Below are 556,148 nucleotides of genomic sequence, written 5' to 3' on the forward strand. Positions count from 1 at the left end.
CTTAAGTCTAAAGTATTTGCACAGTCAGGGTGGACACAGTAGATAGGTGGATAAGTAGATATTTTTAAAGTGGAAGAAATAAAATTTCTTGCAGTGACCTTTTGAAGCATTTCATGTTCAGATTTGATTCATAATCAGGAATAATCACGAATTATTCTCATATTCTTTATCTCATTATTTAAAGGAAAACATATCAAATGTCAAGTAATTGCATCTGTACCAGAAGGTAATTTTATATTCCTTGTTATGTGAGACAGAATAATAATTTCTCTGTTCTTTCCAAATGAAATTTGGTGATAGAGCATTAGTCAATTAATAAGTCAATATATGACCATATTCACTAACAGTTTAAGAGGAACTTCTGGCAGTCCTTACACAAACAATACCCTCTACCTGGAACAAGGTAAAAAGCAAAGTTACTGTGCTTGTGAACCATTAATTTGAAAAAGTCTCTGGGTGTCTCAAAGTAAACTTGAGCAAGTCCAATAGAGTATGATCAGCAGAGATGGGTAACTGAGAGGGGACAGAAAATGGAGCTTCCAGCACAATGGAAATAAATTGTTAGCCACCTACTGAGGCCTGTGAAGCTGGCAAGAGCTAGGAGAGATCAAAAACACACAATGAAGTGAGATCCTTCTGTGCTTGAATTTATAAAGTGATGCTTACTGAAAGAACATTTTATGGTTTTAAGAAAAGAGGCAAAATGTTTCAGAGATACTGTATTTTAACATATCTCTGAGAGCCTTACCGAAAACATGAAATCAAATTGGTTAGTGAAGCAGGATTGAGGAGTGCAGGTGAAGTGTCTGAATGCTGAATAATGTCTGCAAGTGACATTACAGCTCAGTATTTTTTGGGACAATGACCCAAGAACTGCAGTATCAATAAACACAGTTAGCAGTGAAGCAGGGGGATGAGGACAAAACAGAATTTCAGAGATTTAAACGTGGGCAGAAAACAATAAATTATTAAACAGAAATTATTTCTAAAAGAATGAAGCCCTGAAAGGTCATTTTAACTGATAATCTCCCCAGTACAGAGACCTCCTTTCCTTAGGTGGTTATATGAAGTGGAGAAAAATGCAGTCTTAATCCTGAACAGAAGTTAACCATGGCAGTAAAAATACTATTAATGGCAGCAACCTTGATTCAGGAGGAGAGATAAAGTTGAAGGATAATGAAAATGCCAGACTGGTCATGTCATGAGTAGCAAATCCATAAATGTGTGATCTGAATAGTGTTCATCTGAAGGGAGAAACTGGGGCAAACTTGAGCAAACTTAATTAGGGAGCAATTAAACCCTACCTATAGGATAAATAGATAAAAATGTTGTAATAAAAAAACCTCGCTGCTTTACATTTCCTCTTTCAGAAGAAATATGACAATATATTATATCAATTTAAATGCTTTTATTTCACTGGCTGTCAAAAAGTGCTCGAGCAGCCAGGTGAAAATTACCACCAGGTGAAAGACAGGGGAGCTGGCAGAGAGCTGCCCAGGCCCTGGGGCGCATTGCCAGGGGAGGCAGGAGGGAGAGGTGTGCAGGAGAGGTTTCACAGCCTCCCCTTTGCTGTGAGCCATTCAGGAGGGTGCAGGTTGGAGCAAGTCCTGCTCTCTGCCTCGCACACCTCAGGTCCTGCACTGCGGGAATCTCAGTCAGGCAAGACAGCATGAGCCAGGGGCTGAGTGCCAGGGCACACTGCTCATGATAGAACCATCTACTTTATGATTTTGGAATTATTTTAAAGACAGCTGGCAAAGGAATGCTCCTAAATCCTCATCGTGTTAATTGGTTTTTTAACAGGGCAATCCCCATTATTTATAAAATGTGGTTTCCCTAACAGCCCACTGAATAATCTGTAAAAAAAAAACCACATCCCTCTCATGCTTGAGATTCATGCATCAAAGCAAAAGGTGAGGTTTGATGAAGTCAACATGCACAGCATAATGAGTACAGCCCTGCATCAGCAAGGTTTCCTGCAGGAGATAACTATGGCCAGAAAACCATTGTAGCAGTTGCCGTTCATAAGAGGGAGGAAGAATGATTCACAAACAAGTCCTGTAGGTTGCCTACAGGAGCACCACAGGGAGGAGTCCTGTTACTCATTATGCTGTGTGTCAGCTCCAATGAGGCCAGAAGCACAGCAGAACAATGGTGGTGACGTCTTGGGTGGCCAAAAGTTTCTTACATTGTTTTCACATTCACTGTGTGACGCAACCACCCGCAACAATTGGGCACTTGAAATGTTCTCAGAAACGAAAGGAAGCTTTTGGGGCCGCCTGTAAGAGGCTTACTCCCCATATAAATGATGTGACTTGCACCACAATTACACATAAATGCACAAATACATCTTCACCAGCACAGAGAGAGAGTATCTGTGTATACATCTTCACAGAACACAGGAGAGAGTATCTGTTTTCAGCACTTTCCCAGCTCATCGCCCAGAAGAGCAGTGGGAAGAATACACAGGCTTATACCATGGTTGTCTCCTGTCCCTTTTATTTGTATTTAATTTTGCAGGGACAAGGTTCATTTTGCAGACAGTCCCAAGAAGGAAAATTCTCTTATTCCGCCTTTTGTTATTGTAAATGCATGTGGAGCATGTTGTATGGTTTTTCAGGCTGTATGGAATGAAGCAAAAAGGAGTTTTCAATCTTTTAATGCTCCGTGCTTGGGGAAGAGGCATAAGAAAATGGTCCATGGAGATCCTATATTATTATTATTTGAGAGATTTTTATTTTTCAGGCCTGGTCAGGTTTTATGACTGGCACATTTCCGAGAAGGCACCTCTGAAGCATGAGCTTTATAATGATTTCTCCTTGCGCTATTTATCTCACTCTCCCAGTTGCAATGCATTTATCCTCACACGGACAGAAGCATGACAGGAAAGGAGAGGACACATCAAAGAGATTTTGCCAAACAGAGGAATATGGATTTCCCACTCCCCTCCCTGAAGGATATTTTCAAGAAGATGCAAGGTTTTCCAATGCACAAATATATTAGCAGTGCAAAGCAAACAGGAAAGGCTGTAACATTTGCTGAGCTTCTACTGAACTGGCTTGGACTGTGTGTAGAGGGGGAGAAGGATCTGGGGCCTGGCAGTTTGCCCTGAAATTCACGGAGGTTACAGGGTCCCCTGTGCTTCCCCAGTAACTTTTCTTCCACCTACTGCAACCCAGAAAATAATGTGCTCTCCATCCAAAATGGAAAACACAAAACAGTCAATTCCCATCTGATTTTTGCAGTATCTAGACTTGCTGGATGACTTGTTCCCTCCATTTCCTTCCAGCTATGTAGCACAGCAGTTACTTTCAGCATCTCTCTGCTGGAACATTGGCAGAATAAATAATAGACATATTTCTCAGCAATCCCAACTCCTTTCTTTAAATACTCACGCCACAGATTTTTCAACACAACATTTGTGGAGGTGACACTGTTATTTATATAAGAACATATTAATTCTGAGATGGGATATGGGACTTTAAAAAAGTTATTACACAATGTGGTGGCAGGGAAAGACAGCTGAACACAGTCTACTAAACAGTAAAATGTTGGAACTTACAAGCTTTTTTCCAAGTCAGAAAAAAGCCAGATTTTTACACTTTAATATAATGTCCATTAAAAAAGGCCTATTTTGCAGCCAGGGCATTTAACTAGGGCTTGGTAGATTTGGGATTCATGCCTGGCTCTGTCTAAATCTGCAAGCCATTTGACTCCTCTGTGCCTCAGTTTCTCTTTCTGTGCAGCAGTACTGAGGCTGCACAGAGAAATTGTCAGGATGCAGTCACTGTAATGTGGGGGGCGCACATAATTATTTAATTTACAGTAATTTCTGACAACTAGAAGTAAGAAGTGGGATTGAACATAAGACTTACTATATATGCATAGAAGAGTATTCAGCATGTTAATTACTCAGAAGAAAAAAAAATAAAGCAGTACTCACTGCTTCCCTGGTAAAAATATGTCACAGTAGAGATTTCTTCCGAATTTTAAATAAGACAAGGATAAACAGGAAAATCTTAGTCATTGTTGTGATGAAATAGCTTCACTCTATGAACTAACATCTAACCTCATTTTAAAAAGTCAAGGACAGAGACAAAATGGAATTGTGTATGATGGTCAAACATGACCACAGTGTGAGAGTGGTCACAGAAGCAATGCCTGGCTGTCTGGCCAGCAGGGCCAGGCAAGCTCAGCAGAACAATAAAGTAACAGAAATTGGAGCTACACTCATCTGTAGACTAAGCTAAACATGAACTGGGACTTCAGGTCTCTTAGTTTTGCTGTGATGCCAAGCTCTGGGCTCCAAAACCATAAAAGATGCAGATTTGGCTGACAGTGGGTGCCCCAGGTGGGGGTGGGGATGGCTCAGCCCAGCTCCTGCTGGGCCTCCCAGTGAACACAAGCTGAGGAAGGAACCAGCTCTCAGGCCCTCCAGACGAGGCAGCTCCATCACCCACCCTCCAGCCTGCTAACCCAAACCTAATCCCTGAGAAAAGGTATGGCCTGTCCCCCTCCCTGCACCCTCCAGGGAGGCATGCCCTGGTGTGGACATGCACTGAGGGATACTTTCTAATCTATTCATCAAGGAAAGGCAAAAGGTTTCCTTTCACCCTCGTTGGTCCTGGCTGCTGATGCACTCTGGTGCTCTGGTTCTAGTCAGGCACATTCTCAGGCTCTGCCCTCAGGGCTGCTTGGCAGCAACACTGAGAGAAGGCAGTGCAGCAGGGCATCTGTGATTTGGGGTCATCACCTCCCCAGGGCCACTGAGGCTACAGCTCTCCTGGTACCTTCAGTAGATCTATATGCAGATTCTTCAGAGGAAAATATGTGGGAATCTGTTCAAGGGAAATGCTGAACAAAAGTAGCCCAATTAGGAGAAATCTCTTTGCCAAGCCAATCCAAAACCAGAGCAGAAAGATTTTGCAACCACTCAGGATATGCTGGTTTCTCTGCTCCATCAGTCCTCTTTATTTGGGTCAGCTACATCCCAACACAATGGTAAGCTCTCCTAAAATTTCTATTGATATATTCAACACACAGCTCATATATGCTTTTCTTTTTTTTTTTTTTTTTTTTTTTTAATGTAGTCCACAGTGTTCTGGACTACATTAAAATAACTTTGTCCTCACTGGGGACATCTCTGGTTACTCCCTTCTAGTTTAGTTCCTCATTTGTGTCCAGACAGGAAAGGGGTTTAAACCAGAAACCTGAATCTTCAGGGAGAATGCAGACCGGGGACTTGAACTGCCCTCTTGACTAAATGATCCTGCAACCTCAGACCTCTCTCCAGAGGAGACATGGGGATCACCATAGTCATGGTTTACTGTCAGCTACCTGTCCTGGTGTTCCTCTTTGCCTCAACACCATGGTCCTGAACTTACAGCTTAGCTGAAACAAGCAAAAGAGAAATCATGCCAGTTTTCCCTGTGTCCATGCTAACCAGGATTTCAAATAGCTTTGTTTCTGCAAGGGATTTAAGCCATTCCTCCAGATCCCTCTTGAAGTGCAGTGTGTTAAATTTCAAAGGCACATTAGGTTTTCTTCCTGTCTCTGGTGTCCAAACAGGATGACTCTGCATAAAAGGATGTCCACAAATGAGAAAATAGGACCAGGTCCACTGATACCATTAGCTTATGCATGAGAGAGCTGAGCAGGCAGTTTATCTGCTGTTCCCTTGTATTTAGGCCAACTCTAACTTTTGGCACTTGTCCCAGCATAGATGAAAACATTTTGGGTATTAACAAGGTATAACTGGAGTTGAAAGCATGAGAACTGCAAGAGACACCCTATATTCCCTGGATGTTTTTCCATCTCAGCTGGAACAAGCAGATCTAAGTCTCATCCCTTTACTCCACTAAAGTGGTTCAAATCAGAATGGAGAAGGAAAAAAAAAGGCAAAACAAAACAAAAATAAAACCATAAAGCCATATTTAAAACCATAGCCTGTAGATAAACAGTTATTAGGAAAACAAAGCACTTGAAGGTAGTGTTTAACTTTGAAGGTGGTCAGTTCTCTGAAAGATCCAGATGTTTCTTGGAACTTGCTCAGAAATAGGTACCAGTGTTTTTGAGCCTCCTGGCAAACCAGTATAACCATTACAGACTCCATCAACTGGGCTGCAGCTCTTCCATCTGCACTGCCAGGAGCAGAGCCATTCATTCACCCAGCCCCAGCTGTCAGATCTTCAGCAGCAGGAGCCCCTCTCTGGAGCTCCTGTGAACGTCCAGTTGCACACCCTCCTCATCTGAGAGCACATTTCTGACTGTGTGTGTGGACTTCTGCACTGTTCAGAGCATGAACCACATGAATTTCAGCTGGTCATCCTGATGCTGTTTGGGTTTTGCCTTTTTTCCTATGTTCTTTGTATTCTTCACACATATATTTGTAACTCTGTCACCTACTGTATTAGTAGCTAGTTTTCCCAGTTCTTTCCATGGCCTTTCCTTCAGCAGAAAGACAAAATAAACCCCAGAGCTCCAAGCCCTGGGGGTACAAGGCCCCTGTCCTATCTTGTTTCATCCTGGGAGCAAAGGCTGGGAACAACCCTTTGGGATACATTTCATGGACAAAATGCAATTAGTGCTGATGGGGGGGCTCCAGAGAAGGAGCCTGACCTGTGGGAGAATTGCATCACCAGTTGTCCTCCTACTTGTGCTTTTTATCAATTACGCCAATTTCCTAAACTTCCTGATTTCCTATAAAAATGTACTCACCCCTGGGGGTGGTGGGATTCTGTGGATATCTTTCCATAACTGCCTCTGAAGGCCTTCAAATAAAGATCCCCTTTTATATTATCCCCTTAATAAAATTATCTCGAGTTTCATTTCCAAGGTGAGCAAAAGGCAACAATCCATTTCTCCAAACACCTTAGACATGATTAGGACTTTGTCTGATATACAGAATCATAACTCTGCCTTTGATACTCAGGCTTCCATTTGGAAACCCTGGTCCCAAATAATTTGTAAGTAACTGGCAGAAACAAATTGATATAAAACACGAGACTAAAATAAATTATAATGTCAAGTTAACAGAAATGCAGAGGTACTCCTGCTGGCAGGAAAGGATCTCAGGGTGAGCCCACGAGATGGAGGGTTACTTTGTGGGCATGTTTGGAGGTCTTAAGCACCTCAGGGCATTCTGGCAGACTCCACTGAGGAACTCCAGCAGTGGGAACACCTTTTTACCTCTCCTGCCCCCTTTATAAAAAGACACATTAATCTCCTCCATGCATTTAAGGCAGCATTTATTAGCTGCATTGAAACAGTTCACCTTGAGATTTGGTTCAAACACAGCAAGTCCCCTGAGGTTTTTCCCCAGCTGTTAAGGAAAAGAAAATTATTTGAACACTCACTTCAGGAAAGCTGCAGACAAAGGCATTGCCTCTTCCCAGATGTGGATTCTGCCTGACTTTAAAGTGAATCTATTGAGCCATACTGAGACCATTCTGCATATTCTGTCATTATGTTAAACTGTTAATTGTCCTACTTTCCAACATAATGTGCATTAGAGTCATTAAGATACACTGCTGTGGCAGGTTCTTCTCTCTAGTTATCCAGTCTAGTTAAAAAAGCCGTATTATCTGAGTCTCTGAGGTCTTTTCACCTGTCCTGAGAAAACTTATCATTTATTCTAATGGAGGCAGAAATCAGGCTCAAGATGTTCCCCCGGCATGAAGAAAGATTCACAGGTGAAAAGCATTAAATAATAATGGATACCCAAATACTTTAATCTTTTAAATTTTAAGGGAACATAGTCACTTTTCTATGGAAGCTGCAGCTGCACTTCAAAGTGTTATAGTGCACTTCAGCTGACCAGCTCCATACTGACAAGCTCATGCATGTCTGGAATAAACAGGAGCATTCTTTCAATGGTTAAAATCTGTAGATAAATGTTGGGGTTAGTTTGTTTTCTCTGGAATAGCAGAACTTTTCCAAAACACTCTCTGCTCCAGTCCTGTTCATGCCCTCCCAGTTTTAATACAGCACAGTCCACTAACAGAGATATTCCATACCACTAATAGGGATTTCAAGGGTACTGAAATAAATCTTCTGTGCCTTCCTCAGATGAGATTAGAATCTACCCCTAAATTCATAGTTCAGCATTAGCTCAATATTCAAGTTTTGCTTTCATTTTTTAACTAGAAAGTCTGTTATGTCCCCACAATTCTCCTGGCTGGTTCACAACTAGAGAAATACATAAGAGGTCAGAAAATTTATTTCACTGCTTCAACAAGAAATTAATATAATTGATTAGCCACAGTATCTCAAGGCTTAGATCCATGCTTTGCAGAAGAAATTCATAATATCCTGAAAGTTGAAATCCTGAAATATCATTTCGCTGCAGTGAATAAGACCAAATCAGCTATTTGCTGCAGTCAGTAAAGATTGAGCACAGTGAACAGAATGATAAGCCTGGCTCGCTGTCAGCACTGTAACGAAAGCAGCAAACCATGACAAGGTTAATCCCTGCCATTAAGAGTGACTATAACACACCTTGTTGATATTAATAAGGTCTTTGAGCTTTATTTTATAAAAGGCTTAATAAGTCATAGCGGGAAGTTGACCCAAATATGCTGCTGATGCTTTTCTGTCATTGAATGATATGCCTACTTTGCTACTGGTAGAGTAGGATGCTCTGTAGATCCTGCTCCTTAATCAGAGATTAAAGCAGCTATCGTGGTTTAGATATGGAAAACTCTAAGAAACAGAGTGTGTCTTACAGAGTTTTATAGTGCCATTCAAGACCCACAGCACAGCCTATGGAACTCACAATCAGGATCACAGCCTCTGTACCCCTTCTTTCCTGCATTTCATTTCTCTGCTATAAAAATGAAATATTGTCAGCATTATACTTTTACTTAATCCATTCCTTTATTGCTAGTAAGATGGGAGGATCTTTAATGGCTACTCCACTGAAATCTAGCCAGACTAAAACCCCTAACAGAGAAAACCATGTGCTTGAGCAGTCACCCAAGAAGAATAAACTATCAAAGCTCTTAGCAAATTGCAACCAAGGAGTGGTTTTATGTGCAGAATTTAAAGACAAAATGCAAATGTTTCCTAACAAATGGTATATTCAGTGCTCTTAGGGTTTTCAGTGCTCCTCGGGTTTGAGCGCTTTGTTAATTTTTCCCTGGAGTCTTACTGGGTGTTCTCCCTGTTCAAAACTGTTCCACAAGCAGTCATGCAAGTAGGCTGCAGATTGTTCACAAGTAATTTAAAGGATGTGTCAACAAACTGTCAGCTAAGATCTGTTATCTGGTAGTAACTGAATGCATCAGACACATTATATTCTACTGGGTTTTCCCCCTGTAGTTAAATTACTGGTGTATATTCACATCAGTTTTAAGGTGCAAGAACAAAGTTATTCCTGACTTGTCCACCAGCCACTTAAAGGAGAGCTTCCCAGAAGGAACAGTGAAGCCAAGTTGTCATCCTCAACAAAACTTCCCCAAAAAGTCATCACTTCAGTACTGCAGGGTAGTAAAGTAAAATCTTGTTATGGGTAGGCACTGAGAAGAGCAGCAGCAGCACAGCAGCTATATTCTCCCAAAGCTCCTTGCTGCAGTTTTACCCTAGCTCACTTGTATGTCACTCACTCTCCTTCTCCATTTAATTGTGAGAGCTCTACAGACATGTGGTGTATCACATAATGTTTAATGCAATTGGGTGCAACTTGTGGCCATGCAAATATTAAATTTACTGGCAAATTAAATACCTACCAACAATCATGAGTGTTTTACTGTGAAAATGAACAAAAAAGTGAAGATTACTAGAGCTGAGAAGAAACCTCAGGTTGTGTTTGTTTCTCTGTTTGTTTTTAGACAAGCAACCTCCTTGGCAAGCTTAGCCCAGCAGGTAGCGAAAGACCACACAGCCACTTGCCCCTGCTCTGAGGGTGTTGGGCTACAGAACTGAAAAAAGAAAAAAGAGTAAAATCTGTGGGTTGAGATAAAGACAGTTTAATAGGACAGAAAAGGATGAGATAACAATAATAGAATTAGAATGGAGTAAACAAGTGATTGCTCACCACACAGCAATTGATACCCACCAGCTCCTGAGCAACAGCCTCTTACTTTGCCCCTCATTTATATATTTAGCCTGATGCCATATAACATGGAAAATCCCATTGGCCAATCTGGATCAGCTGACCTGGTTGTGTTTCCTCCCAATTTCTTGTGCTCCCCAGCCTACAACCTGGTGTGATAGTGGGGGAAGCTGCCAAGTCCATGACTAAGTGTAAAAACTGCTTAGTGACGACTGAATCATCAATGTGTTATCAACATTATTCTCATACTAAATTTAAATAATAGCATTATAATAGCAACTAGGAAGAAAATTAACTTTATCCTAGCCAAAACTAGGACAGTAGTTGAAAGAAAAGCTTCAACTTCTTGCTTGACAAATCAGAAGTAAAGCTAGCACACAAAGGAGACTGGACAACCTTAGTCAGGTTAATGTTTTCTCACATCCTATTATTGCATGTTAGCATTCTCTTACTCTTGATGTGTTGTTTTTGATTTATCCCCTCCCTAACAGAAAGTCAAAACATCTTTTCTGATGTGTTTTTTGCTTCTGTCTCATTACTCCTGCTCTATGGCAAGCAGGTTATAATTATGGCCTTATTATAAAGAAAGGCTTCTGAATTGTATTTCTGAGCAGTTTCTAAAGCTGTGTGATCGGTCTTTGTCTCCAGGGGAGCCCACTTCAGCCCAATCTCATAGTGCCATTAACAGAAGCCATAAATGCCCATTTCTTGGGACACTCAGCAAACACAAAATCAAGGACTGCATATACCAGATAGGGAATGGCAGCTTCAATGCCCTTTGCTTCCTTGGCTTGCTACTAGCAATCTTTGATTCTGAATGTGTGAAAAATTGAGTGCAAAATGCCACAAATCATCGCTAAAATATTTATGAACACAAAGACGTAACAATAAGCTTTCTGATGCTGTTATCATGATGAGTAGCACCATGTATGTGACCTCAGCACAGCTCACTCGGTGCCACTGTAATTTCTGTTCAAAAATTATTTGTCCCAGAAAAAGGTCATGCCATCTCAGTGGGTTGTCATGAATTTCCCAGGCAATGTGTGAGCACACATTTGAATTTAATGAAAAAAGCCCACTCCCATAAGTTAATGATAGAGGTTGTTACAAGGCCTAAGCAAAGCAATTATTTTTAACTACAAGCCAACAAAACATTCCCTTTGTTTGTTTTTCTCAGAGTTATCCTTGACTTTCAGAGCTGGAAGACAGCTACAGGCATGAGGGCAGCCAAACTGGTCAAGGAGGAGCTGCAATTAGCTTCTAAAGGCCCTCTGAGTAGCATAGGCAGTGCATGGACAAACACCCCTCCTGAGGCTTTGGGGAGGAATAAGGTACCCCTCTGAACATTTCAAACAGGATCTGCCCCCAAGTTCACCTGCTAAATCAAAGGCAAGTCCTGGTGGGGAACAAGCAGGAAATGAGACAATGCCAAAGATAAGGTTATAAAGGAAGCTTTGGGGGGAACAGCATGAGCAGCCAATAACTGGAGACCACATCTGCCTGATGGAAATCCAGTAAGATTTATGTTTCCCAGATAGTGCTGAAGAACAAAGAGAAATGCTTAGAGATATGCAGGAACGTGGGTTTTCAGCATGCACATGGAGCAGTCCTGTAAAAAAGAAGGCTTCTTGCCATGCCCAGAAGTGGGAGCAAGCAGAGGGGAGGAAAATGTGCAATTGTATTATCCTCTTGCTGTGCATAGAAGTAAAGTTTTGTTGAAAATAACCCCTTTTTTTCAGAGATGCTTTATGCAGATGTCAAACATTTAGGCTGCTGTGCTAACCCAAACAACAAAAAGGCAGAAATGACCCCCAAATCATGTACTAAGAAGATTCAAACTAAGTAGAGTCACTCTGGCTTAAATGCAGATTGCTTCATCACCCTCATGGATTCATCACATCTTGCTTCTGCTCCAGCCTTCACACCAGGTGAGGTGTACAGAGGTGTGCAATGGTAGCTTGAGATCTCTGTATCCTCTCCATGGAGTCTGATTGTATCTTCTGATGTAGAGGAATCCTTAGCTCAACTCATGAAACACATTCATTAGCTTGGTTGGTTCTCCTGCTGCTCCTGGTGCTGGGTTTCCTGACACTGCCAGCCCTGCAGGAGTGATGAGGCTGCTCCCCAAGGCAGCTTCCACAGCTGCTGGTGGCAGCCTTGCTCACAAGTCCAGTGTCAGGCTTCCAAGGGTGAGAAGAAAGGAAAAGAGGTGGAAAACGAAACTTAGGAAGAAAATTTTAATATAAATTTAAAAATGGGGGAAAAAAGAGTAAAACGGAGAGCAGAAAAAGTTGTGTGAAGGGAGACTAAGAAAATAAGATACCATTCCATTTTAAATTTTAGTCCTCTTCTTTATCTCTCACCTGTTTCTTTTTAAACATTGCATAATTTCTGTGACACAGAATAGCCAACACTATACTCTTGTGCTTTCACACCTTCAGGTATAATGCCTGAGACCTGTATTTTTTTGTCATCACAAACCAATCAAAAATAAGAACAGTATGGCAAAAGAAGTGGGGTAGGGTTTGTGTTGTGATGCAATAGTCTTGCAGAACGCCTAAGGCTTCCAAGCTATCTTAGAGAAACCTGGAGTGTCACATCTGTTCTTCAGCAATTTCTTACAAATTGAGGACAATATAGCCTTTCTCTTGTCCAGAAAACTTGTTGTAAGAACTCTTTCTCTTTTTTTTGTCCCTCAAAGTTTCTGATATAATGTGGCATGGGAGAAATAAACTTATGCCCACACTGGGGACACATGGGTGCCATACAAGGTGGAGCATTCACACACATGCAGATTGCAAAGCTGGTCCTGGATCACTCTGCCTGAAAGCCACCATCAAATGCTTCTTAATGCCCCATCTCAACTTAGATTGACTAAGTAGTCAAAAGTCTGATTTTAGTTATTTTGATGGAAATTGAGCTAATTTTTTTGTGGGTCATATAATTACTCCAAAAATGAAGGTAGAAGAATTTCTTCAAAATTTCACCCAGAAATACTTCCAGCTGAGATAGACACAATATAGTTTAAAAAGTTGATTGTAATATTAGGTTGTGATGCCCATAAAAATTACTTTTAATTCCCTTCTTTGATCTTCAAAGTCAGTTTGTCATTGGTCTATCTCAGGTTTTGGGTTCTCTTCCCAGTATTTATTACATGTTGAATTTTCTGTAGATTAAAAGGTTTGTTCTTGTTAATCTGTTTTCTACTGGTTTAATGGATTGGGCATAACAAATTCAAAGATGGTCCTTATTCTCAGACCCCAAAATATGTGCTTAAAAGTATACAAAACATTCTAATCATACTGCTCTATTGTTCCCAATTAAAAGTCTATTTTTCCTTGATGTAAAAAGGGAACAGTTAAATATCAGCATTCATATCAAATGAATCTTACTCCAGCAAATTTAGCAGAGACTTAAATAATAAGATACGTTACACTTCAGCGTAAAATTATCAGAAAACTGATGAAAATTGCAAAGTTGGGCAGTTTATTCTAATTTGATAATACTGGTCATGCAAATCCAAGTCATTGGAAAAGATGATGCCAAAGAAAACCTCCTGATAAAATCTGCCACTATTCAAGCTGACATAAAGCAAACATAGTAAATATAGTGCCATGTATTTCTTAAACAAAGCAAGGCATATCTCAAAATTTGCTGCATATCTCAGGTCATACCACAGGAGATTTACTACAAACTTACTGGAAGGTTTGTAGCTGTAACCTGAGAGGATGTGCAGCCTTCCCTTCTCTAAGCATTGTGTGCCTGAGGGAGGTTTTGTTGACTTGAATAGCTTTTCTCCCAGCTGGTACCAGCCTAAGTGAAAGAATCAAGCTCTGCATGTAGACATTCTGCTGCTTAACTAAAAACCTGAGGGAAAATTGGGTGATAGCATTCGTCATATTTTCTCCACCCCTAAATGTTCCAAGATATGATCAAATGCAATGCAGGATGCTTAATCTTACTTGCATATTTTCCCATCATTCTATTCAAGATGCTGAAAAAAAAGTTGCATGAAGCAAGTCTCTCATTTTGTGGATAACAAATGTAAACTATTTGAAGGTGTGTTCAAGGACAGCTCTGCTCATTTGAGACTTCCTTTGGTGGTACAGGTTTGCAGCTTTTCCAGCCTCAATTGTTATGCAGGACATTGAAAGCTAGTGAAAATTTCATAATATTTGTACTTGAGAGACATGAGTGTAGTAGTACAAGTCTGATTACTTTGCTTTAAAAAGATGTTAATGCTAAGAATTATTTTTTTAAGTGTAATTCATTTCTGGCTTGTGATGACTTGCAGAGTGGTTAGTTACTGCTTGGAGGCAAAAATTGTGGCACAGAGGTCATTAAAAAAAAGAAAGATTTAGGGAGTGCAAAAAAGGGCAAGGTTTGTTTTTTTTCTTTAGATCTGGTTACTTTTTCCAGAAGAGGATGCATTTTTATAGCATGCATAAAGCAGAAATACTTATCTTGAAGCAAAACCACAGTTTTCCTTTCTGTTTTTGGAATCAACCATTTGATTGCCCTATAATATTGTTAGACTGATCTTTCATTGTTGCTAGTTTCTATTGCAATGCTTTCCCTGCCATTGAACTGGAAATTTTAAGGTTGTTTTTCTTAATATTGTAGGTAATTCTCAGCTCTCCCTCAAACTCTGTTGATGATGCACAAAGAAAATTTCATGAAGAAAATGTGGTGAAGCTATAAGAAAAATTGAGAAAAAATCTAAATATTTTTTCTTTTTTAGTTGTATTAACATCATATTCCCTCAAAATAGTCTTGAATGTGACACCTGCCATGTTAATCCAGAACATTATCTCTCATCAATATCATCCCAAACTTGACTGCCTCCTGTTTCCCAGGAAACCTATAAGGAACTGTTAGAAACAAAAACACCTTGTAAAATGTGATCCAACAAAGTGAGTGAGGCTTTTAGGTGGGCACCTCATCCAACCATAAACTCTTGGTGTCTCTGGGTCTGGATTGAAGGCACTTGAGACAGTAATTCATGGTTGGACTCAGGTGTTTATTATTTCTTATCAGTAAAACAGTCTCATTACTGTGAGCTCAGCAGCTTTTCATTGGAAGGCACAAAATGGCCAATAAACTCTTGTTACAAGGTCTTTTAAAGCTAAACTATCCAATTAAGAAAAGACATCTAGATTATTTTCCCTTTTAACCCAATAAAGACCCCCCCAATGAAGACTTCTCTGCCCAGTTACAACATGCCACCCATTAAGAAGGAGGAAGATGAAGCATGAAGAAGCAGCCCAGGATGACACCCTGTGCCCTCCATCTTGCTTCCATCCACTACATACTAAAAATCCCAAAACCTAAATTTCTTACCAAGTGATGCATCTACACTACTCTCTACAATCTACTTCACACCTCAGTGGATTCTGGTCTATCTTGAAGTTTAGGAAATTTCTCCATGAATGAGGGTCAAAGCCAGCGCTCCCCTGGGGGTGAGGCACCCCAGAGCAGACAGAGAAATATTCCCACTGCCCTGGGTTTCCACAATAAACCAAGCAAACAAATTTGCTGTGTCAGAGACCTGATTAGAAATGGGATTTGCTACTGCCTTCCTGAATGCTGGTAAAACATGGAGGCAGAGAACAGGACTGTTACATCAACTTAGTTAATGGAAACCAAGGGAAGCACATTTTCTCAAATATATGAGAGCCCAAAGAGTTTGTTTTTTTAATGGGAAACATAAATAATCATGTTTCTTGGTGTAAAATAAAGGTGTTGAATTTTGAGAATTTAACGAGAAAAAATGTGTGTTTCTCGTTTAAGTGCTCAGACTCCTACCCAGAAAAAAAACCCTTGTAGTAGATATTAATCAATCCATCTGGATTGTATGCAATTAAAAATTTGCTTTATTTTATTTTTTAGTCTTCTTCACACAAAAAGGCATTTTTCTCCATCTTTTTCTGTTTAATCCAAAGTTTAAATCAAGATGGTTGACAATGGCAGAGAGCCCTGCCTTCATCCCAGAGCACCTGTTTTTTCTCAGGTTTCCATCCACCCAGAACTCACTTTTCAGTGAGTCCACCCTCAGTAAACTGAAGAAAAATGAAGCCATTGGAGATTAACCTGACTTCTTGATATCTCAAAGTAGTTACTTTTATTAATTTGATTGATTCATTGATTGATTTAAGGCTAAAGCCTGTATGAAAAACTTGGTTCTAAGAGGCTCTGAAATAGATTTTGCTTTAATTAGGCACTTGCCTCTCCCAGGAAAACAGATATGCATTCACAGATACTTTCTGCATTGCTAGGGTCTTCCTCACTGCTGGCAAAGGCTCCTCCATTGCAGGATTGTTTTATGTGAGTATGGGATGAGCTACATATATTATAATTTTTTATTTTGCCTTTCCCCACGTATTTCATATGTACCTTACTATCACCCAGGGATGGCCATACCAGGTCATATCAAAAGTCCAGTAGTTCATTATCCTCTGTGATTGGAGCCAAAAGTAGATGATTAATATAAAATTTTATATTTAAGGACAGCATGGAGCATTACATTCCCATTATATACTCTCAGTTTTCAGTTTTCTGTTACTCAGAGAAGTCAGCATGACTTTAAAAATAGAGATAAATGCACACAGAGGACTTTTAGTCATTAAACTTGTTTTAATCTCTGAGCATTCCAGATTTGGGTGACTTGGAAGGATAAGTAGAAACACAGGTCTCTGCTGCCACTATGGGAAAAAGGAGGAGAGCTAACTTGGGCATATTTTATTTATGTAAACAAAATTCTGCCAAATATACATATGCTTCCTCCTGTACTTTTTAAAGGGATATAAAATGTCAGATGAAAATGTATTTCTTAAAGGGGACTGAAATGCACAGAGTTCCCACATAACAGGCCAAAGTTGCACTCCCATGCACCCAAGAAGTTGTAGGCAATGGGGAAAGAAGTGTCACCAGTATGTTACATCAGATTTTCGCTGTTAAGTTTCTAATGCCCTGAAGTTGAAAAGATCAGGGGAAAAACCTTATTTCTACAATCACTATCAGTAGGTTGCCTGACAGATTAATTGAATTTCCTTGAATTAAGTGTTCTGACCTGGTTCATAAACTAAAACTTCATTATATTCTGATTTCTCCCTCCAGAGCTCATCTTCCAAACATGTAATGTTAATAAAATTGTTTTTCTCTTTTTAATGGCAGTACCTCCCACTAACTGTCAAAACTGTTCCTTACCAATTACAGTTCATATTCTCAGAGGTGCATGAGTTGTCATGTTACACACACACAAGCCTTTATCCCCCTTCCCCTTTTATACACAAGCCTTTTATTTCCCTCCTCCTCTTTTCCATGCAGCTCTGAGGGGACCAATTCCATCACTGAGACCCCAGGGATGATGCACATGGAGGGAACGGAGTGCAGAGCACCAATCTAAAGTGTGATGTACTCGCTCAGCTGAGCACTTGGCTTCACAGCACAGGTGTCAGCCAGGAACTAAGGATTTGTGTTGGGCCAGAGAAAAGAAAGGTAAAAATGCTGAACTATGCTTTCTGCATATAATTCAGTATATCTGGCTTAAGCCAAGAGCTCTAAACAGCCCTCAAGTCCAGATGGTGAGAATATTAATGTATGTATTGATGTAGAATTTTGAACAACAAACCCAACAACAAACAGCTGTTTCAGTTCAGGAGATGTGCTGGAATCCCTCCAGTTTTCATTTTTATCTTCTTGCCTTGTTCCAGGAAGCACAGGGCTTGAACTCAGAAGGCCGAGCTTATTTTATGTCCTTGGCATGGAATTTACATCTATGCCCAAATGATAATTTATATTTATCAAACATGGAAAGAACAGAGATACTAAAGCAGAATATATATTCCTGTAAATTCTTCAGGGATTACACAGGGTGTCTGTCAGAAGCCTTTAAACTCTGTTATTACTAGAATAATTTCATAGGCCCATGTATCCAGCTGCCCGCTCTCTTGATTTTATCGAGAATCTCCCGGTAGCAGACACAACATTCTCTTCTGGCATCTGGAGATTACATGACAATTTCCACTTTCATTTATAATGAAAAAAAGCTCCCAAGTTCACAAAGAAGATCTTGAAACTAGGAACAAAATATAAGCATCAAATAAAAAGACCACATTTAAAAAAAAATATTTTGAAGTCTGTCTTACCAGGTTCTGAAGGCATCCCTTATGGTTTCAGGCTGCTGATTATTGCAAGCCATTAAGGCTTAGCTCTGAGGCTGGCTCTGACCCCTGCAAAATTGTACAGAGCTGGGATTTAGGATCTTGGCTCTTGGTCTGACTAATCTAGGAAATAAAAGACATGTAATAAGGAGGAAAGTACAGCTAGGGAAACAAGACATCTAGCACTCAATGAGGGACAAAGCCAAAGCGAGGGATGAGCGCTCAGCAGAGACAGAATTGGTGTCGGTATCTTGGTCGCAGTGCACCTGGCTGGGCTCCTCACCAGCCATTAATCACTTTGGGATTCTACAAGATAAAGAGACTTCCCTGAACACCAGTTATCAATACTGAACCATGCAGATCTGTTTTCACAGCTGGATGCCCTGATGCCTACAGCTAGTGCTGCTTCAAGCAGTGCTCATTCAAGCCACCTGCCAATGCAGCTCCACAGATCAGCCAAATGCCAGGATTGAAAGCAGTGTCTATGCCTTAAAATTAGTTTCTTTGCAATTTAAATTAGATACATCAACCTAATGTTTGATGTCCTTAGTGACAGTTTGAAGGACATCCCAAAAAAAGAAAACCCTGTCCAGACAGCACCGGTACTTTATACATTGACAATAAATCTCCCCATATCTTAATTTGCAGTGTCAGGAAAAATAGCAAAACTTTAGGAAAGGTAATTAATTTCTACACTGATAAGAATCTCTTTTGTAAAAAAGAAAAATATTTCACTCTTTTCAGATTAAAACCATTCTGAAAGAGCTTATCTCAAAACCCCTCTCCCCATTTCATTAAGTGCCAAGATTTTATCAGGCTGAGTCAGGTGAAGACCAAGGGGCAGGAGAGCCCTTCACAGAGGAGACAGGTAAAAATGCAAACTTCCTGTTACCCAGCTTGCAGCAAAAGGGACTTTGCCTGCTTTTAGCCTTCCTCTGGTAGTTTTATTATTTGCATGTCTAGGAGTGACCTCTTTCCTCCTTCACAGAGGGTGCTGATTGGAGGAGCCTGCTTTGGAGGATGAGGAAGGCATTCTTCCAGCTTGGCCTGTATAGACCCTCAGCTCATCCCATCCTCTTCCTCACAGCACAAAGGCACAGTTATTAAAGCATATTCAAGCACAGCACTCTTACTAAAGCTTTCACAGAGCCATGTAGCTCAACACACTTGCAGTTGCTGCCCAAACTGGAGTTCAGTGCAGCACCACAGACTCTGGACATGGAGAGGGGCAGTGTGCACAGGTCTGTTTATTGTACCACCCTGGTGGAAACTCAGTGAACTCATGCCCTGGAGCAACTAGGAAAATAGCTGGTGCATCAGTTTAATAAACTTGAAACCTATGTTGTCTTCAGTTGCATATGTTTGGATCAGTGACTTACTGTTCAATCCATTTCTAATGTGTTACTGGAAACTGCACATATATTTCACCAGGTTTGAAAAAACAGCTATGTACTATATTTACTGCCACTGAGCACTTTTTCTCTGGATCCTCATCCATTTCCAGGCACTGCAATATCCTCTTTGCCCTTGTCCAGTTTGAAAGTTAACAGAACTTTAATTCAATGAGTGGCAACAGCAGAGTCCTGCCCCTCCCCATCACAGAGCATAACCAGAGACAGCAGGCAGGGCACAAATTCTGAGCAAGAGCTGCTAATTATCCTGTGGTCATTCATAAGCAGCACCCAAGTCAAACTTATGACACAGGTTCTTTGCCCAGTCTTTTAAAGGACTTGATATCATTCCCAAAGGCTTCCAGGACTCAGCTTCTCAGCCTGTCTATCCCCTGCTATGCTGACAACTATTTTTTCCTCATCCGTGTATTCAAAGCAGAAGCTAAGAATGCAAAGGTTATTCACTTCCAAAAGCCTCTCTCCATGGACAGGTCTGTGATGTCTCTCATGATGAATAGCACCATGCTGGCATGCAAATGTGCTAAATGTAACCAAGGAAACAGGGTCCTTACTTAATACCATACACTTCTCAGAGCATTTGCTGGAGGCAGAATAGCATTTCTGGTATCTGTATGCTGTCACTCACCTCTGGGAATGCAATGTAAAAATAATTATATATGTACAATGAAGAATAGGAAAGAAATGTGCTCTATGTAAATACAGCCAGACAGTCCTCTCAATGAATGATTTCATCAGGAAGTCTGATGAGCAGAATAACAGTACTGATTTGGTTTTTATTCCCAGTAGAAAGCAGAATAGATTCACAGGAAATATACCACTGCTTAGGCCATCTAGGTAAAATTTCTTGTTAAAATGTGTCTGGCCACATGGTAAGGTCTAACATGCAGACAAGATTATGGCATGCATGGACATCAGTGCTATCTGAAACAAGCAAACAAACTTGAAATTTTGAGACATTCTAAATAATAGAGGGGTGGAGAAGAAGAATTATTACTGAATAAAAGCTTGATGCTGCCCTGATCTGCCAGTCATCCATAATAAACTCAGACAAGTGCCTGCTGAAGGAGATTATCTGGGACATGAACCAGGGAATGTGAGCTGTGAAGGAACCTGAAAAGAGGTAAAACTTACACCTGGGTTTGCATGATGCTCATGGTCTCTGTGGATGCCCTCACCTCTCATGGGTTTGTGTGCCTCATGTTTTCCACCATGCCAGCATTAGGCCATGCTTAACAGTCCACTTCCAGCCTGAACACCTCTAGCAAAGCCATACCAGGACAGGATGCCAAGAAGAAAACATGAGAAGAGCAGAATTCATTCTTCTTGGGAAATCTCTGCTGTAGATGTGACGTCAGTGTGAGTCAGGCTAATGAACCTTTGAGAGCAGTCAGAGTGGCACAGGGCAGAGGCAGGAAACCACTGGAGAGCTGTGAAGGTGCAGGGTCAATGTGCAATTCTAGGGTGCAGGGGGACAGGAGAGGGGGACCATGCTGGAGTCAGCAAACACAGAGAGAAAGGTGGGGTGATTGTGTGTTGCAAATTCATGGAGAGAGGTAGGTCTTTCAGAATGAGCAAATTTTTAACTAGAAAAATTAGTAAGTTAAAGTAAAAAGCAGGATCTTCTTGTCTTCTCTCAATCCCTGAAATTCACCTCCTGGTTCTCCGGGTTCTTCATTGGGTTTTTTAGGTTTGAAGGTCAAGGCTCCACTCTGCTAATCCTAAACCCAAATGTTAAAAAATCTTTTAGACAGAAGTAACATTCTACCACTTACTCAATGGACTGTAATATAAAGAATCTCAATCTGTATCTATGAATGGGACGTGAATAAATGTGAGAAATATATATAATACCATTGAAGATGAATGGAAAGGAAACATTTTAGCTGTTTCAAGTGAATTGCAAAAACGCTTGACCATTCAACACATTTTGAAGAACTTCAAAACCTGAACATCCCCCCCCAAACTTCTGGAAATTTATCTAAAATGTCTCAGAATGCTCATGGTAGTAAATGTCAGGGGAAAATGTTTTTGTATGGCTTTCAGTATTTCCTGATTTCCTTTAAACCAGAAGTACCCAAAAAAATACCTGTGGTATTTTTATAAGTCCAATTTTTCTCCCACAGATTCCAAGGAGTGACAACATGTGAGAAAATGTATATTTTAGCCCTATTGCTAACCTCAAAAAATGTCATATTTGAAAAGCTCAAGTTAAACATTACCTTCTGTTACGCATCATTTGTGTCTCCTTATGGCTTGTCCATGACTTTTGTGACAATCCCAATGCACTTTATACTAACTGGTATAAAGTGCAGAATTTGTTTTTGGACATTGTGTTTTCTCAATTAATTCTCTAAATGAAGGATGTTACATGGAACAAATATGCCTTTCTTATGTGGGTGTTGACATACTTGATGATGGCCTTCAGGTCCCAATCTGTGTCTCAAGCCTGAACAATGGCACAGCTCTGTGTGACTCAAAAATTGAGCAATATATACTAATTTTGAATGTATCAGTGCTCAGTGTCACACTGAGTGAAATCTGTCACAGCCCAAAACCTAATGCATAAGTGCCAAAAGTTTTTTGGGAGGTTTATGAAGGCAAATTGAGCTCCAAGTTCTGCACATTCATGACGAAAGAGCCTCATGTGCCACCAAGACTGGGTGCAGACTGACTGAATGTGGAGCGAGTGGGGAACCTCTTCTATATAGCATTGATGCCAGGAAAAAATAAAAGAAAGGTGGCATGTTAGCTAGAGAAAACCTAACAGGCATTAGTGATCTATGGGTTTAGGTTATTCTGAGACTGTACAAAAAGTACAGCGGGGAACAATTGGACATTGATAGGAGAAAATTCAATCAATTTTTTAAAAATGCTAATCTCAGCATCACTGTCACTAAGAAAATCTTTGAAATACTCAACAGATAGACACTTCAGAAGATTAAAGAGATAAGGAGCATTTATTTAAGAAAAGTAATACAGACATATATAACATAATGAATAGTACCAGCAATGCCAAATGGGTTCTCTTAATTTACCTTGGGCCATAGTACAAGAACATAAAAGTAATGAAGGAAATGTTAGAAGTTAAAACAATGAATACAGATAAAAGCAAATAAATACTTTTAATAAAAATATTTGTAAAATAGCACTTTCCCTTGAATAATTTCAAACCATTTTAGTGAAGTTAGGGGCCTCAGACTTCCAATTAAGAGGACTGTATAAGAAGATTATTTGCAAAGATCATACAGCAAGTTTGCATAGTAGTTGAGAGAATTCATTCTCTTTTTTGCTCATTGTTGCCAGATAATTTAGGATTGAACGGTAGAATTGCTATAGGACACTGTTGAAATAAGTGACACAGAACGTTTCTGTATCTATTAAGAACTTTATATGAGCAGTAAATCAGAAGATAAGACTCTTCTCAATGTATATCTCCTTTTACAAGCATGTACCTGATTTTAAACACATATATACCATAGAAAAAGAGGTAGGAAATCCCCTAAGGAAAGAAATTCAAAGGAACCAGTCTTATGGGATTAAGTACTTTACGATAGTAACCATAAATAAAAACTTTAATTCATTTTAAAAAACCATGCAATAGGTATTTCTGCAACTATTAATAAACATGATATGTGCAGACTACAACACAGTGGAAGAGTGAGAGAGAAAATGATCCATCATGAACACTCTGAGTAAAAGCTAAAAGGACACAGTTGCTTCCTTTTGCCCAAATACTGAAAATAATAGTAAGGGGAAAAAAGATTGTTATCTTGTGCAAGCAAAAAAGCAATTGAGTGTGGAAATTATTTAGGCTTTGGTGATACATCATGTGTTTCAACCCCAATTTAGAACCACCACTGTTCTTACTGGTAAAGAAGCTACTAAGGAAGAAATTAAAGTGTGTAATTAATGTTACAACATTACATTAACACATAAATAATTTTTCTGGCAGGTCATACAATTCACATGCATATTTTATTAAACTGTAAGAAATAATTTTCTGAGTGACCCTGATCTTCCTGCATGCTTTGAAGTTTGAAAGCCAGCAGTATAGCCTATAAGTTTAAAGAAATTTAGAAAGAATTGCGAAGTTAAAAGGTACTTTTGATGTTTGTTCTTTCTCTTCTGTCACAAGGGCACTCAATACAGAAGGAGTAGAAAACATTAATGCCGATGAAATTTCCATAGCAATCAGGCTCATTTAACTCTTTCTAATCACTTAATATAAAAGGCTTGAAAGTGCCGTTCATTTACGAGGGGTGTGAAGATGGCGCTAGCAATTTCCTATCTCGTTGCCCACAGATTCTTCTCTTACTGTCCCTGCCAGGAGTTACTGCTTGCAATGAGAGGTAGCCTCTTCAGCTCTCCAAGTGCCCAGCAGTTCCTCATGTCTCTGGAGGTCAGTCAGAGAATGCCCCTTTGCCCAGAAGCATCTCCAGTATCTCAGGTCACACAAAAAAGGCACCAGCTTGCCAGATAACCTCCCCTCCTTTGTCCAAACAGCCTTATCCTCACCAGCCAGACAGCTCCATCCACAAACGTGCCGGATCGCACTGGGACATGTCTGTAGGGTATAATTGTGGCACATCGCGGTCAGTCAATTTTTTGTTTCTCTCTTTTAAAGAAAGTTTAACTTTGAAATCCGGCTGATAAATGGGGCCAGGCTGGCTGTGCTGTAAACACCTTCCCTTTGTCTCACTCACAATTCTTCAAGGCTAATAGGAGCTGAGCCCATATTCTGGCATGTAACTGAGGAGAAAGTACAATTTCAGCAGTAAATGAGCACCACCACAGCTGAAGTTCATGTGAACTTCCCTAAGGACAGAAATTCATTTTATGACCGATAAATCTGTATCCACTCAGAACATTCTGACCAGTAGCACCAGCAGGTGGAAATACACCATGGAGTAAATGCCTTGGTGGAAATATTTCGTCTTTAGGTGTGGCAATGCTAAAGCTTTGTAGCAAACCATACACTTGACTTTTTGGTGATTATTCTTGGAAGCATTCTGAGTTTTTAACTAAGAATGCAAATGCAGTTAGTGAAAGAAAATATCTCACAGGGAGGTTTCAGAGAAGAGTAAGTTTGAAAAAGGAATCAAAAATGCCTCAGCAAAGGTTATAAACCCAGATCTACCCTGTCTCCTGAGCACAATGTTTCATACAGTCCCACCCATCTTGTATACTTAAGTGCAATTTCCCATTAAAATTGAAGAATCAGAGATTAAAGGGGTTGTGGGTTGTTCATCTTCACACTGAACTCTATCCAGTACTTAAAGACAGAAAGGAACACACCCACGGGCGCTTGAAATAATCCCTACATGTATGTCGTGAAATATCATGAGATTTTTAAAAGCACATTTAAATCAATTAATCATAATAATAATTTCATAAAGGAGATTTCTCAGAAGTATTGATTTAAATTCCTTCTAAATTGTTAAATAAAATTACCTGGCCACCAAAGATGAGGTTTTAAGTCTCCCAGTTGGTGCAACAGTCTCTGTTTGCCAGCTGTATTGTAATAACTGAAAAGTTAACATCTCTGACTTTATAATTATTTGAATTTTAATGAACAAGATGAATTAAATCTTTCAGCTTAGCTGCTTATGCTGTGAACTAGCCTGAGTTCCTGAAAGATAAGAAATATATTGTGCTTATTCAACAGCTTTTCTATGTGGAGACAGAGAGAGGAAAAGAAGCCAGGTTTCTGTGGAATTTAAACTCATTATTAAAAAAAAACTTGATAAGGGTAATTATGAATATGAGTTGTAGAATTAATTTTTGAGTTTGAGATGAGCTCCAAAATGAGAACATGGCTCCTTTACTATGTCTAGGGACAGTGTGCTTTTTTAAAGGTGGGGGGAAGGGGGATGGCTGTTTGGATGTCACAAATACAAATATATATATATGCATCAGAATATTATTTCCTTGTAGTCACAGCAGTCTGAAAATACAGCTGAAAGAGTATCAAAGAACACATAATTTCTTCCAGTTTTAATTCTTTTTTTCCTTTTTGCTGAAGCATTTATCACCCTCACTGGTATCTACATTTCACACAAAAAATATTGAACATCTTTTATGTATTCCATTTCCCTCAGAATGAAAGGGATGTTGGTACATTGGTGCAATTTGCCAGTAACACAAGCAAGCTAAATGGGAGATAAATAGATGGTGAAGCTGGCTCATTTCCAGCTACTAAATTCATTACCAGCATGGCAGCTCTTGCACCCAAAAGTATCAGGTCTTCTATGCACAACAAAATAAAGAAGGCTATGAATATTAATATGAAGCTATTTTCCTTTTTGAGTTCTGCATTCTGCAAGTCAAACAGACACAGGTGTATCACATACATATGTACATACATACATGCAGACACATGTGCAAAGACTGGTGCTCTTCAGCTACATGGGTACTGTTCAACATGGAAATTTACAGCTCTAAGTGGGGGATTAGCAACTACTTAGGGATTTAACCTCATTTCTATGCAAAAATTTCAATCAGAGCTTGAATAAGAAGATATTGATGAGCTAAATATATTTTCAGGTGTTTCTATGCTCTTCTCTTCCTGCTTTGTGCTTTTCTACATGAAACACCAGAATCAATGTTTTAAACAATAGGAAATGTAAATCTCTACAATCATGTGTCTTTAAACAGTGCACACTGCAATTCTTCGAGCCAGGATTAGAATATTTTTATATTGGTGGATTTTTCCCATCATGTATTTTTTCCATGTGAGATTTTTAGTGTGCTAAAGACTGAAAAATGCCTTCATTCCCCAGAATTATAAAATAGTCTTGGAGAAGTAAAAGAGCCTCTCTGTCGCATACCTTTAAGTTTGAATATTTTGATTTCCTGTGTAATTTCAATTTCGCTGTGAATCAGAACTATCTACAGTAAACAGAAAGTGGAACTGGAGCTTGCTGATATTGTGGTCTGCCAGGAACAGGAGCTGTTATTGCAAGTCTGAAGAATTTTATACTCCTCTGATAGCTTGTATACCATCTGAATCTTATTAAACTGCTTGTGCCCGACCTGGAGCCTGGAGCCTTACTGAGGAACCTCAGTGCTAATAACAAAATAGACCTTAATGAACCGCAGCTTCAAAGAGAAATAATAACAAATTTGAAGGACTTCTTGGAAAGGATTTTACTATCAGCAGTGATTAACAAAATAAATAATGTGCCAGGAAACCAACTGTGGACTGTTACATTTGTTTGTTTCTGCCTCTGTTTTGACTGCCTGACTGGTCTTTGAGCTTCTTTATCCTAAAATGTGTGGCTCAGCCTGATGCCAAGAGTAACATCCTTGTTCCGTTCACAGTATGAAATACAGTAGGAGGCCAGCATTAGAGGTACCTGGCAGAACTGACATTGAATATACAGTAAAATTATCAAAAATGCAGCAGATCAATGTACAACAGAAAACAGAGCTGTGAAACACAAGGTACTCAGCAGAACTATAGATACAGCATTGTTCCTTCCCCTGCTGTAGAAAATAGTTCAGATGGCTCTAAAACAGTAATTTGCACTTTGATAAATGTCATTGTGGTATTCTGTTCTGCCCCCAATAGACACAGAATTGTATAAACACAAAAGAAAATACTCAGGAGATTTCCTAGTCCATACCTCTTTATCAAAACTGAATCTGTAATCCTTATCCCTCTATAGATAGAAATGGTTGTCTAGTATTTAGAAGACTTAATGTAAGAGAGAATGTATTTGTAAAGCTAAAGAAGGCCAATCAGAGAACTTCTGACTAACAGATCTTTAAACAATGGACTTTGATTTGATTTTAAATTTTCACATAGTTTTGCCTCCTTTCTTTCATTAAATTTTTGCTCTTTATTCCCTGTAGGTTTCCATAACACATACTCCAGGCGCACTTATAGATGACAGGTCACAATTTTACTTTGTCATTTTTAATGATGATACAGAACACAGATGTTCTGATTTCTTAAACTGCTTGGAGTTCTAGACATTGAAATCAATAAAATCATAAACCAGGTTGGATGAGCTTTCAGTGAGATCAAGAGAAATGGTCACTGAAGTTGTCAGAGTATGTTTGTGTGTGTGTGTGGACGCGGTGAAAGCAGGCACATATTACTGAGTGACTTACTGAGGGCAGGAGCTGGACTGTAGGAGCATCATTTTGAGGCTATGCAGTTCCACCCACCATGGTGCTCCAGTTTTCAGGCACTGTGGGATCTGCCTGCAACAGGAATTACTTCAGGCAGCGTCTGTGCAATGTGCCATCACATCTTCAGACCGCCCCTGTTTGCCCTACGTATAGAAAGAGCAAGGAGAAGAGTCTAGCATAAAAGCTATCAGGGCTGAAATAATTTTGACCCTGGAGCTGCAGGTTCCCAGCATGCCATTGCTGTAAATGACCAGCTATAGTGTTGTTAGGCTCTCAAATGGGAAAAAAAAAAATCTTTTTTTGGGACTGACAATTTTCAAGCCCTTGAGCACTTCATTTTTTAATGACTGTAAGTGTTTGGAAATACTTTCAGTGTGTTCTTGCCTATAGTTTATACATCTGCTATTATGATAGAGCATCAAAATAGTAACAGACTTGGATTTTAACCATTGCTCAATTTTGTCCTTGTGTGAAGTGGAGGCATAAATTATTTTCCAGCCTGACATTTGGGGGGGTTACAATACATCCCTTCCACACCTTCTAAATATAATCAGTTCAGTTTAGAAGCCCAAATGTTATTGGTACATCTTCTCCTGCTGCAGCTTCCCCCTCGTATGGCAGAGCAAGCTGTGGCTGAGCCTGCTGCCTGCCCCGCATCCACAGGCGCGGATTGAGGCACTGAGGCACTGCCGGGCGCGCGTCTGGGCACGGGGTGGCACGGACAGACAGACAGACAAACAGAGCCCCCTCCCGGGGCTCAGCTGCCTCCCCTGGCCCCACATCAAGGGCTCAGGAGCAGGGCAAGGCGAGCAGGCATCCTGCTGGGAGGAGGAGGAAGGAGGGAGCCGCTGGGCAGGCTGCGTGCGGAAAGGCTGCAGAGGAGCATTGGAGAACACGCAGTAACTTTGGTAAATCTGGGCACCGTTTTGAGCCTTAATCCGTTCCTGATCATAAGTGGTGAAAGCACAGACATGCTGGTGACAGGGGTGAGAGGGAAACAAAACCCCAACATGGGCAAGTATTCCTTTTGGTATTAAACATCCCATAATCAGGACTGAATTGACAGTCAGACTGGCAAGCCTGGAGTCAGAATTCAACTAGAATGTTGCAATTCGGAGCTTTTGCTTTGCTTTCCAGACCAAACCCATATTTTTGTCAGTAAAACAAGCAGATTGGACTCAGATGTGTAACAACATTATATTATTGAGACAGAGGTAAATTTTAACATTTTTTAGTTGCTTGTAGCCACATTTCATTTTCTCCATGCATTGCTGCAACTTGATTATCTGTCTCAGAAGACATGTAAGTCATTCATTGGATAATAAGACAAAAAAACATTTCATTTTCCATGTGAATTTTTAAGATAAAGGAATAAACTTTGTGGTGCAGAAAATGGGCAACAGGGACTCCATGAATCCTGACAGGCAGATTTACTCACATTTTCAAAGTGAGTAATGGGGAACTTCTGAATATTCCTTTTCAGACTAATAATATATTACAAAAAATCCTAAAACACTGTCCTCTATTAGTGGCTTTCATCACTCTCTAATTTTGCACTTCATTGAGGAAGTGAATATTAAATATCCCCCCTGGTGAAAGAAATATAATCCAAATTTACATGCTATTTGTACTCTTTCACATTTATTTTTCCAAACATGGTATTTTCTGGTATGTTATTTTGAGTGCCAGTTTTACCTCCTGGCAAAGTCAGGGTGCCCTGGAGTGTTTAGGCAAGGTGTGCCCCATGCACAGCAGGGCTGTGCTGACCCTCTGCCATTTGTGGGCGTTTGCTGAATTACGCGACCACCCACAGAATGGTGAGATGCTTTTGAACAAGCAAGAGCACCTCTCCCTGTTATACAGCTTTACATTTGGGCTTCCTGTGTAATTACAATTTAGCTGGGAATCAAAACCATCATCAGAAAACAGAAAGGGATTTCTGATCTGTTATGTTGTGCCAGGAACGAGAGCTCTTCTTACAAGTCTGAAGAGAGCTGTACTCCTGCAACTTCACAGATGAATCTTGTTAAATTGCTTGCAACCAAGTGGAGAACCAGAGCTGATTTTTGTGCAAAGCCTCCAATATTATCCCTAAGACAGTCTTTTGAGCAGCAAGCAGAGTAGCTCTCCTGTGGGACCTAGTGATGGAGCTGTCACTAAAGGCCTCCAAATGCCTCTTTACATTCTGCAGTAACTAAACAGCTCGTTCACCTTAGCTACAGCTCAGCAGAGAAGCACTTAGCTCAGGAGCCTTAATGTTTTACTGTTAGCCAAAAAGCATCCAGTGGAGTTTGACACAGTCATTTAGTGTTTTAGCACATTGTGCAAGACTCCCTGCACTCAATTCAGAGCTCCATTGTTTATTAAACCAAGAGAGGAACAAAGCTCCCCCTGGCTTGTTTCCCTGCTTCCCACCTTAGCTGGGAGCAACTTACCTTTCTGCTCTTACTGTTCCCCAACATGGTTAAAACATCCCTTAGAGCCTAGAGCTCAGATCGGGTTTGCTCCTGTACCAATCCCCCTAGGGGATATCTGCTCTCTCTCACTTTTGCAGAAGTAGCAAGGTGATCTCCAGTGCCATTGACCCCAACAATCTGTGTGAGAAAGGTGGAAAATTACAAATACTTATTACTTTCTTCTTCTGCAATGCATGCTGCTTTTCATATTCCTCTTTTCCTACCAAAGTACAACTCAGCTAGACCCCAGTTTCCCACAGCACTTCCCAGTGCCAGGGACTGATGCCAATTCACCAGTTCCTAGTAAATAATTTCCTCCTGAGAGTTTGCCAGACATGTTTCCCTCTAAAAACCTCCAGCCACACAGATGTACCCAAATTATACATGGGGAGATCTTGATGGGCTCAGAAGAAAGAGATAAAGATGAAAGGTTCCCTATTCTGCAGGTATCCGGCCCTTTCATGAAAAGATGTGTCTGCAGGGAATCCAGGGGCAGGCTGTACATTCAAAACATGCCATCACCTTTTTCCCATTCTATTCTGGGCAAGTCACTCCATATCCCTGCCTGAAGAAGATTATTACCTTTTCTTAGCCCAACTTCACAGTAGTGTTGCAGTTCTGATGCTGCAACACTGGAGCAGCCTTGCAGTGAAGCTCCACCACATTAAAACACAAGCCTGAAACATGGAAATATTAATCAGGGAATCTTTTACATAGAAATAATGAAAATACTTACTAAACAACATATTAAGCCGCATATTTAGTCCTTTTTCTCTGATGTTCTGGAATGTATCTAGAGTTTATATGAAATCCAGAAGAATCAGTTTTCCTTCTTGCTTCAAGGTGGATGGATGCTGATGAAAAACTAACCTGGGTACCTCTGCGCAAAGGTATGCCAACAAATCATGATGAACAAAACAAAATGAATTATTTTTTTCTGAATCCATCTGCTTCAATGAAGTACTATGAAGGAAATGAATAATAAAGAAATTTCTTTTTTTGTTGTTGTTTCTGAATTAATCTAAGTAGAACATAACATCCAAAAATGTTATGTAGCATAGCATGCATTCTCATAGCAACATTTCTTTGTTGTGTGTTACCCAGCTGAAAATTAATTACAAGAGTCTTGTATGGATTAACAAAAGTAACTATTTTAACCTCTTCACAGATGTTATAACGCACAAGGTGCACTTAGCACCACAGCAGAATGCCACCATATAAACATTTTTCCCTTAGAAAGGTATATTGAGTCTTTTCTGTCTTTGGGACATACCAAGGATGTCTCAGTTCCCCCAGTTTGATTAAAATCAGAAATAATATTATATGGCATCCAAGTAGGAAGGTGCAGAGACTGAGGATGCCCAGCACAGAATCTCAGCAAGATGTGTTTGAGGGGTCCCTCTGGCTTTTCAAGAGAGGTGGTTATATCCCACATGTGCAGGTGGCATCTGTTCCAAATTAATTGACTGACACTTTGGTGAGAGTCACAATATATGTGAAATATGATTTAGGCAAACCTAAATGGTCTAGCAGTATAATTATCATTGAATTATTAGCACAAGTTAAGAAGTTGTACAAAGCACATGGGATAAGGCTACACAGTAGAAAAAGCACACCCCAGATCTTTGCAATACCAGCCAAAGTATTGTATAGAACAGTACAATTTGTAAGTTTTCTCTGATGCTGAAAACCATTTCACCTCTAGATCTGGGTGAAGCTGTGATGATGAAAAAATAGGAACGCTTTTTCTTTGGCATGAAGAAAAAAAGGTGTTCTCCAAGCTGGATTAAAATGGAAGATTTGGCCTTGAAATGAAATTCAAACTTGGGGATGGGTGTGGTTTTGGCTCCAGGCTTCTTTTCAGATATAGCTCACAGCACGCAGACAGCAGAAATCTGGAAAGAAATGGAATGTCCAAAATTAATTTTCCCTACCAATTATTCACCTGAAATCCTGACAACTGTGTTTTATTAAATTGTGTCCCTTTGTGTGATGTTATTTAAACAGAATTGCAAGGGTCTGAAATATTTTTAAACAATTTTTATTATTTCTATTTGTACATGTGCCTGTGTTTCAAAACATAAACATTTGTTGGAAAAAAAGGTGTGTCATTATACATGTCCTGCAAATGACATCCACCAGAATTGCTACATATCAAGTGGCACCTCTGCTTTTCTGCACTATATCATAATCCTCGCTCCCAACAGCTCTTACTGGAAAGGAAATACCACATTTTACAAATGTTACCTAGTAGTTCTTGTTAACTGATGAAACTACTGTTGTTTTTAATTTTAGGGCTGCATATTAAATCATAATGAGTCTTGTGAAAGGTAGTAGGTACCTCTTAAAACATGCAAATTGTGTAGATGATGGATTGCCTCTGATAAACTGTTTTTTAAACTGCTCTGAAAGTGAAGTAACTTTCAAATACTTTCATGTGCAGAAAGCTTCTAGTTTTTATTTGATATTTCTTTTTTTTGGTTATTGGAAACAATCTGTAGGGGACAGAGCCATAAAAATGCATTTAAAAATGTGGGAATCCAAACAGACCTAGAGTGAGAGCTGACATCATGTGCTCAGCTCAGCCTTTGCACAGCAAAAGTCTCTCAGTAGAAGAATTCTGCAGCAATGCCATGACATAGAAGAAAAGTTACAGGTGATGTTCCCACTTTTTCTTGGACTGACTTATGTCATCATCAAAATCAAAAGGGAAAAATCTGTTTGGTTATTTTGCCTGTCCTCCCTTTGCAGTACTATCGCCCAGTTCTTTTTTTGCCCTTTACACTTGGACAAGGTGATTCAGAGAACCCCAGCTTACAATCTCATAAATTTGTGTTTTGCAAGGGCTGGAGACATTTGTATCTGCTGTTTATATAAATTCACCCTCATCAGTCCTTATTTCACCTTGCTGAGATATTCCTAACCTTAAAATGACACAGATGCTGTCTCAAGGGCACAGCAGTCTCTGTGCCAGTTTCCACATCAGGTTTTCCATCCCTTCGCCTGGCAACTGAGTAAGAGAAACAGAAATGTTGCTGGATCAGACCTAGACCTACCTAACCCAAACTCACAATTTTGATTCTGCCAGGACCAAAAGCTTCAAGTAAAGATTCAAATGGGGGAGACTTACAAAGCAACTTCTCTCTCATTTAAAGTCCCTAGAAAACAGCTGTCAAACTCTTTGAACACAGGACACAGGATTTCTCAGGCTCAGCTGAGTTCAATGGCTGATGAGCAGGCTTAAATGTGACATTCAAAAGATCCGTAGTTTCTATCCTCTACACATATTTTTCTTCTTATTCCTGTAAATATTTTCCTTTTTAGAGCTTTCCAGCTACACCCAGCAGCACATATTTCCATAGGTCATTCGCTTGTTAATGCAACATATTTTCTTTAAAGATTTTGTTTCCTATGTTTGTCCTTTGTTCAGTAGCTGTGCTCTTGTACTTTTAGCACTCAATACAAATGCTGCTTGTCAGTTGTTTTAAAGCATCCTTTCACATAATTGCTCTATTTGCTACAGTTATATTTGCTACAGTTATTTGAATTGGTATTTACTAAATAATTTTCTTCTTTTTTCATTAGTCATTTTTAGAGGTCTGCTATTATTAGCTTCTCTGGGGCTTTCTGTCTTTCTAATAACCCTTTTTCCCTACATATAAAATCTTTCCATCTTCAATCTACTTGTGTCTCTTTGGGGGTTTTTCTAATCAGAAATGAATACAATTTACCTCAGGAAGGCCTTTTTCTAAATACAGAAACTTTTAGTGATGCCTTATCACAGACTCCAAGTGTTGTTTGGAGATATGAGGCAACAATGAATCAGAGCCCAACCTTATGCACAAAATATTTTTAAAAAGTCTTTTCAATCTGTGCAGTCTTGCTGTTGGCTTTATGGAACTGTCTGCCATCACACTGCCAATTTAGTTCTGTTGTGGATTTTCCAGAGTCTTCCATAATCCTGCCAAATTAAGCAATTGTGTGTCATATGAAAATTGTCTCAGTTTTCCATTCTCCTTCCCAAATTACTATGAAAGGATTTTAACCAACCCAGTCTCATTAGAGGCAAAATGCTCATGTCAATACTATTCCTACTTTTGAAAATGTACTGTGTTTCCCATCTTTCTCCTGCTATCTGCCTTCTAAGAACACAACTATTCTTCTCATTTTTATAATTAATTTTATTTTCCTAGCAAGTTATGAGTGAGCTCATCAAAAGGCTGTAAAAGTTTGCACAGAAGTTTTCTTTAGTCCTACTCAGGGTGCCATAGAACATAATTGCACACAGAAAACATAACTGACCTTGCCACACTTATGAAAATTTATGTATTTACATATGTACAGTGATTTATAACTATGTCTTTCTATTTATTTTGCCATTATATAAGCCTCTTGAAATAAATTTGATGATTTCACAGACCAGTTTATGGTTGGCGAAACCAACACAAATGAAAACTCCTGCCTGCACCTGTGGAAGGACAATCCCAGGCGCCAATACAGACTGGGGTTATGGAGAAGAGCTTTTCAGAAAAGAACTTAGATGTCCTGTTTAATTTTAATGAAGTTTTAATTTCAGTGCCATAGCAGCTCTAAAAGTTCATTTTCTGCTCATTCTGATTCACAAAATCAACATTTCATTGTGCCTAAGATGGTGCTTCCTACTTTTCTTTCTGCTGGTAAGGAAGGCAGCAAGCAGGATTTGGCTGCTTCGATAAAAGTTCCCTGACTTCCTATGTTTGATAAGGAATTATTTCTTGTTGCTTTTCTTCTCCTGACAAACTTGTTTGCATCTTTTTTTTTCTCCAGAATATAACATTGTCTCTCACCGCTTAGGTCTCTCTCTGTGGACTGATGTTCCACTTTATGAAGCCAGCTGAATAACCACCACTGCAATTTTATCATGGAAGGAGTTAGGGGTTTATACTTTACTTTCTTTTTTGTTTATGGATGTGTATGTTTTCTACTACTTCAACATATTCTGCTTAGAGCACTTAAAGCCTCTTCTGGAAACTTGCATTTTCCCACTTTTCATTATAGAACAATTTTAATTTATTATTTTTAATGTTTTATTCTTTTTTCCCTTATTCCCTCAGGCTACTTTGCAAATCAATCTAATGCAAGCATAGCACATGTTTGTGTTCTTTTAATTTGGTTTTGGTTTTGTATAGGAATACCCATTTCCTACAATGGGAATAGGAGCGCCTATTCCCAATACAATGCTACAAAATGTCTTAAAATTCCATTCTAATTCAGGTTCTTTTCTTTTTTTTTCTTTTCTTTTTCTTTTCTTTTCTTTTCTTTTCTTTTCTTTTCTTTTCTTTTCTTTTCTTTTCTTTTCTTTTCTTTTCTTTTCTTTTCTTTTTTCTTTTCTTTTCTTTTCTTTTTTTCACTTTGACATTAATGATCCTTCTATACCCAGGACTGAGATTTTAAAAATATGTCCACTCCCTTAAACAACTGATCCTTTAATATTTTTCCTTAATATCTTTGTCTCTTGTACTACATTGATTCTTCAGTGTGATCCATGGCATTCATTCCTACCATGCATACTCATTTGCTATCCAAAGTCAGAAGTAACTGTGTTACCTTCACCCTGGTGCAATGTCACAAACATATTTTATGAAAAATCCTTTTGCTAGGATTTTTTCTCCTGAGAAGCTGAGAGGCCTCAGAAACGAAATGTAAACAATGGTTATCTGCTGCTGTGGAATGCAACAGGTGGATCTTTGATTGGTCTCATGTGGTTGTTTTTAATTAATGGCCAATCACACTCAGCTGACTCACTCTCTGGTCAGTCACAAGATTTTATTATCATTCCATTCCTTTCTATTCCTTGCTAGCCTTCTGATGAAATCCTTTCTTCTATTCTTTTATTGTCACTTTAATATAGTGTATATAATAAAATAATAAATCAGCCTTCTGAAACATGGAGCCAAGATTCTCATCTCTTCCCTTATCCTGCAACCCCTGTGAACACCACCACAGTGCAATCATTCCCCTCATCGTTCTAGTCCAAAATGGTTCCTCACATTGCACTTTCCTGCTTCATCTCCGACTGCAAAGGGAAACAAATGCTTGTCCCAGGAAAGGGATGACTCTACCACGCTGGAAAGACACAAGCAAGAGCACAAAGTTGCATCACCTCCTTGCATTAGATAATGTCTGTCATTCAATCACGTTCCCCTCCGTAGTTCCTCATGGTGGAAGTTGAATTGTTACAGTGATTTTCTCAGAGTTCCCAGAAGACCAAGGCTGAAGAGTTTGCCAGGGTAGGTGGTGTTGGGTGTATTGGCATGTATGAGTTGTTATATCATGTTCACTGTGAACTGAACCTTCAAATGACACGAAATCTATCTCCATGCAACAGAAAGAGCTGCTGCTTTTGGTCTCAGGTAACCTACAGAACATTTGTAAATAAATCCATTTCTTAAACACCTTGTGAAGATTATACTTTCATTTGCCTTTTGCCTTCTTCTTACTATTTGTAATTATAATTGATTCATTTGAAAATTTCTTCTCTTTTCTTATCTAAATAGCTGTATCATTTGGTCTAGTGAAAGACATTGGAGCTGTCTGTGAAACATAGGTATAACAAGAGAACTGTATTCGTATGGCTGAAAAACATAGCATTTATAAAGAGCTGGAGACAATCCAAGATACAAAATTCCCATCCACAATGGAATTTCTTCTGAATTTGAGTGGTTTCAAACAGGACTGATGATCTGATGTGTTTAAGGGAAAGGGTTTCTCATACAGAGGGCTTATCAAATTCAGCAGTTGCATATGATTCCTGTTTTTCTTCAGAGTAATGTCTTTCAACAAACAATCATAACAGATTTGTTTGGAAAAATTACCCTTTCTTTTTCCTCCACAGACAGGTTATTTAGATGGTCCAGACAGAAATATGTGTGCTAACTGCAACTGTTCAACAACTAGGATTGCATCTACCTTAACAGAGGATCTAACATAATATAAAAATGTTTCTAGCTCTTCTTCAGATAACTTTGTTTCATCTCAAACTTGCAGCATTTTTTTTGTTAATGGATTTCAATTATGAACCTCAAGTTGAATTTCTCCACCACTTTTTTTTCATTCTCTTTATATGTAATCCTTGGCTCCAAGAAAATTTGCACCCCTTTAGAAACAAAGTCCTTTTTAAAAATATATGAAATGGTCAAAAATTAATATTCACTTCATTCATGTAGTTTTACTGCTTAACGGAAGAATTAAGAGGAGTTTTGCAACAAGACAAATTTCATTTCTTCTTTAGACTTCATCTCATATTTGGCATCACATCAGTGCTTTTCAAAAGAATGAATATTCCTGTCAAAACATCTTCTCACTGCAGAAAAATGTTACCTCAGAAAAAACTCGCAGAGAAAAAAGAATGTAATTTACTGGGTATAAATATCTATAAGAGGTTTTTTTCATTATTTAGAATATTAGTAGTAGTTTTTAGAAATCAAACATGCATTTTCCATGAAGCCTGTGCTTTGTCTCACTGAGTGCTGTTGGGGTAATGCTGGAACCCCATGTTAGCCCTGACTGATGGTGTTTGAACAGAGGAAGAGACATCATCTGTCAAAGTTAAACCTATTATGTATTTTACTATATTTTATATCTGGCTTGTATTCAACAAATAGTCCAAAATGTGCACCAATTGGTCATCTTGAAATATGACCAATTTGCAAGAAATGTTTTAGAATATCATTTTCAGTTATCCCATGCCAATGATTGATTGCTTGTTAGTGCCTATGTGACTAATGGTAAGCATGATGAGTTGACAAAAAATTTCACACTACTTACAGCTTGTATGGCTTGTTTTGTCACTCAGAAATAACCCTGCTTATTGTATTAATCACACCAGAATTTATATGCAGCACATAATAGTAGAGTTAAAAGTAGACATTCCTGATAATTATTCTTTTTAGTGATAAGTCAAGGTTATTTTACTTGATCCATAATAAAGAATTTCCTTGCTCAGAAATTATATATATGTGACCTGACCTAGAGCATACCAAGCCAGACAGCTGAATGATGCAAAGCAGACAATGAAACCAACACATGCATTTGTAAAGAAAAAGCTAAACTAAGACAAGAATAAGGAAAGACAAAAATTTTAAGATCTCGATTGCCATTCCTTAATTTAGTGTACTGTTCTTCCCAGTTAATGTAAGCAAAAGTATCTTTCACTAAGTTTTTTAAGGAAGCAAACAGCATAAAATTCACTTTACTCCAGAGTAGAACTATCAGTGTAGTTCTATTTTATATAACTATATTCATATCTTACTTCAGGAACCCTCCTATTTAAGGCAATTGCTACTTAAATGCTGTTTAACAGAAACATCATATGCAACATCTAAGTGGTAATTATTTTAGTTGGAGCTGGTAAAATCATCATTATGGTATAGGAACTTGTTGAGGCAATGCATTTTAACAAAAAAAATAAAATAAACAAAGAAGTCACAGGAGAAGAAAAAATAATAAGAAGCTTAAAAAGTATTATTTTTATGGGATGATTAAAAGAATTTTGCCTTATTAGTCTCAGACATGGAGAACTGTGAGAGGCATCTTTCAAAAAGACAACTGCTCTCGGAGTGCAGAAGGGGCAGGAACAGAACAAATCCATTTATTTTGCTGTAAAAAAGATAAAAGTCAGAGACAATGAAAACTTTCTAAATGGCAAAAACAGGCAATTATTGCAAAAGAAAGAAACAGGAGGTGATAGTATCTGCTTTCTGGAGGCTCCTTAAGGGAAAATTTAAAAAGCCACAAATTATTCAGGAGAAAACCATAAATATCTTGCCTGTGTGCAGCTGGCTGGAGCAGGTCACCTCAGTAAAGGGTGTTAAAGCCAGCATTGTGTGCCAGTGTGGCCAGGGAGGGGAGCAAGCACTGAGGCTGCAGTGGCCCAGCAGAGGCGCCCAGGACCATCAATGTCAGCCCAGTTCAGACAAAAAGGCAGGAGTGGCTGTGCCTGGCCAGAGCTGGAGCCCACCCTGCACCCTGTCCTACCCCGGACCCAGCCAGGGACACGTGAGAGCTGGGCAAACCCTTTCCTCAGGCACCAGCAGGCCTGACTTACCCACTGCAGCACCCCAGGGTTCCCACCTCCCCACAGCCCAGGACCCCATTCAACCCCCCAGGACCACCAGGCCCTGCCCCAGGGAAGCCACAGCAGGGCTGATCCTCAGCTCTCCACCCTGCCCAGACATGGAGGCACAGCAGGGCTGATCCTCAGCTCTCTCCCAACCATGAAACCACAGCAGGGCTGATCCTCAGCTCCTCACCCTGCCCAACCATGAAACCACAGCAGGGCTGATCCTCAGCTCCCCACCCTGCCCAGCCATGAAACCACAGCAGGGCTGATCCTCAGCTCCCCACCTTGCCCAGCCATGAAACCACAGCAGGGCTGATCCTCAGCTCCCCACCCTGCCCAGCCATGAGCCCCCATCCATGGACAGCCTTGGCCTACACGTGCGCAAGCACGCAAATCTGGCACTCCCCAGAGCACTTCTTCATCATCCAAGGACTTTTCTGAGCAGTCAGGGAGTCAGAGAACAGAGGTTGTACTTGGAGGGGATGAGACCTTTGGGAGGCAGTGGCTACATATTTGTAAGATATGATTGATTACAGAGCAAACATGAGGAGTCTGTAAAATGCGGCATCCAAAGGGCTCTTTGAGCCCTGGATAAAGAAGAAAGAAGACTTGAGAGCAGAAAAACATTCTGCCTTTATGGGTAGCTCTGGCAAGATCAGTTCTGGAATATCAAGTTCATTTCTGGTATCTACATTAGGAAAAGTGTGTTGAAATTTGGAGATGTTATAAAGAGAAGCTACAAAAATAACTTCAGACTTTAAATGAATACCTTGTTGAGAACGTTTTAAAGTTCATCTCTGGCTTGTCAAAAGAAAGATGCAGGAGTTACCTGACACTATCCTCTAAGTACTTACCAGATGTTAATAATGTGCTCCTTAGCCTACCAAAGAAAAGTGGATCAAAGACCAATGGTTGAAACAGAGCTAAGAAGAGGAAACATATTGTAAGAGCTATGGGTGATTACTTCTCGGTAGAACCTGCCAAGAAAAACAATGGATTCTCCATTTCTTGGTGTCTGGGAATCAAAACAGAATGCCTTTCTGTAAAATAAACCCAGGCAGATGAAGAAATTTAAGTTCTAAATGAATGAAATGCTGCATTTAAATTATATAGAATTTCAAAATATGATTTATTTGACTTTAAATTGTGCATTTCTCAATAGGCAAAAATCCACAAATAGTATTTTCCAGTTCTTTTATTTGCACTTCAACTGCAAAACAATCTGGATCAGATTTAAAGTCATGACAGAAAGAGCTAGTAAAGGAACAAAGCAATATATTAAATCTACCTGTTAAACATGTTCCTATCCCAGGACTGCAACTAGTTATCAAAAGAAAATTTTCTATATCTTTGTCTCACATTAAATGACCAACTTTTTAGCTTAGGTAAAAAGCAATAAGCTCACCCATATATAATTTGTAAATCTGAACTTCCTTAATTTGACATCTGTGTAGAAAAGAAATCTCTACAGATATATCAGGCAGACACATATCTGATAATATCTTCCACTCTGGCTGTGTTTCCCCTCTGCAGCTAAAGCCAGTCCAGATGGAGGGCTGGAGGCTCTTCCCTTTTTGATTGAGCAACCTTTCCCTGTCTTTGATACAGCTTGTGATGAATGTGATGGCAGCCTTCTCTGAAATGAGTCACTGGGGGACACCCAGGGTCAACAGAAAAAGCTCAGCCACACATTCTCCTCTCTAGATATAAGAATTACACTATTTCTACAGGCAGCAGGGAAAACCTGTTGGTTTTTGAATTTAGTTTGCCTTCTTGTGGTCTTTTGACTATCAAATGTAGGGGATGGTGCAGGTTTTTAGCAAAGTGAGGAGTGTAGGGGTGCTGGGCAGGGGCAGCAGCCCTTATCAGACACCCCCTTCCCTCCACCCCCACAGCAGCGTTACCTCCTCTAGGATTGTGACCCAGAGAATGTGTAGACATCTCTCTGTTCTCACAATGCAGCTCTATGCAGAAAAAGAGCTCCTTTATATGGAGAAAAGTTTTTCTCTTCTTCTCTACCTACTTTTTCCAAACATCCTGCACCCCACTCATCCCTGAGAGTGGCACCTTACCACCCACATCCAAGCCATAGTCCCAACTTTCAAAATGTCCAGTGGAACCAAGGTGTGATAATAAATATTAGCATCATTTGCGGGTAATTTTTTCCTGAGAAGAAAAGGTACCCTTAAGAACTAAAAAGGCTTTTTGGTTATTATTTTGAATGTACATGAAAATTGCAGAGCAAACTGTGTAACAATCTTTCTGCAGGTTTCTCATGAACTGGACATAAAATACCAGTGATCCCAAGCAGCAAAACGTGTCCTTTAGTGCTCATAAAACTTTGTCATATGAGTGATATTCTTATTTCTTATTAACTTATAAAATATTTATCTTATATTCAATTCTGAGGAAAATGTCTAGGTCAATTTACATTAAAATTGTTTTATTTTAATATAACCCCTATTTGTCCAAGAAGTTAATTCAATTTTTGTCTGGGCTATGTGTAGATATCCAAGTATAAATACCTTTGAAGATGCAGTAATGAAGCAGCAATATATAAACTGTCTACATTTCCAAGATGTTTGATAAAGTGCACATACACACACTGCTAATATCAAATGCTTTCCATTTCAGAAGAAATGGACTCATTAATGAAGTATTTCCACAAACATTGCTGAAAACTTTATCAAGATGCTTTATTGTCTTTTTTCCCCATGTTAATCTCATCCTGAATATTAATTGTTCATTGAATAAAAAACATTTGCAATGTAAAAGTTAATGTTTTAATTATGGCAGGCATTCATCCATAATTTTAAAAGTCAGAAATATCTGGGTAACTTAGGAAGTCTGATGATGTCAGTACTCCTTCAAAAATGTTCAGAACAGTGGTGCAATCCTAAACAAAATGTGTATGTTTGGGTGTATGAGTGAACTCTGACTCTGAGGATTCCAATACAGCTATTATTTTCTGGGTTTTTTCCATCACTGTTTCAATCCTGGGGAGTCCCTCACAGTCTTGTTCCTGTTATGTTTAAGCTTTTGTAAGTGCTCATCAAGCCATTATTTTTACTCCCTGCAGGGTTTATTCTTACCAACATTTTAAGCAACATTTGGTATTCCAACATGTTTTTTTTTTCCTAAGGAGATTTCTGTAGAAGGGCATAGAACAGCAGAACTGCAGCTTTGCACACCTCAGGCCACCTTTCACCCACCTCCTCCCTCCCATCCACAAAGAGCAGTAAACACAGATATTGGAATTACCCAAACAAACCCAGTGCATTCCTGGGCCATGACCACTCGTAAAAACAGTGTTTTACCTTCTACTTCGGGAAGCCCCATGACTGTGCTTGAGAGATGAGCGTCATCATGCCTTAAAATTAAGAGATCATACACAAAGTGACTGGCAATGGGAATAAACAAAGCAGTCCTGATTTCTAGCCAAGGATTAAATTCTTTACTGATGTTACTCCATAAGCTCCAAAATCAAGCCAGCTAAATGAATTGCAGTAGAAATAATGTCCATTGTGAGCTGATATCTAAGTTACCAAACAAAATTTTAATTACCAAATTGTTTTCTGCAAAATTTGTCCTTGCGAAACAGCCCAGTACCCAGTCAGTACCTCACATGTGTATTAAAATTCTTAGCAATTTTTGAATTCAAAAGGAGTTATGTCAATTTTGTTTTGGGTGGCAGCAAATTATGACTTCACTCAGTGAGAAAACATTTCCTGCTGCTATCTCTTAAAGACTGCCTGCAGTGCTCAACTATCAGCTGCTGCATCACACAGACTGGAAGGTGACCAATGGAATGTGCAAGAAGAGATTAGAATGAATTTTTGACGTGTGTTTTCATTTCATAAACTCTAGTCTCTGTAGCCACAAGTTTGTAATTTGTTATGTGTTTTTTTTCAATTGCAGTTTTGTCTTATCTGATGTTGAAACTCTTCCATGAAGCTTTTTGAATGCTGAAGCATAAGAAAGAGAAATCAGTTGGAAATTTGTTCATGTCTATCTCTGTGCTTGACATTTCTCCACTGATAAGGTACAGCTAAATATTGACTTTTTAGTTAAATTTAGATTAGCTTTCTGGTCCATGGGCATTGATTGTAAACCATTATCTTTTCCTCATTTATGGGCCCCAGTGCTTTAACACAAAAAAAAAAAGACAGAAAGAGGAAAAAAAAAGAAATATATAAGACAAAAGGGAATGGAAAAATGTGTAATTAGCTGCAAAGGTGTCATTAAATTCTGTTAGGAAAAAATTAAAATGTTCTTAATGTTTACTTTTTAAAATTTATCCTTTTTTCATTCTAGAAGTCTCCCTGTTACAGGAATTTTTGACCCATTTAAGGAAAATGTCAAACCAAGATTACTACCAGGACAAAAAACTGGGAAAGATATAAAAAATTCTTCTATCAGTAATTAACTAAATGCAAACCTGGCATTAAATAAGCATTACTAAAGGTACTGCTCTATAGGGGTTCAGTGGTACTGCCAATTTCATTAACCCAGCTCCTTGTCCCAACACAGTATAATACTTTGGGTATGTTAAAGTAAGAGCAGATAAGAGAGCAGGATGATGTAACTCTTTTAATTTTTTAATAGCCTTCGACCAAGTCCCTCCCAGGAGGTTCTAGAGGAAATTAAGAGATCATGCACTAAAAGGCAAAGTATGCTTATACTTAAGAAACTGGCTAGGAGAAAAATAAACCAAATAGAATGAACAAGTAGGAAATCTTCAGCTCAGCAAAAGCTGATCAGTGTGAACCCTTATGGTTCTGCTCCAGAGAGGTGGCACAGAGGGGACATGGCAAGAGAGCTCTACTTCAGCTGGCTAGGGATGTCCCCATCTGGAAGAGATTAGGATTACACATGGATTTATTCTGAAGCAGCTATTGCACACTCACTTCACACCATTCAGTTAATCCCATCTAATTTCCAAGATGTAAACAAGTATTTAACTTCACTGTGCTGCAGCTGGAACAACACAGGTATCCTGGCTTTCCTGAGCAGGTGAGATACCTGTTAGCCTCTGGTGTCAGAAGGAGGGGAGGGAAAGGGTGACAGGGAGAGCTCTGGATCAGGGAGGCAGTAGCATTAATGTTGGCAAAATCTGTCCTTTCCTCCAAGACCACAAGCAGGCCTGACCTGACCTAAGAGTGTCAGCTACTTAGTGCATGCATACTGGCTTTTGTAACTTGAATCCTGCTGGGCAACAAGATATAGAGTGAGGTTTTAAATTTTTGGTCAGCACATTGTACCTCAATGTGACCCTGGATCAATAAAGGAGACTCACAGTAGGGAGAAAGAAGCTGCCCCCAGTGGGGTAGATCCAGCTAATGGCTGGATCAAATAGGATGGGAAAAGAGCTCTTCTGATACTCAGCAGTCACCAAGGATTTAACAATAAGTTTAGGGATCCTTCCTGCAGTGAAATATACCAGCACTGCCTAGTCTTGAATCAGAAACTCCATGTGTTATCCTGTGCTCCCCATCTTCACTGTGCCTGGGTACATAGTCCACATTCCAAACCCTATGTGTGAGTACATTGCAACAATGAGAGCTTAGTTGTAGGAATTCAATTAAATTAAATATTTTATGTGGCTTATTTGCAATTTCAAATGGGAGTACCTGCTAAAAGAGGACTCATCTAGGAACTTGATTTTCTCTTCTCTGTTTAAGTCAGAGCAGAAAAGGGAAGGGAACCTTCTGATTTCACCATTTGGCCTCATTGCATCATTCAGTGGAGCAGAGCATAGTGGAGCTCCTCAAACTTCCACCTTAAGCATAAGGAAAATCTGTCATGAGAATATATACCTTGGATATGGTACAGCAAGTGTTGTAAATACCTCATTTGGTTTAACATGCAAACATGATGAAAATACAAAAACCAGGTGAGTGCCTTTGCATTTTAAGACTCAGTTCTTCAGGTTTTCTTGATTGTTAGCACACCATATCTTCACAGAAAAAGCTTGTCATACTTCCATTTTAATGACTGCCTTTTCTATTTCTATAACATGAATTCCAGCAAAAATTTCCAAAATCTAAAAAATTACTGATTACCTAAAGACCTTTCTTCCCTCTAAAATCAAATGTTGTGCCTATGCCAAGTTTCAGATCAATGCATATTTAAATGATGAATCCTCAGAAATAAATGCACAACTGCAATGCTGATAGGCTCCTAACTGACACCTACAGTCCAAAAAATAAATGCTGTGATCTCATCATCTGCCACGGGTCCAGATGGGCTTGGGATAAGTCAGCCTGTGGGTGGGAAATCTCAGTGGAGTTTTAGGAAGTAGTATTCATATTTTAGAGTGCATTTACCCTGCAAATTTTTCTAAGCTTGCAGTACAGTTCATTACTTTCAGAAAGGCATTACTTTCAGGAATGGCATTTTAACACTGCTCTTAAAAAAGGATGCAGTACTGTCAGTCTATAACTAAAATCATTCTGTGCAGCTGGAAACATGCAGCATAATTAGAACAAGCTGGGGAGCTTTTATGGCAACAGGAGCCTATAAAAAGATGCTGAGAAAATCTTCATTTTTCTCTGACTACCAACATTTTGCAAAGCCTTTCTTAAGCAGTTGGCCCTCCCTGGTACCATGTTCCTGCTCAGTTATGGTTGGGAATTCAGGGGCCATGGAAAGTGACTTAACTCACCAGAGTTAAGCCTCTACAGACCTCCCAAAATGATGAGTTGTGATGGAATTTGTCAGGTCTTCTGAGCATAAAAGGGAAGATTGAGGTGGAAAAGCATGGTATAAAGGTGGAAAAGGATGGCAGAATTATTAATATGCAAGGCAGTTAGTCAGCATCCTGCTTGGAAGACAATCAACTGAAAGAATGTGCCATCCTTTTATCACTGTTCCTGGTTGGGTCAATAATCCTGAAATTACAGCATCGCCAAAGTCAGGTGAACAAAAGTAGTGTGTAGATAAGACAGAAAATCAAAGTGGAGTTGAAAATAACTCTGCAGATTTTTGGAAGTCAAAAAGCATAGATTCTTCTATGCATGAGAAGAAGTAACTGTGAAGGGAACATACACACATAGAGACCCACACAAAAATCTGCAATATTCACTTGCTCTTTGATAAAGTCAGTTTCTAATATTTTTACAGATCTAGTAAGAAAAAAAAGCAAAACAAATGAGATTGTTTGTTTTCTCACCAGAATCACCTGAAAAATTGTGCATACCCACAAGGTAATGCATAGAACCTTCTTTAGAGGGAAATTAATGGGTCTTCTTATATCTCAGGTGGAAGTGCACATGCCCATATTCAGCATGGGCTGGCATGTTCCTGATTGCTTGGCCATCCTCTTGATTGCTCTAGGTCTCTCCTTCCTTCTCTTATTTTCCTTTTTTCCTATAGAGAAAAGGTCAGAAAATGTGGCCTGAATGTTGAATGAACAAAATCACATTATTTAATTTATTCTGTATTTTAAATGTCTGTATTTGCACAAATCTGAATGCAATAAACTTTTAGCTATATTTTTAAAAATCCATTTAAAAATGACCATTTTAAAGCACCCTATTAGCTGACTGATGTTTTCAATTACCTTTCCTCTATGGCCACTAAAAGCTCAGTCAAGGGCATGCTGATGCTAACAGACATCTTTCAAGTTTTCACAAAAAGATTTCTCAATCAAACCCTAGAGGCACTATTTTTATCAGTATTTGTCAAGTTCAGCTCAAAATATTAAAATTAAATGAGAGAAATCCAGGTCTCCAAGGCACTAACTTGAATAAATACCATAAAATTAAACCGAATTCAGTCATGTCTCCAGCAATTCCACTCAAGCCAGTGGCATTTCAAAGGTTTCAGATAACAAGAGAATTTGTCCCAGTCACTGTTTTGCAGTCAATTTACACTAAGGGTTCATCGACTTCAGTGGAAATTCCACCATGATAACCATGACAGAGCTGGGAATGATTATATGCAGTTAAGGTATAAAGAGCTAATGAAGCATGCACAAATCAGTTCAATATGTTGAATATTCTCTCAGGACTGCTAGCTAGATAATGACTTTAGTAGATTAAGAGTTATAAACAGGATTCTTCTTTGTTTTATGTTCTTATTAAATAATGACTAGCCTACACTAAAAGTAGTGATCTACAAAGTTATTAAACAGTCAATTTAAAAGGCAAATAAAATTCTAGAGATGCTTTCCCACCAAAAGTGCTTGCCCTTTTGTCCTAAATGTTTCCAGTCTTAACTATAACGATGTTGTTCAGAAATGTGTGGAGCAGCCAACAGTATATCTACTGTCACTTCTCATTTATTGATGGTTAATATACTGATGTAGGCATTCTCTATTTGTATGCAATTATTAGAGATAATTCACATTAAACATATACACACAAAATTAGTACAGTATTGAGTAAACTTTTAATTTCTTTTCCATTGCTTTGAAGGTAAAAAAAAAATAATAATAAATCCCTATCTGATTTTTGGAGCATGAGAAACAGCATGGGAAATGCTGTAAGGGACTGTTTGTTACACAGTCTCCCAGCATTGGTTCCAGACAATTCTTTGGCAGCTAGGAAGTTATTCTTAATTGTGTCCTGGATGCTTTGCCCCATTCTTCCCTGTAACAGCCCTTGACTGAAATAAGAGCCTGAGCCATCATATCTAAGTGGATCAACATTGGTTATAGAAATGGAAATTAGTCACCTCTGGTAGAGCTGCACTGGTGCAAATTGATGTAGAATGTTACTCGGGCTTTAACATACTGCCTTCTATCTCCAAAAGGACAAGGTGCTATGCAACATTCAGGAGATGGATGGGAGATGTTTTTCTGTTTCCAGGCACTCACAAAAAGCCTGGCAGCTCTTCGATGCATTAATCCTGCAGGCAGACCTAACTCAGAATTTCCAGAGACTTCCCATCACGGTGAGATGTGGAATGATTGCGCAGTTATCTAAATGGAGTGACATCAAATGCAGAGATGTTCAGAGAGTTGGAAAACAGCCTCTGCAAGGTGCAAAACAAAATTATTGAAAGAGAAAAAGCTACTGAATGCAGAAATAACTCCAATTGGATTTTACATTATCAAAAAATATTGTGGCTGACAGTAATAAATACATTCATAAGAACTGGGATAAAATTCAACCCTTCACAGGATTTTAAAAAATGCAATGAGACAGAAACAATCCTCATGATAGATAAGGAACAAAACAAAGTACTGGTAATCCTTGTTAGGGTAAAAAAAGCCCAGCTTTTTGTGATCTCACTGCCAGACACTGCTTTCAAGGAAAATTACATGGTTCGTACCTGAATTTTTTCCATATTTTATGTGACCAGTATTAGAGCCTTCCAATCTCTGCCTTCTCCACCACCTGCCTTCTGTTTATGTATTGTATTTGTGGGGTTCCCAGACAAAGGAAGGAATGATGAATCTGACTCCATGTTCTTAGACAGCTAATTCATTATTTTATGGTACTATATTATATAAAAGAATACTAAGCTATACTAAAGAATACAGAAAGGATACAGACAGAAGGCTAAAAAGATAATAATGAAAACTCATTACTCCTTCCAGAGCCCCGTACAGCTTGGCCATGATTGGCCAATAAGTCAAAACAATTCACATGAAGCCAATGAAACAACCACCTGCTGAATAAACAATCTCCAAACACATTCCAAAGCAGCAAAACACAGGAGAAACAAATCAGATAATTATTGTTTTCCTTTTTCACTAAGGCTTCTCATCTTCCCAGGAGAAGAATCCTGTGCCAAGGGATTTTTCCAGAAAATATGACTGTGATGTTTATGTGATGATTAAAGATAATATAAGAGGCAGAGACTCCCAGTGTGGCAGACCCAGATCAGAAACTGGAGGATTGTAACACAAGTAATCCAAAAAAATAAAATTGCTCTCACGCTTACTCAGCATGCTGTAGGTTATAGACAACCCATGGCAGGACTGTATGCATAGCCTGTGTTGAGGAGAGTGTGAACTGGAGTCAAAACTTACACTCACCTGGAATATTTAACCAAGTTTCATACAAGCAAAAGAAATGGGTATCATGCATGGCATCACCAGGAAAACCTTCTGTGTTTGTGGCCCTTTACCATATTATCACCATTAACCAGTCCCACATCATTTCATGCAATTGTTCAAAACTGTGTTTATAATCACAATGACAACATTTCACCCTTCCCTCAGAACAGGTGGGCTTCTGATTGCTGCAGCACTCCAGTAGCTGCTGTAATCCAGAGACCTACATTGTGCTGGGAGACAAAAAAATGAACTGCAGGCAGAAGGCTCAGCATTACTGTGACCCATTTGAAAAGCCATTTGAAGGACTACATAGACCTAGAGGGTTTACCTCTGCTGGTAGCTCTAAAAGATGCCCTAATCCACTTTCTGCTCTAAGGCTCCAAAAAATGGCAATGACAGATAACAAAGAAGATGTGAGCTAGTAGGGATGACTGAAATCTCTCATCCGTAGTGTTAGCTTTAATCAGACATAAGAAAAGGAGAAAAATTTCAAAGAAAGCAAGTTCCAACTTTGCAACAATATCATGAATTCTCAGAAAACAATCAGTCAGTAAATTTCTTACCAAGCCAGCCTGTTTTTGATAGGTAAAAGAAAATATGTATGTTCATAAGGGTACTAGCTTTATGAATACCTTGCTTTCACACTTGCTTGACATTATCTTCTTCCTGTCTTTACCAAGACTTTGCAATATGTACAAATCCTAATTTGTGTATAAGCATTTGTTGCTTCAAAAATTTCTCATTAAAATGAAAATAAGTTTGTGTTATCAAGTGGGGACTTGTGATTATTACTTCTCATTTTGTACCAACAGCTCCTTTAAAGAAAAACTGGCATGTTTCTGACCTTAAAAATCCTTGCTTTTTTCCTGGAATGAAGCCAAAATAAAGCTCTAATCCTTGTTGCTTAACTGACAGATGACTAAAATTTTAGACAAATACAAAAAAATTCTCTGAAAACCAGGTGTCTGCATAGCTGTGCAGGGTCCCTTTATCTAGCACTTTGTGTCTGATAGCAGCTCCCCATCTTTCAAAACCAAAAACATGCCAGTCAAAATTCCAAGGCCAAAAATTTCCCTTTCTTTTTTCACTTGTCATTAACAGGCACAGTTGTTCTGTAATTGTAACATGAAAGTGAAGCAATTGTAGTACAACCTTTTTATTACTATTTAAGATTTAAAATGTATTAATAAGTTTTTAGAAATAAATCTGATGAGGACCCTTATGAGAGGATCATGGATATCTGCTGGTCTTTATCTGAGACAAAGTCATTATCATCTAAGTTCCCAAAACAGTCACAGTGGTGCCATACCAGTGACACAGGTCATTCTATAAGTTCAGTCATTTGTTCTTCATGTACTTCATTGAGGTTTGCCCTTTCAAATTAAAACAAACAAAAAGAACCACCAAAAAAAAGAGAGACTTCATTGCAAAACTTTGTTGAAAGAATTATTAAACATTGGGCATTTGAGTATTAACAATAAATGTTAACTAAAAGAATGCTTTTTTTCCAGTTGTGTGGTGCCATGGAACACTTACAACAGGATATTTCTGCTCTGGTCTCTCTTCCTCCCAAATGACTTCAGAGTTTATTTTTCCATGGTTATTCTTTTTCTATTCTTCATTATTATTTTTTAAGTATGGGTCTTACCCCTTTCACTGTTTAATGAATGCATGAGGGAAAAATACATCTTTTCCTTTTAAAAAGTTTGTCTCCTTTATAATGTAAATTACAGCAAGAGGACCTTTATTAACACTCCATTATCTGAACTGAAAGAGGTCCAGGATACCATAGGTAATGGAAAAAGTAGGAAACATAAGTGCTGGTAGTCAACCACAGATCCAGTATAAATGTAACTTGGCCAGCACTGACACAGAGCTCATAAACTTATGCTGAGCAAGTTGAGAGCTCATACAATTCATATCAAAAATGTCCCTGCATTGTACCTGGCTGGGACCAGGTCTTTAACTTATCTCTTGGTTTGGATGGAGAAATAGTTCTCAGAAAACATCACCCCCAAAGGAAAAGCATGTGCTGAGAAGATAAAGCAGGGAAATCTCCTAAGGACTGGAAGTCAGACTCCTGCTGAGTATGCAATGTGGTTCTTGCTCCAAGAAGGGCTGGGGAACACCACTTGACCTGTGCCAGCTCTGTGTCTTCACTCAGGCCTGCATAGGAAGCCACAATTTCCTCTCACAACATGAAGAGATGCAGAAGCAAGTCAGTGCTGGCCAGTATGAGGCTCAGAAGTTCTGGCATTGAAGGGCAAAGCACAAAATGTGTCTCTGCTCAATGTTTCCAGATCCTTGACTCTCCACAGAGGTACCCCAGATCTACCAGGATAAAAGTCCAATCTGTGCTGAGTGCAGTCCCAGGACCTAATCTGGTCATGAGAGAGGTACATCCTCCTCCATGTAGCTCTGTGCCTGAGCTAAGTACCAAAACAAGGCACTTTTCAAAAGCCTAGAGAGTAGACAAAAGAAATGTGTTGTATAAACCAGTAGGCTTTTTAAGGATGTGTCAGCAGTATATGCTTTGCTAAGTGCATCAAGATTTGCCATGCATTTTTATTAATTCAATATGGTTGATCTAGTTATATAAACAGGAAAAGGCAATAGATTAGCTCCTGGAGAGTGTTTCATATGGGATTACATTTAATGCTGGAATTCCTGTCAAACTCTTAACTTTTAAAATACTGATAACACAGTACATACTGTGCACGTTTTTGAACACTTGAGCCATGCATTCCCTGCAACACACTCAGAGCCCTAATAATCAAGATTGCATTTAGAGAAGCTTAATTTCATTCTATTAATCTCTCCAGTGGTAAGAGTAATTATTCAGTATTCACTAAGAAGCAATCCCCTATCATGCACAGGGTGCCAGTATGTTAGCATGATTTGAATGACCGCATAGTGAGAAGACATGTTTCCCTCTCACCATCAAATTATTATGCAGCTCTTTAAAAAGACTATGAATTGTATTCCTTGCATATAAAAATTCCTCTGCTACTCCAAATCACCTCCAAAGTGTCCTATCTCCTTTAGTATCATCTTTAAGGTCCTCTTTCCAAGACTACTTTTTATTTTATGACTCTTTTTTCCACCACGCACCTTTGTCCATCCCTACATTCTCCTAGGAACTTTTACCATTATTCCTGTGTCTTATTCCTCTTGTCTCATCTGAATCTTTTTCAAACAGCTACTGCTGTGTATTGTGTAGCTTCTTCAGGTGAGTGAGGCAGAAAGGCAGTATTTGAATAAGGTAGGAATCACTGAACTCTAACTAATGGCTTGTCTTTGTGTTGAAGCCATTTCAGTTTCCAGGAAGGAAATTTTTCCTGTGACTTGTCCTTGAAGAAGATGCAACTTCCAACCAATTAACTTCCATCGTAAAAGATGTAGAACAGTGGAAGACTAAAATGGTGTTTTAGAGGACGTCTCCCATAAGTAAATAAACTTACAATGTAGATGTTGTACATGTGTACATTATTTAACTGTCTCTCACTGTCTCTTGTGTTTATTTCTTTCTACAGATTCCTGTCATTTATTTTGACTATCCTGAAGACAAAAACGATGTATTTTTAATATACCTAACACATCTTGAGTCATGAATCAGGCTTTTGGATACCTCTGTAATACATTTCATAAAACAATAATAAAACTAGCACAGGATATGGAAAATTTTGTGACATGAGGTCAGTCTATACTGTTTTTAAGACTTTGCCCTCTGCACCTGATAGGCAAACTCCTGGGTATTCTGACTTGGATGTTTGTTCAGTCACTGTAAATTCAAGAATTCAGCTAACTATTGAGTCTTAGAAATCACAGCTGTGACCACCCAGTGCTAAGTGCCACAGGGGACCTTTTTCTCCTGCCATTTTACTTCAGTAGGCAGCAATGGTACCTGTCCCTGTCTGCAGAGGCTATTCCTTTTCTAGGTGCTTAATACTTCTAAATCTTCTTATTTCTAAGTATTATTCCATCATTTATCTCAATCTATCATCATTTATTTCATCCTAACCTCAGCTGGCCCACTTCAGTCCATATAAACTTGGACTGCTCCTCATTCTTCTTCCTCATCTACACTTTCAACTGCTTCTTCATCAGTTCCTTCAATTACAAGTTTATTGGAGATGTCAAGTCCTCCAGGTCAGGCAGGTCTATGTGCTCATCAAACAGGAATATATTCATGTATGCAGTATGTACCTGGACTCTTCTTGATATTGTAAGGGGCAAAATGTAATGAATAAGCTTATTAATCACATTTGGAAGAAGCCAAATTCCTGCTGTATAAGCATTCTTGAGGGCCTGAGGGTACTATAATATTTGCTTCAGGGTTTATGAAGATGGTAAGGAGCCAGATTTTGAGAGAGGAATTATTAGCTGCAACAAGCCTGCCACCTTTAAGATGAATGTGAGTGATCCTGTAGGAGTCTGCACCGCACTCACATTTTCTGGCTTCCTGGCATCTCCAAAGGGAGCCAGATGCAATGTCTCCCTGCCAGAACAATGCAGTCTAAGATAATCTACTGTGAAAGGAGGGCTCATGGCATGCTCTGTAGAACCAAACCACCACAGCTGTGAATATTATTTTTGAGTCATACAAGCACACACCATTCTGAGCGTAGGTGTGTTCTCTGGCTCTGAAGAAGCACTGTCCTTGGAGAGCACTCAGAGTTATGTTAATTCCTTCTACTGCAACTATTACAAAGAAATACTTGTCTGTTTTAAAGAGCTATTGTATGAACTGGAATTATTTGTTTTGATCTCCAGGAAAGAAGATTGTTGCCGTTGTTGCATCTTTGTGCTAGGAATTACTGTCCCGCGCTGACGGGAAACACAGTTCTCCTTGGGCGGATACTGTCCTGGGCTATGTGCTGACTGTTGTCAGTAGCTCTCTACATCTCTTTCACACCACCTTACCCCATGAGGAGAGTGTCTCCTGGTAATCTGCATCTCAGTGAAGTTACAAACACCCTCAACACAGTTTACATTTGGTGAAGACAACTGCCTCCTCTGTCCTTCTAGCTAGCTTGGCTACCATCCTGCTTTCTCTTCAATTCCCCTGAGGTTAACTCTTCCTTGTCCAGCACTCCATCATTTATCTCACTTCATTCCCCATCAGCCTGTCTCTTTCAGCTCTCTCCACATAAATTTTGACTATTCCTTAGACCTCAAAATCATTTAGGCTTTTGCAGTGTATATGCAGCTGTGTTCATGGTCAGATCCAAGGTCTGCCTGACAGCCAGTAAAGGCCAGGGTGAACATTAATGTGTAAGCAATGAGGAAACCATTGTGTGTGACCTTGAACCCTAAGCTAACATGAGAGTATAAACACAGTCCCAGTTATTGCTCATATGCTCTCTGCCTGTCTGAACAATCTCTCTCTTTTTCTCTCAGCCTCCCCCATTCCTCCTCACCAAACTTTCATTGCTTCCTCCACCATTCGTCGGTCTCAATGTGAGATTGGAGACCTTTTAAGCAAGTTGAATAGAGGTATTCAAAAAGTACAGAAAGGCCACTAAAAATCACCTGGTCCTGAATGGCTTCACATAAGTCCATTCCATAATGGGGTTCAGAGTCTATATTTGGATACCCACAGGCCTCTGTAATTTTTAAATTAGTCAGTCAGTGATTCCTCAAAATTATTTCAGTACAGTCCTCACAACTCACCCATGTAAGAGAATTGTGAATTCCAGTCCACAGTGGAATGATCTGGCCAACTTGTCCTTCTATCTGATTAATCAGCACGGGTTCACAAAAATACTGACAAAAGTGGCCATCACGTGTTTATGCATGGCAGAGACAGAGTTGGGACCCAGAGGATGCCTCAAATCCTTCTTCACTTACTTATGGAGAGTAGAAGAAAGTACCATAATGCTAAATAGTTTTTTATTAAATAGTAAGATTTTTCTGTCTTGCTTTGCCTTCACAAAGGGTTACCAAATTTCAGCATATTCCCCAGCCACTGCCGTCACTCTTCATTCTGATAATTGTTTTGCAGGCAGGAAATCCCATGATTTATCAAATTACTTTTTAATGAACATGTAATAGCAACTAACAATAAATGAAACTAGAGAAGGCAAGAAGGACCCATAATCAGCCATCAACTCAGTCTAGAAGTGCCAATCCTGATGCTAATTTAATTTAAGATTTAAGAAGATTACAGAAACTATTATAATAATTTCAATTTCCACTGCCTCAGCTAGCTTTGGACAGATGTCATCATAACCAAAACATTTTTTTTGCCCCTTATATGTACTTCCTCCAGTTATTTCCTTTATCATGATATGGCACATCGAAGGAAAAAAAATCATAATGTCTGTTAGTATGTAGAAGACTGGTATGAGTTAGGGCTTAAGTATAAATTTCTTTTCTTTCTGAAAACTTAAAAGTGTTCATCATTTTCTTCTGAAGATCCTCATAAGCATGATTTTTATGATGGACTACTCAATAGATCTGTAAGGGATGGCATACCATAGAACAAATAAACTGAGTAATAGAGAATAACAGACCAACAAGAAAACCAAATAGAAATTGTAGCAAGTCCCTAACTGCATGTTTTGAGTTTTGATTTTTAGACAATTTTTGTGCTTAAGGTAAAAATTTCTGGGTTCTCTCTTCTACCTAAATGTTTATATTTTCCAGTCTGCCCTAGCTCCATCCTGATACCTGTTACAAACATCTCAACTAGGCTGCAGCTGCACAACTTCTTTCTATTTTCAAATTTTATTATTTTTATTAATCTTTATATAAGATTTTTTTTTCTCTGTGTTCTCTGTGCTCCTATGTTTCTAGACACTCAAGTATTCTGTGACAAACAGACAGGAATTCTATTAGCTGTTCTTTTCACAGTTCAGGAATTTTCATCAGGAATTTTAGTATGCATACAAATTTTTTCTTCTCCTTTCACAGACCTGGCCACCTTTGACAAAGAGGAAATATAACCAGCCATTTAAAACATAGTAAGCTGTAGGCTTTAGGTTCAGGTAATGTGCTGCTCTGAATACAGAAAAAAAAACAGGTACTAACTGTGCTGTATTTAGTGGGTACATGAAGGAACCAGAACTAGTCCTGGCTCTGGTGAAGAACACTATGGTCAACCATTTAATACTTGGTAAGATAGGTGGCCTGCAGGAATTAAGTAATACAAGATGGAAATAGGCAAAAAAAAAATCCATTACCAGCATTCAGAAATGTATCTGGAAAAAGAGCAGGACACCTGGCATTTTAGAGGATGCAATGGCAGGAATAAAAAGGAAGGTGGAAAAGTAGACTTGCATGAGAGATTTATAAAATGGGAGATCTACAAAGTTTATGTAAGAGAGTCTCAGGTTTCAGTTGCTAGAAAACCATGTCTGCAGCAAGCATTTCCCAAGAGTATGCAACATCAAGCAGTTGGTATGGAAACTAAGATGCATAAAAATATAACTTCAGAACACCACTGAGTCAGAGCAAAGACTCTGCCCAGTATCCTGCACCTGACAGTGATTAATACCAGTTCCTTAGAGAAAAAGCAGAAGAAAGATGACAGGTACAAAGTGACCTTTGCCTATTATGTACTTTCTGCAGAGTTGCCTGGGAGGAAAGCCTTCTTGAGACAGAGTAAGTTAGCAGTCATGAACAGAGCCGTATCTGATTCCCTTGTTGAATATACTGTGTTTGGCTATCTATAAAACAATTTTATCTTTCCATTTTGAATTGAAAAAAAATCAAAATTAAATTTAATGGTTTAAATTTTCTAACCTTCTGTCTGAAAATATCAGGAGTGGGGGGACAACCTCTATGCTTCATGTGTATCCAGGTTTTAGCACATTTTATCATAAGGATCAGACACCCAAAAATCACAGCTCAGATGGAGGCTTTACAGAGCACTCCCACCCAAAGAAGGGTCCAGGCATGTTATGTCCTCCCCCTCTGGATTTATCTCTGGCTCACATCTTTACCTAAGAGAGTTAAAAATCTGAAGCATAGTCACATTAGCCAATTCCCTCTGCTGTCCCTATGTGACAGATAAAATGGCCAAGTGACAGTATCTCGTGCTGAGCAAAGAGTCAAGTGCTGCATCAAGAAGGATATGAACACATAGTTTTATCTCTTTAACAAGTCATCTCTGCTATAGAGAGAGCTGAAGTGAGTCCAAATGGAAGCATGCAGAGAGATAACAATCTGTTATGGTTATACTTTTCCTGGGGAACCTGTCAATTTCTCTGGTGAATCTATATATCCAGACACTACACTGCACACAGTACACCTGGAATGAGAACGTCCTAAACCCTTTGCTCTTCACCACCACCATCACAAAGTGCTTGGAAAGACATGGCACCTGGATGAGTTCAGCCCCCCTCCACTGCTGCCAGCAGTGTTGCACTCAGTACAGCTCTGAAGAGTCAGCTTCTACTCTCAGCCACTTCCATGGGCAAAAAGCAAATTGAAGAGTCACGTTGAATGGAATCATGGTTTTCTGCTAAGTTGCCTTCAATGCTCATCTTTGCATGTCAGCTGGCCACCAAAAGTCAGTGATTATAATATAAAAATAATGTAAATAATTCCACTCAGAATCCAATTCTATCTTTTCTCCCAAATCAAATAGTTTTTTTCTGTATTTTCATCCAGTGATTTTAACATGCCAGGAAGCTTGACTCTGTGAGCAAGCTTCATCATCTCCTTCAATCAGTACTTTTGAAACATCATAGCTCACCTCAGATTGTCTAGTGCAATTTCTAGGTAGGCTGATTTCCAGTAGCATCAAAAAGTCAATCTGAGCAGCATGTTCCTCTCTTAACTTTTTGATGAATCCCATGAAAAATTTGTCTGTTTTTTTCCTGCATGGAGCTTGAGGCTGTTAGACCGCTGACTGCTTCGCCAACCAGCATGACTCCCAGCACCTCACAGTGAGTCACTTATGGCTGAGTGATTGTTTCAAAGAAAACAGTACTGTATACTTCTGAGGCCCACGGCATCTCCTGCTCCTCAGTCATGAGACTCAACTCACAGCTATGTGCTGTACACATTTTGCTTTAACTACAATAAATAACTCCTCTTTCAACATCTTGAGAATTGAGACTTCCTTAAGAGAAAAAAAATTATAACATAGAATGGTTTGGGTTGAAAGGGACATCACAGATCATCAAATTCCAGCCCCCAGCCATGGGCAAGGACACCTCCCACTAGACCTGGCTGCTCCAAGTACCAGTCCAACCTGGCCTTGAACACTGCAAGAGCTGGGGCATCCACAGTTTCTCTGGGCAACCTGTTCCTGTGCCTTACCACTCTAAACACCCTGAATTTGTTCCTAACATCTAATCTACTCTCTTTGAGTCTGAACTCTTTCCCCTTGTCCTGTCACTACAGTTCCTGATGAAGGGTCTAAATCTGGCTACCCTGTAGGGCCCCTTCAGACACTGGGAAGTTGCCATGAGGTCTTCACTCAACCTTCTCTTCTCCAGCTGAACAGCCCAAACTTTCTCAGCCTGTCTTTGTAGGGTATGTTCTCCAGTTCTCTTACCAAATCTGTAGCCTCCTCTGGATGTGCTCCCACAGCTCCATGTCCTTCTTACATTGGGGCCGCCAGAGCTGTGCACAGTGCTCCAGGCGGGGTCTCAAGAGAGCAGCAGAGAGGGGCAGAATCCCCCCTCAACCTGCTGGCCACACTTCTTTGGATGCAGCCCAGGATTCCTCTGGCTTTCTGGGCTGTGAGTGCACACTGCTGGCTCATGTTGAGTTTTTCATCAACTACCCCCTCCCCCGTCTTTCTTTGCAGGGCTGTTCTCAGTCACATCTCCACTTACAGTTCTTCTATGAGATCATGTTGTTGTAGAATTCAGTTTTTGTTTTATTGTTTTACTGTTTTTAGCCATTCTATTCCACCTAGAAGATCTGCAAATCTGAAGGTTGTCTTCCTGTCATGAACAAGGAATTCTATGGAATACACAAGTGGTCAATACCAACAGCAGTCAGAGCAGACAGAGGTCTTAAAGCTTGATCCTCTGATCATCTGCAAGCCCCACAGACTGCAAATCTCATTTCTCCTTAGAAGTTTGACTTTAACATGTGTTGCACATAATTAAACACTTCTGATTTCAAATACCACAGCATAATAATCATTAGCCCATGCTAGATTCCCTTTATAGCAACCACCCTCAGATTTGGACAGCATTCTGAAAAGTGGTAAGCTAAACATTTTCAGCTATCTTTACAAATATAGTGAGAGGAATAATAAAATTACATTTACAAGCATGAGAGAATTTCCTTTTCAATAATTCCAGGAAAGGCTATTCTTATGGAAGGGATTATAATACAAATAAAAAATGGTATAGACTTAACCCATTTTCTTTACAGTCTTAAGACTGCAATTTTGTGGTTGTAATCTAATGTCATGCCTTTGCTATTAGTAGATTTTCTCCAGAGTCCAGACAGAAGTAGACACATTCAGAAAGACCTCAGGAATATCCTGTTTTTCTGGCATCAATTTAAAATATAATTCTCATTAGATTGCTGCCTCTTTTTTATTTGTGGATTTCTTTTTTCTAGAATTAAATATATTTTGCCTTCAAAAGAAATGCTGTTGCCTTTGTTTTAAGTGACAGAGAAGTGCTCCTTAGATCCTATTGCCAGAACCAACATTCTGTCATTTCTATCTCAGTTTATTTTGTGATATGATGATCATCTAACTAGAAGTCTGATATTCAAATTCAGCAGAGAGGAAAGGAGTGCACCCTCATGGCCTCTCTGTTCTTCATATCTTAAATCAGCAGCAGCAATCTCCATTTCAATTAGAACAAGACTAAATCATCAAACCATCAGTTTTTGGGCACAGGGATCAAATCTCTCCCTGTAGTCAGAAAGGTGCCAAACACAAAAGCTGTGACGGGTAAATACTAAACATTAATAGGAGAGAGGAAACCACAAACAAGTGTTGTGGGGTTCGTCTGGTATATTTAATATACCAATGTATTTCCATGGGTAAAAGACTGTTTCTAAAAGAACCCAACATGAGAAGGTGGCACAATGTCAGAAGCAGAGTGGAAGGTTATCCTGTTTTATGAAAACATGAAGGATCCCAGACAGCCCCCATGTATGGAGTACATTGGCTTTTCCTGATCATTTCCAAGGGCCAACCACCTTCCCTCCCAACCCATCCCCCTGCTGCGTGGAACTGAAGGGATGTCCTTTTCTCTTTCCCTCTCTGCCCCCTCACTTTGTCCTCTCTGGGACAATGCAAAAGGAGCCAGACTGTAACAAAACCTCCACCTCACAGATATGCAACCCAGCCTCCCTCAAACTCTCAAGCAGATTTTCAAATGAGGTAGGAGAGCAGAGTGTCTTTTAATGCCAGGCAGAATTCTGCCCCTTGCTGATGTATTTCTGGGGTAGGATGTTTTGTTGGGTTTTTTTCTTCTTTCCAAGCCAGTAGCAGATGGCTCACCAGTCTGATTTCATCTGGCAATTTCCCTGCTCCTGTATTGCCTTCCTGAACCACTCCACAGCCACAGCATGGGGCAGTTTCAGAGCTTTCTGGTGCAAAATTGTCACATCTATTCAGAAACACAAAGTAAGATACTGACAACAGCAAGTTATTTTAAGTTTTCAGCTTATTTCTATCCAGGGTTTCCCTCTACATTCAATTCCTTCCTAAGCTGCGAACCATTCAAACTACACTTTTATATAGCTGAAAGCAGATTTGATTAATATGATTTCTTTGTGAAAACCTGAGAAGATTAAGAAGCAGTGATGTGGAGAATATATGCCCTTTCTCAACATGACATTCTCCAACATTATACAGGGGTCTGCAGATCCTTACAGTCATTATATTGTTCCTACTATTGGTATCTAAATAGAGAAAATCCTATCATCAGGAAAGAATTTCACTTTTTTTTGTATTATAGTTTCAATCTCATGTGCAGGTCAACAAATCTGCAGCTGTGTATTGATTTCATTCTGTAACTAGGCAGGAAAGGCCACATTTCAAGGGAGCATTTGCAGATTGTTTTTTCCTTCGTATTACAGGTCTTTTTGTGATGGTCCCTTGAAAAAAAATTAAGATTGGCCAGATGACTTCTATGCTCAGTGAAGCAAAATGCCAAATAAGTATGTTTACAGGCACACCGGTTTACTGTTTTTTTCTCTATGTATCCCAGAGTGTTACTAACCATGGAAATACTTTTCAAAATCAGTGGGGGGAAAAATCTGTCTGGTATTGATTGAATGTGGTTTCTCATCTGTCTCATGACCTTTTCCATCATATGTAATTAGAAATGGAAAGGTCTTAGCTGCGTGCTTGGAGTACTCTCCAGAATACAGATAGAAGGTTTGGTTCAGTACTGAGATACAATGACAGCAATCCATGGATTCTAGGATTTGGCAATACCTGTAATTGTTCCTCAAAATAATCAATACAGATCGTGCCAGAATTTTCAAGCTGATGCAGTATAGTATCAGTAGGTGTCTTAACTGTATTAGTGTAATATCTTGGATTACATTACACATTGTAGAGGATAAATATAGTTTACAACCATCTACAGCATAGGAAAACATCAAACCTGCTGATTATGTGATACAATCTTTGTTACTTGCTGCTGCAGGGATATTTCTATGTCAAAGAGTAAACATGATTTGCTAATCAGTGGTTGAGGAGTTGATCATGATGGCTGTTTCTAAAAGCATTTATGAGTTCCTTGTGGTGAGTCAAGCTGCTATTTCTGGAAGTCAGAAATCTTAATCAGCCATATTGTCCACAGACTCTTTACAAGGTTAGGGCAATAGCATTTCTGATTTTGACACCTATACAAGAGATATAGAAAGGTTTGGATGAATGTTATTATGTACTGCCCCTGACACCATATGTACATAAGGAATCAAACCACACAATCATATGCCTTTCCCAATGTGAAAAGCAGAGATGCTGGTGATGGGACCATCAAAAAGTTAAAAACTTTTCACTTTCAGACACAGCTCTTTTTCCATTTTGATATGAAAATACTCTAGCAAAGTACCAGACAAATTGTTATCAGTAAATCATTATCAGCCATCAATAATTTCTATCAGCCACAAACAAAGAAAATCAGTACTTTTAGACAGATGCTTTCTTCCTATATGGGGTAGGTCTGCAGCTCAACAGACTGTCAGCAGAATGTGTTTGTTCGCCCACTATTTGCCAGTCCTGTATGAAATTGAGAAAAGCCCGATTTAGGATGGAAAAAATAGCTCGTCAGCATGGAGGCTGGTGGATTAGTTCAGATGATAAACAGCTGTCAACCTCTTATGCTTGGTTTCTGTGTGGTTTCTAATGGGCCGCTGCTCATACTGCACCAGACACAACTGAAATTAGCACACAGTCACAGGAGAAGCCATTGCACATGATGGGAGGCTGAAGAGACTGATGCAATTTTTGAGACTGTCATCCCCTATAGAAATCTTTTCCCACAATTTACACGAGTCTTTGGACTACATGGAGCATGACACCTGATCAATAGGATCTGCCAATCCTGTGCCTTTCAAAAATCATACACACACAAACAAATGTTTTGAAACAGCTGACCTTCCTTCATGACTTCAGATACCTCTCAAACCTCTGAGGACTCTGATTAAGCAGTTTGTAAAATGTAAATCTCTCCCACTCATTCAGACCATTTCAATGCCTATTTTGGTTTCTGACTTCTACCAGGCACTCTATCTGTTAGATATAGTATCTGTTCTAGGACAACAGTCACTGAGTCACCAAATAAAAGAGCTTTGTACTTCAATGGTATGCAATAATTTTTCTGGCTGTGAATTTACACAATGTATTTCTATTGGCATCATTATCAATTATTTCAAACATAGCTGTGAACTGAAATAACATTTCACAGCAGAGTATGTACAAGCAGTATTCTAGATAAAGTTCTTCAATTTCTTTTTACCAGAAATGTAACTGGCTAATAAAACAATAAAATGAGTATCAGACTGTCAGCAAAGAACACATTTGCAGTGAGGATGAAACGTGCATGAGTGAAAATCCATCACATCTGTAAAAATGCATAAATCTCCGCAAAAGAGAAAAACATGAGTTAGTGTTGTTTCTGTAGTCTAAGTCTTATAAAGAAAAAATAAAAATAAAACAAAGATGGTTTACTTGCAAAAGACATGACACAATGCCACCTTCTGGTTAAAATGTGTAGAAAAATATACCAGCTTTGTGTTGAACAATTACTTGTTTACATATGTGTATAACTAGATTGTGTGTGAATTCACAACAGTCATACAGTCAATTGTTTGGATTGACAGATCCCAGTATATCCACTACTGAATTTTCTGGAGTAGTCCATCCCAGACTAAAGGCAGATCTTGCTACTCAACAGTTAAATTTCAGTGCAGGTTTGCGTCTTTAAACAAGAATTTCTCCATTTCATATTCTAGCAATGGGGTTTGGCCTCCAATTTTTAAACATTCATTTTTCATACAGTATCAGATTTTTAATAATGTTTCCTTGTTCAAAGATTTAGCAATTTTGGCAGCAAAAATGTTTTAAGATTAGGGTTTTGTGAATTTTCTCTTGAGAGCCTCATGTGTTATTAGAGTAATATAGCTAAAAACTTTTAACTCTGCAACATGCAAAGACATTTTCATAACAGCTTGGAGATATGAAGAATTTAAATATTTTCCATCTTAACCAAAATAAGAATAATTTGCCACTGGGGAAGCCAGCAGCTCTTTTAAGATACATTCAATACTCTCTCCTCTCCTCTAGTCCTTTTGAACTGCCAAGCACTCTACAGTAGTGACAGGGTCCAGGTAAAGAAATACTTCTGCTTATTCAATTTAATAGCTGGAAGAGTAAATACTGGACACACATACACATAAAATTCCTCAAGTACCCCTCAGCCAGGAGCAGGGTTCAGACATTTCTTTTCACTTTTGAAGTGAAAAGATAATTTCAAGGATCTTGGATTATTTCAAGGTACTGAAGTTTTCCCTCAAATCTTCACCCCTTCAGGGTCATTTATAAGGAGGGCACACCCATTGTGTATCGGCTGAGTAACCCACCCTGCAGTTCCAGGCTGCATGGTCCAACAGTGCACTGTTGTGCACTGGTCTGCAGAAATCCTCTCTACAGAGGGGACAAGCAAAGGCAGGAACTCAAAGAGGACTTGAGCACAATGAATGAAATTGGTGGTTTTTCCCACTCCTGATTCATCAGCCTTTTTCAGAGCCTCACTTTCCTCATCCACATTCCCTGTGTGCACCATGTGACGGGGAAAGTGGGAAAAGTGTGCAGGGACAGGCAACAGCCACTGCTCCAGAGGAGTAGAACAGGGAAGCTCCATAAATGCACTGGCATGACCACAGTTATTGCAGCATATTTATACAGCTTTAGAGTCAGAAAGATCAGAATTGTCCCTGGTGGGTAATAAATTCCTGAACAAGAATTTGAGCTCTCTATGTGCTATGAGAATAAAGCTGATCAATGGAGAGAATTATTGTATTGTAAAACTACAGCAATGAGGGCACTGCAACAATTTCTGGATATTTATTCAACTGATTTTCCTTGAGGAATTTTAATGAGGATTTCACACTCCATATCCACATGCTTTAGATTCTGTCAGTAAAAATGTTAAATGCTTCTGTTAGAGTAATATGACACTGCTTTTTCTGCACTACTGTTTGCAGGGGAATGATATTTTAGCATGTCTACTTTTTTTTTCAGATGTACTGGGAAGGTTTTCAATTATTTATGTTGTGGCTGAATCCTTCAGTGTGCCACTAGACCCAGACAAAAATAACAATGCCAGCCCCACTGCAGAACAGTTGTGGAAGTTTAGTTTTTCATGCATAAGTTTCCCTGTGCTCTTCATGTAACTGGCAGCAATATTGTGCATAATGCACAAGAAATGCATATGGTGGGATTAGAAGTGGCAAAATCTATCAATTTTTATACATCAAGTTGCAAAGCTGAACTCATTTATTTGCAGTTGTGGCCATTCCATGTTATTGATTGCTATGATTACAGAAAAATTAAGCTTTTTGTTTCCAGTGCTTAGATTTAATCTCATGAATATGGCAGTGGGATTCAAATAAGGAAAAGCATCAGTTAAGAGTTTGAAAACTCTCTTTATATTCTTGACTCAGACACTGATCTGCGCCATGTTCTTCACAGGCTTCATTTTTCTGTGCTTCTCTTTCATTCTTGTCTTGCAGTTACTTATAAGTAACATTTTCAGAAAAGATTGTCCCTCATTATGTGCTTCTACTATGCCTTATTTAATGAGGTGATAAATTAATTGAAGCTTCTAAGCTTAACTATACTATACATAATAACATAGTAACCCATAATGCACTGAAATCATCTTTCACAAACTGAAAATTAGAGTTTGTTATTCCAAATTGCCATTCGTTTCCTGTGCTTCTGACAAAACCCTCTGCAGTTGTTCATGGACATGTCCCAGAATTTTCAGAAAATATGGCAGTTTAAAATGCAAAATGTTTAAAATGCAAAATGTGAACATATCTATTAGATAATCTGCACTAAATCATTCATTGCTGTGGCCATTATAGTATTTTTCCATGTATATGGCATGGTATGCTATTCCTGCTTGGATGTTTAAAATAAACAATCAGAAAAAAAAGTAAGTAAAGCTATGTGAGCTTCTTGTACACAACAAAATACATTTCATTTAAGAAATTAGTGTTTCCACTGATGCTGATGACAGAAAAATGTAATTTATAGTGTTGTGAAGCAAAACTGACAACTGACATTTCAAGTTCAGCTCTAAATTCCTTCTTGGTGTAATACTACAACATTTTATGAGACTACATCCGAAACTAACACAGCCCAACAGCAGAAAATTACTGTGTGCCACTTTGGGTTTGGAAATGTGTTGTGAAAGGAAAATGTCTTTCTTGTTGCAGACTTTAATGCCTCTCGGTGATGGTAATTAAGGACTTGATTGCACAGACATTTCATTCTTTGTTCAGTCGTGTCAGCGATAGCAACCAGATATAGGAATACAATAGGTAAATTTGGGTAAAAACTACTCAAAAACCTGCACTATTTTTCCACACCAACAATAGGTCATACTTCTTTAAAAACTGTATCAGGAAATCATCACTAACTAAAATGTCTGCATATTCGCTTGCAGACAACCTTCACAGTTGAAAAGAAGAAAAGTGAAAATTGAACTTAGATAGAGGATGAAAGGGAAATCTCAATGACCAACATTGAAGCAAATAAAAATGCAAATACTATAGAAAGCAAGAAGTATTAAAGTAGGTGAAGATTAAATATGACAATACATATTTTGGAACTATGATGAATGAGGCTAAAACAAAGAGTAAACTTTCCGTTGTAAGCTATAGTCGTGCTTCAGGAGCTATACATGACTCCATGCTCTGCAAATTTCTCTCTGAAGCTATCCTGCCTTTAAGGAGACTCTCAGCACCCTGACAAAGACTGATAAACTCCAAAGATAAGTCTGGGTAAAGACCTAATGCAAATATATGCTGCAAATAGCATAGAAGGCAGCATATGATCAGGGCCTTTAAATTAGAAATTGTTTAGAACAGATATAGTCCTAATGTGTCTGGTTTCCTCTGGGATGTGGCTTGTGGCTGACACAATAAAATGGCAATGAGTGGTAGTGATGGTGTCAGGTTTGTTCATCTGTGAAAATACGTCCAGCTTTACAAGAAGAAGATGCATTCTGCTACATCCCTGTGCATGGCACAGCAGAGGCCACAGGAGCAGCCCTCCATGTATCTCCAATCACAATGAGCCCATCCATGGAGGTAAAGAAACAGGCCATGGGATGAAGCACTGGTTTGCCCATGGAGAGGGTGCAGAATGCTCTCCTGGGCTGAGCATCATTCCAGGGATAAGGATCTGCAGACAGGATGGCAGGAGTGAAGCTACCCTGGTCCCAGTGGGAAGAGAACAGGTGCAGTGAGTGCCACACCATTGGGTCTTGGGGTGAAAGGATGGGTTTAGCCTATGTTATGTACTCGCCAAGGGGTTTCTGTGAGAGAAAATCATCACTCATTTGTAAACCAGCACAATATCAAGAGCAGTGCCAGACATCTGGTGCTCCGAGGGAAGCTGGAAAAGGGCACTTGGCTCAGCCAGAAGTGCCATGCATGGGGGAGAGGAAGCCCTGCTGGTAGTGTCCGTGTGGACTAACATGTTCCCTGGGCTTGTGCCACCTCCTGTCCTCACAGGTATCTAGCTAGAGGAAAAAAGCAATGGCAGCTCTGCCTCGTGGGGCTCCACAGTCTGACAGGAAAGCTTCCTTCACTCACAGCTCTCCCTCAAATCAACTTGCAAATGAGCATGTGGGGAGCTCACTGCTCTGCATGGCCAAGTGAGATTAGAGACAGCATTTCATTTGTGTGGGCCTTCTGGCAAGCACCCACTGAAGTGAACGATTACACAAAAAGTCAGTTATTCTTCTGCTAAAATAAACTCCTTTTTTGAAAAAGGAATCAACAAAGCAATTTTTCCGTGAAGTCATTAAACAAATTTTAGTTTAAAATAATTTATCAGCACTGAAGGATTCAAAGAAAGAGAAGAATTAGGGAAGCCATACCCAGTTTAAAAAGAAGAAAAGAGAAGATAAGGGGGAGAAAAGGGGAACTGATTTTTTCCAAATGTTTTCCTTAAGCTGAGGAAGTCAAAATGATCATGAAGAAGAAAGGAAAAATGTGGCATCTGCATTATTTGGCATTAAGCACTTAAAACAAGAAGCTTCAATAACTGTGCAAATTTAAATTTTTGAACTTCTCCTTTCTATCCTTCCTCATTGATATTCATAGGGCAGTAACCACTATTTGCAAACAAAGATGAAAAACAGTATTTACTCTTGCTGGAAAATGCAGCTATAATTTATTATGAATGCATTCAATTTAGTGTGAATCACTTTGTAAAACTTTCGTAATATAACCAAAATAAGAACTAGACAAACAAGTAGGGGTTTGTTCATCCAGTCACTAAAGAAAAAGGAAAACAAAATACAATCAGTTGTGTTTGAATCAAAACAGACATTTTATGGTTTTTTGAAAAATGGGGATTTTTTTAAAAATTAAGCTGATTTGTAGTGACTTTTTCTTTAATTTTAGAACCTTTTTCAGTGACTCATTATTAAATTCTAAAGATAAGTTTATTTAACAAACATCAAAAGTAAACATTCTAGCAGTCCTAATTTTTTTTTTCTTCAGAAAATTCAGGAATTAAATTATTGTGTTTTTAATGTAATATCTGTTTTACTCTTTATTCATCTGAATTTAACTGCAGTTGATTAATACTTGCAAGCAATTTCTGTCCCCTAAAAAATGCTGGTTTGTACTATTACCCCAACATTCACACAATTTCAGTAAAAAACAGGAGCTACTTCCTATTTGTCTGGAGTTCAAGTCTGCACCTGAAGACTCAGGATATATTTTGAAAATGAGTGTTTATTTGCTTGGCTTGGCCTGACTTTGCTTGGTTGGGTAAAACCAGGCCAAGTTCCACTAGATCCTGGAGTGACTTAAATGTTTGACTGGAAACTCCTGAATGTCTTTCTGAGGAGTTTCATGCTGAGTGCTAAAATCTCTCAGCAAGTGAGAATGACTTTACCAGCCAGGTCTACTGACTCTGAAAGGTCCCAAGAACTGGACAAGTTCATGCAGAGCTTCCTGTAGTACAGACAAAATGGAGATTTACCTCCTCAAATATCAGGAGTCAGAGCTGGGCTACACCTACCAGAGGTGGGATGATGAGGAGTCTGCCCTTAAGGCTGCTGTTAGAGTGGGAAATCAAGGGAAAGCATGCTGCTGGGAATGGACATCCTCCCTCTGCCCCCACACTTGCAGCTGCTCCAGACACCTCAGCAGAAGCAAAGAGTTTCCAAGCTGAGGCAGAGGAAAGCTGATGTAGGCATACAGCAATGATGGCAGGTGCCACCAAGGAATGTTGGGTTCCACATCCTGCCTCTGGCAGCGGCCAGGAGAGGCTGGAGAAGCATGTAAGTGAGGACAAGCAGGCAGTAATGTCCCCCTGGCTTTGAGCACTCTGTGAGCTGCAATGCTTCCTGAGCCAACAACAGCATCTCTGTGTTCTACATCCCTCAATGGGTTCTTCTGTGGATTTATCTGATTGCTTTTGAAGCCATGCAAACTTCCAGCATCCTCAGAGACTTGTGCTAATGCTATCAACAATATAACTATGCTTTCTGTGAAAAAAACCTGCTTTTTTTTGTCAAGTCTGCTATTTCTTGCCCCTATTTGTGCTACCTCCCTACTCACCATCCATAATTTCTGCTCCCTCCTTCCTCAGAAAAATTTTTCCTATCAGTATACCAAGTTTATGTAATCAATCTTCATCTGGAAATCATTTCATAGCTTTGAGCATCCTATCAATCTTTTCTGAGAGGCAAGGGATAAGAACACATGCAGTCTTCAATATATGTCTAACTCACAGACTTACTTTCTATCCTTCTCTTAATAATTCCAAGTGTCAATTCCAGAGTAAACCCCAGGTGCATCAGCTTACATCTTCCCACATGGAATGGTATCTGCTATCTTTTCATTCATTCAGACAGAACCTTAAGATGCTTTCAAAACTACCCTGAATTGCTAGTTCAGTTTCATAAAGCTGTGTCACCTCATTTTGTTGACTCCCTTAACCAGACCTGCATGTATTTGAAAGCACAGAGTTCAGCAATGATCTCTGTGGGTTTCCACCTGTGCATCAACCAGGAAAACAGACAAATCAACCTTTTATTTTATTTTCTACCTCCAGACTGTCTATTTGGACATGCTAGAATCCTTCCTTTTGTGCCACAGGACTTTATTTTCTTTAAAGCACTTGATGAGAACTTCCTCAAAATATTTGTGGAAAACCCAACAGAACATATCAACAGGATTTTCCAGTCCAATGTTGACTGATTTTTGGCTGATTCCTTGAAAGAAATGTACAATTTTTAAGAGTAATTCCCTATGTAAACACAAGGTTTGGGTCCTACTTAGTAAATCATATGTAAGTGTGTTCAGTGGTTCTATTCTCTGGTAATAATCACATTTATCCATGCTCATTTATTATAGCTACTACCAATTTGCTAAATGCACTTGTCAGATTTGCTGAGATCTATATACCCTCAACTCCTCCATCAAGTTGTTTTTTTTTCAATTGCATAATTATTTTTTTTCATAAGCAAGAGGGAAGTTTTAGAGGACTGGATGCCAAAATTAATAGTTCACTCCTTTCATAGCTAACTTCCTATATAACTTTTAAGTGAGCACCACATGCTCTGGATGATTTGTTGCTATTTCTAATTTTAAAAGTCCAAGTTATATAAATATAAAACTTACATATTCCTTCCTCAAAAATAATTATTCCTCAAAAATAATTATTTCTTTCTTAATGTCTTATGATGACTTGGATGATAGTAATCCTGATTTCACAGTATTTTTTTATATCACATCAGAGCTATTTACACACAGCCACCACAGAGAGCATGAAGACTGGCCAACCCACAGTGAAATATCCAGGAAGGATTAATGGAGCACAGTGCACTCTCCTCAATACCCTTCCCCTCCTCCTTCTTTGGAGGGAGTACTGACAATGGCTTTTTGCTAGTCAAGCAAAACTGGTGTTTTATCTTTACCTTCCCCAAAGCATTTGTGAACTCTGAACTACAATCTGGCCCCTTTTGTTTTATTTGGATAATATAACAATTCAGTATAAACATCCCCTGTCTCCAGTAATCTCAGTTTAAGATAGAAAATGGGGTAAAAGTATAGATTAGATATGGCTGAACCTAAGAAGTTGTATTTGATGTTGTATTTATGGTAAACATTAGTGAAATTAGAATCTTTTATTTGGAGCAGGAGTTGATAAATAAAGCAAAAAAGAATAACAAAAAGTAGATTCAAATAAGCAATGTCTACACATATTTGCTTAGGCAAGTGTGCTTCCCACCACTCAGAGCCAAAGGCATTTCCCTCCTTATCGAGGTTGTCACAGGAAAGAAACCTGCCTGTGTGAGCTAGAATGATGCATTGCCAATCTGAACGTTTTGGGGAGTGATTCTGGGGTGGTCAGAGCCTTCTTGCCCCAGAAAGGCCAGATGGTGACATGAACTGTCTGACAGCCATAGTTCCTGCATGGCTTAGGCACAGAAATGATTCATCATTCCTTCCATCAAAAGCAGGGCTACCAACACTGGTGTAGGAAAAAGGTAATTGTCAGCATGTGGCACCTGGGCCTGTGCAGCTCACCTCCCACTCACACACAAAGGGGCAGCTCTTCTCCATCAGGATGACAGCTTGACAGTGGAGGGAGGTGTTTTCTATAGTGGGTCTAAGGCAATCCCAAATTCAGTCATTTATTTTAAGATCTGAGTTTTGGCTGAAAGTCAAGTTCAAGTGAATTTATTTTTAGCATAAGACCTTTCAGTGGAAAATGCTGAAGTTATACAGAATAGTAAGTTTCATTAAATTTTCTTTTTAAAGAAAACCCTAGAAGGTTTTGAAACTGTCAAAACTTTTTTTTTTTTTTTACTTTTTTCCACATTTTTTTTTAAATTTCAGAAGTGGAATTACTTGAAGTATGAAAATGAAAAAATCTAAAACCTATAAGGTCAGAATTGAAAGCAAGAATGATGAACCTATAGCAATATTTCAGCTAGTGCAATCTACTTACCCATTAATTTATATTATTCCTGTTTAAAAATGCATTTTGATTTTTCAATCTGTTTTTAGACAAGAAGAGTCTTTGAAATAGTGGAAATTCACACAGAGCAGGCAAATTGATTCTCTTCCCAATTCCAGCTAAAACCTAAGTTCAGAATTGTCCATCATCCTGTGCTATTTTTGGTCACATATTAACAAGTCATACAGAGCAGAGGACAGTTTTGTACTTGGGGCATTTTGGCAGGTAGGAAACACACAAACCTTTGCAAAAGAATCCTGAAGCTAAACCTTGAAGTGATGCACACACTGAAGTGTGTATTGTGTGCTCACAGCACTCTGGTATCTAACTTTATTTAAATTCAGGAGCCAAAATGTGACCTTGGTGAACTGGGTGGAAGTTTTGCTAGAAAGTTAGGTGGGACCTGGATCTGACCTCAGATTTCTGCATGGAAGTGGCATTGATTTGAGGGTTTGCATCAGCAACACGTTCTATCAAAGCATCCTATCTCAATTTCATCCCACTGCTGCTGCCCCTGCTGTTACCATGCTGACCCCTTGTTCACACCACAATTTTGGTTCCCTCAGAAACTGAGATTTGAGTTCAGGATTTTACCGATAACTTTCAAGGTTGTTCAAGCTTTGACCCCTCTGTTCTTGCACAACCTGGTCCACATTTCTGCTTCCTTTTGTGACCTACTTTCTGTTTCTCATTTATCTCCACTTTCCCATCACATTTTAAGTTGACTCTGTCAAAATATGGAGCTTTTGCAGAGTTGATCCCAGTGTGGTGGAACTCCATTCCTCTTGATATCTACAGATTTGGGAGATAAATTCCCTCCCTCTACCTCTCCAAGATTTCAACTGCCTGTCTCATAGGGTACAAAGTGTGGTCAGGCCATGTGATACAGCTTTCATTTCCCCCAGACCTCCTCCTTCTTCAATTTTTTAAAGTGAAGGTCAGACTATGTAAAAGAATCAGAGCTCACAGCAGAATAATTGGAGTCATCTGAGACTCACACAAAGGTCATGTAGGTTAATGCTTTTGAGGAATATGTGATAAGGCAGTGCCTGAGAGATATTTGTCATCCAAGCAAATATTTCTGCTTAGTGTAATTTATGGGAGAATTTTAAACAAATTCTAATAGGGACAAAGCCCCTTTTCCTGTGCTTCTTACCATAAAGTTTATGAATGTTGTGTCCAATATTGGACCTGCAAAGTTCATGTCCGCTTGCTTTCCTGAAAAATATTCATTGTAGTTGTTGTTACTACCTCGCTGCTACTGAAACTTTTGTCCCACATAAATAAATTGAAGACACTTAAAGTATCTCTAAGAATTCATTGCTCCTTTAACATATTGCTATTCAGGAGAGCATGTTTTGATTTTGCGAGGGATATGAATTAACTGGGAAAATTATAATTGCAACACCATATTGATTTAGCTTAGAAAAAGTTCTATGGCTTTTACTCACATAATTTTGTCTTTCAGAAAACCTGGAAACAGTTGCACTGCTCACAGGTTTCTTAAACTAAAAAAAGGAAAAAATGTCCTTTCATATTTTTCCTATATGACAACAACTTTTTCATTACTGTTCCAGACTATTTTATCTTGGTTTTGAATTTTATTATATGAATTAATCGCACCAGTCAAGCATGTTTCTTTATGAAGGTGTTTCTTACTGTGAAGCATTGTTCACATTACTGTAGATTCTTGAATGAGGGCTCCAGTATGGTTAGCACTGAAGGGGGCTGAAGAAGATTTTGTAAGTAACTCAATTATTTATTTTGGTTAAGCAAGACTTAAAAATTCATAAGAACAAACTCTAAGAATATCTAGAGTGTTCTGCTGCTGCCCTTACCAAAATGCAGTTTTCTGTATTTTGACCAAACTCCACAGGGAGAGAATATTTTAACATAGATCAGGAATGAAGCATATACCTTGTGGGGCTAAATTTCTGTGGACTGGGAGTGGAGACCCTGGTGTGGATGAAGAACTTCACCAGATTAGCTTGGGGGTTTGTAAAAACATGCGAACAAAGAAAGAATATATTTGTGCTCTAACCTTCTCTTAGAAATAACAGTGTGTTTTTCTTTCTGTCAATGAACACTTCTCACCCAATGCCAACTTGTCATCATATAAGTCAACTTGAGACATTGAGAAAATAAGCAGACAGAGAAAACTTTATCTCTTGCATTCAGACTTTTTGGAACTCTGAAAATAATAAAAAGCAACAAGTAGTAATCTCTATTTTGCAAAAACAGAATTCAAACCTCTGTTTCAGCATTTTTTAGAACTCAAGCAAGAAAAGCACTTTAAAGTGTATATTTGGAAAATCAGCACTCTTTCATTCTATTTACAGTTCACCTTTCCAGCTGTGCAGTGCCCTGACTTGTGTGTGCCATTTCAGGGCAGACAAATGTCCACAGTGATACAACAAAGCTCGAACTTGCATTGAACTTTATCAATTTGTGAAGTCTCTCAGGCTCAGGTGATTTGGACCTTTCAAAGAACCATTCAGTTAAGCTCTGCATTGGCAAGAACAAATACTTGATAAATGTTTATCGCTTCATACCACACTTCTCTCCTAAACTGACTGCCATGTCATCAAAACTTCATCAAAAGTTCCACCCAAAAATAGATGGAATTCAGAAAAGTGACTATAGCAAAAACATGTGGTGTTTTGCCAAAGGGAATGATTCTTCACCAGTCCCTCACAGTAGGCCTTTACTTTACAAGCAGAATTAAGCACTGCTTCCAAAATCCATTTTCTGTGTAGTTTACAGGCCTTTTCAGTGATGCAGAATTGTGGGGTTGGCTAACCAGCAAATATATGAGTTGTAAACATTCCTCAGGAGTGCAGCATCCCACAGCATAAAAAAGGGAATTCTTTTCCCCCACTCTTTTCCAGATCTTCTGAAGTATAACAGATGGTTGTTATTATTTCTCCTTTTGGTTTCTATTCCTTTTATCTTTACCCAAAGTATTTCACCACTGCATATTTGTATTGTCAAATTGCACCATGGTGGAATTATACACACTTCTGGAATGTGGGATGATCTCTTCAGTTCTTCAGCCTTCCTACCACTTCCAGATAACTCCTCACTTTTGCTGACATTCTGCTTCTGAGAATCATCTTACAAATTACATATATCCTCATTCACCCTAAATCACAATCTCGGCTGCTTAGGGCAGCTTCCAGTTCTACTGCTGTTTTTTTCTTACTTTTCATTTCAAAACATCTGAATATTAAAATACTTGTAATACACAGGGTCCTTTACAAAAAATTTGGTACCAGAGAGCATCTCAATTTGGAAAAAAGACATGATCCCACAGTATCAGTGGTATGTCACCACCACCACAATTCCAGTGCTGTGTCACCACCAGGTTTGTCATTGCTTTGGTACCTTGTTTTCTTCCTCTATACATAACCCTGCAGAGCTTAAAATTTTTCTGATATATCATTTAGACTTTCATTTTCCTCTTTATGAGATCATGACTGTCTCCTAAGGAAATTATTTTATCCTTCCTTTTCATTTGGTCTCCTCAAACAGTAAAAGATATCTTTCAATTGTTATCATATTGTGTGATATATATTTTAAAATTAACATTCCTATGGGAAAAAAGTTAATTAAATCTGTGATCTGTTTGTAACTCTTGTAGCAAAAACATCAGCTGGCACTCAATCAGTTAAACTGTTGGTCTCCATTTATACTACTCTACTATAATTATGTTCAATTTATTGTTGCACTCATTTGTTCACTCTGGCAATGATTAATTTCACAAATTCCATCATTATTCAAACAGATCTTCCACTGTAAATAGGCTTAATATTATACTCCTATCAAATCTGTTAAATAAGCTTTTTGTGCTACTTCAGCACAAATATTCTCTATCAGTAGCATTTACACTACAAGACCATTAATTCTGAGAAATAAAGCAAGACACATTTTATTCACATCTTACATTCTTCTGAAGATAAACATGTTTATCAAAATTCTTATGGTTTGTGTTTGTGGGATGGAGTTAAAGAAATGACAAATTCACTTTGGGAAAAATATTTCTTCAGAATGCTTTAACCCACTTGTGGTCCCAAGAGCTATGCCTTCAATGTGCTGGAAAAGACTTCTATATGAGGAAAAGGAGCACAAGTTTTAATTTGAACAAAACAGGTATTATAGAAGAAGCTGCATATGAAAGCAGCAAAAAGCCTCTGAGGTTCAAGAGGCCTTTATTATCTTCCTAAGGGGCCTGTTTAGCTCCAGCACGAAAAGCAATTTATATACACTTAGTCTTCTTTGTTTTCATAGGAATAATTATTTCTTCCTGTTGCATTTTTTCATCTGTTGCTACTTTCTCCCTAGTGCAGGTTAACCTCTTTGTAACATATAGTTACAAAACATTGCTTGCATCATTAATTTCAAAGATGTATCTCAACATCCTTTGAAGGTGGCTTCAGTTCAGTATCTGCAGCATTTCTCCCCCATTGAGTTTTTTCCCCAAATTTAGTTAGCTATTTTTATGAAAGAAGAGTGGAACTGCTGACAGCACAAAAAGCAGAAAAGGCAGGGTTTCACAAATGTGAAAAGGAAAAGATAAGCAATGACAGCCTGACTTGTAGATTATTGTAAATTGCATACACTTCTGCTGGAAATTATCTCTCTATCTAATATGTATCAGAACATCCTTGCTACTCTAGCTTTACTTACACAATTCAAATGTCAATCTGGCTAGCTCAATAAATGGCCAATGTGGCAGGTAAAAGAGGCATCTAGAAATGGCCTCATATAAAAAAATTTATGTGGAACTTGAATTTAAAAATTAGACAATCCAGAGATGGCTGAATTATTTGTGTGATTAATCTCTCACTGAAGCTGGGAAGCTGAGAGCAGAATGTAGTGAGTGGCAATCCCTAAAATGAATGACCTCTAAGCATTCATAGAGGACCATATTATAGGAAAGGAGAATATTCTTTCCCAAAGTTGTCAGCCTTCTGTGCCCAGCTCAGGTGTGCAAAAAGAAACTGGGCATTTTCTCTTTCTTACACTTCCTTCAATAACACACAATGCTTCTGTAATTCAAAATTCACTCTTTACATTGATACTGACTGAAGCAGAATATGATCTAGTTTCCTTTTCCTCTAGTAAGCTGGTTTATATCTGCTGCACAGAAAATAAACCATAAAAATGTGGTTTTGTCAGTTTTATGCAAGTAGACAGGACTGAAAGACATGTGGGGTTAAAGGTTGAAACACTTTCAATTCATCATCCAGCCCTAGTTCTCAAGTATTTGCCTGTTCAATTTTGCAAGCACAAGACAGCAATTATATGTGGAAATTGAGAAATTAGAATGCTTATCAAGCTCAAGTATTTGTATAAGGGCACAATTTCAGGGGGAAAAAAAAAGTGTGCTTAAGGTCATATACAAGGACTGCAATGTGGTTTGAAAGTGCCCCTGAAAAATATAGAATCTGTTCAATGTTTGCTGACCAGAACCCCTATACCTGTATGTGGGGGACAGTGGTTCTTAAAAATGCCCTTAAAAAAAGATAAATATTTCTCCATAACTTTATGGATAGGGAATTTTGGTTTTTTGAATATATGGTTCCTCTGAATATTTCCAAAAATTATCATTATCCAGCTCCATAGGGATATAAAGTAAGTGAAAAGCACTGAGTTGAACATTCCATAAACATATATAATGAGTATTTAAGCTCTGAAAATTGTGTTCACCTACAAACAGCTACTAGGTTTTGCTACATTTAAAATCATATGGGGCTTGATTTTCAGAATAGTCTCATTTTGTACTCATAAGAAACTGCTGCAATTTTCCAAGCAAAAAGTTGCACAAGTGTGTTATTCCGTAACTGATCCTCCTTCCAAAAATCAAAAGCAAAAGAAGGACTCACTTGTAGATAAGGAGATTTAAACTATCATTTTTTTTATTTCCATTTCTTCTTCTTTCAGTGTCAGCTTTCTCACTCTTTCCCTTGATCCATAGGTGAAACCAACTTGCAGTTTTCCCCCTACTCAGATATGAGTGACTATCCCACAAAGAATCTACAGGATGCAGCTCCTACAGACTGAAAGTCAGATTGTTAACCAGGGACTCTCTGCATCTCCAGTTCATCAAAGCCTCTATTCTGCTTAGAAAAACATGTAGCAAATTTATACCTCACAATTTCATTTAGTAATTTATTTATATTTTTCATTTAGACCTTGTGATTTAAACAAGATCTTGCAAGTCCATTCATCAATGCTTGCTGAAAGCTACTGATGACCTCTTTCTAGAGACAAAAAGACAGGTAAATGCTTGTAAGCTAATTGTTTATCTGCTTATCTTCAGAAACACATCATGGCCATGTGGAACACAGGACTGTGACAATCTTTTTAATAGGAGCTGTAAAACCCCAAACCTTTTAATTCATTTTACCCAGCTAAAAGGCATCCTTTTTGATCAAAGAATTTTCTGTGGGATTGGAATTTTAAGAGCTGACTCTCGCTTTCTGGAAACTTAAATTGCGCATGAAAATTGCAAAGTTTGCTTGTAGTGATTGGAAGCCAGTGTCCATATTCTGTCTCATATACTGTCTGTGCAAACCAGGACAGTATATATACCACAGTGTTGCTCCTGGCCTTTTTTTTCATTGTCACTATCACTCTCTTGGATGAAAACTACTGCTACAGTGATTTGGGGATGGATGATGAATTAAGTAGAAATAGTTCCAGTTAAGTGTGTTCACCAAGTGACTGCACTACTGACTATGGAGAGCTATCATTGGCCCTCAGAACGAATTGAAAGTCAGTTCCAAAAAGAAAACTTGGGAATGCTTTGAGGTTTACCAAAACCACATCCTTTTTTAAGAAACAGCGTTCACTTAGGGGTAAGACAACATCCTACTTTTGTATCTGCAGAAAATCCCAACAGAGTAGTAGTTCTACAATCAAAATCCTGTCTGCAAGTGTTACTTCTTTCACTCGGGGCCCAATGTCTAAGGAATATCATCAGAAACCATCTGGCAGTATTAACTGTGTCTGCCTGACACAAATTATGCCAACAAAACCTTTTGCATTTCCTTGACTCCTGAAAAATGGCAGAGGAAGGAAAATGAGCCAAGTATTTGTCTAACATCCAACCATGTTGCAATGAGGAGTGGAACAGTTTGTTTTCAGAGAATGCACAGATTAGGTTGGTTTTAGTCTCTTATCAAAGTTTCTGCTGTGTTCTGCTGCAGAGCATGTTCCCAGCCACATGCACCCCAAAATGTCAATTCAGGGGCAGAAACAGTATTTTGCAAAAGGAAGCAAAGTTCCAAAGGAAGCAATTTTGAACAATGAAAATTCAAGTAGCAACACTACTCAACACTACTATTAGAACAGTAGTAACTGGAACATAAGTGAAAATCTAAGAGTAGTTTGGATACTCATCCTCCTATACTCCTTCAAAGTAACTTGCTCATGGAGTAGGATGATGGTCTAAAGGTAATTATCCTGGCAAAAAAGGTGAAAAAACTTTCAGCTACTTGCCATGTTTTTTCAGGTTCATTTTTCACTTTGGATATCTAAAGTACAGTGAAAGCAAAAAAAATAAAAGATGAAAAAAACTTTAATTACTAAAAGAATATTTATTTTAGTCATCTTGATTAGCCTAAGTTGTTATGTCAAACAATTTTTATTCTGTTTATGGAATATAACACCTCTATAGGCCAGATGTTCAAAATGTGCCTGAACTCAGTGTCTAGTTATTCGAAGCAAAATCTCTTGCATGAACCTTTTTTCCTGTTGGCAGTTGACAGCAGAAGTGATTGAAATGGCCTTTACATCAATCGGGTTATTAAAAAAAAAAAAAAAAAGAAGAAGAAGAAAAAAGCAGACACAAATGGAGCACAGAAATTCTGGGTTTAAAAATTGCAATTTGTTAACACAAACAGTAGCTGACAAAAGAGAGCATGAAAGTGACTTTGGCATATATGAATGGAGATCACACTAAGTCTCTGAAAATTTGACTTTCACTAAATTTGCAAATTGTTTCTTTCGCTATCGGAACAGTGTTGTACTCATTACATAGTTACAAACTAGATTTGATGTTAACTGTGCCTGATAGTTTAGGTATTTTTATCTTTCAGAGCTCTAGTTTTAGGGCCAAATCAATGCTGTGGATCCTTCAACTGTACTGGAAATCTCCAGTGAATATTTTTCCCTCATTCACTGAATATTCGCCCCTCATTACACACAGTGAAATTCCATTAATATCAATACTGGTTTGGTGTATAGAATACACAATACAGATCTATACTGAAGTTCAAGGATCACAATTTTGCTTTCTGTATTAAACTTCAGCTCTTTTATTGATTCTTTTTCTGCCCACTCTCCTCAAGGATAAAACTAAATTGCTTGCAGACTTCATTATAAAATTATAAATTGAGGGCAAAAGAAAAAATCAATTATGAAACCTGTAGTGATTAATATGTCAAATAAACAAACATTCCCAATTTCCCTATGTCTTATTTGCTCATTTCGTAAGAGACACTGAAAAATAGCCTTAAAAATGTAAAAGTGAAATATTGTCTTCTTTCTGGGGAATTGAATCCACAAGTTTAAATCATTAAACTATAATTATACTCAGAACATTGGAAGGATTTACAGTAAAAATATCAAGTTGAGATTAAGTCAATAAAATTAATCACTCATAACCCTGAAGGAGCAAAAGGGTTGAAAAATGCTACAAAATTGAAAGCTACCATGAGCAAAGGGACTCAGGGAATTCATTTTAATTTACCACAGCCAAGTTCAAATACAAGCTGTTCTTTGTTATCCAACCTGGGGTATTATTTTTCATACAGACTCTCACATCTGACCAAGCCATAATCACATTCTGCAGAGCTTTCTTTATCTGATTGTAGAAGTTTCCTGTTTTAGCTATATATTAACAATGAACTGCACATGGATGGGGTGGTGTCACAGAGTGGACTCTATTCTGCTCACCTAACCACATCTATCAGTGTATTAAGTGCCTTAAAGCTGGGACTTGAGCTATGGGTTGTAAAGTTGGCCTTCAGTCACCACTGTCTCTCTCTTACATGGGCCGAACAGACATTTTATATTGTGAATTCTCTGCTTTTCTAGCAGCACAGACAGCTCTCCTGCAGTGGTCTAAGAGAAGGTTATGAATTGCAATAAACTTTTCTCTCATCTGGGTTTAATGGTTGACCATGCTGTCTAAAACAGTTTCTCATGGGCAGTACATTTGTTTTGGGGTGTAGTCCTCTCCACCCCAAAAGAAATATACTGCTCATGAGAAACTGTTAACAGCAAATGTAGCCATGTCCCTTCCAGGGATCCACATGCTCTGATGATGGGCAGAGACTTTTTAGTAGAAATTATCCAAGAAATGAGGTGTGAGTATAAAAGGTTGGGAAGGACATGTGAAAGGTTGTGTTAAGGACACGTGATTGACCCCCTAAGAAGTAATTTGTAATTCAGATAGAACATGCTTTCACTTTTGGATCTGAAGTGACCTGGTACATCTATTCTGAAAATCAAGATGCATCTGTGAGCTGTGGGACTGTGCACTACAGCTGAATTTTAATTTGGCTGCAGAGATTTAGGTTCTTCCTCTAGACCCAAGAAAATTTAAACCAATTAACAAGATCTCTTTTGCTGCAGTGTAGCCATCTCTATTCATTTCAGATATTAGCCATCTGATTTTACAGCTACAAAAGTGGGGACAGCTGTGTTTGAAGACTTGGAAGTAATGGAGAGAATTGCTTAATACATGATGTAAAGTAACACTTCCAAATGAAATCAAGCAAAGTTCAAAGATTTTTTTTTCAATGAGTGCTTTGAAAAACTACCAACTCAGGAACTATTTATGTTACCAGAAATAGTGAAGTAGGGGCTGCATGAAAAAGTATATATGCCATTGCCCATTCATAAGCAAAATCAAACATCATAGCCAATATTTGTAGCAAAATAGTTTCAGTGAGAATACAACCTGTGATAGTGCAGCTCCACATGATCAGCCTGACATGGCTTTCTTTCCAGAATATTTGCAAGAATTTGCTGAAACCTTTGTTTATTTACAAGATTTCCACCAAAGCTAGTTTAAATAGACATTTTTCAAAAAATTTTTCCAGAAATATATAGCGGCCATCTGCAGGCAAGTTTATTTCTGAAAAGACATTTATGAATTTACCTCCAACATAAATAAAGAACTGTTAGGCAATTAAGGTGGAAAAATGTGCATTTTTCAGACAGAAAATAAACATTTGTTTCCAGCCAGTTGATGTACAAGTACCACAATTTAAAATGTGAAAACATAACTTTCTGCACCCAATGTTGAGACTGACTTTCTGCTTTAAAAACAGAATGTCTAAGTGTTCTTGATGATATGATTTTTTAAAATTCTTCTCCATGTGGAAGATGCTAATCTTTCTCATGATTTAAAAGTGATCCTCACTCGCAGCTTTATTCTTATCATATATGCAAGACCTTCTTAATGAGCTGTGCCCTGCCACACTTTTTTAGGCAAAGGCCTCTTTCAAGTCAAAGAGAATTTTGCTTGACTGTCCTTGAAAAAGGACTTTAGGACTAAGTGTAATTCCTGGAATTATTTACCTATCTAGGGATATAGGGGAAAATGTAACTTCATTTTAGCCTGCAAATTCTTAGGTAGAAAGCACTGAAGAGTACTATAGTTTTGCACCAGCCACTCTATTGTAAAGATAATTTTGCTACCAAGCCCCAGTTTTCATCACATTCCTCAGCTAGTACTTTTGGCTTGAAACATTTTTCCCTTGTTTCCATCCTCACTGACGTTCTCTGTATTTTATACTCTACATACTTGAAGAACATCCAGCTATTCCTTCAGCTATACAAGACTTAAAATAACGTAACAATATTTATTTAGCCAAAGATATGATAAGATATCTTTGGAATAGGTTAGGCAGAAACTATTTGGCTTTAAAATACTACATGTAGCATCTGTGTAACTCCTTGTGAGGAAACTGATAGATTTTTGTGATAGAAGAGTGTTGAAAGAAAAGAATGAGATAGTTACAAGCCATACTATTTTCTAAGGTATATATAAGGTCTTGGTCCAGCAGCAGATCAGAAGATGACTTTCCTTATCGATGTGAAATCCCTCTATCATTAATAATAGGAAACTGCATTGATGCATATCTTAAAATTAGTCTTAGAGTTACACAGATTTGGGTATTCTTCTGGGATTACAAAATTAGTGACCAATGAAGAATGTGACACAATGTTGTTAATTTTTCATTCACTTGGATATAACTGCATTTCTTGTGCACAGGAAAAATATGGCACAAGTACACAGGTCGTGCTAAAGAAAAAAATTATAACATAGGTCTTTGGAAAATTATTTTCCAGTTAATAATGCCTACAGATTGCTCTTATGCTCTAAGCCATTAAAGCTGAAAAGAATAAAACATTACAAGTTTTTTAACAGTAGAATTTAGGTGTGGTTCCCCGACCTGCTCATGGAATAAAAATGTGTTTGGAAGGAGTGAGCTAATGGTTTCTGAGCTGTGCTGTCCCCACTCCCTAAAATCTTTAACAGCATTAGCAGCTCATCCACATAATTTGATCTCTTATTTAATCTCCATAGTATTAACTTTCACCCACACTAATATTTATATAATCTTTGGTATTTACCTAGTTTTACTCTACATTTTGTTTTAGAGAAAGGAATGGATGTGGAGGGCAGGTCCATTAGTGTCTGTGGCACAGGATGATCTAGATGCACACCCTGGACGCAAGTCCCTATACAGCTGCTGAGTGCCACTACCAGCAAGTTAAATTAGAATAAACCTCTTGCTATACCTGCCCTGTATCTTATATATGTACCCTAACTAGTCAAAATTGTCCACCATGAGAAGAAGGAGTCTGTGCTAGCTGGATGTGGGTTTATGTGGTACATTTTTATATTTTTAATGTTTGTATTTTCATGGTACTCATCACAGCCTCAGCGGTTGGTCAGGACCTCCTCCACTAGGTATTGTACAAGAAGAACATTCCTGTCCAAAAGGACTTAAAGTAAAAAGTGGAATGGATATACTTTGTCAGAGAGGGGCACAGAAACACCAAAACAAGTAAGAAGCTATTTGCTCACTACACAAAGAACAAAACCAGCAAATCTATTTCAAGTGTTGTCAAACTTCTGCTCTCCATTCCCTCTATGTACTGAGAGGGATGCAAAGTAACCCTGATGTTGCAAGTGATATGCACTGTAGACTGAATTTGCACCCCTTGCCTCTGGTTAACAAGACAGAGGTCTCTGCACCATAGAAACCACAGGCTGTGATACCTGTAGAGAATGGCAATGCTGCAATAATAGGTGGAATCCAAAGTCCAGTTCTAAAGCCTATGAGCTACAACACAAAGGCTACCTGAGACAGAAACTCTCCTAGAGACACCTAAGAGTGTTCAGGTAGTAGGACACAGAGTCCTACCACCTGAGAAATCTGCAAATAAAGATGATGGAGGCATGACCCAGAAACTCAGACCACTGTGTTCTACCTGTAAACTATGGTAGTACATCACAACCTTTGGTCTCCATTATCTTCAAAGGGTTTACTCCATGTCTGTGCAAGCATTAAACTCACACACACACATAGCTTTTATTTCCCTTTAAATAATGTTCCTTATGACAGGCAAGGTGAATTTTAACCTGCATAGGAGCTCAGAAGCACAACAATGTGCAGAAAAATGAGTTCCTCGATGCACAATAGCCACAAAGGGTCTTGAATATCTATCTATCTATCTATCTATCTATCTATCTATCTATCTATCTATCTCTCAGGTATCTAAATCCTCACTGTAAACCATAGTAAAGTCAAGCTAATAGTCTCCTGATGTTCCAGTATTACTCGTAAAGACGTTCCTACAGTAAATTATTTTCTATATAGATTGCAGTAAAAGGTTTCCTAGAGTCAGCTAGTCCCTCGAGTCCTCAGTGCTAGTCAAGGACTAGAGACTCCATGGATTACTTCCTTGCTATACAAGATTTAAAATACTACTGCCTCATGAATATATGCAAAGTGAGACAAAACCTTCCAAATCTTGAAGAGAGATTTTTAATTTTTTTTTTTTAAATCTGGAAAGGTCTCTGTGCACAAAGAAAAAAGAAACGAAAATGATACAAATAAAGAAAAATTAAAAGTAGCAAAAGTAGAAAAAAGTTTAAAAAGTAGAAGTAATAGAAGAGAGGGAAAGGGGAAAAAGAAAAATTAAAAGGAGAAAAAAGTAAATAGAAAAAGTAAAGAAATGAACCCATATTTAAGCTTTACATTTTGCATTCCTTAAGAATCCTGCTTATTTAAACCAGACTTTGGAAATGTTGCTGTAGTTTCAGACTTTAGAGAAACAATTTGCAATGCTAAAGATATTTCCTTTTGGAGTACTAATCCAGGATCTCCTTTTTTCTTGATTTAAGAATATTTTAATTGGAAAGATTATATTTTTTTTAGTTCACTTAAGCAAGCAGTTTTCTTCTAAAATATCTAGATTTTCTGTTAGCACTGCTAACTACTTCATCTTCCTTCCTATGTACATACACGTCATGTCTGGAGCAAAGATAAATAAGAACCACATGTTCCCTATAAACATTTAGATGCTTTGCATATAGATGGTGCTTAGCTGGAACAACTATAAAGGAATAAACCAAAAGGAAACAGTAGGTGAAAGACTCAGCATTTTAGTAAGAGAGCAGGAACATAAGCAATTAATCATTAATGTGGAAAAAGAAGCGGAAGGCAATAGGAGGAGGAAAGCAGTTACTACAAGAGAGGAAAAGGTTTGGTTAAGCTTACAGTCGAGGTGAGCCTCACCCAACCACAGTCTGAGTCTCATCTAAAATACACATCCTGGGCTACACTCTGCCTTGGTGGTGTCAAGTCCTAAACATTCATTTTCCATTGATATGAGTACGAAGAGAATTTGTCCTTCCATCACTCCATAAATGTGCTGGATGTATTGTTTACATTTCAAGTGTTCAGAATCAAAGACAACAATATAACTCAGACTAATGGGATTAATTGTATCTGGTAAAATGCAGAGTAACTCTCCTAAAATAAACTCTGATACTTAATTTTGTTAAGTAAACTTCAAGAGAGTTACATAGATTTATCATTGTGTAACTCAGATCAAAAGCTAATTCAGTCAAAAGCAGTATCAGAGTGAGTAGTGCCAGACTTGTCAAGCCTCATACTTCACACACGAAACATTCCTCTGGCTCCATCTTGCTCTCTTCAGGCGACCACACAACAGCTCCTCAGCTTCTCTCCAGCTCTGGGATCCAACGCCAGGTACATGAGCTTGGATTGCTGACAAATCCTGTTTGGCAGATGGGGCACTGGGTGAGTGGGGAGGGATGCCGGAGCACGCTCCACAGCTGGGAGCGGTTGGTCTGCAGGGAGATCCCACCCTCCGAGTCCTGCAGGTAGGCAGCAGTTCCCCAGCTGCAGCCTCACTCCACTGCCTCTTTCCCCACATGGCCCAAGCCCCACATTCCCTCTAAAAGCAGAGCATTTCTGTAAAAGCAAAACTGAGCTCTTAACCTCAATGACAAAAGTATGTAAAGGAAATTACTTCAATGATTCTCATTCTAATGAACAGTTTTCTAAATAGAAGCATAGGTTTACAGGTAAGGTGTCACCATTGTAAGAAATTTTGCATTTTCTTAACATTTTGTGGGACATGATAGTTCATAACTATTGCATTTTTCATCGTGATCACTATAGCGATGCACTATAAATTCAGTGGATGGTCTCTGTGAAATATATTTTCCTTCTAAAAAGAAAATAAAAGAAAACTAAATACTGTAAACTGCTAAAGAATGTTAAGCATATATTCTTTTTATTTTCTAGACTTGGCAGACACATCCTGGCCAAAAAATGTGAGGCAAATGAGAACCAAAATTTTCTGAGAAGGGCAATCCATGTACATTACATAAACATTGATGGCAATTTCTTCAGTTCTTATGATGCATTAAAAAAAGATGCCGCTTTCTGAAAATTTTTGCAAGATCTACCTGATTAGTGGATATTCCATTGTTCCTTAAATTACTAACCAAAATAATCCTTTATAGCTAAACCAAATTATCAATTAATAGTAGTCTCTGGTTACAGTCCTACTTTTGATTTTGATTTGCAGAGATAGTCCTGGTACTTTGAGATTATTTCCTACCAATGGGGAAAAAAAAGACAATGAGTTTCAAGATTTTACTTCCTCCAGGCTACAAAAAGGTTAAGATCCAGATTCTGTCTCCATTTTGCCAGGTCTGGGAACAATGGGGGCTGGGAGACAGGGTAGGAGGTCAAAAAACAGTGAACTTCAGTGACTCTTTTATCTTCATCTTTCATCCATTATCTTCATCACCCAAGTGAAATTGTATTTTAAGGATAATTAGGAAGCAGTTTAGTTTAGAGCAGCCCTGTGGCTGTCCTAAAACAAATGGTTAGAGAAAGAATGATAGAAAATAGCTTCATTTTTTTTTTTCTGACATGGAAGCAAATGGGACTTAATGAAAAATATACAGAATTAAAACCAGAGAAAGCTGAAGATTTCCTGGCTCTTAGTTCTGTCTGAAACCCCTTATTCCTCATTCAGACACAGAGGGACTTCTGAGCTTCCTTCAAACTAAATGTATAATGGGATTCTCAACCAGATAAGGGTATAGGTCCTTGAACTACAAATTAGGAAGTAAAAGTCATTGAATTTCACCAATGATCAACTTTTCAGTTCACTATCAATAATATAAAATAGATTAAAAAAAATTGTTTGGATGTCAGTGATAATGAGTCTTTCTTGAATTCTCCTGAAATAAGCAAACAAACAAAAACAACTTTTGAGGAAAAAAATACTTAGTTCAACTTTTTTCATTTCAAGGTTCTTCCCACTCTTGAAACAAAGAAAAAGGCTTCAAGAGGATGAAAAGATACATATCAGGCAGTCTGCATCTCACTGATGCTAACCTAATCTATCAACAGTCTGGGAAATATGTGGCTTGACAAAGGGAAGCAGATGTGCTCTTAATCCTCCTAAAGCAAACTATGGGATGGGTATCCTCAATCATCCAGAATGGTTTTTCTGGTGCCCTTATGTCTCCTGGTAAAGGCTGAACAGAGTTATTTCAGAGTTATTTGTCATGGAATCAGACCTTCACTTGGGATTTGTGTACTTTTTAGTCCTTTGATCAAATGTCTCATATTTTACCTTAACTGAGCCTTCATGGACTTTTGAAGATAATCATTGCTTTCCATTTTTCATCAGATGGAGCTACTGGCATAAGCAATCATCCCTCTCTGCAAGCACTTCCCTTGAAATTAGGAAACCACTTGCCTACCCTACTGACAGGCAAATAGGATACAGTAGGTGCCAGATTCAGGCTTGTTTTTCAAAGAACAGTTGTTAAAACTTTGCTACTTCATGTTGATTGGAAGCTTGATTAATCTTTCACAGATGAGATCCAAAAGAGGTGAGAAAACACCTTCAATGCCAAAATGGAAGTAATATTTATTACACCTTGTTCGTGCCCAAAATACCATGGTTTGTGTAACATAGCGTGCAGACAGCAGTCACTGAGCTCTGCCTGGCACTCTCTCCAGCACTGTGAATATGACAGGCTAAGGCATGTCAGCCAATTTTTGAGACAGGAAAGCTGCCTTTACCAGTTTTCAGTGAGACTAATTTCCTGCTTCATGAGCATGTAAAGGAGAGAAAGCACCATCCTTTGTTGATGAAGCCAGATGTCCAACTCAAAAAAGTCTGAAAGGAATACACCTTGTCTTTAAACACAATGTGCACAATAAACCAAATTCCTTTGGCTTCTGTAGGAAAGAGTGGAGAGAAGATCAATGTAGTGATCAGTGAACAGCATTGTCATGAAGAGTGTATGAGCTAGGGTCAAATAAACAGTCCTAACTCTGCTATCAGAAATTTTCTCTGAGTCTAGAGTGCCCCTTTATCATTATGTATTCCACAGCTTCATCAGAAAAAGCAGAGAAATACACAGAGTATTCTTCACTGCAGCAAACTCAGACTGACTTTTAGCTACTGCTCTAGACACCACCAAAGCCAGGACAGAGTCATTCAGAATTTTGGAAGTCTGTAAGTGGTTCATTTCCTCTGTACACAGTGCCCTTGGCAAACCAGCGTGTGCAGTGCAGTATAGCAACCCTCTCACCTTGACTGAGAAAGTAGTGTAGCCTTTGTTAGAACCTAACCTCCTTTACAAGACATTTAAAATTTGGTGTATTGGATTGATCACAGGACAAGGCATTGTGCAACATCACACAAAGGACCAGGAGTCTTTTGCATGTAGGAAAAACAAAACAAGGGGCAAGCAATTACTTATCAACACCACATAATGAGACAGACAGAGCTGTGGCTGAAATATAGGTCTCTTGCCACCCAGATCCATGTGAAAATTGTAAGGCTGCAGTTTCTACAATCACATTACTTACCCTCTGCATGTCTCATTCTCCTCCAAAGTGAAACAATATGCCATAAGATTTTTTCATCTTCAATTTTTTCATTGACATAACCAGTGTGCCAAATATTAATAGCATGCTTGGAAAATATAAAGTACTCTGTAGAAAGCAGCAAAAATGTTAATAGTTAACTGCTTGGTTATATACAGAAGGAACTAAAATATGGAATTAAATTGCTACAGGCATCTTCCACAGAGGCAGTACCACAGGAGTCTTCCAAAGCCCAGACTAGCTCAGATAGTCAACATAATTGAACTTGTTCTGTGGCACTTTGCAACTCTGGAACTGGACCCTAGTGAACCATGATTTGACAACCTTTTTTATGCAGATAAATTGCTGATTGACAAAAGACAGTATTTTATTGTGCTAACTAGAGAAAATGGGTTGTTTTGTATAAAACTGACCTGTGATACAGGAGTCCTGGATTCAGCTGCCATCTCTACCACATATTCCTGTAAGACCTTGAGCTAATCAATTGCTCTTTCCATTCCTCAGCTCCCCCTATGTAGCAATTTCACCAGCAAGGCTTCTGGGATTGACAAAGGGATTGGTGGAAAAAATTCTACAATAAATATTGTAGATTGCATATAGCTATCAGGGCATAAGTGATGCAAAATCCATGGCTCTGTATCTTCTAGACAGAAAGTGTATGTAAGTATTCCATTTTGCAAAGTTAAAAATTTCATCTGGTTCTATTTAACATATTCTTAAGCATCCAATTTTTTCTTTTCCTTAGCTGCCAATGTTTTGTGATTAGAAAACATTTTGTTCTCAAAGTCTCGCCATGCTTTCATTGCCATGTTTTTATGAACTAAGTGACAGAGGAGATAAATGAAGGCTCAGCTGTCCATGATTGGAAAAAAAAAGAAAAAAGCAGTTAAAAATTTAACAAAAGGGCATAAAAATGAGAAAGACAGATGATTTTCTAGTGGTTACTCCCATTAAGTGATTTTGAAGGATGAATATTTAAGGAAAAAATTTAAAATATTGTTTTCCCTGAATTGTTTGATTTGTTTTATGAAATAAAAACACACTCCTTTCTCCATCACCTTTAAATTCCATATATGACTCCCTAAATCAATTACATAGGCACAGACAATGCCAAAGAATATAACCTGGTATTGTAGGTGTAAGCCATGATGAATATGAAGACTGCAGTAAAGGTTTGAAATCATTTAGTAGACATAAACTAAAATCTAAATTGTATCTTGTTTACTGAATTCCCAAAAATCAAAATATAGCCTGCTTTACTTAAACAAGATTTAGCCATATATTGAATATACTATCTGACTTTCAAATTAGCTACTCACTGTATTTCACAATTCAGCACTGGTGTTTGGACTGAATTTTAGTGTTGCACTCACCCCACCTAGCTGCAAGCTGCAGGAAGGCCAGCTAGACAAAGACAAAATTAGCCTTATGGAAAGGAGTGCAAATCTAATTTAACTAAAAGACAGAATGTTAATTTTTACAGAAATAAAGATTGCAATATTTTGAGTTGTGCTCTCTCAGTACTGGTTAATACCTCACCGAGAGTATATTCTATTGTGTGTTACTAACACAGTTGCAGGACTTCTGCACTTTACAGAAAATCTATGTCACAAAAGCATTCTTAAAGGTGCACAGTGGCACACTGAGAAGTTTAGAAATTTAGAAACTAAAATTCTTTAGGAAACAGAAGTAATTTCTTTTGTTTGCATGCACTATGCTTCAAACTTTTATCAGTTTGAAACACTACCTTCCCCTATGGAGAAACAAACCAAAGCCAGATCAACAACCTGATGATCTCAATTCTCATCTGCTTACACAGCATCACTCCATGTCCTCTGTCTGTCTCAGTCTCCTTGAGAACCGCATAGTCCTTCCCCCAGGCACATGGGGGGAAGGTTCCCCTGCCCACTCCACAGAATCACAGATCACAGAATATTCTGAGTTGGAAGGGACCCACTAGGACCATCAAAGTCCAACTCCCAGTTGAGTAGGTTTTAGTAAGACTTTGATTCCCAGACAATGCTTCTTGCTAAGAAAGAATTTAACAGAGCTGCCCTCTCCTTTCCCTTGTCCCACTGGTTCTCACTGCCACACAAAGGGAATGAGTTAATACAGAGCAGAGGAGAAGGCAACAGAGAGCTCAGCAGAAGACTTGAGAATGAGCATGGTTAGAACACCTGGAGGAATAGGACTTCACAGGTAAAAGGGGCTCAGGAGTGATGAGCACACTGGCAGGAAGCCAGGGTACAAAACAACTGTGTTGGTACAAACTAGTTATATATTCACTTCTACCTAGTAAAAGGTTATAAGTTTCCTGTGCTTTTGTAGCACATTATTGGTCATTTGTAGATGGCATAAAGAAGAAATCATCCACAGTGAAACAAAACACTGTGGGGGAGGGAGAAGGTAAGTGGAAAGGAATGGAATTTCAGTTAATAAACTGTAGATACATAGTTTCAAGTAAAAACTTATTAAATAACAATCGATACTAAAATCATTGCTTTTTGTACTTAAAAGCTTCCTTTTGTGAAAGAAGAGTTAACTTAATGAGTTGCTCTGTTTAGAAACCACTGAAATTTCTTTAAAGCTTTTTCTTGTACATTAAAGAGAGGCCCATATTTAAGATTAAACCCAGGACCTATTGTCCACTGCATTTTCAAGAAAACAACCAATAAAGAGGGAAGCTCAATTTAGGGGATCCATTCATAAGCTCCATAGCTGAAAAAGAGCTTGCTGACAGTGAGAAAAAGCAGAAATGACCTGTAGAAATCACATCTCCAGAAATTCCCTTAAATATGATAATGGGTGTAGCCTGGTGGTCTGTACAAGTGAGAGAGAGCAGAGAAGCAGGAAATCAGGGACAAAGATAAGACTATAAACCAGCAAACTGCAATGAGTTCCATGTAGATCCTAGAGAACATAAAATGGCTACTGCTCTTACTTTTGGGAAAATTTCACCTATAAGGAGGCTAAAAACCTGACAGTTTTATTATTCATTATATTTTTTTCTAAAATCTGCCAGCAGTTTCTTTGTTATTAATGGTAGTTCTATACTAGAGTCACATTGGCTTACTTACACATGCTGTGCCATGGAAGTCAGCTGAGTCCCTCCAGCCTGTCTCAGGAGTGAACGTGTACTGCTGTTAACAAGCAGGAGTCTGTAACTGCCTCATTTCCCCTCATGTGTGAAGATTTCATAAAAGCCTACTCTCTCAACACTGGTGATTTCTGCTTCAAACCAGCCCTGAAAATTCCTTCTCCTACATTGTGCTAAATGAATCAATGGTGCACTCTTTACTTTCTTGTTTAAATGTGGATTTTGGAAGCTTAGCAGAAAAATAGAACTCAATGAGAACCACATCTTTTATCATCAATAACCATATTAGTTCCTCATCCTATTCTCTCACTATTGCTTGTTTCCATAATATAAGGAATCATAAAGAGTCAACTCTGATTGCAAATTCTTTGGAATAGTGGTCTTATTTTTGCTAAATAGCTACCTTGTTTTAGGAAGGAATATTAAAATTTAGAATTATCATGAGCCTAACAAAGGACACACCCAACACTCTTAGTCAAAGGTGCTGTCCTTCCCTGGGGTGTCATGCAAATTCACAAAACTAGATCAAATTGGTCAGCACTGAGATCTGATAAGGTAAAATAATAGATTGTAGTTTCTTGTACAGATATAATAGAATTTCAGCTGGTGGCAATTCTCCTCCTGTTCCACATTTCCTCCAAGTGAAACAACATTTTTAAAACAAATAATTTTAAGGGAGCATATGGCATATAAAAAGAAATAAATGTCTAGGGCATCAAAAGCCCAAAGTAATTTTTATTTTGACTGCCAAATAAAGTTTTAAAATTTCTTTCTGGCTTTGCACACAAAGGAACTATTGTGAGGTTTTTAGCGGCACTTTTTCTGTCTCCCCTTCATCTTAGAAAACTAGCATTAATCATTAAAAGTCTTTTAAAAATACCATAAACATAGAATTTGTGTGCAGTGTTTCAGCTCTATCAACATGAAACATTTGGAATTCCTTTTGCCCTCAGACTTTAAGTCATCTCTGGCAGGAGCCACTGAACAGATCTTTTTGCTTGTTTTGCCCTGGTTCCCAAGGCCTCAGCTAATCTAGAACCTTTTTAACCCATTCCTTTGGAGAGAAAGTTGCAGGCAGCCTCATTAAGGGAAGTGAGATCTGGATTTCTTGTTCATGCATTGTCAAGGGCCAATCTCAGAGAGAAAAGTTCTATCTTGCCCTAAACTCGACATCCTGTTCTAAGACTGATTTACAAGTAATACATTTTCAGTTGCCTTGCTATATTTGGGTTTCTTCTTATATTTTCTGATTTTAGATTGTGTCAGGAAGAACCTGACTGTGCATTTATTTGACTGGAAGTTCAGGATATTGCTTTTTACAAGGATTCTACTCCCAACATCTAACAGCAAAGGCTGTGTGCCATTCACACATATTGTTCCTAACAATAGCAAATCTATTGTTTGGCAAAATTGAGATGTGTTGTTTTTTCACAAACTACCACACTCTTAAAAAATTTATCGTATTATTGCTCTTTCTAATGTGGGGAAAAGAAAGAAAAATTAAATTAAATTATCACTTCTCTCCTGAGGGAATCTTCTCAGTACCACTTATGCCTCTCTCTACAGTAAATTGGATCTTCCTGAATAGCTAAATTTATATCTAGGATCATCTGGCAGCAGAGAGGATTTGCACTCCTATAGCTCATGTCTGCACATTCTCTGTGTATGAATACATGGCCTCCCACTATGCAGAGTAATGAAGTCAAGCCACAGATATTGTCATAAGATAGACTGTCGTTTTTAATTACCCCTGTTACTGGGCTCCCAGGGCATCAGGCATGTAAGAAGCTTAACAAACACTGAAATGTCTACAAACAGGTGTAAGTCCCAAGACAAGTCCAGGTCACTGTTTAACGTGTACTGAAAGCTAAGACACCTACTTAACTGAAGCAGCCAAACTAAAATAAGTATTTCTGTCAGCAGCAGCCTCCCACAAAATGCATAAAACTCTGGTAGGATATTGAGGTCAGTCTCACCACTAAATTTATCAACGTGTATATAAATTCTCTTCTTTACCACAGAGGAAAGAGAAGTATTCTCATTTCTGTTGAGAACAATTTCTTGGAAACTTCCAGAAGTTCATACAAACTGCAGATTCTAATGCAATTACTACTTTGGGAGCTCTGTGCTTACTCATCTTTCTCTCAAATGCAGATCCAAAAGTATTTTCAGTGAAAGACACAATGGCTGATCTAGACCAAACAGATCTTATACATTACTTTGCTTCCCAGAAACATTGTGGTTCTTCATATTTGTTTCAGAGTTAACTTTCTTCTTAGTAGCTCATATAGTGCTGTGTTTTGGAGTTAGTGTGAGAGTAATTTTGGTTAATTTTTGTGAGAGTAATATTTGGTATTTTTATTGTTGCTAAGTAGTGAAAACATTAGTGTGTCACCAACTTAATCCCTAAGTAAAGGACTTTTCAGTTTCCTGTGCTCTGTCAGAGAGCAGCTGCACAAGAAGGTGGGAAGGGAACATCCAGGACAGCTGGCCTGAACTGACTAAAGGCACATTCCATACCACAGAACATCATATCCCACTATATGAACTGCAGGGGGTCAGCAAGGAGCTGCAGGACACTGCTCAGGGATAGGCTGGTGGTCAGAAATTGTATCATTTGTTTTTCCTGGGATTTATTCCAGCTTTTCAAGCTGTTTTCTATGAGAAAGGAATTGTTTTTAAAAGTATACACTGCATATATAAAACATAGTACTTTTCTACACAAAGTACTTGTGTAGAGTCCAGAAGTTTTTTTCAAATCCCTTTACTTCAGAAAACATGATAGAAAATTAATTCCCTCCTGAAATTTATTCTCAGTGAAAAAGAAACACAGCCATTTACCATCTCTGGCTGGCTGGTTTTGGCCTTCTTAGCTGTAAATAGGCAAATTACTATGCAATAAAGGAAGAGGATTTTTATTGGGTTTTAATCCTTCTCCATAAGGCTGAGACAAAGTGGGTTTAACAATCTAGACCTTTTCATTATTTATGTTGTGGCTTCTTTAACAGCTATACAATTCCTACCCTGCCATCATTTCTCCCCCACCATAGCAGTTTTCCTCAGGTCTGCCAGTAACATATTGTCATTTTTTCTTCCAGTCTTTAAAATAGCTGATGTCCTAGGAATACTGAAGAATGTATATTCACATAGAGTAGGAGAGTAAGGAGAGATGTTTGCTTTTCAGAATTATTTTTCTTCAGAGGAAGAGGTGGCTTTTTTCCACTAAGAAAATTCTACAATGATAAAGCACCCACCATTTACAATCTCTGATAAGGAGTAAGAAAACTTTGCAGAAGAATGAAAAAGCATTAGCAGAAAGATTCCTATCAATTTTTCAGAGAAAGGTTAAAATCAAGGATGGAAACACTGAAAACATAACTCTGCTTTCCTGAAGATTGCAATTTAAGAAACATACCTTATCCATAAGGTATTTTTTAAGGCTGCACAATGACAAAACAACCAATCTTTCTTGCATACTTTTCATATAGAATTGCACTTTTTACATTCCCTATTGGGCTAACATCAATGATCACACTGACAAGATACATATTTTTCTGTATCTTACAAAGGTCAAATAAAAGACACTAGAGTAAAAGAATAACTTTTTTGGAGGAATCTTTAGAAAACACTGCATTGTCTCTCCATCTTACAGCATGCTACTTACAGAGTTACATCAGGTCATGCAGGCAACAGTCAGATTCTGAAAACTTGCAAGGGTGATTATGACACAGATTTTCTGGGCAGCCTCATTCAGTTTCTAGCCATTCTCATTCTTCATATCTAATTAGAAATCCTCCTTTCCTTGCCCAGGCTGGACAACTGCAGCTCTGTTACCATCTCCTCATTTGTCAAGTGCTCTTGCTCCCTGAATGTGTCTCAGTGGTCCTACAATGAACTTTCCTTTTATCAATGTCTCAGCTTCATATAGAGATAGTCTCAAAGCACATTCCCATTATCAGGATGGCCTGAACAGCATTCAGTGGAAAATCAGGCAGGATATATGAGCATTTATAGAGATGTGCATTTTCACTTTAAAATCAAAAGCATCAAATGGGTCTTTTCTTCTTTGAAACATACTGTGAACTTTATATCTCCTATGTACAGTAATTAGTTGGAACATAATGTCACATGAATTACTTCCAAAAGGATTCCATACTCTGATTTACTGCTGTCAAATACAATGAGCCTTACCCTTTCTAGTAACCAATGGTCACTCATTTTTTTCCAGTTAAAAGATGCTATTGCTCTATTTTGCCTTTGTAACATTTCTGCTTTCACATACACACTAATAAAAAAGAAATTAGGATTTTTTGTTTCATTCTCTGCATTTGTAAATAGAGAGAAAATACATATTCCTTAACAAAAACCCTGGGTTGGGGTAAATGGTATACAGATTTGTCATTATTTGTGATTTATCATACAGTTAAATTATAACTTCTAATAAATAAGTCATCTTTCAAATATATCTCCAATTATTGTCCTAATGATTTATTATATTAATCTTCTTCCAGCAGTAAAAAGGAAGGAATTGCTGTTCTAGTCTGGCATGTTTCATTCCAATTTTTACTCCCTATAAATGTGTTCCAGTTCTTCCGCTGGCAGTCACAGAAACTCTCTATAAAAGCAGCATTTACTGCAGTTTTTCTCAGAGCCAAGGAATACATATGAAGCTTGACATTCTGGAGTATCTATCTTCAAGCATTGATCTACAGGAGTTATTAGAATTATTGCTCTTACAACTTTACACTGTCTTAAAAGTGCAGCTTATGGCAATTTTTATGTGTTTATTATAATGGAAAAAATGGCATTGCATAAAAGTGAATGTTGAAAGGGACAAAAAGTCTTCACACAGTTACTGTAGGTCTCTAGGATGTCTACCTTTTTGGTTGCTGGCAAACAGCATTATGAGAAATAAAACCAGTCTCAGAATTCCTGAAGGCCTTTCTCATCTTCATTATGCACCAACTGCAAATTTAGAAAACTTGATATTTTAAAAAAAATTACTTCCATTAACTCCTGAGGGATGTGCATCATTTTTCTCTTATATCACTTTTCCCTTTAAACAGTAAAGGCTAGATAATAAAAAATCCTGGGTTTGCACTCTGATTTTCTGCTGCAAAGAAAGGCCAGTTTTCTAATCATAACACTTTTTGAATCACATTTAAGACAGAAATGAAACTCAAGTTCTTATTAAAAGACAAAAACAACTTATCTCAACATTTCTCTTTTACAGGAGTCAGAATAAAGCCTCCATGGCACCCATGCCCTTCCCACACACTCCTAATAAGCAGAAATTGTGAAAAACACAACTGTGGAACTAAATATTCAGTGACAATAGTAAATTGAAAAAACTGCATATACACAAATTCCCTGATTAGATTTTTCCTAGATTTCTGATAAAGATAAATGCCTTGTGATTATAAACAGGAGCTTAAAAAGAAGGAGGAAACAAAGGAACTGAAATTTGGTGTTTGCAAAACTAAGCAAAAAGATCAGTTGTATGATCAGAAGAAAAGTGTATGTATGTATGTATTTGGAGGTTTTGCAATTTAACAGTAGGAACTAATGCATCTGAAAAACAGAATTAGCCTTCTCTATATTTTAGGGGCATCATGTTACTTATTTGTTAGTGATAAGAACCCTTTTGGAGTAGTCTGATCGGCCACAAAGGCTTCTGCAGCCTTTAGTGAAACTGCCCCAAGATACTGTAGATAACAGACCCACTTTTCTTACATCTCCTTCAGTCATTCATCACAGTCTGTGCCATCACTGATCCCATTGAAATCCTCAGCAGAAACACACCAACACATCTCTAGAGGTCAGTTACCTTCACATTTGACAAGGTCAAGCATCAAAACTTTCTCACAGCCACTGCAGACCATTCCAGTACTAATGTCAGAACATTTTCTTAAAGTTGTTTATTTAGGGGGAAAAATATTTTTAAACTTTTTCAGAACAATATAATTTTTTTAATTACATAATCTGGCCAAGGAATTTTCACACAATAGGTTCTCTACTCATGAATAATAGCTATACCAAATTAAGCTACAGGATTTATTTTCATTTTGGCTTCAAACTTTATTTTAATTAGGACAAAATTGCCATTTCTATAAATTTCAGTTATAATCAAACTTTTCCAGTCCTTTGATCCAGCTGCCTAATGTACTTTACAGAGAATAGAAGGGTTTATTGTTATTTGTTTAATGTAGACTTCTAGCTGTATGAGATGAACTATTCTATCACTGAAGCTTCTGGATCAAGGAAAAAGGACTTTCAGTTAGTGAAGACCAAGTCTATCCACAGTCCTTTCAGTACAATCAATGGACAGGATTTTTTTCCTTGATACCTGTAAGATTTCTTTCAATGTGTGCATTAGATAAGGTTAAAATACCAGCCACACAATCTGAGATAGCCGTTTTCAGTTGTTCTCTTTGAAAAATGCCTGGAGAAACTCCATGCAGTTACTTACTTACTTTCTGCTCCAAGTGACCAAAACATTTCTAGAAGTGTTCTAAAAAGCCACTTGGTTTTCACTGCACACAGGCTACCTCAGGCAGTGGGTATGTCACCTACCAGTTCTAATCTGCTCAAGAACATTTGTGCTCTGTTCAATTGATCACCAAGTTTTTAGATGACAACTCAAGAAAGTAAAAACCAGTATTGTTTTTCTCCACATTCCTGTTACTACAAGAATAAAGGACTCTATCCAATTTTCCAGAGTATTTTTAATCTTCACATCACCCATGGTAATGTTTTTCCCAATGTTTTCCAAGAAACTCATAGAATGAGTAGTGTTAGATGATGATGCTAGCTTCTTCAGTCTTCAAGAATTGCTTCAGGCCCTGCTTGTGATCAATCTCCTAGGAACATACAATGGCTGTTGTCTATTTTGACATTCACTGTGGCACATGCCAAATTGCTCTTTGTGTGATTCTGCACCACCACTACTCCATTATCTTCTTTCTGGAGCCAAAGTAGGCACCAGTCTGAATACAGCCCACCCAGAAAACATGATCGCTAAAAGTCATTAGAGATCTAATAGCTAGAAATCACTCACCTTAGAGAAGCAAAGTGTTCCTCACGAGTGTTGATCAGCTGACTGCCAGGGGGACCAGAAACTGCACATACCCTCATAGGATTCTTCTTGAATGGTTCTTCCTGTGGAGGTAAGAAAAAGAAAAACCACACAATGCAACCAAGTTGGATGAAAAAACAATATACTGAGGCTTAATTTTTTTTTCACATTTGCTGCAGGTAAAAAAAAATAAAAAACTGTAACTAAAATAAGAAAAGGCAAATAATTATTTTTTAAACAGCTAAAAATGATCTTACAAGTTAGTAGTAGCCTAAACTGTTAAAAATTTAATTTATACTTCAAACTTGAAAGTGCAACACATGAATGTTTGATCTTATTATGAAGCCATATTACATTACATTAAAGTTTCAAAGTATCATTTTAAAGAAATGTAAAACAGAATCTCTCACCCTCAGAGGAGAAATAGCTAATATGAATTGAATCTTCTGCTAAACTTCCCCAGTTCTGCATGACCTCAGTCTCAGAGTATTCAGCTTCATGCACTCCTTCCTGAGAACCAGTACAAATTATGCCATCCAGAATTTTCCATTAATGTTTTCTCCCAGACACTCCCCACTTGTGCCTTATAAATAAATGTTTTAAATGAGAGTCCAAGAAGGAGTCCTGTAAGGACAGTATCTAGGTTTTTTCCCACAGCAACATCATTCCAAAGGAGGTTTTGTCAGTAAAAATGGGATATCACAACACCTGATTCTGGTTCACTTTGTTTCATGGTCACTAAGAAATGCATTCTATTTTGTAAAGATTAACTATTTTACAAAATCTTATTATGGCTAGAAGATTAAAAAAAATACAATTGTGAAAAGCATGTCTTTTCAGAGATCCTCTTTACTTAATAAAAGTTACTATTTACTTCAGTAATTGAAAATTACTGAAGTAATTTTCAATGAATTTCAATTGAGTTTCACTGTAATGTGTCATTTCTTGGGCTTTTAAATAAAGTTGGTTGTACAAAAAGCCCATGTTTTCTAATTTTCCAGCATGGACACACAGCTCAGGAAATGACATCACTCTCCTAGTGCCAAAAATCAGATTGGAAGTCCTAAATCTCAGCACACTTTCTCAGCCGGTGACGCAAGCAGCCTGCTCAAGTGAATGAAACCTTTGTCCTATTCAGTGAAACTTGGATTTTTGTGCCTTTTTCAAGAGTTCTACAAAATCTACCTGTTGGATATATTCATGAATTAAGTTTCAAAAGGTAAAAATCCCAAAAGTGACAAAATATATTTCGGAATGGGATTCAGGCCTTTCAGTTTTAACTTCTGACAATGTTCCTTCTGGCAATGATTTCTAAATAGCAACTGATTTTTACTTTAAATAAAACCCCATGTTCATAATATGATCCCTTACTTTGTAATAATTGCCAACAATCATGCAGATTCAGAACAGAAAATAACCACTGCAGTAACAACAAAAAGAACACCGAGAAGCCACTTCTTTCCCAAGTGTTATATCAACAATTAATCTTCTTTAGCTGAAAATCAACACACCCCAGCACAATAATCTAAATGTAGCTACCTATGTATTAATATAGTTAATGGAGATGAAAATTATGGTCCAATCCAGGTGACTATCCAGTATATATTCACTTTAGGATAAGCTGATTCACTTTCCAGCCTCTGTTCACTGTTTTGCAACTCATGCATGACACAAAGAGAGGCCTTAAGCTATGATCCCACCAAAATGGTACCTTATTCCATGTTTCTTCTGTTTCTTTCATTTCTTCCACAAGTCTTTTTCTTTTTTTCTTCTTCTTTTTTTCTTTTTTTGTTTCCCCAAATGGCATGAAGCCAAGTTATAAATAATATTCATGACACTGAATTCTCACACAAGTTATAAATAATATTCATGACACTGAATTCTCACACTGTTAAGCCAGGTCAGTGAATTTAGACTAAAAAGCATAAAAAGCCCAGTGGTAACACCTCAAGAGCATAGAATCAACCTGCTAATTTTCTTGAAGAAGCAGATATATACATCCATCAATCTTTGTCTTTCCCCTACTGGGGCATAAAAAACTTAATTCACAACACCCAGAGCACATCAAACTGATGAAAATCACCATAATTCTTTAATCAACAGTGAATGCTGTGAGGTCTCCTCATGTTTGTAAATGCTCAGTGTGTTTCAGCAATACAATGTCAGTCTTTACAAGAACTAAACTTGTGGCATTACAGGAATATGAAGTACCATGCATCACTTCCAGCTCCACAGCAGTTGAAGAGCTTGTGGAGAACCACTTCAGAGCTTAGATACTGCCATTTCTTGGAACATACAGTGAACATGAGGTCATGCAATATTCTGGAACAATATGATTGAGGCTACTCCTTTAGTAAATATAAATCAAGTTCTGGCACTGTTTCGTTCTCTCCCTTCAGCTCTAATGTCCTGCACAGAAGTTTACTAGTTAAGCAGTGCTGTTTATTTCTCTGCACCAGGAGAGTGTTTCTGGGATTTTTTCTGTCTTGGCATCAGAACTTGTTCATGACAACCCAGCTACACATCAGCCACGCTTCTACAGAACTGTTGCAACTTACACCTCCAAAGGAAGAGTAAAGTGAGTGGAAAATTACCCAAGGTCCCTTCACTGGGGCCAGTGAAAGAAGCAGTTTCTCTAATGACTAGCTGTTTTATTCCACCCCTAAAGCAAACTTCCCAGGCTTTAAATTCACCTGTGCAAATGGTCCAGTAAGTGCTTTATTTTGTTTACACTGAACTATAACCCTAACAAAGAGATAAACAATACAGATTGGCCCTTGATAAGCATGGATCTGCCATTTCCAGTGCTGATCAGAGACGTAGGGGTGACAGCAGCTGTGTCACAATTCTGCTCATGTCTATCATAAAAATACACAACTGTCCCACGTCAGTGGAGAAGTTAGGAACTGTATAGAATTGCAAGGGTAAATATTGATTCATGCACATGAGGTGTACCAGCCAACGTGGGGCACCATGAATGTGGCTTTACACAGTTTCTTCTAGCCTTCATACATTCAGGTACAACACAATTTGACTAATCACTGACAGCCACACTGCTGATTAGCAATGATAGTAAAACTTTGCAAAGCAGCTGTATTTTTCCAGGATTCTTGCTGCTTGTCTGCTGATCCAGATGTCCCTGGAGCCAGTCTTGCCAGTTATCTATGAGACAAGATGACACTGAGACGGTTTCACAGACGTGTCAGAGAGGCTGGGATGCTGGTGGTTATCTCAGTTGTCCAGGCATATCTTTTATCCTTCAGACAGCTCTGAGCTTCCCAGAAGCAAAGGCATTTACTTCTAGGGCCAGGTAGTGCTTTAGCTTGTTTAACTGAAGCATGAACAATACTACAATGTCCAGTAAAACAGCATTATTCCATTGCATTACAATATATCTTGTAAACATTAACTAACATATATATTAACTAAATTTCACGCTGGAAAGACTGACATACAATTGTTAGGGAAAGGAATTTTTCTAACAATTCCCCGATGTGTTGCAGCTGCAGATGGGCAGTGGAAAGGCAATTGGGCTCCTCGCTGTCCCTCGTGCAGAGATTGTCTGGTTTGTCCTCTTCCCTTGTGCCAGCACACTAGATGGGCCCGCGTGTCACCCCTTTGCCCGGTTAGACTGTCCTGCTGAAGCAGCACACACCTTTACAGGAGCCCAACAAACCCCACGGAGGATCTGCTTTCACCTCACGGACTACGAGCGCTGACCACAAATCTTCAAAGCCTCTGAATCTAAAATAACCGCGGGTGTCCGACATTCGCGGCAGGAACAGGCCCGGCCCCTGCCCTGGGGCCGCCTCAGGCGGGACCCGCCGAGAGGCGCGGCCGCATTTCCAGGGCCGTTTCCCCCAGCCGTTCTTTTGCGGCTGAGCCAGTAGCCAGAAGATGGCAGCAGACGATAAAATATGTCTGAATTTTGGTTCCCAGCTATTGCCCGTAAAGATTTGCTCCCCCGAAAGCCTTTTTCAGAAAGGCTTCGATTCACTGCAGCAAGTGATGGGCTACAAACCTCTTGTGCTCAACTCATGTAGTTTTTAAACCAGCGGGTTTATAGCAGCAGGTAGAAAACAAGTTGTGCTTTAAAGAATGTTCAGGTTTAATGACAACAAAAGCTGGAGTCGTGCAAGGGCACAAGAGCCAGGAACGCAGGCTGGCCAGCTCTAGGGCGTGGGGCATTGAAATCACCGAATTGTTTGGGCTGGAAGGGACCTTTTAAATGTCGTCCAGCTCCAACCCCTCCACCATGGGCAGGGGCACCTTCCACTAGAACAGAAAGCCCCATCCACCCCAGCCTTGGGCATCTGCTGGCGTGGGACCTGGCAGCACTCAGCCCTGTCTTCACAGAAGGGCTAACAAGAAAAACAATAAATCTCTCTCAGCAATTGGATCTGCTGTAAAGTCCTCACAGTTACATCTGCAGCACCCAGCCAGGTGCTGATGCACAATATTTTGTGGGTAAAGCAGGAGCAGCGTGTGGTTCCATGGGAAAGCGACCACACCACATTGTCACCTCCTGATGCACGCCCCAGTGAGTTAAGTCTGGCTGGATTTGCAGTGCACACAGCATATTTTCACAGTAGTTCAGTCATCACAGAATCAGACAATGGCCTGAGTTGGAAGGGACCTCAGAGATCATCGATTTCCATCCCCACCAGCATGGGCAGGTTGCTCAGAGCCCCATCCAACCTGGCCTTGAATACTTCCATGGGTGGGACGTCCACAACTTTCTGTGGGCAGCCTGTTCCAGTGCCTCACTACTCTCACAGTAAAGATTTTTTTCCTAGTATCTAATCTAACCCTGCTGTCTTTCAGTTTGAGGGCATGCCTCCTTGTCCTGTCACTACATGCTCTTGTGAAAAGTCCCTTTCCATCTCTCTTGTAGGCTCCCTTCAGGCACTGTAAAGCTGCAATAAGGTCATCCCAAAGCCTTTTCTTCTCCAGGCTAAAATAAATCCTTTTGCCAGGGTGTTAGTGAGGTCTTTGGAAGTCCTAAGCACTTCTCCCAGCTTTGCTGTGTCTGTGGAACCCTTTATTTGAGGTGACAGAAGATCTTCCTATGAGTACTAAAGTCTAGGAAATTCTTTGTTCTTACTAGTACTTATGGGATTACCTGACCTGACATACCAGCTCTTTTCCCCCCATAAATAATACTGTAATGTAATGTAATGTAAAGTAATAATGCTTTTAATGTATTTTGAGACTTGTTGAAATATGGAAAAAATAAGTATTTTCCATTTCAGCACCAAAATACATTAAAATAGTTAAAGTTTTAGGAAGCTATAGCTTCCTCAGATTTTGTAATTGTTGCCTGGAGCACTTCATCTCAGATACTGTCAGAAATTCTGGAATTTCTAAAAATTCACTGGGGATGCTGATCTGTCAGGTGATCAGTTGGGACAAATTTGAAGAGAAACTGGTATACTCTCTGGTGAGTGGTACTGTGCTGAAATGTGGACATTCTATTAAACTATTAATTTTTCCCATGTTCTAAATGGAGTTTCATTAATTACACTTGACCATATAAAATAGCAGAATAGTAGGAAGATAGCTTGCTTTTATACCTTCCTATGCAGTAGGCTAAAGAGATTCTTATTCTGAACCTTCATGGAAACTTGGACAGTTGTGACCAATCATAAAGAAATATGTACTATAATAGTTCTACATACATTGCATACAAATACTGATTTTCGCTAGAAATTAATCTTTGTTGGTACCTCAAATATCAAGTGGCTGTTTGAAGCTTCAGGGTCACTTAACTAATTATCTGTATTAGTTGCAATCTTACTTAAATTACCTTCCTTGATATATTATGCCTGCAGAATAAATTATTCATCTCACAAAACTTCTTAGCTAAAGAGTCTTGCCTCTTCCTAGTTACAGTCTTTTCATCAAAGCAACAAACAAAATACCAGAGTATTTACCTTAATTAATTAAATTGTAAGGGCTAGACTCAAATATGCATCCAAAAAGATATGTGGAGATTACAATTAGTCAAACTAGAAGCTGTACAATTCCAGCATTCAGAAAAGACACAGATCTCCAGAAGGTCTGTGTTACTGTAATTGTGCAAGAGGTCTGTGTTTCAACACTTTTGTCTGAGTTGTTTTACTGTATTTTCAGCAAGATGAAAAATGTTTGGTTTTGGAAACAAGAAAAACACTTTGGTGTGCTCAACTTGATTGTGTCTGATTGAAGCATACTAGCAAGCCCACAATTATTCAAGTATTAAGTGAATGTCTGGATCATATACATGGAAAGCTTTAGTGTCTGATTTCTTCTGTTACTTCTTATAACAAAATTTACTTTGACTTTGAAAAAAAAGCTTGCTGTACAGACATTTGGTGGGACACTGGTTGCAATGGTTAATATAGATTTGTCTAACTTCACAGCTGCAGACAGGGGTTAAAATTACAACTCTTTCTAATTGTTTTTTCTTGTGTAGGAACATTTTATTTTCATCCTCAGAGCCTGTTTTTTCATAGGATTTGGTACTTTTATTTAGAAGTACATATAAGAGAATATAAATTTTAGCTGTTATATAGGAACTTGATTCTAAAATATTCATCAGTTGCCTCATTTAATGATTTTTCATAATGCTATGCCTCACCAGTGATTTCCAAAAGAAAACAGATGCAAAGAACAGGAAAAAAAACAACAACAACAAAACCACCCATGCTTTTAAAAGCAGGTCTTCCTTACATCTCCAGCTCACCTACTTTTTAGTCACCAAGCCTTACTGTTTGTTCTGTAATGGTATCTGTTCTGCTTGCTTTGAAGGAGAGAACTTTCATCTCTTTCTGAAACACAAGCTGGTCGTAACATAAATAACACACCTAAATGTCCCTGTGGCAAAAGTTTTTATAACATGCAGTCAGACTAGCTGAATACAATAAATCAAGTTCTACCTGAAATTTGAGTTGACTTCCACTTGCTAACAGCTAATTAAAATAAATAGGTAATCACTAATCAGCAGTACCTGCAATGGGTCTGTGAAATTGGGAAATTGATATATTTCACCTGAATCACCTGCCTGGTCTAAGCAATCCAAGCAAGCAGCTTGGGAGACTCCAGTGCTGAGACTCAGTGCAGCTGAAGAGCAGATGGTAGGGGACAGACTGTGATAAAGGCACAGGTAAGGTAGTCATTAAGTCAACTTCATATTCTCCATGCAAGCTCACAGTGAGGTGGAGGTAAATCTGTTTGGTTGCCATGCACTATGACAGGTAGGCACTAAGGCATTTCTGTACTGGCAGTACCATCTGCCATAGAACTCCCACTAGGTTCAGTGGAAGCAGGTGCGTGTCCTGGTCAAATAAAACCTTCACCATGATCATCTCTCAGAGGTGTCTCTTGTTTTCACACTTCATCCCTTTAATATTCACTATAATAGAAAGTGTTATCCCACCAGGTGGGTTTTGAACAGCAGGTCAAGAGCCACAGCAGAACATGTCCATCACAGTTGGACATGCTGTGATGGTGATGAAAGACATCCCCCCTCTCCCTTTGTCTCTGATGGGCAATATGATCTGTCTTAAGGTGAGAATACCAGGTGGGAATTGCAGGAGGAATGATTTGGATGTTCACATAATCAATCCATTCCAGAGATGGGGGAGTTGTGGTGATTACTATTGACTTTGCTATGCATCAGCCTGCAAAATCTATAAAATGCTCCTGCAGACTGGGCCAGCTGAGTGAACTGGTATCCTGAGGTTGCAGGCAGGATCTGGTGAATCCCCAGCCCCACAAGGACACCTGCAGGGTATGTCCAGCCCTAAGACAGGGAACACTCACTTTTGAGTAAAGGTGCTAAGATCTGGTAAAACACAAAGATAAAATCCTGAAGTAGCTATATAGGTGCTTTGTAATTCTGAATTCTGCAAGGCCAAAGACTGTAAACCTGTTTATATAAACCAGTTCATATAGCCAAATCTGCTTATAACTTTTTATACCTGCTTATATTATATACTGCACTGATAGCATTTAAATGCTGTATTAGAAACAAATCTAATTATAATAATGTACATAATCAGTGTCATGTTTTTGGTGCGTGACCAAGAGTCTTCTCTTTATCACTCTGCTACACATATATATAAGAAGGTCATGTCCATTAACAGGAGAATTACTTCTTTATGAATTATGTTGACCAAATACAGACATTCAAAACTGAAAAAAAAATCAACAAAAAAAACCCTCCCAAACAAAAAACAACAACAAAAAAAACCCCACAACAATAAAAAAAAAACCAAAAAAACAAAAAAAAAACCAGAAAAACCACAAACCTAAAAAAATGTTTTAATTTAAGTATTTAAGTTAAAATTAAAATCTAGAAAGTGGCATCATCATTGTCTTGCTGCTAGGAAAACATCTGACTGCTGTCAGGTATTTTTTTCTTACAAGATGGATCAGGGAATCTTATGTGATCCATATAGAAGTCTTTCATTCTGATTTGCATTTTTGTTGAAGAAAATAAATTAGAGTTAGATAGTATTTTTATTAAGAGGTATTGCTGAAGTTATAACACGTGAGAATACACAATATCTGTGCTCCTTACATGTTGGAAGAGGTTGTATATGCCTGTGATGTTTTTAATTTTTTTTCATATTATTTGTGAATTATCAGCAGCATGTTGTGATCTGACAGCTATTTCAGACTTTTCCGTGAAATGTAATGGAGGAGGAAAGGAAAATCCTTTGACATGAAATCCTCAGATTGTAGGTTTAGTTTACTTTGGTAGTAATATGGGTGTTTTGTTGCTAGGACACCTAATTGACTTTAAAAAAAACCTTGTTCCTGGTCAGTAATACTGTGCAAATACTGTTTTCTTTTGTGTTTCTGTTTGTTTGGTTTTTTTGGGCGTATCCTGTCTTTTCTGGAAAATTCAGGCAAGGAAAGAATGTATGCTAAAGGAACCACACTCAAAAGATCAGCAAAGCTGAGATCTAAGTTAATTCCGAAAGACTTTGAGTTTTGCATTTAGTAAAGCAGCATGATTCCAAATGCAGAATAAAGAATCCGTTCCCACTGCAGCTGGTACACGTTCCGGGGAAGCCTTTTTCCTTCCTTTGTGTGTAAGCCTGTGCCATCCATCGCACCATCGCAATCGGAACCCACCTCAAGGGGAATTGAAAAAAAAAGCACAATAGGAGCACGTGACACAAAGTGCTATTAGCTTTTCAAGGCGCACATTAAGTAGACTATTAAATTATCTCAGAATATTGCTCTGTATTTGCTGAGGTATAGAAATTGTATGAGCATTTAATTGCCACGTGCCATATTCCCCATTGTGCTTTTAACACACTTCTTCCAGCCCGTCTGGCACGACGAGCGCATGGTAAGTAATTTCAACAGGGGAGGCTACCCATCCTTTGTTGTCATCCCTACATAGTCTGCGGCACACGCTCGGGAAGCTCGTTGTACTGCCAAGCCTTAGATAGAGCTGTAGGATCCCTGCAATTGTTTGAGCGGCGCGCCGGAGCAGGACAGCACCTGGAGAAGCAGAACTGTCAGAATTAGCCTTCAATCCCCACACACGGGATTGGCGGGGCAGCAGAGCTCGGGTGCTGCCCGTTCAGAGCCCCGTGTCGCAGTCCAGCGAGCGCCGGGCGCCTCAGCAGTGCTGTTCTTTTGTGGGCAGCGGGAGCCCCCGCCTCTGCCCGCAGGGCGCGGGGGTGTGGAGGGGGGTGTGCCCACCGGCGCTGTCCGCGCCCGCTGCCCCCGGCGCCGCCGCCGCCCTGCGGGCAGGGGTCAAACGCGCTCCTCCGGGGGCGGCTCCGGCGGGACTCGGCGGCAGCCGGGCGGGCGGGGGTCGCCGGCGGGCAGAGGCGCCGGGAGCGGCTCGGGCTCGGGAAGGAGGGGCCGGTGGCAGCGGGAGGAGGAGCGGGCGGCCACACGTCACTTTCCCCGGCCGCGTGTTTACGTGGAGCTGAAGATGGCGGCGCCGGTGGCCCCGCCACGGCAGATGTCGTCGCTGTGAGGCGGGACGGGACCGGACCGGACCGGACAGCGAACGTGTGCGCCCGGGCTGAGGGGAGGCCGCCGTGCGAGCCCCCCCCTCCTGCTGCCGGTAACACCCTGCTCTCCCGCACAGACGCCATGGAGGACGAGGAGCGGCTGAAGAAGCTGGAGGCTGGGAAAGCCAAGGTAGGAGGAGGAGGCGGTGGCGTGGCGAGGAGACAGCGGGGTCAGGGCGGGGGAGGCTGTCAGCGGGGCCGGGCCGAGCCGCGCCGTGCGGCGGCGGAGCGGGGCTGCGGCAGGGGCTTGGCGCGAGGCCCCGCCGCGAACAAAGCCGCGGGCGGAGGAGGCGCTTTGTGCCACCCGCCCCGCGCTCCCCCGCCCGCCGCGGGGCCGGGCTGCGCTCCCGGCCGGCCGGTGGGTCCGTGCCCGGCGACACCGGCCCCCGACACCTGGCATGCCACAGGTGCCAGTCACGGGGCCGGACGGTGACAGCCCGGACAGCGCCCGCTGCGGCGCCGGACGGAGGAAGAGCCAAGGAGGAAGAGAAGGAGCCTTAACCTCATTACCCTTCGCAGCCGAGGCGCGAATCCCGTTCACCTCATAAGCCTGGGAAACCCTGTGAACCTTTAAGGAAGTTTATGAAACCGACAGCTGTTCTCAGCGTGGAGCTAATGCCGTGGGAGAGCCTTAGGAGGCAGGGATTAGCGGGGCCTCCAGCGGTGCGGCGCGGTGCCCGTGCCGGGGCTGGGAGCGCCGTGACTCAGCCGCGGGACCCCGCCGGGAGCGCCCGCAGCCCCCGTGCCCGCGGAGCTGCGCGCAGCCCTCACCGCCCCGGGGCTCCCGGGCGGCTCCGACGCTGCTCTGCGGGCTAACCCAAGGGTTAGTCGGCGAGATTTGCATTTTACTCTAAGCATGGCTCGGTACACACCGGCTGCACAGCATTTTGCCTTCTGGGCAGCAGACCAGACTACACTTCAGGAGGACCTCTTTTTAACTTCAAAGAAACCTTTGGTGGTTAACGAGATAAGCTAATTAAAGGCATTTTAGATAAAATTAGTGTTTTGACGTTAGGTATCTATTTCCTTCCTGTAATCATAGCTAAATGATAAGAGTTCAGAAGTTGGTCAGTCATTCATGCTAAAGATATGCATGTAACTTGGCAGGAGCTAATAGTAGAGGCAAAACGAAGACAAGCTAAAGATGAAACTGTGAAACATCATTTTCACGTCTTATTTATGCGGACTATAGAAAAGATATTAATCTTCAAAGTATTGAATAGGTATTTTGCTGTACTAGGAAAAAAACTTAGTGTGTTTCTGTTTGGGTTAAAAATGTCTGTTGGGAGAATCTCCTACATGGAGGTGTATGCTTATATAGAAAAACCTGTTCCTTAAATGGTTAGTGCAAGAGTGGTGCTTGCACAACATTATGTGTACTCATAAAAGGCACTGGGACAGATTAGATCCTGGTGGCAGTACATTCTATCACAGACTGGCTAATTCTTTTGCAGAAAATTAGAAAGTAGTTCCTAAAGAAGATGGTTGAAGTAGATTTGCCAATATCATAAAGCACAATGAAGAATTTAGATTTTTCTGCTCATGTTGGCCTGGGTTTAACACAGAAAATTAATGACAATTACTGAAAATTGAACCAAAAGACAGGACTCTAGCAGGAATTCAGTGGCTTCCTTCAAACTTTGAGATAAGAAATGTACAGTTTACTAATTTATTCTGTATTTTAAGAGTACTGTCATAACTTTCACTATTGTTCTAGTCTTTTCTATCTAAAACCTAATGCTGTTCTTGTAAGTTTTTGCCTGAAGACTTTAGTATTCATGCTTTTAAATGTCCCCTGTGATTTAAGTCATTATCACTCTTTAAAGCTATACGTGGTTTATGTGAGAATGGACTGTAAAAGCAGTGTTTTTTCAGATTTTTTGTTTGTGTTCTGTGTTGCATTTACCCCCTTTTTACATGTGAATGTAAAAATGTGTTGTATAGCAGAGATTATGTCACAATCTTTCAGTGACAAATGTCAGTGATAAAAGCAGAAAAGAAGGAATTTTGTTTGTAGAGAATGAAAGCAGGAGTTGCTCCTGTAGTTGCTTTTCTCGTTTTCAAGCAGATTCACAGTAGTGTAATAAGTGCATCTCCTAAAATTACTTGGCTCCAGTGGATATCTTCTGCAAACCACAGCAACCAAAAAACCATCCAGAAACCAAAGCATACAGAAAACCTTTGAGCTTTATCACTTGAGAGTTATTTAAATAAAGTAACTGAGAAAATGTGTTTAAGTATATGTTGTTATTATGCCAAAAAGTGCAGGTATTGCTATACTGCAGACACCTTAAACCATCCACCTGAAATGACAAACTGTAAATAAGATGTTCCATAAACTGCAGGATGAATGCAGGTAATTGGCAATCTGGTAAAAGAGCCTAGTGGATGCCATGAAGGTGGCTGGTACATTGCTAACAGTGGAGTTATTATTTACAATTGAGACCTGGATTCTGGTTTGGTTTGGTTTTTTCCTTGTAAAGTTGGCACTGCTAAATCTCAGTGTCTGCATGCATATTAAACCATATGAGCTCTCTTGTAAAGCAACCATTTGGTTGTATTTTAATATCAAGTGCTAAATGTGGTATTTGGTTTTGTGTGAATTTATCTACAATGGAACTTCTTCTTGATGACTTCTATGACACTGTCCCCCCACATAGATCTTTTATGGAGAAGTGTATTAAAAGTGGATTTTCTGCAAATTAATTTTCTTCTGAGTCCTCTTTTATTGTTACTGGAAATTGTGAATCTTACCTTGCTTGAATGGTGCCAAGTGTACTCAAGCCTGCAGAATAGGTCTCAGTGTGAACACACAGCCTTTCCCAGTACATAATTTGAAAATTGGAATAAAAAGTCTTGATGGAGGCTCACCAATATTCATGTGTACCTGCTGATTTTCAGTGACTACACCCAAGTCTGCATTATGAAGCAGTTTGCACAATATGTTGTTGTTCTGTCTGTTACAAGTCTGCAAAAGCAAGGGAGACACGCAGTTAAATCCAGTAAATTACATGCTCCTTTTCCCAGACCTATAGTCATTCATTTTCTTTTGCTGTGAGTAAATCTGCTGAATATGAACCCAGACTCTATAAATGTCTGTCTCCCTTCCATTGAAGGGAGACATTCAAAATGGTCTCCCAGTTCCTCTATAGAACTCCCTTCTCCCCCAAACAGGATGTTTCTTTGTCTTATCTCGTGATGTCCTTATGGAAGCAAGCACAGTGTGTGTTAGAAAGGCCAGTTAAGGGAAACTGTGTTGACTGTGATGGAAAGTGGAAGGGAGGTGTGTGCCAGCAACAGAAATATAGATGCATGCTGTAAGGTTGATCAGTGCCCTAAAACACAGTGACATTAGAAATGCATCAGATGTGTTTGTGCCTTGCTGAGGAGACTTGGAATATTGTTGGTGGTCTGAGATGTGAATGTGTATCTGGTCTTAGAAAAGGACTATGGAGCATGGTGGTTGAAGGTCTTGACATGGCATACTACATGTGGATTCCTGTGTGCATCAGTTTGCTTGGAAAGCTCCTCTCACATTAAAGAGGGTATTATTTATGGTAGTTGGGTTGGGTATTTTAATTTCATGTATGTATTTAGCAGCTTAGTAAATGGCTTTTCTTATTAGGGTGTGGGACTGTCTTGATCAACTTTCAGAACTACAGAGAGTAATTTGCTAGCTTCAGAATAAAACCATGGTGATTGGATTCCCTTGTCAGAAAGTGGCTGAGAGTATTTTGGTGAAAAGCTTTTGAAATTTATAAAAATATTTTAATTTCTATGCACATGGACGCACGTGAAAGGCACAGCTGTTATAACTGGCAAAATTGAGATGAAGCTATCAGTAGCAAGTTTTATGGAATGATCCATTTTACAGTACTGAAATTTAGTTAGCAAAGTATTTAAAAAGTGTTTAAATTTCTAGTGAGCAAAGGGCGCTCCTTGGCTGTATGCTTGTTTTTCCTGTGGGAGGGGTGAACAAGGGAATGACACTAATACCCTTTGTAAGTTCTCTTGGGTTGGACTAGGATTTCAGGTCTAATGTTAGAAATACACAATTTGGTGTTTTGTTTTTCAAAGCTTTTATGAATGTTTGAAATACATTGGTCAGTGTTCTAAGAAACTGTGTAATTGTTGGATAACCTGAAGAAATTAGTGAGTTGGTTTAAACACTTGAGAACAGAGGCTATTACTGCTTTTCATCTGTACCAGAAAATCACTGAGCAGATGGAGCAATGATGTCGGCTGGGGAAGCTCTAATGGCTCTCAGTGGACAAGTATTACAGGTTGTATAACTAATTGGGCAAGTTATCTTCACAAATTGAATAGTCAAAAGAAATAATTGCATATTTTGTCATCTGGTCATGCATGTAAATATTTCAGATGACTGAAGATGAAAATGATATGTATTATTAAAATAGCATTGTCCAAGAGTCTGGGAATGTTTGCTGTTTGCATTGCTATGTCTTTCTTTTTTGAGGGGAGAAAAATCCTCACTCATCTGTAACCTCTTTGGACTGAGTAGTTTCAGAAGTCTCAAGGAAAGGTGTTGATATGTTGAGTTTTTTTAAATAAAACACTCAAGCAAACATGGAATATTTATGTGACTCAGTGATTAAAGCTCTAATTTAAATCCCCCAGAAGAACTCAAAGTAGAGATTGACTCTAAAACACAGTGTAAAACACAGTCTTTTTGAACTCCCTGTAATTTACCTGAAGAGTTAAAAAAGCAGTATCTCAGTAGTTATTAAAGAGTTTTTCACTGAAGTCACAGATCACAGAATATAGAATATTCTGGGTTGAAAGGGACCTACAAGGATCATCAAGTCCAACTCTTAAGTGATTTAAGACAAGTTCAACTCTTAAGTGATTTACCCATGGGAATTGAATGCACAACCTTGGTGCTGTCAGCACTATGCTCTAACCAAGGGAGCTAATTTAAGGGTCAGTCAAATTAAATAGATTTAAAACTTACATGTCATTAAATAGCTGGGCTATTAACACATCATCTTTCACTTTAAAGTGTAGACTGTTCATTTTGTTTATCCTGTCTGCCTCAAATAACTTGAGCAAAAATAAACGGAATTGTGGAAGGAAGAATTTACTTTTCATTCTGCATTTTCCTACTCTGCTTTTCTCTTAAAAGAAGTTGTATTTGCCATATCTTGAAGTGCTGATTTCATCATAAAACCCTAGTCATTGTGGTCATTCTTCATAAATTATGGACAGAAGAAGCTTTTTGAGTTAAAAGTTCACAGCATGGCAGTGGTGCTTTGCCTATATCTGAAGATGCTGGTGTGTATTAATGGACAAGGCAGGAAGCAAGTAGATCTTTCAGAAGTTTCCTGGAAAGGGAAGGCTTTGGCTTGAGAGTACAGTGAAACTGAAAAATACTATAATGAACAGTTTATTTTAAGGAGTTCTTTTTCTTGCACATGGAGATCCTCAGAAATCTGTATCAAATCTGTATCTAGTTCCTAGGCATTCTTTTGTTGTGCTGCAAAGCTTTTTTTCCCTAGGTCCTTCTGAAATTGTGGGGTTTGACTTCTTTTAATTTACAGGCTTCAATGTGCTCACTCCAGTCTGCATCTCTGTCAATTTTAAATGCAAATAATAGAAGGTATGTGGAATTGCATGTGTATATTTTGATTGTAAACATGAAATTATATCTGTGATTTTCTCTGCAACACAGAGAAAATCACAAATATAAAGACTGAATGTTGCCCTGGAGAGAGCACATGTGGTTTTAAAACTTTTTTGAGTAGAAGAAGATAGGACAGAAATTGAGTAGAGGTGAGAAAAGAGCAAAGTGTGAGGTGTTCAGCTTGTTGTGCATGCATTTATTTTTGTTCAAAACAGTGGATATCTATGTTGAATTGTAGAGAAAAAGATTTTATATACATTTGAGATATAAATATATATTCAGTCTAGATAATTGATTGCTACTGGTGTGGTACATAAGCTTGGGTGAGAGATCAAATGGAAATCTGTGGTAGCATTTTCAAGACACATGATATGCCTAATAGCAGAAAAATTGGTATGACTAGTTTAATTTCTCTTTTGAGGATAATAAGACTATCAGCTCATTACAATTTACTCAGTGTTCTTTTCTTTTGCTTTGAAAAAATAAAAATAAATTGTAATTTTTTTTTTACATACTCAAATTTTTAATCGACTCTATTGGGTATTTGTTAAAAAAAAGATACTTCAACTGAAATCTGGGATTTCAACTCTCTTCCAAATTGGAACTACTAAAAGTATTCCTGTTTCTGAGTGTGGGTTTTTTTCATGATATTGTTTTCATGTCTATTTCCCTCATTCCACAAATCTGTTCTTGCTTTTGGTACAGGGCTTCATTATTGGTTTTAGATGTTGTTTATCAATGTACTTTTATTCACGTCTTTAAAGTAGTTCTCTAGTTTCCAATGGTGGTGCAAGGTAAAACAAGCTGTAATTTTTTTTTTCTTCTGTGAATGGAGAGAAGTATCACTTCAAAATAATCTTTGTTCTTTTGCCAATTTAGAGAGAATTGTTCTTTCATCCAAAATGCTAGTGAATTTCACAAAAATAGAGAAATAAGTCAACACAGTTAGTAGCACAGTGAGAGCAAGAAATGGCATTGTAAAACTGCAGTTCTCTTGTTTTCTTGTTCCTTGTGTAAGAAGGAATTGCAGAAAAGAAAGCACAAAGTTGCTTTTTGCCTACTTTCAAGACTTTCTTTGCTTTAGTGCAAGTCTCTCCCTCATTTCTGTGGTCTTCTTTCTAACTACTTATTTTCTTAGTATGTGTGTTGCAATAGCAAAACAGAGATGACTGCAACATTTGTTTCCCTATTATAACTAGAATCTAGGAAAGTTTGTTTGTTGGTACTTACTTGGAAATAAGCTTGATCACCACCACAAATTCATTCTAAAGGACATTCTAAATTTCAGTGTATCTGATACTCCCAGGAAATTGGACTTCTTGGCATATGTAGGTGTTGCCAGAAAATCCTGTATTTTTTCCTGACAGTGAATATCCAAACAACTGGGTGCTTTTAAATACTGATGTACAAAGGTATTAACTGTAGAATAATACATGGTTACTCTAGCATCTTAGAGTTTGGAATAGTGAAAAATCTGATGAAAATAACGTTGCTGAAGTAGGTCCAACTTTGTTGAACTACTGTATATTGCAACATAAGCTTATATACTAGTAGCACAATTACTGGAAATGCTAATTTAGGGTCTGAAAGCTCTGTCCTAAATATCTGCCCCACAGAGAGAGATTTCAAGGTATTTCTATGTATTTGTTTCAAAATAATTTTGTTGCAGATACATGTTAGTGTGTCACTTTGAATTTGGAATGATAAATGTACCACAGTTCAACAAAACACAATTGATAATTGCAGTCTTTTAATTGCTATGCTGAAACATAAATACTTTTTGAAATTTATGTTGATGAGATGCTTGTCTGTTGACTGCAAAGAGTTGGCACACCCTATTGTGTTGATGGTTCTGATGTTCCTGTTTATTGAAGGAAATCGTTGAGAATCTTTATTTTCCCGTGATTTCTTGAGAAGCCAACATTTTATAACCACCTTTCCTACAATCAGTGGAAGAAAGATTGAACAATTAATAAAAATGTTTCCATTTCTTAGAATTCTTAGTTTCTTGGAAGTATGGATGAGTTCTCCTGCTTCTCTCCTCTTCTAAAAAAGAGCCCCAGCAATCTTCCACATGGAACAAATTCAACAGTTGTCAGCTGGGCAAAGGAATGTGAGACTCTAGATACCAAACATTATGTTGAGGGTAGTGAGGGAGTGATCAAATCCCAGTTGTAACAACACTGAATTGTAACATCATGGCAAAATGAAGAAGAGGTGGTCTATTGGACTATGCTTCTAAATCTCAAAACATGAAGAAATTTTAAAATTCTTGACAATGTGACATAATGATGGTAAAGAGAATATACACCATTTTTGTGATATTTTTAGAGGAAAGCCTAGATTTGATGAAAACTGTTCTGCCACGGCAAAATTACAGGATATCTCTAAAACTACAATAGCAAGCAAGACCCAAGAAGATTGGTGGAGTTAAAGAGATGGAGTTGATGGGATTGTTCTGGCACTGAACATGTTTCTGTGCAAATATTGATAAAACAGGTGTTCCAGAGAATAAGCAGCGTAAGTTACATAACATTTTATTAAAATCTGAGTTCAGTGGTAGGCTGTGATTTGGTAGAAGAGGTTATCCCTTAATCCTGGCTTTGTTTGCTGACCTTTTTACTTGTCATTAAACTCTTCTCTGTGAAGAAACCTCCGGTATCCAACCACAAAACAAGAGGAAAATATTTAAGTATTTCTAAATCCATTTAGATTCTCTAAGAGAGGTAACGAGTTTAACATAAAACCTGTATATTTGCATTGAGAATGTTTATTTTCAATTGAAAGGTATATAGGTTAAATGTCTTACTATAACAGGTAATGCTCAATAACAATGATAAGAAAACCCTCTCTGGGTCTGTTCAGTTGTATGCTGTGTTAGCTAGCCTAATTTGCTGTGTTAAAAGAAATAAAGGATGTCTGATACATCAAAGACTCCTTGAAGATGGATGTGTGTTAGATTTTCTTCACTGTTTGGAATATATTCTAGGAATTCAATTTAGCTTTCTTAAAAAAAAAAAACAACAAAAAACAAAAACAAGACTCCACAGGCAAGTGCAGTTTTGTGAGCAATATCAATGTCTTTGTGAGCTTGCTTTTCTCATAATTCAGCAGCGTGTAAAAAGTGATAAAAGCCTGTCAAAATAGTACAAGCCTGTCAAGCCTTGCACACTGAGCATGAAATTCATGCAGTTGGTTCTTCCCTTATGTCTGCCCAGCTCCTTGCAGAGCTGTCTCTCTCTCACAAGCTGCAGTTTGTGGGCTTTATTCTCACTCTGTCCATTCAGTGCCAGACATGCCAAATGGTGGGAGTTAATGTAAAAGTGATATAAACTAGGTGGGAAAAAAGTGAAGCACAGCTGAGTTTGACTTGTTCTAAAATATTTGCAATTTACTAAAAAAATAAAAGAATATACACCATAAACATTTCTTAAAATGAAAATTTAGGTTTTGTTTGGTTTCTGCACAGAGTTGAAGCATAGAGGTGGCCAAAAATGCGTATGAATAATCACTTAAAAATGTATTGGAATTCTCCAGAATTTTTGCTTTTGACAACTGAACACAATGTTCCTGAAAAGATTGCACTGACAACTGGATGGAAGTCATCACATCACTTGTTTTTATTAACAAGGAATGGCTATCAGTTCCTGCTTAGCATGAACTGAATTTAAACAATTGATCTGTATCTGAAAAGCTGATTGTCTTGTTGACAGAAGATGTAACCTCTCAGATTCTGTGCCAGTTGGCGCTTGTCAAGTTGAAAAAATTATAGTCTTGTGTTGGTTATTAATAAAGCCTTATCTAGACCTAGTCTGTTCATTCTAAAGGTGCCTCTTTCTTTCAGACATCTTGGCTAATGAGAAATTAGATGCAAACACAACTCTTGAGATCTTGCTGTGCATTTACATGTTTTCTCTACCTGTTGGGTTTTATTTCTCTCAGTTCTTGATCTTTAAACATCTCTGTCACAGCTACATTTTTACAAAAGAGGACACTGTGGAAGGGAAAAATGTAGATTTATTCTACATAAATGCAACTAAATTGTTTCCTCTTAGGATGAAAAAGTTAAATTTACATGAATCAGAATAATGTAAACAGTGCATAAAGTCTTAAAGTAGATCAATAGTTTATGCTTTTTCTGACATCCAAAAATGCTTTAGTCGGCCCTTCTCAGCCAATATCTAATAAACTCTGCTTCCTCATTTAGTATAATGACTAAATGTTACCATGCAGGAGTAAGGAAAAATGTGCATTGTTGGGCAGTTCAGGACTTCTGCTGATCAGAAAAAACATGCAGTGGGCTGCCGCCCCTTTCTTGAAGCATCAGCACTAATGACAAATGCTTTCGTCATTCAAGTTTTCTTGCATTAGCTACTTAGAGAAGTCTGGGCAAAGCCTCTTCAGATACAGATTCTCTCCATGTAAAGAACTGTCTTTACATGTTGCAGTATTGTTGCATATTTAAAGCCCTGTGCTCTAGAAACGGTAGTTATTTAAAGTTAACTGATTAGAAGTTGCAGTTGGATAATTGCAGTGTGTTGTGGAAGGAGGAACTATGGGAGCTGGAATGGAGTATTGATTAGTATCCCACAGGATGTAGTAGTTGCCTGACTACAATTTTCTGTAGATGCGTCAGGATTTTCATTGTGGGATTCTAACCAGTATTCACGATTTTTGAGAAGCAGTTGATTATCCCCAGCCTTGGCCCCCTGGAAGCCACATTGATGCTTGATAATACACTGTAACCACAGCTGCAGTTATCCTGCAGTTATCAGTAAGACTCTATATACTCATTAGGGAGTCTCAAAAGATTGGCAGAGACTGTTCTTTAAATGAAACAGACTTCTCTGAATGAATTGTCAACATTCAGGTCCTTGGGGATCTGCACAACTGTTAACAGGAGACCCCTTTTAGGTAACTAGGGCTGATCTGACAGAACTTGCTGAAAGTGTTAAAGATTTTTGACACTGTGTGACATCATCTTATAAGCAAACTAAAGACTTGGTTAAGGTACAATCATCGTTTTATGTTACAAATGAAAAGAAAATTTGACTCAGCGTTATTTGTTTTAATGGCTTATTCTCTAAGTAGGTGGTCATTCAGTCTTCCACAGAGCCTGTGTCACTCAGTGTTTACATTATTAGCTGTGGAAAGAATGTATGTTTGTATGTACACAGTACTAAACTGAAGTGGGTGGCAAACGTGGTGAAGAGGCTTAGACTTCAAAATAATCTGGTGCAAAAGGATGTGGAAGCAACACTTTAGGCTTTTTTTGCTTCTTTGTGGTAAGGACTGTCCTTGGGCTTTCCAGGTCCCTGAGTTTAATGGCAGAATTGGAAGGCTGATGTATTATCCTCTGTACAAACTGGGGACCACTTAAGCAATTTTGATGTAAAAACATTTATGGGATTGAGTACAGTGTGTCCCAGCATCCTGCATAAGCTGGGTGCTATTGTTACAAGGCTTTTCTTTGCTCACCTTTGAAAGGTCGTTGCCTTCAGAGATTTCAAATTAAGCAGGAGGAAAAAAGCAAACATCAGCTCCATATTTGAGGAAGGTGAGAAGGAGTATCAGGATCTGTAGGCAGGTCAGCCTGGCTTTGGTGTCTGGAAGATGATGGAGCAGATCTTCCTGGAAGCCGTGTTCAGGCACAGAAAGGCCAAGAGCATGATTGGAATTTATCAAGGGCAAGTTAATTGTCCTCTGTAATAAACTGAATGTCTCAATAGATGGGAAGAGAATGGTGGGTGTTGCTTACCTTGACTTTAGGAAGGCATTTAATGTGATCTCTTAGAGGCTGTTTGTACAAATTGGAGATAGATGGCTAGGATTCATGGTGTGCAAGCTGGGCAGAAAATGAGCTGGTCTGCTGTGCTCAGATTGCTGAAGCGAAGTCCAGCTGGTGGTACGTAGTGTTCTTCAGGTGTAAAGTTGGATATTTTGTAAATGACCTGCACTGGAGGGAGTGTGCCTGTTGTGTGCTCATGGATGATACTGCCTTAGGGAGAGGTTAATGAATTGAGGTACAGGGCTTCTTATCAGAGACACTTTGGCAGTCTGAAAGAACAGGCTGGCAGAAAGGTCATGAAGTCTTAACAGCATGAAAGATGGCAGAGGAAAGTTCACACCCTTTCCCATTGGCAGAAAGGAGGAATTTTTGATTCCATTTCATTACAGGGCTGTAAAAGTAGCCTACAGAATGTTCCAGTGACTAAGAGAGAGAGGTGATACAAGTGTGATCCACTTTGAAGTCAGGAAGGGATCCTGCATTTCTCAATAGTGGTCAGCAATATTGTTTTCATATCCTGAAACAGGAGGAGGACCCCCAAAATTGATTTCTGCCTACAATCCAAATTTTGGAATATTTTTTGTCACAACTTCTTTAAGCCAAGTTGAGCTTTTCTAATGTGGTCAACTTGGGTAGGTAATACTCTTGGGTTTTACCTGAAACAAGGTAAGAATAACTTGAGGAACAGAATTATGTTATTTAATTGCATCTTAGCTGTTATCTGGATGATAATGGGCTGATGTGATCTCAATCTCTGATTGAGAAGTTAAGGAGTACTGTTTTACCTCTCTCCTGCTCCTCCCGATGTAATTATTTCATGGCAGCATATATTGGGGTGGTGGAAGAATGGAGGAAATAGATGGATACAAACTTTTTCTTCCCAATCAACTGCAATAAAATAATCCTTTGTGTTGGGAAAATCACATTCAAATATTTGATTTCACAGTGCCAGATTAGACACAATATAAAGGTAATTTTAAAAAATGCAAATAAATAGGTATATACTCAGTAGTTCAGTATCCTAAGGGGATGGGTTAATCTGTGTAACAAAAGGATTATATAAAAACTGCATTTTTGTGATGTAATGTGGTAAGATGACTAGCAATTATGATAATTTATGATACTGTTTCACACTTTCCATGCTCCCTAAAATAAGTCTGTATTTTTAGGTGTTATCTTCATCAATTTAGGCTGGGGAAGAGCACCTCTTTAACTTGGACCATAATGTCCATGTAACTAGTTGTGTGAGGAAAATGGATTTCAAGTGTTTTACTAGAAACCCACTTGAAGTAGTGTACAGAATGCTATAAAACAAGTGAATTTATTCTGGGGATTTTTCTTCAGTTGAAAACATATAGATTTTGCTTATAGTTATTTCTTACATAAATGCATGTAAGCAAAAACATAAATGAGTCTGGTAATGCTCAAAATCAAATAGAGTGTAAGTAATTTGTACCAATTTAGGATAACATTATTAGAAACACGAGAATCATTACTTGTCAAAGCTTTTTATTTTCTCATTTCATAGTTTTAGTGTTAATAGTTCAATCTTTATAAAAATTAAAAATGTCAACCTTAACTTTTAAACAGGTAAGAATTGATAAGTAGAATGAAGTGTCTGTGTTACATTCAAACTTGCAGGTTGCCAGTAATTTGATTGACAAGCACTGTGTGGAGTTACTGGCAACTGATGCTTCTGCATGCTTTTGTATTTTTAGAGTTGCCTTCTAACTGGCATGCACAGATGGCCATAGGTGATGATTTTTGTGTGTTTCGGAATTAAATATAACATTTATATGGTAATTTAAATTTCATTGTCTCAATATCTTGTGTTAATTACTCTGTATGGGTTTTGATATTACTTGGGAAGTTAGAGTGTGGGATTTTTAATACTAATAAGAACACTTGTTCTCATTAAGCAGTCAGTGTTGTTTTGTGGTAGCAGAAGTTGTTTAAAGTTTTCTTGAAAAAAATTACTCTGATTTGACACTTTATTGTGCTGATAATAAAGAATGTTATGCCACAAAGTAAGTAGTTTCAGAGGTATTAAAGTCAAAAGACCATAAAGTATTTAGGACTGCTCTTACCTAGAGTTTAAAATGCTTTTAGAGAAACCCTGTGAACTCCTGTTTGAAATACCAGGCTTGTTCTGCTTGTCTATGAAGTTCAGTGTGGTACATAACTTCTTTCCCCTCTCAGATTCCTGTTAAAAATGAGGGCTAAAATCTGTGTTCTAGGATGTGATAAATGGCAGTTATGCGTGTTTAATACAAAGAAAATTATAATTGAGAAGAAAAATTAGCACATAGGAGATATGAAAATAATTTCTCTTTTACCAGAATCAGACTCGCCTCTTTCCATCCATTATTACCAAAATTTAGATTGAGATTTAGCCTTGCTTTGGGCTCAAGGAAAAGGTAGACTCACTTCTTCACTGCCTTGCAGTCTCAGGAATGTTTTCCTAAGGTTATTTTCTGGGGAAGAAGAGCAGCATAGGAAAAAAGTTACATACAGAGCAAGGCAGAAATTTGCTGGCTGCTTCTAGTATTTAATTACATAGTTTCTTTGCTTTTTATGCTGTACCTATTCTGTAAGGCATTTCTTCTGAACTGAATATTTTTTAAGACCTAAATATAATGGAATTAATATGCTTATATGCTTAGCCATGTTACTGTATTGTAGTTGTTTTCTTAAAATAGTTACCCTGTAAGAACTCCAAGGGATTAATTAAAGGCGTCTCCAGCTGTTGATTTAACTATATTTAGTCACACAGCTGATACAACTATAGACTTTGTAAAGAACAGGTGTTAAACCAGTTGCTTTAAGAAGAAATAAATTGAAGCTACTACCTAGCAATGCTCAGATTGTTGATAAATTTATTTTGATGATACATACTGGTATATGTCTGATGACTCTGCTGCTTTCCAGAAATTGAAATTCTGAATAGATTAATGTTTTAATGCTTATATTTAGCCTCTAAGTTGCTACTATGCTTTAAAATTTATATTTGGGGTTTATTTTTTCATAAGCCTGACTGAAGCTCACTATCAGTGCAAATCCATTACTTCTTTTTGAATTTCTTGTGGTCTGTGGCATATTCATCTCTATGGTTCATTTAAATATTCAGTTGTGAACAGTTCATGAGGTATGATTCTGCAGGTAAGAATGAGAGAAGTTGATCCTATTTGTAACTCACTGGACTTCTCTGGGTCTGTAGGAATCAACTGCTGTAAATGTAAGGCCTAACCCTACAATTTTGTTGAATCAAACAATATTGAAAGAAATAGCAGATATAAAATTGCAACCTAGTACATAGTCTTAATGCTTAAGTGCTTTTTGCCTTCTGCTCAGGAGGGCAGTATCTGCCTTTTAATTTCAGAAGATAATTTGTTTCACAAGGCTGAATTCATCAAGAGTGGAGTGGGAGAAAAGTAAAATCTTAAACATATTTATAATTGTACAGCCTTACAAAAAATATCAATGCAGAAACTTGCTAAGGAGTTCACCTTTATGAAGTATTGTACTAATTATGGCCTCTGTCTAATGATTTTTCTATCAAGTGTGTTTTGTAGGCAATTAATCTGTTCCAAAGACTTTAAGATGTGATGCCTTTTGCAAGTTCCAGGCATTTTTGATTGTTTTTAGTTGTTTGCTTTTGTTTTATCTGTGTCTTCTTCTGATCAGATTTATTGAGCACAAGCTTTGTCTTGATTGCTGTGTATGCCTTAAGGCAGTAGAAACACACAGCAATCTAACTTCCATTTGGTTGGTGTCATGTATCATGTGTGCCCTACCTAATTTAGTCTAATACATCCAACCAGTGGCTTAGTTTTATTAGTTGTTCTTATGTTTTAACACAATATCTGACAACTTTGAATTTTGACAACTTTTCATTAAGATGAAGGGGTAACAAGTTGTTACACATCAAGAACATAAATGAGTAGGGTTGTGGCTCCTTTTGGAGCTCAAAAATTTTATGTATTATTCTGCCTGTCACAGCCTCTCCCACTTACTGTTCAGCTGTTAAGTGTTACTAAGATATGATCATTTGATAGCTTGACTTAAAACACCAGAGATCAAATTTTCTGTGCACTTCCTAAAGTCTGTATTTTGTTTGTCAGCAAAACGTATTGCATCCTGTGCTTTCATTCATGGGAAACTGATACTAAAATCATAGTGTAGACTTACACCTTTAAAACAGCAGCTGTTTCAGTTAATAGAATCTCATCTACATTTACATCTTGTTTAGGGTCCTGCACTCCTTGAGATTACTGTTCTTGAATGGATGCCACAGCTGAAGTTACCCATAGCCTTAGGTGGATACCAAAACACCCCAGAAAAGTGCCTGAAGATAAATATTGATACTTTTTTTTCTAAAGGATAACGTGTTCATACAGTCCAATGAACTGTACTGTAACTGTATGGAAAACAACTAATGCTTTCAGAGTATCTAAATCTCATATTAGAATGAGTTTTTAAAAATGAATTAACATATAAGGGCATCTTCTGGATGTAAATTTTCAAAAGACTCTTGTGAGATGTGAAGGACAACATGGCAAAGCAGTGAAGTTTTCTAGTTCAAAAATTAGTGGAAAACATAAGTTATTAAAAACTTGCAATTTAGCAAAGTAGTAAAACCTTTCTTCCCTCATTCTTTTATAAAAGTTAAAATTAATTGTAACATATTTTTTACCATTATTAAAATTTATTCAGCAAAACTTTTGCTCTGGCCAGGAATTTACTTACTATGGCAAGTTGGATTATTTTAGAAGAGCTTAGGGAGTAGAGGAAGAAACATTTTTCTTTAACTTGTTTGTGAATCCATTTGATACATTGTGATAAGTCCTCCTACTTCCCCACCTCCCCTTCAAAAGTTGTTTCAAAAGTTTTTAGGACATTGAAGAATTGACTTTGTGCCATTTGGGGTTTTTTCAGCCTAGCTGAAGATAGTTTCAGGATCCAGTTTTTAATTAAAAGCTGGTGTTAAACAGAAACCTGGTGGAGCAAGAGTGTGTTTCTGTTGGTGCAAAACTCTTTTGCCTTGCTATTGTTACTGAGCCTCGGTAACCTGGCAAAAGTGTCTGATAGACAATGCCTTTGGAGACAGCGCCCAACTGGTGACTCTCATCACTTAATGTAGGGAAAATGAGGGTCGCTTTTATGTCAGCACCTTGAGCCTGGTTGGCCAAAGATCCTAATGTTTCAGGCTTCAAGTGTGGATGACCTGTGGTTTTTCTAGAAAGCAGCACGAAACAACCTTCCGTTGGCCTCTCATTTTTGTCACTAACAGCTTGTCCCAATCCAGTTATTTCCTCTTGGCTTTGGGGCATTTGGTACCAATGTGGGTCAGATGATTTTTTGACCCTCATTATCACCAGAGGGAGGCAGCATATAATATGAGAAGAGTAAAATGACAAAGTAGTTCGGATCAGTATATAAATCATTTAAGTAGAAGCAGTTTAGTTAAAGACCAGTTGAGCAACTTTTTTTAGAAGTTAAGGCATTGCTTTTGTTGAAGCAGTCCAGCATTGAAATTTGCTTGGTATACTTGTGTCAGTCATTGTAACCTCACTTAGAGTGAATTTTCATACACTTAACTTCCATTCTGTGTCCAGAAAATAACCCAGCTGTAATGAACTTAGCTGGTCCTAGATCTGTTCCTATTTAAACTCTTGGGACAGGGAAGAGCAGACCAGATCAGAACCGCACTAATTCTGAGGCTTTCCAGCTCACAGTGCCATCTGGCGGGGTTCATTCCAGTTCAGCGCCCTTGGTAATTAGCACTGCCAGCAGTACTCTTAACTTGATAAAGACTGGCTAAAAAGAATTGCCCGAGGTGCTGTTCCTCTCATTACCCTGTGCTGTCCCTCAAGATACCATAGCTATCTATAATTGTAAACTGATAATCCCATTGGCTTTCTTCAGAGAACTCCAAAGGAATGGCTGTCTCTGAAGCTGAAAGACTCTCAGCCTTTTATTTAGGAAGACACTAGGATTTCTTCTTTGGAAATTTTCTTATTCTTATTGTCATCAACTAGTACTCATGAGCCACTTAAGTTTCCATAAGGGGAGACATTCTGAGGTCTTGTTCAAGCTATTTGGGAAATCCTGGCTGTGAGTGCAACACAAAAATCAGTAGATTGAAAATTCTTCATTTCTGGGTGATTATTTCTTGTTCATTCAGCCTAATGTTACCCGTTTTGTAAACTCAGCATCTGTTGAATAGAACAAATAACCTAAAGCTCTGTTTGGCTCAACAGATAAGCAGATTGAAACTTGCAAAGAACATTAATTCTTTACTTACAGGTTGGCTTTTCAGCTATGTGACATAATATGTTTAAAGTATTTGCAGGTTGCTTGCTCATTTATCTTCTTTTAGTGGGTTTTTATCAGGATTTAAAAAGAGTTGTGATACTCTCTTATTTGTTGATTAGCAGAATATAATCAGTAGACTTCACTAGAAAGACATCTGTTTATTCTCTGTGTTGGCAATTTTTCATTCATCTTACTTTCAGTATCCTTTGCTTAGTATAGATATCAGGAACCCAGAAGAAGCAGGCACTATAAACTTGCCTGTACTTGAGGAGTCAGTGCTTTGCCAAGACAACCCTTAGTGCTTAGATCTTCTGAGAATATGACAAAAGTGACAAAGTGACACTTTCTTCTCTAATGCCAGTTAACTGTTCAGCATCTCTTCAGGGGACAGACTAGCTTTTACAAAACTTGATAGCCTAACAGCAGATGAGTTTTAAAAAGCTCAAGTGAGATTTACTGCCTAAATCTCAGTGTTGCTGTCTCCATGACTCTCTCATGGGTGAAAGAGAGATTATGGCAGATATTTTTTCAGTTGTCCAGGGTAAGGTGGGATGGATAAGCTTAAACCACAGCAAATGTCCAACTTTTAAACGATGCCAAAATTTCAAATTCAGGTTGGCTTTTTTAGTTGGTCACTACTGATTTGCAGGACACCCCAGTCAAGGATTCTTAGGACGTATATGTGCTTAGTAAATGATCAAAACAAATCCTACCAATGGGCTCTGCTTTTTGTTCTTTTTGTGTTACTGAAATCTTCTGTAGGAATAATTACTTACCCGTGGTCAAAGGGAGTAGGCACTTGCTGTATCATTACTAGGGCAGGTGATTCTAAAATTAGTCCTTCACCTTTTAAGACAGGTGGCTGTCTGTCTCAGTCTACGTATTTTGGTTTCACTTTCACTCTCAGTAATCTTTCAGAGTTTATGTGTTACTATCATTCAGTGATGGGGGATTAGGAGCAATATCATTAGGAAAGCCTGAGCCTTTCTATTACAGGACTGGTTATGATCTCTCATGATGAGTTTCATGATATATCCAAGTGTTACTGTGTACTTGCAGCCACAGTCTGTCTGGGTCTGGGATACATCATAGTTACCACTTACACAGTACAGTTTGCCACAATGCATGCTATACATTCAGGTGCAGCTTAAAGTGGATTTTGTAGCATTTGCTCTATATGAAGAATAACTATACCTTTCTGAGGCAAATTTGTGGCTTTTATGTTGGTGGAAAGTTTCAAGCAACACCTGACAAAGGATTCTATTTCACTTTTTCTTACCCTCATTATGCTCAGTTGCAGATACTGTTCCTGTAGAGACTTTCAGTCTGCTAAATAGAGAATTTAAAGTATGCTTTCTACACTTAAATAAAGTGTTTGCATTGAAGCACTGAAGCCAGGATTTGTTTGTTAGGCTTACTGGGCTTTTTCTGCTGTATTGTGAGGCAGTCATAACAAATGGTATTATCATTATCAAATTCTGTTCTACGAAATGGGATTGCCTGGGGGGTTTTCAGCCATACCGTAAGTATTTAATCACCAAACTGATGTTTTAGTCATTTACTGTGGTAGGCATTGAGAGCCATTTCAAAGTTTAATGGTTTGTTTCTCTTCATTGCTGCCAGGGCATGCTGCTTGCTCTGGGGTAGCTTGCTAGGTTAGCTCTTCAACAGAGCTACACACCACCCCTGTCAGTCCCCAGCTGCTCTGTGATGTGGGATAATTCCATCCTGGGTGCAGGACGTGAGGTTTATTTTTATTAACTCACATGCAGTTCTTGTTGGCTTCAGCTTCCAGCACGTTGAGGTCTCACTGTATGGCGGTTCTTCCTTCTGCTGTATCTGGCTTTCCACCATGTTGTGATCCATGAACTTCCTTAAGATGTATTCAGTTTTATCATCCAAATTATCTATAAAGAATATTACAAGGCTATCAGTTTGTCTTTCAGGCATTAACTACTGTTTTTAGCTAGAGACCAGAAGGTTCAGAAGTCCTTGTCTTCTTACATTGGATGAGTGATCTAAATATGACCTGGGCCAGCACAGAATGTTTCTCATTGGACACCAGACTGTTTGAGAACTTCTGACAAAGGATAAGTCCCTGTCTGTGAGGACTTAGTAATCTGAAGTTTAAGCAGTGTCTGAAACATCTTTTGAAGTTATAGTAGTTGAGAAATGCAAAATCATGATGTGAATCTCCATTCATGCTCTTTTTGTACTGTGTAAAAATAAAAAAGTGTAATTACTTGCTTGTAGCAGCTTGTCTGAGGTTCTTTGTTGTCTGTAAGTTTGTGACTCATCCTTTTATACTTTTTCTTTGAATGAATATAAACAAAGAAATAGGGGTTTGTACTTGAGAAGCTGTGGGAGATGAACAGACCCTTTTCTTTCTGTAGCTATGAAATGGAAATGAGTTTGATTTTGGAAAGTTGAAGTTTGAATCTAATAATGTTTGTTTACAGGTACATGAAGTGTGACTGTACAGCTATACTTGTACAGGATGTGCTATGAATTTCTTCACAATTAGAAGGCATTTTTTTTTCAGTAACTGCAGCAAATATGTTTTATAGTATTTCCTAACATTCTTCCTTGGAAGCACTGAGCACTTTCAATTTCTGTTGACTGTAATATCTCTGAAAATGAGGCTGTCCAGATCTCTTACCTTATCTGAGAATGTTAAGGAATAACAAGGATTCATAAAGCAACATCCAGTTTTAAATGATGCAGAATGTGTTTCTGTTCTAAAAAGTATTTTATTCATGTGAACTAAAAATATAGCCTTTGATGCTTTACAAATATAGCTTCATTGCTTTTCAGGGATATTTTTCAGTATTGTCTTCTACTGGTGTATAGGCAGTGATTAAATGTTGCAGCTTTTGTTCAGACTTTTTAAAAAGTGCTTAAGAGATTAAGTTTCACATTATGTTGGAGCCAAATTTTATTTTACCATGGACTTTTACTCTAGAAATAGTTCAGTCATACCATATTTGAAACTAATCAATGGACAGTGTTACCCAGCAATCCAGATTGCTGGCGCAAGTGCCAGAGGTCAGAATCTGCTGAAGGTAGCTGAATAAATAAATAATGCTGCTGTTGTAATTATAGCAGTACATTAACTGTCATAACTTACATGATTTACACAAGTAATCCCCTCCACTCTGCAAGTTAGTTCCCTTCTGTCTCAAGGGTAAGTATTTAGTTCCTAACAGCAATTGATTCTTCTCTGCATTTCTGACTTTCTGCCAGTTGGAGCATACTGGCATTTAAAAGTGAAGATAATGTTGTACCAGGGTGTTGGTAATTTTGGTGCAGTCTGTGATGTGGGAATTGGTGCTGTAGTATATTGACTTGGGATTAATTAGTAGGAAGTTATAATTAGAACTAGATAAATGCATATATCATCTAAATACCTAAGTTCTTCTATTCAATTATTCTTTTGCTGTGGGAAATTGTTTTGAAAAGTATACCTATTGTCAGTCTGCATGCTGCTCTCTTGTGACTACCAGAGAGTGAAAAAACACTGGTGACTCTCAGTATTTTTCTGTTTATAAGAAACAACATCTTGTGACAGAATTTATTGCTAATATCCATTTTCCAAACTGGTGAAAAGCTGAATAGCTGTTGTAAATGACACTTCTGAAAATCTGGAAATTACCAAGTAATTCTTCCTGCACAATTTTATTGTCCCTTTTTATGCATTAAAAGGAAAGAAACATATTTTCAGTCTTGGTTCATTGTACACTGGAGATTTGATAGGAATATTTCAGACAATAATTTTTTTTTTCTAAATGCTATGAAGTGAACATGCCTGTTTCCAAGAGTATTGGAGTTTTGGGGTTTTGCCCAGAAGCAGGACTTGAAAAAACCTGTGAGCTGGGAATTGCAAGTTGTTCGTTTATTTAGTTGCAAAAGCTGAGAGTCGAGGAGCAAAATAGATTGTTCTTTACTGCTGAAAAATACAGATGAAATTTTTAACAGAATTCAGTACTGCTTGCAGGATCCAAGCAAGATCTTACCAGCATGATGGACAAGCTGGAGGCAATGTCCTGACAGATAGGTCAATAGTGTTAAAAATGCTCTGGATTGGTTTTCATATGTGCTAGAAATGTGTTAAGTGGATCATGGCTGACTGTGTTCCCGATGCTTTCCCAGGATAAGGTGCTCATTCTCTGTTGGCTCTCAGAGGTGCATCAATGCAGAGAGTCTGTTCTAAATGTCCTTCAGCTTCTGTTTCCTTGCATCCTTCCTCCTCCATGAGTACCTCCCGCGTTTGCATTCTTGGCTCTTGCTCACAAGTTTTGTAACTCAGCAGAGACTTGACATTGAATTGTTTCAAAACTGCAGATTCAGAACTGATGGAAGCAGCATTGAGTTCTCCACAGGCTTAGTTGTGGCATAATTAAGCTGGTGTGTCTGGAAGAGAGGATAAGGCACTGTATCAGAGTGTATTTGTTTCACATTTTGTTCACACCAGTAAAATCTATTTTTCTAGAAATACAAAATCTGGAAGTATTTTTAATTGAAAATTTTAGTTCTAAAGAATTTGTTTTCCTTGGCTTCCATGACTGTTGTGGACTTTTTCCTGCTTGTCATTGGAACAATGATAGATTCTCGACTGTAGTTCATGAGAAGGAATTTGGTATCTGAGACTCCCTTGTTTTGATATGAGCATCACAAAATGTGTTTGGTCAGCAGTTGCTTTTTGCTGTGCTGCTTCTCTTATTAATAGCTTTTAAAATTTGATTTAAAATATGAATTTAAAGTCATATTGCATTAGTAGCTGGACAGTTCTTTGTGTACCTGAATGTGTGGGGTTAAAAGTGCTATGATTTGTTCATGCATCCGTCACTACTAGTGCAGTTATTTCCAAAGTCCTAGATCCTCAAGTGGAATTTGTCATTTGAGAACTTGTGTAATACAAGAATGTAACATTTTCATTTTCACACGTGTTTAGCTTTCATATGTGCTCATCTTCATCAGTGTTTAAACAGAAAAAAAGCAGGATCTGCTTATAACTGCCATGGTAGGTTTTAATCTGTTAATTCTGAAGAAGTGAAAGTCGACAACTTTGAAAGCAGGGAAATCTGCCATGCCCAGATGCTTCAGTTGAAATATGCAAAATACTTGAAGAGAGACAAGGAGTAATTCATTTGTCCTTGAGCTACACATCTAATTTTGTAGACAAATAAAGACTGTAAAGCTGCTTTTAAAAAGCCAACTTAACTTTCCATTACAGAAGATTTCAATCAAGTTGGGGAAGAGAGTTCTTGACCAGTGGCACTACATGTTGTTTATTACTTAGAAATAAAACATTAAAAAAGCAAAATCTCTCTGTAGTTACACTTGAAGTCAGGTTGTTTGCTTTCTATCATTGGAACTTTTGAACAAATTCTGCTTTTCTTTTGGACAAACTGAAAGTATTTTATTGAGATAAACTTACAGTTTTAGAGGAGAATGTAGTAATATCCTAAGCGAACAACTGAAACCTTTTCCCTTCCCATTTTTGAGAAATTAAATCATTTTGAGAAACTTAATCTCTCTTTATTTGGGTTTAGGGGTGGTTGATTGGCTCTTTTGGGGGTTTTTTCCTCTTAAACTTTGAAGTAGAAGGAGACCTTTCTTGTTTAGAATTTTTGAATTTACTGGGGTTTTTTTTGAAATAACAAAAGATACATATTTTAAAAATAGAAAAAAAATCACAAAGTTGAACTAATTAGAAAAGTAGTAGGGAGGAGGTAAGTATTAAGTACTTAGGTGAGCATATTTGGCTCAGCACATGTTCAGGTCCTCCTCCTCTAAACAGAGCAGGAGCCATATGCCAAGCTGTCGTCCTAAGAAAGGAGAGGAGGCTGAAGAAACCCACGAAGAAATACAAATAAAAGGACAAAAGCATAAATCAGCCACAAGTCAGAGCTGATCTCTCAGTGGTGCATTTAGACTGGGGCTTCTCAGCTCTCTTGGGGCCAGATGAGAGCTAGAAAACCCTTCAGGTGGCGTCTTCCACTGTAACCAAACAGTGACTGGGAAAGGGGATCCGTGTGTCCTGTTCACTTTGGATGTTCCTGAAGAAGTTGGATGGAAGCCTGGCTTTCTCGACTGGTGAATATCACAAACAAATGCTGTCTTTTCTATATTTGTTTTCTTACAATTGCAGCACGTTTATTAAAAAAACCATGGTATTTGAGTATTAGTTGATGTTGAAAATTTAAAGTTTTAGGGTCTTTATTTGTATGCTGGAGCTACATTTATGAAATGTATTGTAGTACATAATGTTGGATGCTTCAACTGGAAAGTAATGATTCTTGTTTTCAGATTTTATTGATAAGATCTTTTTAGTTTTGAATTTTAATTGGTAAACCCCAATGTGCTTGTTTTACTTATTTGAACAAAACTTCTGTTCTTGTTAAGAAAAAAAAAATTAAATGGATTTTCTTGTGTAAACCACTGTAAAGTGATTAAAAGTGATAAGCTCTTCAAAAGGCAGTGTCTTACTGTATTTGAATAGCTTATATACTAATTGGTTTTTAAACTGTGTGCCTGGCTCACCTGTGACTTTTTGTTCATCAGCATGTTTTGCTACAAGGTAGTGTGTCTTGTAATCTGCTCACTTTCTGGTTTTAGAGTATTCCCTTAATAAGTATTTTGCCACTTTGCTATTTCTCTGTGTTTTCAGTAACTGTGTTATAGCAAACTTTTTTAAAAGCTTCATATTATACTTGCTTGAAGAGAAGTTTGCTTTTATCTGTCTCTGAAATAAAAATTAAAAGGAATTTCTGTAAATTATTTTAAAGTTCCTATGAAATTGAAAAATGAGATCAGGTTATTTCATTGTGCTTGTCCTTTATAATGAAATTTGTACCTTTACCTTTGAATGTCTTGATTTTTAGGTATCAGTCTATGGAACAGTAACTTTTGAGTATGAAGCTGAAAAGGAATTAATTAACTGGGTGTTGGTTTACATTTAAGATTTTGTCAAAGCAAAGTATCTAAATGGAAAAATAATCTGGGTCTGTCTCACATATGCAATACTAACTTCCACCTTGTTTTCACTAGTGATTAATTGGAAGCTTTCTGTAGAATAGTGGGTAAGGCTTTGTAGAGGATGTCATTAGTAATAAAGAGGAAAACTCACCTTTAACAAGATTTTGTCTTCTCTACAGCTTGCCCAATTTAGGCAGCGGAAGGCACAAACTGATGGTCAAAATGGATCAAAGAAGCAGAAAAAGAAGAAGAAAACAGCAAACATCAAAGATGAAGAATCAATACAAGATGGGATTGAAAGTGATCGATCTCGAAGTGATGAAATATCCACATGCAGCAGTCGAAAGGGAGGAGCTGCTACTGCTGACTTTGCTATTATCAGGACTTTGCATAGTGGAGAAATTATCAAACACACCCCAGCTTACACCATTGAGGTAAGTTCGTCTCAGGCAACAATCGCTTTTGGAGTGAGTGGGCATAAAATAATCCATTAATTTTGAGAGTGGAAATAAAGGAATTGGATGAGATTTTGCACACTATTTCCCTTCTTCTTCTGTCTGACTTAGTATGTCCAGAGAAGACACTTTCTACTTGTCTACTCGCGTAATTTTTTATTGTAGTCAGTTCCCTGTAGGGTATGGAAAGTGTGTTCGTATTGCTATACTCCTTAAATATGCATAAATTAATTTTGTTTTATTAGAAGTTGTGGATTGAAGTGGATATTTGGTTTCTTCACTTATGGCTACACCAAAATGTGAAACTAAACATCTTTCTTGTATTCTTGATGTAATTTGAGTCACTCTAGTTAATGAGGACAAGGAATGAATTTAGAAATCACTACTGAGACCTGAGTGGTTTAAGAGATTGGTGAACAGTTACTCTACTTTTACTACTTAATGAAATATAATTCTAATTGCCATTTGCTGAAAGTACTTGCTCTGGGAAGTTTGGAAGATGCTGTGTGACATACAGTGGCAGTCCAGTTTAGTTCTGAGTGGACAAGAATTCATGTAATGTCATTACAGATAGAAGGGACAAGAAAGGCTGATATTATTTACAAAACAACTTATTCCATTTTTGAAACCAGTGCTTCTGCAATGACATGAGTGGCATTCTGAGGAAGCATCTCAATGCAAATTCCCAGCTCTGTGCAGATGAATACAGTAATTTTTGATGTGGTACAGCTGAATGCTCTGCATTTTGGCTTGCCAGTCCTGTGCTGGGATAGTCCATTTGTAACAATTTTGGCTCCATTATTGAATTTCCAGCGACTGAGGACTAACTGAGAAATTACACTTTCTGAAATGTTTTTGCATTTTTGTTAACAAAACCCCCAAACTTACCATGGTGGAGAGGCAGATGGACTAAATGATACGTGCAAATGAAAACTTGCAAAGTAATTGATCCATTTATTTTACAGTTTTAAGCCTATAATACCCTGGATTATATATATCAGTAATAGATATATCAATATATCAGTACACTAGACATTTTGAACCTTGTAGGTGTGTGCCTTTAAACTGTAGCTTTTAATTCTTAGAAAGCTCATGTTAAGACTTCAGAACTGTAGTAACTCAATAAAACTGTCTGTTCAACTCAGATTTTCTTGAAGGAAGTAAGAAATTTGATAACAAAATAACTATTTTCTTAGATCAAGATATGACTTCTTTGCCTTCTAGGAAAAGAGAAAGATGTATTTTATTGAATGAATCAGATTATCTACAGCTAAAGAGAGAGGACTGCTAGGGAAGAGAGGTGTTTAGAGAGAATCACTTAAATTGTTGTTTTAATAATGCAATAGTCTGCATAAATAGGACAACTGTATGAAGTAATTTCCTTGATCAAATATATTTTGAAGTTGCAGATGGACTCTGCTAATGTATTTCCTTTGTTAGGATAAATATCTCTAGTACAGTGGGAGAAAGAGGGTAAAGTACAGAGTCATAGAATAACTTGGGTTAAAAGGGGCCTTTGAGGTTGTCTAGTCCGATCCTGTGCTCAGAGTGGGTCTAATTAGATCAGGTTGGTCCTAGTGGCCTGTGTTGGCCTCTAAATGCATGCAGTACAAGACAGAGATTATTTTAGAGCTGGAAAAAATATCTGCATTGCAGTTGGTAAAGATTGTAGGCATAGATACATCTTAAGATGGGGTATGATTTTTCTGAGGTCTGTCTTTCTTCCAAAGCACCTTGTCTTTTGTTTAAATAAATAACTATGGAGATGCACTGGGGTTTCTGGTTTGCTGGTGGAGGTGGTTTGTTTCTTTTTTAAAATGTAGCTTTAAAAGAGTAAGCATTAGAATCGTGTGAATTCATAATTTGACTCTGTTGAGTTACTTAGTGACTTTTATACCAGTGTTCATTTCCACAAAAGAGAAAAAACGCCCTGCTCCCAATTGGGAGAGCATTTTTCTTTGTTAAATGTGGTCTGTAGCTTCCTTACTCATATTACTTAAATAAATAATTGGTATTATGTAGTTGGAAAGTGATGGCTAAAGTCTTTGCAATATTAATAGTAGGGGAAAAACTCTGAAAGTGTTTCAGTGAATCTCATAATTTACTGGTTTTAGTTTTACAAGTGCAATGATTTGGACCCAGAGCCTGTATTACAGTAATTGGATTGGAGCTTGCTGAGTTGAAATGGCAGCCACTGTAATAGGCAGTTTCAGGCTAATCTCTGCCATGGAGAATTACAGCTTTGAGCTGTTTGCTTTTTCACCCAAAATTAGTCGATGGAGGTTGCTGTGTCAGAAGAGTGAGACAGGATTACTGGAAGCATTATCCAGGATCATTTTCTAGCTAAACTTTGATTCTACTTATTTATTTCATCTTTTACTGGAACTGATATTTAGAATTGTTCTTTCTGTACCACAAAATACAGACTCAGAACATCTGACTATATTGGCTATCTAAAAATCTTGGCTGGGCTTCTCTGTGGTAGTTTTGTGGGTAGAAGTTTATCTCCCTGCAGTTCTTCTAATATGATTTTAACTCCCCAGGGGAATTAGCATGTCCAAATACAAGTAAAAAAGGGTTATCTTACTCAATATGAATATCAGAAAGTGAGAGATACTCCTCTGAGAGCTCATTTCCCTTGTGAAGGCAGAAGAGTTTCTTTTCAGAAAGGACAAAAGTGTTTAGAGTAAAAGAGGTTTTTTTGCAGTCATCCAATTCCTTTTTTTTTTCCTTCTGTGTTCCTAAGGGTGCGTTCCTCTATCCCTCTGTGTTCTCTTGAGTTGCAGAAACTAATTGGAAGAACTCTGGAAGAACTATCATTGTTTAGCCATTACATTTTACATTCCATTGAAATCATTTGTAATCTCTAAGGTTTCCATCCACTGTTGGAGGAACAATTTACATGATTTCTTAGAGAAGTGCTAGTTGGTATTTATATTTATTGGGTCTCTTGTTTCATGAATGCTTTTTGTCTTTTTTTTCACAAAGAGAATATTTTTTGTCTTTATTCTGTTGCACCCCGATATCTTTAGATGTTGACATCCATAGTGTCCTTTAGGTATTGATTTCCATAGTGTCCTTTTCTATATAAAAGTAAAAATAACCTAGACCACATTATAAAATGAGCCAGAATCAATTAAAATCTTGGGTTTAGGATTGCTTCTTTTTGTGACTTCTGTAGCTAAAAATGGAAGAAAACAAAAGTCACTTCTCAGGTAGATAATTGCTTAGATCACCTTTTCTGGGAAGTCTTGAAACCATGGATTGGAGCACGCTGCTTTGCAAGAATGTCTTAATGCCAGAAAAGCCAAAGAAATTAATTAACCTGTGTCACAGTAAAATTGTCCTTGAGTCACCTGGGTAGTAAAAGCTATTATACAAAGCTTCTTAGAAAAGAAAAGTTCAAAGTTCTGTGATGAAGAATACCTGCTAATTGACTAAGGTTGGATTAGTAACTCGTCTTTTGGTTTTTAAAAGTCCTTTTGGTAATAGTTTTAGAATAGCTTAACTGTTAACAGTTAACAGTTAACAGTTGTAAAGTGGTAAAGTTAACAGTTGTAAAGTGGTAAAGCTCCATGTTCTTGTTTCATTTCTCTAAGGTATTCCAGTTTTTAGTGTCTGAGATTTTGACAGACAAGGATCAGCAAGTGATTAAGAAGAAGACTCTGGGTAGGATTCTTGAGAACTGATGAAGAAAAGTGAGAGAAATCAGAAATCAGAAAGTATGTAAGCAATACGGAGAAACAGTGAGGATGCCTCAGTGAGAAAAGGCATAAGTGGTGAATGTGGTAAGACATTGCTGTGATGGAAGCATGAAAGCCAAGAGCAACTAAGGACTTTGACTAGAAAAGAGCTATTCTGGAATGTACAGCAAGGTGGAGGAATTGGAAAAAAATATGGATAAATAAAATGTAGCAAAATTAGCCCAGTCTCTTCAGATAATACAGTATCCATTGGAACATGTTTTGAAATTGAAGAATGGAGAAAAGCAAACGTTTGGAAATATTCTGTTCCGTAGTAAAGGCAGTGCCGCAAGAGAAGGTAGGAAATTCTCAGCAGCATATGGTTCTGATTGAAGCCAGTCATTCTTTTTATTCACCATCTGGCCAGAAAATTACCAGGATAACTTGTCAATTTTATTTGATTCATAAGACAACCTCTGGTATTACACCTTCCTTTATCTCTGTAAATACTCATAAAATACTCATATATAATAGATTTACTGGCACAGAAATTACCTGTATTGGAGAATGGTCTGTGCAATTACAGGGTATTTCACTTTAGATTAAACATTTATAAAGCCATGTTACCAAAGAATAGAAACCTAATTGAATGCATAGGTTACCACTGTTGATGGTGTTTTCTGATACCATCAGAGGTTTACACACTGCAGAGTTCAGTACCTCGCTGCAGGTTATATCAGCTTTGGCAGCAGTTTATCTCCACTAAAATGCACTCAGTTTCAATTTGATCATAGTAAATTGGTTTAGATCATAAATTACTAGAGAATTTGAGTTGAATGGTTTTTGATATTAGGAGCTAAGGAAAACGTGATAAGGCAATATAAAAGAATAGCCCTTCATATTCAGAATGTTCTACAAGTATTAAGGCCCATAAGGTTCAGGATTACCTAAAGAGAGGGTTTTATGTCTGGGATATTCTGTTTACATTCTCTTTGCCTCACTTCTAGTCATGGGCTCCTTAATTAGACTTATTTATGATCCTCTATGAATCGCTATAAACCCATCTGAAAATGACCAAGTCAAAATAACTTGGTCCATAATTAATCCATCCTTTTGTTACATTTTTGTTACAGTTACATTTTTGTGACAGTTTTCACTGAAGTCATAAAAAAAGTCAGCAGTTTCCTTCAGATAGAATTCTGTTCCATGAATAGTCAGTCTATGCCTTCATCCATTGCAATTCAAGTAGTTTAGAACCAACTGTATATTGGTTCTTGCAAAACGTTTTATTGTCACCTATGGAAATTTTCCAAAGAAATATGAAAATCACTTTACAGTTTTTGTGGCCAATTTTGTATATGAATTCTTTTGTGAATCCTGGGGTATTGTTGGGTGCCCAGTGTCCAAGAACATGACTTGTGAGCCGTGCTTAACTGCATACAGAAACAAGTTACTCTAAAATGGGCCTACTGTATTCCACAGGCCGATATTCTTTTTTTTTTTTTTTTGTATCATTTTGCAGTATTTCCTCTGAAGTACATAGACAGAACTTTTAAAAATTTTCTGAATACTGTTATCATTAAAGGTACCATCTTCAGAATTGATGGAGATAGTTGTCTGTAAAGAATCTTAAGATGTCTCTTCAATGTATTTTAGCAATCAACTACATTGTCAGTGAAGAAAATACTAAATAAGGTGTTAAGTATTTTGCCAGAAGAGAGTAACTGTTTGCAGCAAGAAAATACTGTGGGACACAGTTAATAGAATATGTGCAAAACAACTGTGAGGGTGTAACAAACACCTGTTTCAAATTCCATGGAGCATTGAGACCTGATAAATAGCCTTCTTGGCGTTGTCCTGTCGAAGTGTGTAGTGAGAATTTTTTGAAATTATTTCCAATGAGACTGGACCCCTGTGGCTCAAATGAGCTATGTAAAACTTAATTACTTTTGTTCACCAAAGAAGAATTGAAGGATACAGAGCAGGAAGCTTGATTATGGAAGGAACTTTATTTGAAATAAAGTTGGTCAAGTCTTAGAAGTAACATAGATGCTTGGAGGGCAAGATTGCCTGTAAAATGTTGACTATTTGTAATGTTATAGATTCTGATAGCAAAAGAATATCAAGAAGTCTTGCAGTCTGGGGTGTAATGTGTGAGCTCATAGTATTTAATTCTCTTTAACTGGTTTTTAGCAGGGTTTGGATGATCCCATTAGCAAAGGAGACAGTGCATTTATCTGGAGTTCATTTGGCCATCCTTCTGTCCTTAAAATGATAGAATCCTTCAGCAAAATGACTTGGTTTTAATGTGCAAATAACTATCTAGATCCAGGACAGAAGTTGGAAATTTGGAAAGATTACTTATGCTGCTAACAGATAATGTACACCTAAACTGATGGAGCACTTTGTGGTTTTGATGATTTTGTAAAAAAACATTTGTTTTTTTTTAATTTTAGATTGGTATTCAGAAAGGACCAGCAATATATTAACTTTTTAAAAAATATCATATCTGGCCAAATTGCCATAACAAAACAAGAGAATTATTTTCAGTAATCAGCTTCCTATGAGAATTAATATTTTCTCACTCCAGCCTAAGCTTCAACATACAAATTATTTCCCTTTTTCTATAATTATCTACTAGGTTTATCTACCTGTAGTTTATCTGAGGATGTACAAATTCATTTTTCTTCTCTGTTATGAACAAGAGACTGTTTTTATGATTTAAAAAGGAATTTTCACAAGGAAAAACTATTGAAGAAGTGGGACTATTTGTTCCTGTTTCTTGTATGTTGGAGAAGTGCCTATATTTCATGCTGTATATAAATATTTCTTGAAGAGTTCTTAGATCTAGCTATATATATACTATATTTCTAGTAACTCTTCTGAGCTTCTCTAGGAATGCTTCTAATCATTCTTTGTGAAGACTCCTGAATTGAAACAAACCATGAAAAATTCAAAGAAGATAACAACCATATTTGTTATCCCTGTTACAAAAAGAATAACGTGGTTTTCTCTGATTTTATTTCTTCCAGAGGATTTTGTCCTAAACCAAGGACATAGACTACAAACAAGATGTAATTTTTTGGATTAATATATATATATATATATATATATATATATATATATATATATATATATATATACATACAAATATTGATATAAATAATATGAACAAAATATATTTGTGTAAAAATGAAATATTTTAAAATACTAATTTTGTATTTCATAGCAGAAGCACTTTTTTCACCCTAGACTTTTAAAGCACAATTTTGATTTTTGTTTCAGTTTGTGTCTTATTTTTGCAGTGGACCTGTTCTTATTTTTTAAAATTATATGTAATGTATGAATTATAACTTCCAAATTAATATTTTAAGGCAATATTGTGCACTCTGTATGTGGAACAATACCCTTTGTTTATGTTAATTACATTCTGTAGCTGCATATTGGATTCAAAATACGTAGAATCAATATTGTTAGGATTGTGAAAACTGCAGAACTTCGGGAAGTAGGAGTGGTCGATTACATTGAAAAAAACTAAAACTAAACACCGTTGACCTTCCAAATTTTACCTATGTCTTCTGATGTAAAACATATACCATGTTCCTTTAAAAATAAGCCTGAAAGAACTCAATATAAAATTGAGAAATTTAATCTGAGGCTGGCTAACCTGTTAAGTGAATTTTAGACAAGCTCTATTAATTGCACATAATTTTTGCCAAAGTAGTTCTAACTCACGGTGACACTTCTCAAAGTTTTCAGGTTTTTCTTTCAAGTGCACTTATTCCATGATCATGCACCCTATATACATAATTTGCATCTTTTCCCATGAACATTTTGATTCTCAAACTTCATACAGTTTATGTAGTTCATCAACATACACTGTGTTTCATTCAGGCATCTGCCATAGCACATCTGTGCTCCGTTTCTTAAGGCTTTGTTCCCCTCATTCCTCTGCTTCATTAGATCACAAGATTTGAGTCTTTGTCTTATTTTTCCTTGGTTTCCATGGAAGCTGAAGGATGAGTGTTTGTTTTAAAATTCTAGTCAGCATCAAAAGTCTTGCATGTATGAAAATTATGTTCTATACACAATTGTGTTCTTAAGCCAGCAGAGTTTCGAATTAGGTAAAATTGATGTAGCAGAGACAAGTTATTTTCATGGTACTTCTCAGTTCTTTTTAAAAAACAAAAAAAAAAAAATCCCAGAAAAGTAAGTTTAATTTTCAAAATATTATTTTGTACCTGTAGTTGTGTGAAAATTTTACCAGGTAATTATAGTGTTTCTGTGATCATAGTTCAACAGCAAAATGTCGTTGTTAAAGCTGGGATTTCAAGGAAGTGAAGGTGACCATTGCTGTACATATACTCTTATTAAATTCACATACACCTTTGTGTTTTCAAATACTGTAAAATGGAAAATGTCTTGTTTAGTATTTTTAGAGTGCCATCATTGTAAATATTTTAATATTTTATTTTAGCCGGAAAGTGAAATTTCCACCACAGTAGAAGATTACAGTTCTGAGGTAAGACTGAAGTAATGCTTTTCCTAACTTTTCTTTCAACCTTTTCTGTTACATGTTTGCTGCAATGCTGTGCATAGTTTTTCAAAAGGAGAAGGAAAGAAAGACATGGACAAATCTGTTGCATGTTATTACTGGTATGATCAATGTACCATTAAAGCAAGCATTATGTCAACTCCATAATGGGATGGCTACTGTAATAAATAATGCAGTATATACATAAACTGTTGCAGCAGTGTCATCCTTAAGGTCGTATTAATGCTTTGTATTGCCATGGGACTATTGGCTGTGCATAATCCCTGCTAATTTTCTGTGAGAGACTATTTAACAAGTCGATTACAATTTAATGAGTTTCAGAGCAGCCTCAGTGACTGGCTGAGTGTCAGTCTGCTCCTGGAGGATGATGAGTGATTGCCTGTGCATCGCCTGTTGTTTGGCTGGTTTGTTTTCTTTCACTTATTAAGATGACTGTATCTCAGCCCATGAATTTCAGTTGCTTTTGCCCTTCCAGTTCTCTCTTCCACCCTGCTGGTGGGGGAATGAGTGAGTGGAACAGGGGCTTAGCTGCTAGACAGTGTCAGCCCACACGTTGGCATCTACAAGTCATCTCTGTCACATGGAAGGGTAGTTGTGTGTGTGGAGCTTGTGTCCTGTCAGATAAAACAATTATGTTTGTAAGGAGTAAACTGCCGCATGCGTAAATGTTGGTCAAGAACATGCCAGCAAGAAATAGCCATGGAACATCTGAATAAAGTAGGAATTGGTTTTAATTTAAAAATCTAATTTTTCGTGTCTCAAACAATCATTTTGTGTTGGGGGAGTCTGGGTTTTATTTTGTAGTTCTCTGTGCTAAGCAGTTTAGAACAAACACACCCAGAATCTTAAGCTTGGCAACAAGAAAGAGGGGATGAAGTAAATCAAATCAATCTCATTGCTGTTTGCTGTCAAGAGTGTAGCAGACATACTTTTGAAGAATTGCCATGACTGTAGTGCACCTTTTTAGAATATGCATCACCATGGTATGTGATTACTTTTAAATGCAATTTGCACTATGTGAAGAATGAACCCTTGAAAACAGTTGACAATGTCATTGATATTCATTCATGTATTTTGAGAAGTGAGACATATTACATATATATGTATGAAATGGATGAAATTCTGATCCACTTATAAGGTGGTAGGAAGCAGTGCTGGAGACTGATTGCAAAAGCTGAAGAAAACATGTTTTTGCACAGGGCAACAAGATACAGAAAACATCTGGTATAATGCCTAATGGTAATTGTGGATGTGTTCTGATTTTAGTGTTTGGGGCTTCAGTTTCAGTTGAATTTAAAGCTCTCATTTTAAAATGGAGTTCCACATCTAAGCACTAAATTCTCCAAAGATTTCCATAAATAATCTGCAGAGGATATTAGCGACCAAATTTTCAAATACTGAAGACACAGAAGAGTAGAATTGCTGAATCTGAAGAACAGAGATATCTGAATATTCCTTACAAAAATTATCAATTTCCTAAAAAATGTAGTGGCAGATGCATTACTAGGCAGTGCTTATTCCTGCAAAAAGAATTTTTACCTTGCTGAGAGTTATTTTCTAAGACATAAATAGGCAACACAAAACTTATTAATAGAAGCATGATACTGGCTCTCATAAAGAGCCAGCTCAAGCTGTCAGATTAGCCATCTTTAATAAACTCTTTTTAATTCCAGTTCATTACAATTAGTTGGTATCTGAAATGGAGAGACATCACATTTAGGAATGCAAATATTTTAGGAGCTGATTTTTCAATAAGTTTCATATCAGCTGTAATGTTACTTTTATAATTCAAAGCTCTATTTCCATTCATGGACACACTGTAAATAAAATCATCGGAAGCCTTTTCAGTGGGAGATGAGAATAAATTAAATTTTGTCTGTAGCAGCATAATTATGCAGATATGTAAAATATTGAGCTTATGTTTTTTTCCAAGTACATGATTCCTTAGAATGCTAAGAAAACCCATATTTGAAGAGACATAGGCCTGTTGATCCATCTTTTTCCTTATAGATTAGAACATCTGTATTATTTTTTGTGGCTTTGCCAGAAATTAAGTTGAATTGAGGTTGTCATGCTTCGAATTCAAACAGGCTGTAAATAGTTTGTTTTGTTGTTGTTGATAAATTAAATCAGATGGTGCTAATTCTTCAGCCCCTTCTCTTGATAAAACTAAGTGATAAGGTATTTCCCTCTTTAGCAGACTTACCAGACACAAAATTATAAGGCAATACAGTCATCTAAGCAAAACTGAAGGTATATTTATGTAAGAATTCTTGTATTAAAGGAAGTTTATTGTAAATACAGTATTTTGTTCAGTTTTGCTCAGCCACCTTTCTAATACCTACACTCTCCAGGTAGTAGCTGACTGAAGACTGGCAAATCCTTCATATGTCCAGCTTGTCTTTTGGGACAAGTTCCTCCATATGAGCAGCAATGACACCTATCTGCATAATCTTAAATGATAATGGTGGTTAGCTGTTTAAGGTTATGGTTTGAACTCAGAGCTAAGGGAAGTTAGGCTTCTCCTAACAGTTAAAATTTTGAGGGATTTTATAACTGTGTAAGGTAAAGTTGCCCCCATACATTTTCCATATGCCTCAGTTTTATGGTATAACTGAAGAGCTGTTCCATCTGATTCTTTTCTCCTCTTTGTTCTCTTTCCAAAATGCAGAGTGTATCTCTGAAAAGATGGTTAATACAAAGTGTAGAAAGTTGTTTGCTTCTATAAATTTTAATGAAATTCTATACCTCATCCTTAACTACTGCATAAAGAAATCAGTTGCTATTCTGTTACTGTATAGAAAAATATATTAAGCCATGATATTTTAAAAAGTCATCAGTGGTTCTCCTTTAGAAGTTACTAACCTTAGTTACAGGATTGTAACTATTTTCGCTACAATCTAAAGATGGCCTTTATTTATGGAGTATAAACCCTCCCCACCAAAACCTCCAAAATATGCTGAAATTCATTTTCCCAAGGTAACCTGATTGCTAATTTTAGCTAAGTTCCATATAGTCAGTTGTGACATAACTAGAAAATTCAGGAGAGGCTAAAAACATTGACAAGCAATAATCAAGGTCTAAATATTAATTTTTAGGAAGGAATCAGGTGTCCAAAATGTATAATAATGGGTGAAGGGGGAAAGAAAACATGAGGTAAAATTGTTAATACGTTCCAGATACTTCTATATGTTTCTACTACCAAATCAAACAAGTCTTTTAAGTAGAACAGTATGTGTTGACTTATGCTGAGCATGAATTTATTATTTATAGAGGGAAATCTCTGTAGTAATGGTATTAATGTTGTAAGTAGTTACACATTATATATTATTACTGCTGGTTTTGAGATACAGTTTCAAGTGTTCCAAGGTCTAAGGAACATTAGATAGGGTACCGTGATTTCATAAATGTAATCCTGACCTCTGGTGGTATTTGTCATGAATCACTGCCTTAATCCTGTGGTGGAGGTTGGTTTTCCTTGTGTCTCTCAGAAAGAAGATTCCTTTCATTTGCCTTAAGCTTATATATTAACTGATGCAATAGAAATTAAACCTTTATTTTTGGCCATTAGACTACAGATTATATTTTACTTTATAATACTAAATAACATTTCTATGAATTATTTTGAAAATGCAAGGAAGGAAGAACAATCAGACATAATGTCCTTTGAAACTTCCATAACCTTCACTTGTTTCATATTGTTTATTCACCAAAACTGTGACTGCTGAGTAATGTATTGTAAAATTTAATCTGTTCTTATTTTGTGATTATTTACTCATGCAATTTTATCCAGAGCTCTTGTTACTGTTTGGTTCCATTATGTTAAAATGGTGTGTGGTTTGATTTTTTTCAATGTTTAATTGTTTCCTGGGGTATGTAACTCAGCAGATCATAAGTAAATAAGGCATAAGAATGTTTCAGTTTAAAGGTGAACTGCAAAGCTTTTAAAGAAGGAAATATAAGAATCTACATGAAGAACATTTATAGAGTTGCAGAAGATCTTTAAATGGGTAAATCACTGGGACCATAATCCAAAACACAAGAGTCCTGCAGGCCTTGTTTAGCCATCAATTGACACTCAAGTTGGCATCTGAACTACTGAATTCTTATATTTCAGATGAGTGGAAAATTAATTTTTAATTAAGATATTTTAAGCTAGTAACTCATTACCAACTGTTTGCTCTTACACAGCAGAATTTGTCATGCTGGGGGTTGCCAGGCTACTCCCAAGGCTTCCCTCAACACAGCACCCTGCTGTGGCTGCCTGGCTGGGGTATTTTTCACAGATTGCAGTGCAATTTGTTGCCTTGTCATGTTTCCACTTACACTTTGCCAGGAGACATTTGAAAGAAGAAGGTATCAGATGAGAAGAGCATGGACTACCATGTTACTGTGTGCATCACTTGTGTGATGCTGAAGTTGCACTCCCATGAAATGGAGCAGGATTTCTGGTGTTCCACACAGTTGATTTGAATGTGTGTAGCAAAATCTCTTCTCTGAGTTAAAGGTCTTTAGTAGAATTTTCAGCTGCTGAGCAGTCTGAACAGCTAATGAGATAAGACTTTTGTGCCTTTCCTCCTGTTAGCTGTTGTTATAAAGTATCTTTGATAGTCACACATAGCCATGATTCATGGGAAGAGAAGTGTATCCACTGTGGTAGATTACAGTGTTTCTACACTGCATCTTTATCAATTAAGCCTAAGTAAAATGGGAGTTGCAAAGGGGAAAGGAAGGATTTCATAACAGTTTCTATTAAACTACTACTGTTGTTAATCTGGGACATGTGCCAAAATCTGAATAAAGATGTTGGTGCTAGGCGCTGCAAAGACATTTGTGTGTCTGAAAGTAAAGCAAACATCTGGCAATGCACAAATGATACACAGTGCCTCTATGAGCTGCCTGGACTGCTGTTTGCTGAAATTTCTTTATTCCTTCTAAACTAAAGTAGTAAACTCTGTGGTGTCTTTTTTTTACTGGGAAAATCAGAAATTGAAAGGGCGCTGTATCAGCACTGCAAATTCTCTAATGCAGTTTGTCCATTTGCCTAATACAAATTCAATGACTGTATTGATCCCATTTATAACAGTGCACTTATTGATTTGCTCAGGCATGGTTGTTATTTGTAAGTAAGTCCTGATCCAGGCTATGCAGACATCTGAGCAGTGCAGCTTCTTTTTTGATTTAAACATAGTATTTGGATCTGAAATACTATGCTGCCTTTCCATTTCTAGTACCATTATTTTTGTTTCAGACTCTGATGTAATAATGAGCTCTGAGGAGAAATGCAGCTTTTCTTGCTTTCTCATTTTTGAACATTGGTCTGCTGCTTTAAGAGCCTGCCTTTTTGTTTGACCACTACTCATGTGTACCCAGCATGCTCTTTTCATTTGGATTTTTTTTGCCTATAACTGCTACTTTGGCTTGTGCTTGCCTTTTGGAGATTTGCTGGTTTTGGTTTGTACAGTCATTAGAACCAAAATTCTCATAGAAGCTGAAAGGCCTTGCAGTGTTAGGTGAGTAAAAGAAGATTTATTTTCGAATGTGTTATGTCAAATGTGTATTTTTTGTTTTCAATTTCATGAAATTCCTTCAAATTGAGAATGAAAATCTATGATACTGCCTTTCATCCTCTATCAAGAGATAGGTGACTTTCAGAAAGACTGAATTTTGTGGTGTATAAAAATCTTTCAGAAAGCATAACTATCTTTAATAATATGTAAAAATATTAAACATGTAATTCAAAATGCAATAGTGCTGTATTTTAATGATTTAAAAGATAAAGCTTTGCATTGACCTTTAAATTTGAATTTCTTTGTTTTCTATAGATGCTGATTGGTAATAACGTTTTTGGTTTTAGACAGTAGTATTTATTTTTGAAATTTTGGGTGTTTTACCTGTTATCTATGCTTACTTTGATGCAATTTACTATATGGAAAGCTATTTTGTATTTCAAATGAAATAAATTTTTGTAGCATAATAATTCCCGTGGGTCTGCAGAAATTGCCACATAAGACTCAAGTAAGGGGAAATAAAAATCAAGCATTATTTCAAATAATGTATTTAGAAATTGTCTTTATACAGGTAAATGGTTGCAGTTTTGTGACAAGAACAGCTATACCTGCAGACTTAATCAGGGTACAGTATTGCAAATTGAATCGGAATACTAATGGAGAATACTAAACACCTCAATTTTGAACAAAAACTGTGTTGCTGACTAATACTTTGCATGCTGTGCTCTACATCTACATTGTTTGCTATATTAATATAGTGTATCCTTAAACTTGAAATGCAAACCAGTTTAGTCCATCTATTAAGGCTAAGTTTATAGAGCACAACTCACAGAAACGTTTTGTGTCAGTGCTTTTGAGGTGTGAATTATACTAACAAAGGAGGTTACCATGGCAATAAGATCTTTGATGCACTATTGTATGTTAATGTTCTAAGGTGGCATTTGGTACAGAATGTGATGCTTGACTTTATTTACTGTGGTAAAACATAAAAATTGGCATGTAAAGGAACTTGGATTGATTTAGGAAGAAGAATTTGGAGTTGGAGACATTCATTCAGAGCATGGAATGCAGCACTCACACACACAGCTAGAGGTGATGGAGAATCAATTGGCTGGGAAACAACAAGAGATTGAAGAACTAAGCAGAGAGATAGAAGAAATGAGGGCAGCCTATGGTACAGAAGGATTGCAACAGGTATAATTACCTTATGTTGCTTTCTGCTTGCTATTTGGTTACATGCAAAAATGCAGAGCCTCGCTGGAAAGAGTTCACACTAATGGTAGCTGTTCAGAATGCACTCAGTGTGTGATATAGAATTAATTACATGTAATTTCTTTCAGTCATATGCCATGTGTTCTTTTACTTTGAATGGCATTTCCATTGTATGTCTTTTTTCTCTGTATTTTGTGATTAAAATTTGAATTGTCTTTACAGTGAGATTCTTCAGATTAGGAATGGAAAGACAGTTTTCTTCAAGAAAAGCCCTAATTCTTCTCTACTTATGCAAAGACTTTAATGTCTTCCTGCTCCTCCAAGACCAAAAAACCTCAGGTTTTACTCCCTAAGGAATAATATAACTGAACCAAAATGTATTTGTATGTCAGACTTCACAGTGTGAAATGCAAAAACAACAGTGTCAGAATGTTTTAATCTAAAACACCTAATAATTTGAGTTTACAGGAAAGCATTTCTTACTTTAAAAATACCATTGGAATATAAACTTAAGTTCTAAAGTAAAGAATATTCTTCCACTTTAAGCCAGTGGTGCAGTGCACTCAAGTCAGTGCTTTGCTGTGCTTTATGTCTTACTTGTCTCTCTCCTAATTTGGATTCAGGTCATGTCACTGTATTTTGCTATTTTTTTGCAAAGTACTGTAAAATTTTAAAAAATCTAATATTCAGTTATTTTCACTGTTGCAGCACTACTACTACTACTACTACTATTATTATTATTGTTATTGTTATTATTGTTATTATTATTATTATCAATCTGTGATAATATGTCATTTTATCCACCATAGCACCAGTTAAGTGGTTGCCGCACTTAACAGGTGGTTTATTATTTCTTTGTCTGTTGTTGAATTTTAATTACTGTGTCTTGTATCTGTTGTGCTAAACATAATAGTCATAATCAAAGCATAATAAAGAAAATAAGTATTTCTAATGATTGTAACTACTGGTAATTTTTCATGAAAGAGTAGAAAGTGAAAATGTTTTTTAAAACTGCATTTTTAAAATGGCTATAATTCAAATTTTTAAAATAAAATAAAAATTTACTTAATCAAAATTGAGTGGTTTTGGGTTTGGGGCTGTGGTACAATAATATTTTAATGGTTGAAGTATAATTTTGTTTTTAGTGGTACAGTGAGTAGTATCTCAGTTGAGAAATGCATATGGTTTATTTTTCAGAAGAAACAAATGAATTGTAAAAGGGGAGTGGAGAAGATAATTGTGTGCTTTAGTTCTGCCTATGTCAAAAACAGAGATTGAATTTAAAAAATTGAAAATTATATAACATGATGTTCTTTGGAACCAACATGTTTACATTTTCAATTTCATTGAACAGATGCTAAAGCAAAGGTGTAGCACTCTTAAGTTCCTGATCTGTTCCTGGTTTTCTCTACTATAACAAACATTTAGTATTTTCATTAGGCTTGTGTGCTTTTTTTTTGGAGCTGATTCCAGTATTCTAAAAATAACTTTATCTGGAAGCATTACCATGTTAAAAACCAAGATTCAGCATATAACTTGGAGAAGGTTTTGGGGGAATATTGTAAACAAAGCACTTAGAGAATATTACTAATGGTTTAAGGAATTTGCAACGTGTAGAGAGGAGGCTTCCACTAGCCTTAAGTGAGTTCAAATTGGGAAAGAAACTTTATACTGATACATGATTATATAAATGCACACAAAAATATTGCAAATCCAGATTGTAGAATTTTTGACTGCTTGAATGTAATCCTACAAAAATTAAAACAGTTGGCAAAGAATTTTTTTGTACTCTTACAATTTCGTCATCATTACAAATTACAAAAGATTCATCTGTTAAATATGTTGTATCCATTTTGCAGCTTGAACTGATTTTCTTGTGTAGTTATGAATGATTTCCCTGGGTTCACAGTGTAGGATACCCTCCTTTAGTACAATGAATGCTGTTTGTTGCACTTCAAGTGAGAGGTGATATAACTTGCATTTATTGTGGGAAAAGTGTGTGAACATGAGTAGTTGTACAAACACCATTAGTAGATATTCTGACTTCCTTTATGATGGTTTGTTTATGTGGCCACACTTTTTATTTTAAAAGCAAGTTATATATTTAACTAATTAACCTTCTTAAAAGTTCAGATTTTGTTATTTGTTAACTATATTTTATGGAGAGATCGTGTATTGTTCAATGAGGGTGAAAAAGCCCTCCTTCTGAAATTTTTAGAAATAAAGCTTGTTAAAATATAAAAACTATACTAGTGAGACACCTTTTAAACAGAGAGGTTAGGGATGACTTATTCCTACCTAACTGAAATTAGCTAGTATTTTTGACTGTAATTTTCATGTGCATTAGTAGCTTAAATTTTATCTTTTACAGCTGCAAGAATTTGAAGCTGCTATCAAAAAAAGAGATGACATTATCACTCAGCTCACTACTAACCTGCAGCAGGCACGGAAAGAGAAGGATGAAACCATGAGGGAGTTCTTGGAGCTTACTGAGCAAAGTCAAAAACTGCAAATTCAGTTTCAGCATGTAAGTTACACAGCTGCCAACATTTATTTGGGTTTGACAATAGTTGTGTTGTTTGGAGGTGCCATAAATAGCTACTTCCTGCAAAAAATGTTTTGTGCATTTTTCAAAAATCAGCCTCTTAGCATAGATCAGCAGTCATTTTCCTGGTCCTGCAGTTGTTGTCACAGTATAGAATAATTAACTGCAAAATTATAAATATTAGTCTATTTTCTTTCCTATTATGTGGTAATAGCTTCTGATAAGTACTTAATTGTGGCAGTTATCCTGGGGAAAAATACTTGGGTAGTTAGTTCTCAGAGCTTTGGGCAGAAATGTTCCCTTTGAAATCAAAATATCCAGCCATCAGCTTCCATGGGCCACAGATTCACACTCCAGTCCTTAAATTTCTGAATATAAGCTTCCTTTGTGGTGTTATTAAAAGGTAGTTTAAATAACAAAGTGAAGATTCAGAAAGACATTTCTTCTAACAAGCATGGTGATTGAGGTGCCACAGGCATACAGACTACAGTGTTGTAGTTGAATATTGTAGTCTTTCATGTTGTTTAAGCACATTATATAGCTCATTTTGAGTTTTAAGTGGATTATATTCTGAAGCCTGAGATTTTATTATTAAAAATCTGATTATGGGCTCCATAGCTCCGAGTAGTGAGTTTTACTACACACTGATGTATCTGAGACACTGCTGTCCTATGTTACCTCACCATGAATATTTAATTAATATGAAATAATTATTGGCTGGTCTTCCCAAATGAATAAGGATGTTTGACTTCCTCAAAAAAACTTAGAAATCTTTGACTTGTGATGTTGAAGAAGAAAGTAAGGATCACTATTTCTGTATGTAGCACAAGCATTTTCTGAAAAACCTGATGTAGTTTAGGTTTTATTTCTTTAAAATTCAAGTTGCAGGCAAGTGAAGCCCTAAGGAACAGCAGCCATAGTTGCACAGCTGCTGATTTACTGCAAGCCAAGCAACAGATACTTTCACATCAGCAACAGCTAGAAGAACAAGAAAGTCTGCTTAAGAATTACCAAAAGAAGAATGAAGAACTTGAAGAGCAGATTGCACATCTTCAAGAGAAAATAGTGACATATGAAATGGTATGTTCCTTACTCTAAAGATCTCTTTTCCTAAACACTTTTTAGGATTTTGTAATTCCTTTAAAAAAAAATCCAGAGCACAGGTAATGAGTTTGCTGCATAGAATGCATACAACAATTTTAAGGTTTTGACACTGTTTCTGTTAACTAAGACATAATATGTATATAATTTAAAACTGAAAATTTTATGTCAGTATTATATATTATTTTATAAGAGTTGTAGAAATATTTAGAGCAAGTTTTGAAACTATGTTTCCTGTATTAAAACACCTTCAATGAATTATATTATTTTAGAAAAAAGAATTACATTATCTGCTTGAACATTCTTCTCTGCATTAAGCGAAGAATGAATTTTTTCCATTGTGTACTTTTTTTATTCTCCTCCATGAAAAACATTTTAAAACCACCTAAAAAATCAAATATTACTGAAAGTTATAGACACAATGGGGTTGGAAAGAGTAAGGGAGAGACATGATGACATGGGTAGGGTGGGAGTTCTCAGTATTCCAAGGATACAGGAAACTTCCAAATGAGGTCAGCAAATAATTTATGTTTTATAACTAACATAGCCTCTCTAGCCTTCTAAGAAAGACTAAATAGCTAAATCTGTAAATGTTCTTTCATGTTCAGATAATTAGCTAAAAATAAGAACATGGCTTTCCTCTTCTATTTTAAGGAAAAACAGAGAAAAGAGGGGGAAGATTTGAGTAAATTAAAAGAAAAAGAAGCATTAGTTGAAGAGCTGGAAGCAAAACTTGGGGAAGAGGAAAAAAATGCGTTTCAGCTAAAGGAAAAATTATCAGATGTCAGCAAATTACTTGAAGAATTGAAAGAAGAAGTTTCCCTAAGAAACCAGCAAATAAGTAACATGGAAGTTGAACTTACCACCTACAAACAGAAAGAAAGACAATGTTCTGATGAAGTAAAACAATTAATGGGAACTGTGGAAGAACTGCAGAAACGATGTTATAAAGACAGCCAGTCTGAAGCTGACATTGTGCAAAGAATGGAATTAGAAACACAAAGGAGACTGGCACAACTTCAGGCTGAACTAGATGAAATGCATGGCCAGCAGATTGTACAAATGAAACAAGAATTAATTAAGCAGCATGCAGCAGAAATGGAGCGGCGTCTTTTGCAACAAAAAGTAGAATTGGAGCAAACTTCGAGTCTGTGTTTTAATGAGAATGTTAATAAAGATCAAATGCATTTAATGAATATTAAAATTAATGAATTGAATGCAAAATTGCAGGATGCTGATAAGGAAAGGGAAAAAATAAAGCAGGAATTGTCACAACAGATGGAAGTTATTGCAACAGAGAAATCTCTTCAACAAACTAGAATTGAAGATCTTCTACAAGAACTGAATTTTTCAAGAGAGCAGGTTCAAAGAGCCAAGCAAACTATAGTGGATATGGAATGTAGATTAAATGAAGCTGAAAAATACCGGTTTGTGATTGAAGATTTAAAAACTCAGCTGGCTTCTGCCTCTGAATTTAGGAAAGACTTGGAATTAAAACATGAGGCAGAAATCACAAATTACAAAATTAAACTTGAAATGCTGGAAAGGGAGAAGGATGCAGTTTTGGACAGGATGGCAGAATCTCAAGAAGCAGAATTAGAGAGACTGAGGACAAATCTTCTGTTTAGTCATGAAGAGGAACTTTCCAGGCTTAAAGAAGACTTAGAAAAGGAGCACATGGTGAACATGGAAAGCCTTAAACACAACTTAAATATACACCATAAGCAGCAATTAGATGAAATGCAAAATGAAATGAGTCAAAAGATAGAAGCCATGCAATATGAAAAGGACAACTTAATCACAAAGCAAAATCAGTTGATTTTGGAGATTACAAACCTGAAAGATTTACAGCAGTCTATTGTAAATTCAAAATCTGAAGAAATGACACTTCAAATCCATGAACTGGAGAAGGAGATTGAAGTGCTTAGGCAAGAGGAAAAAGAGAAGGGTACCCTTGAACAAGAAATACAAGAGCTGCAGCTTAAAACTGAGTTGATGCAGGAACAAATGAGGGAGAGAGAAGATACCCTTCAAAAAAAATGTTCAGAATTAGAAACACAAAATAATGTCCTTAAGGGGGAAAATGAAACTCTGGAAGAGAAATTAAAAAATATGTTGGTATGTTCTGAAGAAAACTTACTTTGTAATAGTTCTGAAGAAAACTTACTTTGTAACAGTGGTGTTAGCTCTAAGACAGAAATTTTGGACTTGCAAAAAAGAATAGAAAAGCTTATTACTGAAAATGAGCAACTTCAAAACCAAAACAGTATCCTGCAAGAGGATACTGAAAGGCAGAAGAGTGCCTTTTCATTGACTGAGAAAAAACTTGAAGCTAGCTATAAGGAATTACAGAAGGAATGTGCAAGTCTTCTGAAGGCAAAAACTGATTTAGAAGAGAACAAGAAAAAGCAGGAAGCTGAATATAAAAGCAAACTTAAAGCTTTGAATGAAAAGGTATGCCACTTACAAAGCAATAGACCAGTTTTATTTAAAACTAAATCCTCTGGTTTTGAAGGGAGTAAAGAAATAAAGGTGTCCAGGGAAGACATATTTGAGGCTAGAGAAGTTGTTGAGAAAGATGCAACAGAACTTATGGAAAAACTCCAGGTTACTCAGCGTGAGAAGGTGGAATTGTCCCTGAGACTTGCTGATCTCTCTGAACAGTTAAAGTCAAAGGATAGTGAAATCTGTTATTTAAATGAAAAAGTCAAATCCTTAAAAGATGAGAAAGAGCAAATTCTAGTGAAATGTAAAGAACTAGAAGTCACAGTTAGTCATGTTCAGAAAAGAAATAGTAGCAGTAATGACTCTAAGAAAAGATGCTCCAAAGGAAAATCTCTAAAGGCTGCTACTCCGGCATCTGAAAGTAGGAATAAACCCCCTGGTTCAAGGAGTAAAGCTGATGAAGGAATAAATTCAAGAGGTAATCGAAGTTCTGGTAAAGACTGCAGCCATGAAGTAACAAAAAAGAAGGAGGTCCAGCAAATGCTGAAACCAGGACAGCAGACTGTTGTGGAACATTTGCATGGGATGCCAGACAGGCTGACAGAGGAAACATCATTACCAGCCATTACACAGAATGAAAATAACCTTCAGCAGCAAGTGGATGCCTTAAAATCAGAGCAGGTATGTGACATGAAACACTATAAAAAAGCTTTAACTAAGAAAATTGGTAGGAGCTTACACTTGGAAATTTGCATCATATTTTTTTCCAATTGGATGCTTTGAAGTGTAGGTGTGTGTGTGTGTGTCAGTGGGTGTCAGTGGGGGAAAGGGTTGTGGCCAGTGGTTGAAAGGGATTACATGAATGACCAGAATTACAAGCACAGGCAATGTGTGTGAGGTTGGGTTTCGAATGAAAAAAACCCACCTCTTCTCTTGTGTTTAATTAAGTCAACAGCAACCACAAAACGTAAGAAGACTACCAGAGCTCTTCATATTTTGATGCAGCTTTTCACTTTCTTGAGGGAAAAACTTATTTTGGACAAAAAATTTTATTCTGTGATTAGTTTTTCAGTTCTCTTAAGTACTCATTCAAACAGTATAAAGAATAATGAAACTTCATCAGTCATCATTGACCAAACTTTTGAAATATCAAACTTGTGAAACACCAAAATTACATTATCAACAATTTTGTTTTACGAAATTTATCTGGGTGTGATAATGAGAATTCATATCATGTGATTCTAACTATTGTCTTAAGTTTTGTTGGCACAATTTTGCTTGTATTTCTCAGAATTGTAAATTAATTGTAGGTAACATGGAAAGGATTCTTATTTGTCAATACAAATAGCCAAGTACTGAGTTACCAGTATTTAATTAGGTGGTGGAATCATAAATCTATATATAAATCTAAATTTATGTACACTGATGAAGTTCAATAGCATGCTGCAAGTGTATGCAACTAAGTGTTCTGTGGAAACAGATGTTAAGCAGGCTTCTACTACTTTTTAAGCTTTTTTTTTGTTTGTTTTATGAAAGTCAACCTAATGGTAAACTAATACCACCAAATGCCTAACATTGCATTGTAGTTCATTCATTTCCTGAGAAATAAAGTCACAGGCAAAGCCACATTGGAAACAATTGTGAGATTATAAAAAAGAGCTTTAGCTTTGTGATGGTTTCGTTTAGGCTTTTTTGTTTGCTTGATTGATTGCTTGATTTGTTTTTTATAAGGCTGTTATAAGGGTCTTACCATTTTCTGACATACAACTAAAAATTGTTGCAGTCAAGAGGTGTCCAAAAACCTTTTCAAATTTCAGCTCTAAGTAGGTCCCTGTTGGCATATCCCAAACATCTTTTTTCTTTAGCAGTAACTGTAGTGCAGACTGTAACTACAAGCCTTGAAAATCAATGTTTTTAACGCCTGCTAATAATGCAATCTTTTCTTTGTGTTTAGAGTGCACTTTCTTAACTAGTCTGTTAGTAATGATATTTCTCTCGCTTCACTGGGTTAAAATTAATTGAGATTTTATTGCTGCTAGACAGGAATTGAAGCATATTGAGTTTTGTTTATTTTAATTTGATTTTTATTTTAAGTTGAAATGTTTTACTATTTTGTTAAAACTCAATTTTTCAAACTAATTATGTTTAAATTTACTTTATACATACCATATGTGCAGCATTCCATTCAATACATTATTAGTGTCAGAAATTTCCAATTATCTATTTGGGGCTTTCTATTTTCTTGTTTCTCACTCTTTTAATTGTGTCTTTATATTCGAAGACTGATTTACAACTGCAGATGGAAGCACAGCGGATTTGTCTATCCCTGGTTTATTCAGCTCATGTAGACCAGGTTTGTGAGTCCTTGAAGGCAGAAAAAGAGAGTGCACTTTGCAGTCTTAAAGAAGAACTTGTTCATAATCATATACAAGAGATGAGTGATCTTAAAAGAATGCATCAGCTGGAGCTCCAGACTCTGAAATTTCAACAAACAGGTAACTTGACCAGAATTATGAGAATCTGTATGAAAGCTCTGTATCAGAATCTGTATGAAGCTCTGTATGAAAAACTGCCTTAAAAAGCCCCAACCAAACAAGCACAAGAGTTTGTGCATCTAGCTGCCCAATAAATTGTTTTTATATCATATTTTAAAGTGGTTTTTTTCAGCAAATTGTTTACCCAGTACATGCAGTCTATCACTGAGGTAACTTATTACTGAAAAAAAAGTGTATAATAAATAAGGAATCAAAAGTATTACAGCTCATTGTTTGCTGTTTATATTAGCTGAATTAATTGTAAAGAATACTGTAGATTCACCTGTAAGGTAAAAAATAAGCAAATTCACCAGCAAAGTTTGTTTGGACTTTTTCTTTTCTGTTTTCTTTCCATTGCTGCATTGACTCCCTGCACACTTTAAGTAAACTTTGGTGCTACTTTTTGCCTCAGTGAACTTTTATGTTATCATGATGGTTTTCTATTTCAGGTTTTTGTTATACCATGTTTTGCCCTTGTTTAATTTTTTTGCAAAAGTTCTTCTCCCTCCACTAAGTATCTGTATGCATTTATCTTTCTGGAGGTCAGTAATAAACAAAGCCATTTCTTATCTTGCTCCTCTAGAACGTGCAGCTCAGCTGTGATAATTTAAACTGTCTGTGTGTTGTAACAATAAAGAGGGGAACAAAAAAGTGTCCTTCCTCAAGCTGAGGCAGGAAATTAGGCCTTTGGAAAGATGTTGTGCATCTAGTGTTTAAAAATAATATGAATCATTTGTATTCATAGATGATGAAGAGAAATCTACACAAAGACTCATAGAAAAGCTGAATGAAGCTGTCACTGAGGAATGTTCCAGGCTGGCTCAGGTAAGACTTAACAAAAAGCCTTTTTCAAAATGAAAATTTGAAAAACAAAAAATTGTGGTTAGTGAGTCATCATATTTTTCTACATTATTTTTGCAGGTTCTCTTTGCAGCTTTTCTCTTTGCATTGATCTCAAAACAGAGACTGCTAAACCTGAGTTTCCAAAATAGTATTGCAAATGGTTTTGTTTGTTTTTTTCCACCTAAACTTGTGTCCTTGTCCAGACAAGTCTTTGTCTTACACATAGTCCTAATCTTCTAGCTAATGTTGATCTCATCTCTGCTAGTTTGGAAGTACTTTTTTCCTTTCTCTTTGTTTCTGGATAAATGTTTTTGATTCAAGAGTCCGGTGTCAGTCACAAATATCTTGATGCACTGGACATCACCTCTCATATCCGCAATAAGACAGTAATTTCTTTATCAGCTGCAGCTTATCTTTCAAAGACTTAAAAGTGTCAAGCAATCTAAAAAATTTGCTGTCTGTATTTTTTTTTAGTAAATGAGTATCATAGTCAAAAATTGAACCTTATATTTAGTCTTCATTCTAATATCAGTCACCTATAATAATATTTTGGCATATCTTTTCTTCTAGAGTAACAGTAATTGATGGCCCTTATGGGTACTTTTGGACCATCAATTGACTTAGTTGTTAGATTTATTTTTAGATAAATTAAGCTGCTTTTGTCACTCATTGTAAGTTTTCAAGTCTAAAATACTTTGAATGGATGGCATTTGTGGTTTGGGGTTTGGTGGTTTTTTACCTTCTTTGCTGGAGTTTTTTTAATACCTTTTGGGTATTCCCATCTTTTTGGGAAAGTGAATAGCAGAATTTTAACTTGGGATCCACCATGGGAGAGATTGAGCAGAACTCCATGGTAGCTCAGAGAAAGTGGCAGCTAAATGAGAGTGCTTGGCATGAGTTATTTCACAGTGTGAAAAATGCTGCCTGGTTGTATGATCCTTTTGTAGACCTGTTGGAGAAATTATGGTTTTACTTTTCTAAGTTGAATTTGGTTTTTGTTGAGTACAAAATCTTTAAATAAAGAGTCCCACTGTGCTTTGAGCAAGTGGTTTCTTTTCAAGTATCACCTTCAGAAATCATATGGATAAATCTGTTTGCCTGTCCCTTGTGTTCTGCTGACCACATAACACCAACAAACATAGGGTATTCTGTTCATTACTTGCTTTTTTTATGCCATACCCTTTTGTCTGATTTGTTCAGCACTTCAAGAACAAGATGAGCTGTAATCCCTAAAAAGATACCATTTCTGCTTTAAGGAATTCCTCTTTTAAGTAAAAATTTCAGCTTTTGAGAATGAGACATTTAAAATGTAAATTTGCTTTCCACATTACTAAAGAAGGCTTTTCTCTAAAAGATTTTACTACTTGGCAGTTCCAAATTAAATACTGATTTGGAAACATATGCATTTATGTTTCAGCTGAAAAGTCTTTTCATATCTGTTTCTTTTATCAGGAGTTTTAAAGATTGTCTGCATTCTTAGGATTCAACAGAACATTTATGCCACCATTTTCACAGAAGTTAATGCTCACAAAATACTACTTTCTCCTGTTTTTCTTGTTTTCTTTGTGAATTTGATTGACAAAATAATAATAAATTGTTTACTTTTCACTTTGATTTGTTGTGCAGGTTTTGTGTGGCAGTCAGAAGGAACATTCTTTAGCTGCTGTAGAAGGTGTTGATAAAGAACAGGAAATTTTCTGTAAACCTGCTGTAGAAGAAAAACTGAGTGTAGAATTACCAGTACACAGAGATCAAGCTCAAGGTAATGACTTTGTACTATCATGCTGGTTAAAAGTACTTATTTAAGGTATTTCAGACTGGCAATTATGCCATTACTTTTTCAAGTACTAATGCATGTGCTTAAATAGCTGTTTTAGAGATTTCCTCATTATTCTGAAGCACTTTATTTTTGTTATGGATATTTTCTTACGCTGTTTTCATTTTCATGGATATTGGTTGAAAAAATTTTTTGGGGTTTTTCTCTTCCTCCTTTTGTAGAAGAAGCTAGCAATCCTACCAAAAAATGCATGTGTATCAATACATATAAAAATGTGTTCAAAATCTGGAAGGACTTCACTTGTTTCAGTATTTTGTAATGTTTATCAAACAATTCTTCAAGGCAGAACTTGTGAACAAATCACTTGTGTTAAAATTGATGGTAAAATGTTAATTTTCTTTTTTTAAAGTCCCTGGTTCTTTGTGTAATTTAACTGTGCAAGAGGGTATGGATGCACTTCTCCAGAAGATAATGGAAGAGTACAGCAGGCTGAAAGCGCTTCAAACACAGCTGATAGCAGAATGCAAACAGGTAAACTTTAATAGCATAGAGTATATGAGCATTTGAATTTTCTCTGTTGCATGAATTCCTTCTGGATGACTGAGGAGGTGTTTGAAAATGTGTGTGTCCTGGTTGAGTGGCAGAGCAAGGCAGTGATTTGAGAAAGTGGAGAAAGCTGCTGTCCACGTCACAGAATTGTGGGTTGGTTGAGGTTAGGAGGCACTTCTGGAGTTCATCTAACCCAGCCCCTCGCCCAAAGCAGAGTCAGCTGGGAAAGATTGCCAAGGACTGTGTCCAGCTGAATTTTGATACTTCACAAGCCCAGTGGCACCTCTCCTAGTACAACAAATGCTCCAGGCCTCCCATCTCCTTTGTTACTCTCTGCTGGACTCATGCCAGTATGTCCATTCCCCTTTCATACTGGGAGTGCAGCACTGGATATAATATTTTTGTGCTGTTACTGACAAATTGTTGATTGCATTTACTTGGTTATTGTTCAGGTTAAGGAACCAAAGGGGTCTTCTTCAGAAAGGAGGAAAGAAGAGGAACCTATCCATACGGAAATCGGAAAGGAAAGTCTGCAGGCTCCTTCACAGAATCTAATGGGTAAAAATATATATATGCTGTTTTTAATGTATGTATATTTAGAGAGAAAGAAAAGACAATGACTTTTAATTTTAACTGATTTATATCTTACTACAGCTAGAATATAAGAGATTTTTTCTGATTTTGCTGTACAATACTCTAATTTTCTTAATTCTGTAAATTCTTTCAGAAGTAGATTCTGTGATGCATTTTTGGTTTAGTATTTTTTAGTTTTCCACTATAATAATTTGTTACCCATATCAAATATTTTGCAAAATTGAAGATTAGGTTATCATTCTTTGTTACAGAAAAGTAGTTGACCAGATGTCAGAAATATTTTTAAACTACATTAATTATTCAGTCACTGCTAAATATTTGTGAAGAAGTTAATATAGTTTCTTTCTTTCATTCTTTCGTTCTTTCGTACTTCTGCTTGTTCTTTCTTTCCACTCTTTCTTTCTCTTTTTTTTTTTTTTTGTTTGTTCATTCTTTCTTTTTCTTTTCTTTCTTTCTGTCCTTCTCACCCCCTGCTTCACACAACCTATATACAGATCCTACAATTCAAGAATACTGTTCAAAGGAGATAGGGAATCTTAAAAAACAACTTGAGGAGCAGCATGCTCAAGAGCTGGAGCACCTCAGGTCCTATTTCCAGCAGCAGCTGAGAGAAAGTCAAGAGAGGTACACTACAGAGCTTGTCCATCTGCAGGAGAAGCTTCAGATGGCTGGGGTGTCCTCTGACCACACAAGGTATTCACCAGTTTTTCAATGCTTAAAACTTCATGCTCGTTCAAGAAGTGTTTCAGATATCCATTTGTGTAAAGCTCTGTGTTCTGCTTCAGAATTGGAGCAATTCTTTATAAACATATTGGTCTGCTGTAGTTTTATTCCTTCAAGAGTTGTTAAGAGTCTTAAAAGAAATGACATAAACATTGCAAATTAAGTAGTGCAGCATTTATTGTTAATAGAGGAAGATTTGATAAATGGAATAATGGAATAAAAGTAATTTCATATATATGAGCTTTATAGCAGCAATTTCAAAACTTCAACTCAGTAGACCACATTTAGTCTTCAAAACTCCAGGCACTATCCTTTACATCTAAAGACATCTTGTGTAGATGTAGTTGCCTGAAATTAATTATTTTCTAGAATGATAGGTAATACTAAAGTTTGTGGTAAAGTTTAAGTCCAGTTAACACATAATGGTTTTCACCAAGTCATGGGCAAAATACCGGTCTTTTAAAAATTATTATTTCTCCTCTCTGCTTTTTGTACTTTTTAGTGTATCCACAGATTCAGAAAGAAAGTTAAAAGAAGTCTTCAGGAAACTAAAGTGCACAGAAAATCTTCATCAGAAAAAACCAGATAAAGCATTAGAGGTATGATGTAAATCAGTTGATGGCTAATATATATGAGTGACGTAATTTAGATGCTTTGGCTTCATAGATTAAAGTGAATTATGGACAAATACTTAGTAGACTAAGGTAGTTATCATCTTAATGTTGTACTGTACTATTACACAGTCCATGTGAGGGGCAAAATATTTAAATTTTTCTGAAAAACATATCTGGGAATTATGATTAAGAAAACTTGCTTTGTTGATGCTGGGTTTACATTTATTTTATCTCTGAAACAAGATGTTTCAGTTGGCTGCTTCTTACTAAAGTGGGAGACAATTCATGTTCAAATTCTGAGATATCTTCAGTAATCTTTAAAATATTGTGACCTCTCTTTAAAGATGAGTTATGAAAGGAGCAATTTAAGTGAAATAGCAGGACTTTTGTAGTATACGCTGCACAGTTTAGGAGAAATTTTGAAAAAATTTTGGCATATGACCCCAAAGATTTTAAGAGACCAGTGCAAATGGGAAAGACCCCATGCATTCCTCCCCTAGGAGTGCTGGAAACCTGGCTCAAAAATTCTGCATTTTGCAGAGTAGTAACATTGTTTTGTGCTGTGATTCTGTGCTTACTGACCTGGTTTCACAGCATTTAACATCTCAAATAGTGCTGGAAGGAGAGTTGTTGCAAACTTAATGTTTAAAATTCATTTTGAAGCAGAAACAAGGCAAAGTGTTCTACTCAATTCTTATGCGTTGTGGTACAAAAATATGTGATTTGTATGAGATGAAGAAAACCTAATTTAGGGAAAAAAATCTCTTGCTGGATTTAAACTTGAAACTAATGAAGTAAAATTACAAATACCTGATCTGAGATTTCATGTTTTTCTTACAGCTTGGTAGCGAGATGGAAATGCAGAATGATCTGGATGTTGTTCAATTACTCCAAAAGCAGTACCAAGAAAGATTAGAAGAAGAAGTAGCAAAGGTGTTACTTTTATTTCATTACTTTAAAATATGTTTAAAAAATCTGTCATTTTTATTTGCCATTTTCAACTATTTAGGTAATTGCTGTAGCATATGCTAACTTTCATATGATTTATTTACAAGGAGTAGTTTCATTTGGCTTCTGAATGGGAAACCTTAAAAAATTCTGGAACATTTTGGGGTTTCTTAGCTATCTGTCCTATTCCTAACTCATAATTTCTCTTCATATGGGTTCTAGTGGTAATGTTTAAAACTTCAAAGGAAGTAGACAACATGCTACCGTATTCTGCACTAGAATTTATTTTCAAAATCCAGAGACTTAGGGTGTATTTCTTGCTACCATAGGCTTATCAGCAGGTCAGTTCAAAAGACTTTTGCACTTAATAGTTTAATATTATTTTCTCATAATATTTTATTGTACATTTTAATATGTTGTGTAAAATGCATCATTTTTATTTGGATCTGGTGACTAAAACATGAAAAGTAAAAGTAAGATTTTATAGGTAGAGTATATATGTTTGTGGATTTACTTACTTTCTGATTTTCAAAAAAGTTTCCATTTTTTTTCAGAGTAAAAAACATATTCTCTTATCTGCTGCCAAGAAAACCCTTCTTTATGAGGAAACAAATGTTGCATTGGTTAAGATCAGTTTAAGTTCAAAAGACAAACTCAAATATTCTGGAAAGGAAGAGTTTAGTGTTTTTAAGTGTAACAATTCTGTATTTATTATACTGTTTTTTCACACTTATTGTAGCTTATGCTATATATCATTGTATTCTAAATCTAGAATAGAATTACTCACATGAGTGGAAAAGAGATTTATTTGTATTAGAGATACTTAGCAACACAAAAGTTATCAGCCTGTTGTAACTGCAATTGCAGCTAGTTAGTACCAGTAATTTCTTTCTGGTTAAGTAAAATCCTGTGCTAAGTATCAAGCACATGGCACTGCATTCTTTATACAGCCCTAAATTCCATGTCAGTCAAACTTTTGCATAGGATGCTTGGCTAGATAGAGAAAGCTTAGCACAGCTGCTCTTAAGCCTGTTTGCCAGCACTTTTGAAATCATCTAATAGAATCTTAAAAAAAAGGCAACTTGATATTTCCATGCTAAACAACCTATTGTAATGGAAAACAGCGTTGTAGTTCATTAAACTACCTTAAATACAGCATATCTGCATTTTAAGATGTGACCATTTTCAAGATTAAGAAGATATCTTTGTTCTTTTATCTTTTTTTGTTTCCCTTTGAGAACTTTTGGTGCTTATATTTTTATTGTTGATGGTCATCTATGAGATTTCTTCAGTACTAGGAGATGCTGTGAAGCATAAACTGATGCAGACTTCTCTTATTTTTTCAGGTTATTGTGTCAATGAGTGTAGCATTTGCCAAACAGACTGAATTGTCAGGAATTGCTAGGCAGAAGGAAGAAGAAGCACCAAGGCAGATTGTACATCCTGAGAGAATACATTTTGGAATTAAGAACAGTGAGGAAGAGGTTGACAGCCTTCTTATGAAAGCAGCTGGAAAAGGCAGTAGGAATGAAGAAGGATTAAAATCACTTTGCAAGGAACTCAGTGAAGAGTCTGGAGAGATCAATTCACTTGGAGAACAGCTTCATTTTAATAGCAGCCCTGATTGCCTATTAGGACAGTCAACACATAAGCCAGTGATTTCTGAAGAACTTCTTTCCCATAACAGAGGTCTTACAGCAGAAGAAACACCAGTAAGTGTTAAAAAAAATCAGCAAAGAAAAAATGAAGATAAAAATTCCATGTAAATATTTCCTTTTCCTTTCAAAGAGTTGACAGCTTCAGACCAGAATTATCTACACTTCTTTCCTGTGTGCTGTGCCTGAGTAAGGGAATACGATGCCAGCTATATTGCAGACAATAAATTGTTTAAAGACTTTTTGTAAACTAGGTTATATTTTAGTGTTTATACAAAGAACAGTCTAAAAATAGTGCTTAAACAGTTTGAGCCTCTTGTGATAAAGGATACCAGCTGAACACAAAAATTATTGAAGTGGTGTAAAGCATGTATTTAGCATTTCACAAACATGGGGTGGGTCCAAGCTAAAATAAATATGATAAAAAGGAGTTGTTATAAGCATGAAAGCTAATACTGTTGAGAGTTATTGGAAAAAAAAATATCTTTTTAAGTGGAGTATAATTCTAAGCCTGGACTGTCCAAGAAGCAGGCAACACGATAATGCTTTCATTCCAGCTACTTTCATGTATGAAAGCATTTTCTGAAATTTAACTATGTGCTAGGAACAGTTGTCGAGAATGAGGTGCTAAAGTAGTTGCACTGTTTCAGCACTCAGGTGGGGTGGTGACCACGGACAGAGACACAGCCACGAGCAGCCAGCTGCTGCTGTACGAGGAGCGCCTGGAGGACATGCGGCAGGAGCTGGTGCGGCAGTACCAGGAGCACCAGCAGGCCACCGAGTTACTGAGGCAGGGCCACATGCAGCAGATGGAGCGCCAGAGGGAAAATCAGGATCAACTCCTCGCTGAGCTGGAGAGTCTTAAGGTGCAATTGGCTGAGGTAATACAGAATTCAACCAGTGAGTTAACAAAGGAACACCACCAGGCAGATTCATATTTATGCATTTATATCTATTTAGAGGGAAAGAGTCATGCTCGTATTTGTCATGTGCATGCATACACACTCATGCACACACCTTTTTTTGTGTGTGTGTACATACAAACCCATATATGCATATATTTGTAGAAGACATATTTCTGTAATCAAAGCTCAGGCTTTGATTTAGACTTCTGTAAACATGGAGCAAACCTGCAGTGCTGCACAGCAGCCAGAATAGAGTGATTGTGGATGCACTGCCAGATGCGTGGCCCTGTGTGGGATGCAGGCTAGCAGCCATTTACATCCATGAAGCCATCAGGCATGACTAGAAATACTATAACATTCTTCATTTTTCATCATTCTGATTTGAACAGTATCAGTGGCTTCCTGCAACAATGTGTTTTGGCATTTTGAGGTTTTTTTCCCCCAGTTCTGGGAGCTAAGTCCTTACCAACTTTTAGAATGAAACAATATCTGTAGGGTTTGGTGGGAAACATCGACGTTTCTTTGCCTTTTCAAACTTAACTTGCTGTCACTCCATATCTATTCAAAGCCTAGAGTAGGTGTGCTAATGAAACTCATTAGTTTATCTTAACATTTCAAAAATAATGTCATTTATAGACAGTCTTTCAAGGATTCCTTCTCCTGAAAGACAAAGTAAAAAGAATCCAGAACAATATATCTTGCTCTCATTTAATTTCAACAGTGTAACATTACCAAAATGTACATGAAGCTAGTAATCAGTGAATTCTAGAATTCTTTGCTGTCACTGTGGAGTGCAGCTTCAGACCTTTCTAGACCTGTTTCTGCTCTGTTTAAGTGTGGGCTCATGGAGTTCTGGAATCTAGAAGGCCAATCACTTGTACCTTAGGAGTCCTTTCCAGCAACATCAGCTGTCTCTCCTAGCTGCTTTGAAGGTGTCCTAGAATAATTTATTCTGATAATCTTTCCTTTTGATATATACATACTTTCTCCTTTTACCTTTTTTTTTTTTTTTTTCTGTTTTTAACTGCATCTTTGTCAGGGTTGCAAATTCCTGTAACTGATTAAAATCACTCAGTAGAACTTAGGCTGCTGGGGTTTTTTTTGTTTTTAATGCCAGGTATGTATGTTCGTAAGAACTACATACAAATGTATGCATTGTGTTTAAGCCATGAACACTTCTAGCTCTTCTAAAAGAGAATGTGTGTAGGGTTTTTATAAAAATAAGTTATTGTTATCTTTTTGTGCAAAACATGTTATAGCGTGTAATATTCAGAAATTCCCTCCAGTTTGCATTGTGACCATTGTATTTCCTAAAGAGCATAAAAATGGTATGAAAATCTTAAGGAAGGTTTAGGTATTTTTTATCTGTATTCCATTCTAGACAGCTTTTAGTGTTTTTTTAATGATTTAACGAGGCGGACTGAAATTTCATTGTTCAGTGTCCGTAAAGAATTAGAAGAGACAGGACTCACTTGACTCAGAAGCTTAAACAACTGTGTGAGCCTCTACAACACTTCTTTCTTAGCGTGTCTCAATGGAGAATGACAGCCTGGTTGCAGAGAGAGAGAGAATGCTTTTGGAAGAACTGGAATCATTAAAACAACGTTCCGGACCCGGAAAAGAGAGGCTGTTTTGTGAGTTACAGAACAGCAGCACACAGACAGAGGTAAACATGGACTTTGACTTTCTGGGCAACCCTGGCATGTAAAACCAGTAAAAGATTCCTCTTCGCTGATACTCCTTCTGTGTAATATATTTTCCTAAAAGAGGTTGGGTATTGCTGCAACAGAGCAGGTGTAAGATTCAAGAGGTGCTAGTGGTAAACATAGATTTTTGACTTCAGGCAAGCAGAAGCTGGTTGAACAGCTTGAAGGTGGAGATTATTACTACAGCTATTTCCTTAAGTAAACTCACTTTTCCATTTTGCTATAGCAACGCAAACAGAAACTACAACAGCTGCTTAATCAGTGTAACAAAGTTCTTTCTAATTGGCCCTGCCTTGGATTTCCTGGTTTGTTTTGTTAATATTTTTTCCACGTAATAAGAGCATTACTTTATTTGTAATTTGGTGCAGAAGTATTAAAAAGGAAATGATGACTTATTTAGGTTTTCAATTTCATATCTTGCCATATATAAGAAGAATATGTTGATTCTGACATGACAGGATTCCTGTCCTTTTTGTTTTCTCTCCCTCTGCCAAAACTTACTCAGAATGAAAATGAAAACCCAAACAATGCGAAGGAGCAGCTCTTTGAGCATGAAGATGGTGAAAGGAAGCCTGATGAAACATCTTCAGCTCTTCTTTCTAAAGAAAGGTGCCTAGAATTCTCTAAGAAAATATTCTTCTTAAATTTTGATAATCATGTTTTTGCTGTTAGATTAATAATATTTATAAGCTTTATTCTGACTGATGATAATATGCACATTTTGTTCTAGAAAACCATATTTGTAAGTTTATGTACTTAAGGTTAAATAGTATCATATTTTTTATAAAGCCTAAGAATGTAATGTTACAGAGGATGAGACAAATCATAGCCTATTTTACTATATATTTTGCATTACACACTTTGAATCATAAACATTATTTATACACATATATTTATATACATGTTGTATGTATATATGGGAATTAAGTTTATATTAGTACAATTGTTTTATTTTATGATACCAGTTGACTATTCTGTAAAGTTTTTTATCTGTGTAGAGGGGCAATTTTCTTAACTGTCATTTGAGAAAGGATTAATTTTATAATGAATACTAGGTGAAAGCAGACCTCTGCTTTAAAAGAATAACTAGATAAAAGGCCAAGATAAAAGTAGAAATAGTGATAAATACTGAGACTTTTTACATATTTTGTAAAAATAACTGACATTTAACACAAATGTGTATTTAGCATTTATATGATGTAGGGTTTAGCCTTAAAAAAGAAATCTTAATTTTGTATTTCAGTTGCAAACTTCTTTGGTTGCAAAATGTATAAAAGGTAAAACCCACTTGGAAACAAGGGAAAGATCAGAGGATTGATTAGTTTCTGTCCTGCAGGCATGTTTTTCAGAAGGCTAATGAAAAACTCATGAAGATTCTTTTAGAAGTTGTAAAGACAACTGTAGCAATGGAGGAGACAATTGGTCAGCATGTTCTTGGGTTACTGGATCGGTCTGGAAAAGTCCAGGCTTCCAAACAAGCTGGTTGGGACACTGAGACAGAGGAGTCAATAAAACCCTGCATCCGTGTGGGGTATGAAAAAGGTACTGATTGTATGGTTTTATATTTCATAAGAAGTATCATTTGCATGTTTTAATGATATATTTAAATACTCTTGGCTTTGATATTTTAAATTAAACTTTTCTTAAGGAAAAAAACCCCACAACCTATTTTTCATTTGAATGGATATGACATCTCTGTTTAAGAGACAACATTTCAGGGGTTGTTTGGGTCATACTCCACACCAGTTACAACTCACATCTAGAGTCCTGTTGCAAAGCCTGCAACAGAATGGGAAAGTGATTGATAAGTCAAGAAAAAAAAAGTTTCTGTTGATGGAGGCAAAAAGAATGAACCACAGCTCCATGGCATATTGCACCACTTACACCCTCCTGTGTTTGTGTGGGGAATGGGCACTGGTGTCAAGGGCTGTATCTGCACCAGTGCACTAAAAGTACAGAGGTATGCTGCTGGTCACTGAGGCCAAGCTGGCAGGGGAGAACTTGTATATATGTGTGCTTATGGACTTCATTAGCTTCCTGAAGAAGTGTTTGCATGCAAATCCAGTTCTGGACACAGTTCCAAGAACTTCTCAGCTGCCAACACTTGCCCATCAGCTGTTTCCAGGAGTGCTAGCTGGCACAAGACTGAAGGAGCATTTTGGTGTTAATTGCATACCAGTGTCAAAGAGCTCTACTGGACTCTGTTTATTTTCTCATGCACTAGGATAGCCTCTGTCCATTTCTCTTTTGGGCAAAAGTAGGTAGGTGCTTGATTGTACTGCCCTTTAGGTACATTAAGGTTGTGCACATGTATCCTGGATCTTGTGGGGAGCTAATGAACAACAGAACAGTTCAACCTCAGACACATTATACATTTGGATTTGGCTGGAATTTTAACTACTAGGAATGAGAAAAAGAACTGGAAGTCAAATACTACATTACAATATTAAGAAGGTGTCTATCACAGGAGAATAATACAACTGGTAAATGCAAGTGAACTTTACCTCTTTCTTTCAAAATGTAGATTATTGCATGTTATTGATTCCATCTGGCTTTAAATATAGGTCACATTAAGCCTTAGGGCAAGTTAAGAAAGGTTGCATGAATTTGTAGCACAGACACATCGTCACTTGATCACTCAAAAGGTTATCTGCAATGACATGTATAAAGTTGTAGTCTAACAATTTCTGAAGTTTTCAAGTTAACAGCAGTTTTTTTCTTGTACTTCTGTTTCATTTTTTAAAGAAAGTAAATTTTATTTTCTATGCATATAACTGTATTTAGTTGTGGGAAAAATTATCTTTTCAAACTTCAAGGTTTTGAGGCTTTGCCTTTTTCCTCAAATAGCAGATTCTGATCTTATTTTTTGGTACATTCACTTTTGCCTGCTCCTGCTTATCAGTGTGTATACTTGTACGTGTCACTAATTATTGTCATTAACAATTCTTGATGCATTACATGTATGTAGCAAAACACAGTTTAAAAATATATCTTTCTGTCATTTTTACTTATTTGGCTTTCATAATTCTACTGTCTAAACACACAACATGCCCTGTGATTGGAATGATTTGCTTATTTCTTGTGAAGTCTTCTGATGAAAGAGAAGTCTCTTCAGGTAGAAAAAAAGCTCAATTCCATTCTGTTAGTGTTAGAATGCGTTTGCTATTAGTGTATTTTGAAGAGGTATGTAAGATTTCACTCTCCTGTAAGAAAGCAGGTGTCTGTTCTTATACTGCCCCTCCTTGGTACAGAGCAGCATTCGAGCTGCCCACCTACCAGTTGTTTATTCCAGTATCCTTTTTGCATGTTTCCTTACATTCAGAAATAACAATGAAGGAAGGAGTTACAAAAGTAAAAAGTGAAAATTAAAGAGCTAAGCTTACAGTAGCTATATGGCTGAACGTATGGTTTGTAATGTATCTCTGGGGCTGTATTCACAGTTCTCCTTTTTTGCTCTCAAAATGATACTGGACCATCCTTTCTGCCACTGGGGTCATGCAGCCATAGTAATAGTTGTACTTGGTCTTTCTTCAAATGGAATAAGATGACCAATTCTGTTAGTGTTTTCTGCCATGGGATTCTCATTATTCATATTCTATACTAACACTTAAATGGCTTGAAAGGACAAATTTTAAAATTTTTCCTCATTATTTTATGGAAGTTAGAAATATGTAGACACTGTTAGGTTATTTTTAAACTGTTATGTTATTATATTTTCTAGTACCCAGCCAAACAGATCTCCCTTTTTAGTTAGTTAGGAAATCTGTAGGAATAAATTTATACCTATAAAAATCTAATTTAATAATACAGTAGTAAAATAACGTGTTTCTTCAAGGGAATGCTCTCTGACCTACTGAACATAATATTATATGTATTGACAAGCAAAATTCAACTTACTGTTTTTGCTGAGTTTCAGCATTTTTAAAAGCTGAATCGTTAAGATCATGTGCTTTTAACCACACCTGATTTATAGAGTGCATTTATAGAGGGACATTGACTAGGTTATCTGCAAGCACAGGATTTCATTTCTAGAAAAGTGAGTAAAGTTCAAATTTCAGTCATAAAAGGTATCATTGGAATGACATTTGTGCTCAGTAATCTGGTGAGTTTGCTTGGGTAGAGGGACTGCGCTAATGCAGGTTGCTCTGGAGAAGCCTGGGAGGTTATGGCATTCCTCGACTATTAAACCCTCTTTCATTCTGAGCTTCTGAGCTCCTTGTTTCTGAGCGGTGTACCAGGAGAAAAGGTAGTAAATAGCTAAACACTGTGCTGCCACAAGACTGATTTACTGTTTTCAGCTTGTAACCCCTAAGCTTAATTCCTGAGTGGAATCCCCGGAGTAAACTGAGACACTGGCTCTACATGATGCAAAATATGTATTGCTTCATAAATGTCAGTTTGCAGCCCATAAACAACTTCTGTATCTGAAACTTCTGAGCAAGCACTCTATAATTGAGCACTTTTCTTAAGATTTAGTGGGCCATGACATCTGATGTGCTGAACTGCATGCTCCATGGCAGAGGAAATAAAATAAACCTTTGTTTCTTTGGTTGATTTTTTTTTTCGTTACCAGGAGAGAGTTTACACAGAGAGATGATAGTTTTACTTAAGTCAGTTATATTATATTTGTTAATTTGTATTGACTGGAAAACAAAATTACAGGACAGAGGAATTTGAATTATTTCTTTTAAGGTGGGAGACTGAACAGCCATATAAGGATTAACAAAATGGGGATTAGACATTAAGCTAGCAGGGGTGATTAATGAGACTGGACAATGTTTCTGTTTCTTATTTCCACTACTGAAAATTGTGTGGAAAGATGCTGTACAGAGGTGCTGTGTACTAAGACCATTTTGAGGGGAAAAAGATACAGAGACTTTTACTGTGCACTTAGGGAGACAATGTGAATTTGTGGTCTTAAGTTCCACTTTGTAGAAATCATAATATGGTTGTCTACTTTTATCAATTAGGTTGCCAGCACTGTTATATAAACATAATTTTTGCAAGTTTTTTGTGCATTTGATACTTGTTGGGGTTTTTTGATATCTTTGAGACTACTAAAGTTTCCATGTGCCAAATTATACTTTTGGTGATAGCCCACTTTTTCTTTCCTCATTTTTTATAGTTATGTTTCAGGCAAATTATGATGTTTTGTTTTGAGATATTTCATATAACAAAATGATGTTTTATTGTCAATTTATTTTGTATTTATCCAAGAAGAAATGGAAGCGAATTACAAAATAATTGTCATAAACTAAACAGGATTCTTAAGTCTTGTTACGAGTTTGTGGAGGCCCATTGGTACTCTTCTGGTCACTGGCAAGAAGAAATAATAATAGTAGTGACATTATTAATGTAAAAGACATATTCTGAACCTGGCTTTACATTTACTTTCTGAGCTGCCATCAGTGTTTTTAACTTTTTCTTCAGAAGTTCATATGATTTTGCAACCAACTGCATATTTCTGCAGTCATTTTGTATAATCTTTATTTTTGTATTTTACACACAATCATCATTGCACAATTCAGATGTACCTCACAGTCAAATCATTTACTGAAATGGAAGGGTGACAGGACATGAATTATGGGTTACACCTGAGAAGGAAAACAGGAATATTGCCGAGATTATTTGTACTCCATCAGGAAAGAATTAGATTGTGCAATAACTAATATGTCATTGTTTTATCTTGTTTATAGCTGTGCTACTGTACTGTGAGCTTTTATTTTGTGAGATCTCTGAAGCTAAGCAGGGTCTTACCTGGTCAGTTCTTAAGATGGGTGGCCTCCAAAGAGCATCAGGTGCTGCAGTAAGTGTGTTGGTGGCTCAGTAGGGAGTATATTTCCCTTCAACTCAGTCTTTAACCAGTACTTTGGCACAGCATTTAGAAATATTTATGCTGCTCAAAATCCATCTCAAGTGAAGGTCCTTTCTACTCTGAGGATATTAAAGCTTCTGTATCACTACTGATATATGTTGAAACACCCAAAGGCAGCCCAGATTTGGGTGGCAAGATATCAAAATGCTATCAAATATAAAAAGTGAAATTGTTAATTTTGCAGCCTTCCTTCTACTGCAGGGGGTTGGAATATTAGGGTGTTGTGGGAGAGCTTTTATGGTCTATAAACCTATTGCAATTATTTAGTGTGCTGGCAGAAAATGACTGCCAGCCACTGCTATGGTGATTCCACTGCAGGAGTTTGACTGCCATTCCAAAGTGCAGTACTCAAAAGTGCTTTGAAATCCTGTGTAGATGAAAGGTGCCATGTGAATGTATCTTCAGTTCATCTGGTTATTCGTTCTGTTCATGCATATAGTGTGCTTCTGTTTTTTCCCTTTGGAGTGTGAAAACAGTTTGTAACATATCCCTCATACCTAAAAGGAGATATGAAACAGTAATAATACAACTAGAACAAAAAAAATACTAAATGCTTCTGCATTTGAAAAATCTTAGCAATTTTAAGAGAAAAGTAAACCAAGTGAAACCTTCCTTAATTAAAATCACCACAGATTAGTTTTTTGTGTATGGGTCTTATATATGGCTGCAGATATTATTGTCTGAATACCTGCAGGTAGGAATGTATATTAAGTACACCAGGTGGTTAATCATGTTGCAGCTTGTTACAAAAAAGCTAAAAACAAACCTCAAACTAGAATCTGATGTGCTTGATAGGTTCAAACAACATCAACAAGATTGCTCATATTATTATATGCCTGCCAGTATTATTTGCCTACCTGGTTAGGAGGTAAAAACAACAAGACCCAACTACATTTTTAAAGGCAATTTGTGAGATTGACCTGTTGTAATTTCAATTCAATTTCTGTAGCTAAACAAACTGTTCTAGTTCAGCAGTCACAATTTGTGGAGTAACCAGGAACTTGAATTCAAAGATAACCCAGTATTGAAACTTCTTTGCTAAACAGGCACTGAGTATTCTTAATTTATTTAGTTATAATGCTTTTCCTGAAAAATTAGATATTTTTGAGAAAATCCTAAGCAAAAACATCTAATTGTTAAAAAATGCACCATATCAAAATATTTACTTTAAATATATTCCAGAAATATACTTCATTTAAATAAATTGTCATTTAAAAAACTCTCCACAGTAGCATTTATTTCTGACATTTCAGATCTGTCAGTCTAAGGGCATAACACTTCTTTATTTTTAAAAAGCTATATCACCAATAGTTTCAACTGTCATGATATACCTACTGTATTGTTCTTTCATACCAAAAGTGTGATTTTAAAACATCTCAAGACTTTGCTTTCACTTGCATTGGTTAAATACAGCCTTGAATTCTAAATATGGCAAATTTGCTGTTTTCTAGAGGACTTGCTGTCAGCCTAATACCATAGGCAAACCTTGTGTTTCTGGTTTTTCAGTAAGAAGGGATAATGTTCTTAAATGGTATCAGATCTCAAGAATATTGAGAATCAGGCAGGTGCCAGGTGGCCCAGCAGCAGTTGCAGTTGCAGTCCTGCTGCACTGTCCTTGATTTGTTCAGCTACCCATTTTAGTGAATTTTCAGTTCACTAATAGCCATGCTGAATATTGTTGTTCTGTATTCCAGTCTGTTTGTCCTGAGAAGCTGTCTGAATTGCATGCATACCTTTCCTTTTACTCACTTGAGTTTGATTCACTGTCTTGAACAGTTTTGTGTTAATGCATAGTAACATAATTGGTTGTTGGTGAAACAAGGACTGACAGTCTGGTGTTGGTTTTGTTTGGAGTTTTTTTATCTGATTTGTATTTTAAAGACAATCTTGCAAGTATTATTGCAAGTTATTCTAAGTAGTAAGGGTTACTGATTGTAACAAAGGTTCAAAGATGAGTATCAGAGCCCCTCAAGCATACTGAAAGTATGTCTAAAGTATTGTCTGTTAATATCTCCTTTTCTCTTGCACTTCTGCTTCTTTTAATTAACACATTGTTTATCTTGTTTATGTGAATTTTAGTATGCAGTATTTGCCTTTCTGTTTTTGTGACTAAGATGAATATTTTAATAATTTTTGGATTTGTCTTCCTTATTGTAACTGAGTTGCACAGCTTTTCATGTTTGCAATTGCTAAGAGTCTATGTGAAAAGGTAACTGTTTTTTTTCCTCAGAGTCCTGCTCCTTATATCATGGTAGTAGTATGGGAGATGATGATATTAACATGTGGTCAGGAGCAGGTGAAGGACTGCTGAGCCAACATCTTGCAGAAAGTGGGATGGAAATAGATCCCGAAAATGAAGAGCTTATTCTGAATATTAGTTCTCGACTGCAGGCGGCTGTTGAAAAGCTTCTGGAAGCTATCAATGAAACTTCAAATCAGGTGGGGTGATTTACTAGAGATGCACATTAAATTCTATGTCTCACTTTGGCTTTTTTCTTTATTTTTCTTGTGATTGTGTTTTCATAAGCCTAAAACCCCCAGGTTCATTTTGACAGCTGTAAAAATGCTTCAGGTGCCTCCACCCAAATAAAGACTGCTCCAGTATGACTTTACTGATGAATTTACTTTCCGGCTAGAAATCTGCTTTGGTCTGCAGAGGAAGCCTGAATTTGGGGCATTCTTGCCAATCTAGGGCAATCTTTCATTGCTCATATGGATCATCTGCATTCTGCTACAGCTGAGAGATGAGACAGGAGGTGTCAGAGCACATAGAGCTTGTGAAGAGGGAGGATTGAGGGCAACTGTGTCTGGTTCTCTTGACAAACATCTTAGTCAATTGACTGGCCAAAAAGATAGAGCTCTCCTGCTGTCTCTTCCAACTGTGATTTAAACATGGCCAGTTAAGCACATATCCACCTTGCTATTAGAAAAGGAGTCTGCACTCCAGCATTTATGTGAGGTATGTGATTCAGGAATAGTGTCCAGAAAAAAGGCAGTTTGCTGTCAGAGTGCTTTCTATGGTGGGATGCTGGTTGCTGTCTGGAGTACTTCCTTGTTAACTGAAATAGGAACTAGATACCTAGGTCAGTTCAAATCACACTGCTTTTATCATGTGCTTTACTTTTAGATTGTGTACATTGCAATTTGAAGGTGTCAAATTATTTTCCTTCATATCTTTGTAGCTGAGACTTTGCCAATACCAGCAACAGTTATGGCTCAAACACATACAGACACATTTTCTTCATTAATACCTATTATACAAAGATGGGTTTATCCCTGATGATCACATATGTTTGGCTTTTTTTTTTTTAAGTTAATAAAAAACCTTCGGTTTACACATTTTCTCACAGTATAAATATTAACACTTCTCTGGCTATTCTGTAGAGGGTCTTCTCAAGTTTGTCTGCTTTGCAATGTCTGCTTATTGGATTATATACAGTTCTTGTATACACCATGGATATAAAGGTGACTTGAAAATTATTTTTAAATATTCAGAACTGAATCCTTATTTTTTTCCAGTCTGCAATATTTTATAATCTAAAACTAGTTACGAGCAGAAAAGGTTTTAACCTTTCCTCTAATCAGTTGTGTTTTGCATACAGACATGTACCCATTTCTTCAAGTAAACTTTAAAGAGTCAGAGAAAACCTGGCAAAATCTTCAAAGTAACTGTATGAAACCTGTCTGAACACACAGTTTCAGACCTGAGGTGCAGTTTGAAACTTGAGGCAAGGCATATAGTGGGTGTATTAATTCAAATTCCACCTGCTGGTGTTATGTATAGGTAAATAAACTGGGCCACTCCCCTGAACTCTTTCAGTTGAGAGATACTAGCAGGAAGCCTTTAAACTAGCAGAGCTTGAGAAAGTTCTTCCTGTTGAATTAACTCCAGCAGCAAGGATGACTGCAAATCATGTATTTTTGTTTCATTTGCTGTAGTGGAGTTGGAAAATTTTTAGTTTCAGTTTTGTTAGCTTGCTTGTCTGCTGCAGCATTCCTGTGCAGGTAGAAGAAAATTCTGCTTCCTTGCCTTGGGAATTACTTGCCAGTTGCTATTGGAAGATTTCTGTTGCTTTTTGATGTGAAACTTCTCTAAGAAGGACTTTTTTAGGAGAGATCATATGAAGTTTTCCTGTACCTCTTTGTTTGGGATTAATCCACCCCTGAATTACTCAGCTTGAAAAGTGATCTGAGGCTTCCTACTGATTCTGAGCAGGTTTGTCACCAACTGTGCTGGGATGTGTCTTCAGACTGTTAAACCTGTGTGTTCTGTTACAAATTCCTGTCAGAAATTCCTAAAGCCAGCCTAGCTCAGAAGAAAGCAAAAGCAATATTTTTTGGAATGGATTCTTACCGCAGCTACTGGGCATCTAATCTGTTTAGTGGTTTGTGGACTGAAGGCCAAGAAGAAGATATATATGAGGTTGAATCTCGTGTGCCTTTGCCATTTCCTTTTCCTTTCACTGAACACTTGGATGAGAATAATTCTGTAGTTGTAAATACTTCAATTTTTCACTTCAGCCACAAAAAAAATGGGCACATTTTGAAAGTTGTCTCTAAAATCTCATTGCCTACACCTCCCTATTCAGTAAGTATATAAGTTTTTAAAAGAAATTAAGCTTAAATAGAAGAGAATGCAGTGAAAAATTGTGTGTGAAAAGAGGCTCTTATCCTAAGCAGTTTTCACTGGGCACTGAAGTGGGCACTTAATTATACAATTCTCTGGTCATTTCTAGCACAAGAAATTTATTAGACACAGAAATATGTTAAATTCTAGATATTTGAGATCTCATTTTAAAGCACTGCAGTGTTACTTATATTTCATTTTTCTCACTGAGGGTAATTCAAAGTGGGGGAGAGACTGCAGTCAAAGCTGTTCCCTTTAACTTGGGTGCACTGACTGGTAGCAGTAACTTGCACAAGTTGGCAGCTTGCTTTCAGTGATCCCGTGGAGAAATTGTTGATCTTAAACAATCATGTTTGTGTTCGTACTTCTTCTTGGTTTTGCCTGGTGATATTTTTAACAATACTTTGTGCTGTTATTACTGAAAAAAGCTGGAGAATAGTTTTTGTTTGAGTTTTAACTGAAAAATTTCATGCATTTCAGGAAGCCACTTTTACAGTTGTCTATGTATATAGTAAATCTATCATATATTTCCCTTTTATTCAAGATGGGTCTTTCATTAAGCACTTGAAAATACAAGAATAAAGGAAGGGTGTGCTGTGATTTTTAAAAATATCTCCAATTAGTGCAGATAGTTGCAGTATTTAGATCTTTCTTTAACTCTTGTCAGAATAAAGAAACATCATGAACATGTTAATGATGCCCATCTGAAAAGGAATGCTGTAGAAAAGAAATTGAGTATTTAAATTCAATGTATTATAAAAGGGAATGTATTGATTATTCAGATTTTCTTTTCAAAGTTTAAGTGGATAATTTTGTGTGCACTGTTTTGTTTAATGTTCCTTAACCCATTTTTTGAGCTTTTAAAGCAAACTCCTCATAGTCATGATCTTAGCAGGACTTAGTGAGAAAGCTTTTCTATTTTAAGAAATCAAGACACAGAATAATTTATAGAAGCTGTAGATGTTACTATCTTTCAAATTTCTGCCAATAACCAGAACATTAAAAAGTAAAAAAAACCCAAAACACTAAAAAACCAAAGGAACAGAAAATATATTTTGTGTAATCAAAACATTTTGTGTAATCAAAACATTTTGTGTAATCAAAACTTCTAACAATGCTTAATCTTTATGCATTATTTTCCTTCTGTAATTCTAAATTTAATTAATTTTGAAATTATCGTTTTGGATATGTCTCAACTGTAAATATGCAATTTCACATGACATGGTTTTCCAGTACTTCAGGATAGTGGCACAGTGAAGCTGTGCTGTGTCCGTGTCAGTACACGTTAAATATTAACCCACCAGACAAGTGGAGAAGAATTAAAAAAGATCATTAATAATTCTGCTAGGTTGACACTGTGGAAGAAGCATTGCTTTACTCCCTTGTTGGTTGAAATGTGCAATACTGTGAAAATTCACATTTTCCTGGTGTTCTCATCAATCTTCATGTTAAAGAGAAAAAAAGGAGAAGCACCATTTCAGTCAATTTATAATAAGGTTTCTGCCAGTTTTATACAATATTCTTTGGCCATTCTAAGTCTGTGGTGAGTGGTAGCTTCCTCATATTTAGTGCAAAACTCGTGTAAACAAAGGTGAATCTAGTGTAAACTCATAAATCAGGAATTACCGGAACAAAGACACGGATTTAGCCAGGTGGCTCGTGGAGTTCACTGTACTGACAAAGCCTGTTTGCTTAGACTGTTGTAAGTCAGTCTTCATCTTGTACTCTGCAAATGAGTGTTCAATAAAGATTTTATCAAATGTTTCGTGAAGTTATGTGAAGCTTCCCATCACGCTGTAAAGCAACTTTAAATTAAATAGGAGTGATAGAATAGGTTTATCTAATGTTTGAATTTTTTTTCCTGTGATAGCTTGAACATGCTAAAATTACTCAGACAGAACTCATGCGAGAGTCCTTCAAAAAGCAGCAAGAGGCCACAGAATTTATCAGGTATCAGGAAGAGCTACAAGAACGTCTCAATGAGGAAACCAAAGCCAGAGAACAGTTGGCATTGGAGCTTAGTAAAGCTGAAGGTAAAGTAAAGAGTAAAGCTCTTTTTATGAGTTGTTGGACTTGCATCTACTTACTTATTAATTGGGTAAAGAAATTGCAAATTTGATCTCAATTTCTTTGTAAATTTTAGAATGTTTTCAGCCATGTGGATAGTTATGGACATGATGACCTCTGGAGGTCCCTACCAACATCAGCCACACTGTGATTCTGTTTTCCAATTTTGACTCACTTATTGTCTGAAAATGTACATGACAATATTAAAAATAATAGGTTGTGTATGTGTTTGAATCCTCAGAATTAATTTATTTCATCATAACATGTTTGTTTGTGCAGACAAGCTTAAATGTTAACAGCTTAAAATCATAAATAGTTGTGGCTGGAAAGCACCTCTGGAGATCAACTCTTCCCACCCCTTGCTCAAAGCAAGATGAGGTAGAGCAGCTTGCCTAGGACCCTGTTCAGTCAGGTTTTGAATATCCACAGCCTCTCTGAGTGGCTGTTCCAATGTCCAGCTAACATCAGTGAGAGGAAAGGAAAAAATGCCAAACTTATTTTCATATGTTGAAGTGCACTTTCCTGTATTTCTGTGCCTTTTGACCTTGACACAGAATCTTTATTCTGAATGTGATTATGTGATGGTAATATGTTTCAATTTGCACTGTTTGAAGTGATCTTTTAAAAAGTATATTTGCAACTGCATTAAGGAAGCAATTAAAAATTATAGTGTCTTACAGCAGGGGAAATCTAATAATCTCTTCTGGCATCTGGAAAATATGTTCAAATCTGACGGACACTTAATTTGTTCTCTTGTTTTGATAGCTCAATGTTTTGTAGCCACTCAACATTTCTGTCATTATATTTGATTAGCATCTGGAAAATATGCAAAAAACATTTGTTCTAGAGATAGGGTCTCCATAGTAGTAAGCAGAAAGATATTTTTGGTAGTTTTGATGCTCAGCAGACTTCTCTGTTTCAAAGTGGGAGCATAGAGTGAAGTTTGTTAGTCAAATGTTACTCCTGGAGAATGCTACCCTGCCAGGCTTCCTCTTCTTTTTGCACAGACAGATAATCCATCATGGTTGCACATGCTATTAATAGCTGGGACACACATAAGCTGAAAAGCAGTGCAGGTTTCTAAGCCATGTGTCTAAAATGTGGTGTGAGGGACAGTTGATGGCCTGTAGTTCATACAGCATAAATGTTGTGTATCAGCAACAGCAGTACTGGCTGCAACAATTCAGTAGCTTTAGCAAAACCAGAAAGGATGAAAATTGATTTCAGAGGGAATGGATTAAAATCTGAAATAGGCATTACTATTTTTTTTTTTCAAGATTAAATTAAGAGTAAGAAAAAATTGTTTAGAACGCATCTTAACATGCAAAAATATGAAGAACTCTTCCACAAGATATAAATGACCCAAGAATTTATATTCTGACACAGATGAAGTTACAAAATGTAACTTTTTAATATTGAAGAATTTCAGAATGTAGGCAGCTATATGCTGCTGCTTTCTTTGGAGGATAATATTTTGTCTTGATAGAAATTTTATTCACAAATCTTCAGTAAAATAAAGTAAAAATGCCTACTATCTTAGGACAGAATGGCTTTGTTGATTTGGTTCATGAGCAGTTCTAGAATATAAGAGAGAATTAGATGTTAGTGTTAGCCTTTGATAAATATATTTCACAGTTGTAAGTTAGGTGCATTTGAAATTAATGCACTTTTAAATGACTGGCAACTTTTTTTGTTGATGTTGATATAACAAAACAAAGATGTCTTAGAACTCTTTTTATTTGATTTGTGCCCGTTGAACTGAGTTGTGAGCATACTCTGACAAACTGCATTCTTTTATTGAGTTCCTCAGGTAGGTATGCAGAGCAATGTCTTAGTTCATTATACATCTGATGGCACTTGGTCTTCTCTTGAGATTAAATGTGTCATTTGTGATCATTTCTTTCTTATCACAAAAACTGCTGCAGCTGAGACATCTTCTAACCTCTTGTGTTTTAGTGGTGTCAGATATGACTTATCTGATGTGATGGAAAAGCTAATGCAAATTTGTTCACTGAACTCTGACAATTTTCATTACATCTCAAAAAAAAAAACAAAAAAAAAAAAAAACCCTGGCAGAAGTAAATACCACAACATGTGATTTTAGCAGACTTCATAATTTTTTGTGGGAGTATGCCTTCCATTTAACCTGGGAATGCCCTCTCAGCTTAAATCTGTTAGATATTCATTGTGAACAGCATCTGATACAGAGGGAATAACCACTGGAGTTTGTATTGTCTCAAAGTTTTGAAATGTTATAAGTGATGTTACTCATTCAGTATTTTCTGTTTCAATATCCAGTCCTATATGTCCAGTCCTGTGTGTTCTCTGTGAATTCAAATATGGAAAGAAAAGATGGGTCTACATGGTTAACAAATGTAAATACTTTTAGTTTTTCTACATTCTCAAGACAGGGTAAAATCCATTTTAATACTGATTCAGGACGGGATTTATAGTGATTTATACTGAATTTATTTAAATTTCTTATTTCTCCTGTGTTTATTACATACATATTTTACTGTGGCTTTGGAGTTCCTTTGCTCCAGAGGTTTTGTGCTGAGTTAAAATTAAGAGCTCTATTTGGTGTTCTGGTATCTTTTCTGTAATTTGTTCATGATGAAAGGATTACAAGGATAGGAGTAGAAATTGTTAGGTGTTTGAGCATCTAACAGACATGTGCATTCATGTCAGAATACAATAGTGACTTCAACAAGAAAAAAAATGGATTTGATTGTCTATTACATCTGCCTCCGAACTGATGTTTTACAGGCCTCATTGATGGCTATGCAGATGAGAAAGCATTTCTGGAAAAACAACTCCAGGAAAAACTAGATGTGATTGACCATCTAGAGCAAGAGCTGCTGTGTACAGGTAACAAATTGCAGGAGTTAGAGGCTGAACAGCAGCAGGTGCAGGAAGAAAAGGAATTACTCTCCAGACAGAAGGACGCCATGAGAGCAGAGGCGGGGCCAGTAGAGCAGCGTATGTATTCATCACAATCTTTCTGTGACATTTGCTTTTACTTCTAAAAAACAATATGTGGTCTTGGCAAGGGCTTCTCCCCATTGCCTTGTGATCATTAGTAAAAATGTGATAGGGCCAATTGTGATATTTTCACACCTGTTGCCTGATGTTAGCATGATAACTTGTCTTGATTTTTAAACACAAAATGCCTGAGTTTTTAGAAGTGTTGAGAAATTATAGCTGTTCTTTAAGCCAGAAAAAGCTTTATCTCCAAAAATCTGCTTTCATTTGGATTACCACTGGAGATGGAATAGCAACAGTAGATAAAAATGCTGTCTAAATACTTTCCAAACAGACTTAAAGACTGACTAGGAAGCATACCTACTAGAACATGATTGCACTACATGTGACAGCTGTATTTATTTTAGTCATGGAAGATAAATTTTTCTAATAAATTCCTCTTTCAGGGAAGAATAGCACAACAGTTCCATGATAAGGAAAGCCTTTTATCTACCAGTAATGAAAACTTTCAGCCCTGATGGTGAAAATTTCAGATATATACCTTGTCAGTATAATCTAACTAACTGCTTACTCAAAAAAAAGCATTTACCCTCATGAAGTAAAAGTGTCTTTTAATTCTTCCTTAAACTAATAACTGAAATTAATATTTCATGTTTGAGAGGGGAAGAAAACTAGAACTCTAGTGTTTTAAGAAGTACTGATTCTTCAGGGATTGCGGTGCTTACATTGTAAATAGCAGGATGAAGTAAGAATTTTATCTCATTTCTAGAAGTTTATTCCAGTTTATAATGTTGCCTTTTTTGTAGATTGCACATCTTGTGTGTTTGCAATTTCCTGCAATTTTCTGTAACAACAAAATTTTAAGAACAGCCTGCTGCTTCCTACTCTGTAATAAGGAAGATCCTTGTCTATGATGCCACTTTAGTTATTTTTTATATAGTTTAGGCTTCTAAATATATTAAAGTTATTTTCATGTTTAAGAGCTGTAAGGACAAACAGTTCTATAAATATGTGTAGGTACTTATATTATGCATACCAGAATAACTTGTCACATTCCTTAAGTTATCTCAACAACTTTGTCATTAAATGCCACATCTATCTTTGGCTTCATTTTCTCTTACATTGTTGCACCACGAGAAAACTATAGCTGGCATGTGAATTACTTTGCTTCTTTTTTTTGTTTTCTCTCTCTCTATTCTCCTAGGCCTAGTAGATGCTGCAATCGATGCAGCTTCCCAAGCAGGTGTGTTTGTATGTTGCATGGCCAATCTGTAACTGGGTGGAAGACTGACACGTACTGACACTGTTAATCAGGATTATTGGGCTTTTGGCTTACTGACGTTACTTGTCATTCTTACTGGCCTGCAGCTTTGATGTTGTATTTCATACTCAGTTCTACATTTTGCTAACAACGTTTCTTATAATTTCTAAACATAATAAGCAAATTCATCAATAACCATCATCTTATTCACCTATGAATTACAGTTACTTAGATGGTATTTGAGAGATATTTTTGTAGTATTTTATTTCTTTTTATTTCCAAATACAGCTGAGTCATTCAGTGTGGTAATTAAACATCTTATTATATTGATATATAATGGTTACCTAGAAATGAGAATTGGTTAAATACGATGTAAGATGATGGTGCCTGAAGGATCTTTCTTCTGTAGTGAAAGTAAATTTTATTGTTTCTGTCTAAATATCAATCCTGTTTTTATGATTCTCCAAAAGTAAGTGCACTTTGTTTGGGTTTTACCTCAAGGGGTTCATGTGGTTGTTTAATAGGCACTTCAGTGGGCTGTGGCTTAAGAGTCTTAGAGTGGTTTTGGGGCTTTCCTGTATATGTGCTTGCTGGCTTTTTCATGATGACTCAAAATTGGGCATTCATGCAGTCACTGATTTTGCAAGCTCCACTTGCAGGTCAGTAATTTTCCTCTCTGTCTGCCCAGCAACCTCGCTAAGTCTTTTAGTATTTCCCTCAAATTATTTATATGTATCGCATTAAATAATGAAATCTGGGAGCGGATTGATTTTACTGGCAATGGGGATGAGAAGAGGGTTGGGTTTTCTGTACATCACTGTTAACTCCTGTGCTGACTCTAGCTGTGGTTTGACCCCATACATTTTCTTTTCTTTCTAATTGTACAAAGGCCTTTTAATTGATATGAAACTTAAACAGGGGAGTGCTCTGATACAACTTCTGTTACAGTCCTTTGAAGACTACCTAAAGGATAGTAATTTTAATACGAATTTGCTTCAGTCAATATTGTGATTAGTTTTTAGAAGAAAATATATTCTCAAAAAAGAAAAATAGTAAAAACCCAAGCCAGTTCACATCCTTCTGCAGATTACAGCATGGATACCTTGGGGAGTGGTTTTGCTTCATAATATTGCTTACTATTTGTATCTAAAAGTAGTGATGCTTTTATTATACTCAGAATTACTGGAGGAAACAGAAAAGTTAATGAAGGAAAAAATTGAAGTACAACGTCAAGCTGAAAAGGAGTATGATGACCTTCAGAAGCAAGTGAAAGTCTTGGAAATAGACTTGGAAGAACAAGTCAGTCGTTTCATAGAGCTAGAACGAGAGAAAAATGCAGAACTAATGGATTTAAGGCAGCAAAACCAGGCCTTGGAGAAGCAGCTGGAGAAAACAAGAAAATTTCTAGATGTAAGTATGGTAAAAGGCAGATATCATGAAGATGTGGAGGATGGGTAGCACTGCTACTGAAGTTTGGTTCAGGGAGAAATGCTGATTTTTTTTCAGATCTTGAGCAAACATAGGTAGATGATAGCAAACATCAGCTGTGTTGTAGGTTCCAGCCCAAGAATTTAATAACATTTTAAAAGTTGAAAATTGATTTGAAGTGCTTGCTTAAGACAAGCTCTGTATTTCAAGCAATTTATAGTTCTTTTGTTCTGATGGCTTTTCATATATTAACCCATAGGTAATTTCTGGTTTTAATTTCTACTTATTATTTGTTTATTTATTAAAGACAAATCGTAGGGAAGAAATCATAAAATATTTGCTTGCTGTCATTTGTGTAGTGTACCTGGAACAGAAGACACAAACCTTCCATTTTTGTGAAATGTTACTTGATGTGTCTGTGCTGTGCTAATTTTTTGATTAAAAATAGGAAATTTATTGCCCCAAATTATTAAGATGTTAATGGTATCTGCAATAGGTTCTGCTACCTTATAAATTCTGATATTACTATTACCAGCCTCACATGAATGGAAGTTAGAAGTGATGACACTTAACTTGGATAGTTTTTAAATCAAATGGTGTATCCACATAATACCTTAAATTTCAGGAGCAAGCAATTGACCGAGAGCATGAGAGAGATGTATTCCAGCAAGAGATACAGAAGCTGGAACAGCAGCTTAAGATTCCACAAAGGACTCAGCCTGTCAATGAACATCAAACCAGAGAGGTAACACATTTTGTTACTTGTACTCAATCAATATAAATGACAAGTTGACAGCTTTTAAGATACTATATTGAAGCTATTTTATGGTGTACCTACTCTGCGTCCATTTGCAGGGCAGGAAAGTAAAAGCCCTGAGATTGAAGGTGTTGCAGGAAAGTGGTGGAATGGTGTTTTGGGGTTTTTTTTAGGCTGTTTGTTTTTAGTAGCAGACATACAGAAACTTCTTGACTTTCAATAAGGCTTTCTCTTGTAACTTAACTTAGAAAAACCACTGTTCTCAAGAGTTTGTGGAAACGTTCAAGCCTATTTTAGCAATTTTACATGTTCTCACAGGTTTTTTTGACATCCTGTTTTTATAGCACATGTACACTACTTAGGGAATCAAGTTACTGAGATTTAACACCTGTTGGCACTGAAACAAATGTAGTGACTGTAGAACAGCAGCTCAAGGGAATCCCAGAAAGCTCTTAGACTCAGCAAAATCAAGAATTGTCAGCGGTGTAAGTGCTATCTGTAATAATGCTTTTGCAGATTTTTTTAATGAACTGTTAGTCAATTAAGTTACATTTTATTTTTTGTGAGTTTTCTTGTGTGCTGCTTTTTGATCAAGGCTGGTACTTCTGCATGATTTTCTTGCTTGATTTTCAGCATTAAAATGCCCTCTTTTACATTAGATTGTCATTTTCAAATCAAAGATCTAACTGGAGTAGTTCAGTTGCAGTCATTTAATTCTTAAATATTAGCAGTATTTAGTATTCTGTATTATATGAAATCGTGGAAGGTGTCCCTGCCTGTGGCAGGTGTGTTGAAACTAGGTGACCTTTAAGGTCCCTTCCAACCAAAACCATTTTAGTATTGTAGGCTATAGTTTAGGACCTCAGACAGTAATAGGACATACATTTCTTATATGTGAGATGAGCGTGTCAAATTTCTTACCTATTTAGAATTTGCAGGTTTAAAACTGTGTTTCATTGGATTTCTAAACATTTTTTAGTACAAAGGTTTGTATGAAATATGACAGTGTTAATTTAGCACTATGGGACATGGTTGTCATCAACCTCTGGGAACAATGAATCATCTGGAATTAGCTGAGTACGTGTTAAACAGAATATACAGAGCAATTCTACATCTGTTTCCTTCTGTTGCCAAGAGTGTGCACATTCCTCTCCTGCTGACATTTTACACAGATGGAGGTGGCTCTAGCACCTCCATATTAATTAATTTTCCTGAATCCAGGATGTTCATTTTCAGTTCACTTTGTTACATGTCTGTTTATTATTTTTGGCATGGGTAGCATAGCCATGGAATTCCTGGTTAAAATTCTCACATTAAAAAATTCTCCCAAGAAGAGTTCAAATTTGATAGCATGATAAAAATTGTCCTATTTGTTCAGAATCTAGATATAAAAATCATCCTGATTTATATGTACATGTACACATATGTGTACACTCTTAAGGTGGCAGATATGCTACAATGGAAATTGAAAACATGCTGTAAAGACATGCTTTAACTGTGATTAAAATTTTGAGATTTTTACTTTACTTTTTAAATTAGAATTTTTTAGTAGGTAGACAGTAAGGTAATGTCTGCAAACACCACAGATGTAGAAGCTGGTTTAGATATAGGTGATGTTAAATGTGATGTGCTAGGAATTACAGATGGGATTTTCAATAATGTATTAGATTTACATTTATCTTATCAAATGCAGTACATATTCTTACTATATCATGTATTTTGATGTCTCAATGTTCCTTGAAATATTTTGTAAATATACATATTTTCATTATTTATCATGCTTTTGAGAGAGCTATTTTATTTTTCATAGTTGCATATTTTTTTAAATCCTCTTCTGCTTTGAGGGAATGCCATGGCCATTTTTGGTTGATAACTAAATTTGTTTCTTACTGTTGTTTCAGCTTTATCAGCTTATTCCAGGAAGGGTTGTCATAGAGTCTGCTCCAGACTTGATTTTTATTTTTCCATTTCTCTCTCAGGACTTTTCTGAGGTCACTTCAGACTGTGATGTTACTCATGGATGGATAACGTCAATAATACCATCCTGTCAGCTTTATGTTCTGGTCCTCTTCTCTCCTATCTCTTGAAATGCTTTGAGTCTTCTACCTTTTGGCTACATCGTAACTTCCTAATTGTAAATACTGAAATCAGTTTCTTGAGTGGGACAAAGATTACTTTCCCTGTCTCTTGCTCAGTTACTCAGGTCTTATCTCTCTACATCATACTACGGATTTGTTATGCGTCTTTCTTATCTGTAATTTCAATTAATAATTTCTGAAATACAGCTAGAAGTGGATAGATATTACTGTCTCTGCTACTTTAGTTAATCTTTTAATATGTTCTTCTGAGATACATACATCTGATATACTGAGATTCAGAATGTTCAATCCCCCATAGAAAGTGAATTTATTACATCCATGACATCTCTTTGGTCCTGTTTAGGGAACACAGCAAAAAACTTCCTGTCTTTTGTGATTTAAGAACAGCTATTCTCTTCAGTGTTAAAGATGCTTTGAGTTTTAGGATATTCCTGTATGTCACTAATCAGCTCCTTCTTTTGAATAATTTTGTCACAGATTTTTAGAACTATGATTTTCCTCTGAGGCAATTAGTTTCTTGACCATAGGGTCAAGACATTCCATCCATAGATGTTAAAGGCATCATTTTAGTGGGCTGCATAGGGATTTTGTGCTGCTTGCTTTTAACTGACTACAGAGTCTGAAGGCTTCAGAAGACCAAGAGCAGATCTAGAAAGTAGGCGGTGTGGCACAGAACATACCACTTCTTAAATAATGCTGTTTGTATTTGTTGGATGTAGTACCACGGTATTCTGACTGTATGTTCTGTTTCACCTAAGGAGTAGGAGTTTTGTTATGGTAGAAAAAGAGGAATATTTTCTTCCTGTCAGAAATGCATGGTGTTGCTATTGCTAGCTAACCCTTCTAGAGCAGTACAATATAATAATCTTGCCATCTTGTCATCAGGTTGAACAGTTAACAAATCACCTCAAAGAAAAAACAGACAAATGCAGTGAGCTTTTGCTCTCTAAGGAGCAGCTTCAGAGAGATGTACAAGAACGAAATGAAGAAATTGAGAAACTAGAATGCAGGATAAGAGAACTGGAACAAGCCTTAATCATCAGTGCAGACCACTTGCAAAAGGTATTTCTTGTTTGAAATTTATCAAGGATTTGCTGCTTTCTTATTTTCTTGAGACCAAAATAGTATGTTTTTTTAATCTGATAACTATTAGTACTATTTCTATTTATAGGTGGAGGAAAGGAAACAGTTTGGCACCATGATAGTAAAGGGAGAGTTACCTCTTGAAGTACAACTGCAAGCTGAACGAGAAGCTGTGGACAGAAAGGAAAAGGAGGTAAAATGCCTGTGAAATGTCTCTCTTTCTACTTAGATCTTTGTCAGTTTTTGCCTTTTGTTGAGGTTAGTAAACTATACAGATGAGATTTTTTATAGTTAGAGAGACAGCACTCCAAATCCCTTAGAAATTCTCTCATGATCCATGATAGTTGTTGTTCTATGTTAATATTTATGACTTGCATGAGTATTTCTGAAATAGAAATTCAGCCCAAGTAAGGAAAGCTGATTTTTTTAGTGTTGTTTAAAATTCCATTCAGTTTAAGGACTCAGAATATCACCAAGTACCCATTCTTTTGTTTGTACATAGCCAACCAGTTTACTGGAGAGAAATTTATAGCACTTAATTTTTGGTATGGCTTCCTACTCCTTTTCCTGCTTCTTTTGTTGGAAACATAGGTCACAAACCTTGAGGAACAATTGGAGCAGTTTCGAGAGGAGCTGGAAAATAAAAATGAAGAAGTTCAACAGTTGCACATGCAGCTGGAAATTCAGCAGAAGGAGTCCACTACACACCTGCAGGAACTTGAACAAGAGAACAAATTATTTAAGGTAACTGTGCAACAGAGAAGCCTAAAGATTTAGTCTCCTTCCTTCACAGAAATAAGTTCTTTGAAAATGCCAAGACATCAAATTCTTTCTTATTCTCAAGTATTCCACCATTCAACTTGCCAAAATACTAAAAGGCTCATATGAGTATTTGTCATTCCATGAAATTTGTGTATTTTAATTCCTACACTTGAAATATGCATACAAGAATATGCTGAAAATGCTATATACAACTTTAATGTGTTTTTTGGGGGGGTTTTGGGCAGGATGAAATGGAAATACTAGGACTAGCTATCCAGAAATCTGAAGATGCTGCCATAAAGGACCATCACTTAGTGGCTGGGAGGCTCGCTCACATCATGCAAGAAAAGGATCAGGAAATATATCATCTTCATGAACAAATAGCAAAACTGCAACAGCAACTTGAAGTCACAACTGACAACAAGGTACATTCTTCTGAAATCCATTTCAGAGTCCTATTTTCACAACACTGCTAGTTTGAAGGGAAAAAAAAAACCTCCGTCCCCCACCAGTTGCATTATCTTCTATTGCCACCTTAATTTAAAAATGCAAATGCTTCTATTTCAAGCAATGCTTTAAATCTAATCTCTTTTTCCTTTTTAGTCTCATGTATGACAGATGCTTTTTTGCTTGCTTTTCTTTTTATTTATTCTCTTTTATTTCTGCTTGAGTTCTTGTCTTAAATTCTTCTTCATTCCTTGTTCCAATACTTCTGAATATTTAATAGTATTTAGGTAGCTGGATTCAATCTCCACATTCATTTTAGCATCTTCCCTCACATGACATACATTCAGTGCTGCACTCCAGTGACATCTGCTGGATCATATGAGATTTTAATGCATTTTTAGCAGTTACTTCTGAGCTCCATGAGCTTGTGTGAATGTTTTGTTCTCATAGTGGTGCTGACAACATTTTTTATCCAATTTCAAGCATGGAGGTACAAACAAAATGCTATGTTTTATTAGAAGTAGAGAGAAAGAAAAAAAGAAGCAGATTTATTTTTTATTTACTGAGCTTTAGCACCTGTATCTTTCTGTTATTTTTCAACTATGTGTTTTTTTGATTATCAGCTTCATCTTTTTTTTGCTTGCTTTAATTTTATACAGATAAAACACACTGATTTTTTCAGTGGCTGAATTTTGCATTCTGACTATTTTGAATGTTATTTATTAGTCATAAGCTTTCATTCAAAAGCAAGTTAAGAACAGGATGTCTGTTATCCCTTGGTAGCTGACTGAACATTTAGGCCAACATTCTACTACAACATACTGAATCCACTAAAATAGAGCTCTCAGTGAGCTGGATAATTTCACTGAGTCTTTAGTTCAAAATTCAGTTATAGTGAAACTCAGTGAATAATGATGAAACTTTGAATTGGATTTAGGAAACTGGATTTAGGAAATATCCAGAATCCAAGAATCCGGAACAGTTCTGCTCTATACAATGACCCCAGTAACAGACTTACAGTTCTTGCCTTGAGAAAAATACCTTGGATTCAGTTATAATTAATTTTCAGGAATTGGTTCTTCTCCTGTTACATGAAGCTTAATTTTCTTAATTTCATCCTCTGACTTGCTTTTATTTTCCAGGACATGAAATCATTACTCTGCTTGGTTATGAGAGCATTATTAAGTATTAATAGATTATTCTTAGGTTAATCCCTTTTCTAAGTCCCTTAGACATCTTCATTCCACTAAGTGCTTTTCTTTTAGTTACTGTATCTGCATTCTATGGGCCTTTGTTCCATTATGTTACCAAGAACAGAAACTATTATGCTGAGTTGATAGCAGTCACCAGGATCACTGTGCCTGTGGCAGTGGGGTTGAAGCTATATGATGTTTAAGGTCCCTTCCAACCCAAACCATTTAATGATTTTATGACTCATTCAGATTTTATTTAGTTTTTCTGAGCTTTCTCTAGTCTTAGGTTTTTTAATATTAAGTTCTTGGTTGGCAAACCAGCCTTTCTAATTTGTATGGTCCCATTTATTTTTGTACATATTATGCTTATTACAGAGTCATCTTATTACTATACTTAACTAATGAAGTGTAGTGATGTATTGAGTCATAAAGGAAAAAACATGGCTGTTTGAGTAATGAGTTAATCATCTTTCATTTTTTCTGCATGTTTTTTTCATATTTGAAAAGACTCTAATAGAGTTCTTACCTATTTCAGATACCATAACTGATTTGATTTTATTTTATTATATGTTTTCTGGATTATTTTTGACATATCTTCTTCTGCCTTCTGCATTTCCACTGTAGAAGCACTGTTGACTTCAGATGTCCAAACATTCACTTTAAAAAAAATAACTTTCGTTTCTTAGCCTTACTACTTACAATCTTGTCTGTCTTTATTTTGTCTTCATAAAGATACATTTTTTATCATTCTTCTACACTAAAATGAAATTTTCTTCCACTGCAATTAACCAAGAAGGTTTTTTAACAAATTTTTATTCCTTTTGCTGACACTTTTTTGTTTATTGAATTTAGACTTCATCAACACCAGTCGTTCCATTTTTTGTTTCTACTCATTTATTAGGAACCAATATAAGATGTCTTCTCTTTTCTGCAACATAAAGTCATCACCTTCATATTTGATCAGTTACATAATTTTATTAATTTCTTAGAATTTTGATCCCTTTACACAGCATCTAATTTCAAGTGTCTGTAGAAGTAATCTAGGAAAGTATTATTCTTATTTTATTCATGTTTTCATGAGTCTGTGATTTTTGTTTGGGTAGTCATATACATTATCAAATAAATACTTCTGTAACTTTGTCTCTTTTTACTTTGATTTAAACTGTGGCACAAAGAAATTATTGTGCTCTGGGTCTGTGTGTACTATTTGCCCTGCATGTTTGTGTGCACATTTGCATACATGTGTGCATGCACACATAAACACACAAACACATATTTGGAATTGTGACAGAAAATGTCACAGTCAACTGATAGGTGTTTCCAGTGGTCTAAGATTAAAAAGCATGTTACATTGGTATTTTTCAACACAATTAGTAAAAGGTCTATTTGTATTTAAAATACATATTCATCTAAATTGGATGTGTCTTATATAAGCAAATATTTGCTTAAAATTCAGTGTTCCCTACCTCTGTGAATGTTACAAATGCTTTCAATTCATCTGATGCTTTAATACCTATTTTTCAATTCTTTAAGGTCTTGGGCTACTTTCTCAGTCCTATTTGAAGATGTCTCAATTCTCATTAAAGCTTTCGAAGAGATATCATGTTGAGAAATCATTGAGAACTTTCTTTCACAAGATCTTTCAAAGTTTGATTAAACTGTTTCTGGGAAGTCCCGGACAAACATCATCTTGGTGGTTTTGTTTGGCTTTTTTCCCCCAGGTTATTGAAGAGCAAAATGAGCATATACGGGAGCTTGAAGCCCAGGTTGAATGTCTGAAAAGTGATCAAGAACGTGTGAAGAAGAAAAACGATGAGGAAATAGAGCAGTTGCATGATGTAATTGATAAGCTTCAGCAGGAGCTGGCAATTATTGAACAAAAGACACCAACAGATATTGCTGGTTTTCAAGAAGATGCTGACAGTGCAAAACACATACTTGAAGCAGTTCTGGCAGAAAAGGAAGCTTTGGAAAAGCAAGTAGAAAACATAAATGCAGAGGCGTCTCAAGCAAAGAATGAGCTTGAGGAAACAAAGTTAAAAATGAGCCAGTTAAAGCAAGAAATAAGTATATTAAGAAAAGAGCATGCAAGTGTAACAGAGAAATATAAGTGTGCACTGGTCCAAGGTGTTAAGTCAAAACCAGAAGACAGGGGCAATGGAAAAACGGAACAAATGAAAGGAGACTTATGTCAGGAGATAGACTTGCCAGATCAGTCCCAGCTTAGGACTTCAGATGAGAATGCAAAAGTCACCATTAGCAAGGTGGACATACAGCTGCAGCAACTTCAGGCATGCATTAAGCAAAAAGATTTAGAACTGTGCCAGTGCTACAATGAAATAAAAGACATGAAAGAGCAAAGCAAAGCTGAAAAAGAAACACTTAAGAAGAGGATATTAGAACTGGAAAAGACACTAATGGAGAAAGTTGCTGCTGCTCTTGTGAGTCAGGTTCAGCTAAATGCAGTTCAAGAGCAGAGAAGATTCATGCAGGAAGCTTCAGAGTGTGTAGATGAAGCAAGCAAGAATACCCAAACAGAGGGTTTGAGTGATAGAACTGAAAATGAGACAGAATCAAAATTATCACTCTTAACACAGAGGCTTAGTGAGATGGAAGACCAACTGGCAATGGTAAATCGTAGCTTGGAGCTAGAAAAAGAAAATGTAAAAGTTGCACAAAGGGAAGCTACAGTGAAAGAAGAGAGGTTCTTAGAGCTTCAGCAATTGCTAGAAGAGGTTAAAGAAAAACATAAAGGAGAGATTCAGAAATATATTAAGCAAGAAGAAATGCAGACCTATCAGGTAAATAGACATCATTTTCTTTTCTCTTGTTTTCACTAAAACCTGTTATTTTATGTAAGTGTAATGAATGAAATGGTTCTTAATGAGAATAACTACAGGCATATTCTGCTCTGTGTAGCACTTTCATTTCTATATTACTCCTACAGTTACAAAGAAGGGAAGGATGTTATTTTAGGGGAACCCCACTATCAGTTTCCATTGTGTAATAAAAATACCTTACCTTTTCATGACTGGTTGATGTGGTTTTGAATTTTGGACATAAAAATTTCTTATTCCTTCTTTGACTTGACATAGAATGGAATGTAGTACACTTTTACATGGTGTGGATGTAGAGACATAAAAATTAAAATTATAAAGTGTCTAAGACATACACAGGACTCAGAATGATAAGAGAAATGATACCGATTTTCTATACAGGTGTTTTTGGGATGGAAGTTGTTTATTTATATATGTTTTGATCTTGATTTGTTTTCTTGTTTTCCCACCGCAATTCCAAAGATATTTCCCTTAGTGGCTTTTCCAATATTCATTTGTCCAGATTTCCATGCAGCAGTGGTTTATTGCTTCTCAATTTAGAGCCATCAGAAACCAAACTATATTTGATAGTCCAAAAATAGGCTTGATGTCTCTGAATGTGAGAGTTTCGGAAGTCAAGGAACCTAGTACTGGACAAGAAAAGATTCTAAGATCTTTCATCCAAATACAAATTTATTGCATGTCATAAATGTCTTATAAGTTAAATAATATTATAATTTCCTACTCTCTGTTGACCTTCCTCCCTGTGCGGTGTGGTGTATCCAATTTATGCTTGAGTTCAGTGTAAGATAGTCTTTCCTCCCATGGTCTTAGTCTTATCTTTTGGAAGCTGTGTTAACCCAAATTACATACATTTGTTTTCCCCTTTGGTCTTTTCACTTTGTAAGTTGGTGTGAAAGTGATCAGTGCTATTAAAACTTGAATCTTTACCATTTTCCATGTTTTGTGTTGCCATATAGGTAGAAGCACAGCTCATGCAAAGTCAAAAAGAAAAAGTGCTTATTACTGAACTTGAACAAGTGAAAGAAGAAGCAGCTGCTGCTAAAGAAGAACTGAACAGTTACAGAGAAAAGGCAGAAAAACTTCAGCAAGAACTAACAGTAAGAACCAGAGTGTTCCATACTGTATTTAAAAAAACAGCTGTACAGGACTTACTGTTAGAATATGCATGCTATAGTTTGGGATTTTTTTATCTTTTACTGAGAATGCCACCAAGAAAAGCAGCCACTCACTGCCTACTGTGAGGGGAACAGAGCTGAGGCTGTAGATCAAATATTCACTCATTGCCAAAGTACTTGGTTTTACTACAGTGCAACAGTGGATCTAGAGCTGTATTTCTGAGGAGATAATATGTGCTACCATGTGTCATAACTGCTTTAAAATAGAACTAAACTGAGCTGTAATTGGATTTTAGCTGTTTGAAGTATTTAGAAGGATTGCAGTTGAGAATCTCCATATTTACAGGTAAAAGAGGAAAGTCTGATGCATCTTCAGGAAGACCTGTGCAAAGTCAAAGAGAACCTGGTTCAAGCAGAGGAGAAGCTTGCAAGTTACCTGAGAAAGAACAAAGAAATGGTGAAAACTGAAGGCAAGAAGGATGCAGAAATATCATGTGATTTGTCAGCCAGTGGGTCTACTCTAACTGGAAACAGCTCCTCATCAAAAACAGACAAGACTGTAGAAGTCTCACCAGTCCTTGTTAAAAATGCAGAAATCCAAATTGATTTGCAAAATGAATGCTCTTCAGAAGAGATTGCAGAGATTATAAGAGAATTTACTGAAAAAATTGACCAAATGCAGGAGCTCCATGCTGCTGAAATCATGGACATGGAGACAAGGCATATCTCTGAGTCTGAAGCATTAAAGAGAGAGAAGTTTGTTGCAGTACAAGTATTGACTGAAGAATGTAATAGTTTAAAGGAAGTCATAGAAACTCTACAAGCCAAAGAAGTATGTATTTTATTTTATAATTACTGAAATATTTCAATTCAAGCTTTTGCTTTTGCTACAGAAATTCCCATATAAAATCTGTAAAGTGTGAACCACCACATGCTCAGTAAAAACCTTTAAAGTGTTCTAATGTTTCCATGGCCCTGGGAGAGATTGTGAACCCCTTTCTCAGCCCTGAAGTTTGCAAGTGTGCTCAACTATCAGTTGTTTCCTTGTGCTTCTGCCTTGAACCTGCCCTGCTCTGGGAAATGTAGGTCACCCTGTGGAATGCCATCTCTCTCATATTTAGTTTTATTGCTTCGATTGCAGGGGAATTGGTTCACATTATTTCCTGCTCCTTAAGAGTTTCTCCCTTACTGAGAGTGGGTGAGGGGTTAAAGACTTGATTGTTTTCTTTTCCAAATACAGAGAATCCCAGTTTCTGGATTAGCACGTTCTCCACCACATCAAGCTAGAGATGGAGGTTCTAGTGGTAAGAGATTTGTTTGTACAGATTTCAAACAGCATTATAAATTAAATCTGCTTGTTTGTTATTAAGTTTACCATTAAAGAGTTTGTGTTCTAAGAAATCAAAACAGCTACTGCCCAGCTTGAAGCAGAAGCCTGTTGCACTGGCAAAAGGTTCTGGACATGCCATGTCTGTTAACTTGGTACAAAAGGAAAATGTCTGGAGCAGAGATGGGTTTTAGTTTTAGCATCTGAGGCATCAGATGCTAATTATTTTCCTTTCCATAGGAGTTCTGCATCCTTCTTAGCTATTACATGATCTCTTCACCATAGCTTCATCATCTCCTTCTAGTATTTAAAGCTACAACTCCCTAGCAGTGGGAGATGATGACAGAGATTGACTTCTCCAAGTGTAATGAAATTATTCAAGTGATCCTTGACATAGGCAATGCAAAGCATATTAAGAGGGGTCATTTGGCACTAGTGTTTATGCAAGTAGTTGTTTGTCTTGTAAAATAAAATAAGGATTTTAAAGTTTGGTTGTGGTTTTATTTTTTAGTTTTGTTTTGCTGTTACTTCTCTGAAACGGAAAAAGAAAAACTATAAAACAGGTAGTCTCCAGGCTTAGAATGAACCCTTAGTGACATGCAACTACCTGTTAAAACAACAGATAAAAAATAGTTTTCTGATGCCTGTTCTTCAAAGCTTCACAGTAACCTAGCTTTCATGTTTTTCTCTCCTTTTATTTTAGACTCCAGTTCAGACTGGAGTCAAGGAATGTGTCTTGCTCAGACCCAGGGATCTGACACAATATCTGAAGGAATAGATGAAGGTGAAACTTCAACAGATTTACTCCCAAAAAAAATTAAGGTAAAATATAGACTCAATCTTTTTGTTAAGGAACAAGAGTGATACTACTGAAAGTTGAGATTACCTTCTGCTTGATCATTTATAACAGAGCCATTTAGATAAGTTTTAGTGTTGACTATTTTAATACATCTTCTCACAGTGATGTGCATTTTTGCATTTTAAATTAGGCTAAATATGAGTTTTATATCTGTAGGCTTGTTCTCAGTTATGATTATGAGAAATAAAAATAGAAAATAGTTATAATTTGTTGCAATGTAATTGTATTAACAATAGTGTCGTGATCACATGTTACACAATTTTATGGATTCTATTTTTATAACTGTGTTATGAAAGCAAATTTTTTATTATAAACAGTAAGGGTATCATGCTTTAATTACATTTTTTAAGAAGTGTTTTGTGACAAAGCCCTAGCTTCATAATAATTTCAAAAAGTGAGTGGCAGAGCTCACCTGGAAGCCTTCCCAGGACTGTTTTGAAAATGTCAGTTTCCTTTAGTAGCTATTTTAAAAATAAAAAATTGATTTGACAGATGTACACTGGAAAATTTTATTTGAAACTGAGGAAAATTATAACTATTTAATAAGTTTCTTTGTGACACATATAAAGGACTGGGTGACTCTTCTGTCCTTGATATGAGGAAGTATAATTTCCTTATCCTGATCAAATTAGAAGTACCAGCTTTCCAGTACATTTTAAATATTGCAGTTATTATTGTTGTTATATGTTGTTATTACTGGCCTCACTGATTTCTTTTTGCTTTCATTGTAGGGTTTGCTGAGAGCAGTCCATCATGAAGGCATACAGGTGCTGTCTCTCACTGAATTTCCATATAGTGAAAAAGATGTGTCACCTCATAAGCAAGAGCCAGAATGTTGGCTAGAAGAAAGAAAAGCTTTCTTAAGCACCATCTCATCTTTGAAAGACCTAATTGCAAAAATGGAAGTTCATAGAGAAGCTGAGGTATAAAAAATATCGTAAGATTCTATCTGAGTAAAAAATAATTTATTTTAGCCTTCTAAGTTGCATCCACTGTTCAGGCTTAAATGCTTAAATATCCTATTACAAGGTGAAGCTTTTTTTAAATGTGCCATAAAATTGCATATTGCACTTAATGGGATTACAGCTTATATTTGTTCTTCTGTGCATTGATAACTTTTGACTGTATAGGTCCACCTACTAAGAAGAATTGTATTTTGAAACATGTTCCAGTAGCAGTTTAAATAGAATTTTTAATGCTGTTATTTATTGGCTCATTAATCAGTAATCTGTTAAAACTTTTGCTTGTTAAATTACCCCAGTTAGACTCCTGGATATATGCAGGTAGTTTCTATTACTTCAGCATTTTCTTTAGCATGCAAAGTGGGCAGATGAACTTCATGTCATTTAAAATGAAATCTTTTTCATACACAGTATCTGCACAATACCACATAGCTTTGTGACAGCCAAGGGAAAGACATGTAATATAAGAAAAATTAAAGAGTAGTGTGATATAGTGACATCAGTAGTAACTGCACAGGGCTAAGTTTTCAGTTACAAAAAGCTAATTGCCTCCATCGAAAGCAAAAAGTTTATGATTTGTGAATGCAGAAAAATTTGTGATGTGTACAGTAAACACATCCATTTGGATGGGTGAAATTTACACAATTATTAAGAAAAGCTAAACATTCCACTGAAAAACACACACTATACATAGAAATTATAATGATGTAATCTTTCCATTTGGCTCTTTAAATTGCTTTTGTACCACTGCAGATCTATGCAAGTACTGAATCTCCTGAAGGTGTGTCAGACTGGCGAGGAGAACTTCTGCATGCCATTCAACAGCTTTTTGTGAGGGAACAAAATGTTCTCCTTGCTGCATTTCAAACTGAACTTGCAGAAATGGGCACAAGAGATGCAGTGATGTTGATGAATCAGTTAGAGCACAGACTACAAGAGCAGGTAATATAAACTGTACTGTAGTCAAAGTGTTTGTCTACATTATTTTAATTTTAAATTTATAAATCCATTATAAATATATGTATTAATGGTAGTTTTGACAGTCTAAGGATGAAAACAAAGTCAGACTTGCAGAAAGAACTGGTGTCTTTTAAAAGAAAAATTATGTGGCATGGGAAAGAAACTTTTGGGTGCACATGGTACAGAATATATACAGCCTGCAGAGATCAATTTGCATTGAGCACAGTTGTCCTGAGCTTGATGTCATTAAGTTGATTAGAATTATGTTGCACTGTCTAAGAGAAAAGGTAGCTTGTTTATACAAAATAATTTGCAAGAAGAGAAAGTGTTAAGGCTGCTATGGGACAGAGGGAAGTCAGTTACCTCCTCTGGAACATGGAAGGATTAGTGAGAAAATTGCAATTTGCCAGAAAAGTAATAGCAATTTTCAGTCTGTAATTTTGATGCCTAGAAGAGAACTAAAAAATAACAAGTAGTTTTTCCAAATATTGTAATACTGACTTCATTGAAGATGTTTTGAATATATGTGGACTGTGTATATATAAATAAATGTGATGTCAACACCATAGTTATTCTCATAAAAATTGGAGTTTTACTTAGAAATCTTTCTAATGCTAATAGGCTACTAACCAGAGAGCAGCAATGGACAGTCTTCAGAATGCAGACAGAAGAAGTTTGCTGATGGAGATTCAAGTATTACATGCTCAGATGAACAGTAAGAAAAGTAACCCCAAGAGAGAGCAAGAGATTGATTCAAAAAGCCAAGGTGACTTCTGTGGTAATATATGTCTGTTTCCAAATGCTTTCAGGGCAGTACTCATAATGTTGTGAGTGACAAAAATGGTGACTTTCTTTAGTCTCTGATTTTGATATGTGTGTTCTGACCATGCATACTTTTCATCTTCTTCAGTCTTATTTAACTACTTTTGCAAAAATTAAGATAGTCTGTGTTCCTATGACTTATAGCAAATTGAAAGTGATACAAAGTTATGTTCAATTGCTATAAAAATGGAGCTTGAATTTTAAGGCCATTTTCCATGTATATGCTTCACTGTTTAGGTTCAGCAGCTTTGAAATTATCTAAGTTGGATAGTCAGTCATAATGCAGAAACTAAGAAGGAATTAGAGTGAAGAACAAAAGGTTCAGAGAACAGGTATAGTTTAAAACTAAGTAAAGCTCACCGTCAGTGTTTAGTTACAAATATTAGGTCATAAGTATACATATATAGTATAACTAACTTAAATTGTGTTAATCATTATCCAAATGATGCATATTGAAATAGTTGCGCACATCTTAGAGCCTTTAAGAAATAAAGAAGTTGAAGTAATTTCTTCAAAGTATGAAAGGTATTCAAGTATAAAAGTCATGGGTTTGCTTTTATTGTGCTACTGAAAGAAAATACTATTTTAAAATATCACTCTTAATAATTGCCTAATAGTGGTCATGCTCTGGCTAGGAGAAGCTTTACCCAAACACAGTTTTTCATGAAGTAATTTCCATATGAATGGTGCTCTCATTAGAAATGCTGGAGTATAATATGCAGCAGAAGCAGTTGCAAATTCTGGAGATGCAAGTGGAGCTCCGGAGTATGAAGGACCGAGCAGCAGAGCTTCAGGAGCAGCTGAATTCAGAGAGGATGATGGGCGCAGAGATGAAGAATGAACTTGCACAAGCCAAACTAGAGCTTGAAGCAACCCTTAAAGCACAGCACAAGCACTTCAAGGACCTAGAAACTATCAGGTGTGGCTTTCAGTGCCAGGCTGTCTGTGTTGACTGTGAAGATTATCTTTGCTAATCTGAAACCATAATTCTGATTTTTCTTAAGGGTCTGGATCTCATGTAGTACAATTGCTTCTCAGTATTTCTGTAAAACCTACCTGACAAAAATAGACTTTTTACATTTGACAAAGAATATATTTCAATTAATAATTAACTCTATTAGTTATCAAGTTCCTTTTAAAAATTTGTTGCATTAGGCTACACTATACAAGCTAATACATAGACCACATTTGTTAAAGGTTTTTAATCTCTATGAACACTGAGAAAAAAATTGCAAATTTAAGATGACTTTGCAAGTACTTCCATATGAAATACTCTTAAATGTTGTTTTGACAGGATTGATAGCAAAAACCACAGGTTTGGCACTTGGGAAAGCCATTATTATTTATGCCTGAACCAGAGGGATGCACCCGTGAACAGTATCATAATGTTCAGCTCAGAGATAACAAATTAGGCTGGAGCTTAAATTTGGATTACTTTACATATTACTTTATAGCTTTTACAGATTATCAGGAGCAAGTTTCTTTTTCAAAACAGATACAAAATTTATTTGCAAAAAAATGAAAATTTAGGTCATAGATTTTTCCTTTTCCCCCCGTATATTTTTTCCCTTGAGAAACGTGGCAGCAAGATGCACTTCCATGGCATTCTTTAAGATTTTGGCCTGTGACAGGATAAGGTTGAACACTAACTGCCTCTGAGCCCCCACCAGTGGCAGCTACAAAGGTAGCAGGGTGAACACACTTGTAGTTCTTGAACTGTGCAACTCTTTTGGGTTTGAGTTAGTCTTGTCTTTCTAAATAGGCTTTTCACTGTTACTCTACTAGACTAGCAGTGTTTTCAGTGCCCAGGATGGAATAAATACCAAGTAACTGACTGCATCATGATAGGATTAGAGTCACTGCCTAATGTAAAGTTTGTTCCATTTTTCTTTTAGGACTGAAGTTAAAGAAAAAGCAGCTGAGCTAGATATTCTCAAGGATACAATGGCCAATGAACAGAAAAGATCAAGAGAGCTACAGTGGGCTTTGGAAAAAGAAAAAGCTAAAATGGAACGCAGTGAGGAAAGAGGAAGAGAAGAGCTTGAGGTATTCCATAATCCCAAGTGGTCTGGGACATCAAGGAGCATGAAAATATTCTTTTGGTTAACATTTCATCTCAGTTCACATTTTTTGTCCCATGCATGCTTCATTGTTCTGTCTTCAGCTGCAGTATTATATCATCTAGAGCTGAAGAAAAATCTATAGAAGCTGTTTGGCAAAGTATGAAAAAGGCCTGATGCTCATTCCATTTAAATCAATAGGAATTTTACTGTGCTTTTCAGGCCCAAGATTAAAAGATTCTATAATGGCTCTCAGTTATTCAAGGGGACAGGACACTGCTGATGGCTACACTCAGCTCCCACCACAGCCTGACTCATAAAATACAGTATTTAAGAAAATGATTTAAGGAGACATATTGTTTGTCGCAGTTTAAAAAGTCTGCAGTTTCACCTCATGAAAATCAAACTAGGGAGTTTACTTTAGGAGAAAATGTTTCATTAGTACCTTCCTTGGTACCTCTGCAGTATTTGATATAGTGGTGAGCAGGTATCCTGGTACAAGACAAAAGGCAAAAAAGCAATAACTTCAACAGTATCAATTTATTTACATCTTGAAATCCAAAGCTGGAAAATCATTTTCACAGTTTTATAAAGTAAAAGCAGCTGGCTGTCTTCAACTTCAGAACTACAGTTGTTTGTATCCCACTATAAAGTATGTGTTAAAAAGATTCTTTTATGAAATAATCTGATTTTAGAATAAAGACATCTGTAATGTATTTTAGTATCACATGTAACTGCAGCATCCAGAGTATTGTCACATGACTTGGGAAAGCAAAACCTGTTAAGGCAGCATATTTGCACTTTGCAGAATTTAATGGAAAATATGCGCAAACGGCTTTGATCAATTCTTATTTTCTTTTGAAAGGACTTAAAGTTTTCTCTTGAAGATCAAAAACAAAAGAACTTAGAGTTAAGTAAACTTCTGGAGCAGGAGAAGCAGCTGTCAAGTGATCTGCAGCAGAGGATTGAATCCCAAGAAGCACTCAGTGCTGCCCAGCTGTCACGTGAGCGAGGCCGTAACTCTGAGTTGCAGGTGCTTCTTGAGTCAGAGAAGGTTCGAGCTCTCGAAATAAGCAGTGCCCTAGAAAGGGAAAAAGAGCTGTGTGCTCAGCTTCAAAGTGCTGAAGGTAAGGGGCAAGCTGGAGCACCTAATCCATCTGAGGAATTGCTTAAAGAGCTACAGAAGCAAATGGATGAAAAGCATGACCGTATAGTGGAGTTAGTAAGTGAGATGGAGAAGTACAAACTGGAATCTGTGCAAGTGAGACAGCAAATGGAAAAAGAAAGGCAGATTCAGAGACAAGCACTACAAGCAGAACAAGATGCTAACATAATAGTACAAAAGAAACTCCATGAACTGGAGTCCAAAGTAGAAGACCTTCAGTGGCAACTTGGAGAAAAGAAGCAAGAAGTTCATAAATTAGGGAATGAAACAAAGAAGTTGCAAGAAATAATCCAAGATCTACAGAAAAAAGAGCAGGAGGATGAAGGAAGAAGGGAAGCCAAAAGGACACCAAGCCACAACCCAAATGAGGTACAGTAGGATTAAAAGTAATGTGTAATATTGAAATATACTATTTAACTTTAATTCTTTTGCTCAACTATGTGTCAGTGTGCCTTGACTCAATCTGTGAAATAGCCTGCAGATTACAGAACATGGGCACCAGAGAATGGAAAAGGGAAAGCATCCCAGTTTGCTTCCTAAAACTATTCACATGCTTCCTCCTGAGAGTGAAGTTATAGGAGTATATAAGGAGGAGCATAGAAGTGTGTAAGGAGGAGCATGAGCTGGAGAATGCATCTGGGTCTATACATACACTTTGTGTCTCAGTACAGGAGAATGTTCCTTGCAACCAGTTGCAGGAATGAGCTGTTCCTACTCAGGAATGCCCCAGGTCACTGCCCTTAATCACTGCAAGGGATCTTTGAAACACCATAAGGGATCTTCCAACAGCTTCAGTAAAGAAATGAGTAAGCAATCAAACAAGCATATGTAGGAATATGTGTTAGCAAACAAAATAGAAGAAAGAAATCAAAGTAAAAAATCAATTTAAGAATTATCCTAATTTTTAGTTGAGTGAAAGTGCTGTCTCTGTTGCCTCTAAGTTTTTCACTGTCATAAAAAAGTTAGGTGAGTTTTAAAATTCTTTTTAAATTACTTTTAGAAACTTGCTTGTAAGAGGTAAGTGTTGCTGGTGAGTGATTTGTGGGTAGTCACAGAGAAGACTGACAGGAGACTTGCTTGCCTCTTTGTTCACCATGTTTTTGCCCATCCTGTTATCATTTGTTTTACCAGTTACTTGCATGTGGAGCCAAGAAGGAAATTTTTCTTTTCATCTACTTTGGCTACTGGTTTTTCTCTTCTGCAGCATTGGAAATTACCCACATCTAGAGGCAGGCTGTTGAGTGTATTGGTAACTGTGACAGCAGCAGCCTTCCTGCCATGCTCATTTTGTGCACCTTGTTCTTGGGCACACAGGGAGCTGCCAGCACTGTGGTCAGCAGAGTCTTCTCTTGGATCAGGTTAGCAGCAGCTGTTGGGGTTTTTCCCCTTCCTCATTAGGAGATAGTCTGATCTGCTTTCCAGGACTTGCCTGGAATTTCAAACAACGAATCTCCTGCTGTTTCCTGTGACGTTTGAAGCACTCTGACTTTCTTATTTGGTACTGTCCTGTAGAGGAAACAGCCAAAGGCAGACCCACAAGCTCAGGTTTCTTTGTGAGGGTTAGCAGTTCTTCCATGGCAGTGTTGGGAGGCTGGTACCTAGGAGCACCTCTTCAGTGCTCGTGGTAGCATCAGTGGTGTGCTTGCCTGGGACTGGACTGACCTCCATGACCATGGTGGTCTCTTTCAGCCCCTATTATTATGACTATAAATTTGTTACCAAAACACATAGGCCCAGTTTCCCAGATTCCTTGCACAGCTGGTAAAGGAGCTGCTGATGGAAGAAACAGAAAGGCTTTGTGACATCCTGCTGAGTTTTTTTCACTGGATTCACACTCTACCTCCATGATTGCTAGTTCTTAGTACAGAAAGACACTAGACCTTTCATGAATGATAGTTTAGTGCTACATTACAGCAGTGTTGTAGTCACACTAAATTTCTCTGTCAGAATTATCTGTTGTTCAGTTTCTGAGTATGTTTCAAAATCATATGTTTTCATTTTACAGCACTGGATCACATACATTCTATGGATATATATTTAAAATACATGTTTCTTTCCAGACTACCTGGGATACACCCAATGACAGAACAAGAAATTGGGTTCTCCAGCAAAAAATGGAAGGAGCTGAGACGAATGAATTGACTTACCGCACACTGACGGGAGATCTCTCTGCTGCTACTGAAATTCTGGAAAAAGTCAGACAAAAGCTGCAAAATGCATCTCCAAAGCTGAAGCAGTTGGCTCGGAAAGCTGCTAGAAGGTTAGACCAGTTTTCAGCAATTTGGTTTAGTAAATAGCAGCCAGCAAGCTAATATATTGGGTTTGAATCCTAATTCACAGACTGCAGGATTTAACTGAGTTTGGGGTTGTTAGTTTTATTGTGTACAATACATATACAGTTTTATTGTGTATGCTGTCACTTGAGATATACTGATGTAAGACAGGATCACAGAGTATCAAGTGCTGCTGTAAATCCTGTATGTTTTAATAGAGTCCTTTCTAAGGCACAGCAAAATAGTCTTTTTTCCTCTGAAAAGTGATAAGGTTTATTTGGGTATGGTATAGGTAGATGAATTTTAAATAGTAATTAAATAATTCATCATGTATCAGGGAATGAATATAGGGATTATTGTTCTGCATCATCCTTCTTGGGGAAAAAATTATTATGGTCAAGTGAAACTGATCTTGATACTTATTTTTGGAGGGTTACTGTCTCCATAAGATTAAAAAATATCATGGTACCAGGTCCGTGGGAGGTTTGAATCTGTTTTTGTTTTGCTGTGATGGTCATTTAATATTAAGCATTCCTTCTGAAACATTTGCAGAATGCAGTATATCTGGAAAATACCCTAGGACTTTGATAACACAGATTCAACAGATTTGTGGGAGGCAGAACCACTATTTAAAATGTGCTTCATGTAGAATATCCCTGTCTACAAATGAGTGGAAACTGTTCTATATACTTATTTTTTAAATCAAGACAATTTTATTTAGAGTCACTTAGCAGTCTGGAAAATGTTGCCCTGTCTCCAGTACTGCTGAAGTGACTTACTATAGATCCAGTGCATAGGAGTCCATGGAAAGTCCTTTGAGTCTGACTCGTGGTGTCACAGCTGATCTGCTGTTGAAACCCCTTTTGTTTCAGATTGCAGTTTGAAACAGCAGATGATCAGGACTTCGTTTCAGTACAAAATGCTATTGAAGAAGTTATTTCAGAACTGAAAATACTGCCTGGATTGCCCAGTCTGGAAGAGGTGAGAGTCAGTGCTGTAACTTTGATGGGAGAGTTAGGATGAAGAGCTGTGAAGAACTGCAGGGAGTTTGTAAGCTTGTACTTATTCAGGTCTTTATAGGGGAAAATTCCAGCAAGTGTTCTGACTGGAGTTTGTAAAGTGTAAAAACCCCGTTCCTTTTTTTTTTTTTTCAAATTTTAATACTTTAAAAGTGATTTTTCAACTTTCAAATCAGAACTTTTCCAGTTTCATTTTAAATGTCTGCATCTCATGGCTTTTTCTTTAAGATATTTTCTTTTCAGTAGTAATCCTATAACTGAGGAAACTTTTCTTAGTACTTCCTGATATTAAAGTCAACATCTAGTATTTCCTGTATTGTGTTGACACAACACATTTACTTAAACTGCCTATATTTACCAAATGAAAGGCCACTGAAGATTGAGTAGCATGCACTTCTGTAAAAAAAACTGAAGTGAGGTAATCTGTTGCAAAGAATTTGGCAATGTTTGATTTTTAAGTGAGCTGGATTTGGTCCTGTATTTTAAGCAAGGATTTTCAATGTAACTTGAAAAAAGCTTTGAGGCTTTTCTTTTCCTCTAGGTTAGATAAACATAAACATGGTAGAAAACTTTGCAAATTGTTATAGCTGGAAAAATTGAACTTGTATGAAAATACTCTGTTGTCATGTATACAGTGAGTATGGACACCATGATTTGTAGTTTACATGTACAATGAAATTTTTTATATGAAGTTGATACAAAGCTATTATCATTATCTAGAAACGTTTTTCACTGTAAGCCAGTTATTTTCAAGCTAGCAATTTGGATCTCATAGAAGTTGAGTTTGGTTTTCTTTATTCCTCGTAGCTGAAGATGGTGCTGCCGCCAGGGACTCCATCCAGCTCTCTGACTGAGAGGCTGCTCAGGCAAAATGCTGAGCTAACAGGCTTTGTCAGCAGACTGAGTGAAGAGAAGAATAATTTGAGGAATGCTGTTATGAAACTGGAGGAAGAACTGAGAAGATACCAGCACAGACAGCCTTCTGCAGACTATGTATGTCCTTGGTGGTGCTGATCTAATGAGTTATGTATATAGACATAAAAAAGCCTAATTTCTTGTCCTGGTCACCCAGTTGAGAGTGATCAAGTTATCTGTCTTTCTTAGCTTCCCTCTACAGAGTAAATTGATGTGAGTTATTCTTGTTCAGTGGTCAGTATGCCTCAACTCTGTTGAGTGTAAAACTTTGTGATTTTACCCAGCTTCTTTTTGTTAACTACTCCTTTATTTTAAACGAGTAATAATATTTTAAACTACTCCTTTATTTGTGCCTTTCTTTTTCTATCTCATCACCGTGAGCAGATCCAGATAGATCCAGATAGTCTTCAAAATCAAAAAGCTAGTATGATCCAGTTGAAGGGACTTTTTTTTTAGAGAAGCTGTATTTTACTGGGACATTGATTAGGCTCCTGAAGTCACTGTTTTTGAGGTGTCAGAGTGCAAGGGTGGCCTCAGATCCAAGCACTGAATAGTTTTTCTCATTAATTTTATGATCTCTCCACCAAACCAATGACTAGAATGACATGGCCTAAGCTTCTCCAAATTATGTCATTCAACTTCAGTTTCCTTTGTCTTCAGTCTTCTAGGCACTCATCAGATGTTGGAGTTAATATTGATACTCTTGTTGCTTCTGAGAAGGAGATTTGGAACAGAGAAAGGCTGTCGCTGCAGAAATCTTTGAAACAAGCTGATGCAGAACTCTCCAGGCTGAGAGCAGAGCTCAGGAGTGAGGCTTTCCTCAGAGAACTGGGATCAGATACTGAAAATGCTGTTCTAAGGGTAAGATTTTTTTCCCCCACATACTAACTACAAGTGCTTTAAAAATTTTGATTTGGGCTTATTTTTCATTGTGTTCACTCTGCTTTATTCTGAGTCAAAAGATACTAATTCAGTTTTAAAATTTTCATATTCAGGTATCTGACTATTATTTTCTTCTCTCCAAGAATGACATGTAAACACCTATGTTGTCCTTTTGTGTGTGCTCTATTTCTTGCTGTTTAGTGATCCTCAATATATGAAGTTGCATTCAACAAGTGTGAGCAGCAGGACAGTCTTCTCCATGTTACTGCAATGAAATGAATAATCCCAGAAATGCTGTAGAAGTAACAATGTCAAAGGTCTTGGAACTGTTGTGATTCTTGGAGCTTATGGAGCTTTTTGTCTTTTTCTCTTGTTGCAGAGGATTTATGGCAAATACCTACGAGCAGAGAGCTTTCGGAAGGCTCTCATATATCAGAAAAAATATTTGCTGCTGTTACTTGGAGGATTCCAGGAGTGTGAAGAAGCCACACTGGCCCTCATAGCACGGATGGGGGGACAGCCTTCCTACACAGACCTTGAAATCATCACACAGCATTCAAAGGGTTTCACACGATTTCGCTCTGCAGTCAGAGTGTCCATTGCAATTTCAAGGTAACCTGCAGGAAGTTACATTTCAAATAGATACGACTGTGCTGTTTAACAGATACTTTTCTAGCTCTCCAATTAAATCTAGAAATTTTCATATTCCATCCTGTTTAAATGGCATATTTTTGGTAGTCATGAATATAGTAGATACTTTCAGGATGACAGGGTGAGCAGAGTGTAGGTAAATTCTGCAATAGGAATAAGCAGTCTGATTGTAGTTGAAAAGGGCTCAGTATCTGATAATTACAGACAGAGTATACTGGGTGAAGTCATATTATTAAAAAAATTATTACAATTCTAAGGATTGCACTTATTTACAAAGGTTTTTCTCTGCAACTAAATTTCCTGTAAAGATTGAAGTCTTGTATGTAAGTGTAATATAGATTTAGGAATTAATTTTCTTAATCTAGGCAGTCCTTTGAATTTCACAACACTAAGGATGAGCAGGAATTGGTGAGGAAGAAAAAATAAAGTTTATTACTGCATAGTACTGCTGTGTGGCTAACAAACCTTCTTCACAAAGGTCTGAACCCCCAGGCACTTCTGTTTGCTGTTGTTCTGAGCCTCGTGTATCGTATAAATTCATACCTGTTGTGAGAATTTTACTCATAGTGCTCTGCAGTTGCAGTTTTGGGACTGCAACAGAACAAAAAAGTATATTTAGTATGATTTTAAAATACTGGTGTACTGTAGCTTCGGTGTTTAAGCCATTTAGTGTCCACTTGGACCTATACAGCACCTCTGGAATTGTACAGGTGGAACTGAAAACAGGTTTGGATGAAAGATGGTCTTTCTTAGGGATATGCAAAAGGATGTTTTGTACTTGATACTCAGGTTTTAGATGCCCATCTGTTAATTTTGCTTGATGGAAATTACAAGAACTTCTTATACTTTCTAGAATACAAGAAGCAGATTACTTTTATCAGACTATTTCCTTTCTCCTGAAGTGGTTTGTTTTTTGGTTTTTTTTAAATTTGAAATGCAGAATGAAGTTCCTGGTTCGTCGATGGCACAGAGTTACAGGTTCTGGAGTTCTGACTATCAATAGGGATGTCTTTAGCCAGAACACAGGTAAGTCACTGTCCAGTAATGACTAAAAAAGTTCTATTCACAAGTCACACCACTGCTTAATGGAGATGGGTTTTAATTTGTGTTATCCTCATGAGGAATGAATGGGGACTGTTCCCTCTTTCTTTGTTAATTGTTTGGATTAACCTATTTAAAAAAATACGGAAGGTTTCCCTATGGAGCATGTTCATGAAAGCAGTTTTAGCTGAGTCATTGGAGTTTTCATAGGAGATCTGCACCACAGGGTCCTTAGAACAAAAGCTTGTCATTCTTTTGAAATAGCAGTTTTCTGTTTGCTTTTCGTAGGAGTCTAAGGAGAACAGAAGCTTCTTTCTTATTTACTGTCTGTTTAGATCTGCACTAAAATCTTTGCTCAGTCTGTGAGAGTTTTCTCATTGACGTCAGTGAGGCCAGGATTTCATCTCTGCTTTTGCTTGAGGGAGTCTGAAAGTGGCCTACACGTGTTAAATGTCATTTTTGTGACATGCAAACAGAAAACTCATAGCTGAGATTCCCAGTGCAAAAGGTCTTACTTTTTTATTTTTCAAGACACTGCTTTTTGTATTTCTAATATTCTGTATATTTTGTATTTCTAGGTAATGAATTACGGCCTGATTCATTTTCTGCTGGCATGGATCTTTATGGAGAACAGAGGCATTCTTCTAGATCCAGGTCAGGCATGGAATCTCCTAGATCTCCTCTATACTTTGAACATATATTGGGGTTCTTTTAATATTATTCACTTTCAGGCACTGTTTATATAACTGGAAGCCTCAGTGTTTACTGCTAAGGTTTGTAACCTTTGATGCTGCAAGGTCTAATTTTTTGTAAGAATATGTCAAAAATTATGTCTCCAGCATTCAGTGTGTGATTACTCATCACATGATTGAGGCCAAAGCTCACACACCCCTGCCAGTTAAACCGGGTATTTTTCATCAACGGCAGCATTTTTATGAGTGCCATCATACTTTGATGAGCTTATATGAGGTTGTGAGTTCAGATCTTCACTGAGTATCAAACTCTAGCCATTTTTGGGTTTCATTTTCATGTAAACCACCTCAATATTTGTTATTGTCTTTGTTTTTCATAACCATAACAGTTTACATGGTAAAAACCTTTAATCTATTTTAGCCACTCTTGACTTTTACAGAGAGTAATGACAAGAGGCATGCAAAGATGGCTGTGTCCTTGTTGACACAAGCTTCTTAATAGAAAACTAAACTTCAATCTACCATGGATTCTGCTGCAATCTCAGTAGGAATTTGCTGGTCAGTCTTTGTCTCCAAAAAATGCAGCAACAAATCCTGTGCAGTAGAAAGAAAAGTCCAGAAACAAAGGAATGGTTTCTCTGGCTTGGGCAGTAGTGGCAGGGAGGTTAAATGGGTTTGATGTGCTGGCTGCTACATGGATATGCAGGCCATAAGGTATCCCTGCCTACAGTATTTTGCTGTGTTGCTGATATTTTGACTCAATGTATCCCTTATTGAAACGGTGTGTGTTGTTGTGCCCCCAGGCTGCAGGGGATGCATGCTGATTTAAACCCAGTGTCCTTCGCCTGTCCCCAGCTGCAGAACTACGACCCCGAAAGGGCCCTGACGGATTACATCCACCGCCTGGAGGCGCTGCAGAAGCGGCTCGGCAGCGTGCAGTCAGGTGGGGCTCGGGCAGGGCCCGCTGCCCCACGCGTGCTGGCTCTCTGAGATACACAACAGCTTCCATTTCAATTGCCAGCCTTGAACAAGAGGCATTTCTGAGCTCTAGCAAAAAGCTCACCTAAAAGAAGACTGTAAAATTCTTTGAAAAGCAATACGAGCATGTTTTCAGTATAGATTTTGAGATTATTGGTAACACTTGACTTCCCTGGTCTCTAATAAATGCACAGCAAGGATTCAGTTGGCATCTTGCTAAGAGTTTCAGTTATATAGAGAAAAATGTACCCAGAAAATTGGGAATGTGGAAGAAGAATTTTTTCTCCTACCACTTTGATTACAGAAGTTACAGTCAATTTGTCCCATAGAAGATGACAATTTTTGTACTGAAAGAGGAATACATCAAGAAAATTGTCAGAACAATGGGATGAAATTTATCAAACTTGAGTTTTGAAGTTCTTGTGTTTGTCTTCTCCATCATTTGGGAAAATGTTGTTCTTAAAAGAGTTGATCTATAAAAGTCCCTATTCTATGATTTCCCATGTAAAATCTTTCAAGCTTATTCAGCTGAATGAGTGCATGTATTTGTTCCAAGTAATCCTGATGACTTTTTTTTCTCTTACAGGTTCAACTTCATACACTCAGTTGCACATGGGTATAAGAAGATAATAATACCCTTCAACATCTCCATCACTGGCAGTGATGCTAACAGATTGCCTTCTGTAAATCTGTGCTCTTTCTGTGCTTTTGTATAATGTGTACATTGTGGGACCAATATGAACACAGCTATACGATTGTATACAGTTCCATCCTGGCACACCCACAGAGACTGGGATTTATGGATGTAGGCACTTTGTGTTCATGGGAAAAAAAAATCTGAACAAAAAAAATCCCCAAACAAACCCACCCCCCAGAAATCTCCCCAAACCCAAAACAAACTCCCCCAACCATTAAATTACATGTATATTTGTGGAATGCTAATTTAAATGATTAACTTATAAAGTGTGTATTTATCAAAAGGGTGCAAAGATGAAACTTGTGTATTAATTACATTGAGCTACATTCAGCAAAGTTTACTTGCACTTTTTCTGGCAAGGCTACTGAAGTTACATTGACTCTCGTAATATTTGCTACTGGCAGTGCTGACAGAATATCACTTGTAGAGACCTATTTTTGTAATGGTAGAAGTTTTGAATTTTATGGGTATTTTGTCAAAGTACTGAAATAAACATGACTTCATGCTTCTAAGTGTGTTGAGAACCGCTCCCTTATTCACATGGAAGAGGTTACTCCTGCCTGAGTTCCTCCAGCTTGTAGTGACTGCAGCTAGACTTTCTACAGAGTCCAAAGTTCTGCTCTCAGAGACAGGGACAAGCCTGGCTTCTGCAGACCCTGGTCACATCTCACAGGGCTGGGAGGGAAGAACCTGTGCTCTCTCACCGGCCATGACTGATACAAACACCAGGTTTTAGAACAGTTACACTGAATTTAGACCAGGAAGGACAAGACAAAACCCTGGTTACATGGAGCACTGCTGAAGGGGGCGCTGCCCACTCCAAGAGAGAGTTACAAATTTACTGATGAAACCTTTTCAAAAAGAAGTACAGAAATGAGCATGGAAAACTTCTCCAAGAGGTTTGTTTACAAATTTAATTCAAAATTCTCATGAGCCAGAGCTCATTACCATTTATCATAAGCATTCTTGAACCAAACACCATTTAGCAATCCTGCATGAGTCATTACAAACCCAGACAACATTCAGCTATTTCACCTTTTTACACACAAACATGTTATTTACAAAATTCATGTTGTTCATATCTTCATATTGTTACTCTTCCACTTGACATCAAGCTTCCAGAGATCACCACTTTCAATTTTTTTAGAGAATTACTTGTTTCTTTCTGAACATAAGCATTTTACAATTACTTCAAGTTAGACAGTTAAATGGCTCATTCTTGAAATGACTTACCTGTGAACACTTTGAACTCTGCCTACCACTTAGCTGCACAGTTATGTTTTCTTAAATCAGCCAAGACCATCATTCACTTGGAACAGGATCATAAATGCCAAAGGAAGGGCAGCACCAAGTAGAGGCCCCTGTGGTGCCTTGTTCCCAGATGGGTTTGCTGAAATTGGGTACAGCGGCAAGGTAGGCAGCCTTGCCCCTTGGTTGTCTGGGGAAAGTAATCTTCAATTATTTTTCAAAAGGAAGGAGTTCCAGTTGTAGAAATTACTTTTTTCTTCATTAGGAGGATCTGGCATGCACCTTAAAAGTGTTACATCAATAGAAAAGACACTTTTGCTTTAAAAATGCAATGAGAAAATTGTAGAACAAGCAATTATCCACAGCAGCAGTAAACAGTGTGGGCGAACAAAACAGATGCAAAACTACAATTGCAGAAGTTTTGCTACTGTTGCTTTCCTAACAGTAGATTCATCAGCTTCCATCTGCCACTTATCCTGTCACAATTTTATTCAGAAGTCTGTTAGTTCACACGACTTTAAAAAGTAAGGTTTTAGCGCCAGAATTTACAGTGACCGCCTCTTGTATCTGATAACAGGGTTGTTAGGTGTGTGTATCATTGTTGTGTAATTTATAGTTGGAAAATAACCATTGATGAGATCAAATTCATACAAACGAAGCAAAGTAGACCAAATAGTCTTAATTTGAACATAAGCAAAGTTTTCTCCAATGCAGCGATGACGGCCTAAAAAGAGAGCCATGAAATGCCATTAGAATATTTCATTGGATCGCCTTTGACAATCAGAAAACTTCAGAAGTTTTATGCAGACAGTAGTTGCCCCTTTCTCAACAATCTGAGGCTCTGATTATTTCACATACCCCATTCTATAATTCCACCCAAGTCTTATTTTTCCAAGTTGTCACTGCATAAAGCAGATGAGTAAGGTGGAATGAGATTGTGCTGTTCTGTCCCCACCAGGCAGCATTAATTTATGTATCAGGAAAGAGGCATTTGCAACACAGAAATGAGATCAGCTCTAACTCCATCACAGCAGTATTTGCAAACTGTTCTGAAAGTTGGGACTCTGCAGACTTTTTCTCTGCCTTCAACTGAACTTGTGTTACCAGGTTTGTCCTTGACTTGAAAAGATGTGAGTCAAGCATCACCCATGCTAACCTGAAGGTGTTTTGATACCTGTGAGAGACATACCATAGCTGTGAGAGACATATACAGCTATGACTAATGCAGAACCATTAACTTTTTTCTTTTAATAGCACCTTCAGAGTAAGAAAACTTTCAGGCAAAAACAGGAAAAAAACCAAATCTATCCTCAGATGCTGCAGCGTGGAGAGGTGCTGTAGGAGATAGTTGGTGTGAGCCACCTCAGCACAACCTCACACAAGGTGCTGCATTCTCTTACTCACCAGCACCAAATGGAATGTATGTAAACTTCTCTCCAGCTGCTGGGTTATCTTGGAGGTATCTGTCAGGCTTGAAGTCCAGAGCATCATTCCAGGAGTCTCTGAGTCTGTGATTAACAGTGGGAGATACACACACTTGATGGCCAGGGGGAATATTGTATCCAGCAATAGTCTACAAGAGAAGAGACAAGACCCCACATGACAAAAGGTCTTCATTTTTCTTTTTAAAATGTTACCTGAAGTGTTATATCATGACGCTTTAAATTTCAAGAGTTTTTGGCCAACTGCATTTAAAATTACTGCAACCCAACACTTCCTCTCATACTTGAACAGGACACAGTGCTCAAGGAGTTGCAGGAACCTTCCAGCTGTTTTAGTAAGGCTCACAGTTCTACAGGAGGTTTTTTTTAAAAAAAAAAGGAAAGAATGAAATTAAAATTCATTGAAAGCCTTTGACATTGAAGGGACATGGTTAAAAAAAATTTGAATTTTTGACATGGTACCGTACTTGTACAAACAGCCAGTTTTCTTTCAGATTTACCTAGCTTGTATTAAAAGCAAGCCAAATTTTTCTATTACACCAGTTAAAAGTACCTGGCAAACAAGAAAATGGTGGCACCAAACTAAGCTCAAATAAGACTGGTAACTACAGAACTACTGGTTTTGCTGAAAGAAAATAGCACATGGCTGTTGCTGGATCCCAGAGCTGCTCTTCTGCAGGTGGAACAATCCCTGTTCCCTCAGCCTCTCACCACCAGTGCTGCAGCCCCTCTCAGCCAGGTGGCCCCTCTGCTTGTTTCACTTCATCAGTCTTTTGCTTGCTGGGGGCTGCAGGGGTCTGAAACTGGACACAATTCCACATGAAGGTAAAAAAATACCAAGTTCAAGGTATTAATTGCTTTCCTAACTCGACATTGGCTATGCTACCGCTGACAGAACCCCAGAATGCCATCAGCTTTCCTCCCTGCCAACAAACACAGCTCACTTCTGTTTCCTTCTGCCAGCTGAGACCTAGCCTGTGCTGCTGCAGTGAAATTAGCTCCAAAGTGTCCTCACCTGAGGAGTTCTGGCCATTCTCATCATGGTCATTATAGGAGGTCTAAGCCTTAAAGTTTCTTTTAGACAGCGATCCAACAAACTGAGATCTTTGAGCTGAAAATAGAGAGAAAATGATGTACCAAAATTTAGCCAAGTTTATTCAACACAAACAAAATGCTATTTTATACCATTTAAAAACATAAAATAGTGAAGAGTAAGTAGTTTGTATTTACATGTACTTCATTAGCTACACTGATTATTTCTTTTCCATTTGATTCAATTAAGAAGGAAAAAATCACTGACCAGTGCAATTAAATACAACTACTGTCTTAGTGATTTGTCTTTTAAGTATTTTCTGTTGCCTAATTAAAGAACACTGCATTGTTCTGAAACATTGCATTTCTTTCCTCTGTGAAAATATGAGGATCTTCTACAGAACTGTCATTTATTAAATAAACATAGGAATGACAATTTCCCTAATGAACACTGATTAAAAAAACAGTATCAAGCTGAAAATTTACTTGGACAGGAAGAGAAGAAGAAATGTACTGGCAAACAGCATTATCAGAGAATGACTGTGCCAATTATGATTTTAACCCAAAAGCATGTGACTGTATTTCAGGTCCAATGAGCTTTTAATTTTTTTAAAAGAAGCATCTAAAAGTATGAAAATACCCCTAGGACTTATGTAACATACAGACCTGATCATAAGTTAAGGGTGGCAAGTCCTCCCCACACACAGCTTTCTGTTCTGCATAGCACTGCTCCTGCAGGGCTTTGTCCCTGGCGAGGAAGAAGCCGAGCCAGGCGCTGGTGGTGGAGGAGGTGTGCTGCCCTGCCAGCAGCAGCCCGATCAGCATCCCCGCGATTTCATCGTCCGTCAGCGCGCGCCCGTCCCTGCAGAGAAGGAACCGCGCTGCAGCTTCATCTGGTCACACTTCACTATTGAGCATTGCTATCTATACAGCAGCAGTTACAATTCCTTCTAACGTACTCCTTACTCCTACTATTTTATTGCCTACCCTAAACAAAGAGGAGAAAGATCTAAGGGGAAGGAGAAGGGAGAACAGAGGGAGAGAGACTCTTTAGGAGCCTTGAAGAAAATCATTCCTCAACAGCCAGCAAAGAGAAAGGAAGCGACCTCAGTCACCATCTCACAACCATCAGTGAAAATCTCAGAAATCTGAATAACCATTGACAACTGAAGTTTTAAACCTGTTTTTAATAATACAACTAGGACAAACTGCATGCAACAAAACCAATTCAGAACAAGTGGCAGTGTTTCTTGGGTTGTGGTAGATAGTTCTAACTAAAGAGCTCAAAGTTAGTCTTCAAATAAGTCTTTAAACTCTTGGCTTACTTGTATGAAGCATCAAGTAGAGTTTGGAGCATGTCATCCTCCTTTTTCTCAGACTTCCGACGTTTCTGGATAACCTTGTAGAAAATATTCTTTATTTCTCTGTGTGCGCGATCTCGTCGTCTGCGATTCAAAACACTTCCATTAGCAACTTTACACAACATAACACAAAATGCTTATGAGCATTTACTGGGATGTCTAGAATAGCTTACAAAGAAGAAGTGGTGGGGAGGGGGGGCAATCCAAACAATGATGTTTAGATAAAATGTTTAAGTTGCTCGCTCTGTCAGTGCGGGTACCTGAAGCTCGGCAGAGGCAGCCAGCCTGGCAGCAGCCAGGCAGCGTGAGTGAAACCCCCATCCAGGTCGGCGTACAGCTGAGCCACCTTCTCGTCCAGCAAGCCTCGGATCTCCTTCCCATGTAAGCAATGGCTTGCTGTCAAAATGATCAGTTCTGAAAGGGCTTCAAACAGGTCTGAGGAAAGGTTTGGAAAACATGACTGAAATGTTGCTGATCAGATGTCTCTTTGAACAACTCTTTAGTTAGATCATGGATACCTTTTTTCTAAGGTATGTCTTTCTAGAATTTTTTCTAGCAGAGTTAGTAATTCTTCCAAAGCAAGCCATGCATCACAAGCTCAATCCTTAATAAATATAGGTGAAGTCATACAAAGATTTAACCTTGAAATCCAAATCCATAGGAAACCAGTTAATTTTGCTGCCCACCGAATTATTTTTATATAGTAGTCCTTAGACACTTAAATATCAATTTATATATTACCATATTATGAACTACGTTTACATATGAATCATATACATTCAAAATAATTCAATATATTAAAATGTGACATTATTATATAATTGTTATGCATTTAAATATAAGTATGTATGTTTAAAGAATATTTGACACTGTTATGCAACTGTGAGCTTGCAATGATGATGAAGGGCAAGTTGGGAGTGAGGGAAAATAACAATTTCATTTCAGTCACTAACGTAACCATATGAGCTTCCAAGATGCAGTTTTTCACTGCAGAAACTCCCAGAGCCAAGATCTTCAGCACAGGCTCTCTAGGAAGTCAGAGCTGAAGCTGTTCCCAGGGACTAGGAAGTGGTTACACTGAGCTGACTGATACCATCCAAAATGAGCAAAACGGGTGCACTGTGAGCTGACTAGGAAAGCAAAACTAACATAGTCCTTCATCCCTTTCAGTGATTTTCTCAGCAGCTTTATTCTCCAATAGTCTTACATTTGATTTTTAAAAATCTGTATTTTCTTTCTTCTGATATTCAGTATCCTTTTACCTATGTAATATTTAATTTCTTTTATATTGCAGTACATCTTTTACAAAAATAATGCTGCATTGGCCTTAAGTACATCCCAGAAAACTGGAGGAAAAATGCATTTGATCCTGCTTACTTTTCTCTCCACTTTCTCCCCATGCTTTGAAATACTCCTTTGTTTCTTCTTCAATCACAGATACATGCTGTCTAAACTGGGCAATGTTTAGCCCAGTTTTGAGCATCTTCTTCTGTTCCAAAAATACCTAAAAGAACCAAGACAGAATAAGCAATCAGTACAAGGACCATCTTATTAATGTGATTAAAACTTATTAGAATTTCTACTATAAGAACATCCAAAAGTAAATAGGGATTATGATTAGGACTCCAGGGTAACAGCAGATACTCAGTTTTTACTAATAGGTAATCCTCTTTTTCACTTCTTTGTCTTTGAAGCAATAGTTCAGAAACATTCAAGTAAAGTAATAGCTCAAAGAAGCTATTCTTTCCTTACTGCAAAAGAAGTTCTCTCTTTTGCAGTAGCCAAACAAAAAAATTATTTTAGCATCTTAATTAAGCTTTCTCCCTGAAGATACAAAATGCATGCAAAGTTGAACTATGAAATGCCCTTGAGATATATAATCACAAATATAACCAGCCCCATCTTTGCAAAGTCTGGATTTAGCCTGTGTCCCCTGATATGTGGCCTCCTCACCTTCTCTCCCTCTCCTGTGTTCTCTCAGGCAGAAGGTCCCTGAACTAGAGATGACCCTTTCTTTTACAGAGCCCTCTGATCTCACTGCCCAGGAAGTCAGACAGGCAGGAGGCAAACTGCTTCCTAGGAAAATGGTGAGTTTCACACCCTTCTCACCTCTTTTTATATGTATAGATTCACAGCTAATAAACCTACCAGTGAAAAACCCTTTGTTACATGAGAAGCATTCAATGTCATTGAGAAGACATTGACTCAGAAAATTATTAATTTGATTTTTATGCCCTAATTATGAATGAGGCATCTGCACTGTACCGTGAGTACTACACCAAAAACTGTCTTCCCACCAAGGGCTCTGCATGTATGATACAGAACAAAAGGCATTAAGAGAAAAACTACTTCCCAGAAGCTTCTGTTTTGAGAATGCAGTGAGGAGCCCAGCAGTCTGTCAGAGGGCACACATGCCACAGAGCAAAGAGACAAGCACATTTTCCCTTGCAGCATGCCAGCCACTCTCCAGCTTGATGGAGACAGGAATACCCAAAGGAGTGAACACATCCTCTGCAATTTCAGCTCCTCTCAACAAAAAACTATCTGCAAGAGGCTTGGAGGGAAAAGAGGGAGACTGAATATGAGTTGATGCATTGACTATGGATATTAACAATTACCAGAATCACTGGTAAGTAAGCAAGTTACTAATTTTAAAGAATAAAGGATGGTTCTTCCAAACACATGACTGAAAGTCACAGAATTAACAGATAGTTACCAGCTTAAGCAGAGAACAGGGGATCCCAAAAGAAACTTCAGGATGATCCATCAATTATTGAATGCCAATGAAATTTTCCATGGCTCTCTAAATGCCTTCCTATTAGATGTCTGAAATGAAATCGTGGTGGTGACACTGTGCAAAAAACCCCAGCTTACCTCTAGCAGAATGCATTTGGCCACAACTGGCTGTGCTACCTCTCTAGCTTCATAAAAGGAAACTAGAGATAATCAGAGTCAGAGATCATTTAAAGGTCAATAGCAAATTCCCTGCATCTCTTCACTGTGGAAAAAGAGTAATTTTTGGAGAAAAAAGGATTTTTCTGAGGAACTTGAATCTGCATAGATAATAGGAAAGAAGTCCTTGTGGTATCAAAGGTATGAATTAAGCAGACATATCCACAGATACCCAAGGCTTACTGAGTAATATGGTTCATCTCTTGACTAAAGCAAAACTCAAGCGCACTCTAGGGAAAAAGAAAACCTAGGGTGACTGTAGAAAAATACCTAATTTCAGAAAAAAGCAACAAAAAGCTGTATATGGTGGGGCAATGAGGTAGGCCTTAATCATCCCTAGGTGCCTGAAGTACATGGTGGTAGAGAAATGCCCATTTCCAAGGAGCTTACAGGAAATTCTATAAAACTGATGGATGAGATTAGATCACATCAAAGAACTAGCTCTTGCATGAAGACGGGCATTCAAATCCATCCACAAACGAAGAGCATGAAAGCAGAAGTCAAACCATCTGTAACAAGTGGGTAAACTTTCACAGAATTAAGGACAAACCATGACCTTTTAGTTTCAAGAAGACATCCCATGACAGTCAGAATTCACAAAACAAGCACAACACAGTGAAAATCCGGCCAAGTTTGCAGCCTGATTCACAGATACTCTTCTGAAACAAGTATATACCAGAGAAGAACACGAGATGCACTGCAGAGAATCGTGCATCCTCCACACTCCAGCAGCTGCAAAAGTGATTCACAACTCCATCCCTGACTTTTTGAGGAAGACCTCTGACTATGTGAACTGCTAGAGACAAGTCTGTTAGAATGACCCCACTCATGGAAGAGATCTCCTAGGACACAAGAAATTGTCTCCTACTTGTTGTCCAGGCTGCAGTCCTGCTGGCTCTCATAGGGATGAGGAGCTATGCAAATCCATCAAGTGGCAAAGAACCTACCACCCAACCAACCAATTCTCCCCCAGACTGCTATCCACAATTTAGTACTTCTGACAAAGGAGGAGACAACCAAGTTCTCCTTTACCTACTTAGAAAGTAGCAAGTTGCAGGTAGTTAGCTGTGTATGAGATTTCCAAAAGAACAGGGTATGGCCAACATGCTTATTCTGTGGATCGTGGCAAAATGCCAGCGTGGAAGCACAGAGAGTAGTGATTACTGCCCCTAAGCCACATCATTAACAGGGCAACAATCACAGCACGTAGGCAGGGATGAATTAAGAGATATGCTAAGGAGGAAAATAAATTGATGGTCACAGAAACTAGTCAAGTGACTGGCATTCACACTAACAAAATGAGGCCAGAACTGAAGATCCAAAAATAAGGGATATCACAGTGCTGTTTCTTCCACCCAATTACTCTGCTATACAACATGCACTGAACAGAGTGCCAGTGGGGCCACAGAAAAGTTGGCTTCTGCACTTTGAGTCTGACATGACAGGCCATCCTCACAAACAAGAAAGCAGCCAATGCTTAGCTCAGATACAATGCCATGTGACACAGCCCCCGTGCTCCCATGCAGACTGTATTCTGCAAACATACACAATGATTTCTGTCTGAGCAAAACAAAGCTTGTGGTTCAAACTGTTAAATTATTACTCCCATGTCTAGATTTGGCATGGCATAAATATAAAGTCCCCACTCTTAGGGCTTTCTCAGAAGAAAGACCTGAAGTTGCTTGGAATGAAAATGTGAGCTGCAGGCAGTGGCATGCTGCATGGGAAGAAAAAGGTGACTGACTAGTTTTTCCTCTATGGTGAGATTAGGTGGTGTCAAAAACAAACAGCCAGGTGGTAAACAAAGCAACCTGAACATTCCAGATTATCCACGAGACTGCTTACCTATTGCAATATATACAGATCATACAAACACAACCCCAGCACACAGAGCCAGGAGCTCAGGGCTGCCTACACAGCACTGAAGCTGCCCTGCTTTCCTAGTGATGGCCCTGAAAATACAAACCGCGTTGGGGACGTCGTAGGCGACGCCCCTGCCGAAGACGGGCGTGGTGAGGCGCGAGTACACGTCCTCCGCGTTCAGGTCCTCGTTCTTGCTGTTGAACAGCAGCGCAGCAGCATCACTGCCCAGCAGGTACGTGAATGTCTTGCCAACCATAGTGAAACTGAACACAGGTCCGTACTAAGAGAGAGAATAAACAAAAAACCAAGTGATTTGAAATAAGAACAAAAATCATTAAATCCCTATCCCGTATAATCTTTCATAAATGAATTTTTCTACTTCTAAGAAGTATCTAGACATTTAATAAAGATAAATCTATTTTAAACCACATTTAAATTCGTTCTCTATGTACACACTAGTGATATCTAATGTTATAATGAACACGTACGAGCATGCACATTTTAAAACCATTTATTTTAGAAAACATTAATAAAAGATCAGTCACACCAAAAAAAAATAGCAGAGATATTGCAGCATATATTGACCCTAGTAATCTACAAACACTGTCTCAAAAAATTATGGATTTATGGAGTTATGCATAGATAATTAGAGGTAAATATGATTTTTAAGTTTAAAAGTCATCTCTAGCAGACCTTCATGCACCAGATTCGATTTTCTCTAAGCTAACCAAGCTAAGGTTTAAGCTTATAACTCCAGTTTTAGACAATGTGAAACAGCTTGATAAATTTATTTTAATTGAAATTAAGGCTCTACTGATTTAGTTAATTCCTTCTGGGCTGTTACAGTATAAAAACTACTGAGGTTTTATACACCAGCTCTTTTAACATCAGAGAGGCCCACAGAGGTGGTCAGCTACATTCCAACCTGGTCACAGATTGGTAAAGAATATGAATAAAGGTTACCAATTACAGTAAGAAATAATTTCATGCAAATGACTTTTTAATTAACTTGTGATTCAGCTATGAGTATTACCCAAATGTACAAGCATATTTGTGACATGAATCATGAGAGCTCAGAAAACACTACTGCTACATAAAGAGATCTGAAGATCACAGAGCAAATGTGCACACTCCATTCTATATTTGAGATGGTAAATGAGAATAAATTGATTTTCAACAGGCCCCAGACAGAGAACTTAATAGATACACAAAACTACGTTTGTATATGCTCAGCCAATCATGCGGGAAAACGTACCTTGTCATAAGCATTTTCCAAAAACTCAATGGGACTCTTTCCAAATGCAATTGCATGACCAAGGAAAGGGATGCCTGATGAAATAAAAGGTGGGTAGTTCTGTAGAAGAAAGAGAAAAATAAACACTGAATTTTCCTCAGAGATTATCACAGACTCATGAACTAACAGGAGATCCTGAGCTAGAAGGGAACCACAAGGATTGAAGTCCAACTCCTGGCCCTGCACGGGACCACCCACAAGGGTGACAGCACGTCCGTGATAGCATGTCCGTGACAGAGCTGTCCAAAGCTTCTCGAACTCTGCCAGGCTTGGTGCTCAAAGTACATGTGCCAGTGCCCAAAACTTATAAAATCATGTCCATTTACATAAAAACTAACCACAGAGAAAGTTTTATATATGTTTGTTTAAACTCTTTTGTGAAAAAGCCAACTTTCAAAAATTATTCAGTTGTTTAGATAGAGTTATATTTAAAAGCAGCAAAGGTTAAAATAAAGTTCATATGATTACGATTCTTCCTACGCTCCCTCCGAATGTGAAGCACAAAGATACTGCAACTGAAGAGAAAGCAGCCAGAAACGAAACAGTGCTGGAGGACTTGCTAAACAGCCCCTCAAAAGCACTTTCATACATTAGCACTGTGTTTCATACATTAGCGGGCACCTTCTCCTAAGCTCCATCGATGAAACAGCACCGGGAACGCCCCAGGGCCCCGCCAGCCGCGAGTGCCTCTGCCCCCCGCGGTACCGAGCAGCCCGGTGAGGGCCAAGCGGGCCGGCTGCCGCACGGCGCGGCTGCTGGGAACGCCGCCCGCCCGCCGGACCCGCTTCCCCACGCCGGGCTTTCAGCGCCGCTTCCCCCGCCCTCCCCAGGGCTGTCCCGGGGCCGCTCCCGAGGGCTGTCCAGAGGCTGCAGCGGCCGCCCGGCTCCCCCAGCCCGCGGGCACCGTCCCCGCTGCGGCCGCCGCCCGCCGCGCTCACCTTCTGTTCGGAGCCGAGGTGTCGCCGGTAGCCGAGCTGGAACAGGTAGCCGAGGCTGAGCGCGAAGGCGGAGGCGGCCAGCACCAGGGAGAGGGGGTTGCCGACGGCCACCCGTTCCAGCAGGGACCCGCCGACCTCCATGAGGTTCAGCATCTTCTCGGCGCCCGCCGCCATCGGCCGTGGCTCCGCAGGGCAGGGCAGGGCAGGGCAGGGCAGGGCGGCGCGGTGGGCCGGGCTGGTGCGAGCCCGTGCGGCGGCTCCGGCGCTGGGCTGATCTCTGCCCATGTGACGATTGCCGGCGCCGCAGCCAATCCGCGGCCGCGCCGCGCGGGGTGACGGCATCGCCCGGGCTGCGGCGCGCGCCATTGGCGGGCGGCGGGCGGGGGCCGGGCCGGCCCCCTCAGGCTCGGCCCCTCAGAGCTCGGCCCCCTCAGAGCTAGGCCCCCTCAGGCTCGGCCCCCTCAGGCTCGGCCCCTCAGAGCTCGGCCCCCTCAGAGCTCGGCCCCTTCAGAGCTCGGCCCCCTCAGGCTCGGCACCCTCAGAGCTCGGCCCCCTCAGGCTCGGCCCCTCAGAGCTCGGCCCCCTCAGAGCTCGGCCCCTTCAGAGCTCGGCCCCCTCAGGCTCGGCACCCTCAGAGCTCGGCCCCCTCAGGCTCGGCCCCTCAGAGCTCGGCCCCCTCAGAGCTCGGCCCCTTCAGAGCTCGGCCCCCTCAGGCTCGGCACCCTCAGAGCTCGGCCCCCTCAGGCTCGGCCCCTCAGAGCTCGGCCCCCTCAGAGCTCGGCCCCTTCAGAGCTCGGCCCCTCAGAGCTCGGCCCCTCAGAGCTCGGCCCCTTCAGAGCTCGGCCCCCTCAGAGCTCGGCCCCCTCAGAGCTCGGCGCCCTCAGGGCTCGGCCCCCTCAGGCTCGGCCCCCAGCGGCGCTCGGCCCCCTCAGAGCTCGGCCCCTTCAGAGCTCGGCCCCCTCAGAGCTCGGCGCCCTCAGGGCTCGGCCCCCAGCGGCGCTCGGCGCCTGGATGTTTGAAACGCTGGGTGTCTTCGAACAGCCGTACAGCGCGGTTCTCCTGCGGGAAATTATGCCTCTGACGGTGAGCCGTGCCTCGGGCATCACTGCCGGCGCCCCCGCTGACATCCCAGGGTGCTGGTTTGCAAGGCTGCACAGCGCCCGGAGAACGAGGACCGCTTATTTGTGTTTAATTCCGGATGCCCCAAATGTTTAATGTCAGAAAATCCACGTGTTGTTTTTGAAATGAGTTTCCACTGAGATGTGAGGGATTAAGATCCAATAGTGCACAAAGCTGCATTTGGAAACAGAGACCTCATCGCAGCTGAGGTTAGCTGCTTGTCCACGTACAGTTTTTCAATTCAATGGGAATCTATCTTAATGCATTTCCAGAAAATTCTGGTTTGGGTAGGCCTTTTCAAGGCAGTATTTGTTCATCCACTGAGCACAGTCAGTTTCTAAAGTTTAAATGTGTAAATCTGGGGAATCTAGCAGGAATTACATACAATGAGGCATTTCAACAGGGTACAGTTGCGAAGACTATATATAATGCTTTTAAATAATTTTTTGCAAAGTTCAGAAACATAGATTCCCTACTAAATCTGAAAGAAACTATCTGTTGTCATCAGTTCTGAGTATTTTTATCAATTGGAAAAGGTGCACAGGCAGAAGCATGTTTGTTACTGAATGAATATTCTTGTAGGTTTTTAAAACATAATATCCTGTGGTAAACCCTGTACCAAGGTCTCACATGTGCTGAGTATCATTAGATGAGTGGAGGTAGCAGTGAACTCTTGGGAATGCCGAGATGTGCATGGAATCAATGTTGAGTATCTTAAACTCTTCATGTCAGCTACGGGATCTACTAAAGTTTTCAATTTGTTGACTGCAAGCTCTGAAGTTTCAGCACTTTTCAGGGCCAAAGGAAATTCATCAGTGCCGTAGTGACTGAGAAAAGAGTTCCTTTGTATTTACAAGCCTTGACAATTCTTTTGGGGGACATGAGAGCTATCACTGGTTGTTAATGACATTCTGCTCTGTCAATTTATGAAGTAAGGACATTTTTGGTGAAATAGTGTCAGTCTATTTCTTCCAAGGGAGAGGATTTCCAGATTAATTACCTATATATGAATATAGGTTTTACTTTTTATGTAATTATATTTTATATATTTATATAGAATAGTAATTTTGTACATTATTTTTATATCTTTACCCTATAGTAGTAACAATTAAGGTAAAGCAGAGCTTTTGTATGTTCTTTCTGTTGAACCTGTATTTCTTTTTTCAGTCAACAGCCCAGCTTCAAGCTGCATCCAGCTGTAAGCTCACAATGGTTGGGGAACCTCCTCCTCCCTGCAGCAATTGTTCCCTGCACCAAGCTGCAACAGCAGGACATCACCCCAGGACCAAAGTTCCCTCTTGAACAAGCTGCTCACTGGGGTCAGTTATTCCACTTGGTAAAATCCTGCCTGTTGTTCACAGGTTTAAGTTCTCAGTTACTCTTTTGCCTTACAGGGCCTTGCTAAGTGTTCTACTCAAATCTTTGCTTTTGGCAGCTGTACAGGTTCTTGCTTTTTAAGAATGTGCTTGTTAGATGGAGTGTAGGTGGTGAGCTGGGCATCTCATGTTTACAAGGGCACAAGTGTCAGCTTTGCCCATCTTGCACCTCATTTTCATTGGTTTTCTTGGTAGTGATATGAGGGTTCTTACTAATGGTCTGTCTCAGTGGTGTCAGATTTCTCTCTGTTGCCATTTTTTATTTCCCTGCTTCCAGATGAAAGGAGAGCACACACCTGCCTTGCCCCAGCAGGGTGGGCGGTGCAAGCTCCTGTCTACCCAGGTGCCAGGAGCCTCTGGGACTGCAGAGTTGGGCTCTTGCTGCTCAGTGGCTCCACTGATGTGCAACATCTACAAACCTCTGTCCTGCCAAAATGAAGTTTCCAGGTTCCTGGTAAATTCCTGAGCAGTTTCCAAGGTGCACTACTTTAATTTAGAGTCATGATGGGACTCTTCCTCTGGTCCTCTCCGATGCTCTTCTTACATACCTTCCAAAGATGAGCCTGTTACAAACTACCAAACTACTCCCCTTTGGTAATAACACTGCTTGGTGTAACATTTGTGTAACACTGGTGTAACATTTGATGGCACCTTCATGCTGGCTATAAAAATAGAAACACCAAGTATGACTTGTTGCAAACAATTTATTAGGGAATAATAAATAAGAATGTAGCAGAAATGACTATACAGCAGTAAGGCATATTGATAGTATGGTTATATAGGCAACTGACATACCTTCCTAACATTTTCCTCTATTTTCACAAGAAAGTGCTATGTAGAGAAATGTATTTCTGATACCAGTGCCAAGTGATAGCAGGGATGCACGATGAAGGACCTGACTGTTGCATTATTTACCTTAAATAAATCATAACAATCCATGAAAATTTAGGCCTGTGAAGTTTAAGTAGAAAAGTACAGCTTGCTAAGAAGAATATAAAATACAAGTCTCCTGTTCATGTTTTAAACAGCTTACTACTTAAATTTCTTAAACTGCAGTTACTAGTAAGGTATGAGTAAAGTTACTATACAACAGTACAGTTCTTTACATTCATTTTAGCTTTTATTTGAAAACTTAGAGGCAAGTGCTAATTTTTATTTTTTATAAAAGCTTTTCTTTACAAAATATTGCACACTGTTTTTAGCATGCAGTTTACACGGAAGAAATAGTCAAGTGCACTTATAACCCTGAAATACAACCAGAAACTTCAAAGATTTGTGTTACAGATTCTATTTTAACGTACAAGGATATGTTTCAGACTGCATAGAATCCCACCTTACACTTGGGACCCAACTTGTGGAGCCCCAACCCTGACTCTACAAAGAGCAGACAGAATGCTTACAAACAGTTTCTTCCTTGTCATCTTCATTCCTGCATCCTGCACTGCTTTTAGCCTGAAGAAACTGAATTAATTAGTAAGAAAATTAATTTAAGAGAAATAACTTAGTACCTCCTGTATAAGCTTTTGTTACTGCATATGTGTTGCAATCCAGGGTAGGATTTATAAAACTTTCTGAAGTCCTCTGAGTAAGGTTCATCTGTAAGTCCCTGTCTCCCTCTCCTCCATACATACATTTTATATTGCACAGCAAAAGTAAAAATCCATTTTACAAAACAAGCATGCTAAACATTCACTATGGCTTCTGAATGACTTAAAGTATTTCCCTTTTGGCATCCTCATGCAGTATTTTAGAATAAATACGAATACAAAGTATGAGAAAGTTAAGAGTAAAAATAAAGCGAGCTAAAATGTTTGTCAGAAACCAAATAAAAAACAAGAGTTTATCAAAAGTAGTTGCTCAAAGGTCTAACTGGTCTTTTAAGCATATTTATCAATAGTATCTTAAAAATAGAGGGTATCTACAAAATACTGCAACATATACCACCTCCTTGATGTTCCACACAATGACACAATGAAAGGTAAATAGGTTAACTGAGACTTGCTTAATGGCACTGGTAGTCCCATATTTCTCTGGGAACAACAGCTTGACTGGATTCATGCTCGTCAAACTTGGTAAACCATTTAGATTTCATCAGCTTTATTGGTTAAGCTCAAGCCCTACAATAGTTAATATATGAAACACAAAAATACTTATAAAAATAATAGATATGTTGTATAGTTTTTTTAAAAAAATAAACCATGCAGCTTCTGTACAAAGTTAAAAAACTGTACAAATTGACTTTTCTACTGTGTAAAATTCATATACATGGAAGTCCTGTTACAAGGAGGAACAAGTTGCTTTTTGCTCAGCCATTGGATGCCATCTCGTAACTCCTGTTCGTTTCCATCACTCGTTTCTTTCAGTTGGCATCAGCTGGCCATTTAATTTCATCAGCAGCTTTACAACGAGTCCTGCCTATGTAAAGGGATGCAATTCAGCTCTATCAATATTTCAGAACTATGACAATCAAGCACATTACAAAAGCAATTCTCAGCTTTGTCCAATCTCAAACTCCATTATTTCTGATCACAAAGTTAGTGGCTCCAGCTCTCTGAAACTCATTATATTTGGAATCAATCTAAGAGAATGAGGGATTAGGTATATGCAAGAAACAGTTTCAATTAAACAAAAGGTTTATCCTAATGATTATAGATGCATTTTATGTATTTTGAATTCTGAAGGTGTCACATGCTAAGAAAACAAGCAAACATTTTTTTAAAATAATTTTTGTGGGGGCTGGGCTTAGGGTTTTTTTATACTATGCAAGGGTGGTTAATCTCAAGAGAACAGAGGCTTGTATCTAATTTAGAAAAAAAGAATTGAACATAAAGGATGTAAAATGATAGTGCTTACCTGTTTGGTATGTACAATAAAGCTCATTTTGTTTTCCAGACTGTGGATTTGAAAACACGTATCTCCATCTCCCAACTGCCACATAAAGCAACCATACTTCAGGCTGAGGAGTAAAGCCTATGAGCAAATGTAGGAAACTGTCACTCAGAAAATATCCTCCATACTTGCACACTGAACTTCCCTTCATTCACAAAGACAGAATTCAGACTTAAACCACTATGCTCCACAATACAGTTGTAGCTCATAAAGTAGTAAAATGAAAAAATACAAGACTTTTGTTGGTGACTTATAAAGACCTTAAAATCTTGGAAATTTTCAGTCAAGTTTAACTAAACAGTTGGATGGGAAATCACTTCTAGTACAAAGATTTGTGAGAAGAGAATGAAGTTTTATAGTTATCACTGGCAGTTCACTTAAGCTGACCTTTGTTTCCATGTTGAGGAGGTGCAGCCCTTTTACGTTTACTCCTACGTACACTTTGATGACTTTATGGCTACTTGAACTTGCTTTGGTGAATATCTGTCCTGTGAAAAAAGCTGCTCCATAAGTAGGAATTTCCCAGCAATTCTGCAAGAACATGCGCTGAAGGTGATGCATCTCCTTACTGACACCTTCACTGGTGCTGAGATTCTAAAAATAAAGAAACAATGGCAGTCAACAAGTCCTTCCAGTTGTGATTGATTGAAGAAAATCCATTGTTCAGTGCAATTCCTACTAAATGCTTATTTCCAAAGTGCCTTCCCATCAACCATCTTCCTACAGCTAAATTAAACCTTGGAGCCATGGAAAGGCTCAAGTGCTAGAAGAGACTGAGGCAAAACCCGGATACCTGTATTAGCCTTGGAAATCTGAGCACAGACACACAACCTCTGAAGGGCCCCACAGCTTTGCCTCTCCCAGAAGTAACTGGGGCTTGGGATCAGCAGCTGTGCAACCATCTGACACCAAATGCATCACAATCCTTAAAAGTAAGTATTCTTCCTTCTTTTAAGGAGTCCAATCCAGTGAGACATGGTAAGATGAGCAAGTACCCCCTTCCAAAAACATGGATTGTTTTTTCTTTTCTAAGCAAAAGAGAGGTGCAGATCTCTTTTCATTAATGGAGCCTTCATTCAGAATGAGACAGGCTTCTGTTCCTTCCTCTTCAGTGAAGTGCAGCAGCCAGAACAAACTATTGCTGGAGTGCTCCTTAAAGCAGAATGATAACAACCACTCTAACAAATAAAAAAATTAGCTGGGCCGTGGACAAGATCAGAAGGCACAGACACAAGGAAGAACACAAATCTTCAACAGTATGGGGGCCATGACTGTGGGTGTGGTAGACAGGACCAGCCTCTATGGATCCATACCCTGCCCTACAGCTTGCCTGAATTCTACACAGCCATTTCTAACATGTAAAATCTTCAGAACAAAAGACTGCAACTTCTTTCCTCTTCCCCCCATGCCCCACACCCCAAAATAATGTCTCAAAAGCAGAAGTCAAGAAAGCTGTGCTCATTCTTACATATGATTTGATGACAGAGTAGACGACTTTGCTACACCATAGTCTTAGACCATCACCCCCTCCTTCATCTCTATCAGAAAGAATAGGAATGATCTGCTGACAAAAAAGGTGTGAGCACCAAAAGGAAGTTTATGACTGAGTAATCTCATCTCAAAAAGAGGAGCAAGGTTTGAAAACATTCACTAGGGGCCTCTGCAATGTTTCCTGGCAGCTACCTTTAGTGATGCACATCAGCTGGTACACTTCTCCTTCTGACATACCTCACTTTTTCCATAATTACTTGTGAAGACCACAGCTTTAATCTGACCTCATTTGGAACCCACAGCCCTCAGATGCATTTTTACACAAGCAGCCCATATGCAAAAAATTTAAAACTTTTACTCAGTGAACGGCTCTAAACAAAGGAGCTTGTGGGTGGGTGGGTGGGTGGGTGGGTGGCTGTGTGTGCACATGCACATCAGCAGCACTACCTGGTCCTTAAGATACAAGTTACACTGACAAAAAGGACTTTGGGGATCCATTGCTACAAGCAGACATGGAAATTTAAATCAGAGTAGATTTTTTCACACCTATGCTCGAATTGGAACTGTACCCAATACAGGGCATTGAAGGTAAATGAACAGATAACAAACACATTTACTTCTAACAAAGAGATCTGTATCTGATCTGAATACAAGAAATATATTCCAACAACCCATCCCAAAAATTCAGAGCATATACATTTTTAGCTTTTTATACCGGTATTTCTGTTCATTAATTGACAACCAAATAGTCCAAAATGCTTGAGAACAGGATTTTCTACTACCTGCTTATCTATCTTACCTTGTATTCATGAAGTATCCTATTTGTCCAGTGAGGAGCTTTGCTTTTTAGTTTAGTTATTGGTACGATAGATTTAAGATTTTCTTCACTAAGAGAAAAACAAAGAGGAACAAAATCTTTCTTCACTAAACAAAGCAAGAAAAAAGAACAATGTCTGCCACAGTGTACCTTCAAGTCATATATTGAGCTAGACAGTCAGCTCCTACTCCATCTTGCCTCTCAGATGAGATGGTTTCCTAAGATACACTGCAATTCTGCACCGTTAATGAAGATCCAGCTTTACATTATACACCTGTGTCACACATCATGGACAGGGCATGGAGAGGAAATGCCAACAGAACACATAACTCACACTTGGCTAGAGAGCAGTTTGGTGAATTCGAGGTTGGAAGCCAAAATTATATACAAAATGCCATTTACATCAGCATATCACGTACTCAGAAAATATGACAGACTGTAGATACTCTTCCTTCCACTCCTGCAGTCAGCACTACCAAGGACTCAGCCCAATTAATTTCCACGTTGAAGTTATATATTACATGACATGAAAGAGAAGCTACTTACATCAACTGCCTTTTTTAACAAGCCCAAAATGTAGGAAACAAAAAAAACTAAAAAGAATGCAAGCCTTTACTAGTTTGCTTTCATGTACAACTAAAAACAGTCTCAAGACCTAGTGATGTAAGCTATTTAAACTGTATTTGGCAGTATATATGCTCTGCCAAGCAAAAACCCTGCACAGGACAGTCTATCATATCTTTAAGGTCAAGGATACTCTCATACAAACAATAACTAGAGATGTATTTTTGGAATTACCAGTCTTTTAATGAACATTTATGTCTACTACAAAAAGAAAAACAGATTAAGAAACTCCTCATCTGTGTGAAGAACAACTATGTGAATGTGGATGGAAAGCATGTCCAGATGGCTTTTCATCTAGCCCAGTCTATCACTGCAGGTAGTCCTGTCTGTAGAGCCAAACACTTCCACTGAGCAGGAGCCACAGTGCTGATAGGCCTCAGTGTGGAGAGGAACACCACCCTGCAGCTGCTGGGAGGCAGCAGGGAGTAGTTTCATACAAAACTCAGCTGCACTGAGCTGCACACTCGTACAGGAGGGCAGTCCCACTTAAATCCTGTTCCCCTCATGCTCCATTGACTGGCTGTGCAACTGCAGGACAATACATGCAAAAGCCCATCAGGCCAGGGCAGCTCAGCTGATGCTGTGAAAAAGAGAAGATGAGAAGCATAGCAGCATTCCAGAACAGCACAGCTGCTGTTCCATGAATGAAATGAGGTGGAGACAGCAGGGGGTGAAGGTGCACACAGAAGAGAACTGGAATCCTCATGGGCTCAGATACTGCTGCAGAAATGTATGTGGGAAGAACAAGCCATCCCAAAATAGCTCAGCTACTGTTCTGCTGGCATGCAGAGAGAAGGGGAGAGAAAAATACCATCTGGCTGAGCCCTACTGGTGCTATGGGTTTGACTAATTTGGTACAGCATTTCTCCTACAAATGACAGAAGAGACACAATATCACTGCATGGTCTGTCCAAAGAGGGAAAATCAATCCCAGACATTGGTCCAACTGCCATAGTAAGATGTTTCTTCAACATTGCCCAAGGTCTCAGTCCTGTCAGAACCCTTCAATAAATACTCTTGTTTATTTTGGTATTACTGTATCTCAGGACAGCTGTCACACACTACAGAACCTCCACCCCTCTGTCTAGGACTACAGTAATTAAGATTAATAAATTTTCACACACAATGCCCAACTTCCATTAATGCTATAAGGGTTACATGATTACTCTGAACTGTTGCTCAGTGATGAAGGAAACCAACAAATATATTATACCTAAGGTTTGAGGGTTCCATAGGAAGTGCTATCTAAAAATACTTAATCTGACCCATAATTTTAAATTTTAAAGACATACTTACTTTAGAAAGCCCTGTTTATGTTTCTTGCTCTCATAATTTCCATAGACTATTTGTAGAAGCAGACTTGCCAGTGTAATCAGTTTTGCATCAGGTGATGTATAAAAACCTTTAAGTAAATTATATCTGGCCTCATCAAAAAGTATAAGAATAGCCAAGGGATCCTCAATCTGTTAAAAATATTTAAATAATATTATTTCTTTGTAAAAAGGAAAGTAAGCTTAGAAACTATGAATTGCATTTCTCACTGATTCAGAGACAGAAAACAAAGGTGTGATCCTGACTGAAGTGTACATTTTAGTGGTGCTTTGTAATAGCAGCATTGTTTTTCATTGACTTAGTTCAACACTTCACTGATCTAACACACAAATGAAAGGCAACTAGCACACCATGCCCAATCAAAAAGTTCACAGAAATACTGGTATCTGTGGATTTCTTCCCCCATAAATTCATTTTTGGTAATATATTTGAATAATACCATTGCAATCAACCAATTAAAAAACTGAAAAACAGCACAAGGAATAAAATCAGGCAGGTTGTTTTTAGCTGTATGGCAGACAGAGACTGACACATGGAGACATTGGATAAACCCAACTGAGAAGGTGATAGAGAGAGAACAAAGAGATGGCAGGAAGGCAAGAGAGGAAGGGAAGAATGTGAAGACTCAAACCATTATAGAAAAGGAGATGTCAGGTTTAAATAAGTTTGGAAATTACTACAGTCAGCATACACACTGAGTGTTGATGGTTCAAGTGTTGTGAGTCTGACCATAATTTCATTCACTTCCAAGTGCTGACCTTTTTTTCTATTTCCAGTGGAAGTCTCACATCCCTTCTCAGGAAAAGCTGTGAAGTTTCTCTTTGAGGATCCAAGTTTGTCAGTTCAGTGAATATTTCAGGCCAGTCTCGAATATGCTGCAAAGGCTTGTGATATGGCTTCAGCTGGAGACCTGAAAAATAACAGGTTTGTTTCCAAATAAACAAACAGAATAACCCAGCACATACACACAATTAATTGCTGCACCCAACCCAGAGTACCTGAAATTGAGGACTCATTAACAAGCATTTTCCTATGTTTTCTAAACTGCTGTATAGAAAAGGTTTTGAAAATATGGATTTCTTGACAAAACTCTTAGCATCAATTTACTACATGCAACAGTGTTTAAACTTAGTTATTTTCAGTTTCTCAGGAGTGAAGCGCTATTTAAAAATTAATGGAGTACCAAGACTGGCCTTAAAAACACAATAATAAAACTTGAGAGACTCTTGTCTCTATTATTGTAGAGAAATACGGAAAAATATAAAGTCCATTAATCTTATTTCTGACAGAAAAATACAGATATAATTTATCTTATAAATGTATTTGCCCTTTTTGTATATATATAAAAACCATAAACTTTTCAGAACAGACATTCTTCTTTTCAGAAGACACTGTTCTTTGTAATCTGTAAAATGTCTTGATTCTTAACAGGCTAAAATCAATATTTCACGTTCTCTTGTGTATTTGAGAGCTGAGAAATTGAGACAGAGCTTTCAGCTACAGTCCTGTTATGTACTAGAGTCTGTGTCTTTGGCTTACTCACTCACCCTGCCTGTCCTTGAGTTATCACTTGCCTTTTCCTAGGAGTGAGGTTTAGGAGGCTCTATCTGCCTCACCCTCACTGCTCTGGCTTTCACACTGTGCCATTTCACATCATGTGAAAAGTGTAAATGGATACATTACAGCACAACATCTTTCACTGGGAACAATCTGTTCATTTAACTTATCCATCTTACATTCAAACACAGAAAAGCATCATCTGTTCCACAAGCAAGAAACCTACTGTCCTTACAGTTGTACACAAACTGCAACATACTTTATAATGAAACTTGTCCATTAGTTGTTTGAAGCCATGAATCAGGAGCTCATTTTCAAATCTAGGCTAAATATCTAGAGAATTACTTGTTGTTACACAAACAATTTATCAGCAATCTCTTCTCCTCAAATGCAAGGGTAATACCTCAATGATTCTAGGAAAACATTACATACATATTTAGAAAAGGCAAAAGCAGCAAGACTTTAACCCTCAAACACTTCCTTTTCTTCACATTAACATCTATGTTTAGCTGAAGGTTCAGTAGTCATGTGGCAATACAGCAAAGTAAAAAGGCCAGTGGTATGACACTGGAAGAAAAATATTAAAGAAAAAGAAAGAAAATATTTCCTGCAATAATTAGAGCTACTGTAAAAAAATATGTAAAAATACCACTGTAGCATTGGCAACAGTAAATAAAATTTTAAATGCAAGGCTTCTGTGTTAATGACACTCTCAACACAGTATCCATCCACAGACCACAACAGAGCTTTGTAATCCACAAGGTGTCCCATAGCTATCATGTTGCATCAGTACTGTTGACCACATTCTCTGAAAATACCCAACCACACTCGTTGACTCTTTTGGGCTTCTACTTATCTTCTAGTATATCAAATAAAAACTATAACATCTTTTTATTTAGATCAGAAATACAAAAAAAATACCATAAATATAAACAAGACATTTTAAATCAGAATTCTCTCCCATCAAATATATTTGAAAACTTGTGCATCAAAAATTATTTTGGTGCAAACCACAGGAAAATTCATATGATTAAAGGACCTAAAGAAAAAACATTAATCATCTTACTTTAATTTGTAGTTTTAAAAAGACTAAACATTGGTAAAACAACTACATGCATCCAAACTCAGTCTGGGAAGAAAAATATGGATAAATCCAGGATAAGCTACTAGTAAGGCCTATGACAGGCAAGGTGCCCTGTAACAGAAAGGCAACCTGGAACAGCCTCATCTTCCTGGATGAAATACATGATGGGTGCCAGAGTGATACAGTCAGACCTACTGAGGGCACCCAAAGTAAAGGCTAAAACAGAGAAGCTCTCCACAGCTCTGAAAGCAGTTTGAAGACATCAGGCTGTGAAGCCTGTCAGAGAGGATGTCTCCTACTCTCCTAAGACAGCATTACTTTTTCCTAAAGGCAAAGAGAAATAAACTATGATAAACCCTCAAGTATAACCATTGTTCCTTTTACTTACTGAGGTTCTCAGAACAGATCCAGATAGTGAAGTACTGCTGAGTTTCTTGGGACAGGCGCATGCCCTCCATTATCTGCTGGACAGTTGTGTTGTTTCCGTGCTTCAGCTCCACAGAGCGATACGAGCCATCCATACGATAAATCCGTGCCTTCTCATACTACAGAAATCAGGAACACATTACACAAACAATTTGTTAAAATCCTTTCTGTTTGTGTTTTTATCAGCAACATCTATAATGTTGGGAAAAAGAACATTGCACAACTCGTACATATTTATTATTGACCCAAATTGCTCGTTTCATGTTCTGTGCAAGTTCTTATACTTGCGTTTTTTACAACAGTAACTCCAAGAAAGATCTTGCTGGTATTCTGAAGACCTCTGTTGAACTCAAAGGCAAGTAGGCATTTAGAAGTTCCCTGAGGGATCTGGGCTCAGCTGCCTATGCATATCCCAAAATGTTCACTTTGCTATTACTGGCAGGTTATGAATTTTTCCACCCTATACTAAAAAGACTTATTTTTAGAGGGAAGCACCACCCTTTACTCAGAACCTACAAGAACACAATCTCACTAAATCTTATAGTGCTCCTGTAATAGAATCTAAATAAATATTATAAATAATCATTTTCCCCTTCAGAACTCCCATAGTTTTCACTGAATTGCATGTGAGCCCATAGCATGTCTCCTGAAAGACATACATAAACATAAATCAGGTGCCTAAAGCATACATGGACAAGTCATAAATCTAAGAAGTGTCTTGTTTTCCTTTCTGTAACTGATTAGATGTTTCAGCTGCTTGAATAAAAACATTTCAGGAATTTGTTATTTCTCTTCCTCAAATCTACTAAGTCATCAAGAATTGAGTTCCTAAAAACTTCTGGAAAAAAAAGATGGATGGCTTGGAAAATGGCAACTGATTGAAAATGAGGTCAGAATGGAAAACATCAGTCTATTTTTGCTGCAGTAGTCACTGTCATTCCTACTGCAGAAGTTATAGGAGAATTTATACATTGTATTAATTAAATAGCAATAAGTGACAACATAACATCACACATTACACTCTGAAATCTACTTAAAACATGTCCATTAGTCTTTAGAGTCATTAGACACACCATCACATGATCTACTGCACAATAAGATCCTTAAAATGAAAATCAGTTCCTTCCTTAATTATTTTGGAAATCATTCATGCAGAGTGAAATGAAGATAATTTAAAACATCTTGAAAAACTGACAGGTTTAGTACCACCTACTTACAGGGTTAGGTTGCATCTGAAGTCAAAGAAAAGAAACAAGTGGGTTTACATCATTTGACTAATTTTAAATCTACTTCAGGGTAAGAGAAATTGCATTGTAAATTTTGTTTCCTATCCTGGCTAAATCCCCACTGGCTGCCAAGGGAGCCTGCACTGAGGCTTTAGCTGATGAAAAGCCTATTTCATAGAAGCCTACATTTAGTCAGGTGAATGCTCCTGCTTATCAACATATAAGAATGCATAAAGAAAGCTGATGGATGCATGATCAAAATTAGACATAAAATCAGTAGCTGATGTGATTCTCCTACAAATAAATAGGGGCATCATGTTTACATGTCTTACATGTATTTCTTGAGCCACGACACAGAGCAGAAACATTTAAAGAGACAAAATGCCAGTTTGCCAATAGTTACACTAACAATTTCAATGTGCTGCACATTTCCAGTAACAGCTGGAAGTGACTCCAGCTCTTCTAAAAGATTAAGTGTAAATTAACTATAAACTTTAAAATATTTAGAAAATAAACTCATACAGGTTTATTTATGGCTTCCTTCAGTAGTTTTGCAGCTTCTTCCCACTCATTTTGTTTGTTCTCTTCACAGACATTCAGTGGAGATCTTCCTTGTTGATCAGTGATGTGCTACAAACAAACAGAAACACCAATTCTACATTGATTTCACTGGAGACAGGTAAATATTCACACATTTTTGAGATAATTAAAATCCTTGAGACCAGAGTTCAAACATTTAATTGATACACAATGGGAAAAGCAGAGGTAATCAAAAACATTTAACCATTTTTCAATAATTGCTAAACAAAATCATTAATCTGACACCAAAATATTTCTCATACACAAGCTAGAAATTGTTGCTAAATCTGCTATTTCTATACACAAACAGGACTTACTCTGTCAATTTCGGGATGATTTAGTAGAATTTGTACTATTTCAGCATGCCCACCTCCAGCAGCAAAATGAAGAGGAGAGCTAAGTTGACCATTCAAAAGATTTGGATTGCATTTCCCTTTCTCCAACAGCATTCGAGTGGCTTCAACTTTTCCATACCTACAGACATATTTAAATCAGAACAGACACAGCAAATACATAATAATTCTTTTCAGATGTTCCTAATTATGAAAAAAGAGTTTTTTCAGATGGTCCTATTTATGAAAAAGTGTGGCTTTTTCCACACTGAAGAGTTTTTAGCTTTCAAATTACACCAGATACAATTGAACATAATTAAGTTTGTAGAAATTAATATCAGTTCTACACTTCTTTGGTAATTACTGGTCTAGTAAACATTGACTGGATTCACAATAGACACACAGAACCTTGCTTTAAGCTAGCTAAGTTTGGGTAATTGCAGCAATTCAGTCATGGCAGAACAGAGTCCAGCTTTGTCTGGAAAAAAATAATCAGTGTGAGAATGAGAGTTCAGCTTCTGCTTGTCACACAGATGGATCCTGAGGATTCTTAACCCCCATGCTTATAACTGGTAACTCTTGTGTATATTTGATGTATAAAGTACTTACAAACTTTCTGACAAACACTAAAAAGCAAGTAAGAATGTGGGCTTTTTTTAATCAAGTTTGATTTTCCCATTATTCCTATCATCAGACATACTGACCACTATATATACCAAAGACTAACTTCCATGAAGATAAAACAAAAGCATTTTTATGACTGAGAAAAGCTTTCAAGGAGACTTACAGATTAAATCACAGAGTTATAGTCAGACATGTTGACCTCTGTAAATCACTTAGTCCAGCTTCCCACTTAAAGTGTGTCCAGCACCAAAACATGCTCAGCTCAGCTACTGCTGTGCTGTAAAACTACTCACAGGCTTTTTTCTTTTGGAGGCTGATAAATTACATAAATGAAGCACTAAATAATCATGACAGCTAGAATGCACTTGACTGGCAAAACTATGCTTGACTCACCAGCATGCATAATGGATTGGTGCCCAGTGGTCACTATCCAACTGATTAACAGAAAACTTTTTATCCAGAAGGTGGCTTAGTAAATCAGAGTCTCCTTCACAAGCACTGCGGTGAAGAGGGAAATCATCTACCCACTGGTGTTCCCTAGGAATTAAAAGGGGAAGCAGGAAAAACACAATTCAGAATATTACAATTGTTGAGAACATCAACTTTTTAAAAGTTAACTAGCATAGCACTAACCATAGATCTACATGAAGAATAAAAGAGAAGTTCATGCAGCTAAAATGTGCCAGTATTCATACAAATAAGTTTTTTGTCATGCAGAAATCAAGCCACAGCTGTATTTATTAGAGTAAGAAATGCTTCTCTAATGTTTATATTTTACACCTTTCTTGATTCATCCTTTGTGTTTCAATACTTTAGATTTCAAACAGAATTTAATTTAAAATATGTATTTCTACAGCGAAGCATAAATAGGAATCTCATTTTAAGTCTACCAAATGCTACTGTAAAATAAAACAAAACAAAATTATCTATTAATGAAAAAGGAATGTAACATAATACTTGTCCTCTGTGACACTGCTCATGCTACGTTGCCACTTCTCTCTTTTAGGAATCTGAATCTTTGAATAGTCTGGGGCTCCAAGGCCAAAGTATGGATTTATTACCACCTTGTCAACCTGTGAAGACATAAATTTAAACACAACTGAAAAAATATCTTACTGAGATTTGGCTACACAATCCCCCATTCCAGTCAGGTGTTCTCTTAAAACCAAAGTTATGATAGTAACATTTTATAATGAAAGAGAATTATGATCAAATATGAGGATTTGTAAAACTAGTGCACATTTACTGCTAAATAAACAACTCTGATGTGAGCACACACTCTTATCAAATAATTGAATGAACTCTAAAATGAAAATGTATGTCTGTTTCACAAATACAAAATGAAAATATAGTTCTTACCCTATTGGTATACTGAAGGTCAGATCCAAACAAAGGATTATAGATACACATATCTGCTTTCTCCAATGCCAGCATTTTACTCTTTATTTCCAGGGCAGTATAACCCATGTGCAATGAGCTCTCTGTTTGACCAGGTTCTATAGCATAGGCAGGGTTTATTACATTTGTTTTAATTCTTTCAAGAGGAGATGGTCTGAATAAAGCAGGGATGGAGTGAGACTGGGTGTGCCGTTCATCCAACCACCTGCAGGAGAGAATGGGCAAGTAATTAATTTTCAGGTAGAAAAGGATCATTTTGGTCATGCTGTCCATTATTTTCTTTGATTAGGGATTGCACATATCATAATCACACATTTAAATTTAAGAAAAAATATTATAATTTGCACAGCCAATTTTATAAGACTAAATTACTCCCTGAATGTGAAATTTGTTAACCACACTCAGTTTAACAGTTGTATTTGCTCAATTCTGTGTGGATGCAAACTCTTAAACAGAAGGAAATTATACACTAACAGTAACATGGGTTATAACCACAAAACCACACCAACATTTCATTTACTTTCAGTTTATTAACAGTACCACTCTGAACAAATTCTGAAACTTAAAGCTGTTTTTTTAAGGGTGAGTTTCATGATCTGTACTGACTTAAGCTTTTCAACTCACGTGTTTCATTAGGGAAAGACAGGAAAAGGCAGCAAACCAGTTTTTAAACTGCTAAGTCTCACACAGGCTACCACCTGCCTTTTTATAAAGCTCTCCTGAAGTTTATTTTCTTCTCAGTGCACTCCTACGGACAGTACTGAAGAGCTTTAGAGCTCTCTTATTCTGTGCTACCAGGGGAAGTCAGTACTGTACACCTGCTGCATTTTTCCCACCACATATGCAATATAACACAGGGCTCAGGACAAGTTGTTCATCTCAAGTTTTGGATAAATATATTTTTACCAAATTGTTAAATTGTTTTAGTGTTATATTAAGTGGTGCATTAAAGGTCTAAAGGCAGGTTTGTATTTAGGTTTCTGCACATGCTTTCTCATAAGCTTGAGGTAAAAATGTGCTTTGCTGGAATACAATAAATTCTGTTTAATGATTGAGCCTGGAAATAGAAGAAAGAGAAGTAAGTACATGCTTGGGACATCCACTGACAGACCACTTGGATTTTGTCTGTCCCAGAAGCATATGTAAGGATGGCAGAAGATAATCTGCAGTTCTCTGCATTTGCTTAAGCCTATTTTTAAGTCCTAAATCCAAGCTATAATGTCCTGCAAAAGCAGCATTCTCTTCATTTACTTATGGTCCTGGCAGAAAGAAGAGTAAAATTGTAGTCATTGTACTATAGACACCCTCTACGGTATTTTCAGGCATTTTTTCTAAATATTTGGTAGATAAATTAGTCATGGCAGTTTGACTCTTTGAGAAGGATTGTTTCAGATTACATAAAGAATAAAAAATATAAACTATTTTCTATACTCCAAGGGCTCTTGTGAAGCTTGAAACACTTTTAAGCAGAACTTAGAGCCTGAAGGCATTCAGCAAGCAGCAAATTTAACTGATATGATGGTATATATGGAAATACTACAGCTCTACTCATAAACTGTAAAAACCCTAAACACGGAACCTTTTAGGAAATAGCCTGTAGCATGAGTTTTTACATTAGCCAGAAGTTTCAGCTAACTTTATTACTGCAAATAAGTTCATACACAAGCGTGTCTGGTATTTCTCGGTTAAGGGTACATTAAAACAAAACAACAAAAAACCCCAAAACAACAACAAAAAAACCCCACTAAAACAACAAAAAACCTGTTCATGTATTCAAACTACTATAAATCTGGCTAAACAACTAATCACCTCTCGGAAAGTTAATTCCCTACTGCAAATAAATTTGTGTGTCTGGGGAAGATGCACTCCCTTTCTACAGGGAGATTTAATTTAAATGCAAATCTTAATGGTATACAATTACAGGGTATTTTTACTTCACTCTGGCAAATGTTCTTACTCAAATGACAATTATGTCATTTACAGAAGATTAAACATTATGATTCTACAAAACATTCACTGTGAGCATGAACTTCCAAAAAGCTACTTGATTTAGATAAACACACCATTCTTGAGTTCGCAAAAAGAATTTTAGAAATATGTTGTCAAGGTTTCAATTTCTGATAAACATGAAGAAAATACCATGATGATTTCCTTCTTAACCACAAGAATGCTATAAAAACTATGTGTTACATTGACAAATTATCTTTTTAATATATATTTTGATATAAAATATCAAAGTTTTCATTTTAATGTATTTTTACTGATGGTGTCTCTTACTTATCCAAGGCAATTAACATTTTTGCAGTAAGTGTAGCAAAGTGTGTGCTGGATTCACTGCAGACTCTCATGATGTCTTGTAAACAGTAGAACACAGGGCATCCAGGACTGTATGTGTATTTCGTATTATCTAAAAAAGAAACATTCTCTGAAGACACATCCATGAGAACAATCTTATTTTCCCTTCTGCATCTTTTGTAGTTAGAAATCCCTAATTAAGACTATAACTTTAGACTAGAGTGACTTAATTTTCTCCAAATAATAATTGATAGCAATTACTTACAATCCTTACATAGCAATACACAATGGTATCTATTTGATAGATTTTATCAGGTCTTGTAAGTAAGGCAAAAATGAAGAGGTTTCACCAAAAGGACACATTTTACTTCAATATTTTTAAAAAATACTTTCTTGACAAGTAATTTACTTGGCTTTCTAAAGAATCTGTTTACTGTTTAGAGACTTATTTATTCTTCTCTGAGTACAGAACACTGAACTGAGTAGGACATCTTAGAGTTGCATTCAGCAAATTCTACACAAGGCCTGCGTTTTGAAATATAACCAAATGTACAAATACTGCTTGAACCAGAAGTGTGCTATTGTTATGAAAACAAAGGCAATACATTAAACCAAAGTTTTCTTCCTTGATTTTAAGTAACTTCTTCAAAGTTTAAAATATTCAGAGAGTTTTGCACCTGCCTGCACCTGCAACTTTTAATGTTTAAATATAGAAAAAGCCATATATCATATTAAAATATATCAATATCTCATATATTATATAGATAGAATTATAAATTTAATCACATATCCATGAGATAGATATATACAACTTATATATGTCATATAAAAAAATGAACCCTCAAGTGAACTTTGCTAAAATGGGTGTAGCTTCATAAATCATGCCCAATGTTACCTTTCACAACAGTTGGAACAATGTAAAGAGATGCCTCCTGGCCTGCTTTCTCTCCATCTAGAGGAAACTTCTTCATTAACACCACACGCTTTCCTAGCACATTATTTAAAAACAAAAAACAGACAAGCCACAAAACAATTAATTAATCATCAAAACAAAGAAAAATCTAGAGTTGGCTATCTGAAAGCTTACCAGACTCAATCTTCCTACCTTCTAGGAAAAAAAAAATTATGATTATGAGCTATAATCTAAGGAAAGTGAAGAAAATTTATATACATAGGAAAACTAAAGAACATAAACATGTATATACTCATTAACATGAAAAATTATATGACTGTAGTCCTTTTTAACTTATGCAACCTCAGCTGCATATTTTAGCAGTGTACAAACTAAGCTTGGGCCATCTGAGTGAGTCGAATTAAAACTCTCCAAACTATGTAAGGAACAGAGTAATTGCTTTTAGAAGGCATTCCTCGATGTGTATTAATTCTGTTACTCTGTGTTTGTTGCATTATTAGCTCTGTTGCATTCACTGAGCTGCAGTTATTGCCACCTGCAACATTTTACCACGTAAACAACAGAGATGAAGTCCACAGCAAAGACCAGAAATCCTTTAGTCATTATACTTTATACCAACCTGGAATGCAACAGGCTGGCTAAAACAAATTTCTCAGCACAAGTGTGATGTTCTTTGCTAGATCAGCTATGTAACAAGGGAAAAAAATGTACACATCAAATTCCATCCATAAGTGATACACTTTTGCTAGAAATATTTTCATATAGATACTGTCCCCTGGACAACTGACTTTATAATCTATCAGTTCTCTAGTCCAAGTCAAGTTTTAGCTTAAGTTATGGATGCAAAAGTCACTTTGATCTGGTTTACTGGAAGTTTAGCTATAAATCTAAACTTGAGGTGAAGAAGCAGCACACACAAATATTCATTTATAAACAATCACTTAGTAAACATTTTATAGAGTTGGAAGGAAAAGAAAAACACAGGTACATGAAAGGCTTTAGCAGTATAGTTGGCTTGAGTTTTTTTGATGAAACTCAAAATGTATCTTCTTTCTTTATACTAATTTTATGCCTTTGCACAACTTTGCCATGCCAATTTAAAAAACATTTTATTAGTGCTATCAATAGTATATTAGATTAAAATGGTTTTACCTTTAATACCCTGATTGGCTGGTGAAATTGGTTTGGTGGCTTCTAATACATAATCCAAGATGCTCTGGGTTATCTCAGTGCCTCCTTGAAGTTTAGTTTCTAGCAAAACTTTCTTTCTTTTTTTCTTTTGGCCTTCAATGGGAACTTCAAGCAGCAAAATCTTTCAAACAATAATGAAACCAAAGAAGTTTAAGCGCAGAACTTAAAAACTACCACTACTACTACTACTATTATTATTATTATTATTACTACTACTATGCCACTGTAAAAGCAGTAACAAAATTCGAGAAGTACTAAATGTTGAGGAGTAGAATGGTGAAGTCAGAATGACCTCTGCAGCAGACTCAAGAGTAAAAGAAAAGGCTACATTCTCTTCCGTTATACTATTACTTATTTACTGTACTATTTAAAAAGCCAAATAACTAATACATAAAGAAAAGAAATCATTTTACTTCATAGGATTTAGCTCGATATTCCCGAGAATTGAGGCTAGCAGTATTTTTTGGACGAATCACAGCAACGTATGCATCTCCAATGTTTTCTGGGTTTCCCATCTCTCCTTCTTACTTTATCACTGGAAATAATAAATAAACAGGAAGAAAAGGTTCAGCTGAAAAAAACATCCAACAGCATACTAAACTTCAGGATGCAGTGCTCATATCCACTGATGCTTTGCATTATTCATTTATTGTTTTTTAGCTGGAGAAATGCCAGTGGCTGATATAATTCTGCTTCCTTTTCATGAAAGGGGGAAATAGGATGTCATAAAGATTTGATACAAATAAGCTTGTTCTCTAACTCATCTTTAAAATAAAAGCAATGTATGTTTTTCCACTTTGTAACTATTCCCCATTAAGCAAACCAGACAGAAGGCCAAAGAAATTTTGAACTCTGGAAAAAATGTGAAATTGAAAAAGAATGCCATTTCAAAGTGACAAGCACTGCGATTTATAAATTGTGCCATAACAAGTATTGCACTTCTATGAGTCCCACATGGATTTCAAGAAAATACCTGCTTTTCATCTCCCCCTGCAAAGTAGAACACAGTCTTGCCTACAGCCAAGTAACAAAGCTGATAAAAATAAACTATAATATGGATTCATTTGCTTAGTTTTATTTCAGTGGGGCTGCAAACTGGTGCACAATTAATTCAAATCAAGTTTCTAAAAGGAATACATCTTTAGTTTCTAAAAACATGAATAGAGCATTTAGATTTAACAAAAAGCTTTGCTTACCCTTCTGTTAAACCAAGGTGACAATTCCTAAAATCACAAAATTGTATGGAAATTATATGGAAAACCTCCTAAAGAAAAATCACATATCAGCTTCCAGAAAGAAGGTTATGTCTAACCATTTCCACCTTCCAGCTGATCATTTTCTTCATCTGCAAATGAACACCATTTCATTCCATAGCATCAGTAAGCACATGCTTTTTGCAGATTAATTCCTCCACATATTTTAAGTGTTAGTGTTTCTAGCTTCTCCACCTCTTCTAGAAGAAACAGAGGTCTTCAGATTCCTATGCCCTTAGTCCAGTATTTTTCCTGGGACCAAGACTACCTGAAAAGATATTGAAAAAACCTCAACATAAATAACAATAATAAGCATGGATATTTTCACCGTCAGTTAAGATAAATACCTTAGTTAGAGGACTCAATGATGGTATGTGAACAGTATAATATCTGAAGAGAAACAGCTAATGATTTGCAGTAGCAAATTTACAGTATTTACATTAGTATTAAGTATGCTATTTACAGTAGCATCTAAAAACATGAAATACGCAACATGCTGACTTACAAGAACTCATACTTTAAGATATTAAGAATTTTAAAAGGAAAAAGAAACAACCATCCCTTATGCACAGCTGGGAATGATCTGCTCCTTGGGTTTCCTTACACGTGCTTGGAAACACAGGGTTTGGGTCATGGGCTTGTGCGGAGGGAACCTGCACTGGTACGGCCGGGTCACCTGGACGACAGGTGGCGGGACAGGTGAATAAGCAGTGGGGGAACTCCCTCTGCCACTGGTCTGCACTAAATCCAGTGCAGAATGAGCATGTCTGTGAAACCGACAGCGCTGAGACTTGCAATATGACTCCAGAAAACAAAAAGTGAAGATGAAGGGGGGGTGTGCTGTAAGGATGTGACAATAAACACAACCAGCTTCAGAAAACACCACGAACTGGTTCTGACCAAACCCAGGACCTGACAACGCGGCCCCATTCCAAAAGCTGCCGGTCTAAGGCAGACGCCTCACCCAGGCTTCCCCCAGCACCGCCGACCCTTCCCGCCTCCGCAGGACCCGCCGGGAGGAGGCGAAGGGCGGCTCCCTCCGGGACTCCCGGCCGCGCCACCCCGGCCAGGGAGGAGGGAGGCCGGGGGCATCGGAAGCCCCGGAGCGCTGCCTCGCCTCGGCACGGCCGGAGGGCGACGGGCGGGAGGCGGCCCCGCGCCCCAGCATCTCCCGCCCCGCACCGCCCGGCCGGCCGGGAAACGCCCCCGAACTTCCCCGGCCGCGCCCAGAAGCCGCCGGGCAGCGGCCCCCGAGGGGCGCTCCCGCTGAATCCCCGCGGGGCCAGAGCGGCTCCCCCGCTCTCAGGATCCCCTGGGGACCGGGGTGAGCGAGGTCGCCCCGGCCCCGCTTCCTCCCTGCCTGCCTTGCCTTCCTCGGTGGCGCCTGCCGCCGCCTGCCCGCCGCATCCTCCCGCCGCGCCCGCCGCCCAGGCCCCGCGTCCCGGCCTGCTCCGCCCCGTCCCCGCCCCGCTCCCTCCCACGGCGCGGTGGATCCGCTTCCCGTCGGAGGCCCGCGGGCCTCGGCTGCCGATGAGTTTCCGGGTCGGCGGCCTGAACTTGTGTTGCCGCCGCCGGTTGTTGACCGCGGGCGGAGAAGGAGGGAGCAAGCCGGGGCCGCGGGCCGGGCCGGGAGCAGGAGGCGCGGCTGGCGGGCGGGGAGGCGCCGAGGCGGAGCGGCCGCCCGGGCCCACGGAGCGCCGCCGGCAGCAGCTGTCAGCGCCGCCGCCAAACAAAGGGGTAGCGAGCAGGCGGCAGCCGCAGCGCCGTGCCCGCGCCGGGGGCCCCGGCGAGCTGACTGACAGCCCCGGCTGCCCGTGAGGCTCCCGCTGGAGCGGGCACTCCAGAGGGCGCCGTACCCGGAGTGGAGCGGCAGGGAGGAGCGGCCGCTGGGCACATGGAAGCTCTGAGTGGCGGGCGCGGAGGCGCCGGGAAGGGCCGGGGAGAGCCCCTGTGAGGAGCCGGTGAGTGCCCGCGGCGCTGGGCGAGGTTCGGGCGGGGGCTGCGGGAAGGCTCGGCCAGCGGAGCCCGCTCGCGGCTGAAGCCTGGAGGCTCCGCACATCGGGGCGTCGGCAGCGCCGCGCATCGCGGGGGGGCCGGCCCGGGAGGCGGCTCCGGGGGCGCCTCGGTGCCGTCGGCAGGCGAGGGGAGAGGGAGGAGGGAGCAGCCGGAGTGCGGAGGTAAACAAGCGGCAGGTTAGCGAGGTTAGTGCGCACGGGGCGGGCTGTGGGGAAAGGATGGCGGGAGCTGCGGGCTGCCGGGCCGGGGGATAAGGGGGAGAGAGGCCGCCTCCGGGCCGGGCTCTCGGCCGGCGGAGAGCGGGGGGCTCGCCCGGGAACTGGCCCGATGGGGGGATCGGTGGCAGCTGCCCCGGGGCGGCCGGAACAATGGTAAAGTTTGGAGCTGCCCGATGGCCTGGCTTCAGCCAGGTCCCGCTGCTGGGCTCATGCCCGCCTTGTTCGGAGCCGGGCAATCCTGCCTGGAAGGCAGAAGCGAAGAAGTGTGAGTAGTCAGAGTGGGAGCGTGTGCTGCGGGGCGAGCTGTGACAGTGACCTGGCTTCCTGCCTCGGTAACGCCGGCAGAGCAGCCCTTGAATGGATTTAACCGCTCGCCATCTCGGGGGTGTGGGGTTTTTCTGGTTTGGGTTTTTTTTTTTCTTCTTTTTTAACACAGTGGAAAAAATTTAGTCTTGATATCGTAGCAGTTTTATGTAAGTAGCAGTATCCCTCTCCCAGGCATGTCTGAGCACATACTGGAAATTGGGCAACTTTTAAAAATTAATCCTTTAAATTCATGACTAGTCTGTCTACCTCTTATTTACTGTTTATATATTATGCAGAGGATATACAGAGTCACGAAAACATTCTCGGCAGAGTAAAGAACTAATACTACAGCCTGAATTGTTTGCATGGATCCCTCCATTATGACTAACCGTCCTTGATTGCACCTTCTTTAAGTGCATTTCTGTGCTTTCCAGTTCCAGAAATGGAGCTTTAGTTGTAGCCATAACATCAATAATGTGCTGTAATTTAAGTACATTCACCAAAGAGAGAGACAGCTTTTGAGAGGATTTTGGCTGCTGAGGTTAGCAACGAGAAGAGACTCTCTGTCTTCTTTACATGTATGGCTGTTTTATCCTTACTTTCATCTTTTTGATTTTCAGTGTGAAGTGTGGTGGATTAATTTCTCTTTAATCTCTTTTGCGTACAGAGGAAAATTGCTCTTCTTGCTTGGGGGGGGAAAACAGGCTTTAGTCATAAGGAAAGCAACAGCGTTTTTCAACTACTTAGAACATGTGACTTGTTTCTACATAGAAGCAAATTGGTAGAATTTATAGCAACTTTTTTTTTTCTTTTTTTTTGTGGATGTGGAAAGAGTAAATGCTTGTATTTGCAAATCACAGAAGAGGCTTCTGAAAACTTTAATTCCAGGCTTTTCTGTGATCCTTTACTCGTCAATTCCTTCTTCAACAAATTTTACTTCAGTCCTTAATCAAAAGAATAATATATTTTAATAATACAGTCGATTATTCCTGAATTACAGTATTGCTATAAGTCTACTGAAAAGCTAAACAATGTTGATGGTGCTCTGTATTCCTGTATATATGCATCAGCAGAGTATTATGAATGAAGATTAATTTTAAAAGAAGGATTGCAACAGTGGCACTCTAATAAAAATATTAATAGCCAAAGTCCAAAAGTTAGGCAAGTAAGTTTTTTGCAGTCCCTTTTATTTTTGCTCATGCCATACACATCTAGATAGGACTAGGTATGTATGTATGTAAGTACATGATTTGGCTTATTGCACAAAACATGGAGTTTCCTGGACATAGTTACAGATTGCATGTGAGTTTATATGTATCTCTATCTGGCCTACACACTTCAGAAAATTAAAGAAAACTAAGCATGTAAATATGAAAAGAAATGCCTTCTAAAGCTGTCAGCTTTTATTCAACGGAATAACTATAAAAATGGTTTTAGAAAAAGTCATTATGTTTTTGTTCACTGTATAAAAACCTTGCTAACACTATGGTTGTTTTATTCTGTGCTGAACAGTTTATCTCTCCTGGTCTGTGACATCTCTGCTGTGATTGCTTATCACCATGTTTCTTTTTGTTTCAGTAGTAGGGCTTTGTTTATTAATCATTAACTAGTTTGGCTCACAAGTTTTGTGATTTTTTTTTAATTTTTGTTTATTTGTGGTATTTTAGGATCCTTTTTCTTTTGTGTACTGGGGGGATATTTTTGTTGTGGTTTTTCTTGCATTGGGGGGTTGTTCATTTGTTTTTGAGGGGTTTTGTTTGTTGAATTTATTTTTGCTGTTCAGATGTCATGTAGTTACCGTTACCTGAGTAGTTCATTAACTTCTCCTTGGAATCTGATAACTAGAGGTTGCTGTTGGCAGTTGTCACTGTTGAAGTTTTGTCAGCTTTGCTAAGGTGACTCATGCCAGTAAGAGGGAAAATTGAGAAGCTGGAGGTTACTGATACGTGTGCTGAACCAGTTACGTTTCTAATCATATTACTGTGTTTGCATAATTGGTAATGACACATAGCAAAGACAGATCTGTTTTACTTGAAGATCAGCCCTGTGGAAATTCTGAAATGTTCAAAATGACATGGAAAATTCTGTTTTCAACATCATTATCATTAGGCAAGACTTTTACTGCTTTTGCTTCCTCATTCCAAAATACAGTACCAAGTAGTTTTCCATGGAGCATTATAGAAATCACACCTATGTGTAAATTTTAGGGGGAAAGATTATTTCATGCAAGATTATATTACATTTTACATTTAAAGTTCAAGCCAGAGATGTCTAGCTAATGTTTAACAACTGTTGTTCATAACTGCTAAATGTCTTCCAGAATTATTGCAAACAAACACATTAGTCTTTGTTTGTGACAGTGGAAGGCCAAGTGCAAGGTCTCCACTTGGGTCAGGGCAACTCCTGGTATTGATAGAGGCTGGGGGGTGAAGGGGTTGAGAGCAGCCCTGCCAAGAACTCGAGAGTACCTTTGGATGAAAAACTGGACATAAGCTGGCAGTCTGCACTTGCAGCCCGGAAAGCCAATTGTATCCTGGGCTGCGTCAGAAGCAGCATGGCCAGCAGGGTGAGGGAGGGGATTCTGCCCCTCTGCTCTGCCCTGGTGGGAGAGACCCCAGCGGGGATGCTGCATCCAGCTTGGGGCCCCCAAACAGCAAAGACATGAACCTGTGGGAGCAGGTCTGGGGGAGGGACACAAACACAGAGCAGCTCTCCTGTTGCTGTTGACCTCATTTCAGAGAGACAGGGCACAACCTTTTAAGGAGCAAAAAAAGCTAGAACTTTATATTATATATCCCTTTATATAGAGTTTTATAAACCCTCCTGTGTCTATGGTAACAAGCTGTCATCTCATAGTAATTGGTCAGTCTTGGACAATGTGTTTATGTGTAAGAAAGGGTTGTTCGTGAGATACTGTTTTCATTTTTAAAGCTGAGATAGTTGGAATTGTTGAAACGGGTGGAGGAAAAGAGCCTTAATCTGTAGAATTCTTTCTCAGGGAAACAAGTTGTTTTTTGCTGTTGCAGGCTGTTGTTTTCATGAGGAGCTGTTAGCTTTCCCCCAGCTGTGTCGGACTAGGATTCAGTTTGTGAGGCCTTCTGCAGGCCTGCTGTTTACAGCACACTCTCCTGTGGAGAAAGGCTGAGAGGGTTGGGTTGCTCACCTTGGAGAAGAAAAGGCTCCAAGGAGATGCTGTTGCAACCTTTAGGTGTATAAAGGGAGCCCACAAGAAAGAGTTTTTACAGGAAAAGGAACGAGAGTTTTTAACTGTTTTAGATAAGGCAAACATTTCTTTTGACCTAAAGCTTATTTGTAGTATTACTAATATTCTTGAATTTTCTTTAAGGGGCTTTGTTGAAGTTGCTCAAGAGAGATTTTCATTTGATGGTTTCTTTAGATTTGTATTTTAAATGAGGTAAATTCTGAACTCTTCCTGTCTGAGGATAACTGCAGTTAAAATATGGGATGGGTGGGAGTTTTCAAACAGCTGTGTTACAGTGTTGCAAAGAAAGTTACTCTTGTAACTTTTACTGTTTAATTCTGTACTGACAAGGAAGAGCTGGGGACAAAATTAATCCTCTAAAAGCAAGGTATATATTTGGTGCATAAACTTACACCTAGAAATCAATGTTTGCACACAGCCTTCAGTATAGTAACATTATTCTTTGACAATAACTTAGTGTAGTTTATATATTATATAGTCACAACTGAGGCATTATATTACTAATTCTGTATAAAATAGTTTTTATGTGCAGGCTCCTATGTTGGAAAAGAATTCATTAAATTTCTTGAGGATTTTCCCTACTTAAAGGAGCTTCTCAGTGGCTTGTGATTACCATTTTGACACACCTGAAGAACTTGCAGTGGACATGATATGTAAGACTCCCTATGCTTTCTGCCCAGCTGAGTGCAATGACTTTAAGGGGTATGGGGCAATGATGACAAGTTCCTGCCCAATGCCATAGAGGTGTGGCTCTTCTGTGGCTGCCTTACCTTCCCAAATGCCCTTACCTAATACTTAAGAGCCTCTGCATGTGAAACCAGCAACAAGGATGATGGTTCATCTAGCTTGGTGCTGCCAAGGTTCACTTGACCTGTAGCCTGCATCAAATCTGCTCCCACAAAGCAAAAAGGGTGGCTCATTGTCACAGGAGACTCCCTTCTGAAGGGAGCAGAAGGCTCAAAGAGAAGGACTCACTTCTCAGGGAAGTCTCTTGCTTCCCTGGGGCCTGCGTTAAAGATGTGGGGAGAAAGTGTCCTATCCTGGTGTGGCACTCAGACTAATATCCATTATGGATTTTATTTTTTCAGGTAGTCAGCTGTGAAGTTGTAACAAGAAGTATGAGGGCAATGAAGAGAGACTTCATGGCCTGGGTTAAGGAATGAGGAGCACAAGTAGTGTGCTTCTCTGTCCTTCCAGTTGCAGGGAATGATGATGATGTTGCCAGGCCTTCTGGTGACAGACGCTGTACACCTGTCTCAAAGGGAGAAAAATATCTTTGCACAGGAGTTAGAAGGGCTCATTAAAAAAGCTTAAACTAGACTTGAAGGGAGAAACTGATAAAACCAGGCTCACTAGAGATAAGCCTGGGGGCAGCACACCCATATTTGAGGGACGGTGTGCTAGTGATGTCCTTTGATCTTCCATTTCAGTGAAAACATGGAATAAAGATTCATGTGGCAGCAAAGACCAGTAGTTATCCATGTGTTAGAAACCACAGAAGCAGCTGAGATTGGTTATACAGGAATTAGGACTTCTTCCCCAAAAAAGGTGGAGGTATAAATAGCCTGACTGGAGTGCTTCTGCTCCAGTGCACGCAGCACAGGCAACAAACAGGAGGAGCTGGAAGCCGTCGTGCAGCAGGAAAATTATGGTATAATTGTCATTACGGAAACTGGTCATTGTGTGATGACTCACAACTGGAGGGCTGCAGTGGATGGCTGTAAACTCTTCAGAAGGGATAGGCAAGGAAGGAGAAGCAGTGGAATTGCCCTGTGTTTTAGGGAGTGCTGGGATTCTCTAGAGCTTAATTGTGGTGCCAATAGGGTTGTTGATGGGTGAGAATCAGTGGTAAGGCCAGCAGTGCAGATATCCTGGTTGGGAGTCTCTTACATCTAGCCAGCTTGCAGAGGCAGACAAAATATTCTCTGAGCAGCTGTGAGAAATTTTACTATCCCTAGCCCTTGTTCTCCTGGGGAACCTCAAATCTCCAGATGTCTCATGGAAATACAATGCAGTAGAGAGGAAACAGTCTAGAGGAAGCATGTCCCTGAGTGTCTGGAAGAGAACTTCCTGACACAGCTGGTGAGTAAGGCAGCTAGGGAAGGTGTCCTGCTGGACTCACTGTTCACAAACAAAGAAGCACTTGTGGGTGATGTGATGATTGGAGACTCTTGGGAACAGTGATTGTGGAATTACAGAGTCTTCAATTCTTGGAGAAGTAAGGAGGGAGTCAGCAGAGCTGTTACCTTGGACTTCTGGAGGGCAGACCAGCGTATTGAGGAGACTGGTTGAAAAACTTCTGGGAGGCATTCCTAAAAGGGAGAGAAGTCCAGGGAGGACAGACATTTTTGAATAAAGAAATCCTAGAAGTGCAGAAGCGGGCTGTCCCCATTTGCCTAAAGAAGAGCTGTTGGGGAAGAAGACCAGCCTGACTGAGCAGAGTATTCTGGTTTGAGATCAGGAGAAACTGGAGAGTCTATGGCCTCTGGAAGAATGGGCCAGCAGCTCAGGAGGACTACAAGGATATCATGAGGTTATCCAGGGAGAAAATTAGACGGGCCAATCAGAACTTAATCTGGCTACTGCTGTAAAAGTTGATAAAAAGTGTTTCTATTAATATACCAGTAACAAAAGGAAGGCCTAAGAGATTGCTCATCCTTTATTGGATGAGAGGGCAAACAAAGTGGCAAAAGATAAGGAAAGAGGCTGAGGTACTTAATGCCTTCTTTTCCTCAGTTTTTGATAGCATGTTCTCTGGGTACCCAGTGCCCTGAGCTGGAATAAAGAGACAAGGAGCAGAATGAAGGCTCTGTAATCCAAAGGGAGAGGGTCAGAGATATTCTATGCCACTGGCACACTCTCAAGTCTATGAGGCTGGGTGGGATCCACCCAAGGGTACTGATGGCACTGGCAGAAGTGCTTAGTGAACCACTTTCCATCATTTACCAGCAATCCTGGTTAATGGTGGAGGTCCCAGGTGACTGGAGGTTAGCAAATGTGACACTCTTGTACAGGAAGGGTTGGAAGGAGGATCTGGAGAGCTGCAGGCCTGTCAGTCTGACCTCAGGGCCAGGGAATGTCATGGAGCAGATCATCTTGAGAGCCATCCCATGGCACATACAGGACAGCCAGGGGTTTTTGAAAGCCAGGTCCTGCTAGACCAAGCTTGTCTTCTTGGACAGAGTAACCTGGTTAGTGGATGAGTAAAAAGCTGTAGAATTTGTCTCCCTAGACATCAGTAAAGCCTTTGACACCATTTCTCACAGCATTCTCCTGGAGAAACTGTTACCACTGGCCTACTCTTCTCTGGGCAAGAAAAGTGTCTGGATGTCCAAGCTCGCAGAGTGATGGTGAATAGAGTTACATCCACTTGGTGGCTGTCACTAGTGTTCCCCAAGGCTCACTGCTGTGGTCTGTCCGATTGAATGTCTTCACTTGTGATCTGGAAGAGGGGATCCAGTGCAACTTAGTCAGCAAGCTGTGTGAGTGCTGCTCTGCTGGAGGGTAGGAAGGCTCTGCAGCAGGATCTGGACAAGCTGGATCGATGGCTGAGGCCAGTGGTATGAGGTTCAGCAAGGGTGAGAGCTGGATCCTGCCCTTGGGTCACAGCAGCCCTATGGAGCACTACTGGCATAGCGTGAGCGCTGGAAAGCTGCCTGCTGGAAAAGAACCTGGGGCTTTGGTCAGCATCATGTCAGCTAGGGGTAGCCTGTGATATAACTAAGTGGAAAAGTGATAAAAATGATTGTGTCTAATTGTGAAAATCCTTACACAGTTTAATTTTTATGGTAACTGTCTTAATTAAAATAATTACTTTTGTAAAATGTCCTATAGGGATGTTAGTAATCTCTCCCTTCCCCCCTCCCATCCCCACCCTCCTTGAGGAAAGATGTAGTTCTGGATGTTTCAAAGCTTTTTTGGGGAAAATACACTTAATGTATAATGCTAATTATATATGTTTTAATGGCATATTTCTTGACTGATTTGTATGGTCTCTGATCAATTGTGATTAAATGGACCTAAGTTGGAAACTGATTCTCTGCCGCAAGTACTTCACCTGATGATCACTTTTCCTGGAATTTAGCATAGAGAAAATAATTAGATTTTCCTAGTTTATAATTCTGCTTTTTAAGCAAGCCCTGCTTGTTCTTACAGCAGGTACTTTAGGAGATGGTAGGAACATTGTGTCCTGGTTTTGACCTTGGTTGTAAATTACTACAAATGAAATAACTTTGAGGAGAAAATTCTATTTGATATTTATTACTTTTAGTCCACTTAAAATTTCTGCTTCAGGGAAGTTCCATAGATGTTAGTTGAGATAAGCAATACCCCCCTGCCCTTTTACTTCAAATGGATTTCTGAGAGGAATTTTTGATGACAAAGTTATAAATGGTATATTTGTTACAGGTGTTGTGGTACAAAATGGTACAAAAATGTTGTGTAGAAACTCAAAACTGACTGTATTAAAAAAAACCAATAGTATATTTTTTTAGGATGCTCAGATGAAGCACTGATGATGATGATTGAAATGTTATAAACCAGTCTTTGGAGAAATAGCTGAAAAACTATGAGAAGATGTCATGATACATACTTGTCAATGTTTTTGCAAATAAAATACATCAAATACTGGTGCTATTCAAATTTATTGTGGACTTAATAGGAATTGTAGGACAGTTGTAGTTTGTTAATGAACTCTTTTCTCTATTAAGGGTTTGACTGTTGCTGTACTGTTGTGATATGCAGTTGTGTGTTTTTCTTTGTATTTCTGTTAGTTACGTTGCGTGTAAGATGTGCAAGGCTGGATGCACAAATCAGGACTAATTTTTGACAGCAGCAACCTGTAAATGTTGTTGCAATGGAATTTTCCCCATAAGTATTTTTTTTTTTCTCATTAAGGAAAAAAATAATATTTCTTATTTCTTGCCTCTGTAAATTACTTGCAGAATTGTCATTTTTTTAGCATTTTTTATTTTTTAATCCAGGTGGCTCTGTTGTGTTTTAGATCTCTAAGCAATTGAGGGACAAGCAAATATGTTCATCTCTGTTTATTTCTCCTATGTTGAAGGTCTACAGATAGACATGCAGAAATGTTCTGGCAGAGTAGAGCCCAGAAAATAAATTGTTAATTTCTTGAATGAAAAATGGTGAATTTCATCAATGTTGTGAAGAAACTGCAGAAATATGTACCTACTAAACTATGAAGACCAAAGTTCCAGCTGCACTAATAATGCAGGTTATACATTTTAAAATTCTTCATAGACTGATGGAGTTATCTATATATCCATAGATTGGGGATTTTGATATTTTAAAGCTCAAATCTTGAGGTCCAGCTGTATAGCAGACTTCATGATAGCGAAACACTGTCATGTTCTTCAGCAAAGATCTGGCACGTTTATTCTGTAGAAATAGATCTACTGCAAAATTGTACTAGCAAATAATCTAGGTCTATGAAGCATTGTGAGTTAAATATTCTAAGACAAAGCATTTTTTCTTTCTGAAAGAATTCCTGTTACTTGCATTCCCTGAAAGTTTGTGTATGGAAGTACACAGCCTGCAGTACTGAGACATTACTAACAGCTCTGTAGCTTATTGCAGTATAAATATACAATGGCTGTTAATTTAGGCCCTTTTCCCAGACTTCTTGAGAGTCACTGACACAGATACTTTGTGTATTTAGTTCTCCATATTTAGAAGGATGTGTTGGGGAGAAATCTTTCATTGGAGCTATTTCAGTGAGTCACCAAGTGCAAACTGCCCATTAAAAAAAAATACTGAAGAGGTTTTATTTGGTGACTTGTGCGTTGAAGTACAAGTTTTGTAACATCCCATTTACCAACCTGTTAATTAGTTAAAATTAAACTGCATGGAAGTCCTTTATCCTTTTCAGGACATGTTAATTAGTATTCAGTAAAATTAAGTAGTGCAGCTTTGCATTTATGATATTAATTAACTACCTGGATTAGGTGATGGAGTGCACTGTCAGCAAGCTTGTTGATGACACCAAGGTTGTGTGGGCTGGAGGGCAGGGCTGCTCCTCCGAGACACCTTGACAGGCTGGAGAAATGGGCTGACAAGAACCCCGGGGTTGGTGTTCAGCAGAATGTGAACACAGGAACAGAATAACTCTGCACAGGAGAACAGGCTGGGAACTGATGGCTGGAGAGCGGCATCGCAGCAAACAGCGTCACTTTGCTGCTGGACACTGGGCTCGATGTGAGTCAGCAAGGTACCTTTGAGCAAGCCAGTCTCTGGGAGAAGTGAGTATTTCTGTCAGCTTGACATTTGTGTGACGGCATCAAAAACAGTGTCTGGTTTTGTGCTTCTTGGTGTAGGAGAGGAGCTGACGTTCTGAAGCAGGCCTAGAGGAACACTGCCAGAATAATTAGGGTACAGAAGCACATAATGTAAAAAGAAAAGCTGGAAGAGCTGAGTGTCCTCTGTTCAAAGGAGACTAGGGCAGTGGATCTTGTTTTCAGTTAATGGGAGGGTACAGAAAATACAGAACCAGACTCTTCTTGGAGGAGCTCGGTGATAGGGCTGGAGACGACAGAAGAAGTTGAAGCAAGGGATGTTCCAATTAGACATTAGGCAAAATGATCATTATTGAGATGGTCAGATGTTGGGATAAATAGTCTGAAGAGGCTGTAGGGTATCCACACTTGGAGATACTCTGAACTTCAGTGAGAATGGCGTTGAGGAGCCTTTGAAGCTCTGAAGATTGCCTTGAGTAAAAGATAGAAGCTGTTGACCTCCAGAGGTTCCTTCTAATGTAAATAAGTGCTTGCTCCATATCTCATGATACGGTTGGGTTGCACAAGTGTTTTCTCCCTGCTCTGCATACAACTGCTTCTGACCCAGCTGATGGGTTTGGCCCAGAGAGCTGTGGAGTTCTGTAGAAGAGAACAATATTGCCATCTTAAATAAACTGTACTATATGGCTCAAACCCTAATTTTTAACCTGACTTCTGTGTAGTCAAAGATTTTAAGTGATCAGTTTAATGTTTTGAATTTTCACATGTCTGACATGAAATAGACTAATCCTTAATGAGATATTTTTCCAGAGTGTTGGATGTCAGGCATTTTTTTCTGTAATATGGCTTACTATTAGTAGAAGTAGAGCAATTACTGGTGCATTCTTTCAGGCAATGAAATAATTTAATAATTGTAATTGTAATACTGGCTTATTCTGGGTTTTATTTGTTTGTTGAGGTTGGGTATTTTTTGTGTGGTTGGTTTGTTTGGGTTTTTTTTCTCCCCCAAAATTCATGAATTCAGACTTTCTCAATAAGCAAGCTGCTTTAAGTTTATAATTACTCACTTAATAAAGAAAGTTTATTATTACCTAACTAGAAAGTTAAATTCACTTGTCTGGAATAGGAGTTAGACAGGCATGTTCTAGTATAAAATATTTTGTTGTAATCTTTAATTTAAAAGGGATAATTTGGTTTAGTCTTTGTTACTCTGGATGTATTTGCAATGTAAAGTGTGCAAACCTTAATAAAACAGTCACATTATTTTACTATAAATGTGATGTAAGTTGCCTCTTGATTTGTCTTTATTTCACAGTAATACCTTTTAAGTTCATTCAGAAATCCTGGGGTTTTTTGCTGCATGTATTTTGCTTCATGTATATATGAGTAAGAAATCAATATAGATTACCAGAGTTTTGAAATAAGTCCTTAAGAAGATGATTGGTTAACTTTTTTATCCCTCCCTCCTTATTCTAGCTATGTGTATAATTTTCTACTATATAAATAGATGATGAAGACAATGAGTCAAATTTCTGTTTAATTAGTCACAAGCCTGAAAAGTATACTGAATAAATTTCAATTTTAAGTTGTGGTATCAGGGTAGCTGTGAAGAGTTACTGATAATTATGTCCTTCATTATTTTGGAAATATACAAATGTTCTCAATTTTAGAATCTACTCATGAGTGCAAGGGAAGAAATCCTACAACCCAAATTCATGTATTTTTTGGGAATAACTTCTGTATGAATAATATAATTTCTAGGAAAATCAAACAGCATTTTCTGTGAATCTTCAGCATGTTTTAGCTTCTTCAAAGGAATGATGACATTCAGATCAAAGCACGCTGGGTTAGTGCTAAATGGAGGTGTTCAAAAAAGTTTTTTGAAACATAAAACCTCAGTATGAACTTTGAACAGAAAAATATTCTTGAAACAGTCTGCCCATGGCTTACTGTGAAACTGAATCCTTTCACATTCCTAAAAGCCAGACAGTCCACCCTAATCATGCCTTGCTTTAGTTACTGTATACTTTATTTTCCCCAGTACTGCCTGAGTCTGCTTACTGTAACTCTGATGATTCCTGTTCTCTTTCTAAGCTGCCCACCTCACTGCTGTATCCAAACAGCTGAGGGCACACAAGAAATGTTCTGATGCAATAATTGTATGTTGTGGCCCCAGTTCCCTACAGTTGAGGGATAACAAATCATTTTTACTTAAATCTGCTACATTCTATGAAATGAAAGTGGCTTTAAAATCTATCCACACAGAGTTGAACATATGAGAGCAGTATTCTGTTTTCAAAATCGATTCAATGAGATACGAGGCTGCAAAATGCAAAGTTTTGGGCTTTTTAAAATACAGTTTGCCATTCTAATTGATTAGGAAATAAGATTTCCATATCACTCAGACACTTGATTACATCCTGAAAAAATGAGCAAGCTTTTGCATAGGTGGAGTATAAGCCTTTTAGAGTAGGTGGTTCCATCATCCCTGTTTCCTGGAACATTCCAGCCTCATGCCTTTCTGTTGCAACACAATCAGTTTTCATGCAAACCACTCAGACCTTTGAAAAGGGAGTCTCTTTTCTTTATTTCCTCTCTTTATAGAGGTATATTTTGATTACTGTATATTGTTCGTTATGGCTGGTTTCTAAGCGGTTAGATGCTTGCTTCAGAGATACTTCTTACTTTATAACAAATAGTCTTCCATTTCTCTCATTTCTTGTCTATTGCTTTTTTTGCCTTCTGTATTTTCTAGAGAGTAGTTTAGTGCAATTGGAACATCCTTCTTGCTGTGCAGGATGCTGTATGAGTACATAGAGTGATACCAGAGTGGATTTTTAAAGCTGTTTGTACCTGTTGGAATTTTCAGAACTTAAATCTTCTAATGAATATTTCAACCCTACTAATAAAGTATTGTTTCTTCATGTCTAGCAGCAATTGAAAAATCAACTCCATGGATTTTTCCCCCCAGCAAGCTTTGAGTATATTATGAAATATGATGCAACAGGATTAACATTATAGGGGGGAAGGAAGATACCGTTCTTAAACATCTCTCTTTCCCAAAGTGCAGGTGGAGAGGGACTAAATTAGATATATTTCTCATCTCTCTGCCCTTCAAGACTGTATTTGTTCAAAAAGCTTTGTGCTAGTTTAGTAGACTTTGTTCTCACTGGAGTCCTGCTGAGGTAGCTACACTAAACCTTTTTCACCAATACCTGCTTTTTGACTGTCAGGGCTTGAATTTTTCCCTTTAGTAAATGCAAGCACACCTTTGTCCTTTCACTGCCTGTTTGAGAGGGATTGTAGTTGTCTTTCCACACAGGTCTTGCTTGCCTAGTGTCAGACATCTGAACAGCATCAGCTGCTGCTATTAACAATCATGTGAGGTTTTGCTTTGTGAAATTAAAACTGGACAGGGGTACCTGTTTTGCTGGCATTTTTGTGAAGGGCTGAGGTGAAGTTGCCATATCAGTTATTTGTTGTGAGTTTGTGTCCTATATAATTTGATACTCTTTTGTACACTGCCCACTGTGGGTTTTTGCAGGCTTAGGTGCAGTTTGCAGCAGCCGGTGCTCTATTTGGTACTGTGATGCCTGCTCTGCAGTCTCCCACTCCACCCAGCAACATCTTCTAGTTCATGCTCCATCCACTATCCCTTTCTGAGTGTATGGCTGCTGTCAGAGTAGCAGCTGATAAAATAATGCTTGACTACAAAAGAAATTTCATGAAAACTGTTTGACTTTAGCTAATGCAGTGGTACTGCCTTGCCTCTAGCACCCAGCCATGGGCTTTGCACAGTTTGCACATTGGTGGTGTTTCTGCCTCTGTCTGCACTTCAGTATGAGTAAACACTGTTTTGAAAGTATTTCCACTCCATACAGTATGCAGTGGTACAAATAGTCCTGCCACCCTATCGCTGCTGCCATGCTCTGGCTGTTTGGACCATCAGTATCCAGAAAGAAAACCCAGAAGAGGGAATTAATCTGAGTCAGATCTATTCTGCTTCTCAGTCACCAAAATAAACCAGCAAGGGAAATTGTGGAAATATGGATGAACCGAGGGGGTGGATCAGAAACAAAAAGGGCAGTATCAGCTCTGGTGTCAATTAAAACCACTTAAGAAACTACAGTGTAAGTTTCTCAAGCAACATTTGTGTCACTAAAAGATAGCGGAGGTAGATCTCCAGCTTGCTTAAGTGCATGCTTCATAGTAACTATAAAAATTACTTTCTAAATTCTGAAGCTTTCAGGGAAGTCTGATAGAGGTCTCACACTGCTCTGGGCAGGGAAGTGAGTCCTGGGGAGGAGAACAACCCAAGAAAAGAAGTAGTATAGAGGAAAAAGAAATGCAGTTTTTTGTGGCTTTTTTCTGGTGGAGAGTGGGGGTTGGGAATGTTCTCTTGTAGTGCCTTTTACTTTACAAGCAGAAGGAACTATTCTTAAATAAGTGCCTGTGTGTTGCATTGGCACTGGAGCAGGTTTTTCATAAGGCAGTCACCCAGGGGTTCCTGAGCATCACAGCTCTGCAAGCTGCTGAGACTAATACAGCTGGTTCCCCCAGCTTCTGTCTTCTTCCAGTCTGCCACTGCTTGTCTTTGCTCCTGCAAATCTCTGCAACTGTCTGTGGGATTTTTCTTTGAACAAACTGTGTATTCTTGGACCATACCCCAGTGGATTTCTGTCTCATTTTCAGACAGTCAAATATAAGTTTGCTAGTACTAGTAAATGCTGGATTGATGATTGAACTTTTCCTAGGCATAGGTCAGGCTGTGCAAGAACTGCTTCATGAGTCATGGTAGAGGAGGCTGAATGGGCTTGTCAAGCTGAAAAAGAGACATGGTGATTAACAGGCAGCAGTAAACTCGCTCTTCTACATCAGCAGGCTGGATTCCATAGTCTCAGGTGGCCGTGCACCATCTTGGGCTGGGTATCTGCTGTCACTGCTTTGCAGCCGGGTTTGGTAGATTTTAAAGCTTTCCCTTCTGTGGGGAGGCAGCAGGGAGGGAATGCTGTCCCCGTCCCAGCAGCACCACCACAGCAGGGAAAGCCCATGTGCAGGTGTCCTCTGTGACTTTGTGAGCGGCATTCGGAAATAGCGCTGGCTGAGAGCCTCCTGTGCAGTGTCACTGACACCTCCTGCCTCAGGAGGGTGACCTGGATCTTTCTGTTCTGCAGGACCTCCCTGTCTAATGTAGCAGGAAATAAGGGACACAGAGGTCCTAAAAGTGACCTGACCTAACCAGAAGTACCAGATCCACGGGTGAGGTAGCTGTGCTTCAGCACTCTCAGTCATTCTTTTCTTATGACTCTGGGAACTCTGTGAAGCAGATGTGGATGGAGCAGAGGCAGTCATGAATAAAAACTGTGTGAACTCCCCATTATGTATTTTGATAGTAGCTGGTGTTAAGCGAGCAGTATTAGAAACAAAGGGAATGTAAGTCTAGTGAATGCTGCTTTTCAGAATGCTTGCTTGCTGGCACAGTAACCATCTGTAAACAAAGGTAAGGCAGCAGTTTTCCATGAAAACCTCAAACAACAGAAACATCCTACCAAAATCTGGGCAATACACAAGGGTCAGTGCGTGGGCAAGGCGTCAGAGAACCTTGGGTACTGAATACCCAGCCAAAAGCTTCTGCTTAGGAGGGAGGCATTACCCATGTGACCATTAGCAATCTGAGATTGAACAGGTGTGAATCTGGTACCTCAGGTGATCTGGTTCTGTGACAGTCCAGCATAACTGCCAATTACAATCTAAATCTTTTTATAATGGATTCCCTTTTTTTAGGCTGCAGTGTTCTAGTTCGAAGTATAAAAAGTGAAATATCATATTGGGAAAATTGATTAAATGCTATGCAAGGGTTTTCTATGAGGTGTCTCCTTGTTCTTCCCCAGGAAACATAAAGTGAAGAGCAGTAAAGAGAGTGACAAGCTTTACAGACAACAGAAGCTTTGAGAACAGTAAAATTGGTGGAAGAGAGGCAGTTTTGGGAGGAAGTTTCCTTTTATTTGTTGTTGCAGTGAAGTAGAGAGGAGTAAAAAGAAGCAAGGTCTGCATATGTGATATTTTGAACTTTGCCAGAGTAAGACTGCTTATGCTTTCCTCTCTCCTTCATAGCATCTAGCTATAGTCTTTCCTTGATAATTAATTCAGCATTTCTGAGAGAAAGACGTCTTTCACAAGAAAATGGAGAGGGAAGTCTAAAATAATTCAACGTTCTTAAATGACACAATATCACTATTCCATCTCAATGTAAAAAAATATTTTGGATGCACTTTAGAGGTTTCCTGCATTCTGGTTGGAAACCTCTAGCAAGGTAAAAGGAGATTAGCAGACATCATCCCATAATCAAGTATCATTTGCCAAAGTACTTGGTGATGAGAGCCAGGGTCTGATTTTGTAGGTCTAATCTCATAACTGACAGTCTGTGTTGAATCTTGGGGAGAAACTGTGAAAATTCTGGTTTGGGTTATTTTTTCAGTGCAAATATTATTTTCTTTAGAAAATAATATTTTCTTTGTTAATTAAATTTGTGCAGCCCCCCTGCATTTTGTCATATTTAGCCTCTCTTTTAAGAACTTAACTTTGTGACTGATTACTGGAGGGGGGTTAACATGATGCAATTTTTAAAAAATTCCAAGAAAGGCTTGTTGGACAACAGATGCCTTAAGCTGTTCCTGGAATATTAGTAGAAATTATGTAATATGATGTAATAATTAGCAGACATGTCGATAAATGTGATGTCCTGAGGATGTGTCAATCCAATACCATAATGGAAAGTCTGATCTCACAAACTTACTTAAATTCTTTGAAGAAGTTGGCAAAATACATTTGTATAATCTGGTTGAATTTTCAAGTGTTGTATCCCATGATCCCTTACTTAGAAGTCTTAAACAATCCAAACAGCTTTGGGAAAGAGCAAGGATCCATTGCATGCAGAAGTGACTGGTGTAAAGATGGTTATGGATATGGGTGGAAATAAAGAGATAGTTTTCACAGTGGTTGAAGGTTACTGATAGAGTCCCCTTTAGATCAGTGCTAGGACCTCTGCTGTTGCATGTGAGGGTGAATAATATAAAAAAGATGGTAATCAGTGATTGCTACAAACTGAGCCCACTGCAAAAGTATTTTATGAGACACAGTGGTGGATATAAAACTCAATATAGCTAAAGCTGAAAGATTCATATGGTTGGGGGAAAGAAAAGGGTCCTAAATTTATATAGAATATTATCTTCTTAATTATTACAGTTCATAAACAAGATCTCAAGGTTATAATAAAACTCTGAAGAAAATTAGCTTAGTCCTTAGTATCACTCCAACAAAGTAAATGAAGTGTCAAAATAGAAGCTGTGCTGCCGTGATGTGAATCCGTTCATTTTGCATGTCCTAAATTAAAAAGGTGTTAGTGGCATTGGAAATAGATCAGAAAAAGCAAAGATAATCCAAAAAATGGCACAGAATCCACTTCTTCAGAATCAGGGCTAATCAATCTGTAGAAGAGCAAAAGATTGGTATGATGTAAGGGTGATCACCTACAGAAGGTGAAAATCTCTAAAACCACAAGTGGAATGGAGAGAGCAAATATGGAAAGTTTCTTTGCTGTCTGCCTCTCAGTTCTCGTAGACAGTTAAAATGAAATAACAAATTGCCAGTTAAAATCAGATATTTCTTCACAATGAATAATTAAGCTGTGAAATTTCAGGATGCTCTGTCTGTTAAAATTTTCCATAGATTTGGAGAGGTTATCAACAACATAGTGGAAGAAAAATGCAATACAGGTTATTAATATAATAGCATATCTACCTCAAAAATTCGTAAGTGGTAAATTGCTGGAGACTGGGAGAGTGTTGTGTAGAAGTGTCTATCTATTCTTGCCCAGTTTTTGTACTTTTCATTGGTACACTCTGATGTTAACTCTGGACAAGGAATGAGATGAGAAGACATGGAATTCTCTGATCCAGTATAGCCATTATTATGTTTACAATACTTGAAAACAAAATGGGAAATAAAAATGCATATATTAGTAATGACAAACTTTTAAAAGTTATATATTTTCTGTTTGTTTTTTTATTTGTGAGGTCTAAAACAATTAGAAATTTGGTTGCAAATCAGATATGAAGCTGTTTCATGAAAGTGCACAATAAATTGTATTAATTATTAAAATGTTGATGTATAAATAGTAGAAGGGGTAAATGAGATAATTAGATTATCTAGTTATCATTAATAACATTTGAGTATGTATATAATGAAAATAATTTTCAGCTTGCTTTAGCTAATGTCTTGAAACAGAATTGCTGTTAGGAATCAAATTCTTTCAAAGTAGGAATAAACTAGCTTTTTCCTCATTTAGAGTCACAGATATTTATTCCTAAGCAAAATTCAGATTTATTTTTGAGGATTAACACTTTTTTTTACAAGTCAGTCTGAAATAACTTCCAAAACAGCAGAGGATTCTTACCAGTCTTTGTCAGACCTAATTTTTAATTTATGCCACAACCGTTCTAAATCTACAGAGCTGAAAAAAAAAACCCTGTAGGTTTTGCTTTTTTAGTTTTGTAAAGGCTTGTTTCATACTTTTGTAATTCCTCTTTTTTAAGTTGTGTGATGGAGCTGTAAAAGGTTAAAGGTTTTACTTTTGTAGGATTTTTTTTTTGCCAGGTTATTTTTCAAATTTCCAAACTGAAAATCAATTGAACTCAGAATCTCAAGAACATGTTGGCTCCAAGAATCTATTACAGTTTTTTAAGCATTGGACACTGTGGATGCAAATAGTAAGAAGACTTGGGAGTAAATAAAAGTGTTTAATGGAGATTTCTGATTTCAGAACAAGATCAATCACTAAGTTGCTGGTCTAAAGAAATTTATTCCCTTAGCAGATTATTAGGGGATAGGAGCCCTCACTGCCATCAAGGATTCTTTATTTTGCAGTACCTAAAAACTTGCTCTCTTTCTTCTCTGTAAAATCATGGACAGTTTCACAAATCTGGGCAGTAGTTTTCATCTAGAATCTGCTGTTCTACATCTTTATCCTTCACTGTATCAAGTAGCCATTTACCTAGGTCAGACACTGCTTTGACATAATAGTTTCAGATCATCAAGTCTGGCTGAGATTATATCTTGCCTTAGATACCTTTGGGCAGCCTTGTCTGCCTGCCTTTATCTGTTAGTATAACCACAAGATGATGTCCAAAGAGATGTCTGGATCTGGTTTAATTCACTCTTATGAAAATTGCTGTTAAAGTGGAAAACTGTTAAAATACTTTGAAGGATTAATAATTTGATTATATAGGCTGATTATGTGAAGTATTATGTAGTCTGTGTGCTAAACCAGTAAAACAAAACCATCCTAGCTTTCTACAATGGTATTGCAGTAATTTAAGATGAAAATTTACTGCAAACTGGTTAGCCTTGGCCAGTACAAATGCCACTGGATTTGTTGGAGCACAGATGCTCTTTTATTGTTATGACACATTTCTGCATGAACAGAGAGGTTTTTGTTTTCAGGCATAATAAGAAATTGAAACAGTGGATGCAATAGTGAAATGTTCCAGCAGACACAAGATGTAAGAATCTGGTGACCTGGATGTTGTGGTTCTGAATATAAAGTATGGGGTTTATATCAAAGTTTTGCTGTTTAAGAAGACTGTAAGAGATAAGCGGAAAAAGACTTCTAAAAGAATTATTTTAAAAAAATACTGCATCTGTGATTCTGTAATATTCTTTGGGCATGTGAGCTGAAGTTTATGTCAGCCAGGAGTGAGCAGAAAACCTCCCAGCTGATGCTCCCAAACTTCTCAGCAATATTAGCTGTGAAAAGAACGAAGAAAAATTAAAATTAAAAAAATCTTTTATTTCTATCATGGAACATGTACTTTTTTTTGCTTATGGTTTAGATTTTTCATATAAATACTAACTTTAAAGCACATTGTAAGATTTGTTTTTCCTTAAGCTTGGATGTCAGGGTAGTAATATTAATTGTTAGTTTATATTTCTCTTTGTTTCTGAAGGAAACTTCGTTGTCCTGACTGGAGGGGGGCATTGTATTGATAAGCCTCAATCTTAGAAAGATTCAGCAGAAAAAAAATAATCATAAGAGACTTATGCAGCCTCAGCTCTTTCCTAGAAATGAAAAAAACCAAGCCAGAATAAGGAATGTTCGGTCAGGATAATCACAATTCCCCTACTTGTGTAGGCCTATTATTAATATGTCCTTTAGTTAAAATAAACACCAACTAGTTCTGCCTTGTCTCACATGACAATGGCCCATGGCTGAGGAAAGTTGTGTAGAGTCCTTTCTCCTTTCAACCTATTGCTGTTTTCTTTTGTTTCCTGTATTTTTCTTGCTCCTGGCAGTTCAGCCAGGCTTGTTACTTCTGCTGCTCTTTTTCCACTGTCTTATCTGGCTGCCAGCAGGAATAGTGAGAGTGTAGGAGAAATGCCATGGGTGCTGTTACTGTCTTCTCTGGCTTCAGCGTGACCCCTGCATGTGATCACAGGGAAAGTTCCACTAAGCATCAGGCACCATGTCTGTACAGTTATTTATGATCCCAGTGTCTGTGCAGTTACTTCTGGTAAAAGCTTCATGGAAATAGAACTTCTCTACTAAAATGATTAATATTTTATTACTTGGGTAAAACTACTTTGTTTCTTGAAAATCTTTCTAATATTAAGCCTGTATAATATTCTGTTTCATGTAATTGTGATGCCAAATAGGTCAGATTTTGCAAAGTAAGTGACTCTGTTACCTTGCATTTCTCCTTCTTCCGTTCCTTGCCTTACATGGGAAAGGTCAGTAACAGTTCTACACTGAACAGCAGTCATTTGTATTGTAATAGTGTCTGCATCAGTCCCTAGGTATGCTGATTATGTTAGCAGGAGAGCTGATAAAAGAAGCAATAGAAGTGCATGGCCAGCAGGTCAGGGGAGGTTACCCCCCTCTGTTCAGCTCTGCTCTTTTGAGATGCCACTTGGAGCACTGTGTCCAGCTCTGGGCTCCCCAGTACAAGAATGGGCCTGTTGGAGGGAGTCCAGAGGACTGTCACAAAAATGGTCAGAGGCCTGAAATACCTCTCCTTTGAAGAAATGCTGGAAGGGTCGGGATTGTTCAGCCCAGAAGCAGAGTCGAGAAGGCTCTGGGGAGACCTTGTTGCAGCATTTCAATAATTAAAGGGGGTTCTGTGAAAGAGATAGAGGCCTTTTACCAAGGCCAGTTTTGGCAAGGCAAGAGGCATTGACTTGAAACAGAAAGAAGTTCATGTGGATTGGACATAAGAAATATTTTATGATGGGGATGCCCCATGATTGAGCTCAGGTTGGACAGGACTTTGAGCAGCTTGGTCTACTGAAAGATGTCCCTGCCCAAGACAGAAGGGTTGGACATTTTGATCTTTAAAGATTCTTTCCAGTACAAACCCTTCTGTGATTAAAGCTAAGGTAATATTGGATTTCTTTAAAATCTTTATTCTCTTTCTGTTTTCCTTGGCTTGATACTCATCCTAAAGTCAAAAATCATTATACAACAAGGCTGTGTTTCATTCTAATTACACTGGTGTCAAGAATAATCTTCCTAAATACAGACTGTATATGACATACTATAATTAAATTTTGTTATCCATAGCCTTTATGTAAATTCTTAAACTGTTTGTATGCACTGGAAAAACAGCCAAATATTTCAGCAGAGGTGTTCTGGCAAAAGTTAAAAATACTTCTTCAAGTTATGTGTTTGTTTAAATTCACTTTAGATTAGATCCAATATGTCTTTTGCCATTTCCCTGCCAAAGTCAGAATTTTGCTAGTGAGTATATTAGACATTTTATCAGAAGTTCAGCAGTTGCAGTTCTCCTAATTTTCTGGTGTACATAAGATGCAAGTGACGATCCCTGTGGCTGCAGTTACCTGAATGGCTCATTCTTAGTTAGCAGGGATGACTCTTGGGATTGTGGGGAGTCAGCACCATGATAAGCAGGGTGCTTGGACTAAAATGAGTTAAATTGTTCCTGAAGTTCTCTCAGGAATGTTGTAAAGCACTCCTTAAATACTGTGTAGAAAACATAGTTTGTTACAGGAATCCATCTCATTTTTGACACACAATGATCTCCCAGATTCTGTGTTTGGACCTTAAATGAATGTATTGCTTTGAAGGAGTGCTGACAAGTTAAATTACCTCTTTGTTAAAAGGAAATTGATTTGTTCATTCATCTGAAAAAAAATCAAGATCTCTTTGAAAGATCAGCAGGGTCACATTGTCTTTTAGCTTTACAAGGAACAAAACCAGCACGTAAGAATTCCTCCAGGAAACAATGAAAGTATGCGCGTTTCTTTCTGGTTCAGTACGTTTGTGAACAATGCTCATCAAATGTATCAGACAGTTGAATGTGCTTTCTTCACCTTCCACTTGAAAACATGGAAACAGATGGTCCTTTCATATAATCAGAGTAGATTTTACAAAATTTCATCCATAGATATTTATGTTACTAATATACTGCACTAAATAGAGATTTAGTCTAGTCTTCAAAGTTAGCTTGCCTAAGTGTAGGTAGGGAACTCTGACAAAATTGCATATTCCTTGAAATGGTGTGCAGTGTTCTGTTCAGTGCTTTAAGTCACTTGGGTAGTTATAGAGGAAATAAAGTAAGTGTTGGCTATTTTATTCAGAACATGCAACCTGTGGAACTATCACAAATAGAATCTACACAAAGAATACTGGTCCTCCCAATAGTATTCTTATGAGCCAAAAGTCAGTGGTTGTATATGGTGGTTGTTGCTTTCCTCTGACATTCTCAAATACAGCATGTTTTGTGAGATTGGACATTGAAAAATCTAGATTTATTTGTTTCTTCACCTTTTTATTTTATTTGAAACACATTGCTGATTATAAAACCAGTAGGTTTTATGTTGAAATGTATTAACTTTAGATAATCATTATTTCCAAATAAGACTGCATGCTTTTAGGAAGGAATGATGTTTGTTGTGTGCAGTCTTATTGCAGGTGCCTGACCTTGTGTAGCTATCCTTGCATTTGATGATTTACCATACAGGCCTCTTTCATATTTACAAGATCCAGTATGACCCTACAAACTGATACTCTTGCATATGAAAAAGCTTCCTCAAACTGAGAAACTTCTACTTCAGGAAGATGCTAAGGTTTCTAAGGGATTTTCAGATTTTACTGTGGAGTGTCCTCATGAGTGTCCCTATGTTGCCATCCTGTTTAGTTTCACTTTCTGTGGATGTGCCTTGCAGACAGCAAATTTTGTTTTCAATTCTGTCAGTTTAACACCACTGAAAATGAAGTTGGTATTAAAGCTTTTGGCTGGCCATATTCTACCAGAGGTTCTCCAGAAGGTTGGCTTTGGGCCCTCATGCAGTTTCAAATTTGTTTACCTGTGCTAAGGTGAGCAAATGTACTTGAAAAATAAATCCTCGACCCAGTCAAGGCGAGGTCAGGCACATTGCACCCTATAGAGATTGATCAGTCAAGTTCCCATGAGGTTTTCTGTAGTTCTTTATGTTGCCACCTTCATTCCTCCTTTCATGTTCTAGCTGTGCTCTGTATCAGGACTGGTTGTCTTTACTCTCACTTTTTCTAGGCAGATCAATCTGACAGAAATACACAAATTTCTTCAGACTTTCTGCCCCATGCAGCATCAGTCTGTGAGTCTCATCTGTCCCCAGCTCTGTGGACTGTTGCCTTGTAACTCTTGGGGGTGGTTTCTCTGCAGTTTTTGGCTATTGAATCTGATTTCAGAGAGAACACACATTTGTCTTAAGCAGCAACCCATCTCAGTTCAGTTCATCTCACAGCTAAGCAAAGTGTGTTTGGATGTGTTTTGCAGAGGCTCCCATCCTCTGGGTATAATGTGTGTGTGAGGGTAGGGAGAAACCAGAGAAGCACCACGGTGACTGGAGTGTTTTCACATGCTGCCAGCATGGGAGGTGTTGCACTGCTTAAGAACATTACCAATCTCTGGTTCATATTCTTTAGTTTCTCACTGATGCTGTGTCCTGTGAGTCATCAGCTGCTGCTGCTTCTTTATACAGGTGCTGGGTGACACTTGTTCACTTCTTTGTGATGGAAAGGTGATGCTATCAGCATTGGCCTGGAACACAAAAGTCACTTTTATAGATCCTTAATAAACTGACAGTTTTTTATGCACTTTACCTAAAGTGTACTGTTACTTTAGTTAGTGGAACAGTCTATAGTGAGCTTTTTATACTAAAACAGTGTGCTTGGGATTGAAATGCCAGAACTATGTCTGTCTGTAGCCTGACTTAATCTAATAAAACAACAAACATTTCTTTTTTGTGCTTCTGCACCTTCTGATCTAGATAGAGAAGAGCTTAGGGTTCTAGTGTTGGTAGACTAGGTACAAATCTTTTAGATTTTAGATTTGAGTAGTCTACATAACCTGAAGATTGAAGAGCTAGCTCTAAAAAAGTTCTGCTGTATTTTATGCCTGGAACCTAATACCATTAAGAATATCTTCACCTGGAGGGTGCTTGAGCACTGGAACACACTCTCCAGGGAAGTGGTCATGGCACCAGGTCTGACAGAGTTAAGAAACTTTTGGACAACACTCTCAGGTACATGGTATGATTCCTTAGATTGTCCTGTGCAGGGCTGGGAATTGGACCTCAATGATCCTTGTGGGTCCTTTCCAACTCAAAATGTTCTATGATTCTCTGATTTCTCTCATATCACTGACTAAAGTACAGCAAATTAAATTACTAAGATTATTAAGGCCTTGACAGACAGTTGCATTGGGAACAACTCCAAAGTGTTATCTGAATTTCACAGAACTTTGAGGGTTTTGTTGTTATTTTTTAAAAAAGTTTCTACAGACATGAGACCCTGGAAAGAATTTTGAAATTAATTCACAATTACAGGTGAGGCAAATGGATATTCCAGAACATAATTATAGAATGATGATTCTTTTGTTCCATCCTGTGTGATTTGCTGTTCACTAAAGGGGGAAAAAAAGTATACACCACAACAGATTGCTCTTTTTAACTTGTGCTGCTGGATTTTTTCTCCCTGACTACCTGCAGGAATGCAGTCTTTGTCCAGCTATCACAATGTACCTTTGGTTTGGCTGCACAGTGTCTTGTCTCTCCTGCCATGTGTGTTTGTACCTACTCCACAGTGGATTTACCACATTTCATTAAAATGATAAATGCAAGTATTGCAGACAGCACAGTTAAAATTAATGTAGCTATTACTTCAGCTACATCCAAGCAGAGTTTTTTCTTAAACTGCCTCTAGTCAATGCTGCAGCTGGCCCAGTTGCATCCCTTTAAATGCAATAGTGCAAAGAAAACCAAAGCCATTCTTAAAATCCCTTTTACTCCACAAACTACAGTTGTGAAAGAAGCGTGTCTGAAAGAGAATATTGCACCTGGATGAAAGTCTTTATGGCTGAGTCAGTAAGCCAGAGTCTCAAATTACTAAATTGAGCAATAACTTTAACCTTCAACTTGTGGGTACATATGCTAGCATAAAGAGATTGTAACCCAAGTTGCTAGACTCTCTATCCCACAAGCATATAAATGAGGAAATAATTAATTCTCTCACTAGCCCACACTATGTTTTATTCAAGTCAACTTCTCAACATTTTTGCCACTTTTAAACCTTGGCATTTAAAGCATAGAGATTGTTATATTGGTGATCATTGTATGAAGGGTGAGATGTTGGCATAGCAATTAATTTTTTTTTGTTCTGCGTTTTGATGTGTAAAGTGTAACAAGAGTTTGATAATGTTAAGTCTTATTCACAGAGGTTTAAAGTGGCAGAGACTCTTTCATTATTTCCTGTTGATGACTTAGAACTTTTGGCACAAACCTTAGCATATTTCAGTGTGTGAAAAAAACCCTTAACACCACCACTCTTTTCTATAACCAGTTCTCAAGCTTTACAAGTGCGTTTGTTACTTCAGACTTTGCAGAAAAGTTGTCCCAGATACAGGTATCCAGAGAGAACAATTTGTAATTAATTAAAATTTGGCAAATCTTATAAACATGTAAAAATTAGATTTAGACTTTTTCTGCTGCATCTCAATTACAGGCATCTGTGCCATCCATATGTAAAATAGGCATGCACATTTGAATGCTTCATTCTTAATTTTGTCTTCTTGGTGAAGTGAGATTTTTTTTTTTTTAAAACTTTGTGTAGAGGGGAATTTTTTTTTAAACTTTGTAAGACAGGAAGAAGAGCTCTACCGAGGGCTTTCTCTGCTGTTTTTGGGAGACAGCCTGGTATTCTGAGAGTTATTGAACATAACTTTTGACTTGCTTTATTTGTGTTAGTCTGTCCCAGAAGTGAGGATTAAAATTACCAACATCATAATGTGACACTCATCCTAAGCATACAGGTCACGAGGCTTTCTCCTGAACCATGAAGTTGTTTGTGGTTCCCTTCTGCAAAAAATATTATTTATAATGTAGGACAGACTCTGCAGTAAACAATTTAGAAAGTCAGCTTTTAAAAATGAGCTGTGTAACGGCAGTATCCAAAGCAAATAAAATAGCTGCCTTTTGAGCTAACTGTGCTTGAAACAGAGGATGCTTTTAGAATATAATTTCAAAGTATTTCATAGTTTCATCAAAAGCCAGGTAAAACCAAGTATTTTTTGATATCTTTTTATCCTTTTTGTGTAACTAATTTGTTATCACTTGTCATTTGAAGGGTTTAGAAGCCATGTAATGTACACTAATTTTAGTTAATGTATTTTATTTTAATAATATTAACATTTAAGTATGAGGAGCTACATAGTCTTCTTTGATCTTGGCTCACTTAGCTTTTCCAGAAGAATATTCTTAGTTTACATTACAAACTACTTAAGAAGTAGTTTTTAGGTTTTTAATCTGCAAATTGTACTTAAACTTTTTAAGTTAAGCTGTGTAATTATGAAGTGTTACATTGTAAAAAAAAATTGCACATGATTATTAGCTTCAGTGCTGATCTTTGCTCATTATATAAACACTAGGTTTTTTTGGTGCAAGAAATATATAGCATTTTCTTCTCATTGTTAAACCTGAGTATTTTGTGACTGGTTTTGATAGGTTTTCTAAGCAGTGTGATGCAGTACAGTCTGTCTCCCTTTTTTTCATTCCCTAAGGTTTAGAACAGCTGCTGTATCAACACGTGCCAGTCCTCCATTCAGTAAGAATTCTGTTTTAGTATTAAAGCAATTAAAATGTAAATTGAGAAAGATATGCCGTGTCATGAAAGACTTTTGTGTTCAATATGTGGTTCCTAAATGAGTGCTAGATGTATGATGTTTCCAAAATATTTACCTGTTCCCCTTTGTACAATATTTTACTATTTTTGACAAATTTCTAGAAAGGAGGAGCTCCTTCTAAAATCCTATGATGTCATTGCTGTTCTTCTTCAGACTCACTTCTAAGACGATGCCCATGGAAAAATCAATAGTAACTGGGCAGCTGCTCTCAGAATTTCATTGTTTCCTTGCTCTGCTCATGTCTTTCTTTATCCACTTTTACCATCTTATATTCAATGAGAGTGGCTGTCTCTTTGTTAAACTTTTATAGAGCTGTGACACCAAGTGTTGCTAATAAGCCATAGAAATTACTGTTTGTTGCTAAGGCAGAGAAGTGTAATGGCCCTGATGGAGTTTATAGGAATCTTTCCCTAAACTTTAGAGTGGTTTTTGGGTTTTGTTAGGCTGGAACTTCTATTTGGCAATACAGTAATAAATATACTTTCAAAATTAGACCTTGATGTTTGGAATTCAGAAATAATATGGGAAATATTTTTTAAACATTACATTTAGTTTTTGCTGAGTTCTTTGGTGTAAAATGATGTTTGTGGTTATGACAAATGATAGAAGGTTATGCTAAAGGCCATGATACAGTTTTTCTGTTAGCACAGAGCTTGACAATTCACTGAATAGATCTCTTTACCAAAAAAATAATCTTGTATTTGTCCTGTAAAATTCTATTCAAGTCTCATTTTATTTAGATAAAATTCTAGAATATTTTCCTGTTTGTGTGGTCATTTTTTTCCCCACTGGGCTGTGGACACTAAAAAATAGCCTAAGGATTTTAAATGCTGGGTTAATACATAGAGGGAAGCAAGAGCAGTGACACTGATACTGCACACCCCCCATGTGAGCCCAGGAGCTGCTGAAACTGCTTTAGCAGCACCTGAGTTCAGCTCTCCAGGTCTCTGACTGGCTGATAACCTTCCAGACCACTGCCCTGCCACCTGTGTCAGAGGAGATGTCTGTGTTATATGCCCTTCACCTCTAAAACCACAAAATGACAGACTGAAGGAGTGAACCAAGTTTCCTTTCCCTGAATGTCTGCTTCCATCTTTGCTCATTAACTTCCTGTTCTCTGAGAATGTAACAGGTTGGAAGCTCTTCATGAAAGACAACTGCACTAAAAGGCATCAGACAGGGCCCCTTTCAGCCATTCTCAGGTCAGAATTTTGCTGTATCAGCTGACATTTTGTCCTTTTTCTCCTTCAGTTGAGGCAGAAGCTGCTTTGGTGGTGGATGCAGTGGGGCTGTTTGCTGAAAGATGAACTGATGACTGTAAATGGGCAGATCTTGAATATTTTACTGAAGGGCACTCATCAACTACAGCAGCTTGAGAGAGGCAGCAGCTGTCCCATCTTTCTTTCTGCTGGACTTCCAGGCATGCTGGGAGCCAACTGTTAGAGCCAGGGTACAGAGACAGCTTCTCCCTTGTCTTTCTGTGTTTCTGCTGACCTGTTTAATTGCAGTTCAGAAAACAAAAAATACTACTGTGTGGCCCACCAAATTTCCAAAGCATAAAAGGCTAATAGTACCTATTGTAGTGTTAAAAATTTTGTGGATACTGTATGAAGGTGACAGACATTTATATAGTTTATCATATCATGTGTTTTAAGTAGAGAATTGTTTTCTGGGTTAATTTTGACCCTGTCACTTCTCTCCTTGCATTCTTCCTGAGATCAGTTTCTTGCTATCACATCAAATATAAGCTGTTTGCCATCACCTGAAGGGCCTTCATTGACTATCCCCATTCTATCATCTTTCATTTTATTTTGATAATGTGATGGCTATATTTACATTAGCCTTTGCTAAATTTTCAATACCTCTGCATTCATTCTTGGTTTTGTGTTGGAGTTCACTTGTGTCTTTTCAAAGCCATATCATAGCTCTGTCTCATAATCCTTCTTAAAATTCTCCCCTTCCTTTGACTGAGATTCATTTCCCTTGGAGTCTGTTCCTTTTATACAAACAAGTTTTTTACTCTTTCTATTTCATTCACCTTTCTGTATTATGTCTGTGTCATATTTAGCCCTTTGTTGGACACCTAGGCTGTCAGCTTTTTTAAAGAAAGCAGATGTCACTGCTGTTTTCAGTGACTTACATGGTGCAGTCTGCAAATTCCTAAAATTTCTGGATGACATGATAATGTACATAATAGTTCAAGCAATGTGCCTACATCTTTTACATTAGTAGTCACTGATGACAGTCCAACATTCTAATATACCCATGCTCCATCAAAAGTAAATAAAGTTTATTCAGTGTACAAAAGAATAATTTTTGCCTTTTCTGCACAAAAATGACTTGAGCTTTTTAGCTTACCCCATAAAGACCCTCACTTCTCCCATGCATTTCCATACCCCTGCCTAAATCCATTCAGATCTCATCTTCACATCTCAACAGAACCACCCTGTCCCAGATTTCTCTCAGGTGCCTGGAGGCACCATCTTATCTCCTTCCACTCTCAGTGTTCTCATTCATTCCTACCCAGGTTTGTTTAATGTTCCAGTTTGGGCAAGAAGCAGCTTGTTATGCAGCTGATGCAAGTTATCTGTGTGCTAATTTCCAGAAATAAATGCATGGAAATTGGTGCCGTTACGTTCTAATTTCAATTGATTTTTGCTTTTCTTAGTGTTACAGCCATTAGTGGGATCTTCATTATTGATTTCCATGGTGATTCTGATATCTTTTAGGCATTTGTTCTCATTAATTTAGTTTATAGTCTTGAGAGCTACTGGTGGTAGATAGGGATTGGCACATAATACCACAAACTAATCTTGTTAAACTTTAGTGAAATTGTTCTTTCAAGTTATTCCTGAGATTCTGTCTGTTGAATGTAATATGAACTGCTGGCTGACTAAAAAGAGAACTTTTCTTCATAGAATAAAGGGTTCTTAGACTAAAGCCTGAAACTACCCAGTATGTAGAGTAATGCATCTAGTTTTGCATCTGAAAACACATTCATTTATGGCACTGAGAGTTGTGACATAGTAATGTCAACATGCAGTGACTTTCTTGAAGAATATAAATATTATATCTGTGTAGCAGCTGCATGTTTGTATTTTAAAATAAGTCAGTGACAGAATGCTGCAGAATCTGTAGTGTGATTGAATAATCTAGGTTTTGGTTTGTGGATATAACTAGATATACAAGGATGTCCATTTGCATTTGGATGAGTGCCTGCTTGGTTCTTCTTTAGGTGACTCTGGTCTCAAACAGCATGTTTAGTACGTGGAGGCAGCTGATAGAGCAGAGTCATTGCTACCTCACAACAGCTCAAAATAAGGGTTGCCTTACCATAATTTTGGAGGACAAAGGATCAAAATGAAGGCCACCTCCCTCCTTCTTGAACAGACCTGACCATGCTGATGAGGCAACTGGTGACAGCAGCTCTGGGGAAACAAAAGTGTCATGCAGCTGTTCACCAGGCTTCCTCAACGGCTTTTAGTGTGAATTTTATCAACATCCTGATTCCCTTGGATTCTCTGCAGCTCTAGATCCCTTGGATTCCTCTGTCTACGAGGCTGGCGAGGCACCAGTAACTGTGTTGGAAAGCCAGTGTAGAAATAGTGGCTTTGAGATAGTCCCAACAAGTTGAATACAAGGTACTGGGCAGCTCCTGCCCTGTCTGATTTTATGTGCACAACATAGTCTCTCAATCCCCTAACCTGCTGTGCCTGGCATATTTGGATCCCTGAGTGTGCTTTGTGGGAGGAAAGGTCTGGCATGGAGCAGTGTGGATGGGATGACTCGTGCACAAAAGGGACCTCCTAGAAGGTTCACTGTGCTACCAGCTGCAGCCAGTGCTGACTCCCCTGTCTGTGCCCTGACATGAACCAACATGTGCTCTCTGCAGCTGCACATCCAGATAAGCTCCTGATGTCCTGTGTCAGGAGCAGAGATGCTCTGTCTGCCCTGTCTTTTTGCAGCTTAATCTGCTGGGTGCTTCCATCAGGTAAAGGTGAGAGGCTGGGGAGCGCAGCAGCTGGAAAATACTTCAGAGTGCTGTAAGGTGCAGTTGGTTTGTGCCAGTACAGAGGCCAGATGTTGTGTGGACCCATTCATTGTAGACCTAAGTGTAAGGGGCTAGGTGTTTAAAAGAATTTGCTTAGCAGAGCTGTTAAGATGGGGCCATGGTAATTCCGGTGTTCATGGGCATTCATCTTACTGGCACAGAAGGATGCTGTGTACACCCACCTATACAAGCTCAGGTTCTTCAAGCATATTTTAATATGATTTTCTTTAATTAAAAGTTAAACTAATGTCTGCTTTATTGCATATTTTTGAAGAATTTTTCTTCCTTGTATAAGAATTTTACTTTAGATCTATTCTGTTTTTGAATTAACATCTGATTTTTAATTCATTTCTCATTCATGGAAATTCAGTGTTCATGCCAGTCTCCTAATACAGGTCAATATTAGCCATTTCTTTTCCATAGGTTTAAAGAGTGTAGGTAGTGAAGATATTTGCAGAGGGAGGGAAATCCACAATTTATCAGGGAAATGATCTAGAAGAATTGGGAATTGGTGTGCATTACCTAGAAAGACTTCAGCCATTCATGAGGAGAAGTACAGAGACCCTATGCACTTCTTCTTGACCTGCCTATTTACAGTGCTCTGCATTCTTTCTTTTCATCTAGGAAAAAGTATTTTATAGAATTACTGGAATGTTTTTTGTCTTTTTTAGGCTGTGAAGCATGTTACAGAACCGTACAACAAGTGGATGAAGGGGAAAGGAAGTGCCATTGATAGCTAGGACAGCAACATGGGAAATACAACCACCAAATTCCGCAAAGCTCTTATAAATGGAGATGAAAACTTGGCCTGCCAAATCTATGAGAGCAACCCTCAACTCAAAGAAACTCTTGACCCAAATACTTCTTATGGAGAAACGTACCAGCACAATACTCCGCTCCATTATGCTGCTAGGCATGGGATGAATCGTATCCTGGGGTAAGCAGCCTTTGAAATTTGGCTTGGCTGTGAAAAACTGACCTGGAAATGCAAGACTGTCAGCCAGGTTACAAACTCCTGGTGTGTGTGTGCATAGGTGTACACATATATGTGCATGCGTGTGTTGCACAGACAGAATTTGTAACAAGTTCTAGTAGTAATAGAAAACATTCAAATTAGTCTATAATCACAGGCTGATAAACAGTCTTTAGTTTTGTTTCAGTGTCTGTTCCTTTCTTTGTAAAATTAGTCTTGGGCAGTTTTAGCTTGTTTCCTTAGGACTCCTATTTAATCGTTCTTTGAAAATAGTGACTGTTTCACCATTCTTGATGTGTTTTCCTGTCTTTAAATAATCGGTTTGCAAAGCTTTGTGGATATTACACTGATTGTAACTATTTCTAGATGGTACAATATATATTTATTCTTGCATTATTCAGACAGCATTTATTTTTTGAGTTGGATAATAACAGTGAACATTAATATCTTGACAATGAGTAAGTTTATTGTTGCTGCAGTCAACATGGACTGCAATCCCTAATATTAGGTATTTCCATTCTTTTGTATTTTTTTCAGTTCTCTAAGATCAATTAAAGATTAACATCTTACCCATGTCCGGACATTGCAGACACAAGCTATTCTCATCTAATATTTTGTGAAGGTAGTAGCAGACAGACGTTACTAAACCTCTTCTTCAGTAAGCACTATTAGAAAGAATTTCATAAATATCCTCTTCTTCATATTAGAAAACAGAACAGGAAGAAATACTAACCTGTGTTATTGGTAATATTCTTTTCATTTTTGTGTTTATGTCTAAATGGTCCTGTAGTATTCATAAGGTTTGTTTTGTACCTCATATGCTGTAACTTTACTAGCTTTCTGGCCTCTCACCATAAATTTTTCCTCTGTGTTTTAGATTCATCTAACCAAATTTTTATTTTATAATTTAAAATTTAGCTAAATTTTGGCTAAATATTTTTCTCTTCTTCCCTATGTATTCTGTATTTCTATTTTTAATTTGTTTTCATTTAATCACTGAAACTTTTTTTTTATTTTTCCCCCATTCCTATTCTTGAATTATAGAAAAGAGTTAACTAAAATGAATTTAAAATAGTGTCCAGTTTTCACTTACACTTTCCATATTATTTTTTCCTCTGAGATTTTCAGATTTCTCTCAAGAAAATAGCTCTTAAGAAATTATAGCCTCATTGAGACAACAAGGACACATGGAATTGCACGTATGAAAAGAAATAGTCATAATTACTGACTTCTGAGCAGTGCATTAGTTAATTATTGCATCATTATGATGGAATCTCAAATAACTGCTTTGTATTTTTTTTAAAAAGTCATTTAGAAATGCCATTTTGCTACTAGCTACATAGGCCCTTCAACATTTAAGTCTCACAGAAGAACTTTTTTTTTCACACATTACAAACTAATGATCAAAAGAATAATTCTTTTGCCTTGTTTGAATCAAGGGTTTGTAATACATTTTCTGTCTCTAAACATAGGGTGGGTGCCTGTATCTGCTGGAATCTGGTTCTGAAAACCCAGACTGTTAGAATTGTAGCACTTGTGAGCAATAATTTACTGAAATTTTTTTACTATTAACTTTTCTGATGTCTTTCTAAGGGCTTCTGTTTAAGATGTGCTGCACATAAATAGGGCCTTTTTATCTAAATAAAGTAGTAAAAGTGAATAAATATAAGCCTTACTGTGTGTCTATTTGCTAAGTTGATAGCAGAAAGGGCACAAGTGCTTTGGAGTTAAGCTGCTTCTTTTTGATGCAGAAAGTCCTGGATATGGGAGGGGTTAAATGAGCTGATTTTTAAAAGGAATGCTTTGATTTACTGACAAAGTTGAGTGCCTAAATATAAATTAATTTTAATTTCTTTGTATTTTGAGAGAAATTTACAATTATGAGATGTCCATAGTAGTATAATACTTTATGTTTATCTCTTCATAAAACATTTTAAATATTGGGGAATCTGTAGCACCACTAACTACAAGCTGTAGCATTTACTTGCATGCGCACCATATAATTCAATTTTTCATTACAGGCAATAGTATTATTGTGGGTGGATATGAACTGACGTGTTTACAGTTTACTGTGCGAGATTTTCTCAAAATAGAGTAGTGTGATGCAGTTGTTGGTACACCTTTTGCATTACAGAATGCATTGAGAGAGATATTTTGGGAAGTTTAGAAATATCCTATGTGGCAGTGCTGAGGGTGGTGGCTGGCCAAAGGCACAGTGAAAGCACCAGGTTTGCAGTGAAAGGGACTTGGGGACATCCTGCTGCAGTCATCTCAGAAGGAAAGAACCAAGAAACTGGAGAGGAGGTGAAAGGGTCACAAAGCAAAACTGCCAACCTGCACAAACTTGATTTAATCCAGCATGAAGTCTACTGGCAGAAACTTAAGCCAACAAAAATTTCTCAATGATTTCGAGCTGCTCAGTTATTATACAGCAAGTATCTGAGTCATCTGGCTGCTGCACTTTTGATCCAATATTTACAGACCAGAAACAGGATCAAGATGTAAAAATTTAAAAATTTGCTGTTAACTTCTTTTCACAAGATCCAGCAAGATTTTGTTAAAATCATTTCTTGATCATTTCTAGGATCATTTCTTGATCATTTTAATGAGTATCATAGGAAACTTTAGTATACTAGGAATGTTGAAATATAAACCAAAACATAGTCAACATTCCATTAATGTATAACTTGGTCTGCAGCCCTGAATAATGTTTACCTGACATACCAGTTTGTTTTAACATAGCATTTAATGTTTATAAACCAAAAATTGCTGACCACAGCTAATTAACTCAAACAAGAATTTTCTAAAACTTCATCTCAGGCCAGTAAGCTCATCAGCAGAGAGAAGCCCCAAGGCTGGCACAGGATAACCCTCAGCCCCCAGCTGTGGCACCTGTCAGAGGAGCTGGCAGAAGGGCATTGTACTGGGTTCATGGGGCAGGGTTTTGGTAGCGGGGGGCTGCAGGGATGGCATCTGTGAGAAGAGATCAGTGTGCCCCACACCAGGCACAGCTGGTGTCTGCCAGCTCCAGACCTCCCCCACCACTGGCCAAAGCTGAGACTGTGGTCATGCTGGTGGTACCTCTGCATACTTAGGAAAGGATGAAAAATGCTGCACAGCTTCTATGAGAGAGGAGTGAAAAAAATGTGAGGGAAACAGCCCTGCAGAGAGCCCAGGCCAGAGAAGGAGGGGCAGGAGGTGCTCCAGGCCCTGGAGCAGATTTCCCTGCAGCCCATGGTGCAGGCTGTGCTGGGGCTGGATGGCCTCCCACAGCCCCTGGACATCCATGGGGAGCAGAGAGGCACCCACAGCCCCTGGAGGACCCCACAGCAGAACAGGTGGGTGTGCTCTGAAGGAGCCTGGAGCCCATGGAGAGCCCATGCTGGATCAGGCTCCTGGCAGGAGCTGCACAGCCTGTGGACAGCAGCCCACACAGATGCAGGGTTTCTGGCAGGACCTGTGACCCTGTGGGGACCCACACTGCTGCTGTGTTTTGAAGGACTGTGCCCTGTGGAGTTACCCATGCTGGAGCAGTTCATGAAGCACCCCACACAGGAATTTTGAGAGCTTTATACAACATCCACACTGGTCTTATCCCACTACAAATATGTATCATGTTTCCCTATGAATTAAGATCTTGACAGAAGATTCATATTTAAGAAGGTAGTTGAAATTTCACTCCCTAAATGTGTATAAAAATATTACAGACAAAGCACACTGGAAACATGTTTTCTTTAGAAAAGGCAGTCTTCAGATGATCAAGCACATCCAATGCCCTCAGGCTTTTTGTTTTTCTTTTTTGCCCAAGAGATGTTTTAGACCATCTGACTACTTAGTTTGAAAGAATTGCTATCAATGTGGAAAGTTACTCACTGGAGTCTGGCTGTTGGTGAAGCACTCTGAGCTATGACAAGAGAACAGACTTTCCAGAGGCTGCTTGAAATGGAGTGACTGGAAATCACGAGGACTTGCTTGACGTTGAAAGGAAAAAAAAACCCTTAGATAAACTGTCATTTTGCAATATATGTGGTGTGACTTTCAGTTTTGCAGCTTTGCTGGGAAGCTTTTTGGATCAGTGACAGATTTTCCTCATTGTGTGTTTCATAGTGCTATATCTGAGCACTTTGTGGGTATTCAATCCAAAAGTGGATTGTTGTAGCAGTTGCTGCTGGTCCTGGCCTGAAGAGCGGGGAGGAGGAGATGACAGAAACACGGAACTCTGGGGAGACAGGACAGGTTTACAAAGCTGATTTTTTCCTAGAACAAGAAAAACAGGACTTTCTTCTTACAGAGATTCTGGAAATTGAGGTGATTGCTGAAACTAAAGAAAAAAAAAATCAAACCCAAACCCACTTCTCTTAACATTCTTGATGTCTACCATTCAGTAATGATGGTTAAGCAACTCTGGCAATGAAGGCATAGCTAGGTCAGTCAGAGAGAAACATTGGTAAATGTGCCTGGGATTTGTTCATAGGCAATATCTCTTGTTTCGTTACTACAATTTGGGAAGTAAATTTCACTTCAGAAGAATGACAGAACATCAAAATAGTGGTGTTTTCCGCTAGGCTATGCATCCCTTGCAATTTCAGCTACAGTCCCCTTCTGTTCTGCCTGTTAAAGAGGTTTCAGTGAAGACTGGACCAAGCAATTGTAATACAGTCAAAAAAAGTATGTTAATAATTCCAGCATGTTATGGAGGGTGAATTTGCCAGAAAACTTGTTGACCCCAAAGGGAATGCTGCATTTGTCAGAGCACATTCAGGAATGTTTCTTCCCATGCCAGGTTTTGTTGGCTTTTCATCCATTTGCAGTCATGTTGAAAATTAGTTTTGGATAGTTTTGAGGGACATGTGTGTAGACTGTTTTTCAGAACAAGATTTCCCTGAAGTTTAGCGGTTATTAGAGGATTTTTATGCTGCAAAAATATATATTAAGGAAAAGTATTGATGAAAACCCTGTTCTTTGCAGGTCATCTGGCTTTAGAGAAGTGCTGTAGTTGCTTGTTTTGTGATAAGGTTGAAGCTGCTCTGAATTTTTTATTTTGTTTTTTTCTGGAGATGGAAATCAAAAAGAGGCTACTTCACTGTTTTGACAGACAGAAGTTCTGTAAATATTTAAACTTTGAGATGCAAATAGACCTAAATGACTTGTGCTGAAATCTTCATAAAGGTGCTAAAATTCATTTTTTAAAATTAAATTTCTGAACATCTATTCAATGCTTTGACAATAAGTCTAGTGTTCCTTTGTAAATTGCTTTCCTAACAGTACTTCTGATATAAATGTGAGCAAAAGAAAACTAATAAGGTTCATAGCAGCTCTTTATCTAATAAGGGCAAATGGGGAAAATGTGGGGTTATTAACCAAAACTACAGGATTCCAGTGTAAGGAAATTTGTATTGAGTGTATGGATGTTTTCAAGTAGGTTCAGAAAGCAACTGGAGGAGTCTTTTTTTTCCTCCTTTTTTTTTATTTCTCATGGTAATTCTTTGAATTATTACATGTGCTTGGGGTTTTCCAATTTAAAGCTCATTTGGAAGAAAAATCATGAAGGCATAATAGTGGCCTAAGCTACTGTCCTAAAAGTAATTTTTTTAAGTTTTGGCTTCTGATTTTAATACAAAAGAAAACCACCCAACTATATTCCCTTTCTTCCACATAACAAAATAATTCTGTTCTGGTTTAATAACTTAAAGTGTATGATACACTACTTCATCTGAATAATTTATTAGAATGTCATTGTCCAGATCATTCACTTTGAGCAACAGAAAGCAAGCTTGTTTTATTTATCAACAATTATACAGATAACTATTTCAAACACACTTCTGTTTAAATTAATTTTATTCAGAAAAGTAAGTATGTCTCCACTGGAATTATTCATACTAGGTCTCCTTTATAGTCAGTACAGTCATAGGTAATAAATCTAGTCAGAATAATTAGTGAAGGCAACAGCACAATTCATGTATTGTGAAGGTGACCATAAAGTGTTTTAAATTCAGGGTGTGCCAGCAGTGCCTGTTTCTTCCCATTGATTCAAAGGGAATTTAAGAGAATTGGATCAGCTGTCTGCACTGTAGGTCACCAGAGCTGAGAAGATGAATCTCATCCTATGTTATACTAAATATGTAAAATTGAATAGCAAGCACCTGCGAAGTTGTAAATTGAAAACTTTGATGATTTTACAGTATGAGACATGAATGCTTCTTATGGACAATACTGCTTGTGGTGTAGTGTTAAATGTTTTCTTTTGGTGTTGTGTGGTGACTGACCTGTGCAGTGTTTGGATCTGTCCAAGTGGAAGCATAGGTGTTTCTCAAATTGCTTTGTTGTCATTGCACTCAGCTGCTGAATTAGTTCTGTAAGGTCCTTTTTAGATCAGTCATTTTGTGTTGTTGTGAGTCTTGGTCACCTTTCAAATTCATTGGAATATGAAATACTGAAGGGAGCTCTCAATTAGATGAAGGAGAATAATAAATTAAGAATATGATCTCACAGGGCTTTGTGGGCATGTTTATTAAGAAGCAGGAGGACCAAGTGAATTGAAGTGCCCCTGATTTCAGTAGTAGAGCATCTGACTGGGTGGTAGAAAATAGTAATTTATAAGGTCATTTTCATCATAGTCAGTCTAAAAAGAAGTCAAGATGATGTACAAAGTATAAATAGGAAGCCTTTAAAAGTGATCAAGTTTTTACTGTGACTAAATCCTAGAGAAAACTGCCAAAGACAGAAAAAACCAGAGGAGACACTTAGAGGAGCAGCCGCAGATGTGAAGTAGCAGCAGTAGCATTTGCTTTGTTCCTCAAAGGCTGCCACCCACTTGGGCACTGTCTTCTAAAGTACAGTAAGGCAGGCTGAAAAACTCAGATCTTTATCTCACTGACTGTTGTTTTCCTTTCCCTAAAGCTGAAAATCTCAGTTTTGAGCTGTTCTCACTGAGCAGACGTGTGTGGCCTCCCAAGGTATCTTCCCTGGTGTTCCTCATGACCTAGTCACAAAATGCAAAACAGAAAGTAGACTTTATTCTAATCACAGTCTGACCTACAAACAAAGATCAAAAGCGAGTCAGCTGCAGTGTTTTTAGGTCTTAAAGCTGACTCTCTTCTGTCTGACTTCGATTATTTTAACCTCAGTAGGTTAAAGAGACATGATGCTTGTGAGTTTGTTGCTCACAGCACAGCCTTTGCTCTCCAGCTGCAGCTGCCACTCTTGAGTTATTGCTTCTTCTTGCTGCTAGGGTTTTTTTGCACCCAGAGGAAACTGTTCTAATTTTACTTTCCTTGGTGGAAATCACACATTGCAGAGTAAGACTGCTTTGTTAGTGATTGGTGAAATGAGACCTATTAATGCAGTGCACTCAAAGGTTTCTTATTCTGTCTTGTCTGTTCTCCTTAGAGCCGTTGTGAACATTTTTCTACAGGCAAAGTAAAATTTTCTTTGGTTTATAGAGGAGTACAGCTTTGGTCCTTGCCAACCAGAATGACCATGTCTTTATTTCAACTAATTTTGTTGCCAGGTAGAGTTTGTGACTGTTGAGTTGATTGGTAAATACTGAATCATTGTGTCAAATGGCTTCACTTCACCCTGGGGTTAGAGGCACATGTGCCTTCCTTACCAGAGAGATCTGTTGGCTCAAATATTTCAGAAATAACTCATTAATTTTTATATCTAATTGCAAAATCCAAGCAAAATATTCAGTGACATTGTATATAGACACAGCTTTCCTTTTGGCCAAGGTACAGATCATGGATTATTTGATTTTTTTAAATTCACACTTCTTTTTTTATATTTAATGTAATAAAGTTACATCATTGGGACATGTAAGGAAAATAATTAGTGTCATTAAAGTGACATACAAACTGAAAATATTTTTATGGTGGGAGAGATAAAGATGAGATCATTTCTTTAATACAGTTATGATTTTTAAGAAATACAAATGATGCAAAGCTTGATAGTATTCACTGTGTAATTTCTTCATTATTGCTATGTAAATAATATCAACACTAGATAGCATACACTGCCAGGTCATTTACAAACAAACAAAGATAGTTGTCCTGTGCAGAAATACAAATCTGTGTGTTTAAAAGGTGAAAATGAGAACACGTGTTGGTAATTTCATATTTATTATTTCATCTCACATTTGTTTGAGACCAATATAAAACTAAAAGTCAAAGTTATGTGGGAAGAGAATTCAGACTGGATGGTCTCAGAAAAAAAATCTGTGTTTCAAAGGAAGGATTTGGAGACAAGGCTGGAAGAAGGATAGCACCTAGAATTAGTTCTAGCCATCAAGAGATGTATATAAGAAAGGGCCAGAGACAGAGATGCAAATCACACAGAGTTTGCTTTACAAGGACTGTCACAAAGCTGCTGGTAAGCAGCCAGCTTCAGTGGAAGCCACTTCTGATTTGGCATTCAGCTCTATTTCTTTTAAAATCCCACTCAGAATATTGAAATAAAAGCCAGAAGAGGCATGGGATCTTGGAAACAGTATTCCTGACTGTCCAAGGGAATGCTGAACTTAAGTAACTCATAGATAAAAACAATAGTGTTCTGGTTACAAGAGACTTACAGAAGTAATTGATACATTTTTGCATTAGGAATTGTTTAATCTTTATTTTGGTGCTACTGTTCCTCCTAATAGTCGTAGGAACCATAAATAAAGCATAATTTTTCTTTGGCCTGCTGTATAACAAATACAAGGATTAATGTAAGAAATGCTTCAGAATGTTAGTGAAACGGAGAAGAACTTTGAAGTACTAATAAATAACTTTCTAGCACTGTATAATGAATAACAATAATTATATTTACTGATTGTGGCTTTCAACATCAGGTAAAAACCAGTACTCTTCCCAAAATTATTTAAAACAGTAATGACTAAAAAGATTTATTCAAGTGGTTACTGGTACACTGTGGTTGTTTTCTTCAGTATATTTGGGAGAAAAGTACTTTTAGTGAAATAATCATAGTTATTCAAGGTTGAATGCATCAGTATTGACCTACTGTGTTGAAAGCTGAATGATTCAATAATTACAGAAATTATTTCATTGCAAATGAGTTTCAATTACTGGATAACATGACTTGGCTCTTCTATATGTTTTTGTAACTCATGGTTTACCCATACTTCTCTTAATGCTCTTAAAATTCTTCTGGTAATACTAATATTTCTCTTAAAGCTGTGAGCTTTAGGTTCATGCCTGCACTGGAGTTTGCAGTGTAACTTTGTTTAGCAAGTTGTACTTTAAAGGACTGTGTACTTTTTACAGTATATGTCAGTTTTTTGCTTTCCAAAATTGTTACTTTCACTGTCTTTGAGCATATTCAGACATGCTTTAGCCTCCAGCTTTGGCCTCCAACTAGTTTTATACTGGTTTTTATACTGGTTTTTATACTTTCATTTTATACTGGTTTTTAATTTTTATTTTTCTACACTTGGGTATATTTTTGTATGGCTTTTTATGCATACAAATAGAGCATAGAATCACATAATGGTTTGGATTGTAAGAGACCTTAAAGATCATCTAGTTCCAGAAATGTGTATCTATATATAGCTGAAATATATATAGCATTTGTTTGGAGAGAGAAATAAACTGTAAATATGGTGGTTTTCATGCCCCAAACATCAAAGATTTTATCCAAACCTGAAGAAGTAGTTGTGTTGTTAGTTTCTCAAAGTGAGGACATGTCCCAGTTGTTTATTATTCAAGTTCCCAGCCTTGTGATCTTGAGTTTCTTGCTGTTTTTTTTGCAAATACAGATAGTAGTAGGTGTGAGTGTTACAGCCCTTTCCTTTTTGTCACTTTTTCAACACTTTTATGATACTTTTGTCACCTCAAATTTGGATTCTGCAAAGTGCTACAGATTGCAGCAAAATCTGGAAACTGCAACTAGAGTAAAGTCTGTCTGCCTTGTGGTTAAGTGATATTTCCCATAGGCAATGCATATTTTCACTCTTTCAGTACATTTCCAGGCAAAATTTAGCTTCTCATGCCTGTGAAGTTGTGAGCCAAATTGCAGGGATCTACAGCACTGCTCTGTGAAAGTCTTATGCACCAAATACCACTGTTAAAAATGGAGCCTTGTTGAGTAATGAATGTGTGGATGTAAAATGTATTATTTGCCCATTTTTGAATACTGGTCATTTCTGAACTTTAAGTTATGGGTTTGGCTGGGCTCTTCAGGATTGGCTTGACTTCCCCTTATGCTGAAATGATCATATCCAGGTGCCTCTATAGAACGTATCTTCTTGTCCCCATCTTCTTCTCTCTCTCCTTCCCATTTCTCTCTTTGTCTTTGACTTTCCCACCTTCCTTCCCCTCCTTTCTTTCTGTCTCTAGTGTAATACCCTGTAAAGCTAATCCAAACAAACAAATGCACTTTGGATAGTGTTTGATACTGGTTAGTCTTACCATGTCATGTAATTTGCTCTGAAGCATTTTGCCTGTCTAGCTTAATCCCTTCCCTCTGAAAACAAACAAAAAACCTCAAGGAAACAAAATATGCTGTTACTTTTTTTGACAAAATCTTTAATCTTAAGTTTGGCGTATTCATGTTTCTTAACAAATGCATCTATCATGTCAGCTATCATGGAATGAAAGAGAGATTTCTCTAAGGAACATTTTTGCTGTCAAAATAGGGCAACATAGAGGAGACTGTTTTGTGTTTTCCTCTGAATACTTTGTTTATTAATATTTTAAAAATGGTGTTTTAATAATAAGCTTTCTTTTAAATTCAAACCACTCCAAGATTTTCAGGAGGAAGAAAGGACAGAAATCCAACTGACCAAACAGTTGTCAAGATGTTCTTCCATTGCAGGACCAGATCATCTGTGCCTAGTTTTTTCTACTTAAATACTTGTCCAGACTATTTTCAATAATATCTGAGAGGGAAATTCCTATATACCCTGTATAGCCTCTTCCATTACTAATAAAATAGTTTTTTCAGTATTATTCTTTGTCCTGAACAAAGCATGGGTGAACTCTGAGAGAGAGAAAAAGGTGGTGTGTATGCAGGGACAACAGAAAGAGGAGATGGCGTTTAGACTTGTAGCTGTAGCATAATGCAATAACTGAGGTAAATAACATTTTTTTTGGTCAAATTGGGTAAGTTTGTCAAGTTCTTCTCACCACTGTTCACCAGGAGTAATATTGTCTGATTTTTTATGTAGGCAGCACCTGCTTTCAGGTGGCAGAGCTGCCCTAAAGTGGTTGAAACTGGTTTTTATTAGTCTTAGGGGTGTGGTCAGGGAGAGTGGAACCTGGTCCCCTGCACTATCTGAATGAGGTTCCAGAATAACTGGTTCTTTTTTCGTATTTGAAAACTGTTTGGAGTCAGGGAATAGCCTGGAGAGGAGACACACAGTGACTTCTGTGGGCTTTGTGTGTGAGAAGGTTTATGGGAACCGTGCAGGCATTTTTGCAGTGACCTCTTGAATGCATGTGCCATGCTTCAGATTGAGCTTGGTATTACCTTTCTGGGAACCTGAGGGAACAGAAGCTGTTATTGCTCCCTTCACACGGAGTTTTTTACCATTGCTGTCTCTCTGACCCCAGTCCTTCAAAGAGGTGATCTTTCCTCTCTGTCATTGCCTACCATTTACTCTCCCTTAAAAAATATTTTAGTATACCTCAAAAGGCTAAGGCATGTTTGGATGCACAGGCCTTGAGTGATTTGTCTCAGTTTCTCCATTTCAGATCTGGATTGTAATTTCTATAATACTTGCTGGCAAGAAGCAGCAAGGGAGCTGTATTGTGCCAGGTGTTGTTAGGATTCAGAGATTGTTGTGATTCTAAGAATCAGCCTGTTCTTCCCCTTTCATTCCTAAGGTGATTTTTTTGTTGTAATATTGTCCACTCTGAACTGGCTCTAAAGTATTCAAGAGAACACTGAAATTCTTGCCAGCTTCTGTCACCTATATAGGGGAGAGTTTGCATTATGTTGTACTTCCATATTGAAAAAGTCAATAGTCATTCCTCAATGCATGCAGTGCTAGCAGGAATAGTGTTTATAACATTTTGAGAAGTAGTAAGTGCTGCATTTACACCTGACTAAAGATATGGCAAAGGAGAATGAATTTTAACAAATTGCTCTGTCATTATCTATTTGCAAATTCACTACTATTCAGTTCAGAGAAGAAGAAATAAAGTGGCTATTTCATTAATCTTGTGCCTTTAAAACATTTATCATAATGCAACACAGAATTGTAGAATAAACTTTCTCATATCCTGACAAAGTAATTGTATATGGTACTTAGTGATATTTCAATAATTCATCCAGATCTTGGCTCTTGACTCCTAAGAGAAATGGAGCAGAGCTGTCCAGTGGTATTTCTATGTTAAAGATCATTTGTCACTAGCATGGGTGATCAAAATCTTTGCAAGAAGACTTGTCATAATCCACCATTCTCACTTCCAGGAAATGAATGGAATTGTGAGCTAATTAGTTTCCTTCAATTTCTTTCCCCTGTTGCAGAACTTTCCTTTTTGTTCGAGATGGAAACCCAAATAAAAGGAATGTGCACAATGAGACATCAATGCACTTACTGTGTATGGGACCTCAGATCATGATCTCAGAGGGAGCTCTTCATCCTCGCCTGACACGACCCTCAGAGGACGACTGCAGAAGAGCTGACTGTCTGCAGATGATCCTGAAGTGGAAGGGAGCAAAGCTGGATGAAGGACAGTATGAACGAGCAGCCATTGATGCTGTTGATAACAAAAAAAATACACCTTTGCACTATGCTGCTGCCTCAGGGATGAAAACCTGTGTTGAGGTAACAGTTCATGTATAAGTTTATATATGTTATGAGTAAAGGACATGGACAATGTTTCACAAAGCTTTTTTTCATGGGGGAGGGAATCTGTTATGTTATATTGAGTTAACTTTTAATTCTATTTTTCATTAATTGGAAAAATTGCAAAGGTAAACATCCCAAAACATACACTGTAGAGAAAAATGAAAGAAATTGATTACGTATACATTAACTTCATTAAAACAACTCCTCAATATGAAGACTCATGTAGGCATATAAAAATTGGAATTTATTACAAGACTGTAACAGTGGAGAAAAAGATTTAAAGGTAGGCAGAGCATCCTATATGTGTAAAGAGAAGTGAAATAACAAGCTGAGAGAAAATTAGAGCTCTTTTTATTTCACTTTGCAGATGAGACTGGAAATGCTGTCCATGTTTCAAGAACAAAATTGATGTCTTTAATTTACAGTGTCCAGCTTTTTTAATGTTTGTGAAAGTAGTGGATAGTAATGAATAATTGGGAATGACTTTTAAAGACCTTGCCTCAGATTACTTTTAAACTATATCTAGTAATGAGAAATAGTGTTTAATTGTGCTGGTAATTTAATATAAAGAACATGAACAGACATCTAACATTTTCAAAAACAGCTAACATCTTCATAAGTGTGTCTATTTTCAATGGCAGCAATTACTTCACAGTTCAGCATTTGAGTGTGAAATTTGCTTTTTTTTAGTTCTGTTCATAATTTCATGTTTATTCAAACTGTGCTCCATAACTTATTATCATCAGCAGAGTTTAGCACCTCTTTTTTTACTTTCTCTTCTAGATAACAACTTCATATCTTAAACAGTCCGGTCCCAGAACCTCTGGGACTTCACTGGTGACCTCTCTCTTAAGTAAAAACCTGATGATCTTTCCTAACATTCCCAGAGCTGTTTTTAGTATTGGTGTTACCTTTACTACCTTCTAATTTTGTACCATCACAGATTTAATCAGTAAACTGTATATTATAATAAATAGTTCAGAAGTTTCATATTTGAGTTTCATTAGGACCATTAGAAGTACCATCTGATGCTGGGTATTTATATTAGTATTTGGTTTATTGATTTTTCTAGAACCTCTTGTGCTGAGATTTCAGTTTGAAAGACTTTCTTTTGTGTCCTTCATAAAGTGTGTGTGGTACATCCACAGAGAATCTAACAGTTCATACCAATTCTCTGCTATATGTAATATGAGATTGCTTTTACACTTTGTCCAGCAGCCAAGTTTACAAAAACATTGAAAGATTTACTGTGTGATGTTTTAAAACTATTTATTCTGAGTTTTTATGCCCATGTATACAGCTCAAAAAAACTGTCAGAGTCTTGTTTATTGCGATTTTGCATTTACCTCTCCCAGACTTTGTTCTTTACATATTCCTCTTAAGAAGACAACTTCACCTTCTTATTTTCCATATGATTCTGTCCTAGTTTTCTCTCTTCACAGATTCTTCTGGTGTTTCTGGAATTTTTTCCACACTTATTAGTGCCACTGTTCGAAAGTAGGCAGTGGATTTCTTTACTTACTTAGTGCTGATTTTTGAAAGTGGCCAGTGGATTTCTTGTTTTTTTATGGCTTTTGCAAGTTTAATGAATCCTTGGGAATTCTTAGTGAGTGGTTCTTTGATAGTAACATTTTGAATTAGGTCTTACAGACTGCTCTGCATGAAATCAGGAATTGCTTCTCCTCTCATGTTTGCTGACTGTTTTGTCTGTTATCAGTCACCTATGCAGTCTGAAATTTTAAGAGTCATTTATTAGCTTATATATTTTCTAAATATACTTGGCAGATGCAGTGACAGAAGCTGCCTTTATTTTTGTGTTTTCTTCCTTGCAGCACTTTTATTCTTAGTAGCCATGTTACCTTTATTGTTATGGTTTTAGTCAGGTCATTCACCAAAGCCTTTTTTTGTCTTCTTTTAATTAGAGAATTGTATTCCACTGGTGTTTCTTGATAGTCTGTTTATTTATGAGTTTGTTTGGGGTTTATTTAAAAAAAGGTATATAGCATCACCTTCTCTATGATTCTTGCATTATGTTTGCTGATTGTGTTCCACCAAGTTCCCAGATATTGTCTGAAAATATTAAAGTTTGTAATTTCAGTTCCCCAGCCTCAGCTGTGCACCCCCTGAACTGAATATTCTTCTCTGCCTTCTGGTTTTTCATTAGTCCTTTCTATAGAAGTTCAGATAGTGTGTTTTTATTTCCAATATCCAACCCTTCTTTCATTCTATTAGTATACAGATCATCCTTAGTTTTTTGAGCTTCTTATGAATGAAAACTCCACTTCCTGTTGCCATTCTCTATGCTATTATTCAAGCTTCTGCATCTTTGGTTCCCTGCTCATTTCTGAGAGGAGTTAATAGGATGCTGCTTTTGGATGCTGATACTTAACCTCCAGTAACACAGCCTGAACTTTGCCCCTGCACCTTCTCTTTCTGCTGCCCTGAGTTGTTACAGCTCCTCAAGCTCCACACCAGCAGTTTGTCTTCAACATATGCTTAGAAATTATTTACATTCTTACTGATTTTCACCAGGGAAGCAAGTCACCCTGCAGTCTTTGCTAGCTGAAGTATGTTCAGACCCAGCTAATTATATACATGGTAACTGAATGACATAGAGGTGTTGTCTGGCTCTTTCTTTCATCCAAAATAAGTCATGGTTACAAGACTGATTTAGAGCCTCTTGTGATGTGATTTATTTGTAAACAAATATCAGGCTGTCTCCTAGGTCTGTGTTACTACTGTTTTTATGTTGATTGTCAAATTTTTATTCTTTCAGATTTGATAAAGAAACTAATTGCAAAGGACTATATAAGTTGCTCTTGTTCTCTTGTTTTAGTGCCACTTACTTGATCCAACTCCCTGATAAATTCTACCTATAGGCATTTCACTCCCTGGTCTTCTATCTATCCTTCCTCAAGATGAGACATTGGCTTTTAAACATATTTTTGTTTACATTATTATATAATAGAGGACAGATGTGCATGTCATATGAGAAAATGGGACATAGCAATTAGCATTGAAGGACCTCTGAAAAATGTTGGTGAAAAACACATACATAAAATTATTTGACATAAGAAAGGTTGTTTCTGGTACAGAAATGGTAAACAGAAGTAAACTTTAGTAACAAGTTTCCAACATATTTCAATATCTAGTATTTACAAACTTAGACTTCAGATTTACAAGGGATTTGACCAAGGAGTCTTCTGCCTGTCTCTGCCTTCATGTCCCTACATGGGGCTATACAGTGATGTTAGAGTTAGTCACACCAGTTAAAAAAGCTTCAATTTCAAGAGCGAGAAAAAAATGGGTCCATGCAGTAAATCCAGGCAGACTGCAATGTCAGAAAGAGTCACAGCTGCTACAGAGTGAATTGTGGTTCTGGAGCTGGGCTGCAGCTTTTAACTGCAGACTAAAGTCAATTTGTTTTAAGCTTATCATAAAAGTTCATGGTTTGTGCTTCTTTACAAATTATGGTTGTACTTCTCAGTGTCTGTAATGTGATTCATTTGATAAATCCAGGTACTAGACTGCTAGTTCCCCATTTAATTATATAAACTGGGTTATGTTATGTTGGCAATACCTGTTGTAGTTGAGTAAACCATTTCTGACTCTAATTTGCTTTCAGTTTGTCTTTGAAGAAGAATTTACACTCTGATCCACGTGGATTGCTGTTGGCCAGAGTTATGTAGTCCTAACTAGTCATGGTTTCTGCATTAGAAACACAGTGTACCCCCCCAAGTTCAAACTTCCTTATTTGCCATACCGTAGGATAGAAGACCTTGGATCTAAGATATCCTAAATTCTCCAGTCTGTGGTCTGTAGTCCTCCTAACTTCTTCAACAAGAACAAGTTTATGAACACGAACACTACGTGCCTTCACCAAGCCTGAAACCAGGAGATTGGTGAAGGAATTTAACAATTATCTCTTTGTTCCTAGAAGTACTTGAGGATTAAAATTCTTAACAAAAGAAAAAAAAGAAAAGAAAAAAAAAAGGAGAGACAAAAAAACTGATCCTAATCTTCAGGTTGTCCTCCCCCTCTCCAGAAACGCAAGGTCTTTTAGAACCCCAGGAGTGCCTTTTTCCCATTTTTTGCAGTGGTTACCCTCACTTCAGAGCAGCATTCCTTTTTACTGTCTCCTTCACTTTCCACCACTTTTCAGGAAAGCCCCTGTTCTGTATCTTTGCCTATGCCCACCACACCCAGATAAGAAAAGGAAACCCCAAATATAGATCGTCTTGGGTGAAATACCTACAAGTTGACTTGCTCCAAGTTGATAGTCAAGTGTGCAGTCTTGATACTGCTCCATTCACCTATGTTAGATTTTTCCTCCAAGCAGAACACCTGTGTGGAACCCATTGCTAAAGATATTTGGGTAAAATTATGTGCTTACCTCAAACTAATGAATAGACAATAATAACTTTCATGCTGAACAGATTTGGTTTTATGCAGATACATTCCACATTATCACACTATATTTGGCATATTAAATGGTATTTTTACAATTGTTTAAATGGCTAATATGATTGTTCAGATTATTAATCTCAATCAAGCAACACAAGACTTTTTAACAGTGCTTTGGATAATAATGCCATATTCTAGAGAAATATGATATCATTATTAAAAACATGTTGCTTTGCAAATTCCTCATCTTGCAGATTTGATTTTGAGCTGCATAAGTCTATGGAATGTTCTTTCAAATGTATTTATTATTCATTTTCCTTAGAAGGTGTCTTAGTTGCCTCAGTTAAATTTCTCTTAGAGGTTAAAATGAACAGACAGAATGTGATACTCAGGTTAACAAAGTTTGGCAATGTTAAGAAGTTTAGATAGAACGAAGGTTAACTGTTGGCTGTGTATCTTGGTAATTATCCTAGTATCATCTGTATTTCTGCCTGATACTCTGCTATGAAGATCAAATACACAATGACACTAATATCCTCTCAACTAAATCTCGTTGTTGCACTGGTTTGTGGTATTTTTGGATTTGTATGTTTTTTTTATTTTAGAGAATGTGGGAAAGGTTTCCCAATCTACAAGAATGAATCCAGGTTTGCAAAAGATATTCTGTATTTTGCAGTGAGAGATGAAGGAAATTTTCTCTTCTACTGAAGAAGAAATTAAGGAGTGTCTGATCATGATCTAGAAGGTGTACATGAAGAACAGATAATTTTAGAAAAGTTTAGGGATTTTTAGAAGTACTAAAAAATTAGAACCTGAGTTTTGAAATACCCTGGATAGTGTTGTTACAGACATCATGCTCTGAAGGGAAGATAATGTTTATAGACTTTATTTAGAAACAAGATTAATCATTTTAGTAATGATATAAAGGTGTCATAATAAATCAGCAGAATGGTCCACCTGGGTCTTTAAAATCTGTGGCGTATGCTGTCCTTGCATTTGCTGTATTTGCATCAGGTCAGTATAGCAGGAGACCAAGTTGGCAAGTGAAGGAGAGCAGCACAAAGGTTTGATAGTTAGAGACTGCATTTTGGGAGGGTTACTGGCAAGAAACAAGGCTGGTGAAATGGCACAATGCTGCACTGTATTAGAATTGCTAGAATTAGCATTATTTCATTTCACTTTTTTCATGTCCTCAAAAACAAAGTAGAACTGCCAGTAGTATTTTGTGCTCCCTGTGAATCAGTATCCTCTCATCTGTCCTACACAAGGAATCTCTAATTTTCTGTCAGCACAAGTATACAAATGGTGGAGTTGTACCTGTGTAGAAAGAATATTTAAAGGTGTCTTTAGCTCCATCTTGATACATGCTTGAGGGTCTCAGACCCCTCATTCTCTGTGGGGCACCGACCAAATCAGTAAAGCAGAATTTTAGTCTTTAAAACCTAACCGATATATTGTAAAAAATTACCTTGTAATGTATTCCTTAGATTTTGTGGTTCTCTGGAATTACTGTGGATATAGGTATAATTATGTGTGAAAACAAGCAGTAATTTATTTAATAACCATAGATAAGCCTTGTTTCTAAGGACCATTATTATTATTATTGTAATAATTGTTCTGTTCTTGGTTTATTGGTCTTTTTTTTGTTTTCTTCTTAACTCACATGCCTTTTCTTTAGGGTCATATTAGAGTTGCTAATAAATAACTGCTTACTTTGCCATTTTACTTTTCAGCTTCTAGTAAAACATGGTGGAGATTTGTTTGCAGAAAATGAAAATAAGGATACCCCATGTGACTGTGCAGAGAAACAGCACCACAAAGAGCTGGCTCTTAACCTGGAATCTCGAATGGTATTTTCACGTGATCCTGAAGCTGAAAGCATTGAAGCTGAGTATGCTGCTTTAGACAAAAAAGAGGTCAGAGGATACTTTAAAGCTGAAGTATTTTGCACATTTATACTTGTAGCAGTTACACTGTGACACAAGTCTGCAAGTATTTCAGTAGGTACTGTACTTTGTACTGTGTATTTGTAAACAGTTTTAGCACAGCTCTGTATAATTTTCAGGTTAAGCTCTGAGAACATAACAAGTACATTGTCGAAAGTAAACAGAAATTTTATTCATATCTTAATTATGTGGACTGTCTTGTGGGCTGTGAGGCTGGAAGAGATACAGTGAGGCCAGTAAGCTTGGAAACAGTTTCTCTAAACCAAATTTTATTTCTTAAGATGCCTTTTTGTCTCAAAAATTAGGACAGAAGAAATTCTGAAAAGGGGAAGATCTGTGCAATAGAGTAGGGAAACTTTTCCTGGATCTTCCTGGACTGAGACTGGGTTGAATGTTACAAAAAACACTCAAAACTGACTAGTGCAGGACTTCAAAATAGTGCATTTACTTTCTTGTTTTATAACATGATGCCTGAAGCTACTGCATACCAGAGTTTGTATGAAAAACAGGTAATAACAAGTGGGGTTACTTCCAAGTAAACTTTTGAAAGACAAAGACAATTCACTGACAAAAAATTGGCTTGAATTTTGTTATGCCTTCAAGTCAACTGTGATTCCATAAAGATAATTTAAAAGACCATACATGATTTGATTTTATTTAACTAAAATCACAAATAAGAATACATATATAAATTATATCATTCAGTAAATATTACAAATTAATTCTGTTTAAATTAAAGGACAATAGATTTCTCTATGGTTACTCCCTTCAGAAATAGCATTGCTTTGGCCTTTTACTAGCTGGGCCCATTTATGACCTAATGATGTTTAAAAGAAAATACATGAATAGGCTTAGATCACATTAACTGTTCCCCTGAAAAATGCCACTCATTGTCACTTTTATTTGAAAGGGAGCGAGTCCTTGTAGTGTCCATTTAATTTTTTGACCATTTTTCTTGGATAAATTCAAATATGAACAGCCTTAATTAGATATTTATTCCTAGATGAGACATTTAGAGATGAGGCTTAATGTACTTAGTATGTTGAAATAGCAAATGTAATTAACTCATTTTAATTTCTCTGAATATTTCCATGTAGAGGCATCCAGATTGTAAGAAGATAGTTTGAACTTACATTCTCTCTTGGCAGAAACACTTCAAAAGTCTGCAGCAGTTTCTTGCCACAATTGCAGTTTACCATCCTTTGGTTATTCAAGTAGAACTGTTTGAAACGTTATGTTTTCAGCTAGATCATAGCAATGTTTTGGCTTAAAAAGAAGAAAAACATTTAAAGAGTGGTAGTATGCAACTGTATTATTTAAATTGAATAACTGTTATCATATTTATACCAGGGGTTTGCTAGCATATACACCAGCACAGGTAGGAAGACAATGAACTGACAGATATGGGTGGGACAAATCGGGAGCCACTTGAATAGGCTTTTCTGCAAGAGAAGATGTTGTCTCATGCCTGTTTAAGGTAGATGCTGAGCAAAACCAGCTGAAAGACTTGATGCAAAGGACTGTACAGTTGTCCATTTCACGTACCAGGGCAGCTTTCCCATGTGTTCTGAATGTTCACAAGCCAATAAATGTCAGCCTGGAATTTGGTACACCAGTTGATGACCTTGGGGATTTACATAGAGCAGTTCTGTCTTCACATTGTCCCTGCTGATTTTTCCCCCTTTCTTTATGACTTTCCAGTGGCATAATTTCTCTAACATCTTGTTTATCTCTAAGAGAGCAAGTGCTGGCACAAGGGAGATGCCAAGAGCATCCTAGCTTTCTTTCAATCCTAGCCCTCAGAGTGGCCCAAACCAGTTGAAAAGCCAGCCTTAGGGAGAGTTGCACTGAGCTGCAATCCAAATGGCTGCGTGTCCTCATCCTCCAGGCTGGCATACAAATGTCAGGGATGGGCACTGCCAGCTGCACTTACCACTGCCTATGGTGAAGCCTCTGTCAAAAGCCCCAGAGCACAGATGCTTCACCAAAATTGCCTCTCAAGAATGATCCTCTACGTTTTTTCTCTCAGTTTCATTTTTATATATTATTAAACACTGAGGGATGGAGTGTACAAAATGTTGTTTAGCATAGTATTCAGCTTGTAATTGTTGCCATTCAACATCCTTCCAAAACAGAAAATATTCATTCATGAATAATTAAAAAAACTTTGAACAGTAAGAAATGCATTTTTCAAAGGAACTGCATCTTGTGAATGAAGGTTACAGGAAAAGATAAAACATTTGAAAACCATGAGTAGGATTTCTTCCTGGGCAGAACAGCTAAATGGGCTTAACTCCAGTGTTTAAATCTGCACAGTAATATCTGGAATGATAGTACCCAATATCTCCCCTTCAGAGCCTGCCATTACAGAAGAACACAATAATCCTTCCTTGCTTGATTCTTTGCTCTTACTCTGTTGAATAATCTCAGAAAAAATCTTTGATATGTAAAATCTAAATCTAGCTTTTAAATCTAATTGAAGATACACTAAATAATATGACATGAAGTGATTGTTCTTAAGCTGGTTTTATAGATTTTGGTTGTTCTTTTGCACAGTCTTTTACATTGCAATGTGTTGTAGCATGAGAGCGTATTTGTCTTGGTGCTGTATCCTGGGAGTGCTCAGCCTGAAAGGGTCCTTCCTTTCAATCAAATCATGTCATGTTTTAAATTTACATAAGAAACACCTGGGAATGAGCAGTACCTCGGAGCAGATCATCCAGAACAGTTTGGGCTCTCAGTCAGACACAGTGAATTACTTATGCAATAGCAAAATGTATAATTTCTTCATTGCTTCATTCATATGTTCCACTGACTACTGAAGAAATACACTGCTAGTGAGTGTATCACAGATTTACTGAGTGTATAAAATTGGAGTGATTTTTTCAATTCCTGAATTGACGTCATATAAATGTATAAGTAATATAAATACCATTAGTACAAAGAGTTATCTTAAATTATTCAAATTTATTTTATCTCTACGGATAGAGAATGGTTTATGAAGTGAAAGGAGAGAAGGGAACTACATTTACTTAAGATATATGTAGTCTCAATATACATATAGTGCATATAATTTTACTTGAATGAGTTAAATGGAGTATAAATAATTTTTTAATATATTACTCCATTAACTGCATAACTCCATCCACCCATAAGAAAGGATGTTTACATGAAGTGTTCTGTCACCATTTAATTATATAGTCATTACTGTAGCAAAGAGTTACTTTGCCCCTGTCTATTTTAATGGTGGTTTAAAAGTGAAGAAAGTAATAATAGTTTGAAATGAAGTGTTAAAATAATCAGCTTACATACTAAAAGTACTTTCAGGAGAAAAAAAAGTATAATTTATTATATCTAAGAATTGGAGAAGAAAAGAATTTCAAAGAAGGGCTTTTGAAAATACAGAAGTGTTGGAATCTGTAGTGAGAAGCTCAGCAAAGCATTAAAGTAGTAACTCTTACAGTATATTTCAAAATCATTAATATAGTTAAATAATGCTAATATTGAACAACGAATTTTTCACGGCAAATGTCAATAAAGAGTTCCACCATAAATGACCATTAAAGGAGGTCCCCGAGCATCATAAACTGTAATCAAAATCCTTTACATGGATACAATTCTTTATGGCCTTGCAGAGATAAGTCCTTTAGTGTTCAAAGTGGTTAAAAACAGACTTCTGTGATATTACATCCTGGATGTACATCCTCTTAACTAAAGACTGTAGCTTCACAAATCTCTACAAAACTGCCTTGTACACATTACATTTTTAAGGTTCCCATTGTATAAAGTCCTCAGTCTGGAATTTCCAGATTAACCTCCTTAATAGTGCCAGTCTAAAATTTCTTTTCTTTCAGCTTCTTCTGTGGGCTCATATATTATTTTATGAAACAAATGTCTGATGTTTCAAACACATTCTTAGAGAATATTTCCCTCACTATTTAAAAAGATAAAATTGGGATTCTTAAAAATTGAAGACCCAAAACTCCCTCCTAGGTTGTGTGGAATGCTCCAGCTGAGGTAATATAGTAGTCTGTTACTCAAGGGGAGATACTTGCAAGTGTTTGACCTAGAACCAATCAGTTATATAATTCTGAGCATACCTGCATTTCAGGATAAAATACCAGGTCCTAAAATATGCTTATATATTGCAAATTTAACAGAAAAGATATTTTTTCTTACGTGTATGGTCTTCAAGAATTGAGTACAGTTGTGCTGACACAGCTGATTGCTTTACAGTTACAATTCAAAATGGAGTTCAGACTCAGTCATGACCATTCTGCTTCTATTTTTTTGCTGTACATGCAGCACAATTATAATCATTCTGGCACACAGTTGTTTCTATCCTGTCTCTGAAATGTTTTTTAAAAACTATCTCTTTTGTAATAAGTTAAGAAGGTCAGTCAAATTCCAGCATGCTGTTAATCCAAGTGGCCCAGATTTATTTCAGTGCAAGCCATTAACGTTCAGATTGTCCTTTACTGAGTCATGCGTGATCAGCACTGGAAGGACACAGAGAAACTGCCTGAACTTGAGCAATCAAGAAAAGGTCAGGACACTCACAGGTCATTTCTCTTCTGCTTTGCTTGCTTTCTCAACAAGAGCAGAGACCCGGTGCAGGTCTGTGGAGCATTACTCTTGCTGATGACAAAGTTTCTAGTAGGGAGAAGCACCTGTTTATTTCACTGATTAGCTAACAGGAAACATCTTTGTGTGAGTCAGTCATAAGTTTTAGATGCATTGTGGAGTTAATTATGATGTCTGGAATACAGGAAGCAAGTTACATTTTTAGGGTAGGTGTCTCAAAAGAACAAAATAATTTTGAAACCCAGTGTATCCATTCTCCCTATCACTTCTGCCTTCTGCTTGTTATCCTTAAAGGGCGCAGCAGACTTTTACTTGGATTGTAACCTTTCGAGGACAGAAGCAGTCTTTTGCTTTCTGCCCATGTGTGCATGCATACATTTGTGTCTTTACAATCTAGCACTGGTGAGTCCTGGACTATGGTCTATATAAAAGCAAAATATAGGTAGTAAATAATGCATAGTCTTAACTGTCATTATCTGTCACTACTGCTGCTGTGTCCTTCTGTCTCCAGTTGCTGGAGACAACTGCCATTTGGTGCCCAGGCTCCTGATTAGTTCTGAGCATGTAACATTTTATGTCAAATGCTTTAAATATTTTGTTAGCTACCCTTTAAATAAATAAAACCAGTTGATGTAAGAATAGTGTTTTTTACATATCCTTTCTCTATCCATTCTCTTTGCAGACCCTCCCACTTTTTTTTTTTTCCTCTTCCTACCTATGGGGCATTTTCTCTGTGCAACACTAACAAATACATTATTTGTTGTCATAGTCTTCCTTTTTTAGTTTTAAAAATGAGTCTGTAAACATATGTGAGTATCTCTGCTCTCTTGGTTGGAGCTAATTCAGAATCCTAAAATTACTTCTTTTTGCCTTTCTGATTTGACCTTTTTTAATGCTGTAATAATGGGATAGATCTCCAGACCAGGAAGGCAGCTGGATGATCTGCTCTCTATAGGGCTATGAGAGTTGGCCATTGTTTCTCAAAAAGTTTTGATATCTCCATGTACAATATATCCCCAGACTTGGAGATATCCAGAAGCCATTTGGGCAGCTGGCTCTTAAGTGACCCTGATTGAGGAGGAAGGCTGGAGCAAATGACATTTGAAGGTCCCTTCCAACCTCAACCCTCATAGTGTTTCTATGAACATCTAATTGCGTGTCTCATCTGTCCCATTCAGGACTGACTTTGCTTCTGAAAGGGTGGATATTGCCTCAGAAGACCCAAATACTGGATTCTGCTTACAAACTTCTCACTGTCTAATGTCTCAATGTGTCCTCCTCCAGACCAATTCAGAATTAACAGGTCTCAATTAGTCTATAGTCAGAGAATCTATATGCAATGTATGATAACGTGTCCTTTGTCTAGCTTTTCTCTAAATCCTTAGTTCAAATCTAGTCATGCATTCTCATACCTATTCCACAATACCTGAGGCCTAATCACTGAATCAAAGTTCATCTAGATTATATGAAAATCACACTTTTTCTTGGGGGGGAGAGAGAGAGAGAGTGAGTCTGTGTTAGGCTAGCTTATCATTTGAAGATGGTTTCCTGCTGTAATGGAGAACTTAAGAGAGTTCTCCATTATACATGGAAGAAATGCTTTTAGATTTTGAAGTTTACAAAAATCATACTATAAATATTAGAAAAGGGCAGTGTTTCTATGTAGCTTTGCATGGTCATTGGTGTGCACAGTGAACAAACTTTGTCCCATACTGCCTCACAGTTGAGATGGTGATCAGTAACAGTGCTTTGAATGCTTTCTTTTTAATATTGTATTAGAGACTAACTTGAAAACATTTGACATAAATTATCTTTTTTCTTCTTCTTCAAGCCATATGAGGGGCTTAGGCTTCAAGACCTGCGAAGGCTTAAGGATATGCTGATCGTGGAGTCTGCAGACATGCTTCAGGCCCCGCTCTTCACTGCAGAGGCTCTGCTTCGGGCACATGGTAATCCCAAACCTTAAAGGCTAAAAAAACTGCTTTCAGCAAATTCAAAACCACAGTTTATGTTTGCACTTTATTTCCAAGGAAAAGAGAAGTAATAGTTAATAGCAGGAAACAGACCACACAGTACTTCAGAAAGAAACACAGCTGCAGTATGTCAAAGAACATTGAGGCAGATGGGGAAGCTGATAGAAAAGTGATTCAAACTAGGAATTATAACAAAAGACAGTTTAACTTAAGCAATGTGGAAAACAGAACCACCCTATTTTGGTGAGAGACACAGGAGTAAAATGTACATGGTTTTATATGTAAAAATAGTCAAATTCATCAAATCTATTTTTGTCTGACCATTGGTTTTCTGCCCCATGTATTTGTGTATAAGACCAGATCAACATTTTTAAATTAATTTTTTCTTGCAATAAAAGCAGTCTGACCATTGTAATAAGTGGTTGGAAATTGCCTTGGGGTTTAAATTATATGGGTGCATGTCCTTTGGAGGATGTTTTATAGTTACACTTCTCATACAGGGTACGCTTTTCCATGTGCATATCTGTAACTCGTTTATTTTCACTGAAATAAGTCTGTATTCTTGTTCAAGTTAAACTGGGGTTGTCAGAAAGGGGGTATACTGGATTCAGTGTGTTTTCTCCAGACAAAAGTATCTCTGAAACTCTGTGTAAGCTTAGGCTTTGATTCAATGATTCAAAACTTATGCTTACTGAAGCATCTGCATTGTTACTTTATGCCAAAGGAGCTACTCAGGCAGTTAATGGTTTGCGTGCTCATCACTGTGTTGCTGGATTAAGCTTTCATACCCTATTATTTCTGTGGGCTCCTTGTTAAAGTCAGTGGGAGAGGGAAAAGTGAAATAAATGACATTATTTTAAACCCACAGCTTTTGGTACAATTTATGAGGAGTTGTGGTACCTGAAACTTATCTCTTTTACATTATTTTCCATTGCTGGTATTTGTGTTCCTTTTAACATTGAATTAAGTAAACATGAACTTGTGCCAGTATGATAATATTTAAGGCACAGTCCTTGCATATATATTTTTGTTGATTCTTTGTTTAATTTTTATATTTTATTTAAAATACATACAATATTTGAATGCTATGTTATATTTCCAGAATAGTCTCAGTAAGGCTAAAAATTATAAATACTTGACTGAGTAGGCTCCATTACCTGTGCAGATACTTTGAAGAGGAAAATTGTGGCAATACTCTCACACTCTCAGCTCAGTCTGCAATTAGTTGAAAATCAGCGAGGTTGATGTAAATGGTGGAGAAATGTCTGCCAGTATCTACCAAGCTGGAATTGAAAATTGAGAAGAAATCAGTCTGTGTTGGAAAGGTCATTCTACTGATGTTGCCTTAGTGATGTTCTGGTAACTTAATGCAATTGGCCAGTGCACAGAAAGAAGCACAAACAATTAGCAAGTCATGAGAAAGTCAACTATTTTGTCTGTAGCTGTATTGATTCAGCTTAGTAAAGGAAGTAACTCAGGTATTTATAGAGGTTTAGAATTAACATCAAAGGACAAATTGTAATTTTTTTTTCATTAACCATTGAAATTCACAAAAGAATAATGTGAAATCTTGGTTTAATTCACACAAGGTGTGAAAAGCATGTTTTAAATTCTTGGAAAGATCATACATATATACTAAGTTTAATAGTTTACAGGCATATAATATTTAATCCACCAGACTTGGCTTTCTTCCCTTGTATCAATTTATTGACACAGACATTAAGAGTGTATTTTCCTTTTTTTCTTTTACTTGAGAGACAGGAGTATGTAGAATAAAAGCCAAGATTAAAAAATTGTTATTGTGGCAGTCACAAAGGCAGATAACTTTACAGCTTTTTTGCAAGTGTTTTTCAACATTGGTTCTCTTTTAATTCAGTATACAGCAATGGGTTTTGGGAAAAAAAATAGGCAATTCAACAAATATACCTTGTGTTTTACTAAAATTCATAAGTTGGTAAAGAGAACAAAGTGGATCCGATTAGTGACATGTCTTAGCCCTTGCCTGTTTTAAAGATGTAGTGCAACAAACAAGGTCAAGAAAATGTCTGGCAAATTTTATCTGTATCTTAACATTAGTCAGCCCCTCTCTGAAAGGTTATAAACTCAGGGTAGTATGAAAAAATGCTGATAAAATTTGGAAATTTTGACATGTAAGTGTGTGGGTCCATATCTTTAAACAAATGAAATGAAACTAACCTGTGATATATTTTAGCTTAGATAAGTAAGGATCTGATCAATAAATTATCTGCAGCTCGAAGAGGTTTTTTTACAGAGGCAATACCTTTACTAAGTTTGGTTCTTAGAACACATATATTTTTTTCCCAGCACTAATATAGGATAAGAGAACTATCTTTTCCTTATAAGAATAAAACTAAATAAAAATAAAACATCTTTTGGTTAATAACATTGATGTTTCTTTGAGAGGACCCAGCACTTAAAAAAATCCCCAAACTTGAAAATAGTTATTTAAAGCAGTAGGAAAAACTGGGAAATTTCTAATAGTTTATTAAATTCAAGTTTTTCTGATCTGCATGTAGTGTTGATGAGTTTAGATTCAAATCTGTAAAGGAATTTGATGAATTTATACTTAAATAAGAACTTTCTCGTATTTTTTGTAGAAAAAACTGCTGTTCTGAAGATATCTTTAGTATTAATTGTAGGAATCAGAAACAGAATTCATTTCAATTGTGAACAAGGATTTGATTTAACTTTAAGATATTATATTTTGTATCACTAGGGTTTTTTTGTATATAAATGGGCAGTGTTAATTATGAATAAAAGTAAAACATTCACTAATAATTTTAGAATAAAATGTAGTGAGAATATACAAAATTTTCTTTGCACTCAGGTGGATTATTTTCCCCCTTAGAAACACATAATTTATATGCATATATATAAAGACTGGAAACTCATTAAGTCACAAATCTTCTTGTAATCTTAGTCTTCTTCCTGTATCTTCTGGCTTCATTAAAAAATAAACAAACAAAACCACAACAGATAAAATGGAATCCATATTAAATAATTACTTTTTTCATAGAATGAAAAAATAATCAAAATTCATTGGTGTGAGGGCTGCTATATTTTCATGTGTCTGTCATAGTCAGTACAGTTCTAGTTTTCAACCAAGTCTTCTAGCCACTACAACTGCTGTAAATAAATAACAAAAATAATGTTAAGACATATTACAGAGAAATGAGATTCTTGTCATGCAATTATTTACAAAAATGCATTGCATTACATATATTATCTTGGAATTTGTTCTCTGAAATGTAACGGCTACAGTTCCATCCAATCACAGTTCATTATAGTTATTTATTTTAATTGGTTTAATTTAGTGTTCTTTTGAGGGTGCCGTTACAAACTATATTTTAAACATTGTCATAACTTGCTGTATCTCTGTATTTCCTGAAGACTGGGACAGGGAGAAGTTGCTAGAGGCCTGGATGTGTAACCCAGAGAGCTGCTGCCAGCGTTCAGGGGTTCAGATGCCGACGCCGCCTCCGAGCGGGTACAACGCGTGGGACACACTGCCCTCCCCGCGCACCCCGCGCACCACGCGCTCCTCTGTCACCTCCCCTGATGAAATCAGCCCCTCACCAGGAGACATGGACACAGCTGTGGTAAATTCATTAGTACATCTTCAACCAGCAGGGCTAAACAGCTGATTTCTAAGCACACTGCACCTGTGTAGACAGGGGAGCTGCCAAAATTACCTTTGTGAAAGTATAAAGTGTTCTCTTTCCAGAAGTGGTGAACAGGGAAGTTGACACCTTAAACATTCTGTATGATAAAACAGTTGAGCATCTGGCAAATACAAACCATTCTGTTTTTACCTTGCTGTCATTCACAAACTCTCATTTTAGACAGCTACAGTCACATCAGTGCATTTGGCTCTCTTGAACTTCTCATTTCATCCCTATCAAGATGTTCACTTTCATTGTAGCCATTTCCCTGAATGTACGCAGTTCTGTGAACCCTGCCTTTTGAAAATTTTTTCTTTAGAAAACAAAATTGTCTTTGTCTGCATTTTGAAATGTCAGCCCAGTAGTGTACTGTAAGCTTATAATTACTTTTACTATGTGTGGGCTGCTTCAAGCAGTTTACAAAGCTATTGCAAATTTGAAATATGAAAGCGCCTTTCATTAAAATCAGTGTGGCTCTTTGGGAAGACAGAGTTCTCTTTTTAATAATCCACAGCTGCAGCATTATAAAACTATTGCTCCATGATCTAATAATTTTTTTTAGAATATTACATGCAGTCTTTCAGATGGATCATCCCTAAATCTCATATAAAAATTAAGATCTCACATTCCTGCATAGAAATATTTTACTTGTTTTATTGTAAAATGCTGTAAAAGAAGCTCTATAGAAGGTATATTGTTATTGTACATTAATTTCCATTAGCAGTTAAAACTGTCTGTGAATAGTTCCTAATTAAAATGTTGAACAGGAGATTATATATCCTCGGTTTTACATTGTGTGCTTTGTTTTCCATGGATGGTTCATAGGCCAGGAATGCAGGTGTGGATAATGATTGCCATTATAGATCTAGTGTGTCTCATCCAAGTCCAGAGTTACACGTTTAATGATCCTGTTTGTTTAAGAATCTTTTCTGAACTATCAAATCTCATTTTGCCAGGAAAATGAAAACTAAAAGGAATAGATAAAATAAAGCCACAAGGTATAAAGCTCCTTCTATGTTTTGCATTTGCATCCTACTTTATAAACAGTTCTAGTAAATGTTTTTGTTTGATGTTTTGAACTCAGGGCTCCATTAAATTCCTTATTTTAAAGATACATTTTAAACAAAATTTACAGCTCATATAAATTTAATAGATTATTTTTTAATGCATTGTCAACTTTTAAAATATTTAATTTTTGCAAGACAATAAAGTTAAATGAATGAAGAAACAATACGTATCTTCACTGAGTTTTACACTTTAAGGCCTTTTTTTTGTTTGATTTTGTTTTGGCTGTAATATAAGTGCTTTTAAAGTGGCATACCACAGGCTAACTTTCTGAAAATGTCCTGTGTGTATATGATACCTAATGCATTGAAAGTTGAAATACATTTTCATGGTGTCTTTGTTTCAATGAAAAGAAACGTTTCTTTTGCATTTCTTGAAGAACATTAGTATTTATGTCCACACATAACTATAAGCAGTGAGTATTTTCATCCCTACTCTTTAGCTCTTTCAGAGTAACAGTCTCAGTATTCAGTGTTATTTTTTTCTTTAGTACCTACTTCTGTAAAATTCGGCAATTATATCTTATGTTGGAGTATTTGTAGTGTAACTTATTCTTCATTTTGATCAAAAACCTCAAAGTCTTTTTAAAAAATTATATATATGTAGGTTATTATTTAAGGTATTTGCTGCTGCTGCACACTCAAACTGCTCCACCTTGATTTAGACCTGACTGTGTGAGATATTAAACATTTCCTGTAGCCTCTATCATCTCCAAACTCATTTGTAGCTGTGTGTGAAGCTGATGAAAAACACAGCTCCATTTGCACCTAGATCTCTGCTATTCCAACACTCTGCAGGGTGAAGCACTTCCTGAGCTCAAGGACACCGCAAAAAGCAGCCCAGAATATGCTCTCTGCATAGGGAGTTACAGAAACAGATACCAAATCTTTCCCATTCCTATAGCTAAAATAACTTTTTTTTTTTTTTCTGGATACACCTTGATTTGTTTTCCCCTACTGAGCACTGCTTTAAATTTTTGTTGAGATTTTCCAACATAACTCATTCTGCTAACAATACAAAAAGCTTTAGGGTATGTCTTAATCAGAAGCATTTTTGTCATCTACAGTGTGACATTTGCATGTGTAATATTTCTGTGTTTGAAGACCCAGTGGATATGCCTTGTGGCCATGACTTCTGCAGAGCTTGCTGGGAGGCGTGAGTATCTGTGCTTCTCTATCCTGTGAGAAACTTTCATACTTCTGTGTTGAAGAGGAAGGGACAGAGACCATAAACAGCTAATGCTGAAGTACTGTTTGGGTTTCAAAGAGTTGCAGGTTTGAACCTATGGAACATTTATTTGTCACTCTAACAACTGTTACCAACTGGTTTAGGCTTATGCAATGTTTGTTTAGGTTCTGACTAAGCAAAATTCTTAATCAAATGTTTTAAGCTTGTGTGTAAATAGATAAGCCTACTCTTGATTCGTTCTGTGTGTGTGTGGTGTTGGCAGCACTGGGGTTTACAGTTTCTAAATTAAGCACATGCTTAATTCCATCTCTGAGTTTAGCACACTAAACTTAGGCATTGTGAATCCATTTCCAATCAGAAAAGCAATTTAAATTATTTCTTTATGTTGAACGGTGATAACTGAGGGGTAGATTTCGCTTAGAAGTTCTATTAATCTAATGCTCTTGTTACTGCATAGGTCAGAGTAGTCATGCTAGTGAAAAACTCAGACATGGATAATTATGGTAGTATAAATATTAATCATATTTCCCAGCAATAATTATATCTGCATGCAGTGCTTTGTATTCATCTGTGTCCTCATTCAGGAGATTGTACTACTTGATCTCTACCCCTGCAGTGTCTTGTTACAGCACCATTTCTGCACAGCTAATCCTACTGCCGATCATTCCTATGAACCTTAGCCTGGTGCTAAGGAAGAGAACTTTCTTTTCCATATGAGCTTTCCAAAGGCAGTTCTTTCCAGTGGCAAGAAAATTGTTAGTTGTGCTTTTCTTGCCTTGCAAATCCCTGGGCAGAATGTAGGAGTTACCAGAGATCACTGCTTTGACGTGGTGCTTCTAATTTGGCTGCTGGACTGTGTGTCCTTTGTGCAGAACACAGGGGCCAGCTCAGAGCCACAGGCTCAGGGCCACAGTTCAATGGCAAGTGTTTGTGGTGGCACTGAGGGTGGAATTCAGCTTTCTGAGCCAGACATTCCTAAGTCACTTGGAGCATAGCCAGGACTGAGCTACCCAACTCTAAGATACAAATCCAAGATGGGATGAATTGACAGGTATCTCTCCTTAACTATTAAAGGATCTCAGGTGACTACCTTGGAATAACTGCCCGTGCTTTAAATGATTAAAGTTAGCATGGTATCATCCTTGTAGTCAGATTAATAAGCCTGTTACAGCTTTGAAACTAAACAACAACTGTTGAAGTCCAGCATTCAGCAGATTTTTGAGCTTGTTCTGTGTTCAGACATTCGTGTCCATAACCAGGCCTAGTTTTATTAGACAGTTGTAGAAAATAATTGCATATTAAATTAATTATTTCCTAGATTAATTACACTTACATATTCTGTTTCTGATTTAAGGTAGAAATAATGCTCAATTTAATTAAACAGTACAGAGCTGTGTGATAAATGGCAAGGATGGAAACCATAAACGTAGGGCTAAATATTGCTGATGATGCTCACATTTGAACCATCACAGTGTTATTTTTTTAAATCAGGCTGTTCATCAAATTTGTAGCTGCTTTAAGCAGAAAAGGATACTTCTATTTCTCTATTTGAAAAGTAATCATTGTGAATACCTGTGAACATAGTGTAAAGTACTCAACAGCTTTTTAACTTTTACTTTTTATTCACAAATACTGACTGGCAAAATTCTGGCAGATTTTTGAATCTGAAAATTCAGGAGGGTGAAGCTCACAACATTTTTTGCCCAGCATATGATTGTTTCCAGCTTGTGCCTGTAGACATCATAGAAAGTGTGGTTTCCAAGGAGATGGACAAGCGATACCTTCAATTTGACATTAAGGTAAATTATCAAACTGTTCTTGTACTCTTGAACTCTATTCCGTCTTTTAAAAGCAGCTTAAAGCTTCTGTATGAAATGCTGCAATATATTTGTAACTTTCCAAGTAGAAATTCATAAACAAATATGTGCAAATATGTATTGGCTCATTTATAGCATAATATCAATGTTTGCTGTACCACAGAGAAAAAAAGAAAGAACATTTCATGTATTCCTTAAAAAGAAATGCCATATTTCCATTGTCTGTTGCCTAATGCAGTATTAATGAAATAATTTGATCAAACTCATTTTTGTAACAAGTGATATGAAGGTTTTAATCAATCAGAGTTGTTTGTGTTTGCAATCTGAAATTTTAAAAGTTTTCAGATTGTTTTTACTGCATCCAGAAGTAGCACCTGTTTCCTTTTAAACAACTTCCTAGTACAACGCTTGATATGATGGCTGTATATGGGTAGAGGAGTGGGAAAAGCTTGATTTGGTTTTCCTGGGTTTTTTAATGTATTTGTTGTCATCATTGCAATTTGTTTTTAAAAGCAATCTTTTAATTCAGCTTTCTTCTTTTATACTAGTGTAGAGATGAACTAGGCTTGAGAAATGTACTTCTTTATCAGTGGTGGCAGGGCAGAGGTAGAGAAATATTTTTTCATTTACAGTGCAGTACTTTCTCTGCAACAAGTCTCTATTGCACAGTGAGATGCAAATTAAATTACCAGATCTGACTCATCTTTTGCATATTTTATTTTAAGTGACTGTTGATTAGAATAGGTTTGAAGCAAAGTAGTGTAAGTTCCTTTTTTCTCCTCATTTGTTAGATACAGTTTTTACAAAAGGCCTGTTACATTAACCAAAAAAGATGGGAAATAAATGACAGAGTTAGTCTAGTTCTGATTTCTGGTTTATCATGGGATTTTTATTTAATCAATAAGATTTTAATTTTTTCCAACTAAAAGAATCAGTTCTGCTAATGAGTATATTGCCAGTGTGTATATAGTAGTTTACTGTAAGCCACATAACAAAGGAATTAACTTGCAGAGATTGAACATTTGTTTGGAATGTATGTAATTTCATTCTTAGTGTAAGTCTGAAGTACTGTTGTTCCTAAAAAAGAAGTGGAAATTCAATTACGCTCTTTCTATAACTATATTTTAAAGTCTATCCTTGTAGATAGACTGTCCTTATATTTTTTTTGCTTTATTCCTTCAAAGGAGGACTATGAATACAAATTATTTTATATCAAGGATGAAATCTGATCTTATGTAGTAAAATAGTTTCTTTTTTTCTTTTTTGTCCCCACAGGCCTTTGTTGAAAATAATCCTGCCATTAAATGGTGTCCTATACCTGGCTGTGAAAGAGCAGTAAGGCTGACAAGACAAGGGTCAAATTCAACAGGATCAGATACTCTCAGCTTCCCTATGCTAAAAGCCCCTGCAGTAGACTGTGGGAAAGGACATCTTTTCTGCTGGTTAGTACTGGAAACAGTGCAAAGATTTATAACCCAGTAGTCATTATTGTCTCTGTTAGGTGCAAAACAACAGCATGGAGTGTTCTGATGTTCTGTTCTGAGGGAGCAGAGGAAATGTGGGATACTGGAACAGGGATTTTTGTGTCTGGATAGTTGTAAAATCAAAACATGGTACATTCTCTATTGTAGTGTAGAAAACCAGCCATGTTTAGCTCTTCCTGAATTTTGCTAGAATCACATCAAAGAAGCTGGAGTTGAAATGGGACCATGAAGGACCATGTCCTTCACACATAGCTATTCTGTTTGCAGCATCACTCCAACCTCTGTTTCACTTAAGGTTCAGCACTTTTTCTGTCTGTTATCTTCTCCTGGGTTTTAAGATGAATACAAGCTCAAGAAGGAACAAAAACCCAGATATTTTTTAAAACATCCCTCAGATTGCTGATCCTCAGCACTTCGTAGAAAAGGACATAAGAGCATCAACAAAAGTAAAAAAAAATGGCATATTTTTCTTTGACATTATCAGACTGACAATTTATGACTATTGTAGTGGGACATATTTATGTTTTAGGAAAATGAAAAAGGATCAACCAAAGTACAGACATTCAGACAAGTTCAGCAATTCTTTTCAGTTTTCAATTGAAACCATTATACAAGGACATCCTAAATCCTCTACTTAGTTCCAAGTATCATAATTCTTAATGAAAGATGCTTCTGATTTTAGTTCTTTTCCCGTATGAATGAAAGAAGAAGGGAAAAAAAAAGAAAACAGGCCTAATGAAACAACCACAAAAGTCAAAAAACATGACTTCCTGGGAAGAGATTATTTACAATGGACGGAGAACTCAGAAGCAAATCGCATGGAAACAAACCAGAATATGTTTTCTACCAATGAACATAGAATAAAACTTAATGCTGTTCCACAAGCATGTACCATCCTCTCAGCCTAGTTCTGGTGGTAGAGAATCAATTTTTCCATTAACCTGAAGGAACCTGACACCACTTCAGTGTCATATTGACATGAACCTTCAGACAATGGCAGCTTCTGCTTCCTTTACGTGGACTGAATGTACTGGCTCCCTGGAATGTTCTCTGAGAGTGAAAATGTCCTCTGAATGACTAATTTTTAGGAGAAATGGAGTTTTTATCTTTCCTGATAATATTTCTGTACATTCTTTTTACATTAATGCTTTGAAATACTGCACAAGCAAATATAGTTAAGGTCTTGAAAAATAGTTCAAGTTAGCAACAAAATGTCCAAAAAGGCCTTTCCAAAGCCTTTTTTTTCATCCCCACAAAACTGAATGGAAAGTTTCAGCAATGGTGAGAAAGTTCTGCTAGCAACGAAAGCATCCTGCAGTACCTCAAATCAGAACCATTTGCTAAGGACACCCCCCTAGTCTTACAGTACAAAAACTCTATGCACGAGTGTGTTCCTCTGGAGAAAAAATGTATTCTCAGTTCAAGAGTTTTCCTCATTACTGTGTGTTCAAAGGGAGCTTGCTTTGTCTCTTTAAATTTCAATCAGCACATCTCACAGTCCCATATTTCTGTCAGTTCTGCAAGTTTTACTCCAGTAATCTACAGCTTAGACATTGTAATAGCAATTGATGCTGCATTTAGTATGAGATTCTTCTGAATTTATGTATTAGAAAACCTACCCCTAGTTAATCACTTACTTTTTTTCATAGCTGTAGCCTTCCTGCTCATGAAAGCAAGAAAATTCTGAGTCTATTGAGCAATTCCTTTCCTTCTCCTTTTAATGTAGGAGTAGGAATGTTCCTCTTCAAAGCAGAATACCCTAGAATTAACTCAGTTTTCATTATGCACCACTAACAGTATCTTCAACAAAATGTAATCAATTGTGGCAAGTACAAAATTCTATTCCCTTTCAGAAAAAGTATTCTGAATTATTTAAATGTAGCATACATTAAAACTGTGTACAAATCCTACATCATTTTATTATCAGACCCATTCAACATGTTAGAACCCCCTTCATGCAGTTTCAGAAGCACCAGGAATTTTAGCAAGCAGACAGTTGTGGAGAATAGTCTTAGCAGGCAGTGCACCCTTAATTTTGTACCATCAGTCCTCACTCCTTTCACCCTAGATAAGGGCAGGGGGCACTCTCATTCTGCAGAAGCAGCAACTCCTCAGGTGCACTTGAGACACCAGTTTTAAGTTGCAACAGTGTTTTGCTGTTTTGGTTCAAAGTACATAATCATAAGAGGGAAAAAAAATCCAGAATTACGTTCTTCTTGTAGCCCTTCCATGAATTTAACTTGTTGTGTTGAAATGTGCTACAATTTTAATAAGTATGTACTGTGCCTTCATATAAATCCTCCTGCTGAGCATTGAGCTGGGGAGGCTCCTGCTGGTCAGTGGCACAGCTGCTCCTGTGAGTTCCTTTCATCCACTGCTGGCAGGAAGTCCATCCAAAATACAACTTTCATGGAAACTTTCATGAACAGTAGGCTCAATGCTCTTACTCTAGTGAAATGACATCCCAGCACACAAATGCTTGTTTTGGGGTGGGCTGAGGAAAGAGCTTCTTCCATGAGAAGTTATTTTTGAACAACTGTTGTAACTGTCATATATAGATAGATACAGATATAAAGGTTTAGATACAGATATGACTGAACTTCATTAAAAATCCACACATCCACACATTAAAAATCCTACAAATTTGAAGGTATCAAAGACACATGACCCTCCTCCCACCCCCCATAAAAGATTGACTAATCAATCAGCTTTTAACTTAAAACTGAGCTTGTCAATGTTAAATCTTTGCTATTTCAGTCCTTTCTGGCAACAAATACTATACTGTGAGAGGGTCTTGGCACTGTTGAAGTCAATGATTTAAGTGTCCTACAGTCCCACGGATGTGAAAGGTGTTAACTTTGAACCAAGGCTGAAATCACCTTATTACACACCAGTTGTTCATTCTAGTACAATCTTTCCCAGCTAAGATCTTAAGTCCAAACCAGAGATACATCTGTGCTGAATTTAAGCTTTTTTGTTTGCAGACTAGCTAAGGGTAAAAAATGTTCAAAACTGTTCCCATAACCTTTTCTTTCTTCCTGCTTAAAATGTGGACAAGGGCAATCAGAAGAGTATTGATGTAGCTTCTGAACCTGCACTGCAAGAGAGCAGTTCACCACTGGATCTGCAGCAAACTTGTGTGTGCTCTGATGCAGCTGGTGCCCATCTGAAATTATTTGCTTTGATATGGCAGATGTCTGAGGCTATTTGCTGCCATTCCTGTAGAAAAAAAGGAGCTATTACAAGTCCAGAGTGCATATTGACACATCCACACTGCAGCACCATCTGGAAGCCATATGTCTGCTGCCACTGTGTAGTAGTGATTGCCATCCTTAATCCTAGTAGGAACTTCAGGACAAGCTCAAGGGACTCATTACTCCGCTGTGTCCATGTAAATAAGTTCAAGCCCCCATTTAAGAGGCTCTTGTGGAAGGAGTAAAAATCCATAAATACTTAGTGCTGGTGTTGAAGGGCTTCGATCTTGTTCTAGATTAAAAGCTTGAATCCAGTTAAAGGTTGATTATTGCAACTGAACAGATTAAAGTAATTCTACATAAAATACATTTCTGTTATAGCAAATTACCTACTTTTGGATAAACTCTGTAGTCTGATTTACCTTTATCACAGAAACTATACGAGCACTTTTGTGGCACTAAAATAATACCCAGGTATAAAAACAAGCTGCAAGCCAGCTGATTTATTCCAGTTTGCGGTTTGTAATTTTAAGAAGCTTCTTTCCTTTCCTGTCCCATTTAAATTCTTTATCAATAATAGTCATCTATGCTTGTGAGCAAGTAGTCTAAGTGTATTTTAAACCAATGTTATTTATCTGGCTTTTGGTTTCCTGACTTAATTAAATTCTGGGCATGTTTCTTTTCGATTTTTTTGGGGGGGGAGGTTGGTTTTTTCCTTTTAATTTGAACCAATTTTGACTTTAATTCTAAATCTCTGAGTTATAAGTAATTGTGTGTGCACCTTCTTTTTCAGGGAATGTCTTGGTGAAGCACACGAGCCCTGTGACTGCCAGACCTGGAAGGACTGGCTACAGAAAATATCTGAAATGAAGCCAGAAGAACGTAAGAGCCATGCAGGGCCAACAGGGAGGGCATGGGTGTTTTGATGCCATTTTGATCCTTTGGTTTTAGACAGATTTTTTTTAGTTGCATAAAGTAAAAACTGGCTTTAGCATTGGTTGAAAAATAGGGTAAAAGGGGAAGAAAATTATACTCCTGAATGAGGGCTGCTTACACTTTAACTGCAGCACTACGGTAGACTGTTCTTTGTGGTCCATTTCTGCCCACAAACACGTGTGGTTCAGTCAGGGTTTGCAAAACTCCTTCCCTTCCTTTTAAAGCTTTTTTTTCATTAACTGGTCAATTTATTCCTGAATATAGCTTCATTTGCCCTGTCCAATTTTGATTTTTAGCCCAGGCTGCTCTCATGATTGAGTAGTGTTCCATGAAGATTTTTATTCCTTTAAAACTAATTCAAGCCAATAGGTGATAATAATAGTAAGGTTGAGGGGGAACTGCAAGGGAGTTGTAGGAAATGGCTTACTGACAGGTAACATTTACTGAAAAAAACTAATAAAGGTTGGGTTTACACAGGACAGATATTTTCTTAGTCAACGTTAACAAAGAAAGCAAAGATGACAGCAATTTGAATACATATTTACTTGATTGCCACAGCTCAGAGCCTTTCCACAGTATGTTATAAATATTTTGGAAAGCATAGAAAATTTTATAAAGAGGCAAAATACACCCTGCTTTTTGAAACTATACCTGTTTCTTTCATATATGTATTTGCCCCTTTATATGTTGTAATTGTCACATGTACTGTATATCAATTTGTGTTATAATAGATGTATGGAAGTACATTGAAATAATAAGTGTATTCATATTACATATGTATAAACTAGAAAGTGTAATAATAAAATATATGTAAGAAATATGTATAGTGAGAAACTTCAATATTTTGTCAAGAAACAGGGAAATACACATCATTCCTAATCTGATTCTCACAGAAGATTACACAAGTACAATTTCAACCTCTCTGTTTTTGCATGCTCCATATTCTCCTGTCACCCTGAAAAAGTTGTGGGGGTGAGTGAGGCCTATGAGGACGCTGCCAACTGCCTGTGGCTGCTGACCAACTCCAAACCTTGCGCCAACTGCAAGTCCCCCATCCAGAAGAACGAGGGCTGCAACCACATGCAGTGTGCAAAGGTAACAAGGAGCCATCGTGGGATTTCTTGAGGAATCAGATTCAGCTTTGTATGTCCTGTATATATTTTAGGTCCAAAACCTCTGAAGGGTCATGCCTGATAGATAGTGGAACCTGTTGCAAGAATTAGATAATGAGCAAATGGCAGGTTACATGTATTTAGAAAATGTTTTAATGTGTACTGAAATCTATTTGGCTGACAGGTGTACATTATAATGACTGAAATTTCATAAACACCTAAGAATAATTACCAGTACAGTGTGAAACAAATAATTGATGGTTATATTGTCATTAATAATGTAGAAGAGAAAGAACAGTTTTAATTGGCAGATATAAAATTTTAAGAAAGGCTTAGGTCTGAATGAATGAAGGTTTTGCCTTACTATATTTTTCTTTTGCATTATTTCTCTACCATAGCAACAAAGCAGAGAAGTTTAGGTGAAAAACTGTAAACAGGAATTAATCAGTAGGAATGAAAAGACAGCAAAGAGTGATTCCAAAGAAAATGTATTGATGGCAGCAGCCAGAGAATAAGTCACAAGTTTGCACTGTGCTACCAAAATAGAAAAAATATTTTTGCCATGAGTTCAGTATCATTTGAATATGCTTTTTCACTCAAGTTAGTTAAAAGCAGCATATTTAGACATTTCTTTATGTCAGAAATATCTTCTACAACTGCAGCTATTACCTCTTTGAGGAGCATCATTAAAAATAAGAAAGTAGTGAACACATTACACAGTTGGCCTACAAAAAAAGGCTAACAGATTTAGAAAGTAATTCTCTTTATTTTTCTGAAAATGTGCAGGTATCTCTCCATTGCTATGCAGATCCCATTTTCTTTATATTGTCACATATTCTCTCTCTCTGATACAAATTGAAGATTGGGCCTTTCTTGGTACCATTGGCAGCAGAGAACATTCTCCTACACTTTGATTTATGCCAAGTTTGCTGGTTTGGGGGGTTTGGGTTTTTTTGTCTTAAATTATTTTAAAAAGAGCTCATAAATTCTGTACTTCTAAAAACTTTATAAGGTATGTTTGTTGTGGCTTCAGGCTGGAGAAGGATTTGGCCAATAAACACTGATGAATGTGGATAATTTGCCATTCTAAGGCACTAGCTGACAACCAGAGGTCTCTTTTCCTTTTTGATGGTTATAGGCAGCTTGAAGTGTCCTTAAAACAGTCAGATTCTTTTGTCATGGAGAAATCTCTGCACAGACAGCAGCTGCCTCCCCTCAGCCTGGTGAGGAAGGGTGTCCTCAAGATCATTACAAGGCTTGGACACAAGGAATAGTGGTTGCCTCACTTGTTGCTTCCTCTGCTGAAGTTACAATCCCTGATGATGGAGCTTCTGCCTTTTTTTGCAGTGAGGTCAAGCTCACTTCATGATGGGCTATGGCTGCCTCTTAGCATCTAGCATGCACCTTGGTGTAGAGGAGAATACTCCTTACTCATGAAACCCTGGTTTCTGTACTTAAGCAGGCATTTTCTTGTTGTTTTATGGATGCAGCTTCTAATGAGGGCTTACACAGTCCTGCTTTCTCACTCCACTGTCTATATTCACTTTTTAAGCTTATGGGCACTTTGATTTCAAAGAACAGGAGGAGGTTCATAGATAATAAATTGCTGCAAGTTTCATGAAACTCGGTAGCTGGATGATGCAGACTTCATTTGTACTGGCACCAGGAGAGAGGATGAAATATCTACCCAGCTGTTGCCTGCTCAGCAATGACCTGTTCTGCTTGGCTCAGACCCTGGCCAGGCAGCAGATGGGATTTGTTAAGCCCAGGTGGTGATGATACAAGGCTCAGTGATCTTAAAGACACATAAAACAGAGCTCAGGAGTTAACCATAGATAGTTAATCATAGCTAATCATATGCTGAGTTGGAAGGGATCCACCAGGACTAACAAGTCCAACTTCTGGCCCTGTGTAGGATCCCCCAAGAGTCACACCGTGTGCCTGAGAGCGTTGTCCAAACTCTTCTTGAACTGTCAGGCCTGGTGCAGTGACACTTCCCTGGGGAGCTGTTCCAGGGCCAAGCACCCTGTGGGGGAAGAACCTTTCCCTGCCTTCGAGGGAGTGGACAGCTCCTCCCAATTTATGCAAACTCAGTATTCTTTTGAGTCCTGAGTCCAGGAGAGCCATCATGTAACACAGTTATCCAGCTCTGTGCTGGATGTTTTGTTCAGAAGGAGGCTGTGAGAGTTTATCAAAAGTTCTGCTGAACTCCAAAAGGTTCCATCACCTGGCTCCCCTTGCTCAGCTGAGTGGGTCACCCTGTCACAGAAGGAGATCAGGTTCCTCAAGCAGGATTTCCCCTCAGGAAGCTGTGCTGGCTGTGACCAATGACTGCATTGTCCTCTGGGTGCTTTCAGTACCTCCCAGAGTCATCTTTTCCATGGCTTTACCGTGCACTGAAGTGAGCCTGACGTGCAGTAGTATTCAGGGTTGTCCTTCTTACCCTTCTTGAAAATGATTTTGGGTTTGGGAGGTATGCAGAAACAGCTGATGTGGTTTTGAATGTGTCGTGAGACTGAGATACTGGGAGGAAGGTCTGGGAGCTCTGTGAATCTTGGGTTTTGAGGAGGTTTTGGAGATATGAGAGATTAAAAGATAAATATAATAGAGTGGTCAGATGGAAGATAATTTGGGTGAGCTGAGATTGTTGCAGTAGGAGCATATATACTTAACTTAATAGGAAGTTGAGCTTTATTAGTTCAGTTGCTCGTGAAACATCTTGTTTCATATGATCTTTTAAATATTTTGCAATGATTCTTTTTTTTTATAGGGAATATGGATGAGTTTGAATGGTAGGCAAATGATGCAGTCATACTTAACACTTTATACAAAGGTGTGCTGGCACTTCATTCTCAGCATTTCTCACCATTTTTTACAAGCCAACAGCTTTAAAAATGTTTGAAAACAAGAAGGAACAGCACAATTATTGTAGCAGACCCCTGATGGGCGAGTAACGTGCATTGACTCCCTGATTTCAGAAGGCTGAACAAATGCTTTATTAAGCTGTACTATATTATATTGCACTACATACTAACATTATACTATGCTAATAATAAACTAAAAACCTGTGACCCTTTCAGACAGTCACAACACAGCTTTGACATAATTGGTCAATCAATCAAAACCACCATCACCAGTGTGCAATTAAGAATCCCTTTTGGTAAACAATCTCCATTCCACATGTGCCAAACAACAGATGCAGCAAGCAAAGATAAGAATTGTTTATCTTCTTCTCTGAGCTTTCTCACAGCATCTCACAGCTTCCCAGGAAAATTCTGGGAGAGAGAATTATGTCTCTCTCTCTGTTCAGAGAATTATGTGAATACCACACACAACAACAAGAAGAAATATTCTAGTCTTCATTGCTTTTTAGAAGCAAATCAGCACTACTGATTTTTGAGACAAAATTAATAAAAGTACAGTGCAAGAATTGGATTTCATTCCTTCCTGTAATATATGTAAGTGATTGTATGAAATAACTACAGACAAATTCATCTGGTATGAAGTAGGTATTCCTGGAAAGGTTAAACTTACCAAAGAGATAAGAAATGCAATTTAATTTATCAAATGCCACTAATAATTCTTAAGGCTTAATATTAATTAATGTAAATTTTCTCTCCTCATCTATAAGACAGATAAACATGGTTCACCAAATTGTGAAGTCTTTTGCTTATCTGTCCATAAATAGCTTCCAGTTATTTTTAAATTACCTAGCTGAACACTTGCTGCTGAGTTGAGAGTATTTAACACAGTTGGATCTTCTGTGATGCAGAGAAGCATGAATAAGTCACTTTACACTTCTTTGTAAGGTTTTACCTATTTTGAAAGCACTTTACTCAGTCAGTGCAGAAAAGGCTCACCTGGAAGTAATCACTCATCAAAGTTTATGTTCAGACTTCTTCTCTTTTGCTTTAGTAGTTGTAGTAGTTGTTATTAATATTTTGTGTCAGAAGCACCACATGACAAAACATCAATAATCATGGCTTTTTAAGCAATATTAAGGAAAAAAAGTTTCATTCTTTCTCATTAATAGTTTCTGTGTTATTTAAAGAAATGGGACTGGTTTTCTAACAATAACAAAAAAAAAAAAAAAAAAAAAAAAAAAACAGAAAAAAAACAGGCCTGATCAGCTGTATTTAGCATTTGGTTTATTTCCTCTGCTTAAAACTTAACATGTAGATCCAACAGAGTCTAATGATCCAAGGAACAAAAATGATGACTGACATGGTTTGATATGGTTTGATAAACAGATCTCCTGACTAAGTAAAATAGGAAGGACGCTCTCCAAAATGTTTTTATGCTCAGAATGCTGTTAATTAAGTTGCCCATAGAGGAATGATGATGCCTAACTACAAATCTAAGGCATTTCAACTTATATTTTTTCCTTTCCTTTTTCCTGTTTTGTTCTGAAGTGCAAATATGACTTTTGCTGGATATGCTTAGAAGAATGGAAGAAGCACAGCTCTTCCACTGGGGGCTACTACAGATGCACTCGCTATGAGGTCATCCAGCATGTGGAGGAGCAGTCCAAGGAGATGACAGTAGAGGTAACAAATGAATGTGTGTATTTGAAAAATAGCACTAAGGTTGCAATTCTCCATTCAGGATAAGTGTAATCAAAATTTTTCCAAACCAGACTTCTAAATGGAAAAATACAACCTTAAACATATCAAAGAGACAGAAAGAAAGCACTACTTATTGTGCTACACTACACTTGTGGTTGTTAACAAAGTCAAAAGCAGAAATCTTATGCATCCACCAATGTTCCATTTTACTTCTCTGTGACATGGTTTCCTTTTGTGAAATGAGCATGCTGGTCCTGCAATTAGCTGCTGTGCACTACAGAAGACATGCCTTAATTTTGGCTTTTGGAAAGTTGCTTTAAATAGCAGGGACTGTCAGTGTATCAATTCTTTGGCTGCAGTATTTGCAGCATTGTGAATTTCAAAAATTAATTTTGTGTCTTTACTTACATGGCACTACACACTGTGCACAATACTTTACATATAGTCTCAATAGAAACAGTTCACTATTTAATTATATTTAATGGTGATAGTTGTATTAAATGATAAGACTTATTTTGGTTTCTTTTGTCTCTCCATTATTTTCCAGGCTGAAAAGAAGCATAGAAGATTTCAAGAGCTTGATAGATTTATGCACTATTATACAAGATTTAAGAACCATGAACTTAGCTACCAGGTGTGGGTCAAGCCATTTTTACTGATGTTTGTTTCTGGTTAATAATCCCAAAATAATTATCTTATTTTCGTTTATTTATTTTATTTTTCTAGTTAGAACAGCGCCTTCTAAAAACAGCCAAAGAAAAGATGGAGCAGTTGAGTAGAGCTCTAAGTGGAAGTAAGTATTTGCTGTGATCTGTGCCTTTGATTTGAAATCACATCAACACAGTTATGGCTAAACTGTTCTTTTTTGGACAGTGCTCACATCAAGTTTGCTGTGTGATGTCATCCCTCCAGTACTAATTTGTAAACATTGGATGAAAGTTAAATGTACAGTAAATCTTACCTATTCCAAAGCCTCAAGGAGGAAGTAGCATTAGTATGGTAGAAGCTAATGTTCTGTGTTTATTTCTTTTCCTAAGAACACTGCGCAGTTATTGAGAACTTGCTGCTCTTTACTTGCAAAATATTTAACTGATATGCACAAAAGTAATGCTGACATCAGCAGGAAAATACTTTCCCAATGCTTGTTTCATATTGCAGCTGAGGGAGGCTGTCCTGATACCACATTCATTGAAGATGCAGTGCAAGAGCTTCTAAAAACTCGCCGCATTCTTAAGTGTTCTTATCCATATGGATTCTTTTTGGAGCCTAAAAGCACAAAGAAAGAAATATTTGAACTTATGCAGGTAATACATAGGTATATTTTACTTTCCTAATGGCACTTTATTTTTTTATATTAGTTATCAGTGTCTTTTTACCATTTTTGTAGTATAAAACTGACATGCCTGTTTTATATTTGTAACCAAGTTAGAAAAAGTAGCATTTTTTTTTTATATCGCTTTGCAAAGGAAAAGGATAAGGACAAATGGAAGGAGAAAGTAAGAAAATTTCCTGTTAATCTGCTTTCTGAGGGTAACATTTTAGCTTCAGTCTTCATCTCCTTCTCTAGCTTCTCTTTTCTTTCTTTCTCTTCTGATGTGCTTGACATCTGGGAGGAGGCAAAACTGGGGGAGTACCTGGGACTGCTGCCTCCTTTCCTGTCCCTTGGGTCCCTTGAAGATAGTCAGTATTTCAGAGTGCAGGGAAATCCTGCTCCAAGCTGGGGGACAGAATGTAAAAGAATAGGCTAGGGGGCAGGTATTTTGGGGTATTTAGGGGTTTCATCAGGTGTTTTCAGGAAAATGGATATCATTCCCCTCAGTGTTCATGGAGAAGAGTTCTTCCTGTTTTGCATTTCCCTGTAAAACTGTTTTTTCTGTATCATGAACTCTTGCAGACAGACCTAGAAATGGTCACTGAAGACCTTGCCCAGAAAGTGAACCGGCCTTACCTTCGGACACCGCGCCATAAAATCATCCGCGCCGCGTGCCTGGTGCAGCAGAAGCGCCAGGAGTTCCTGGCCTCGGTGGCCCGCGGCGTCGCTCCTGCAGACTCCCCAGAGGCACCCAGGCGCAGGTAATCCTCCCAGAACACTGCACAAGGCAGCAAATGTTCCTTTGGCAGCTGACAAAGAGGGGCAATCCACTGCTGTTCTCTGACTAGGAGTGGATGCTGAGTGTGGTGGTTGTAAATCATTGTGATAGTGATGCTTTCTTGGGCCTCTCATCCTTGTGGAATTACAGCCTTTGGGGAAAAACATATTTTTCTTTTTGAGGATCACTGCTATGTGTGTTGCAACCTAAATTGCTTCCCCATTTGTGATATATTAATGATTAAATGTCATGGCTTCCATTTTACTTTTTTCCATCAAGACTGTCACTAAATGCCTGGTACGCTACAAAAATCTCTTAAGTATTTTCTAAACATATCAGGCAGTTTTGGAATAGTCAACAACGTAACTCTGTAGGGCTTTCAAAATAAATTTCGAATTAAGAATTAAGGGGGAAGACTTGTTAAGTTTAGAGAGCTACAATTGCCCTAGTTTTCAGATTTCAATAGGTTTTGAAGCTCTGAAGAGTTATCATATTTGTTCTATTTCTAAATTTGATGGTGTATCTTTCTATTTTGTAGCTTTGCTGGTGGAACATGGGATTGGGAGTATTTAGGATTTGCATCCCCCGAGGTAAACTATTTCTTTTTAATTTTTTAACTTAGTTCTGCATTTGCTAGAAACACAGGTATGATCACAATCTGCATGAAGAGCTTCCTTATCTTGAGTCAAAGCATTTCAAGTTGGTTAAGCTTTCCATTTCATTTATTTCACAATAGAAGGAAATATATATGTAATTAATTGTGCAATGACTATAAATAATGCCTCTAACATGGATGTAGTTATCTAAGGGGGCATTAGGCAACCTTAGATATTTCACATTCATTTTCCAAGTACAAAAGCAGTTTTAAAATTGACTATAAACTGCTGTCTGTGTGCTGGAGAGCCTTAAAGTAATAAATGTATGAAATTATGTAGATCACTTTTGAATGCAATATCAGTTCAGCAGAATTTGACAAAAAGTTTATGAAATTTCCATCCTCTGTCAAAATCCCAACAAAAACATGCAGTCATACTCCTAAATATTGTTAAATAGTTCAAATATTTATTTTTATTGTTAGGTATTAAAGCAGGATGGAAATTGCATACTCAAGTGACATTAATTTCTGCTACTTTACCAAGAATGAAAATTATAATTTTTTAACTTATATTCTATGATCTGTATATGGGAAGGAGTAAGTAGTTTTTGAGACTCTGCTCTAAAAAATGAGAAGCTTCCTATAAAGATTTCCTTTATCATCTTAATTTTTAGTTAATGTTTTGAGAACATTAGATTAAAGCATTCAGTCAGGAAGGAAACTTCATTTCAACATTTCCTTGTTTGCTGTTTTCTTTCTAGCTAGTCATTGTTAAACATCCTAGAAAATTCCATGTACTTTTTTCCATATATTTCCTTTGCTATTGTTGGTGAGCATCACGCTGGTGAGAACATGGCTCGCTTCTCTACAAAAAATCAGCTGCTTCTCCTGTCCAGTTCCTTCCTTTAGTTTTTTTTAAATAATCCCACATCTGACAACATCAAACTCATTGTGAAGTTACTGTATGATTGATTGTGATGTTACTGATGACAGTGGAACTGGCTATGAGAAGAAGCTGGTAGGAAATGTGTTGAAAAGCTGTTTAGCAGGAGGTGCAATAGCAGCTGTGCTTAGATGATCTGCTTATGAGTTTCTATGATTTGCCTAAATGTGGCACTGTGTGATGCAAGTTGGTTTCTTTGCTATGTAGCTATCACAAATACTTGCAACCACCTATGCTAAAGGAATTTTATAGAATTAATAATGGTCATCTTTGTTTATTTTAGTGAATTTCACTGCAAAGCATTTTACATAGAACTGTATTTATTGCAAACAAATGAGAGCTAAGATCTGGTATGATGAATAAATCTTAGTGTTCAATGATCACTTCCCATGATTCCTTTTCTGATTCAGAGTGATAAAATTATATATATTTTTTCATAATTCAGTTATATTATCCTAAATCAAGGTTTGATTTTCTGTTGTTTGAGGCTCTGCCTTGCATTTAGAAAATCCCTGAGATCCCTAAAAGCTGGAAGAACACTTTAGAGAAGAATCACCTCATGCTTGCTTTGTTTCTTTATGGTGTTCCATTAGACTAACAAGCATATACTACTAACTGCTGTTGAAGATAGAATATTGGGCTAAATGGACCTTCTGTCTGGTCCAATAAAGCTACTTTTTGATGTTCTCACAACTTCCATGGATAAAAATCTGCCCACACCCATGATTTTGTGACTATTCCTTTTGTCTTGCATATGTCATTATGAGTAAGCACTTGGTCTGAGAAAGTTCATGGAAGAAAATATACTCTCCTAATACCATCTACATTACTAGGGACATTGTGTAAGAGAAATAGCACTTCTGGATTTAAGTTTTAGGTACTTCAGATGTTAAAGAGTTAATATAGGAAAGGAAAACTAATGGTACTGTTATCTTTACCAATTCATTTGGCCAAATGAATCCTTTGGATTACAGATTTCCCAACTTGGAGCTCACAGAAATAAAGAACAATATTCTTTTGAAGAGAAGAGCGAGTACCTGTGTGCACAGTTTTATTGCCTTGTGTGTAGGAATAACTGAAATTACACAAAGTGCTGCCTACACAGGTTCAGTGTCAGCTGGACATACCAGAAAAGATACCTGGAAATTTGCTTTCAAGCATAGAACTAGTTCCTTCATATTAGGAAAGATATGCAAATTGATCCAAGTATTAAGATAATTAGCCCTTGGGATGTTAGCTTGATGTTGTCAAGAGTCTTTTCCAATAAATGTAAATGCTATATGAAATGTCTAAGCACACACAATATGAGAAAATACAGGCTGTGGGAGTTCAGATCCATATGGTATGGCTCATTAGCAGCTCAAGTTAAGCAAAAGTAGAGGAGATTTGTAGTAGAAATAAAAAAATCCATGGAATAAAAATCCATCATAGAGTGACCAGTAGAAGAGTGTCAGATGTGGCTTAAGACGTTCTGGAGCCATAGTGTCCTGGAGGCTCAGAGAAATATATCAAGTTCCAGTGTATGTCTAACAGCTTTCTGTTGTCTTTTCAAGGTTCTTTTCTACTGCCAATTGCTGGCAGCAGAGATTCTGAGATAATTTATTGGTCTAATTCACATCAGTTGTTTTTATGTTCTAAAATCAGTGAGTATACATTTATTAAAAGTGTGTCAATAGGTGCAGATATAAAGTTTGGCATCAGAGATTTAAACAAGAAATGTGTTCCTGGAATTGGTAAAAAAGGAGATTGCAAGTATTAAAATGTTGGTAGTACATCTAAGTTTTTTTTTTTGTTGTTAATTCGTTGTTTTATAGATCTAGGATTACTTTGGATTTTTTTGTTATTTATGTTAAGCGTCGCATGATACAACTTGCAATTCATTTTTCTGAAAGCGGGTGATTTTATAATAAGCATATAAAATCACACATTTTTTATAAAAATGTGCTGCTTGTTACTCAGAAAAATAGTGCTGCATGCTGCCCTGTGTTTTGTAACCTTTGGTTTATGCAGGAATATGCTGAATTTCAGTATCGGAGGAGGCACAGGCAGCGCCGGCGCGGGGACATGCACAGTCTGCTGAGTAACACTCCCGACCCCGAGGACCCCAGTGAGAGTACCTTAGGTACGGCCCTCTGGGCTGGCTCCTTGCCCTTCCTGCTTCAGAAATCACTGGTAGTGACCACAACAGGGCTTGTTTTTCTGTGGATACACTTTAAAGAAGTTTAAAATACATTGCTGTATTTTCCAGGGTACAACATAAAGGCTTGTCTCTGCAGTTTTTTTATGTGATCTTAGAAGTGTTGTTGACTTCACTGTGGCTGCTGCTGTTCTAAAAGAGAAATTCATTGATCTTCCCACTAACAACTTCTCAGCTGTCCAGCACAGGTTTGCTTTTCTGAAGAAATTCTGAAGGTCACTCATTCATACACAAGTCCTCTATACCAATGAAAAGAACCAGTTGTGCATAGAATGTAGAGGCTACAGGCCTGTGGAAGAGCGTCCTAAGGTTGGATTCCAAAACTCTGCCCAGAAGCTGTTTTGGCAAATGCAGCCGGGAAAGAAATTGGCCTGACTGTGACTTGCAGAGTGCTGCTCTTCTGAGGGCTGGTAGTGCCGTCCTTTAAGGTCTCTCTGTGACTTGGCTGTCTGGGCTGGCTCAGTTCTGCCAGAACCTTAGCACAGGTCCAGAAATAGCTTGAACCCAACTCATACTGTGGCACTGTTTCTGCAGAGCTGCCAGTCTGTGTGCTCAGTCTCTCAGCCATGCTGCACAAATTGCTGTGTCTCAGGAACTTAACACTTAGCTTGTTCTTTAAAACCAAGAAGAGAGATCCTTTATTGAGGAGAAAGGATCACATGCATCCTCTATTTTAGAAAAAGTAATCAAAATTTTGGTGAACTTTGGTTCTTCCCTATTACAAATAAAATGCAAAACTATTTTGTTAGCTGAAGGACTAGATTTTGACTGAACACTTGAATATAGTAGTGATGGCTAAGTGCACACTTTTAAAGCATGCAAGAGATTATTTTATTTCAGTCTATCATATTTTGAGTTTTGGAGTGGAAAATTCCATTTTCCAAAGTCAAGAGATCTACATTTATTTCTATTACAGAGCAGTTTTTTCTGGAAGCACCATCTTCTATTTTTTGTGGCTTTTGAGAAAACAGCAATGTCAGTAATTGCTGAAGTATTCCCTAACAACTCTACTCTTAATTGTGCTGCAGTGTTACAGTAAAGATTATTATAATGTTAACATTATAGCTGAGGTTTTGTCTTTGAACAGAGAATTGGGCAAATGTGATTTGCAATCCATCTGTAAGTGCATCCTGTATTTGTGTCCACAGGCAGTAATTTTCAGGCTTTTCCATAAATCATGTACGTGCCTTAGAAGCACTTTGCCCCTTCTGCCCATGCTCCCAATGGCATAGCCCATGCTTTCATAGAGAAGAGTATTGAAGGCAGGACAAATGAGCCAGGCAGTCACTCCTAAAACAGTGGGATTGGTGTTTCACCACTGTGTAAGAGCTGATGGGAAGGAGTGGTTTGGATTCTTTCATTCAGAGTGAATAAAGAAATAAAATTACACAACTGGAATCCAAAAGGAAGTAAGAGATTCTGTCAGTAAATCATAGCAGAGGAGGCTTCCTCACTGGTTCTTCAACCACTTTTGTTTTGGTTGCCCAAACAGACACTCAGGAAGGTGGCAGCAGTAGAAGACATGGCACCTCCATGGTGAGTTCAGCTTCTATGGGTATTCTGCACAGCTCTTCGCTTCATGACTATACCCCTGTCAGTCGCTCTGAAAACCAGGATTCTCTTCAGGTATCTCCCCTAATCTCTTTTCCATTCTCTCTGCTTTGCTTGCTCTCCTCTGCTCTGCCTGTCTGTGTCATTGTGTCTCTGCAAATTTTCTTAATTCTTCAAGGAGAAAGGGAGAATCTAGGACAATAAATTATACATTCATAATGGTAAGAATTGTTAAACAATCACTGACATAACAATAGTTACTTTTTAAATTGTGTTGTCAGCACTGTTGGTAAAAATTTATTCTGATAAAGGACATGTAGGAATAAAGAATGAATTTCAGATTTGAGACAAAATTGCTTTTTATCCAAAATATGTAACAAGCTGCAAGTTTTATTCTGAGAGCATCCTTATGTATTTCCACAGGCTCTGAGTTCTCTGGATGAAGATGACCCAAACATCCTGCTAGCTATTCAGCTGTCATTACAAGAATCTGGCTTGGCCGTAGATGAAGAAACTAGAGACTTTCTAAATAATGAGGCATCTTTAGGAGCAATAGGTACCTCTTTGCCTACAAGACTGGACTCTGCTCCCATCAGTATAGACAACCCAAGGGGTGCTTTGAGCAGCTCTGAGCTGCTAGAACTTGGTGACAGTCTGATGAGACTGGGTGCAGGCAATGATCCCTTCTCAGCCGATCGTCTTCACTCCCACCCCTGCAGCGAGACAAGAAGTGGATTATATTCAACTTCAAGCGATGCTGATTCCAGCAGTCAAGATCCCAATACCAATGAAAATCTGCTTGGAAATATTATGGCCTGGTTTCATGACATGAACCCACAGAGTATTGCCCTGATCCCCTCAACAAGTACAGAAACAGATGAGGAGTCACAGCAGCCCAGCACTGAAGATGGGTCAGCAGGGCAACCAAATCTTACAGACACAGGGCTGGAGCCTCAGGAAGAGCATGCACTGTTTGAGGATGCACTCAAAAATGAAGGCAGAGGAACCCAAACAGAGGAAAGCACTTCTGAAGAAAACATTATTCCAAGAGAAACAGTATCACAAATTGGTGATAATAACAGGGAGGTAACCAGCACCCTAGATAATTCAGGAGATAGTTCAAGTCAGACTCCTCAAACCTCAAGTGAATGGACTGAACACGTGCATCTGGTATGAATAAAAACTAAATCTGGAGTGAAAGAATGGCAGTGACAGATGGTACAGTATGTGGAGTAAGCATTATGGAGGCTTTGATCCACATAATTGCAGCTCAGTTGTAACCACTGACGTAACAACGGATATTTAGGAGTTCTCTTGAATTGCAGTTCTTCATAATGATGTGAACCTTTCAAGGAATATCCTTTGCATTTAATTAGGTAGTATTTGCCTTTTTGCTCTCAAGAGAAAGGAATAAGTAGGTTGTATTCCACATTCCTAATACAATGCAGCATCTGTTTAGCCTTAGGTTGATGATCCTTAACTTGAAAGTATGGATTAAAGGCTTACACTGATTATTTTGTTTGGTTTTCCTAAGAAATAGTTTATTCCATTTTTTAGAACTCATAATTTCACCAAAATAACATCTAGCAGTTAATTTGCATTTTGGTTTTGTTTTCCATAACTTTTCCTTAGTCATTTTTCATTTTTGTTAGCAGTGTGAACGGAGGTATTTAATGCTTCTCTGTAGTACTGCTCCAGGAACAAGTTTTAGGGGATATTCTTTCCCTTTAAAATCAAAGATTTTTTCATGTCTATTTACAGTCCAAATGTGCCAAACTGTGAAAAGTTAACTGGCAGTAGCCTAATGAAACAGTGCAGTGTTACCCTATCCAACTAATCCCACAATTCTTAGCAATGGAAGAAACCACTGGGTAGCATTGTGTCTCCAAATTTAACTGGCATATGTTGCCATGGTGACTGCATTTAATTAAATGTAGCCTGTATCTTAAGTTAATAAAACCTAATGCTGCTGTTAAACAGTTATTTTAAATATTAAAATACAGTGAGTTAGCAACAGCTATGCTGTATTTTAAGAGACACTTTAATGGAAGTGCAATCATAGTTCTTTGTTTTCATAATTCTACAAAGCATTTTATGCACTAATAGTGCAATTACTTTTAATGATAACATTTTATAAAAATATAGGAATACAGAATTTTCATATATTATTCAGTCCCACAATTAAAAGATAACACATCCTGCTCAACATGTTACGGTGCCTTTGCCTAACCCAACTGGATAGTTGCCACAGTTAAACAAGTAATTCAAATTCAGTGTTTGTTCTGGAGTAACTATGCTATTAATTGCAAAGACCTCCATAAAACCACCCATGGCCTTGCCTTTACAGTAAATAACTAAACGTTCAGTCAGTGTTTTTGCATATACAAAACACTACTAGGTATTTGTTCAATTGCACAATATTCATTTGCTGTGTGATTACTGTTTAGTGTAAGAAAAAAAATAAAATTTAAAAAAACACAAAAAAACCTTTTCCTAGTTGTTGTACCGTGAAAAACAAAAATACTGGTTTTAGATTTGCTTAAAAGCATCAATCTACAGTTAGTAAGATACAATGGTACAGTATGTAATTACAACTAGAATAAGTTGTTCAAATGGCTGTTTTAATTACATATAATCAAAACTTTTCTTAACATGAGCAAATTACATACACTCCATTTTAAGTTTTGCTTAACTGTTACCAGAGATTTGTTGATATGATATAAAAGTTTATTACTACTGAGTGTGTATAGGCAAGTGTCATGATAGCAAAGTTTATGTATTGATTACTGTGAGTTCAAGTGAGTGTTTTGGTAACTAATTCATGCAAATCCAGCTTTGGAACCTTGCAGTTACAAGGTTCATATTAGTAAAAAATGAAATAAGAATATTTTACCCTTACCCCATAAAAACCTTGTCCATTTTCAAGCATCTTTAGAGAGAATGAATTAGAATAGTCTAAATAATTTTCCAACTTTTCCTCTAGCCACCCTACTCCTGACATAATATTGAGCCTTTGAAAAATACCTGTAGGTATAAAGTCCTTCAACTGAAATGGTCCTTCATGAACTGTCATCATGAATTGGTCTGAAAGTTGTTCAACTCACATAGCTTCCTTGAATGGTAATTTCTGAATAGAAAGATTCTCACAAAAAGATTGTGTATTGCATTGAGATGTCTCGCAAAGTTGCAGTAAGATATGTAAGAGTGCTCTCTGTGAAGGTAGTGAAGTTTGTGGGTTCTGGTTTTATGTAATTTGGTTAAGTTGTGCAGTAAATCCATTGTTTCCGTGTTACTCTTATGAGCATGAAATTAGACTATTAAATTTGTATTTTCTTGGTACTTATTTTAACACCATAGTCATTGACTTTACAATTCAAAAATAAAAGTTTGGCAAGACTATTTTGTAAACCTGTTAATTTTATAATGTAAAAAAATTACTCTAACCTTGAATTGTTATTTGCACTTTCATAGTCTATACTTGATACATTCCCACTTTATATACAGGTAGGATACTACAACCATGTAGATGTTTGGCCAAATGAATGCTGTTAATAATATGTAAAATTCTTTGATTAAACATTTATTACTTAAACTAATTCCGTTCTGTCTCATTACATCTTAGACTTACTGTAGCAGGTCCTTGAGACTGCTGACAGACATTTTTAGGGTATGTTCAGTACTGTGCCAGATTAGTTGGACACCATATAGTAAGCTGAATGATTTGATTTGTAAATATAAAGTACCATCATTAAGCTTTGAAAAAAATCTAAAATAGAATTTGTCTTACTTGCTGCAGCCATATTGTGCACTTGTTTGTAGAGTAATGCCTTGTCACTACATAGTGGTGCTAAACAGGGGGGGCTCATTTTTGTGAAAGATTCTGTTAAGCAGTGTTACTTAACTGCCACTTAATATCCACTCTCCATTGTTACCTGGGGATTCAGAGTGCCTCTGTTACATTAATAGCACCGAACTATTTTGTTCATTGTCACAGTAATGTCATCAACCTCCTCCACCAAGCATGCCAAGATCATGGAACCACACACTGGTTTGGGTTGGAAGGGACCTTGAAGACCATGTTGTTCCAATCCCCCTTCCATGCTCAGGGACACCTTTCATTAGACCAGGCTGCTCAGAGCTCCATCCCACCCAGCCTTGAACACTTCCACTGAGGAAGCATTCCCAGCTTCTCTGGGCAACCTGTTCCAGTGCCTCAGTGCCCTCACAGAAGGCATCCCACTGGAATACTCAGGGAGGGTGGTGACAATGGAAGCCAAAACATGGACACAAAGATAGCCAGTTTGTTTACAAGCTCTAGAGACAGCTTGTCTGGCTCAAGAGACAGCTTTAACGTGCCTTGAAAGAACCAAGTGCTCATTGTTATTTTATGTCATCTCTGCCATTGCTTTACCTACCCATGTCCCTCATGAGGCCCAAAAACCAAAGACCTCACAAAATGCAGGGTGAATTCCTGGCTCTATTTATTACAAGCTCCAATGAGTAATTAAGACCCAAAAGCTGCAAAGACAGATGCATGTTACTTATGCAAGTAATAACTGTGCAACACATCTCAAGCACAGCATGAGTTGTGGCTCTGAGAATTAAGGGAATACAGGCTGCTTTTCTCACAAGAGAGCTGTTAAGTACAGAACCTTAGAACAGAGCCATGTGGAAATGCAGAGTGCACCAGTCCATCAGATTTATACCCAATTTCATGCATTTACAACACAAATATTTCTGGAGGAGCAGCCCATGTGCATCCTCTGCAGCTGACTGGAACAGTGACACACACATAGTAGGAATAAAGGATTCTTCAGCTGTGAGCCAGCTGACTGCAGGGTAGCAGTAAGAAGCTAGGAGGAAGCAATGCAATTAAATCCACTGCAGAACAATTCAACTGCTGAAGCAGGAAATGAGCAGTGTGTGCAGATTTGCATCACTTCCAATAAAAACCACTCTCACTGAGAGCTCCTGAGGAGAAACAGTTCTGCACTGACAGCCAGTGTCTAACACAGTCCCCCTCCACAGGTGGAGCCAACATTTTATTTCCTCCACTTCTTTGTGGAGTCTACATTGGAAGTTTCACAGAGCAGGGATGGGCTCTGGTCAGTCCCAAGGGCGGCCCTTTCTTTTATTGGGGTAAAAATAAAATAAGCTGGAAATACACATTAATTGCAAGAAAACATTTACTCTGCAACTTTAGCTGAGCTTACACGGCACAAAATGCCTCAGCTGCATCAGGCACATCCAGTCAGGCCTCAGACTGAGTCAACCCACTCCAGCTCCAAGGAGAGGCTTGTTCTGTTTAGGAGAATCAGGAAACTGAAGAGGCTGCTCAAAATTTGGGATTGACATTTTAAGGCTTGAGGTCCTCTGTAGAGAGGGTACTTTACTTAAACTCCTGAGCCCCACCTCTGCTTCTACCCATAGCTACCAGGTATTCAGCAACTCTCAGAACATTTCAGCTGTTGCCAGGATAAAAGACATGCTGGGTGTAATTTCTGACAAAACATCATAACCACTGTTCTTTGTGTCACCTTCCAGGTGAGGCAGGGATGGTCAGACTGCAGTGACAGCAATCTCTGCCTCTCTCTGCTCTTACACAAGGCCAACAGAATAATCATACCAGGAACACTGTAATCTCAAGGTGTTGTTTTACTGTGGTTCCATTGAAATGACAGAACCACACTTGTCAAGAAATACTTAACTAAAACTTTTTGATAACATAAAAATGCTTGTCTAAACCATATTTTAATTATCCTAAACTACCACCTCAGATGAGGTTTCTTAAAGCTTAAGCTTTATTTATTTGGGTTTTTTTAATTAAAGTTATTATTTAAAAGCAGAAAGAATAATCACAGCGGGTAAGTTATCAACAATATACAGTAGCATATTTAATTAAGAGTATACACATATATGTAAACCACACACATCCTATATGTGTGACAGAAAAGACCCTGCACATGGTTTCAGAAAGACCAAGGGGTTAGAAACCAGGAAGATGGTAGAACTGGTGTTGAAAAGAACAACTATTGCAATTTTTATTTAACAATAAATCTTATAAAAATTCACAAAATAAAAACCTTCACAAAGTATGAGATACTTATCTGGACAGAAATGGACACTGTCACTCATTTCTAGCCCGTTTCTACACAGACTAGTGAAGCCATGCCAACATGATGGCAGTGAGAGGGGCCCAGCACTGGAGGACTGCTGAGGTGGATGCTTGGGAACAAAAGCAGCAGAAGCTGCAAAAAAAAAAGTGATGGAAAAAGCTTAAGGCCTCTGAGAGATCACTGACCTGCAAAATACAACTACAGAGAGATGCATTAAAGAAACAAAACAAAAAAAAAAAAATGCACCCAGTAAGTATAAACAGAAACAGCTTGAAAAGAGATGAGGGTAAATGAGGACTTAAATCAAAATTGAGGAATAAATTTGGCATCTGAGACAAGAAAGTCAAATTTGGTGTGAAAGAGGCCTGCAAGAGGTGAAACATAGCTGTCCATGAGCCAGTAGCAACCCAGGCACACCCTGCATCCACAGCACACTGCATGGGGAGAGCATCTATTAATAGATCCCTGCAAATTTGTGTCCACTGAGGACAAGACAAAAATCAATTTCATTTGCACCAAAGAAGCTTTAAATAAACCCTAAGGACAGAAACTGAATATGGGAACTAAGAGCCTGCAAATCCTCATGCATGACTGAGCATTTTTTTCCTAACATCCAACTAGAAAAACATCTCCAAGGGATGGCCCAGGGCCACGTGAGTGGCAACAGGTGAGGAACCTCTGTTAGATCCATGGCTCCTACATCTGGCTCTCAAAGCTTCACAAAGGCACAAGTTCATTCCCTGGCCTTTTGAATTATGTGATACACAACTGAGGCTTCATGCAAGAGGGGCAGAGAATCATAGAGTGGCTTGTTTTTAAGGGGACCTTTAAGATCATCTAGTTTTAACCACCCATGCCATGGGCAGGGTCACCTTCCATTAGATCAGGGCCCCACTCAACCTTGAACACTTCCAGGGATGGGGCATCCACAACTTCTCTGGGCAGCCTGTTCCAGTGCCTCACCACCTTCAAAGCAGAGGATTTTTGCCAAATACTTAATCTAAATGAAAGCCAAAACTGGCATATGTTGATGGTAATATCCACCAACACTTTCTCCTGAATCAGGACAATCATTGCAATCCATCTCCTGTCCCCTGATTTTCTGCTGAGCCAGAAGAGTGACAGCTGTAAATCCCTGAATGACAGCACCTGGTGTGGTGGTGTTCGCAGGGGTCCCAGGACGAGAGAGGAGATGAGAATCTTGACTCCATGTTTCAGAAGGCTGATTTATTATTTTATTATATATATTATATTAAAAGAAAATTATACATTAAAACTATACTAAAAGAATAGAAGAAAGGATTTAATCAGAAGGCTAGCAAGCAATAGAAAGGAACAGAATAATAAAATCTTGTGACTGACCAGAGTCCGAGACAGCTGGGCTGTGATTGGCATTAAAAACAACCACACGAGACCAATCAAAGATGCACCTGTTGCATTCCACAACAGTAGACAATTACTGCTTTTCTTTTCCTCTAAAGCTTCTCAGGAGAAAAAATCCTAACGAAAGGATTTTTCATAAAATATGTCTGTGACAACCTGGCATCCCCTGCAAACAGGAACAGCACCAGAGACAGATTCTGCACAGAATCACAGAATGCTATGGGTTGGAAGCTGCCTTAAAGATCATCTAGCCCCAGCCCCCCTGCCATCAGCAGGGACAGCTCCCGCTAGACCAGGTCTCATCCAGCACAGTTTTGAACACTGCCAGGTTTGAGGCATCTACAGCCTGCCTGGGCACACATTCACAGTAGAGAATTTCTTCCTAACATCTAATATAAATGCTCCGTCTTTCAGTTTGTACCCATTCTCCCCGTCCTGTTCTGTCACTGCTGTTCCTGACAGAGTCCCTCAGGCTTCCCTGTAGGTTCCCTTCAGACACTGGAAGGTGCTGCGAGGTCTCCACACGCCCTTCCCCGGGCTGACCAGCCCCAGCTGCACCATCGGGCCTCCGTCCCTCACCGGGACCGACGGGGCCCCGCTCTCTGTGCCACGGCTCGGCCCGAGGCGAGAGCAGCCCGGAGCGGGCCGGGCTCCGTTTGTCCCGGGGGCCGCGGCCCGGCCGCCGCCAGCAGAGGGCAGGCCCGGCCCCGCCGCTCCCGGCCCCGCCGCAGCCACATCCGCCGCCGCCGGGAAGGGGCCGGCGCCGGGGCCGCTGTGGGCGCCGCGCTCCCGCCGCTCGCTGTCGGGCCCGCGGGCCCCGCGCCGGCCTCAGGATGCCGCTGGGGCTGAAGCCCACCTGCAGCGTGTGCCGCAGCACGTCCTCCTCCATGTGGAAGAAGGGCGGGCAGGGCGAGATCCTGTGCAACAACTGCACGGCCCGCTCGGCGCCGCCGCCCGCCGCCGCCTTCGCCACCACCTCGGCGGCCGCTGCTCAGCACAGCAACGGTGGCGGCAGCGGCGGCGGAGGCGGCGGCGGTGGGAAGCAGGTGAGGAGGCCGAGGCCGAGGGCGATGCAGCCGCCGGGGCCGGGCGGGGCTGGGCGGGGCCGGGGCCGGAGTGTTCGGGCCGTCCCCCTCGTGTTCATTGTGCTGTTCCCCGCAGAGCAAGCAGGAGATCCACCGGCGCTCGGCGCGGCTCAGGAACACCAAGTACAAGTCTGCGCCCGCTGCGGAGAAGAAGGTTTCCACCAAGGGCAAGGGCAGGAGGCACATCTTCAAACTGAAGAATGTAAGGCGGAGCGGCTGGGCCGGGAGCCTGGGCCGGGCTGGGGCGGACACGGAGCCCGCGGGAGGAGTGGAAACAGAAAGCGGTCATGGCAGTTCCGCACTCACTTCTCCACATAAAATCCTGGAGATGAAAACGCTAGCTCTGTTGCTTTGAGCTTTAACCTAATAATGCTTGCTGGTTTTCTTAGAAGATAATGTATCTGTATGTTGTCTAAAAAGAAAAACAGTCTCTGGAACTTTATGGTTGATTTGTTTTAATGCTCCTAATTTGCAATTTCTATATTCTTTTCTTAGCCCATCAAGGCTCCTGAGTCTGTATCCACTATAATTACAGCAGAATCAATCTTTTATAAGGTATGGTTTATGCAAATCTATTTGCAAAAATGATTATCCTATTTCTGTTTCCAGTGTCAAGAATTATTGTGGACAGTGAAAGCACTAGAGATATAATCACAGAAACTGTTCTTCCTTGCCTAACACTTGTGTAGGATTTTGGTTTGCCATAGTTATTGTCGTTAAGTCTTGCCAGGTAGTTTACTTAAGTTTACCTAGTTTAAATTGTTACCATTGTCCCAGGTTCTTCTCTTCCAAGAAAAAGTGTTTTTTTTTTTTTTTGTAATTATTGCTGTCAGCGTTTTTAAACTTCACTTGCACTGTGCAGTGGTCAAGTGACTGGAGATGATTATTTAGATTTGTGTGATGTTTCCTGCCATAGGTGCAGAACATATTTCCCATAGAGGGGTGGCTTGCAGTGCCCCAACATCTCAGCTGGCTCCCATTTGAGAGCTGGTGCAAACAATCCCAAACATCTGGGAACAAGATCTGTTGGCACTTGCAGTGAAGCAAGAGGGAGCCTTCTCACATTCATGCTTGAGAGCAGCTTTACCAACATGCCAAAGTGTTGGTGTTCTAAAGTTCTGACATTTGCTTTTGTTTCCCAGCAGTACAAGCAAACAGAATGTTTTTTCCCCCTTTTCCCTCCCCAAAAAGTCAGGATAGGCAGTGGGAGACTGCACAGTCAGTGGTGGCCTGAGATTCCATACTGTCCAGGGACCTGATGCTTCATGCCTGGCATTCCAGATGAATCTCTTGTTTGCTGTTGACCAGTTCAGAAAAGAATTACTGTCTTGTGTGTCTGTTTTTATCAGAAATTCTTGAGAACTATGTCAAAGCTTCTGTCCTCCTTATGTAGAATGTTGCTACTCTGATACTTTGCAGTGTTGTTGTGAATAGGCTTGTTTGGAGTTGTTTGTGTTCTTTTTATCTGTTTTAAAAACAAGCACCTTTCTTTCTTATGCCACCATTCTTTTGCATGTGGCTGAATTGAAGCTGCCTTTCAAGACTGGCATAAATTAGAATAATTTTGGGTGCTGATACTGAAGATGTGAAGTGAAGCTGACAAAAATCAGGCTGTTTGATTTCAGTGTTGTTTGTATGTCTTCCAGGGTGTGTACTACCAAATTGGAGATGTTGTTTCAGTGGTTGATGAGCAGGATGGAAGAACATACTACGCTCAGATCCGTGGGTTTATTCAGGACCAATACTGTGAAAAGAGTGCTGCACTAACCTGGCTCATTCCTACACAAGCCAGCCCCAAAGACTGTTTTGACCCAGCATCCTATATCATAGGTAATCTCTGAGCCTTCACTTTCTGCAGCTACTTGGATGTGCCTATGATAATGTAGAGTTGAATTCTTTAAATGAACATTTTAGCTTCTCAAGGTATTTTATGCACGTTCCACATTTTAGACTCTAATCTTGTAAACATCTCATTTACTGTAATAATACTTTTTATTTATCATGTGTATATAATGTGATTACCACTATTGCAGCGTGTGATTATCTTGTACTGTGATTAGCTGAGTGTTTGTGGGTACAATTACAGTTGTGCAGCTTTAAAGATTAAATTATTGCTCTATAGATAGATTTAAACCATAGTAACTTTGATTCTGGTAAACCATCCAAGTTGTTTCTTTTAAAGTGACCTGAATTACTTGATCTTTATCCTGGATATTCAAAATACATAGCATGCAAGCACTGGCACAGAGACTGTTCTGCTACTGATAAAATTAGTAATTCAGAGAAGTCCTTCTAATAGGCAGGACACAAATAGAATGTGTTTTAAATATATTAACTATAGTATTCACTCAAATATCAGAATGCTTCAAATGGGATGGAAAGATCAGCCCAGCAAAATTAAAGGTAGAGGTTTCTTGCCTAACACAGGAGGCCACCTTTCTAGGAAAGTCATGGATTGCAAAGGAAAATTCTGTAAGGGAATGTTGGCTGTTGTGGCATATTTTTATTCAGCATATTTAGTTTTATGCCTTTAAGTTTTGTCTTTGAATTTATTTTTTTAGGACCAGAAGAAGATCTCCCAAGAAAAATGGAATATTTAGAATTTGTTTGTCATGCACCTTCGGAATACTTCAAATCTCGGTCATCTCCCTTCCCTACTGTTCCTACAAGGCCAGAGAAGGGTTATATATGGACTCATGTGGGACCTACTCCTGCCATCTCCATTAAAGAAACTGTAGCAAATAATTTATAATTTTTAAGGAATTCTTTGGACTAGTTATTTTGTGTGTATCCTCCAGTTTGTAAACCCCTTACAAGAAGTTTTATAAAATGTGCTGGTTTATTTTACCGATTATGGTATTTATTTATTTTAGATACATCAGACCTTTGAAGTGGAAGTTTTCATTCCAGTTGATGCATCATTTCAGTGCTCTGCTCTTCAGACATTGTTGCTCATCTTGGGACAAAACCACAAGTTTCATGTCATCTTTGACTTCTGAAAGTTGCCTTTAGTATTCATTCTTACTTTTTGAGTTATTTTTCCAGAAGAGGAATTTAAAAGATAGAATCGTCCTGCATTTTATATGACTGTTTAATTTAGTTAACTCTGACTGCTAGTTTTATTTCCTTGTTAAATAATTTAGGACTAGCTTCACCTAAATACTAAAATGGTCAGTGATGCAGTTAACAGTTTTCTGTTACATGGAGAGGAGTGATCTACCTGCATTTCTCCAGACTAAAACCTCATCCACAAAGAGGGACTCTTAACAGTCACCTTTTATGGGAATTTTGTTAATCTGAATCTAAAATATGGGCTATGTGTGTAGCTTTCTGCTACACTTACTTATAAAAGGGCATAAAATTCCTGGAAAATTGAATGTGTATTCAAAAACTAATGTTATTTGCCATCCTGGCATTCTCATTGCAGAAGTGTATTTGCATTTCCTGAGCAAGCCAACACTGATCACATATGATTTGAGTTTCAGACTGTTAATGTTTTGTTTGCCTGTTAGCTTGGACTCATAAAATTGATTTTAAATTGTTTTTTCAGTCTTCACAGTTAATGATCGTAAGAATAAAATATGGTCAGGGAATTAAAATGAAAAAAATAAATAAGGGAAATAAAAACTAATTTTATGTATTGACAGTCTCAGCATAACTAGGAATATGTATAAATACCAGAATGGAAGAAATGCCACATACTAAAATACCAATGAAGTTTTCTGCGCTAAGCTTTTTACAAGCCAGTCAGCTCCACACACAATGAGATGTGCTTGTATGGCCTGATTCCAAGGGCTTAGTGGTTCCTGCTGCCTGAGAAGGATGAGAGCTGTAAGTGGCCTTAAATTTAAATGTACTGATCTTTTCTGGTTTTTTTTTTTTTTTTCATTTTGTATGGGCATATGTGACCAGCACCCAGAGGCCCAAATCACCTTTAAGATACTGCATGAAAAAGCATGAAAATGTTGCACTAGGCTTCTGTTCTAACTTTATGAAAGGCTTTGATTTAAGATGTAACATATCTGAAAGTCTCAGGTATTGACAACTTTTAGTACAGTGGGACCTGTGAGGGCAGGAACCAGATAGATTTGTTTTGGCCTGCAGCTTCTGTTCTGCCCTCTTCAAAAACAAGGAAGAACAATCAGCTTTAAGGGAGTAGATGCTAAAGTTAAGGGATACTGTCAATAATTCAAAATGCTCAGAAATTAGCAGTAGATTGGTAATGCAGAGTTAAATCTTAATCTTCAGTCACTTACAAAGATGAGATGTGTGCCTGTGTTCAGTGTGTTGCAGTGATTAATCCCAAGGTGACCTCCCTTTTCTCCATTCTCTCCTTTTAATTCCTCTGGGTTTTTTTCTTCTTTATTAACAATTCCAAGAAAATAAAAATAACAAATTTTATATTTACAGTAACCAGAGTGACTTCCTTGACTCAAGTGCTTTCCTTCCTTTCTTTGCAGTCCGCAAGGTTTTCACTTGGGATCACTGTAAAGTCCCTGTGCTGCCTCAGCATCATCCATGGACCTGTCCTCTTCTGTGGGCTGTCTCACCTTATCTGAATTACCAGGGTTGGAAAAGGCCTTGGTGGTCATTAAGCCCAATGAAGCTTAGCTGTGTTCCTTGTCAGATCCTCAGGAATAAGGAGGGAAAGTATGCTTTACATTGTTTTGTTTTTTTCATTTGGTGTACCTTGTAGGAACTCAAAAGTACTTTTTGCCATTTGCCTTATTTGTCAATAAATTGTAACATAAAAGGGACAATTCATTTTTCATCAGAATACATCTTTCTAAAATTCAGTGCTGCTGGCAATTCAAGTATTATACTTCTAACTGCAGTCTAAACAGACATTTTTTTCCAGAGAGCTATGGAACAACTTCCTTTAGTAAACACTAAGTATTTTTCTTTATTTTAGTTTTTATTATACTGGGAAATGTTAAAAAATAATTCAGATGAACAAGAATTCTGAGTGTAAGGTCTCAAAAGAGTGGATTTGCAGGCAATGACTGTTACTGAAGTGTTATACTTCATTTATAGGAATTTGAATAGTTGCACTGTCCTGTTTTTCTTGTGTTCAAAACATCACCCAGTAACACAGGGAAAATTATTAACAGTCCAGACAGCTTCTTATGGATGGGCAGACTGAAGAGTGGGACCTCTAAGGGCAACATCTCTGAAAATTCTTCATCTCTTTCATATTAAGAAAATAGAGGACAAAATGAAGACCTGCAAAATGGACTCAAGAGCAGAAGGGATATCAGAGGGTCATGTGGGGACAGGCTTTGATGCCCTGCAGCTGAGGGAGCTGAGCTCGCCCATTTCTGTCTTCCAGCTTGGTAACTCCCCATGCCAAAATGTAGGTAGGTTTCATATTTGTATCACTGGACTGTGAGTGGATACACTGCTGCTGAATTTGTGACCTCGGGTTGAGCTCCAGAGTTGTGACCAGCCAACAGTAATTTTCATCAAGGCATTTTAGTTCTAAAGGTGGAACTTGTAGCCAAGAGCTAAAAGCCACAGAGCCAATATAAAATACTGAGTACTACATAGACGTGTGGCCTGTGCCCTAAGGCACACATTGCAGGAAATCTGTGGGAGGAGTAGCCCTTACCTTTCATGTGAACTTCACTGTACCAAAACAATGCTTACTGGAGAAGGGTTTCCATTTGGGCAATGGCTTTGTTGGGAGCAGAATACTTTCTGGGAAAATGTGATGCAAACACAATGGATAAATAAGTGTGTGGTTCCTTGAGCTCCTAAAATGAAGCTGGGGTTCCTCTCTGGCTGCTGTGCTGTGTTACATGTCAATCATCTCAGTCATCCTGGCAGAGGCTGGATTAAGCCCCTACAGCTTGGTATCCAAGCCAATCCAATAGCTTTGCTTTCATGTAATGCAGCCTTCAACTTTAACATGAATATTATACAAGAAGCAAAACATACATTTATTGTGGTTGGTTTATAATGCATTATGATTAATAAAGGCCCTAAATAGTCTTACAGAACTGAGAACAAAAATATTAATAGGTGTAGTATTGAAGTTTCAACTGCTCTTTGCAGTTACTGAATTAGGAACACAAATTAAAATTGTACTCTTTTCACACAGATAGAATTGGTACATCTGTTAGATAGAAGACTACATCCCTCCAAAATTATGGAAGATGAGCATTATGTGCCCAAGCAGAAACACTTTTACAAAAGTTAACAGTTGTTAATAGTTCATTTGTGTGCTCCCTACTACACAATCTCGTGATCACTGACAACAGAATTTTTTATTTGGCAATTGTTTCTCTTTCACCCACACAATCACGCTTACCTTCAGGAAGGCTACATTACTTTTTTTTTACTCAACCTTTCTAGTTATTGAAATCTGGTGATTTGTTATTCTTGAATTTAGCCTACAGCTTCAGTGAGATTATTTTTCTTTTTTGGTTTGGTAACTTCAATCACAAGAACAACTTCATGGACAACATCTCCAGGTGGTTCATGCATCTTTATGAAATGCTTCAATGTCTGTTTAATCAAACAGAAGTATTACTGGAATCTAGTTTTGATAGAAAGTTGTTTTAACCAGAACACATCAAGATTATCCTGTACAGGGCATTTAAAATCAGAACAGTTAACCCAGGCACCTGCTTACATATGGCAGTTGGGCTCCTGCAACCTCTTTTGAACTCCTTCATTTAGGGAGAACAGAGCAGGAATATTCCTCTTTTCTCATGAAAGTTGTCTGGAGCAAAGTTGCTTTCAGTAGTTCCACCTGTGTTCCTACACTCCATCAGTGTCCATGGGCACTTCTTTGCTGAAGACCATCACACAAAGTACCCTGTTGTAAACCGGCTCTGTCAACTGATCCAGGTTTGAAACACACACAATACCTTTCCTCTTAACAGAAATCTTCTCCTAGGGAACTGCCATAAGAATGTTCAGTTTTGTATTCAGATGGTCAAACTCTTGATAATCCTTCTCAGTGTATGTAGAATCCTACACAATTGATGTTCCCTTTCTCTCCAATTAGGTTACTTTTGTATAAAATGACACTGTAAGGCTGCTTGTGGTAGTGAATCTGAATTATGTAAGCAGAATTTGGGAACCTCTTCTCTCCTAAGCCTAGATTTCAGCAGGTCATTAAGAATTAAAGCAAAGAGTAACCTGTCCTTTTAATCTGTGTGCCCTTCTCATATATCCATTTCCCAAATTGTGGGAATCCACATAGAGAATTTTCCAGTTACCTCTCATTAAGGAGTTTCTTGGAGCATTCTTAGGGCTCTTTTTCTAAACTATGTTGTAACAGACCCCTGCTAGGCGAGGTAAAAGACTTGTCTCTTCTTTATGAGAAGCTGGTGGCAACTGTGGAGGAAATGGAAGTAGCTTTGGCATTTATTGTTGGCCAAAACAATACCAAAAGCAACCACTTCATGCCTGCAGAGTTTGCAGAGCCTGAGTATGGTTTAATTTCTCCGTTGATAAGTGGAAATGATATGTTGTATCTTAACATATCCATATGAGGCTATGCAAAGGAACAAATACTGGGATAGTGCCAGGGACACATATTGCAATGTGAGCCCTTGGTGGGCTCTCTAGTCAAGCTTAACCCAGCAGCTCCTGAATTAAGTTGAGGCCATCAGGAAAGAAGCATCCACCTCAGCTTTTAGTGACCAGCAATATTCTTGACACAAAGGTCAAAGATAGAAAAAAGTAAAAATGTCTCTTCTAGAAAATTATTGTAGAAGTCAGTACAAGATCTGGGTAAAATCTGTTTTTAAAAATCTCTTGTCAATTTTACCCACCCACATTCCTGCCATAAAGGAGGGGCATGTGTGATAGGCTGTTTGTTTCTGACATCCCCAGGTCTGCTTTATCCTTTTTGATGCAGTGAGATGTAAGCAGCACATAACATTTGACAGTACACATGAAGGAACAGCAAGGGGTTTTTGTGAAGGAATGCTTTCTGAAGTCTCTCTGTTTCTTCTCTATTCATTTCTAACATTCAAATTCCTTTAACAACAGGCTAATGTTTAATGGGGGATCATCACTGAGGAGTAAAAAGCACTAGACCCTATCACATTATTTTTTCTTTTTAACAAGACATTTCATCTGCCAAGTACAGTCAAGTTTTGTGAAGGTCTTCTGTAGGGTTTTATTACCAACCTTTGTTTTTCACAGGCCTGAAAAGCTTACTCAAGAGGGGCTGCTGGTGCTGTTTCACTGTTCAGTTCCTGTCAAGGTCAGATGAATATGTTGAACACCACAGGTGTCTCTGCACAGCACTGGTGTTACACACATGCAGTGCTGGGGCACAGGCTCTGGGCTGGCCAGTACAAGGCCAGGACATAATGAACAAGAAAAGGGCCTCACCAGTGACTGAGAGACTGGGAATACAGGGAGAGGGTGAGAGCTGGGACTGTTCAGCATGCAATAAAGATGACTTGGTGGGGGAGGGAAACTTACTGTCTAAATACAGGATAAAAATATTTATCGAAAGCACAGAGATCCACAGCAAGACAATCCTACTATAGGAGCCTCTATAGCAGCATTCTGTTAATTCTGCAGTTCTAGTTTCCTCTCACCAAACCTAAATAGTGGAGCAGACAGGGAATTAATTCTGCAAATATTTTAATCAAAAACAAAGCAAAAGAAGTCCCCATGCCATGCTGTCAATTGAGTATACATTACAGACCTCAAAGGGTTTTTTAATAGTTAATGTATGAAAATGCTATCCAATGAATACAGGCGCACAGAAATAATCTGAAAGAGAGCCCAAAGTCAAAATTAAATGCCTCCTCAGCACTCAACCTGCATATACAGAAAGGTGTATCAAATGCTTGAGAGATGTATATGCTTAGACAGAGCTCATGAATAGAGAAAAACATTTTACCCATTAAAAGCATTCAGCAAAATTTGAATATCAGCTGATTCAACATTTTCAGTATTCTGATTAAAATATACAGTCCATAATACATTGTAATATGCACAACTATAGCACAAACTTTGAAGACTTTAAATATAGCAGCATGATGTTGCTGTATTACTTCATGCTTGGGATAAACTTGAAATTAAATAATCATGTTTTTTTTCCACATTCTAAACATTTTTAATGTTTAGAAAACCTCACGGACTGCAAATTCTCAATCCACTCACGATTCCCACAAATTATTTGCAAAGATAACTGCCAAGGAACTCCAGGAAATAAAAGTTCACCTATGAAAGGTGATATACCTGATATTTGCCTTCCCTGCCATGTGCAATGTCTTTGAGTGCTAATGGGTACTGTGTGCAAGACCTTCTCAAGCAGTGAACTTTCAGTGTATTGCCTTTGATTCCAGCTACAGGAGGAAAATACCTGAAAAAAGATAACATTAAAGAACAATGGCATCTCAAACACAGCATATCTTGCTTAAGATCATCTTTAGAGTAGGTGACCTCTGGCATATCCTGAGCAGAAAACAGAGACTGAGGCATTATTTCTTTTTCACAGAATCAGCTGCTGTGGGATGGCAGTTTCCCAACTGCTCTTCTAGCCTAGTTCCTCCAGCTATTTATGATATTATATATACCCAAAGAACCAGTCTGTAATATTATTAATGAGAGCATTTTCAGCTCCAGAAAGCTGAAAAAACATGTGAAGATCTCTAAAGAGTTAATTTGGTCTGTGATCCATCCTGACAGCCAAAGGGACAGCAGGGATTCCAGCTGCTTCCCTCTGCTAGGATCAAATGGGAAAGGTCTGAATGCTCAGGCTCCCACGGTCTGACAAAGGCACAGACTCTGTCTAAACACAGGCACCACACTGATCAAGCAATTAGATAATTAGAACAACTTCAATATAGCTAAGAAAAAAAAAAGTTCTGCACACATTTGTCTGTATCCAAAATACCCAGTTTTTTATTTGTCACCTTGAAACTGAGCTTTGTAAGTGACCTTCCTTGTAACAATATGCTCTATCTGTTGTTAAACCTTGTTCTCTGTCTTGAAAGAGGACACAAGAAGTCTATCTTGCTTCATGTTTTGAAACATCACTACCATCCATCATCACCACATCTTAGATGAAATGTTTTACTGTTTTGCCTGTGCTGCCACTATTGGATCTTTCACAAACAGCTGTGAGTGCATTTATAATTTTCCATCAAGTGTGCAGATCATGAATATCAAGACAATAAAATCAGAAAACATTTTAGCCTGAAATACTAGAAAGCACTATTTTGTGGACATTCACAAAACCAAACATTTCCACTGGGAAGAAAAGCAGTTTAAAGTACAGAAAAGAATGTGGAAAAAATTGGATGTGACAAGCAATATTGTCCCTGGTTATGCAGTCCCAATCAGAATAGAATCACTGATCATGCTAAGTGTCTTGAACAAATGAAGTTTCCTAAACTCTGGAAAAATTACATTTTAGATTTTTTAATTTGTTGACATTTTCTTCTTAGCTGTAACTAAGAAAAAACCTCTACAAAATCACATTACACGTTTCTTTAATTATCTGAGTAGGTTGTTACAGTAGCATAGTCTCTCTTCTCAGGGTTAGAACAGTATCTTGTTTACAACACCTTGAATTCATTACAATCTACAGAGAAAGAAACTTGATCTTAAAAAACAAGAACTGTTCTTCATAAAATACAGTCCTCCATAAAGTACAGGGAGTTTCTCTGCATTTTGATACAGTGCCCAAATTATAAAATCAGCTCTTGTTGCCATAGTTGGACCCACCTAGGTCACAAGACTGAAAATCTGCAGAGATGAAACTGTACAAGTACTTCAATGCTGAGAACATATGCTGCTTGCAAAATAATAAGGAAAGCATGAAAATCTGAGGTCTGTCTTATTGATACCTGCTTTTTAGTTTCCATAATGTGGCTTTTAATTTTTCGACTGCTAACTGGAAAGGGTGACTTTCTTCATCAGTCACCTACAGGGAAAAAATATCAGCAAGAATAAAAAGATTGAATTTCCAAAGAGGTAACTAATGTTACACAACTTATGTGGCAAATACGTCTTGCAGTGCTTGAGGGGAAACATTTGCAAACCAAATTTACTCGTAGCATGACAAACTGAGAGTTGACAAATGTCAGAGCAGAACAGTGCCTGCACAGAAGGAGTGCAATCCTACACATCTTATGACACCCCCCTGCTGCCACTCTGCAGAAAATGATGGGCTGTCTCAAAAAGCACTGTACAGGGCAGTCTCTTCGCTTGCCCTTGGGTTGCAATTTCAGGTTTTTCTGATTGTTCCCTGTAAATGTCTGTTAATGTATGTGAATGGCCCAAGTTCCATCTCACCGAAGAAGGGCCTGTGAAGAGGCTGTATTCCACCCTACAGCCTTTTCTGGAATTCATTTCACCATAGCAGGGAGCTGGGATAAGATATCCACTTAAAACTAAGAAATGAAATTAATATTTCTCATAAGCATTTCTCTCTCCACCTGCCTGCCTGCCCCAGCTGCTCAGGGAAGAAGGAGCACCCTGGGGAGGCTCTGCAGTAACTCCCAACCATGGCCCCTTAGGAGAGATCAACTCTTCCTTGTGCTCCATGGTGCAGGGGCCCCGCATCCCTTAGGGACAGAGAGGAACAACCCCGTGTGTCTCATGCCACCCCAGCACTCTGCCTGCTCCCCACTGCAAGAGTTCTGCTTCACACCCACTGGCCTCACCAAGAATGGCTCAGCAAGCAGGACCTGCAGTGCTGGGCAGCTGCTGGGGAAGGACAGAGAGATCCAATCACCTAAACATGGGAAGAAGGGCTGGGGTCAGTCCTAGAGGATTAGGACTCTAGTGCCTAGAGGCAGATGCTGATGTGAGGAAAGCCAAGACCTTTTTCTCCCCAGGACCTGTAGAAAAAACAAGTTTCAACATGCTGACTTCAAGTGGGTTTTTCCTGCATCTATGTTTTATACCTGTCCTTAATGAAGGACATTTTGATCTTTTAACAGTGAAGAAAATGTATTTTAGACATTTAGAAAATGAACAGGTTTTTAACTACTGGAAAAATGGCCATTAGAAAATGGGGATAAGACTTAGTTCTTGGCAAACACTAAAACAGTAAACCACCAAATAGCTCCTGTTGTAGCCTTTAAGTATCTCAACAAGGTCACATGAATTTGATCCTCGAGTTATAAAATAACTTCAGCAGTGCTTTGGCAATATACAAGCATTACAATAAAGTAATACATATTATTAAGAAATAATTTTATTTCCTGAAATTTGGCAATAATTATGGAAGTGGAGATTAGCACTGAATCTGTAATTAGTTCATCTGAAGGACCCAGTCACCTTCCCAAGAGAAAATGGGCATAAAACCATGTGGATGGTTTTAATCCTGCTGGTGCTAATGCTGGAATTATATAAATTGGCACTGATGGCATTTTGTGGGTGGTTCCAAATATTTTGGTTTTATCTTTGCTTTTTGTCCTACAAAGATGCTGATCTCTGGAAATAAGGGAAATTTGCCCAACACCTGCATTACCTTAGTAATTTTTGATGTACCAAAATCCATGTCCCCACTGGGTGTCCATACTGTGCTGCAGCTGTGCCTACATAGGCAGTAATAATTCCTGCAGAATCCTAACAGCTGGTTTTGTGTAAACAGTGAAGAACGAGAGCATCTTTTTGTACTCAGGAGTCCCAGACTGACTTTGTCCCTGGGATACCAGTCTTCACTAAATCATTTCAACTAATTCAAGCTATTAAAGACTTTTGGAGACTTTAAAGACTGATGGGGGACAGCACTGCTGAGAGATGCAAAATCCGCCCTGGTTACCTAATAGCAGCTGACATGACTGTTGTAGGACATTACACAAAGGCCACATATATGAAAGTCTTACAAAAGACCTGCCTGCTGTTAGAGGATAGAGAGAATTGATTTTTCCCACTTCTTTCCTGTTAATCTGATTTACACTTCTGACCTAAACACCAGCAAACTGATTTAGCATTTCTACTACTGCCTGAGCATCTGGAAGTGTTTAATCCTGGACCTCTTTGTTCCATCACTGCAACAGCAGGCTAAATCTTAGTCAACAGATTTCCATTTCACTGTGGTGCCTAAGAGAGATTGTTACTGTTTGGGCTATTTTAGAAAGGAGAAAACTCAAGTAATTGAACCTTCAAGCCAAAATTCTCAAGGGGTGGCAGTAAATGGGTTATTCCCAAATGATGCCTGTGAGAGACAAGTGAACCCTTACCTGTCAACTGACACTGACAAATTGTAGTCCAGTCTCCCACCTTTGTTCCACAGGATTAACTCTGCAAATACCTGATGAACTCATGCAAGAAACTCTGTTCTGCTTCTGGTCTCTTCAAGGTTCCTCCACAGCTTATGGATTTATGATTGTTATCTTAACTTCTTGGAAAGTAGGCTTCAACCTCACCCTACTGCATGAACTTAGGAGGTATGAAATAATAAACAAGGAGTCAGATCCTCATGCACTGATACAAAATTCATGGATTTTACTGTTTTTGCAATAACTAGGAGTTAATAAACAAATTAGGCAAGAAGTCAAATGATAAATTACATTAATAAGATTAAAAAGTCAATGATATATTTTAATAATTTATATATATATTACACACACACCCAGTTAACTGGAGTAAAATAGCCTGTGAAAAAAAATCAAGTTTATGCAATGCTTTTGCTTTAAAATTTTGTTTTAAAATATTTATTTGCTTTTAGGCTGGAGAAATTGACTGTTTCCTTAATGCCACAAGAGAGGGATGGAAAAATTCCCTGTATGACATTAAATCCACAGATTGGTCCACACAAAATTTAGATTTGTTTGGTGAACTAAAAGCTAAAATACATTTCAAACCTAATATAAATTATAAAATTCATGTGGTTTAACCAGGCTGTTAACTGTCATGCTTAAAATATTGTCAAGCAGAGTTCTAGCTGGTGACATCATCTATTGAACATAAGGCTAAGTAATTTAAGCCTCCACAGATGTTGCTTATCTTTTAAGTTAATTTCAAATGGATTAAGAAATCTTTTCCATTTTTCTCTTTGAAAATAGAACAAAGTTTGATTCCTTAAGAAATTAGACAATCAATGACCTTGTGAAACTTTTCCTATACACCAGAAATACTGTTTCCCAAAGAATAAATGTGATTTATGGCAAAATACCATTAAAAGGACCCAAAACACTGGATGAGATTTAATGTGCCCCAATGCCCTCAATTCTTAGAAAAGCAAGTCTGTAAGATTTTCATCATTAAGAATTACCAGATTCCCTCATCATTCAGACATATAAGTTTCTCAGTAGAGTTAATTGCAGCAATTAAACCAGGATTTAACAGAACTGACCTGCTACCTCACTTTTCTTCCTCCTGAAACTCTTTCCAGTCAATACTCAGTTTAGAATGGCAGATCACTTTCAAAACAGGTACATTTTTCCAAAGCATTATTTGAAAAACATACAAGCTAACCAGCTGAAAGAAGACAGCTCCAAACATAAAAATAATTTTAAGAAAAATTATTGAATAGTAGTAGAAACCAAGTTCCTATTAAAAAATTTAAAGAGCCGCTTGCACACTGGAAACAGGGTTACTGTTTACATCATTTATGTATAACACTGGTTTCTTCAGAAGTCCCTCAACTATAGGGAAAGACTGGTAGGCAGTGGAGGAAAGATCAGTGACAGCTGACAATGTTGGTGTCAAGTGAAGTGAAAGAAAAAAGCTACCCCAGGTTATCAAACCTTTACAACCCCTTTATAAGGGCTGTAATATATACCCAGATAAACAGACATCATCATCCCTTAAGAGAGGTAGTGACAGGAGAACTAGTGAGGAGGCACAGGATTTGTTCATCTCTAGGTGCTGCTTCACAGAGCTGGTTTAGTTCTTGACTTGAGGGAGGAGACTAGAAAACAGGTTCAAACATGACACCCATTGCTTGTCAGCCTGTGCAATCATCCTGAGCCACTGCAGCTAAATCCTACTGCCCTAGAGAATGTGAGACAAATGTCATCAGTCCCTTTTCTCTTGCAGTGCCTCTCCCTCCCAGGCCTCGTGCAAGAGTCTCTACATTGCATAACACTTGAAGAGAAGGCATTATCCTCCTCTGAGCTACAGGCTTAACGCTCCCTGTACATCAGACTTACAACAGATCTTAGCTAGGCTTCACTTACATTCTCTTCCAAGGTGAGATGTCAGTGTAACTCAGAATGTAACCAAGGATCACCTAGCAGCAGCAGGTAGTTATTCAGTGACCTCCTTGGATCACGTGAACCTGTCCTCAGCATCACCCAGGTTATGTATGCAGGGGAATGTCTGAATTAACACTGAGCTCATTCACTGGTGAAATTCCTTGCATGGAGGAAGGAGGAAAAAGAGAGATTTGGAACTTTGACTTCCTGGGTTTGAAGAACATTTTCCATGACAGTGTAGGACATAATTTTGGTTGAGGACTGACAAGACCTTGGCATACAGCAAACCTTCCTTTTTAACTCTGCAATCTAATTCTTGGCACTGAAACACAGTATTCCAATTAAATGACTCCCAACGTGAGGACAATACAATAATCTATGGAACTCTCTTTGCTACCATCACAATTAGCCTGTGACTGGTCCTTTCTGAGTTAAGTATCAGTGCATTATAAGATCATCAGTACCAGGAACATTAAATAATTTCCATTTCTAATGAAATTTTGTACAACCATTATCTAGACCTAAATTGAAGAACAGATACTGCTACTAATTTTGGCTAATCTGGATGTTTTTGTAATATCTGAAGATTTCTTTACCAAGTGGAGAAGATGTAATAAACCACAGTGTCCTTTAAACAATTTTGACACAGACAGAGCTGGAAGACCACCTTCTTATAGAGGTTCTGGATGTAGGAAAGAACCCTTGACTTAAAAATCAAAGCCAGTAGGTGAAAGAGTAAGTGAAAACTCCTATTGGTACCTAAAAAAATGCAGGAACTAATCAATAACTTAGCTGGGCTGAAGTTTCAAATGCAAGTATTCGACCTGATGATAATATAGTACTTCCTTGGCTTAGAGATGAAGACTATTTTAAAGGGGAAGCAAAATGCTGTGAATGAGTCAAACAGACTAATGGGAAACATCTCTAGTTTTCTTTCCTCCTTGTGTTAAGACCTGGTTATCCATGTGTCTTAGTTAAAGAACACAACTCTCTAACAATCTCCACAGAAGTCAAGAGTTGTGAAAAATTTCAGACATAACATTAGAAAGCTTCCAAGCATCCAAAATATTTTTAGTGGTCTCTGGGAAAAAAAAGGTAGGGGTAAGAAGGTGCAGGTGCTGTGAAATGCAATTTGGTATTCTTCTGATTAACAAACAGTGGCAGAAAACAAGATGCAAGTACCTTGCTCTGGTTTTTCCTGCTATAGTTGTAAAAGTATATTCTGGAAATATTAGTCTAGTTGCCTGCTAATATACACATGAAGTACCACCTTTATCTATGAAGTACCACCTCTCCAAAGGTCCTTAGAGAATGGCTTTATAGACTATTTTAAAAAATATCCTCCGTTAATATTACAGTCTATTTGACCAGATTCTATTTGTTGTGAGGGAGTAAGCAGGGACAGGAAATCATTGTTAGACTGTGTCAAGTAAATTGATAAAAAACTAAGTTTAAAAGTTTATATGATAAAGAAGTGGACAGAACATAACCAATGTTCTCAAAAAATTTAATATCAATCTAAAGGAGGACAATTTTCTTCAAAATAAAATGTGACATAATTTTACAGCATATTAGTTTAAAAGAAACTTATCTCCAACTGCTGCATTAATAAATCTATATGAATATAAATAATCTGATTTAATCACATCTGTCATTTCCAGTTACAGTTTAGCAATTATAAGCAAATACAAATCACTAAGCTAGAGTCATTTTTTGTCCTGGTCTGAATGTTGCACCAATCTGTACTTTCCTCTTCTTGGGATTCTGAAAATTATCATACCTGGAAATAAACAACAAAAAAAAGACATTAGCAAGTTCTTATGAAATGTGGGTTTTGTGTCTGCCTCTTCAGATGCATATTAATGCACCACAGAACTCCAGATGTTTAAGGAAATGAAAAGTACCTGTCTCCTCAGACCTGGGGACCTGGAGAGTTATCACCCACAAACCTAACTCAGAGAACTCTCTGCCCTGCTTCCCTTGGTTTTTTTCCCAACTTTTTGTCTCCAAGTCCAAGGAGACACATTCTCCCATTCAATATGTTTATACTTCTACAGATTATTGAGTTTCCCAAACAGAGCAGTTACAAAGACCACTACAGAGGGCCAAACTCCAGCCATATGAAAATACAAGGAGCTACTACTAAGTGGAAGCAGGAAAGACCTAGAACCTAAAGATCCTCTTTGCACTGTTATAGCTCTTAAGATAACATCAGGGGGTCCTGGTCTGTTATTTCTAGGTCTTACATGAATAATACAATTCACTGGTAAAATAGTTGCCCTTTCTCACTATGGAACTTAATACTTCTTAAAAAACTGCTGTCAAAAGCTATCAGCTATCTGCTGCCAGTCCCCACATTTATTTAAAACTATTGTGTTTCTGATGTACAAGGAATGGGGTAAGACCACATCTCCACTGAATTCAAAATTAAGAAAAAAAAATACTTACAGTTCAGTAAAATGCTTCCAGTCATCCTGACTAATGGATGGTCTCATTCCCTGCAGAGCGGTCATCAGGTGAGACTGGGCGATAGTCACAGTGGTCTTGGGAAGCACTGACTGATTAAGGGTGCTGTCCTCCTTGAAAAGAGCCATGAGCAGACAATGAAAAATTTCTACAGAAACACAGTGCCATCGATATCATTAGCTATGGAACCTCCCATTACATGTACAGACAAATGCATTAAAAAACAGTTACAACTTTCCCCCCTCCATATTAATAAATAACAGAAATAACTGTTGAATTACATGAATGCTAACATCTGGCTTATTTTCCTCAAATTAAGTATCACTTATCTTTGCTACTTTCATTACACAGTATTTAATATTATTGCAGAAATCATTTACTGAAATACCAAGAAGTGTGGAAAAACAACAGAAAAGCATTAAGACTAAATAATGATTTTTAAAAGTGCCATACTCCATTCTTGCTTCTGTAATTGGCCTTGCTAGCATTGATTTCTGTCCTCAGGTGCTCTGCTTGCTGCTCCTGGTTCTCCAGGGAGCCTTCTTGAGAAGCTGTTCTAAGCATTGCAGGCTGTGAGGATGCAACATCTCTCTGCGTGATGCTGGTGAAGTCGTAAGTCATGGAGTTCGGACCAGAAAAACACAAAGAGCTCTAAATTGATCACAAGAGGAAATACATTAACTCATTATGGACCCAAAGGAGCAACTCCATTATTAGGAATTAGCCTACAATTCAATATAAGTTTGCCTCCACTAGCAAAAAGAGTACTTTCTCTTTAAAATATATTACATATGAAATTTTTTTAACAGAAAGATTTAAGTTAATATGACAAAGGGTTTGGGCAAAGGCTATATTTGAAAATGAAGTGTTTCACATCTGGAAAATATGTAACTGTTTTTGTAATGGCCCATCTGAAAAAGAATAAAAGTCTGCAAAGTCCATTGCTTTAATTACTTAGGAAAATCAGTGGTTCTGAAATCTGGACGAGTAGTTTTGGAATTTAAATATTCATCACCTCCAAATTCCCTGTGCATTTGATAACTAAATCCCTTTCTAATTCAACAACTTCAAGAGGTCAAAGTCCTTGTGGGGAATCCTTGCTGAAGAATTTTCACAGTCAGAGGAAACTAAGTCTTTAAAGTTACATTAATCAAACACTATCACCCATAACGCAAGATAAAATACACCAAAGCACCTTCGCAGTCAGTAGTTCTCTAATGTCAAAGTTATTTTTGGCTTTAAGAATCAATGCAAGACAGTTTTGAAAACAAGAGACTAAGAACTTTGATTACTACTTGTAGTAACAGTTCTACAACAGATTGAAATTAATTTTGAAAAAGAGTTTCCTACAGATCACACACAAACTCTGAAATTGTGTGCTCACTGTAAGGAGCTCAGAGGCAGCACACCCTGTTTTGCTGACCTGCCAGCCAAGAGATAAGCTGATCACTGTGCAGGTGCTGGGCAGCCAACCTGCACATCCCTACCTGCAAACTGGCCAGAGAACTGCTGCTTTATGTGCAACATGATGCAACACCAGGAATTCTGGTTAAAGACAATGATAGATGTTAAGGTTTAGTTCTGTTCTTTTTCACAATTCCATGGTCTGACTATTCTATTAATGTACATTTTATTGGGAACCGAAGAAGGTTCATTGATTCTTGAGACTGTAACTTAACTCTTGAAAGCTAGGTTGTCACTCTTTAGTAATGAAACTAAGTTAAAGAAAAAACAAACAAACCAACCACCAAAAAGTCGCGAATTTATTTTATTGTTTGGAAGAACTTCGGAAGGGAACAAGCCATTTGACCAGAGAGTAAAATCTAACATGAATGCAATTTGCTTAATTATAGGGTATTAAGCAGTATTTTGTGATTTTGACTTTAAACTCCTGCAAGGTTGCAGAGAAGTCCATATTGTATTTTCTCAGATCATGTCCTTCCATCACCTTCCTCACTGTGGACTACTAAGTATAATCTGAAGACAGTCTGAAGGTCAAAGCAACACAATTGTATTTATAGACAGAACCAGGCAAACGGTATGTTTTTTCTGCTTCTCAACTAATAATACTTAGAAAATTCAAAACATTAAGTGAGTAATTTACCAATTCTGAAGGAGTTCCATTCCCCAGCTCTGATTCGTAAGAGCTTCCAAAATAAAGACGATACATGTTGGACCTCGGATCTTCAGGAAGCAAGTCAGACATATCTAAAGAAACAAGAGAGTGCTCTAGCCCTACTTCTCCATCTGTTGCTGAATCCTCTGAGCCACTGCTGTGGTTTAGAAAAACCATGGAAGAGAGACTGAAGTCACTATCAGAACTAGATCCAAAATCCTGTAACAAAAACCAGAACATTACAAGAGTTAACTCATAACAAACTATAATCAGAAATACATGAAAAGATTTGATATACAAATGAGTGCAAATGAGAGCATCAATTTACATTTGACTCTAGTAGTAATCTATCTTTCTCTAGGAGTATATTTCTAAATATTTTGCTGAGAAAATCTAATACATTTAAGAATTTTCTGTCTTCATGCTAGAAAAAAAGTTTCAGGAGGTAATTTTAAGGTTTTATTGTTTCCACTGCCTCACATTCTCAGTAAGAGCAAGCATTGGGAAACTTCATTCATGTGCTGTGTTGTAGAACTGCACCACTTCTGTCTCTACTTTACCTGCCAAGCAAATGAGTATCTTGTGTAAAATGCTCTAGGAGGCTGAAGTGAATCTACTTTTATAGCGCCTAACTGCTGTACTCGTTTTTAGTCTACAGCCGACTTTAAATGCTGATGTGGAAATCAGAACTGCTGCTTTAAACTGATGCCTGCAAACCTCTCTGATGGTCTCTATCAGTCAAAAATTTCTGAGTGCACTCTACCAAGCAAATGGATGTTATTTTTAAATTATACATGTATCACTGAAGTTCTAATATCTTCCTCCTGCACATCACTGGACTGCCTTGTGCTTTCTCTGGGGTGTGTGCACACCTCTCTGGACACCACTGCTTGAGACAACAATCTCTTCCTGTGATGGATAATCATGAGGTATCAACTACTTACTGATGCTACAAGTGAAGGGAGTGTTAGGGAAGATGCTCTCAATACTAAAGAGTCACATCCTCAGAGCCCAATTGCTTGGTAACAGCTAGGGTAAAAAGAATTCAAGAGGGTCTCCTTCACTGTGCACCCCTGACCCAACCCTTCCCTTTGGCCACACAGTAGTGGAGGCCATGCCTGCTCCTTTCCAGCTAGAACCAGAGGACAGGCATTAAAAACATGAACACAGAACACAGGTGGCTGAAGAGAGGCTAAGAGAGGGAGGATCTGCCAGTGAGTCACATGAGAGATACAAACCAAGGGTGGAACCCTGTACTTTGGAAGTTCAAGTACTAGCTGGTACCTGCAAGATGAGGCAGAGTTGGCCATTTCAGTATTGCCATCCTCTTGCCACTTCTCTCCTGACCTCAGTCAAACCCAATCTGCTGGAACAACTCCCCAAAATCCACAAATTTCCCATTTCCTCCATCATCTAAAATGTGCCATCTCAAAACTGAATTTGCTATCTGCTCCTAAGAAATTCAGTGCGGGATCCCTCCTGTCAATCCCTCCTCACAACAGTGATGAACACATTTGGGCTTACATATATCTATTTAACAATAAATACCTATCATTAAATGAGAACAACCTTGTGTTTAAGAAGTATTTAAACCAATTCATTACATTATTCTTGTATTTTTCTGCAAACATTTTAAAATGTTAATCCTCTGTATAAAAATATAAGAAAATATAATTTAGCTAAAAATTCCCATTGATACAATTAACTCTTTCAAACATATCAACATAAAAATAAACCGGAGAGATTTCTTTTATATTAGTTTTATTTACCTGTGTTAAACCTAAATTTAAATTGGTATGGATTGCCTCTAATTGGGCATTGTACAATAAAGCTTTTAGGTCGGCCCCGGTGAACTGTTCTGTTTTTGCTGCCACATCCTGAAAGTCCACATCATTTGCCAAAGACAAGGAATGACTGAGAGCTTTTAAGATTTCATAGCGTGAATTCTGAAAAAAAAGGAAAAAAATGTCAGTAAAGCAACCTGTTATTTTCCTTGTCCTGACTGCTAGATGGTGCTTTGGCCCTGTCACAGCCACTTCCTCTCTGAGGGAGGAAGGATCTTTTTTCAAGAAGATACTGCCTTAATACTAGAAAGATACTAGAATGCAGTACACAGAGAATATGTTTCTCTAATGTTTTGAGTCAATATCTAGGATTTTATATCTGAAATATATAAAAATATGAAGGTGAGCTGTGCTCCTCATATGTCCTTTTGTAAAGAAAAGTATGATGAAAGTGAAATGCTTCTGTTTATCTGAATGATCTTACTCTAAACCAGAACTTTAAAACAGAAAAAAGGGAAAAAAAAGGGAAAAAAAAAAGAAAAAAAGGAAAAAAGAAAAAAAGAAAAAAAAAAGGAGGCACAGGATGATCATATGTGTTTTGGAATGAAATGATGTGGTGGTATTTATCAAATGTATGAACTAATCTGGAAATAAGTAGCATTAATGTTTTCTCATAAAATGTGGAATCAGGGACACACATTGTACAACCTCTGAGGACTGGCTATGGTTTAAGCAAATGGCAAATCCACTGGATTCATACTTCAAAGTAAGGTGGAGAACATTATACACACTACACTGTATCCAGTTTCTTTCTGCAAATTATTTCTCTATTTTTTAATTTTTTTTTTAAATCAGCTAGATCCACAGGATATGATTTGATCCAGAAGACTGTGGTAAACAGCCTTTCTTTCCCTAGTTTTATGTGAACACACTGACACTAAAATCAGTGAATTTATTCTGTTGTATAACTGGAGCTGGGAAATCAGCTTTTTCCAAGTTTGAAATGCTACTACATATAAAGAAAAGGAGAATAAAACCCATTAGTCTGGTTTTTTCCTTGCCTCTCATGTGGAATTGTTTCCTCACCTGATCAGGAGGTGGACAGTACAGGCATTTATCCAGTCGACCTGGCCTTAACAAAGCAGGGTCAATCAAATCCGGGCGACTGGTAGCAGCTAGCACATAAACTCCTTAGAAAAGTGCAGAAAAATGCCATTAGTATCTGCTTAATTTCTGCATGAAAAGGAGCACACAGGTGAATTGGTACCTTGCAGGCCTTCCACACCATCTAACTGAGTCAACAGCTGGTTAACCACTCTGTCAGTGACTCCTGTGTTGTCGTGGCCTCGGCGAGGAGCAATAGAATCGAACTCATCAAAGAAAACAATACAAGGCTTAGCTGCCTGAGCTCTAAAAGGAAAAAAAATGAGCAATAGTTATTTTTCTGTTAAAGTTTCATTCACTGGTAGAATTGCTTAGAAATATTGAAGGTAATTGCTTTTTGCTTCAGAGAACAGTTGTATTTAATGATAGAATAGAAAATCTGCTTTTTGTAAAATTTAGGAAGTTCTGAAAACTGGGCTGCAATAGAATCACTGCTCATTTTTATGACATACTTAGCACTCACTTTATCATTTCTAAGTGCTCAACTGTCATATTAATATACATGAAAGCTCTAAAATTCAATCACTGCAGATGAGTTCTTGGCTTACAGACAGCTAACAAAAAGACTGCTACATGATAAGTTGAGAAGCAGAGGCTATGTAGGATATGTTGGAATCAGGGAGCACTGAGGGCCAGTAAGAGCACATCTGTAAAAAAGAACTACTGGCATGGAGGACTTCAATACCAAGTTTAATATGACCCTAGGTATTGAGTGTGCATTACTACATGGAGTACAGTCAACTGTACTGTCTTCTGGAAACATCTGAAAGAATTTCAGGATGTGTTTTCCAAGATAACTCTATGATGTGAACCAATGCACTGTAGCTGGAGAGAACTGGGAGTTCACCTTCAAAAGCACATTCCTCACTGTGCAGAAAATGGGCAGTTCTTTAACAATGATGGCCAGGTTGAACCTGCCAAGACACACCCATCTGGTTCAGCACAACTGATTATTTCAGATGCTTTTATGACCTGATGCCTCCTCAGACAACAAAATTATTTCTTTCTGCTTCAACAAGTGAAATGTATAGTTCACAAATCTTTACAAAACAAACCTGTTAAATATATCTCGAACTGCTTGTTCACTTGCTCCAATGTATTTGCTGAGCAGTTCTGGTCCCTAAAAAGATATAATCAGAAAACAATACTCATGACATGTTTCTTAGTTTTAATTTGTAATCCAACATCAGCATATACTTTGTGTACTAGACTGAATTTTCTTGCAACCAAGACAGTGTCATCTCTGAACAGAAGAGCCAAGGGGTCTAGATAATCCAGAAGAATTTGTCAAGCATTTCAACTTATTTAAAAGTAATTTCCATTGTTGTACCGTAACAGAACATGTGTTACATTATCTCAAGGCAAAGGTTTATACTGTATTTAAAAATGTTTAAAATATATTGCTCAATTTCATTGTCCAGTAGAATAAAAATCTGGGATTTTTTTACAAAAAAAACGAGAAACTAAGAACACCTAATTAAATTTTATAATTCTGCCTAATGAATAAGTATACAAAAAAAAAAATCTCAGTAATAAAACCGTGAAGTTCCAGGAATCAGATATCCAGAGACTCACTTATATGTTACTTGCTAACTGTGGTATTTTGCCCTCACAAGCACACAGTTTCAGGTATTATGTAAAGTTATTTAACTCAGTTAATAAAATGAATCAATTAAGCTTAAACTGTTGCTACCTTGATGCTGATGAAATTCATTCCACTCTCTCTTGCAACTACTCCTGCCAACAGTGTTTTTCCTGTTCCAGGTGCTCCGTACAGCAAAACTCCTGATCTCTGCCGTATGGGCAGGTTTGCAAATAATTCTGGATACTGGAAAAGAGTTTCAATGTGATATATTTTAAAATAAGCAAGTATTCTGTAATGTACTGTAACATCATTGGCCAGTGATGATTTTTGTCTAAACAGAATGCATCTGATTTATTATATCCCCAGTATTATCCCAAGAGCTCATTTGGACTGCTTTTAGTTTACCTGGGGCTGAACTGGATTTCTAGGTGTAACAGGTACCTAAAATACAAACAAGTGGGATTTTCTACCAAGCAAAACAGGTCAGAATAGGGATGGACTAGAGCTTTACATTCTCCATACTAGCAGCTCTAAATTTCTATTTTAATTACTGAATGATATGATCAAATACACCATTCAGTCATTTCTCTGAAGAGTCAATGCTCAGCGGCTCATCTCAACATTCAAGTTTTAAGCAAGGCAGAAAGGCCAAAGTAAAATGAGACTGATGGATTGGCACTCATCTGAAAGAAAATACTCCTCTAGCAAAAGCACTGTAGAAACCAGCTGGAAATGTTGTCTTTACAGAGCCCAATCACAAGCCCTGCAAGCAAGTATGGCAATACTCCAATACTGTAGAGCAACACTTGCTCTGTAGTAAAGCTCTGCCATTGTCTTTTCTATCTGGAAGAGAGAAGGGGAAGGAGAAAGTGTTTTCCAGTAGCTGAAGACAGTTGAAGATTGGAACGCTACAAAATCATGCCCGTCATCTTTCTATCCAACACTTTCCAAACCTTAAAAAATAATTCTTCCCTACTAACATTACGTGCAAAATTCAAGTAACTAATTTAAAGGAACTTAGTACCTTTACAGGTAACAGGATGGTATCCCTGAGCATTTGCTTCACATCTTTTAAGCCACCAATCCTGTCCCAGCCAAGATCTTTAGGTTTATGAAGGTTGACATTTCTCAGAGCTAATGGAGTAAAATCTTTTAGAGCTGTCTGAAAATCCACAGTTGACAGGTTCAATGCTGCTTTAAAAAAACAAAGAAAAAAAATAAATCCTGAAAAAACCCCAAACAAACAGGCTGCCAGTAACAAACTCCTTACAATATGCAACAATTAAAGAAACATTAAACATAAAATATAAAACCTGGGGGTTTCTTTCTGCATTCTGGAAAACAGAAGTAAGACTATGAAGTAAGAGATTTGTTGCCAACATACCACCATTATCTGATGCATTCTGGTTAGAAGCACAGGTATGAATGGCACGATCCACCAGCATAGTAAAATCTCTAGCAACAAAACCTTCTGTTTCCTTTGCAATACACTGGAGGTCAAGATCAGAGAAGTCCTTTGGATCAGAATTCAGTTTCTTCTTTATTATGGAATACAGCACTTCATATCTTTGCTTCTGAAAAACAGAATTGTGCAGGAAATGTGTATTGAGTTTACTATATGGAGTTTTTTTATTGAGTTTTTTATTGAGTTTTTATATGGAGGTCAGGAATTTAAAGAGTAAACAGGTATGACTTTCTAAAATTTCCTTAAATATTTGCACAACACCGACCCTTTAAATAACCAAACCTAAGAAATATAAACAAATGCTAGTGCTTCAGGTGCACTTCAATAAATTCACCCATTTTATAACTATAAATATTCACCTCACCAGAGCTACTTTAAATTCAACATTAATAATGAAACATCCCTCCCTCCTCAGATTCTACTGTTTTACATCCTTTTTTTCTGTTTCACGGGAAAAAGAATATTTTTATTTTTGACAGCATGAGCAAAGAATATGTTTGAGATACAATATATTGTGCTAGATAAAAAAACTTCAAATAACATGGTATCTTTTTGGTATCTTTTGAGATCTTGACTCATCCTTATTTCAGTATTAGCATTAAAAACAATAAAAGCAGACTTGCAGGAAGTGGAAGGAAGTTAAACTGCATCTAACACAGCATCCCCTCCTCAGTGGCTTTTAACAGCTGGCCTGTGACTGAAGACACACAGACAGGAACAACTCAGGCTAAATACAAATGAGTCATTAGGGGATGAGGGTTTCAAAGTATCTGCTTTCTCCTGCATGAAAGTTAATACTTTTCATTCTTCTCTTTATCCAGTTTTTTTTAAACTAGACTATGTTCAAAATTAGAGGAATAGTATTAATATGGAAACAAACCTAAATCTGTCCCATCAAATTAACATTTAGTTTTAATAACAATTTTAAAATGCATGTGCTAGGGACATCCTTATTTCACTGAGCTGTGAAAAACCACACATTTAACTTCATATCTCTAACTTGATGACTTACATGTTTTACAAAGCTGCTCCTTCAGCATCCCCTTGGAGGTAACAAGGAGACGTGCATATCTCACCTGTGTTAGACAACCCGACTTGCCTCATGTTGAACTGAAACATCCTCTGAATACACCCTTCTCTTACCACTGAAGAGTGGGGCCAACTCTGAGCTTTTACTGGATTACTCTTTTTTTAACTTTATAATGACAGATTCTGAGGTACTTAAGTATCACGAAAGAACTTCTAAGATTTCCAGATTTTTTTTCTCATCTTCAGACGTAACCTACTATTTTTGCAGCTGTTCCAGCATCATACTTGAGGCTTCTGGGAAGGCAAACATCATTTTAAGCATTTTTATTTGAATTTACCTGATCTGGAGATTGGATACATTTGAAGCACTGAAATACATGAGTTCCTTGTGCTGAAACCAGGGAAGGATGAAGGGAATGTTCAGATTGACTCGTGGCAATTAATGCAATCAAACTCCCCATGGAAATAACTTCTTTCATCAGATCTTTCAAAACTAAACACAGAAGAAATTGCTCCATGAATTGCAAAAGAACAAAAATAACCCTAACCTGGAGAGCAGCATTAGTACAACAAAATACAACAGCTTTGTAACATATTATTTTTATTCCCATGTTTACAGTTGTTTTTTAAACAAAAAAATAAAAAAGAAAAAGTGATTCTCTCTAGGACAGCACATTCCATTAAGAAAATGCCATCAGAAGTGCTTTTAAAAAGCTGATTTTGTAATGTCACTGATGGTATCTACTTTTGTGTGCTATTACTCCCTCCATGCAAACAAAAAAAAAAAAGTTATAGGAAAAAAACCCAGATCTTAAGCCTAGAAAATAAGCACTCCAAGAGAAAGGTATTACATAAAAGTAAAAAAAAAATTAAGGATGCAAGGTAGATGATCAAGAAAAAAATCTTTAAAACTCTAAAGCTCTGTTGTATGCATTACACCTTTAAGCAAAAGTAATAAGAAAACCAAACAATTCTGCATGTAACTTAGCACATTTTTTAGGAAGAAATTATAGTAAGATTTTCTGAATTTCAGAAGTATTTCAGTAAAAATTATTCTAACTCCCTCAAACTGAGCTAAGAAATGGAAGGCTATGGGTTTATTAATCTTGGTTATTTAGATTTAATTTGCAACTCAGCATTGCCTAGACTTTCAGGAATAAAAGGGAACCATATACAGGATGTCAAACTACAACTGATCATCTTGTTTTTAACATTTGTGATTTGTTACATTGTAAAACAGGACAGAAGTTCTACAATGTATACTAAATAGGATGATAAAGAAGGTACTCATCTAAAATGAGCTGGTTCTCAACATCAGTAAGTATCAAATTGATATATCACTGTAATTATAAATAACAATTATGGAAAACAAAAAATTGATTTATCAGAAATGATCAGTTAAAGGTTTAGCTGCAGTTTGTACTCAACTGCAACTATCTGGCTGTATAAGTAATAAAAAAAGGAACAGAGAAGCCTCAAGCACTGGCAGCGGTACTGACAACAGGCATTACCAGCAGCAGTGGTGGATGCCCATTGGCAAGGACTACCCCAAGATCCAGAGTGCATTATTTTGATTCAGCTAGGGATCAACAAATGCCTGCATTCCATAATTTGTGAGTCTCTGCCTGAATATCACATGGTCCAGAGGCAATAATGATACAGACAGAATTGTTCAGGTAGGACAGTACAACTCAAGTGGTAAGAAATTCTAACTTGCATTATATTTCTATCTAGACAAAGGTAGAACATACCATAAGCAAGTCTATTGCTCTGAACAGTTTCAGGGCTGTTCTCATGCTCGGGTGTAGAAGGTACTCCGACAATATGATCAAGATCATCCACCAGAAGAATGGATGGTTGTCTCCATGCTGCCTCTAAAAAAGCTTCTTCCACATGTTTCCTTATGTTTACTAATCTTTTTCCTAAAACAAAATACTATTAGAATGACACAAAATATCAGGAAAAAAATCAGTGACTACATCTTGCTCACAATGTTTTATTTTGTCTATTCTGACTCCACATCTATAAATCCAGATACCAAGATTAAACCAGAATCAACAATCACTAAAGAAAAGAGTCCAAACCTTCAATCAAAAAAGTACTAGAAGGCTCCACACAAGCTAAAATGAAATTAATCATCTTTTACTAACCACTATAGAAGCCTACAAATCTAATTTCCAGACAGTCAAAACCAGAGAAGTATCAGCAGCATTCTAAAATAGCTACTAAAGAATCCTGCAACTGGAAGAATTTTCCAGAGCAAAGGACCTAGCTCATCATCAATCTTTCCCCTTTTCTCTGGTGCAAGGAGCTCCAGCTTAAGTAGTGATTTAAGCAAAAAGAGTAAGTGAGGAAATATAAGGGCTCTGTAAGAAAACAGTTGAGTATTTTCTGCCCTTGTAACAGCAAGACTATTTAGAAAAGCCAGTGAAATGCAAGAGCAGAAAAATGCCTCCTTTGTGCTCTTCCATCTTTGCGTAAAATAATTATTTTGAACTCACAAAGCCTAAGGAGCCATCTCATCATCTCTAATCATGAGTGTTAGATGCCTAATGCCAAACACACTAGGTTAGTAAATATGCCACCATAAATCAGGTTTCAGTTGGTCATTTGATCCGTCTTTGGTGCCTGTGTTATCCTCTCACTGAGTACGGGTATCCTTTAACACTAATGGTTTGTTAACAAAACATTTGCTCCAGCTAGCACAGCCCATAAAACACAGTTCAATTTTTGCAACTTCTTCCTATTTTGTAATAATTAGAAATGAGCATGGCAAGCATGGTTTGAATTGCTGGTGGTATGTGGGACAGAAACTGATGGTAATGTGAAATAAACTTACAGTAGCTGTATTTTCATCAGACTGTTGAAGATAGTAATTGTGGGGCATCAAACATCCTTGTGAAAACAGCAAAAATGCTAAAAAAATGATTCAGACCAAATATAGTAACTTCATGACTGTGTCTCTAGTGTACAGCAAAAATTTGAGATTAAAATAAACTATTGTCATACCTCTTAAAGCTTTACAATCAATTACTTCTACATGAGCATCCAGTCTAGTGAAAGCTTCCTTGCAGATGGCCTTTGCTAATGTTGACTTTCCACTTCCCTACAAAAATAAATGTGAGCTAAAGTAAATTGACAGAGGCAATGTGTTTCTGTGTTCTCGTCACAGTATGCACCAGTCAACAAGCTGGGGAAGCTGTACACACACTTATTATTCCTCAGTAAAAGTAGTATGTATTCTGTCTCTGCATCACTTGGTAGGGACCAAAGCCCTAGAGTGAAACAAAGAAATTCAGAGTGGATACATCCAGTACAGTGTTCTGATTCCACTGAGCTCAGTGTTAAGACATCTGCTAGGCTCAGTGGCATATGGTATTAAATGGATCACTGTAAGAGGCAACAGCAAAATACCAGTACCAACCCCACTGCCATTTTATGTTAGAATACAAGAGAAAATATATGCTTATTTTTCTTCAAATAATTCAAAGACAAGAGGTGCTTATCATACTATAAACACAAAGTAGATTAATCCCCTATTAAAACTGCATTGGTACCAATCTTCAAAACCTATGTGTGTATATATATACACACACACATACGTTTGAAGATTGCACAGTGTGTGTGTGAGATAACACTTTACTGAATTATCTCTGTTCAGTTCACTGCTCTTTTTTTCAGCTTGCTCTTTATTCCTCAGAACAAAGCATCTTCAGTGCAAAGTATCAAAGAAAACTTTTGCAACCCTGGAAAACAATGTGCAAGGGTTTGCAGGTGAAAGCAGAAGTGAGTACCTTTCCTCCTGTGAGAAGCACCCCTCCACTTCGCAGTCCCACAGCATTAGCAGCCAGCTTTTGGGATAAAGGACGCCCCAGAAGACTGTGGCTTATGTGTTCAAATAAAGATGTGCCTAATTTTTCCACTCCTCTGCAGGGGAAAGGAAACAGTAAATGGCCTACGGTAGCATCAGTGCACACTCTGTAGGCAGAAAAGCTTGCACCGTGGGGGAGTTAGAATGCTGACAGACTACTCTCACTTGCCTTTCCCAGCACTGACAGCACGCTATCACAACACTCCAAGCCTCTCATGTCTCCTCTGCCCCATCCCTTCACATTTGCTACACTGTACCGCTGTTTTCCCTTGTACTTATGACCACAGCACTCCGCATTTCCCCCCTCAGATGATGATTGCAACAAAACTTTTAGGAACTACAGTTCTCTGAGACCCTTACTATTAAATGTAGCTGAACAAGTAAACAGGTGGAAGTTACTGGAGGGCATGCATTGGCAGACTGCAACTTAAAATTTTTGTATATTTGAACACCCCAGCTAAAACTACCCCACTGTCCCTTGCTGCTACGTAGAAGTCTGTTCATACTACTTAGAACAACAAAAACTGACACAAGCCAAAAGATGCACAGCTTTGCTTAGATCTGGCATAGTTTCCAAGAAATCTGCTTTTCAACCAATGCTATTTTTTTCTAATTCTCATTCCCATTCCCTCCCATGTTTTTTCCTACAAAAATGTCTCACCCTAAATCACTTAGTTTGTGGTATGGAAGGTTCTTGTCTCTATCAGGCACAGGTGGCTGCTTGTCATCATCAGCTTTTGTACTTAGAGAATGTAAAAGAACCTAAAAAAAAGGAGAGTTATGACTTTAGATGAAATATAACTACAGAAGAAGGCTATGGAGTGACCAGCCATTTCTGGACTTGTGCAAAGATAACACTGCATGTATGCTTTGCTGTGCCTGAAAGAAAGGTGCATTGTTGAAATGGAAGAGATACAACTACTTTCAAAACACAATCTAGTGTTGACAGTAATTTAATAATGTAAGATTAGATTTTGGGCCAAGTGCTGTTTATAACAGACTGTGCAGCCCACTATCTCTTTCCCTACCTGCAGCTCCTCCCTGTCCTGCTGGCAGGAGAGCTGATGAGGCAGAATAGTGAACCTGATCAGGAATCTGACTGGATGAAAAGTAACTTGACAAAGCACCTGGCATGAATTTTTCCATCTTGTTCATGAGGGAGCTAGCATGGAAAGCTGGGCAGGCAAAGAGGGGTTGCAGAGGTTCACAGGTAAGAACAGGCTAGTAGGAGATGTTGACATAGCTATTAAGAAATGCATTTTGCTCTTTCATCTTAGTTTCAGTCACTTGAACAATTTCTAGAAGCCTTTTTATAGTTTAGTACTAGTAAAAGAAGGTTCATTTTATTATTTTTTAACAGCAATTCTAAATTTGGCAGGCAAGTTCTATTCTAACCTGCCAAAAAACACTTTCAATTCTCCACTAAAATTCACTGTATGTTTAAAAATTAAGAAAACATTATCCTACTCCTATAATCATAACCCTGAAATAATGGGCAGTGGATCAACTGGAATTACTAATGGAAGCAGTAATTCTCATATTAAATAGAAATATTTATTCTCCTGAGAAATGAAATATGGAAGAAGCAGAAGGCACACAAACTATACCAGAGAAAAGGCAGGCTGACTGTGGTAGGTGAATTACCAAGGGAGAGAACAACTATGTATAAGGATGGTACATATACAAGTAAGTGTAAGGATGTTCTAACATGGACAGCACTGACTCTCCTCTCTTCTAACTGATTTTTCTGAGAGTTTGATGTACAAACTCTTATGACACTCAGTGACAAGCATAGCATGCCTGGAATTTCAGCAGGCCCTCAAGCTACAAAATGACATAGAGGATGCAGATATAACTTTATGAATAGACCGACATTATTTACTTTAAAAGGGAAACTGAAATATATACAAAATGCAATACATTTTAAACAAGTAGAACAATTTAAATTACTTGATACCTGATACTATGTGATATTTACTTGTATATTTGTCTTTTGCAGCAAACTGGGACTCAGTATAAAAATATTCTCAGATTTATTTTCTTCAATGTGCATGGGATGCGCTGCACTAAGGACAAATTCCTCTATTCCTGTAAAAACACAATGAACAACTATTAAAACTCCAAATACATTAAGTTTTTGTTCCTCACAAGATAAGACAGATTAGAATATTGCTATAATAGAATCAAAAATGAAAGACTAAAAAAGATTAATCATTATTAAGGGGTAACTCAAGCTTACACTTTCAGTATGAAGAGGTATCAGTTATGTTAAAAGGTGTACATAGAAATTAACTGGCATACTGGCTAAGTAAATTCCACAGTAGACTGGACAGAATTATCCTTGCCTTCTTTAGCAGACAGATGTATACAGTCTGTGCTTGTCATTATCCATGGGTGATCATCAGTAGTGGAATCCTGCAGCCAAGAACTGAATGCACATTTAACATCATCTTCATGTATATCTTTATGCTAAATAGGAAAATGGAAGAAGGTAAATAAAACAAAACCAGGTGTTCGTAAGTAAAAATGTTTTCTTCCAATGCATGAGGCATTTGTTTCTCTTATGGCAGCAGAGAGATGGAAGAAGTAAGAGTTTTATTCATTTAGAAAACACCATTTTGCCAGCAAACACCATTTCTATCAACTGCTCTAGGGAAAACATCTGTGCAGCTCCTGCTATGGCCACAGCAGAGTATTAGACCACCTCTAAAGACTTTTCCTTCAGAACACTGATATGAGGGCAACAAAAACCTTCTATTTTTGTTTTACTTATCTGCCTTCCCAGATCCAAGGGCACTGCTCAGACCCCCGGTCTGAAGACATGCACTGATATTGGCCTGAGACTTATCTCAGGTGCTCACTACACCCCTCTCTTTCTCATATACCCTTTCCCTATAAAAAAAACCCTGTTTACAGTACATTAATCAAAATACAAATACCAGGTAAGCTCTGTTTAAGTAGACCATAGCAATCTATTAACTTAAATTTACATAGTCAAAAGAAAAAACAAGAAATTATACCCCCTGAAAAATCCTTTGGAATTATTTCTATAGAGAACATTATCTAACAAATTAGAACAAATAAGCACAATGCCCTCCTTCCCACTCCCCCCCCCCCCCAGTTTGACCAGAGCAACATTATCAGTTTCCCAATATATGCACAAGTATGTGACCAGTAATATCAACTCACTAAGTTCTGTTTGGGTTGCAGCGTAAGAGATACAGGAATTTTAGGAATAGATTCAACTGACTTAATTCGGACTGTTGAATGTATTTCGATATGTAGTTTTTTCCTCAGACCATCGGCAATCTGAAATATTTAAAATAGAAGCAAAAAAAAAGCATTAGAAAGTAAGCTAGTTATAACATTGCATATATAATACTACATCAACTTCTTCACTAATGGAACCTCAAGAGAATTAAGAAGGAATTTATAACATTGATAGTGATATCCAAATCTTACTCTTACATGCACACTTCTAGTTACCTTTTGTCCTATTTGCGAAAGTGCTCAGAACAGCTGACCTTCTACTAACTTAATAAACTTAAAAGCTCAGAAAAGGAGTAGAAGAAATTCTTAGAACATTGCAAGAATGCTCTTAGTATAGGAGAAAAACAACAATTTAATTTCATTTGCTGATTAAAATTATTTCACGCGGGTAGGTAAATATACACAGACCATTACGAGACCAAAACTAAGAACCCCTGCAGCAGAGAGACAGAAAATGCAGCCTACCTAAATCATACTAGTCAGTTGGTCCTTTTAAAGAAACACCTTTTCGATCTGTTATTTTAAAACTTATACCAATTTGAAAACATGTAATAAATATTTCTTAACTGTGAGAGACTTTATGATAGCTGGCATTTGGAAAATTGTTATGTCTGTCAAAAGATTTCACAGCAAAGACCACTGCAGGCTCTTGTTCTCATTCTTAATACAGCAATGAGTGAATGGTGAGAATTATATTATGTCAAAATAGTCAAATGGTGATTTGGAGCACATTTGGTTTGTTTTTGTTGATCCCACTTGTGCTTCCAGGAAAGAAAGAACAGGCAGTAGTTCTATCAGAACAAGCTGAAACATCAGTGTCTCCATACCCGGACTTGTGCCACCTGGCAAAATGACATATGAAAACTAGAACAGTTTAAATATACAAGCTGGTTATTGGATATTCATCTTCAATATGTATTTTAAAGACTGTATAAAAGGACTCATAAATATTATGCAGCACTAGGATACACCATCCCATTACTTTACACTTTGATGACCCCTAGGTCAATGCACATTTCAAAGAGTTAACTGATGAAGAGTCTCATAATAAAGGACTGAATGTATGTAAACAGGTACTCTCACTTTCTCATTAGTACAATGGCTACCTGCAGGTTGTGAAGAAAGCATATATCCCTTCAGAAACGCTGAAGCCTTTTCCTCATTTGGTGTAAAAATACTAAGTGTGCAAAAACCCAGAGCACACTGTACATCTTGGAGCATGATGGTAAGTTATGTAGTCCAGAATGAGTACAAAGCACAGCTCTAGCAAACAGTATTTGGTTCTAGAAAACTCAAGAGATTAACACAAAGCCTACAGCCCAACACCACAGGTTAAGTAGCCAGTTCACAACTCCCCAATAGAAAATACTACCCAAATATAAAATAATATGGTGTGCTCAAACTGACCCAAACTCTTCCAACATGCAGGGCTCCCCCATCATGGCCATACTCTATGACACTCTTTAGGTCTTCAAATCCATTCCAAACGATTTGAACAACAGATCCCTCACTGGATGCTTCGCCGCTAATAGAATTAGAAGGGTTTTTGTCTTGTGTACTAGTCAAATGATTTTGCTTTTCAAGTGGCAGATTTTGTTTTGCTTCTTGATGACGCTGTCTTGGGGAAAGCAGCTCGTTAATTTTCCCATAAGATACTACAGGATTTGGATCCAAATCAACGTATTCTAAATTCCATGGAAAAATGTGAACAGCATTGCATTTCAGAAATTCATGAGTGGTGGATACATTCTGTACGCTGGGAGGCTGGGACTGACACACTCTAAAAATGGAATCCATGTGAATCATGTTCAGCAGCTTGTCTTTGAAGACGCTCATTTTATCGTTATCACATGAAGTCTTCTGTTTCTGCTCAGATGTATTAGAGAAAATGTTCCCTATGAAATTCCATATATTTGGGAGAACATTTGAGCCAAACGTCATGTTTGCATCAGTCTGACTCTGTTCAAGGGCTCCAGGCTTTAAGTAAGGCTGTTTGGCAAAAGGATCCTTTAATGTTTCTTCTTGTTCCATGTTATTTTTCACAAAATTTTTGAGCAAGATGTCACTTTCTGTGGCAGGTGTGCTGGTGATATTCTCCTCAGGTCCGTGTGTTTTGGGACATACCAGAAGCTCCGTGCATGGCTCTAATCTCCCATATGGGGCTGGTGGCACAAGTGTACCTAAGTATGAGCAAAAGATGCCAATGAATGCATCTACCCCTGCAAAGCAGCTTCCTGGAGGCGCCCCAGGAGCCTTGAGCGCTGCTTACCGATTCTGATGTAAACATGGGTGTGCTGCTCAACCCAGACAGGAAAGATGGCTCCTGGAAACACCACTCGAATCTGGTCCAGAAGGTGGCTTTCAAGGGAGGAAGCGTGCAGCTCCTGGGGAAAAGCGACACCATTATAAATTAAATACTGCATATATTTTTAACATTTGTTTGAAGAAAAAACCCGTACGTCTCTTTTCAATACACATATTTGAAATATAAAATACAACTAAACTCTACCACATTTAGTATTTCCTTAGAGGTGAAGGGAATGGGGCACTGTGCAAAAAACTGCTTGAGTCAGAATCTCTGTCATCTGTAAGACAAGAACATGAACAATGGAAGGGGTTTTATTACCAGAATTTCCCAATCATCTGCTGTGAGTGGTTCCACTTCTACTTGCTGACAGGAGGACACATGGGAACAGGGTTCAAGAAAAACCTGGCAAAAGTAACACCAAAATATTTAACTCCTTTTTTTTTATATAAAAGCTCCATCTTTATTTCAACTAGAAAATTGACATCTCCTTCACTGTATGTTTTCACTACTTGGAACACCATCCTAATGACACCAGGTAATTCATAAGCAGATGAATGCTCAATGGATGGGAAATGGATCCCAATAGGCTCAGAGACATCAATAAGCAATGAATATTAAAAACATCTGGAGTTTATCAGGTGATAACAAACAATCCATTTTTAATACACCTTGATCACATCACCATCTTTCCATTTTTAAATCTTTATTTTTAAGTCCCCAGGATTTTATGAAATTGAAAAATTAATTCACTTGCACATAAATTTAGAACCAGCTGTAAATAAGGGAAAAAGTACAATGGAAAAGCAAGCCCAGCTCCTAAATGAATGGATGAATGGTTTCATAGGAAGCAGCCCCATCTCCATAGAATAGTTTTAATATCATGTGAATCAGGAGGAATGGTAAAAGCTCTTGTGGCTTAGGTCTTTCAGAATGCTTTAAATATAGACTTCAAAAGTCAGTTTTTGACAAAGGTTTCATATGACAAAAAAAAACTCCACAAAAGCAATTTGCAAACAACATCTTGCAATTAATTTTCAAAGAAATGTCACTAATTTTTTTCCTGAGATAAAACTAGTAACCTCTCCTTTGAGAAAATTACGTCAGGTCACCTTTTGTAAAAGTAACCATCTGTTTTGAAATCCTCTATGTCCTTAGCTTGAAGCAATAATTGAGAGGAATATCTTTCCCCCAGCACAGCAAAAATAAGATCATACAGCAAACATGTAACTCCTGAATCCAAAACTATGGTGAAACTTATTAATCATGTATTTATTCGATTGTACAGATGATTATTCCCAGCAATACCTGGGTGAGGTTTTCTTAGGTTTCCTTTGTCAATTGTTTTCCTGTTGAAGGCTATTAGTTGCTAGAAATAAAAAGGGTAGATGCCTGGCTTCTCAACTACTAAATTGGAAATTTATGCAGACAGACACATAATTTCTAGAGAAAATATGTTTAAAAAGTAAACAAAGTAAGATAATACATTGCTCTGAGGCATGCTCTTTGATATCTTCTATGATGTTGAACAAAATTTTGTACACAAGAGAATAGGCAAATATGAATACACTGCACAATGATACTGTGTAAGGCAGTATTTTTTTATTCTTGTTTGCTTAAGTGTCTACCTAGTAATAGAAAAAAATCTTTTGATTTAGCGATTTTAGTAGTCCCATGTCAGAAAACTCTGCCTCTTGGGCATCTCTAACTTCTGTCAATGAAAGAGTCATTTATGAGAAGTTTAACAGAGTGTTCAGGAGTAAGAGATGAATGTACAAAGAGTAGAGAGACAGAGATAGGGAGATAGATGGGATAGATAGATAGATAGATAGATAGATAGATAGATAGATAGATAGATAGATAGATAGATAGATAGATAGATAGATGGGATAGATAGATAGATAGATAGATAGATAGATAGATAGATAGATAGATAGATAGATAGATAGATAGATAGATAGATAGATAGATGGATGGATGGATGGATGGATAGATAGATATGCATAAGAGGTGAATACAGTTATTCAAAGAGAAAGGGATATATGGTGAAGGGGTAAAAAAGGGATGAAAATTTAAACCCTAATAAGTTAAAGAAGAATATGCAGCAAGTCAATAGCTACTTTACAATTACAGGAGTCCAAACCAAATATTCCCATTCCAAATTTTTCAATTGCTTAAAAGTGTATTTTCTTAAAATTAATGTCGCTGAAGATAGTTGTTACAGCCCTGCAAAGACATACCCATAAGCCTATCCTAACACTGTTTAGGCAAATGTTAATGGTTTAATGAGCCAATCTTTTCATGTTCGAGACATTTTGTGATAGTTAACTTTTCTCATGAGCAGAGGTAAATGAAGAAACTGTCTAAATACACAAAACAAGGTCTTAGCTAACTCATGTAGCATTACCTTTTCACTTATCTTCCAATATACTCTTTATTTAAATAGAAAACAAAGGTAGCATTTCAAACCTGCTCTCCATCTGTGATGCCAAGTTTCTCTGCCAAATGTCTGTTAATCTCTGCATTATTTTCACTCTGGCGACCTCGATGCCTGGTTTCCATCCAGCTCAAAAATATTGGCTGATGACCACAGGATATTTTCACAGCTTGGCCCTATGAGTTTTAAGGAAAGAAAATAAATTGATATAAAACCAGCTAAGTGAGACAACTATTAGACAACCTAAACTGTATTTGATTGGAGAGATGAAAGGAATTAAAGCTATTATCTGGATTTTACATCTTGTTTGCACAGCTCTCACCACAGAACTGAGCGCTGGTTTAAATTCTTAAACAGCTTTCTATTTTTATGGACTATTTTTAAGTAAGAAAATTAATTCTTTTTCCTTTCTTCTGCATGATGTGGTATCAAAAAATATTTTACAGAAATGTGTAACCGCATGTTTGCATTTCCCAAATGAGGAAAATAAATAAACGTACACTTTGATTTCACAAAAATTACAACATTTACATGGTCTCCAAGAGTGCTTCCGTGACATACTTAGAATGAGTCAAAAATCACATTAACTCAGACAAAAATGATTTCATCAATCTGTTTCAGAACTGCTCATGTATTTTGATGTCAAACTGAAGAACTTTTCTAATATTTTCTGCAATTAGATTCAGCTCTTGATTTCATTTATCCCCTTTTCAACATTTTTATTAATGAGAAGTATTTAAGGTGCTATTTCTATCACATTTTCTGAGACTCTATCTTTTCATTTAGCAGCTCAGGTTAAACAAAAGCAGGATGCAAAAGCACCATAATAAACAGTGTGCAAAACTACACTGTAAGACTTCAAAGCAACTGCACTCTTTCTCCTCTCTCTTGACAGATCTGTAAAACACTCAGAAACTGCAGCTGAAATGAAGCTCACATTTAATACCGCATTTCTTCCAATTCCACCAACCTCCTACGACTACCCCAAAGGTGAACGAGCAGGTTTTACACGCCTATGTTGTGTTCCTGTTGTGAAATGCCCTTTTTGGCCTTGAGAGCAGGTTACCCATGCGAGGGAGGCCTGCTCTGGCCATGGGGGCTGTGCCAGCTCTCCTGAGCTTTGCTCGCATCCTTCTGGGCTCATTCCTGCCCTTTTCCACACTGTCCTGCTGGCACCCAGTTCATGGCTCAAGAGGCACACAGTGGCTGTCCTCCCGTTTCCACGTGTGAAATGTTATTTACAGTGTAAGGTGACCCCGGGCTCTGCATGACGGGAGTGCCTTTCTATAGTGGCATATTTTATTTGTGTACAGCAAAAAGGAGGATTCTGCATGGATTTGTCACCTCTTCTCCCACCTGAATTAAACATTTAGACATTATTCGCTTAATGCTAGCAAGTTACGAGGAAAACTGGTATAAAATAGGGAGTGATGAAAGAGACGCAGATGCCCACAGTGCCAGACCACGCTGGGGAAGAAAAATTCCCGCGTTTTATTAGGAATTGATGACGATACTGGGCCACGCAGGAGGCGAGGGAAGGAGGGGTTCCCCGATGTGAGGGGTCCCGGCTGAGTCGTGAGGGAGGGGAGGAGGGCTCCGTATCGCCATGGTGACAGGATGCGGGGGTGCGCTCACGTAATCCTCCCGGCCTGCCAGAGGTGTCCCTGCGCCCGGGCCCCGAGCGGCGCCGCCCCGGTACCTGCTGCAGGCGGAGGAGCGAGGCCAGCGCGGGGGACAGGTGCAGGAAGCAGTCGCGGGTCCCAGTCAGGACGATGGTGGCGGCGGCGGCGGCTCCCCCGGGGTCGCCACAGCCCCACATGGCCGCCGCCACTGCCGGCCGGCCCCGCCGGCGCTCCCGCTCCGCCCGGGCACGGGCCCGCCTACCCGTGGCGGGCGCGGGGGGTAATGCTCCTGTCACCCCCGGGCCAGTGGTACAACCCAGTGCGGCCCAATGCGGGCGCGGCATTTCCCCGCTGCCCGCCTCTGATTGGCTCCTTGGCTGCGGACCGCGGCTCCTCCTCTCCGCAGCACGGAGCGATCCAATGGGGGCTGCGCGGCGCGGGGGGCGATGGGAAGATGGCGGCCGGCAGCAGCGGTGGCCCGGGCGCTCCGTGCCGGCACCACGCGCAGCTGGGAGCTTGCGAGTCGCGCGCCAAGTACCGCGAGGGGTGGCGGCCGCGCGCCGTGAAGGTGCTGAGGGGAGAGGGGAGCGGTGTCGGGCGGAGCCGCTGCGGGTGAGGGGCTGGGGGCGGCCGGGCCCGCGCTGGGGTCCCCGGAAGGGAGGGAGAGAGAGAGAGAGAGAGAGAGAGAGGGGCCCTGGGCCTCGCCTGCTGCGCGGCAGGAGCTTCTCGATACTGCAGCGGAACTGCGAGATTGAGGTGTCTCTGTGTGCGCTCAGTGTACAGCGAGCTGTAGCGGCACCTTTAAGGGCTGGCGTGAGAAAGGAAGCCCTTGGTTTGGAAAAGACCTTTAAGATCACGAAGTCCAACCCTCATCTGTTTCCAGCCTCTTGTCAGGGAGTTGCAGAGAGCGATAAGGACTCCCTGAACCACCTTTCCAAGCACAGCCCTTGCAGCTCGCTGAGCTGCTCCTCAGCAGATCTGTGACCCTCCACCAGCTCCGCTGCCCTTCCCTGGACATGCTCTGGAATCTCCGTGTCTTGGAGAGAGGCCCTGAGCTGAACCCTGCATTTGAGGTGTGGTCTCACCAGGGCCGGAACAAGGGTTACTGCGTGCCCACCACATCTCTTTCACTGCCACCACCTTCCCGTAAAATGTCAAACCCTCCATACTTCATGAAGTCTCAAAGTCTTCATAAAGTTCTTTTATTCTTCCAAGTGCACACGGTGGGGCAGTGGACAGAGAGTCTGTGCATCCGCAGAGTTCTGGCCAGCACAGGCATCTGCCCATCATTGGGCACTGGAGGATACATGCAGGAGAAACAGTATGGATGTCCCAAGTGTGGAAAAAACCTTATTTGAATCTTTTCTTCTTGGACAAGAAAGAGGTAGAAGGACAAACCTTCCAAAAAAAACCAACAAAAAATTGCACAGTGAAAGAATCAGGTTCCTTCAATCCCTTGTTCCCAAAAGAATGTAGCTGGGAGTGTGCTGCTGCCACAAGAAAACTTATGTGACCTGCCTGTGAAGACTTTTTTATAGCGGAAGTTTGAGAGTTGATTTCCCAAGCAGTTTCTGCTTTGTCCAGAATATGTTTTTTTAAGAAGTATGTGTAACTTATGCAGTCTAAATGTTTGTGGCTTGGGTTGTTATTTTTTTAACAAACTCAGAATAAATTTCCTTTCATCTCAGGGATGAGCTGCCTGGCTGCCTAATGTACATAGTGAGCCATTAGAGTCTGTTATGTGACAGTCACTACACAAAGCAGAAGAGAATGGTTGATTTGGTTTTTAATCTGCTGGAAGAAGACCTTGTTTCTCTCAGCATCCGGATTTTATCTGTGTCATAAAAATGTATGCTGTTGGATCACCATGGCAAGGAGACAGCTCTGCACACACAGGATTTGCCCCAGGGAATTGTGGTAATTGTTTTTTAACTCCCTGTGTGGAAAAAAGCAGTTTTCCTCACCTGCACAACTTCTTTGCCAGTGAAGAAGACTGATTTTTCATGTTTTTTTTCTGTATTTTGGCAGTACCTCCTATGAACTGGTTACTAGTACATCTTGCATGGAAGTTGGCCAGAGGCATAAGAGATTTTACTCAGCAGTTGGCAGTAGTACTCTTACCTTGTGCAAGGTAAAAAGCCAAGTCTCATCTGTGTTTTACTATGCATGAGAGGCACAAGTTCAGCTCTTGCTCAGTGATGAAGAGGTCCCAAATAACCATGCATTTTACTGCCCTGCAAAACAGAGTACACAGGGGTTTTCAGCATCCTGAGAGGATTTGCAGAAAAACAGAAAACATGGAGAAAATGCCTGCCTTTTGCAATAAAGCAAGAGTGGGAATGTTTTTGAATAGTTTTTGTTTTTGTTTTTTTCAGGTTTACACTATCAACTTGGAATCTCGCTATATACTGGTACAAGGAGTTCCTGCATTAGGTGTTATGAAGGAATTAGTGGAACAATTTGCATTATATGGTGCCATTGAGGAATATCATGCTCTAGATGAATATCCAGCAGAGCAGTTTACTGAAGTGTACCTTATAAAATTCAAAAAACTGCAATGTGCAAGGTATTGGACAGGGCAATATCTGCCTCTTGCCGTCTTAATCTTTTACACCTTCTGTACTTGGCAATGTGTTAAGTTTCTAGAGAGTTGGAGTAAAATCCTCAGTTTTGTTGACAGACTTTAATTCCCTTCAGGGTGGCCAAGAAAAAAATGGATGAACGAAGTTTCTTCGGTAGTTTGCTGCACGTGTGCTATGCTCCAGAATTTGAAACAGTCCAAGAAACCAGAGAGAAGTTGCAGGATAGAAGAAAGTATATAGCAAAAGCAACAAATCAAAGAGGTTTGTGGTTAAATTTCCTCTAGAATCCTGACTAAATTTCCTGTAAATTTTTAATGTTCTTCAGGACTGGGTGGGGTTTTGGCTAAAGTGCCCATTAAAGGAAACACTTTTTACCTACCTCTTTTAAAGCTGCTATAGTGTGTTGATAGTCGCCAGATGCCAGGCACCCACCAAAGCTGCTCACTCATTGCCCTCCACAAACTGGACAGAGGAGAGAAAATTGAACAAACAAAAAAAGGCTCATGGCTTCAGATAAGGACCAGGAGAGAGATCGCTCATCAAATACCATCAAGGCAAAACAGGCTCTACTTGGAGACATAAAGTGAATTTATTACTAACAAAATCAGAGCAGGATAATGAGAAGTAAAATAAGCCCTCATAAACACCTTCCTCCCTTCTCAGCTCTACCCCCTATCCCAGCAGTGCAAGGGGACAGGGAATGGGGGTTGTGGTCAGTTCATGACCCATGGCTTCTGCTGCTGCTCAAGGAGAGGAGTCGTTCCCCTGCTGCACCGTGGGGTGGCACAGGAGACAGTTCTCTGTGAACCTCTCCAACGTGAGCTCATCTCATGAGCAGCACAACTCCCTGTGACTGCTGCAGTGTGAGTCCATCCCACGGGAACAGCTCCCTGGGACTGCTGCAGTGTGAGTCCATCCCATGGGAACAGCTCCCTGTGCTGCTGCAGTGTGAGTCCATCCCACGGGAACAGCTCCCTGTGCTGCTGCAGTGTGAGTCCATCCCACGGGAACAGCCCTCCCAGGCTGCTGCACTGTGGGTCACTCCTCCACGGGGTGCAGCCCTTCAAGGACAGGCTGCTCCAGCCTGGGAGCAGGGCCCCTCTCCAGGGTCTCCACAGGATCACAGCCTCCTCCCAGGCATCCCCGTGCTCCTCCTGGGGCTCCTGCAGAGGCTGTGGTGGATCCCTGCATCCCCGCGGCCTCCATGGGCTGCAGGGCCCGGCTGCTGCCCCCGGCCTGCCCCACGGCCTGAGGGGAATCTCGGCCCCGGCGCCTGGAGCAGCTCCGGCCCCTCCTGCGCTGCCCTCGGGCTCTGCAGGGCTGCTCCTCTCACGTTCTCGCTCTGCTCTTCTCTGGCCGTAGTCACAACCGGGCAACCACTGCTTGTTTATTTTCCTCCTTAAATCTGTTACCACAGAGGTGTTGCCACCATTTCTAATCGGCCTGGCCTTGCCCAGCAGCACATCCATCTTTGGAGCCACCAGGGATTGGCTCTACCAGACATGGTGAAAGATTCTGGCAGCTTCTCAAAAAAGCCAACTCTGTAGCCCCCACTACAAAAAACCAGGCCATGCAAACCCAATACAGATGCATTTTAAGTATGTTTACAGGGAGACATCTCTCAGTATGTAGAGAACTATATCTTTTTCAAAGTAATTTTTTGGCTTTGATTAAGACTAAAATAATGAAATTATTAAGTTTTAAGTATTTCCTTCACTTTGTTTTCTTTCAAAATGTTACCAGAAATTTAAAGCACTGGCAGGAAATTTGGGATTTCACCCTTGTTCCAGCCTCCTCAGGCATGCCAAAGGGACAGTTTTGGATTCAATATGACTATACCAAAACCTTCAAAAAAATTTATCCAGCCCACATCTTTGCACTGGGGAAATGTTACGAATGGACTGTGTTTAGAAAGGCTCCTGCACCACAGAGTTCCCAGTCAGCACTGAAGGCTGGGCAAGCTGAAGAATAAGCAAATTGCTGAGCACAAGCTTCTCCTTTCTTGTGCTCACATACTTGGGTATCATTATTCATTGTCTGATGATTTCTAAAAGGAGTAAACCCACTGATTTTTAACATCAAAACACCTGGGTTTTTTAAATGCTATAAACCAGCAAAGGCACTAGACTGGAAAACTGGTTTGAAAGTTGAATTTGTTATATTTGAAGCTTAAAAATAATCACAGAAAGGTAGTTGGGAATTAAATATCACTGATATTGGAATTAAATATCACTGGTATTGTTTCTGCATTTATATCAAACGTTTTGTTCTTGGGTGTTAGAACTAATAATTACATGAAATAGTGAAGGTGCTTCTTTTTTGTTGTTTTAAAGATTGCTTTATGTTAAAGAAAGTAGAAGGCCCTAAGAAGACAGCCTCAAATAACTCTGAGCATGACTGTCCATGGAGTACATCAGGATCAAGTATAGCCAGTAACTGGGATCCATCCTGCTTTACAAGTTCTCCTGGGGTACCCCACAACACAGCATATCCAGCTGGGAATCAGAATCAGAGCCTGTTAACACCTCCACACTATGCTCACAATTGTGCTGAAATTTCTGGGTACATTGATCAAAACACATCTTTAACTCCAAGTGTCCATCCAGGAGTGTGCACTCCACCAGCTTCCTCAGTGCAGCACAGAAAGGTTCCAGCTTGCAATGGAATTGACAGGTTTATGCCTCGTACAACTCACCTGCAAGAACGTAAGAGGAAGAGAGAAGAAGGTAACAAGTTTTCCCTCCTTGGAACAAGTGAGGACAATACTGAAGTTGTTATTGGTCCACAACTACCAGAAATACCTAAAGTGGATATGGATGATGAGTCTTTGAATACTTCAGCTACATTAATTCGAAATAAACTGAAAGAGGTATGGGTTCTTAAAGCTCTGATAGTTCAAACATAGGTGCTTGTTATACATAAAAATAGTGACTATCTGATAGCTTTATTCAGCATTTACTCATTATCAGTTTATCTGCCACTTAAAGCTAGTGCTCTTACTATTTACCTTCTCCACAATCTAGAATATTGCAGGCAATTCCACTCCAGACCTCTTACACTACACTTGAGAAAGTGTAAATGTCAGTGCATGTTCTTATGTGATTTTTCGTAAACCACTTTTTTTTTCCCATGTGAAAGCATGATAATTTTGCAGGAAGTCCTCCTCACTCCAGTGTGCTACTTGTATCTGGTTTCTGAAAGGAAAAGAATGGAAGTCAGAGTTCAATGTAATGTTGCTCCAACATTTCTTATGCCATTAAAAGCTGTACAGAATCATTAATTCCATGCTGAGGAGCACGTGTTAAGCTATGTACCCTTTTATGGAGAATATTAATCAATTAGCAGGTCAGACATTCCTGATACAACATTTCATTAAGATATGAAAATGCTCCCTTGACTGACTAGATTGATTTGAAAGTGTGTGTCTAATAAGTAAGCACCCTTTATATTAAATACCTTCCTCAAATACATGTCAAAATGCATGTTTCTGCTTTTCCTTTGATTCCTGAAATACCTGAGTTTATAAAGCACATTAAACCTTGCGTAAAAACACCTGGTAGGAAGAAGGGAGATGACATATGTAATACTGTATCACTGACTATCTGAAATCAGTTTGTGTAGTTAAATACAAAAATGGTAGTGCTGAATCTTGTAAGTTTCACATCTCTTGTGTTTAATGTTGCCTTTGGTGTTACTTTCTTCCTCTAGTCAGCAGGAAAATTCAATACAAGTGTGATGATAGTAATAAATGGCTCCCAATACTCAAATCTTGGAGATGTGGCCTTACTCTAAAATGAGCATTAAAAAAGTAATGGTTACAGGTTACTAAATTTTTTTCCCCTCCAATTTAGGTAGCAGATTCTGTTTCAACATCCGTGAAAAAGCCAGAGAGCAGCTCGGCCAAACCAGTTGTAAAGCAGAGAAGACGAATATAGATACTGCTGGCAGCATCTTCCAACGGTCCTTTTGTAAAAAATATAGTTTAAAATATGTATTTTTTATTTAAAAAATAAAACTTTCTTTATACTGTGTTTCCCAGTGATTCCCTGTTTAAAATGGTGTCATTTTGTTACTTGGAATGAAGAAACCAATGTACTGTACTATTGTTGCAGTGTTGTCCTGCGTACCTTATATTGTAAAATATTTTATAATATGAACAGAATATATGAATATAACAGAAGAACTCTATTTAGCCAGAGTAACAGAAGTAAATTCATTTATTCAACAGCTTTAACAGCAAAGGAATACTGAAGCTTAGGAGCAACTTGAAATATGACTGTTTTTACTGTATGACGAAGAGTGGCGAAGACCAAGACCCTTTTTAACAGTATTCAGCAGTGGAGTTACAACTTGGAGTTACTTTTTAGGAATCTCCCGGAAAATTTTCTGTTCAAATGACATAGTGCTCTGTTAAAAAAAAAAAAAAAAAAACCAACAAAAACAAAAACAAAAAAAAAAAAAAAAAAACAAAAAAAAAAAAAACCAAAAAAACAAACAAAAAAAAAAACAAAAACAAAAAACAAAACCAGCAAGTTAATTTTCAGTTAACCAAAGGATTTCTATTTAGTCAGAAAAGGTACTGAACTGAAAGGTATGAACTGAAATGTGTATGCAGTGAAGACCCTCTCTTGCTTTTGAGCTTAGAAAATGTAAATCCATAGCATTAATGGTGTCATCCCTGGCAGCCCAGCCAGAATTCAAAGTTGTAGCTGAAGGAGAAATTAAAATTTTAACTGCTCAGCAGTTGGGGTATATCACCAAGGAATGATCTGGCATGGAGAGCAAGAAGGCCCAGCTGCAGAATGAGATAAACTGGATGAAAACAGGAATGGTAGAGACTGGGATGTCTGTACAGGACTGAAATTTCCCTTAGCGATGAGATTAATATCTGCAGCATTCTGTTGCAACAGCCTGGAGTGGGAGTGCTCAGGGGCCACCTTTGGACAGCAGAACTGGCACTGAGAGGATGAGCCCAATATTGGTCTAAGATAGCCTGACATTCACAGGATTGGTGCAAGTGTCTGTAAGGAATTGGCTTGTGCAGTTTTTTTTTGAACCCAAGTTTAATGTACCTTTAAATCTGGCAAACATGGTCCAAAGGCTTCTAAGAGAAGGTTTTCATCTCTGACTGCTTTTTCAAAGTCCGTAAAAGAAAGCTTGCCATCACGATCATAGTCCTGCAAAAGGAAGGGAACACTTCAGCAGAGGATTATTACTTGTAGTTTTGTTTAACAGATGTTTAAAGAACTTGGATTCTATTTTTAGTTAGATATGCAAACTGGGGGTCATCAGTTTATGCTCAGAAAATATTAGAGTGACTTGCCTCTACCTAAGGCAAAGAGGGTGGGATTGAAAAATTGAAAAGATGGGCTTAAATAAAAGGAATTGGGATGTAACCCCTGGTTTCAAGTGAAAATTTTTGACCACCATGATGGAAGGGGAGAGTATATATCTTGATTTGATTAAAATATTGACAGACAGTCCCTGGCTGCTCTGATATTCTAGATTAAGCACTGTAAGACAAGCTTCACATTAATAACCTTGAGTTTAGCATTCTAATAGAATACATACAAATAAATTGGATAAAGACATTTCATAATCAGTTGATAAAACACAAATGTACTTAAAAATTAAGTTACTGCAGATGCCTGTATTGATAGAATAAATGCAGCTTACACTTTTGAGTTTTCCACTTCTGACTGGGCTTTTGCTTTGACTGTGCATGCACAGATGTATATGTACATACACACATGCTAGTTTATACATAAACTTTATAGTACATTCATGTACTAAATTAATGATTTCATATGAGATTACTGGGCTGGGACTTATTAGACCTGGATTATATTTCTGGCTTTCCTCGGGAGACTTGCAGAATCCCACTGTAAGTAAGACACCTTATTTTGTTACCTCATGGAAAGGTTTTAAGTATCGGTTAGTGAATGTTTGAAAGACTCTCAAGTATCACAATAAGTAAGTACTTGCCATTTTCTTCAGTGCTATGTCTACCAAGTCCTTAACTACTTCATCAGGCTCTTCATCTCCTGGTTGTATGAGAAGGCTGTGTTTCAGCATTTCAAACATTTCCTTTTTCGAAATGTATCCATCACCATTCAGGTCATAAATGGCAAAACAGTCTTTTGAAATACAAATAAGTTTCAAGTTGATTACAAACTACAAACATAGCACTCAAGCTGTTACCTACAGACAAAAATTGTGAACTGTACATTATCAACTGAGCCAAATTTATCGTATATATGCTGAAACATTCCTGGCAAGCACTTGTGACAGACAGCACTGCATCACTATGCACTAGTATCGTCTATGGTGCTTACAGCAGGAATGCCTGTTTTACTGTTTGTGGTTGACTGACACACTGACATACAACCTGGGCACACATCCTAATGCTGTGACACCCCTGACCACTTTCCAGATGAATTTATATAATGCAGTAGAATTGCTAATGCTGCAGCCTAGGAACTATGGAAACAACATGCTGTCATTCTCCTTTTTCTATTGTTTTTTTTTTCACCCCACATGCCCTATTTTTTCCCCTGCTGCTTAAAATTCTAGAGTTCTTGCTATTTTTTCTCCTCCATCTTTCTCTGTCATTACTGTGGAGGCTCTCATTACCATCTTACAGTTTTTCCATCTGTGCTTCCAACCTGAAGAATTGCTGGAGCTAATGCAACTGCTACTGTGTCCCCACTGTGCCAGTAAATGAATGTTGGCACTGGTCTTGCTTGGCTCAAGACTATTAATTAGCCAAAACCACACTAGAGATTTATCTGCTTCTTTCTAATTTTGTGTGTGAATACAAAAACATGTATTTTGTTGAAAATGTATGCTGAAGAATAAACTTTGGTTTAAATGCAAGATTTTTTAAGCAACAAAAAAAGGTGGTGGCTGTGGTAACAGCAGTTTACACAGAAAAAAACTCTCAGAGAAACCATTTCAGAACTCAGTTTCATTGCATTAAACGATACAGAAGAAAAATTTTCCATGACCAAATTCTTTGTAAGAGTAGCTACTAAATTATAACAAAAGCAATGTGTTATTTGTTATTAATTTAATCATTACTACTAAATATTTGCATACAGATCAATCTTACATTTCATCTTCTCTTCCAGTGTCCCCCGAAGTAACGGTGCTAAGCCTTCCACCCATTCCTCCACAGTGATGCGGCCAGTCTTGTCTTTATCAAAAATGATGAACACTAGAAGTGTATCAGACACATTTCAAATGTATATGATAGGGAAACACAAAAAAGCAATGTTCTCTTAAATTCAGTGAAATTATAAATTATCTTTCTTCTTAAGATGTTTGTCTGCTTTCACCAAGGTAAGATTACTATTCTTGACTCTAAGATGTAACAACGAAAGGGATTCTGTCCCTCAGTTTACTGATTCTCCACTCCAGAATCCTGCCTGCTAAGATTTTGTCCAATCTGTAACCTTCCTGACTTAAACAAATACAGGAAGTATGCTTCCATGCAGATGTAAAGCAAATAAATTTAAAATAAGGGATAATTCTGCATAGAGATTAAGATTTAAATTAGTAGTTTTGTCCAGGAAAATCTTGGACAAAGTAATCCTAGAAACAATATATATTAAATCTACAAAGAAAAAGAACCTCTTTTCTGTCATGTAACAAAATATTTTTCTTTTCCATTTTCTAAGCAACTTTCAATCTCACAGCTTCACTATTCATACAGCCTGTAATATAGTAATTCAAAACCAAGGATTTCAAAGCATCCACTAGCATCTGTAATAATTTGTATTTTAGAATATTAATTAGTAGCTTGCCTGAAGGAACATCTCTCCATGCAGAGCCAAGCATTTTTGAATTAGAAGACAATAGGTTTGCTTTTGCAAACTGAAATCAGCTCCTTTTCATGTAAACATTAAAGAATTTTTAAGAATGTGTAAGGTAATATGAAGTATCTTCCAAGACACACCATGCTGCATAAAATTGCAAGAAGTTTTTATTTTATGGCATGTAAGTAGCTCTCCTGCTAGAGACATGGATAAAGTTGAACCAAGGGCTGGCTGTTGGCAGCTCAAGAAAAGAAGGGCAGACTCATGCCGGCTCTGCATACTCCTCTAGACACCTCTGCATCAGAGATCATTCCTTCAACTTTCACAGTGACTCCAAACATGTCCCTTGTTACCAATCTGTGAAATCACTGTATCTTCAAGGGGTTATTTGGCTCATTAACTCTCACCTCCTTGTACTATCTGCCCAGGCCCTTCAATGCTGTTCACAGAGCTTCCATTCCCAGTTACCCGCTGTTATCAGAATGCTTTCCTGGGACTTCCAGGCCTGAGCTTGAGCTGTCACCCAGCAGCGACCGCAGCTCCCACTGGGACCGCCGGAGAAAAGAGGAAAGTGACACTGCCCTCCTCCGTCACACTACACAGGCTGCGACACAAACAGCCACAGGACAGCACAACACCCTCTGGCTGCTCTGCCTCGAACTAGAGCGTGAGCTCTCCAAAACTAAGGGGAAACTGTAACGCATAAAGAAAGAAAAGATGCCATTTTCCCAACAGCTCCTTTGCTGCCCTGGGACGAGACGGCGCTGTTTGGTACGGACGCACTCGTCGGGTCAGCAGCGCCATCCCAACCCCTGCCCGGCGCTCAGCGCTGCGTGCCCGCCTCACCTCGGTCCAGCACCGTGTCATCCGTCATGCCAAAGTAGTTGTACAGCGTGTCTCGGAACACAGTGCGATCGAAGCCGGCCCCGGCAAACTGGCGGCTGGCCTTGGCCACTAGCGTGTCGTAGAGCTTGATCAGACATTCCACTTCGCTTTTGGTAACTGCCCGGTCCAAACACAAGCAAACACAGGTTGTAAGTTAAGCTGGTAAAACACGGGGCAGGCACAGAACACGCCAGGGCCGTGACACCAACAGCACCCCCGGTCCCAACCGCTGTTCCTAAGGGGGCGCCGGGAAGGCGCCTCCCATGGGAGGCGAACAGGGCCACGCAGAATGAGCACGGGAACACCGGGGGGCGACGGGCAGCTCCTGCAGCCCGGGGAGACTCACAGTGCTTGGCGGATCGGGTCAGCGAGTCCACCAGGAGCTTTCTCCCCTTCGGGCTCATGGCGGCTCGGAGCCGCTCCCGCCGCCGCTGCCCTGGCAACGCGGGGGGGCGGCCGCGGCCTGGCGGTGCCGCTGGGCCGCACGGGCGGGTCGGGCATAAACACACACACGGGCACAACAGAGATCGAGTGCTAACACGCATTCAATAAAACTGCAGTCGTAAAAAATAAAAGAAATGCATTTCAAATTTCTAAAAATATTTGTGGGGAAAACCAGCTAAAAGTTATAACATACAATAGTGCTTGTTCATCTGCTGTCAGAAGGCGAAAATACATTAAACCACTCTAACTGCGACATTGCTCGTTTTCTACTTTGTCCCTCTGCTGAAACCTGGAACGTGGGTGTAGGTGCCACCCCAAACCCCCATCACTGTCTCACGACCTCGGCGTGGGCACATGGGAAAAGCTGAAAGGCTGAGAACAGCCTCCACCTTTCCTTCAGGAAAAAGGGCATGCAAGAGCCGACTCAACGTATTTATTAATGTATTGCAAACTGAAGCAGTTCCCTTTCAGTACTAAAGCAGCTTTGTTAGGAACTGACAAAGCCCATAAGCCCCTTAAGTGGCTACACCTCCTTCCCGAGCATGACAGCAGCACTCCAAGCCTACAGATGGGCAGAACAGATAGTTACAGTCACACAATTAAATTACACACAATTACATACCAGCTTAGGTATTTGGAAGACTGGGTCTCATTTCCATTTTTATTTCTTTCTGTGGCAGGTGGTTGTGTAAAAGTCAAAAAAGGCATTACATAGGACAGAGCATTTATGCTATGGTTCATTACAGGTTCTTTTACCAAAACTGCAACACCACAACTTAAAACAACCCCAACAAAACGAAACACAAACCCCAAATCAAACCCCTCTGTTCACTGCATATCACCCTTATTTTAACCTCACTGACAAGAGTGTTTAGAATTGGTAACATCAAGCCCAAGAGTATAAAATAGTTGATGAAAATATTACTATTGTTTAGATGCACATTGCTGCAACTCAATGGTTGTATTTTCCCAAGAACTTGAAGACAATTTCTCTGTACAATGGCAATATGAAATCACCTTTCTTCCTCAGATTTTAGTTATGGTTTGCAGACTAATAATCAATGTCTTGAAAGTCCTGAAATTCTTGGCAACACAACATTTGAAACATCGTATGCAATAGAGGTAAGTTCTAAGTTAGCACCTGTGCAATGGAAAAAAGGGGTAGATCAAAAATACAATCTATATCTGACTACCTGGGATGGATGGGCATTTGTTAAAGGCTAACAGAAGGCCCAGCAATCAGTATTTCAATGGAGGATGTAGTGAGAATTTCACGTAAACTAAAATCAAATGGTTGCTCATGTTTTCTTGTGGGCACATTTAATTTAAAAAAGCTTTTTTCAGTTATCTAAAGCAACTAAACTAAAGTAAAACAGCTTTATGAGTTAGGTCAACATTCTGTAGCCCTCAAGTACAAAAATATAAATACAAACTGTTTAAACAGTATCTTTAATGAGATTCTGGCAGTAGTTTTTTTATCTAACAAGACACATCACATAACAGATCTGCCACTGAACTTGCTCAGAGTAAATCAGCTTCAATATGAAGCTGTTAAGGTATCAAAACCTTGCTTTGTACATGCTAAATAACTTCAGCAAGTGTGCACTTAAACACAGCAATGAACTTAACTATAACTAAATACATACATGAAAATCTGCATGTGAAATGTAATTCATAGAACTGGTTACAACAAATGATTATCTGCATTTTGTTAATTTAAAAATGGTACAAATCATGCAAAACAATTCTAAAGATAATGCAAAGAAAGCTACCAGTGTTTGCAAGAAGTTTTCAATTAAACCAAAATTACATTAAATGAAATATGCGTATTTACTAGCAAAGGTCTATCGCTATTTTGAAAAAGCAGAGGTAAAATTTTCAGGTTTTGACTGTCAGTTATCTGCAAAATGTCATTGCTCTTGCTTAATGCAGAAGCACATGCTTGGAAGCTCAAAACTGCTCATTCAGAAAAGTCTGGTGGCAATAGCTCTAGCTTCCCGGGAATGCAGAGATGCGTGGATTAAAAATAGCAAAGATTTGCAAGAATCAAAGGCAAAGGCACCCTATTCAGGTAGCCAAGATGGTAGCATTCCCTTTCTCATAAGCATGGAGACGGTAATGGGGCAGATGATACACATTTCTACAAAGGCAGCCTTTTAAATGTTATCATTAATTTTCCATTAGCAGACACCAGCTTGTAATTTATGCATAATATTAACCTGCAGGATGAACTTGGGATTTAATTTGTCCTGATTTACAAATAAAGACTCTGACTAATGCTTTAAAAGACTATTTTTACTATCTAAAAAGTTTAACTCTTATTTTCCAATATTTTACACCTCAGGTGGCCTACCATCTCATATTGTCTCAAACATCTAACACTGCTTACTGGAATCTTATCAAAGTACCTCATGTATTAAGCAGCAGGCAATAACAATGGTCTTTCCCAGCACAGCTGCATCTGGCCGGCTACTGAGAGATTAGGAATATTTCTAAAACACAGGAAAACTCATGCAGTTTGGTAAAGTTTGCTGTCATTTCACAGTTTAAGTTTCCTTTAGTCATTGCACTTCTGTTGATAGTCTCCGGTTGTTTTAAAATATTATTCTGAATCGGAATTTGAACCAGCAGTCTTCTTTTTCTTCTTTTTACCATGTTTCTTGTGCTTCTTTCTCTTTTTTGTTTTATCCTAAAAAAAACCCCCCACAAACCAAAGTTATTGTATAATACAATTGCCATCTATTACATTCTGCTAATGCAAAATGAGAACCCAGAAAGGATATCTTTTGAAAGACATTTCAAAAGAGATTTCTACAGAAGCCTATTCAGAAATCACAAAAAGAAATACTTTACCTGGCAGTTTGCACTATTATGAGCAGTGTTCAATTTAAATTTATCTCCACCATGGTATGGCTATTTTACACCTCTGATCACTGTCACTATTACATTTCCTAATATTTTAAATTATTTTCAGAGCATTATAGATTACTGAGAAAGTAATAAGGAAGTGCTGACCAGTAGTGACAGATTTGGGAATAACTAGGATCTTTACAGATTTTAAAGTAAGTGCTTAAGTTCACTGTGTAAAATCAAACAGCTCAACTGCACTTGGCTAGACTATCACTTGTACCTTGTTTAAAATAAAACAATTATGATCTCAGCTGTAAATATACATACACTCAAATTAACCCAACAGATTCAGTCTAAAGGTAGTACACTGATCACTGTAATATGGAAACTCAAAGATGCAATCTTGTCTTTTTGAAAGCAGAATTTCAACTGAAATTCTCAAATAGGTGTGGCACTGCATAAATGAAACAATCAGTATTAAAGCTTTGTTTTATACATAATGCCTTACACATAAAAATCTTTTATGAAAAGACCAAATGCAATCACTAGAAATGTTATGGCAAACAGTTCATATGAGTCTGAAAAACAAGCAAGTTCCATGGAAAAATGTGTACTGAGTATCACTGATACTCCTATGCCTGTATTTTTAGGTGACTAATGTAGACCTTCCCTTTGCCCTACCTCACGTGGACAACTGAGATGCCTGATAAAGAACACTGCTGCTGACAGGGGAGACAGATACAAAGACATCTCAAGTGGGCATTTAGGATCCCAAACCCACTATACTCCTAACTGAGGAACCTCAGGATTCCATATAAATCACTGCTGAACCTTCCTCTCGCTTTCACCAATGGATACAAAGAAAAAATACTGAGAAAAGTAGCCGGTTGCTGGCAGCATTTTTTCTGGTTGGGAGAAGAGTTATAATGATATAGATGCTGCAGCAAGTTTGTCCTAAGGCCCTTTCCATGGTGGCAGAGAAGGCTTAGCAAGGAATTACACACAATGCTAATGAAGGAACAGCCATGATGTCTGTGTGGCAAACTGCTCCCCTACTTGATACCACACAGATATTAGTAGTTCTAAGCCGCTGATACAGAATAAAATATGTTCTACAGCGTTAAAGTTGTATAAATCCAAAATCACATATCGGTAAAAGAGTGGCAAATTCTTCTTTAATTCAACAACAGAGAAAGTGACTTTGGCAAGTAAATAGAGAAACTTTTAATTTAGATGTAACAAAAGACTATTGCTATGAAACATTTGTATTTGTGAAAAATGTGAAACTGGAAATTGACCAAGTACAGAGTATTTCTATCCTAAAACTACAGAATGAGTAAGAGGGATACTTGCTGTTTTCTCTTTTTCCTCATTGCTTTTCTTCTTTTTCGCCTGCACCTAAAGAAAATTAAACCAAATGCAGTACCCATAAAAAGTTGATTCTCAAGAAAATTAATTCAAAATTACTTGTAGGTGATAGAAGCTAGACGAAACAATCCTTAGAAGTTTATTTTAAAAGGAAAAATACAAACAACTTTGAGTGCATTGCACTCTTCAATTCACTTGTACAGTGCAGAACAGTTTCAACAATGTATTAAATCTAAGCTAGTTTCATTGACTTGCTCATGAATCACTAAGCTACAAACACTGTAACATCTGAAACTGAGGATTCACACTGACCTCCTCTGTCTGGTCCGATTCAGATACAGATTCTGACGATAAAGGTGCATCACCACGATCTGCTTTCTTCCTTTTCCTGTGGTGATTTTTACCGTCCTACACAAAATAATACATTTGTGAGTCAAGTCAGACTTTTCACATTTTATAAAACTTATGCTTAAAATATAAGATTGAAATATCACCTCTAAGTTGTGAAATATTTTAAAATATTATTGACATTAAACTAATTCCATCACCATCATCAAATTACCATACCAAACTGTTAAAATCAACTTTTAGTGAAAATAATAATTTTCTGGATATTCCTTTTCCTTGTAACCTAGATACAGCAACTGTCTAAAAGCAAGAGGAATAATAACAATCTCTTATTTTAAATAATAACACATGGAGGAGTAAGCATTGGAAAATAAAACATTTCGCCACTTTTAAGTAACTAGTAACTGAAGATGTCTCAATATATACATACAAACACTTTAGCTTCAGACTCTTGCTTTGTTCATGAAAGAAAAATTTACCTCTGTATTTGTGTTGAACCAGAACAAGCTGTGCCTGCCAGCTGTACTTTCAACACATCATATTTCACTCCAGTGCATTTAAAAGATAAGTTTTTCAAAATCCTGATGCTACGTGAGATTGTTCTGATGAGCTACTTATCTGCTCCCTGCCCATCCTTTGCTCTGGACAAGGCAATGTGTTCCTAAGACTGAAGGTACTTTCTCTCACTCAGTTTCTAAGACCAGAAACTTCTGAAAAAATCTCATGACCAAGTACAGGATACAGCCCATCTGACACATGGGGCATCTGCAGGTAGGGGAAGAAAGACCTCTAGTCTCCAAGTGCCCTTTCCTTTCAGAGGATGCGTGAAAGTAGGGCTACAGTAAGGGATCATGGCAGATACTTGGTCTTCAAACAGAAGCCATTCAAAAGGATGAGATGGGAAATGAACACTGTAAAATAGAAGCAGGAGCAAGGGGGGAAATCAGTACATTTGCCTTAGGCAATGGAGAGTTTGTACATCAACATCAATACTATTGACCAGAGCAGGAGAGGCCAACGTGGTAAGAAAGAAAGGTAACTGGAGAGAAACACTAGGGTGGACTCTGAAAGCATTTTTGGTTTATCCACAGTGTAAAAATAACTAAAACCAAAGTAAATTAGATTGTTTATACTAAAGATAATGGATGAGTGTACAAAATGGTGTGGTGGTGGGTAGGAGAGAGGATTTTCATACTTAGACAAATGACAGAATAAGGTAATTTTTCTTAAGTTAATATATTTTTCTCCCCAATTCTTTGAAGCTGTCATGAGTATACTATCTACAATTATTACTACATTTAGATAAAGAGATTCTCTGCTTATATTTCTTAATTTACAATAGCAAGTCAATAACCTACCAGGTGTGCCACTGAAAATATAATCACACACATTTTTAGCTCAATGTGACAGCTAAAGATAAGCCCCAAAACACTAAGGATGCAGCTGATTTTCTATAGCAGATTAGATACAGTTCTACTTTATCTTTGTAACAAGAACAGATCCAGTGGTTTTCATACAATAATTACTAAACCAGGAACTGAACCCAACTAAACCTCTACTTCAAATTGGGTGCACTGAATACCTTCTGACTGTGTGGGTTTGGACAGAAAATTTCCACAGATGTAAAGTGAGGCATTCAATATTAAAAAAAGAAATATCTATTATGTATGCAATATGCAGGTCTGATTGAAGGATTTGAAGAATAAAAATACCTTCTCTTTTTCACAGTCTTCCTTTGACCTCTTCTTTTTTGTGCTATCCTAAATAGAAAGGAAAGCAAATCACAACAAAATCATTTCATGAAAAAGGAAGAAATCTCCAAACAGTCCGACCAATAGTCTTTTTATGTCTGTTGAAGGTAATTCAAGATTCTTTCTACCTTGCAGTTGACTGAAGAATAATAGAAAAAGCTGTAATTTTGATGCAGCTGCTAATCTCCTGATCCAGCAGCATGAGAAGGTCTGTATGGAATGAGGTAACAGCATCCTTGCAGGACACTTAGAGAAGCCTCTGGGAACCAGCTGTCACTGCTGTACCCATGTATAACATGTAACAGTTGGGAATTTTTTCATTTTCCATGTCCATCTCTGTTGATCAGACCAGGTTAAGCAGGTGTTTTCCCAGAGTTTTTTGCAGTAAGGATATCTCTGGGTCTCTTTACATAGCAGAAGTTTTTAACCTCCCATTAGCACAAATTCATTCAGGTGTCTGCAAACAGTCATTTGTTACAATTTATATCCCACCAAATTAAGTATTCCAGTGAAAGCCTGCGATAAAGTCTACACAAAGAATCTTAAAAACTCACTGTTATTAATATTTAAGCAAGAAGTACAGTAACTATGCACTGTAATACAGAAAAATGCTAACAGAACAAGCTGCCTTGTATATTGTCACTTTTTTGTTCATTCAGTAAGCACATGTATCTACATTGCTATACTTCAGAAAAGGAAAAAGAAAACTTCAATTCAATATGCATTTGGGAAAGGCTCAGCTGTCCAACAGGAAAGTACTTAGATATTTAGAAAGGCAATGTTCTGGCCACTGCTATCCAGCAATACCTGCATTTTCAGATATGGTATTCAATTACATTGCATATTCAGAAGACATTTTAAGTATTTATTAATTATAAAAACTAATTATTTGAGCAGCAAAAAAGCTGCTTATGTCTGGATTCAGAAAAATGACTACAAATTGCTGGAATAAAGCCCGTTCATTTTCTAAAGATCCAATTACTTCCACTAGGCATGTGGCCAGTGGAGGCAGATTCCACACTGCATGTGGGAGATACAAGGGCAGCTCAAGCCCTGTGAGAACACATGGCTCTAAACGTGGAAGATGAAAATCCATATCAATATGCTAAAGTCAGAAATCTTTATGGTTTTATAACACCAACCAAGAAAACTTTCCAAGAGCAGCACATCTGCATATCTACCTTGCTGTCTGACTCAGATTCTGAAGTTGTGCTTGCTGAAGATTTCCGTGAGGAGCGATACTTCTTCTTCCTTCTTTTCTTCCCTTGCTTTTTATCCTATCCATAAATATTGTAAAAAACGAAGGAAAAACACAAACTTGAATTTATTCTCACTAGAATTAAAGGTTTACATTAAATGTAAAGAAAAGGAAACATCAAATTCCTACATGTTACAATGTTCTCCTGAGGAATAAACTACAATTGATTCTTTTAGTGGAGGACCTTCATAACTTTTCTGCATTGAATAAATGTAAACTAGTTTAAAATCCAGGTTTTCTAGATTCTGCTCATTATTGAGATGTATGCTGCAGAATCTGATTATCTGTAACAAAGATTTTTGCTAGAAAGTAAAAATGGTATTTTTGCATTTTATTGATTAGATAGGGGATTCTATTAGAAAAGCAATTCAGTGTTAAAATGGATCCAGTTTACAAGCCAGGATGCAAAAAGCTGTAGTGTTCATACAGAAACTATTAATGAGATACATATGTCTAAAATTCATTCCTTTATTGTATATACCAAATTCATAAAAACTAAATGGTTTTATCCAAATCAGCCCTTCAAAATATTCTAAAACATATTATCAAAATCTATGTTAAATAAACCTCATGAACAACACAGGATAGATTCCAGTAGGTTAGCTCTTACCTCATCTTCTGAATCAGATGAACTGCTGGAAGAATCAGAGCTTGATGAAGAAGAGGAAGATGAAGACAACTTGACCAAATACAACAAAAAGTGAAGCTTGTGAGATGCAGCATTTTGTCTGGCAAATACTCAAAAGCCTATTCAAACACTCCCTTTAAAATGTCTTCATTTTCAAAGCATAACCAATACAATTTTACTTCTGGGAAGCTGGTCTTACATAGATTTTTCTTAAATAAACTTCTAAGCAATTTCTAATGTTTTTCTTTTAATAATACCTATTTAATGCCCTTTTTCTCCCTTTAATTTTCCTTGTACCAAATATATGCAAACCCTTTTTAATAAAAGTTAATTTATCATCTAAAATAAAAATTACAGCTATACTTTCTCTTTCCAGGAAAACTTAAATGACATACAGGAACAACCCCAAAGCAAAAAAGCTCAGAAAACTGAAAATTTTGCTCACCCTATTAGACTTCTTCTTTTCCTTTTTCTTTTTCTTAAAAATAGAACAAAACAAATGTTACTTCAGCATAATTTTATTTTTGCATGTATTTAGGTTTATGAACTTTGATGCTGGCTTTTAAAATGCATTCATGAAATTCTGTGAATTTCAATTGGCAGCATTGGTGATAAATCCAGTCCCAAACACAGAATGTATACAACTGAAAACAACTTACCTCCTTTTTTTTGGAGGAGCTCTCATTTCCACCGAGTAATTTCTCCCTGTGTTTTTCCAGTTCTTTCCTCCAATTCTGAAAACAAAACCAAACAGAAACAGTAACGGGACGGTCATTCCTGAGCAGTATTTTTTAAGCTCTCCTCTACCTGACATTATAATTTTAACAAAACCCGTTTTTTAACAAAAAAAAAAAACAAAAAAAAAACCCCAATATATAATGTAAACTAAAGCTGTAATACACTTGATTTTACAGAAGATTATTATTTAGCAAAATACAGTGTTAATGTTAACACAATGTTCAAGTTATTTGGCTTTAGGAGATTGCCATTTATCTTGAAGGTCATCAATTATGGAATTTTTGGTTTTGTATCACAGTCTTCGTGTAAGAGCACTTTAGAAAACCAGGGTACCCTACCAGAAAAACTGTGATTTTGTATTAGTTCTAAAAATCACCTGAAACAAAACTTCATGACAACTTCTCCTGGCCCTTCTTTAACATATGGGTGTCTCTAGTGTGTATTCTGGGCCTTGTTGGTGTCAGCAATAATTTTATCAAATTACTATACACATCTTCATAGAAACACTCTTATTTGTTAGGCCAAGCACACCAAATGAATGATGAAAAATCTCCTCTCATTCCTCCTTTTCAGTTCCCCACCTGGTCTTTAGGTTTACCTAAAATGTCCCCTCTTAAAGAGCTCTGAAATATCCAATTGCCCCCATGAAATTCAAAGGCTGCTAGGTTCAATCTCACTGTCAGACACATCATGTGCTCCCTTCTTTATTACTCTGATCCTCACAATGCAGCTGTATTGGTACTGTATTGGCAAAACAACGATGATCCACACGTTGTGCTGAAGGGACAGAAATATCAGGAGTCAAGTAACTTGTGCAATGCAGGATGATACATAGATCCCCACATCAGCACACTGTGAATTAGCTGAACAGAGCTGCTGAGGGACTGGCAGATGAGCCAGGGAGCAGCGCTGTGTGTAATGTGGTGTAATGTGCTTCCCTGGACCAAGGCAGCATCTGTGGGTTGTGTACTTTGATATACCAGGTACCCAGAGCTCTCTGAGGGGGCTCTCACAACAGCCTGTGCTTCATTATTTTAAAGACTGTACTAGTGTTATGTTCTAAACAGAAATGTCTGACAGCTGTCAGACAACTCCCCCAAACAGGGGAGACAGCAGCTCATTCAGAGACTTGTGATCTTTTCAGGCATTCAGAGATTTGTTCTTAGGAGCTTCAGGAATAACTCATGGCCATTTCATGATTCTGTGCATCCCATACTCAAAGTCTAGTAGCTTCTCTGCATGCCAGTTTCACTCATTTCACATTAAGCAAAGATAAAATCAGGAAAGGAAAAGCTAGAAACAACTGATCCTCCCAGAACAGCACCCCATGGCCCTCCACATCCTGGTACAACTTCTCAGGCAAAAAGATACAGCAGGAGTACTACGGGTACTATGCCCTTCCAGTAACAGAGGAGGAGTGTAATGTACTTCAGCCAGAAACTTACACACCATGATGAATAAGATTACTGAAGCTTATCTCAAGATACCAGGACCCAAGAAGGAACAGAAACAAAATAAATTCATTGTATACTAATTTCTCCCTTGTATACAACAGAAGTTACATGTGAAATTTTCTATACTGTGATCTTCAGTAAGCAAATAACACAAACATCAGAACAGCTCCATTTATATCAGGAAACCAGCACATGTTGTAATCAGCTTAGGATGAGAGAAAAACAAGTGCTTCATAGTCCTATCTGACTGAAAGCCATTCTTTGTGCCTTCTCCCATAATAACATTACATGTATACTCCTTGCCAAAGACATCTGTTTCCAGTAATGTGCTTTTTTTCACTGTACTTGGATTCTGTGACCTTAAACAAGTGAATATTGGCACAACAGACTTTGGTTTATCATACCTGAAAATGCACTGTTTAATTTATTGATATAAGCGCATGCATTTGTATAAATATATTTACATTTGGGACAAGGTCAGGTTTTATTCACCACCAATCTAAAAAATGTTTTATATAGTTTTTTCTCTGAACTGAATGTAGCTCTTCACTGGTTAAGTTGTAAACTCAATTTCCAACATAAATGAAACAAAATAGTTACTCATTAGAAGCTCAAGAGAAGTGAAATATTGTGGCTACTTGATATTGTAAATAATAACAGAAGTAGCATGTTAGATAAAAAGAATCATGTATTAATAGCTAATAATATTACCAACCTCATTCATCTTTTCTTCAAACTCAGCCAAAGCCCTGGATCCTTTCTTTTTCTTTTCTAGTTGCTCTTTCACTTCTTCCCTGTATGAAAAAGATGATAGATCACAATTTTGAATTTAAAATTAAATTTTTAATTTAACAATTAAAAATACCTCTTAAAATGTTTAACTTTTCTGTAGTTTTTTTTTTTTTTGAAGTTTAGCCTTGGTTGAACTTCCAAGAGAAGAATGAAAGCATCTTAGATGTTACACATATGGTAACCTAACCCTAATAACTTAAGTACGGTTGTTAAATCCCTCCAAAAGATCTAAAGCTAACTTTGCAATTAGGTAAATTGTTCTCTAATGTCTCATGAGGGCAGGCAAAGGGATTGAACATAAAGTAAGTTGATAATATCTCAAAGTGATGGTTTTGTTGGGTAGGGTAAACTGGATTCTAAGAATATATCAGCAAAATGGTTCTTTTAGAGAGTAATTTGTTTACAAATTAAATATATCTACAAGGTTTAGGTATTACAATTTGAGCAAGAGGTAAAATGACATTCTCCTCTTCTGAGAAACTGTTGCAAAAAATACAGACAAATGAGAAATATACATTTCCAAATTATATCCTGTTGTTTTTAAAAGAGGAGGTTGAATACATGTTAACAGCTTGGCCAGCACAAGAAATCTTTTACAATCTATTACTGGATATTCTGGGAAAGAGGTAGGCACCAGTGACATTTCAGTAAGAAGGAAAAAATCTTTTACTGAAGAGGTCAAAAGGTAGACAGGCAGTGCCACTTACCATGTTGGTCTTGGCCTGTTCAAGTAGTCTTGTATTGTTGGTCCTGAATTTGGGGCAGGACCTCGTGCCCTGGCCATAGCTATGGGATTCATATAAGCCTTGAATATGAAACAACAAAAAGAAATACCAAATTCATCAGTTACACTAGGATACCAATATACCTTGTTCTTCACATGAACTTTCTATCACTCCTTGAAAAAGAATTCTGACTTGTTTCTAAGAATATAAAAGATTTAGCTAAACTAAGTTTATTCAGTCTGGCAGAAAGACTTAGGAAAGTGCTTTCAGTTGGAGTCATACTGTGGCAGAAAGAACTGATCCCCAAAAGGACCACGTTCCTTCCAACAATTCCCTTCCTTAAGCAATGCTTTTGTAAACAAGAATAATATCGTGTTTTCTGAAATACTCTTCCTAAGGGATATAGAAAATGTAATTAAATTTCAGCTCTCCCTCTCTGAGACAACTGATCTTATGCCTTTAAAGTTCTGTTCAAAATTGCTGACAGGAGACACTAAATTCTGCATGAAATTTCTTTCACCAAAACAAGCAAGCAGTGGTACTTTGATACAATTATACATGTATCAAAATTCTGTGAGGTATGGTTATTTAAAGGAGGAAAGAAGTCAAAAAACCCAAACATACATAATCCCAATGTTATGAGGTATTCCATCTTTCAAACCTATGAATCGTCTCTGTGTTACAAAAGATTAAATTAAAATTTAGAATTCATAGTCCACCTCACCAGTTAATGGAAAAACTTCAATTTTTTTTTATGTTAGCAATATTGTTTTCATGTGAAAAGGAGGCACATGTACTCCCTTATCTCATTTATTTTTACCACTATGTCATCCCAACACTTTACTTCTGCAGAACATAACATACACTGTTCTTACTGTTCAGTTTGGAGACAAGGAAAAAGATCAAATAGCCAAAAAAAAGACTTGCTTTGGTTGCCCAATCTGAGACAATTTTTAAAGAGTACATTTTGTAGATCCAAAGCAAAGATTTGGCCATCTGTGTAGCTCTCACATGTCCAACACTGCTTTTTATCAGGCATTCAGAAACCACCATGCACCCCAAGTGAGCATTTGTGAAAGCTGTCAGAAGCAGCAGCTGCTGCCTCCCCTCCTGCTGCTCCCACTGCAGCAGCAGTGACCACAGCAATGCTGAGTTTCTGGGCTGGACTGCAAGCAGGCTGCTGGCTTCAGCTCTTGGGGACACGTTTGGTCCTGGAAGAGGCACTCCAGGCTCTGCCTGGGATGAGGCATCTGGTTGCAAGGAAGCACTGCCCACACAAGTTTAGCTCAGATCCACCAGCTGGACCACTTTGAAGCAATCCAAGGACTCCAAATTTCAAGTAGAATATTTTGAGACTCAACTTGACTGTGCAACTCTAAGGGGACATTTACTGCCATTTCTTGGGGCTTTGCTTTGATGCTTTAATTCACACAAAAAGGCTAACTCACATGGCAAATCAACAAGGAGGTGTGCCAATTGAAACAAGCAGCAGATGGAAGTATGCACTCAAGTAGTTACAACACTTAGAAAAGCATTCACACGACAAATCTAAAAATGAATAACTGAGTTCAGCTTTGAGTGGAAAAGGAGCTCCTTTAGGAATGCAGGACAGCACTATCTGAACACTGTTTTCACTAAAGAAAATGAAAGTTTAAATGCATTAAAACCACTTGAAACTTGGTTTCCTCCAGTGAGCACACTGACTTTTGGTTACCATTCAAAAATTTGTATCTGAGAGCTCTTCTTATGCAATTATTTTCAAAAGAATGAGGTCTCTTGCTGCTCCTTAATAAAAATAAGCTGCTTTCCTACCTGAGCTAACAAGTCATGAATACCTCACCACTTCCCAACAAAACTCTTTACTTGCAGAAGAGGCTATAGCTGTCAAATGCTGATTTTCTACTTGCTCAAACTGCCCCTGGATAACTGGCTAGGAAGCATCCTCCTTTCATTGGCTTTCTTTAACTTTACCACAGCACTTAATGACTGTGTACTGCTCTATATTCCAGGATTAGGAAATTTATGTCTTAAGACATATTCTTATAGTTTGAACCAGGTTTGTTTATGAAGAATTACTTCACCAATAAACATTTCTGAAAAGCATTTACACTACTTTGCCAAACTGCATGTCAGTAGTCAGAAGGAGCATGGAAATGCACCCTCAATAAAGAAAGTGATTGTCTGTACATCCATTTTCATCTTTTGGTAGTTTGTTCAAGCAGGTATTAACCAAGGTATTTGCTGCATAGCTTCCTTGCTCATGGGAAATGTAAGTCACCTTCTGTCAGGCAGGGTTCTCTGGGCAAGCAGTGCTATTGCTGCCTTGCAAGTACCCTGCAGATGTGCAAAAATCATGTTTATTTTCCATCTCCAGAAAGTCAAAAATGATGGTGTATTTAAGAAGGGACATGGCAGAGAATAACAGTAGAAATCTTTATGATCATACATGAGGAGCAAAGGGTCCTATATTATAACTTGTCTGTAGTATGTATTATGCCATGGTGGCATAATAAACCTTATATAGGAACATAAAGATTTGCTGGCATTGGTATATCCCAGCTGTCCCATTAAAGGAAAATTAAGAGTAAATAAATACACACCTGACAACCTTACAGGACACTTCAACCATAGATCCATTCTTGAAGCCAAATACACTGTCAGCTCTTTCTTAGTAGACTCCATTTTTCTGATAGGTCAACAAAGCCATAAAGGGACTTTGCCGTGTATCTATACAATATCTGAGTCCTTCACGTCTATTACTATACTATTCCACCAAGGTTTGCAATGATGTGAATGGATCTGAGTACGAACTCATAGCACATACAAGAAACAGAGAAAGGGAAAAATTTAAAGTATTATGATTTGTGTTTAGTCTTAAAATTCAGCAGCAAACTTACAATGTGTAAGTGGTTACGAAGAGGTGAAAGGCTAACTGATACAAAAACATTTAAAGAAAAATGGAAGGATGAATATGTTTCGGTTATGTATGAACTGAGGCTCTGCAGTCAGGTGTGTAGAAGCGCATTTTTTGCCTGCTGAGCGCTGGCTCCCGAGGCAGCAGAGGGCTGCCTAAAGCTCAGTTTCAGATCTCTCAGGTACAGCTCAACGCCAAGTTTAAGGAAATGCGACTTAGCTAGGATCAGAGCTACTTCAGTGACTGCTGCAACTCCCATTGGGAACATTTTATTTTTGTACGGACCAGGCCAGCATCTTAATCACCTTCCCTCGACAGGTCACAAAGCGGGCGTCAGTCACGATGCTGCAGGATTTGACAAGGCAATCAGAGCTTCTGCCAGGGAGCCTCGAGCACGTGCCGAGGGAGGGACAACCCACCCACAGTGGGCTCCGGCAGGTCCCGGGGCGCCCCCGGGCCGGGCGGGGCGAGGCGCAGGGCACGGCCCGCCTTTGTCGCCCCAAGCGCGGCCGGTCCCCGGTCCCGGCGCCGCGTACCCAGCCGGCCCCCAGCAGCCTCCGGGCTGCCCCGCCGGCACCGGGCCGCTCCTGTCCCCCGCGGCCGCCCCTTCTGCCCCTCCCGACGGTCGGAGCGCGGCGGCGGCCGGACGGGCCCGCCCGGGCCGAGGCAGCGCCCGGCTCCCCACGGCCTCCACGCGGGGCCCGCCCGGAGGTACCGCGGCTGCGGCGGAGCCCGGCCGGGCTGCCGCGTTACTCACCACACGGTTATCCCGCTTCCCCATGGCGCCGCCGTGACCCCGCGCCGCCGCCCGCCGCTGCCTTGGCCCAGCCCAGGGCCCTTCCCCGCGCCCGGGAAGCCGCGGCCCCTCTCGGCCCCTCTCGGCCGCGGAGCTGCGGGAGCGGCGGGAGCGGCGATGGCGGCGGCCACACAGCGCCGCCTGCCGGGGCCGGGCGCCTCCGCGCCGGGCCGGCCCCTCGCTGCCAGCGCCCGCCCGGCTCCGCCCTGCGCTGCCCCGGCGGGGCTGGCGGGCCGCGGCCGCGGCGCGGGGAGCCGGCGGGAGGAAGGGGAGGGGAGGGCAGCGGAGTTTTACTGCAGGGCTTCGGATGGCCCGGTGGCTGTGGAGAGGAGACACAGAATCGCAAAATGGGACAGGTTGGAAGGGCCGCAGTGGGTCGTCTGGCCCAACCTCCCTCATTAAGCAGGGTCGTCTTAGAGCACATGACAGCGGATTGTGTCCAGACGGTTCTTGAATATCTCCAGTGAGGGAGACTCCACACCCTCTCTGGACAATGTGTTCCAGTGCTCGGTCATCTGCACAGGAAAGAAGTTCTTGCTTATATTCAGGAGAAACTTCTGTGCATCAGTTTCTGTCCATTGCCTCTTTTCCTATTGCTTGGAACCACTGAGAGGAGCCTGGATTCATCCTCTTGGCACCCCCGTCTCAGATATTTAAACACATTAATGAGGTCCCCTCTCAAGTATCTTCTTGAGGCTAAATAGGTCCAGCTCCCTCAGCCTTTTCTCCTAAGAGGGATGCTCTTGTCCCTTCACCATCTTTGTAGCCCTTCGCTGGACCCGTTCCAGGAGCTCCACGTCCCCGTTCTGCTGAGGAGCCGCCGGCGGGGCGAGCGCGGGACAGCCTTGGAAAGGGGAGCCCTGAAATGTAAACGCTCACTTGTGTCCTGGGGCTCTCGTCTGGAATCTGCCTCCCAGGAGAGGGCAGGATTTCGTAGTGAGAGGTTTGTCTCTTGGTCCATCTGGTGGTCAGTTACGGAGGGAACCGCCGTGTTCCCTTTTCCTTTTGCCTTCCGTAGATGCATAGACTAAGGTATTATGAAATACCAGCCCGTCCTGACATAGGATGGGACCCTATTTCGGCGGGAGGGAGAAGAAAAAGAGAGGAAAACCAAAGTGTGTACTCATCCCTCGTTAGCCATCTGCACTGCAAAATAAAGCATTGTAATATCGGCAGGGTTAATATTACATTAGGTTAATGGAAGTGCTAAGACAAGCCCGGGAGTTATTGGCATCTATTAACTGATCTATTAACTCAGAATTTCAAATATCCTTTTCTCAAAGCATTACCATTAAAAATTACTGCATGTTAGTCACAGCTTTGTAAAAATGGAGAAAAGTAATCACATGTTAATATGTTAATCATAGCAAGCACAAATGAGTTTTGTTACTGAAATAGCTGTCTTCATACTTGGGAAGAACTGGAAAAATTGGTGAGCCCACAGGAATTTGTGATACAAAATTGCTTAGTAAAACCAAGAGCAGCCTGTGAGGAACTAGAGGAAAACTAAGAAAGTGACTGTACTTGATTTGCAAGTAAAATTTGTTCAGTTGCAAATTTAATTTAGTGCTCAAAATTGCAATATAGTGCATAAGGGAAATTTTATTCCTCAGAAAACAGCTGGTATGTTCTAAAACAAGGATGGCTACTTTGGAAACACACCAGGCAGAAGTTCTCCCTGAGCTGCCTTGCAATGCTGGAGAAATGCATTGAAAACTAAAGAAATAAATTGCATTAAAATACACAGAAGATGAGGAGTATTACTAAATCTATTATAATATCCTTTTTGTGAAGCATGGAGAAGTCCTTGCCCCAAATGCACGTTCAGATTTGGACCATTCTGGAATTAACCCTGTTTCAGGTGGCTGCCCCATGGCACTGCACCCGTGTAGGCTGTCCCAGTGCTGTGGCAGCCCTGGGAGGCTCAAGGGTGGCCCAGGTTTGGAGCAGAGCTGTCTGTCTGTCTGTCCCCATAGTGGCACAGCAATCAGGCTCCACGACTCTGGGGGCTCAGCTGAAGCAGGGGAGGTAATGCCTGGGCTGCATCAAATCTGCCATGACAGAATGACTCTTCAGAAATGTTTTGACCAAAGTTGAGCTAAGAGAGTTTACTCATGCTGCGCTTTGTGCTGTGAGGCTTTGAGCCTGGTGCCTGGGAAATAGAAAGACTTGCCATGGCAGGAAAGCAGGGGTGCAAGGTCTCTTCCTATGCAGGCATTGGGGAGGAGGGAGTCCTCTGCTAGGCACTCCACAATATTTTAATTAGACCCCAATTAGCTTTTCTTCCCTGGGCTGGGAAGGCTTGAAAGTCCAGCCTGACAAACCAGATTTCTAAAAATGGATGAAAATACTTAGGGAAAGGACTTCTGAGTGCTAGGAGACTAAAAGATGATCTTGTTTATCAAAGGGATGGGAGGTGGAGGAGCAACACAACTGATGAGTTCAAAATGAGAACTCACACAGATACTGTAAAAAACTTACTTTCCCTTTTCAGTAAATGGCAGGCAAATGATAGACAAAGACAATTCATTTAAAATTATTTTTAAATGAACATTTGTTTCTATGGTGCTATCAGATGTGACACCTAGTATTATTAGATAATTTTGAGGCAAAGAGTGAAATAACTTTTATGTGGGTAATGGGAAGAGTAACATTTATACTTTTTCCTACCTTAGTATTTTGCTTACAGGATTTTTTTTTAACTATAATTTTCTTTTCCATAATTGGGTCTTAGGAACTCACCTTCTCACAGATGAGGGCCAGGAAGAAAATTCCCATATAAAGAATTTGTTCCATAATTGTCAAGACTGCTGGATTTTCTTCTGTGGTGTCTTGCTGTGAGCACTCTCAGAGATAAAGCACCAGACAGTATCCAGATCCCTATAGTAGCTTTTATGTAATGTTATGTATTTCCATTATTTTCCCCTTTTTTTCACAATTAGCTGTGGCTAATTTGGGTATTTGTGACTCTGGCCTCACTGCAGATCACTTTGTGCCTGTCCCTGGCTGGACTGCTGCTCATAATCTTATAATGTGCTTAAAGACAAATTTGGAATGTCACATAATGTAAAGGTAGCTTTTTATTTGTCTGTGTTGCACCTGCAGTTTATGTAACTAATGGTTAGTTTCATGGTTCCTTCAGGTTTCCAAGGGCAGCACAAAGTTTTGATTCTAAGTTAAAAATCCTTTGAACTTTAGGGTTTGATTAGCTTTGCAGTCATTTCTGTCCCTGTGTCAGCTTTCATCTACAATCTGACATGTCATTGAATGCTTGAGCTGATAGTTTTTAGATTCCTGGATCTGGTGGCTGTTGGAGGCCACATTAGTAGAAGATACTTCTTCTATACTGCTCTCAAGAGAACTTAATGAACTTTACAATCAGCTGAAGCTATATTTAAGGTGTTTTGATGAGGATTTTTGGGTTGAAGTAAAACCAGAAAAAATGTAGCTTGTTTTGGAGCCTGATAAGTCATTTTGTGTTTCACTCAAAACATACACTTTTATGATTTCTATATACCCAGAAATGTTACTAGTCATATAGTTGTGTTGATTTGGCATAGACTGATTCTGGTAGTGGGGGGACCACTGAAGTGGCTTCTGTGAGACGCTGCTAGAAGCTTCCACTGTGTCCAAGAGAGCCAATCTCTGATGGCTCTGAAGATGGATATGCTGCTGGCCCAATGAGAGGGGCTGGTAATGCCTCTGTGATGACATATTTAAGAAGAAAATGAAAACAGGGCTGGGTAGTTTTTTCCCAGGGATGGTGAAGTCTGCTGCTGGGGCCATCTCAGCGAGCCTTGCATGCCTGGTCACCCCAAGCCAGCTGTGCTGCAGACACAAGGGCACAAAGGGAGACGTTAAATGGCACCAGCGCTGTGGCGGGTGGCAGGGCCGCCTGGCTGGCAGTGAAAACACAGAGAGGAACTCTCTGGCACAGAACCCAGGCGAGATCAACCTCTCAGCACTGCAGGATCCTGCAGGAATCTTTGAACTGGCAGAACTTGTTGGCAGTGGTACCTACGGGCAGCAGTTTTTCTCCTAGTCAGAGAAGATGAGGAAGTGAGGACAAGTGAGGGAAAACAACATGGTGGCACTGAGGTCAGAGGGAAAAGAAGGGGAGGAGGTGCTCCCAGCGCTGGAGCCAAGATTCCACAGCAGGCCCTGGTGAGGACCATGGTGACACAGGCTGTTCTGCATCCCATCAGGTTCATGGGGGATGCAGAAATCCACTCAGCCCATGAGATAAACACTCACACCAGAGTAGGCGGAGGCCAGAGAAAGTTGTGATCCAGTGGGAGACTCAAATGGAGAGAGAGGGTCCCTGCTTCCAGAGATAGAGAGAGAGGGCCCTTGCTTCTAAACTAGAGCAGCCTATCCTTAGAGGACTTCACCCTGGGGACGTGTGACCCACGCCACAATAGTTTGGAAAAGACTCTTTGTCTGTGGGAGGGAGTCATGTTGCAACAGTTTTGGGAAGATTGCTGTGTGTGAGATTGGAGCCATGTTGGAGAGGTTCACAGAGAACTGTCTCCCACAGTAATGCCTTAAGCTTTAGCTTTCATATTTTCCAGATTCTGTACTGCATTAGTATATAACTCTGAACTTCATATAATGTGTTAACAAATTCTCCTCACAGTTTAGTTAGACAAAACAATCAGAACCAAAGACACTATTGCACCTTCAGGCCTAAAAAGTATAAACAACAGCAAATTGAGGAGAGCAATCTGGGAGGATAGGACTTCATAACTTGAAGCTGTAATTGACAATTAACCCAAATATGTAAATGGACCAAAATGTACAAAAGTGTGAAAACGTGTGATCCGTTGTCCATCTTGGGTGTAGCCTTGGCCAGGCTCTTGTACTGCCCAAGGTGTATCCTTTGAAGGCCTTTTTAATAAATACCCACTTCATTCCTTTAACACTGTCTAGTCTCTGTTCTCAAGGCATCAGTGGGAGGGAACTGATGGCATAGCAGTGGAAAGACTTCTCTCCCTGAGTGAACAGAAAAAGATCTCTGGTGACAAACTGACCAAACCCCCGCAGCCCTGTCTCCCTGCGCTGTCAGTGGAAGGAGGGAGGGATGGGGGAGAAAAAAGGTGGTTTAAAGGCTTATTTTGCTTCTCATTATCCTCCTCCGATTCTGTTAATAATAAATCTACCTTATACCTTTAAATATGAACCTGTTTTGTCCTTGGAGTGTTTTCTCCCAGTCATTATCTCAACTCATGAACACTTAGTCATTTTTTTTCCCTCTCCTCTGCCCAACTGTAGCAGAAGAGGGTAAGCAAATGGCTTTTGTGGGTGCCTGGCATTTAGCCAGTGTCAAACCACAACAATAACCAATCAAGAAAAAACAGTCAATCAATAAAGTGTGCTCAGCTCTTTAAAAGATGAAGATGAAAATAGCAGAATCTAAAGGAATACAAAAATACCATGCATATTTAGCACAACAGTTGGATCAAATAACGTTTGGGAAAAATAGTGCATTTCATGGACAAATGAGAGCCATTAAAGCACAATTCCCCTACATCAAAACAAAGATTTCAGTAAAAACAGATCAGTGCTAAATCATACAGCATCCCCAGCAACTGCAGCAATGTTTTGCTTTTGAAAGAAAAAAGAAACTCTTAGATTATAATTTTTTTTAAATGGAATTCATCGTACATAAGCAAAATACCTAGGAATGAGTAATTGTGATAAAGGAGGGTAGATTTTTATAAAATTGGTATATAGTAAGTTGCTGGAAAGGGTATGCATGTGCTTATGTTTCTGTGTCTGGTTGTGTGTGTTTGCTGATTTTCTAGAATACACAGGGTATTGAGAAAAACACTTGGAAACAAAAACTAGAAACCAACATTGCTAATTTTCTGTATTTAATATACAATACTTACTGCATTTGTATTCATTTTACATTTTTAGATAAAAGAAAAATATAGCTAGAAGGGTGAAGCAGTTTTAAATACAAAACTAATTTTTTGCCTTTTTACTTTTCAATAATTTGGGAACTAAAGAGAACTAGACACTGTGAAAATTTTTATTATATTGATTTTCATACTGAACCCTCAGCACCCAACAATAAATACACAACTTTGCTTTTCTTGCACTGCCAGCAGCAAAACATTCAGTTCCAAAGGACTGTAATTCTGATATAATACATTATTGATAACTTTCTGTGTGCCTTAATTTAATTCTGCTGTATTGACACATTAGTTTTGCAGTCAACCATCTTTACAAACTTGTAAAAGCTAAAGAATATGTTAATACGGTAAGGTGCATGCTCCGATGAACTTCAATGCAGTCAACATAAAGTAGCCCCAGCTGAGGGTGTTCTTAAAGCAGAAAGCCCCATAGGGTGAAATTTGGGACACAGAACAGGCATGCAGTTAGATCAAAGGGCTTTGTTTGAAAGCTTGCAAAGGGAGCTCTAGAGTTTCCAAAGTGTCTGTGTTACTTCCCAGCCATTCTGTACAGCAGAAATATACTTTTTCCCAATGCATGTATGGTAATCAGCAGCTGTGCAAGAAGAGGAGAGTCTGCAAGATTTCCTGTACAGCACTGGTGCAAGACTTGTATATACCACAGTTCACATGCTGTAGCCCCTTGATGTCATACTGATGACTAAAAGGTAAACCAGTATATTTGAGTAACAATTCAAGAAATCGCTGTTACATTTTTCTGTACCTCTGCAGGTGATACTGTATTTCACACATAGATGATTTAAATGCTGAATGCAAAGAATGTAAAGAACACTGACTAGTAACTGCTATTAAGCACACAGAATAAAAAAAAATGATGCACCTTTAAAAGAAACAGTAACACACGCACCTTTTCATGTTTGTACCCTGATTAAAAGAACATCATGAATTTCAAGTATGAAATGATACAGTGAAATCATGTCCTGTGAATAGATATCAATGCTAGTCTAGGTAGTACAGTTTGCACTGTATAACTTTCCATCTTGCAAAACAGAATCCTACTGCATATGTAGGTAAAGTGACTTGAAATGCTAAAACCTGACATGCCAACTGTTGCACCAGTATAGACCGATACCATGCTGTAGAAGTCAACAGGACTATGCTGATTTTCACCAGCTGAACATATGCCCTAAGGTGAATGAAGAAATGTATTCCGAACTGCTTTGCATGCTTTCCTTGAATTAGCAAATCCTAGACAACTCCAGAGCAAAATGATGTTTTATGACAAAAAAGGTGGAAAAAGAGAGAAAGGAAATAATCCAAACAGCATAGAGGCTGTTTTAATTTTCTGAATTTTTTTTTGTTTTGTTTTTTGGGTTTTTTAAAATAAAATTGTACTGAGAAATGAAGGTATTGAGAGAGATTTTGATTTGCTAATGGATGTTGGTCTGGTGTAATATCAATTAACAAAATTACTCTGGATGTGTCTCAGAAGCTGTCATCACTGTTCATAGTATTCTGTAAACCTGAAAGCACAAGTTTAATAATGCCTTTTGAGAACATAACTTATCTTGAAGATTCTTAAACCAGTATCTTGTGAGAGTTACAAACAGGCTTAACTTGATATGACTTCTGTTAACTTCAGTGGGATTTGTCACGTGTAAAGTAGGCACACATGGAGCAGTAAGAACGGAATCTTATTTCTGGTACATTTCTGTACCAGCATCCTGCTTTTCTCCATACATCTCAATGCCACTAAGAAGTGCAGTTCTGACCTTTTGTATAAAAAAGCAATGAATAGAGATTTTTAGAGAAATAATGAAACTAGAGTTAAGATTTTTATCACACATTACAATTTATATAGTATTCTTGCTGATTTACTAAGCTTAAGTATCTTTATATAGACCTGAGCTGCCTGACACTGAAATTTGTAGACTTACAAGGCCAAATTCTTGGTTTAATTTAATTGTAGTCAGTGGAATTACAACAAGAGTAAACCATGCTAAATGATTTTAAATACTTTGACTCTCCCACCCTAATTCATGCAATTGTCCATGCACAAAAAAACCTCCCAAAAACCCAGCACCTATATTTGCTGCCTTTATGCTTTTGTTTAGGCAGCAATCTTACTTCAAGCCCAGATGGGCAACTTTATCACTGCAGAAAACTTTCTTCAGTTACAAGATGCTGCACAAACTTGACCCCTGGCTTAAGTGTCTGAAATCAAGAGACACTTGCTGGGCCTTCTACAAACAAACTGAAGCCAAAGGCAGCCTATGTAATGTTTTATAATATTAATTTTTCAGACATCTCCCTACTATGTATAAAATTAGCTCTACAATAGCATTTCAAAGTAATCTAGTTATTCCATATTAAAACAAAAATTCTCTAAAAAATAAAAATTGCTAAATCTGAACACATATACTACTCTAACTGCAAAACTCAATGCACAGTATGACGTGTATTTTTGATTTTTTCAGAATGATCTATCTTCCCTCCTCTCTAAGAAGCTAGCTTCACTTCAACAACCAAAATGTATGCTAAATGCAAATAAACAATAAAGCAGCAAGACTCAACACATTTTTTTGCCACTACCCTTTCACAGGACTAATGTGTTTTCATACAAAATAATACACTAAATCATAATAGCAATAATTTAGAATAATGTCAAATAACTTGAAGATAAATGTGTCCACATTTTCAATAAACACAGACCCCATTCACTGGTGTCTTGGTGCTGTTATTAACCATGTGTCCTCACAATTAAAGTCAGTTCCTAGAGGAAAGCCTTTTTCTGCAAATACTTTTTGTGAGCAACTACACTCCCACGAGTAAGCCCTCTCTGCTCTGTGAGACTGCTCAGCTGAAGTACTGTATTCATGTCTTTGCAGATTTAGGCCTTCAGACTGAAGAGTATCAAGTTAGTGAGGAAGTACAAATACACATTGTAACACAGAAAGTAGAAGACAAGACATACAGACGAAAGCACCCTGTGATGCCTTTGGCTGCTATAATATAAACATCACTTCCAAAGTTTACAGTTCCAACTTGTAACACAGCATTTTGAAGGTACAATTTTTCTTTAACTAGAGCATTCAAAGACATTATACTTTTAAAGCTGTTCAAAGTAACACAGCAAAATATTGTATTAACAAAAAAATTCATATGAGATTCGAGGGCAGATATAGACCACTTTAATGAATTGGAATGAAATGGACCACAAATACATTAATCTGAATGCTTGTAAAGAATTTCCAAGGAAATTAAAGACTGCAAGGAACGAATCAATGTTCATCTGTGGTCTTGGCTTCAGTGCCAAAATGATTCAGCATTGTGCAGAAAACAGATTCTATTGGAAAAAGAAATGGCACCTTTTTATTTTCCCTATCCTAAGTGTTTTAAAATGTATTTCTTTCCCTAGCAGAAGGGACTGCCTTACCTATGAATGGTGCCTGGCTAAGAGTCCTTGAGACTCTTTCAGTCTGTATGTCAACTGGAACTGGCTCTCACTTTTCACTGAAAAGCACCATCATAATGTAAACTTTGTTTGCTCACATTGCTGTGACTCCAAATGGGCTGTAGGAAGGGAGTTCAACTCCTGGCAAAGAGATTTTGAACACTGTGGAGAAAGACAGGTTTTTAACAGTGCTTAATGGAAAGGCAGATGCCGTGGATATTGAATTGTTTGTTGGAACTAAACAGAGACAACTTCACTCTCATGACCAGCGACAGGACTCAAAGGTGAGCCAGGAAGGGTTCAAGTTGGATATCAGAAAAAGGTTTTTCACCCAGAGGGTGACTGGGCACTGGAACAGACTCCCCTGGGAAGTGGTCACAGCACCAAGCCTGGTTCAGACAGAGTTCAAGAGGCATTTGGACAACACTCTTAGGCACATGGTGTGATTCTTGGAGTTGGACTCAATGATCCTGATAGGTCCCTTCCAACTCAGCATTACGATTCCCTTAATATTGACCACCACAGAATGATCAAGATTTTCCGACTGCTGGCCTTCTCTCTTTTTGAAATGGTAAACTATAAGGTAATGCTTTTCTTTTCAACTTACTACATACAATAGGAAGGAGAATGGCAGTGGGGAGGTGAAATAAATCAAATCAAAACAAAACAGAGCTAGAACACCACATGGTTGCTAGACATCTAAAGAGAAAAAGCCTCTAATCTCATGATGCTGCACCCCTTTGATTATGTTCTGCACTCCTTTGATAGCTAACTTCAGTTCAAAATGTGCATGGCAACCAATACTTTCACACAAGCACATCCACCCTGAGCTTACATGAAGCCACCTTCGACAGCCTCACATCCACAAATGTCTTGCCAGCATCCAATTTCTGAAGTACATTTTGTTGTACCCATGGTTACAGCCACCTTTCTTAAAAGGGACTCCAATAAAGTCCCTGCAAGAAATCATGGTGGATTTGGGCCTTGCTAGAAAAACACTTAATTTAACTAGCATGCTGCAAACTCAGGCTACATTTTAAACCCAGTTTGGTGGATTACTCTCTATCACAGACGAAGGATGACTGTTTGACATACATATCATCTACCTGGAATACAACATTTTGTCTTTTCCCACAGAATGTCCATAATTCAGTATCGTCCCTTTTGTGCAGTGGGAGAGTTTTCTTAGGGGAGTTCCTATATCACTGCTGTTTAAAATGCAAAAAGTAGAAGTCAGCTGTCATAGAAACAGTAAACATACTATCCCCCTTTAGATCCAGGGAAGACTCTCCCTCAGGAGAGTATTTTGGTGTTTAAGGTCTGTTTGTGCCTAGTACTTGTGTACAGGGCTCTGTACTTTACACTGCCATAGCCAAAAGGGAAGGAATGAGCTTGATTATCTACATGAACACAACCTATCTTGAGAGCTGGGGACTGTTTCACAGTTGCTCCACCCAATGCTGGGAGAAATCCTCTTCCTGGGAATAGGCATCTTGGGGAAAGTGAGGAGAAGCAGGGCAAGAAGTTGGAGGCTGGCATTTCTAGTCTTGTATCCATCAAAAGCTTCTGTATAACAGGGGCATCATTGTGTGTTCATGTAAAAATGTGATCACAGACAGTTGTTCAGGGATCTTCTGTACTTAGTAAATGATCTTCTGAATCCAAAATTGTTTTTCCTAATCAACCCGACATTATGTTCAATCTAATCTATTCTAGCTTATTGCTTGGCTTAAACCAAAAAGTGTGAAAGTAGCACACATTTTGCCATATTCTATTGTACTACTTCCCTGTTTCTAATGAGAAGCAAGGAAAAACTAGAGTACAAATCACTGGCTGGCCAAGACTGGAAGCTTGGAGTCACAAGGCAGTAACTTAGCTCACAGCTAGTTCAGTGGTAGTGGAAGACCCAGCAGAATCAGATACAAATTATACGTAATTGCTGCTGCAGTGAGAGGAAGCAGGGAAGCTGGAAAACTGCTTAGGAATAGACTCCTCAAGGCTTCCTTCACAGTGTCACAGAAGGATGATCTGGGATAAGGAAAGGACTGCTTGAATGGCTGAGTGGTCTACCAGTATACATATTTAACAAGAGCCAGAGAACTGTGGAGAATTAGAGGTTTCCCATCCCTGGAACTGTGAAGTTTGTCTCTGTGCCAAGCCCAGTTGCTCATGCTTAATGGAAGGACCAAAATTAGCCACTCTGTGCCAACACTTACCCTGTCACCCATGCACATAGACTGAACACAACAAGGTGTCATGCAGGCTTCCTATTCTGCATTTTTGGAGCTGACATAATAATAGTTAACAGTAGCTCTCCTGTTGGCAAAGCAGCTCAGAAAGCTCGTTCCTACTCTACAACCTACAAAAAGTCTTTTCCCATGGCAGATGATTTTGCATTATTATTAACACTGGGTGTCAGACACGCTTGCTAAGCCCTCAGACTCCCCCCTGTAAGATGGTGAACCATCTTACAGGATTGTTCTGGACTGATACCATGGACTGATCCAGCAAAACTTGCAGGTGGATAACCTTATCAAAATCCAAGTGTGCAAAACCATGCTATTTTGGATGACCAAAGGATTTTCAGTTTGCAGCAGGGGTCAACTTCTAATGCAGAACACTGCACGCCAATAGACACTGTCAGTGGCTCTCCTGCAGCAGAGCTGTGCATTCTCCAGTGCCTGCAGCTGAACTACAGGCACTGTCTCTGTGGACAGCTTAATCTGCTGTCAAGCTGTCTCATAAGACTTTTTTTTATATCTACCCAGAAAAAGCTCTAGCTTATGCAAAATTAAAAAAAAATAGAGCTGTTGCTATGTTGAAGAAGTGCACTGTAACTCACGACTTGAGTTGGCATAAGTATCTGGAACCAAAATCCCATTCCAGAGTCTTGCTTTATCATCTTATGTGACAGGAGAAAACAAAAGAACTAGAAAAAAGTCTTCTCCCTATGTTTATAAATAATTTTTCCATGTAGTCAAACTCACTTGCCAACTCTCCTGCTCTCTGCCCATTTTTTTCTCTTTCCATCACACCATGATTTTCCTCCTTCATCTAACTACTCAAAATTGATCCTAACATTAAAGAAATGGGGTTTTACTTTTTTATTTTAAAAGGCTGAGAATTAGCATAACATGATGTACGTGTGAAACATGGAATAAAATGAACGCTGAAAATTGATTTTAAACCCTTTAGGAGTAATTGTAAAAAGGAATCTGTCAGTCTGTGAAAATTCATTTTCCATTCAGTGGCACAGACTTTCCCCTGTCTGGATTTAACATGAGCATGTCAATGTGAGCAAGTATGCATGTAAACACTAGGAAAAGAAAATGGGGTTTTTTCAGGCATGTGGATGGATTCACAGAAAGTGAATAGTGTGAACGAGAATTCAGCTTGCTCAAAAATGGACACTGAGCTTGAAAGGTTTACAACACATCCTTGTAGACACCAAAGTAAATCACAAGTTTAACATGATGTGTTTTCCCATCTCCTTTCAAACAGTACAGGTTGCTTTAGTGCAAATGAACATTTAAGTGGTAGTTTGAATAAATTCATACTTGGATGCTTTTCTTCCATAAAACCCTATCAACTTAGCAAAGTCAGTGAAAAAGTATCAATTTCAATGCATATTTGATACACATTGATTCCATTTATATCTCTCACATCAAAAATATGCTCCTTTTCACTCATCCTGACAATATTTTCCAAATAGTTTCTTAAAAATCTTCTCTCTAATCTTTACCAAGTGTCAGCTGTTTGTGGGTGCTTTTTTTTTTCCTTTTTTCTTTGTTTCTTTTCAAAGAAGGCAGTATATTTTGTCTGATCCTTCCTGGAAACAAAAAAAATCTGCCCTACTACAACCACCAACAATCAAAATACTACAGCAGAAGTTCTTTTTTCATTCTCTAGCCTTGCAGAAGTCTCATTAACATTGGGCTGCATAAAACCCATCAATTCATCCCAAAACAGATAAATATGTAATGTGAAGGGCAGAAGACCATAAGGTTAAGGAGTTTTGATTTATCTTTGCTGTTTTGCACAGTCTTTCAATGAAGGCTGGAAAACAATATTGCAGAAGCTTCCACAGGACTTTTAAGTCAAAGCAAATTTTCCACTAACTTTATCAACAGTTTTTCTGGGTTTTTTTGCCCAGAAAGCAAAAGGCTCATCTAAGAATGGTGCTGGTTAATTTTAGTTTCTGATGAGTACATGAAGAACTGATGGCATCTATTCAGCCTGGAAAAATCACTTTTGAGAACAAGCTCCCACTTGATTCAGTTCTGTTTGGGTGCCTATCACTGAATTAAAAACATACACATAATTTTTCAGGAATACTTTTTAATGGAAAAATATATGAGTTTCAAGATTTTGAGTGTTACAGCTAAAGTAATGATTTTCAGCTGGTTTCTCAAAGAGTCTAATGAGCCATTTTTCATATTATTTGTGCACACTACTCTTAAGTGGTCTTTATGGTTCTTACATTGTATATGTATTGCAGATCAGTATGCAATACTTGCTAAGCTTCAAACTAAAGGGAAGAAACAACACTTGGCAAAAGTATATTTGTCAGTTCATATGTCTACATCTCTCTCCTTTTAATGGCCTAGGTAATTAGAATCTATGAGAAAGCCTCTTTCTGTTTTACATAAATTATTGAGATTTGATGGTTACAGAGTCCAGTCCAGAAACTAGAATTGTATTACAGCCATTATCTAATAATTTGCAAGACGCAGACAGATAATAAAATAAAATAAACAGCTCACAAATAAAACTTCAATTTGAGTTGTACAGCCAGTTAGACTGTTAAAATTGTAGTCATGTTTTTGTACATCTAAACTGTACTTCCACAAAAAAAAAAAGGATATGAAAATAAAACTTGGAAGCTTAAACATATAAAATCCCATTTAATTTTCTAGAGATTCTGACTTTTTTCTTCATTGAAAGTAACCTGTATACTCAAGGCTTAGTAATCAAAAGGAAATGAAAGTGTAGCTTATTGATAGTCAGTTATTGAAGAGTTTCTCTCTCTGTGAAAATAAAAATAAATTTCTTAAATTTCCCCCCACTAATGCAGTTCAGAAAAATGCTTTTTCTAACATACTAACTTCAAGAACATAATTTACACATTAAAAAAAAAGTGTGAAATCCTGTTAAAATCAAAAGAGATCTTGATATTTAGAAGCAGTTTTGAAGCAATAAAATAAATATGTTAGGTTCCTAAGCTTGCAATCAATTCAAGCTTCAAGCATAAAACAACAAAATCACTCAAATAGCCTAGTAACTTCTAATTCACATTGTATATAAAAGTCAATCTATTCCTGAACCTACTGTATATGAAAAATACTAGCCAAGTGGTTCTATAAAACAGAGTTCTTAGAATAAACTTCCTCATTATTCAAATGTATCTTATATGTGGAACATAATTAATGTGGCCTTTAAAACTGAACTGTGTGGTTTCTGATTCATGTATGTATTTGACAAGTGATGTGTTTTCAGTTGTGAGTCAGGTAAGTGCTCCTAGTTTGCTGGCTAGAAGACCAAACCAGCATGTTTTCTCTTTATTTTCCACATTAAAGCTGGTCTAATACCTAACAGCAGAAAGAATTATATGTATAATAAAACTCAAAGACAGTGAGCGAACCTGTGAAAAGCAGCAAGGCACAATATTTTCTTCTTATTCACCAAAACAACCACTGGGTATAAAAACCAAGTAAGAGTTATCATGCTGGAAACCCTCCCCCATGTAGAAGAGGTTCAAATACTGCATTTTAGTGATTCCTTTCATTAAAAATGCTCTGTACACATAGCCCTAAATTTAACTTTTTTTGCAAACATGACGTGCTCATTTTTTGGTGTGTTTTAGGACAGAAACAACAGGGAAAGATGCTCTATTATTGATCATTGTGGACTAATAGGCTGAAAGAAACCTGGAGCATGGGCACAACCTACACAGAAATATGCACAAATCCTATTTTTAGAATTTTACTAATCACACAGAAGGCAACAAAGGGGTACACAAAACTAAGCCTAAGCAAGGAGGTGCACAAAGTTCTTGTCTCATCACTGGTTTAGACTGTGAGACTAAAAGAAGCAAGATTTAGTAATAGGAATGGAGGGGACATTGACACTATGTGTAGCTATGGAAAATTTGGAAGAATCTTGCTGGAAATAGCACCTGTGAGCATCACTGAAACCTGTTTACATAAGGGAGCTGAGGGAGACAAATGGGAAGGCTGGTGTGAGTGTGGACAGGGGGAAGAGAAAAGGGCTGCACCAGATGGATTGCTATGGTTCACCAATTAGCACTTCACTAGCTGCTTGTGGTGATTTTTTTCCTTGGCTATTGGGGCTGTTTTTTTTTCTGCAGAGTTATGTAGTAGTGATTAGAAAGAAAAAAAAAAGGTTGGTGGGAGATAGAAATTTCTCCTTCCATTACCCAGAACACCCTGTTCTCTGCTAAGAAGAGCACAGTGCCTGGCTGTGGGCGTTCTAGGAGCTATACTTAATACATCTCTTGTTATTCAGCATTTTTTAGCTGCTGTTGAACCACTCCTGTAGAAGAGGACACATACAGGTTTAGATATCACTAAGAAGAAATGCACTCTGAAGTCTTCTTTAAATGTGTACAAAGAGTTTACATCACAGCACTTTCTTTTTCACTTACACAATTCCTACATCCTACCCATATGGCAGTACTGAGTACAGGTACAAAAACAGTAGAGCTATACCAGTAACATAAGAAGAGCAAGGACATGGGTTTGAGCACAGTCCCACAGCTGTCTGTGCTGTCTAATTATAAATATGATTCCTGGCATGGTATTAGCCAACAACAGTGCTCTGCCCAGCCAGAGAACAGGCGTTCTCAGTTTACTAGTGTAAGTGAAGCCCCACATGGTTTGGCAGGGAAGACTGGAATATGATTAAGTCTATGGCATGTCAAATGGAATTTCTTCCTAAAGAGATTTGGAAAAGGAGGTAATTTGAAAAATTGTTGGTCCTTTGAATCCAGGCCCTTGCTACCACAAGGACCCCATTAGAGAAATATTTTCCCTAACCCTGCCAAGATTCTTAGATTTCTTGGTTTTGTTCCTGCCATTCCCACTGGAAAGATGTTCCAGAATGTGACCATTAATACAGCCCTTTGAAACTGGTCTCCTCAATGCTCTCATTTATAACCTGATCCTACTATATTAGACAACATACAGCACCATGTTGCAGAAGCTCTGCCTCTGACTCCATAAGCCAGCCCCTGTTTTTCTCTGCTGCTTGCTTAGCTCTTTGATACTATGATTGGGAAATACTGCTCCAGTAGTTAAATTCCTGGTGATTTCCACATTCTCATTAGTTTTTGAGCCAACACTAACCTTTGGCTTTAAGTATTCTCTCCCTTCCTTTCTGTTTTTACCCTAATAATGTATCTACATTCAGCAACCATATTGTCTACTTTTTAGCTTTGCTAAGCTTAATAGAATAGATTCTTATGTGGAACAGATGCACATTTCTATCTGAGAGTTTTAAGCCTAATTTGGAAAATATCATCTCCTTCTCTACATTTTCACTCTGTATTAGTTGGTGGAGAGCTCTGGGACAGTTCCCTGAGCAGTTGCTGGGACGCCACACCAGCTGAATGCCCTGATAAGGTATGTATGACAGATAGCTCCATGCTAGGTAAAATGTGGAATGTTTTCAAAAGTGCTAAGCTCCATAAAAAAGCTTTTCTAATTACTACTATTGCAAGAGTCTCCTGACTTTTGTCTCTGTTTGTTGTTCTACTTAGTGTTTAAAAATTGCTAGCAAAAAATTCACTCTGCCCCATCCTACTCTGGGAATTGTAAATATTATTCACACTTGGGTCCACTAACCTGTACAGCAATAGGATTGGGACACCACCAATGCAGTAGGTCTGCAGTTCCCTTTGGGTGTAGGAACAAAGAGAATGACAAAGGTAAGGCCAAGATTAGGTTTGCTGCTGTGACAGCTCCCTGGCCTTCAGCTTCCTGCTCACAGAGCTTCTGAAATTCTGACATTACAGACCTGTGGTATCTCTGTGTGCAGATGCTTTGTACATGCTCTTGCCAGGCCTAATTTGCAACTTGCCTGTTCATGCTGCTTAAGTTTTTTGCACAGGCTCATTTTGGGCTTAAAGAAAAGCACAGGCCACTGCACGCAAGCATGCAAGTGGTCCTTTGAAACTCTGGCTTGTTTAAAGTAGACTTAATTTAACCATGTATCACACATTTAAATGCCTAGCAGTAACAAAAAGCTTTATCCAGGAGACAGGTAAGACCCACTTACTATCCTAGCAGCGGACCATGACCCAGGGAGCGCAGATACCTGAAACACAGTTAACAGTGAGGGTCGCCACAGGAGCGAGAGACCTGCCCGTGAGATGGCAGCAAGCTCCCCTGTCACTGCTGGAAAAGTTACACTGCCCAACTCACTGCTAAGGACCTGCTTCTGCCAAGCATGAGGATACAATGCTGGCTCACCACCCAGACAAGATGAGATAGAGAAGAGGAAGAGAGAAGCCTAAGGGACTGTCACAGGAGAAAGCAAAGCTGGCTGCCTCACTTCGCATCAGTTATCCTCATTTTTGGGGGACCAATATTTTCCCCCAAGTCATGCCCAAGTAAATGCACTGAACAGCTAGGGAATAGCTTTTATGGATTTAAAATACTTCTTTTTCCCCAGTACAGTATTAAAAAAATAAAAGTTTCTTTTCAAAATACTGAAAATATATTTTAGTTAAGGTAAAAATACTAAATATAAAAATTTCAGGTAATATTTAAAATAACTGTGCTATAAAGGCAAGTAAATTGCTTAGTTATTTTGACATTCAATAATGGCACATTAACCTTAGTGGACAGGCGTGTGCTAGTATCCCCACATGGTGGTTTAGGAGAGAGGGTCATGCATTTCTGCACAGAAAACAAGCCTGCTTAGTAAGTGACATGTGAGGGATTTTGAGCATTAATGTTCATGCACTTGTGATGTATTGGGGGTGTTGCAGGTAAGGCAGCACAATATACAGAGTACAATGCAGCACAAATACTTCTCTGTGCTTATTGCAGGTATAGGATTCTCTGCTTCTGAACCAGAAATATTTTTTCTATTTTTGTTTTTGGCTGACAATGAGAACAGGTTTAAGGTGAAAATCTGTATTCATTTTCATTGGCTCTGCTCATGTCTTTTGAGCTGGACATCAGAAAATTATTTGAAATGAGATGAAGAAAATATGCTTGCAGCTGTTTCCAGGGAGGAATTATGGGTTAGATGATGGACTAGAACATGTCTGCATTTCAACACAGAAAGACCATCTGGAAATTGAAACAGTAAGAACAGGACAGTTTTTTGAAACATGCACACAAACATAGCTAGATAATAACTCGTTTGTGTATGAAAAAACCTAAAAGCTGAGACATTTATTATGATCATCATCATCACTGTTATTTTTATAGAGCAACAAAATGATAAATTAATTTATCCATGTTTTCAAGTGGGGAAGCACCTGCGTATCTGCTATGAATGAACAGTAGCTGGATGTATTAACACATCTATCAGTTAACTGCAGGTTGCAGAGATCTGGTATTTCAATGCCATTCTTTAAATGTCACAGAATAACAATAATAAAGTACCAAATCACGCTTCAGCAGCTAGAGAGAGAGAGAGATTGCATCGATGGCAGTGACTCGATCATGAAACACTGGCAGCGTTCAATATTAGAAAGATAAAACGGCAGCAAAACTGGTCAGCAGCTTCTCTTCGTCTGGAGTTTTCCCAGGCAGATAAACAAAACAAAACCAAAACAAACATAAAGCTGCAACAGGAGCAGGTCAAAGCCCTGGCCCTTGCATTGCTCTGATAAAAGTAAACTAGATTGATTTCCATGGATAAGCACATCACAATCCCAAAATAAAAGATAAGTGCATAAAACCTCCAAATAATGATCTCGCTAGGACAGCTATGTGGTTTGTTTGGGACAGTGGCCTTGTCAGCTACATGTCTTGTTCATTTATGGTTCGTCTTCAGTCAGCACTTATGATGCATTCACCTCACTGGAGTTTTGGCTGGATGACACGTGACAGTCCAGATTCTCCTTGAATTTCTCCAGATCATGGAAATATGGGTGAGAAAGGGCAACATATGCAGATATTCTTTTGGCTGGGTTGAATGCTAGGCATTTCTGAAAGTATGAAAAGAAGTTAGTTTTAACTACAATGTAAGTTACAGTGCTGTCATTGCATACATACATTAATGCATACCACCTTCAGTTTATGATCAGTATGAGACACAACAGGGTCTCAGAAGGTGGTGCACAATGACCATCCGTACTAAAACAAGCAGTAGGGTCACAGTATAGAGTATGGCCACCTCAAAAATTACATGCTAGAAAATTCAAGTATTCCCAATTTAGACAATCACAGAATACAGGTTTTCTTTAACTCACATGCACAGGACAGCCTTCATCTGCTTATGCTGTGTGTTCAGTTTCTCCCTCATCTTCCTAGCTGCACTTTGATGGCCCTCCTTCCTGATCTGTATCCCAGCCTTTGTCCAGCCAGCACTGAAATCTCCATGTATTCACCTCCATGTATTATTCTTTCTACTGTTCTTGTCTAACCAATTCCTAGTCCTAATTTCTTTTCTTTTATCAGAATTTCTATCATTTCACTCCTGAAATTTAATTCAGTGACTTCCAGTTCTACTCTCCCCTTTCATCTCTGGCTCCCAGTTATCATCTCTTTTCCTAGCAGGGACAGATCTCTTTCCCACCTCACCTTCTAGGCACAGATATTAATCTCCTTCCTCCCTCCCCCCCTCATCATGCCTCACACTCACTGAGCTCTTGGCCATATATTATTCCTTCTTGTTCCTAGAATCGAACTCTTGTCCCATGTCTAGCTTCCACTTCCAGGCTGTCTGCAAGCACAACAGATTTTTCTCATAGCAGCGTTTCTCCCTTGTCATTTCAAGTGGCCAGATGTAGTCCAGCTTTCTGCAGCTGGGAGCTGCCATCATGAGGACACTGCAGGGACCATCTGCTGCTGAGACAACCTTGGCCAGAGACAGCAGCTCCTGAAGAGATGCATCAAGTCTTTCAAGAATTGTACTCTACCTAGATCACATGAATCAAGATCTTTAGAAGACCTCCAAAGAACAAATCTAACTAGATTTCAACAAGCACAGCATGAAGCAAACTGATGCAGGGTCATTCCCTATATTCCATTTCAAGACTGAATTTCAGGACTGGGATTTCTGATGTAAGTATAACAATGATGGAAATAGCTGTACCAGCCCAATTCTTTTGCTTCTGTTCAGCCTTGCCATTTGCAAGAGGCAATAACTGGTGACTTCCAAGCGTAGAGTTTTCAGCATTCAGTAGAAGACTAGCAGATGTAATCTGCCACTACAGTCTACTTCCTGCTTTATGCTGGGCCCACTACAGTACATGAATGGTAGATCCATTTTTGTACTCACATCAGGCCAATACTGTAAGGGAGGCTGCTGCAGTGGCACTACAGGGGTCAGTAATGAAGATCTAATCAGAAAGTCTAACGACAGGTCAAACATATATGTCTCTGACCTAGTTTCCTAATCTTGAGCTATTCTCAGCTCTGACACCTCTTGAACCAAAGGCAGTGTGTCTTTGTGCTGTTGTTTCACAGATTAACACAAACTGTCTTAGCTATTTTTGACCTTTTTTTTACTAACTCCATTAAATGGAAACTTCATTTTTTCTTGGCAAGCTGCATGCACAGTGGGAGCCATGAGTCATGTGAGGCAGGGAACAACAAATGGGAACTCACAAGAAGCAAGTCTTTGCCTACTTCATCGATATCTGGTACAAATTTTTCAATAGGTTGTGCGGGTCTAGAAGTAAAGGCATTTCTTGGAAGGGCAACATCATTAGGCCAGTCCTCTTCTTCTGGGAGTCCAATTACACTGCAAAATGAAAAACAATATTAGGTCTGAATATTTATGCAGTTTTCCCTTCATATTGATTACAATGAGTGGCATTTTATAAGTATTTTAGTTTAAATGAGCTTAAATGTTTAATTCTACAGCAGTACAATAATCTCTGTGAATAGAAGCTGATAAACATATGTCCTCAATGTGCTTGGTTGAAACAATTTTGTGGGTAGCACAATTTTCTGGCCTAAGTCTCAGAGTCTTTTTATTAAAAAAAAAAGCTGAGTGCTTTAGAAAAAGGTTGTTTAGCTCTTGACTGGATGGCGCAACATATGTCACTCCAGGATGATTAAAAGCAGTTTCAAAGGGGAATTGCGTGCAAGGATCTTTTTTCACAAGAATAGGGACTGAGAGAAGAGTGTGGGTCAAGATGAGGGTAAGGCAATAAAAGGGATGTTTCATAATGCTTCAAAGCTCTGTGCAGTAATTGTTGCCCAAATTTAAACAATTTATTTCCTTCACAATACAGGTTTTAAAGTCTCTATTTCCATTTAGAAATGGAAAGGCACTTGAGTGTCTTTGTGGTTTTGCTTTCAATTGTGTTTTAGTTTTTCTTTACTCTTTAAAAGAATATTTTAATTTCTTTAAGTATTTTATTTCTTTATTCTTTAAATTATGTAAGATATTTATACTTATTAAATAATCGTGCTGAGTTCTAAAACTCAAATAAATTAAATAGGTAAATCACCAACAATGAATTATGTCTCATACATTTCACATTTTAGTCTGATGTTAATATTTGTGGGGTTGAAAACCAGTTTCTGGTGGAAATTATGAAAAAGATCATACATTACTTGTTTGGTTTCAGGGAAAATAAATTTTTATAACCTGTAAAATCGAGATTTTCCATGGAAACACTTACAGGGTAAGACAAGACAGAACAGAAAAACGATGTCACTGAATACTTGGGCTTGCACAAAGGCCAGTGCCACTAGGGAGCAGCATTGACCTTTTTTCTCACTGAGTTTGTCACAAGACTGGGTGAGGCCGTGGGCCAACTACATGGAGGTAAATCATAGGGTACCAGAGCAAACGTAATGGAATTGCCCCACCTCTACCTATGTGGATTTCAGATTGCAATTTGGCTTACCTAAAATACCTCTGAAAATTAGTATGTCCTCAAAATAACAGCATGGTTTGGAGGGCAAAGCAATTGCAATCTCAGGACAATTAAATCCTACTACATCTGGACATATCACACCTCTTGGGAAATGCTAAGCTGAATCTGTATGAGAAACCACATTTGCCATTTATCAGGTGCAGTGTGGCTATGGGGCAGCCTCCTTGGCCATGGCAGTTCAAGCCTTTTGATTAGGTATTTCAGGATCTGGTCCCATATTTAATCTAATACAAACAGCATCAAGGATGGGAGAGTTAAGTATTTGAAATAACAATGACATTTATCTTTTCATTCAAATGTGTTTGGTTAGTCCCACCGTTTTGTACGACTGCATGGCAGAGCAGAATGGGGCAGAATAAGCACAGGCAAAGGCAGAGCTAAGGGCAAGAAACCAGGAGGCAGCCTGTCAGAGAGGGGTGGGCTGCACAAGGCAGAGTGCAAAGGAGAGACATTTTTAGTTACACACATGTAGTACTCAAACCCCCTTAATAATGAATTCTGAGGAGCTGCTCCCACTCTCATGGTCTGGTAGCATCACCATTCCAGTGACTAAGTTTGGGAGTAGCTCGGGAAAGTTTCACCTCCTGCCAAAGGTTCAGGCCTGGTCTTGAGAAATGCTGAGTACTTTCCACTCCCATTGATCACAATGGGAGACAAGCCTGTTCAAACCATTGCATTCAGCCTGAAATCTCTGAGGATATGCCACAAGCTGGTGGTGTCCCGGAAAAGCAAGAAAACATTTCGAGCCATGTATGAGGAATTTACCCTCATACACAGTGGAATTTTACTGACACAAATCACAATGCACATGCAAAGCAAAGGCAGACTATAGCACCATTATCCGAAGAATACATCAGTCCAGACTGTATAGAAATCCTGAAACTTCCTTCTGTCCAAACTGATCTCTACAATGAGTCACAACCGCAGAAAGAAGCAACCCTCCTACAAAAAGAGCTAGGCCTAACTGTGGGGGGTTCTCCAGCTGTGAAAACACAAAATAAACACTATTTGGCATAACCCCTCAGAATCCAAGACAGAAACTTCTCAACTATTTAGGAAGAACAGTACAAAAGAAGCAAATCCAAACTTTCTCTTTAAGTAGATGTGCAATAAGGAATTTCTTCTAAATTTAGCACAGCATTTTCTTTTCTTGGTGAATTCTTTTCTGCACAGGTAATCTCAGCCCCTAGGGATGGAAAGATCCCTGCTGGAGGCTGCCACTAGCAGCTATGCATTAAATCCTAGCCCAGTTAATTTTAATTTTCCCCTTAAATGTCACAAATGAAAGAAATCATAGCTATGTCTTTTTTTAATTGTAAAATATGTTGTATGTATCAAAGCTGTCTTCATTTAATAAAGCAGAATATTGTAGGACTAAAGTAGTAGCTTTGGCAGAAGAAGAAAAAGTAAACTGTAAGGACTGATTTTTCTGGATTGGGCAGGAAGAGCTATTTAGCGCATGACAAATTAACCACACAAGTGAGTCACATACTCATGGTATGGTATGCAGGAAAGGGAAGTCAACTCTGTGAAATCAAGACCTGTAATTTAGAAACCCCACACTGAATAATGAAAATGTTTAGAAACAGATCTGTTATGATTTGAGAACTGGAAACAGGATTAAACAGAGAAAATTCATTACTTGTTCAGTTTAAGCTTTTCTTAGAAATTTTACTATCTTCTCTTTGGAATATCTTCAAGAAAATAACATTTTGGAATAATACTTCTCTCACTCTCTCTGTGCTGGCTACTTCTTTTTTCATCCAGATCCCTGTATCCCTGCAGCCCCTCCATACAGAAAGGGAAGACAGAGGTGCAGAGGCAAACAGGCATTTGCTCTCTGGATTGGTACCAGCTCTGTGTGGTTTTGATTTCCTACCTACATGATACATACATCACATCTTAAAGTTACATGCCTCTTAAAAATAAAAAAATGTTCCTTAGTCTGAAGAGCTTTTACAAGAAGTAATATAATTCTACTTAATTATCATATTGGTAATATCAGTAACTGAATTTTGGATGAGAAGTATTGCATCTCAGAGAGTTTAGAGTCTACCTGCCTCCTAAACATATTTGATGTACCTGAAAAACACAAACTCCTAGAACTGTAAAATGGTTTTAAAATAAAATAATCTCTGAGAAAGCACATATTAAAATGCTGATATTCTTCAGTTCTCAGAGTTACCTTCCAGACCAAAATATGGACTGTTAACAGGCTACAAAATAGATTTTAAAAGCTAACACATTTTTTTATGTTTGGAAGTTTTTTCTGCAAAGATGCTGTTGGTAACGATCTCAGAGATTTCAGCTTTTAATGTATTCTAATGTTGTTTTCTGCAATGCACAATGAAAAAAAACAACAACAAAAACCCCTGTGTTTGTTTACATTAAGAGAATCTCTTGCATTTAACTGTTTATGAATATGTATGAATGGTACATGCACAGTATGTTTAAGAGACTTAAAAAGCCCAAACCCAGAAGTCTCCTAACTTCCTGATGATGGCTATCAGTTTTGCAGAACTATATTCCATGTTGCTTCCTCCTTCCATTCTGACACAGAATACACAGAAATATCATATTGCATGCCATAGCAATAGGAAATATGGAAATTCTAGTTACATTATTGCATAAAAACCTGGCAAAGAAATCTCATAGGGTTTCAATGTTAAACAGATACTGACATAAGGCAATTAGTTATTACTCACTCAAAGATTTTTCCTAGTTGATCAACATCTGAATTTCCACGGAAGAGTGGTCTGAAAAAATAAAAACATGTTTTTAGAATGTGACTTGCTTTAATTAATATAAATCTAAAGCTGACAGTTCCAATGTAGGGTGAAAACGTGGGGGTTTTTTGAGACTTCATCTTCTGCTATCTTCTGCTTCCATGCTTTATCCAGTCTGCAAGTGAACCTTTCAAGTTTCTACAAAAACTGGTAACAAAAGGGACAGATGATATGTATTTTTGAATACACTACTTTTGAAAATTTAATTGTGCCTTTTTGCCTGAATGACATAATTTTCCCTCAACTAATACTGTCCTATGAATTATATCATTAACAAAATCGTTTTCATTACAAAGAACGCTAAAATAGCTGCTAAGAGAGACACAAACAATGTCATGCAATTCATCAAAACATAATAACATTAGAGATTAATTATTATGAATATAAATTGAAAATTAAATTTCTTGCATACTGCATATTGGAAATGTGCTCCTAGGTTTAAGGGGTCAAATAAATGACAATGGATTCATGAAGGTCTGTAAACAATGGGGTGTGAAACGGTACAGAATTTACCTTGAAGTAGAGGAATACTTCTGCTGCATAAATAAAGATACATTCAGGAAAGAAACAAATTGTTAGGCTGCATGTCCAAAGGCTTTCAAGAAAAAAAAAAACAGTGACAAAAAATATTTCCAGACACACTTTTTCTTTTCAAAGTGCAATTTAAAATATTTTCACTCATCATGTGTAAGATGCTATCAACCCCACAATGACAATGTAAAATATGAAATTCTGATTTGTACGGCAGTATGGCTGTATTGCCAGCTTTGTGTTGAACAACAGTGCAATTTTATGTTGAAACTCCAAAGATATTCCAACATTTTACTGACAGATGAATAAAGATCTAGCCAAGAATGAGGGATCTGTGAAGATCAGGCCACAGATGTCATGTACCACATTGGTTCAACAAATGGTAGATTACTCCAAGAAACACAACTCACACACACTGCAAACTGAGATAGGAACTTGGGATGACATAGCCAGGCTGCCCTCTCTTCCGGATCTCGGCTAAGTACGGAGTATGTTGTAAAGTCATGGTTACAGTTTCTAGAACTGTTCAGCTGAAACACAGTGACTTGACAGACAGCGCATAACCCTCTGCTTCCAAAGGGCAGCCTTTGGTTTGGGAGGAACACACATTCTCCTGCCTCTCTCCACATACTCCTGTCTGAGGGAAGTCCATGACCCTGCGACAGCCAAAGGCATCATTTCACTGCTGCTTTTCACAGGACAAGATCTCTCCCATCTAGACTGGCGAACAAAGAGTAAGTCAGCTATGGTCCTTCCCCTCTCACTGCCCATATGCAGGAGCAGCTGTAGGATCTGGATCTCCTTTTGCTAACTGTGAGTTCATACTGAGAATTGGCAATTTCCATCTTGACACTCTCGCAAAGGCACCAGAGCTCCATGTCACTGCGTGTCTTGTGGGTCCATTCCAAATACAGTAAGTGGACACAGAGCACTGAGACATTTATTAGGCACAACAACCTCTGCAGAAATCTGGGCCATCCAGAAAAAGCAGTGAACTGGCAGACATGCTGTTCTTTGATGAACTAAACATGCATTTTGCCTCCTTCTTGTGTGCTGCCATTCAGGTAATGTCATATCAACTTACACTCCAAACTGCTTTGTGCAGGGACATTGAGAGAACAATTTAATCAAGTATGATTTGAAACCATCTGACATGAGATTTGATCTGATGATGTAAAATGTGGTAGCCTGTTACTTGTCCATAAAGAGCTCCATTTATTTTGATTGTGAATAAATCATAACGCAATATTTTGTTTCCCAGATACACATGGTATTTACTAACTGTAGCCACTTTCACAAGACTATTGCAACTCATACTTTGGGATTTCTGGGTTTAAGCTTTAAGGTATATAGCAATACTGGCTTCTACAAAAAAAACAAAGCTTAACCCACTCAGACAGGAGCATCTATTTCTGCCCTAAGCTTTCAGCCTGATTTTCAGAACATTCAATAGCTACAACCCTAGCATTGCTTGTGGCAGCAGACACACTCTGTATCTTCCAAAGTCAAGCAGAAACGTTTTTTGGTCTACTGCTTGAAATTATTAATATACAGTTACTTTGAATATTTAATTTCAGCTCCAGCATTAGATTATTGGGGCCCTTTAAGCTAACAGAATCTACACATTCAAATAATCATATCTATGCAAATGGAAAGCTGATTTAATGTTTTAAAATGTATGCTGAACCTTGCATTACTGTGAAAGCCTGGCAATGGCAGCCTTGTTTGCAAATCACCTTAGGCAGTGTCATGCCAGAACAAGTACAATTCTTGGGATTTTTAAGGAAGGTTTTTCCCATCATTGCTGCTGTCTCAAATTCACTGAGGGCTGAAGCAAGAATTTAAGTTCTTTTGAAAGTATAATTATACAATACAAGGTGACCTTCCAACATACTTTGATATTTCATCACAATGAAGTGTTATTAGTTCATCTTTCAGCCTCCTATCCATCTCACCATCATGACTATAACAGGATGCCAACTCCACGTTAGGCATCACTACAATAATGAAATTTGCCTCATGAATTTTGGCTTGAGGTTCAATTAGAATATTGGATGGATGATTGGGGAAACAGATTCATCTAATCAGCAACTGCACAAAGCTCTCATTTCACATTTTGGCACTAGTTACTCTTTTGTAATGATTTGACAGCTCTGCAAGTCACATAAAAACTTTCACGTCAAGACACTTAAAGATTCCTAAAGGTGGACATCAGCTTTCCCACCACTTTTGAATTGAGAACACTCAGCAGCCACAGAAAAATAAAATTTCACCTTTGTTCTTGGTATCTTTCACTTGACTCATACACCCACTCACTCCCTGAGGTTTATTTATGCAAGATTGATCCAGAAGTTCTTTCTTGAGCATATGTTCTCCTCTCTGCGATCATAATTTGTGTAAGACTGGTTAAACTTTGGAGCCTGATTTTGTATAATTCCTTCTTTTTTTCTTCAAAAAAGGCATGGAGCTGGGTTTGCATCCTGTGGCAGGGGATGTGAGTCTGCCCTCTGGCTTCAAAAAACACCTAAAATCTGTGAGTACATGTATCTCAGGAAAGAGGGATATTCCCATGGATGAAAGAACTATCCATGGGGATGTACTTGCCTTTTTTGTGGTTCCTCAATCCTCTCAAACATCCCTGACTTTGCTTGCTATAAAATCCACGCTCCGAAGGCTCCAACACCATTGTTGTTATGGAACACACACCAAGTAGGGAAGATAGGACAAGAAGATTTGGAGTGCACCTGTGACATTTAATTTCCCTGTTTGCTCAAGGGGTCTCAGATGGTTCCCGTGTTTGTTGGTTGTTGCTTCTTTGATTTTTCAGGGCAACAGAGCAAAGAAACATGCAAGTATCCATCTTGTTTGGCCACTGCATGGAGGAAAAGCCTTTCGGTGTGTGCCAGAATGCCCTTAGCAGATAGGAAGATATGATGGAGGCTTATTGCTTACACTGTCCTGCTAAAAGAAACCCCTCCTGAGCCAATAAGCAAGTACCTTAGCTCCTCAGGTACAAAATGTGCAGCTGCACAATTTGGATATTAGCTATGAGTCCGCATTGTGAAAGCAGAAGCACAAGAACACTCTCTGAACATGAAGAATTTTTTTGTTTTACTGTGGGGGTGACCAAGCACTGGCTCAAAGAGGTAGTGGACCCTCCCACCTTGGAGATATTCAAAAGCCATCTGAAGATGGTCCTGGACAACCAGTTCTAGGTGATCCTGCCTGGGCTTGGACCAGATGATACACCCAGAGGTCCTTCCAATCTCAACCATTCTGTGATTCTGTGACAGTACAGAAATAAAAATACAGATCACAGCGTAAGGTTGCAATGGAAAACCTACAAATCCTGAAATGTTACCATCTGCTTATAGTTTAAAAGGGCTTGCACCATTAATTTTCTGGCCAAAAGGCTCCCATGCTTATATACAGCTGAACAACTAGTTTTAACCATTTACTAACTTTAGGCTCTTTTTCTCTTGTTCATGCCTTAGCTCAGCTTTTGCTCATGCTCATGCCAACTTTCACCTTCACTGAATATTCTTTCTATCTGAACTGGATATTACTGTCTGAAAAGTTGAGTTCTTTATTTCATAGACATTGTGCTTCATGTCTGCACTACTCAGTAAAAACTGAGATATAAACATTTCCTAAGCAAGTCTCCACAGAAGAATTTTCCCTGGTGCAACTCTACAGACATGCCAAAGCAATTTTTCAAGTATTGTATACAATGACAATGCAATGACATGCAAGAGATAAATGAGTTTTAACTGTAAGCCAGCCACATTACTTCTAGATTTTATTTTCAGACTTTGGTCTACAAAGCAAAGAGAATCTAAAGCTTTTCATATGGAAAGTTAGAATTTTCATAAAGATTTGAATTAAAGAAACTGATAAGCACTGTTCCAGGCAAATATATAATGCAGACATCTGTAATGCAGACACAAAGAAAAAACCCAATAAAACCACCTGCATCGCAGCACAGGAAAAGACTTCTGCAGGTTTCTTGACAGTGACTGACATTTTTAACTAATTAGTGACATTCTGATTGGAAACTATCTTTCTATTTCTGACACTGGTAAAATGGACACATGGAAGAAAGGTCACGTGAAGAAAGAATGTATTGATGAATGAAAAAAGGTAAGAAATTCACTTTCTAACCAAAAGATGTAATTGAGCTCTCATGATAGCTCTGGAATTGCCAATACAAGGGCTTCCAAAGCCAGACAAGCCTAGTATCTTTCCAGATATGTAAGAAATAACATACAAATAGCTGCCTAGATTCTTTCTGCTAGTCCATTTACTCATTGTGACAACAGAAGTTAGGAATTCCATCCCCTTCCTTGTTATCACAGAAAAAGGATAAGGATAATCTCTTAATTACTAACTTGAATATATACAATATTCTTAGTGAAAAGCCTGAATACTGGTGATCCATGTGTACTCAGGAAGTCCTACAAGAACTCCCTAAAATGAGAAGAACATCATGGGTGGAAAGGGTACAACTTAATATTTGGGCAAGCGGGGCTTAGGCACTCTGGTTGAGAAGATGCTGAGAAGTTGTTTTGGGAAGAAGAGCAGTGAATTCAGAGTATGTAACTGCAGCTTTGAAGGCATTATACAAAATGAGGGAGGTGTTTAAAGTCCGTCATTATTTGACATAGTGAAGAAAAAAATGTAAAGAGAAATGGTATAATGAAGGTACATGGAAGTTGTACACGAAATTTTAGAATCTGATTGTGTTGTAGCAGTTAAGTCTAAGGAGTTTGTATGTCTGAGTGTGTAAGAGCAATAAAGTGATGGTGAAGGATCTAAAAAAGCTACAGCCAATTAACATTTGCCAAGGAATCCTGCATCATGCCATGGGAAACCTGCCAAACTATATAGTCAGAGATATATTAAAAGGATGGGATGGGTTTTTTCTTTTCATATTACAAAATGTGAATAGCTAGTAAATAATTTTGTCAGATTCTTAGTTACTTATTATGAAGAAAATATTCTCATTTTAAGGATTAAAGCCATACATGACCTAAAACTGAAATTATGAGATGACTAGAAATAACATGATCTGGACTGTCCTGTGGAAACCTTTATTCAGAGGGATTATTTCTGAGCTGATTCCTAACCACTTTTGTTGCTACCACTGTTTCTCTTTGACAAATTGCCTGCACAAGTCTGTACTACAGGTATGCAAAGAGAAAGTAAAGCAAAAAAAATAAAAAAAAGTATCACCTTTTAAAGATGAAGATCACTGGCCTTCTGGCATGTAAGATGAATAAGGTGCAATATGAAACTTTAGTCTGAAAACAGGCTATGCTGACAAGATTTCACACTCTGGAAAGTTACTCACTTCCAGTCAAAAGTGACTTGCTCAGCTGTTGTGTAATTCAGAGTTCTCATTTTAAACCTAACATTTTCTTGTACTTCTCTCTCTCCTTTCCCTTTAATAGTATCTCTGTGTGGGTGGGTGCCAGACACTGCATAGGAAGAAGTTACTTCATGTAGAGGTTATTATACTTGATCATAAATTGCTCAAAACTTTTACAAAACTTATCTTCTCTCCTCCAGTATGTAAGAAAGATGACACAGATAAACATTACGACTGATGAAATACTTTTCAGCTAAAATCTGACAGAAACCAGATCAGCCATCTTGAGTTTCTCATTTTAGCCTTTAAAAGCCCAATTTCTTTCATTCAAAAATCTATCATCCTTCAAGTTTGATAGTATCACAATTGTGAATAAGAGCTCTAAGATAAGCCTATGTCAGTACTGAACTATTATTAGAACCAGATCTAATGCATCAAAACCTACAACAATTATTACTTTTCCTGGAGTTTCTCATGTCACCCAGTACACAGAAGCAGATAAAAAAAGTGTTAGTTTTGCAAACTTCCAGTTCTGTAGTGTGTTGAATTTGCTCCCTATTGCTATTCAAAATGAAGCAAACTGATTCCAGGACTAAAGATAATATTCTGACCCCTAAATGTACATCTGGTCTAGTTCATAAGAAACATATAAGGTCTCTTTCTTGAAGAAGCAAACCAAGAGTTTTCAGAGCTGGGTGCAGATACAAGCCAGCAAGTTGGGAAGGACCCAACTTCAGATGTTCCCTTTCCATGCATACCTGAAAGGGAAATGTTAATAAAAGGGAAGCCAAACAGAGGCACCATGTACAGCTTTATGACCAAAGCAGGGCCAGCCTACTGTATAGAGTGAAGTTTATCCAATATACATAATGATCTCCCTAAGTCAGAGAAAATATAGCCATCTTCAAAGCTTCCTTAAAAATGGCAAAGGAAATCTTTTTCTGGGTGCTTAAAATTTGATTGGTACCTTTCAGATAAGTATAGTCCCAGCTGGCCTTGGAACAGAATGATGGGCCTTGTTCCCCACCACTGACATAAAAGGGAACTTTTCCACAGACATCAATGACCCCAGGTTCAAGCCAACTGAGATCTGCTTTCAGGCCTCTATTAAGAAATAAAAATTATGCTTCAAGAGGAGGATACATAGATTATATATATATGTGTACACATATATACCCCCACATATAAAGTTCCCAAAAGCAAGATAAGTGTAGATACGATCTTTGACCAGAATATGCTGTAACATAGGCAGATTTCATCTGTTCCTGGGCAGAACTGCTTCAGAACTCATCACTGAACATTATTTTTTGAAACAGAAGAGCCTTGATAGGTTGAATGTCCTTCACTTACTCTCTCATCACGCACGTCACAGTTCTCTTATCTGTGGACATTTGTTTCCCCGCAAGATTTGTAGGTTTTTTCACTAGGGCTTTAAGGGTTTGTTATCTCAGCTCAGGAAGCATGATATAATAGTGGCACCTTGAAAACTGTGGCAACGTTTGAAGCAAATTCTGTAAATACATACACAACTGACCTTGGAAAAAGGGAAGGGAAAAAAAAGTCTCTGCTCAGTGTGGAAAAAGAAGTATTCCTTTTGTTTTACTGACAGTTCTACCAGCAATAAGTAACTGTGTATTAAACACCCATCTCATCATTGTGTGCAGGTAAATTACATCTACTTGTCCATCAGCAGTTTGAAATTTAATGACATAACTAAACTGCAGGCTTCTGCCTTTTGAAAGCAGCCTGAAAGAAATACTGATATGACACATACAATATGGCCATGGTCTTCCCATAATCAAACCCTGTGGGGTTTGAAGGCAATAACTGAGGTATGGATTAGATAAAGGCTGTCCTATATGGAAGGGTAGGAGCCAAGAGGGCTCCTCACTCTCCTGTTCATTCAAACAAGCAATGGTGCAAATTGTGCAGGACACTGTGCAGGCAGTGTGTGCTTGTGTGTGTGTGTTTGTGAACATCTAACCTCATGCCTGTGAACAAATTTGCCTATATTTTCCTTGAACAGATCTATATCCTCCCTCCAGAGCATGTCAGAGCTGCTTTTCACGACTTCTTTAATAAAACTTATAATTATGCCTCATTTAAAAATGTAGCAGATAGAACACCAAAATGCCACATTTTAGCCAGATGGAAGATGCCCTTTAAATCCAGTATTTTGAAGAAATGGTTTTATAACACCAATATCACAGCAAAAGACCAAACTTCAAGGTAAGCAAGAGGAGTTTCAGTCTGTTCCTACTCTTTATCAATTAAATGAAATGAAAGCAGTCATCAAGTATCTACTCCTTTATCCTGTATGAAATTTCACTGTGAAAATATTTTCAAATCACAGTTTTCAGAGATACAGAATTAATTTTTTTGTTCTACAATTGTTCTACAATTTTTCTTGCACTGCCAAGATGACTTCAAGAAAGCTCATCTGTTGACATTTACCATATTTACTGGTGTAAAAACCCCTTTTAAAATGGGCTTTGCTCTGGAGTGCCTCTAATGCTGAACTAGTTTTAATCAAGGCGATGGATACAGAACAAGTTTTAAAGTCTGAGGCCCTCTCATTAAAATTCAATAATGTTCCACAAACTGGATATATTTTCATTCAGATTGCTTTCATAGTACAGCTTTAGGTTAAAAGGTTTTGTGCCATTAGGCTGGCTTCTTTTGGAATAAATTCTTTTAAACCAAATGTCCAACCTTGTCACCATTCTTGTATCAGGTGAAAGACTATGCACACATAACTACTGCCCAAAGGAAACTAACTCTTACCTACCTGGGGTTCCTCCTCATCAAAGGGAAAATAAAGTTACAACACATTCACCAGTCTACACACTGGTTCATCTGCTCTCCCCAAAGATACTGAGTAAATTAACATCCAAGTATGAGTTCCCAGGTTTTCTTGGGCTTCATCTCTATCTTAGTAATGCTAAGCAATAAGCTTCACAGATGGAAGTTTACTCAATGGATAAAGAGCTTATACTCTAAACACTTAATACAAAATAATGTGAAAGGATAATGCCACAAATGATGATTTATTTTCACCATTATGAGCAACATAGAAAATGGTACATCTATGTGATTAAATTACTAGTCTAACTTTGAAAAAAACCAACAGACCAACAGACTCTAGAAGTGGGAAGAGTAAGGCAAAAAAGCAAGTATCTGACTATAGGAGCATCAGAAAAATTCTGTAAGTCAATCTTTTTAGTCAGCTGCAATAGTACAGTGACAGAGTGACAATGAGGTAATGGAGGCTGCACATAGGCACTGTGAGAGTTCAGAAAAGGGAGCTTCAAGAGATGACAAATTTCCATGTTTGAAGGGAAATATAGAATTCAAAGATGTTCTCACAATCTAGAACATGAAATTCTCAATACAGAATAAAATCTAACAAAAAATTATTTTTTTTCCCTTCTCAAAAACCATTAAAGGCTAAGAGGCAGAATCCTTGGGTTTTCTCTCCATCTGGGCTTCAGCTGCTCCTGTGTGGTATCAAGTTCATGTTTTGATCTGTGATCACTTCATTTGCTCCCATACTAGGTGTTAATGGCACCTGTTGCTCTAAGCTTCTCTAAGTTTTCAGATAAACCTGAAACATCAGAATTGTGCCCACCCACAACTAATTCATCTCATCACCCTCAGCTGTAATAAAACACCTTTGGTCAGAGAAAATTCTGTAAATGGATTATAACCCTTCAGACAAGAAAGGCAGGGAAAACATTTCACTATTAAATGGCTAACTGTTATGTGAGCACAGGTTAAATTTCAATTTCAACCTTTTTCCCCAGCTGCTGAGTCTGAGTGTCAAAAGACATGAAAGTTGATTAGAAGAATGGTGTGAAGAAAATACTTTAATTTTTAGCAGCTGTGCTGGCTTACAGTGAATTGATAAACACCTGCAGAAAAGCTTGAGATAAATATTTAAGGTAGAAAGTTATGCACAGCAACCATGCAAGGAAAACTGATACAGTTTTCAAAGGCCAGTTAAACTAACTACAACTTTGCCCTAAGCAATACTTAGTCCCATGCAATACACTCTACTCAGGCCACAGAAGCTGTGAGATTTACATTCACTGGCCCATGACAGTGCACAGTAATGTGAGTTCACCTATTAGGAGCTCTCTGGTTATTTATCCTATTCAACTTCTAGTGATTTCATGTACGATTTTTTCCCCCACTTGAATCCTGACCAGAAGAAAGAGTAAGTTTATTTTTATATTAAAGAGGAAAAATGAAAACCTAACTCCCAGGTGATGACAATGCTCAGATGCCACCCTCCCCTCTGCAACTGCAGTACATTTTGTGCTGTAGATTTGTGTGTTACCAGGCTCCCCAAATTTCTTTTGCAACATTTTAATGCTATTATCTCTGCTTTGCCCTTACTAAACCATAAGCCTTTTATTTTATCTGTGGTACAGCTCTATTGGTTTTTGACATCATCTTAATGGGAAAAGCACACAACTCCATCTTTACAAAGCGAACATTCCCTCAGTCTCTGAAGTACTGAGCACATGCAGGCTCCTTGAATGACCCATATCTTGAACTCTTCTTTCCCCACAATTACCACAGTGTTCACCACCTTTATGTCCACTACAAAGAGTTCCTCAAGATCCACATGGAGATGGCTCTCATTTCCCAAACTAGGTTGGGAAAAAATCCCAACCTAATTTGTTCAGAATTAAAGAAAAAAACAGAATCCTCTTCTGGAGCAAGTGAATAATCAAATAAAAGCCTCCTCCTGTGGTAAGCCATTTTATGCCTTGCTTTTCATACAGTTGTGGCTGGCATGTTTGCCAAAAATAAAGGGTTTGCTAAAAAGTCTAGGCCCTCTTTAAACTCAGCTCGCACTTTCCAGCAAAACGCCCTCAAAATCAAAGTCTTAAAAGATCCAGGAGATGAGCATCACCTACTTCTCCTTTTGCATTACTTCACAGGAATGGAAAAATTACTCCAAGGCAGGAGAGAAGCAAGCAAGTCTGTTTCTCTGCTTGAGTGGGTAGGACACCCACCCAGAATACATGACTCTGCACATGTACTCTTTCATTGCTAATGGTTTGATGAGATCTAGGTTTAACTGAGCACCTTCATTCTTACAGCAGCACAGTATGATTCATCACTGCCAAACAGGCTTAATTTAATAGCTACAGATAGAAACATTACACAAAGATCTCCTGCTATGTATACTTCTTTAGATGCTGAAAGCTTGCCCCAAATTATTTGGATATAAAGAGCACTTAAAAAATTATTAAATTGTGTAGAACAGTGTGTATGCTGCAATGACATAATCACAAAACCTGTTTCATGGACATAATCTAATAAAAAAGATCTGATAATTCAGTGTAGTTGGTGAAATTCTGGATGATATAGCTCATTGAGTTCTGTACCTTTAGGTAACTGATTCAGACTCAGTGAAAATCAATAGTAACTGAATCTTCGTGCCAATTTACTCCGGTTCAGTTGAATAAATGAGTGGAAATGAAGTAATCCCTTGGATGAAATCTGTATTTGACAAATGTCTATATTACAGAAGCACTTACTACTGGCCAACTTCGATATGTTAGGAGAGAAGCTATGAATATGGAGAATATTTAAGTAAAAGAAGAAATACTTTCTCAGAGTTTGTCTTAAGAGTTGCATCTGGATGGAGTTCATTCAGTGCATCTATAAAAGGAAAGCAGAGCAGATTATGTATGAGTTTCTGGAAGAAGTCACATGGTTTGACCATGCCAGATGGAGGGTTCCTAAAACACTGCAAAACGCAGCATGCCACAAGCACAAGGGAACAGCCAGGCAGGTCACATGCTGACACCCCGAGCCTGTCAGAGCCTGGCTCTGTCTCCAGCAGTCAGCACACCATGGTGGCTCTGTCTCACATGGACTCATTTGCACAGGGCCAGCAGGTCAGGCAGAGCAAGCAAGCAAATGTAATGGCAGTGCCACAGGCTGTGCGCAAACACAAATCAGAAGCAAGGCAACAACACCTGCTTTCATATCACAAAGCAAACCATGGCTTCAAAGGAAGAAGCGCCAGGAATTGCTGTGGCTTAGGGTGAGCTGTATCCTGCCAACACCAGGCCCCTGATGGCAGTGGCAGCTCCAGCTACACGTGGGTAACACGTGATGGCACACACAGGCAGGAGAGGCTGTGGCCACCTCCCTTCCTCACCAAGTCAGGATCTATCTAGGTTTTGACATCTGCAATGCACAGACTGGCAAGTTCTCTGCAGTGGCCTCAGCCCTGCAATATAGGTAAGCTTTTCCACAGAGACAGTGGGGAGCTGCCTTTGGGCACCATGATTTCCTTGGAGAAATTGCTTTTCAGAAATCTAAATATCAGACTTGCTTTCTCATTGACATTTTGAGGTCTTCTCTCACAGCCAGTAAAAAATAGTACAATGTCTCAGAAAGCTGTTATGTTTTGCCCTGCTATCCTTAACTGTTTATAAACTTCAGAGATTGTCTGTTCCTTTAGGTTTGCTTTCCACTTCTCTCATGCACATTTATGGGGTTTTATGAGATATAAAAAACATTTAACAGCCTTGGTGACCAATACATATGGAGAAGTGCTAGTCTGAAGTTGTTGAAAAACTCAAATATGAGACAGACTAGTCCTATATACTTCTCAACTAGTACATATTGTCTTTACAACTGACCAATGGTAGCTAATTATTAGACTTGTTTTCTGGACAATCAAACACAGAAAATTCAGTAAAGGCTGCCTGGATTCAAAATGTCTGACTAGACACTCAATTTGGAAAAAAATCTCCCACACTGGGGAGCTCAGCAACATGAATCACAGTTAAAGTCTAGTCTTTTTCCCTCCTCTCCAGAGTGCACCAGTGTCCAGGAAAGGATCCCAGGAATTTAAATACCGTTTTGTAGCCATTTTCCTATGAAAGAGGAAAGTAAATAAAAACAATGTTTAGTTGTATTACGAGTCAAACGAAAGTACACAGAGGTTCCCCCAGCCAAACTCTAGGCAGAAAGCAAAGTCTCTCCCAGCCAAGTTCCTGCAGAGGGAAGCTGTGTGAAAGAGCCAGGAGACCCTTTCAAACAGAAAGTCTTTGGGCAGTGTACAGCTGGCTATCCCTCCTCAGGCTAGAGAGCAAGGGGCAGGGGTGACATTGCTCTGCTTCTCTCTGGCTGGTGGAGTGACTGCTAAAAACAGTGCCTAGCTGGGGATCCCACCAAAGCAGCCCTCAGGCTGCTTGGGCTTATCGCAGGTATGGACTTGTCTTGGAGATGCTCCAGAGGACACAAAGGTGTTCACAGCTACTGGCCAGAAACTGTGCCCAGCATAGCTCAGATCCAGATGTTTCTGCTGCCAGCTGCATTCCCAAATATCCATTGCAAACACTAGGATGTTAATACTAAGGACTTACATCATGACTGACACGTTGGGGTCTTTCTCTTAACCTCAAGCTCTTTTCCTCTGACCTATGGCAAGACTAATTCAGATTGCCACAGACTGGAATATTGAACCTTTCAGGAATGCATGTATTTTTAAGGACTATGTGTTCGGGGGGATTTCAGACTAGTGTTGTGCCCCCTGCAATGAAGAAGCTACAGAAGCTCTCCAGGAGGAGATCTCTCTCATGAGGTGCTATCTGGGCTGTGTGCAGGCACTGCCTGCCAGCCCAGAGCCACCCGGTCCCACTCCTGGTCCCTCGGCCACTGCCTTGCCTGACATGACCCCACACCTGAACCAAACAGCCAAATTAAACTTGGTCAGCTAGCACCATTTCTGTGGGGCTTTGTACCACTGCCTCAGGGTTCCCTTCTGGGTTTTTGTCATGGCTAGTGGCAGTTTTTGGTTTCTATGGTTAATCAACGGTTTCCCTTACCAACAGATCTATTCCTCTGACTGAAAGTCTGGCACAGCTGGAAACTAGAAGCAAAACCACAAGTGAATGGCCTGGCACTGCCACCCATCTCCAACCACAAACCCATACAGTTACTGGATTTGACTAACGGCTATCAATCACCCCAACTGCAGACAAACAGATATCAGCTAGAAAAGGCTTGAAGAAAAATGTGAGCTAAAAACCAACATGGTAATTTTCTTTTAATGAGGTGATGCTGTCTTGGAAGTGCATTCATTTCTTACTCAATACTTATGGAATTACTCTGACCGTTTGCCCTTCTCTCTATTAAAGTGTGTTTGTCCTTTGCCTAAAGCAATGCAAGTTTTGCCTTGGAGGTAAGGTTAAACAGAAAACAATCCTCATTATCCAAAAAACTGGAATAACATGAACAAGTGCAGTCTTCTTCTTCCTTTTATATTAAGTTTCCTTAAGTGTGGAGCAGAATGTTGCTGTTGTTCTATCAGACCACTAAGGTCACTAAGTTAAACTGTGGCTTGTGTCCATTCAACCTTAAAAATACTTGAAAAACATTTTCGTAGTAAGGTGGCCACTTATCTGCAGAGGAAGAAAAAAATCCCAGTTTATTAGGTCTAGTTTGGAAAAATGATCAGCCTCCCACACACCCCTATGCACATGAATGGCAGAAGAATAAAGGATAAAAAGTGCAAAGCACAGAATTCTGAATGCTGACAAGATCTTTCTAAGGAGCAAACCTTCTCCCACTACAGTTGGTCGGGACTGTGGTGAACTTTTATGGCACTTGCAACTTAAATCATTCTTGTAACAAAATAAGATAATTTCCAAAAATGGCAGAAACAAACTCAGGCCAGAATTGTACAGTACTTTGGTTCAAAGGTTGCAAATTAAGCTGTGTAGCTTTTACAGTTCTAAGCTGCAACATCCACCATTGCCTGTTAGAACAAAAGACAAAACAGAAAAACATGTTGTTATTTTAGTTCTTTCTGCTACCAAGATCTAACTGTAAGCAAGCACACAAGTGAATGATTACACTTTGGAGCTCTTGGTCCACTAGATATGTTGGTTTAAGGTTCACTGGAAAACAGCAGATAATGTGATTGCAAAGTCTGTGTTTAAATTGCTGTGTGATAAAGGCACCAGTTCTCTCTTAAACCACATTTAAAATGTTTGGCAGTTTATATGGAAATTTAACTTATAAGCAGCATTCATGGCTGTACTTATTCAGTTGCTTTTTGCCATGGCTCTAATGTCTTAGTTTTATTATACCTGCCCTCCCAACATCCAGTTATACATCCTAATTTTTCTTTTCTTAACAGAGTCCTTTGCTTATCTCTCTAGTTTTCTCTTCTTTCTAACCTAAAGAACACTGAAAAAATATTACAGATCTTTTCTCTGCTTTTGAAAGACATTTCAGAAATGTGCTGAAGAGAACACAGCATTAGAAGAAAAAGTTAAGCAAAGAACTCAAAAGAAGTAGAAATTTTCCAAATGGAGGAATACAGGATCTACTAGGCAAAGCCAAATATTCCTACTGCTGCATAGCTACTGTGCCTACTTAAAACAGTGAGGACTAAATTATCAGATATGCTGAAGCACAGGAAAATAACTGACAAGGAATTAAGATGCATCTGAAATGATACTGTGTCATAGAAATATGCCTCACAATTTGTTGCATGGCAGTATTCATATTTTAGAGGCTCTTTATCATCTTCAGAGCCTCTTTTCAGACTGTGAAAGAATGTGTTCTTGGTACTGTTCTTGTATGTGCAGAAAGGTAAAATAAAACTGAAGTTCTCACTACTATCAATCAGAGTTGTCTTTCTTTCTCACATTCAGTAACTCCAGGATTTCATCTGCAATATCCATACACACAGCAAGAAGCTGAAATACCAGTGTGTTGACACTTCACAATGGCATGCAAATAAAGATAATTTTAAAAAGACAAGGAATATAATCCTTTCCTACAGAAATCAGGCTAAGTTTATCAACTGATTTCAGTTTAAGACAGTTCTGTTTATGGTGGTTTATATGAATATGTAGTCTCTCTGTCCTGCACCCATCCAAACCCAAGTATCTGCAGTCACATCACTGATGCACCTGGACTGCAGCAGGAATATGTCCTATACTTAGAAAAACAAGCTCTGTATTCAATTGCAAAGTATTTAGCTGATAATATTTAGCTGATAATGTGAACTGAGGGCCATTTAGCACACATAACAACCCCCTCGTTGGGTATGCATTTGCAAAGTTGCAGACTGATTATTCCTCAAGACCATTCAACAGCAAAGCAACTCATCATAAGGAATGACTAACCCAGATTATGTCAGGAGTAGAGGACACAGTACTTTTAAATTCCAAAGCAATTCTCTCCAATAGTAGCATTTCTGTGAACAATTTTCCCCAAAGCCCACTGTCCTCTTCACTTCAGTCTCCAGATGAAGAACACACTTAGCTCAATGAGAACCTGTGGCTCTCTGGCACATTGCCAGATAGATTTTTTTTTTTTTTTTTAAGTGTAAGCTTAAAAGCCTGTATCTGTGAGAGATTAGCACCTACAGAAAGCTAATTCAAACCAAATGAGTGCACGATGAAACTGATGCTAGTTAGGACAGACTCAGGAAGAACCGGACTGCAGATCTCTCCTGAGAGAAAAGCTGCCTGTCCCACTCAAAGCACCAGGGAACTGCAGGCTCTGTTACAAGTTATCACTTGTTGCCTCTGGTAACAAATGGGAACTGAACATCTTTCTCTGGATAAGGACATGCATACAGTAGCTCACACACTCATGGCTTGACTTCCTCTGTAGATACCTTTTTGTGCGTGTGTTTGTGTGTGTAGTATTTTAGCAGACAGGTAACAATAATCATACTCCTAGAGTGGCTTTAATTTGGGCAAATTTAACTTATACATGCTCTTTTGCATGTGTCATTTGTTGGATGAAGATGACCAAGTGGTTGCAGAAAGAAATAGCCAAGTGTAACCCTTGTGAAGCCCAGAAGACACTGTGAATTCCACCCTTAGCCTCAACTCTCAGCTGACAGTTCTTCCTAACTCCCACATATATTGCAGCCCTTATTTTGACCAGAAGTCTCACAGTCCTGGGTTCATATCACAGATGAGGCAGGTGAAAGCTTGCCCAGCATCACAGAAAGAAGTGCAAGGAAGCTGGGGACAACACTACACAACACCCTCTCCTGCCTTGCCAGTTTCACACTTTTACAGAGATTGCTTCGAGTGCTGTACTGTGCACATTAACAGAGAATAGCTTTGCCACTCTCTGTGCAACCCTGTCACACTGAATTTTTTCTGAACAATCCCTTTTGAAGTCAGGGTTAATTTCAATAATGATTTCAGTGAAGCCAAGACTTTACCATATGATCCTGCTAAAACGTTATTCTTTTCACTCAATGACAGAAGTTCAAACTTCTCCATCCACCTTCAGGTTTTGGAGAGAGCTTAAAAAAAGATGTTCTTGTTACACGTGGCTATTTCTTTCTGCAACCACTTGATCATCTTCATCCCACAAAGCATTACCTGAAACTTCAACTGCAGAGCTGGATCTGCTGCTCTTCCTTTGCTCACAAGTCAGGGAGAGGCAGAAGTGAGGGGCACATTCTGAGTGGGTCCTCCTTCTCAGAATCACAGGAACATTGGGATTGGAGGAGACCTTGAAGGTCATCCACTCCAATCACCAATCCAGCAGCATCATAATCCCTCCTGAGCCATAGCCCCAAGTGCCACATCCATCTCTTGAACACTTTCAGAGACAGTGACTCCACTATGTACCTGTACAACTTACTCCAATGTCTGAGCACTCCTGGACTGAATTTTTTTTTTCTAATACCTAATCTGAACCTTCCCTGGCTCAGCCTACTCCATTTCCTCTTGTTCTGTCACTTGAGATACGGCAGATGAGACGGACCCCCACCTCACTACAATCTCCTTTCAGGCAGTTGTAGAGAGCATTGAGGTCCTGCCCCAAGTCTCCTTTTCTCCACAACAACCCCAGTTCCCTCAGCTGCTTCTCATGGGATATGTTTTCTAGACTCTTCACCAGCTCCATTTCCCTTTTCTGGACACCCTCCAGCACCTCAATGTCCTTTCTGAAGTGAAGGACCCAGAATGGAACACAGCATTCAAGGTGTGATCGTACCAATGGTGAGTACAGAGGGACAATCACTTCCTCAGTCCTGCTGGCCACACTCCTTTTATGGTCTCCTTTCACAAACCTATTCTACCACCTGGTTCTATAGTTGACCCAGGAAAGTACATGCAATGGATCTGATGACTGCACTTCAAACTGTACTAGTAACTTAAGGCTTGTTTAGAAAGGGGAATAAAGATTTACTATATTTTAGTGCTTTAGATTATCTACAACTACTCAATACCCTAAGACATTGTAGCTAAGAATGAATATGTGTACTGCTAGCTTTTTAAAACCTGATGTTCTGTGATTCTAGGCAGCCTGTAGGTCCCAAGCCCAGTGTTCACATCACCAGAGTTTTGATATCATCACATCTGTATACATTATCTACAACAACAAAGTCCCAAGCTCATGCTTTTTCTACACATGATAACTCCTCTAATTGGACAAATTTATACCATTGAAAGATGACTTGTATGCCAATAGCTTCTTTCCCTGTGTCTGCTATTTGTGCCCACCAGGGAACTTGGCCCACCACAGGTATTTCAGTAGAGTCACACATCTCTTATCTGCTATTACAATTTTCAAGCACAGTTGGTAATGCAGTAACTGTCTCACATATCTTAGGAGTTGACAGAGTAGGCTGAAAAATGAGACAACTGCTAAAAACATGATTTAATATTTAAAAATGAGTAAATAATAACCTCATAATATTCATGCCAATCTTGCAGCTTACGAATTTCTGGGACTGATGATTTTACCAAATGCAGGCTGATTAAAACACCATGGAGCCAGTGCATGAACAGCCTCAGTAAGAAACCCATGTAAACAGAATTAATTCCCTGGATAGATGAAACTTGTTGCACTGAGATAATATTGTTTAACTTTTAATTTGGGGAGGTGGAAAAGGGTGTTGGGAAGGACTGTCTTTCCAGTTTTGGGTTTGAATTGGTGCCTGTAAACATGCAGTCACATAGCCACCCTCAAGTATGACTTCTTCAGCTTGACTAGGCTGTGAATATAACAGAGGCTACAAAAACTAATAGTCTCTTCTGATGATTTTTAGCTCTGTATTTAATTCAAAGGGGGACAAACCCAGTTGACTGTTTAAATTATAGTTAAATGTGCCCAGCTGGAATTGTTACATAGATAGCCAGACTCCTGAGTTCCACATACACACCTACCAACCTCCTAGTCAGTGCAGCATTGAAATCATACAGGAGTGTGGTTTTGAAAACTGGGCAGGTATAGATAAAGTAAGACGAAGCACCAAAATATTTTGTCATATTTTCTCAAGACTGACTACTCAGAAGGGAATCCATGATTGGTGATCTCAGTTTTCTTTTATAGAGCATTTCACTCAGATCTGAACCTGGGATTCCAGTCTTTTCCCCCTTTCACCCTCATTCACCTGGATTAAGTATTACCTAACTGCAGCAAGAAGACATTCTCTTCTTCTCTAAATCACTGGCCATGGCTTCCTGCTTAGGAGCTGCCCACACTCCCTGAGCCAGCTGGAATAGTTTTATGTATCCAGACAGAAGAACATGCTACTCCCATTTCTGCCTTTCTCTTTAGTGAGGCGTTCACCGAGTAGAAGGTACAAAGCCCTTTCCTACTGGCCTGGAAAATGCTCAGCCTCCAAGTACAGTATTTTTATAAGTAATTCAAATCTTTATCTAAACACTACAAAAAAGCCAAATGGTGTCCCCATGCCCTCAGGCCCCTGTCAATCCTGCCAGCTGTATCTCTGAAGGACTCTCTGATATGGTAGCAAGCCATAGCATAGCTTACAATTTCCCCTACTGGTTTTTACTATCCATGCACCAGAGCTTTTTAAATCAAAGAAAACAGGCACTATAGACAAATACATTTACTCTTCTGTTACATAATGACACTCCATCCAAATGTCTAGAAGTCACTGCAAACCGCTTAACTAAACAGGAAATTTAAAAACTGGACCTGTCATACAAGGAATTTTCAAAGTAATGCTTTATTTTGGGGGTGCTGTCATCAGCAGTGCATATGGACAGAAAACACAAACACAGCAGAAGAGTTTTTGTGTACATAACACATACACCTGAGTACTGAGCAGTTTACTGCTGATCTGTAAATAGAATAGGATCCTTGGGAATCTAACTGAGGGATTTTAGGATACAAACTCTATGTGTTCATCTCTGCGGAAGCCTATAAATCTGCACCAAAATTAAAATGTGCAGTTTTAAAATAGCTGTGACTTTATACAAACCTCACTGAGGGAGGAAAAGAGCTGAAAAGTGTCATTTGTTTAGCTGAATCAGCCAAGATGAGAGAAATGTTCAAATTTACTTTAGGTGTGTCTAGACAGAGATATATTTATTTATTTATTTTGTGTCCAAGTCCTTTACACACTTCTGTGTATTTCTGATCTACTTCTTAAATAAATACTTGGTTTGCATTTGTCTTAAAAATTGTTTAGATTAACGGTGATTTAAACTGAGGTGCCATCCACTTAAAACACATAGTAACCTGCAACATACAGACTGGACCATTCATACAGAGCTCACTTTTCTCCTGCACTTATCCAGGCTTAAAGCACCCTCACTGTGTTTGTGACAGCCTACAAAATTCCATTCAAGCAAACTCAGACTGTCCAATGTCTCCTTGACACAAACAGGATTCTGGTATATTTTGTGATGCTGTATAGTGTTTTATTATGAAACCCATTCCAGGGAAGTCCCTGGGATACAAAAATGCCCACGGAAGTCTCAGTATGCTTCTTAAAACTGACAGACCCTTAGAAAGACAGACTCTTAAGGGAGCAAAAAGAGAGAAAGCAAAAGAGAGTAGTAAAATAAGGCAAAAGTACCCAGTAGGACAGCAAAATGAAATTATTGTCTTAATATCAAACCTGTATCTATCACACAAAGTTTTAGCTGCATTCTCATACACTTATCCTACCAACACCAGTGGAAATACAGATTGGTGATTACCCAAGGGCACTACCATTTCCCAGTAAAATTGCTATTGCATTTATTCAATCTTTTGGATATACTCCACGGAGTTTGCAGAATTTTACATTTTACAGCTACCAAGGTCACAGTAACATGGGCTTTCTTTTGCAATCCATCAGAAGAATCCAAAAGACAACACAGATCATGCAGAGAGTATTGCAATGTTAACCCACAGAGCCACCATCAGGGCTGCTTGCTGTGGCTTATGGCAAAGACCCTGGAGAAAAGTCTTCCAAATCATGCTTGTACACTGAAGCATGTAGAAGTCATATTGTTGGTGATGTAAGAACATAGTACATACAGATTTGGCAGATTCCTGACCTCTACAGTTTTTGACAGTCTCCCAAATACAAGACTCAGAGTGTCAGACTGACCCTATCTGTCAAGAAAATCTGGTTTTATTGAACTCTGGTTCAAATCAGATTCATTAGTATAAGAAAAAAATACTGGTTTTGTAGTATTAATGTAATATTTGCATTTATATATAAGTAGAAAATTTAAATTATTGCGTGAATATGGAGAGTCAGAAAAGTTCACACACCATAACAAGAAAAAATAAAACTAAATTGGTGGAGTTTGTATATGGCAGTATTTCTTACCTGTCAATGCTTCAAATTAAATGAGAGGAAAAATAAAGTTTTGAGCATGTAATAAAGTTCTGCATTCATTTTTTGGCCTGTATCACTCTTATTTCAAATGGTAAAATGAAGCTTTTGACTCTCGTTTTTGAATCAGAAAAACTAGCAGCAGCTTAATACTATTGTGAATATATAGAATATGTCGAATATGTCGAAATAAATATTGTGATTGGGTGAATATGTGAATAATATTGTGAATATGGGCCAAGACTGAATCTTTAAAAGTTTGCAATGGAGACTTTAAGTGATATTCCTAAAATACTCGTTCTTTTTTTCTCTCATTTTCTGACTTCATTTCTGAGTCAGAGACAGAGAGGGTGGAGGATAACTCTACCCAGGCCATTTGACCAGGCAAGAAGCCCAAGAAAAATAATTTTTCCATATAACATTAATAAGCAGTAAAATCCCAAAGTTATTTTGCAAGACTTCAATTAGTATTTGAACTTACTGTATAAATTACATAGTTGTTTCTCAAGGCCCTTATAGCATTGAATCCCCTTCTAAATTTCACTTATTTGGGGTTTTAGGTTTGACCCAATATATATTTTTATTTCAAATTTTTGTTCTGTATATCCTTTGGCTTCACCACGGGTGTTAAAAATGCTATACACTTTCTATATGGAGATCACCTAGGTGATGACAACATGCACTTTTTGCCTTTAGCTCAACCAAAATGCAAGTGATTGGGTTAGTATTAAGACAGATTTACCCTGTTAAAACTCTTGCAGGTTTGTTCCTCTCCCCACCTTACATGATACAATCTGCACATCAGTGTCTTTCCACAGGCAAAGGCCAGAACTTGAATTCACAGCTCACCTGCACCCAGCTTCATATTTTGTAGTGAGATAGTTCTGATATCATACAATCAGCTAAAAAAAAAAGCCATTTATCTTGAAGGATGGGGTTGACTACACTTACCATCTCTGCTACCCTACCATCAGGCTACATAAGTTATTCTTAAAAAACCCCACCTCTAGAAAACAACTTTACAGCAAGAGCAGACTACAAGCAAACACCTGATGTTCAATGCACAAACTGCAGAGGAAGAAGACCCTGCTGACCACAGTGCCCTGCCTTCCTCAGGGTAAATCCTTCCAGAACCCAGCTTTACTCAAATTGCTTAACAGCCTCTCTCAGCCATTTTTATCTGCATTTGGATTCAGGTTCAACCAGAAGACCACGATGCTCATGCAAGTTTTACTGAGAGCTGAGACTGCCATCAAAAGAGACTTCAAGATAGCGACAAGTATGAATCTGCAATGGACATTTATATTTTGCATGCAAATAAAACATCCTATCAGGCCTTTGCAATATAAACAAGATTTGGTGTATTGTAACAGGCATTACTGCAGATTTTTTTTCAAATGAAAAACATGAAGAGAATAAAACTGTATGTCTTACTTTCGACGGAACATTTCTGCAAATATGCAGCCAACACTCCAAAGATCAACTGCTGTTGCATAACTGGACTGAAGCAAGACTTCAGGAGCTCTATACCACAAAGTAACAACCTGCAAAACAAAAAGGAACAGAAAAGAGAGTGCTTAGCTGCAGAATTACAATTTTCTAAGTGCTCTATGTAAAGCTTCCACTTAGTTTAATCTATATTGTAAAAACTCAAGATATTAGGCCAATTGGTTTAGCCAGAACAGAGAAAAGGGTCCTGCATGGAAAATCCCAGTACCCACAGCTGCAGTGATGATGACTCAGGATATGAGAACATTTCTGGTCAAGAACATTGCAATTCAGGGTACAACAAAACTATAGGTTCAGGGCACAGCATTGGTATGACAATCACATTACCACAACACAATATCAGCAACTCTTTGAAGCTTTTGCAGCTTACAGAGCCCAAACACTTTCCAGTGGAGATTTGGAGTCTCCATAAGGCTAACATTAGTCAATTGAACAAGGTGTTTTTTCCTAACTTTTGTGGATGTAGATGTAGTCACCAGAGCCAAAGTAGTAAAAAAAAAAAAACAAACCAGGGTTTGTGGGTTTACCCATAGGACAAATCAGAATCTGTAGCAGGTCTGTTCTCAGCCCTTTAGAGTTTATGTACTATTTTCTATAAGAGAAATTGGGTTAATTCAAGTGCATGGGCGAATTATGGTAAACATGTTTGACCTGCCTCAAAAGTTGTCTCAGAAGAAACTGAAGAAAATGAAACTTTTTTTTAATCAGTTGGATACAGATTAAGTCAAACTCTTCTCAAAGCTGTCCCTTACCAAAGCATCAGTTCTGTCTACTGTGGTTTTCTTAGACACAAAGGAACCCAAACTGTCAGTTTTTAACTAAGCAACACAGCACAAGGGTTCCTGGCAGATTCCTGACCTTTACAGCTGTGTGGCTGTCTCTGTCCATGTGCTGCTGGTCAGACCAGCAGTAACTCCTGGTTGTGTTTCTACAGTAACACTGTATGTTCAAGTGACACACTTCTTCCCACAGACATATGCCATGTAAAGTGCTTGCTTTTAGCCTGTTCTGGCTGTGTCACAACATGTTGTAGAGACCCAGTGGAAATTTTACTGGCACTGCTCCATCAGTGTACTTTCATAAGTCTTGCTCACTGGACCCACAATAGAGATGGAACAGTTTATATTTACCCTTTTGTATCCCACAAGTAGACCAAATACAGATGAGACTGACTGTCTCTTCAGGATATTTGCAGAAGAATGCAAGGAGCTTCTGCAGAGTCCTGTGTGAACTACTATCTTGCTAGAATATAATCTCAGAGCCACAGGAGTATTCCTCCTGAATACAGTTAAAATCCAGCCATAACATATGACCATCAGCTAAGTGCCAATATTTTCTTACTCTGTGCTATAATTTAAACCTCTGACTATTAATATGGGGGCTGGCAGGGCCTCTACAACTACTGGTGTTTTCTTCAGCAAATATGAAAAAGGGAGATGTAATATTCAGGAGGAGCATGAACCAAACTAAACCTCTGGAAAAAAAATAGGATAGAAAAAAAGAAAAATATAAGAATGAAAATAAATTTTAAAATTATGTTAACTAGGATAGTGAGTTCTGAATTTCATGACCAAAACAAAGAAATGTGTAAGAATAGTGGGTTTTTTTAATGATAATAATGTAATTGTCTTCTAAAGAAAAATAACAATGGAAGTAATCAGCCAAATTTGCTGGTCAAAGCCAGATGAAACAAAAGCAAATACAACATTTATTACAATGGTTAAATGCCCTGACAGCCTTTGCATCCACTGAATGCCTATTGAAGGGAGGTTCGCAGATATTTGCAAGAGTGGTCATATTTGCTAACTGTTCTTTTAAACACCTTGATGTTTCTTTATAAAATTTGTTGATGAAACAGTTCAATACCACAGTACAAAGTACTGTGCTGGCAAGCTACATTTCCAGATACCGATCCACAGAAACAGATTCCTGTGTGGAAGCTGGGCTTTACTTAGCTCCATTTGTCTTGTTCCTGATTTGCTACCATACCAGTGATGCTTTTATGAAACACTTCTCTCTACAAAAACCAGAGACGTTTCTTCAGAAATTCACTCCAAGGAAAGAAGATAAATATATCTGTAGGTCAGGGATTCTCTCTGGAGATGCCCTGTCTGAATCAGATATAATTCCTCCTAAAACATGTTATTTTTCCTAATGCAGATACATCTCTCAAACTGAACTATGCTTTTATTCTCACAGTACATTTGTGGAAAAGCTTACTGAGGTGACATTGCTTTGAAAAATTAGATATAACAATTTCAATCCATTACTGTTTGTGAATGGCTGGATGTAGTGTCAGGAGGAAGAGCTGTGTGGTCTCTGATCTGTGGGAATACCACCAAACCTCATGATTCCTCGTTTAAGGTCCACATGGCTCTTCTCACACAGAGATAAGATGATTTACAATAAGGATGATTTATTTTTCCCAATCCCACAAGCTCTACAGCATTAAGGCTCTGCGCTCTCACAGGCAAAGAACCAAGGGATGCATGGCTGTGGACCATATGCCCAAACTGAAGTCCCCTCCAGATGAGTGTGGACAGGACACTGCTCCCTTCCCGAGGGATGCACCGCAGTCCTGCCCGTGCGTGTCCCGGGGCAGAGCGCTGCTTTCAGAGGGCTGAGGAAGTGTGCAGCACCGCGGCTGCTTCCCCCATGAGACCCCTCACTGCCGAGTTCCCCAGGCATCTGCACCCTGCTATGCTCCATCCAGGCATACACAGGGCACTGGGAGATTTTACTCGGGTAATTTGGGAAGTTAAACCTGTAAAATGTAAGATTTTCAAAAGACTAACAGTTAAATTTCAGCTAATGCCAGACTGCACTCTAGTCAGAGGAGAAGGAATCTGTGTAGAGCTGTTTTGATATGCTCTGTCATTAATGTGCCACTATAAAAGTCATCAAATAACCTTTATGGTTTGTAACACGCAAGTCTGTGTTTCAAAATGTGAATCTGAAAGGGATCAAAATGTACTAAATGTCAATTCACATACAAGTAATGCCACAAAAGGATGACTCCTTTTGTGGTCAGGGTCTTCTCCTGAAAAGCACAGGATGATGAGTGTGATGCAGTGGTTTTGACAGTTTCACACTCTCTCTTACCATAGAAACCAAGAAAATATTTGTGGACATTCCATTAACATTTGCAGAGAAGTAGAAATGAAAATTATTCTGAACACAGGATATGGTGAGGCTGAACAAGCAGGTCATCACTTCCTCTTTAGCATAGTTCTGAGTGAAAAAATGCTTTGCTTAGGTAAGTCACACTACCAGGGAAACAAGGCCTCCCTGAGCGACAGGGAACTTAACAGAGCTGCTTGATTAGGTCCCATTTTTAGGATGAAAAAAGCATCAGTACCTACATCAGTACCTCTCACTTAAATTCTGTCTCTCCGAAAATCTGGCACAAATTAAATGCAGCACATGATAATTGCTGTGTAGGAAAAGGATTCATGATCATGTGCTGATGGAGATCCTAAATTGTGCAAGACTCCAAAATACTTTGGAGGTTGTAGACTTTAGTGACCATGTTGCATTTTAGTCCTCTCTCCTAAGGAACTTCACTGCCTTCTCCTTGTTCTCCTCACCCTGGCTGTTCTCTTCAGTTCCTCTCTTACACCAGCTAGGTTTCTACCATGTCCCATGACCTCCTGGCTTCTCTCTGCTGCCCTCCTGTCGCACACACCAGTGGTCCCCTGACAGCATCACCCAACATAGCTAATTCCCTGCTGTTCCTGTGAACCCAGGTGAACACAGTCTGCTGCCCTACTACATCCCATGGGCTCTGCTTTCCCTCACATTCCTCATCAGCTCCTCTGCACCTCCAAGTTCCCCCAAATTTCACACCCTGTCCTCTCTTCTTTCAACTCCCTCCAAATGCTACTCGGCAAAATTATCTCCTTTTCCTCCTTTAGCTTCTTAGCTAAAGAAATCTGTCCTGAAGATACCCTGAAACATTTGTATTTAATAGATCCAGCTACATATGAAAAGACTGAGAAGATTCACACACTGGAAGAAGTAGGTACCTAAATAAGTTCCCTTTCCAGTGCACGTTCTATGTTTCTACTATCCAGATAAGATTGGATGGTATCAGGTAAGAAGCAGCTGCAGATCACTACTTCCAACTATTTTAAAGTTAATAAATTTAGGCAGCACTTCATGATGAAAATAAATGATGTGTATTTGAGAGGCAGTAGAGAGGAAAAGAACATCTGCAAAAGTCTAATGAGGCTGTGTCTGACTCTCTGAAGAAGGAAATGTGCTCAGCGAGAAGCACGGGCAGAGCTGCAGTTAGAGTCAGAGGAAGAAAGAGAACTTCGTTTGAAATAAAATTTTCTGCCTTTCAGCCACCTGACAGATGTGGCTATCAGGCACCACCTAACCCAAGGAGTTTCAATCCTTCATCTCATGTTACTTGTTTCTGATGAAAAATCAAAATAGTGGGAAGTGTCTACTCACTGGCAACAGAACAGAAGATCTAGGCATTGTGTCAGTCTCATATAGTTTCCATTTACTTTACAGAACAAATTTTCATTTTTTTCATTAAGCATAACTGCTTAATTTAAATGGATCTGCACAATATACAGCCCTTTCCAAATACAGTTGCTGTCTGAATAGCATTCAGTTATAAAAAGACAAAGACAAACAGTGGTTTAGGGATGGGGTTGAGTAACACAGACACAAAGGACTACATTTCAGTTTGCCACAGACTTTAAGTACAGACCAATGCCCAGTTGCACAGCTACACGAACAAAGCAGGGATCAGACTGTAACACAGCAGCTATGTCTGTGCTAGGAAATTAAATGGGACAGGAAATGTTCCTTCGGCACTGAGACCAAAAAGTACAGAGTGGCTGATGTCCATATTATTAAATTCTCAGCCTCCCAAAAAAGGTGACCGCATGCAAACTGCTTATTGGGAATGGTCTTCAGTCCATGCTTAGCTGCCAGCGCCTAGGAACTGTCTGGGGAAGGGCTGGTCGGAATAACTCATGCCAGGAACCATTCTAATAATTTAACAGTATAGACAATTGAGCTCCAGTACCCACGAATGTTTTCTGGCACTGTTTAATCTACCAGCCAGTGAGTCACACTGTGGCCCCGGGTCTTCCTTTCACTCCAGAAAGAAGGCATTTTGCTATGCTTCCCTCATCTCCTCTGATTCAGAGGTGGCTCCACAAGAGTGATGGGGTGGGGGAGGCATGGCTTACTCCTCATCTCACCCAGCAACTGGTCTTACTTTATCCTAAATGTGTTGCACAGGTCAGATGAACACACACTGCATTTGATTGCCATCCATGGGGAGAATCTGACAGGCCCATATGCAAACATCTTCCTTTTAGATATCCAAAGCCGGATGAGACTAATTCTATACTAATTAGTTCTGAAGGGGCTTGGAAGAAGCCTGTAAAACCTTTTAAAACACTAACTTTCACGGAAATCATGCCACAAAAGAAATTAGCAGGATGCTTAAATTCACATCAAGTATCTTTGAATCCAAGTAAAATTCTTTCTGTAAATATTTTGCTTTTGTGATTGTGGTTTCTTCTCTGCTCTTTCTGTATTGATTTTGTTAATTATATTGGCCATTAGATGCTGGTTCATTTTGTTACTTAAAGTATTTAAATCTTATGAAAGATTACTTGCAAATTTTTTAATGTTCCCTACAATAGCTCTTAAACTCAGTTTAAGAACTTAAACTCAGTTTAAGAACTTAGTTTTTTTGTTCAGTTCTCACTAACAAGGCTTTCACATGATCTTCAGGACATCTTTTTGACTGTTTTTAATTTATTTTTGTCCTTTCTTTTTGAGCAAAATGAGGGAACGTACTACAGAATATACGGTACAGTATGCAGAGTCAAGCTGTTCAGCGTAGCTTCATGGTCTTCCAATTTCACAAAAATTCTTTTGCTGTTCACAAGGATTGAAAGTAGAATCTTAGCAAATTCACTATGAACCTGCTACTTCATGGCTTATTCTTTAGGTCTGAGACTGTAAAACAACTTGAAGAATTTTCTTGAAGCTTTGTAAAAAATGTCTTAGCTTTATGACTAAGCTTGACGCATTTGCCACAGACTAGCTGGAGAGGACAGAATTACAGACAAGCATATTGACTGAAGCCTGGCTTCAATCCCTACTGCAGAGAGAGGCTGTTTCTGCCTAATCCACCTCCCTCTCACTTGGTAGAAACACAGCTGAAAAGACTCCACAGAGACTGAAAAGAAGAAATGGAATTTCTGACCTGAATATGCTAAAATGGCTCGCTGGTCTAACAGTGTAATGTTGCTTAAAATGAAGTCAATATAATATTAAAAACTGCTTAGGAAAAGAAAGCATTTGTTTAATAACATTTCATTGTCTTCAGTTTGGAGTATGGACCAATAGCCAGGACTGAGCAGAGCAGAAGTGGTGATCCAGAGGGCTGGTGACACTAGGTTGTGACATGATGGCATTTCTGCAGGATCATGGGCCCTGCACTTGTCCTGTGTGCTGCTCTGAGTCCTCCTGACAGCCCAAGGTGGCCCCACTTTCCAATCCTCTGGTGTAACAGATCCACCACCACCCCCTCACCATGCCCTGCTCTGCTCCAGCAATGATGATATTCCCCACCTCCTCTTCCATGCCCCCTAGGAACACTCCAAAGACCTCTGGAAGTGCATCACACCTACCCCACATAGGGAAATGATTTTGTGTGTGTTTTTGTGTGTGTGAGCCCTGGGAAATAAGGGAGGAGGTAGTGTGGGGTGTGCTGGAGGCAGGAGCAAGGGAAAAAGAGGTGAGGAAGGGAGGAGAGACAATGCCTCATTCCACTCTGCAGCACCATGCACAACATGCACCATGCTCTCCTCCAGCAGAGACAGAGAACATGTTCAAAACCCACCTGTACCACAGGTGTAATGAGGACAAGATTGGAGATTTTAGCATGTGCTGAATTTTAGCCTTTGTATAGTGGTTTATTTTTCATCTCTGGTTTGGAACAAGGGTGTGTCTCCTTTACTTGCTGGCAACTGCCTGACTGTTTTCCTATCACTATCCTTAGATTGCAGACTGAGCATTCTGCATTTATAAAGCACATCTAGGCCTCTCTTTAACCTATCTCTGAAGACCTATTATTACTGCTAACTGTGATAGAAAAGGCAGTAATTGCTACATTATATGATCTACTTTAGTTTCCAGGGATAGTATCTGCCCGAACAATTACATTTGTTTAATATCTCTTTTGAGTAGTGGCTCTTCCATTGTTATTTAACTGTTTTCAGTTCCATCACAGAGACAGGTACGACTGGAGAGAATGTTTCTTTCTTAGAGAAAGATGGCCATAGTTTGTCTGTTTATAGAAACATTAAAATAGTTTCCCTTTTAAAGTAAGTGTGTATCAAACTACTCTAGTGGCATTTAAAAAGCACTTCACTTCTTGACAAAAGATTTATCATGCAAAACATCCTTTCTAGTGCTCTGGGTCTGACGAAGTGCACACGGTAATACCAATTTTATCTCTTTATTCACATTTATCTCCATTTTGGGCACAAGACTGATGAATTGCTTTCTGAAAACCAGAATGAATGTTGTTGTCATTCCATGAGTTAGATCATCAAGCAAAAGATTATTTATTCACAGAAGACACAAATCCCAATCACGTGTACCACGCACTATCAAGTCACTGGTTTACAATGGGATCTCCTGGTTTTGATGCAAAAAAATTTGTGATTTGAAGGAAACATGGTTTAGCATCTACTGTAAGATATCATGACAAATAAAGAAGCCATTCATTTCTTAGATGTTCTACACACAAAGCTAACCAGAATTTTCCCTTTTTAATTTCTAGGAAGAACCACATCACCCAGTGTGACAGGGCTGCTGAAGAGCATTTCTAGGTACATCCGTTGTCAGGAGGCATGAACGTGTGTGCGTGTGTGTCTGCACATCATGTGCCTAGCTGAAGATACTTTACCTACATTCAGTGGTTTTACCTTAAAAGTCTCTGTGCACTGAACATCTGTGTGGAACAGCTACTAGAAAGGAAACCTGGCTCTTAACATGAGGTAATATTTCAACCACTAGTGATTCAGACCTTACCTCAAAATTCATACAAGGAAATATATTTCTTCTAAGCAGAGTATTTCACAGAATTCTCTACAGAGACGATATAGAGAACATTTCTGAAAGACTATCTGAGACTTCAGGTGAAAAGTGTTTTATCTTTACACAAAAAGAAAGGAGCAAAATAGTATCAGCAACACTACTCTACTTCATCCAGATCCCATGAAAGTCAGGCTTGCCAGGCCTTGTTGTGTATTGAAATCAAAACCGTAACTCTCTATTTTCTGAGCTGCAGTGCAGCCTTCTATGGTATATGGGACAACTCAATTCTTTACAGAAATGGTCAGCTTTGCATGCAATGAGACTTGTGCTTATATTGCAATGTATTGACAGATAGAGATACTTAACACTGAGACTGACAGACTTTAAATAGAAGTAGCCATTCTTCAATCACGATTCAAGACTCCAAATCAAATCTGTAGACTGAAACAGCAAATTCTAATAATCTATCTCAGAACTAAAAAGACCCACAAAGGCAGACAGAAATAAACATCACCGTATTCTTACACAGATCAAGTCAAACACCTACTGTAAGGAAGAAGACATTTCCTATCACAATTCCAAATGAAACTAAAGATAAAAAACCCTAAAAAAATCTAAAAGGTGTCAGCCTGAGACTGTGCCTTGGAATACAGACCTTGTTCTGGGTCTGGCTGCAGCAATTTGGCATGCCTCCACTTGCTCAGTCACCTGTTGGCATTAGCTAGCTCAGGGAACAGTCCTAACTTCTACAAGTACATCTTGGGCTTTGCTACAGTTGCTTTGCTCTCTTGTACATCTTTAAGCCACAAAATCAATTCATCTAGCGTCCTGCATACTCCCATGGGATGGCATGCACCTCTTTTACAGTCTCTCACATCACTGATGCACCGTCCCTGGGAGCAGGAGAACACACAGCTCTAACCTGTGCCAAGGACCAAACTGTGGTTGTCTCCATGCCAAGATCCCCCAAAGCTGCCCTTGTGACTGCCTGGCCTTTTCTTGAGTTCACCAGTCTAGAGAATTTGAGCCTTACCACCTACAGCTGGACTTGATAATGATGACCAGCTTTTCACTGCTACCAGAAAACCAGAGTCTGGATGACAGAAAAAAAGCATTCCCACTTCCTGGGGTGCTGTGTTGGACTCCAGTCCTAAACAGAAAAAGCCTAAATGAAGCAAAACCACAAAGGCCACCACAGCCCTCTCTCCCACAGAACTCTGGCCCACTTCTGCCAAGCCATCTTGAACAAAAGGAGGAGATGCAAAGAGAAACCACAAAGAATGGATTAGATTGGGCCAGTTCTCCAGGTGAGAGGCTTTACCGTGGGTAGCTTGGGAATCTAGATAGAAGAAACTTGGTGCAAACAAATTCTACAAGATACTATTTTCATTCAGTTGAGAATGAAACCTAGAAACTATTGTTGTGTCTGAAGGCAAAGTACCAATTTCACTGAGAGCCTGATATAGTAGATAAAAAAAGGCTGGTGGAGCAACATTGTCAGAGATGGTCATGTGAAGCAATAGCTTAAGAGTAAAAACTCCCAGGGTTTGGGAGGTTTTAATAATCCAGGGTTGCCAACTAGTCAGCTTCCCTGCAACAGAAGCTTCACTTGGGATGTACCTGACCTCACTACGTGTAAAGCTCTACTGGCTCATCATCATGACAACCATCAAGAGAGCTGGGCTTCCTACCTATGGCATAAAGCAACTCTGAACACTGCAAATCTGTTCCACATTTGAAGCTGAATGAGGTAGACTTTACTAGGGCCTTACACAAATGTATGGCTTTAAACTCAAGTAAGCAAAATTGTAAATGATACCACAGAGATGAAACTCCTAAGAAACACCTTTCAAGAGTTCCTTGAAATTACATTTGGGATACAAAACCCTCATGAAAAATCCTCTTTTCTAAAAACAAAAAAAAAAAAAAAGTGAAAAGAAATTTGTAAATACAAAGAAAATAAGAAAAAGTTGAGCTTTCCATACACAGATGCAATATATGCATAGGTTTATGCATTCATACATACTTACATATACGTTTATATACCACAGATCATTAGAAATTAGTTAAGTCTTGAAATAAACATCACCAGGACAATGACATGTAATTTCTAGACAAAAGCAATGACTGGAGAGAAAGATCAAAAACTGTAAGCAGGGTCTTCAGGCTGTCTGAATCTCACATTTAAGTAGCTTTGTGAGCTTAAGACTAATAAAATGCCAGGCACAAGCCACTGAAGTTCTGAAGCTCTTTGTAGGCATCTTTAGTTATCAAATTCTTCTTCTTACTCTGAAAGCATCTGCAGGTCTTACATGTAGATGGTCACACACATAAGAAAGACCTGTGCTGCAGAAACAAGCAGCTGTGTTTGAGCTAAAGCACTACTGTCAGCGATGCACTTTTGGTAGACAGATATCCTGGGTAAATGGAAGTTTTCAAAAGAAGTCCACATGGAGCCCTACCTGGTGAAGCCAGTAACCAAGAATGGTGGTAGAAGCAATATATGTTTGCATCTACATGAACATCTTGTGCAAATGTTATTAGGTTAACCTCAAAGTGGAAACTCAGCCAAAGGGGATTTAACTGGTACCTCCTACACCCAGGCACATTCTTTGACCACTAGGCTAGGGGCTTTTTGGGTGACAGCTCTTTCCTTGCCTTTGCTGAAGCCAAATCACTATTCTGCCAGGAGTATATGAGTCATGGGGCAAGACTGTGTCTGAAAGCAGCTGAATGCTTAAGAACAATCAGCTGGAAGGGGCAAGGAGCCGAGTTTCTGGATACTGCTCTGGAATGTGTATGCATTTTACATTAGACCATCACTGGATAAAAATAAAAGCAGGCATTAATTACATTAACCAGGCTGGATTCTACTTTGTATCTAGACAGACTGTATTCCACCTCTCTCTTCTAATGGATGGAACTCACAAAAATTCTAGAAGACAGCACTCAGCTTTCATCTGTGAAGAAAGAAGAAACATCTCCTCCCTTGGTACCTGATACACTATTCAGTAGACAAAACTAGGGTTCAGAGCACTAAGCGAAGCCCAAGATTTTGAAAGAACTAAAAGAAAATTTCTTCCACTTATAAATGTTATAGGACTTTCTGAACTGATATTAACTATCTGAAGATTTAGCAGAAAACCAGAATGTTACAGTTGGTCCAATACGAGACTTTCACAAACATTACTTCCCAATTTTAACATTAAAGATTGCATGATTATGTTATTTTCAAGAAGTCAAATTCTAAGGAAAATTATTTATAGATAACATATTGTGTTAGCTGGATAAGCAAGACCTGAATTAGTCTAGATCACTGAAGACTCTACTCCAGAGTAGTGACAGACTTATAAAAATATAAAATGTTTTATTTGTGAAAATAATGTTGTAGATCAGACTTCTATAGATAACACTCTCAAAACTGATACAAAGCATCAATTATTTAAGTCAAAGAGATAATAGCTTAAGACAATACAAACAAAAATGTTCAAGGTAATGAGTGCTTTCATGTTACAAGTTCTCAAGTCTGAGGGCACTGCATCAAGCTAAAGGACAATAAGATAAGAGCAATATTGCTAGTTACTAACAAATAGCAGATAAAAGACCTCTTCTGGATTCTGATTAAGTGACAGCATTCTACACATTCCTGTGAGTTGAGAAAGTTTGCCTGAGAACAGCAGCTATGTTACATGTGAAGCACCACTAAACAAGCGTATCTCTATGTTTTCAAATTCCAGTGTGAGTAATGGCTCTTTCTCCCATCCCTTTAACTCGAACAGAAGCTCCCTCTCTCCTACTGGACACGCAGGAATAACGTGCCGTGCTTCAGTTTCCATTAAGACACATAAATGTATATGCTGCAAATAAAGAGGAGTTCTGTAGGACGCCGTGGCTGCGAGCCAATGTTTACAATCCCCTGGGTGGGAAATGACGGGTGAAAGGCTCTCCATGGCAGGCTGGAGGAGTCTTTGCTCTTGCCGACAATGACCTTCTGCCTCGATTTTCAAAGTAGCTCCCCTGTTAACTCCTTGAACACTGTGAGCAGAGAGGCCTCAGAGAGGAAACACTTTCCCTCAGAGTCCAAATCCACTCTGAGGCATCTGTTTGACAGACCCCAATTTCAGCAGTGGTTAAGGGAATGTGGACTAATATGTGTACTCTGCATCTGCTGTTGGAGTGTGGCATTGAGATGCAATTTTAGTAGTCCAGAACAGGGCTTAGCTGTGTTCTGCATGATACAAAGTGAATGTTCTCAGCTTCAGGGAAAGTACATCAATTTACAGACACAGGGGTTTCCCAGACACTGAGCATAATGAGTCTCCAAGACAGAAGGAAAAATCCAATTTATAGATATATGTTTTAACTCTCTCTGGCCAATCAGCACCAATGTTGTTTGCTGGTAGTGGCAATACCTTCTCTTGGGGTGTCATTGAAAGAGGAATGATGCTAAAAAATAGAAGACAGACTGAACCACAGACTGCCATTGTGTGCAGTGAAGTGAAAACATACAACAAAGCACTCACAGTGGAAAAGAGATGTACTGCTTTAAAAGGTTTGCTCCTCTCCTGCCTGACAATGTAAAATACAATATTTAGGAGATCTCTTCTTGTGTGACATCCTTTTTGCTGCTCTGTAAATCACTCACGGCTCCTAAGAGTTCAGGAAGAGTCCTTATAAAAAAAGATAAAAATGGACTTACAAAATAGGCCTTCTAAAATGCTTATTGCAATATATACCCATCTTTGAAAGTATGAGAATAAATCAAATGGAAACTAATTTTCAAGCACTAGTGTAGATGCTTTAATGGTCTCAAAGATGGAGTCAGGTGCTGTTGTGAAAACATCAACCTTACTACCAGGTAACCTTGGAATGTTTTCCCGTCTTTGTCACTTGTCTAAGTCTTTTCAAAGATCCATTCTCAGAAACAATCACTGCATGTGAAAAATTCTCTACATATTCCCTGAAAGGGAATAAGAGTGCTTGCCATCTCCAGAAGACATTCACAGTGTTAAAAGCCACATAGAGAGAGCAACATCTATCCTCTCCTTGAACTTTTAGAGGAAGTCCTGTAAATAACATCCTCATGTGGTCAGGAAATACTTGTGTAACATCCATGTGTGGCCCCATGGATGCTGAGGAGGAGAGAAGAGAAGCAGCACCAGAAGCCAGAGCTTCTGCAGAGCCACCAAGCCCAAGTACCAGCAGCTCTGAGACTGACACAGGTCAGCAGCCTCTAAAGCTGTTGCGTTGTCTAAGGTTCTAAACTTAAAGAGGAACAGACAAGCTGGTAGGACCTCAGCTGTTCTTCTGAGGCAAAAAACATTTTGCATGAGAAGGGTAATGTTAGGCTGTGTCAAAAAACACAACTGGGCATCTCCAAAAGCTCCAAATACGCACATAATTCCCAGTGATTTCAGTCAATGCTCTGCGTGCTTAGAGGAAGACATCTGCAGGCAGTAAAATCATTGATATTTAGATCTATGCTTGTTTTTAATTGTTAGTACTTTAGAAAGTAGTTGTAAAAACAAAAAAAAAAAAATAGAATTACTCTATGTTTTCTAAAGAGTATATAATTGCAGCTAATAAATACTATTTTTTTCAAGGAAAATTGCATCCTGCAAGGAAAAGAATTTTTGATAATATCAAACAAAGAACTTATTTAGATTGGAATATTTTTCTTTTCTGTTAATATGAGGTTTTGTTACTGATATTTAAAATCATTAATGATCCTCGGATCAGAAACTAAGTGTTTCCAAGAGCTACCAGTATTGTTGTTTTTAGAAGGATACACTCAGGCCGAATTTAGAGCAAGTTAGGTTTTGTAATATGAAGCTTTTACAAAACATGGGTCTAAATGACCCCTCCTTAAGCTTTTCTATTTACAAAGCATCTTTAAACACCAGATAAACTTTGTTTTGTTTGGGGCTACTGCACGAAAATCTGAAAATGAAACTTCTTTGAAAAGAAGTAGGAACAAGACCAAAATAACCCATGAGCACAATCCAGGAGAAGGAAAACAGAAGCGAACAGCACAACTAATAAAAAATAGAATGGATTTTTAGTTACAGCAAAGATGGTATTTGGATCAATAAAAGAGAATTTTAGTACTTCTGAGCAACTGAAGTGTTAGTCCAGCACGGTGCCTTGAAATCACTTATGTGGAGACTAACATTTCTTAATACAAGTCTGGGTGTAATCTTCAGGCTGAAAAACAACATAGAGGACTGGAGATTATCTCTCTGAACTATTCTGCCATTCCCATATGTAGGGCCTGGGATGCACAACAGTTGACTGGGAAATGGTGTACACAAGAATTCTATCTATGTGTTGTATCTCACATGTCAGGCACAAGTGTAATTTTAATCAATTACATCTCAGGCAAGTACAAAATAGATTACATACCACTCCCATAATAAGTGATCTTAAAGTCAACTTATTTTTCAAAGTTTGAAAGACTTTCATTGTCCTTGACTGCAGACAGAAAGAACCAGTGTACTTATGAGAAATGAAGCCTATTCTAATTAATCTAACTTCCTGAGAAGTTTTAAGTATTTTGTAATGAGTAGCAGCTCAGTACATGCAAATATATGATTTTTTATTTTTATGAGGAAAAAAAGGCAAATCTGTAATTTGGAAGGTGATTTTCAGTACATTTATGTTGCTAAGCATGGGCCTGCTCTTGAACTCCGCTAACTTAGGGGACTTAAGAGAGTCTCATGCCAGCGATCAAGGAGCAAGCTGTACTTTTCTCTCCCATAGATCTGACCCTTTTTATTCATCTACTGCTTCTATACCACTTCGACAGCTTGTTTCCAACTGACATCCTTAACTGTGAATAAATTACATATACAGATTTTACTAGGGACCGTAAAGTGTGGCGGGTCTTTAAAGACAGCAACAATCTTTTTCCACATGTGACAGGATACGATGGTTGGTTACAAGGGTATGAAGAAGGTATCCATGCACAGGAAACAGCACAATTATTAGTAAAAATCAAGTAATTTTGCATCAAGGGCCACTGGTCACTGGAAGACGATCCAAGTACATCTAAAAATGCTGTATAAATATATGAAAACTTAAGGTCATAATAATAAATTTAATAATAACATATTTCTCATCAACTGAACCCGCTGTAGCTGCAAATCCTGTCACTGCCTAGTGCAGATGGTTCTCCTCTCCATACAAACCGACAGCCTTCACATCAACTTTAATCTTCTTTGGAGAGGTGGCCTAATGCCTGCAATCTGCTCTTGCTTCTTTTCTCTGCTATGTACCAGTACAGTAAAATGACTTACGACATTGCATATAGTAAATCAGGAATATAAAACTTCCTTAAAAAGATGCCAACACCTTAACTGTTTATAAGGACAAAGAAAATATAAAAATGATATCAAACTAGCATGTTTATGCAGCCTTCTGTTTTTATCCAAGTGTTAATGCTATACTGTGGGCTTTTCCCTAAACCAGATAACTGTAAGGACTGATTTCATTGATGAGTTTAAAAAGGCAGCATTCACTGCTACTGAGGGTCTCCTTCTTGCAGCTGTTGCTGCGATGGGTTGTATTTAATGACATTTTCTCTCTCCACCCTCTGAAAACTTAACACCTATGATTTAACATATAAAACTCAGCTTCTGTTCAAACGCCTCAAAACAATAACAATGCATATGCATTGATGTAGTTTTATTTCTTGTAACAAAATCATTAGATTCATGAAGCAACAACTGAACTGCTCCATACACAGTATATAGTTAAAACTGCAGAACTGAAGCCAAAATATGCACAGCTAAAAGGAATGTTACAGGGGGGCCTCTCTTAGTGAACAAAGCAGGCTCAGTTTGGCTCTTTTTCCCTAGCGCTACCACATCCGCACATCGTTAGTTGGAAAATTCCAGATATATGCTGTAATTTTTTGTGCTTTTTTTTCCCAGTACACTTGAGGCTTTAGTGTCCAGATGCCATTTTCCCCCCCTTATCTGTCCCTGCTAGTTTGGGTCTTTGCCAGTTGTGGTCAACAATTAATACAGCAAAAGAAAAATACAGTACACTCCCTGGCAACTGGCAGAGGCTCACAGGAAATACCAAATAAAAACTTTATTATGTATTGTTTAACTATTTTGTTTGCCTGTGGGCCACCCTGTTGTTGGTGTAATTTAGAAAAGCAAGCTCCATCTGGATGATCTGTGCGCAGGCTCATTGTTCCCAGAATCTGTCACGCACAATCACTGCTTCAGCCTGTGGCCCTCTGCAGAAAGAAGCAAAGGCATGGCAGCCCTCCAGCCTGCATTCCTTTTCATTAGACAACTTGTGACCAAATGTTAGAATAGAAGAGTAACCTTTTAATATTCATGTAATTAATTTACTTTCCCCTTTAATTATAAACCTTCACGTGAAAAGAAGAAAATAAAAAGACTTCCCTTCATGATTCTCCTCCCTCCCCCATCCTTTCTATCTGCTTTCTGGGACATGGAAGGTGCTGGTTTCATTACACATAGGTACCAGTACTTCTCTCTGTTGGGAAATTTGCATGGCCAGACCATGTTGGCAGCCTTTTAGTTTATGTATTAATTGGTCTGGTACATGGAATAGATTCTGAATTATAATAAAATGGGAGAAATTAAATTCTTTCCTCTGTATGCCCCTGCAGCATCTGCTTCCTTGTCTTAATCAGTGGGGTAATCCATTGAACACAAAGCCATTCTTCTGTATTTGAAAACACAATAGACATCTAATTGAAGTTCCCTTTCACAGTAAGGTCAGCATATGACTCAAAATACTGTGTCAGCTGGGATTTTGGCTGTGCAAGGTTAGGTGTATAGGCAGTGCTTTGTCAGTTCTACTTTGCTGGAACATGGAGGCATTTTTTATCTTAGGTTAGACCAATATTGAACTGGCTACCATGATGCAAAAGTCTGCCCCTACAATTCAAAAAGTGCATTTGATTGCAAATGCATCTGATGCTTTAAGGTCTCATCATATGAGTTAATTTCAGCACACTGAACTGGGGCCCTAAATTCCACATGGGTAGTTCACCTTTTAGTTGCTACAGCCCCTTCAAAGGAATCCAACTGTAGTAGGTAATAATTTGAGTAAATGAAGCTAGGGTGGAAACTGCCTGCCTCCAAGGCAGCATTTAAGTTCTTACTGCCTGGTTTTGAGTGCAGTTTAAAAAGGTGATGAGGGCATTAGGGATTCACAGCCACTTGGCATATCAAAGGATGGGGGCCCAAACACACTCAAGTATCCTGTATAAAATGCAATGGTTTCCATGGCAACTGAGGAACTGTTACTGAACTTCAGTCATTTTTCTTTTATTAAATAGGTATACCACCATGTTAGGTCTGCAAGAGATCCAACATATATGCTAGTGCTTTGATTAGTTCATGCATCAACCCATCATATGAATAGAAAGCACCACAAGAGTATTTCTGTTGTGGTCACTTTAGCAAAAAAATAATGCAACAAGTCAGAATGTTTTAGACAAGGGCAAGGCTTAAAAGTGAAAAGTCCTTTACTTAGTAATAAAATAACACTTAATTGGGTTGGAACATTTCTGCCTGTTCAGTACCTTTAGTTGGGAATACAACAAAAAAGATGGCATTTTTCATATTAATTGCATATTCAGGGTATAATATTTCACATACTCACTATGAAAGAATTCCAGTTATGTGTCAAATTAAACTACTTGCATATAAAAAAGTAGCATCTTCTGCCTAGAAGGCAAAGCAGAAACTGGAAATAAAAGTGAATTCAAACACTCCTTGGCCTAAAGCAACAAGAAATTAAAAAAACCCAACCAAGTATAATGCAACAAAAAAATCATTGTCATGGTACTTAGTACGGCCTAATTTTTCCTGTCAATGCATTGACTGTCTTTTTATACTTCCTCAATTTCTTTTTGCTCTCTTTTCTCCTAATTCCCTCTGTGTACTGTACAGACTTATGGGTGTGCCACAAAATATACAATTTTTGTGGGAAAGAAAGATGTTAGAAACTGTGCTAAGCCAAAATCAAAGAAAGAAGTAGGATGCAGGATTCAAAGGAAGAGTTAGAATGGACTGTATGACAGCTAGAACTCTACAATTTTAGAAAATTGCAGTATACTTATGATGAGTCATTTAAGATGGAACAGAGGTCAAGGTCCTCCAGATTCTTCCCCATTTTCACTTCCTGAGCAAATAAGCTTAAATACTAATGTAAAAACTCAGTAATTAAATCTACATGAATTTTAATGACATTGCTCAGAGGGTAAAACCATAAGAATGAAAAGCAATACGCATAACTGCATCTGGATGCTTACAAATATCAAAGGAGAATAATACACTCCTATAAAGAAACCTTTTTTCCTCTGAAGAATAGGAGATAATGTTAAAATCCTTGATTAAAATAATTACATTGACTAATTGAAAAAAATAGTCTATTAGCTAGGAATTTATTAAAATGGAAAAATTTAATGCTTGGTCGTAAATATATAATATGGTAAAATGTCTTCAAAAAAGAATACAGATCTTGATTCAAACAGAAAACCAGATCTTGATTCAAATCTGCGCAGCTTGTAACACAATGATGTTCTGTTCCACGATGACGGAGTTTCAAAGGAATCATCTCTGCTGAAGGGATTATGATGCAAAAGCTTAACTTCAGACATGTCCTTTCCCACTGTGAGAACAGAAATCCATAATTTCTCCAAATGACCACAGCCTGATAGGACATGCTGTAACTTCCCATTCCAGCGACCAAATCTGAAATCCCTTACAGTAAAACTGTAAAACTAAAAAAAATAAAAACCCTGTTCTACCTGAAAACTGTGGTGGAAGCATGCAGGAACAGTTCTGCTGAGCGTCTCACCTGGACCAGGTGCCTATACAGACCCACTAGTTCTTGGAAATACCCACAGCAGTGTTCAGAGCAGGATATTTCAGTCCTGAAAGGAATGTTCCATCAGGATGAAAAGGCTTCTCCATCTTAGCATGCACCTCACTGGGAATTAGTGACACGTTTGTGTTCATACCTCTGAATGGGTTTAGGGATATCTAGGGAATCCTCAGAAGAAAATGAGGGTTGTCTATTTAGCACTCCTGCTGTTCTTTCAGACTTCTGAGCTCATCTGCATCTACTGTCAATGAAGTTATTCATGCTTATCACAGAATCTCAGAATATGCTCAGTTGGAAGGAACCCATCAGGATCATTGAGTGAAGCTCCTGTGTCTGTGCAGGACATCCCAAGAGTCACACCAAGTCCCTGAGAGCATTGTGCAAACCCTTCCTGAACTCTGTCAAGCTTGGTGCTGTGACCATGACCCTGGGGAGCCTGATCCAGTGTTCAACCACCCTCTGGGAGAAAAACCTTTTTGTAATATCCAGCTTAGATCTCTCCTGACTCAGTTTCATGCTATTTCCTTGAGTTCTCTCACAAGGAGACAGATCTATACCAGATCTGTACCAGAACCTGCCCCGCTGCTTCCCCTTGTGAGGATGCTGAAAACCACAATGAGGTCTCCATCAGTCTCTCCTCTCCTCCAGGATGAACAGAACAAATGACCTCAGTCACATCTCATAAAACTGCCCCTCCAGACCTTTCACCACCCCTGAGACTCTCTTTAATACCTTAAGGTCTTTTTTATTGTGCTGTCCAAAACTGCACACAAGACTCAAAGTGAAATTGCACCAGCGCTGAGCAGAGCATCAAAAGAAAACCTAATGTGGACATCTTCTCAAGGCACAAGCTTCTCTGTCATGATGATTTGACTAGCAACATGGAAAAAGAAAAATCAGACCTGAATACCAACTGTATAAAAACCATTACTTACCTCAAAGAAAGCAGCAAGTGATCAGAGATCTTATTTCAATGAATATGAAATACAAAAGGTACAGTTCCATCCTTCACTTTCAGCTTATTTGTTTCATACAAAGTATGAAACACCTTCCACTTTTTAATTCTATTATATTGTATTGTAGCCTACTACCACTGCTTGTGAAGCTGCTGAAGGCAGAGGAAAATAAAAACCCTTTGATTTTTAATATGACTTAGAAAGCCTCGGGCATTTTGTACATTTTTGACTGCCTATGATAAGGAAATATATAAACAGTCCTCTTATTAAAAAAATTATTTCACCCCTTGGCATGAAAAATAATAAGAAAAAATTACTAGTGAGTAGCCAGCATGAAGGGTAACAGTACACAAAGGTTACTCAATACAAAGAAGAATTAACATGCACTTATCATGAACATTTTTATTTCTAGTCAGTCTAACAGCTTCCTCAGTTCAGTATGAATCTAAGAGTTTTGGAAGGATTTATGCATTTTACTTGCTAATAGTGTGAGGGTCAGATTACAGTTGCAGTGTATCAGCTGGAGGAAAAGTAAATTCTACATAAGCACAGCAGTTCCTCTCTCAGACAACCTGGTCTTTGCACACTATGCTGCACACTAATGACACAGACAAGAGTAAAAAAGAGCTCCTTAATCCTTAATTCACCAATTGAGAATTGGTGAATCCATTCTCAAGAACCAAATTTCTTTAAAAAGATGAGGGCCGGAGCTATCAGACAGATCTGGATGACAAACAGCACTGAGAACAGAAGGGAAACAAGCACATCTACACATAAAGTAAAAAAAAAAAAAAATCCAAGTTGGGGGATAAAAGTATCTATCACTGCTTGTAAATTCTAAGAACAGCTGTAGTTTTTGTCCTCGCTTTTCTGAGTTAATGTCCAAAACTACAGAACAGGATAATGTGTGCACACATTCAGCTGTGTATGACTTCCATTTTCAGAATCTGATAGTTCGATACTGAAGCAGTGCAGAAGGTGATGTCACATGTGGCTATACATAGAAAATACACAGAGCCTCCTCACAGCAGGGTGGGAACTCCACCCCCTCGAGGGCCTCAAAAAATCTCTGCAGGGTAAATATATAGCTGATGTTGTAAACACAAAGTAGAGCGAGACAGAATTCAGGAAACTCAGGCTAACTTCAGATGTTTACATTGACTATAAAAACTGAAAACGGTCTTTACATTGAGACAGACTTTCTTCTTTTCTGGATTAATACAGATTCTTTATTTAAACTTGTCAAAACCCAATGTATACACGTTCTAACTTTTGATCTGAATTTACCTGATGCAAACATTTAGTTTTTTAAAAATTCACTCATTTTATGTAAATTGCTTTTTAACAGTTGCATCTATTACTGCTTGCACCAAATTTCATTTTATATCATGGAAATACAGCTCTCAGTAGTTTTGCTGATAACTGAAGTTATGGATACATTTTCATCTTTATGTAGCACTAATTCTCAACTGGCTACTACAGTTTAAAATGATGAACTCAAAAGTACTATTCAACAATGTCTTTCAATGTTATTTCCCATTCCTGAGCCATTGTAAGATTTTTCATTCTCTACTGCAATAAAAAATAGATCACTAGCCAGGCTTTACGAGTTTTAATATGTTAACTTGTCACTGTCATGTCAAAAAGAAAAAGGGGGTTGTGTCCTGTGAAGTACCAATGAGAAGTCTGTGGCCAAAACCATGGACTGGATAAGCACTTATACCAACACCATGTCCCGAAGTCCTTGTTGTTCTTTGTATACTCCACTCCTTCAAAGCAGCTTGAATATTTGTTCACAGAATGTGTTTGTACTTTTCAAACAGAATATGAAGACCTGGAATGAGATTCTGGCCACAGTGAAGTTAAAAGGATGTTTTCCATCAACTGCATGGAAGCCAGGATTTCATAGCATGGAGATTCAGGATTATTGTACTGGTTTACCGTGCCAGTTTCCTATCAGCAAAATTTGAAGCTAAAACCAAACTGGCATAATTTTCTTCTTCATTTGCATCAAAGGGTCCTTGGTAGTCAAATAACTGTATCTGCGAATACCAAGCTTCATGTTTAAGACTTAGTTCATAATATAAATACATTTTTCCTACAAACTCAAAGTTTCTACATTTTTGGAGACTGATAGTAATACAAATGGCCTTGATTTCTGTTGAAATTTATTTACTTAGTCCGTAAATGACTTGAATTCATCTGGCTTCATTGTATGATATTTTTCAATGTAAAGTGCTTTTAATGTCCTCTGAAATCACAGCTCAAACCATGTTTAAACCTCAAAGTCAACTTCCAAAAAATCAGGGAAGTCCATATTAGAAATACAAGGGGGATTTTCCCCACTCTGTTCAATAAATGTAATTTTTTCTCTACAAAATCTAGCTGCAATTTTCATACACTGATTTTTTTTTTTCATGGACTGGTGAAAACTAGTTTTCCAAAACTAAGTTATGTAGTGACTTTGGTCCATTTAACAAGGTCAGACTGTTTATTCTTGACCAAATTCTTTCCCACTGTAAAAAGGTACTTTTAAATGCCACATTCCAAAACAGTGCCAGTAAGTCAATGAAGCATATTTTCCCACAAGAACTGATACCATGCACAGGCCTCTCCTTATTTAATTATTCTAGTGATTAAATTACATAAGGTGCACGATATCTTCAGTGTCCCAAATAATTTAAATCTATCAATCTACAATGCCAGCTGTGCTTTTATTAACTTAAATAGTTTTACTCATTCCAAAGCAATACTGTCTGAGCACCATCAGACAGTAAAAGAAACTAAAAGAAATGTAAGTAAAAATTCTAAATATTAAAAAAAATAACCAAATGCAAAATTCACTGTTGATTTAAAGACAGGCCTTCTTATTTGCCTTATAAATTAGCTTAGCTCATTGAAGCCTTGTTGATTTACATGTGACCTACTGCAACAACCATAAGAAAATACAAACCAGTAAAGTATTTTTAACTTTTAAGCTATGTTTGCAAGCTAGTTTGCACTTAATGGAGCAAGAATATAAATATGTAAACAAAATTAAGGAAAACACCATTACATTAAGAAGATACATATCTACCTCTGATGCCTTCTGTTTAGATGCTACAATGAGCAGAGATGTGTTTTTTCTTAATGTATCATGGCACCCAGATCAACCCAGCATACTAAACGTCACAGCAAGAATTTCAAATTTTTCAGTCATCTTCTTTTGCATTTTAAGAATTAACTGATTGTTTCTGACCTTACAAATACAATATGAAGCAAACTGAAGAATTGTGTGGAAAGATGTACATACAAATAAAACAGGGTTAAAAGGCATCAGCGACATCTTTTTTTCTGAGATGTACTGTGAATGGAATTACAGCACCAGTGGTGGAACACATTCTTTGAAGTGATCAGTAATACTCCTGCAAGGTAGTCAAAACTCCTCTGCCTCAAATGGACATAAGAAGTAGATATTATGCTTATAGTATATTAGAAGAAATGAACTCAAATATTCACACTGAAGATGTTAAAAACATAATACAGGAAAGTGTGCTCGATTATAATTTGATTCCAACAGAACACCTTAAATATTCACATCCCTCTTCCCCCGACTAATCAAAAAAATTTCAAAATCTCTATGTGTCTTTTCACAATGCATACATATACAAACTTCCCCCGTTTTTCAGACACAACATCCTCAGGCTATATTAATTTATAGTATCTTTTGCCTGAAAATTTAATCAAATTAGGGGACTTAGTTATTTTTACAGTATAGATGAGGAGGGACAAGAAGATGTAAAATGGTGATGGAAGTCATGGATGTTTTATTTAATAAAAAAGGTGCAGAAAGTCTTGTTTTCCTGAAAAAATCAAACAGGAGGATATAGTTTTCCTCCAGGACTTATTTCAAGTACTCCACCCAGAAGCTCTCAGCTTTCTCAGCATTTTGCTGTACATTTTCCTGCTGATGTCTGTGACTTAAGTGTCTGCATTTGTGCACTGCTTCCCATTGCTCCTTTCACCAATATTTCCTCAGAAAGAGGAAAGCTCATCATCTGATTCCTGCAAGGCAAACTGTGGTCCATGCAGTGTAAATGACATAAATGTAAATTATTAGCTCATACCTATACAAAATGAATGCTGAGGCACACTATAGGTTCAATGATTTCTATATGCTATCAGAATGAGTATTAGATGATGATTCCAATCCCTTTTGTGCTGGTGCACAAAGGTACACAGCTAAACGTTTGTTTTGTATGAAAACCTTCAAAACTGCAGATTCTTGACATAAGTTTTCTCTTATGTTTGTGTGCAGCTTGCCTGGGATCCTGTAACTAGTGAAGAATTAACTCATTACAATGTCTGCTACTGACAGGCCTCTTGGTTCCTTGCTTTGTGTACCTTCAGCTGTCTCACAAACTTGCCTGCCACTGCCATTGAGCATGATGGGTTTCCCCACTCTGAGCTCCAAACCCATCAGCAGCTGTGCGCTGCACTGTGGCTCTCAGCGAAACAGTAGCAGGTTGGATCTGTCTTTTGGGAGGCTGCTGAGTGGCTGTACAACCACGGTGTACATATTCTGCACTTGTTTTCCATGTTCTCTGTTCCCTCCACTAAAGGAAACTCTTCCTCTAGGTCAAAAAGGGATTTCCCGGTCCAAAAATGTGGAACAGTTTAAGAAGCATAGCTGAATTTTTCTTTCACTGATACCTGTAGTTATCACCTGATGTTTCTCCACACTCCTTATAGTCTGTATCTCATCTTTAACAGACTACTATCATCTGCTAACATCACTGGGCTATCCAAAGATGATTTTAAATTCCACATGCCAGAAAACTTTTCATCTTACTTTCAAGAGTATCATAATGCTCTTGTCTGGAAGCTTCTCATAGAGCAGAGGTTCATTCCAGCTGCCCCAGTGGATAAGCCATACACATTCATCCTTCTGTAAACTACATGAAAAGAGAATATAAAAATCTTTTGAGGATTTTTTTTTTTTTTTGTTTGTTTGTTTTTTTTGCCAATATATTTTTCATGGTTCCACTTAATGTTGCACTTGCAATCAGAACTTCACCAAGGTGCTTAATCTGTCCTGTCCTCAAATGACAGGGCAGATACTGTAGAGATTCACGTAACACTAATTAAATGTCTGGATTTTGCTGAGTGGTGTAAAGATAGGATCATCATCCAAACTTGTGGCATTTCTGAGTCAGTACTTCCATGGAACTGTAAGCTCTAGAATTTGTAACCAATATGAACAGAAACAGCTCTGAAAGAGTTTTGAAAAGTAACAGGTGAAGGGAGAAGAACTCATAAGAACTATTTCTAAAACTGAAAATTAAAAACTCTTGCTAACTTATACAATTCTTCAGCTCAAATAATTTTGCAATGTTGAAATGCATAAATAAATATTCTCTAATGTCCAGTACAGGCGAGCGGCCGTGGAGTTGACAGTTCTGTAGAGCTGCAAGTTTCTTGTCTTCAGTGGAAACTCCCCCACTCACAAATTGTGTGTGCCAAGTCAAAGATCTCTTTTGGAAGCATTTCATCGTCCACTAAGCATTCTTCCCTTTGTTCCACAGAACAGAATATATGCTTTTTCAGATCCTTTGTGCTAGGAATAACGCTGTTAAAAATGTTTCTTCCAAACCCAAGTCATTTACCCTAAGTATAGCAGAAGAATCTGTGCAGTACAGGAGAAAAAAATACTGTGGACTGTCTTTTCCACTACCTACTCAACTGTTCCTGCCCCAGCCAAAGAACTCCTGCTCTGAATTGCCTCCTAGGTTTTTTGATAGTGTGCTTTTTTTCCCCATGCTTTGGACTTGCTTGACACTACATACTTAGAACAGTTAAGGTGAAAAGGAAGTAGTACAGCATTAAGGGTACTATTTACTCACTGCAATAAACAATTCTTACAAGATAAGGGGATTAATTTTGGATGATAATAGCCATAAAAAATATGGTGCAGTCATTTCTGAATCACAGCTAAGGGTAAAACCCAAGAACTAGCTGAAAGCACATCTCTTTCTCTATATATTTCTTCAAAACTTATTTCTTCTTTCCTGCCAGTGAACAATGAAATAGCTGTTGACATGGCAGGTTTCCATGGTTACAATCTTGCATTTAGGGCCCACACGGTACAACCTATATCACCGTTAAATCAAAAAATATCTCCTGCTTCCTACGTACAAAGTCCCTACTCCCGTTATTCCTCGTTTAAATCGACAACATGACCTCAGAACTCAATCAGCATGAACTTGCAGGTTGTTTTCCCTCCTTTTTTTGCATCAGTTTTCCTCTGTTTCTGTGTTTAGTAGATTAATTGATCATGTTTCTTAATGCTAGCTTGTTTTGGCTTTTTATCATCTGTTCTTTGTCACTCAGGCCCAGTAAATGATGAAAACTCTGAGCCTGTTTCAAATCACTCTTAACTTTAAAAGCAAAAATGTACTGAGTCTTCAAATAGTATGCAGTCATTCCATTTTTAAATTATTTTTTCTTCTTTACTGGAAAGCTACTACCAAGATGCCGAGGTCATTACGACAGTTGCCCTGGAGAGCAGAACAGCTTGCTGACTGCAAACAAATTATCCACAGATCAGCTCTTCCATGCTGATCACAAGTTTAATGTGTATTTTCATAGACTGCATCTGTAGAACAAGTTTTCCTTGCATTTATTACAGAAAGAGCAAAATCCAATGCAGTGGTTAATTTATCTGGTCCTTCAGCTGTTCTGATTCACACTTGAATTCTACAGACTACTGCAGTATACAACAACTTTGTGCATTTTAGAACCCTTGTAAGTTTTATCTTCAAATCTCCTTGCTTATTCAAATCTCCTTTAACAAATCTCACAATTTTTTAGCACATCTCATTCAGTAACTAACCTATGACAGTTTTGCATATTTCATAGAAGCAGTTATGCATTTTATTAGATCAGTTTCAACTACTACCACTCCTCTGACAGACCTAAACAAAACCTCAAACCTTTGCTTGTACCTCCAAGGTCTGGCTTCCAGTCAGGTGTAATTTACTGAACTATATTGGGAGTTTTTGATATACAGTAAGATGTCCTGGCTGGTTTTGCACTTTTGAAAAGCATTCTGCAGTCATCTTTCATGACACTTCTATTTCACTGAATTATTTCTTATTCTTGGCACTTACATGACTTTTTCCTTTTTTATAAACACTAGTATTTTTACTACTTACAAGGAAATGTAGTTTATCTGATCAGAATCTCTTTTTCCATTGTCTTTTAAACATATAACTGTTCCGGAGTTTCAGAGAAGCAGATTCTAACTGTATCATCTTCTGATTCCTTTCAATAAGAAAACATTCCATCTCCATGGCAAATCTTAAAAATCCCCAGAGTCCTTTTGGCTTCTCTGCTTTACCTTGACTACAAACCCCCATCACTGTCAGCCTCTGTGGTATCTGTGTGTCATAAGAATCCAAGTGTCCTTGAGTGTCTCTCTCTTCCTCCTCTCTGAAGCTTTCAGTACCCAATCCTGCTTGAACTGATGGCTGTCCTTGACATTTTACATCATGGCCTTATAATGGACCTGAGCAGCTGAGGCCAAGTATAAATGCTCAAGTGCTTTCAGAGCTGGGCTGCTTAGAAAAGTTACCAGAAGTCTCCTTTCTGTTCCTTTTCCTCACCATACATACAGTGTACAATGCTGAAATGAGCTTCCCTGGGATCTTCACTAGGCATTTATATTATTTGAGCTGGGAAAATGTGAGTCTACAGGATGCACAAAAAGTAACAAAATTATAAACAATCTTCTGATGGATTCATTTTTAGGTGCAGGTGTTTACTTCCACAGTAGTCTATGCTCCTGCTTACTTGTGTGTGCTGATTTTTCTGCTCAAGTCCTTTCTGAAGGTTGCTTTTTTTAATGACTTCCAAGTTTATCCAGGCTTTTCTGGTATCCCTGGTTTCATGGAAGGTCTGACCAGGTTGGTTGTCATTTATTGATGTGACTTGCCAGGATCATCCCATTTCCAGATGGGGAACATTGTAACCGGACTTCCCATTCCATCTGGAATTTTTTCAACTTGCTGTCCCAACAGGGATTCAATTCTTGCTTTCAGATCATCTTTCATCCCTACCTGTGAAACTTTCAGGTGGTATTTTTGCTTCTTTAGTGAAGGGTCTCTCTTTTACACCTCATTTTAAGTTTTTGTTCTTTCATAGCCCATATTTAAATTGTAAGCCTCCTCTGGTTTTGAAGACTATCTCCTTTATTTGCTCTGTCTCATCCTAATAGAGTTTCATGAGTCCTTTCTTTGGAAAATGAATTTGGCTCTGACATTTATGCCAATCCCTCTGGCCTGCTGATGGCTTTTTCCATGATGAGTGGAGCTCATGAGGTACATTTCTGAAAAAGCTGGCTATATAATGCACATCAAATCTTGAAGGGGCAAATACAGAGATTTGGAACTGGAACAGACTACCACAGTTATCAAAATTTGCCAACTTGCATCACAGAAATTTGCCATGCTCCCTCTCAAAGTTATTTATATTTCTTCCCTGCAGTGGCCCTACTGTAGGATGTTTCAGAATCTCCCTATTTGATTTCTAACTTCCTGACAAAGGTTATTTATTTGAAGTTATATAAGTTACTTTAAACTAACTAGTTCTCTTGCCATCACTGGTTTTTTTAACGTGCTTTCACTATCTGGGTCCTTGATGACATTTTTAGGCATCAATTGCATTTACTGTTATGATTCATTCTGTTAAAGTAATTCAGATTCTCCTTGTCTGACAGAGTGTCCCTTGATTGTTACACAGAAATCTGTCCTTCCCCATGACTAGTCCTGTCCAAAACCATCTCTCAGCCACAGAGAAACTGAGCAGCTTACAGTATTCTAGATGAGGTTTGATCAACTAATTTGCATTGTGGCATCAGTATTTTATTATTTCTTATAAATTATCCTACATGTAACAGTCTACATTTTCATATGCTCTTTTCCTGCATCTAAATGATAACTCATAGTCCATACATGACCTCTGCAGCTTGCTACCAAGCCATTTGTAAGGTCCCAAAGCTGAGGAATTAATCTTGTAGCTCAGTAAATCTTTTAGTCTAACCTATCTTTGTCTGGATTTATCCACTGAAATGCTGAAAATGGGAAATCTAGAGAAATCTAGTTGAATTCTTTGGTGACCTGTAATTTACTGAAATCTGGAAAATCTGAGGCTAATATACTTCCACTATTTATCAAATTAGTTATCTCACCACATTTTGCAAGGATGAATGTATTACAGCTATAGGTAACTGACCTCTTTAAGGCAAATACACGGCACTGGTCATCTGCTACCATTTAGCCTACAATAACAAGGAATATAATGGAGTTAAATTAAGAATGGGACATTGAAGGCTGGACATCAAGGAAAAAGTGATCTGAAAGTGATTATATAGAGGCTTTTGAACAGGCTCCCATGGGAAGGTGATGAAAACTCTATTTCTGGGCACATTAAAGTTATGGGCAAAACATTACAAATGCAACAGAGAACAATCTTACTTGTTTCACTGGACTAGATGATTTCTCAGCTCTTCTTCTGATCTCAAGAATTCCACACCAGCAATGCTGAACAAGTACTAAATATTGTTAGGCTAAGAGGAATTTCCTGGGCTGTACCTGTACAAGGGAATTCTCAATTAGAAAAGCCTCCTACAGCAGGACTTTGGCCAGCCTGAAGAGAACATTTACAGTTACTTCCCTGCCACTGCAAAAAAGTGCCAACAACTCATTTTTATTACACATTAAGCCCTAAGAGCATTTCTGTCAGCACTGTACAGACACCTGCCTTCACTCTGGAGCAGCAGGAGCTCCAAGGACAGTTTGCTGCTTGGTCTGCTCCTCTTGCTTTGGATGTCTCACATTCAAGTACCAAACAGGCCCATGCCTGCTTATTCTGCGTGCTCTGATAAGAACATAACCTCAGGCTGTATTTTAGTGTTTCAGGATGGTTTGAAATTATGTGGGAACAGTTTTGTAAATACACAGGGAGAGACCTTGTCAAACAATCAAATTGTTTTTACAATCCAGCCCACTCAATTATCTCTGGGAGTAGATGTAAAAACAGAGCCACTTAAATCAACGGAAAAATAGTACAAAGAAGATGTAAATCACTGGGTGGGGGAAATGCACCACATATTTTTACATCTGAAAACAGGAGACAGAAGTATGGTCACACAAAAGCAGGATGCTCTTTTATAACATAGAGAAAATAGGCAGTAGTGATTTTCTCCCTTCCTTTCTCTCTTTTACAACCTCTGCCCTGATTTTTTTAGCAGACTGAGCATGGCCTGTTCCTTATAAAGTCAGTTCTACATCCTAAAGTCTGTTCACCAGGTATTTCTTTGAAATGTCTAATGCAGTACTGTACCATTACTCACATCTACTGTGTCTTATTAAGTGAAAGAGAAGAGAAGAGAAGAGAAGAGAAGAGAAGAGAAGAGAAGAGAAGAGAAGAGAAGAGAAGAGAAGAGAAGAGAAGAGAAGAGAAGAGAAGAGAAGAGAAGAATGCTATTTTATCTTAACATCAACATGTGAAGGCCTATTTCCACTGAGTACATTTTTCTTGCACCAGTGGAACTGTGCTGTTGCAAAATGACACCAATTTTCACCCTGAGGTGAAAAGGCAATGCCTCAGAAAAGCAGAATTAAGAGGAACCTAAGTAATACCAGGTGTCAGATCTAAAACAAAACAAAAAGCTTTTCTCACAGTGCCGAAGTAAACAGCATCTCAAAGTAGAAATGGTTCAAAAAGCAAGCAGATTAGTTTATGAAAGATGGGTACTTCAGTAATTTTTTAGACAATGATCTAGATACAAGCTGTAGAATTGGAAATTGCTACATTTCTGATTGTTGAGAGCTTTATCTTCTCTCCCTCCTGAGCACCCTCTCTTAAACATTACCCTTTGATAGAGCACACAGTCAACCTTTGGTCCAGCCCAGCAGAAACCTCCTTTGTTCTGATATAAACTGTGCTCAAAATTGCCCTTATTTTCCTTTTTTTTTTTCTTTTAACCAGGATGAGGTAAATTTATTCTGCAGGCTTGCACTGGTGCAGCTGCAGGGTTGCAAAACATGCAAAACTCAGCTCAGTGTGGACAACCTCTGTCCTCACATATCACATATTCTAATCTCTGCAGCTTTGGAAAGGGGTTTTCTGGAAAAGGGCACAGAAAATATTCTCATGTGAAGCCAATTTGCTTGTTTACTGTGAAATAATTTACTTTCTTTGAAAGATTAAAAGATAGGCTTTTTGTGGTTCATGATAAACCTGGGTCTGAATCAGAGCAGAGGGCTGCATTCCCTGCATTCCTGACAGGTCTCAGGGGTGAGTCCTGGCATCAGCTGCAGAGGAACAGCACAGGGCGCCGAATGCAGGTCTTGGCACCGTGGGGGTAAAACACACTTCAAACACTGATACAGATGCCCTTAGAAGTTTTGTTACAGTCAGATACAATAATAGCCTTAAATGAACCAGCTGGCTGGTTCACCTAACACCTTCAGAACAGGGTAAATCAGCATGAACTGCGAGGTATTGAAAAACATTTCCACCTCTGAGTTACTTTGGTTATTCGAGGCCTCAGCTGAACACTTCAGATGTGGTTCCATAACTGACCCCACCAATCTCAGATGGTGGTGCCCAGGGAGTGGATGTCCCCATCCTTCTGCTCCCCCTCCCTGTGTGTCAGTGCTTTCAGTCTTGTGCCCATGCAGTGATTTGCATCTACTAAGCCACCTGGAAATTAGTAACTACTTTATACAGGGTTCATTTTCAGTCAGACTGCAAGGGAGCAACCAGTAATGCTAAAGAAAGGGAAGCGTGCAGTCAAAAGCAGGGCCACCCTTTCAGCAGCAGTAGAAATGTTACATCTACTTACACTGTGAAACAGCACCTGTAGATTATTTCTAGAACATGTCTCTAGAAGTTACCAACCTTGTTATAAACCCTCTGACTCTGTGAGAGCAGGTAGCACAACTCTTCCAGACAAGCCTTAAAAATTTAAAGGTTCTTTTGATGAGCAACAAAAATTAAGTTGGTTTTGAAAATTATCTTATATGATTATAATGTACATAAGTAAGAAATTTCTAATTTCCTAACTTTGTTAATGTGTATTTCCATACTGCCGTTTGATTAATATTGTGACACCGAATGATCTGTTTTGTCATCGTTATTTTCATATAAATCTGGGTTTTTTTAGTGAAAATCTCATCAAAAGGCATCAAAAGGCATCATAAATATATCTTAAAATGTTTTTGGTTATCTGCAGACCTTACAGTCAACATGCTGATAATGATTTTTGTTCTTAAGATGACTCCAGAGATAAATGACTCATTTTATGTGATGGAAATAACCTTCCTAGAGGGTGTTGGGAGGATGCAATAAAGATCCCACCAGATGTTAAAATATCTGAAAAATTCACAAATTTTTTCACAAAGCCAGACACATAGACTTTTCATGCAGAACTGTGTATTAGTAGGGAAGAGAGATTTTCCTTAAATAAGACAACAATTTTGATCTTACTGCACTTCTAAATAGCCACAAACTCCCAGAAGCAGCACTGAAAAGCCCAAACCCACTTATTTTGATCCACTGGATGCCTGTCTGTGTCTCATTTTCCTTTTCAGGGACTAGACAAATGCACCATAATGAAAGAACTGAGGATGAGGGCCCAGACGTCAGGTGACATGCTTCCCCACGACACTGAAGGGAAGGGCACATCAAAACAGTGCAACTTCCACCAGTCAGAGGGGAAAGAGTTATGACCTTCTTAAACCATGCACAAGATAAAATCAAGTCTCAGTGTACTGATTTCATTAGGACACTCTTTACACTTAGTTTAACCAGTGGCAGGTGGTTGCTTAATTTCCATAGGTGTCCTCCGATGTCTGATGGTAACTGGGAGCTTTAAATAGATTGCTGAATCAGATCCATTTAGGGATCCTCAATGGATCTCAGGTTAAAGCTGTACTGCAAAAGACTTGGAAGAGGTGGCCATTAAAAAGAGGAAAAAGATGACAAAAAATGAGGCAAAGAAAAAAAAAATTTGTCTGTGCTCTCATCAATCATATTGCCTCAGACAACCATTTACATTTACATTATTTACTAATGGAGAGCATTTACTGGAAAACTACGATGCAACAGTGGGAAGGAAACAGAGAAGTACTCATTTCTTTTTGGAAGAGAGTTCTTCTGTCATTTTTTGGGTTTGTTGCTGTAACTAACTTACATATTTGTTTTTAGAGAGTAAGCCCCGTTAGTGAAAATTATTTTATGCTCCCTTGCTACTATACCAACAAAATGAAATCCAAGTTCTTGCATGATGTGACATGTAAACCATTTGCGCTGAAGTGACTGCCAGAAATGGATGGAAAGTTTTTATCCTGAAGAAATACTCAAATAAAATACTAGCATAATCTAAAATTATGTACTGAAAGTAACTGCAGAATATTTTGCGTCCTCTCTTTTCAGAAAATGTATTTAGTTGGGTCTAGTACTCAACAACTTACAGCATCAGTAGAAAAAGTGATCTACTCTCCCTTCTGTGTTGGGTAAATCTGAAAAAAAGTGGTTTTTTTTTAAAAAAGGAAGACATAAACCAATTTTGTTGGCATATCATGGGAAAAAAAACCCTTCAGTGTGCTGACATCTAAGGTAAAGCATGCATGTTTTCAAATAAAGTATTATTAGTGTGTTACAAACACTAACATTTTTCAGTTTCACTCAAGATCCTGATACAGGCCAGGTTTTAAGAGCTGGATAGCCCCAGCTCCACCTAGATGCTCTGATCACAACTGCATGCACTTATCTCACTTAACATTCCTATATGCCATGATTCAGCTTCATTTCCTTTCTTCAATGCGGTCAAAAGTCATCAGAAATAGATAAATGGATTATTCCTTTTTGATAACACAACTTCAGATTTTCCAGACACCCAATTGCTCCTTTGCTCAGAGGAAGTTAGCACTGAGCACCCATTTTTCTGCACCAGGAAAAATGTGACAGTTCATTAGCTTTTGCTATCCAACTCTAAAATTACAGTCACATCAATCTACCTCCTCTGTCCTATGGAGCTTCTCTGTTATCACAAGGCTATTCAAAATTTCCCCAAGGGCCAAGACCAACACTTGGAAAAGAGTCTAACTTTGCACGAAACCAAAAGCATGCCCTGCCCTCCACCAGCTCAGACACCCCCGCCCAGCCTCATTCTTCCTAGTGCTGTTATTCCAGCCTCGTATCAGCTCTCAGGCTGAACACGGCTGGGAGCAGTGATCTCCACCCTGGCCCCCCCAGCCCGGGTAACCTTAGTTTCAATCTTTAATTCATTAATTCATTCATTCACTGACAGAAATATCAAGAGGTTTCTTTAAATGACAGCAATATGCCTGCACTACCGGTCTGCCAGAAGGATTCTTCAGCATTGTGTAAATAACCAGCTGTTAGAGAGAGACTGCTTTGAAGTTACCACTTGCTGCACCCACAGCACTTGGGCTGGATCAGTTTTTACTGGGCTACTTTCATGGCAAGCTCTTTTTGTCCCATCTGAAGAGGTTCTTTGTGAGCAATGAATGAGGATGCATTTGGGAATGGTCTGATACTTCAAAAGATGATTCTTGAAGTTTATCTTGCAGCAAGCTTCTCCTCTGAAGGAAACACTGCAGAGCCCTTGTATTGATCACAGTGATAGTCTTTTATCACTGGGCTGTCTGCACTATCACTACCCAAAGCAAATCTTTGCAAGCTCTGACTTTTATTAATTGATATATGTATATTCTGTCTTTTATAATGCAACACATTTTTTCTGCAAATGCTTCAAAACAAGTTGGTCTTGCTGAAGCCCATGAAAGTTTACTCCCTGTCTGATGACTATCTGCAATTTAGACTATTTTTGTGATAGTAAAGTCAAGAATGTCTTTATGTTTAAAAAACAGAAGTTTAGGGGGTTGGAGCTGCTTTGTTTAGCTGTGTTTCCTCTACTAGGTTTCAATGGTAAAAACAGAGGTAAAAACAAAGCAGCATTTACACACCTAAGCAGCTAGGCAAAGGTGGAAGTTAAAATCAGAAAAGGAAAATTGACAGCAAAAACACATTTAATACAAGTTTCTAACCTGCAATCACTTTGTAGGAGCAGTGAAGACTGACATTTAAAACCATACCACATTTATCACATCTAAGCAACACACCCCTATAGTTTGCTATGTACTCAGACACAAGTTTATTTCGAAGATGTTGAAAACTGTTTTAAAATACTTATTAACTTTTAACTAACTTTGAAACTATTAATTTTTCAACTTAAGAATACCAATGTCATAGCCGGTTTTGCCTCTTTTTTACTTACATCTATGCACATATACTTGATTTATCCCTGATCACAGAATAATTCAACTATTTTAATATTCTTTAGCTTAGCTGCAATGACACTTGGATGCTTATCTGAACATAGTATAAACTTGAATGTGGATAATCCCTAAGGCCAAACATCTCTTGTTCACAGCAGCACCAAGAGTACCAGCTCATGGGTTTTAACACATGATTTCTAGCAGGCAAGTATTAGATATTTGAGCAAATGCACATACTTTACAAAGCAATCCTGGCAGCGTTCTCTTTTGCTGTGGTGGATTTCTGGGTGTTTTAAACTTCCTTCCTAAGAAGGTTACATGGTCATGGAAAAACGCCTGCTCAGTTCTGTAGGTATTTTTTCCTCATTTCATGCATATGAAATGAGGAAATTTTCAAATATGTCCTTCTGCAAACCTTGTGGCATTCTGCAATTTTAGCTGAAATGATTTTATGCATCAACAGAAACACTCCTTGAAGCTGCTACTGAGTGGTAGCTGGGAAACAAAATATAAGAAATTCAGGAAGAACCTTTCTGTTCTTTTCTTCTGCTGTGAGTTACACTACCAATCTTCCCAGCCAGATTCTTTCACCTTCGGACTAGACTACATCCTACAGGCAATGAAAAAAACTAGCCCTAAAACACAGGTTTACATCTGTTTTATGTGACAAGGATTCTTCCCCAAGATGATGTAATTTTCTGCTGCTTCCTGTCTTTGTTCACTCTGAAGCCAGATGGCCATAGTTACATCACACACAATGGGAAGACCCTTGCACAAACTAACAATGAGAACGAATTCTTGTCAACATGAGCCAGGTAATTTTACAGTATGGTGTAAAATGCAAAGTGGATCCTTTCAGTTTCTCTTTTCAGCAGTTCTGCCTTTTCTGTCTTTATTATGAGAGCTACTGTCACGGCAGTTGGGATACTCAGAATAGAAAAAGAAAACAAAAAAATCATGAACAGGCAACAAACCCTAGAGATACCAAACATGCACACAGCATGGCAGCTCCTCAATATGCTCCAGAGATGCTGAGCCAAGCTACAGCAGCTGATTCTGGGGGCAGGGCCAGCAAGCGTGGAAATGGGGTCAAAAAGCAAGGAGCTGGCAGGGTTTCTCCAGCATTAATGGAGGAGAGAGCTAAATCTAAAAGTGAGCTCATGTCTGAGCCAAGGACAACCAAGAGAGCTGGTGGGAGAGGGGCAACAGTGGCAGGAGACCTGGTGATACTTGGGGTCCTCTTTAGCATCTGGCTTGGGAAACAGCTGTGATTTTGGCTCTCAGGTCCACCTGAGCTTCCTCCAGCGCAACCCTATTCGGAATAATTCAGTAACATATGGAAGGAAGCACTGAATGCATATTCACAGAGGTGGAAAATCAGAGCACGATGGCGTGGCATTTTCACAAGTATCTGTGGGTTTTTTTCAGGCAAAATACCTGGGATTCAGCAAGAGCTTTATCTCAAAATGGATACTTCAGAAACTTTAACCATACCTGTCTGACTTAATTTACACAGGAAGACAGTATCACTACAGAAGCTTAACAGATGGGAGTTTCAGAAAACTAGCACATACTTATCCCTCTGTAATCAGTCATGATGGAATTAGAGCCAGTAGTCAGTAACTGATTACCTGATTATAAGATAATCACCACAAATTCAATCCTGGAAAAGCTGGAAAGCAATTGTTTTCAGAGACACAAGTAACTTCAGTTGCAGACATGGTTCACACTGCTATGCTAACAGAAAAACAAAAGCCTTCAGAAACTCACCACTGAGGTAAGAGCCATCTGAAAACTGTAGATTCGTGCGAGGCCAAAGTCAGCTAGCTTTATCTGCCCGTTGCTGGTTACAAGGATATTCTGGGGTTTCAGATCCCGATGCACCACACGATGAGAATGCAGAAAATCCAGTCCCCGAAACAGCTGAAGCATCATATCCTATATATAAAGAAGAAATCAATATGCAGTTATCAAGACAAGGTGGCAGGCAAACAAGTAAATCCCCTGTCATAATCTGAAAAAATAATTTAATAAACATTGACTTAAATACGTGCATAGGACATAACACCAACTATTAATATAAAATGGACAGGATGTTGCTAGAATGAATGGAAATGAACCAATGTCCTTATCAAGTTAATGTATGGTTTCTAGTTGAATTATCTGAGGTTGATTAACAGTAGTATAAAGATTAATCAATATACTTTAAAAAATAGCAAAAGTATATTTCTAAATCCCTGGACAACTTCAAAAGAATGCTGTCCAACTAAGAAAAATACATAGCAGTTTTTGCTCTTAACTTTAAACCACATGGTACTTTGTATTCTCACCGGCTATTGTTCTGGCCTTCCATGGTGAAGTGCATTTTTATAATTCGTTTTAACAGGCACAATGACCTGTTTCAAACAGAAAAACTGCTTAAATGGCAAATTTAATTTTATTTATTGTTATAGAGGGAAAAAGTTCACTTGGCAAAACTTGTTGTATAGTATTTACTGAATAGGACAGAAATTACCTTTAGATGAAAGTTTAGCACTAAAACAGTGTAATAATCATAATTCTGATTCTTATTTCTGTTTTGTTATAGTTCAAATACAATCTTCCGTGACATTTCCACAGCTGAAGAAACTATTTTATCTTATTCATGTTTTGACAATCTTAGTAATGTGAAAAGAATGAACCAGCAGACTCAAAACCAAATACTAGAAATCCCCTGCATTCCAAATTAGAAGGATACTGTCAACTTGAAAATTATATTTGCGGAACAGGCAGTTACAAGAAGATGCTGCAATAAGAAAGAAAACAAATGGAGAAAGAAGTTTATTTTCTGCATGCAATTGGCTTTAGCTCATGAAACTGCAGTTCTGTGTATGCTGGTGACATCGGCCTTTTCCATAAACCACGTAGCAGGGTGTCCTCCAATCCTGTTGTTAGCAACCAAAATCATCTTGGAGAAGGGCATGGCATGAAAAAGAAAAGGGAGGAAGGATAACTTGAGGTTGGTTGCTTTTGTTCATCTCTGTGGACTTGGGGATGTTGCAAGTAAACAGTCAAAGCACACTACTGAAAGGAATTATATCTGAACATGGGTATAAAAATAGCTCTAAACATTCGGCTTGATAATATTGGTTAAGTTGGATGCATTTTTAGGGTAGGCTTTGGAGATATTGTGAAGTAACTTAATACAAAATTATTCCTTTCTTGTAATGTTTCCTGAGCCTTTATATAGAAAATATTACATAATATATAGATATTAAGTTTGGAAGCTCTCACCTGACCTCTGATAAAACAAGGCAATTTCTGTATACAGCCAGCTCATAAAGCAATCAGCTTTTATTTAAAGATCCCAATTACGGAGATTTTACCAAGAAATTATGGATGCTCTGACAGTATTAAATTATTATCACCTCTGAAGGAAGGAGGTGAACTCCATTTCCTGCTAGCTGATGCCTTCTATTTCCTTTACTTCCCCAGAAAAATATTGGGAACTGATCATTTTGGCAACTGGTATAATACAGTTTGGACTTTAAAAGAAATACACAAACTATATTGAAACCTCCTGTATTTATACAGGTTTTTTTGCAGTTCAGAAATTTGTAAGAACTTGGGCTACAGCTCTGCAGGTTTCAGTCATCAGCAGAATTAATGTATGCAATATCTGGTCACTCTGTGCCATTTTTTTACCAAATCCTAAAAGTCTTTGGATCAGTCTTGAAGACATGAAGAACATGCCAACAACATTTAGGAATATGGTTATTTTAAATAAGAACTTAGTTGTTTCACTGAATTTAGGCCATTTTTTTTCTTTTTTATTCCATGTTGACACAGTATCAAATACAAAAATTATTTAAAGAACTGAAGTATTAGTCAGTAGACCCTGGCAAGTCCCTTTCTGGTGACATTTATGTATCCCATTCATTTGTAAACTCATTCAGGCAGTTACCAAACATATCAAGAATATTTTTTCCAACAACTGATGCTGGTTTTGTTTCAACTTTCTTTCTGAAGCTCAGCATAACAAAATTCTGCTCTGCTCATTTCAAGATTCAAGCAATGTCTTCAGGTTCTAAATTCAGAGTTTTCTTCCACCCACAGGTAAAAAAAGAAAATATTTGAAAATGGAAACTGGTATATCTCCCTCTCTACCCATAGGACTCAAAAAATGAATATCATTTACAGAAGTTCTCTTCACACACAAAAAATAAAACATGCTGCAGAAAAGTGAACTGGGAAAGTGTAAATTTAAAAGGTGTTAGAAAGAAGAAGAGCAACTGGAGGGAAAAAAGTGCCGTATCTCCTCTTCCAGGAAATTCAGGGTTAGTCCATATAAACTGTTTTCCAGTATTCAGGTTGGACTGTTGATTACACTCATTACTTTCTATGATCAGCATTAACAGATTTCAGTTCAAAATTATCTGGAAGAACAACCCAAAGTTTTGTGTCTGTAAAAAAGGGCACTTGGATGTAGAAAGACTGTTTGCTATTTGTGATTCCCTGTTTTTAAATGCTCAGCAAGTTAGAGCAGAAGCCAAAATCACAACATAGGCTTATTATTATGAACTTTAAATAAAGAATATCAAATGCAGCAGCTTAAAATTTTGTGATGCAGGCAAACCCAGTCAAAAACCATCAGGCCTTGTTTTTGGAAAATTATTTCATTCACCTGGTCAGCCACTTGTAAGAAACATAAGGCAGGGTCTGGGATCTGTGCTTTCTTTGACACTGTAACTAATATCAGAAGATACTAACCTTTGCTAGCAAATTGGATAAAGGCTGTAAACATGCACAAGCCAGATCACTACCTAATTAAATCAGGATAATTTCACTCATCTAACGGAAATGCATCCATTTTTATTAGTGACGAATACCCAGTATTATCTCAATTACCCAGTTCTAGAAATAACTGCAGGAGAGTCTTCATGTGCCTCAAGGATTAGTTTTTTCCATGTCTGTTTTTCCCTGAGAAATTTTCTGTAGTAGAAAGGCATACCACACTTTGGAATTACTGGGACAATCATATTTCAAAAGCTAATTGAAAAATGATCAATTCTATGCAGCAAACAAAAACCTTTGTGTCCTAAGAGATTGAAGGAACAAGCTCTAATGAGTCATGATCAAACCTCTACTGATGTTTATCAGTGCTCTTTGGATGTTGCATGTTTGCAAACAAAGGCGCAGAATGTGCCTGTTGTTTCAGATTAGAGATTTCTGCCATCACAAAACCTATGATAGTTAGCTGTTGCTCAGGTTGAAGATACATGCACATATTATCCCACTGCAATTACTTTCAGACAATCACAGGTTTACTTTTCTTTTTCTTTTTCAGGTTACATTTTCAATGCCATCTATGTGCAAATTTAAAATATTCACCTGTAACTCAACTGAAAACTGAAAATTGCAAACTATTTGGGGATGCAATGAACAAGTACAACTTCTTTAGAGGAAAAGATGTAGTTTTAAATTTTTTAAAGTCTCATTATGAAAACAGGAGTCAAATTTGTTATGAAAATGCTGCACCTCTGCTTGTTCCACCATATAAGGTATTGATGATGATTGCTCAGTCTGACATTTACTGAATTTATCAGCTCCGAATGTCAGGACCAAATTCTGATGAACTTTTCAAGCTACACCTTATTATGTCATGAATCTCAATAATACTCAGAAAAATATCCTGCCTACTCTTCCTGTGTCATCAGTGATATGATGGGGCTGGGCTTGGGCTAGGCTAAGCAGCTGCTTCTGCTGCCTCTGCCAAAGGCAGTACTCATGGCTCACGTTTCCTGACTGAGGCAGCAGGAACAGAAAGCCCTGATTTCCTCTACAGTTTTGTCTCCACCTTGTCCTAGCCCCTCTCTTGACTCTATGCTTCACTGCCCCCTCTTAAACCTCTTCAGTATCTGATCCGTAAATCCCTTCCAAGCTGTTGGCTTTCAAATACCACTCTGATCCTTTAAGAGTCACCCACCATCTTGACTCCCAGGAAAAATACCTGTCCATTATCCGCAGCAACTTTCCGCTTGTTTAAGACCTGTCAAGATTCTCTGGAGGACTCTCTGCCTGGCTAACTCAAAAGAGGATGGCATGGCTGTCAACCAAAACATTCAAGTATCTACTCAAAGACAAAAGAAACCATGGAGCTGGTCTCAGTGTCAGTGCCTAGGACCAGCAGCCAGGACTGCAGGGGCTCAGCCAGGGGACACCAGGGGCTGTGCCCTGCCACACACACTCAGCTCCAGCCGGCTCCGATGGACCCAGCCAGGACCGTGGTGCCTCCAAGAAGAAAGGTTCAAGGGCAGAAAAGGCTGTAGGGCAAGAGGAGAAGAGAAGAAAGGGAGTGAGAAACTGCACAGGAAACACCAAGGTGAGAGAGGAGGAAGAGAAGTGAAAGGAGAAAGAGAAAGCAGCCCAGGGTGGAGCAGTTATCCACATGGCAGACACTCCTGAGGGAACTGCAGCCTGTGGAGATGACCTAGGGCACAGCAGGCACAAAGCGTGAGGAGGAAGGAGCAGGACACAGGAGCTGCTGCTGTGCTGCTTGGGCTGGGAAGATTCAGAAGTGACATACAGCCTGGAAAAAGCATGAGGAGGTATTCCTTGAATACCTGTTCTTTTTTTGCTCACCGCTTGAACTAGCAAGTATCTATCTTGACTGGCATTAGACTAAGTTGATTTTCCCCAGGATAAATCTATTTTGCCCATGATGGTACTTGGTAAGCAATCCTTCTCTCTTATCCCAGTCCATGAGTTTTCGTGCTCCTTGTTCCTCTCTACTTTCTATAGCTGAGATGGAAGAAGTCAGTGAGTGCCTGGATGGGAGTCTGACTGCTGGCGTAGGCTAACCCCCCACCATGGTGAAGTATGGATGCTAGGTTTTGTCTTGGTAAAGGGGAAGAAAAGTGAGATGCAACCTGAAGGAAAACACCAAGAGTAATATATCTTCAGAGAATACATGCACCCTGAGGTAACATACACTTATGACTGTGTGCTTGCTCTGTGAAGCTCATGCTTTTCCTCTACTGGCGACAATGTGAAGAAAGAAAAACCTTTAAGAAGGTTGCCCGTCATTAGAGTGATAGGAGTTCCTAATACCAAAGAGAGCAATACAGTGGAAGCCACAAATATACTCAGTTGTGTCATCAAATAAAAATAACAGAGTGCAGAGCCTTGCAAACTACAATAGACCCTAAATTTGTACCAACACACAGGTTTTATACATTTTTGGGGTTTTTTTTTTTAACTTGCCTATTTTCCTCTTTCTACTCTATTTCTATGCTAATATTTTGTAAAGCACAACAATCTTCTGGCTCCTCCTAACACTTCTCCTACTCTTCTGTGGAGTATCTCATGCACCTTCACAAGTTGCATCCTTCACCCAAAGTTTCTGTCTATCTGCAACTCGTTTTTCTTTTTGCTGAGCAGAATGGAATGTCCCTATTTTACATGGCAGGTGTTGGAATACTCATCCTGAACATTTCCTGTAGGAGTGTTTGCGCAAAAGACAACCACAAGTGTAAACAAAGGGGATGAGTTTTAGACAGCAATGTGTGATGAATCAGTCAAGGTAGTTTCATTAAAAGGCTCACTGCCTCTCACTACAATAGGACCTTCTCAGAGCAGAAGGGGAGAAGATGAGGCTTCTCTCATATCCTACTTAGTTATACAGAATCCCCAATCACTGAATTGCTTCCAATTTAAAGGGAGATTTTACACATGCTGGAATGAAAGTTAAAAGAGCTGTCCCATTCTCTGAAGCCTATTTCTGCAGCAGAATAATTACAGCCCTTCTATGGTGATACTTTGTAACAAACAGTCAACATTAATTAATGCCAAAAAAACAATGGCATTCCTGAGGAATTACACAGTACAGATACATGAATAGCAAAGGACATGATTAATGTTGTTACACTGAATCCCAAAGGCATTAGCAATAATGCAGTGATTCCCTGTTAAATGCAGTGATTCTCTTTTTAAATTTTTGTCCTCACACTGGGCTGGGAACCCATCACATCAACCTATCTAGAATGCCATGACTGTGATGGTGGGGGCAGATGCAATTTGCCACTGTCTGTGGAGCTGCAGGAGACTCTTCTACATGCAGCTGGCTCAATGCAGTGGCCGGGGCTCAGTAAGAGGCAGACAGATCCCTGCCCTCGTGCCCTGCTCCTTTTCTCAGAGGAAAGCTATTCTGATCAGTTCCCTGCAGGGCATTCAGAAAGGGGATGAGGAGGCTGTCTTTTCCTTCTCCTAGCCACATCAGAGCTTCTCAGGACTCAACCATGAGCCAACCAAACATATATGGGATACAGAGCTCTTCATCTTCCTTACACTGGGTAACTACTTATCTCAGAGTAATCCTATTGCTTCCATAAAACTATTCACAGGGTAAGGGTCATTCCTCAGAAGAGAAGACTGCTGTGATACTCCTGTCAATTAACTAGGAAGTACCAAGAGAATGTGAACTTCACAGCATGTTCAATTTAAATGTGTTTACTGTTTTGATAAGAGAACAATAAATCCAAATGATCTATTCACTTAGCCCTATTAATCAACCTTACTATACAAGATAACATATTCATTTTCTGTTCATAGAGTAAAAAACTGTGCAGAGAAAGATACTCTAAATTTATTTAGTGTATTATTAATGTCTGATAAGCACATGCAAGGAATTGGTCTAAAAACTGGTTGTGTTTTCTATGCTGATACCCTAAAGGTAAATAATTTGTTGAAAAATAATTAAGTTACACATATTTTAAAATACTTGTGTAATTATCTTTGAATTGTAAAACTATTTTAATCATATAAAAGGTACTTTAATCCACTTGAGAGTAGATTAAAAGATATGTTAAAATATATTCCGATTATCAGCCCCTAATCTATTTTAAACTGCTTTTGTAAGAAAGCAAGCACAGCTTATAAAGGGATTTTGGATTATCCAGTTGTTAGGATGAAGAACCCTACAGACATGCACACTCACAAAAGTATGCATGTATGTATACACACATTATCATGTTCTGAATAATCCCATTGAAGACAATGCTATCTATAGTAGTCCACTGCAATAAACACTGAAATGAATGTAGTTGTATTGTTTGGTTTTGTGTTTTGTTGGTTTTCCATGCTTGGTTTTTTAATGGCTAGAATTATTTGTGCAGCAATTCAAAAGATAAAATACCTGAAGGAGTGGAGTCTATAGAAGACTGCTTTTGTTGCTATTGGAAGCAGCAACGCAATCAAGATTAGAAAGTCCTAAATAAATCACTTTGAAATACAATAATTGATCAGGTAGTTCAGAGCCAGCCTGGTAAAAATAGCAAATGTCACTATTATGCATAGACCTGCCTGTATATTATGATCATTATCTGTCAGTCCCAATCAAAAGTACTGCAACTGTGCACAAGATTCAGGAAAAATACAAAATTTTAACTGAATTACAAAGGTCCACAGTAGTACTTGAAAAGCTTTGAGGCTCACTGACACTATTGCATTGCTGTCAGCTTATGACTGAATTCCATGAATGTATATCATAGCTTTCAGTGTACTGTTTTCCCTTGTTGTGCACCTATACATAGACTGAACTCAACCCACAGCCACCACAGCACGCTTAACAAGTTCCTAGTCTCTTTGCTTAAACTTGCCAACTGTTCCTCTTGAGGTAGAAAAGAACTGCCACTGGAGAAACTGACCAAACATATTTTGGAGTGCTCCAAACACTCCTCAAACACCAGAGCTCAGCAGCAGCAGCAAAGGCAACATAAGTAGGACTGGACTATAACAATTGATGCACCTGACTGTGTTGAAGGAACTGCTCTGAGTAACCTTCTGTTTACTCTCCTTAATTCAGGCACCTGGATTCATATTTTATGGTTGGTAAAAGTTTCAATCTAAGCAGATGTGTTTTACCAGAACCCTAATGCTGATAAGATTCCCATGCTGATCTCAGTAGCTGTGATTCAAAGACCAAATTCAGTATATAACATGTCTACCTAACATCTCTGGGGGATGTATGTACATACACATGCTTGGGTACACACACGGATGCATTTTATTTAAGTTGATGTAAGTCCTTCCACATCAATTTCTAACTTTATAGTTCAACACCTGTCAAGTCAGTTTGCAATCTAGATCCTTCAAGTTATACTTTTTCATCTGCTATTTTTCATATTTGATGAGAAGAACATGCATGACTGAAAAGAAACCTACATAATTATTGTTCTACTTACGTTCAGTCATTCAGTGTACCAAAAATTCCTGTCAAAGTGGAATTACCAGACACGCAAATGAAATACACAGCATTTCCCATGTGGCTACTGGTATTTGTAAGATAAAATACATGAGAATTGAACAGAGGGGAAGTTTGTTTTAACATTCTGACAGAAACTGGCACTATTAGCAAGACTTGTCCCGTATAGGAAAATTTTACAGCAGGTAAATGTAACTTTGTGATTAACAGTCTTTTTCAGTGCTCAAACTTTTCAACTCTGTGCCCTGCAGAAAAAACACAAGGCACAGCTTTTAACAGATTTTATGGATCTGAGCCTAGATAAGCAAAACCCTCATGTTTCTTTCTTGTATCTCTGGATGATGATATCACAGTTTCAGACATCCCCAAATACCTTCTGGGAAACTTCCTTTCTTTTATTACAAGCTTTTTATAACTGTACTGGAAACAGCAGTTTCTCACAGAGCTTCCTGGTTTGACAAGTTGTTACTACTCTGTTCTTTTATTTCTCATACAATCTGAAAGAGATGAGAATAAAAATGTATCATGAAATCCTCAAATTCTTTACTGCCTCACCCAGTTGGTAAAGTTCCATACAAATGTCTTGAAACAGCACCTGTGATTTGTATGCATCGGCTGTGAAGATCTTCTAGCACCAGCACAAATCTGGTATATAAGCATCACAGCAGGTCACACTGCAGTTTGAATTCTGGAGCACACTTTCCATATAATTACAGTTTCCTTCATTATGTTTCTCAACAGGGTAAGTCACATTTTTCCTTCAGCTGATGCTGTGAGCCTCTTTCTTCTGAGACAAAATCCAGACTTTAGCTTGACTAAATCAATCTGCTCTGGAGCATTGTGTTCTGGAGCACTGTGATAGCACCCCTATCTCTATCACCTTAGTACTTTCAGTTTTTAAAAACAGATTTGAAATTGCTCCTAATCGTACATATTTCCTTTTCTCATTGCGGACTATCATTGCCCCTTCCTCTTCAGAGTCTTTGTTTCTGCATTACTACCCATATGAATTCTGGGACATCACCACTTGCAATCCTTGAGGAAGCTCTCCTGATGTAATCAGAGAAATCAGTCCACTCCAACCATCCACAAAGCTGGACATGACTCCCTTGAACTACTTCAGTATGCTTTGGGGAGGAGCGCACAGAAATCATTGCCACACTCCCTGCCACAACCGACAAACTACAGTAAATTATCAATCACTGATGAGCTGATATCCTCCTGTGCCTCTCACACCAGTCCTCACGAGGAAAGGTATCAACAAACAAACCCTCTTCTCTAAGAAGAATGCTGCTCCAGCAGCACTACAGCTCTTCACCAGCACTCTCCTGATGCCACTGGCCATAACAGCTCCTCCTAATTTCCCCAAACTCCAGGAACAACACTCCTTGCTAACAGGAAGGACACGTTGCTGTGGGGCCCAGATCTCGGCTTCTCCTTCCCTGCAGCTTCTGTGGACAGCAGCTAATTGTATCCACTTGTTTAACCTCGGGGATAACGTCTGGAGGGGACCAAGTGCCACAAGCGTACTTTTATTTTTAACGGTCATTTCCTCTCGGGTGTAACTTGCATGACAGCATGTGACAAGCAGAAATTAATGGGGACACTGCTGTGCCAATACCTCTTGAATTGCTTTGACACTGGCTGCAGGCTGCCTGCTTGGCCACCCAGCCAAGACCTCACATGAAATGTGGCAAGGGGCCCACAGCTCTATTCACTAACAAGCCAGCTGGTCAGTGATTAGAAAGCTGAAACAACGCTGTGCACATACATCAAGAATGCTTTACAAGCGGCTTCGGACTTAGGTGGTGAAACATCTTAGAGGAGTAGATCTGTAAATTTATCTTAGGGACTGTTAACTTAAGCTAACATTAGAAATAATGCAGAAGACCCTGGAAGATGATGGTCTTTGTTGTTGTCTAAGTGCAAGAAGGACTAACCTCAGAACAAAGACTAACATCTTGATGTGCTCAAAATCATGTGCAAACAGCTCAGACCACATGGATTCTGGTCCAAAGGAGCACTCAAATCATGTAAATATACAGAGATTTATGACAGACTACTCTTCCTAATGGTCTATCAACACCTTGGCAACATTACTGACATTTCTAAAGAAAGTCTCATTGAATCTGTCTGCAGTGTTTATACTGACTTGTTTATACGCTGACACAAAACAACAAGGGATGAGCCTTTAGAAGCATTCCAAGGGATTTGGACGATCAGATCTCATACATCCAAGGCACCTTTGTACCTTTTTTGAAAACTGTCAGATCCTTGGTTAGACACAAAAGGCTCAAGATTGTTCCTTTAACTTCTCTCTTCAGCTGCCTTTTTAAATAGTAGCCACTGAAAGGGCATAGGCTCTTGCCGAAACATCTGATGGCAACAAGAAAACAAGTTACACTTTTTTTTAAAAACTGAGAAAAGAGCAGTCAATCTCTCTTCCTAGAGATTGGGAACACAACTGTAATTTAAAATCAGTAAGACTTAGACACTTAACTCCTATGGCTCCTTCACAGTTATAAACTCATTCAAGCAATTTTTGTTTGTTTAAACTTATTATGACATAGTCCTGGTGTGGAGATTTCCTGATACATAAGGAAATATATCTGTGGCTTATAGACATACATCAGGCTCAAGGCACTGTAAAAGGAGGTGGCTGGACAGCAGAGTCACTTTCTTGGATTAGAAATTAAGGTTACTGAAGAGTTTGGACCTAACTTTGAGAGCTTCCATCGTAGAAACTTGGAGGAATTCAGCACAGTCACGAATGGCACTTGCACGCTGAAGAAAAAGATGGCTTTGTATTAGGCACAATGAAGTCCAGTGAAGTTACTGGGACTCTACCCATCAATTTTCAAAGACCTAAGCTGGTCCCACTGCTTTTTATTATTCCCGTTTTCCTCCCACAGTCGCTGGAACCAAGAGCACCTTCAGAGAGATGTAACCAACCTTCAATGAGACAAAAATGTCAGCGTGACACCAGGCATCAAAACACCACTATTCTCCAAAGTTAGATGCTCCATTAATACATAGTTAACAGCTCTTATTAAAGAGGCAGACACAGAGGACACTAAGAAGACAATCCTTTCCTAATCTCTCCAGGGAACGTATAATAAATAAAGCTCAACTGTGTACTTTTTAAAAGCTGCTTCAATTTTGTATTTTTCTGCTCATAGTGTACTTGGCACAGCAGAAGAATCATGATGCTCCTGCTGTAGAAGTGCTGTAAAATGGCTCAACACTAGTCTAGTCACCAGACTACATATAACTTTGCTGCCTCTCTTGCTCTGTACTATAAATTCAGGAATAATGGTTAACTAATTCATGAGTGTTGCAAAGATTAACTAGTTAATGTTTGTTAAATACTCCAAAGAACCGGATTTTGCTTTCAGTTATAAAGGCTCAACAAGCTTGAAGAAAATCAAAGATATATAGAAGAGGGAAGATTTGCTTTTTATACAATTCAAAGGAAAAAATAGGCTTCAAAGAAAAACCTGAGAAGGGTCAGTGGCCTACTGGAATCAGCTTGCCCAGAATCTCCCATCTAAGAACTTTACATATAGATTTGCAATACTGTTAGAGGATTGTCTGAGCTCTCAAAATAGTCTTCAGGATGACCATCTCACTGATGCCTTCCTACACCTAAATTAAAAGTAGTAAACAAGATAATAGCTTCTTGGAAGCACTGAGCAGATCAAGTTGCTCTCCGTGTTTACAGAAGCAATTAATTTGCAATTCTATTATCTTGAATTAAAAGAACAATGGCTCCTGAACCAACAGCTTTAGAAAGGGAACAGGCAAGCCCCTCATCCTACAGACTAGGCAAAGAGAAGACATTTTGCAAGAGGAATAGAGCATATACATGAAGACTTTTGTTTTCACTGAAAGAATGGGAAGTTTGCTGTTAGCACCAGACATGGGGAATGGCTACCCATTCCATTGCACTTGCATGGTCTGTCACTTTCTCCTTTCTTTTCTTATTTCTCACCTTTTCCTTTATGTCTCTCTTCCTCCCTCCATGAGTCCTATTACAGCGACTGTTGCCCTTTCTTCCCCATTCCCATTTCTGACCCTTCTTGCCATGCCTGCTCCACCCTGTTCCACTTCACACTCACTCCCAGGGCCTTGGCCCTGCTCCATCTCTTTGGGTGGCTGCCTCCACAGCCCAGGTGACAACCAGGCAAAGCAGGTCACTGAAGATGCCAGCTCCCAGCATTCCTCAGCAGCCCCTCTCTGGATTTCAGACAGGACAAACTGCAGCAGGCAGTGACCTGACTGTGATCTCTGCTGTGGCTGCAGCGGTGGGAGATGGTCCCACACATCTGCTGAGTCCCTCCAAAGTGACATGTGCCACAGCCCCTGCACTTCTGAGCAAAATGACACTGATTTACATTAGTACACATTTGTGTAAACCTTGCCTTGTTTTCTTTTGAACACTTGACTAATTCTAAAAAAAAGTACATATCTTCAACTTACAGTGACACAATGAGCCATGAGCCTACTTATTTCCTAATGTTATCACAGCAGACAAGAACCAGCTCTACCTTGGGGTGAGAGTTGACAGTCTTTCTTGGGTGAGGAGAAGATGGCCTTTGATGTTTCACTGGCAGAGGGTATTTCCTCCTTTCACCTCCCCAAATATTAAACAAAACAAACTCTATAACATTTTAAATAAAAAGACGCTGCTATGTTAGAAGTTAGTGTGCAAAAAGAACCAATCAATGGAACAAACTCCTTCCATGAAATATGTCTTTTGAAAAGGAAGAGTCATAAATGATGCACATGAAAAATGCAACTTGTGACAAACACAACATTGCTTCTCAAAAGGGTAACCTGTGACAAGCAGAAAAGTATGCTATGAATTATGAAACCTGGAAAATAAAACTACATGTATTTCTGTGTGTCTTTACTGTAACTATTCATGGAGAACCTCTGAGAAAAAAAGTAGCAATAATCCAGACAACCTGGACCGCATATGTCTTTACTTTGTGAAACAGGTCCCAGAAACCTAAGTCTTTTGTTTTCCTTACCAACAACAACAAAGTAATTACAAATCATACAATCCAATATCAAATTCTATGTTACTCCAAAACTACAGTCAATTAAGTAGAAACAAACTGTATCATCAGAAGGACAAATGAGAGAGGCTAGGGATCACTATCAAAGCACTTCTGTTTTCCTTTGTTTATTAAATAGCAACTGTATTATTTACTGCAGCTTTGCAAGCTAGTGAGCAGCTGGGTGTGACACATTTCCATGCTCTGTAACCTCTCCTTATGCTTCGTTAGATTCCTTATCAGGACCAGAAGAAAAGAAATCTCTCTGTTATGCTTTTCCTGTGGCAAAGGAAAAGACAAGATGATGACTTTCCAGCTCATTTCACTTGTACAACGTTCTCATCAATCACCATGGGGTAGGTCTTTGTTATTTTCACTGAAGGACTGTTCTTAGTTTTCTGTCACAATAAAGCATGACTTCACTAATTAGCAAATCAAGGTTACCTCTACCACATTTGCAAAAGAACAAAATACAAACATAAGGCTAAAACTACATCTGAAATGTTTTCCAAGGCCCCAGCTTCATAGAGATAAACCTAAGTCAAGCTAGGTGTAAATTCCTTTCATAGAAACAGAAGTTAAGGGCTGAAAAACACTCAGAGTAGACGTAAGGAAGCTAAACTAACCATTTAATCAAGAACCAGAAGTTTTCTGCTTGTTTTGTGACTTTCTGCTCCAGAAACCAAGCAAAGAAACTGTGGTTTATTTTCATATTAAACCCTCTGTGAAGCATGCATCTCTCTTCAGTTTTGGTTCACTATAGCCCACGCAACTTGGCCTCTATTCTCCTTTTCCTATGTCTTCAGTAAGTGTTTTAGACATCAGCAGGAATTATGTGTGCAAACAAAAAGCAAGAAAAAGTGATATGTTCTAAGCAAGGCAAAAACGTAATACAAAAGGCTCTGTAACATGGTCTCTTCTCTAACTTAATGCTTTTATATATATTTTCCCTTTCAGTCTGTGTGGTTTCTCACTGAATGACAGCTGTACACAACATACTATTGTAATAACAAGCATATGGCTCAGAGATCACTGTTGACATTTTCAGAATTCAATTCAGACATTTTTATTTAAATGCATGAAAAACATCTCTATACTCTTTCATTAACTGCATTTTACATTTGTAATGTTCTACGTATTCTTTTGGAACCATTTCCATTAAAATGCCAACTCTGTGTTTGGATAGTATGTACTTCCCTTGTAACACTAAGGGAGGAGTATGTTACTGTCAAAATTTCTCTCTAAAAAGTCCTTGCTAAAATATTTACCCTGCTAGTCAGAACAGGAATATCTGAAGTTAATTCCAAATGAAAGAATATTTTAGAATGAATCATAAACTAGATGTTAAAAAAGGTAACATGCTGCCATTCCAATGCCCCTTCCCTGATGTAAAACTAAATGAAAAACAACCCTGCATTTCCATCCACAGAATACTGTAACATTCTGGAGTGTTCTGAAGTTTCCTAATTGTAGTTATGCAACAGAACTATCACAGGCTAAAACAAAGGACAAAAATTCAGCAGCTTAGTTTATTGGCTTTGAAATTAAGCACTCTTAAGAGATGGTTAACATGTCCTCTTGATTATTTTTGGTATTTTAAAGTTACAGTGCAATGCTTCCCACTCTATAGACAAAAGAAGTGGAACATTTTAGAATACTTATAATTTTTATGGCATTGTTTGTGAAGTCACATATTTAGCAACAGTGAAAACTGTTGAGCACTAATTTCATTTACAATTAAGTCACTAATTTCAAAGGGCCCTTCAAGGTATAAGACACTGCTCAACATTAATAAAGACAGAATGCAATGGCATTTGTTGAATTGGTCACAATGGTAAAATACAGCGTCCTCTTGGAAATGGGTATTCTCAAGGGTCATTATTTTCAAAGAAGGCAAATAGGATATTCTGTGGCCACAACAGCTATGATATTAATGAAAACCAGATACAAACAAAACAATCCACCAAACCTTGTGATCCTTGGAGCCCTTTGCCATTACTGAGTCAATTTACCATGCTGACCAGCCATGACACATTTTTGTGAATAGTCAGGAGTCTGATTCCAAATGCACAGACACTGCATACACGTAAGTTTTGAGGGAAGACTACTTCTTCACTCTGACAAAGCATTTAAACACAAGCAAAACACATGTTTTATGACTAATCTGAGACTAAGGAAACAATGGTTTCAATTCTTCTTTGTTCTAACCTTTGAATTCATCAGGTCAATAGCACAGGATAACAACTGATTCTCCTCTGTTATCTCCTCTAATTCAGTCTTTCAGCCTCATTTTTAAGACTGGAACAATCTGTTGACATAAAATTAAACAGAAGTTTAAGAGCTTTGCTGAGGCAGAGCCTCTGCTCCCTTTGGGATTGAAGTTGAACCAGAAAGTGCAAGTACATATTCCAGCATGAGTTTAAATGTTTCAGGTGTACAGACATAAGTGTTGGTAGTGTACAGCTATAACAGTAAAGGAGAAGCTTAAAAACCCCTAAAATAGTGATGTTTGTAAGTCTTTGGATAAGGTTCCCAATCCCAAAATGAAGGACATATTTGATCCAGGAGCTTGAACCTTTGTAATTTGCTCTTTCCTAGTGGCAAACTATTTAGGCTTAGCAGTAAAAGAAATGAAGGCTGCTTGCCCACTGCTGCTAACAGCATTGCCCCACACCCACTCCCAGCAGAACCCTGAGAATCCCAGTTACACCCCAGAAGGATTTGAACTGTGAAGGATTGGTGCTCTGGAGTACCAACACTGGCAAATGCCACCATATTGCATCTGATTTATCAAAACTAAAAATAATCATTTAAATTTTTAAATATTTTCCATTGCTGTTGCACTAAGAACAAACAACAAGCAGTATTTCTGTTATTTCATTCGCATTTCCATTCTGAATTTTCTGTCTTCTGGCAGCTGCATGTGAATTTACTAATGACGTGTGTCTTCTGTTAGAACTTCTTAAAAGGGATATTCTCAAAATGGAAGGAAGCTCATTTTATTTCACTTTGAAACCTGAGAAACCTGTAACATCAACCATACGTTGATTACAGAGCATTGATATATAAAGGAAGCAGTTGTGTAAATGTGTGAAGTGACTGTGGTGGGGAAACAGCAATGCAGTGGTGAAGTTCACACAAATAATGCTGTTGTAGGATCTCACTACCATGACTCATGTTTAACAGGGTACTGTGTAAAGACCAGTCAAAAATGAGGACCTATTATGGTGGGAACCAAAGTCAAGAGTTTTCACACAGCCTCCTCCATTAAAAGCCCACAGACAAAACTGACAAGACAGACCCCAGGTGGAGAAATTTTGAGACAGTTCCATGATGTTACACTTCTATGGGAGTAGAGTCAGGAGGACACAGGAAAAACAGAAAGAAAAGTGATGGAGAGAAAAGTTCTGGAGGAAGGGAAAGAACAGAAGACTGTGTAAATAGGAAGTGAAAGTGAAGTGAAAAAGTCAAGGAGAAAGAGAAGGATGGAAAAGGGATCAAAAAATAGGAATTGCACAGGCAGAGAACATGGAGTTGAAATCACTGAAAGCAGCCCTGGGTGTCAAGAGGTTTTGGCCTTGGTTGCTCTAGCAGCTGAGTGTAGCTGGCTGATGCCCCAGGCTGGCGCTTCTCTGCAGTTTCATGCCTGATGGCCTGAGGACAGGAAGCAGGGAGGAACCGTGTCTGCTCTGGCATCCACAGGGGTGGGTGGGACAGGGGCTCTCCATGTGTCTCTCATCTGACACACTGAATAGGAGGAACAGGCACAGCTTCAGCTGGGTCTCGTTTTATTCCCTCCCTGAGAGTGTAACAGCTCAGCTGTCTTGGGTGATGAGCTACTGGATGGACCCTGGGGATCAGCACATCTACATCTGTAAATACACACACACACACACACACACACACACATACATATATACATACACACACACATACATACATACACACACACACACACACACATATGTATATGCACATGAATACACACACACACACACACACACACATACATATATACATACACACACACATACATACATACATACACACACACACACACATATGTATATGCACATGAATACACACACACACACACACACACACACACACACACACACACACACACGTGTGTATGTGTGTGTACATGTATGTGTGGTGTGCTTTCACGTGCACACACATGAAGGCAATGCAGACCAGACCACTCTCCAGGCACAGCAGAACTGGTGCTACCCCTCATGGATCTGTGTACTCTTTAAGCATCTGCGTTGCCAGTTCTCGCCTTTTCTGGGCCACACCTATTTTGAGAAAATGAACTCTGGAGACAGTAGAGTGATGATCATAGTTTCCCTTTCACAAATAGCAATATTTTTTCCTGCAAATATGTTAGAGGACTTTTGCAAAATCCACTTATATATGCATGTGCATGTATATATGTTTATGTGCCTATGTATTCATAAATAACAGAAAATTCTTGAAGCTGACTTTATGTTCTACATATGAAAACATGTAATACAAAAAAATTCCATCTCTGCCCATTTGTATGGAACTTTGTTTTCTGGCATAAGCTAAATACATCTGCTGTGGAGGAAAAGAAACAAACAAAACATATCTTGATTAAATCAGTATGCCACTAAAGTAACACGCTTCAAATTAATTTTTACTGTGGGATACAATAACCTGCCTATTCACTGGCATAAAACCAGTGCATACGGCTAGTCCAAAAGTATTAAATTTCTCTTGGGGTGGAATAGAGAAAACAGTTTTATGGGAAAATATCTTACTTGATTATTATATTGTCTTTTATTAGCTATGAGTTGTCTATGGCCAACTTTTGAATTTTAGTTTTACACTATGGCTCTAAAATTGCTGTGAGTAAATATAGACACTTTGTAAATATTCTAGTTTAGAGAATCTGAGCTGCATTAACTTGGGTTGACTGAGATGGTGAATGTATTCTGCTACAATGCTTCTTTGTCCCAGATCAGCTGAGTTCAACCCTTAGAATCCTGAGTTTAGTAAAAAAAAATTATGTTGCCCAGTTTTCCCAAGGATCTACCTTTGTCACAATTTGTGCTATTGGGATAAAGTACAATTTTGTTTTGGGATAAAGTACAATTTTGGGGTTACTGCACAGGGGACTGATTTCCTTCCTAGTGCAGAAACTACTATCAAGAAAGAGATTCTTATCTGCCCTGACAAAAATCAAGAATGGCCCTTTGAATTTCTTCTCTTTATCTCACATCTGCTGCAGTCCAACCTTCAAATTACTTGTCAAAAACAGCATATGGCTTGTAAGGAAATTTTGAACATGGGTAAATCCAAACACTTCAGTGTATTTTTCTGCCACTGCTTTATGTACACCATCAGCTTCAAGCTTTCTCTTAATTACTTTAAATGCGGCATGTCGTGTTTGATGAAGAGAAGGACTCTGGAAACACAAGTGACACTTGTGCTGATCACTGAGGCAGGATGTGCTTGCAGAGCAAGACGTGCCTGAGCACCACCACCGTGAGACAAAAGAAGGCATCTCAGAAATAGTCCCCACCTGGAGGAACTGTCACTGGCTGGATGCAGGACAGTGTGGCGCTGTCTCTGAGACGCTGCCTGGCAGCTCAGCCCCACTCCTGTACCTGACTGACAATTATTCCCACCATACGCTCCCTTTCCTTCAGTGTCACCAAAGCATTTCACATAGCAATTGGTACTGTACTCATGCTCCAGCAGCAAAAACCCAGTGTCATTAATAGTCTGAGAGTGTCTCAAGGGAATGCAGAGCAGTAGGATCCATAAACTTTTTTATGCATCACACCCATGTCCAGCTCTCCTGAACTAACAGAAATGAAATGAACTGATGGCGACATTTCACTTCCAGTGTTTCTAATACTGCAATTTTGCAATGACTTGATCATAAATCCCTTCTACTAAGGCTCAATCACCTTCCCTGCCCACAATTCAGAATCTCTTCAGTTTCTTAATTTCCTCTGACTTCTGAATAAAGATGATTTCTGGCCCTCCATCTACTGAAAACAATAGCTTCCTTCTGACTTCAAAAAGGATGTGTCCCTTAGGGCCCTACTGGACTGCACTGCTGCCTTGAGAGTAGAGACCACAAAAGAAAAGTAGGTTGAGATGTCTATTTACAGAACCCTTGATAGACATCATTTCACAGTGACATTTCTAATTTAGTGTCATTGTTTTGAAAGACTAAAATTTTTATTTCAGGCAGGTTGCTTTCACGCATTATGCTCCAGTGTTGCTTGACGGCTTTCCAAACTGGAACAACTGAAAAAACGTGAAGCGCTCCAATGATTTTAAATCACTCTAGTCAGGACAGAGTGATTTAAAATTATTGGAGTGCCTCACATTTTTATGAGCTCTCAGTTTGCAAGCAATGGACGTCCTAGCAGTCCTAGGCTACAGCACTGCAAAAAACAACTATACATTATCATCAGATTGAAAAGGTTTGCATTAGAATTTGGAAATGGTAGGAATTCAAAGATATTTAACACCACCATAATTAAAATCAGTGGCTGTACATGAACAATAAAAAGGCCCAAGCTAAAGAAGTAACTGCGAGGATACCAGACTATATTGAGTGACATCCTGTGAGCTGCAGTCTCTTTATTCACAGAATCATGACTCCTCCTAACACCTTGGTCAGCTTCTACATTGCTACCTGCTACCAGCCAGAGATGTGGGTGTGCCTCTACATGCAGCACAGATGGGAAAGAAAATGCACCACTTACAACACAGGGAACAGCCACTCTGGAGAGTGGATATTCTCGAGAATATCCATTTTTTAATGTTTAGCTCCTTCAGAGCTTGTGCAGGACACCTACTCTCTCTTGCTACCCTTTCATACAGAAGGCAGAGAAAGAAAAAAGAAGATTTATCTCACATGATATATCAGTTCAGCCCTTTTGTTTTTTATTTATTTGTACTGGCAACTCTAATTTATAATACAGATTCAGAACAAAATCTGTTGCAAAATAATCCACAAAAATGAAACCCTTAGCAGCTGTAAATGGGCACCATTTCACTGAAGCGAATGGATTTACACTTTTTAGTATCAGCTGGGGATCTGATCCATTATTTGTACACTCCAAATTCCTCACTAAGTTTTGCTTCTTTCTTTACCATAAAAGTACTGACAGGAAAATGATAATAACAGCTCTTCTGTTAGTATCTTTCTTAATAATTCAAGCAGGTTCTTTTTTTTAGTGACTTAACTTTGATGTTAAATGCAGCCGCCCTCTGAAGACTCAGTACTGGTGAATCTGTTTTCCTGGAATATCTTGCTTTATTTTCAGAACTGCATGATTGTGTGACATCTGCTTCACATCTCATACGTGACCAACTGAGTAGGTACAAACCATGGCATATGGGTGAGTTACCTCACAACAGTGAACACTGCTCTGCTTTCTGAGAAACAGCTTCTTCATATTAATTTTCTAGGAGTCTTGCAAAGATGTCACCAGTCTGCCTGGTTTAACAGCATGTTATATAAGCTAAGAGGGATGCAACAATAACATGTATGCCATGACTGAGGCAAATATTTTAAAGATCAATTTATGGGCTACTATCTGATAAGCTCACAAAAGAGAATTAGGTTCACTGCCATACTTTCTAAATTTCAGGCATCTAAATACCAGAATCTGTATACCTGAATCAGATGGGTATATGAGCTTTCTATGCAAAGAAGTAAATATCCAAAAAATATTCACGGAAGCCATTCACTTGGGTAAGGAACCAGGACACACCAGAGAAAAGCATATACAGTGAACCCTGCTCACTCTGTGATTTGGCTGCCCCGTTCAAGGTTGGAGGGAATACCATGAAGATTCACAAATCACAGGCCTGAGTAGAAAAACATTCCCAGCTTTTGCGACATTCTGTGATAGATAACATATGCACCTGCTGTACTGGAAACCTTTGTTTTGTTCCCTCTGGTGCTGACTGTCAGACTGAAACATGCACAGCCCACTTAGCATGTGCAGCCTAAATTCTACACTTCTGTAAGAAAACTATTGCAAGAAGCCACAAGTCTGCTTATAATGACATTACCTCACAAAATTAACTTTATTCGTTACTAAAATTAAAAAACCCCAGTAAAAGTTTGTTGTCCCCTCCGACTTTTAGAGACTCTGGTCTAACAGTACAAGATGACTGGAAAGAACTCCAAAGAACTATTCTGCAACTGCTTAATGTACAGCTTTATATACAAAGCCATTACATGCATAGATTAATTTAAAGCTAAGTATTATTAAATAAATTGCAGTATTAAATCAATAAACACCATCTTGGTTGCATATGCATGATTTCTACATGAAAAATGTAGTTAGTGTTATAAAAAACCATATCCATATCAAAATTAATTAGGATCAAAAAAAAACATGCCAGCACAAGCACCAGAATGAAATCTGACCACGCATTTAAACATGCTTCAGTCCCAAAGGCTAAGACATCAAAATGCTTTAGTGGTCTGTTAACTATTTAAAAGAAAACCATGGTTCTGTGGCATATGTGTCATTCCCACTTCCACTACCCTTATGTCAGCTAACAAAAGTTCCTAATGAGCCAAGGCTCTTGGAGGCTCAACTGCTGAGACCATTAATATTACCCAAGACTTGTGCATGACTAACAGCTGTGTCCAAAGGAAGCTGAACTCATACCCTGCATTTCCACATAAACTGTCCTAAAGAGTATCCCAGGAAGAAAAGAAGGGAGGAGACGATGGGTAGAGAGGAAAGAAGGAAGACGTTGTCATTGCTGATTCTGATTCATGCCATATGGAACATATATTAATCAGGTCTGACACAGGAAGCCAGCAAGTGTGAGCGTGACTACAATCCAGCAGTTACAAAGGCTGACTATGGTTCTCTTTCAAAAGTGAACACTGTGTCCACAAGTATTTGGAGTAGTGTTCACCATCCCTCCAGCTCAAAGTAGACTCCATTAAATAATAACAGAAGGGCTTCAGCAGAAAATATTTAAAACTGCTCTGTCCAGAATAACCTAGAACTCAGAAGCCAGAGCCACAGAAATGGACGAGAGCATCCACACTCCTGGTGACAGAAAGGGGAAGCGAGCATGTCTGCTCTAGATCCCGGGTGTGTATTCCCACTACCAGGCAATGTCTCACAGGAAAACTACCTCTCCTCTATCATGTTATGGACACCTGTCTGTATCTTCCTAAAACACCCTCTGGGGTGATTCCTACTGCAGGGACTTAGGCATTAGAAAGGCAATGTTGAGCAGCATTAAGACAAAAGCTCTAGCTGTGTTTGAATGACCAATATGGCTCATTTCTCTGAACTCCTACAGTCTGACAACTGCCTGCAAAACACAAAGAAAGTTCTTAAAACGGTACCAGTGTCACTTTTATTTCTTGACAGGTGGTAACCAAAAACCCCAGCATGCCCCAAACCAGCAGAAGCTGCACCTCCCTTCCCAAAATGTTATGTAATGATGGTAGTCAATTCACACTAAAAAGATCTTTTAGGGCTGATGCTTCTCTCATAGTAATTTTATGTCATTCAAGGTCCAATAACAACTGTTGATTTTACACCAGGGTGCCAAAGAGGTATATTAGATCCTTCAACTTCAAGCTATTCCAGAGCTTGGCTCATTTGGCACTTCTGTGCTGCTGACACACACAGAACTTTAACAGATGGTCCTACAATACTGGCAGTTGTTTTGTACTGTGCTGGCAGTGAGGGGAAATACTCTACACAAATTGTCTGCAATTCTGGAAAATAAATGAATTACAAATCCATATTAACCTCAAAAGCCAAACTATAAAAAGTCAGATTAGTCATTTAACGATGTATGTTCTCTGGGTTAAATGCTCAGCTGCTACAAAATCAGAGTATTTTCCTGCAGCCAGGAGAAGTATGTTTTGCTTCAGTTTCTGTCAGGAATATCCATAAAGATTTTATAATTACAAAGGTATTGAAATATACTAAAAATAAGCCTTGAGACCCTTCCTCATGTGATCAGCCCTGACTATCAGCAAAAGTACCTCCATAAACTGGATATTTTGACATAAACATGAAGCAACAGGGTGCAACTTAAGTTAACTGAATCTCTCTCTTTTCCTGTGCCAAACAGGATTCAAGAAAAAACACATCAGCTACTGTGAAAATGTTGAAATCAACAGTGATGACCAAGTAAACAGCAATTTTACATTTTTCCTCACCCATTTAAAAAGTGATTATGTACCACAAGCTGAATTTTACAGTCACTAATTTCACTAGTTGCAGTGGAACTTGCACTGTACATAAAAGACCAAAATTGCTCCTCCTTGTTTTTGTGTGGCTTTTCTACTTTATTCTGCCAAACTATCAGATATAGCAACTGGGTTAACTAGTAAACCATTTATGCAGAATAGTGCTTTTCAAATGTAAGCACAATGATTTCCTTCATCAGTATTAAATCTCCATGAAATGTATATCCAAATACATATTTGACAGTCTCATAGTGCAATTTCAGAACAGAATTTTTGGAAATCATAAATACTTCAGTACAGTGCTCATGTCTTGTATTTCCTTTAAATGAAACATAGATCAAAAGATACTTCAAACTGAGATTTCAGAGGCTTGGTCTTTCAGATCCCATCAATTTCAATATATTTAGTTAAATAATATGCCAGTCACGTTGCATCTTATTTTCACAATGTTAGTTCAGTTGAAATAGAGTTTATGTAAGTAGCTTCAAAGTCCTAAGAGGAAAATAGAACCTTAACAGCATTACAATAAAATAGTCTTACAATATAATAGGTACATTCCAGTCTTCTTCTGACTGAATCAAAGCTGTATCCATTTTTCAAAAATTTTATTTAATCCATTACGTTTGGTTAAAAACATGGTTGCTGGAACTGACTGGTATTATACATATGTGACTTTGACACTGTGAATAGATCTTTATTCAGTTTAGTTCTAATTTTATACTGAAAGATCACACACCTCCTAAGTCTGAAGCTGTTAAAAGAGCTATTAAAATAACTAAATTTTCAACAGTTTTCATGTTTTCTTTTCCTCCCTGGGAACTTTTGCCAGACTAAGATGATACAACATACTTCCAGAAAGTACAAGTGAAAGATAATGGATAATGCATGTCTGAAAGCATAAATTATTTCTCCTCACAAAAATGAAAAAAAATAATCAAAAGAAATGTTAAAATGTCACAACATCAATCCCTCTGCTTCTCTTCCCAGGTACAAACCTTTTGTAAAACACCCCAATCTATGATCAACGTGGCACTTTGCTGTGAAATTCTCAGAAAAGCAGAGTTGGTATATGCATTTTAATAACAATAATGCAGGCACATCCTACCCTAGGTAGGGGTCCTCCCTTACAGATGCAGAATATGAGATAACATGACAACAAAACTTCATCTGTTATTGTTTCGGCAGAGACTACTTGAACCTTCCCTTAAAGGTGAAGTGCTGGATATTGCTAGAATGGATAAAATAAATCCTGTACTCCTTAGCCCTTTTCCTTTGCCTTTTATTTCCCCAAGAGAGTACTTTTGCTTTATGTCCTTCTTGCCAGGAGAGTTTGTGTACATTCTGAGAGCAAGAAAGGTTCATTGTGTGCCTGTGGTGTGCTCTGCAGAGGACATGGGCTGAAGGGTGGGGAGAGTCATGATCAGATGTCACAGAAGCTGGGAAGGCTCTCAGTAACTGGGAGGACAATAATGAAGTTTTGTTGTCATGTTATCTCATATTCTGCATCTGTAAGGGAGGACCCCTACCTAGGGTAGGATGTGCCTGCATTATTGTTATTAAAATGCATATACCAACTGCAGCTGGAAGCAAAGGTCGTTCTTAATGATTTCCCAGAATCGTGGAATCACAGAATGGCATTACTGCTATTGGGAAACACCTTAAAAATCCCACTGCCATGCAAAGGCAGACCTTTCACTAGACCAGGTAGCTCAGAGCTCCATCCAACCTCTCCCTGAACACTACCAGGGGTGGGGCAGCCATGACTTCCCTGGGCAACTTGTTCCTGTGCCTCACCACCCTCACAGTAAAGAATTCTTCCCTAATATCTAATCTAAACATACTCTTTCAGTTTTAAACCACTCCCCCTTTTCCTGTCACTACATGCTCCTGTAAATTGTCTCCATATTTCTTGTAGGCTCCCTTCAGGTACTGCAATCAAATCACCTCTAAGCCTTCTCTTTTTCAGGCTGAACAATCCCAATTCTCTCAGCCTTTCCTCATAAGATAAGTGCTCCATTCCTCTAATCAGCTTGGGGACCCTGCTCTACACCTGCTCCAACAGGTCCCTCTCCTTCCTGCGCTTGAATGCTATATTTGGAACAACAGTAGAGATTCAGTAAATTTAGAACTCTGAAAGAGGAATAAAATCACAAGTGCAGCATTTTTCACAAAGAGATTATATCTGTTACTTTGTGCTGCAGTTCATGTCCCAAGCTGGCCACTACTCAATTTTGATGCAACAAAATCCTAGGGATCACAACACAGTTTGTCTGATTTATCTCTGAAATACTGTCTCCTAAAATCTTTCTCCTTAAATACCTTTATAGTTTCAGTAGGCACTCCAGGCTCTGGAACTTTATCCAAGTAAGTAGTCAAGTCTTGATCCACATGTTCAAACACTAATGTTAACTTGGTCTCTCTGTCTGTTCGTGACACGGTGCACACATCAAACAATCTGAAAAGAGGAAAAGAACAGAAGAGGTAAGTATACAGGAACCAGTACAGATGTAACTTGCATCTCAAGCATGTCCATTTAAATTTCTTACAGTATACAGAATGGAAAAGAAGGAATACCTCCAGAATCAGCATACTATTTGAAAAAAAGCTTTGTGCACACGATGTCACTACTTCTTTCATCACTTTTGGTCATTCTTTTACTGCAACTTCTTTATCATTTCACCTTGTTGCACAACACCGAACTAATCTACAAAGCTCTTCATAATACCACATTCCTATCTGATTACTTTCTATTGTTTTTTGGTTTAAAGTAGGATTTCTCTCATCCTCTCCATCTACCATGCCAGCTTTAATCACTGTTCTACCTTTTTCAAAAACATCTGCTCATCATTCTGTGCTTCACACCTATATTCATACCAGTGATTTTCACTATCCTTCCTCAAGTCCCACTTCTACAAAATCCTAATAGGAAACCATCTAAACAGCCAGAAGGACATTTCTTCCTGGCTCACATACTCTACTCATGTGCTTATTCATTTATATTACATGATCTGATCACATTTCTCTCTGAGGTGAGGCAGAAAAATCAATCACTACTTTTAGTAGGTGACAGTAGTTTTAAAAAATGAATGAAGTTACTAAGAAAAAGGTCTAGACAGTTAAACTGAAGAATCTCTCATTGATAACAGCATAAACTAGTGTTGATACTATGGCTCAATTTTCAAACATCATATCAGTGATGCTGGTGTATTACTTTTATCTTTCATATTCCTTCTTAGAATTACTTTATTAAAATTTAGAAGTGCAGGACTTGTGGTAATGTTATCAAGTAGTATTTTTGTTGTTTGTTCAAGGACTAAAGGCTTTATACGCAGGATTTGAAAACAACTGATCACACACAAAGCCTTGGGAGTCCCTTCTTTTCCCAGAGGACATCTGACAAACAGACAAGATGTATGTGAGATCTTGGACTGAGATTTTACTTAAATCTCAATGTATTTCCCAAGAGAAGGAAACACTAGAATTGGCATAACCACTTGAGAAGAATGTAATTCGGGTTTAAGAGAGCAGTGTTTTTCACTTGGCATTTACCATTGTAAGGCTGTGCTCTCATTTGACAGCATTTCCTAAAAAATCATTAGTCTGACATTGCAAAAATGTTTATTAGCCACCATATTTTGAAAATGTATACATGCACATTCATTTTAGGTGAAGGATGCTTTTGAGTGAGTAATAAATTAGGAACCAGAGTTCCAGAATATGATACTAAGAGTGTCACCCTACCTCTGCTTGAAGACTAATCTGTACTTAATCTGTAATCATAATCTGAACAAACAAACATTAATTATTATAAGTAACACAGTGACCGTAAGAGAAAATGTGTTGGCACATTTCTCGTAATGACAGATAACGTTCTCTAAGATTCCCTCAACAGGATGTACATGTCCTGTACATGGTAAACAAGTTCTGTAAAAAGTCACAAACCTGCCTGAAAAATGAAATTTACTGGTATTTGGCTGGAGGTTAATAATCTGCAATATATTTATATAAATCAATGTGGAATGTAGCCAGACTGCCTATAACCCCAACACATGCAAATAGAGAGGAGCCAGACAGGTCTCAACATCTGAACATAAACACTGGAAAATATTTCCAACTGTATGATTCCTTTGTGTTGACCTACATTCACCTAAAATGTTCTAGAACACCCCTTTTGCCAGGTATTTAATACACTGGCAAAACCCCCATATTTTCAACTATAGCAGAATTGCAATTAAAGTAAAAAAGGAAAAAAGATTTCACTGTATTAAACTTAGAAGCAACATGTAATTTCCAACTGACTGAGGAGGAAAATGTTGACTCTGTTAATTCTTCTGTATGTAGGTTATTTTGATTCTGGCATTTTCTGGCACAGCAAAATAAGGAACTCAGAGAAGCACAATTCTGGTTACCTTTTACTGAGTAATAATATTATCAGTGAGTATTCATATTATCTTTCCTTTCCACATACTTTTTATGTGAAACTCTAAATGCTTTACTGTTAATCATAAAAGCTTCAGATTCTGCACTGGGTCGGGTACAAATACATTGTGTTTACTCACAGAAAATATAGCTGCTACCTTAGAAAGATAATAATTTAAACCACAAGTTATATTAACTCATGATATTACAAAAAAAACCAACATCTGGCATTGCTCCTACTAATCATTCTTGAAATAGATTGAGAAAGACACAGCCTCTTTATTTAGTAGTTTCCACAGGGATAAAACTACTTTATATAAATTATAGTCTCTTACATTCACTGTGAGAATATCATCCATAAAATTGTCTTTGTTAATTAGGAACATCTCTGCTGCCTACATTGCACATCTCTGAAGCCATTTCCTCATGATTTTCTGTATGTGACACATTAACATGGCACGTGACTGCCTCTCTGGAATGGGCAAGAGCAAAAGGTCTTTTATTTAAAGAGTTACTATGTGGACACTGTCCTAAGTGAAGTAAATGTACCTCAATTAATACAGGATTTCCATACTGAATACTTTGTAAACACAAGCCCTGCCCTTCTATTGTACTTACAAGAGAAACGTTTGAATTATTTGATTAAAGCAAGATCCGCTATGGGAAATCCTGCAAGTATTTAACAAGATGTTTGGCTGGGAGTCATACACCACCCAGTGTGTCCATCTGAACTGGAACACTGTTGAAGAGACACTAACAGAGAACCTGGGTTTTAATGCACACATTTTTTTCAAGTTAATTGTACTAAAGCAGGAGCTTATCAGCTACAAATCCCTGTCTCTGTTTTATGTGTTTAGTGCCTAGTGGATCTTCCTATAATCCAGCAGAATACCCGCCTTTCTACAAAAATATTTTGGGATTTTTTGCATGCAGAAAACCAGATGATGCTCCTTGAAGTCAGCTTCTTACAACACAAAATCTGACAAATGCAACCTCAGCTCACTTTCATTTTACAATATGAACACCTAAATGCTTTTAAAAGAAAGACAGTTATTACTTTGAAAACTATTGCATCTACTGAGTGGTAGGTTGCAACTGATCCCAGAAAGTCCCTAAATGTTACTAGATTTGCTTTTGAGATGATCTGAGAATTGCTATGAAGTTTCCCACTTTCAAGTAGCATAAACATTTTTTCCAGCTCAAACTGAGATAACAGCGATGGAGATCAGCCCATGACACCGGCAAGAAATACTGAAAGACAGATCTGACTGTAAGACTTGAAAAAAATGTAGGACATAATTTCTCTTGGCTACTGTCAAACAGATGAGTAGGTACATTTGGAAAATTAACTGGATCATAGTCAAAAGGAAGACCACGAATTAGATAGCTGCTGCCAATGCATCAAGGGCTTACTGTTATATTTCTGCAGTAGGACTAAGCCAACATGAATACATATGTACCCCTGTATGGTCACTCAGAGCACTGAACAAAACCAGTCCTCGCCTCCTAAAGATTTCTAATAACATGGATTTACTTTCATTTTCTTTGGAACAGTGTCTTCCTCAAAAGAGTTACTTCCTAGCTTATGCATAACAGAGCAAGAGAATTGGAGCCTTTGATTTATATGTAGGAGAAATGCTTTAGAAGACTGTGGTTATGTAAACAGTGGCATAATAATATGCTACAGTTTTAAGATTTCTCAAGTCTGAGCAAATACACAGATGAAAAGAGTTTGGTGGCCTCAACCTAACTCTGAAAGCTATTTATCTGCATGACAGAAAACCAGCACAGAACTTATGTATTGACAGTGTTTATGTAAACACCACAAGATTGGGATACCAAGACTATCACAAGCCATGACTGAGGTTTATGGACAAATAAGGGGAGGAGGACCTGAACAACTTCTGCTTTTACTGCCTTTGGCTTAGGTTAATCCTGGAAGTTCATAAGCACAGAAAATTTCTGCCTCTCATACCTAGAAGTGATGAAGAACAACAGTTGGTCGTCCTTTTAGTCCAAATTTCAGCAGCAGCCTCAGACTCCTGTGCTCTCAAGAAGTCACTCAGCAGCAAGCCCTTTGTACATCTCAACCTTATAAACCAGGTACTCCTTAAAAAAAACCAGTTTGACCCTTACTTTTAATATTAGCTACCTTTTCCTTTCTTGATTTTGATGCAAAAAAAAGGCTGCTGACAGAAACTAGTCTCTACTTGGAATCACAAATACCCAATGTATTGGAACAAAGGGGTCATCTTTTGGATGAAGAAGACAATAGCTGGGCAACTGAACTGGAACATGTGCATTAGGAGAACCAAGCCCAACGCAGCAAAACAGGAAATAGAGTTTCCCACTCTGAAACATATGACAGAGTTCTTTCCCTCTGTTCAGGACATACTGCTTTGTCTCATTTTAATCAGCAATCACCCACTTCTCCAGGCCTCTGAATGCTGGTATTTCAAATGAAGAGTTTTCTTGCTCACAGGAGCTTTAGTAAAACACTTTTAGATGGGAAAAAAGTGCACATGCAGAGGAAGAGGCCACTAAATTCAAAGTATTTAAATGGCATTTTCCCTGATATAACATCTGTAGAACCACACAGTAATGCAAGACCTAAGTTCCATTTTCAGAGGCACGTGGGGTCTTCAAGAGCTTCACAATGTCCTTTTAACTCCAGCTGCAGCTGCGCCGATGTGCATCAGCGCTTAAGGTATGGCTCCACAGCAGACTGCAACATAACAAGGACTCTGACTGCACCAACAGAACCACCTCAGTACTGGAAACCCACAGCATGAGGGCACACACTGCCTGCAGCACAGCCAGCAAGCCCAGAGTCAGCTCCATCCAGCCACAAGTCAGGTGCCCAGAGCCAAGCTTGATTAAATAATCTTGGGTATGTCTACAGTGTTCACGGCAACTTTATGTCTTAAATCCTTATTCTCTACTTCCTACTGAGTTCTTGGAGTTTGTGAACATTTCTCCTGCTTTGCCATCCCTCCAGGGAAGAGTAGCAGGATCACCTTTTGTCTCCAGGAGAAATCTCTTTCAGGCAAACAGTAGTAAAGGTAGATTTAACATCAGGTAAAATCAATTAATTTATCTAGGACAAGTAAATGTTCTGTAGATAGATGCTTTCAATTCTGAAGTCACTCATTTATTATCTGCTGTGCACAGAGCAGAAAGAGCTACCACAGAGAAGCAACTGTAGAATGAAAGAAAAGCAGCAGAAAATCCTGTTCTGGACACCCACTCCAGCAGAGCTCAGCCAACACTGCTGCTCACAGCCCACTCACCAGTGAGGTTTAAGGAAAGGAAGGGGGACATTAGGATGACAAGGCAATCGTTCATCTGCAAGCTGAGGTTTGTGCTGTAATTTTTTCCAGTCTCTCTCCCTTTCTGACTTGGAAAAATTATTTAAAATGCTAAGCTGTATAAAAGAGGTTTTTGTTCTTTAAGTGTGCGTGAGGAAGAGAGACAGAGAAAGTGACAGAGAGAAATAGATGCTCGTGAAAGCGAAGTAAATAGCACTGGCTAAAGTCCGACAGAGTGGGCTGACTGGGCAAGCGTTCAACGCTCAGTCCCGACTGCAGCCCTGACCTGCAACACCCCTGCTCTCCTGCACTGGGCCCCACTCAAGCAATGACGAGCTCTGGTGCCAGACTGAATGGTTTTGTGATGCAGACAAATGTCTGCTCCGATGAAACCACCAAAATCAGTTTTCATTTTCAACAAAAACCAAGATTTGTGCCCAAAAGATGAAAAGGCTAAGGACATTTTCTCACTGTGCCACCCAAAACCACTAAAACATGCAGTTGTTAAAAGAGTTTTACTTCAAGGAAAAACAGGCCTGACAAGATGTTCTCTGCACCTTTCTTTGTTTATAGCAGCACACTATCTCTTTCAGCCCTCACACTGTCATTTCCGTTTTACCTTCTTCCCAGAGGGAGATTATCTTTAACCGACAAGAACCAGAAAAGGATCTCGTAGGACTCCGTAATTCAAACTACATCTTGCCTTGCAGAACTCCTCTTCAGGACTTATCCAAGAGTTCACCAGTGTTTAAAATGCTTAATTCCTCACGAGTCCACGAACAATCTCAGTGCAACTGATTTTATCCAAACTGGCCACACACGGAGCCCTTGACAATACGGAGGGAAAATCCCAGCTGGGTGGTGCCTGAACACAGCCTGTGTGCTGCCCTACCAAACACTCTGTCCCAGGGCAGGCCAGGGACACGCCAAGTCAGCCCCGGATCAGAAAAATAACATGGCCTGTTATGAAGACAGTCGTTGACAGATTGTTTAGGATCAGCAATAGCTGTCTGACCTATTCATAGTGCTCTCATGTGATCCTTCAACAAGTAAATGTACACTGCCTTTCCAAGTCATGTACACTGCCGCTATACAGTGCTGTGAGCTTCCAGCAAGCTTCCAAAAGCTTCCAGTTCAGAGTACAAACTAAAGATGCTCCCATTCACTGGCAATGTGTTTGCATCTGTTGTTTTTTAGATTTTCTTTATAATATTTTCCTTAGGGAATAGCTGTATTCCCTTTTAGATTCCCTAATTTGCTCAACATGTAAGTAAAACTTATGCCTGAATATTGATTTTGTTTAATCCAAATGAAATGAGCCCAGATGTTATTCTGGACTTCCAGCTGTACATAGTGTAAGATGAGATAAAACAAAATTCAGTCTTTACTGTAGCTCCCAAACTGCTTGTTACAGACTCCACATTTCAGTTCATATTTTGAATTCATTCTTGCGCCAGACCTACAGGATCTAGATCTAAGTAGAACATCTCTCTTCTAGGTTTAAGTGAAAACAACTCATCTTCAAAATTTATATTTCACAACAGTATAAATTATCATTCATTCTTCAGTGGCTTAATAATCTAATCTATGTACACATGAGATTTAATCGTGCTAACATATCAAAAATAACAAAGGAAATAATAACCCTTAACAAAAAAATATTCATTGCAAAAAGTCAAATTCAAAGTACTGTTCGACACTCTGTACAATCTCATATAGTTTTTTAAAAGCTTGCAATATTACAGCAGTTAAATTCACTTTTTAAAAAATTGTATATAATTCCAATGCAAATTTGAGTACAAACTTTTGCTTCTTGTAGATTCATAGGAGAACCTAAGAATAACAGAGCAGCTACTGTAGAAGGTGACAGAGGAGGTCCTCTGTTTTGACGCTTATCATCAATCCAGGGGCTGCTGTTCCTGAAAGACCTCCAGGTTACTCCATGGCCACAATTCTGGACGATGGTGGATGCACTGAAAACTCACGTGCTGCTTGAGCCCTAGTTAACCACCCAGCACAGGCGAAGCCCTCAGGTACACAAGCAACCTGAGAAGAAGCAGCCTGAAAGTAAATCTGAAGGGCCTAGCTGTCAGCCACTGAAAAAGCAAGCTAAGGGGGCTTGCTAAGGGCTGCCAATACACGGGAGAGCTGATGATGCTGCTGCCACTTCCCAGGATGGACCAGTAGTGGCACCTCTTGAAAGGAGTCCAAAGCCATGATGTGATGGTGAAGAGCAGGGGAGACAGAGCAATAGATGCAAAATATTTTGCTGTGGTTCTGTTACTGGCATGAAGTATTCTTGTAATTAACTGTGAGACACTGACACATTAAAGCCTTGTAAGAAAATACATTTCTATTTTTCACAGATAGAGTTGGGACAAAACAATTTGTCTTTCTCAAAGAAGGATCAAGAGATGACTTTTAGAAGGGGAAAGCTTCCACAGTTTAACAATACCATGAATTCTATTGCTAAAGCAAAAGAGCACAAAACAGAAGAAAAAAAAGCCTTAAGAAAAACAAAAGGCTAAATTGGCTGAAGTTGGCAATACTATACATGCACAACGTAAATAAACAGCATATATGTATGTATGTATGTAAGTACATATATGTACTTACATATATGTAAATAAAAAGAGATGTTAATAAGAAAACAAAATTAATTATATTAAATTACTTGGATTGTGTGGCTCTAATGTATTCAGGGAATACTATTACTAAGAGATTCTATATAGACCTTTTAACGTAAAACACTATACGTCCATGTATTAAACAGAAAGCAATTAGCAAAGGAGTAAACCACAGTAAAACAGTGCATGGTTCACTCTCATGCCCATTTGTTTATATTTGGGTTTAATATTATGTATCATTTCTTAAATGAAAAGTTATTGTCTCTCTAAATGACATTATAAAAAGGAAATCCTTGGTAAGAGAATGAAACCAACATCACTGGGAAACAGGGTGCAAATTCTACCAATCTGTTTATTGCTATGACAGCATGGTCAGTCGACATGACAACACAAGCTTTGAGTGGTATTGTGTTAAATTTTTTAGGCCTGTCAGTAGAAGAATGCATTTCTGAAGCCAGAGTACCAGTGTGCAGAGTAAACCTGTCATAGGTCTTGACCTTGCATGATCCACCAGCCCTGAGCTACCAACCAACTTATGCTGCACTTAACCTGCAGCATGCAAAGCACCTGGGTGATTTTTAAGTATACACATCACCTAAAGCTTCATCTGCCTTATCTGCCAGGCATCTTTCCTCTTTCTTATACTCAGCCAGTCATCACCTGGATAGAAAAAAGTAACCCCCTGTATGCCATTTCAACCCCTATCAGATTTTTACCTATGCAGTGAGAACTCCACAACTTGCGGCCCAACATGCATGGTCCCCTTCTGCACTTAGGCATCCTTATCTGTACCACAATCTCTGCTCCCTAAGTTTTTTGTTACTCTTTAGTACTAAATTTGTGAATATGGGCACTCATCTCTGAAAACTATGGTGATGATGTATTCTAAGGCATTTTACACAGTATTTTTTTGTCCTTAAATTCTGAAACTGTGAACTGTTGTTTTCCCAGTCTTAACCTGGGACACTAGAAGACAGCAATAGATGTGAATAGTTACTGTTATCTTAAAAATGGAAACAGCAATTTAACACCAGATATTGAAACTGAATGAAAAGAACTTTTAAAAAATGTCTGCATCTGTTGAAAGAACCTGTTTATGGATTCACTAGAACTGCTTAAAATTTCCTGAAATGGATCAGACATACCTGTCCACTTTCAACACAAGTGGTTAAGTGGGGAATGCAGCTGCCACATTCAGGATTAAGTCAAGTGAAAATTCAAAAGGTGTCTTATTCTCTGTGTGTTGCTTTCCACAAATTTGTCCTGCATGAGGTTGTATCACATAAAACCAGAAATGCAGTTCAGAGTGCTTTTGGTATACACGTGGAAAGGAGAGTGACTTCCATCAGGCTTTGATGCCAGATGTATTCCCAGTAGTACTCCTGTGTGCCATGATGCCAGCAGCACCATGAACTTCAGACAAAGGGAATTACTCATTCACTTCAGCAAAACCTGGAAGGGAGCACAGTGAACTCAAGCAACCTTCCAGTGGCACTGTACTGTGTCCTGTCACCACTACTTCACATGCTACAAATAACATCCCATCTACCCAAAAGTAAACAGCACTCAGTTGATTTCCAAAAATCAAAATACAAAGGCAATTGCTCACATGGGTAAGAAAAACAAACAGATCTGGCGAGGTTTTGTGAGGAAACCTGATCTACACACAAAAACATTGCCCCCTTCTTTTTAAGTTGCAGATGTAGCAAAAAAAACTGAGTGGCAGAGCAACAGATAACTTTATGCGAAAAAGTGAAGTGTAAGAGGATATTTATGCTAGAACTGAAATATCAAAACTATGGGACTACAAAGTACTTAAATTCAGCAGAAGGCAGATTTACAGCTTGTAAGAAAACTATCAACTTCATTGAACATACCAGTCTTTGGCTAGCCATCATCAGACAGGTCAAACGCCATCCACCCACACCACAGCCCTGCACAGCCTGTGAAGCAATGGGTTCTCCTCTCAGCTTCCATGGAAAAGATACAACTCCTGTGATGGAGCTACTCAGAAACTGGGGGTTAGTTTGAATGGGTCATGTAGGTCCTCATTTATTCAGGAGAAAGTAGAAAGTTGACTGAATCACTGTGGGGAGGGTACTGTTCTCCCTGCTTGCTATGGAAGATGCCTGATGACTAACTTAGAAAAGATGCTTTAATTTAACTGAATTTAGAAGATATTATTATTCCACAGAAAGAATGTAACCGATCATTTTTACTTGGTGGGAATGCAGATTCTGTTCAGTTCATTCCCGAAGTTATTTTAAAATATTTCTTCCATGTAGAAGTTAAAACAAAATGGGAGACAAGTCATAACAAAACAAAAGAAAACCGCTAAAACCACCTCTGCCCTATTCACTCAACCCTCAAAGACTAGCATCAATCCTAAACAGCTCAACATACAAGACCCTTTACCTAGGCCTCATGAAGTTGGTACATTTATTTAACTGGCCTTGGCACAGGTCCAGAATTTCCTTTAATCTGAAAGGAACTTTCACCTGTGACAAACTTGCAGGATTAAGTTTAATATTCATGTTCTGAAGAACAGAAACAAATGGGACTAATAAATCTTCAATAGAAATTTACAAGATTCTTCTGGCTTGATAAATTTAGCTTGGGGCAATTGCTCCTTAACACTCGATACATAAAAAGGGATCCTTTTTCCATTAGCACACAAATTCCTTACACATTTCATCTGAACTACATCTTGCAAGTGTTTTAAGAGTTGGACACCATTGTGGTCTTTTTCCCATTTGTGACCATTCAAATGTGGCCATGCAAGCTCCCTGTCTGCCTTGTCAATTCTTCTATGAAGCTGTCTTTTTTAATTAATTCATAGCACATGTAAAGTAAACCAAAAATATCTATTTTTGTGAGACTCAGGTGCTGTCATCCTCCAGCTCTTAAGGTAGATGTCTGATACACATTTCCTCCCTTTCTAGCCCATTTACATGGCACAGTGAGGAAACCATTTAAAGATTAACGCACATGGAGTGCACTATTCTATGGACTACACAGCTCTTTAAGTATTTCCTTTAAACTCTTGCACACATATGTAAAAGAAAACAAATTAAAGATTATTTGAAGAGTTTGGCAATGAAAATGAGGTGTTAGTAGCATTTTGAGCTGGTAATAAATTTTATTCGACTGTTTTATTACTACAGGGCAAAGGCAACTATTTCTTTTGTGGTGTCTTTCAGCAGCATGAGATGAAGGTTTAAATTTTAATGTATGGGTAGTTTTGAAGTAAATTCAGCATTTTGTAAATTACAGTTTACGTCAGATGTAAATACATGGCAAAACTGCTTTTTGATTGTTTTGCATACATCATCTTTCACATTTCTGAAAGAAATGAGCAAACTGTAATAAATCTCGCAAAACAAGGTCTGGTTCCTGGAGTGCTAAAAAACATTTTTACATGAAGGCAAATGCAAACAAGGCCCGTGTAGCCAGCTGGTGCCAGCAAAGCAGGGTGTGCTCTGTGATGCCCAGGCAGACAGTGTGGGTCTGGGCTGAGCTGAGGGAGGGCTGGGCACAGCAGAGCCCATGGCCAGCGTGGCTCGGTCCAGCTCCCAGCATCAGTGAGCTGGGAGGCATCTGCCTGGGAGCGAGGCAGGGCTGGCTCCCATCTGCTTGCAAATGCTGCAAGGACTGACAAAGCAGTGATCATGGACTACTTAAGATCATAGAGAAGTCAGTGAGAGCCTTAACTTGCCCGGAATTATCGCTTCAGATCTGTCCTGCTCTTACACTATTCCCTACACCAAGAACCACCTTTCTCACTTCACAGTATAAATACTGGCTGAGACAGAAACTGTTCTAACCCTTTCTAAGCCATATGTGAATTGTTTTATTAATGTAATTATTTTAATTTCAAGAATGAGTCAAGAGACAATGAGGGCTGAATGAGTTGCTCCTCAGTATTTTCTATATTCCATCCCTAAACTCCACAACTTACCTGTTTTGAGAAACAGCACAAAAATACCACAGTTGATGGTCTTAAGCCTTTGTAGAGTTAACTAAACAGGCAATGGTGCACACCACAGAGCCCCCACAGAACCACCACAGTCTAAGAAAGCCTTTTCTGTGGTTAGCCTGCCTATTCCAGTGACACACTACTTTTTTTTCCTAACCTTCACCTTTTTCCCAACCAACAGAAACACTTACTTCTCTTAGTTCTACTTTAGTGCTTCTCTTCATCTTCAACTTTAAAAAGCAGTCAAGGAAAAAAACAAATTGTCATAAATATTAAAAGTATGTAATTATACTGGACATCATCAGAAAAAACAAATTTTTTATGTGAATCTTCAGGTTCACCTCACCACAGCTATTTAATTATGGTGTCACTGAACTACAAATTTTATCAATTGCTATATCATGTAACTTCTGAACTTTTGTGTGAGTGAACAGTTACCAGCGATTCTAGCCTTCAAGACAATTTTTTTTCACTGACATGTGCAACACACAATGGAAGAGAAAGAGGCAAGAAATAAGAATCTAAACTCAAGGACTAATTAAATTGAATAGATACAGGGAGTAAAGATGTGGATATAGACAGTAAAGATGTCGCTCCATCAATTTAATGAAGAAAAAAAAATCATAAAACTGTCAAGATAAGTTAAGTGATTTAGGAACAAATGTCCCAAATTACAAAATAATCTATGTATTTAGGGTAATCAGTACATTTGGGAATCACTTGTTATCCAAAGTCTCAGAGATTCTCAATGACTTCTCAATAATTTTCAATTAATATCCTAAAGCCTAAATCACAATATAAGATTGGAAGAAAAAACTGAGACTAGCTGACTGCATTAATAAGCACTCACACAAAAGACATTTGCATTGAGATGTGTAGATACTGCAGCCCACAAGACGTTTCCCAGTCTTGCAACAGCAAATGCAGAGGTAGGAAAGATCCAGCCCTGGAGCTTTTCCTTATGGTGCACTTCAGCTTGAGAGCCTTTCCACCACCCCACGTCCCTGAAGCAGTAGGATACTGAAACAAAACTCCTAAGTTATTCCAGGAAGCTGACCTCTACCATTTTACACAGGATATTAAATAGACCCCAGCTGTCTCCACTTAGAAGTGACTTAGTTCACATGTTTCATAAAGGTCCATTCAGCTGCTTTCTGACTTATCGCAGAATTGAAGTCACTTTCTGTGAAGAAAAACAAACTATCCAGTGATTTCCCTTACCCACTTTTCATGCAGGCATATCTCAGTTTTCAAACATCACAACTGGCATCTACATGTTCTAATGCAAGAATCTGTGTCTCGATTATGAAAATATTTGATTCACAAATAGCTGTTTCAAGTCCATTGGAAGAAACATAAAAAGTAAAGCTTTCTTTTTTGCTAAATCCAGGTAGACACAGTAATCTACATTTCTATGGATGCCTCAGTATGCAAGCACTTATGGTGTATGACTATGGATCTGAACACACAGTGCAGTTCACATAATTTCAAAAACAGATGGCAGGGAAGTTACATGGATTAGGATCTTACACAGCAAAAGAACATTTCTTCAGGCTTGTGAAAATAATCATCCTATTAGAAGTCCACAATAATCCATGTCCATTCAGAAAATTTTAGTTTTATTCAAGAACTCAACATACTTTTCAAAAAAGCCTCCATTTAAAAGCTGACAAATGTTACTTCAATATTTTTGTATAAAGGATGTGCTCTGGGATGACTGAGTTCTTGAAATGAGTGACTAATCCTGATAAGGGATGGCAATTTCATGCTTGAAAGAAGAAAGATTAAAGTGATCTTGAATTCTACAAGATCTGAATACTTTCAGAAAGTATTAAAGGAGATACATAATCACATAATCTAAATATTCTCTAAAGCCCCTAAAAATAAGTATATTTGTACTGTGAACAAGAGGAGAAAAAAGCCAGCTATTAAAAAAACCTAATTGTGCTGCTTTTAAACATTGACATTCCCTGTTCAGTTGTCCCTGTTGCTGCCCAGGTGAGTTTAAGCCAATATATGCCAAAAGATGCCTGGGGTCTTTGCCACTGATATTAATATTTATAATTTGTATTTACTCTTTCCAGAACATATTAAATAAAATGTATTATTTTATTATACTTAAGAGTGGGATGGCATTTCAGTTCCATGTTCCCATTTTCAATATCATGCAACTTTTTAAAAACCATTAGCTTTTGGGATGTTTTTTTCCCTGACTTGCCCTTATCCCCTTTCCATTTTTTCTAAACTTTAAAAAAGAAAACTGTCCACACATTTTTAAAGTGCAGGCAATAAATGTCTAATAACCCTAATCCATGTTACAAAATAATAATTCTCAAGTTAAATGGAGTAAAATCTTGACATTTTCATGGTTTTCCTTTTCCACATATACCCACATGTGTAATATTCATATCCAAACAGCTTAATAGATTATTTACTTTACTACTACTATATTGTTTTAGTAGATCTATAATAAACAAAACTGTTTTCAAGCCTATGTCAAGTTATGTCAAATTATAAAACAGACACTTCACATAAAAATTATGGAGCAGAATCTTTTAGCAGTATTGACTGACTGATTTTAATTTTGAAAGCTATTACTGAGCAATGTGGGCTGACATGTTTTGAGTTTATGGAAAAACAGAAATCCCCCCAGAATTATTCCAAGAGATAAAGGTATAACACCGCTGCTTTACAAAAACTCAGGTCTTGGATAATTCAGACTGGAATGTAAGTTAGACACCAGAGTTTTCCAACTATTTGCAACTGCACAATTGTGCAATTTGCCCAAAATTAAATCAAGGCAATGAAACTAAGTGAACCATGTGCAGCATCAAATTTTTTTCAATAATGACATAATAAACCCACTTAGTGGCAAATCCTGTATGAGATCAGTATGGCAGAGTGAAGAGTAATGACAAAAAGAGAAACCACAACTGAGAAAGCTTGGAAAGGTGCCTTAAACTACCTGTAGACTGCATGAGTGGCCATCTCCAACACACATCATCAGTTACTTTTTCTGTTGTAAAGAATTAATGATTTTTGACCAAAATGGCTTCTGCTGTAGCTTAAAATTGCATGCAGGGTAAGCAGGCAATGCCCATCCATCCCAGCTACTATGAGCTTCCTTTAGCACTTTAATGCCAAACACAAACTAGAAGCAGACTGTCTGAAGCCAGAAAATGTCACAGAGACCCACAGTCCCCTACTACAGAAAGTGCATAAATTTTGCCAAGTGATAAAAACAAATGCCTTGTACAAGTTCCTACCAACAATTCATGTACAATAGACTTTGGTTAAAAAAAAATTCCCCTGTAATACTCACTTTGTCTTTCATCTAAATTCTTGTAATCCAAGTTACCCTCTGATTTCTATACTAATGTTTTGTTCCCCTACACCCAAAATAATTTCCTATTTGATTTTGTGACATCTGTTACTGCACAAACTCTCTACCAGCACTTCCACTTTTCACCTTCAAACTTTACTGACTGGCATTAATCTCATTGAGACTGAGCCAGCTACATTTGGATGGCCACCCTACATTGGAATGATAAACTGTTTTGGGATGGAAAGGAACTTAAAAGATCATCTACTTCCAATGCTCCTACCACGCACCCTTCACTAGGCCAGGCTGCTCAGCTCCATCCAGTCTGTCCTTGAACACATCCATGTGGCCACCTGCCACTTTTCTGGGCAAGCTGCTGAATGAGTCACCTACCCTCACAGTAAAGAAATTCCTAATATCTAATATCTAATTCCTAATATCTAATCTAAACCCACCTGCTTTTAGTTTGAAGCCACTCTCTCTTGTTCTGTCGCTACAAGCCCTTGCGAAAAGTCCTCCCTCTTTCATTTTTGTAGGCTCCCTTCGGGTACTGGAAGGACACATGTAGATCATACCAAAGCCTTCTTTTTTCTAGGCTGAACAAACATAAATTTCTCAGCATTCTCTCACAGGAGAGGTGCTCCATCCTTACAACCAACTCAGTGGCCCTGCTCTGGACTTGCTCCAACAGGTCCATATCCTTCCCAAGCTGGGGACCCCAAAGCTGGATGCAGTGTTCAGGTGGGGTTTCCCTCACCAGAGCAGAGCAGAGCAGAGGGACAGAATCCCCTCCCTCACCCTGATGCTTTGGATGCAGTCCAGGACCTTTTGGGCTGTGAGTGCACATGGATGGGTCATGTCCAGCCTTTCATCTACCAGCACCCCCAGCTCCTTTTCCAAAGGGGTGCCCTCAATCCCTTCATCCCCAGCCTGTGCTGATACTGGGGGTTGCCCTAAACCGGGTGCAGCACCAGTACTTGGTCTTGCTAAACCTCACGAGACTTCCCATGGCCCCACTTCTCAAGCTTGTCCACCTGGGCTCCCTCTAGAGTCAAAACGAGCATTTCCAGAGAGCAATTCACTGTACTCCAGCATGGGCACCAAGGATGAGTTGGACGAATTATTCTCCTAAAGCACATGCTCACTCTGCACTCAGTATGGGGAGACCCCAAATGACTAAAATGGAATACACTTTTAATATTCAGATCAATAAAGTGTCTAATCACAATTACCTCACATCCCTATCTTGGTATGCATGGCTGTGTGTACCTCTTGTGAGTCCATCACAATACACTGGAGCACAGCCATAAAGAAAGTCCTTGTCGCCCTCAAACATCACCCATTCCTCCAGAGAGTTTAAGAATCCAATAACCTTAAACTGTCCTGCTGTATCTAGCATCCTGCTGTATCTATACCCTCCAGGAGGAGGATATAGATCAAAACAGCAGCCAGGATTTCAGTGACTGGAGAGAGCATGGATGTAAAGGAATGGTGTATGACCCAAGTGACAAAAACTGTGCTGCTGCAACTCTCTATTTAACTACCCATCATTACAAATCTAAGACTTCAAATCATTCCTCTTGACTGCTAAATTTTTGAATTACTTCTTGTTTCTTAATCTCTCCATTCTAAAGCCTATTGTTACTATGTCAAGTTTGGGAACCATCCCTTTTCCAAAAAATGTCAGACTTAATTATTGTGGGCACTATGACTGTGTGTCTTGACTATTAGAATTTCTTAAATCAGCTATTCAAAATTACTTCAGGCTATGCAGAGAGTGATCTCTCTTTTTTGTACTCCAGGAAGAGCTACTTCATTGATTGTACCTCTAAGTGTTGTCCTTAAATCTTATCTATTTGTCTTTAAACTTTTTCTACTATGAACAGTGGTTAAATTGTGCTTTATGAGTATTTTCATGAACTTAGTTTAGTGCTTCTTCTAGAATCACAGGTTCAAGATCCTTGCCGTCGATGACAGCAAAAGATTATTTGTTTTTCATGACTTAAGCTTTGCTTCTGCAGAATAGTCTTGTTCACTCTCAACTTTGGGTTACTGGAAACCAAGCACTCTTCGAACTCTATTTTCTTACAGACATCACAATATCCTTTTGATTTGGGATATTCCAGTATACCTTAAATGTCTTTAAATGTCTTCTAGGAAAACTCCCCCATCACTGTCATTCACCTGTCTGCCATTTATCTATATCCACAAATACCTTTCATTTTTAGTCCAATGGATTACCTGCCTCTTCTGTGCAAATCCTAACTCTTCTTGTTCTTGTACTGCCATGATCTTCAGTTTTAGTCTCACTGCTGTATTTTTTCACTTCTGTACAAATATTTGCTTCTGAAATAACTGACATCTCTAAGCAATGTTTTAATTCGACCAAATAAAACTTGAAAGTAATAAAACCTTCTTGAGTTCTTAAGAATAGAGACAATATGAATAATAAGCAACAGAGAATTGAGAAATGCCAGGTAATGGCATAGTTTTTTTTTTAAACTATGCTACAAACATAAAGTCAGTAGGATGAATGGGATTCTATTCTATCTAGGAGATAAAGGTGCTCAGTTCTGCAGAAGTACTAACTTGTCTGGGCTCTGCCTTAAATTTAATGAGACATATCATTCTAATTTTCAGACCATAGTCATTGATTCCAACCTGTCTGGATATGGGTATTACTGCTTTGATCAAAACTTGTTGCTCAGCATTTTATAAAAAGCAGAGATAAACAGTGAGGCAACAAATTGATTAAAGATGTCTGTAAGGAAACCACAAAGATCAGTGGGTAGGCCTATCTCCATGAACAATCTAGAAGGTTATCTAAGGATAAACAACACACTAATTAAAGTGCAGATGTTGCCTAATCTCTATGTCATAAAGTTCACAAATACAAACTATGCTGATAGATAAAAGTTGGCAAAACGAGATTCACTTTATAATCTACTTCCTAACACAGAGAAGGAATACAGGTCATTGACTTTCGCTGTCCTGAAAGAACCTGGAAATCAGTAATAAAGGTTCTAGAGCTGTGTTAGTGAGTAACATTAGACATAAACTTCAAAACAGTACAGCAAAGTCTCTAACTGTAGCTCTAGAAGCATTTGCACTAGAAGCATTTGCCCTTGAAGAAAGGACATGTACACTGCACTGAAATCAATGTATCTGTGATGCAACCTGGAATTTGAGAGATAATGTTGGACAAGATGCTCAGGTGACAACACAGAAGCAGACACCAAGTATTTAAACATACTGAGTTAGAGAGGAATTATTTATGGCACAAAAAGGAAGTGTAATTAGGAGTGAAACAGAAATGCTAAATCTAATTCAGTGAAAAACCTAACGAATTGTTGTACCCCAGTTTGGTGAACTCAATAGTTGAAGCATGTAAACTCTGAATGGTGAAGTCTCAAACATGCATGTTTGATGGGACACCTCTGCACAGTTTGCCTGTGCTGTGCATTTCTGTTCAATTTAACATTAGGATTTTATGATTTGAACAACCAAAGCTGTTTGAATCAGGGTAGCCCCTTCAATTCCCCAGTGGAAACTCGAGCCCTAAATTTGCAGCTTGATTCTTGGATTAGCTGGAAGATGTGTATGCAATTCTGCCATTAGGCTGCTGACACAGATGAACAGCTAACTATGCATATTGCTTTTTGGAAAATAATGCAAGAAGAAGCAGAAACTCTTCCTTCAGCTGTAATCCTCTCAAATATTGCATGATGATGCACTATCACAAAGTCAGGGCACTTAAAGATCAGAACTGTATTTTCTAGAGAATACCAGCTGACTACAATTTATTGAATGTCTGTTATTTGAGACATATTTATATTCTAGACAGCCACGAGAGTTTTTCTAGGAAAATGATATGATCATCAGTGAGGGAAAATGAAAAGCACAAATCACACAGAATATACAGTACTGTGAATCTTAAGTATCTATTTTGATCTTTAATATGCAACATAAAAACTACCCCAATATGTTTATATGATATGGAAAGAGGCAGAAAATCAAAACACCATGAAAAAAAGTGGGAATCTTACTGAGACTTACTAAAAGGGATTAAATTTTAACTTGGATATAATGTATTTATGAGAATCCCACCATATTTCTATTTATATGTCGGAATTTATTACAACTTTATTCAAAATACTGTTGCTAGGCATGTTTTAAATATGTTGTAAATGTAAGACTTTCATATCATATGTATGGTTTTAGTCTCATGGTGTTTTTAAAAAATGTATGATTCTGTATTTCTGTGCATTAAACATTTCCAATATTTTTTGAAGAAAAGGAATTCAACTCCTTGTCACAATGAAGGAAAGTTAAATGTGACATTCAATGGCTTCAAAGCCCTCCCTTTTTATTGGGAAAGAGCAGAGTATGCAAGGTCCTCTGAGGTTGTTTCACTTCAGCAGGAGCTGTGTAGCCAAATGAGTCCTCCCCCAAATATCTGAGCACAGTCAGTACATTCCCAACTCCTACAGCCAAGTTAAAGTGAAAACGGTCTTAGTTCAGTAATGATTGAGGTGGTTTGCTCTAATCAAATTAAACCAGCCAAATGTTCTTTTCAAAGGTAACTGTCTACTCTGCAGCTGTATGCAAAATACCACATCAAATGTGGAAAAAAAAGTGATAGAATTCTATCCTTACAGTAGAGCCCTGGCTCCACAGATGAAGAGAAACAAAAGCACCAGTCCAGCTAGGAATTACGATCACAGAAAGCTCCCAGAAATATGCTAACTTAAGAAACACTGAACAAAGTACTGAAATTTCCAGTTTATAATTAATTGATTTCAGGGAAAAGGGAGTTCTCTGGCATTGTTAAACAGCAATTTATCACATGGACCACACTTCAAATAGATATTAAAAGACTAGCCAAAGTTTCACATAAAAGAGAGAAAAAAATCATGCAGGCTTTTCCACTCTATTTTTTACTTCATTTCTCTGTTTCTATCAAAATATGTAATATTCAGCACTGACTAATGTTTCAAAAGTCTAAACTCAATAGGTTTCACTTAAACACAGTATGACTCATTTACACTAGAACTGAGTTTTCAATCATTAAATATGGGAAACTCCTGTAAAGATGAATTCATGTCTGAGTTAGTTTTTAATTTTCTTTTATTAAGAGAAGATCAGTCACCTGTTAATGATGATCCAGAGTAATAAGCAGTCAGTGTTGGTATGAACCCTTTTAACACAGCACAGAACTTTTTGCTAAGCTCATAGATTGTTAGCTAGGTATGCCATGGGAAACCCACCCAAGGACAACTCTACCAATACCAGCAAACTGGCACACCCTGTTTTCAGCTGTGAGAAACATTCACCTCATCCTAAAAAGTATCAGAGATACTTCAGAGAATAGAAACCCATCTTCTTGTGAAACCCTAAAAAGACATCTAAAGCATCATATGAAAGAGCCTCTTACTACTCATATAAAACATTTTTTATGCTGCCTAAAGAAAACACAACTGTGTTTTTAGAAACTTAAGGTCTGATTTTAAAGGGATTATTTAGGAGATTGTTCCCTTTTTTTTTCTAATGATGGGGCAAATTTTCAAAGGTGAAGAGTAAATAAATAAATATTAAAATCAATACAAATAATTTGGATGCAATGAGGTATTTTGAAAAGAGTTCGGAAATCAACAGTCACACTTCCATTCTTTGACAATCATCTCATCAACAGCTTCCCAAACAGCAGTTTCCCAAATGGCAAATGTCAAACAACATGATGGGCAAAAACACTCCTTGGAAAATTCTGAAGAGGTTTTTTATTAAATACCAATTCTTTAGAGTTTAAAGGTATACCTGTTAAATAATTGTGCCTGCATAATTAGAAGTATTTTTCAGATTATAAGAAGATATGAAGAACAGGTATAAGTGGAGGGATCTTCTCTCTTTTAAAAGAAAAAACACAGCTTAGTTATATATGTATATGGGCACACTTACCTTCTTATAATTTGTTAGATCATTAACAATCAACTTGTTCAGCAATACTAGAAAATAACTAGATTTCATACCAAGCAAACTAAATCCTCTACACAGAGAAGTTTTGGAATGAACTGCAACCTCTATTTTCTTTACTGTTACAAAACTTCATAGAGTAATTTTAAAGCTTCAGAACTAAATTACATCACCTAAGAATTACTACAATGACAAATAATCACTCTTGATGTCAAATTCATGTTACTACTCTGCCAAGATAGTTATATTACTTATTCTGCATGATTCATTTTAACTTCTAATAGAAATATTCTCGAGAAATAAGGCTTTAATCTAATACATGAATAAGAATCAGTATCTGTGATTTGTATTCTGACATACATTGTCCCTGAACTCTAGCCAGAAAGATGTTTTAAAATTCAGTGCATTCTCAGCATCATAGCTATTTCTATTTGATAATGCACTTAGATCTGTGCTAAGCTTCAAACAGCTTAAATCCCACCAAGCCCACCTGAGTGACATAGTCAGTGCTTTGCTGAGCCACAGACTCCAGGTCCAGCCCGCTCTCTTTTAAACCCTGGGACAGCAACTTCTCTTCTCCCTGCTCTGTTCCACGCTTCAGCCAGAAGTGAGTACCGTGAAGCAAGCTGGAAAGGCCCAATGAATCTACCCCTGGCCTTCGTCTGTAAGTGTGGACTATTCTCTCCCCTGGCATCCAAACCTTTTCAAGGCTCAGTTTGGAATCCTAGACCCCACTCCATACCCTGGAAGTCACAGCCTGCCATCAGCAATGGTTATGGTGGAAGAAGTTGGTTTTTCCTTCCAGGCAGGACCCAGCAAGGCTAAATATCTTCAAGAAGAGCACAGACATAATCATTCACAGATTCAAAGAAGGAAGAGAGTATTAGACATAACCTAAAATTACTAACATTTACTCATACAAAGACTGGAAAGATGGTTTTTGTAAAAAACTTAGATTTAGAATGAGATAAAATACTTTTTTAAAATGGTCTTGTACTCATTCCAGAAACTGAACTTCCTAAGGCTCAGAAGTCCATTCCATACTCAGCCCTTCCTTCCTGACATGCTCTTATCTTGTCCTGTTTCTGCCAGATCATGTATTAAAATTAAATCATCACATCTCTAACTAACAAACAATTCATATGATTGGCAAGAATATCCTTGTCTTCTCAGTACATGTTCATTCTGTGGACTGCAAGGCTGCAAGCAGATGGTGACAGGCCAGCACTCATGTTCACTCTGCCCAATGTCCTCTGACAACAAATTTCCCCAAGACCTATGTGCCCTGTTCAGTGGCAACCCTATCATTCTCCTTTTCCCTCCAGCCATCAGAGAAGCCAATATTTGCAGTCCCTTCCTTCCCAAGACTTCTGCAGTGTCCCTTGCAATGGCCAGTCAGTACAGGGATGATCTCCCTTGCCTTCTGACCAGAACTGCTCTCCAGCCTGGAAATGCCTTTCCCTGGCCAAGGCACTTCCCGTCGTCACATCTGCCTTGAAGATGATCCTGTTTGTGTGAGACTAAAACTGACTCTGAAGCTCATTCAGTTTCTCCTTCCCATTACTCATCCATCATTTCTACCTCAGCTGAGATTCATCTGCCACACAAATACTTGGCAAGTTTCAAGTTCAGTTTCTTCTGCTCCACTCCATCCCTGCATCTTATTTTACTCTTTCTGTTTGCAAGACAATCTTTCTAACTAGCAATGCAAAGATCACCATTTCTTTGTCTCTAGGGGCTTGCCAGATGTCATATTGAGTGATGCTACACAAAAATAAATTGTATCACACAATACAGCACACTGCTGATGTGCAAGAATGACCTCACAGACTAGAAGTTTAACATTAGCTTGGCAGAAAAAAGAAGGAAGGAAGCAGAATTCACTAGAGACAAACACCCCCTAAAATAGAAATGTTTCACTTGACAGGATGGAACATCTCAATGATTTTGAGAAGATCATCCTTTCAACTTATTAACAGTACAGTAATAAAGCCAGAAGCCAGCAACAGCATCACCAAAAATTAGAAAGAGAAATAAAATTAGCTACTGCCTTCTGAATTTTTTTCCCTCTGTATGCTTGCCCAAAATTTCAGTCTAAAAACAGAAAAAAAGCAAAACAAATACATATTCAAATTGTTTTGCAAAAGGTTAACTAGGTATTGATGATCTGCTATTGGTATGTCCTGAATGGTCTACCAGGTCAGACAGGGAACTTCAAGACACTTAGAAAAATACCTTCAAGGTACAAGGAAACTTTAAGCCCCAAGCCATTTACACACTTCTGGGGCCTCTGGGCAAGGTAAAGCAAGTGCTGGTCTTCATGTCAGCATATGCAGGGATGGGGAGTGATGTGTGTGCCAGCCTCTCCCCCAACACTCAGGGGGCCTTGCCAGGGCAGTCAGCTGAGGGGCTCCACCAAGCACCCAAGTGCAAACCAAGAGACAACAGCATGGACCACAGGATTGCAGTAGCAGGGAAAAGGCAGCATGACATGCCTGCTGTACTGCAGTCAGCAGTTTACAGTGCCACTTATAGTGCAGTGGATATAAAATAACATAAAAACTTGAACATGGCGTAATTTTGCAAATAGTCATAATTACTGCTTTTCCCCCCACTGATTTGTACACAAAAAAGAATGAGGAATAGATTCAGACTTCCAGGTGGATCATTCTGTAGAACCTAAGTCAGTTAGCTGGAGCAAATATTCTGCAAGGTATCAGGAAAGAGAGAATCAAGACTTTCATTTCTTACAAGGTTATGATCACTTTGAATGGCACTTACTCTGACACTTACCTTTGAAATAACAACCCAGACTAGACTATATTTTAATAGGTCATATTCAACATCATTTCAGCTATTTAAATACTGGAAGTTATTAAACCATGAAAATATTGAAAAAGTTGTATTTATAAAAGAAAAGTTATGAGATAGGAAGCAAAAATATACAGCTTTGCATTTTTGTTCAATTTGCTTATGGTTTAATGCTATTAAAACTGTTAAATAGAATTATAAATATGATAGAAAACTAGCATGCCAAGAACTACAGTAGTCTGCCTTGCATATCACCTTCCCAGAGTGCAAATTCACAGTTTGATGATGACTAAGATACAGGGGAAATTATTCATCTGATTACCAGCAGGAGAGAGATAAAATGAATGCAAGATACAGCTGAATTTAGCATTATAATCACAAGAAGAATTTTTACAGATATCTTGCAGCAGAGTTTTACACACAGGAATTTCCTGAATCTAATATGTCATTTATTCCTGGCAAAGTCTGTTCTTTATCGACATATGTTTCATTTTTCCCAACTAGAACAGTACTAAGCTATGGAACTGCTGGACCAACTTTTGCCAGATTTACCTACTGTATATAATAAAGTTTTATTCAAGTATTACATCTGAAAGGTGATCTAGAGGAGCACCTTGATCATCCTACCAGCTACAAGGGACTTTTCCAAGCCCATGACATAGTTATTTTCAGATTGATTTACAGTAAGCTCTACTCTTCAAGATTCTATTTTAAACTTTGTTTTGTGAAAATAAATAGAATAGAGTAAGGTGTCCTGTCCGAGAGGAGCTCTATAAAAAGGGTAAATGTGAACAGGAAGGGATTTTAAGCACATAGCAATTATTTTAACTGCCTTTTCTCCATGCCTTTCTATACACTACTCTTAACAGTCTTATAAAAATTTAAATCAGTCCTCCGTATTTCCATTACAGTACAGAGATTTTCAATACCATCATTGTTCTGATGAAGATTATATTTCCCTTTGGTGCTTTTCTTGCACTTGGAACAAAGAAACACAAAACAAAGCTCTCAAAATCAGCAAACAGTAACATTGAAAAATATGATAAATATTATGTTTAAAATTATTCTGGGCTATTTAAACACCTTTCCCCTATGGAGAAAATTCTCTTCTAGCCCTAGTACCAAGCACTGGCAACCAGTTTTGGCTCTAACTATTTCTCAGAGAAGTGATTCTACAACTGTTAGGACAAACCTGGGCTGGAGGAGCACTGCTAGTCCTGAACCCTGGTCCTGCGGCCAGCAAAGCCATGGAGCTCTACCTATGCCTGCAAAGCACTGGGCCTTTCCTTGCCAAACTGTTCTTCACATCCAGCTCCACTTCACGGCCACAGAGAAGCCCTGGGCTGCTGAAATCCCCACTGCAGTCTCTGGAGAAGCCCAGAGGTGCCATTTGAGTTGAAAATGACACCTCTGCCTGAGTTCATGTGGCCTGAGATCTCTGCTGTCAGCTGATGCCAGAGCAGCACAGCCGACCACAGGGCCCAGGCAGCTCATCTGTACAAAGTCTGTCTAAATCTTGACTCACTGAATGGCTGCTGGCTGGCATTGAGCAACTCATGGATCACACATGCCACTACTCAGAAGTAACAGATACAACACAGTATCTGCAGGTCCAGCATAGTTCTCTCAGGCCAGCTGCTTGTAATATTTAGAAAAAAACGAAAGGTCCTCTCAAAATCAAAAATATTTAGTTTAAAATTTTTGTGCTGTTATCTCAGTGCTGGGAAAACAATGTATATTTTAATCCAGTATGCAGACAATGCATTTGGAATTTAATTAGCCTGGCCATGATATCAGTTTCCAGAATGCATGCCCAAACAATTAAAATATTTTGATCATAATATGTTCAATAAGTACCGTTAGATCAGCTGCTTAAAATTGCAGAACTTCTTTTATAGTATTTCCTTTCCTGAGTATATTTACATAACACAAAAATAGATGTTTAATTTCTATAAATTGCAAACTCTTCTACCATATTTTGTAACAGAACTGGGCCATTAAAATGTTTTCAAATAATTTGTCCATTTGAAGGACATGATTCCAGTCTCTCCAGAGGGCTCCTTATCTGCCCTACAGGTTAAAATATGGACAAAGGACATGATAAAATGTGAGAAATAGCATTCCTCACATTTTGGAAGAGATAATGTTTGGAATTGCTTATCTTCTGCCTTTTTGTGGAAAAAGGTGTGCAACCAATGTCCCAAACACCTTGATACATTACCAGCCAGCCCCTTGTGTCTCAAATGCTGCTTATGGCAAAAGGTACAGGCTTCACAACACCACTATGCGGACCTGAAACACACTTTCACAGATTTTTATATTAAAATTACATTCTCATATTGCTGCTTGAAATACTCACTGCTTTGCAGAGTTTTCATTCAAGCTTGTAAAAATATTTGAAGCTTCAATGTATTTATGCAATGCTCTGTTGAGATTCAACTGCACTTGTATCAAGCAAAAGCATGCAGTTGCATAGTCAGTTCATCAAATAGCTCTTTAAAAAACAAGAACTCTATTTCAATCATTTAGCTGCACTCAAGATTAGAAAGCTCTTAAAAAGATCTTTTATATCACATGGAAAGATGTTAATGGTAGAAAAATTCTTAACTATTATGTTCAATTATTCCCAAACAAGATTTAGCTTTCAAATATATAAATGCCTAAGCCTGGACAACTAAATCCTCATCTTCTCCCATAAACTGATGGGCTGCATTTCAAAGATTTTGACAGCTCCCAATTATTCCTCTACTGCTAAGGACCAACTTTGCGTGTGCTCCTCTAAACCAAGTCACTTGATCCAGTGATCAAACATAGGATGCCAACTTTTGAAGTATACTGACTAAGCCTCTGCCATTACTAGGTGCCAGCCAAGATAATGCTTATTAACTGAATTGTGGATTTGCTTGATGAGCAATGGAAGTGTGAGCTGCAGCCTGTGTGTCCCATTGCCACTAAAGTGAGACTGATGACATGCACTCCATGGTCAGCATTTCAGAATACATGCACTCTGTCAGTTTTGACATAAAGAAGACTGTCACATTACACTACCTTGAAATGAACAAAAGTGAATTCATCTCTAGCAACTGACTTTCGTAACTTATATATTATTCTCTGTCTCATCTTTCCTTTTGTGCCTAATGAACAGCCCCTGATCTCAGACCCTACAAAAAATGACGATTACACGTGTAAGGCATTTTGAAATTCACCTGTGAGTTCAGAGTATCTATTTCTCTAAGACTGAAAGAGTCTTGGTGTTAGTGAAGTACAAAAATGTTTTCCTTTTGCTGTGTAATATGCATGTAAGTAAGACAAAGAATGGAAATACTCTTGCTAATATAGCACCACCAGCAAGATACTGACCAGTTTCATTGTGAGTATCTGCAAAGAGAAACTTACTTCTTAAAGTTCACAATTTTAATAAAAGATGCTCACAGGCTGCTGAAGGCTTCTAGCTATAGAAAAATGTAAGAGGTTACAGTAGGGCTAGCTTTATCATTGAGAGCACAGGCCACTTATCCAGGATTTATGCTACTGACACAACAGAAAGGACATCCCGGGGCCACTGCCACCATTTTGAGAGAAAGGTCTGACACCTCTACTTTTGCCCTCTTGGTAGCAGAATCAACAGCTCGTGGTGAAAATTAGTACCAAACAGCACTCAACCCTAAGGCTGCTTGAAAAGCTTGAAGTCTTAAGCTGTTGCTTCTTTTTAACACCGTAATCTACAGCTCTCTATAAAAGAACCTAAAAAGGCAGAATGTACATTCCACTACTACTCTCATTCTTGTAATTTCTATAATCAACAGAGCTGGTAAAAATCAGCTGCAACTGGCAGTACTAATAGGTCAGACAAAACCAGGGAGAGGTTGGGGTTTTTTTCATTTTCTCTCATGCCTGAGGAAATAGTATATATATGGCTCCTTGCCCATCCATTCCAACACTTAAATCACACACCTATGCCTCTGGAGATGGGTGTTTGTGTGTGTGGGAGGCAACGCACAGGGATGAGGTGAGGTCTGGCAGGCAGCACCATGGCCTGTTGAAACCTCAAACCACACTTCATGCACACAGTTTAGTGCTCACTCCAGCCACAAACCCAAACTAGTGTCCATTCCATTTATGCCCCCAAACTCTCACTCACCCAATCCATGTACTGTACCCAGGACCTCACTGATCAGGACAGTGTCCCACCTCCTCACCTGACCACGTTGGGGTGTTCGAACGTCTCCAGGTGCCTCAGAACCGCCACCTCTCGGATAGTGGACAGCGGCATCCCCTCCTCGCTGGTCTGCACCCGCACCCGCTTCAGCGCAACAAAGCGACCTCCATTCTTCAAGTCTCGAGCCTTGAACACCTTCCCGTAGGCTCCTTCCCCAATCTCAGCCACACACTCATACTGCTGGTCAGCCAGGTTTGTGCTGTCCTTATCCATGCTGGCACCAGTCCTCTTCCTCCTCTCCAAGTGCCCCGAGGTGGCTCTCAGTCTCACTTACTTTTCGAAAATCAGTACTTTGCTGGGATGCAGACAGGCCACGCACTTGGTGCCTCTGCCAGAGAGGCAGCAGGAAGCTCCTGCCCTCCTGTTCTTGCTCCTTTTCTGTACTGGCCACAATGCGCCTCTGCTTTTGGCCACCAGGAATTATCATACAGTCTTTGGGAGCATTGCCTGTGTAAAGCCAAACAAATCTGGAGGACAAACCAAGCAAAAAAAATTGAGTTTAGTTTAGTTTACTTCATGACTTTGCATTGTTCAAAACCTGCTAAAATTAAGCTAATACAGATATGCAAAGCAAAATCATGGTGGAAAGGAAGACGCGAACCATGAGGGTGACATATGTATCAAGGTCCCGGAGTGGCTGATACACTACAAAGTTATCAGGGTCTGCGCAGAAGGGTAGGTACGCATTCGGCTACAGAGCAACAGCATCCTCAGGGGTTTCACTGAGAATGGCCTAAAAATGACCCCATGACACATGGGTGATGGGGATGGCAGAGCTAGCTAGGCATGTGTGAGAGGAAGCGCTCCTCCAAGAACTTATGTCAGGATTTCAGGACTCCCAAGTTTTCCTCATTTAACGCGGTGGAGTCCTGGATATGTATTTTGCTATATTACTGACACTTGCTATTAAATAATAGCATTTGGAGGTTTCTGCCTTGGTCTGCTCTCTCATATGCTAAGGCCTTCATGGAAAGATCATGAACACATTGCAAGAAACAAAGCACCTGTGGAGAGAAGAAATACATGCAGACTGAGATGGCAATAATACACTATGAAGCATTGTGCACTGAAATAGGTTCAGAAATACGCACTTTAGCAAATTTACTAACAAGCAAGAGTATTGGCTGTGTGTACTGCTACATGTGTCACTGGCAGCTCTTTGCAAAGCAGCATGGTGAAAGATGTCTTCAGGAACAGCATGCTCTGCTGCAGAGTGCATGAGGCTGGAGAGCAGAAGCACTTCTGCATCCAGTTTCATCCACTTTCTGCAGGACTGCAAACCCTCTCCCCTGACAAAGCTCCACATCAGTTCCTCCCTTCCCTCTGACCCTTTTTAACACAGCGATACAGTGACCTCCAGGATTGTAGCCCTGTCCTACACCACATTTTTACCGCGCTACGATGAATGAGTCCCAGATAGGTGAGTCGGGGATCTCTTATGTGGAATTGAAGCACAAAGCGCGACGGCTATTCCGCACACTTAGCTGACCTTACACCTCAGCTGGAGATGAAAAGCGCAATCTGAAGGAAACCTGTGCCCACCGCTCAACCCTTCTCCTCGGCTGCAGCCGGAGGCGGCTCCCTGCCTCGCCGGCTTCAGTTCCCAGCACATCTGCCACGGCACCGCATCGCCCCAGCCACCGGGCAGCCCGGCGCCCCCCGCCTGCAGCATCACCGGGCGACACCGAGCGCGGGCCGCCGTGGGGGGCCCCCCGGAGCCCGGTGTGAGGGGGTACCCGTGCCCGAGCCCGGTGTGCGGGGCAACCCCTGCCCGAGCCCGGTGCGCGGGGGGACCCCAGCCCGCCCCGCGCCCCCGCCGCGGCCGCCCGCGCCCCTCCGGCCCCGCGCCGCGGGCAGGGCGCCCCCGAGCGGCGGGCAGCGGCACCGCGCGTGCGTGGCGGCGGGGCCGGCGGGCCTCTGCCCCGGCGCGGCCGCGTGGAAACTTACCCGTGCTCGCCCTCCCCGGGCACGGCGGAGCACCGGGGCCGCCCCCGGCCGCCGCTGCCCCCTCCGCGGGCGCCCCGCAGGCGGCGGGGGGTGGCGGCGGGGGACACGCGGGGAGCCGCGTCCCCGCGCTTCCTCTCAGCGGACGGGGCGGGGAGGGGGGCCCGGCTCCGCTGCTCGGCAGGACGCAGAGAGGACCCCCCCGGCGGCTCCCCCTGAGGGCACCCCTTCCCCCCGCGGGCCCCTCCGCGCCCCCGCACCGACCCCGAGGCGGCTGCGGCGGCACCGCGGGGCGCACTACCCCGGCCCGGCCGCCGAAGGGACGCGTCCGCGGTGCCGCCCGCGGGGAGGGGGGGCGAGCGGCGTGGGCTCCCGGGCCGGGCGGGGAGGGGACGGCGTGTGGGCCACGCCGCGGGGCCGGGTGCGCGGAGCACATGGGCGCCCCGCGTTACCTGGTGTGCGCCACGGCCGCCTGCACCGCCACCAGTTCCCCAAATAATCCTCAGCCCCGGGGGGTGGAGGGGGGGGAGGGAGGGGGTGAGTCCTCTCTAACACAAACCTCCCATTGAGCGAGGCGGGGTGGAGAGCCGGCCCGGGGTCTGCCCCTTCACATGGCGATGTCTCCGGCAGGTCCCGGCAGCGGCCGCCCGGGCCACACAGGTAGCTGATCCGCGGCTCGGCCGCCCTCGGCTCGCATCCTCCTGCCGCCGCCGCCGCCGGGCTGCACCTTGGCGCAGAAGGAGCTCGCACTCGTCCCCCAGCCCGCTCCTCCCGCCCCCACCCTGCCCGGGGAAAAGGAAAACGCGAAATAAAAATCGCGGCCGGCGGCCCCCGGGGAGCTGCAGCGCCACGATCGCAGCCCCGCCGGCCGCAGCCTGCGGTGCGGGGCTCGGGCACCGGCCCTCGGCGCCGCCGCTCCGCCGCTGCCCCGGCGCTGCGCTGCCGCTGCTCCCTCGCTCCCCCAGCCTCTGTTCTGCCTGGGAGCAGCAGCAGCTTGCTGCCTTTTTTTTTTTTTTTTTCTCTCCTCAACTTTTTTTTTTCCCTTGCTTTCCCACGCTGGCTGAATGTGACTTGACCCCGTTTCAAAAAAGTTTGACATAGTGCTTCAACATTTCCGCATTCCTCCCCGACTACAAAGGCTGCAGCCGCCTCCTTCTGCTTTCTGTCTCTGCTCTCTGTCTTCACACTCAATGAAATCCTTCATGTGCCCCTGCCAAAGGCAGCCGCATACCGCAAGGGTCGCCGCGAGCGCCGCGGCCAGGCACGGCCCGGGGCGAGCGCCCCAGGGGGTCCCGGCAGGGCCCGGCCCGGCCCCGGCCCCGGCCCGGCCCCGCCGCGCTCGGCGCTGCACGGGCGCGGGCTCCGCCGGCTGCGGCAGCACTGAGAGCCTGACTCATTCCTAGAGCTCAGCGTGCGCGGCGCTGGGAAATAACCCTTGTGGGGTTTCTGTTTCACACACCCCCCCCGCCCCGGCCGCCCTCATCATGGGAAAGAAATATTTAATTTTTTTTTTTCCCTCCAGAAAAACGCGAATTCTTCTGTGTTCTTCTGTGCTTTATTAATTTTTTTTCTTTTTTATTTTTTTTTTTAATTTTTTTTCTTTTTAAATTATTTGCTACTTTCCATTCACAGCGCAGAGGGCAGGAAGTAAGCACCCGTGAATGCTTTCGGGAAGCATCAAGAAACTTCGTTGCTGAAGAATCCCCAATCACAGCGAAGTCTTTGCCCCGACAGAATTGCTGCTGGAGATGCACGGGGCAGGGGGCCAAGGAGAGCAGGGTGTGCGAGGAGTAGGTTGCACCAACAGCCTGTTTTCTGATGCAGAGAATATTCTGAATGGAGCCAATTCCTGCAAATACTGAAATTCACCACAGGGAAAAATAAAGAAAAAAATCACAAAACAAATACCAATCAACTCTGTCTCCATGGAGAAAAAGCATATGGCCTAGGTCCCAGTTCTCCCAGCTGGTACCCTACCCTCTAGCACATGCTCTTCTGGACCTCAAGGATGATTATGATCCAACTCTTGAACCACCAGTTTAACTGGGAAGGAGTGGACCCAAACTCCCTTTTACAGAGAGAAGTGTAATTTAACTAAGTGGTTTTATAACTACAAAAAGTGTATGTCTAGAACTTGGTGCTCTACACTGATTTAGAATAACTAAATATATATATATATATAAAATAGAGTACAAATGAAAATAATCCATATCATGAAAGATGCATATAATTACTCCGGCTGGGCTCACAGTGCTAACCAGCATATATTAAATTGTATAGGTTAAATAAAAACTGACTTCAAAACTTACCCCAGCAATTCCTCATGCCTTTCCTATTTCTAAGAGGTTTAGAAGCAGCACCTGGAGGGCCAGCGAGGGGAAACTGGTTAGTTTTAGATTTAAACTTTTAGTTTAAATCACAGAAATTTTCTCATCAACTTCTGAAGTCCATGATTTCTCAGAAAAATATGCTGAAGTTAACAGCAAACCCCATAATATTTAAATGTGAAAGTGTCACAGATTCAAATCAGATCAAATATTTGTTCTTAAAAGATGTGAAAAATCACATCACATTATAAGGTTCGTATGTACACTATTTTTGCTTCATTTTTTTGTTTTGTAATTTCCTTCCTTTCCTTTCCTTTCCTTTCCTTTCCTTTCCTTTTCCTTTCCTTTCCTTTCCTTTCCTTTCCTTTCCTTTCCTTTCCTTTC

General features: G+C 38.4%; 10 protein-coding genes across 28 annotated transcripts; 4 read left to right on the forward strand and 6 right to left on the reverse strand.

The window, feature by feature from the left end:
• Positions 1–109,560: 109,560 nt before the first annotated feature.
• On the forward strand, positions 109,561–215,084 carry AKAP9 (A-kinase anchoring protein 9). 4 transcript variants are annotated; one of them, XM_059483194.1, is made up of 51 exons: positions 109,561–109,787; positions 134,559–134,813; positions 142,995–143,039; positions 149,154–149,207; positions 149,606–149,776; positions 152,166–152,321; positions 153,222–153,419; positions 154,095–156,566; positions 158,167–158,380; positions 159,165–159,244; positions 160,889–161,024; positions 161,449–161,570; positions 162,041–162,146; positions 162,677–162,875; positions 163,408–163,504; positions 164,360–164,452; positions 165,814–166,179; positions 166,773–167,003; positions 168,553–168,693; positions 169,239–169,342; positions 170,070–170,275; positions 176,839–177,047; positions 181,106–181,268; positions 184,069–184,281; positions 185,489–185,527; positions 186,723–186,955; positions 187,599–187,718; positions 190,715–190,891; positions 191,001–191,105; positions 191,504–191,656; positions 191,920–192,099; positions 195,036–196,115; positions 197,111–197,251; positions 197,616–198,101; positions 198,510–198,573; positions 199,300–199,418; positions 200,187–200,378; positions 201,171–201,359; positions 201,999–202,143; positions 202,899–203,118; positions 204,095–204,245; positions 205,125–205,793; positions 207,485–207,684; positions 208,570–208,678; positions 209,524–209,709; positions 210,292–210,492; positions 210,893–211,125; positions 212,105–212,190; positions 212,784–212,859; positions 213,701–213,840; positions 214,462–215,084. In XM_059483194.1, the coding sequence occupies exons 1-51, from the start codon at positions 109,740–109,742 to the stop codon at positions 214,503–214,505; spliced, it is 11,817 nt and encodes a 3,938-aa protein (XP_059339177.1). In that variant the 5' UTR covers positions 109,561–109,739; the 3' UTR covers positions 214,506–215,084. The 4 variants fall into 4 exon arrangements, with proteins under 4 accessions (XP_059339177.1, XP_059339237.1, XP_059339318.1 ...); XM_059483254.1 differs by lacking the exon at positions 185,489–185,527; XM_059483335.1 differs by lacking the exon at positions 149,154–149,207.
• Positions 215,085–215,472: 388 nt separating this feature from the next.
• LOC132081802 (lanosterol 14-alpha demethylase) lies at positions 215,473–226,911 on the reverse strand. The gene is made up of 10 exons (XM_059485725.1): positions 226,703–226,911; positions 225,726–225,824; positions 224,574–224,750; positions 221,033–221,159; positions 219,916–220,090; positions 219,620–219,739; positions 218,961–219,156; positions 218,278–218,373; positions 217,225–217,393; positions 215,473–216,544 (listed from the first exon to the last, which is right to left on the reverse strand). Exons 1-10 carry the CDS (start codon positions 226,874–226,876, stop codon positions 216,366–216,368), a joined length of 1,512 nt encoding a protein of 503 aa, XP_059341708.1. The 5' UTR covers positions 226,877–226,911; the 3' UTR covers positions 215,473–216,365.
• Positions 226,912–229,883: 2,972 nt separating this feature from the next.
• On the reverse strand, positions 229,884–250,645 carry KRIT1 (KRIT1 ankyrin repeat containing). Of its 3 annotated transcripts, XM_059482069.1 has the most exons (18): positions 250,598–250,645; positions 249,424–249,496; positions 248,389–248,510; positions 247,937–248,096; positions 246,767–246,859; positions 245,854–245,983; positions 243,538–243,781; positions 243,136–243,251; positions 242,572–242,715; positions 241,540–241,696; positions 241,166–241,273; positions 239,380–239,536; positions 237,109–237,260; positions 236,315–236,481; positions 234,377–234,464; positions 232,474–232,680; positions 232,051–232,167; positions 229,884–231,612 (listed from the first exon to the last, which is right to left on the reverse strand). In XM_059482069.1, the coding sequence occupies exons 3-18, from the start codon at positions 248,488–248,490 to the stop codon at positions 231,544–231,546; spliced, it is 2,211 nt and encodes a 736-aa protein (XP_059338052.1). In that variant the 5' UTR covers positions 248,491–248,510; positions 249,424–249,496; positions 250,598–250,645; the 3' UTR covers positions 229,884–231,543. The 3 variants fall into 3 exon arrangements, 2 of the variants coding, with proteins under 2 accessions (XP_059338052.1, XP_059338044.1); XM_059482061.1 differs by lacking the exon at positions 250,598–250,645 and having other exon boundaries at positions 249,172–249,492; XR_009419412.1 differs by lacking the exons at positions 234,377–234,464; positions 250,598–250,645 and having other exon boundaries at positions 249,172–249,492.
• Positions 250,646–250,785: 140 nt separating this feature from the next.
• Positions 250,786–339,209, forward strand: ANKIB1 (ankyrin repeat and IBR domain containing 1). 7 transcript variants are annotated; one of them, XM_059466148.1, is made up of 20 exons: positions 250,786–251,189; positions 283,199–283,464; positions 295,966–296,266; positions 302,428–302,610; positions 309,056–309,173; positions 312,609–312,817; positions 315,012–315,100; positions 316,788–316,932; positions 318,226–318,392; positions 322,422–322,510; positions 323,529–323,659; positions 328,089–328,223; positions 328,789–328,875; positions 328,968–329,034; positions 329,400–329,545; positions 330,136–330,314; positions 330,870–330,921; positions 333,880–333,991; positions 335,559–335,692; positions 336,041–339,209. In XM_059466148.1, the coding sequence occupies exons 2-20, from the start codon at positions 283,277–283,279 to the stop codon at positions 336,791–336,793; spliced, it is 3,285 nt and encodes a 1,094-aa protein (XP_059322131.1). In that variant the 5' UTR covers positions 250,786–251,189; positions 283,199–283,276; the 3' UTR covers positions 336,794–339,209. The 7 variants fall into 7 exon arrangements, with proteins under 7 accessions (XP_059322131.1, XP_059322169.1, XP_059322161.1 ...); XM_059466186.1 differs by having other exon boundaries at positions 335,559–335,602; XM_059466178.1 differs by having other exon boundaries at positions 333,898–333,991.
• Positions 339,210–343,870: 4,661 nt separating this feature from the next.
• Positions 343,871–348,619, forward strand: GATAD1 (GATA zinc finger domain containing 1). Its single transcript, XM_059487922.1, has 5 exons — positions 343,871–344,162; positions 344,278–344,403; positions 344,697–344,756; positions 345,848–346,031; positions 346,763–348,619. Exons 1-5 carry the CDS (start codon positions 343,950–343,952, stop codon positions 346,951–346,953), a joined length of 774 nt encoding a protein of 257 aa, XP_059343905.1. The 5' UTR covers positions 343,871–343,949; the 3' UTR covers positions 346,954–348,619.
• Positions 348,620–360,825: 12,206 nt separating this feature from the next.
• Positions 360,826–384,671, reverse strand: PEX1 (peroxisomal biogenesis factor 1). Of its 2 annotated transcripts, XM_059473267.1 has the most exons (25): positions 384,524–384,671; positions 382,857–383,000; positions 380,709–380,792; positions 380,352–380,466; positions 379,490–380,262; positions 378,002–378,121; positions 377,158–377,281; positions 376,791–376,900; positions 375,474–375,574; positions 374,736–374,868; positions 373,951–374,047; positions 373,781–373,857; positions 372,693–372,876; positions 371,280–371,434; positions 369,832–370,021; positions 369,472–369,638; positions 368,556–368,690; positions 367,918–367,982; positions 366,966–367,108; positions 366,785–366,888; positions 365,684–365,860; positions 363,903–364,133; positions 362,252–362,449; positions 361,781–361,911; positions 360,826–361,112 (listed from the first exon to the last, which is right to left on the reverse strand). In XM_059473267.1, the coding sequence occupies exons 1-25, from the start codon at positions 384,641–384,643 to the stop codon at positions 361,028–361,030; spliced, it is 3,963 nt and encodes a 1,320-aa protein (XP_059329250.1). In that variant the 5' UTR covers positions 384,644–384,671; the 3' UTR covers positions 360,826–361,027. The 2 variants fall into 2 exon arrangements, with proteins under 2 accessions (XP_059329250.1, XP_059329259.1); XM_059473276.1 differs by lacking the exon at positions 373,781–373,857 and having other exon boundaries at positions 372,693–372,863.
• Positions 384,672–384,895: 224 nt separating this feature from the next.
• RBM48 (RNA binding motif protein 48) lies at positions 384,896–391,070 on the forward strand. Of its 3 annotated transcripts, XM_059466814.1 has the most exons (7): positions 384,896–385,014; positions 386,135–386,363; positions 386,475–386,577; positions 386,822–387,012; positions 387,144–387,289; positions 389,362–389,897; positions 390,880–391,070. In XM_059466814.1, the coding sequence occupies exons 2-7, from the start codon at positions 386,314–386,316 to the stop codon at positions 390,961–390,963; spliced, it is 1,110 nt and encodes a 369-aa protein (XP_059322797.1). In that variant the 5' UTR covers positions 384,896–385,014; positions 386,135–386,313; the 3' UTR covers positions 390,964–391,070. The 3 variants fall into 3 exon arrangements, with proteins under 3 accessions (XP_059322797.1, XP_059322805.1, XP_059322788.1); XM_059466822.1 differs by lacking the exons at positions 386,135–386,363; positions 386,475–386,577 and having other exon boundaries at positions 384,898–385,014; XM_059466805.1 differs by lacking the exons at positions 384,896–385,014; positions 386,135–386,363; positions 386,475–386,577 and having other exon boundaries at positions 386,609–387,012.
• Positions 391,071–391,227: 157 nt separating this feature from the next.
• Positions 391,228–396,634, reverse strand: CLXN (calaxin). The gene is made up of 6 exons (XM_059466832.1): positions 396,077–396,634; positions 395,692–395,847; positions 394,140–394,244; positions 393,014–393,165; positions 392,101–392,205; positions 391,228–391,435 (listed from the first exon to the last, which is right to left on the reverse strand). The coding sequence occupies exons 1-6, from the start codon at positions 396,273–396,275 to the stop codon at positions 391,385–391,387; spliced, it is 768 nt and encodes a 255-aa protein (XP_059322815.1). The 5' UTR covers positions 396,276–396,634; the 3' UTR covers positions 391,228–391,384.
• Positions 396,635–396,800: 166 nt separating this feature from the next.
• FAM133B (family with sequence similarity 133 member B) lies at positions 396,801–411,925 on the reverse strand. Of its 4 annotated transcripts, none has more exons than XM_059466852.1 (11): positions 411,758–411,925; positions 408,069–408,166; positions 407,285–407,363; positions 405,037–405,111; positions 404,823–404,855; positions 404,360–404,428; positions 403,673–403,768; positions 402,453–402,500; positions 400,705–400,800; positions 400,378–400,416; positions 396,801–398,863 (listed from the first exon to the last, which is right to left on the reverse strand). In XM_059466852.1, the coding sequence occupies exons 1-11, from the start codon at positions 411,779–411,781 to the stop codon at positions 398,777–398,779; spliced, it is 744 nt and encodes a 247-aa protein (XP_059322835.1). In that variant the 5' UTR covers positions 411,782–411,925; the 3' UTR covers positions 396,801–398,776. The 4 variants fall into 4 exon arrangements, with proteins under 4 accessions (XP_059322835.1, XP_059322825.1, XP_059322841.1 ...); XM_059466842.1 differs by having other exon boundaries at positions 400,378–400,422; XM_059466858.1 differs by lacking the exon at positions 411,758–411,925 and adding an exon at positions 410,687–410,748 and having other exon boundaries at positions 400,378–400,422.
• Positions 411,926–422,732: 10,807 nt separating this feature from the next.
• On the reverse strand, positions 422,733–554,193 carry CDK6 (cyclin dependent kinase 6). 2 transcript variants are annotated; one of them, XM_059481648.1, is made up of 8 exons: positions 553,997–554,193; positions 551,474–551,960; positions 523,161–523,296; positions 497,084–497,251; positions 459,979–460,088; positions 436,964–437,014; positions 432,976–433,111; positions 422,733–431,351 (listed from the first exon to the last, which is right to left on the reverse strand). In XM_059481648.1, the coding sequence occupies exons 2-8, from the start codon at positions 551,704–551,706 to the stop codon at positions 431,205–431,207; spliced, it is 981 nt and encodes a 326-aa protein (XP_059337631.1). In that variant the 5' UTR covers positions 551,707–551,960; positions 553,997–554,193; the 3' UTR covers positions 422,733–431,204. The 2 variants fall into 2 exon arrangements, with proteins under 2 accessions (XP_059337631.1, XP_059337622.1); XM_059481639.1 differs by lacking the exon at positions 553,997–554,193 and adding an exon at positions 553,441–553,621.
• Positions 554,194–556,148: the final 1,955 nt, after the last annotated feature.

Source organism: Ammospiza nelsoni, chromosome 1 (assembly GCF_027579445.1).
Source record: "Ammospiza nelsoni isolate bAmmNel1 chromosome 1, bAmmNel1.pri, whole genome shotgun sequence".
Taxonomy (NCBI): domain Eukaryota; kingdom Metazoa; phylum Chordata; class Aves; order Passeriformes; family Passerellidae; genus Ammospiza; species Ammospiza nelsoni.

Excerpts from the sequence above, each read along its gene's own strand:
- AKAP9 (XM_059483194.1), top strand. The coding sequence starts at position 109,740 with ATGGAGGACGAGGAGCGGCTGAAGAAGCTGGAGGCTGGGAAAGCCAAG. Across the intron at positions 143,040-149,153 it reads TAGAAGATTACAGTTCTGAG|GTAAATGGTTGCAGTTTTGT; the intron begins GTAAGACTGAAG and ends GTCTTTATACAG. Across the intron at positions 213,841-214,461 it reads GCTCGGCAGCGTGCAGTCAG|GTTCAACTTCATACACTCAG; the intron begins GTGGGGCTCGGG and ends TTTCTCTTACAG.
- LOC132081802 (XM_059485725.1), bottom strand. The coding sequence starts at position 226,876 with ATGGCGGCGGGCGCCGAGAAGATGCTGAACCTCATGGAGGTCGGCGGG. Across the intron at positions 224,751-225,725 it reads TGGAAAATGCTTATGACAAG|TACGGACCTGTGTTCAGTTT; the intron begins GTACGTTTTCCC and ends TCTCTCTCTTAG. Across the intron at positions 218,374-218,960 it reads CACCCTTAACTTATGATCAG|CTCAAAGATCTCAGTTTGTT; the intron begins GTCTGTATGTTA and ends CTCTATTTTCAG.
- KRIT1 (XM_059482069.1), bottom strand. The coding sequence starts at position 248,490 with ATGGGAAACCCAGAAAACATTGGAGATGCATACGTTGCTGTGATTCGT. Across the intron at positions 236,482-237,108 it reads CACTGGAAATAGAAAAAAAG|ATTGAGGATCCCTTGGCTAT; the intron begins GTCAGCACTTGG and ends TATTTTTAACAG. Across the intron at positions 234,465-236,314 it reads CATAAACAGGGCTTTCTAAA|TGAAGAAAATCTTAAATCTA; the intron begins GTAAGTATGTCT and ends TTTTTCTCTTAG.
- ANKIB1 (XM_059466148.1), top strand. The coding sequence starts at position 283,277 with ATGGGAAATACAACCACCAAATTCCGCAAAGCTCTTATAAATGGAGAT. Across the intron at positions 328,876-328,967 it reads ACCATGAACTTAGCTACCAG|TTAGAACAGCGCCTTCTAAA; the intron begins GTGTGGGTCAAG and ends TTATTTTTCTAG. Across the intron at positions 329,546-330,135 it reads AAATATTTGAACTTATGCAG|ACAGACCTAGAAATGGTCAC; the intron begins GTAATACATAGG and ends GAACTCTTGCAG.
- GATAD1 (XM_059487922.1), top strand. The coding sequence starts at position 343,950 with ATGCCGCTGGGGCTGAAGCCCACCTGCAGCGTGTGCCGCAGCACGTCC. Across the intron at positions 344,404-344,696 it reads ACATCTTCAAACTGAAGAAT|CCCATCAAGGCTCCTGAGTC; the intron begins GTAAGGCGGAGC and ends TTCTTTTCTTAG. Across the intron at positions 344,757-345,847 it reads CAGAATCAATCTTTTATAAG|GGTGTGTACTACCAAATTGG; the intron begins GTATGGTTTATG and ends TATGTCTTCCAG.
- PEX1 (XM_059473267.1), bottom strand. The coding sequence starts at position 384,643 with ATGTGGGGCTGTGGCGACCCCGGGGGAGCCGCCGCCGCCGCCACCATC. Across the intron at positions 372,877-373,780 it reads CTGATGAAAATACAGCTACT|TATTTTGTTTTAGGAAAAAG; the intron begins GTAAGTTTATTT and ends TCATTCTAATAG. Across the intron at positions 371,435-372,692 it reads GAGCAATAGACTTGCTTATG|TTTTGAAAGATCTGATGAAA; the intron begins GTATGTTCTACC and ends TTCTGTGTTTAG.
- RBM48 (XM_059466805.1), top strand. The coding sequence starts at position 386,609 with ATGCATGAGAGGCACAAGTTCAGCTCTTGCTCAGTGATGAAGAGGTCC. Across the intron at positions 387,013-387,143 it reads AAAAAACTGCAATGTGCAAG|GGTGGCCAAGAAAAAAATGG; the intron begins GTATTGGACAGG and ends AATTCCCTTCAG. Across the intron at positions 387,290-389,361 it reads AAAAGCAACAAATCAAAGAG|ATTGCTTTATGTTAAAGAAA; the intron begins GTTTGTGGTTAA and ends GTTGTTTTAAAG.
- CLXN (XM_059466832.1), bottom strand. The coding sequence starts at position 396,275 with ATGCGTGTTAGCACTCGATCTCTGTTGTGCCCGTGTGTGTGTTTATGC. Across the intron at positions 392,206-393,013 it reads ACATAGCACTGAAGAAAATG|GACTATGATCGTGATGGCAA; the intron begins GCAAGTACTTAC and ends TTCCTTTTGCAG. Across the intron at positions 391,436-392,100 it reads CATGTTTGCCAGATTTAAAG|AGCACTATGTCATTTGAACA; the intron begins GTACATTAAACT and ends TTTTTTTAACAG.
- FAM133B (XM_059466842.1), bottom strand. The coding sequence starts at position 411,781 with ATGGGGAAGCGGGATAACCGTGTG. Across the intron at positions 405,112-407,284 it reads TTGAAGAAAAGATGAATGAG|AATTGGAGGAAAGAACTGGA; the intron begins GTTGGTAATATT and ends TTTTGTTTTCAG. Across the intron at positions 398,864-400,377 it reads ATGAGGAAAAAGAGAAAACA|GATAAAACAAAAAAGAGAAA; the intron begins GCAAGTATCCCT and ends GGTTTTTTTTAG.
- CDK6 (XM_059481648.1), bottom strand. The coding sequence starts at position 551,706 with ATGGATAAGGACAGCACAAACCTGGCTGACCAGCAGTATGAGTGTGTG. Across the intron at positions 497,252-523,160 it reads TGCCTACTGAAACTATAAAG|GATATGATGCTTCAGCTGTT; the intron begins GTATTTAAGGAG and ends CTTTATATATAG. Across the intron at positions 431,352-432,975 it reads TAGGCAAAGACTTGCTTCTT|AAATGCCTAGCATTCAACCC; the intron begins GTGAGTTCCCAT and ends TCATACTTTCAG.